The sequence below is a fragment of the Symphalangus syndactylus genome, chromosome 5 (genome assembly GCF_028878055.3).
Source record: "Symphalangus syndactylus isolate Jambi chromosome 5, NHGRI_mSymSyn1-v2.1_pri, whole genome shotgun sequence".
Taxonomy (NCBI): Eukaryota; Metazoa; Chordata; class Mammalia; order Primates; family Hylobatidae; genus Symphalangus; species Symphalangus syndactylus.
Genome location: NC_072427.2, coordinates 121044443 through 121620131, shown reverse-complemented (window position 1 = coordinate 121620131; position 575689 = coordinate 121044443). Strand labels below are relative to the sequence as shown.

At 41.4% G+C, this 575689-nt stretch overlaps 3 protein-coding genes and 2 long non-coding RNA genes across 18 annotated transcripts; 3 read left to right on the top strand and 2 right to left on the bottom strand.

Moving 5' to 3' along the window:
* Window positions 1–106276: 106276 nt before the first annotated feature.
* Window positions 106277–141496, bottom strand: CYP19A1 (cytochrome P450 family 19 subfamily A member 1). Its single transcript, XM_055279139.1, has 9 exons — window positions 141236–141496; window positions 135305–135455; window positions 126173–126327; window positions 120777–120953; window positions 117028–117142; window positions 114191–114305; window positions 113562–113724; window positions 110535–110776; window positions 106277–109282 (listed from the first exon to the last, which is right to left on the bottom strand). Exons 1-9 carry the CDS (start codon window positions 141378–141380, stop codon window positions 109034–109036), a joined length of 1512 nt encoding a protein of 503 aa, XP_055135114.1. The 5' UTR covers window positions 141381–141496; the 3' UTR covers window positions 106277–109033.
* A 63714-nt stretch (window positions 141497–205210) lies between these two features.
* LOC129482773 (uncharacterized) lies at window positions 205211–214059 on the top strand. Its single transcript, XR_008657809.2, has 3 exons — window positions 205211–205279; window positions 210312–210611; window positions 212706–214059. It is a non-coding gene; the product is annotated as an uncharacterized lncRNA (long non-coding RNA).
* A 22462-nt stretch (window positions 214060–236521) lies between these two features.
* Window positions 236522–303054, top strand: GLDN (gliomedin). Its single transcript, XM_055279138.2, has 10 exons — window positions 236522–236884; window positions 272415–272466; window positions 278415–278432; window positions 278776–278883; window positions 289987–290133; window positions 292616–292744; window positions 295286–295369; window positions 295468–295593; window positions 296689–296839; window positions 299378–303054. The coding sequence occupies exons 1-10, from the start codon at window positions 236522–236524 to the stop codon at window positions 299853–299855; spliced, it is 1656 nt and encodes a 551-aa protein (XP_055135113.2). The 3' UTR covers window positions 299856–303054.
* Window positions 303055–305890: 2836 nt separating this feature from the next.
* Window positions 305891–353983, top strand: LOC134736665 (uncharacterized). 2 transcript variants are annotated; one of them, XR_010120822.1, is made up of 4 exons: window positions 305891–306424; window positions 307146–307284; window positions 351325–351468; window positions 353712–353983. It is a non-coding gene; the product is annotated as an uncharacterized lncRNA (long non-coding RNA). The 2 variants fall into 2 exon arrangements; XR_010120821.1 differs by lacking the exon at window positions 351325–351468 and adding an exon at window positions 307453–307661.
* DMXL2 (Dmx like 2) lies at window positions 341136–520094 on the bottom strand. 13 transcript variants are annotated; one of them, XM_055279123.2, is made up of 45 exons: window positions 519557–520094; window positions 466622–466747; window positions 459092–459163; window positions 455734–455812; window positions 454761–454896; window positions 454010–454076; window positions 437697–437875; window positions 436035–436218; window positions 432787–432961; window positions 428671–428910; window positions 427922–428193; window positions 426595–427291; window positions 426089–426210; window positions 411334–411423; window positions 408698–408815; window positions 401426–401545; window positions 397108–397335; window positions 392873–394552; window positions 392290–392382; window positions 389066–389176; window positions 385636–385805; window positions 382314–382411; window positions 381717–381882; window positions 379838–380102; window positions 373932–375013; window positions 373337–373528; window positions 371662–371738; window positions 369984–370114; window positions 367752–368000; window positions 364626–364804; window positions 359555–359682; window positions 358940–359025; window positions 358049–358250; window positions 356800–356917; window positions 353009–353071; window positions 352130–352216; window positions 351927–352048; window positions 350743–350881; window positions 349696–349756; window positions 349453–349580; window positions 348540–348617; window positions 346856–346947; window positions 344947–344999; window positions 343454–343671; window positions 341136–342556 (listed from the first exon to the last, which is right to left on the bottom strand). In XM_055279123.2, exons 1-45 carry the CDS (start codon window positions 519641–519643, stop codon window positions 342347–342349), a joined length of 9270 nt encoding a protein of 3089 aa, XP_055135098.1. In that variant the 5' UTR covers window positions 519644–520094; the 3' UTR covers window positions 341136–342346. The 13 variants fall into 13 exon arrangements, with proteins under 13 accessions (XP_055135098.1, XP_055135100.1, XP_055135101.1 ...); XM_055279125.2 differs by having other exon boundaries at window positions 369984–370111; window positions 519557–519891; XM_055279126.2 differs by lacking the exon at window positions 353009–353071 and having other exon boundaries at window positions 519557–519890.
* Window positions 520095–575689: the final 55595 nt, after the last annotated feature.

The following is a 575689-nucleotide window of genomic DNA, read 5'->3' as shown; positions in this document are numbered from 1 at the left end:
ATAGTCTAGGTTTCTTTCTTTACCCCAAAATTCTATCAGGTATGGGAACAGGAGGGCAGGGTAGAGAGGTGCTCCTGTCCACACCCACTTTACCTCTTACTCACCTGATGGCTTCCTACTGCAAACGCCTGAAGGCTTTTGATAGTTCCTGGGAGTTAAGGGGAGTGGTTCTTAGAGAACGATGGGCAAGATTTGGAGATGAAATCTAGGTTCCTGCCCCTTGTGTGGGACAGTTCTGCATAGTCTTATAGAAGTTCCGGCAGGACTGAAGCCCAGCTGTCCACAGGGGTTAAATAAATAACCTCTCAGGAATGCACCTGGATGGGCTTCCTGGTACTTCCTGAGATCGCCTCCCAAACAACTAGCTCTCAAGTCCTTAATTCAGGGTCAGCTTCTGGAGAAACTTATCCCAAGACATCCTGCAAGAACGAAAAGCCAAGAAATGATGGAAAGAGAAAATAGCAGAACTCTGAAAAAATACACACAACAACTAAAGTATTTTGGGGTCCTGGAGACCTTTAACAAGGACCATTGGGACACCAAGATATGTGGCATAGTTTCTCTACACACTGAGGGCTGAAGTGTTGTGATCTGGGTGGAGTGTATTCTTTTTAAGAGGCCCCAGGAATAAGTACGATATTTGAGAAAAGGTTCTACATGAAAAGCAAACATAGGTTGTGATACTTAAAGGAATGATTTGTTGGCTATCTAGAATCTTGAGTTTCTGAATGCCCCTTTCCCTGACGACCAGGATTTATCGGATTTTTAGTTGAATAAAATTCGTTGCTGTTAAGCCTCAAAGCTCCCAGTTCTAGCAGTTTGGTGCTTTAAGATTCATTTTCTTTATGTTTTTCTGTCTTTGATGTTGTCCCTTCTCATCTCCTTTTGCATAATGGAATTAGTTTTTTTGTTTTTTTTTTTTTAATCTGCCTTCCCACAGAAGCCCCCTTTCCTTCTTGGTCATTTCAGTGTCCTTTCTTGAGCACCATTATCTCATTCCTGGGGTAAGAGGATCAGCTCTGCATTCAGTATTCCAAAGGCTAGTGCAGTGCACTGAAATTTATACTTCTGCTTTGTTTCCAATCCAAATTGATTATTTTTTTTCAGTTTTCATCCAGATGTTTGATATTATGTAAACACAGCTTGAAAGTGTTCCTGAACTGCTTACAGATGTATGCCAGTGACACCCTTTCCAAATTATATATAATGATTCTCTGGGTCTATTTATATCCATGTCATAGTTTCTGGCTTGAATTTTAGCTATAAGACTAAGTTGAAAGAAAGTGAAAAATTCATGTGTATGGGTAAATTGTCCACTTGATTAAAGATTCCAGATATTTGGAAATATTCAGGGATTGATGCCATTTTCCACCACCATGATGTTATGCCTGGATGTTTGTGTCCATTCCAAACTCACATGTAGAGGCCTAGCTTCTATGTGATAGTATTTGAAGAGCAGGCCTTTGGGAGGTAATTAGGGTTAGATGAAGTCGCTAGGGTGGGACCCTTGTAATGGAATTAATGCTCTTATAAGAAGAGACACAAGAACTCTCTCTCTCTGCTCACAAGAAAGGTCAGCTGAGTACACAGCCAGAAGGTGCTCACCTGCTACCCAAGGGTAAAGCCTCACCAGAAACCAATCATACTGGCACCCTAATCTTAGACTTTCAGGCTCCAGAATGGTGAGAAAATTAGTTTTTGTTGTTTAAGCTACCTAGCCTATGGTATTTTGTGATGGCAGCCTGAGCATGCTAATATATTTGAGGACCCAGATTCTGTTGAGCCATTTAGTTTACAGTCACAGTGACTCTCAAATGTGCTGTATACCTATTTAGACTATTCATCTAGTGTTTGACACCAAAATGATACCCTTTAAGGACCGAAGGTCTGCTCAATTCTTATCAAAGTCTTTTTTGCAAGATGTAGTATGTACAGGTGATTGCATAGAGGATGTTGTAGAAAATCCTGTTTTCCAAAGATGGTGGCAACCATATCTCCCATCCACATGCTTTTTTATAATGTGATGACATGCCTTCTACCAAGAAGTGGGGTCTACGTCCCCTTTCTTTGAATCTGGATGGGCTTGTGACTTGCTTTGCAACCAACCAAATTCAGTGAAAGGGACTTTGGATAACTTCTGAGGCTAGGCCAGAAAAGACTATCCAGCTTTTGTCTGGCTCTCTGGGACATTTACATTTGGAGTGCTTAGCTGCTACAGAAGAATTCTGATTACTGTCAACCTCCATGCAGTGAGGCAGCCTGGGCCATGTGGACAAGCCATTTGTGAGTGCCCCTGTCCCAGCCAACACCCAGCACCAGCCATCAGCTGTGTAAGTAAAGATGCTTCCAGATTCCAGCTTTCACATTGCCCCTGTGTGAACACCAAACATCACGGAACAGAGCAAGCTATCCTTGTTGTTCCCTGTCCACATTACTCTTGTTCAAAATTGTAAGCAAACTAAAATAATAATTTTAAGCTACTAGGTTTTGGGGTAATTTGTTATGCACCTATAGTAACTGGAACAAATGTACATGTCACTGATTCCTCTTGCCAGGAAGATCCCACCCCTGAATCACACTAGTCCAGCAGAAACCTACCTTGCTTAGATCTTGTCTTCAGCTGCTCTTGGGTGTGGTGCACTGGTTTGTACCAAAAGGCAGGATCAGAGGCAGCTATTCTGTAGAGATACTGTTGAGGATGGAACAGAGTTCACTTATGCCTTACTGCAAGAAAAACTGCTTTCTTGAAGCAACTGGCATCTTGCAAATACTGTGAATCTTATCATTGTTCAGTTTTCCCTCTTTGCTTTGGCTTCTCTGATGCTTGGGACCAATTTTGGGACCAACTTGTAATAATTAATCTTATCTCATTGTATCCTGCTATATTTATTTTTGTAGTCCCCTCAAAATACTTCTGGAACAACATGGGGTAAATGGATTAATGAAGGGAAAAAATGTCCCTCAAATCACTGTAATATTTGAGATTATTATTAGACTGAGCTAGTTCCAACATATAACTTTATTACAACTAAAAACCAAACATAATCTATACTCTCTAAAACAAAAATGCAAGAAGCCAAAAGGGTAGTCTAAGCCAGATGTTAAAAGAAATAATCGTCACCACAAGGCAACACAATATCATGTAGTAGGCAAAATAATGAGATCTTTAGACAGGAAAAATAATATTTCTTGAGCACACACTGACTCCCAGGCACAGATTTTCTAGGTCCTTTAGGTACACAATTTTTTTTAATCCTGATAAAACAGCTCCATGGGCTTGCAGCTCTCTTATTTTGCTGAAGGCATAGATCAGATCCTGTTCATGTGAATACCATGCAGATGTGATTTTCATGGAGAGGGGGTTTCGTTGTAATTAGTCATGGCCCAGAAGAAATTCAGTGCCCTGGCAGGGAAGGTGGAGTCACAAGAAGGAATAGTGACATTCCTGCAAGGGACAGCCTCTTACACAACCATTACTTTCTGAGCTCATGCTTTCAGAACAGGATGTTTCATTTTGTTTCTCCTCTTTCACATTATCACCACTGTGCCCCGACCTCCTCTGGAAAATAACACGGCTTCTTCAACGAGGCTCCCTGGAAACATCTCAGATGTCGGCTAGACTGTGGGTGAGGCTTCTGTCATTCCCAACTCTGAGAGCCTGCTTGTTTCTGGGCACTGACACACAGAGGCATGCCATTTCTCCCCACATATGAATGGGAACTGGGAAATGTGTTCTTGGTACCAAAATAATTCCTCTCAATGGATTCAGTCATGAGCAGATCAGGCAAGCATCATGACCATGGGCTTCTGGGTGGGGCTTGGACATTCTTGCATTTTGTGTCATGAATTGTTCACTGTAAAGACACCCTGCTTGCTGCCTTCTTGGTGAGGCAGTGATTTTAAGCACCAGAAAGGAGAAACCCTGACCTGTGGGCAAGAACTCCATCCAAGACCTAACCACAAGCTGCTGTTTATCTGGGTAATATTGCTGAAACTATGACTTAAATTCTCAAATTTCTCTAATGGCTTGTCTGTGTAAATGATCTTTTGGTTACTACTGGAGTTATAAGTAGGTATGAAGTAACTCAAGGGGTGATTTGGGTGAGCCAAACAGCTGGACACCTTCTCCCTGCTGGCCATGGTGCCTGAAGTTCTGTCATCAGTGGTTCACACCACTGAATCAAAAGGAATTTTTCAGTATCCAAGAGTTCCCTAATAAAAATTTCCCTGGATTGATACTTGAAGCAGGTAGATGAGAGTCAAAGTAGGCTACTGCCCTCTCTAAACTCAGCCCTTTCCTCCCCAATTCCCAACCCACTAGCAACTAGTACCTGTGACCTTCATAAGGTCCTGGTTTGGTCCTGGCCGGTTCTGTACCAGTTCAGGATGTTAGTGTCTTTCACATGCCAGCAGATGGGGTTTGGCAGTTCACTCACTCATTATTAAGTCAGCAAATAGTGATTGGGCAGGTCCATCTCAGGGATCAGGCATTTTGGCCAGACTCTGGGCATACTAGAGTGAACAAAGTCCCTGCCTTCATGGAGCACACATTATAGTGTAGGAAGTAGAGAACAACAAGTTCACCGGTAATATACATTGGTGATATGGTGGCAAGTACTGTGAAGACAATGAGGTGGGGCTGGAGAGTGAAAGGGATGGGGAAAGTTGTGAATGATATTGTATATGGCAGACAGAGAGGTTCTCTTGGCTGAGGTGACAATTGGGCAGAGAACTATAAGCAGTGAGTGAGCTATTGGGACCAGGATGCCAGGACAGGGAGTGGCTGGGGCAGACCACCTGAGTGGGAGCCTGCTTGGTGGGGCTGAGGAACAGCAGGAGGCCCGGGTGGTTGGGTGGAGGCATGGAAAGGGTGGTAGTGAGGAAGTCAGAGAGGTGGGGTGACAGGAGCAGTTACTCCTGATTCCCCAGTTTGAGTGCCTAGAAGGCGTCAAGTAAGCCCTGGTAGGGCACTCACCCAGGAGCTCCATCCTGAGCCCTGGTGACCTGGATGAGGCCGTGGAAACTGCCTGTTGACTCTCTTGGGGCTATAACCCCATCCTTCTCTTCTGTATCAGCAAATATCATCCTGTCTACAGGGTGCTTTCCAGGGCCCTCCCTGGGTTGACCTCTATAGCCTTTGATTGGCCACTTCCCACCTCCCCTGCACAAGCAGTGGGGGCAGGCATCTCACAGGTGGCTCCCCTTCACCCCAGCCCTATTCTGTCCCAGCTTCTGTGCTAACCCCTAACCGTCCCCCACAGCCATCCTCCCATCCCTTTACTGAGCTTGGACCTGTTTGCGTGAAATTATCAAGAGCTGTGAAAGCAGTTGTGGGCAAACACCTTCCACCTAGCAAGCGTGGCCAGGGCCCGCCCTGGGTAAGCCTCTCCCGCCCTGGGGAAATGTACCGAGTGCTTGCTATGTGCCAGGAGCTGTGCCTTTCATATGTCAAGATTTCATTTAATCTACCCCACTTCTCAATGAGGTAATACTACTAAGTTTTAGCCCAATTTTACAGATGAGGAAATGGCTAAGTAATTTGGCCAAGGTCACACAGCTGGTAAGTGGTGAAGTTTTGGTTGAAACCTAAACCTGTCTTCCCCAGAGTCCTTCTTATTGAATGTGTGTAGGAAGAGGTTCTGAATGGAGAATGATAACAGGGACAGTTCTATTGCTCTAGGCATCAAGGAGCTGATCTATGCATCCTGCTCACATTGTTCGCCCACCAGGAATGAAGATCCTGGAAACTCTCCCGTCATCCTCCACCAGTGACAGCTCTACTATTCCAGCAACAAAAACGGCTCTGCTTATCTGGCCTGGAGTTCCCTGATTCCAAAAAAAAAAATCCTGCATTTGTAGTATTTCCCCTGATGTATAAATATTCTTTTTCCTGGCCCTAATGCCTAGCCTCTTACATCCAACTTTCATTGAATGCCTGGTGGGTAGCAAGGGCTGGGAACACAAAGCCAGTTACAGCCTGGCCCCCGCCATCATGGGGCACCCAGAACAGAGGACCAAGTGACCTCTCGAGGCAGCTGCTCCATGACCCTGTTTTCCTGATGGAAAAACCACACTACTGTCTTCCCCCACAATTCTTCTCAGATCTGCAGGTTCTCAATGAGCAACTATTACCTGTCAGTTATGGTCTTGGGCCTGCTGAGGACACAGTGAAAAATGAGACCCTTCCAGTCTTAAGGAGTTAATAGCTGGATTTTGGGGGACAGGAGGCAATGCAGAGCAGAAGCAAGACAAGTACCCCAAACCCTCTGCTGGCAGGCAGAATATAAGGCCTCTTGTTGCTGAGCTATGTGTTTAAAAACAAAACAGAAAGTAAATAAAGACAATGCCATTTCAACAAGATGAACCTGAAATGAAAATGGAAAAATACTTTAAAATTTTCATGACATTCAAACTGAAAATTATTTTGAATTAAACTGGTGTTTTGAAAAAGTTCCACATTTATCTCATGTGGCTTTTTGAGAGCTTTCTAGTAGATTAGGAAGCTCCTGTGCAACTGGTTAGTTCAGTTTTCACTCAGCCTCCAGGTGTAGAATTCATAGGGAAAATCAACCCTGTTTCCAGAAGGAATTACAAAAACACAGATTTGAAGGCAACTTTCTTTGGCTCAGAAAGTATCATTTGTTTTCTGTTGCGGTTTCATCTGGGTCTCCTCCTTCCTCAGGGAGAGCCAGGAGAAGGCCCAATGTCCCCAGAGCTGTGAGTTACTGGGCACTGTTGGGAGATCATTTGGCACTTCAGAGTGCCAAATGTTCTCTCTGCCACCAGGCGTGTTCCTCATAATCTGCTACAGTGCCTAAAATTCTACCATGAGAGGTTTGTTGACTTATTTGACAATGTTTTCATTACACTACCTCTGGAGGCATCATCTCCCAGCAGCAAAACTTTTTTTGCTGGGGGATGATGGTAATGCAATAGAGCTCTTTCTGCAAATGAACTCTTGTACCAAAGGCCCTGGCATACGTAATTCAGATGCGAATTAGGGATCTCCTTCTCCTTGCATTCTAGGTGAGATTCTCTAGACATCTCTCTCTCCCCAACTCTACCTACTTCCACAGGCTGATGAAGCCCTGGGGTGTGACAATCTTGTGGTCCCCTCAGCTTCTGGCTCCTGCATCCCATTTTCTTTCTTTCTTTTTCTTTCTTTCTTTTCTTTTCTTTTCTTTCTTTTTCTTTCTTTCTTTCTTTCTTTCTTTCTTTCTTTCTTTCTTTCTTTCTTTCCTTCTTTCTTTCTTTTCTTTCCTTTCTTTCTTTCTTTCTTTTCTTTCTTTCTTTCTTTCTTTCTTTCTTTCTTTCTTTCTTTCTTTCTTTCTTTCTCTTTCTTTCTTTCTTCTTTCTTTCTCTCTTTCTTTCCTTTTCTTTCTTTCTGATGGAGACTCACCCTGTCGCCCTGGCTGGAGTGCAATGGTGTGATCTCAGCTCACTGCAAACTTCGCCTCCTGGGTTCAAGAGATTCTTCCATGTTCAAGAGATTCTCCCACCTCAGTCTCCTGGGATTACAGGCATGCACCACCACACCTGGCTAATTTTTTGTATCTTTAGTAGAGATGGGATTTCACCATGTTGGCCAGGCTGGTCTCGAAATCCTGACCTCGTGATCTGCCCACCTCGGCCTCCCAAAGTGCTGGGATTACAGGCATGAGCCGCCGCGCCCGGCCCCTATTTTCTTATACATCTCCCTGATGCAGAGCTCAGGCACGCTACAGTTTCCATGGGCACACATTGTGGTGAGTGTTTTGTGAGTTTTGTGGAGATCCCTGAAGATTTCAGTGATATCTCAGGGGAGTTCAGTCTGTTGCCAGGCTCATCCTTTTGTCCTTTGACTTCTCACACCCAGATTCTCTTGGGGCTCCAAGTTTCTCTCTCTGCACTTGGACTACCTAACTCCATCTGGCCCCAGTGAACCCCTCTTCCCCCCAAGAAACACACTCCCTCTCCAACATCCACTCATTGCTCAAGCCTGGGACCGGTCATCCTTCCTTCCTTCCCTCTCTGTCTCTGTGTCTCACGTCCAAATACCAAGTCATATCTACCCTAAATACCTCTATTTCTTCAAGCTGGATACCGAATTTCAGCATGGGAGTGCTCAAAGAATATCTGCTGCTGGGAGGGGTACAGGGCTGGGGGCTCATTTCCTAGCTGTAAGAGCATAGGTAAACACTGCTTTGAATTTAACTTTCTGTTTATTGAGGTGACTTTCGGAGGTGCTTTGATCAAGATTATGGGAAGTGGTTAAAGACCCCTAACCTCTCTGCCAGCACTGTTCCTTCTCTCAGTCCCTGCCACCACCGTACCCCCTGAGGGAGGCAGGGCAACTGCACAGCCTCCCACCCAGAGTCCCTGCCTTCCTGCTCCTTCTGACCCATCCTCCACACAGCCGCCAGGACTGGCTTTCTGCAAGTTGAATCCAATCCTGCTGTTTCTCAGCTTCAGTGGTCCTTGTGGCCCTTCAGCTAAAAACCCAAATCCATTACACAACCTGCAGGGTCCACCAGTCTGGGCCCACCTCTCCAGCATCAGTCCAGCCTCCCTCAGATCAGCCACGCCAACCTGTTTTCAGTGCCATTGGTGCCCCTGTGGTGTTTGCACAAACTGTTACCTCTGCCTGTAACACTCTACACGCCCCATTACCTGGTGAAATCCTTTGGATCTCCGCTTACCCGCCCAGCTAGACATCGTTCCCTCTGGGATATGTTTCTGATGCCCTAGGCTACCCCATAGGGTGCTGGCGTGGAAAATTTTTGCTGAAGATAATAATAATGATAATAATAATAATAGTCCCTAAGTTGAGGGTTTCCCTTGCTGACTGTATTGCTAGCCCTGCTTTCCAGACTAGCCATTTTGCCCAAAGTTCTATCCCAAGCCTCTGACACAAGCCTGGCAGATCATAGGTGCCCAGTAACTATGTGCTGAATAAATGAGTGAATGAATGAATGAACAGGGTGCCAAAGGGATGTTTCCATGTGAAAACAGATCTCACGATGTTTCATCTGGAAAAGAGACAACACGCAGGGGCAGGGAGGCTGTGCATGATCATTACCTGAGGTTGCTATGAGAGATGCTGGAGAATTAGAAATGAGGTGCACAAAGCCTGGGACCCAGTAAGCTTTCATGGAAGAACACTTCCCCACCCCTGTACCCATCTCCTCATTCCTTCTCCCACTACCCTCCCTGAGTGCATTGAATGAGGGGCAGGAAACACAGAGGTCAGAGAAGCAGGTTTCTGGCCCTGAAAGAAGTTTCGAACAGACCGTTCTGGAAATGAAACAGGATCCTTGTGATGGTGACATCCCTGCCCTGCATCATATGATGTTGAAACAGGGGTGCCACATGCCAGAAGAGGTGGGCATGGGAAAAGACCAGATGGCCCTTAGGTTTCCTTCTCTCTCCAAGAAGATGATTCAATTATGTCATCTTTTCATAAAAATCTTCTTTTGTTGCCTTGATTTAAAATAGGTGTAGGGATGCTGCAAATTTAAATATGACAGAAATCTCGGGAAAATTACGTTACTAGGAAACCAAAAACGTTTGGCATTCTTTCAAGAGGAATTTCTATTCTGTCACCATATATTGTTCCTGAGGTCCTGCCAAACCGAATTCTTTATATGCAGCAAAGTCTTCTTTGGGCTGGATTCCCTCCAAAAATGGCCAAGGCTCACATCTCTGAGCCCCAAAACCTACTTGTTGGTTATGGCCTTTCTTGCCGTTTTAGGAATTAAAGCCTAAAGCAGGGTTTTAAGCTTCTTATTCCAAGCAAGAGTGTGGATTTATTCTGGACATTTGGGCTCTGTCAATAAAACATATAAAATTTCTCCACCTTGGCACTATGGCATTTTGGGGCAGGTGGTTCTTTGTTGTTGGGAGCTGCCCTTTGCATTGTATGATGCTGTGGCAGCATGTTTGGCCTCTATCAACTAGATACCAGGAGTACCTCCCCACTTGTGACAACCCAAAATGTCTCCATATATTGCCAAATGTCTCCTGGGGAAGCAAAATCAACCCTGATTGGGAGCCACTGGTCTAAATAAAAAGAATGTAAGTAAGTCGTGTAGATGTTCAGTTAGTCTAGGTAACTAACCAAATCACACCTGGAACCCAGCTTTTCTGACCTCATAACTTGGCCTAGGAGGTAGGACCTTGATGTGATTAAGATCAAGGACCCAAAGTCAAATGACCAGCATGCATATCCTGGGCTTACTATCTCAAATTCTCAATCTTTGTGAGCTTTAGCTTTTTCATCTGTGAGATGGGCTGATAATTGTACTTATCCTACTGGGTGGTCAAGAGAATTAAATGATACTGTTTGCAAAGACTTATCACACCACCTTAGTAAGGCTACAAGTCTTATGACCTATTATTGTTTGTGACAAAAACTCTGTAGGCCAAAAAAGATAATCTATTCTTTGACAAATAACTTAAATACCTGCATGCATTCCATATTGGACAGCATAGGCTAGCTGCTATGACAAACAACCCTGATGTTTAAGCAGCTGAACACAATAAAAGTTTATTTTTCACACACCCACTAGTCCATCACAGGTGTTTCTCATAGGGCTGCTCTCTGGGAGGCTCAGTCCCAAAAAGTGAGTCAGGAGCCCAGGCTCCTTCCATCTTGTGGCCCTGTCTCCTTTAGGATCTTTCCTAAAGCATGAATATTCTGTGCAAATTGAAAGAATTCTGAAGTCAAATAAATTTGAGAAATAATACACTAATGAATTCTTTCTTGGAAATTCAAAGTGCCATTAGCATGTGAAGGACTCTGATAAGTTCTGCAGTAAAGAAACCTGTTAGGCTTTGTTTAACCGCGTGTTTATTAAAAAGTTAAACTTCTGGGCCAGATGTGGTGGCTCACGCCTGTAATCTCAGCACTTTGGGAGGTCGAGGGGGGTGGATCATTTGAGGTCAGGAGTTCGAGACTAACTTGCCCAACATGGTGAGACCCTGTCTCTACTAAAAATACAAAAATTAGCTGGGCCTGGTGGCATGCACCTGTAATCCCAGCTACTTGGGAGGTTGAGATAGGACAATCACTTGAACCTGGGAGGTGGAGGTTGTGGTGAACTGAGATCGTGCCACCTCTCCCTCCAGCCTGTGCAACAGAGTGAGACTCCATCTCAAAAAGAAAAAAAAAAAGTTCAACTTCTGTGGGTATTGACTTTCCCTGCTATTTAAAAATGCTGTCCTATTGGCTATTAACATCTCCATGGGACAAGCACCCTGTGGGAAATCTGCATGTTGGTTTTGAGCAGAGGAATGACATGGTCAGACCTGCATTTCAGGAAGGGAATTTCAGAGACAACTTTAAAGTAGCTTGTAAAGACAAGTAATTGGACCCAGAAGGTGGCTTCTGTCACAATCTAAGCAAGTGATGGCCTGAACCAGGGTACTGGCAGTGGGCTGGGGGAAGAGGGACTAGACTGTAAATACATAAAATTTTTATTTATCAATTATACCTTAATAAAATTGGAGAAAGAAGAGTCATTTCAGTGGTAGAATCACTTGGACTTAGCAGTTCGGTGGCTGAAGAAATGGAAATGCCAGTGTTGTCTATCCTGTATGACAGAAAAGGCTGGATGATAAAAGCTGAAAACAGAACCTTGGAGGCTTGCAGGGAAGTCTCTGACATAGGGGAGACCATCCAGGGAGAGGGTGTAGAAGAGAAGAGCAGAAGGCCCAGGGTGGAGTCCGGAAGAACAACCCACTGGGGGGCTTGGAGATAAGCAGTCAGAGAGGAGAAAGAGGCTGAGGCTGCAATCTGTCCCAGAGACCAGGACAGGAGGTGTGTCAAGAAGGCTGTTGAAGACAGCAGATACTGCAAAGGAGTCTTCTAGAAAATGAAAGGATTTGACCTGGATTTAAGAGCACATTGGATTTAAGAGCTTAGTGTTCTGGGGTGGGGAGTAGAATCCAACCTCAAAGCTTACTGAGGCGATGGAGGCAACAAGGGTAGACACCTCTCCGAGAAGTTTGGCTGTATGGGAGGGAATAAGGAGGGATTCTTGATCCTCCCTGCAGGGGAAAACATCAGGGGTAAGAGGGAGATAGAGACACCTGAACAGAGGGGCCTGGGAAAGGGGAAGGAAGCCCCTTCCTTTGAAAGGAAGGCAGCAGGCAATGTTGAGAGTAGTGCAGAGAGTAGTGCAGAGAAATTGTGAGGTGCAAGGCAGGAAAATGGACGGAGTTCCCATTCTTTTCAAGATGTAGACAGTGAGGGCATCTGGTAGGAGAGAGAAGAAGGGGTGTGTGAGAAGGGGTGCCTCTGAGGAGATGCTGCTCAGCTGCCAAGACTAATTTTACAAGCAGATTTCTTTTTTCAAAATGGAAGCTTTTTGATTGCTTAAGTTGATCATGGGCAATCATACTTATCAAAATTCTAATTATTCAGAAATACAGACAAATGATAGTGAAATTTGCCTGTAAACTCACATCCCAGAAATAACCACTGTTAGGTATGTATATTTCCAGATCTTTCTCTCTCTCAATCTACCTCTACCTCCTTAGCTCTATTTCTATTTCTCTCTATTGTGGATTTTTTACAAAAATGGGATTATGCTTATTCCTTTGCACTCTGCTTTTTAAATCTTATTCTGTGCACTTTTTCGTGTCTATTCATATGATTAGACATCATCATTTTAATGACTTCATGGCATTCCATTTTATGGGTATATTATAAAGAGACTAATACAGAATTATGTTCCTTACAATACATAATTTTTAAAGTTTTAAAAGCTAACTGGGGTTACATGCCCTCAGGACAAGACACATAAACACATTTTGTAGACAGAAAAAAAAAAAGAAAAGAAAGCAGCTCCATGTTCTGGTGTCATCTTGGAAAATAACTCCATTGTTCAGTTGTTTCTACTATGGTTCCTTTAGGAGCTGTTTGTTCTCCTTTTTATATCTAAACATAATTTCTGCAGAATCATTCTCCGTAAAAACACCCTGTATACTTTATTTTCAAATAAAAATACGCTTCCTCCTGATATAAGACATTGAGAAGAACCCAATGGCATCACTATGTGATGCTAAAAGGGCATAATCGGAATCTAATAATGATAAAACATCAGAGAAAGCCAAATCTGGGATATTCTACAAAATAACTAGTTATTCTTGCAACTTTTCTATAAGTCTGAAGTTATGCCTAAGATAAAATAAATTTTAATGAGAATACAAACATAAACTCTTTCATTTTTATTCCTCTCAGAAGGCCTAGACATGCAGCTTGAAGTGTTTGGATATGGTTGACTGGTGACTCATTAACCTTGAGAAAAATCACAGAAATTTAGCTTTCCTTGTCAGTATTGCCAATAATTCACCATCTTTGGTGTCAGCCCTGATGACACACAATCTTTCAGCTCACCATTTTCTCATGCTTGCCCTCCTCTCACTGAACCCGTCCATCCAGCCATTGGCTCCCAGTCATAAAAACACTGCGTCATGCCCATATCTACCTGACTATGGGTTTGCATGTACCTGTCTAGGATTCTGTCTGTGTTGATCAAAACAGTCAGGATTTTGGAGAATACTCAACATCTCTGGGTCAGATCAATAATTGTAGACATTTTCTTAAGACCCTATTTTTTCCTCATACCCCATCTTACAGTGATGGGATAAAATATATTTAGACTTGAATATTCCCTTCTCTCCTTTTGATTAGGAGAATGTTGTCTTTATACCTCAACCCTTGCTCCCTATATCCCATCCCTTCCCCGACTCCCCAACCCCAATTACGAGTGCTTTCATTTGTCTGAAGGGTTCCAGGACTTTTGCGACACAGAACGGCTGGAACAGAGAGGTTAGAGTGGAAGGGGAACAGCTTAGCCCAAAAATTGAAGTTGACTTTTATAATAAAGTGCAGGAAGAGAGGAGGAAAAGAAAGAAGTGAAGGAGGCGATTAGGCATATAGCAAATAAAAGATTATGGAGTAGTGTGTTTGGAGGAGGGGGGGAAAACAGGGATTGAAGAAGAATTGCTGGGAGCTATGCATTGGAGAGATGGAAGTAAAAGACTGGCATTTTTCTTCTTTTTGGTTAATTTTCACTGTTTGGACTGTGCTTTTTTTTATTGTAACTCCATATAAAGCCTGGACACATGGATCTGGGATTTATAATGGTTATGTTATTCCCAATCTTTCAGTAGCTTCCTATTGCCTATAAAATAACTTGCAAGCTCTTTAATCTTGTCATTCAAGCCCGGTACTCCATGTCCAATCTGGCTCTTCACAACCCTACATTCCTTGTAGGAACTCTTTCCTCCAGTGAAACTGGCTGACTTCCCATGCTCCCACTATTCCATGTGGTGTGCTCACTCTGTCCCTCTGCTCACCTTCCCCCCATTTGGAGTCTGGCTTAGAAGTCTTTCTTCTCCTTAAAAACTCCCTTCCCTGGAAGCCTAGGCCTTTCTGGTGTCTCATTCCTTTGTACTTCTTCTTCTTTTTTTTGAGACAGAGTCTCACTGTTGCCCAGGCTGGAGTGCAGTGGCGCGATCTCAGCTCACTGCAAGTTTCGCTTCCTGGGTTCACGCCATTCTCCTGCCTCAGCCTCCTGAGTAGCTGGGACTACAGGCGCCCGCCACCGCACCTGGCTAATTTTTTGTATTTTTAGTAGAGACGGGGTTTCACCGTGGTCTCGATCTCCTGACCTCGCGATCTGCCCGCCTCGGCCTCCCAAAGTGCTGGGATTACAGACGTGAGCCACCGCGCCCGGCTATTCCTTTGTACTTCTGTAGCACTTCTTGTACATCTTGCTCTGTAGTTCTCATTCCACCATCTCTTCTCATTAGTCACCTTTTCTTTGTGTGTGACTGGCCTCCTACCGGCTTGATAAGCTCCCTGAGGGCAGAAATGCCTCCCCTGTAGTGTCTAGCTCAGTGGCTGTGGCTGGTAGGCTGCAAACCCTTCTGTGATCTTAGTGGCTATGCTGTCTGACTAAACCACTTCCCACACCCTGACTTTGGCAGCCAGAGGCTTTCTTAGCTCTATTCTCCCTGTTGAGTGAGCCAAGCACTACTACATGGCAGCCCCTTCCAGTCTTTGATTTAGTTTAGTAAATTCTAGCAGATATTTGTAAGCAAATTCTGCTCCTCTCCCACATAGTTGTGCCATTGGCTGAGAATTTCACTCATTTTATTTGCAGATTCCACCTTTAAGAAGGTTAACATCGTCTCTTCCCATGTATTACATATGCTGGACCCAGACCACAGGGCTTCAAACACATGATCTGTACTCTAAGGCATTGTGTGCTTGAAATATGCTTCTAGTCATGACATCTTCAGTCCTTATCTATAAATATTCTTCTTTATTAAGGCATTTGAGGTCTATTAAGTACTCCCTATACTTAAAGATAATATTTTGTAGCAACTTTTTAAAAAATCAATGTGTCAATATGTTGCTGTGTTATAAATTCCTCCTTCACCTCCTAGGGTCACAGCTATTCCTCGATATCTTATTCTCCATCTTTGGGCTACTTAGCTTTAAGATTTTTCTGGACTACTTATTTCCCTGCACCAGAAGCTTCAAGTGGTTTCCAAGTCAACAAAGGAAAGGTCTTAACTTTGCTTATCTCTCTCCATATCATCCCTCCCTGTTACTCCTGCCTGCCCTTCTCTTTATAATAGGAAAGAAGACAAAGGAGGTTTTTTTTTTTTTTTTTTTCAGAATATATCTGTGCTGAGAGCAGAACAGACTCATCCAACTAGGATCTTTCCAATCCTGGGATATTTTCTCAGTGAATTTAGTTCCCTCCCTCCCTTCCTAACTTTTCGAGAAGCAGCCCTTCAGTTAACATGGATCCATCACCTCCATCGGCTTTGTGACCAAAACCCTCTGAGCTTCCCTCTCCTCATTGGTAAGACAGGGACACCACCTTCTTCCCTAGGTAGCTCTAAAGATTAAAAGAGATATAATATAATCTAATAGTCTAAACTATATAATCACATGCCTAGTATGGTGCTTGACATAAAGGAAGAGTTGAAGAGATGTGAGGTCTTTTCTCTGTAGGGAAGAAGAAATTTCTTTCTTCATCCATCAATAGGTTCATGGCTGACACCTTCATAACAAAATGCAGATTAACAAACGAAAAGCATACACATTTATTTAATATGAGTTTCATGTGACACTGGAGCCTTCAGAAATAAAGACTCAAAGAAACAGAGGAAACTATATTTTTATGGACAGTCATGCAGAAGTATGATTGGAGGACAGAAGGGTGTGATTTACTGGTAATAAACTGGGGGGAACTTACCACAGCCTGTTTGTTCAGATGCTTCTCTGTGTCTCTGTGTGACATTTCTTTCCTCCGAGTGTAAGGAGGATGTCTCTGGAATGAGGCTTTTATGACCTACTTTTAGAAGATTAGAGAATTCTTTCATGGCCTGCATCAGGAGAGGAGGGTGGGAGAAGGCCAGGGAGACCTTCCTGCCGCTGCTGTTTTCTCAGATGCCAAGGTGCCATATCTTGGGGTAGTATGTCCTGAACTCCATCATCCCCCTCCTTCTACCTAAACAATACCTTAGGACAGTGGCCCTTAAACTAGGGTTACAAGAAACAAATGGGGTCCTTGAACAAAATCAGATTCCAGGGTCCCATACCTAGAGAGTCTGACTTAGTGGATCTGAATGAGGCCAAGGAATCTGGCTTGTTTGTCAGGCCATGATTCTAACACAGGTGGTTATTAGATCACACTGTGAGAGACTCTGCTTTAGAATCATAACAGTATACAAAGACAGAGCTGGAAGAGACTCTAGAGTATTTCATCCTACACCTACTCCCCATTCTGCTGAAGACAGACTGAGGTTAGGTGACTCACCCAAGGTCATAGAGGGAGGCAGTGCAGGGATAAAACAGGAACTCAGGTTCCGTGACTCACAGGGTGACTTGGACTACACCAGGCGATCACCTCCTCTTTATCAGGAAACAACGCCTCTCCTGGCTCAAGCTGAGGTTGCCCTGAGCCACTCCTTGGCAGTGGCTTAAGCTCTCAGCCTTCTTAGTCAAAAGTCCTTCTAGAAACTGTTTTCTGTAAGGATTACTGTTGTATAGCAGCCTACACATCTTTTCCGTAGCCTTGTTGAATGTGTCTTCAGATTAGGAAAAAATTTCTTCAATTATTTCTTTGATTATAGTGGACACTTTTCTGCTCTTTAATATTTTCTTCCAGCATCCTTATTAATTGAAGATTGAAATAATTTTTAATGGCAAAACATTTCTTTGTTCAATTTCAATTGTTTTATTATAAAACACAAATATAGAAAATGTAACACAAAAGAAATGATAGCTTAGAGGATTGTTATAAGGCAAACATCATTCTAACCTCCACCCAAGTGAAAAAACAGAATTCTGCCAGCTACCCTAGAAGCCCTTTCATGGGCCCTGTTCCAATGATGACCTCCTCCATCCCTCCAAAAGTAACCACGATCTTGACTTTTATGGTAACCACTTCCTTGCATATCTTTACGGTTTTATCACTCCAATTGTGCATCCCTAGACACTCAAGTTTAATTTTGCTCCTTAAAGAAATCTGATATGTCTTTTCAATCTCTTTTAAACTGCAGATTCCCCTCCATCTCTTTCTTCTTCTGACAGTTTATCTTTTGAAAAACCTGTTCCATTTGACATATGGAGATTTTCGTAGTCATGGTTTTGCAGATTGCATTCTTGTGGTGAAATTCAATGTTTCTCCATACGGTGTATTTCCTACAAATTGGCAGCTGTATCCAGAGGTTTGATCAAACCTATATTTGATCCCTTTAACTGGATTGTTAGTGGTGTGTGTTTTTTCATTAGGAGGCTCATAATATCTGTTTTTCACTTTTTTCTCTTATATTAGCAGCCATTGGTGTTCAATGTCTAGATCCAGTAATTCACTGGAGGGTTGTAAGATGGTGATGTACTTTTATGTCATTTTCACTTATTTACTGGAATAATTTTATACAAAAAGACCCTCTCCTCCATCTACTATTAAGATACCTAGCAGTATAGTTTATATAAGAAAGGCAAGACAAATTCTTTAGTCTTTTATGTACCCAGTTTTCAAAATAACCAGTAGGCTGTCTGTCATCCTCTGAAGATGAGTATTATTTTTTCTTAATATAATTAATTATGAACCATATTTGATTGGTTTCAGTCCATTGTAATGTTTATCCTTATTGAAACCCAAAATGCCCATATTTGGCCAAAGATGTTTCCTCAGTCCTTTGACATGAACCTCATAGACTTTGATAGCTTCCTTGCTGTCTGGCATGACAAGGTGTCTGGCATGACAAAGTCTTGTAAGGCTTATTGTGTATATTTTCTGCCCTAGAACAAAAACAGACCATTTCTCCAAGAAGTCCTCATTTTTTAAAATTGGAGGTGGTACTTCAAGTCCACAATTTTGGGGGCTAGATTGGCCATTGGGTCATTATTTATGTCTTTACAGTAGGCAGAGGTAGAAAAACGCGCGCACACGCACACACACACACACACACAGACACACTTATTTAAAGAGAAAACAGCTTGTGATTTCATTTGATGTTCCAAATTGAAAACAAATTAAAGAAAAATTTAAACACATTTTTATTTTAGGATAATTTTAGATTTATAAAAAAGTTGCAAATGTACTCTGTATGCTTATGGAATAAAATGTTGAAATGTTTGATAATAATCAGGTTTTCTTTTCCTTATAAGTCATTTGCTCTTTTGCCTAGATGCCAAAACATTGTTTTCCTTTTATAAAAATTAGAGTCCAGTCATTTTACTATGGTATCCTGTTCCTTTGCTTTAGTTTTTATCTTTTTTTTTCTTTTTTATTTTTATTTATTTATTTTATTTTATTTTATTTATTTATTTTTTTTATTATACTTTAGGGTTTTAGGGTACATGTGCACAATGTGCAGGTTTGTTACATATGTATCCATGTGCCATGTTGATTTCCTGCACCCATTAACTCGTCATTTAGCATTAGGTGTATCTCCTAATGCTGTCCCTCCCCCCTCCCCCCACCCCACAACAGTCCCCGGAGTGTGATGTTCCCCTTCCTGTGTCCATGAGTTCTCATTGTTCAATTCCCACCTATGAATGAGAACATGCGGTGTTTGGTTTTTTGTCCTTGCGATAGTTTACTGAGAATGATGTTTTCCAATTTCATCCATGTCCCTACAAAGGACATGAACTCATCATTTTTTATGGCTGCATAGTATTCCATGGTGTATATGTGCCACATTTTCTTAATCCAGTCTATCGTTGTTGGACATTTGGGTTGGTTCCAACCCTTTGCTATTGTGAATAGTGCCGCAATAAACATACGTGTGCATGTGTCTTTATAGCAGAATGATTTATAGTCCTTTGGGTATATACCCAGTAATGGGATGGCTGGGTCAAATGGTATTTCTAGTTCTAGATCCCTGAGGAATCGCCACACTGACTTCCACAATGGTTGAACTAGTTTACAGTCCCACCAACAGTGTAAAAGTGTTCCTATTTCTCCACATCCTCTCCAGCACCTGTTGTTTCCTGATTTTTTAATGATGGCCATTCTAACTGGTGTGAGATGGTATCTCACTGTGGTTTTGATTTGCATTTCTCTGATGGCCAGTGATGAGGAGCATTTCTTCATGTGTTTTTTGGCTGCATAAATGTCTTCTTTTGAGAAGTGTCTGTTCATGTCCTCTGCCCACTTTTTGATGGGGTTGTTTGTTTTTTTCTTGTAAATTTATTTGAGTTCATTGTAGATTCTGGATATTAGCCCTTTGTCAGATGAGTAGGTTGCAAAAATTTTCTCCCATTGTGTAGGTTGCCTGTTCACTCTGATGATAGTTTCTTTTGCTGTGCAGAAGCTCTTTAGTTTAATGAGATCCCATTTGTCGATTTTGGCTTTTGTTGCCATTGCTTTTGGTGTTTTAGACATGAAGTCCTTGCCCACGCCTATGTCCTGAATGGTATTGCCTAGGTTTTCTTGTAGGATTTTAATGGTTTTAGGTCTAACATATAAGTCTTTAATCCATCTTGAATTAATTTTTGTATAAGGTGTAAGGAAGGGATCCAGTTGCAGCTTTCTACATATGGCTAGCCAGTTTTCCCAGCACCATTTATTAAATAGGGAATCCTTTCCCCATTTCTTGTTTTTGTCAGGTTTGTCAAAGATCAGATAGTTGTAGCTATGCGGCATCATTTCTGAGGGCTCTGTTCTGTTCCATTGATCTATGTCTCTGTTGTGGTACCAGTACCATGCTGTTTTGGTTACTGTAGCCTTGTAGTATAGTTTAAAGTCAGGTAGCGTGATGCCTCCAGCTTTGTTCTTTTGGCTTAGGATTGACTTGGCGATGCGGGCTCTTTTTTGGTTCCATATGAACTTTAAAGTAGTTTTTTCCAATTCTGTGAAGAAAGTCATTGGTAGCTTGATGGGGATGGCATTGAATCTATAAATTACCTTGGGCAGTATGGCCATTTTCATGATATTGATTCTTCCAACCCATGAGCATGGAATGTTCTTCCATTTGTTTGTATCCTCTTTTATTTCATTGAGCAGTGGTTTGTAGTTCTCCTTGAAGAGGTCCTTCACATCCCTTGTAAGTTGGATTCCTAGGTATTTTATTCTCTTTGAAGCAATTGTGAATGGGAGTTCACTCATGATTTGGCTCTCTGTTTGTCTGTTATTGGTGTACAAGAATGCTTGTGATTTTTGTACATTAATTTTGTATCCTGAGACTTTGCTGAAGTTGCTAATCCGCTTAAGGAGATTTTGGGCTGAGACAATGGGGTTTTCTAGATATACAATCATGTCATCTGCAAACAGGGACAATTTGACTTCCTCTTTTCCTAATTGAATACCCTTTATTTCCTTCTCCTGCCTGATTGCTCTGGCCAGAACTTCCAACACTATGTTGAATAGGAGCGGTGAGAGAGGGCATCCCTGTCTTGTGCCAGTTTTCAGAGGGAATGCTTCCAGTTTTTGCCCATTCAGTATGATATTGGCTGTGGGTTTGTTGTAGATAGCTCTTATTATTTTGAGATACGTCCCATCAATACCTAATTTATTGAGAGTTTTTAGCATGAAGGGTTGTTGAATTTTGTCAAAGGCCTTTTCTGCATCTATTGAGATAATCATGTGGTTTTTGTCTTTGGTTCTGTTTATATGCTGGATTACATTTATTGATTTGCGTATGTTGAACCAGCCTTGCATCCCAGGGATGAAGCCCACTTGATCATGGTGGATAAGCTTTTTGATGTGCTGCTGGATTCGGTTTGCCAGTATTTTATTGAGGATTTTTGCATCAATGTTCATCAAGGATATTGGTCTGAAATTCTCTTTTTTGGTTATGTCTCTGCCAGGTTTTGGTATCAGGACGATGCTGGCTTCATAAAATGTGTTAGGGAGGATTCCCTCTTTTTCTATCGATTGGAATAGTTTCAGAAGGAATGGTACCAGTTCCTCCTTGTACCTCTGGTAGAATTCAGCTGTGAATCCATCAGGTCCTGGACTCTTTTTGGTTGGTAAGCTATTGATTATTGCCACAATTTCAGAACCTGTTATTGGTCTATTCAGAGATTCAACTTCTTCCTGGTTTAGTCTTGGGAGGGTGTATTTGTCAAGGAATTTATCCATTTCTTCTAGATTTTCTAGTTTATTTGCATAGAGGTGTTTGTAGTATTCTCTGATGGTAGATTGTATTTCTGTGGGATCGGTGGTGATATCCCCTTTTTCGTTTTTTATTGCATCTATTTGATTCTTCTCTCTTTTCTTCTTTATTAGTCTTGCTAGCGGTCCATCAATTTTGTTGATCTTTTCAAAAAACCAGCTCCTGGATTCATTAATTTTTTGAAGGGTTTTTTGTGTCTCTATTTCCTTCAGTTCTGCTCTGATTTTAGTTATTTCTAGCCTTCTGCTAGCTTTTGAATGTGTTTGCTCTTGCTTTTCTAGTTCTTTTAATTGTGATGTTAGGGTGTCAATTTTGGATCTTTCCTGCTTTCTCTTGTGGGCATTTAGTGCTATAAATTTCCCTCTACACACTGCTTTGAACGTGTCCCAGAGATTCTGGTATGTTGTGTCTTTGTTCTCGTTGGTTTCAAAGAACATCTTTATTTCTGCCTTCATTTCATTATGTACCCAATAGTCATTCAGGAGCAGGTTGTTCAGTTTCCATGTAGTTGAGCGGTTTTGAGTGAGTTTCTTAATCCTGAGTTCTAGTTTGATTGCACTGTGGTCTGAGAGACAGTTTGTTATAATTTCTGTTCTTTTACATTTGCTGAGGAGAGCTTTACTTCCAACTATGTGGTCAATTTTGGAATAGGTGTGGTGTGGTGCTGAAAAAAATGTATATTCTGTTGACTTGGGGTGGAGAGTTCTGTAGATGTCTATTAGGTCCACTTTATGTAGAGCTGAGTTCAATTCCTGGATATCCTTGTTAACTTTCTGTCTCATTGATCTGTCTAATGCTGACAGTGGGGTGTTAAAATCTCCCATTATTATTGTGTGGGAGTTTAAGTCCCTTTGTAGTTCACTGAGGACTTGCTTTATGAATCTGGGTGCTCCTGTGTTGGGTGCATATATATTTAGGATAGTTAGCTCTTCTTGTTGAATTGATCCCTTTACCATTATGTAATGGCCTTCTTTGTCTCTTTTGATCTTTGTTGGTTTAAAGTCTATTTTATCAGAGACTAGGATTGCAACCCCTGCCTTTTTTTGTTTTCCAGTTGCTTGATAGATCTTCCTCCATCCCTTTATTTTGAGTCTATGTGTGTCTCTGCACGTGAGATGGGTTTCCTGAATACGGCACACTGATGGGTCCTGACTCCTTATCCAGTTTGCCAGTCTGTGTCTTTTGATTGGAGCATTTAGCCCATTTACATTTAACGTGAATATTGTTATGTGTGAATCTGATCCTGTCATTATGATGTTAGTTGGTTATTTTGCTCGTTAGTTGCTATAGTTTCTTCCTAGCCTCGATGGTCTTTACAATTTGGCATGTTTTTGCAGGGGCTGGTAACGGTTGTTCCTTTCCATGTTTAGTGCTTCCTTCAGGAGCTCTTTTAGGGCAGGCCTGGTGGTGACAAAATCACTCAGCGTTTGCTTGTCTGTAAAGTATTTTATTTCTCCTTGACTTATGAAGCTTAGTTTGGCGGGATAGGAAATTCTGGGTTGAAAATTCTTTTCTTTAAGAATGTTGAATATCGGCCCCCACTCTCTTCTGGCTTGTAGAGTTTCTGCTGAGAGATCAGCTGTTAGTCTGATGGGCTTCCCTTTGTGGGTAACCCGACCTTTCTCTCTGGCTGCCCTTAACATTTTTTCCTTCATTTCAACTTTGGTGAATCTGACAATTATGTGTCTTGGAGTTTCCCTTCTCGAGGAGTATCTTTGTGGCGTTCTCTGTATTTCCTGAATCTGAATGCTGGCCTGCCTTGCTAGATTGGGGAAGTTCTCCTGGATAATATCTTGCAGAGTGTTTTCCAACTTGGTTCCATTCTCCCCATCATTTTCAGGTACACCAATCAGACGTAGGTTTGGTCTTTTCACATAGTCCCAAATTTCTTGGAGGCTTTGTTCATTTCTTTTTATTCTTTTTTCTCTAAACTTCCCTTCTCTCTTCATTTCATTCATTTCATCTTCTATCAGTGATACCCTTTCTTCCAGTTGATCGCATCTGCTACTGAGGCTTCTGCATTCTTCGCGTAGTTCTCAAAACTTGGCTTTCAGCTCCATCATCTCCTTTAAGCCCTTCTCTCCATTGGTTATTCTAGTTATCCATTCTTCTAATTTTTTTTCAAAGTTTTTAACTTCTTTGCTATTGTTTTGAATTTCCTCTCGTAGCTCAGAGTAGTTTGATCGTCTGAAGCCTTCTTCTCTCAACTCATCAAAGTCATCCTCCATCCAGCTTTGTTCCGTTACTGGTGAGGAACTGCGTTCCTTTGGAGGAGGAGAGGTGCTCTGTTTTTTAGAGTTTCCAGTTTTTTTGGTCTGTTTTTTCCCCATCTTTGTGGTTTTGTCTACTTTTTGTCTTCGATGATGGTGATGTACAGATGGGTTTTTGGTGTGGATGTCCTTTCTGTTTGTTAATTTTCCTTCTACCAGACAAGACCCTCAGCTGCAGGTCTGTTGGAGTTTACTAGAGGTCCACTCCAGATCCTGTTTGGCTGGGTGTCAGCACCGGTGGCTCAAGCAGAAATGCAGAAATCACCCGTCTTCTGTGTTGCTGGGGCGGGGAGCTGGAGACCGGAGCTGTTCCTATTCGGCCATCTTGGCTCCACCCCCCCTAGTTTTTATCTTTAGGCACTTCTATTATCAATTTGTTGGATCTTCTTTGATATCTTCAATATTTGTTTTTTTCCTGTCAAATTCTTTTTGTCTGTTTTATTAAATTTAATAATTATTTTTTTCTTTTCTCCATCTATTTTTCTTGAGGAATTATTTATTGTGTCTGTTTGCTCTGGTGGTACTTGAATATATAAAAATATATTTATATAGATATGAAGTTTTTTACATTTATTTATTTATTTTAAATTTTATTTCATTTTAAGTTCTGGGATACATGTGCAGGACATGCAGGTTGTTACATAGGTAAATGTGTGCCACGATGGTTTGCTGCACTTATCAACCTGTCACCTAGGTATTAAGCCTAGCATGCATTAGCTATTTATCCTGATGTTCTTCCTCCTCCTGCCCCACTGACAGGCCCCAGTGTGTGTTGTTCCCCTCCCTGTGTCCATGTGTTCTCATTGTTCAGCTTCCACTTATAAGTGAGAACATGTGGTACTTGATTTTCTGTTCCTGTGTTAGTTTGCTGAAGATAATGGCTTCCAGCCCCATCCATGTCCCTCCAAAGCACATGAACTCGTTTCTTTTTATGACTGCATAGTATTCCATGGTGCACATATACCACATTTTCTTTATCCAGGCTATCATTGATGGGCATTTTACATATAAAATATATTTTATGTTACATATCTTATGTAATATAAATATATAATTATATAAATAAATACAATTACATATTTTACATATAAAATATATTTTATGTATACAAATATTTATCTATAAATATATACTATATAAATATGAAACCTTTTCCTTATTTTAAAAATTCTTTTACATCTGTCACTTCTTTCTTTTTATAGAGCTAGGGTCTCACTCTCTCCCCAAGCTGGAGTTCAGTGGCACAATCATAGCTCACTACAGCTCAAACTCCTAGGCTCAAGCGATCATCCTGCCTTGGCCTCCTAAAGTGCTGGGATTACAGGTGTGAGCCTGCACTTTGCCTTAAAATTCTTATTCATGTTATTCTTTTATATCTTGTATCATTTTCTTAATGTTCCTAGTCTTGTTTTGAAATTGTATATAACAGCTCAGATATTTAAAGTACATTTTTCTGGTATGTTTTTATTTTCTAGAAAGAAGTCATTTTGCTCATCTTTTTAATATAGTAACCGTGGATGGGATTTGACATTGATACTTATCTTTTGCCCATTTTTATGTGAATTTAGTTTGTCTGAACTTTGAGAAGTAGACTTGGTTCAGATAGCTTGCCTAATTCACTTTTCTAACTTCTTTGTTTTCAGGTGGTTTTAAAACATATGGTAGCCTGCTTTCTGAGATTTACTAGCTATGTTCCCTTCCTTGCATCTATCTGAGCTGTTCTTCAACTCTTTTGACCCTGTCCTGCTTTATTTTTACTCTACTACAAGTAGTTTATTTTCAGTGTGGAACTGAATTATTTTGTCCTGGAAGGGAACCTTAGCTGTCAGTTTAGAGCACTCCCAGGGCTTCTGGCTGCTCCAGCCTCTTTAGTCCTTACCCCAGTCTATGATTGAGCACAGCTTCTCCCAGTTTTTGCCTGAGTTGACCCACCAGACTTCCTAGTGAATATCTGTTGGCTCTCTGGGGATTCTCTCAAGTCCATCAGAAGCCCTGATGCTGCCCTCTGCTTCCTCTCTGCACATATCCATAACTCACAGATCTGTGGTTGTTGGTGGCTTGTTTCATCTGCTTGTGTTTTGGGCTTCCTGGGTACCCCTTGCCACTTAGTTTTGTTGGAAATGTTGTTTATGGGTTTCAATTTTGTTATCTATTTGCTCTATTTTTATGCAAGGGTTCAGGAAGATCCCCAGCCTGCCAGCCTGCCACTGCTGTTGCCAACTTTCCAGAATCTGTTCACTGGTTTTGAAGTTTGTTTTCTTGGTTCCGAAATTTCTCATATTTAAATATGTGGTGGAACCAGAATTAGCACTAATATCACTTATTAATAGACTTAGTTTCAGTTTTCTCACTTGTAAAATATATATGATTATAATCCTTCCCAATTTACTTCATCCATTAATTCACTTGTTCATTCAGTGACCCTTAGTGAGCATCTAGATGCCAGTGAATCAGATAGAATGTGCCTCAAAGGAGTTTACTCAGTGGGATTAATAATAATATTTAATATTTATAGAGTGTTTGCCAGATTCTGGGTTTTATGTGAAGCATCTTGCATATATTATTTATTTATTTATTTTGGAAACAGGGTCTTACTCTGTTGCCCAGGCTGGAGTGCAGTGGCATGGTCTCAGCTCACTGCAAACTCCGCCTCCTGGGTTCAAGCAATTCTATCTCAGCCTCCTGAGTAGCTGGGATTACAGGTGTGCACCACCATGCCTGGTTAACTTTCGTATTTTTTGGTAGAGACGAGGTTTCACTGTGTTGGCCAGGCTGGTCTTGAACTCCTGGCCTCAAGTGATCCTCCTGCCTCAGCCTCCCAAAGTGCTGGGATTACAGGCATGAGCCATTGCACCTGGTCTGCATATATTATTTAATTTAATTCTCACAACAACTCTTAAGATAGGTACTATTATTATGTCCATTTATCAGATGGGGAAACAGAGGAGTAATTTGACTGCTCTGTCAAATATACTCAACACATGTTCATTAAGGCATATGCATATAGTTCTGAGCAAAAATATACAAAGGTTTTGCCCATATATTTCTTATCATTTAGTTGGGGAAATAGACATCAGTCCTCAAATCACTCAAATAATATGTAATCGCAATAATGATAATCGCCTCATCTATTCACTTTCATTTTCTTGGTAGCACAATCCTACTTTTTAGTTGTCATTTGAGTGAAAGACACATTCTCAGCATCTCTTGCAGCTAGTTATGGGCATGTGACTAAGTTCTGGCCCATGAGCCAGAGGAATGGAACAATTGGAGTGTGTCTTTAAAGGAGAGGAGTTTTGTCTGATCTTCCTTCCTGGGGCTTAGAATGCTAATATGTTGGTTGGGATTTCCACAGGCATTGAGCCATAAGTGATTCTGGAAGCCTCCTGTTAGGATGATGGAGTGGGGAGTAAGAAGGAGCCTGGCCTGGGTTTCCTACTTCTGGACTTCTGGTTATGTGAGGGGAATATACTCTTCTTTCTGTTTAAACCACTGTAGGTGGGTTTCTATTAAATGCAGCCAAACCTAATCTTGACTGAGTACCCTTCACTGATACCATTGAAGAGGTGCCAGGGGAGCAGCAGTTAGGGAGAATTACCTGACCAGGTCAGAGAAAGTTTTTCTGAAGAAGTGATGGCCAAGCTGCATCTTAAGGAAGATCAGGAGGTAACTATTTGAGTGGGAGCCTGGGATGGTGTAAAAAGCCTTTTGACAAAGGAATGATTTGTACAGGGTTTTATGGTGGGAGGGAGGGAGTGTGGCAAATTGAAAGAACTCCAAAAAGGTCAAAGAGTAGCTGGATCTCAGAGTGAGAGAGAGGGTGGTACTCACGGTGGCCGGAGAAATGAGTTTTATCTTTTTCCTAAGAGCAATGGAAAGCCATGAAGTATGTTGAGGAGGAATGAGAACCTATCATCCCTTGTTAAAAAAAGACTTCATTTTTAACAATGTCATTGTGGCTGCCATGTGGAGAAAAATTCGTGGGGCAAGAATGTGTGTGGGGAGGCCAGTAGTCCAGGTGAGAGATGATAAACTAGGTTGGCAGGATGGAGCTGGAGAGAAGTGGGCAGGTTGCGGAAATATTTAGAAGACACAGTAACGTCTTCTAAAATAATGAACTGGGAATGGGGATAGGAGGGAGAGGAAGTTGCCTGCACTGCTTGTGGGTTTTTGTCTGGTGTAACAGGATGAAGGTTGTGCTAAAATCAGGGGAGAGGCTGGTTTGGATGATGAGATCATGAAATCAGATTTGGTCTTAATGGGCATAAGGTATTAGTATTCGTTTGCTCAGCCTGCTGTGACAAAGTACTATAAACAGAGTGACTTCAAACAACAGAAGTTTATTCTTTCACAGTTCTGGAGGCTAGAAGTTTGAAATCAAATGTCTGCAGGGCCGTGCTCCCTCTGAAGGCTCTAGAGGAGGACTCTTCTTTGCCTCTTCCTGGGTGTTGGCGGCTGGTGGGAATTCTTGGCGTTCCTTGGCTTGCAGCTGTGTCGCTCCACTCTCAGCCTCTTTCACCACACGATGTTCTCCCTGTGTGTTGGTGTCTTCTCCTCTTTTTATAAGGACATTGGTCCTGTTAGATTTAGGTCCCACCCTAATGAGTATGATTTCATCTTCACTAATTAGAACTACAAAGACCCTATGTCCAATTAAGGTCACATTCACAGGGACCTGAGGTTAGTACTTCAACATATCTTTTTGGGAGGCATAATTCAAGCCACAACAGTGCCTTTGCCCTGTCTAAGTGGAGTGGCAAGTGGTCAGTAGTCTGTATAGACCAGTAGAGACAGGGCTGTGGAGAGACAGGAAGACAGCAAGAAACAAATGGTGACAATGCAGTGTGGAAGATGCTGAGATAGGTATATAAAGAAAATGTAAGTGGAGGACTAGGACGTGGGGCTGTGGGGGAGAGGATAGAGGGGAGCCACACATAAGATGTTCACATCAAATCCCCTGCTGAGTAGGATCCTCCCAGGAAGACAAGGAGCAATGCAGACCTGACCATGAAGACTTGAGCGTCATGGGTAGGCAGGGGACAGTACAGTCTCCAGTGTGGCCAGAGCGTAGCATGTGGTGTGGCAGCGGAGGGGCCCTGGGTCTTGAGGGATTTGGGGTTTGTGCTAAAGGCTCCACATGTAACCCTAAAGGCAAAGGTGAGCTGCTGATTGGTTCCAGTGGGATCCATGAGAACAGATCTGGATTTTAAACAAAGGCTAGCCAGCTCGTGTTGCAAATGGCTGATGAGGTTTTGGCAGAGGTTTGGTGTGTATGGAAGTGCACCTTATCCCACACTTTCCTGACACTGATTCCTGACACTGATGCCCACTCAGGCTTGCTGACCATTTGGTCTGGAGGCCATACAAGAGTTTTGGCTTTGTTTATCCACCTCACCCCTCCCCTTAGGAGGCAGAGGGTTTTCCACAGTCATGGGGTGGTGATGGGAGTGGAAGAGGGGCTGGACATGAACAAGGTGATTCGCATGAAAGCACTCTTTAAACCAGAAGCCTTTCATTCAACTCTGGTTGTAGAGTCAGCTAGACCTGGGCGCACTTTTGTTTTTTAAAGCAGCTTTATTGATATCATTTCCATACCATAAAGTTCACCTGTTTAAAGTGTGTAATTCAGTGATTTTTTTTGTATGCCCACATTGCACAAGCATAACCGTAAACTAATTTTAGAACGTTTTCATCATCTCCAATGAAACCCCATACCTGGAGGCACATTCTCCCTCCACCCTTCCACAACTTTGTAACTATGGGCAGCTTAGCCTCTCTGAGCCTCAGTTTCCTCATCTTGTAGGTACAAGATGTTACTGGGAACAGTATCATAGAATTTTATGGGCTTATTTAAAGATTGAATGAGAGAGCAAATAATACTCTTAACACAGTGCTTGGCACGGGGTAGGCCCTGAATAAATTTCATTTGCCTAAATTAATGTTGGCAGTTGCTTTTCTGTGGATTAGTCAGGAATCCCCCTGAGCAGTTATTCATGAGTCACTGTCACTGCATCCAAACCTTATCTGGAGAGCTCATAGTCCTTATGCATTTACACACACGTGCACACACACACGCTAACACACCACACCTCACACATGCATGCACAAAAATGTTAATACAAGACAGATAACTAAGCAAGCTTTGAGAGAAGTTCTGGAATTATCCTATGCTTGTAAAGCTAACTGCTCTTTAAATATATCTATCTGTATCTATATATCTCATGTAATGAATGTCTATAATTTGCATTTTGAAGTGAAAGGGCTTAGTGTCTGATGGCGTCCAGCGGAGCTATCACAGGGAAAATTGTAAATTAGGCAAGGTTGTATTTTAGGTTAATATATATTTAGGTAATATTTAGTTAAATAGTTTAAGGTTATGTTATTAACCTTGAGTTAATAATTTCTTGGGCCAGTCCCATGCACCAGGTTTAGGATGAAATATTTTACATGTAACTTTATCTTTGCCTTGACCCTGAAAGCTAAGTAGGTATTCCTATCACAATGCAGGAATTATTATCACTTCCATTTTGTAGGAGAGGGGAAAGGAGGCCTAGAGAAATTAAATTACTTACCCCAGGGCACACCTGAGGAAGTGGAGAAGCCTGGGTATGGACTCAGAACCTCCCACATGATACTGGGCTAACCCAGCTTCAGTTTAGGCTCTTTCCAGGTGTCGCTAGGAATCTACTTTTAGGAGGCAGGTTAGGTTACTCCCAGAGTTGCTTCCATTGTGGCAGGGGCTGCCACTTTAATATCCTAAGCAATACTCTCCAATCCTGGGATGCAGCAGAATAACCCCAGGGAGCTGTAAGAAGATCGAGATTTCCTGGCTCCACTCCAGACTGCTTGCAGCAGAATTTTCTAGGGTGGATCTTAGAATCTGTACTTGTAAAAAGCTCCCCAGAAACCATTTTAGATGGAAAATATAGAGGCTATAAAATGCAGGCGTACAAGAAAATATAAACATTTTACAATTTAAATTTTACTGCAAGCACAGTCATTACACAAATGATAGTTTGGCGGAAACAGTTGTAACACATATGGCAGGTGGTGGGTGTGTTAGTTAGATTGGCTCTGTTGTACATATAAACCCATTACACTCTATGGTTTAGCACAATAGAATTGAATTTCTCACTCATATCAAGTCCATGATGGGTGATCCTGTTTGGCAGGCAGCCCTCCTCCAGGCAGAGATTCAGGAACCTGGGCTCTTTCTATTGTGTGCACCGCCATCTTTAATATGTGGCTTCCAAGATCCTTGTGGAAGGGAAATTAGTAGGTAGGCTCACAAGTGGGTAGTTTTGTGGGCCAGGCCTGGAAGGGTAATACTCCACTTCCACCCATTCTTCACTGACTAGAACTGAGACTATGGATATGCACAAGCACAAGAGAGGCTGGGACATGTGGTCTGGCTGCTCCTATGAGGACAAAGAAACAGTTTAGGTCAACCACTAGCCAGTCTCTACCCCTCAAAAGTTAACATCTTACAAACTGATAACAAAAAGGCAAACAATTCAATTGAAAATGGGCAAAGGATAAGGGCAGGCCTCTCACAGAAGCACAAATTCAAATGACGAATGAACATTAAAAGATGCTCAAGTTCATTGGTAGGGAAATGCAAGAAAAGTAACAATGGGCTATCAATTTCCACCTGTCGGGTTGACAGAAGTTAAAGGATGATAACACCTACTACTGGTGGGAGGCAGGAGAGAGTTTACTTATGCACTATTGGTAGAAATGGAGATTGCTACCACATTGTGGAAAGCCATCTGGCATTAGCAATTAAAATTAAAAATGCACGTTCTTTCAACCTGGCAATTCCATTCCAGGGAATCTCTCTGATGGAATAAAAATAGTATGTATGGATAAAGAGGTCCTCAGATAGTTATTGCAACATTATGCATAGTGACAAAAATAGAACCTAAAGTTCCCTTCAAAAGGGGAATAATGTAGTGAATTGTAATTATCACCATTATGGAATATTTTGGTTTTTAAAAAGGTGACTAAGAAGTATTCCCATGAGATATTATTAAATGAGAAAATCAGGAGCCAGAGAAATGTATATTATTTCTTTTTTGAAAATGATAAATCAAGGGGTAATCTCTATTGTCTTTTTTTTTTTTTTTCCCGGGTGCGGTGGCTCACGCCTGCAATCCCAGCACTTCGGGAGGCCAGAGTGGGTGGATCACGAGGTCAGGAGTTCCAGACCAACCTGGCCAACACGGTGAAACCCCATCTCTACCAAAAATACAAAAATCAGCCTGGCGTGGTGGCAGGTGCCCGCAGTCCCAGCTACTTGGGAGGCTGAGGTGGGAGAATCGCTTGAACCCAGGAGGTGGAGGTTGCAGCAAGCCAGGAACGTGCCACTGTACTCCAGCCTGGGTGAGAGAGTGAGACTCTGTTCCCCACCAAAAAAAAAAGGTGAGGGGCTTGAGAGAATGGGTTCACTTTCTTCCTCCATGTGAGGACCCATAGGTAGTGCCAGCAGTGAGGCACAGGCCCTCCCCAGATACGCAACCTACAGGCGCCTATATCGTGGACCTCCCAGCCTCCAGAACCATGAGAAAGTAAATTTCTGTTCTTTATAAATTACCCAGTTTACTTAAAAAAAATTTTTTTTTGAGACAGGGTTTCCCTTTCTTGCCCAGGCTGGAGTTAAGGAGCACCATCTCTGCTCACTGCAATCTCTGCCCCCCAGGCCCAAGCAATCATTCTACCCTAGCCTCCCGAATAACTGGGACCACAGCACATGCCGCCACGCCCGGCCAACCCTTCTCTTTTTTGTAGAGATGGGATCCTGCCATATTGCCCAGGCTAGTCTCCAGCTCCTGGGCCCCAGCAATCCTCCTGCCCCGGCCTCCTAAAGTTCTGGGACTGCAGGCTTGAGCTACCACACCTGACCTTGCTTATTCCTTTTTACAATTTCTCTGCCTACATTTTAACAAGATCTCTGAAGGGAAGTGAGTCAAAAGTGTGATACAGTTTTGTTGTATTGAATAGAAGGTCTTTAAATTTTTATTGTGTTTAAAACTAGGTAGCAGCCGGGCAAGGTGGCTCACGCTTGTAATCTCAGCACTTTGAGAAGCTCAGGCAGGGAGGATTGTTTGAGGCATGAGTTCGAGATCAGCTTGGGGTAACACAGTGAGATCCTGCTCTTTTTAAAATTTCTTTTCTTTTCTTTTTTTTTGAGACGGAGTCTCGCTGTCGCCCAGGCTGGAGTGCAGTGGCGCGATTTCAGCTCACTGCAGGCTCCGCCCCCCAGGGTTCACGCCATTCTCCTGCCTTTCAGCCTCCCGAGTAGCTGGGACTACAGGTGCCCGCTACCTCGCCCGGCTAATTTTTTGTATTTTTAGTAGAGATGGGGTTTCACTGTGTTAGCCAGGATGGTCTGGATCTCCCGACCTCGTCATCTGCCCGCCTCGGCCTCCCAAAGTGCTGGGATTACAGGCGTGAGCCACCGCGCCCGGCCTCTATTGTCTTTTTAAACTTTTATCATCATCATCTTCATCATCATCATTAGTCTATATCTGTCTATATATCTATGTATGATTGATAAGCGTAGAGAAGGTTGTTAACACTGGTGACCTGGACCAAGTTGTGTGGATAAAAGGAAACAGAGGAGGAACAAGACAGTAACCAAGGTAGCCTTCCCACCAATACTGTTTTTAAAGAGGTAACAATGAAAAAAACAGCTTGTGTGATAAGACATCATAAAAGCTATATATACACACACATATATATACCCATGTGACCTTGGACCCGTTACTTCACCTGCCTGGGCCTGTTGCAGGGAAGGGAGATGATGCCTGTGGATGCTATATATATATATATAAAACAAATACATACATATATAAATATATATTATATATGAATATATAAAAAATATATTTATATATGATATATAAAATATATATTCATAATGAAATGCATGGATTTAGGTCATTAATGTATCAATAATGGTAATCTCAGGGTAGGATTTCAGGTGAATTTTTTCTTCTTTTTCTCTTTATATATTGTTTAAAATTTTAGAATAAATATAAACAGATGGAAAAACAGTGAGTTTTTCATAGTACAAAAAAAATTAAAAGCTTCCTGAATGATTCTGATAGCAACCAGGCCTCATCACCAGGGTTTGACTTAGGAAGTTCAAAAAATGGAATTTCAAGCATTGGATAGCAGAGTGGTAGAAAACGATTTCTGAGTGAGGGTTCTTGCTGGGAGCCCAGAAGCCACTCTTCATGAGTTACTTCCTGCAGGGGACTGGGAAATGTGAGGAATGATTCCTAGGAGGTATCAGTTAGTTTGGGCTTCAGGTGCTGACTCTTAGCATCTGAAAGTTCTAGGTTGGGGACGGCATCTGGTGGAGAAGTTGGTGGGAGGAAAGCAGTGATGCTTGAGGGGTGGGGCAGGAGTTGAATCTGGGCTTTGCCACTCACTACCTATATGACCTTGGACCCATTACTTCACCTGCCTGGGCCTGTTGCAAGGAAGGGAGATGATGCCTGTGGATGCTAGAGGTGGCCTGGTCAGCTTTGTGTGTTTGTCAGCTTGTTGGAAATATCAGGGTCATAGTCCTGGTTGAAAGCCGTTGCTCAGCTCAGTGGGCAATTGGAGGAGCAAGAAGCATCATCAAGGTGAGAAGTGGGGGCTGTCTCTTGAGGAGAGGGGCTGGGGCAAGCCTGGGCTTGAGAGGCCCTAGTCTCCCATCTCTCTTGACCTCTAGACCCAGCTTCTTGTCCTTTTCCTCCCCCATGCTTTTGGTAAATTCTTGTGAGTTGGCATTAGGTGAGTGTTATAAACTGAATGTTTGTGTCTTCCTCAAATTCATATATTCAAGCCCTGGGTCTCAGTGTAGTTGCATTTGGAGATGGAGTCTCTGAGGAGGTAATTAAAGTTAAATGGGGTCATAAGGGTTGGACCCTGATCCAATAGGATTAGCGTCCTTGTAAGAAGAGACAACAGAGAGCTCTCTCTCTGTGTGTGCACACACCAAGGAAAGGCCATGTGAAGATGCAGTGAGAAGGAAGCCCTCTGTAAACCAGGAAGAGAGCCCTCACCAGAAACTAAGCCCTGTTGGACCTTGATCTGGGACTTTCCACCCTCCAGAACTGTGAGAAGTAAATTTCTGTTGTTTAACCCATGCCATTTTTTTATGGCAGCCTGAGCAGACTAATACAGTGATGCGTTCATTGTAAATAGTAAAATTCCTTTATTTCATTGACTACCAACAATCTGCTACTCAAGACAGGCATAGAACCCATGACCCTTAAAATGCTCTGTGTCCAGCAGGGAGACAGATGAATAAACAGAAATAAATGCTTTGCCAGACAGAGGAAGTACAGGATGGTCCCGGAGAAAAGAGAATGGGGTAGACACCCAGTGCATGTGACTCAAGATTTGCTAACTAGGGCTCCTGAGTATGTTTTCTTTGGCCCCAGCAGTGTTTAAATAATTGGGAAACAGAACATAAAAATCTAGGTTTCTATTTTTGCTTGAAAAATCAGTTTCTGGTTGCACTGGGCCTGCGTTGCCACATGTAAGCCACTGGATGGCGCAAAGGAGCAGCTGCCATCTTCAGAGACACTGTGAGCTCTCAGTTCAGCAGTGTCCCCACTGCTCCCTAATGTTTCCTTGCTCAGCCTGATGCCCTCACTTATGCCACCTGCCATTTGGGATTCCTGATGTAAACTGTTGCTTTTTTCTTTAAGAGCTCTCATATGTGCCCAATTAATTGTAGATTTCCTTCCCTATGTTAGTCAGTGAACCAGGTTAACTCAAAGTACGTCCAAAGCTAAGATGCCAACACTATAAAGGTCATTTGGCACCATGTTGTACCAGAGACTCTGGAAATTTCAGAGCTGAGAGGGACTTTGGGAATCACACAGTCTAAGCATCTCATTTCCCAATGTGGAAACAGAAACCCAGAGAGGTGAATTCCCCTGCCCCAGGCCACACATCTTGATAGTGGGTAGCAGAGCCAGGAGAAGAACCCTAGTTCTCTGAACCCCGTCTGCAGCTTTCTGCTCTGATAAATTGCTTTTTTCCTCCTATTATCTTCATAGAAAAAGAAAAGTAGCAGTTTGCCACGTAGACTTGGGAAAATGTTGTCATGTGATATTTAATCCATGTTCAGGCCCTTTTCTTCACACTGTCAGAGGAATTATCAAAAGAAAATTATTGGAAAGTATTAGTCGAGTATTATGGTTTCCAAGCTCACAAGCACAGATGTCCACTGGCAAAATTGAAATGAAATTGGAATAAATTAAAACCCATTTTGTTTTCCAGCCCCTGGTAATAAAAAATTCTTGCTGCAGATGAGTGCTCGAGCCCAGTCTCCTGCCCCTTATTATTAAACAAAAGCAGAATACAATAAAAATAGAAACGAATGCAGAAATCTGCTCTGGTTTCCTCTTTTGTGTACCAATGTTTTTGTTGGTCAAATCACATTATGAAGCGTCCATTACAATGGCTTATCTTTAGAGGCCCCAAAGTAACTAGTGAGGATGTGAAGGATGGTCTGTTGTAAAGCAGGATTATATGATAGCCCCATCTCTTTGGGTCTCTTCATTCCCAAATTTGTGGTGGGAAGATTAATTAAGCATGAAATCCACTAAAGAATCAACAGGATGAGAAGCTGTGTCATGTGGTGGGCAAAACTATGGGTTTGATGCCAGACTTTCTGGGTTCAAATCCCAGCTCTCTTATTGGCTGGCAGTCTGACTTTGGGCAAGGTACTTAACTTGTTAGTTCTTCATTGGTGAAGTAAAGATGATGATCCCGGTCCTTGCCTTCCAGAGTATTTTGAGGACTCAGAGCACCAAGTCCCAGTGTCTGGCTCCATAACTGTTATCTGCACCTTTGTGGCAAGTGACAAAGACTCTCTCTTTGACCAGACTTTAGTGAGGCTCCTAAGAGCCTCTTCTCAACTAGGCCTTGACCTTGGACTCCTGTGTCTGTGTCTGTCCTTGCCCAGTCCAGTTTTAATAAGAATCCTGCCAAGTCAGTTTAGGGAGAATCCCCCATGCTTGATATCTGATCACATTAGTCTGTGTTTAGCAAGAATGCTGTTAAGTTGATTTCACAAGAATCTCCTATCCTTGATGTCTTCTGTTAGCAACTTTCCATATCCACTAACCCTCTCACTCTGCTCTTGGCTGACAAACCCCCTTGTCCTTGAATTTGAAGTTGAACCTGATCTCTCACCCCTATTGCAATACCCCATTGCAATAGTCCTGAATAAAGTCTTCCTTATTGTTTTAGCAAGTGTTAGAATACGATTTTCTTTAACACAGAGAAGAGGGTCTTGTTGAGACTGAGGACCCAGGCGAGTTTGGGGGAGTTACTGAGGACCTGATGGGAATTTTGTTTTTAGTAGGATGAGGATGAGCAGAAAACAGGTGTGAGCAATTGGGGCTGCCTGATGGCTGTCCCTCACAGGATATCTGCAACCTGGTTGGGGTCACTGTGGGCCCAGAGTCTCACCCCATCTTTACACGTTCAGAGGTTTGATTCATCAGAGTACTCAGGAGTCAAGGAGGTGTTAGAGTGCTGTGTATGCATCTCACAAAGATCCCTGTTTCACATACACTTGAATTCTGAGTAGTATTCTTAGTAGCTATGGGAGCTTGGCCAGTTCATTTAATTTCTAACTCTCAATTTTTCTATCTCTAAATTAGAAATAACAAAATCTTCCTTTCAGGCGTTCTGATGATTTACCACAATATGGATTGAAAGCCTCAAATAGCTAAGCAGCCAATAAATAGTCATTATTCACTGGGCTCTGGATAACCTCATCTAATCATTCAACTCACAAGCTAAACTATCATGTGAATTAGTTAATTCACAGGAAGTGAAACACTGTCCAGGCATCAGAGACCTTGTGACTGCATTCCATCCAGGCTTTTGCTTTTCTCATCACATATACTGGGATGCTGGATCACCAATCCAAGGCTGCACACTGAGCTGGGAGCACATGCAGCAAGGTGACCACAGTGTGGGCGTCTTGCCCACACCCCACGCTCACTGTACATGCCTGAGGGCTGCCTACTGCAAATACCTGCGAATCTGCCCCAGAGCTTCTTTCTGGCCATGGGAACACCCTCTGCCCACACAAGGAACAATCTGGAAGCACCTTAGAGTTATTGCCCTTAGAGGCGGCTCCCAACCAACTAACCAATTAACCCCTAGGTTAACCAATTAACCCCCTAGGTTAGCATAACTCTGAGCTTCAGTTGTTCACTGTAACTTGCTTGATAACAAGCCCCTTATTGACTTCTTTCCCCTCCCTGTCCCTTTCTCCTCCCTATTTCCCCATGCCCCTGTCTATGTTGTCTGAGGTCATCTCCCAAATAAAGTACTTGCACCTGAATCCTTGCCTCAAGGACTGCTTCAGCCTAACACAAAGGGTGATGATCCTATAGGTGTTCCAAGCCGTGATGCAACGTCTGCGGTGGGCCTGAGAGGCACACACCTACACTCCCTTTGGTATGACATCATACCAGCTTCATGTAAGAGGGTAATGATGGTCTCCTTGAGGGAGACTCAGCAGATATCCGTGTGCTGTCTCCAAGGCATGGGCTGTGCAGCCGTCAATGATGTGTTCCATCTTCTACCCGCTGCGTCAAGCTTTCCTGTCAGCACTTTCTCCCATTGTCCTGAGGTTCTGAGGTTCTCTTTCAAGGGGTTCATGGCTCTTGCATTAATGAGCACAGATTTCCTGAAATTGGAAGGGGCTAAGCTGGGGGATTTGGGACCTGAGGGTGTTTGAGTCAAGGAAAAGTTACTGAGGACTTTACTTGACTGGACACGCAAGGGAATCTTTGAGAATTATATTAAGAAATCCAGCATGAGAGTGGAAAGGTGATCTTTGCTTCCTAAAAAGAGTGTTGAGCTGTGGAGAGCTGAGGCAAGAAAGGGAATTTATATTGTTGAACCCAGGCAGTGTTCGGGTCTCCACCTTCACTTTCATTTAATTTTCACACAGAGCCTGTGGGCAGGCGTTAGTTCCCAATTTCACGGATGAAGGACTGGAGTCAGATGGTTAAATAACTGTCCATGGCCAACTGGCTCGTCTGTGCTGAAGCTGCGGTTGGGGCCTGGAGCCTGTTCCCTTCCCCTCTGAACTCCTGGATTCAAATGATCCTCCTGCCTCGGCCTCCCAAAGTGCTGGGATTACTGTCATGAGCCACTGTGCCCAGCCTGAGTGACCTCTCCTGCTTGTATTCTGTGATGCCTTGGGGCTTGCTCTCAGCTGGCTGCCAGCCAACTCACCTAGGCAGCGGGGCTGCATGTCAGCTTGGTGTGGTCAGAAGGGCAGCCTGGCTGCAGAGCTGAGGAGATCAGCCTTACTCTCATCTGTGCAGGCCCCGTTCTCAGAGGTCAGAGCACAGGTGCACTGAGGCTTAGAGGAGTAGATGCTCAGGTGGAGAACCATGAAAGGGTGCTGCATGGAGTCGGTAGCCCGAGTGCCATCAGACGTTGAAGCTGCTTTAGGGAAGCCTGGGGCTCATCCAGCAGGCCCTCCAGAGGCTAGAAGTCCCTCCTGCTTATCCCAACCTGGCCACCTGGACTCACCTGTACCCTCTTCTCACATTGTCCCTATAACCATTCCTCTAAGGACCAGCCTTCTTCATTCTCCCACAGGACCCACATCTCCTGCTTACTTTGCTCATTTATGAAAATGAAAGTACAGTGCCACCTGAGAGTGACATGTGAGCCCTCTCCAGGCTTCAGCACAGCCCTAGGCCCAGGGGGCTCTGTCACATGCCAATAACATGAGTGTGTGGGTAATAGTGTCTTTGCCTGTTGTTGCCAAATGCATATTCCTTCATACCCACATATCTGCTTTGATGAGGTCTCCAAAAATGTTTGCATCCTATATTTTAGGATGCAGGGAACCTGTGTGGGGGGGCAGTGTTGGGGGAAGGCCATTCCTTGGTTTTCACTGTGGAACTATAAGATATGAACCCCTCTAGACTCCAGGATTGGCCATAGCCCAGGCTCTAATTTCAAGAAGATACTGAGCTTCAGACCCATCTGTAGGATAGCCCCAGTGGATACCCCTGAAAACATGTTCCTTAACACCTTAAAGCTGTTTCTCTTAGCTTTGAATCCTTATGATCCCTCTTGGTAACCAGTGTCGAGCAGAGTATTTGGCATGTAGTAGGAGCTTAAGAAGTGTATGTGGAACAAATGAGGTTTGGATGACTGTTAAATGTTTCAGTCATGTTTACCATAATGTAAAGGAGTATTCAATTTATTCCAGAAAATATGCAAGTGGCAAGACTGGACGGGGTGACCAAAGAGAGCCCCTGTCAGTTTGGGAGTTGGTCTGTGTCAGACTCTACTTACCCCTCCAATCAGGGATGCCAGCTGCACATGACTTAGCTTTTAGCTAGTGTCAGGAGCCCATACAAGACAGCCATAAGTGGCGCAGCTCAGGAGTTCAGGGGAGAAGGAGGTCCCCACCCTGCCGGTCTCTCGGTCACTCTGGGATCTTCTGAGGAGTCTGTACATAGTCTAGGCATCACTTTCCAGGTCGCTGCTGCTTCCCCCCTGTAAGCAGCCTCAGAAGTGGAATGGCTGCTGTCACTGGGCTCACAGGGCCTCCCAGGAAGCTGGAAGGTCTGTGGATGTTTCCCTGGTGATGTGACACAACCTCCAAGATGGGAAAATGGTTATTGGGGAACATGAATGTCCCCTGCAGAATCTTGGGTGGCAAAGAGAGGAAGGAGAGCAAGTAGGAGCTTGTTTCGCTCTGCCCAAGGAATTTCTTTCTTTCTGTCTTAGAAAGAATGAGGCAAAGGCCGACAATCCCATTAGCTTCCGAAGCTGCAGGGAAAAGATTGCCGTAAAGACCACACTGCTCAGCGGAAGTGGGAATTTGGCAGATGAGGCTGTCAGACACGGAGACCACACTGCTCAGCGGAAGTGGGAATTTGGCAGATGAGGCTGTCAGACACGGAGACCATCAGACCTTGAAGGGACCCTAGAGAGCATCTGTACTGGCCTCCTCATTTCAGATGTGTGTTGCTCAAATTCCAAACAGATGGGGATTTTCTTATCTTTTTTTTAAAAAAACCATTTATTAAGATATAATTCACATAGCATATCATTTACCCATCTAAAATGTACAATTCAATGGTTTTGATGCATTACATTAGTTTTTTAAAACTGTGGTAGAATATGTATAGCAAAATTTTCCATTTTAACTATTTTAAGTGTACAATTCAGTAGCATTCGTTATATTCACATTGTTGTACAACAATTACCACTATTTCCAAAACCTTTTCATCATCGCAAGCAGAAACTCTTTAACCATTAAACAATAATACCCCACATCCCCTTCTCTCCAACTCCTGGTAACATCTATTCTACTTCCTGTCTCTACGAAATTTTTTATTTTAAGAATCTCATATAAGTGGAATCATACAATCATTTGTCCTTTTGTGTCTACCTTCTTTCACTTAGCGTATTGTTTCAAAGTTCATCCATTTTGTAACATGAATCAGAACTTCATTCCTTTTTATGGCTGAATAATATCCCATTCTATATATATGCCAGATTTTGTTTATCCACTCACCTGCTGATGAACACCTGAGTTGTTCCATCTTTTGCCTATTGTGAATAATGCTGCAATGAACATTCTCATACAAGTATCTATTTGAGTCCCTGCTTTCAATTCCTTTGAGTACATATATATCTAGGAGTAAAATTGCAGATCAAGTGCTAATTCTGTTTAGTTTTTTGAGGAACTATCAAACCGTTTTCCACAGCAGCTGCACCATTTTACATTCCCACAGTAATGCACAAGAATTTCAATTTTCCACACCCTCGACAACACTTGTTGGAAACTATGGAAAATGACCATGTTTTTGGCTATGGCCATCTTAGTAGGTGGAAAGTGGTATTTCATTGTGGTTTTGGTCTTCGTTTTCCAATGATGAATGATGTTGAACATCTTTTCTTTTTTTTTTTCACTGAATTTAATGTTTTTATTTATTTTATTTTTTAAATTTTATTTTAAGTTCCAGGATACATGTGCAGGACATGCATGTTTGTTACATAGGTAAACATGTACTATGGTGGTTTGTTGCACCTATTAACCCATCACCTAGGTATTTAAGTCCTGCATGTATTAGCTATTTATCCTGATGCTGTCCTTCCTTCCAACCCCCTGATGGGCCCTAGTGTGTGTTGTTCCCCTCCCTGCGTCCATGTGTTCTCATTGTTCAGCTGTCACTTATAAGTGAGAACATACAGTGTTTGGTTTTCCATTCCTGTGTTAGTTTGCTGAGGATAATGGCTTCCAGCTCCATCCATGTGCTTGCAAAGGACGTGATCTCGTTCTTTTCTATGGCTGCACAGTATTCTGTGGTGTATATGTATCACGTTTTCTTTATCCAGTCTATCATTATTGGGCATTTGGGTTGATTCCATGTCTTTGCTATGGTGAATAGGGCTGCAATGAACATACATGTGCATGTATCTTTATAATAGAATGAGTTATATTCCTCTGGGTATATACCCAGTAATGAGATTGCTGTGTCAAATGGTATTTCTGGTTCTAGCTCCTTGAGGAATTGCCACACTGTCTTCCACAATGGTTGAACTAATTTACATTTCCACCAACAGTGTAAAAGCATTCCTATTTCTCCACAGCCTCACCAGCATCTGTTGTTTCTTGACTTTTTAATAAGTGCCATTCTGACTGGCATGAGATGCTATCTCATTGTGGTTTTGATTTGCAGTTCTCTAATGATCAGTGATGTTGAACTTTTTTTCGTGTGTTTGTTGGCTGCAAACAATGGACACAAACAAATGGAAAAAAGTTCCATGCTTGTGGATAGGAAGAGTCAATATTGTGAAAATGGCCATACTGCTCAAAGTAATTTATAGATTCAATGATATTCCCATTAAACTACCATTGACATTCTTCACAGAGTTAGAAAAAACTACTTTAAACTTCATATGGAACCAAAAAAGAGCCTGTATAGCCAGGACAAAGTCAAAGCAATCCTAAGCAAAAAGAACAAAGCTGGAAGCATCACCCTACCAGACTTCAAACTATGTTACAAAGCTACAGTAAACAAAACAGCATTGTACCAACAGATAGACCAATGGAACAGAATAGAGATCTCAGAAATGAGACCACACATCTATGTCCATCTGCTCTTCAACAAACCTGACAAAGACAAGCAATGAGGAAAGAATTCCCTGTTTAATAAATGGTGCTGGGAAAATTGGCTAGCCATATGCAGAAAATTGAAACTGGACCCCTTCCTTACACCTTATACAAAAATTAACTCAAGACGGATTAAAGACTTATATGTAAAACCCAAAACTATAAAAACCCTAGAAGAAAATCTAGGCAATACCATTCAGGACATAGGCATGGGCAAAGATTTCATGAGAAAAACACCAAAAGCAATTGCAACAAAAGCAAAAATTGACAAATGGGACCTAATTAAACTAAAGAGCTTCTGCACAGCAAAAGAAACTATCATTAGAGTGATGATAGTGTTTGGAATAGTTTCAGAAGGAATGGTACCAGCTCCTTCAGAAGGAATGCCAGCTGGTTATTTGTACCTCTGGTAGAATTCAGCTGTAAATCCATCCGGTCCTGGGCTTTTTTTGGTTAATAGGCTATTTATTACTACAGGCTATTTATTACTGCAGTCTATTTATTACTGCCTCAATTTCAGAACTTGTTATCGGGCAATTCAGGGATTCAACTTCTTCCTGGCCTAGTCTTGGGAGGTATGTGTTCAGGAATTTATCCATTTCTTCTAGATTTTCTGGTTTATTTGTGTAGAGGTGTTGATAGTATTCTCTGGTGGTTGTTTGTATTTCTATGGGGTTAATGGTGATATCCCCTTTATCATTTTTTATTGTGTCTATTTGATTCTCTGATTCTTCTCTCTTTTCTTCATTAGTCTAGCTAGTGGTATATCTATTTTATTAATTTTTTCAAAAAACAAGCTCCTGGATTCATTGATTTTTTGAAGGATTTTTTGTGTCTCCTTCGGTTCCACTTTGATCTTAGTTATTTCTTGTCTTCTGCTAGCTTTTGGATTTGTTTATTCTTGCTTCTCTAGTTCTTTTAGGTGTGATGTTAGGGTGTTGATTTGAGATCTTTCTAGCTTTATGATGTGGGCATTTAGTGCTATAAATTTTCCTTGTAACCCTGCTTAAGCTTCGTCCCACAGATTTTGGTACATTGTCTCTTTGTTCTCATTGGTTTCAAAGAACTTCTTGATTTCTGCCTTAATTTTATTATTTACTCAGGAGTCATTTAGGAGCAGGTTGTTCAATTTCTGTGTAGTGTAGTTGTTTGGCTTTGAGTGAGTTTCTTAATCTTAGTTCTAATTTGATTGCACTGTGGTGTGAGAGACTGTTACGATTTCAGTTCTTTTACATTTGCTGAGGAGTGTTTTACTTCCAATTGTGTGATAGATTTTAGAGTAAGTGCCATGTGGCACTGAAAAGATTGTATATTCTGTTGTTTTGGGGTGGAGAGTTCTGCAGATATCTATCAGGCCCACTTGATTCAGAGCTGAGTTCAAGTCCTGAATATCTTTGTTAATTTTCTGTCTCGATGATCTGTCTAATATTGAAAATGAAGTGTTGCATGGGAGTCTAAGTCTTTTTGTAGGTCTCTAAGAACTTATGTTATTAGTCTGGGTGCTCCTGTATTGGGTGCATATATATTTAGGATTATTAACTCTTCTTGTCGAATTAATCCCTTTACCATTATGTAATGTTCTTCTTTGTCCTTTTTTATCTTTGTTGGTTTAAAGTCTGTTTTGTCAGAAACTACTATTGCAACTGCTGCTTTTTTCTGCTTTCCATTTGCTTGGTAAATTTTCCTCCATCCCTTTATTTTGAGCCTATGTGTATGTCTTTGCACGTGAGATGGGTCTCCTGAATATAGCACACCTATAGGTCTTGATTCTTTATCCAGTTTGCCAGTCCGTGTCTTTTAATTGGGGCATTTAGCCCATTTACATTTAAGGCTAATATTGTTACTAGTGAGTTTGATCCTGTCATCATGATGCCAGCTGGTTATTTTGCAGACTAGTTGATGCAGTTTCTTCATAGTGTCATTGGTCTGTGTACTTCAGTGTGTTTTTGCAGTGGCTGGTATTCAGCATCTTTTCATGTGCTTATTGGCCTTTTGTACACCTTCTTTGAAGAGACATCTGCTCAAGATCTTTTGCCCGTTTTCAAAATTTAATTTTTAAATTGGCAAATACAAATTGTATATATTTATCACATGCAATGTAATGTTTTGAAATATGTATACATTGTGGAACGGCTAAATTGAGCTAATTAACATATACATTACTTCATATACTTTTTTGTGATGAGAATACTTACAATCTTACTCTCAGCAATTTTCAAGAATACAGGTGAGGCTGAGGCAAGAGGATTGCTTGAGCCTGGAAGATCGAGGCTGCAGTGAGCCATGTTCACACCACTGCACACCAGCCTGGGCAACCGAGTGAAACTTTTGTCTCAAAAAAAAATTACAATATATTGTTATTAACTATAGTCACTCTGTTGTACAATGGATCTCTTAAACTTATCTTGTTATCTTTTTGTTTCTGATTCTAGCTTAATCCTACTGTGGTCAGAGCATGTATGCTATATGATTTCAGTCCTTTGAATTGTGTTGAGACTTGCTTTATGGCCCCCATGTACAATCAATTTTAGTAAATATAAAAGTTTGGAAAAACAGGAAAAAGTGTATACCGTATAGTTGTTGAATGCAAATTCTTTATAAGTTAATTGGGTCAAGTTTATATATTGTAGTGTTTAAATCTTAGATATTTTTGTGATTTTTTTCTTTTTTTCTATCAATTATTGAGAGAAGCTTGTTAAATCTTCCAATATGACTATAGATTGTTTATTTCTCTCTAATTTTGTCAAGTTTTTCTTCATATGTTTGAAATTGTTATTAGTTGTGATCAAATTTAAAATTATCATGGCTTCCTGGTGGATTGGATTTTATCATTATGAATTGTTCCTCTTTATCTCTAGTAATTCTTCTTCCTCTAAGTCTACTTTGTCTGATATTAGTTCAGTTCTAGAGTTTTCCTTAGATTTGTGTTTATATAATACATCTTTTTCCTTTCTTTACTTGACCTTCCTGCATTGTGACATTTAAATGTGTCTTTTATAAGCAGCATATAATTGGGTTTTATGAAAATTTCTGTCTTTTGTTTGATATATTAGGACCATTTACATTTAATGTAAATTATTGATACACTGGATTTAATTCTACCATCTTGCTTTTACTATTTTTTTTTTTTTTTGGTCCCATCTGTTGTGTATTTCTTTTCCTCTTTTTTTGTTGCCTTCTTTTGGAGAAATCAAGTATTTTTAATATTATTATATTTTCTATTTTTGTTGAAGTGAAATTCATCTAACATAAAATTAACCATTTTAAAGTGAACAACCCATGGCACTTCACAATGTTGTACAACCAACGCATCTATCTAGTTTCAAGACATTTTCGTTATTCCAAAAGGAAATCCCATATCCATTAAGCAGTTGCTCCACAATTTTCCCTTTCCCCTGCCCCCAGTAACCACAAATCTGCATTTTGTCTTTTTGGATTATGGACAAATCAAGTATTTTAATAATTCCATTTCCTCCTCTAACCACTTGTTAGTCATACATTATTTTACTATTCTTTTAGTGATTACCTCAGAAATTACAACACACATTCACAATTTCACTATAAGTTAGTACTTTTATTGTTTCTAGGGCAAAGAAAGTATTTAGCACACACTCCAATTTTTGTCTCCTCAATTCTGTGCAGCTGCTGACAGCTAAGGTGAGCTTCCTAAACTCTAAAATACCATCCATCCACTTACAGCGAACTGCTTAGTCAGGAAGTACTTTGTTAGGGAAAGTGCTGGCAGATTGTTGAACTCACGTCAGTCTGGTTCCCTTCCCCCAAGGTCCTATCTCCTCAAGTCCTGGCTGACAAGGCATCTCTCCAATACTTTTGTGTGTGTATGCGTGGCCTTTTGTATCGTCTAGTTTTTTAAGACATTCTCAGTGGGAGGGTTGGTCTTCAACAAGCTGCTCTGCTGTTATTTTTTTATTTTGTATGTTTTGTTTTTTGAGACAGAGTCTCACTCTGTCTCCCAGGCTGGAGTGCAGTGTCACGATTTCGGCTCACTGCAACCTCTGCCTCCTGGATTCAAGCGATTCTTCTACCTCAGCCTCCCGAGTAGCTGGGATTACAGGTGCATGCCACCAGGCCTGGATAATTTTTGTATTTTTAGTAGAGACAGGGTCTCATCATGTTGGCCAAGCTAGTCTTGAACGCCTGACCTCAAATGATCTGCCCAACTCGGCCTCCCAAAGTGCTGGGATTACAGGAGTGAGCCACGGTGCCCAACTGCTCTGCCATTATCAAGGGCAGAAATCTGGCTTCCTCATTTTATAGCAAGGAAACAAAGGTCTGGAGGGGAGAAGGGGCCCGTCTAATTTTAGCCTGCTAATTAAGGCATAGCTGGAATTAGCACTTAGGTCTCCTGATGCCCATTCCAGTGCTGTCTACCATAGCATGCTTCACAACAATGCAATCTTAGTCTATCAAATACTCATCCAAACCATCATTTATTTACTCAAAAAATATTTCTCAAGGACCTGTTCTATGCCAAGCACTGGCCATATAAATTTGTCTTTTTTTATTTTTTTCTGACCGCTTTCAAGATTTTTCTCTTTGTCTTGGTTTTCAGCAGTTTTATTATGATGTGTGTATTATGGTTTTCTTTGTATTTATCCTGCTTTAGTTCCTACAGCTTCTTGAATCTATGGCTTGAGAATTTTTTTGGTCAGTTTTGAAAAATTCTCAGTGATTGTGTTTTTAATTATTCCTTCTGCCTCACACTCTTCATTCTGTTATTTGGAGATTTCAATTACATGCATCTAATACCTTCAAGAATTATACAACCTCCAGGTGGGGATCAGAGGTAGGCAAGTATATTATTTAAGAAATAGGTTTAGCTGCATGTTACAGAGTTGCAGAATAGCAGTGGCTTAAATAAAGTGGTTTCTTTTTTTTTTTTTTTTTTGGGACGGAGTCTCGCTCTGTCGCCCAGGCTGGAGTGCAGTCGCGCAATCTCGGCTCACTGCAAGCTCCGCCTCCCGGGTTCACGCCATTCTCCTGCCTCAGCCTCTCCCAGTACCTGGGACTACAGGCGCCCGCCACCAGGCCCGGCTAATTTTTTGTAGTTTTAGTAGAGACGGGGTTTCACCGTGGTCTCGATCTCCTGACCTTGTGATCCGCCCGCCTCGGCCTCCCAAAGTGCTAGGATTACAAGCATGAGCCACCGCGCCCGACCATAAAGTGGTTTCTTTCTCTTTTACTTAACGACTGCAGGTAGGCTTCCAGGGAATAGTATGGAAGCTCTTCTCCATTGGATGTTGCCCTCAGCTGCTTGAACCAACATGGCTCACCACCACCTCTCTGGTCTCCTCACAAAGATGGAGAGAGTGGAAAGATAATAAGCTTCCCCTTCAAAGTTTCTCCCTAGAAGTTGTATACCTCACCTTCTTTCTATTCACATCCCATTGAGTGAAAGTTGATCACATGGCCACAATGAACTAGAAGGGAGACTGGAAAACTGAATCTTTCTTTTTTTTTAGAGATGGCCTCACTCTGTTGCCCAGGCTGGAGTACAGTGGTGTAATCACAGCTCATCACAACCTTGAACTTTTGGGCTCAAGTGATTTTCTCACCTCAGCCTCCAGAGGAGCTGGATCTACAGGCACAGGCCACCATACCTAGCTCATTTAAAAAAAATTTTGTAGAGATGGGGGCTCACTATTTTGCCCAGGCTGGGGAAATGTAGGTTTTTTTTTTTTTTTTTAGACGGAGTCTCTGTCTCCCAGGCTGGAGTGCAGTGGCATGATCTCTGCTCACTGCAAGCTCCGCCTCCCGGGTTCACGCCATTCTCCTGCCTCAGCCTCCCAAGTAGCTGGGACTACAGGCGCCCACCACCACGCCCAGCTAATTTTTTGTATTTTTAGTAGAGACGGGGTTTCACTATGTTAGCCAGGATGGTCTCGATCTTCTGACCTCGTGATCCACCCACCTCAGCCTCCCAAGGTGCTGGGATTACAGGCGTGAGCCACTGCGCCTGGCAGAAATGTAGTCTTTATTGGCCGGGCGCGGTGGCTCACGCTTGTAATCCCAGCACTTTGGGAGGCCGAGGGGGGCGGATCACGAGGTCAGGAGATCGAGACCACAGTGAAACCCCGTCTCCACTAAAAAAATACAAAAAATTAGCCGGGCGTGGTGGCGGGCGCCTGTAGTCCCAGCTACTCGGAGAGGCTGAGGCAGGAGAATGGCGTGAACCCGGGAGGCGGAGCTTGCAGTGAGCCGAGATTGCGCCACTGCACTCCAGCCTGGGCGACAGAGCGAGACTCCGCCTCAAAAAAAAAAAAAAAAAGAAATGTAGTCTTTATTCTGGGAGATCCCTTGTAGGGCTAAAATTTAGGGAGTCTACTGTTACGGGAGAAAAAATATAATAAATATTGGGGGACAATTAGGAGCCTCTTCCACAGCAAATAAACACAATACAAGGCAACAGTTGTTAAGCTGAGGCCTCAGAGGAAGAAGCTGGAAAAAGTGTCACAAAATAAGTCACATTTGACTGGGCATTGAAGGGTGAACAGCAGTTTATTGAGGGAAAAATCATCAAAGGGCATTCCAAACAAGAAGACTGGCATGAACAGTTGACTCCTGAGTGCAAAGCTACCATATTGTCATCTATTTAACCCCAGTTCTTGGCACATACTATGCTACTATATAGATGTTGTCAAATAGAATCATTTTTGAGGGCAGAAGGAAAGGGAGGGTTTTACTCTGGGGGTTGGATGTCTGGTGGATTCAGAAAGGCAGTTAATAAGCGTCACTTGTGGGGCTGGGGAGAGGATTCATGCCATTGTAGATGCAATGAAATTTAAGGTGAAAATGGGCAGGCTAAGTTGAAATTGCTGTACAGGCAGTGGGGAGACAGCCTGAGCAGAAGTGGGGATTGGAAATGTGGGCTTGGGAGCTGTCCATGAAGCATGACCATTGAGGCTGTTAGAGAGGGTACTTTCTTCTAAGAGAACATATACTGAGAGCAAAGAGGATTGAACCTTCTCAAAGGAAGAAAAGTAAGCAGAAAGGACTGCCACGTGGGGCAAGCTGTCCGCAGAGGGCTTTCTGAGGCCTCTTTCCTCTCTGAAGGGTTCCCCAACACTTCCCAACTTTATCCTCTCCCCTACGCCTGGCCACACCTCCCTTCTTGTGTCTTGATCTTCCCTGGATCCTTGCTAGCCTTCTGTTAATAAATAATTTAATATCATGCTCATTAAACTTTGATTGGTTAAGTAATTTAACTTCATTCATAAAAGGATTTGAAGCAATATTGTGTTTTGATTTTTATTTTATTTTAATTTTTTTTTGAAACAAGGTCTCACTCAGTCTCCCAGGCTGGAGTGCAGTGGTGCTATCAAAGCTCCCTGCAGCCTTGGCCTCCGGGGCTCAAGCGATCCTCCTGCCTTAGCCTCCTGAGTAGCTGGGACCACAGGTATGCACTACCATGCCCAGCCAATTTTAAAACTTTTTATAGATATGGGTCCCCCCATGTTGCCCTGGCTAGTCTCAAACTCCTGGGCTCAAGCAATTCTCTCACCTTGGCCTCCCAAAGTGTTGGGATTACAGACGTGAGCCACTGCACCTGGCTTCTTACTTAATTTTTAATATAAACATAATACATATTCATTTTTTAAAATATCAGAAAATATGGTCAAACAAAATAAATAACATTAAAATCACTTATAATCTCTCTCCCAAGATTGTTAGCATTTTAATACTGATGTGTCCATACTTTATGCTCTTTCTCTCTCTGAAAAAATTAATATGAACAATTGCTATTTATGAGCTCTTGCTATGTGCCAGACACTCTTCCAAGTTTTATATCTGTATTTCATTATTGAAACCTCATAGCAATCTACAAGGTAGTTGTTACTATTATCCCAGTTTTACAGACAAGGAAACTGAAGCTCAGAGAAGGTTGGAAACTTACCCAGAGTCACTCACATGGTGTTATTCTAACCTTTACACATAGTGATTGGTTTTTTAACTTTTGATTATGAAAATTTTTCAAATTTATACAAAAATAGAAAGAAAAGAAAAAATGGTGAAGTTTTGTGCAGCTAATAACTCAGCTTCAACAAGCATCAACTCATGGTTGATCTTGTTTTATCCATTCTGCTAACCAGCCCTCATCCCAATTATTCTAAAGCAAATCCCAGACATTATACCACTTCATCTACAACACATGTGCCTACATAGATGAGGCCTGTTTTTAAATGTAACCACAATGCTGTTATCACCAATGTCTAAATGAAAAATTCCCTAAAGTCATCTTTCTACCAGTGTTCAAATCTCCCCAATTGTCTCATCAATGTTTCCCCACAGTTTGTTTGAATCAGGACCACACATGCTCTTTTATGGAGTTGGGGCTGTAATTCATACCCAGATTGGTCTTGCCCCAAACCCATGCTCTTTCCAAACACCCAGCTCACATTATGGATGGAAGAATCTGTATGCTTTATATAACAATTAACTTGATAACATGTATGTGTATGCAACCATTTATAAGTTTTAGGTATTGACTTAGGAAGTAAAACCAAAGTATTAATTTGTAATTTTTCTTCACTAAGGAACTAGTAAAAACCATTAGTATAGTCTCTCTAATCTCTGGTGCAAATCTCTTCTTATGACCTGCAGGACTCTTTTTATTTTTTATCTCTAATGAGTTTCTATTCTATTTTTTCTATTCTATTTCTATTCTATTTTTTCCCACAGTAGATTGTTCTGAGGTTGTTATTTCCTTATATCAGGGTCTTTATTATTATTTTCACTAATCCACACAGTCATCCAACAAATCAGTTGAGCATCTGTTATTTGCCAGAGAGTGTAATTGACAGATAGGGTCCCTATTCCTGTGGACTTACATTTTATGGGTGCGACAAAAAATTAGTGGACAATAATTAGAATAACTTCAAATTGTGATAAATACCATATGAAAGCAAACCAGGAGTGAATGTAGAAAAATAATGGTGGAAACTACTTTCAAAAGCATTTCAAAATGATCTGCTTTTACTTGCTGGAAGTTCTTTTTAAAAGCAGCCTCCATCATTGGTATTTAAAAGATATTGCATCTTTCAATATGTTTTTTGCTAACTGCTTGCTGCTAACTACTTATTACTCCCCAATGGCTTCTCTTTCTTTATTTGTGACACTGCAGTTTTGCTTCTATAGCTCTTTAATTTGAACACTCAATATTATAACTCTAACGTGGCAGTGGTGGGGCCTTCGTCCTTGATTTCTTTGGTTAAAAGAGTAACTTCCATACTGAGTCCAAGCAGAATGCAGATCTCCCATGAGGCAAAACATGGTTACCACAATGTTTGTTGAGTCATTCCTTTTGGTGATGGTTGTTCAATTTGTGAAAATATTTTTAATTGAGTTGGTACATAGTCATCGAAAAATGCAAACAATATAAAGGTTTATACATGAAATAAAGTCCCTATCAAGCCCCCCTTCTTCCACTCCTAATCCCCAAGTGAAACCCTTGATGGCATTTCAGTGTGCCTTTTCCATCTTCTCCTATGTGTATGAGGTCAGCTAGAATAGATTGTCCAACAGGGCCACCACCAACAGATATGTCTGGATGGAGGGTATCTGGAGGCCAGACTTGTTTTGAGAAACTTCTGTGCTGAGCATCCAGAGTCTTCATGGTTATCACACTCCAGGGCACTGTGAGCTTCATTGGCGTTGGCCTACACTGTTAATGTTCTTTGGGAAGTTTGCCTTTTGAGCTGAATACAACTTAGTACAAGCTTACTCCTTGGCAATTTGGGGAGATAAAAATATAATGAAGTGTGTTTATGACCATTTTGTTACTATGGGACTTCTGGCTATTATCCAGATTGAAATAAACCATGAAAGGAGAGGATCTGACATCAAGTCTGACAAAACAGGCCATTATTGAAAGGCAATTTTAAAAGAGATGTTCAAATAATGTTTCAGCAGGCACTAAAAGTGCTAGAATAATATGAACATGCAAAGGTAAATACATTGAAGAATATTAACAATGTAATTACCAATTATTAAATAAAATGTATTTAACTCACCACTCCCTAAATGCTTTGATCTCATTTTGGCATATATGAATTTATACATAACGTTCTGCAATGTGCTGTTTTCACTCAAGAATATCCATATTCGAAACAGTCCTATCTCATTTATTGATAGAAAGCATAGTATCTCATAATATGAATATTCTGTACTGTATATAACCATTCCTCTATTGGTAGACATTAAAGATGCCTCTAACTGTGCACTATTATCAATAATGCTGCAAGAAATATCTATGTACAAATATCCTTGAATGTGTGTGTATTCCCAAAGGGTAGATTCCTAAAAGTGAGTTTCTGGGTCAAAGTGTAGATGAAATGTTAATAGACTTGATCCGATTGTATTCTGAAGACATTCAGACAAAGCACAACATATGATAATGTTCTTTTCAGCTAGAAAAGTCAAAGCGATTTTAAGCAAAAAGAACCAAGCTGGAGGCATCACATTGCCTGATTTCAAATTATACTAGAAGGCTACAGTAACCAAAACAGCATGGTACTGGTACAAAAACAAACACATAGACCAATGGAACAGAATAGAGAGCCCAGAAATAAAGCCGTACACCTACAGCCATCTAATCTTCAACAAAGCTGACAAAAATAAGTAACGGGGAAAGGACTCCCTATTCAATAAATGGTGCTGGGATAGCTGGCTAGCCATATGCAGAAGAATGAAACTGGGCCCGTTCCTTTCACCATATATAAAAATTAACTCAAGGTGGATTAAAGATTTAAATGTAAGACCTCAAAGTACAAGAATCCTAGAAGAAAACCTAGGAAACACCACTCTGGACATGGACCTTGGGAAAGAATTTATGACTAAGTCCTCAAAAGCAATTGCAACAAAAACAAAAATTGACAAGTGGGACTGAATTAAGCTATAGAGCTTCTGCACAACAAAATAAACTATCAAGAGTACACAGACAACCTACAGAATGCAAGAAAATATTTGCAAACTATGTATCTGACAAAGATCTAATGTCCAGAATCTATAAGGAACTTAAAAAATTGAACAAACAAAAAAATAAATAACTCCATTAAAAATGGGTGAAAGACATGAACAGATACTTCTCAAAAGAAGACATACAAGTGGCCAACAAACATATTAAAAACGCATTTATCATCACTAATCATCAGAGAAGTGCAAATTAAACCCACAGTGAGAAACCATCTCACACAAGTTAGAATGGCTATTATTAAAAAGTCAAAAAGCAACAGATCTTGGTAAGGCTGCAGAGAAAAAGGAAATGCTTATACACTTTTGGTGATAATGTAAATTAGTTCAGCCACTGTGGAAAGCAGGTGAAAATCTCTCACAGAACTTAAGATAGAGCTACCATTCGACCCAAAAGAAAATGAATCACTTGACCAAAAGGACACTTGAACAGATATGTTCATTGCAGCAGTATTCACAATAACAAAGTCATGGAATCAACCTAGGTGCCCATTAATGGTGGATTAGATAAAGAAAATGTGGTACATATACACCATGGAGTGCTACGCAGCCATAAAAAAGAGTGAAATCATATCCTTTGCAACAACATGGATACAGCTGGAGACCATTATCCTAAGTGAACTGACACAAGAACGGAAAACCAGATACCATGTGTTCTCACTTATAAGTGAGAGCTAAACATCAGGTACTCATGGACATAAAGATGGCAACAATAGACACTAAGAACTACTAGAGTGAGGAAGGAGGGGGATAGGGTTGAAAAACTAACTATTGGGTACTATGCTTGGTACCTGGATGATGGGCTCATTCATACCCCAAACTTCAGCATCATGCAATATACCCATGTAACAAATCTGCACATGTACCTCCTGCATCTAAACTAAAAGTTGAAAAAGTATAAAAAAGTGCCCTTTTCTTTCAATGCTTCCACCATTGGATATTATCAGGCCTTTCATATTCCCAGTATGAGGAGTCTAACATAGTGTCGTGTTTTAATTTAAATTTCTCTGATAACTAGACTCTGATATCATCTTTTGACACGTGTATTAGCTATTTGCACTTCTTCCTCTGAAAGTTTCTTGTCCATATCTTTTGTGCATTTTTCTGTTGAGCTGTTTGTTTATTTTCATATAGATTTGTAGAAGCTCTTTTCGTATGGTAGGGACACTAACTTCTATATTGTAAACATTTTCCAACTGCTTTTGTTTTCAAGTGTTGTTTAATTGTGCATTTTGCTATAAAGAAAAAAACCTTATCATTTTAAGGAGTCAAAAGTTAAGTTTGTTTCTGGCTTCTGGCTTCTGTTTTTCCCAAGGTTAACCATCTTCCTTGGCTATAGCTGCACCAGTACCTCCTATTTTTCTACTTCGTGCACATTAAGAGATGGGCTACAGCCAGAGATGGGAGAAATGAAATGGGGTGGGGGAGGGGAGAGAGGAAGAAGGAAGAAGAAGGAAGAGGGAACCCAAGCCGAAGACTCTCAGCAGAACTTGCTAGAGCTCTCTTTTCTGGAGCTAACCTTTGAATGGCTTTTGCTTTCCTGGCAGATCTCAGGAAAGCTAATGGGAAGGATGGGAGAAGTTGCACTTGATTAGACTCCATTCCCTGCTGCCCTGGGGGGCTCTCTTTGTTGTAACCTCCCTAGAAATGCTCCAGATTTGCTTCTCAGCCACAATCCCCATTTCTCAGGGCTCCTCTGGGGTGGAGGTTTGGGCTCTTTTTACAAAAACAAGACAAGCCCTGATTCTCTACCAGAGAATTTCTTTACTGAAGGACATGTTACACTGGTGGTGTGGAGGTCATTTTAAGTGGTTCATCAACCCAATATATAATAACTTTGAATTGCAGGGTGAGAAAGTCATACCCTTTCTGATTTGTTTCCTAATCTTTCTGATTGTATCAAGGAGTATTTATCATGGTGGTAATGTTCTCCACACCTCCCTAACTCAAGCTAGAATCTCTCTTTAACAGACAGAAAATAGGCCTCAGGCTCACATTTTTTGGCAGACAACTGTTTAGTTAGAATTTAACAACATGCTATTGTTCTCATTGTATTTATTTTCCACAGTTATATTCTATTTTTGGCAAATGATTCTGGTAGGGATTTAGAATGGATATATAAAGTTTCCTTTTAAAATATATTTAGTTTTAGAAAAACAGTCAGTAGTGGTGCAGATGGCACTTGAATGTAACAAAAGTCATGCTGGCGATCCTCCTGGAGTTGGGGCTTGGGAAACCTAAATACAAGTCTACTCGGCCTCCCCACAGCTCTAGTCCCCCTTACTGCCCCCCTTACCTAGAGACCTCCACTGCCTTCTCTTTGCTCCCTGGAGGCCTCATTCTCTCCTGGCTCCCACACCCACGCTACCAGTCATATCTATACTGACCTACTCTTGGAACTCCCCACCTTTCTTTTTCTTTCTTTCCTTTCTTTCTTTCTTTCTTTCTTTCTTTCTTTCTTTCTTTCTTTCTTTCTTTCTTTCTTTTCTTTCTTTCTTTCTTTCTTTCTTCTTCTTTCCTTTCCTCCTCCCCCTCCTCCTCCTCCTCCTCCTCCTCCTCTTCTTCCTCTTCTTCTTCTTCTTTTTTTTTGGTTTTGAGATGGAGTCTCACTCTGTTGACCAGGCTGGAGTGCAATGGTGTAGACATGGCTCACTGCAGCCTGGACCTCCTGGAGTTCCCTTTCTAAAAAATTTTATGCTTGGGTGTTAATGGGTGCTACCTGTTCCTAGTCATCATAGGCTCGTTTTAATAATGACCTTGGGGAGAGGGTTTCTTAACACAAGAGAGATAGTGGTAAGAGCATATGAGTTCAGTGCTCAGATAGATCACAGTCTACCTCCTGCTTTAACCAAATATTAGCTGTGACCTTGGGCAAGACGATGAACTCAAAAGAGGAAGGTTAGCATTCCAGGAAATTGGGGCTCTCTATTAGAAGAGAGATGGATTGTGGCAGGATGATCTAATGCCACCCCACAAATGATACCAAATGGGTCAGCTCTTCCCAGAATCTTTCAGAAGACTCCATGGTCCCAACTTTCATTGTCCTTCTAACCTGCAGGGAGGAAGACAGCTTTGTGAGGACATGGACAGAGCCCTTAGAAAGTCTTCCCTGCATAACGGCATTAGTTTTAACAGCCCAAACTGAAACAACTCACATGTCCATCAGTGGGAGGGTGGATAAATAAGAGGTACCTGTATGAGGCTGTTCTTGCATCGTGGTAAAGAACTACTCAAGGCTGAGTAATTTATAAAGAAAAAAGATTTCACTGGCTCATGGTTCTGCAGGCTATACAGGAAACATGGTGTGGGCATTTGCCCTACTTCTGGGGAGACCTCAGGGAGCTTTTATTCATGGTAGAAGGTGAAACAGGAGCAGGGAGGTCATGTGGCAAAAACAGGAGCAAGAGAGAGTGGAGAAGGAGGTACCACACTTTACGACAACCAGATCTTGTGAGAACTCACTCACTAAGGGGAGGACAGCACCAAGCCATGAGGGATCCACCTATGTGACCCAAACACCTCCCACCCGGCCCCGCCTCCAACACTGGGGATTACAATTCATGAGATTTGGCATGGGCATAGAGTCGAGCCATATCAGTACCCTAGTTTAGCAATGGAATACTATATAGCAGTGAGGGTGAAGAACTACAACTGCAAGAAACAGGATGGGTGAAATTCACAAGCGTAATGTTGAGTGCAAGCCAAACACAAACGAATTCTCACTGTATGAGTCCTCTTAAGTACAGCATAAAACAGGCTAACGAATTGGTGCTGTTAGAAGTCAGGATAGCACTCCCCGTGGGTGGGAAGATAGTGCTGGGAAGAGGCCATGGTGGACTTCTGGAAGCTACTCACACTCTATTTCTTGACCTGGGAGCTTGTTTCACAAGGGTGTTCACTTTGTGAAAGTTCATTGAGCTGAACACATGTGATATATATACTTTTCTCGATGTCAGTTATTCTTCATTAAAAAGTTTTAAAGAATGTTATTATTATAAAAAATAAGCCCTTCTCACTATATGTGGCCACAGCTCCTTTTGGTGACAGCAAAATGGGAAAGGATTATCCTCTCAAGTCATAAAAGGGAGAAGAAAATGGACTGGGAGAAAGTGGGGGATGGTGAAGAGCAGGGCACAGAGGAGACAGCTGAGGGGCCCACCTGGTTTGGGACTTGCTCTTAGGAGGGGCTTCCCTCATGACTCTGGCAGACAGCAAGGTCTGGAGGTCCCCATGAAACGGAAGTGTGACTGTTTTTCGTGGAACTGGTGCCCACCATGTTTCCTCCTCGCCTTCCTCCTCATTCCTCCAGTCCCCCTTTCTCAAGGAGAGTTGAGATCCAGGTGCACCAGCCAGGGATTTAAAGGTCAGTGAGTCAGAAGCTCAAGTGAAATTGCTGTGGCAGAGTGGAGTTGGCCCACGTTGGATTTCCAGGGAGCCTCAGGGGTAATTCTTCCTATGAGATTTGAAAGAATATTCGTGGCTGCTCTAGGCATCTGCTTTGTTAGTTATTTTTGCTGTTGTCTCTGTGGTCTGGCAGCGCTGAGAAGCCTGAGGGCTCCCACGAAGAAGGCAAGGGTGTGCGGATTGGGGAAGGAAGTGGGGGCCGGTTGGGCCAGGCTGGTTTTGGAGGGAGAGAGGTTTGGGCCCCAAAAAGCAAGGAGTGAAAGAGCTGAGGCTGGGAGTGGAGCAGGAGTGTGGGGCCTAGGGTAGGGCCGGAAGGAGCAGGGTGGAGGGCCCCCTGCCGGGTTGGCTGGCCTGAAGGATGTTGTATTTCTGTCCTCAGGTGCTTTTGTTTAAAAACAATTTAAAAAAATTATGAAGTATACACTGCCCCCAGTACACATGCCTTACAGCCAAGCCTGTACCTCTCTCATTTGTCACTTGGCTTTAGAACCACTTGCCTGCCTTCCACTTTAAAGAAATCAAACAGATGGACAAGTCAAGGCCCTGCCACTCCCTTCCTCTCTCTCAGAGGTGGCTGCTCTCCAGAACTCTGTGCTCAGCCTTGCAGGACATGTTTTTAAATGTTTGCTGCATCCTCCACTGGCATCTCTGGTGGGTGCTTCCATAACCAGACAGTCCTTTGTGCTGCAGGAGTGATGGTTTGGGCACACAGGCAGAAGCAGGAGCTTCTGGGAAGGAGGGGTTGCTCAGGACCAGGCAGCTGTTGGAGACATCAAGTGCCTGGGGAAACAAGGAGGAAGCAGACAGGTCATGAGGGATGCAGAACAGCTGCGGGTGATGGCTCTGCAAGGACGGACATTCCCAAGGAAATTCATGAGCCCTGTGGTGTGGTCCCTCCTGGTGACCCCATGAACCATCAGAAAAACTGCAAAGAAAGTGAAGTGCCTGGTGTGATGGATGGATTTCTCAGGGAAACCAGTGAAGACTCTGTAGTGTGCCTGTGCTGGTGGCTGTGGGGGGCACAGGGGGTGCAGGGGCATGGCTGGCTGCTTGTTACCCTTAAAATGCTGCTCTTAGCACAGGAATGTGTGCACCCGGGGCTCTCTGCCTCCTTTTCTGCTTGTCTACAATGCTGGGTCTGAAATGTAGAGGGTGGAGACTCGTACTTGTCTGGAATAATTTGATAATTATCTAATGATTCCATTCATTGATCCAACAACACTCATCCAATGCTGTATCAGGCACTGGGGAGTGCACAGAAATGACCAGGATGATGTTCTTCCCTCCTCTCCTTTGGGGAGACAGGCCTGTGTCACAAACCCCAGCAAGAGGCCTTCTGTGGGAGAGAGGTCCAGGCTAGCATGGAGGGACCACAAAAGTGTGATAGGCTCCCATGGGTGGAATGGGAAGAACTTCCTAAAGGAGAGGGACCGTGAGAGGGGAGGATGTCTCTGGGTACAAAGGAGCTTTGAAGCTGAGAGTCAGTAGGAGCGAGGGCAGGAGGGGATGAAACACACTTGGAGGAGAGGGCAGGGAGGGATGAACTGGAAGGGGTGTGAGGCCTCATTGCATATTTGGGGCTTGGCTATCGTGCCAAGAAGTGTGGATGTTACCCGTGGGTATTTCTGAAGTGATGTGATTCAATCAATTGTTCCCCCCAAATTCATATGTTGAAGCCCTAACTCCCCATGTGATGGTATTTGGAGATGGAGCCTTTGGGAGGTAGTTAGGTTTAGATAAGTTCTCAAGGATGGAGCCTGCATGATGGGGTCAGTGGCTTAATAAGAAAAAACAGCAGAGCTTGGTCTCTCTCCCCACCACATGAGGCCACAGTGAGAAGGCAGCTGTCTGCAAGCCAGGAAGAGAGTCCTCACCAGGACTTGACCATGCTGACACCCTGATCTTGGATTTCCAAGAACTGTGAGAAAATAAATTTCTGTTGCTTAAGCCACCCAGTTGTGTTTGGGGGGAGTCAAGTGAAGAAGCTGTTGTAATCTTGCCAATGGGTTGCATGAGGGACTAGATAGGGAGAATTTTGGAGATTATCCAGAGCAGCCACTGCTTTGCATGTTTACCAAGGGCTCCTTGCGTGCCAGGCACAGTGCAGAGTTCTTTACTCGAGCCTTCTTATTCACTCCTCCATAGAAGGGATTGCTGTTCTGGCCATTTTACAGATGAGGAAATGGAGGCTTAGAAAGATGTAGTAAACTGTGTGAGGGACCAGATGGGTAAGTGGCCAAACCAGGATTGGAAGGCAGGTCTGGCTCCACATCCTGCTCTAACTACTCTGCCATTCTAATCTGTGCTGAATTCAGACCTCCCAAGATTCTAGCTCTCCTTGAGGAAGGAACATTCCCCAGTCTCCTAAAGGGTCAACAAAATCACAAATGTCTACCACTAGGGATCTGCACGAAGTATGTTCCCTCAAATCACAGCACCCTTTGTCATCATTGCAGGAAAATGTGACCTGTGTATCCAGGACAAAGTGGGAGGCTGAGGCAGGGCTAGGACTGGCTGGGGGAGGGGTGGCAGGGTGGGCCCTCTGGGGAAATCAACTCTGTGAGGGCTCCTAGCTGACTCGGAAGGGAGGTGCCTGGGCATAGGGAACCATAGACAGATGCACCTCATTTTGAAAGGCACTATGATCAGGTGAGAGGGGGCAGGAAAGGAGGTGTCAGTCCACACTCAGGAGAGCCTCCAAGGCCAGAAGCCAGCAGAGAAAGGGCTTCATAACGGTGATGGCTGGCTGCCTGTCGTTTGACCAGAATGTCTTTGAGCCCCCACTCTTACGGACCTCTTTGGGCTTCCTCATGGCAGAGTGTATGGGAGTGACTGCAGCCTCAGTGGCCTGAGGGATCCATGAAACCCATTAATGGGAACTCCTGGATCTTACTACCTTGTTAGCCTCCTCCTGCTTGAGCATAGTCTTAGCAATCCTTTTAGAGTTCCTGCTTCCCCCATGGATTTCTGGACGTTTTAGTAGTGTCTGATGTGGTCCTAGGCCTCTGTTGCTTCAAAATAAGTATCTCTCCCCACCTCCCACCAACTCCAAGTTTGCCCCTAGGAGTTGGAATCCTAATTAAATGTATGATTAAAATGTTTTCTCCTAAAGTTCTTAAGCTCCGTGTATAACAGGCAATACAACAATGTTTGGATGTGTCACCTAACACCATGCATGAGAAGTGTATAGATCTGAGTGTTGTCCCCACTGGGACCACCGACATGGAGTAAGAAAGGGAGAAAGAAGGGTGTGGCACCTGCCATAATGGCAAGTCTCTTCTGGGCATCTTAGGCATCTTGCCTGATGTAGTCCAACTCTTGAGGTAGACGTTAGTAGCCTCATTTTGTAGATAAGGAAACTAAGGCAAAGTTTGCACAACTGGAAGGCAGCAGACCTGGCCAGGGGCACTGGCTTCCTGGTTTGGAAGTCCCTTCTATCATGCCCTCTTGTCCCTCTTTTCCCCCCACCTTCCCATGCTGTAAAGAAGGAAGTGCTGCCAGGAATATGGTCACATGATTTATAGGCTGAGATTGGCATCAGGGGAGCTGGATTGTTTACCAGGAGACCTTAGTTCTTGTTGCAACCCTACACATCCCTCTGGGCCTCAGGTCTGTCATCTGTCAAATGGGAGGGTTGCTCTGCTCATCTCCAAGGTCCTTCCAGCAGTGACAACACGACATCCAAGGCCTATGGAAGGTGCAAGGACAAAGCAGCTTGCTTGACCCATTCCTCCTTGGGACTATGAGGCCTGATTTGTGGCTCTGCAGCCCCCATCCTTGCCAAGAATGGTGCCATCTCCAGATGGGTGAGCCTATACCGTAGGCAGGTGCCCTTCACACCCTGGAGTGCCACGTGCTGTGCCTGAGCCTGGGAGGGAGGGCGATACTGGAGGGTCTTCTTGGATGGGCCTAGGCTGCTTCCCTAGAAAGAGGAATCAGCAGGGGTAGCTGGAGAGTCTGGGGCTGGTAAAGGGGTCTGCCTTCAGGTGTTTTCACCTTGTTCTTTGATAAAGGGGACATATTGTCTTCTTTTTATCCTGTATATAGCCGGCTTCCTAGTAGAAAGTAAACAAGCACATAACAATTAGACAAATAGATATGGTATGGTTCTGATTAGCCAAAGCAGGACGAAGCTAAATTCTAAGGACACTAGGCAGCCACTGACCAGCTGAGGGACCATAGACATGTCATTTTACCTCTGTAGGTCTCAGCTTCCTCCTTTGTTCAGGATGTGTCTGGATTGGGTGATGGGAGGCCTGGCATTCCTTGGCTTCGTGAATGAAATGGTGAAGTTGAGTAGCAGCAGGGCTGACTTTCTGGGCATGTGACCAGGGCAGTCACACAGGGACTCATACTTAGAAGGGTCCTGTGCTTGGTCTAATGCTTTGCTGCCACCACCTTGAAATGCATAATAATTTTTGAGCAAAGGGCCTCACATTTTAATTTTGCACCAGACCCTGCAAATTGTGTAGCAGGTCCTGGGAAGCAGTGCCCACTCTCTGCTCTTAGACACTGGAGGCTGAGTGAATGCCAGGGCTGCCCCTGGCCAAGTTGTAAGGTACAGACACTTGTCTTTGGCCCTTCATCTGGCCTTTCTGAGTCTTCGCCCATCATTTCTTGGCGCTAAGGCCTCCCGCAGACACTGGGTGCTTCTCCAGAGTGTGCCACCATATCCTCCTAGGTGTGCCTGCCTCTGGCGCCACACCATGCACGACCAAGACTTTCCCAATTCTTTGTAGTGAACCTACCTCTGTGCTTGTCCATGCTAGGGGCTTAGCGAACATTTATTCACTAAGGTGATTGACTAAATATGTGATCAAATAATAATACGTGATGAAAGCAGCTCGACAGAGTGTCCGGTGCCAAGGGCACTAGCCTAGGAATCCAATCTGGGCTCTGATCACCTCACTTCCCTGGATCTCCTTTTCCCGCGGAGTAAAAGAGGTGCTTGGTGAGATGGTTGGAGCTCTCCCCCAGTGCTCGCTCTCAGACACACCTTGCTGGTGCCTCTGAAGTGACATCGCCAGGTTCATCTCAGCTGACACGTAAGCCCTGGGTAAGATGTCTCAGCTGATCAAGTGGACCACAGGGCACATGTGTTTTCCCTGATAGACCTCTGAGGACCTGAGGACCCACCCTTCAGAGGGGGAGCAGGGATATGGTGTGGGCGCTGAGAAGATGGATTAGGGAGGAGATAAAAGTGGTGTAGGGATGGGAGCAAGTTTCTAAATTCCATTTGAAGTCGATTTGCAAAAGCAGAGACTTGAGGAGTACTCCCCACCCAGAGAAACACCTAGACTGTGAGAGACACTAAAAGTCTATCTAGAACTCCACATTTACAGTGGAGCCCAAAGGAACCAGCTGGGTTCCTGGCCTCTGCCCTCGGGGACTGGCAGCTGAGCGGATGCCCTCCCATGGCACTGAGCTGGCTGGGCGGACACTAGTTTGACTGGCTCTTTTGTCTATAACATGTATCACTTTGCTGTTGAGGCTTTCAAGTGAAGTCATAGAGCAGTTACTGGCAATACCATCTCCTTTATTCCGAGGGGCTATTTATAGAAATTCTTGCTCTTAAGTATATTGGCAATATCTCCTCACAGGAGGGACTTCATCTTGGCTCACCCCCGGGGGAGCTCTCAATTCCCTTAGTTGTCTTGCTTGTGAAAAAGCAATTTTAATCTCCCAAACAGCCATCTTCCCTGAACTTCAGGGGAAAATAAATCTATTTCCTAGTAGATTTTAACTGAGCGAGAGCTAAACTGGGGGAAGCAGAATTGTTTTTCAATTTCCCCTGAGTGAGGCCTCTGTGTGTTTGAACGTCGAAGTTGAGGTATCATAAGGAGGAATGCACTATCTGTCCACCAGGACACCCCCAGAAGGTGCTGCCGTGGTGGACTCACCATCACCTAAGGAGGGGACTCTGCCTTGTGGGCTTGGTCATACATCCTCTCACCGTCTCCCACACAGTCCACTCAGGCTGACAGTCTATGAGAGACCAACTCCAGGCCCCAATGTCAATATGCTGACTGAACATAAGGAATTGTAACCATAGGATGGACTGTGTATGCACAGTATTCTCTTTCTGCAGATGGGGTATGCAGGAAGGCAAATGAGAATAAAAATATCTGTTGATGAACATGAGGAAGAATAGGGGGAGTTAGTTACAGAATGTGGGTTGCATTTAATGGCACCAGATCCAACAGCCCTACACAGCCATCTCCTCCAGAGAGAAGAGTCCTGCCAGGTGGAATGAAGCTTGTGAGGTCCTGACCATGCTTCTTCCCCCAGGACAGCGCCTGGGTGAGCACTACTAGACAGCATCTCTGGGACTTCCGTGGCTGGCCAACTTCCTTCTGATAGGCACAGTTCTTTTCAAGCTATGTCCATCCTGTAGGATCTTGTTTGAAGGGGAACCAGGCTTCTTAAGCTATCTGTTGCGAATCATTCCCTGAAAAGCAGACCCTGAGACAGATTTGTGTGTGGAAGTTTGACTGGGGCATGCCCTTGGGATCAACATTGGGAAGAGAGAGAAGTTGAGCCATGATGCAAATGTGACAAAGGTCTCAGCCAATCCCACTGGGGGTCTGGAGCTAGGATGTTCCCTCAAATTTTTGCTGTATGAAAACCAGGGGTCTGGGCCTTGCCCCCTATATCTACCCATCTATTAGATGTGGATTGTCTATGGGAAGGGGTTATCTTTTGGAAGGGGACATATCTTTCAGTGAGGCAGCTCTCTGTAACTGAGAGCAAGTTGAAAGAGAGCAAGATGAAAACTCATCTGAGCCATCAGCTGCCAGTGCCACAGCTGGGAAATCAATGCCTCAGTCCCACAACTCACACTGTTCGGTCCACACAGTGACTTGTAGATATGAGCCTTGCTTCCAGAGTCTGAGATGATGCCAATGGCTGGGACCAGACAACCCCAGCCAGATCAGTGCAGCAGCAGGGGAAATGAGACTCAAAGTGACTGCATGGGATTGTATTCATTTGAAACCTCATTATTAGTTCTTGTTGCCTCAGGGAACCTCAGGAATGTTAAACCCATGTGGTGGGGATGAACATATGGCCATCACATCCAGTGCTGTGGTTGGAATCTGGGTCATTGTTGCCCTAACCGTGCACCTCCTTTCCTGGGTGTGCAGAAGGACCAATGTCCCTGACCCGTAACTCTTCCATTCCTCTGTGCTTTTTCACTTGCCATTCCCTCTGCCCAGAATTCTCTCTGCTTCACCTTTCCTTCCCCCTCGTCTTGCTGATAAACTTCTATCCATCTTTCAGCATCCAGTATGAATGTCACCTTCTCTTGGGAACCTCCCCTGGCCAGCCTCTCCCTGCTGCCCAGTAGAATTGGTCTCACCCTCTCTGGCTCCCCAGGCACTCATTAGCCCAGCCTCAGGCAGCTCTTTCCAAACCGTGGGTCTGCTGGTCTGTCTTCCTCATGCTGAGCAATTTAAGGTCAGGAACTGAATCCCACCCCTGTTTGTATCTCTGAGCACAGGATAATGCAGACTCCGTGGATGAGCTGCATGGATGCAGGAGGGAAATTTGAAGGCTTTTGAGTCAAGGAATAAAGGAGAGAAGTCACGCTGAAGAAGCATGGTGGATTGAACTGTAAAGAGATCATGCTGCTCAAGCCCAGCAAAGAAACTATTTCTTCTTCTCCACCTGGGCTGCCTATTTAAAGGCATCTGTAAAGATGTCCTCTCCTGATTCCGCTGGCCATACTGGCCTCTTCTCTCTACGATGCTGCAGCTGCAAATAACAGCAGTCGGTGTCCAGTCAAAATGTGTCGAGTAAATGAACGAATCCAGAATTCAGGCCATAAAGGTCAGGGTGTGGCCTCAGGAGGAAAAGTGGTGAAAAATTTTTTTTGGCTTTCTAGACAGGCCTAGATAACAGGCCTTAGTAGCTGGAGAAGTAGCATGGTGGCGTGTCGTAGGTGAAGGCAGGGTTGGAAAGCCAGAAGAAACAACCAGTTTCAGGTTGGGACCTAGAATATGGTCAGCTCGAATGGCCCATATACTGGATTGAATGTTGAAGTCAACAAAGCAGGACTGTGGTTAAGGGGAATATATGAAAATAATGTTGGAGAACAGACAGGGATCAGGACACATGGACCAGGTGAGACCACACGCTTAATTTGGGATGTTTCACTCCAGGTACAAATGCTAAAAGCAATGTTTGAAGATCTTTTAAATGAGATGTGCTTCTAATCAGAAATGACACGCAATTGTGGGTTGGCCTGTTAAGACTGCTGTGGCCCCTCAGTGGCTGTCACATGTCTGTCCTTGGTGCAATGTGACTGGGGGCTCCAAGTGCTTATGGGGAGCCTTCTCTGCTGGCTCCCATTTAGCAATGTCCACTAGGTGGCGACAGAGACTCACTTGCCTCCCCTGTAGAGAGCCTGCTTTTTTGAAATACAAAATTAGCCTCACAACATTCCAGCTCTATAAAAATAGATTCCTCTTTGAAAAAAAAAATCCATAAAACTTCATTATATAAAACAGTGGAAATCTTAGCAAAGATATCGCCAAAGAGTGGAGAAGCCATTTAGGATAAATATACAAACAAAAGATCTAATTATCTCTTTTGTCTAAGCAGGCACTATGCAGCCTGATTTTCCCTTTAAGAACTCATGACTCATTGGGTTCTGGTAGTTTCTCTTTCGGAGTTCTGTCAATCTGTCTCAGCTTCTCTCCTGTGGTTTCGTGGAGTTTATTTCTGCCTTTTCCTGAGGTTTGAAGGACACTGCACCATTTGTCTCTTTCTTCCTACCTAGATTTCCACACAAAACAGAAGCAAAGCCTTGCTCTGCAGGTTGCTTTATCAACCATTGGAAGATGGACAGAGGTTTTTTAAGCTGCGTGAACAGAAGCAGACAATTTTACTTTGTTTTTTCCCCTGTGCTACCCAGATAGCAGCAGCCACCCGGTAGGTGGCCACCCCCAGGAGCCACAGCCAATTCTAACTTGAGTGGCCCCCTGGGGCCATAGACATTTCTGCCTCCCAGCTGTGGAACCTCAGGAAAGCCTTTGAACCTCCCTGATCTCAGCTTTCTCACCTGTAAACTAAGGATTAGCATAACACCTCCCTCTTGAAGTTATTTTAAGACTGGATAAGGAGAGGGCAAGGGAGACCGAAAATTGCAAATCACTTTACAAATGTTGTACATCAATAGATCTCTTTTAAAAAGGTGCCGCTCTGGAAGAAAAAGTTGATTAATTTTTAAAAGCATGCTAGCTTTGGAGGGTTCTTGTGGCAAATGCGACATTTGAGGAGGATCCATCTTTGCTTACTGAGTGTGGAGGCGCATGCTCTAGCCCCTCCTGTGGAGTCAGGAAGCACCCCCAGCGGCCATTCTGTGAAGAAGCCAACGCGGTGCCCTGAGTGCCTTGTGCCCAGGATTATGTGCCCAACAGCTGCTTCACTGGGAGGAGGCCATTATGAAATCAGTGGTTTCCTGAAGCTGGTCATGTCCATAATTAAAGAATGTTAAAACTCTGTAGTTGATTTTCCACTTCTGTCTCTGGTGGAAAGCAGGCTATTAATTGTCCCGTTAAACTGGGGTGGTGATGGTCAGCCTAGAGTCCAGAGCTGGCTGAGGCTGGAGTCTACATGGCTTGTGCTGGGCACTACCTTAGCATGGAGAGCACTTTTCACTGCTGTGGGCTGCTAGGGTCTGCCACACAGCATGGCAGTCCAAAGTGCTGAGATTACAGGTGTGAGGCACTGTGCCTGGTCAAAAAGAGTTTTTTTAAGGCAGTGTAATGATTACAAAGGCCACACCCCAAGTGGATGTATAGTTATAACTTTTGAGAAGTACTGCAAAATCTTCTTCCATATCTCACCCCTCTGTCTCATCACTAGTATTAACTGGGGCTGATACAGTTAATATAAGTAGAAGCTGTTTTTTTTTAAGATTTACTTATTGAATAGTTATATGTACAGTCTAAAAGCCAATTTGCTGAATGTTCTATTAATATTTCATTCTATCAAGAAAAGAAAAAAGAGAACTGCCTGAAGTTCTTTTTGGTATGTAGCTTGAGATTCATTTTCTACCATTATGAGTTGGTGATTGATATAAGAAAGAAACTAAATTCTCTTCCTCCCATTAAGTAATATGCTTAGAGAACCTATAAACCCATTTAACTATATATAAATAGCAATCAGGCAGAAGACAAGATTGGAGAAAAGAATCCATTTGTAATAGTGATGAAACAGATAAAATACCCCCCAAATAAATTTGTCTGCTGATGGCCACGGCTCTCTGAGGAATGGTATTGAGTTTCTCAGCATCACCAGAAGTATTGTTTTCTACTTGAAATTTGAAAGTGTAGGTGCAATAGCACATTGCTACTTTTTTTTTTTTTTTTTTTGAGACGAAGTTTTGCTCTTGTTGCTCGGGTTAGAGTGCAATGGCGCAATCTTGGCTCACTGCAACCTCCGCCTCCTGAGTTAAAGCGATTCTCCTGCCTCAGCCTCCCAAGTAGCTGGAGTTACAGGCGCCTGACACCACACCTGGCTGATTTCTTGTATTTTTAGTATAGATGGAGTTTCACCATGTTGGCCAGGCTGGTCGCGAACTTCTGACCTCAGGTGATCCACCTGCCTCAGCTTCCCAAAGTGCTGGGATTACAGGCATGAGCCACTGTGCCCAGCCCACATTACTATATTTTAGTATGCTCATCCTAAAACTCCACATCCATGTTGCTTTATTGTAAAAAAAAAATGTCTAGAAATGGCAACAAATGGGGGCTGGCTCTTACAGGACAGAGCAAGACGACACAGTGGTCAGCTCTTGTGAAAAACATATTAAAATGCTCTTTTAAGCTACGCAAAGAAGGGAGACACAAAAGGAGCCTTAAGCAATGGAAAGGTCTACTGTCTGAACATTCATACTTGGGAAGATTCAATATCATGAAGATGTCAAGTCTCCTTAAATTGGTCCAGAAGTTTTTAGGCATGTCAACTGAATCTAAAGTTCACAGGGACAAACAAACAAGCATATTCTTGGACAGAAAAATTGTGGGGAAAAAAAAGAGTAATGAGGAAGGAAACATCCTACCAGATATTGAAACGTATTATAAATCTATAGTAATTAGAACAATGTGGTACAAATGCATGATTAAATCAATAATACAGACTAGAAAGTCAAATCAAATACATATGGGAATTTAGTATACGATATAAACTATACCCTTAGGGAAAATGCGGACTATTCATTTAATGATATTGAGACAAGTGGATCATCTTATTAAAAAAAAGCTGGATCTCACGTCTTACACCAAAACAAATTTTAGGTAGATTAAATATATAAACATGAAAATGAAATCATACAAGTAGTATATAAAAATGGGAAATTTAACTAATAATATCAGAATGGGAAAGGCTCTTCTAAGAAAGCACACCCACACACAAATTGGTAAGTTCGACAAAACAGAAACAAAAAATTTTGTGTTAAAAGTAACACTAAATCAAAATGAAAAGATAAAAGGCAAACACAAAATTGACAAGGATGTTTGCAACTTGTATAACTGATAAAGGGCTATTTCCCTGAATATATTTCTCTATTCTATAATTACTTTCTTTAATATATTTTAAAAACTTCTGTAAGTATGAAATAGGCAAATGATAAGAACTGTTATCAGAAAATGAAATACAAATGATTCAAACATGAAAAGATGCTCAAGCTCAGTCTATAATAATAGACCCTTAAAAGTATAGTGAAATATCTTTTTTTAAAAAACCTATCTGATTAGCAAAGACCAGCAAGCTGGAAAAACAGAGGGCTTTTTCAAAGATCAAGCTTGTGAGCCAAACTAAACAATTCTGTGCTTTCAAGAATTACACTGTTTAGAGTTTGGACTTTTTGAAACAATGTACATGTCTATGAAATAAATTGGCCTTTTAAAAAAGAGTTTGCATCAATGCTGAAAGTAGTGGCCAAAAGCATGATCAAGAGATAGGATATTCGTCTAATCTCAAACCATCTCCCTACAAGCTATTTATCAATTACAAAGTGAAAAATACTAACTGCACAGTGGTGAATCCAGGTAGCCACCATCCTGTCAGGAAGCCCAAACCAGCCACCTGGGGAAGGACTGGGGTTCTCAGCCACACACAACACTCAGTGCTGTCATGTGAGTAAAGGATCCTTCAGATGATTCCAGTGTTTAGCCTTTGAGTTTTTCAACTAAGGCCCCTGACATCATGGAGCAGAGACAAGCCATCCTGGATGTTCTCTATACAAATTCCTGATCTCTAGAATCCACAAGCATAATAAATGGCTGTTTAATGGTACTGAGTTTGGGGGTAATTTGTTATGCAGACAAAGTAAATGGAACAGGGAGTGTCTGCCAAATTTCTCCACCATGTTACCATTTTCTCTTTTGTAAGTAATAAGTAATTTGAGGGGAGATGCATTGAGACTGTAAATATTCTGTTTCTCATCAACCTTTCACCCTTATCAAACTAGTCTTGGCAACCACTGATGATTTTCTAATTCTATCATCCCTTCTATATTTATTAGTTGGCTTTTTTTGTTTGTGTGTGTGTGTGGTTTTTTTTTTTTTTTTTTTTTTTTTTTTTTTTTTTTTAGACAGAGTCTCATTCTCACTGTCGCCCAGGCTGGAGTGCAGTGGTGCAATCTCAGCTCACTGCAACCTCTGCGTCCCAGATTCAAGCGACTCTCCTGCCTCAGCTACCCAGTTAGCTGGGATTACAGACATGCACCACCATGCATGCCTAATTTTTTTGTATTTTTAATGGAGACAGGTTTTCACTATGTTGGCCAGGGTGGTCTTGAACTCTTGACCTCAAGGGATCCGTGTGCCTCAGCCTCCCAAACTGCTGGGATTACAGGTGTGAGCCATGGCACCCCGCCTAGTTGGCATTTTTCTATCAGTGTGCTCTCAGGGATTCTTATTTTATTCAGTGAAATAGAATACATTATTATAATTGATGCTCAAATTGTCCCAGATATAGAAGAGTCCCTTCAGTGGCCCATGGAAGTTCCTTCAAGCTAATCCTGGGTCCTATTGAATGTTCCCCATTTCTCACTGAGCATCTTCTTAGTTTCTTGTGAAATAAGATATCCTAAACTCATCTTGTGTTTCTACACCCCAGTCCTGGAATCCAAGACTTTTCTTCAAGGACTCTTTGTTCGTTTTAGTGGAGAATGGTATTTAGAAACCAAGATCTAAGTGCTAGATGTGCTCACTGCTGCAGGTGTGTCATTGCTCCCAGACACTTTTGGTTGACAGAGCTAGGAAATATATTTATCAATTCATCTATGTATCAAAAAATATAAGTTCATACTGGTACCTCTAATTCCAATCCATAACCTCAGAGAACACTCTAATTTTCCCCTTTTTCCATATTTGTAACTCTTTTTTCTGACAGTAAGAAACATGGCTTCTATTTTCCTCAATATATTTATTCATTTGCTTAAGCATAAGGTACACAGAAATTAATTTCAGAATTGCTAACCCACACTGCTGAGAAAAGCAAGCCTACTAGTAGAGTACAAAATTTATATATAGTAAAATACACAAATCTTAAATGTATAATCTGATATGTTAAGAAATTTTTAAGTCAAATAATAATTGTATTTATTTCTAGGGTACATAGGAAAGTTTTGATACATATAATGTATAGTGACTAAATCAGGGTATCAGTGTATCCATCATCTCAAACATTTACATTTCTTTGTATTGGGACCATTCAACATCCTCCTTCTAGCTCTTTGAAACTAATAATATGTTATTGTTAGAGTCATCCTACAGTGGCATAGAACACTAGAACTTATAAGGAACACATGCTCACTCCTGTTAAGGCATAAAACATTTCTACCATCCAGAAAGTTTCTTTCTCAGTCTATCCCCCCAGAGCCAACCACTTTTCTGGTTTTGTTTCACTATAGACAGTTTTGTCTTGTGTAGAATTTCATATAAATAGATTCATACAATATGCACTTTTTCATAATTGGCTTCTTTTGCTCAGCATAATGTCTATGAGACTCATCTATTACATAGAAGTAGATTTTTCCTGTTTGTTGCTAAGTAGTATTCTGTGTTATAAATGTACCACAGTTTATCCTTTTCCCTGGATTTGAGTTGTTTCCAGTTTGACTGTTATAAATAAAGCTGCTATAAATATGCCTGTACAAGTCTTTTTGTGGATATACATTCTCATTTCTCTTGGGTAAAAACTTAGAACTATAAGTGCTCAGTCATTGGGTAGGTCCTTGTTTAACTGTAGAAGAAACAAATCTTTCCAAAATTGTTTTACCATTTTGCACTCCCACCAGCAATGGTTGAACATTCTGGTTGTTTCACATCCTCACCAACATTTGGTGTTTTCAGTCCTTTTATTTTTAGCCATTCTAGTAGATTTAATTTTTATTTCTTTGATGACCGGTGACTTTGAGCATTGGTCCAAGTGAAGTTTTTTAAGCATGGGCATCTCCAAGACGTGGGTTTGGTTCTACTCTGTTCTCTCTCTTCAGTTGGATTTAGTTCAGGGAGTGGGAGTAGTGGTATGGTTCTTAAGATTTTTAGAATGAAGCTTGAAGAAATGGATCAAAAAGTTCAAGAATGTTCTTTACATTCTTAATTCAGATTTACATAAGTTTTTGTTAATAAGACAAAAATTTTGTAATTAATCACATGCCTATAATTTACTTGGGTTTGTTCTGTTTTGTAAAGCTGATTTCAATTATAGATATTTATAAAGAAAATGAATATCTGGCATTGTTTACATGCTAACACTTCCAGAGTTTCTATGAAAATTATACAAGTAGAAAGATGAATTTTCATAAAATTTTCTTAGCAGCCTTTTTTATTTTTAGAAAGTAATACAAACTGTTCAAGGCTACCATCAACATATTGCCAGACTAATTGTACTTGGTGTTTTCATACTTTTCTTTTGTGCATTCATTTATTATGCCCACCACATCCCTATTTGGTATTATCTGCATTTTACAGATGGAGAAATGGGAGTCTCAGAGAGGTGAAGCAATTTTTGCCTAGGGTCTCACAGTTGGTAGCAGATCAGGAATTAAAATGAACAGTCCTGGGTCCATGCTGATTTTATTAGGAGTTGTCTGGGTCTCCTCATGAGCCCAGTGTGTTCTTTGACCTTATGAAAGCAGCTTGTTTGTTGGCTTCCTTTAAGTAGCACCATGAAACAGCCCAGGGGGCCAGACCCAGCCAGGGATAGGGAAGGTCTACCTTTGGTTACACAGAGGAGTGGAGGACCCAGAACTTTCAGGAAGGGGCAGATGTCTCTGTTGGCTTTTCATGGAGAGGGACTCTTCTACAGAGCATCAGGGGAGATCAGCAATGAGAACTGGGCCTCCTTGACTCTCCTTGGAGAAACAATTGCAGGACTGGGGGCTGGAGGAGGTCCTCTTTTATTCCCAGGTCTCAGGAATCTCTGTCAGCATGGCTAAGGTCTGGGTTGCAATGTCCCAATGGGCTGAATTGATCCTCTGCTTCTGGATGCAGCATTAACAACGTATTGACCATCTCCTACCTGGTTCTCTGGTCACATAATTTCAGTTCATTTCAAGGCAATTTCAGTCCATAGTTCTAGGCCCTTCACCTGGGTCCACATCCTGGTAGTAACACTCTTAATTCAGTTTTTTCACTCCTTGTTTCCAATTAAAAGGGACAGCTCAGGGAACACCCTCCAGCTACAATTTGCAAATTATTTGCCCAAAGGAAATTGATATTGGTATGTCTAATAATATACTTGTCCAGTATAGATGTTTCTCAGACCATGGAACAACTTTGACTGGAATTATAGCACAGAGATATAAAATAATTTGTGAGGAAAAACTCTAGAAAGTATTGCAAAGAGATGTGACTATATCATTTGTCAGTATAGACTTTTGTAAAATATAAATCTAAGGATAGCTGCATGGATATCATTAAAATACAGTATCATTTGATGATGTAAATTAGTCTGTACTTATAGGCATGAAGTATAAGAGCAGTTATGCTAAGGTACATAAGAGACTGTTGTTAAAGAGAATTTGGCTACAAACTGAGAATAAAAATGAAAACACTTATAAATTATTATGTTAGAAATGAAATCTTACTTTGTACAGTAAAATCTCAGTTATGTGACAAATATAACTCTGAAAAACATAATATTTGAAAGCATTTTCCTAGACACATAAAGTCTATGGGAAGTTGGGAAATGGAAGTGTGATTTGATGTTTGTCTTTCATGTGTTGGAAGTCTGAGTAGTGTAGTGAAGCCAACAGTGATACTAACACCTTCGTTAGTAGATGCAAAAGGGCGTCTCAGGCAGTGGGAGTTACTGGTCTTACAGACCAGATAGAAATAATGGCCAGGATGAGATTTGGACCTAAGAAGTCTGGAGGGACAGGGTAGGGCAGTCTCAGGCCTGGGGCTTCAATAGGGAGAGAGAGGGAGCAGAGCTATTGTGGAAGTCAGCATTCTGGGCAGACAGGCCTGGGTACAAATAGCAGTGTGGGGACCCTAGCACAGCATGGGAGCTCTGGAGATTGGGGGCTAGAGAAGGAAGCCAGGAAGCCGGAGCTGGGACAGGGAGGCCTGTCTCACCTCTCTCCCGCTCCTCCTTTCCTTCCTCCTCTGGAGCCAGTTGTTTAAACATCACAGGGAAATTTGTACAGCCTGGTGGGTTCTCCCTACAAGATTTCCAGCTTACAGACTTAGTACAGACAGAAACAGGTCCATGATGTTGAGCCTGTTGCTTGTCACAGAATGGGACTTAGTACACTGGTGACTATGATTAAAAGGGAAAGCGCTTTAAAAGGAACCCTGTAAGAGGGTTTGTTCTCTCCTGGGCGGTGTCGTCTCTGTGACCCCAGCGTGGGTGTTGGGAAACATGCCATTCAAAATGAATAGCGGTGACCTACCTAGTGGGATTACAATCAATACACACAGGGCTGTTTGCTCTCCTTTCCTGTCTGAGACAAGCCTCAGAGCATCAGGAGGAGGCATTTGCCAGGGGTTGAGGACCCAGGTGGGCAGAGCCAGTGGCTGTCATGGTGGACCACTGTCATCCTGGCCTATTCAGAGCACCCTCACCCCACCCATGGCTTCCACTGGGGATTTGCTCACCCTTGCCCCAACCGTGCAGTACTCATGGGGTACCACATAGAGCCTATCTCCCTGCTGTTCCCCAGCCCCAAGAGATCTGGTCTAGAACTGAGATAGAGAATCTTTCCTGGGGCCAGGACTTTAAAGGGAAAGACTTTCTTAGAGCCAGAGGAGACTATGTGCAGCAGGATCTTCTCAAATATGCCCCTGTGCTATTGGTTTGGGTAAGATCTAGCAGGTCACATCAGTAGTCAGAGAGATAATGGTGTTTGCACATTTTGATCTTACCTCAGCCAGGGCTAAGGGACTACTAATACCTACAGGATGTCAAATCCTGCTAGAATAAGAACGTGGAGAGTAGAATGGGAAATTTTAGCTGCCATTAGAATAGTAAAATTTAATCAAGTCCAGAAATTAAACAGCTGAGAGAAGGCCAAGTTTGGGGAAGTGGAATACAGTGAGTTACTCTCCTCACCTGGCCTCTGAAGACACAAGATCAGAGAGTGTTAGTGGAGGCACTGGCAAAGGCTAAGAGAGAGTTAAGGAAAATATGTGGAATGTGGTTGAGTTCCTCTCTCCCTCCCTCCCTTTGGGGAAAGGAATTGAAAGTTGGCAGCAGGGTGTATATATTTTTGTACTACTTGAATGCTTTATCATGCCAGAGTGCTGGTTTTCTATAAATAAAAAGTAACGCTGTAACAGTAACATTCAGTATGACTGAGTTGGGCTGAGATAGCCTTTCTTAAATATTGGCAAACAATGCTAGAAAGTAATTTGGCAACATGTTTCAAAAGCCTTAAAACATACATATCCCTTTACTCTGGTTTTACTTTTAGGAATTTATCATAAGGAAATCATCCTTGCAGAATTTTTCTAAATAGAAAAAATTGAAAACCACTTTGGAAATATCCAACAATAGGGAAATGAAAAATCAGATCAGATACCAAAATGTGAATGTTGGTCATCTTTGCATGTGGTACAGGACCACAACCTCTAACTTAAGACTTTTTGGGCATCCTGGCTAACATGGTGAAACCCTGTCTCTACCAAAAATACAAAAAAATTAGCCGGGCATGGTGGCGGGTGCCTGCAGTCCCAGCTATTCGGGAGGCTGAGGCAGGAGAATGGCCTGAACCCAGGAGGCGGAGCTTGCAGTGAGCCGAGATTGCGCCACTGCACTCCAGCCTGGAGCCTGGGCGACAGAACGAGACTCCATCAAAAAAAATAAATAAATAAAAATAAAAGACTTTTTGGTTAGATGGTGTTAGAATCCAGAATCTTTTGGAGTTCAGAAAGGTTAACATAGACCACTGGGGCTAGAAGTGCCCTGTTATCAAACTCAATAGTTCTGCCTTAAAATATAGGATATTCACACTAAGTGGAATAAATGAAAGGTATGAACATTTTCCATCAGTTCAGCTCAAGTTTTGTCACCAAATTTTCCATCTTCAGAGCTCTCACATTTCCCACTTCTGTGTAGAGAGTGCCCCAAGGCAAGGCTATCTTCAAGGGGCTGGTGGCCACTGAGCACCCCAGAGGCTCCTCTGCTAGCAAGCAGATGAGCCAGGGACTGTGGCTCTGTTGTGCAGACCTGCCTTTCAGGTTTAGGGGAGCCATGTGATGGGGAAGTAGAAAACCATTTTATTTCACATTTAGCATTTTCTCTGTGCAAACAGCTCTCTTAGCGGCAAACTCCAGAGGGGAGAATCTGGGCATCCATCCTAAACTCTCAACAGACCTTTGAGTTAATAGTTTATCAAGGCACATGTTAGAAATTTGCCCAATATAAGTTGTTGGTCTTTTCATCAGATCACTGCCTGAAAACACCAGCTCTCTTGCGCCTTCTCTTGTTTATGTACACGTTGGCTCTAGCGTCACTGTTATAATCTCTCTTTATTGTCCTTTCTTCACCAGGTCACACTGCCCTGCATGTGCTCCCCTGCTGCATATACACATTGTGACTAAATCTCATTTAGTCTCGTTTTCACATCTGTCTTAAATGCCGAAATCCCCAACTTAACTCTTTCTCATTTAACCTCTTTATTGGTAGAATTGTTTCCAGTATAGAGTTCACTTGTCTTCTCTAGGGGAAGGTAACTTTTTTGAGCTTCCTATGTATAGTCATTAAGGTTCAAAATTTATAGCATTAGATGCTAGCTTGCAGAAAAATGGAAGGGAGGTGAATGATTTTTGCCTGGTTGAAGTGAAAATGTTTCTGTATGGTAGAGGAGGGAACCCCAAGAGTGATGGTTTTATTGCTATGTAGGGCATTAACTAGTTTCGTATCTAATTTAGCAATCTCAGTCTCCTGTTCTCTTTTTATCACTGACTCTCTATATATATCATTTCCTTGTGTCATCCTTTGAGCCAGTTTTTTTCATCCTGCCTTCTCTCATTAATGAATTATGTAAATCTTTTGACACATGCTCCTTATATATTTATATGAAAGTTACATTTTTAGCATTTTGAAATTATACTTTGACACCCCCAAATGTGACTGAGATTGAATTTCTCACCACTCCGGAGAGTCGTCAAAGCTGGATTATTTTGAGTTAGAAAAATGAAGTAGTCTGGAATTCTTGCTCCTGGGTGTGGTGGTTTAAGGACCAGTTTTAAGAGTGGGAAATTACAGGGCCAGGAAGCAGCCCCTAAATATCTCTCAAGGGCAATGTTTAAAGCTTAAGAAAATAAAATGGAGTGGATGGGATGGTGTTCCACTGTGCAGTGCGTATTACATATTTATTCATTTATCCAATCAATTTACTCACCCATCACACATTTATTGAGCATCTACTATTTGCTAGGCACTGTTTTAGAATCTAAAAGATGGTTTTGGGAAGACAGAAGTGAAACTCCTGTTCTCCAGAAATCCCCAGAGTAATGTGGTGGGTAGAGGCCTAAGAGGTCAGTGATGTAAGCATGGTGGTCAGTGCATAGAGGGTTATGAGAACAACGTGGTGTGGGTGAGAGCATGGGGATCATGGGAGCCTGCAGCACTGGCTCCTGACACATCCTGAGAGTTGGCTCCAACTGAGTCTTAATGTAGGAGTAGGACTTAGCCACATATGAAACTGAGAAAAGGCCATTCTGGGCAGAAAAGCATTGAAGAAAGGATGGAAGAGAAAACATCTTTGGATGTGTGGATGTGTACAGAGGTCCTTGTCCCCAGAGCATCAGATGTGATCAAGGAGTGGCATATGCTCCATAAATAAGCTTTTATTTATGGTTAATTTTAGGTGTCAACTTGACAGGGCCTGGAATGCCCAGATAGCCAGTTAAACATTATTTGTGGGTGTGTTGTGAGAGTGTTTTCAGATGAGAGTAACATCTGAATTGGTGGGCTGAATAAAGCAGATCATACTTCCCAAGGTGGGTGGGCCTCATCCAACCCCTTGAGGGCCTAAGTAGAACAGAATGGCAGAGGAAGGTCGCATTCTTTCTCATTGCCTAACTGCTGAGCTGACACATTGGTCTTCTCCTACACTTAGGCTGGGACTTACACCATCAGAATGGCTGGTTCTCAGGTCTTTGACTAAAGTTTACACCCTTGGCTTTCCTGGGTAAGGAGGAAAGCTTGCAGATGGCAGACCATGGAACCTCTTAGTCTTTATCATCATGTGAACCAATTCCTTATAAAAAAATCTCATTTGAGAATCTATCTATCTATCCTCCCTCCTATTGGTTCTGTTTCTTTGGAGAACTGCAACTAATACAACTTGTATTCTTAATTGATGTTCTTCTCTACCTCTACTAGGTGCTCTTTTTTTTTTCCTTCTATCTTGTGAACATTCCTCTCTGCCAATGGAAGGGAGGGAATGAGAACAATTCTTCTCTTTTCTAATGGCAATTAGGGAAGAGTTAGCATCTTCTTTGAGGGGAAAGAATCAGAAAACAAGTAGCAGCACATTTCTGGTTTCACCTTCAAAGTTCTCTTACACAGGAGAAGAGTTTTCAAGGATTACATGAGCACATTTCCCAGCCCCTCAGATTGGAAATAATTTTCATGACTTTGGGGAAAATAACTTGAGTTTCCAGCTCAATTCTCTAGTTCCAGAAATCACAAGGGAACCAGTTTCAATGATCATGTCTAGTTGTCTGCTGAGGAGGCCAATGAAGACTGCCGCCAAGAGGCAGTTGGCTGCAGGGACTCCGTTCCCCCAAACTCGGCTCAGCACCCAGCTGACACCCATGGACAACCCATTTTCCATGGCCCAGAACTCTGGAGGCCCACTATATAACAGATGGTGGGGCTGGGGTGGTGAGGAGTGAGGTGGTGTGGGGCTGAGAACTCCTGCACCTGGGCAAGGTGGGAGGAGAAAGAGCCAGCTGAGATCGCTCCTCAAGTGGAATGGGATGGACTGACTTCTTTGATTACAGCTAGCACCAGTGTCTGCAGTCTACAGAAAGGGTGCTGCGTGTCTCCCACTTGTCCAGAGGGAGGCAGTGAGACGAGGAGGGAAGCTGTGCCTCTCTGGATGGGATTTCAGCAGGTTGCAGAGTGCAGGTCTTCTGGGTGTCATGTGTGGTCATTCCAAGTTGCCTCTTTAGGTTCCTTATCAGTTGGGAATTGAGTATGTCTATGTATTAGTTATTTATGGCTGTATAATAAATTTAGTGCCTTAAAACAACAATAAACATTTATTATCTTGCACAGGTATTATGAATCAAAAGTTTGGGAGCAGCTTACTTGGTGGTTCTGACTCGAGGTCTCCAGTGGGATTGCGGTCAAGATGTTACTGGGGTTTCAGTTGTCTGAGAGCTTCATGAGCCAGGGGATCTGCTTCCAAGTGTTCATTCACAGGGCTGGCAAGTTGATGCTGGCTACTGGCAGAAGGCCTTGATTCTTGGCCATGTGGACTTTTCTGTAGGGCTGCTTGATGTCCTCATGACCTGGCAGTTGGCTTCCCCTAGAGTGAGTGATCCAGGAGAAAGCAAGGCAGAACCCACCATGTCTTTTATGACCTAGAAATCACAAATTGTAATTTTCTTAATATCCTATTGGTTACACAGGTCAGTTCTATTCAACGTGTGGAAGGGCCATACAAGAGCACAAATCCTCCCAGTGGTCCCAGTGATGACCACTGGGAGCCACCCTGGAGGCTGGCTACCAAACTCCCCTAATAACAGGCCTGAAACAAGTGATAGGGCTTTATTTTTCTCCTACGTAAAATAAGTCTGGAGGTGGAGATCGCCACCACAGGCACCTTTTATCTCTCTGTGCCCTTATCCTTAGGGTTGCCTCATGCTTCCAAGATGGCCTCGGCAGCTCCTGTCCTCACGTCTGAGTTCCAATTAGCAAAGGAAGGAGGAAATGCAAAGGGGCTTCCCAGATGAATCTGCTGTTTCTTTAAGGAGCTTTCCCAAATGCCTCATTCAATAGCTTACGCCTATATATTATTGGCCAGAATTTAGTTCTGTGGCCATCCTTACCTACAGGGTAGGCTGCAGAATATAGTTTTTCTTCTGGGCACATTGAAACCCTGAGTATCAGGCTTTTGTTGATGAGGAAGAAAGGGAAAATGGATTTGGGGAAGGCTCCCATTCTGCTCCTATCCCTTATCTAGGTCTTAAGACACCATGAGTCCCCTCCTGCTGACATCCCTCCCACCCTTAGGGTCCCTGCTACAGACTTGGAGCCCAAAAATGCTCACTCAGCTCCTTACATTCATTCAGCTGGCTATGGTTTGGTTGTGACCTGGCAAAGAGGTTGTCTTCTAGAATCATCTATGGTTTGGCTTCTAAGCTGTAAAACCTGGGGGTTAGAAGTTACATCATTTAATCCTCATGACATCTCCATAATGTAGGTAGTATTATCCTCATTCTCCAAATTAGGAAAGAGATCCACGACTAGTAAGTGTGAACCAGGGCTTGAACCCCGTCCTGTCTGGCTCCAGAATAAGTGCTGTTTCCACGACAGTACTTCCCATGGACTGGGAGGGCTATTTCAGGTGGGGTAATGGCAGTAATAAAAGGACCATAACAAGCTGTTGATAAAGGGTGTGGTTTGCTTATTCAGAGTGGACTACATCAGTTAAGTAGACTTTTACGATAGTCTATTTTTCCAGGATGTAATATATTTATACTAGGCTGTTGCACAGATTTCCCTTGCTCCTTCTTTAAGGGAAATCCATTGGTTTGCTCTGATTGTGTCGCAGGCCCATAGAACAAGGTAGATTCACGTGATAGACCGAGATCAAACCCTGATGGCACAGTCATGATCAGTGTGGCGAGTGGATTCCAGAGGTAGCCTTGTTGTTGTCGGGGCTTCAAGGCAGAAGGCAGTACTATATTATTTATCAGTCAGTCATTCATCAAGATGTGGGGTTTGCTCTGTGTGTTGTGTGCATGGAGGACGGAGCAAAAGAACAGAAGTTGTATTTCTGGAATAAATACATGAAAATTAATGGGTTTTTTTATTTAACCAATATAAATTAGTTGATATGTGGATTGGAAATGGTTCCTGGCCTCAAGGAGCTCATGGTGGCATCTCTTCCACCCCCTGGGTGCTCACTGGTGGTCCAGGCTCCTCTCTGGGTGCTTCTCAGCTCCAGGGAGGTGTACATCAGCATATCCTTGGAGGGGAGCTCTTCCATACTCTTCCCCCGCAACATCTTTGTCTATTTTCACTCTTTCCTCAAAGAAGCCACCCACTCTGGAGTTTGCTTACAAAGTGTTGCTTCCCAGCTGTGCATGGTCATCCTGTTGTCTGAAAAGTGTGGAGGGGAAAGGCCATGGTATTATTGAATAACATTCAGATTGATGCTTTAGAAACATGAATTCCAACAGAGGACGCTCTAGGACCCGTCCCCAGGGGCACTTACATTGCTCTTTCAGAAGCTTCCTTAGCCTATGAGTTTCGGCCCCGACATTGGCACATCCAGGTGTGTGCACACCTCACTGCCCAGCTCCTGCACCTCCTCCTAGCTAAGTTGGGAAGGCCCAGACTGGTGAGGACACTCGGTATGAAACAGAGATGGCTTTGCTGTGGTCTTAACCTCCTTTCTCCTCAGATAGCCTCGACCTATGTAAAATCTCTTTCTCATGACTTTGCGGTCAATAAACCTGCATGTGCCAGCTCTGCTCCAAGGCTCACAGAGTTTTTCCTCTGGCTCCTGCATCCGTGTCATGCTGAGTGGGCTACTCCCCTGGGAAGTCCTCCTGATGGCAGCCGGGCCTTCTGGTAACTTTCCCCATGTTCTCTGGCTGTGCTCACCATTCACTCCATGGCCTGCACACGACTCTTTCCCTGAATATCATTAGTTTTCTAATGTGAAATCTCAGTTGAGTTCTCTAACAGTCATCCTGGGTTCTCAGACCCACAGTTGGAATCATGTTAACAGCTCCTAAAACTTTCAACTGTGGGAACAGCTGTTATTAGTCCATACTTGCTTACAGTGTTATAAACCACAGCCGAATGCCCACAGTGGTAATAAGAGCTGCCGTTTATAGAGAGCTGATGATGTGTCCGGCACCAGCATTTTATATGCTTTTAAACTTCAAGATAACCCTGTGAAGTAGGAGCTACTATTTACAGTTGGAGAGACTGAAGGTCAGGGAGGTTAAGTATACTCCTGAGTGTCACAGAGTTAAGTGTCTGTCTGAGTGTGGGGCTCAATACTCCCTGACCGCTGCCAGGGCAGCCATGCTGCATAATGTCCCCCTGCTGCAGCTGTGACCTGTTGCCGTCTTCTGAGCACGCCACACCCAGAATGGCTGTGGGTGGAGGGTGGGGGTCCAGCTAAGATCAGTCCAGGGAAAATTGATATTAAGATTCCTCCTCACAGGACCCAGAACACCAGTCCTGACTTGAGCATCTTTTCACACTGCCATCTTTTTTTCTCCCATGTTGGCTATTAGGAGAAGGAATGGCAGGGAGGAAGTCGTGGCCAGGAGTTACTTGTGACTGAAAGTTGGCATATTGCTGAAGGTTTTCAACCCCTGGTATAGGCAAAATCATGGTGTGTTTGATGGTGGGGTCGGGGAGAGGGGAAAGCAGTTTGGTTTTCTTGATTTCCTCAAGGGCAGGAGGTGACGTTTGTCTCAGCCTCAGAAACAGCCGCTATCTTTCTTGTTTTCATATCAGCCTGGCTCTGCAGCCAGCCAGTGGCTAAGGGTGTTGCTAAGGCTCTTAAGAACCTAAGAAAGAACGTTATCTGTCCAAATAAGATATGGGCCAACTGTAAGGCGTTATTGCAAGAGAAACTTGCCTGTGCTTTATAATTCAATATATGTGGTAATTCTAGTAGCTGTTGTTCTGTCCTAGGAGGAAGAAGTGAATTGCAGCACAGAATTCTGTTGACCTGTGTTCAGTTCCCTCTTGAAAATTCTAGGCTGTCAAAAGCAGACAGCTTTTCCAACACAGCTACATTATCCACAACAGCAAGACAACAATAACTCCTGCTGCCCTGGCTATATTGCTTGGGGAGTTTGTGTGTGTGTGTGTGTTTCTTATTCTATTTTTCCATCTGGTGACTTTTGTTTTCTTATAAACGGTGCTGTTTAAATGCTTTCCACAAATGCAATCTTGAAAATAAACACATTGAATGGACAAGAACAAAAGAAGATCCATTCTCGATGCTGATCACTGCTGAGAGGTTTCTCAGCTGCAGGGAGATAGGAGATGAGCGGATGAGCAGATCATCAGTGTGAAATGCTGCTCACGGGTGCTGTTGCTGTTGGATCCAATCAGAATGGCATTAATGGTGCCCTGGCCCCTGTGCATACAGAAGGCTCAACAACTGGGTACCTGTGAGCTACCAGTGGGCCTTGAAAAATTAGGAGGCTCATCTCCCAGTTAGGAAGTCAAAAAAGCCCTGGTTTCATGACTTCTGGAGCTTCCTAGTAAAAGAACCCTGTGGCTCGATTGTCACTTCATCCTGCAGAGATTTTCCTGTCAATTTCTTTTCCCATGTTCTTCAACCAACCACCTCCTTTTGATCACTGCCTTAGCTTGGGCCCCCCTAGAAGTAGATGCTGAGACAGATTTGAGCATAGGCAATTTATCTGGGAGGGGCAGAGAATGTCAGTAGGGGAGGGGGAAATGGGGAAGTGATTCAGGAAGGAAGGCAGCCAACAAAGGATGCGGTTCCACCAGCTCTCATAGCAGGCAGATGGAGCTTAGTCCTGTGGGGAAGCTCTGGAAACCAGTATCAAACACACACCTCAGAATATTACCACCCAAGGGAGAGGACGGGGGTATTTATACAGCAGCTTCCAGGTGCATTGGTAGAAGTCTGCTCCCTAGGGGTGTTAATTCTCCCCCACTTCTGGCTTTCCTTGCATGTGAGTTGAGGGGTTTTCCACAGTTTTGGAAAAAGTCACAGGCACAGGCTTAGAGACACACAGTTTGCAGTTGGCTGAAGTCCACTGAAGGGTCTGAGGGATGCGTCTGGAACACTAACAGCCTCTTTTTTCACCATCCACACGGCTTCAGGTGAGCAGCTCCCTGGGAGTTAGAGTGATGGGGCCATGTCTGAAGGGTTTTCTCCTCCTAGTATTTTCCATTTTTTTTGTTTCACCACCATCAAGTTACCACACATCAGAACTACTCCCCACACATCCCCACCTCCATCCCCTGGGTGTGAATTCTTGAGAACTGCAAAGAATCGATTCCTTGCCTTTATGGGGGAAGATGCCGAGAATCACGCCTTGACAGCTCATGCATGAACCACCATAGGGACCCCTGATCCCAGCTGCCCCAGGAGGCAGCAGCTGTCTGCTGGCAGGAGGACATCAGTTGTCGTGGGTGGTGATGCTCCAACCCTACTTCCTTCCCCGGAGTATGCAGCCCACCAGAGACGTGGCAGATCAAGAGCGCTGTATCAGTTATGCTGCCTTTAGCGGCAATAACAGAAAACCCCAACTTGAACTGGTTTAAGCAATATAGAAAATGTATTTGATTTCACCAAACAGGAAATTTGAGGTAGAGTGCCCCAGGTTAATTCAGGGCCCCCAGTACTTTCCACCTCCTCATCTTGCTATCTGCAGCATGGCAACTTTGTTTTCTGGTATCTCCATTGCTTGCCAGGTGGCTGCTGCAAGGTCAGGTCTCATGCACATAACACAGGCCTTCCAGACCCAGCCACTGTGGTGTGGAGGAAGCCCATGCCACCCTACACAAGGAGACCATAGGGAGAGGCCAAGTGTAGATGTTCTGCCCAGTAGCCAGCTGAGATCCCAGCCGACAGCCAGAACGTGAGCGAGGACACCTCCAGGTGATGCCAGCCCCTGTCACCCATCACCCCCAGCCATTGAGCTTTCCCACTGGAGGGTCCAGACATAATGGGACAGAGACAAGCCACGCCCATGGTACCCTCTCAGAGTTACTGACCCACAGAATCTGAGAGCTTAAGAACATAGTGCTTTATGTCTTAAAGTTTTAGGGTGTTTTTAACACAACAATAGAAACTGGAACATTGCTCCCGGTGGCATTTGCTTTGTTTCTGAGGAAAATCTGAGGGGAAGTTAAGGGGCTTTCGATGTTCATTACCTGCCACTGTTCATGTCTTAGAGAGGGGCCCAGAATCAGTGGGGGATAGAGAAAAAGCTGGCCCGGTGCCCAGACACTTGGCAGGGGCCAGAAAGCCTGCTTTTTCATGGGTGATGTGTTCCATTATCCTGGAGACATCAGGAGAGGGCTTTCCAAGAAAAGTTATTGGGATCAGGCCACATGTTGGAATACCCCTCAAAGGATAGTCTCAAAGGTTTCTGAAGACTCCCAAATCCCAGAATCTCATTACTTCTCCCCGAAGCCACTTGCCATGCTGTTCCAGCTACCACCGTCTCCTGTCTGAGCTACTGTAAGTGGCTGCTGAGTGATTTTCTGCGTCACCCTGGCCCCACTAGACTTCATTGTCCATGAAGTGGCCAGAATAGTTCTTTTACCTAAGCCAGCCCGTGTATTTGGTCTGCTCAGGACCACCCTCGAGTCACTCAGCATAGAAGGCCCCTCTGGGTCTGCACCTCCTGCATCTCTCCGGCACGTCTCTGACATGAGTGCCCTCATCCACTTTGGTCCGGCCACAATGGCTTCCTGTTGCTCCTCAAACATGCCAAGTGTCCTCTTACCTTAGGGCCTTTGCACTGCTGTTCCTGCCGTCCAGAATGTTCTTCTCCCAAAGAGCTGCATGGCTTATTCCCTCACCTCCTTCAGGTTTTACACAAATGCCCCTAAATGAGGCCTTCCCTGACCACTGTAAGTACACTTGCACGCTCCACCCCCACCCCTGGCTCTCTGTATCCTTTCTCTCTTTAATTTTCTCTACGGATCTTGCCCCGAGCTAACATACTATATGTTTTACTTATTTATTATATTTAGTATCTAAATGCTCCACTGAAATTATAGCCCTATGGAAGCAGGGATTTTTGCCTGTTTTATTCAGCCTAGAACAGTGCCTGACACGTAATAGGCCCTCCATTAATATATGCTAAATAAATAATGTATCTGACCTCTCCTTAGCATCAGTCCTACATTTCAACTTCTGGCTGGACAGTGCTGCCTGGAGGTCCTGCCAGCACGTCAGATCCACCCTCACACCCTAACATCTATGATCAGGCCTCTCAGCCTCCTCCACACACAGTGGGGCTGATTGGCTTAGCCTGGGTTTAAATCCCAGCTCCTTGTCACTTCCCAACTAGAAAGAGGCAGTAACATGCACCCCCTCATGAGGTTGCCTTTAGCATGTGATAAATGAGGAATGAAACGACAGGACATGCTGCTCCCTGGGCATCCTGCCTGGCAGAGAACAAATGCTTAATAAATGCCAGCCATTACGACTGCCATCACTAGCTACTTCTTCTCTTAAAAGAAATTCCTGTGCAGGCGTGGTGGCTCACACCTGTAATCTCAGCACTTTGGGAGGCCAAGGTGGGCGGATTACTTTAGCCCAGGAGTTCACGACCAGCCTGGTCAACATAGAGAAACCCTGCCTCTACAAAAAATACAAAAATTAGCTGGGCCTGTTGGTTCCAGCTACTGAGAAGGCTGAAGTGGGAGAATTGCTTGAGCCCAGGAGGTGGAGGTTGCAGTGAGCCAAGATCATGCCACTGTATTCCAGCCTGGGTGACAGAGAGAGACCCTGTCTCAAAAAAAAAAAAAAAAAAAGAAAGAAATTCCTTATGCATCTTTGTTCCTGTGGTTAAGAATTGTACTTACTTTTTGGTTTGATAAATTAATGATAACTTGACTTCTTTTTAGATTCGTTCTATACTTCACCTTGGGAGGGTTACAATGTTTTTTTTAGGTCATGGGAAAATAATAATGATGAATAGTGCTCTGTAGATCAAAAAACCCAAGAGCCACAAGCACTTGCTCAATGCATCCTCCACCAGAAGCTGCAGTCTCTCGTGGACAATAACAATGAAAATAGCTGTCATTTATTGTACCAAGAGCCTCACGTATATCACCTTACTTAATTTTCACACTGCCCTTCCCCAACCCAGGAAATAGGTACTGTGGTATCATTGACATTTTAAAGAGGAAGAAATGAAACTTGGGGAGTTTGTTAATTTGCCCAGACCACAGAACTAGGAAAGGGACCTAGTTCCCTTTCCTAGGAGAACTTCCATTAATATATGCTAAATGAGTAACATATCTGACCTCTCCTTAGCATCAGTCCTACATTTCAACTTCTGGCTGGACAGTGCTGCCTGGAGGTCCTGCCAGCACGTCAGATCCACGCTCACACCCTAGCATCTAGGATCAGGACTCTCAACCTCCTCCACATACAGTGGGGCTGATTGGCTTAGCCTGGGTTTAAATCCCAGCTCCTTGTCACTTCCCAACTAGAAAGAGGCAGTAACATGCATCCCCTCATGAGGTTGCCTTTAGCATGTGATAAATGAGGAATGAAACGACGGGACATGCTGCTCCCTGGGCATCCTGCCTGGCAGAGAACAAATGCTTAATAAATGCCAGCCATTACGACTGCCATCACTAGCTACTTCTTCTCTTAAAAGAAATTCCTGTGTAGGCGTGGTGGGACAGGGAAAGAAGAACCTAAACCTCAGTCCTTCAGGATCCTGTGTTTATGCCTCCCTAGTTAGCCACATTATTTTCTTTTTTTGCACCACCAAATTCCAGTGATCCAGTTTGGTCCCTCAGCCCCTAGGCAGCCCATGATGGGGCCCGCAGCTCTGGCCTTGCCACAATCCTTCCCTGCTCACTGTTTATTGCCTTTGGGCCAGGCAGAGTTCCTTCCAAAATCCACTCTGCCTTCCGCTGTCCGTGCCAACCCTGGTCAGGAAGTGGAGGACAAGGCCAACCTGGGCCCTGGGTTCACGCCTGCCCTATGAGGTCCACTGGGCCTCCTGCCAGCAGATCATGGTACAGCAAAGAGGGGGCCTTCCTCAGGAAACCCAGGGGCCACGCATCTGAACCTGACGTCTTCCCGTGTGATAGAGGATAGTCTTTTTAAATAAGTAAAATCATGGTTCTCATGGAAATGTGCAATGAACGCATATCAAAGATTTTATTTAACTCCCTAGTTGAACGAGGGAACTGGTAAGATGTTACAACTGGTTCAAAGAAGTCAAAACAACTGCAGGTTTATATGGCGTAAAGAAATGTTGAAACAACTTTATGTATATACTTGAAACTTGCTTTATTATTGGGAGGGGGCACAGAAACCAAAACGTTCTGCTGTGAGATTCAGCCACATTTTCCTATGTAGTTGAAGTTTGTTCATTCTCATTGCTGTCTCAAAATACAATGTATTCACCCATTCTGCAATTGGCAGACACTGGGGGCACTTTCCAATGTATGGTTCCAGCACATACCTTTTGGCCCACAGAGGTGCACATTTTTGTGGGATCTGCTTAGTCTTTAAAAGAAAAGTGGCGAGTTGTTTGGCCAAGACATTTTCTTGACCCAGGCTTAACAGATGAATGAGCCTGTTTTCTCCTTTGCCATAATCAGCAATTTTTCTTTTGTACTTTCTCTTCCTTGAAGTGCACCATTCCATCTGCAGGACTCTTCAACATTGCTGAGCAAGGCCAGTGGCTGTCCTGTTATATTTTTAACATATGCAGGTGACTTATTTACATCCTGGCTCCAGACTGGCTCATGGGTGAGGGGATGAAAGCATCAGCTGCCCGAGCTGGCTGGTGAACCTGGACGCTCAGCTGTCCAGCCACCTGATGCTGTGACTTTCTCCCTTCAGACACTCAGTTGTGTTTTTCCACTCCGGAAACAGTGATTTTTGCCCCCTGCCCTTCTCTGTCTCTTGATGGGAAACCTATCGCTAGTTGGCCTTGCTGTCCCTTGCTCTGCTCCTGAAATGGATACTAAAAGCAACTTATTTCTGAATCTGTGCTTTTCAGCTCACACTTCCACATCGTCCCTTTCTTTTGTCCCTTTCTTTTCTTCTCTGCCCACTTGATGGACTGGCCCTTGGCAAGGTCTTTACTTTCACTGTGTTTTCTTTCTTTCCCCAGAGTCTCTGATCCTGTCTTTCTCAGAGGTGTTTTCATTATTGCTGTTTCTCCTCCATCTCTCATCCCCTCAGGTCTCATTAGTCACTTCCTTACCTGTAAATTTTTTTTTTTTTTTTTTTTTGGCGGGTGGTGAGGGGGAGGTGGGGGAGGGGGGTTAGTGGCCTTCCTTTCCCCAAAGTGCTCCGCTCTGACTTCCCATCAGTAAGGCAGCAAGCCCAGACCCTGGCATGGAGCAGGTCAGGCAAGAGACGTATGCAGTGACTTAATAAATAAAATAGAATGGAATACGAGAACCAACAGAAAAGAAGCATGCAGAGCCGCTGGTCCTGAGGATCAAAACAGCAGTAAAGATAGGCCTTCAGCTTTGATGCTGAGCTTCTTCATAACAAGGGCAATCAAAGAAATAAGAGATTACAGTGTTGATAATAGATAAATGATAGAAAATAATTGTAACGTTTTTGAAGGAGCATCTTATTAATTTTTCTGTCTCCTAAACACTTGTTTGGGTCAGGGCCTTAAGCATAGTAGATGCTCAATAAATACTTAAAGGATGAGTTAATAAAGTAAAATCACGTATTATTGCTGGCTAATATGTATTGAGTACTTACTACATAGCAGGAAATTTCTAATTTGTTTCACCCAACAACCCCAGTAGTTGGGCACTATGGTTCTCCCCTTTTTCAAATGTGGAAACCACAGAGTAACTTCCCCAAGGTCACAGCTCTTCAGCGACCAGGTTATGATGTATACTCAAGTGCCCTGATTGGAGCCAGCCACTAGGGAATCTGAAATGATGGAGCAAATGAGCATTTGGGGGTATTTTCATTTTACCAGACAGTAATACCAACCTGACCGGCTTTTTACTTCTGGCCCCTGGCAGGCAGCCCAGTTCAGTGAGCAGCCCTGCTAGAAACCAAGGCAGGCACGCTTCCCTCTACCAGGAGCTGCCCGGCTTCAAAGCCGGTAAACCTTTTCCCTGTCTGCCCCCTGCTGGCGGATATGAGCATAGCAGGGCTCTCTCCCGACTCCATGCAAGAGCACCCTGGAGAAGAGAGTGAGGCTGAGTGAAGCCCCGGCTGCTGCTTGGGCTTCCGTAATTGTAGGGGAGTGGCGAATTGCCATAACCCCAAACTGGGACCTGGGCTCTGACATATAGGAATGTCTTAGGATGAGCTGGTTAAAATTGGTTGCTACCCTGGCAAAGCTAGTTTGTGTAGTCACTGGATGTGGGGTGGAAACAGTGGGGCTTGGGGGAGGACGGTGGGGAAATAAAGATCATCTTTAAAAGCATTGGAACACCATTCAGGGGGCTCTGGGTTCTTGTCCAAGGGTCACCTACTCCAGCGGCAGGTATCCTGTCTGAACCTGTCTTAATTTGTAAAAGGAGGCATTAGACTACGTGACGTCTAATGGTCCTTCGATCTGAAATCTCTACCTGTAAGCTCTTTAAAGATTCCTCTAAGCAGGTCTCCTCGCTGGATCTCACATTCTCTCCCCAAAGATCTTCCCCAGTCCCCATACCACATCTCCAGCCCTGCTCACCTGCATCCCCCTGTGGCCAGACAACTTGCTAACTCCAGCTGCCCACCCTGACCCCCAACCTGAGCCACCTTTGAATGAGGTCCCCAGGCCCTGTTCACTGAGAATGGGAATCTTATGGTTCAGAAAGAAAGGCTGTGCTTCTTGGTCTTGAGGCCAGCTTGCCTCTCACTTCCTGACAAGTCCAAACCCAGGACAGCGGAAACAGCGAGAGCTATCAAGAAATGAGGGGAAGGGAGCTGCCAGCACTTTCCATTGAGCAAATGGCTGAAGTTCCCAGAAAAGCTGTAGCGGAGAAACTCTGGGGAGGCACATAAAGTTGTTGTGGTCCAGGAGTGGATGCCTGAGGAGCCCAGAAATTCCCAAGGGAAATGTTGTGGGGGTCGGAGTTCCTGTGCCAGCAGGGGTGGGAGGTAGAGCCAGCCGTACGTGGCTATTGCTATTAATGTGACCTCATGTTCAACCCTGGTGTTTTCTAAACAAACAAGAATTTCCAGAGAATTTTTGTATTTATTTTGGAGCACCCATATATACACATATATTCAGCCTCAGCAGAGCCTAAGGCAGGGTTCCTGGGGTGAAGGAAAATTATTTTTCTTAGTTTTCAACCCATAGGGACTGACACTTTAAAAAATGCAATAAAAATAAATTATTAGAAAATGAAATGAAGACCACTGAAACTAGTCTGTACTCTTCCTTCCCTTCCCTTCCCTTCCCTTCTCTCCCTTCCTTCCTTCCTTCTTTTCTTTCTTTCCTTCCTTCCTTTCTTTCTTTCTTTCTTCTCTTTCTCTCTCTCTCTCTTTCTTTCTGTCTCTCTCTCTCTCTTTCTTTCTGTCTCTCTCTCTCTCTCTCTTTCTTTCTCTCTCTCTCTTTTCTTTTCTTTTTTCTTTCTTTTCAACAGAGTCTTGTTCTGTCACCCCGGCTAGAGTGCAGTGGTGTGATCTCAGCTCACTACGCCCTTCACCTCCCAGGTGCAAGCGATTCTCCTGCCTCAGCCTCCCAAGTAGCTGGCATTACAGGCATACGCCACAAGCCCAGCTAATTTTTGTACTTTTTGTAGGGATGGAGCTTCACCATGTTGGCTAGGATGGTCTCAAACTCCTGACCTCAAGTGATCCACCCCTGGCTTGGCCTCCCAAAGTGCTGGGATTAGAGGTGTGAGCCACCATGCCCAGCCTCTACTCTTTTTCATGAGACAAGTCCTCTGGTGATGTGCTTAATGATGTGGCTGTTGTCAAATTGCTGTAAATTTTCTAGACACTGACTCCGTATCTATGTTTATCTCACCAGGAACCCTCAGTTTGCAGACTAGCCCCAGCCTATGGGTACACTTTGAGAAGACCTGGTCTAAGCCACTCTTACTTCTGTATTCTCTGGAGATGAAGGACATCAGTGGGGATAATAATTTTTAACAAATAGTTTCCACAAAGAGGAGAGGAGTATTCATAGCACTTTGTTTGTCAACTTTACAAATTACACAGTCACATTAAAGATACATTTTGTGTGCAGACGACCATGGCACTCAGAGGAATAACTGAGTTTCTCGGCATCACTAGGACTACTGTTTTCCTACTTTAAACTTGAACATGCTTAGGATACCAGACAGTAAAAAGTACAGGAACAATAGCACATTACAAAATTTTTATAAAACTCTACTTTACTCACCCTAAAAGCCCACATCCATGTTACTTTATTGAGAAAAACATGTCCAGAAATGGCCACAAACAGGGGCTGGCTCTTATGGGACAGTAGTCAACTCATCACATATCTTTCCTATTTTCCACTTATTTTCAGCTTTGAATTTTAGTAACTGCATTTCATCCGTTTCTGTTTTGATTTCAGATACAAAGTGAGTTACATTTTTTAAATTAGAAAATAAGGATTTAACATTATATTTAATGTTTTAGGTACATAAGCAATCTGGCTTCAAAATGATCCTCTTGTTTGGAAACACCCTGAAAATATGAAGGAAAAGACAGTCCTAACCCCCTGAATGAAGTGTGATTTTAATGGAATAATATTGGTTTTCAGTAGACATACCAGAACTTCTACATTAAATTTAGGGATCATACTGTTCTTCTAATGATGCTGCCACTGCTTGGAACAATTTTGGAATGGCTTTTTTTTTTTTTTTTTTTTTTTTGGAATTGCTTTCAGTGGACAATTTTGAAGAGAGATGAATAAGAAATAGTGTTGGGCTGTGCATGGCAGAGGTCACTGGCCTGAAAGTCTCCATGTGAGCCAATGATTTCCTAACTTCCTGTGTTCACAGAGCACTTCATGCTACTAATGCCTTTATTAAAGTAATCAAGGACCCCAAACACGGCTCAAGACAGTGAAAGCTATGATGAAATTAAAGTGTAGTCACAGTGTAGTTACAACTGCATGATGAGGTTGTCTCAGAGGGTTTCTAAAGGCACACATAGTTGTGGCTCTATTCATTTAGTCACCTGTGTCACAATTTGAAAAGAGTCCTTGCTGTCCTGATCAGGCTCGCTTTTTTTTTTTTTTTTTTTTTTAAATCAAAGACGAAGTTCCTGCATGTCCCCTGGGTGTCCTTGGCATAGCTGCCTTGTGTTCCTGCCCCTTCCTCTTAGGAGTCACAACCCCTAAACGCTACACCACATCACACCTCGCACTTAGCTCAACTCTGAACTCATATGTAATAAAATTCCTTTCACACATGGGTCACGTGGATCAAGTGTGATTGCACCATGGCGAGGGATTTGCAGTACCAGTAGCTGCAGCATAGGAACTGAGCAGCACTAGTCCCAGGTAGCTGGAGGCACAGCCTTAGATAGGAGCCTTCCTCAGCATAGTGAATAGGGACAGATGTTTCTTTATTGTAAAGCACCAAAATTATAGATACCAGCCAAGCGTTAGAGGATTAACTACAACAGAGATATAATCCGGGTACCATGCCCAGCACCCTGGGAAGACAATAATCAACCCTCCTGAAAGAATGTGAGGCCTGGTAGCTGGTGGGAACCTTTGATATACCTTAATAAACTTTATCATTACAGTGATATGTAATGATTATATTACATTAAATGATTACATTTAATCATTTGAGACTTATGGAAAGAATTGTAATGGAATCTTTTAGATATGTGTAAACTAACAACATAATTTTAGGGTTATCTTATGTGAATTCAGGTGTAGGTAAGACAGCCAGTGAAAAATTATGTGAAGCAAATAATTGGAAAACTTTATATATATGTTTCAAAATCCAGCTGAGACCTCCAAGGATAACTGGGCTCCTAAATAATGCCATTTTACCTCTTGATGTTGGGACAGCTCTGTGGTGTAGGATCTGGCTTCCATGGGTTTGTCTGTGTCGTGCAGACGATCCAGTGGTCTAGAAGTTCCAGCCAACATGCCAAGTCTCTGGCACACATGCTTCAGAGGGTCCTGGTGTGAATCTACTTTAGTTTCTTGTCCCTCCTCTGTCCCATTATGTAACCCACTTTCTTCCTCCCACCTGCTTTCCCTATGTGACATGCCCTCCAGGTTCTTCAGCCCACATCCTCCCGCTTCATCCAGCCATTTTCCCCACCATGGTCATTCCACATCTGCTGCCCTGTCTAAATCATGGGAAGAGACAAATCTGGGGGAGAGGTAAGGGATGATGGAGGCACAGATCACAGATCTAGGAACTGGGGGTAGAGAGGGGAGAGCCAGTGGCAGAGGGGCCAGAGACAGGAATGGGCAAGAGTGTGAGCTGGGCACTTGGAACAGGGCTTCCTCTCACTTTATAATCTTCCCTGTGCTTCCCAGGGTCTATGCATTTGCACCTGCACCTGCATTTGTGGCCAGGTTCAGGGCATCTTTCCTAATCCATCCCTCAATCACAGCAAAACACCCTCAACTGTTGGCTCCACTTTGTCTCTATAAATGGTACCTCACAAATATGAACTGAAACGGGTTATTTAAGACCATGGGTTAACAAATAAAGATTTTTAGCCACATGATAACAAAATTACTTTGCAGACATATTTCATTTTCCAAGAAACCACACAATATATGTATATCACTCATAAAGAATTTCTTACTCAAAATAAATGTAAATGAACTTGGCTTCTGGGACATAAATACAAACTATTTAGAGCTGTGGTTAATCCCCAGCATTTAAAGGATGTGGGGTAAAAGATGGAGTCCTGACAGTGGCTGTGGGAAGTAGCTTTTCAAGCCCAAGTTGAGGCTACAGGATCAGTTGTTTGGACAAGAGAGACAGAAGCCAGGCTGTGTAGCCAGGTCTGAGGAGTCCAGCTAAGGAAGGCAAGGGTTTGGCTATAACAGGGACATCTCACAAGCTTCCTGCCTAGTCTGGCTGCTGGGCATAGCTACCTCTATCTAGATCAGCCTGGGCAACAGGAGACACTGTCTATACAATTTTTTTTTTAAATTAGCTGGACATGGTGACTCATACCTGTATTTCTAGCTACTTGGGAGGCTGAGGTGGGAGAATAGCTTGAGCCCAGGAGTTTGTGGCTGCAGTGAACTACGACTGCACCACTGCAGTCCAGACTGGGTGTCAGAGTGAGACCTCGTCTCTTCAAAAAAGAAGAAAGTCAATTTTCAACCACCTCACACCCATCAGGCTGGCTACTATTTAAGAAAACAAAAACAAACAGAAAATTGCACTGTTGGTGGGAATATAAATTGGTATAGCCATTATGGAAAACAGTATGGTAGTTCCTCAAAAAAACGAAAAAGAGAATTAGCGTATGATCTAGCAATTCCACTTCTGGCTATATATCTAAAATAATTGAAAGCAGGGACTTGAAGAGATGTTTGTACATGAATGTTTTTAGCAGCATTATTCACAATAGCCCAAGTGCCTATAGACAGATCAATGGATAATAAAATGTAGTATATGTATACAATGAAACATTATTCAGCCTTAAAAAGAAAGGCTATTTGGACACATGTCACAACATGGATGAAACTTGAGGACATTGTGCTAAGTGAAATAAGCCAATAAGGACAAATCCTGTGTGATTATACTTACGTGAGGTATCTAGAGTCATGAAATTCATAGAGACAGAAAATAGAATGGTGGTTGTCAGGGGTTTGGGAGGAAGGAAAAATGGAAATGTTTGGTGGGTACAGAATTTTAGTTTTGCAAGATGAAATAGTTCTGCTGTGAGTGGTATACAACAAGGTGAATGTACAAGTACCACTGAGCTGTATTAAAAATGGTTAAGATGGTACATTTTATGTTATGTATATTTTATCACAATTAAAAAGTTTTTAGAAAGGGAAAAAAAGGGTTACATCTTCCCATCTGTGCATGTCACGACTGTGTTATTACTGAGAGCTTGATGCCAGTCCCTTAGAAACACAAGGATGACTTGAAAACTTATGTACCAATTCATTTCCTCCAATTTCCCCCGTAATGAATAGAACAATAGTTCATCAGGAAAAGAAAAGTAACTTGAATATAGGCCAACTAGACCAAGGCTGGCCCACGTCCAGACCTCGGAGGAGGGAAGTGCTGAAAAAATCAGCTTCATTCATCAATGGGCAAGGCATCTTTTGCCATTTCTGCCTTGCCTTGCACAGGCAGGCTGAGATGCGGTCTTGCTTTATGGTTCAGGAGAGAGGGCCAGAACCAGGCTGGCAGGGCCCTCTGCTGGGAGGCGGCCTCCGGGGCTGAACTGAGATTTAAACCCCATCCCTGGGGTGGTGGCACCACTGCAGAGGCAGCAAACAGCCCTACAGCTGGCAGCCAGTAGCCTGAGCTTCCTGGCAGGAAAAGCTAGACTTTATTGAGCACAGCCTGGACTGAGAATAGGGAGGCCGAGCTTCCAATACTCATATTGCCCCAAATAGCTGTGTGGCCATATGCAAAACGTTCTTCACTTCTAATACCTCAGGGTTTGTAGATGGTGGATTGTGCCCACTCTAGCCAGAAAGTTCCACTAAGCTATGAATGTAGTAAAATCATATAAAGAATTTCCCTGAAACCCTGAGATATGATTAATTTCTAACAAGAAAAGGTGCCATTGTTTCATCCTAATGAACCTTAGTCATTTTTATTTCCAGAATCTGTATGAAGGTCTTTGAGGCTCTGACTCATTTGAGACATTCAGATGTGAAGTCTGGTCTGATGGTAATTTTAAGTGAGGAAGAAAGCTGGTTATAGAGCAAAAGTTTAAAGAGGAAAAGAATACTAAGTGCAGGCATCAGTTATGTCTGTCTTGTGTGATAGTAAAATGAACACAGGACTTCAAGTCAGAAAAGCTGGGTTCAAGTCTCTCTTACTGCCCCTCCCACACCCACCCCAGCTGTCCTCTCATCCCCCAGGAGCCATTCTCCACACAGCAGCCAGAGGGATTATTTTAAAACATATTAGGTCATAACATCTTCCGGCTTAAACCCTCTAGTGAGTTCCGACTGCACTTAAATGGCACATACACCAGTGGTGTTCTGGTAAGTGTTTAACAACTGGCTCTCTTGGAGGAGAGATCTGGGAGAAGAACCTGAGTTTGTTGTATTTGCCAATTATCATGGTGTAAATACTCCCACTATGGCCAATTTCAAGCTATCAGTTTGACATTAATCAGCTCTTAAAACCCTGAAAACTTAACAAGTGGCTCTCACCAGCTAGAATGAGCCGGATCCAGCAACTCTTTCTATTTAAAATCCAGCTTCTTTCCGGGGCCTCTCACGACCTAGTGTGGTTTGTCCATCTTGCCAGCTTCACCTCGTTTCGTGTTCCCTCTGATCATGACACTGCAGCCACTCTGCCTGTGTCAAATATTCCATCTCAAATGTACACCCTCAAATATTCCAAGCTTGATCTCACATGAGAGCCTTCTCACTTGCTGTTCCCTCCACCTGGAACTTTCTTCTCTAGATCTTGACTGGTTACTCTTTGTCAATTTGATCTTAACTTCAATATGTCAGGGAGGCCTTACCTGAGCATCTAATTCCAAAATAGAGCCCCTCCCCCATTACTATCTCATTACCCAGTTTATTTGCTTCATAGCCCTTGTCGCTATCTGAAATGATCTGTTTCATTATTTGTTACTTTATCTGTTAGTTCTGTTTTGACATATAGGGTGCAAAGCTATAGGCACTAAGAACAAGGTCCAGCACATAGTATGTGGCAATAAATGTTTGTTGAAGAAATAAATGATTAATAGATCAAAAATAAATTATTTCTGTTACAAGATGGAGTTATTTAAGCAGTAGAAAATTCCCAAATTCATTCTGACAATTTATAAAACTGGTTTCAAAGTTTTTTTTTTCAGTTGACATAGTTTTCTTTTGAGGTGGAGAAAAGTATACATGCACTTTTAAAGACAAGATCAGGGACGGTCTTCTCTTCAAAATGAATGATTTGAAAGACCTCTAGGCCAGGGGGAAGGAGGAGGAGGAAGAAAACAAAAATATGCAATTGGCGTATTCATTTTCCTAAGAGCCATGTGAAGAGAAAGGACCAAAGGAAGAGTAAAGAAAGGAAACAGACATTCTCTGAACATCGTTGCTGCCCCTTATATGCTGGGTTCTAACACTCAAGATCTACCTAATGGAAGAATCCTGTGGGGCATGTGTTTCACAGATGAGTAAAACTAGGCTGTAGGAGGTTAAGCAACTTGCCCCAGGACACACAGCTGGTAAATAGTAGAATTTAATTCTAAGCTGACCAAGTTCAAACTTTTCCTGATTATGTATCTCCTACATAATAGGAGATAGGGTGGCAGGAGGGTCTCCTCCAGAAGAAATTCTATGAACAAAGAAACCACATAAGTAATGATGGCGGATACCTAACAGAAGATTTGAATTATGGGAACATCTATTCTTAATTCACTGGGATGAAAGAAGAGACACATTTTCATAGTTTGAATCCTCATGAGTAAAGAGTTTGATGGGAACTTCAGAAGAGTGGAAAAAGCACTTTTTTTTTTTTTTTTGAGATGGATTCTCACCCAGGCTTGAGTGCAGTGGTGCAATCGCAGCTCACTGCAACCTCTGCCTCCCAGGTTCAAGCAATTCTCCTGCCTCAGCCTCCCAAGTAGCTGGGATTATAGGCACCTGCCACCACAACCGGCTGATTTTTGTATTTTTAGTAGAGATGGGGTTTCACCGTGTTGGCCAGGCTGGTCTTGAACTCCTGACCTCAGGTGATCTGCCCGCTTCGGCCTGCCAAAGTGCTGGGATTATAGGCATGAGCCACCATGCCTGGCTGGAAAAAGCACTTTTAGTTGATCACTGTAACAACAACAACAACAACAACAACAACAAAAACAAAAAAAACAGGATTACAGGGATAATTTTCTAGTGATTTATTTGAGCAGTATAAAATCCTGTTTGGTAGCTTCCATATGTGTCACAGCTATTGTGGCTTCATGGACTTAACAGTCTTGGGACACATGGCTACCTGGGTTGGGGTGTAGGTTGGGGACATTTATGCAATAGAAGAGTGTGCAAGGGAAGATGTTAATTGCCTTCCAAGGGCTTCCACTTAGGGGCACAGAGGAGTTGCAACCTGTGCAGAGCTGCAGAAGACCCGCCCCAGTGAGGCTGAAGACTCCATGAAGATAGGGTGCAGAGTGTGATCAAGAGGGATCTTGGGTATAAAGCATGAGGATAAAAAAGACCTTCTAGACTAGATCAGTGCTTCTCAGCCTTTAACATGCGACCAGAGCATGTGAGGATCTTGTTGCAGTGCAGATTTGGACTCAGCAGGTCCAGGTGGGGCCTGGGCATTCCTATTAAAACAAACTCCCAGGTGGTGCTGCTGCAACTGCTCTGGGGATCACACAGCTACACATTTTGGCTCACCTTGCTACTCAAAATGTGGGCCACCTACCTCAGCATCAGTGTGACCTGGGAGCTTGTTAGAAATGCAGAACCTCAGGCCCTAGTCACACCCACTGAGTCAGAACTTGAATTATATCAAAATCACTAGGTGATTCACACATTAAAGCTTAGGCATTACTGCTCTAAAAATTGAGAAGTGCCAGTCTATTCTGGGGGCGCAGTGGGTCGAATGGGGGCCCCCAAAAGATAAGTTCACATCCAAGTCCTTGAACCCGTGAATCTGACCTGATTTGGACAAAAGGATCTTTGCAGATGTAGATTAAAAGCCTTGAGATAAAATCATCTTGGAATACTTGGGTGGGCCCTATATCAAATACTGTGTCCTTAGGGGAGAAGGTGGAGGGAAATTTGAGACAAAAGAGGGAAAGATACAGACAGAAGAGGAAGAGGCAATGTGACCACAGAGGCAGAGATTAGAGTGATGCAGCCACAAGCCAAGGAAGCCAGGGATGGCCTACAGCCACCAGAAGCTCAAAGAGGCAAGGAAGGATTATCCCGCAGAATTCCTCCCCAAGGGAGTGCGGCCCTGCCAACACCTTGATTTCAGGCTTCTGGCTTTCAGAATTATAAGAGAATACATTTCTGCTCTTTGAAGCCACCCAGTTTGTGGTAATTTGTTGCAGCAGTTTTAGGAAACAAATATAAGGAGGAAGGGCTATATCTCATCTACACAAGAGTTTGTCGTGATAAAAGGGGAGTGGCTGCCTCCGCTTCACCAGCTCAGAATAAAAGGGTGACCTCAGCCAGAGCAATTCAGGATGGTGAGTGCAGATGGTAAGAGAAAGGGGAAGTAGATAACGGGAGGCTCAGGAGGGAATGAGGGAACTATGGAAGATGGATCTGCAGAGGTAGAAGAAAGAGAAGGATGAAAAGCAAACATCCCAGGTTTGCTGGGGTGGCATTCAACAATAGGGGCAAGATGGCAAGCCTGGGGTTGGGAGACAGGCTGGGGTTTCTCCAGAGCACAGTCCTCAGAGCTGGTCCTGAGACAGGCCGAGGGAAACTGCAGAAGGAAAGAACTACCGAGAGGATTTATTATGCAAGGAGCCACAAAAGACCTGTGAGAAGTAGAAATACAGGCTGTTGAGAGAGGTTAGAATGAGACCCAAGAAGGAGAACCAGGATCAATTGCATTACAATAGGATGAAATGTGCTTTTTTGATTCACTTGGAAATGAGTTAGTCTTGTAAATAGGCATAGTGTTACCTATCCTGGCAACCAATGGGCATCAAATGTGATTATTAAACACAAAATACCATATATTTGTGATCCTTATGAGTATCGGCTGATTATTAAGCTAAGAGAGATTCTTCTGAAAGATGGCCCCTTTGAGGCTGTGTGTTCCCCAAAGCCAGCTTTTTGGCTTAACTTAGAAAATGTGTAAATCCTCACCAGTTGGTTGTAGAGAGGGGCACAAACCCATGGACTTGTGGAATCTTCAGTTGCAGGAGTCCTAAAGTTCATCTCCTCCAATTTCCCAATGAGCAGGAATATCTACCCCCAACTGCTAGTATCCCTGACCAAGACGTATCTGGCTTCCCCCACCTGGCCATGTTTTTCTTGCTTAAGTGTGTAGATTGATCATTCACTGTCTTTCAGTGGCACTTAGTAGACTGCAAAGGCCGCATTTTAGAATGTGTACATGTGGCGCCTATTCTTAGGAATTTAATAGTACTAACTTCTTTTACTGGTTTAAAGATTCACTCTCTCATTCATTTAACAGAAATGTACTGAGAGCATGCTGTGTGCCAGACTTGGAGATGAGTAAAACGTGGATGACTAGAGAACACATATGGATCACTTTACTTTGGTTGCTTAATATAGCTGAATCAATAGAATTGGTTTGACTCACCCCTAGCTGTTGGTTGGAGAGACAGGGCAAAGTCTCAAGTCACTGTTCTTGGACTTATTCCCATGGTGGAGTGGCTGGTGTGAGTTATGATAGGAGCCAGAATTCCCTAGTTTCCTCAATACCTCTATTCCTCCAATATTAATACCTAAATTGTTGACCAATTAAACCCTACATACATTTATTGTTATACTATATTTGATTTCCAAAAGGACCAAAGCACACTTTTAGTGAGGCATACAGGAAAAATCATCACAGACTTTGGAATAAGCCAAGAAGTTAAAATTCCTAGCTGAGTGAATGTAGGCAAGTTACTCTGGGAATCAGTTTTATCAGCTGCAAAATGGGAAATAATCTATACTTTGCATAACTGTTGCAAGGTTTAAATAAGATAACCTGGTCTATGGTCTGACTGATTTGTAATAATTCTTTCCCCTTCACACTTGCCCCAGGATCACACGCAAAGATGTGTCAACCATTCCTGCATCATCATGGGCAGGTATTTCTCTGAAGCGAGAGTTCATTTCTCCTTGCCTGTTTTTTGGTTGTTTTTAGAGCCACATGAGTAGTAAAAGCAGCTGCTGCATTATGAGAAGGTGTAAGCATGCCAGAGGCATTGGTGCCCAGAGAAAGTGGTCATTTCAGCAGGGAAGGGAGGTATTATTGAGCTCTGAGTGCTTCAGTTGATTTGAGTATAAAACCAATGCCACTTAGAAAAAAATTATTTGCTTCAGCAAACCCGTTGGCTTGCTCAAAAGTTACAACAGGAATAAAGTAATTATTTGTGAATGAAATGTGTTCTATCAACATCTCCACCCCCCTGCAGCAGCAAGTTAGGGATACATGCAGACATACTAGTGTTTGGGGGCTTGCAAGTCAGCCAGTTGGTGCACACTGGATGCCCAAATCATCCTTTCAATGACCAAATTGTATGCTTGACCTGAGAGTGCCGTATACACTCAATTTGCTATTAGGGCTTAGATACAAAGGGGAAAAGATGCTATTATGTTTATGAAGCAAAATAGTAACTTAATATAATGAAGGCATCAGAAACTTATGAAGCAAAATAGTAACTTAACGTAATGAAGGCATTGGAAACGACTGTAGAGCTCCTCTGGTGTAATCCATATTTACAGAGGTGGCTACTGATATTCAGATTGGTGAAAGGGCATTGAAATCATCATGAGAATATGCACAGCTATGAAGGGAAGTCAGCCAGATGAAATCAAACAGCCCTGGACTTGGAGCTGGGACCCCCAGAGGAGTCCTGGATCTGGGGCTTAGTGGGTGGCTTTGGACAAACCACTCAGGCTCTCTGGGCTTTAGTTTTCACATCAGTGAAATGGGACTTCTCTGCCTTTCTCACTAGGTGAAGACAGGGTGCAAACGAAATGTTGGATATGAACAGGAATGATGTTAAAGACCTTAAACCATGGGCCCAATCCAGCTCACAGATGAGTTTGGTTTGGCTGGCACTGTGTTTGGTTTGGCTGGGACTGGCATTCAGGAACACGGAACCTGAATGCCTTTAAGTGAGGCATTTTCCTTGTTTCCCACAGGCTCTACTTATAGCTGGTCTGATTGTCCAGTTTATGTTGCCTGCCTGGCTCCTATAGGCATTCTGATTTGGGAACCCTTGCAACCTAAACACCACATTATAGTGGACAAGCTTCATGTTTGGGTGAAGTAGGTGGTATCATTTTAGGGCTATCTGGAAAGTACCATCTCCTTTCCCTCCTCCTCTCCTCCAACAAGCCCAGCTTGCAGATGCCTATCAAGCTTTTGTGCAATTCCCTAGAAAACCAAAAACTTCTACTGTAAGGGAGGATGACATTTTGAAACTTAGCTATGCTTTATAACTTAGGTAGACACATTTATTTATTTATTTATTTATTTATTTATTTATTTATTTATTTATTTATTTATTTTTTGGGATAAGGTCTTGCTTTGTCACCCAGGCTGGAGTGCAGTGGTATTATCATAGCTCACTTTGATCTCGAACTTCTGAGCTCAACCAATCCTCCCATCTCAGCCTCTCAAGGAGTTTTCAAAAATTTTTTGGGAGTAGTTTTTGGTCATAGAACCTGAGACACTGGCCATATGTGTTAGGGTGTGTGTGGGTAGGGGAGGGAAACTCTACGAAGCAGGTAAAATAAAAAAGGAATAAAAATGGATGGATTGGGGGGAGTAATAACCACCTCACAGTATTGTTGAGAGAAGTAAATGACATGATTGTTAAAAGGGCTTAATGTAGTAAGAAAGTGCCTACAGTTACTGTTTTCCTGGCCTGAAAGAATGAATGCACTTTCACAACCCTTAGTTCTTCATCTATCCAGGCTTAACTATGCTAGAAGAGGAAGACTTTGTGCCCATGTGTCTGGCTTTGCCTCCTCCACACCAAACCCCTAGCTTATCCCCATTGGAAATAACTATGTGAGGGACTGAATATTTCATTAATTTATGGAAACCTTGCCAGAAGAAGAAATTGCATAATAGCTGTCAATCATAATAGACTTATTAGCATTTGCCAATTTGGCCAAAATGTAGGCAATTTTATGGCCATGATGCAGTCTGCCTTGCACACTGTGTGTTTATAGAAAATGACTATTTTTTAAATCCACTCCTTATTTTTTAATGCAGTGACAAATCTGAAATGAACTGAAATTGTGCGAAGCTAGAAATGTTCCTGATGGTCAGGTAACGGCCAAATGGAATCTGATAATTTCCTATTGAGACAGCTGTTGGAATACACTCATTAGTACTACTACCACTTCATACTAACTAAACGTTTACAGCACTTTCCCCTATCTCTTTTGAGAAAGCACCTTGAAACACATTTGGGAAGTAGGGAAGGCAGGTAAAATCATCCATATTTCATAGATGAAGAAACTGAGATATTCCTCGCTTCAAATTCCTTGGGCAATGAGATGGGGAATGAGCAGCCCTTAAAAGGAGTTTACCCAGCGTCACATGGCAAGAGAGCTGGGGAAGTGGAATGAGACTCCCCAGTCTCTCAGAAGGTTAGTCCTGCTGCAAAAAGATGGCACGAGAGAGGGGACAAGGGCTTTGGAATGAGAGGTGGACTCAAATCCAGGTTGCTCCTTTACTAGCTGAGTGGGTGCAAGTCCCCAAACTTCCTGGGACTCTGTCTTATCAATAGGCTGCAGGGATTACTGAGGCATTCATACTGATGGGAAAGTTGTCGTGAAACCTAATATGAGATAATAGAAGCATCTGGCACATCATCTCCTGCCGCCCTCTACTGCACAAGGAGAGGTTTGAGGAGATCATGATTCAGCCTAATTACTGAACTCAGCATTATCATGCCCTATGCTCAGTGAGAGGCTGCTGTGTACCAGCACTGTGCTAAAGGGCTTCACAGAAATTATTTCTTGCAATCTTCACAGCAATGCTTATGAGATAATTATTATCCCCATTGGATTGATGAGAAAACTGTGATATGGAGAGCTGAAACAGCTTGTCCAGAGCATATTCTTACGAAAAGCCAGAGCCCAGATTCAGGGCTCCACTGCCTCCCTATTCATGGAGTTGCAGAGCTGAAACAAATTTTAAAAATTACCTGGACCACAGGCACTCAGCTGCCATGCCTTGTAACTAAGACCTTCTTTGCAAGAAATGTTTTGCTAACAAATTAAAATACTGAGGTTTGTGAAACATTTGCTTTTGGTTATAAATCACAGTGGATTCGAGGTAATTCTTATGATAATTATCGTTTTCTTATGACTCCCATTTGTTTTGCACTTTGAAATGTTTTCTTGGTGGGAGAGAGCAGGGTATACTTAATGGGCTGGACTTGATGAATGGGGGTTGCCCTGTCTAAATACATTCCATTGTCTTGTTGACCTGGTAGAAACAGGGTTATGGCCATTGACTTCCTAGAATAGGCCAATACCTGCTAAAAGCTGCAGAAAGGAAATGAGGAAGTTGAAACAGGTAAGCCCTGACAGGATCGAGCCCTGAAGGGTTAATCCCTTGACTTTGTTCTTTGAGCTAAGAGCAAGTGAAAGCATCATACGCTCCATTTGACTTATTACTTTGACAAGGTTTAATTAGTATGTCTTTCTGCAAGAATAGGTGAGAGATTCAGTCCCAGAGCCCAGCTGATACAGATTGAAAAGGGTCCCTCTATCCTTCAGTGGGCCAATGACACATGCTTTTGTGGAATATTAGCACCATGAACAGTGAAAGGTGCTGCTTAGGAAAAAAAATGGCAATTTCCAAGTGGTATTTCTCAATAATGAGAGAGCTTGCTGGATGTGATTATTTTCCACTTGAGAGGGGGAAAATGGGATCTCAATGAAGGCATGGGGGTGTCTAGTATGCCCAAGGATATAGAAGGTTACAATTGTCCTTACAATTTGATAATGATAGAGCCCTTATATGCATGCATTTCACTGATAATTTACACATTCCAGTTCTTTCAGAACTGATGAAAACGGAATCCACAGTACATTGCACATTCAAGAGTGACAGTTAAGCACTTAACAATGAGGTAAAATTCTGAAGAGATAATAGAATTTTCAAATATGTGTTCATCAGCCTACTGAAAAGCCAATGGTACTCCAGAATTCCAAGGCCAAGCCTCTACAAACATATGGGGTTTGTCTATACAGGCTAAGCAGAGTGAAAAGTTCAACAACTATCCAGGTAATTTGATTCTGGGAGAGTTTGCTTGGATCATTCAAACCAACACTTCCCCTCTTCCTGTCCCTCCCCCATGTCCCTCACTCCCACCCCCCACCCCTCCACTCCCAGTTTTCCCCCAGGATATTTTTGTACCTGCAAAATAGTTATCCATGTACAGCTATATCAAACATTCATTTCACTTTGACTGTGTAGACATAGACCTTGGCTTCATATATACAGATAAAATACACATAAATGTCCCAAGAGTATTGGATGGGTGAAGTACATGGATCCAAAATTGGGCTTCTTCCACCATGCAGCTCCAGCCAGAGGCAACGTAAACAGAGTGTTACTAATTTTCAAGTGAATTAATTGGGACACATTAAATCGCAAATCCTGGCCTTGCTTTCAGGGGTCTAAATTATTTGGATGATTGTCTTGACCTGACTACATACGTATTCAGGTACACAGGCCTAGTCAGTATATTTTTAGGCCATATAGATGATCCAAATAATTCCAAGCTCAAATAAATGTTTTATTCTTTACTAATGTCCATTCTCGAATTCTTGGAATACCTACCTCTTTATTTGGTTTCTGCATCAGTTGGGAGTGTCTCTGAGCAGGAATGTCTATTCAGAACTGAGCTTGGGAGTGAATACAGGGAAACAGGACGGGGAAATGGGGATGGAGATAGATCACAAAAGAAAGAAAGTAGCTCCTGCTTTCAGGGAGATTACACTGTCATCTTATACTCAGCTTATTACTAGACAGTAGGATGAAAAGAATAGTCAAATGGGATGGCAATGGATTCAATGACAAATATTTACCTATTTGTAAATAAGTTTAATTTTTTAGTTTTTCAATGACATTCAGTAGAGATAGTTATATTGGCTGTATAACACAAGTAAAGTGGTGTTTGGAAAGTTCCTCCATTCATTTGATTTCCTTTAGAAAGCGAATTCCAAGGTGTGCATTTTATCCATGACCACATACAATGATTTAATGAACTAGATAATGTTAAATCTCTCAGGTAACTGTTAAATTTTGAGGTAGGATTAAAAAATACTTCAGGGGTTCTACTCTGACCATGTTCTTTACTGATCTGTTGCCCTTGGCTTTGGGGTCATGGGAAGAAAGAGGGAGAAAATGTCGAGGGAGAAGGATATGGGGATGAGAGGAGTACCCCTTAGAAGTTTAAGCCCATTGGGTTGGGACTTTTCCTCCCCCAATCACTGAAGCTGTAGTAAGAGCAAATCAATGTCACATTTACAGTTATCTCTTGGTTAGCCACACTAATTGAGCTAAGCAAAAATGGGAACATGCCAAAAGGATTTTTATTTGAATTTGAAGTGCATCACGTGAATTTTTTTTTTTTCTACAGCAGACACAGGGCCCTAATAATACTTAACCCAGGCTATTACTAAATTAGTTTGTATTACCTGATGATTATATATAGTTTGTATTACCTGAATCTACAGGTAATACAATGAATTGTAGCACAGGCAAGTGGCTGAGGCAAAAATCGACAGACTGGGAAAGAATTTCCTCTGATTTAACTTTTGCCACAGACAGATCATATGTGGACAAACAGGAATTAATTGGGCTTAATTCACAGGAAGGGTCAAATGCTGAATTTCTAAGCATTTCTCCAAAGACTATGAATGTTGCTGTTTCACCTCCACAGAAAACACAATTAAAGTACCTTAATTCACACTAGCAGGTGGGTTTGGCCCCAGGTACCCTGACACTGGCCTGGTCTTTCTAATCAACTTGAGTGTTTCTGCCCCAGACATAAAAATCCCCATGGGTTGAGGCAGTAGAGCTCTACTGGGGAACCAGACATACATTTTGTTAAGGAAGGCGTATCCTTCTCAAAGCACATTTGGTGGAATCGGGCCTTCATGGATACAGTTTCTTCACCGACTATTTCTCCCTCAAACTCTTGGCCTCTGCTTTTTCTCTTGTAGCCTGGTTCTCTGGTGTGAACAGGAGCAGATGACCAATAGCACCTAGCTTGGTGACAACCCACAGGAGGTATGCCTATAAAATGCCATGGGCCACTGAGTGTTCACTGTGAGGATGACACTATTGGCAAGGATGGATGATTTGTATGTGAACTAGTGATGAGAAATGCTCCAGAGTGGGTACTGACCAGCCTTCTCTAGTGTTCCAGACACCTGTCTGAGTTTCTTGGGGTAAAGATCATTTCCAGCATGTTTTTAGTCTCATCTGGGTGCAAGGACAAGTTGTGTGTCTTCTGTATGCTCTCAACACACTGTCCTTGCAATGTCTTCACGTGGAATCGTCTCAGAAGTGTAACGAGGATGGCTTTCATCATCACCATGGCGATGTACTTTCCTGCACAGCCACGGGGCCCAAAGCCAAATGGCTGAAAGTACCTATAAGGAACCTATGAAAATGATCAGACAGTTAGCCAGAATATTAAAGGCTAGAGTCACTCAGTATCTGTTTGATTCATTCTGGAAACATGGGTCAGTCAGAACACTGTTTTGGGGTTATCAGCCACAATGCCCTCCACCCCCTCAGATGAACAACTGGAACTCAAGCCCTTTCTCTGTCCTGTTTCATTCACCCCTTGTGATCTGACCCAACCTCAGAGAGTCCCCACTTTTGCCTTTCATGTGCTGGGGTAAAGCAATGCAAACCAAATCTTATTATAGCAAGTGTTAGTATAATCAGGTAGCTCTGTGGAATAGTCACAGATTTACTATTGTTTTATAAGTCACTAAGGCAAAGATTATTTTTGTGTGACACCATATAAGAGACAAAGGCAAGCAAAGATGTAGATTCCTGGCCTATTCAGTGCCAAGCATCTAACTATTTTTAGTTATGCAGAAAATTAATGAGGACCACATCTGTCTTGTCCACATCTGGACTTAGTGCCTGGCATATAGTAGATGTTCAATAAATTTTTGTTGATCAATTGACTGATTTACATAGCATTATCTGGATTGCCCGCATAGAAACAAAATGAATTAGAGTACTGAACTATTTAGCATCATGTTTCTACACCATAAGCAAATTGAAAAAAGGGCAGTTAGGGAACTATGTACATAATTCAGATTGAAAAACATATTGCCTAAAATTTGACATAATGAAGTGTACACGTCAATTATAAAAAAAGAAAAACTGTCTCTCTTCTAACTATTAAGTCCTATTTAGAATGGGACCTACTGCTCATTGGGCCATTTGATGAGCCAAAGGCACTTTGCAAAAACCAAATCTTTTGGTCTCATTTGATTTTCATCTGAAGCGGTAGTGGACTTTCCTTTGCTCAGATGGTGCTATAGCTGAATGTGATGACATGATGACAAAGTTTAAATGGAAAAATAGGTTGGTTGAGTTAAACAAAAATCACTTCATTTTAGCCAAATGAAGGGCCCAGCTTTTTCACATTTTGACCTATTTTGTGGCCACCATGTAGATATTTCTTAGAGCTGGAGACCCAGCATCCTTGAAGGCTTGAGGATAAATACGGTAGCCCTGCTCCAAGCTAGGAGACATGTGTGCTCCTGGTGAGGTGGCAGAGGGAATGAGTAAGAAAAATGAAACATTTATGGTGCAAACACGAAGAACCAGAGAGGATTTAACAGTTGACATTTTCAAGAGTGGCACACTCAGTTTTAAGGAAGGGCTCTTACATTCTTTGCAAAATTTTCAAGAGTAAATTCATTGGGTTTGGGGAAAAACTCGAGTCTGTGCATCCTTCCAATATTCAGGATAATGTTCGTCCCCTTTTTCACTGGGTAGCCATCGATTACATCATCTTCTAAGGCTTTGCGCATGACCAAGTCCACGACAGGCTGGTACCGCATGCTCTCATAAATGAAGTTTTCCATCACTTTTAATTTTTGTATATCATCAATCTTTATGTCTCTCTCACCTGTGGAAACAGATAAAAGGGACAAAGAAGGTAATGTTAGTTTCCATCTGTGATTGGTATTAAAGCTTCTATTTTTTCCACAGAAGAGTTTGCTCCTGGTTGAAAAAAATTGTGGCTCTAATTCTAATGCACACCAGCAACCAGGGTCAAATATGTTATGCTTGGTACACAGAGTGTTTTATAAAAATTCAGATATGAAGCCAATTACCTTAAAAACTGGAGGAGTTTATAGAAAAGCCTGAATATCCAGAAAACTTAGTGACACTGAACTTACATTCCCACATAGCAATAATGGGCTGACGCTGAGTGGCCAATTACCTGTTTAGAGGGGGCATACGTCGTACAGTTCCATCTAGACCACACCCAATCTGCTTCAAACATTCATCTCATCTGCCTGCTTTCTGAAATCTTTGAGTTTTTGTTCCCTACTCTAAATTGTAGGGGACATTCATTTCCTCTCTTCACTTATGAGCAAACAGGCACCACAACCATCCCAGAGACGATGCACAGGCTGCTGCAGAGTCAAAGTGAGATGGCAGATTTGATCTATTTCAATGAAATTTTCTCTTCTGGTTGCCTGTGCAGTCATCTGCCCATACATGTCACTGATAGTGTCTCTGCATCTCATCAAGAAAGACCTGCAGTAAGAGTGACAAGGACGTTCTCTCCACCACGACAAAATAGGTGCCTCAGATCATCCCTGGGTGAGCTGGGGATAGATGGGCACCCTCACTGTCTCAGATTAACCTGACACTGGTCAAAGAGGCTTAGATTATTCCCAGATGTGGTAAAGCTTCAGAGATGCCACTTTTGCGGGATAAAAAATGGCCCAGGTTTCTGATGCAGCCCTGTCTCATATACAACGAAGCCACTGAGGAAAGGTCTAGTTTGGTCAGTCTTCTCATGGCCCTTCCTCTTACATACTGCCCTTGGCACACTCAAGGGTCTAATGGGGCCTGTATAGCTGGGGTTGGGAGGTAGAAAAGAAGATGATGGAGAAGGTGACCAAAGGTGCTCACTAGTTACCGAGTCTGTGTGTGGCACACAGGAGGGAGCATGGATGCTTGCAAATGGCTCTGCTGCTTTTCCATCTTTGCAGAGGCCTTTTGAAGTGTCAGGGGAACATTAACATGTACATGTACATTTCACTTCTCAAATAAATTGTATTCAATATGTATTAAAGGCTTATGGTTTCCCTGAACACCCTCCTTCGGTCTCTCTTTACTGTATTGAGCTTGTTTTCTTTTTCCCACCAGACCATGAGCCCCGTGAGTGCAGGGGTGGTGTTGGCTTGTTCAAGGCTGTAGCCCTGCACCTGGCACAGAACCTGATAGGAGGCATTCAAGAAAACATTCTGGAATTTGGAGTCCAGATGTTATTCTTTATCCTTGCTATCTACCTTGCCGGGAAACTTCCCACCTGTGTGAGGCATCTGCATATCCCTTCTCTCCCATATTTAACCCTTCGATGAAATTTTCCCTTATGTTTAACTATTTCAAGCAGCACTCCAATGGTTTGAAAAAGATGATGCCCTTCTACAACCAAATAACTTGTCTTGCAGGGTCTGTAAGAGAGAGAAGTCCACATTCTGTGATATCTCTTCACATCTGTAAGAAATGTGTCCCTAAAAGATTACTCATGTGAAGGAAGTGTCAAATGAGGAATTCTGCTTTCTCCCAGAAAGCAAGTTTGAGTTCTTTCAAAGGTGGCCTTGTTTCTGTAGAAGAGTGGAGCAGGATGAAACTGAAGCAGAGACAGAGCAGCAAGGCGGTAGAGTTGGAGAAGACCTGAGTGTGGACCTGGAAGCTCCCCTGCAGAGGGCAGGGGAGAGGAAGGGGCTAGCATCACTGGATTGGAGTGGAGAGGGAAATGTATCACTCCCCTGTCTTTGCTGTCATCCTCTCCTCTTCCTTCTGCCACAAACTGGAAGTTCATTTGTGAAGAGGCTGCTTGAAGCCCAGAAACAGTGCTATAAATGATAGACGATCATTTCCCTGGGACGATAATCTCCCTGGGAGATTCCACAAAAGTCTTTTGTAACTGACAAGGTAGGCAGAACATCGTATATGATCCCATGTTTTTGTAAAATGGACAAATCCAACCATAAATATGTGTTTGTGGGCAAATAGAAAAAGATTTTTTTTTTTTTTTTTTTTGAGACGGAGTCTCACTCTGTCGCCCAGGCTGGAGTGCAGCGGCGCGATCTCGGCTCACTGCAAGCTCCGCCTCCCGGGTTCACGCCATTCTCCTGCCTCAGCCTCTCCGAGTAGCCGGGACTACAAGCGCCCGCCACCACGCCCGGCTAATTTTTTTTTGTATTTTTAGTAGAGACGGGGTTTCACCCTGGTCTCGATCTTCTGACCTCGTGATCCGCCCGCCTCGGCCTCCAAAAGTGCTGGGATTACAAGCGTGAGCCACCGCGCCCGGCTAGAAAAAGATTTTAGCAAATACACAGCAAACTATTAACAATGGTTGCCACGGGAAAGTGGGGATGAGGCTGGAGAGGAGAGCAGAAAGGATTGGGGGATGTCACTTACTGCTTTACACATCATTCTGTGATTTAAATTCCTCCCAATGAGCACGCATCATTTTTATGATTAAGAACACAGAAAAAGCTATCTTTTCAGTCTATCTGGTATAATCAAATGTGACAGAATGTCTTGCTTTATTGTTTGGAGGGAATTATAAAAAATTTTATGTTTGATATCAGATTCTTAGGACATAAGAAATGGACATTCAGAAGAAATTGTTTTTAAGATGTATTATTTATTTGATAAATTCTTACCAATAACAGTCTGGATTTCCTTCATTATTGCCTCTTCAACATTAGGGTGCTTTGCAATGAGTAACAGCATGAAGAACAAAGAGACAGACATGGTGTCAGGAGCTGCGATCAGCATTTCCAATATGCACTGGTTCACATTCTCTCTTGTCAGGTCACCACGTTTCTGAACAATTGGAAGATGGGAAAAATTTGGAAAAGTGAATCAAAGTTTCAAAAAATGAGGGGAGGTGACACTCAAGGATCAACAACCTCAACAAAATGAAATCATAGAAACCACATGTATCTGTGATTGACTGGACATTTTACATGACAATCTTTAGCTGAAAGATGAATGATTAGGCCGACTGTCTATGTATGTAGTGTCTTTGGCCTCCCCCAACTTGTTTTCATATTTTATATTGTTACACCGAAGAGTCACAATCTTAGCAGTCAGTCTTACTAGAATGTTCCAACCTTAAAGGCCTTACTGAAATATCTAATGTGTGGGCTATTTGGATTGGGATTACAGAACTGCTAGAGAAAGTATTTAAAAGCAGAAATATGCAACAGTTGCAAAAGGGGATCTTTACACACCTCTACACAGTCATAACATATGTGGCATGGGAATTACGGTTAGTTCAGGTCAGTACCTCCGCTAAAATCAACTCAGTGGCAAAGTCCATACATTCTTCCAGTTTCTCTTCTGTGGAAATCCTGCGTCTTTTTTCTGCTGTCAGAACTTCTATGGCATCTTTCAAATCCTTGCTGGAAAAAAAGTCAAAATATTGTCTGTTTGTACTCAGTTTAGACACCTAGCGAAACAGATTTATTTGCCATGTATTTAGGTCAAATGATCTGCTTTAATTGAAACCACTGGTGCTTATGAGTAAGTGAATTACTATTTTATTTCTTCATAAATACCCTTAAATTACATAGACCCTATACTTCATGTTAAGGTGCCAGAGTTAGCTAAGATTTCTGGATACTGGTAGCAAAATCAAGCCTGTGACTTCTAGTTAAGGGTTAAAAATTGATATCAAAAGGCTAAACCTAGCAATGTTTTCCAATTTCTGATTTGGCAGGCACAATGTTTAAATTAAAAAAACAAAAACAAAAAAACCTGTGAGTGCTGTCAGGTGCTCTTCAGTTTGCCACAGGCACCTCCATTCCCTTGTCTTACATTCCCATAGCCTGCTTTTTTTTTTTTCTTTTAATTGAGACAAAGTCTCAATCTGTCACCCAGGCTGGAGTGCAGTGGCATGATCTCAGCCCACTGCAGCCTCCGCCTCCTGGGTTCAAGCCATTCTCCTGCCTCAGCCTCCCCAGTAGTTGGGATTACGGGCACCCGCCACCACGCCCAGCTAATTTTTTGTATTTTTAGTAAAGACAGGGTTTCACCATGTTGGTCAGGTTGGTCTCAAACTCCTGACCTCAGGTGATCCGCCCGCCTCGGCCTCCCAAAGTGCTGGGATTGCAGGCATGAGCCACTGCACCCGGCCCCCATAGCCTGCTTTTATTTGCCTAGTCCTGAAGACTGTTGAGTTTGAGATTCCTGTTCTAAACAGTAAACTCCAGTGACCAGGTATCATTCTTGATATTTATTCTCATGCCTTGTTAGTTTCTGCCACATTGTAAACACTAATATGTGTTGAATGAATAACCAGCTGCATAAATACGTATAGGCATTTTGGCAGAGTGGTTGAAAGAACACTTGGACGGGGTGGGGTCAGGTCCTAGTTCAGGTTGTTCTCTTTCTATGTAAGATACTTTAAGTTTCTGGGCCCTACATCCTTTTAAAGTGAAGGGATCAGACTGGATGAAAAATAAAGTCACCTTGAATCTAAATTCAATTTTTCTTATCTGTGTCCTTAAGTGTATGTGTTCTTTGTAAGTGTATTGTTCCCTTATCCCAGGGAACAATGTTCTGTATTACGTTAAATGTACAATAAATCCATCTTCCAAATTCTAATTGACATGTTCACCTATACACTTAAATACCCTACTGATCCATGCATTCATCAAATGTTTGCTGAGCATCTCCTATATACAAAGAACAGATATTCACTCAGCTGGGCTGTGGTGCCCTCTTCCTAGTAGGCTGAGAATGCTCATAGCATTCCCATCTGAGTACTGGCCCCGAATGGTCTGGGAGGTGTTGGAATGCCCCTAGCCTCTAAATTCATAGAGAGCTCCTTGAGGGAACTGCAGAAACCTAAGAGAAACCCTTATACAGACTCGTACAATAAATTTCTATGGGTCCAATGGCCAAGACCAAGACTAAACTAATGACTGGGAACTATGTAATGAACTCTTCAGACCACTACCACTGCCACCAACTCTGATCACAGGGAAAAGATGAATCTTTTATCTATTTGTTTTCAAGTCACAATAAGCTCTGGTGGAAATGAAATGTATAAAGAACCAAGTGTCTAAAACATTCACCTAGTACTTTTCAACCATGAGAGAATAAACAAAACAACATCAAGTTGGCTTCTTCTCTAGAAACTAATATTATTGAATTTCAAAATCCACAAGTAGAATAAAGTCAGGTCTTCAGACAAGCTTGGAGACATTTAGAGATGGAGAACTTGAGATGGTTACGAACATCTGAGGAAGATATGAACACAGGAAAGGGAGAAACTAACATATTTAGTACCCTCTATGTGCCATGCTGTATGCTAATGGCCTTACTTACATGATCTCATTAACCCATGCCCCTACTCTAGAAGATAGGTTATATCTTATTTTAAATAACTTCCCAAGGCCATTAGAAACAGGACACAAAACAGGAGTTCCTGCTTCCAGATTCCACAGGCTTTCCACTGGTGGTTAGAGGTAGCAGTGTTTAGTGACTGGCTACCTGTACTCTACAAATCCATTGATTAGCCTGTAGGCCACTGGGTATTTGTCCAGTTTTCTGCTGGATGATTCTAAGACCAAAACAAAGCCATTTAACGACAATTTCAGGACCCCCAAAACACAAGATACATAATTTCAAAAACCCACAAACATTTTATTGAAGTTAATTATACTCATTAAGAAAAAATTCTATTGAGACTATTGTCAGTTCTTACAAGTTGAATTATGTTAAATTCATTCAAAAACAACACAACTATAAATTGATTCTATGGTTCCAGTTTTGTAGTTGTGCAAAGATAATTTTGACAGATATTACTGACAGGATCAGTCAACCCTTCTCTTCAACTCAAAATACACTAGTGTCCTAGTTCCCAAATTGAAGCTCCCAGACCACACACTCAGCCCCATCGCCGAGAAGCTGCCCAGCCAGAGGCTTCATTTACTCTCTGGTCTGGCCAAATGCAGCCAAATTGCTGTAAAAAGTGTTTATCAGCAACTTAATCAACAGCTCCCTTGTGGGCTCTAGAGAGCAGAAAAGTTACCTGAGAGGCCAACAAAAACAGCAAAGACACAAGGGAAAAACCCAATCCAATTGTACTCATAAATCTTCCAAAGTTGTATTACTTACACAGACTTCTCATACTTTTTGTATAGCCAAGAAATCTTAAAGAAGATGTCTGGTTTGATGAGGAGAGCTTGCCATGCATCAAAATAACCTTGGATTTTAACCACGATAGCACTTTCTGTGGGAAAAAACACACACACACACACACACAAGAAAGAGCAGTTGAGCAAAATGTGAGCCTAAGAAGGTTGCTCTGTGCAGAAAACATTCCCTACAGATTCTCCTAACAGTCTGGGGTTCTAAGCTAAGCAAGATTCCATCTTCAGTAGGAGTTTTAGCCACGTGAATACCACTAGACAAATCAAGCACTGATTTGTTCTCCTTGCCGTCCACATTGGCCTACTTAACCAGTGAGTTGCCAGTTTTCAAGTTTGCGTTTTCAAGTTTTCAGCCTAGAATTTCACATATCTTTGGGCTGAGCTTCCAACTCACTCCTGTTTCTCTGGACAAATGGAGCTAGTAATTATGGCTGTTATGGCCTTCACTCTGGTACCTGGGAGTGTGAAAAGCAGAGCCTGTTAGGTGGCTAACAACCACATTTTAACTTCATTTGGTGTTGGGTAAGCAGAGCCATGAAGTAGACAGTTTATCTGGATTATACACTTAATAGCTTCTAATCATGTTCTCATGGTGCTTTATTCATTTTCCCCCCATAACACTCATCAAGTAGCTTTCATAGTTATTTATATTCAGTCCAGAGTGTAGAATTCATCTTGTGTTCTTTAATGCCTTGCCCTAAGCCTCACATACAATCGGCTCTTAATAAATGCTCTTTAATTAAATTGAATACTAGAGGAAATAAACCCTTACTTTTTCAAATTATACCAGATAATATACAAAAGGGAAGAGAACAGACATTTATTTCCAACTGCTAAATACCAGTCACCGTGCTAGGTGCTTTGTGAGATTTTTAATTTCATCTTCATATTCTTGCCATGGGCATTGCGGTGTCATCCTTTTGCAGTTGAAGAAATTGCAATTCATAGAAATTCAGAAGCTTGCCCAAAACCATACAGCCAGTGTGGCTGACAGGCAGGCCCTGAGGCTGGAGCTGCTTCTGTCTGACCTCAGGACCATGTCCTTTTCTCTTTCTTGCACTGGGTCCCTTAGGCAAATTGAGAGTTTAACAAGGACTCCTGTGAAAAGGGATCATGTAACTCTGTGGGTTGCACAAATTTGCCAGCATCACAGTCTGCATCCAAAAATGAATGGAGAGATTTACAATTCCTTTTATATGATCCTTCCTGATGAGGCAAGGCTAGAGGGGGACCTGGAAGCCTAGGCTTTTAAAATACATGCCTGTTTCACTTTAGAAGTGATGTCTGTAGAACAGCACCCTGGGAGTGGCATCCCTGCCTGAAAAGAGACCAGGTAAGAAAGTGTGACTGAAACTTCTTCAAGTTATTGCAGGCTCCCATCCAAATGGCCATCAGATGAAGTGTCTCCAGCTCTTGTACGGAGCAGTTGGAGTAGGGGAGATGCAGCAATATGGAGGGCTTATAGCTTGTCTATGTGCCCAAGTGTGGTATACCAGGTAGCATGTGTTCCAGTTCAGCTGGCTGGGGCAAGTGTTAAAAGTACGCATTGTTCCTCCACCTGGAGTGTTCTTCCCTCATATCTGCCCGTGGCTTGTGGCCTCACTAAATTCGAGCTATGGTCAAATGTCTTCTCTGCAGAGGCCTTTTCTAACCACCCTCTCCAGGACATCTGTGCCCACACCCGCTGTTGCCCTCCTTCACTTCCTGTCCTCTTGCCCTGCTTCATTTTTCCTTCAAGGCACTTATTATTGCCTAATATTTTATTAGATATTTATTTCTTTTCCTGTCTATATCACTGACTGGAATATAAGCCCCTTGAAGGCAAGAATTTTATCTGTCTTGCTCACTGTTATGTCCCCAGAACCTAGAACAGTGCCTGGCATAAAATAGGCAATCAATAAATGTTTGATGAATGAATGTATGAATCAATGAACACTGGTGTAAGTTAATTCAGGAAAAGTCACATCGAGTTGTACATACTTAATGCCAACAGTAGAATGGAATTAATCCAAATGATTAATTTTCTATTGATACATAATAGATATACATATTTAGGGGTACCTGTAATATTTTGATAGACTTGTATAATGTGTAATAACCAAATCAGGGTAATGAGGATATTCATCACCTTAAACTTTTATCTTTTCTTTATGCTGAGTACATTCAAATTTTCTCTACTAGCTACTTGGTTGTACATAGATTATTATTTATTTTCTTCACTACACTGATTTATCGAACACTAGGTCTTGTTTCTTCTATCTACCTGTATTTTTCTACCCATCCTCTGGTAACCACCAAACTACTCAAATGATTAATGTTTGTTTTTTGGTGGTGGTAGAGTTGCATGCACATGTTTTTTTTTTTTTTATCAGTAGAGTGATTTGGGGGGATTTATAGGTTTTTAGGGTATATTCACTACTAGGGTTACAAAATGTATGAAGTCACAATACAAGTTATGGATTTAAAGAATCTTGTTTAATAATAAATTCTGTTCCTCTTGAGGCAATATAAGGCCAACGCTTATGGATGAGAAGTAAAAACAAAACAAATTCTATTATTCAAGGGCATAATAAGCATTATGTCAACTGTATAAATATTTAGTGGTAAATAATGTTCTAAAAGACATCTGAATGGGCTTGTGAATTTTTCTTTGTGTACATGTATTAGTACCTTATGCACAGACTGCTAAAATGGAGACTAAAACATTCTTTAAGAGTAATGCATAATATAAATGACTTTAAGAAGAAAACAAAAAAGTTGTATCAGAAAGAATGCCAATTCTTTAATTCCTATACTTTCTAGGTTAGTGTGTGGATAAAGGTCACAGTGGCAATAAAAAATGTAACCCATAGAAAACAGTGTAAAACAGTTAGGTACAAGTCCAGTGAATTCCATTCCTGTCAGGTGTTTGATCATTAGGTTAAAAAGTTATCAAAGAATTCAAGGACTTTTGCACAATGGCACAACTTTTCAAGAACTAGCTGAAATATTGGCAGTTGTACTCAAGTTGCAAATTGGTTTAATCCTGCCAAAATAAAATCAAGTTCTATGAGTTTGACCTGAGCATGCACATGTTTTAATATTCATTTCTGTATCATAGTGAGGAAAGTAGCCTTATGAGTGAGACATCTTGTTAAGGTTATAAATAATAAATGGCAAACATATATATACAGCAATTTTTAATACTGTTTGGCACACATTAGATACTACATTAATGGCAGCTAATATCGTCATTTCCATCAGCATCAGTATCACCGGCAATATTGACATTTTTATCATATAGGCACAATGTTTTCATATTTAGTAGCTTTGAGGGAGGAGTGTGTGTATATATGTATATATGTATGTATATATCATGCCCAAAAGAACAATTGGAAATGGTTAAATATATGAAGTTGATTGGTGGTAGGATATGTTAATAACCAAATGAACTAATCACATTTGTTAAGTTTCAACTGTGGGTAGAATTCTATTTCCTAGAGTAATGAGGAAAGATACAAAAGGCTAGTAGATGCTGGCCCCTACTTTATGGAAATTTATATTTTATAAGTGAACAAAGCAGAAACACTAGAGAAAAAAACGAGGAGTACTTAGAAATGTTTAAACAAGAGCAATGTAGAAAACGGCATGTGATTCCTTTGGTCTGCTATCCCTCCTAGCTCCTTGTTCAATAAAGGACAGATGGTCAAGATGAGAGAGTGAAAATTTCAGTACCGTCCAAAGGGATCCTCAAGAAGAGCCTGTTAGCTGTGTCCAGCATGACACGACGCAGAAGGGTCAACACGTCCACGTAGCCTGATTCATTGGTCACCTCCTCCAACCTGTCCAGATGTGTTTTGAGGGATTCAGCACAGACTGTGACCATGCGAACAAGGCCGGGGCCCGACAGAGCTGCAGGGTACACATCAGAGAATCAGCCGTCACGAACTCCAGGGCACACACACAATCAGGCCATTTTGGCTTTTTATGTTGGAGCTTAATTGTCCACAATTTTTAATTTAATAATTGGGTGGAAGTTTTCATAATCTTCTCTTATGCTTTTCTGTGGTCTCCTAATTTTCCAGAAGCATGTACTATCCTATGGTTAAGAATGAATGAATGGAAGGAGATAGGGACAAATATTATTTTAAACAAACAATTAAAAATAAACCTTTTTTTCATGCTCTAGCCAGCCATTTATGAGATTGCAAATGAAACATTTAGTATTTGCGGTCATAAATCACAAATCAGTGATTTTTTCATATTTATTGTATACATTTCCCTCCAAAGGTGATTTGGATTTGCCTGGGTCATATTTATTTTGCATTTCAACAGGTGGCAGGATATTACTGGAAAATGGTCAAATTGGATCCTAACTATTTGATCTAAGGTGCTTCCTATTTAAGTGTAAAAAGCTAGTTGTAAAAATCCCCCAAAGTGCCCTTCTCTTAATTTTGATTTCTCTTCAGACTACTTCCAGGTTTATTTTACTCAACCAATGGCATGACAGCTAAGCAATTCCTTGCTTGCTCACCAGTCTTCCCTCACTGAACTGAGAGCTCTTTAAGGACAGTGACAGCTGCTCATTAGCATTGCACTTCAAGCTGATGGTCCATGGGGGCCTTCATACATATTTTTTCAATAGAGGAATGAATGAATCAATGAAAATAGAGTAAACTGGCTCTGATCTCACTCTTGCCCTGTTCCTGACTATCTGAGCAGTGGCTGGTGGGTCCTGATGGTAGGTGGCCTGCACAGGAGGGTTTAACCCTTAAAGTGCCCCTTTCTCTCTTTGTGTTACGTTTCTTTAAGCTTCTTTTAGGAGTAATCTCTTTTTAAGTCTTTTATTATTCAGGTTTGCTGTTAACATCAGAGTCTTTGAAATGAGATGAAAAATATTGGGAAACTTTGTAGACGTAACTCCAGAAGAAGACTATCCTCTCTCTCTCTCTCTTGCTCTCTCTCTTACACACACACACACACACACACACACACACACACACACACAGGGTTAAGCTGCGGAATCCCCCTGCCTAAAGGTATACTTTGCAAATAAGAAAGGAGGCCTGAGGACTGGACCTAGACTTTTGAGATTTCCATACATCTTGGAAGGAAGGTTGAGGAAGGAGCAGGCTTTCTGACCATAGGAAGGACTTGGCAGATGTGAAAGGCCAGGATGTTGTTCTCTGGGTGACTGCCACTTCAGCAAGCAGGACAAATGACTCAACCCTTTTTGTGGAAGGGTTGGCTTAGAATGTCACTTGTGGTTTTCTCCCAGGCCGATGCATGATTTGCCTCTGTGTTTAAAGAGCTTGAAGCCACATGCCAAACTTACGGGCAAAAATGTGATAACATTGCTTATAGGCAGTGGTATGATGTAGATATGATTTAATTTTTAAAATGTGCTAAAAAGTATTGAATCTATCTAGTCAAAAGAAAATTGGGCAAGCAATCAGCAAATACCACCAATATGGACACAATTCTTGGCAATTTTGGGAAACACATGCTATTTCTTCACCCCTCGCCCCCACCCTTCCCTACCTCCCAAGATGGGTCATTGCCTAAGTTGCACTTAACTATTTCTCTACAGACTCACCCAGTAGGTCAATACTTTCATTAATGTTACTGATTTAGATACTAAAACTTGTGCCAAACTTTCTACTATATCAGGAAAACCAACGGGGCGTCTAACTCTAAAAGGAGATTCATTGAAAAATGCTTAGGAACCGCATTGATTATAGAAATGTCAGACACCACAGTGAACTTTCCAATAAGCAATTATCCCCCTATTTCTTGAGATTATGAATTTGGGTCCAGTTATGTAGCACTTTTTATAGAAACCCTGATCTTCCTTATAGAAGGCTATCTAAAAAAAAATCACAAAGATGTTTTGCTTAATTTCCAAGTACTATAGGGTCTACTACTGTAGGGTCTACCCTTTTGATATCTCTTGAGAACAGCCTCCCCTCCACCCTTCCTGCATCACTGCAGTAGCTCCTAAATGTTCTCACTGCTCACAGTCCTGCTTCCTTCCAATTAGTCATTCTCTCTGCTACCAGAGGGATTTTTATAAAATACAAATATGTTCATGTTATTCTGCTTAAAATCTTTAGTGATTCTCCATAGTTTTTGAGATAAGCTCAATTCCTTTCCTTAACTGAGAGGTCTTTGGTGATCTGGCCCTGCCCTCCCCTTGGTCACGTCCCTGAATGTATCTGCACCAGTCACAAGGACTTACTGACAGGGCCCTGGATGCCTCATGTCTATCTATTCATCTGTGCCTTTGGTTATCCTGTTTTTTACTCCTAGAATGTTTGTCTTTTGTTTTCTTTATTAGCTTCTACCTTCATTTAAAACTCATTATAAGCATCCATTCCTCTGAAAAGTCTCCCCTGCCCCTCAGTGTGCTTTAGGTGGCCTGTTCATCTGTACTTGGCATCACTCTGTGCACACTGCCAGCATTACCATCACCTAGGGTAGTATTTGGTGATGTGCTGGGCTGCCCCTTCCTAATTCAAACCTCCCTCCCCCATTATAAGTTCCTGGAGGGCAGGAACCACATCTTGTTTGTCATTGTATCTTGGTACCTAGTTCAATGATGAGAACGGCGGGGTGTTAAACCAATGGATGAACTTAGAGATTCTTTTAATTAGCTCTTGCATGTCAGGGTAGAGGATATTGGTATGTGAAAGTTAACTACTACTAAATACTAGTTCACATATTCCTAATACACCTGAGCCAAATGAAAAAGTCGAATGTACATTTCTATGGGATCTTATAGCATTATTTCATTTGTTCTTCACAATAGCCCTAGAGTGTAAGTTTTATAACATATTTCACCTTTTGTGGATACGGGAACTGAAGCTCAGAAAGGTGAAGTGACTTGCCTAAGGTCAGATAGGTAGCAAGTGGCAGTGCTGGGACTCGAACCCACAACCTATAATACTAAGTCCTATACTTTTTCCATTAATTCATTCCATAGTTTTATAAGATATAAGGAGATTTATCTCCCCCAACGTGAGTGATAGGCAGAATAATAGCACCCTAAATTCGTCTGGGTCATAATCCCCAGAACCTACTAACATGTTACTTTACATGAAAAGGGGGACTTAGCAGATATGACTAAGGTTAAGGACCTTGAGATGGGGTGGGCCAAACCTAATCATGAGTTCTTAAAGGCAAAGATTATAGGCTCACGCCTGTGATCCCAGCACTTTGGGAGGCTGAGGTGGGCAAATCATGAAGTCAGGAGATCGAGACCATCCTGGCTAACACAGGGAAACCCCGTCTCTACTAAAAATACAAAAAATTAGCCGGGCATGGTGGTGGGCGCCTATAGTCCCAGCTACTCAGGAGGCTGAGACAGAAGAATGGTGTGAACCCGGGAGGTGGAGCTTGCAGTGAGCCAAGATGGGTCCACTGCACTCCAGCCTGGGTGACAGAGCAAGACTCTGTCTCAGAAAAAAAAAAAAAAAAGCAAAGAAACTTTCCAAGCCGAGGTCAAAGCTAGAGAGAGATGGGATGACAGAAGGTGGGTCAGAGAGATGTAATATGCAAAGGACTCAACCCACTGTTGATGGCTTTGAAGCTGGAAGAAAGGGCCACAAGCCAAGGACTGTGGCTGGCCTCTAGAGCTGGAAAAGACAAAGAAAGAGAGTCTCTCCTAGAGCCCCCAGAAAGGCACATAGCCTTGCCTATGCCTTGATTTTCAGCTCATTGAGATCCATGTCAGACTTCTGACCTACAGAACTGTGAGATAAATGTGTTCTTTTAAGCCACTTAGTTTGTGGCAATTTGTTACAGCAGCAATAGGAAAGTGATACACTGGGGTCTACAGCAAGAGTTGTGCTGAGTCCTGGTGAGGGAGGGCAGCTCTGAAGGCTGGGCTCAACACCCAGTGGGCACAGGTACTGGCATAGCTCCCCCCATCTTAGCAGGCACACGGAAGGCAGCTACCTAGGTTCACAGCACGGGCTGCTGGAGGGAAGGCTGTGAATAGACAGGACCAGACCTAAAATCATCTAGCCCCAGATTCCACCACTGACAAGGTTTCCAGGGTATGATTATCTTTCTTGATGCTTGATAGTAATGTCAAGGGTTAGTCGTGTGTATTCCCCAACAGTTTCATTTCCAGCATTATGAGGTTAAGGGGGAAAAATCACTGGATAAGGAGGCTTGCAACTGGGTCTCAGCTCATTCATTACTCCCTATTTTGCCTGGGTGAAAATCATAACTGCGTTGGAACTTTATTTCCTCAACTGTTAAAATCAGAGGCTAGATGACAGATATGGTCCCTCTCAGTTCTAAAATTACCTAATTTCATTCACAAATTGCTTCCTGCTAAATCATCTAGGCTGTCAGTCAAGCACTCAGCAAACACATTGTTTGGCCATGTTTAAATCAAACATATGGGTGACACACTAAATTCTTAACTGAAATGACTCTAAATATATAGCTTCATCTCTTCTTTTGCCTATAAAATTGCTTTGCACATCAATAAGAAGAAAAGAATTTGTGGTGATTAAGAAATATAGGCTTCAGGGCTGTATTCCGGGCTCTCATTTGCTAATGTTTGGACCTTGGGCAAGTTACTTAACCTCATTTTCTGTGAATTGTAGGTGATAACATTTACCACATGGGGCTGCCATTCAAGTGTTTAGAACAATGGCTACTACAGAGTAAAGGTATAATGAATGTTAGCTCTTCCTCCTTTATTGCAGTAGAATTCAAAATATGGTTTCAGACTGGGCATGATAGCTCATGCCTGTAATCTCAGCACTTTGGGAGGCCGAGGCAGATCAATCATTTGACTCCATGAGTTCGAGCCCAGCCTGGTCTCAAATGTGGTGAAACCCCCATCACTACAAAAAATACAAAAATTAGCCAGGCATGGTGGTGCACACCTGTAGTCCCAGCTACTCGCGAGGCTGAGGTGGGAGAATCACCTCAGTCTGGGAGGCGGAGGTTACATTGAGCCAAATTCGTGCTGCTTCACTCCCGCCTGGGTGATAGAGTCAGACCCTGTCTCAATAAATAAATAAATAAATAAGTAAAAAAAATTTAAAAAATATGATTTCAAAAAAGGCACACTCATAGACAAAAAAGAAGATTGTAGCTAAGTACTTGCTTACCTTTCATAAAGAAGGGTCGAGTTGTTTTCCAGAGATCTGGATTGTTGTTAAATATGATGCCTTTCTCATGCATACCGATGCACTGCAGCCCAAGTTTGCTGCCGAATCGAGAGCTGTAATGATTGTGCTTCATTATGTGGAACATACTTGAGGACCTGAAAAGAAAGGAAACCTTGGTGTCAATTTTTAAGGGTCAGGAGAACTCCTGGTGGTGCATTTTGACTAGGAGGTAGCTCTGTTAGCAAATGCATGTTGCTCCAAATGCAATGTGCATGATTTCTAGTATTTAGGTTGAATAAGCACTTCTGTTAGCATGAGGACATCCTTCTCCAGTTGAATCATTTCTACCTACGGACTCCCTGTTTCAACATCACCAAAGATAGAAAACACACACACATACCCATATACCATTCCTTATTTCTCTTTCTTCTCTAACCTCACCAAAATAGTACCCACTACTGGAGTCAGAGCTGCAAGGCTGTTAAGAAGCTGAACGCTCCATACCACCAGAGCCAGAAGAACCTCCAGCCTCGCAGGTATCATCCAGCCTCACTCCATAAAGTGCCATCAACTACAAGAGTGAGCCACAGAATCAGAAGTTTGTGGAATTACTAAAGTCTTGTTTTCCTATTTTGGAACCAGCAGTTTTGCCTAGTACCACCCAACTCCAGTCTGTAATCAGGCCTGCTCCCTCCAGTGGAGTATCAGTCAGGGCTTGAAAAACATCTCCTTGGGCACTTCTTCTAGCCCTGAGCTTGGCCAGCCCCTGGCTGGGCTGGCATGCAAAGTTCACTGTGGTAGTAAAGGAAGCTATTTTGGGGCTCTGCATTCCATCATGACTCATCAAAGTCTCCAGGGTCACAGAGTTCTCCCACGACACAGGATGTGATGAGTCATGAGATAGGGCAATTTGCATGATGCTCAATTATGCAAATTCAAGATGCATTAGATGTCATTGGTATTATCTTGATTTTAGATGTTGTTACTTTCTTGGTGAACTTAATATTTGTACAAAATTTCATGTATTAATTGCAACTTTGGTCCTCTCTCTCCTCTGGTCTCCCAAAATTTTGTTTCACAACTGCAAATTCTCCTACTATGGAAGTTTTCAGAACACACAACCCTCAAAGATTGGAAGTGGTTACTATAATATCTGCAACTGGTTCTCAGATGGGTTGGAGAGACTCTTGCTCCTCCATCTCCTAGTTGACACTTGGCTCCTAAAAGGATACCTGTGCCTTAGTGAGGTTGTTCAGTTAATGCCTGTTGAAATACATTCCCAGAGGACTCTAGACCAAAAAAGTGCTGCTCTGGTTCAATGTATTAGGTTGTGGGCTAAGTATTAATCCAGCTCTCATGTCTGCGATGTGTTCCATAGTCCTATTTAAGCTTTAAAAGTAAGCCCCTGAAATAATGGTAGTGTCAAGAAATTAGAACAGGATTATTATTATATAATCATATATAATATATAAGGCGTGGTAGTGTGTGCCTGTAGTCCCAACTACTTGGGGGGGCTGAGGCAGTAGGATGGCTCCAGCCCTGGAGGTTGAGGCTGCAGTGAGCCATGATCATGCCACTGCACTCCAACCTGGGTGACAGGGCAAGATCCTATCTCAAAAAAAAAAAAAAAAAAAGCAGAGTTATTATATAAATAACTTATTTACTTGATATTTATTTCAGGAAAAACCACCTATTTTCAAATAAAAACACTATTAAATATTCATCAAATAATCCTAAGTTTTGGACATGTTTGCCTCTCCCTAGCAAAAATAAATAAATACATAAATAAAAATCCAGATGCTTCTGTTTGTATTCTGGGGAATTACTTTGTCTGACGTTTCAAATTTTGTCATATATAGAAAAATTATGCTATAGGAAGGAATGAAAGTCTTACTAATTAAAATATTTGAAAAGTCTAGCTTTACTTACCTTCCCCTCCATCATCCTATAATTAAAGCAGAAATTAAGTAATTTATCTATTCTTTATTCACAAACTCATATTTAAAAATTTTAAGCACTTAAAAGGACAAACACTGCTTTTCTGCTCTGACCCTGGGGCTTTTGCATACTGCATTAATCATATTGGCCTGTCCATTTCATTTAAGAGCTTGCTAATCAGTTTTAAAAAGAGAGTAAGAAACTCCAAACATAAAACAAACCCAACGAAATATTTGCTAGTTATTTGTAATAAAGAGCTAACCTTTAAAATTCTTGTGTCCTTTAGGGGGCACCAACATCTCAGCTATTTTGAATCCAAAGCTCAGGCTTGTCAGGGACAAAGCTAATCAGGCAGATGTGATAAAGCAAGGGATGTGTGACTGGCCACAGATGAGCAATTTAAAACAAGGTCACTTACTAAAAGTAGGCTGGATTTATCTAACCAGAGTAAATCAGAAAAGTGAAGAGAAAGTCAGTGACGAACTAAGGACCCCAGCCCAGAGCTCCTCCTGGCAGTCAAGACAGGCCTGGCTCTGGCTTGTGGGCCAGCCTGCAATACTGCCAGAGGCAAGTGTTATACTGATTATTTGGGAGAGTGAGGATTTCTTAGCACTGAGGAGAGTCCAGCTGAGTCCCCAACCTCAGCAGGGACAGTGCACAGTGTTGGGTTTCTGGTCACTAGGGTTATTATCCCTCATTAAGCATGACTGAAGATAACAGACATCTCCAAAGATGGCAAACCTATTGTCTGTTCAAAATGAAAAGCAGTCAGGGAGTAAGCTCTTAGGTGATGAGAAGAAAGCCACCTGAGTTCTGGGATTAAACAATTCACACACTTGTGGGCAGATTCAACAGTGATGAGGAGGCAATTAATGGAATAATTGGTGCCCTTTTTTTTTTTTTTTTTTTTTGAGACAGAGTCTCACTCTATCGCCCAGGCTGGAGTGCAGCGGTGCAATCTCAGCTAATTGCAAACTCCACCTCCCAGGTTCAAGCAATTCTCATGCCACAGCCCCCTGAGTAGCTGGGATTACAGGCACCTGCCACCACACCCGGCTAATTTTTTGTGCATTTTTAGTAAAGACAGGGTTTCACCATGTTGGCCAGGCTGGTCTCAAACTCCTGACTTCAAGTAATACACCCACCTTCACCTCCCAAAGTGCTGGCATTACAGGTGTGAGCCACTGCACCCGGCTGGTGACAAACATTTAAAAACACTTGCCTCATGTAGATCTGTTCCATCAATCCTATAACCTTTTCACTGTCCTTCACTTCTCTAATATCCTCACTTACCCAGCTTAAATTCTAGGTGACTACAAGAGATAAACAACCTTTATAACAGAGGAATCTTACTGTAACCACCTAACCAAGTGATCAAATTTAACATCAGTGCTAGTGGGACAACCTGTTACTCATCTTCTGATGCGATGTGATATGAAGTTCCTAGTACTACTGAAGTGTTATTGCAAAAATGTGCAACCTTAATCTAATTGACCCTTTAGACCCAATTTTCAGTTTATAAGAAATACAGAGAATAGATTAATATAGTAAATGGCACCCTGATGAAATAGTGAGAGAAATTCAGAATGTGGGATATCTTATAGCTGACCTGGTCTCTTCAAAAGGTCAATGTCATGGGGGAAAATTGTGGTGGGGGGACGGCTCTTTCAATTTTCCTACTCACTTGATAATTTTCTTAATAGAAAGTTGGGAAAAAATTACTGTCAATCATTAAAATTAAAATACCCTTCCCTGAATCCTCAACTCCCTTGATCCTCTTCTTACTTTGTCATGGTTGTCTGGTAAGACCACATTCTAGCTAAATCCAACTCTTAGCTTATTCTGTGCTTGCACCTGGCAGTTGAAGTGGGCTGGGAAAAAAAGAAAAACCACATATGTGCACACGTGTGTGCATGTGTGTGTGTTAGCACACACGTGCCTGCTGTCAGGTCTCGGTTAAATTCAAGTGGGCCCTTAGTGTCGCTGGCAATGCTATTGCATGTCCCCAGCCCATTCACTCTCTCACTCTTCTAGATGACTATTATATTCTCCCTACTCATCCCCAGCTGAAGACTTTATTTCCACTTTTCCCAAGAAAGTGGAAGAAACTACAAGAGAATCTCCACAAGCCCCAACGACCCGGACCTGTGCCCATATATTCCACGTTCCCTCCTATTACTATGGAAATTCCATGTCCCTATTCAAGGCCAACCCATCCACTTGTCCCCAGGGACCTCTTCACATCTCACCTAGCACACTCTTTCTTTCTCTTCCATCAACAATCATTTGATTTTCCTCCATAACTGACCAGTCCCCCTACAACTCACATGCTGTAATTTCTCCTATTTTAAAAACCAAAATTCCTTTGCCTGCACATCTCACTCATCTACTGTCCCATTTCCTGCCTTCTTTATGGCAAACTCCTTGGAAGACTTGTCTACACTTGCTGCCTCTGATTCTTCTCCCCTGATTCTCTTCTCTGATCAGACTTTTGCCCCCACTAGTCCATTGAAACTGCTCTTGTCAAGGTCACCTGTGACCTCCCTGTTGCTAAATGCAGTACTGAAATCTCCATGCATTCCCTTGCCCCATCAGTGGTATTTGACATGGTTCACAATTTCCTACTCCCTGATATGGATTCTTCACCTGGTTTTCAGACATTACACTTTCCTGGTTTTCTCTTCTCAGTCTAGCTGCTCCTTCTCTGTTGCTAGTTTCTGACCTATTTACACTAGAGGGTCTCAAGGTTCAGTCCTCTCTACTCAATCATCCCACTCAGATGTCAACTGGGCATGTCAAATCTAACATGTCTGGAATGGAACCCTAATCTCTCCCCTTCCCAGACTTGCTCCACCTATCTCAGGACACGATGTCCCCATTCAATGCAAAACTGGACAGCACTTTGACTCTTTTTTTTTCTCTCACACCCTACATCCAATCTGTCAGCAAGTCTGTTGGCTTTGCCTTCAAAATATGTCCAGAATTTTCCCTCATCTCTTATCACCTCTACTGCTACCACCTGGACCAGCCACCGTCACCTCTTGCCTAACTGGTCTCTCTGTCCCTATCCCTTGTCCTCTTGCACCTATTCTCAACAGAGCAGCCAGAATGATTCTGCTGAAACATAAATGAGTCATATGTGTCAGTCCTCTGCTCAAATTCTTCAGTGGCTTCCTTTCCTGCAGGGGGTAAAAGCCGGAATTGTTACAATGGCCTGCAAGGCCTGACGTGGTTTGGTACCCTATTGCCTCTCTCATCTCCTGTATTCTTCCACTCAGGCGCTCGCCTTAGAATATTGGCACTTGCTGTTCCTTCTGTCTAGAATGCTTTTCCACCAGGTCTCTGCATGGGCTACTTGCTCATTTCCTTTAGGTCTTTATTTAAATGCTGTCTTCTCAGTGAGGGCTGCCTGAACCACCTGTTTACAATCACACCTGTGTCTCTACAACTGGTCCTCCCCTATCCTCCTTCCCTATTCTTTTTCTATGTAACACCTATCTGCCTGATAATAGTGTGACCAACTATCCTGGTTTGCTCAGGACTATGCCAGTTTCAGCACTGAAAGTCCCACATCCTGGGAAAGGCCCTGGTCCCAGGCAAACTGAAACAATTAGTCACTCTACTGATACACTATATATTTTACTTGTTTATTGTTGACCTAGTGACGACATATTGCTCCATGAGGTAAAGGAATTTTGGCTGGTTTGTCCACTGCTGTATTCCCAGAGTTTAGAACAATACCTGCTGCTATACATAGTAAGTTTTCAATAAATACTTAATGGATGAAGAGCCAATAATGACTATTACAACTTAGAATCATACAGTGTTTAATATATAATAAATTCTCAGTAAATGTATATTCACAGAACAAATGAAGGAAGCCCCTGTAAATGATGTGTAAATTTGCACATCAAGACAGATGTAAAAATATAACCCTAATTAGTATGTTAATTGCTAACAGATATGCAAATATAACCCAAATTAGCATGCCAATTGCTAATTTCCCTTTATGAGTGCTACATAAATTTTTTTTTGTATTCATGACAAAAACTAATCTAGGGACATATCGTGGACATATAGTGTCATACGCAGCACCTACAGACCCTCATTAATTTAGAGTACAGCTGCCTGGGTAGCTGCCTGGGGGAACGGTGCACACATCATCTACAGCTCACCATATGGACCGCGCCTCCACGCCCCCAGTGGCACAGGAGGCATCTCAGCAGCGCATATGCCTGACTTCTCCCCTGAAGTTCTGCAGCCCCCACTACTTTGGGACGAAGTTGGTTAGAAAAGTTGGACCATAATTTCTACACAGTTGTAATGGCTACAGACCTCAAACTTTTCAAAAGAAAAAAAAATCTGGCAAACTATTCAAATAAAAATAAAAATCTTTCTGAGGTCCAGTGGGGTCTTTTCAAGAGGTACGGGGAGTGCTGGAAGGGACTTGAAGAGCAGGCAAGGAAAGGAGATGGGGACAAACATGTCCTATTCCCGCGGGGAGCTCAGCCTTTAACAACAAAATTGAACTGCTCTGAGGCAATTAAAGAGAACACAAAGACCCCAACAAGTGAAAAGCCTGAGAGGAGAGGAAAAGGAAAGAACTGGGAGAGCTGGGGGTAGTGTGGGTGGGTTGTGGCTTCGTCTCAGCGTGCACTAGCGCCTGAGTCGGTCGGGGTTGTTGGAGTCAGTTTCCTAATTATGACTAGCAGAGTGGTCAGATGCCACCCCCACTGTAACGAGCAAGCACTTCAGGAATTGTCTTTGGGAATTCACGGAGTTTTTCTGGAGATTTAAGAATCTAGCATCGAAATATCTAGTATCTCAGAATGATTTCTGTCCTGGTACTGTGGTCCTTTCTCAAGTCTATCATTCTTTACTCCAGTTCTAGTCTTATACCTCCACCACCTTAGCATAAGACAAAACCAATCCTGCATCTCTGTTTCCGGTAACCCCGGGGAGAGGCCCTCCTGCCCCAGGAGCTTCCTCCTCCACCCCCTCTCTAGATGGAATGTTCTCAAACTCACAGGGGAGTATTAAACACCACTGATGCCTGGGTCCTACCCCCAGAGGTTCTGATCTAAAAGTAGGGGCGTGGCCTGGGCAGTGAGGGGCTTTGAAAATCTCCCTGGGTGACTCTAAGGTACAGCTAGGGTGAGAGGCACGGTACTGTGCTAGATCCTGGGCAGCAGGTAGATATCCTTCTAGATAAATATCCTGGGGGTCACTTCACCCGTCTGCTGAGGGCAAGAGGTGATGGGGAAGGCAGACCCTGGGCTGGGGAGAGCTGGAAGGCAGGTGGCTGTGCGGGGAAATGAAAGAGCAGCAGCAAATGTCCCTACCCCCAAACCCAAACACCAGTGCTTCCAAGATATTTGTGAGACCATAGCCAGTTGTAAAAGTGACCCAAGTACTGATTTTTAAAATGAAAACACATCAAGAATGTATCATAGTCACTTAAATTTGGCTGACTAGAGCCTAATAGACCAGTAGAATAAAAATAAAAAGGTAATTATGATCTAGTTCTTAGAGCAGTGGTTCTCAAACTCAAGTGTGCAGCAGAATCACCTGCAGACTTTGTTAAAACACGGATTGCAGGTCCTACCCCAGACTGTCTCATTTAGTAGATCAGGGTGGGGCCCAAGATCGTGCATTGCTAACAAGTTCTCAGGCTTGTTGATGCTGCTGGTTGAAGGACCACACTTTGAAAACTACTGCATTAGAGTACTTCACAATGAACCCAATGAAATGATGTTTCCACCTGAAGCCATTTCTGTTTAGTTGTGTGAGGTCTGCCTCAGCTACTCTTAAAAGTGCTACAACACAAAACTGAATGAAACAAACAAACAAAAATCCCAGGCCAGAAAAATTCTTTTTGGATAGTTTGAAATATTTGGAAGTATTAAAATAACACCGATTTCTCCCCTGCTGCCTTCTTTCAATATCTGCTTCAAATATTTGGGCTTTGAGGATACCGTGGTATTTTATGAGATGATGTATGTAATCTTGACCTGAAAAAATTATGTAGTTTCTAGAAAAGCTTCACTTACTTTTGAGCTATAGTCTTTGTATCTGAGTGAATAATTCTAACAAATTGGTAAAACACCCTGGTCAGCTTTAGTTTGTGGGTAAAGCTCTATCAGGGATTACGAATATAAAAATGCGTTAATGAGACAATGTTTGCAGATAGCTTTGCTAAAAGTCTACTAAAGCTGGCTGAAAGTCTAGGGAAATACACTGTCTTTGAAATTCTCCATTTTCTAAGATCACTAAACAAGAAAACAAGTATTTCACCAAACTAGTTCTTTATAGTCAATTCCTATTTAATTAACCATACAGCTAATTCAATCTGCTAGTTATCCACAAAATATAATAATGCAGAGAAGGAGGATACTATTTTTTTAAATGGGTAATATTGTTCCTGATTTATGTAAGATCACTCCACCGGGATACTGGCATAAAGTCATAAATTGGAGAGCAGCATGTGAATTACTTCTTTTTCTACTGTCTTGTTCTTTTATTTTCTTTTTTCTTTACTTTAATCGGATTCAGCCAAGGTCGGCTTACCATCTGCTCTTTTAGAGGTGCTCAGTTGCTTGGCAGGAGAATAAATTAGCAAATTGCTAATCAGATACCTCTGCCTCAGGTTTGTTTTATTTTTTATTTTTTAAAAAATAAAACAAACCTGAGGCAGATACCTCTGCCTCAGGTTTGTTTTATTTTTTAAAAGACAGGGTCTTGCTCTGTCACCCAGACTATAGTGCAGCGGTGTCTCGGGTTTTATTTTTGTTTTTCATGGGTTTTTTCTTTGTTTGTTTGGGTTGGTTCTTTTTAATGTTTATTTGTGGTTAAGACCAAAAAACTTGGGAAAGCAGAAAAGAACACCTCTCCCTAAAAGTATGTTTTGTCAAAATCAAATTATCTGGCTTCTAAGTTTCCACATTCACTGCTCACAGAGATTGTAAATAATTTCCCAACTTTCCAGAGTTATTTATTTATGTACTGCTGGATTAATTCAAGCAAAACCCAATTATTCTGTTTGCAATGTTAGATTTCTGGGGATTGCTCACTTCATTTCAGTGAAAAATATAGCGTTAGAAACAAAGACATCAAGATTCAAAATAAAGTTGTCTTAAGTGGAAAAAACTCCAGCCTCGATTTAAAAAGTATGTCTTTGATTATGAACAGACTCACTTGCTGATAATGAGTGTTTCCTCTCCAGAGATCCAGACTCGCATGAATTCTCCATACGCCCGGTTGTAGTAGTTGCAGGCACTGCCGATCCCCATCCACAGGAATCTGCCGTGGGAGATGAGGGGTCCAATTCCCATGCAGTAGCCAGGACCTAGGACAGGCGTCAGAGCATAAGCAACATCTTAGCCACACCAAAAATTGCAACTGCTTTGTGTTACTCTTGTTTGTGTTCTTTTATAGCTAAGTGTTCTTTACATGTGATGTATATCTGTGAATCACAAATAAAGTGATTTGAAACAAAACAAAACAAAAGCCTCACGCTTAACATGAGGCTCTTCACCCCTCCATGAGTAAAAAGGAGTTCAGTATCCACGCCACACTAGTTTTATTTGGTCTCAATCATTTCAGTCTGAATGAACTGGGGTGTGTGTGCTAATTTCTTCCCAGGTTAACTGGTATCAGTGAGTTTCTAATACAAGTCAATTGGTGCGTTTGGTAGCAAACATGGGAATGCTGATGAGTGACAAGCCGGCAAATCTGTTTGGCGCCTAGTTTTTTCTGGAAACTTTTGGTTTGAGTGCCCCAGTTGACAGAATGGGTGGGTTAAAACTGGTCTGTAGTTTTGTAGGAAATCTTTCTTTCAGATCAACTGAAAGAAACAAGATCTACAAGGAGAATGTCCAGTCCAAGAACATTTATTTCTTTTATTCCCCTCAAAAAAGACTCCGTTTAAGAAAAGGCTCTTAAGCTAAATCTCATTAGGCAAAATAAAGCTGAGAGTTGAGGAGTCCGGCAATGGGTCTTTGAGCCTCTAGACTGGAGTTTGAGTCCCATGATCTGGTTTTAGCTGAGAGTAGTGGCTGCTTACAACCTTGCTTATGCAGAGGATGGCAGAATTGTAAAGAGCATGCATCCAGGGAACAACTGGGGAATTTGATGCTGCTTATTATCAGAGAACAACCTTGGTAGCTTGATTTTACTGGTGGTAGTAAAAAGTTAGATTAAAAAGTTTTAGAATGTTTTCAGGAGTTGACAAGTAGCAGTTTTTCTAAATCTTTCTCCTTTAATTCCATTCTGTCAGTGAAATCATTCTGAAGCCAAAACATGCCTAACTACGTGAGACAGCATTCTCACCTTATGGGCAAAAGTTGTGTAATAATATACATAGTGTAAGCTTTTGCTTGAATCATCTGAATTGGATGTTTAGTCCCAAACACAGCAAACAGTGTTTAGTCTTTTACTTTGCAATAGCTGAGTTAATATGAGCAATACTGTCAGCTCTTTTTTCCCTTTAAATAAAAGAACTTTGCTAATACCTATAGAACCAAAATATGGTCTAAGGTTATTAATCTTGTGATTATTTTAGTAACACTATATTATACAGTAGATGACTGACTTTGTATTAAAATAATTTCATTAAGCTCTTTAAAAGATTTCCACAGCAGATTTGATTGAATATGTATTTCCTTAAACTGTCATTAGATATATTAACCTTTGATCAATTAATATATGCATAATATAATACCTCACTGGATATTTATAGCTTGGCACATTGTAGATGCTCAACAAATGTTTCCTGAATAAATTTTAAAAATTAATTAGGCATGTGTATCTAATATAAAGGATGAAGTTTTAAATGCCATCCTTTTTTTTGAGACAGAGTCTCGCTCTGTTGCCCAGGCTGGAGGGCAGGGGCATGATCTCGGCTCACTGCAGCCTCCGCCTCCCAGGTTCAAGCGATTCTTCTGCCTCAGCCTACCGAGAAGCTGGGATTACAGATTTGTGCCACCACACCCAGCCCGCCGTGTAAAAATCTTAATATTTGGGACCTGCCATTCAAATGTAGGAGAGACGTATCTACTGAAAAAGGGAGATTGAACCTTGTGCTTAGATTAAGAACCTGAGTGTTCTAACCAGAAGAGAACCAGAGTTTTGAGTCCTTAGCGATCAATTGTATATCAGCTTAATTCATCCAACAAACAATTACTGGTATAGATACTACTGGTATAGACACTAGCTCCAAATTAGGGACTGGAGATGTTATAAGTATAATGGTCCCCATCAGAGTCTAGGGGCAAGAGAGGAGAGTATGTGAAAAATAATTACAAAATAAAAGAATGTTAACACAGTGTGACCTTTTCATTTACGTGTATATCTTAGGCCTTCCACCCACCCTCCAGCTGGAGAGAAGAATGCTGGAGGAAGGTAGAAACTTTGGCAAAATATTAGGGAAATATTCTGGTTGTATCCACATTAAGCTGATCGTTGCTTCTCAGATTTGGGAATGCTTATCTAGGCATGCAGTGATTGTGGGAGCCTCTTTCACACCCTAAAAGGAGCAGTGAATACTTTGCTGTATTTTTGTACAGGGACAGCCTCCTTGGAGCCCACAGCTGGGACCTCTCCCCAGCTGTCCTAATCAACAAGCTGTTGCTTTCCACGCCTTACAGATGTACACCATAGAGAAACCTGTGTGCACATATACATTCAGAACAGCCCTGTTCACAATAGCCCCAAACTAAAGACACCTCAAGTGTCCCTAAACAGTAGAACTGGCAATTAAACTATGAGGTATTTATATAACTCAATACCCTATGGCAATGAAAATGAACTACACCTGCATGCCACGATGTGGCTGGATCTTAGAAACATGCTATTGAGTAAAAGAAGCAAGATAGAAGAATACATAATGTATGAATTGACTGCTAAAATGTTCAAAACAAGGCAAAATTAACCTGTATCCTCTGGGATGTGAAATTATGTGGTAAAATGATAAAAAAAAAAAAAAAAAAAAAAGCAAGGGAGTGACTGTCACAAAATCAAAGACAGTGTTTTGCTCCGGAGTGAGGGAGAGAGAGTGATTGCAAAGGCACACGAGGAGCTTCTGGAACAAGGGTAACATCCGCTTTGTCAGGCTGCATTGTGATGGCAAATTTATCACTGCACTGTGCAGTTTTCTGTGAAGTATTATCTTAACAAGAAAAAGAGGAACGTCAGTTGCCATGCTTTTTTTTCCCCCTAGTTCTCTGCTCTGGGATGTGGTACCCAGGGCAGAGCATGGCATCTGGAGGGAGAAGACCCTTGTTTAGAGCTGGGGATGGCTATATGTCCTGGGGGAAGGGAGAGCAGCCAGTGCCAGGTGACTGTGAGTCCTGACCCAGATCAGTGGTCTGGGAGCAATTTTTCAGAACTGAAGCTTCCAACCCCATCCCTGCCTCCCCCCGGCCACTCCCCCTCCTCCGCAGGAATGACCCTTTCCTCAGGACTTTCATAGCCCCTACCTGGCACTAAGTCAACCACCTATGTGTGTGCCCCTGACTGTCTTTACTACTTTTATATAATCCCCTCGGGGCAGAAACCACATCTCTTTAATCTTTTCACACATCCTCCTGCCCCTAAGCAGGAAAACAGGGCAGCTTGTTTATTTAGCAGTAAATACGGCTAGAAGCTTAGATATGAGCCCCAGTTTCATCACTTACTAGTTGTGTGACTCTTTGAGTCTCAGTTTTGCCATCTACAAAACAGACACAAACACACCAACTTCACCAGAGAAAATGGGCATGAAACTGCTTTGTAAATTATAACTCACTTAAGGGCTTTAAATCATTATAAGTCCCTCCAGCTTTCACTGGTCCTGAGCTTTCCTGACTCTGTGCTTCCCCTAAACCTCTAAAACCAAGAACCTAGAGAGCCACTGATTAAAGGGAGCTGGCAGGAGCTCAGGAGTATTGATCAGCAAAAACCACCCCAAACAAGGCCAATTGTCTTATCTTCCCTCCCCCAGCCAGAAACCACAGGATCTCACAGTCTGTGCTACTAGTGGATTCTAACTAGACCTTCTGCTTTCAAAGGGAAAGTGTGAAACTAGAAACTACCTGTCTAGCAAAATGACCATCAACCTGGGCTTTAGGACTTCCTGGTGGTCCCCCTACATTCCCACTTTCTGTCCAGCTAGGGAGCTGACAAGCCATTTCCCTTCTCTGGGCTTTAACCCTTCACTTGTAAAACGACGAGTTTGAACTGCTTGGCTTCTCATGCTTGTCATAGCGTTTTGCCTGGGCAAGGCAGATCACCTCCCTGGGTCTCAGTTTCCCCTTCCGTCAAATGAAGGAGTTAGGCTCACATTTGTGGCTCTCAACCTTGGCTGAACATAAAAAATCAGGAAGGGAGATTTTTAAAAAAATAGCAACCCCAAAGTAGCTGAGCTCCTACCTCAGACAGTGCTGAGAATCACTGTGCTACTCGATCTGACTGTCAGTGGATGCAGCATGATGGCCCTGGCCCAGGCCCAGAAATGGTGGACAGAGTGAGGTGCTGCCTACTCTCCCACTGATCCAGAGCTTCAGGGCTGCTGGTTCTCAGGCTTGTCCTAACAGGCTGACCTCCTTGGTCAAGGGTCCAAGGAAATTCCACCAGTGCTGATTAACATAAGCATCTGGGGGGACTTTTTAAAAATGCATGTTTCTAGGCCTGAAGAGTCTGAGTCAAAAAGTCAGGAGCAGGGTCCAGGAACAGAAATGTTAACAAGCTCCTACTTGCTGGGTGTTCTTACATAGACTGAAAAGCTTGAGAACCTGTGGCTTACTGGATGGGCAATGCTGCGTGGGCAGTGCTGGACTCTCCTGGCCTGATTGTCTGCTAATACAGACAAATTGGAATTTAGCACCTGGGCTTATGAAGGGAAGAAGAGGAAAAAAAGGCTTTCCACCCCCAACACTTACTCACCCCACCCCAACCATTCACTGACCCTGACCTAGAAGCCCCCTTGGGAGAGGAGAAATCCAGTGAGGAAGGGCCACACTGGGGAAGAGAGTTCAAGTTAAAGACCATGAAACAGTTGTCCCTTAGCTCTGAGCCTCCCTTCTCTAGAGTTGACCCTGTCAGGGAGCAGAGAACAAAATTAACTAAATGTTCCTTTAAACTGGGCATTAAAGTAATCTAAAATATCAGGCTGAATCAGGCAGAGAGATAGGCAATTATCTGGAATGTTAAAAAGAATCCAGACACAGAGCATTTTGTGCCAGCCCCATGCTCCCACTTCTTATCCCACAGAGACGAGGCCCACCACACTTACCAGTGTGTAACTATGCTCTTAAAGTCTCATTGGATATCTTATGGAATTGGGAACAGATGTGTCTGCAATGAAGCATTTTCACTGAAAACTAAAGAAGTAGTCTGAAATTTCAGGTCATTCTGAATTAATCTGATATCTGATCATTGCAGCTTTAAGGGTGGAAGGGTGGGGTTTTCTATTGGGATTATCTGGATAATTATATTATTCTCCACTTTTGATTGACCCACAGATCTTGTTGAAGATTCTCTTGGGGTGTGATGTTCCAAGAGCACTGGAGTGGTCCCCATTTTTCTCCCACTACCAGGCCCCCATAAGGGTCGAATAGGATCCAGACAGTGGGAGAAAAATGGGGACCACTATCACCACATTCCCAAGAATAAGAGAAAATAATGAGTGGAATAAAGAGAAGGAATAAACACAAGGCAAAGAGGGGGCATGGAGGAAGCAAAGTGAAAGGGAGAAGAAAAGCAGTGAAGAAGGTGTTCCACAGACATTTTCACCTTCAGAGCAAAATTGCAATCTATTTTTTAAAAGTTAACCAGAAAACCCTGGAATTTTACTTTGCTCCACCCCATCTTGAGCTTGTTTTAAAGGGTACTTGTGCCAAGTCTACTTTACGAAAGCACAGCGCAGAGTGCAAGGGTTTATCTAAGATATTTTTAAAGTGCTTTCATTTAAAATGTGCAGATAATTGGTCTGAAAATTTTCTCCCAAGTCCTCATTTGCTAACACAGCCATAGTCTTCAGAGATCTTTCCAGGTTTGCTTTTTGTCCTTTTGCAAAATTTTCTTTACCATCATGGACCAAAATCCCAAGTAAATAATCTCCTTAGATACAGAAATAAATGACTGACTTACCTGGTATTGAGGATGTGCCCTCATAATTCCACACCAAGAGAAAAAGGCCAGTGAGGAGCAGGATTGGCATGGTGGCAGCAGGCATGGCTTCAGGCACGATGCTGGTGATGTTATAATGTATCGGGTTTAGCATTTCCAAAACCATCTTGTGTTCCTTGACCTCAGAGGGGGCAATTTAGAGTCCTGTGGAAATCAAAGGACAGAAAAATTACAGAATCCCCTAAAAGGTTCATCTATAGCTCCTGTTGCTTCAGAGGGTGCTGTACAGTACAGATTCACTTACTGTTTTATAAGGTGATCAGACATTTAGGCAAGACTAATTTATGGTTACAAGTCAAAACAAGGAAGCCCAAGAAAGATCTTTTGGCTTGAATTGCAGCATTTCTGACCTTGGTAGAGTCTCAGTTTCCTTTAGACACTTGGTCTGATAGAACCTTATCATCTTGCCCTTGAGTGGGTAGAGTGACGTGCATTCCCAATTGAAAGCCAAATTTCTTGCCAAATTATAAGAAAATAAAGCTCATTCCAGAGGTGGAGTCATTTTGTGACTTCATCAGCAGGTTTTGTTTAGGCAATCTTCTTCCCTTGAAGCCAAATCAATTTAAAAACAAAAAAAGCAATCCCCTAACTCTCCTTCTTGACCAAAATGACTTTTTTGATCAAAATAGTAAGTTTCTACAGTAAGAACACATTTCTTGGGCATCATTGAGGTCTTCTCAGAGCCTTCCATCAGTTTGTCTACTGAATTCAAAGTGACTCACTCAGGCCATCTCTAGTGACTTCAATGAAGATTTAAAATCTCTTGTACCATGGGCCAGATTAAACAGTGTCCCTAGGGACTGGCCAATGGTAGTGTGGAAAAAAAGAATTGCAGAGGAAGAATAAGGGAGAAGAGAAAGAAAGGAATGAGGAAGGAGGAAGAAAGAGAGAACAGGCAGAATAGGATGCCACCAGCAATAGGCTCAGGTGCCACTCAGGAACCTCTCTCGAAGAGCAGCTAACATCCTGTGCAACACAATCAATTTACAGTCTGATGTGCTGGTTCTGCTGTGTTTTTCAACATGCCATTGAATCTGTCTTTTCAGCCAGGTTTTGTAATCCCTTTACTCTCAGAACAGAGTTTCAGGGATGGTAGGTAGTCTGTAGCTTCCATGTACCTACCATGGAATTAAGAGGTGTAGGTTGAAGAAAGTTGTATAGTGAGGAAAGAGTGAGTCATCATTAAATGCATTTTCAGTGGCAGATGACATACTCCAAGATTTGCCTTTACTTAGATAGGGCCTATAGTTTCTGAGACTTGCAACGGCTCTCAATCAGACTTGGGCTGGGTTTCACCTGTAATAAAATTCTAGATTCATAGCCAGGGCTTCTAATTGGATATCGAGGGCTCTGTGTATTCATTGAAACACTGCATAAAATATTGTATCGGCTCATGTGCACATTCTAGTGGAGAAAGGCCATAACTTTCATCAGATTCTTAAGGAGTATGTCATTATATTTCTCCTCTGATCTATATGAGATCTTAAAGTCCGAAGACTGATTTCCGTCAACCACAAAATTTTTACAACATAGTTGAATTTATCTAGTTGCTTCATCATTTTATGTTATTCTACCATTTAAAGAATCATTAATGCTTGGGTGCAGGGCACTGAAAATGCATTGGAAAGGTCCTTTGAGATTCTCTCCTGAAAGCACAGTCTGCTTACGTTGAGCAGTTTTGTGGTTGTTTTTTTAATATACATAAGTTGAAACTAAAAAGTCAGCCTTGTGTCTGTTATCAGCTGGTTCCTTTGTTGATGACAAGCTATTTTTAACAGGCTGAGGTTTTAAATTTCTAGAGTGGAATTTGACATCATTCTGAGTAAGCTCTATGTGACTTTCTGACAGTCGCAACCCTTGAAGTTTTGATTTATATTGATGAAACCTGAAACCATTGTTCAAAGCATAAATGAGGAAAGTGGTTGCAACAAAAAGGATGAAGATGTCCCACAGGAAGTGATCCCAGCAAAAAACTTCACATTATAGGAACTTTCAGAGGTATTTCACAACACTGAAAGCAAAGAGATAAGAGGTTGCAAGCTGCTGCAAATTTATAAAGGACTATGGCAATTCACTGGCATAGAAAAGATGTTCCATCAGTATCGTAAGTTATGCAAAGAGAAGAAAGCAAGCACTTTTAAAAAACCTCTTAGTAAGTTTATTTTCACAAAGAAAGAAAACTCTTAAAATGTTGCGTTGTTTCTAATGTTTCAAATTACTGTGTCCTAAAATATTTGTTTTACTATTTTTGCTTGTTTGTCTCCCTACACACTTATAAGCTATGGTAAGAGTTTCTAATGCTTTGACAACAAATTTTAAAGGACACGGAACAGTTGTAATTTTTCTCTTGATTTTTAGGATTGCTTTGCCCACTTTTAGCTTGCATGGTCATTTTTACAGTCCCATACTGCCATGCAAAGTGAGGACTGTTTGTGTGTCTAAAATGTTTAACAGAGTTAAGAAGCCTGGTTTCTCATCTTCCTCAAAAGTATGTCATAAAGATCCCCGACAAGAGCATCACTTAAAAACCCAGCAGGGTAAGAATATTTTTTAACACCTAGAAAACATGTGCTATGTGTCAGATATTGTTCTAAGCACTTTACAAATATTAAGCCATTCACCTTCACGACAAGCCTGAGAGCTAAGTCTAATTATCCCCATTTTACAGATGGAGAAACTGAGGCCTGGGGCGGTTAAGCAGCCTGCCCTAGGGCACCCAGCTCATATGTGAGAGAGCTGGAATCGGGGCCTAGGTGGTCTGTCTCCAGAGCCCATGTTCTTTATCATGCCATTTTGCTACCTATTACGGGATTTCGTCCCCACATTCATGGACTTTTCATTTATTTATGTTCACTCCTGGGCTATTTAGAATGATTCCTTTTAAAGGATTAAGCTTTATGGACCTCTGAATTCCACAGTTGGAAAGGTCCTTTGAGATTCTCTCCTGAATGCACATTGGTTTTCCTGTTCAGTGGAACATTCTAATGGGCCGCGTGGGTAGGTTGAACAGAAGCCTTCAAATAGTGGTACAGGAATATAGGAAGGTCCTAGAACTTGCACAGAGGTTGTTTACATGTCCCCTCGGCTAGTAATACCCTCCCCTCACCCCCAAACATACACATACATGCACATGGCCCTCAGGTGCTATGCATTTGTCAGGCCGTCTCAAATGCCTGGGTCTCCACTGCCCTCTGAGGGTCATTTTCTTGGGTCGCACCATTGTTATTTGCAGAGCGATCTCTGCCTGCTCAGCATCCCACGCTGGCCTGGCACCAAGCAGGGGCTCTGGCCATTTGTTGCACTAGGCCTATGTGCCTGTGCTACATGGAGCCTACTAACAACTTCATTCAACGCCCCACCAACCTCTGCATAAGAAAACGCGAGTCCTACACCCAAAGTCCTCAGCCTGAGTCAGGGCAAAAACCTCTGGGGACACAGCAGAGCCCAGGTGTCCTGGCAACCTGGGGGTCTGAACACATTCAGGGTTCCACAGTGTCACGAAGGACTCCCAGATCCCCTAGTACAGCTATAGCCCTAACCCTAGGCTGCCACAGGGAGGAGAGGCAGGCCCTGGCCTTGCAGAAGTTCTCACTAGCATGTCCAGATCCTGCTAAACCCTACCTTTTAGCATGCGGGCTACTGGCCCAGCAGGGAAACAGACCCAGCCACCCTGGATCTGAGGGCTGGGTGCCAAGCTTGCACTCCTTCTTATTCTCTCCAGCAAACCTGGCCCATCCCTCTTTCACACCCCAGCTCCTGGAGAAATGCATTTTTTCCCCCTTATCTCCCGACTTCTGCCTGATCGCACCAAAACCTGTCTCCGAGAGCTGACACATGACCTTACTACTGCCTGATCTGTACCTCTTCCCTGTCTATGTTTGTTCTTGATCTCATTCTGTGGCGTTGGACCCATTTGGCCATTCCTCCTTCTTGTATCTGTTCTCCAATGATGGTTGTGGCAGGCTTCTCTCATTGTTTGTATTCCTCTACAGCTGTTCTTATTCCTCCGTCAGCCCCCAAATCATGAGCATCTCTCCAGCCTAAAGCATCTGCCTTCTCTGCTTTATTCCCCTTTTGAGAACTCATTATTTTCCTCTCTTAAGCTCTTACCTCTGTGAAGGCACCTCCACCTATTCCCTTCTTGCCTCTGTCCTCTCCGTGTCTGAAGCACTGACTGCCTAGTGAACTCCACTATGCAGATATTTCACCATTACTCCATAGTTAAGTCTAAAACCCAATCTGTCAACCTCCTCCTGACCTTCTCCCCCTGTCCTTTTTTATATTTATTTATTTAAGACAGAGTCTTGCTCTGTTGCCCAGGCTGGAGTGCAGTGGTGACACAATCTCAGCTCACTGCAACTTCTTCGTCCCAGGTTCCAGCGATTCTCTTGCCTCGGTTCCCAAGTAACTAGGATTATAGGTACGCACCACCATGCCCAGTTAATTTTTGTAGTTTTTGTAGGGAAGATGGGGTTTCACCATGTTGGTCAGGCTAGTCTGGAACCCCTGACCACAAGTGATCCGAGCCCTAACCTTCTTATACATCATTACCCCATCATCCAGCTTCAAAATCTTGGTGTTTTGTACTTCCCTTTTCCCTTTACTTTCCTACCATATCCCTTCCCATCCCGGCCTAACCATATCCAGTCACAAAGTTCTAGGCATAGTCCCTAATAATGTCGTGTCCCTGTATCTCAAGATACGTCCCTGTATTTTTTTAATCTTCTGGCTTATATGTTAATTTTTATAATGGGCCTTAACCCTACCCTCTGCTCTATTCATGATCAAAGCATATCTCAGTGGTCAGCTGAAGGCAAATTCCTGGCTTCCTTGTTTGCCAAAAATTACCCCACCTCAAACTCTCTAAGATTAATTGCTCTCAAAAGCCTCTGTTGTGAAAAATCTACTGAGAATTCCTGGTGGACCTTCAATCCTCTCTTGGCAGACCCAAGCTCTAGTGTCTTCAAGGGCAACATAGGTGACATGAATGTGGAGGGTGGGGGATGGACTGCAGCACATTCTAGAACACAGCCCTCCTCTCAAAGGACCAGGCATGATGCCAAACAAACCATCTCTCCATGAGCCCAGTGGAGACTCCAGCCCATTTGCCGCCATTACTCAGTATCTGAATCAACTGTCACAACCTTCACGGAGCTACACACTGGGAACTAGTCACTTGTGTTCTTTTCGCAACTACCTTTGTCTAGCCATGCTTTGGTGCCAGGCCATAAGCTACCTCTGAGTGACTTTGTAAGGTCAGCCATAGGGAACTCACCATTTTATCTAATGAAAGGATGTTGTCAAAGGCAATAGGTAAAATCGTTTATTTTTATTATTCTGAGTGGATGTATGTTTGTAAATTTCCTCACACCTCTTACAGAGTAAAATGAGGCATTAATTCACGAAAAGTCAAATTCTTCCATCTGTTTCCTCTCCTTCTAGAAGGTGAATTCCCAAAGGACAGGGATCTGTGTCTCTCTCTTTCAGAACTGTATTCCACTTCTAGAACAGTGTCCAGGCCTTCATACGTGCTTGTTACAAACCTGTTGCCTGAGTTTGCACTGTCTCCAGCTTTGTCCGGCTTTTATTCCCCATTGTAAACTCTCCAAGACCCTCCTTCTCAGACCTTCTCTTTCACTCTGTTCTGCACATTGCTGCCAGATTCGCTTTTTGACTCAGCTTACATCACGTCAATCCTCTGCTACAAACCCTTCTTTGCTTCCAGTTGTCTGCAAGGCTTTCAAATTAATCTTTTTTTTTTTTTTTTTTTTAGACAGAGACTTGCTCTGTCACCCAGGCTGGAGTGCAGTGATGTGATCTTGACTCACTGCAACCTCCACCTCCCGGGTTCAAGTGATTCTCCTGCCTCAGCCTCCCGAGTAGCTGGGATTACAGGCACCCACTACCACGCCCGGCTAATTTTTGTATTTTTAGTAGAGACAAGGTTATCATCATGTTGGCCAAGCTGGTCTCGAACTCCCGACCTCAGGTGATTCACCTGCCTTGGCCTCCCAAAGAGCTGGGATTACAGGTGTGAGCCACCATGTCCGACCCCAAATTCATCTTGACCCAGCCTTATTTCTTGGTTCTCTCCACCCAAAGTCTGACTCCTGCTTTACCACACCACCTTACCTGCTGAGTTCTTCCTCCTCCATGTTTCCCTGCTCATCCAGTTCTGCCCCACTGGTTTCCCAAGACAAGTCTTCTTCTTTTTCTCCTTGCCTGAGCCATCTCTTACCTAGTATAAATACTCCTCCTCTTTTTCTCTCTGACATGGGTCTTGGACTACTACTGCTTTTGACTGCCAAGGCACTATATAAATCAGAGCCTTGGAGGGTTTCATTAAATAAACATTTATTAGGAACCTTGTCTGAGCAGGGTACTACATTCAGACATTCAGTTTTCTTTCTAGACATGGGAGGCAGTAAGACAAGCAAACTGAAGGTGCCGCTAGCCAGGACATCTTATGAGAATCACAGTTCTCTAGAAAGACATGTAGAGCTGCCCATGAACTTCTACATCAAGGAGACACAGGGTATCAGGACTGGAAAGAAATGCTGTGATCTGCTAATAGTACAGTTCTCTCCCTTTAAAAATGAACCACTTACATGAGATCCAGGGAAGGTCACTTGTCAACAGTTACTTAAAAGCAGGGAAGTTTCACCCATATGCACATTCAGTGATATGATTTCCATCCCCTGGCACTGGGGTCATGACACTTGAGGTTCCAGTTGTTCTTCCTAGCAAGCTTCCAGTGATTCCCTGGGAAATTCTTGTTCTGGAGCAGGAGCAAGACAATAGGAACCAACAGGAAAAATGCAGATAGATACACATGGTGTGGACTACCTTCAGGGCAAATGCCTTGTCCACCCTATAGTTCCCATCCCTGCTGTGGTCTCTGACTGACCATTCGTGTGGAATGAGCAAAAAGCCCTGAAGGCACCAATGGGAGACCTCAGCCCCTAGGGTTTTACCCACATAGGGAAGACTATTGATGGTGTATGAAAGGTACCTGCTAAAACCCACATTTCACATGTGTGTGCAGACCCAAGGCTCTTGGGCATCCATCAGGCAGGACCGTGGCTTTCTCACTCACCTCTGAGGTTCCGTGACTTCTAGCACAACACCTCCCCAGGAGGTGGTCCATGTGGGTTCGTGGAATCACTGTTTTCTTCACAACGACTTATTGACTGACTACCAGCAAGCCTGGGACTTGGGAACATTGGCAGTCAAAAACAAGAGTAGTCCAAGAGTGCCCTTATCTCAGCTAGCCTATTTGCCTGTCTGATGGTGCTTCTGGTTCCTCAGATACCTAATCTATTGTCTTCCCAGTGGGCTGCATCTGATAGAGTCTCCCAGAGAAGTTTTTTTGAAACACAGGGAGAAATGACTGTCTTAAAATTTAAGACTTCTTGATTATCTAAGGCATTTCAGGCCACGAGACAAAGTGCAGGCAGTATTTGGGGAACCTATTGAATTGGGGTTGATCCCCCAGATCCTATTGCATTGGGGTTGCCTGACACCCAAACCATAGTTTTTCTCACGAGGAGTCTGACCTCGCCTTATGGAGGAGGCAGAAAGGGCCAGTTGGGGATTGTTCCAGCAACAGCAGTCATTTTTCTAAGAGGTTTCCCATGACTTCACTTTTCAATTCAATTTTGTAAGACCTAACAGGTTACCTGGCCCCAGAGTAGATAAGGTAGTGGAATTTTCCAGCCAAAACTGGGCTTTTAACCTGAGGAGGGAAAAGGCAGAAGTGACAACAGCACAAGGGCAGGCTTTAGGGTCAGATGAGCTGAGTACAAGACCCAGAGACCACATCACAAGAACAGGCTTTGGGGCCACATGAGCTGAGTACGAGTCTCAGAGAACTGCTCACTTCCCAGGCCTGCCACGCCCGGGCTGAGGGGGTGCACTGAAACTGCCTCAGGACACTGAGGTGAGGGCGAAAGGGAAGCCTCCAGAGCCAAGTGCCAATGGTGGTGTTTGTCATTCCTCCGGCTTTAAGGTCTCTGTGGCACGTGGAGTTGTGGGATTCCTTGTCTCTGGTAGCAAAGACGGAAGGTCCCCAAGTGGATACACAATCCTTAGGGCAGCCCAGGTGCCGCCAGCCAGAGAGGCCCCCTGAACCTCTTTCTGTGGTGAGATCCAGAGCCATGCCTGAGTCTTGGCATCCAAGATTTATCGCACTGCGGTCCCAAGTGGCCTTGCTTCCTTCCACGCATCTACCTGGATCTGCTAAGTTCTTGTAACAGCAGAAACAGGGAATGTCTATCAATATTCCCACAACATAAGTTCCTCCAGAGCAAGGACTCACACCTCGCTTTTCTATCTAGCTCCCGGGGGCTACCACAAGTGCCTCACACCCAGTAAGTGCTCAGTAAATGTTTGTGAAATGAAGTGAACCAATGGTTAGCATCTTAAGCCTTTTAGGCCTGGGGCCGTCAAAGAATGATATATTCACATATCCTCAGAGGGATATTTGCCTTCTGCACATCTTAGCAGTGATTCCAAATGCCAACTCCCAGCAACTCAGTGGCCCATAGCTACCACCCAAACAGTCAGATAGCAGCAGCATGGCTGGCCTTTCCTTGAGAGCTTATCTGTTGTTTAATGAACAGACTGTGAGGCCATAGAGATGTCCTAGAGCAGGGACACTCTCTGGCAAGGAAGCCCCTAGCTGACCCCAGAGTGCTGGGGCCACCTAGCCTCTCTGGACGTCTGTTTCCTTATCTATAAAATGAGAGGGTTGAGCCACAGGGCCCCTCTTATCTCTGTATCTCTGTATCTGCTGCCCAGCACTCTTACCCTTTGTCTTAGCTGCCCCTCCCCAGCCCTTCCCTGTGCCTTTGCCCTGCCGCCTTCTTTGGTTCTTTTCTTCCAAGTTGTCTTAGGCCAGCCAGTGGTGCCTGTAGGCCCAGGTACACAGAGATACACTGAGACGTCAGGGAGGCTGGGGTGCACGTGGCCCACTTTGGCCAACTTCTCTAGCTCTTCTCATTTCTTTTAGAGTCCCAGACCCATTCTGAGGATCCAGTGAACGTGGTGGAAACTTGCTCTGGAGAAACACGCTCAGGAATCAACATGCAAAGCTTTCAGTACAATTCTGGGATCCCGGACCCCCTAAAGCCCAATCCAAAGACCTCAAATGAACAACTCCTGGGCCCAGTTCCTTTCTCAACCTTCTGCCTCAGGTGTCCAATGTCCCAGAGTCTCTTTCCTGATTAAAACCACCTTCACTGACTGATAGAAAGTTGTTTCCAGGTTATAAGTGAATACAATTTCTCTTGAAGATTTTTCATTTTAACTAGACCCCAAATTACAGTTGATAATGGGGTGTTACATTCTTCAGTCCACAGAATCAGTGAGAAAGGTTTAAGGGGAAAGTGAGGGGCACAATTTGTACCCTGATATCCCATCTGTGGGCCCTCAGACTGACACTGTCCATGGCCACACTGTGGCCCTGAAGAGGGCATCAAGGCTCATGGGAACTCCAGGGTTCTGCCAGGGAGGGTTCCAGTGCATGGAGGGCACACGGAGTGTGCGCCTGTGGAGGCCATTGTCTTCACCTCCAACGCTGAGTAAATCTACAATATCCTAGCCACTGTTTTAGGCTCTAGGCTGTAGGAATATGGAGAAATTAGGTTGTTGCTCTTTCGGAGTTAATCTGGGGAAGACAGAGCCATCCATATCGTCATAATATAAGTCAGATTGCACAAGTGTTCAACCAGAGGCATAAACAGCTATGAAAAGAGAGGAGAAAGTGACTACCCTAGGAAGGTCACGTATGGCTTTATGAGCAGGTCTTGAAGGAAAAGCATTACTCTGCAAGATACCAAGCTGAGGAAGAGCATTGCAGGTAGAGAGAATGAGAAACGAATTGGCTAGGGGAAACTCAAAGCTGCTTCTGCATTCCTCCCCACACCATTCACTTTCCTGTGTCCAGGGGGACCCTCTATCACTATGTCCACTGCTAGATCTCTACCTTAGTTTCTTCATTAGAAAAAAATGGGGGAAATAGTGGTATTTCTTGATGTGGTTACTGGGAGGAAGAAATGAGATAAAGCCTGTTAGGGCCTTATCAGGTGTCTAGCATATGGCAAAACCTCGATAAACTTATTATGATTCAGTCTCCAGCAAGAGCAGAAGTAATAATGGACAGTCCCTGGCATAGCTGGAAGGAACAGTTTGGACTGGAGTTGTGCCCTCAGGGGTCCCTAAAGAGCTGTATGCCTTTGAAAAGCTTACTATATCTGTCTTGAGAACATGGAGCAGGTTGGGGAGTGGGGTAGTTGTGTAGCTCCCAATACATCCCTCTTGTCACAGCTATATTAGGGGATCATGTGAGAGCCATGAGGTCACTGAACACACTTGTGGGATTCTCAACATTTGCCTCCAGTGCCCCTTCCCACCCACACTTCCTTTTCTGTGTCATTTCCCCACATTTTCTATCCACCTACTATCCTCTGCCCAGTTAGAGGATATTACCTCATCAAAATAGTTCATATCCAGGGGCTAATCCTTCAACTTGTTCTCCCTCCTGTGATATTTTCATGTTAACATGTACCTGGAGCAGTTCCTAATTATCATTAAGAAAATGTTCGGCACACTCTCAGCTCTAGGGAAGCCTGCAGTCTACTGGGAGAGAAAAACTAAGAAGCTTGGTACTGTTGACAAGTACAAAGAGATTATTAGCATACAGACCAAAGGAGGCTTCACGTGAATGACGGGACTTGTTCTGGGCCTTGAAATGTGGTTGAGATTTTGATGGCAAGTAGAGGAGAGGTATTTGCAATGCTGGAGGTAGGAGTGCATGAAACAGTTGGGGGATAACAAAAATGAAGAGGCTAGATTTGTGTTAGGAAGCAATAATCTCTATTGTGGAACTATAAGTAGAAAGGCAGTTGATGAGGGAGAATACAGGAGAGGCAGTGCTGTCTTAGTTGACCCCTGGTTTCTAATTTGTTCATTACCCCCCATTCAGTGATACAAGGAAACTAGAGGAGGTTTTGAGAAAAACAGAGCAAACTCAACTAGCTAAACTCCCTGTGGGTGCTGATAGCAGAGGCAGGCATCTTCAGAAGTCTATTATGAGCCTTGCAAATAATTTTAAAATTTTTCATCTAATTTAACTTACATCTCATAGTCGACAATAACTAGGTTTGATTATCCATCTTTTCTACCACACTTGGTTGCAAATGACCTTTGACTGCTTTCCAAATTGTCTATCTTCAGTGATTGATTGAAGGATTGGCCCCAGTGAGATAGCTGTATGTGACTTTTTACTTCTGAGACTTCAAGCAGTCTTCAGTTCTTCCTTAATATTTGACTGTGGCCCCACCCCCCTCCATTTTTGCCATTTTTGCTTCTCAGAATACCAATTAGACAAACATTCAGTCTCATGGATCCATCCTTCATGTTTCTTGCCTGGTTTCTCATATTTTTCATCTCTTTTCTCTTTGTGCTACATTCTGGGGTAATTCCTTGATTGACTCTCTCAATCCAGTTTGTCATCTGTTTCTCCCTTCAGGTCGTCCATTCACATTTTTATTTCAAAAACCAAAATATTAATGTCCACTATCTGTTTATGTTTTTATGGATGCAATATCTGTTTGTGTCTCTGATGCTAACAATTCAATATATACTTGAATATATTGAATGTTTTGAATAGTCAGTAAGTCTCCTCAGGTATAAACTCTGTTTACAACTTGCGGCTTCCTTTCAAGGTGTTGGCATTCCTCAAATGCACAGTGATTACTTAATATGTGCTCATTTGTGGCTGAAATTTCCTGTTAGTCAGTTGGCTAATGGGAAAAATGAGATGAGATGGATCGAAGGGAGCTGTGGGGTTCTTTGGGAGGATGTAACAGAAAACCCTCCAGAACCCCAAACAGGGTCATGGTCTCCTTTAAGCTGAGTCTTAAGGGTGAGTGAGTGTTTGCCAGGAGAAGAAATGGCCAAGGGGTGACTTATTCCAGGGAGAGAGAACAGTGTGTTCAAAGGCCCTGATGGTGAGGGAGGCAATGTTCTTACCCAAAGTAGGAAATCTCCCTCTTTCCAAATTATGTAGGCATTATTCAGTAATTGGGGGCAAACGCTATTTGTTCTAAGGGTCTCTGGAACAGCTGAGCAGTAAATTCCCACATGATCTCTACCCAGCAGGGTATGGGGAGTTGAAGGGAGGGTAGCCCCAGTGCAGGGGGGCTTGCCCTAATTGATGTTTTCACCATTTCTCATTAAAGTCATTTATGACATGGGAAACAGAGAACGTCCCTTGTCTCTACAAAAACCCAGTTAAAGTAATTCAAAGGAATCTTTACTCAACAGAATATTTGAAAGCAGATTACATTTTCAGTTTGTTATGCTTACAAGTGGCTGAGGAGGGGAGGCTCTCTGATGCTCCATTCTTCAGAACTGGGATCAGCACCACTGTTGAAAGTCAGGAAGCCCTTAACCCCTGGAATGGAAACTGTCCATGATGCCCAAGTTCAGTGGAGACAAAATCCACGGCTTGCTTGATATTAATCCCAAGTTCCACATGAAAGCTGTTGTCAGTGGTCCTGAGAAATCAGTAGGTGGGGCAGGTGGGGAACTCAGGGAGCTTTTCCACATGCTAGGATATGATTTAAGTAATGAGATTACTTCTGAACAAGCACCCTGGAGGTGACAAGCTTTTTAAGGATGGATAAATAATGTGTTTGCTAAAGAGCTCTCTTTTCACACTCGTGACAGTACTATAGGAAGTAGTCATTTTCTCACACTGTGGGAACTATCCTGAAAATGATGGCCCCAGAAGTGACAAAGTTGCCCAGACAGTTCAGCTGAATTCAGAGTATCATTGCCCAGTTTTGTGGGAGCCCTAGCTTTGCTCACATAGAACCAGACATTTATTTAGAGGTAATGTTTTCCACCAACAAATGCTTAATGGGCAAGGCAGTGTATCTTTATCACCACAGCAGAATCAGAAGTGCACATTCCTGGAAGAAGCATATCTGTACAGCTTATTAATAAACAGCATTGGCTCTAGAGATCCTGCTGTTTAACACAACCCCCTCTACCTAACCTTGGGAATATCTGAAATGGAAAAAATAAGGATAAATTCTTCAGCAGGCTTAGCTATACAATCTTTAGGTCTTATGGAAACTATACAAGATTCCTTTTACAAAGAAACTCAAACCAGGTTTAACAGCCTATATTTAAGAAGCTTCCATTTCTTCAGAAATCCGAGGGCAGCCAATGGTTATTCAGCCCACTGCTATGACCTGAGAATTGGGGAATTGGTGGAGGTATGACAGGAAGATATACACCCTGACATCTACCCCATGAGTGCAGCAGGGGAGAGGTGGGAGTGGGGGTCCTGCATAAGTCATTCTGGGGTCACCGCTAAACATTCTGATCCACAAAGGCCAATAAAATGCTGTTAAAATGGCAAGTGGTAAATACCAAATATACCATTTAATAGACCTGTAACCTTGGCTGGGCAAGTGACTTAACCTCCCTGAGCCTCACATTCTATAACCGGGTAATGGAGGTAGCACCTGCCTCCCAAGGTTGCTGCAAGGATTTTAGAGCTCATTTCCATAAAACACCTAACACAATGGCAAACACATGTTTGCTCTTCAGTAAGTGATAGCTAACGTTAATGGCAGAATGATACCCTTCAAAAAACAAAGTGATCAGGAAGAAGAAAAATATCCTACTGAGATCTATGCTTTGAAGAAAGAGGTGTAATCAGATGATGGGTGGGCAGTGGGTAAGGAATCATGGGCAAGTCTGCCTAAGACTGTCCCAATTTATGCCTGTTGTCCTGGCACCGTTATTAATTGCATCCCCTCCAATCTTAAGTGTCTCCTTTTGTATAATAAATTGTATGGTCACCTAATTACATGTGAGTGGCAAGGGTGCTTTAGGCAGCAGCCACCCCCTTTCTCTCTGCCTGCAGCATCAATACTGCCCTCGTTGCTGCCAGTAAGAATGAGCACAGCTACCTTTTATTGAGTGCCAAACTTTACCTTATTACATCTAAACCTCACAATCAGACCCATAAACTAGATTCTGTTCTCATATCCACTTTACAGATGTGGCTTGGCAATATTAAGTAACTTGCCCAAGAGTTTATATTTCACCAAGTAACCAAGTGTAAACCTTGTGGTCATGGCCCCAATTCGCTACGCTTCTGGGCTGGAAGTAATAGCAGGCCTAGGTAGGCCCTCCAGACTGGGGCAGGACACAGGAAGGTGAAGGGTAGTGATTCAGCAGGGACAAGAAGAACCATTCTGGGATTTTCCCTTAGCAATCAAACTGGTCTCGCACAACCTCGAGGGCCCAGACCACAAACAGCCCTAGGAAGGGTGAAGCTCACAGGACTGTGGGCTCTTGGGTTGGCAGCCAAGGGGAGCTTTGCCTCCATGTCATGGCGTAAGGAATCCAGACAGGCCTTGGCTTCCTGGACATTGTGCTCCAGCGCCTGAGCCCAGGTCTCCAGGATCAATCCCACACAGCACTACTTCTATTGCAATGCTTTCCTCCAAATGTTATTTCAAAGTGCTGAGCCACTTAAAAACAGCAACAACACATGAAGGTCAAGTTTTTTTTCCCCTGACTTTTCAAGGTGGCCTGTGGAATATAATAACTTTCAATTTTTGGATCCTAGTACTACTTGCAGATCACACCTGGCATTGTGTGTGTGCAAATGTGTACATACTGGTAAAGTACACGCATGCATATATTTCTATGCATGTATTCTCACAATAATAGCTAACACTTATTAAGCGCTTACTCTGTGCTAGGTACTATTCTAACCACCTTTTAGCCAATAGTCTTATTTAATCCTCATATTGACTCTGTGAGGTAGCTGTTACCAATGAAGTCCAGAATAGAAGCAACCTGCTCAAGGTCATCCAGGGATTGAGTGGTAATACAGGACTCAGAACTAGGCTCTGTCCCTTTGACTGCCTCTTGCTTTCTTTTCTCCCCTCTCCTTTGTGCTGGGTAGATAACATTACATTTATATCCTACCTACTTGCAAAGGACCGGAGGCAGTAGGTAGGACTCTGGGATGCTGCCAGAGGCTGGAACCATTTTCTCTCCTTTTAGTTTGGGTTGCACACTTCGAAATCACAGTTCCTAGCCCACAGCGCTTGTCGTTCTCTCCAGCCTGCCGACACTTCTCCTACCATTGCTCTCCTTCATTGTATATGACTACATTCGGCATTTGGTATATACTCTTGGTGACATTTCTAGCATATCTTTATTCCAACAAAGCCCAAGTGCTTGTTTAATTTTAATGCATGTGACTTGACTCTCTTATAAACTATCCTGTATGTGCCTCAGCCTCGTTCCAGCAGGACTCCTACTAGCCAATGCTTCACATTTATGTGTTCTAGAAGAGCCTCTGCCTTCAGGGGGATCCACTTTGGAAAAGGCCCTCCTTCAGCAGAGCTTGGACTGGAGTCCAGGCCCCCTGCTCCACATTCCTTCCCCTATCTATTCCCTCCCATCTCCAACCCCTGCGCCAGTCTCTGGAAGAACTAACAGAGGTGTACAATATGTACCTATTGCCTGAAATTCTAAGGTAAGGTCTGTCGAAATTATTACAAAGATTTACAAAAATGAAGAAGTCTTTTAGAGAAGACTTTTCTTTTTAAAATGTAAATCTGATTTATTTAATTAGAAGAGCTTAAATCCAAAAAAATGGGGAGCCAGCATAAGTGGATGACTAAATATCCAAGGAACCAAAGTTGACCAAAGTGAATGCCACTCATGACACATTCGACAAAAGCTTGAGAAAGTGGGAGAAGTCTTAGGAAGCTGGAGGTTCAGTGTTGCCCCCATCCCTCCACCATCATTGACACACTGTGGCAGTTTAGGCAAATCAGGAAATCTCTCTCCCAATCCCAGATTGTGCATCTGTAAAATGAGACTAATGATCCTTGCCCTCCCGCCATTCAGGATATGATACGTCATTACAGGAGACAACAAGTAGTGAAAGCACTGAGAGAATTGTGAAGTACTGGGTAGAGTTGGGACTTACTGTGATTATTATCACCAAGGACATCTGTCTAGTAATCATCAAAGCCCAAAATATTTTTTTCCTTGAAAAATAATGGTGTATCTGTTACACACAGTGATCAGTTCCTGGCATACACTACATTTATAAATAATTGTAACAACCACATTATTCTGTCTATGTGCAAGAAAACATGGTATAATGAAAGAACCCAGAGAAAGACCACATTGTTTTCAATTCTCCAGTTTCAAGGGGGATTTGGGGAAGTGAATCGGACACTGCACCTAGCTTCCTTTGGCTCCAAGTCAACCAGCTCTTTTGCCAAGGAAGACTTTGTAAGCTTTTCTTGTTGAGTTGCCATAGGTTGGATGAGGTGGCTAAGGAAGGGCCAGGGGAAGGAATGGTGAAGATGGCATAGTCTTAACAGGGCTGAAGAAACCAGGCATGGTAAGACAGTTCTCCAAATGCAAACGGTAAACCTTGGAACTAGCCTTCCTCAACATCTTTTTTTTTTTTTTTTGAGACGGAGTCTTGCTCTGTGGCCCAGGCTGGAGTGCAGTGGCGCAATCTCAGCTCACTGCAAGCTCCGCCTCCTGGGTTCACGCCATTCTCCTGCCTCAGCCTCTCCAAGTAGCTGGGACTACAGGCGCCCACCACCACGCCCGGCTAATTTTTTTGTATTTTTAGTAGAGACGGGGTTTCACCATGGTCTCGATCTCCTGACCTCATGATCTGCCCGCCTCGGCCTCCCAAAGTGCTGGGATTACAAGCGTGAGCCACCGCACCCGGCCTTCCTCAACATCTTTAACAATGAGTCCAAAGAAGGTGCTAGGGCTGCACCAGACTGATATTCTTCAGAGGTACAGAGAAATGCTAGACAGATGGGGAGAAGCCACAGAAAGCCAGTACAAGTTGGCAGAGAAAAGATAAAGATGGGTGACACATTTTGTGAAAAAATTGCCCCAAATTACATTTATGATTCATCCATTTACCAGCTTTCCTAGAACCCTGAACACCAAAAAAGTGCAATGCATGGTGTTAGGATTCCAGTATTGGGGAGAGAAGGACAGGTAAGAAGAACGCTAAATGAATATTGTTTTTGCCTTTAATGATACATCTAGAGAGAAAGACACGAACACAGATAAAAACAGCAAAGCTTTATGTGATAAAACGCCGCAGGAAAGGCATATGCAAATTATCAAAGTAGAACAGTGAAGGGCAACAGGAATCAGCAACTGTCTCCCAGTGAGGCAATCTTTCTTGTCTGGTGGAATCACTAGGATTTTGCTGAAACTAGACGGTGGCATGCTCTAGGTGATGATACACAACACAGATTCAGATGTATTTTGAGCGTTTTCCCAGAAATACTGGTCCTAAAGGGCTGCTAAAGCCTTAGTGATGTTGGGAAATTTTTGGAAAAGCATTAAATATAAAGTCAGGGATAGCATTAAATATAAGGAAGCCTATAGAAGCTAACCCACAGCATATCTGAGGTAAACCATGCTCTCATATGCATCCATTGTGAGTAAAAACGTCTGGTTCCTTTTAAAAGGCTAAAGCAGGCCCACACAGATAGCTTGGAAAGAGGTTAATTGGAACCAGCTGAGATGGAGTGAGATTACCACGGGTTTTCGGGATATTGAGTCATTTAGAAGTCAGAGGTGGTGTCTCAGGCTATCCCAAAGTTAAGAGATTGTTTACTTCAAAATCAAAGGAAGTGAGAGACAGGACTAGATGGATTTCCTAGACTGACTAAGAATTCCTAAGCCTAGCTGGGGAAGGTGACTGCACCTACCTTTAAACACAGGGCTTGTAACTCAGCTCACACCCGGCCATTCAGGCAGTAAAGAGGGCTCACTAAAATACAAATTGGGCTAAAAGTAGAAGGTAAAGAAATAGTCAAATCATATATTGCCTGAGAGCACAGAGGGAGGGTCAATGATCAGGCCATAAACCCCAGGCATTCGAGCCAGGTGTGGGCAACCCCGTTTGGGTCCTCTCTCCTTGTATGGGAGCCCTGTTTTCACTCTATTAAATCTTGCAACTGCACACTTTTCTGGTCCGTGTTTGTTCCAGCTCGAGCTGAGCTTTCATTCGCAGTCCACCACTGCTGAATGCCACCATCACAGACCCGCCATTGACTCCCACCCCTCCGGATCCAGCAGGGTGTCCACTGTCCTTCTGATCCAGCAAGGTGCCCATCGCCACTCCTGATTGGGCTAGAGGCTCGCCATTGTTCCTGCATGGCTAAGTGCTCAGGTTCATCCTAATCGAGCTGAACACTAGTTGCTGGGTTCCACGGTTCTCTTCTATGACCCACGGCTTCTAATAGAGCTATAACACTCACCACATGGCCCAAGGTTCCATTCCTTGGAATCCATGAGGCCAAGAACCCCAGGTCAGAGAACAAAAGGCTTGCTGCCATCTTGGGAGCGGCCCACCACCATCTTGGGAGCTCTAAGAACAAAGACCCACCCATAACAGAAGGAGCAGGCCAATGTCATCCAAGACCTTGGAGTTCTATAATCTTATCAGAGAAATGAGTAATGGGTATTATTAACACGACCTACCAAAACTTCATAAAAAAGCAAAAAGAGGAAGATAATGCCTTTGGTCAGTTAATACTAATTGCAAGTCAAGGAAATAAAGAAAGCAAGTGTGTTTCTTCAAATGTATGGGTTTTTTAGCCATTTCATTACAGATGGCACAATGCCTTGATATAGCTAACTGCACGAGCACTCGTGTTGCATACAACTGCAAATAAAATTGACCATTTGACAAGTGTTGTGGGGGTAAAGAGGAGAGAAAGAGTTACTTTCCCAGGGTAGCCAAGGAGAGTTTCATAGAGGTCATGGTGGAGGAATAGAATTCCAAGGAGAGAAGTGTGGAGCAGGTCCTCCCAGGGAGTAAGAACAGCATGCAAGTGAGGGCCCATTGGAGAGGACGATGGGTGAAGCAGTAGAGTCTTCAGGTTCTGGGCCACCTCTCACTGCCCACCATCTCTCCCCCAATCAATTGTTATTTCATCTCTGAAAGTCTCTCATTTCCCCTTTCCTCTCTGTTGGGAACAGGCCCCCAAATCTGGCCATAAACTGGCCCCAAAACTGGCCATAAACAAAATCGCTGCAGCATTGTGACATGTTGGTCATGGCCATAATGCCCATGCTGAAGGTTGTGGGTTTACTGGAATGAGGGCAAGGAACACCTGGCCCACCCAGGGCAGAAAACCACTTAAAGGCGTTCCTAAGCCACAAACAATAGCATGAGCGATCTGTGCCTTAAGGACATGTTCCTGCTGCAGATAACTAGCCAGAGCCCATCCCTTTGTTTCTGTAAGGAATACTTTTAGTAAATCTGTATTCTATAGAAACAATACTTATCACTGGCTTGCTGTCAATAAATATGTGGGTAAATCTCTGTTCAGCGCTCTCAGCTTTCAAGGCTGTGAGACCGCTGATTTCCCACTCCACATGCTATATTTCTGTGTATGTGTCTTTAGTTCCTCTAGCGCACTGGGTTAGGGTCTCCCTAACTGAGGCGATCTCAGCACCTATCTATTCTCAAGGCCATCCATGAGCAAAGGCTTTCATCAGCCCTCTCCTGAAACAGAATCACAACAAATAACCCTGCCCCTATTCTCTCCTCCTACCAATTTTTCTTCCTTACTGCTGACAGTCTTCCAAATTCTATAGAGTTTGCCATGTCATGCCTGGACTCACAGACTTGAAGACTCCTCACTCCCCCAGTGCTAGGGTTATTAATATAAGATTTCCCCATTTCTGGCAAAAGAAACTACTTGACTTCCTGTTCTGCAATAAAGAAAATATAGTTGCACACTTAAATTTGGAGAAAAGGCTGCAGTGACATGTCCTAGCTCTTAGAAAATTTCATGATACTTGCTTTGGCCTTTGGCAGACAGAGCATGAACCCATTGGGTAGAAGTTGACATTGAAGATGACTCAATGGATTATGGAAGTGGTGAATAAAAAAAAGACATTGCTTGCACTCCTGGAGCTTATAGTCTAGGAGGGGAGACAAGCAAAATACAGATAATCACCCAAATAAGTACTTAATTTCAGTTCTGTGATGGAAAAGTTAAGATTTCAAGAAAGATTAAACCAGAGACCTAACTTTGGCCACTGTAGAGATGGTATTTAATGTCTTGAGAGAAGCTGAAATTGCAAGGGAGAATATGTTGTGATGTGAACTCCCAAAGAACTCAAGAATTTAGAATTTGGTAGGAAAAGGAACAGACAAAAAAAAAAAAATCCCCAGAAAGAACTGTCATAAGGTGTAAATAAAACAAACAAAAAAACCCCTGTTTTATCACTGAAGCTGAAGAGAGAGTGTTTCAAGAAGGAAGATATGGTTAACTGTATAAAGTGCTGCTGAGTGGTCAAGTCAGATGCAGGCAGAACATTGACATTGGATAAACTGGTGACCACAACAAGAGCAGTTTCTGCAATGTGGTGAAACAGGAAGCCAGAATGGAAAGGAGAGGAGGAGACAAAGTAGAGGCAGTGCCTATGCATAATGGTCAAAAAGCGTGGCTGTAAAAGGAGAATAGACAGAATGGGTGATAGCTTGATGGAGGTGTGGAGTTAGGGAAGTTTTCACTTGCTTGGCTTTGTTTGTGAGGGTGGATTCTCGCATATCCAGTAGTGAGGAAGAGGTCAAAGATTTGGAAAAGAGGGTATAGCTGATGGAACAAGAACCCTGACCAGGGAGGAAGGCATGGGATCCAGGCACCTGTGGAGGGACTGTACTTTGCTGGAGGTAGTGATGAAAGGAGAGGACAGGAGCAAATCCAATGGACCCATCCAATCCTCCCAGGCTGCTTCTCTGGGAATAAAGGGGTTGCAAGCATTCCAGCTCTTAGAGGAAGAAATGAAGTTGTGATTGTGAACATGGAGGGAGCTTCTAAAAAGCACAGTAAACCTGCTAGGCAGTGTGGAGGTCCCAGCTGAGTTTGGAGAGCATGAAGTTGGAGCTATGCCAAAATGCCCAGTTGTGTCACATTCTCCAGTAATTCTGATCTGTTCAGGCAACAGGCATGAGTAAATTTGGGAACAACTGAGAGGTCAACAAAGGATTTAGTGGTATTTTTAGGACACTGTAGGAAGAACCATGGCCTCTGAGCTAGATACAAAAGAAAATGAAGACAGGAGAAGATTTATGGACATAGGCAAAGTGGAGGGACCATTGGCTTGGAAATCTCATTGAGGCTGGAGAACTGCTGTAGAGAAGGGACTTGAGCAAGGGAGCTGGAGGGTGGTGGCAAGAGAATGAGATTTCACAGGAGGCACAGTTTCTGATGATGACAGGGTTGCCACTGTGGCCATGTGAGTGTGCTGAGGTGAAAGGGCAAATAATATCACTGAAGGTGCAGTCATCACAGAACTGGGCAGTCAGGGCATTGGTTGGATCAGCCACAAGGACATTCAGTTACTTAGAATGATGGCAGGAGTTGGGGGGCAGGGTAAGACCCCGAGAAAGATACCAAAGCCTTGGGTTAGTAGGGGAGACAGGGTGAATTGGTGGATAGTGTGAACCTTACAGGAGATTTCAGTCTTTTAGAAAGAAAGAGTAACAGTCAAGGGACAGCAGTGAGTTGCCTGGAAGACACTAACACCAGCTCCCAGCACTGAAATTATAGAATTTATTATTGAAAACGCAGGGCAGCAGGAAAAAATGCAGTCTTCAGGGGCCAGCCCCAATATAGTGAAGAGACAGAGTTGGAAGGATCTCCGGGGAACAAGAAGAGTTGGATGGAGCTGGGGAAACGGGGAACAGGAACTGGGGTGGGGTGCAGGCAGAAAGTAGTAGCAGTCCCTTGGTTATAGCTGTGGCACACCTCTCAGTGAAGTCTGATGTTACTTGATATCCTCAAATGAGTCCAATCAGTATCAGTTTGGATACTTCATAGAGATCAAGACCACCCCCAAATTAGGATAGATGTGGTTTCCAGGTCATGGTTTCTGAGACTCTGAAGGTTCTTCAACGTATGTCACTTCAAAGTGCACAGATGTTAAATTATACAAAACCAATGTAGGGTTCGGTCACCAGCTTTACAAAAATAACACATAAGTAATCAGACATTTGAGCCAATTACACTTTCTTATGTTACGTAAATCCTATTGCATCTACCTTTCCAGTCTCATCCCCTGCCACTTGCCCTGTGCTCCGCCCAGCTCTATCAAACTGGGCCTAACTTCCCAAGCACACTGCCCCGTTTGGGCCTCCAAGGCTATGTGTGTGGCATTCCTCCACCCAGTATAGCCTCCCATCCTGGATCCCACCTCCCCTGGGCTGCGGGCAGGTCAGACAGTGTTCCATATCCTCCCTTCCCTCTGAGATGTTGACCTGTTTGCCCTTTATTCCCTCCCCACATTAAGTCAGCTGAGCATTTTTCATTGCCTAAGGGAAGCAGAAAGCAGATGGAAAAAAATAAATATTTTGAGTTTCAAAATCCAGATCCTATAAAAGTTAGGCAAGGATTGGCCATAATATTGGCTTGAACAAAAGGGATGGGGACAGATAGAAAGTCTCCTCAGCCCGGAGGGAGGAAGAGAGGCTGAGGGAGGCAGGGTGCTCCTGTCAGGGCTCTCTGTGGGAACCCAGGCAAAAGTGCATTCCTCTCAGATTTCCCAGTCGTGACTGCACTTCCTATCATTCACCCACTCGACCTGCTCACCTGTCTTCTTTTGGCTTACACTGAGTTTTACATTTGCTTTCGTTGTCTTTATTTAAAATTTTGGATATCTTAAATTTTAAAGTCCAGATTACAGGTCTCTTTTAAGAAAAAAATCAGATCTGGCTCCAGAGGAATCACATTACCTTGTAGCAACAACCAGCTGTCCCCAAGCAAGGACTGCCCTCTTTCCACAGGGCAGGGACTCTCTGCTCTCCTCAGTGCCAACCATTCCCCCACAGTTTATTATACTCTGGTCGTTATCTGCCTGCCCTTTTTAGCTCTTTGAGCTTCATTCGGATCCCTGGATGCCCGCTGAGCCAGTCAGGCTACAGGCTAGAGCATATGCCTGGTCTGGATAAATGTAGTGATAGCTCCAGAAACATAGCAAATCTAGCTTCCGCCAACCTTGAGGGAAATGGCTGGCTTCCTTTGCGCAAAGGTGAAAGAAGCTTCTGTTCTCTGCCAAAGTCTCCCCAGCTGTGCAGCCCAGAGCCAGCTGAGGAAAGATTTTGCTCTCACCTCACAAAAAGCTTCCAGATCCAATCAACCCTTCTCTGCCAGGCTGGGAGAAGAGCAAAGAGAAACGAACACATGAGGATGTGTGCCTACAAATCACATTATGTACATGACACATTCCTCTCCCTGCAAGGCACTTGCATCTCCACGGACAGAGCAGGGCAAGCACTGGAGCATCCTAAGAGGTTAAACTATGTACCCAAGGTCTCAGAGCTAATTAGTGACAGAGTTTGGAGCCCAGGCCACCTGTCTCTCATTCCAACCAGTGCCCCCTAAAGATGCGATTGCTTCGTCCTGCCTATGGAAGGAGGACTGAGTGGGAAGCCTCTCCTGTGGCCGGAAGAGAAGCACCTCCCTCCTCATCTAGAGGAAGGTGGACAAGCTTCTGCCAGTCCTTCTTCAAACCTCGGAGTCAAGGATTCCTGCACAATTTCTATCAGGCCCTAAGCCTTTTAGTAGAACTTTCTAAGTTTATTTTAATTTTGGAATTCCATGTGTTTACTTCATTTGTAGCACATGTTTCCTAAAAACAGCTCATCTCTGCTCTTGCCCTTTTAGTATAAGGTCTCGAAAGCAGCCCCGGACCGTGTGAGAAAGCTGGAGGCAAAGAGCTGACAAATCACGGAGGTCCCCTAATCTGCGGAAAGCCCCAGGGCAGGGCACGGGAAGCTTTCCCTGGTCTGGTGTTCCCTTCCGCTCTTTTGGTGCCGTTGAGTCGTTGTCTGACTAGGAGCTTGCAATCTGGAAGGGAAGGCATTGCCAGTGAGCTTTACACATTTTACTATGCTCTCCACGATGTGACTGTTGTCATGGTTACTTTTTTCACCAAATTGAGACCCTCCGCCTTATTCCACACTGGAGAGGAAGTCAAAGAACAGGGCAGTCTGCATCCAGAAGAAAATCTGAGGAGGGCAGGAACTTTCCCTGCTTCTACCCAGACACATTCCCTGTTCTGGAGAGCAAAGCTGCCCTCCCGTTTCCGGCTTTTCATGACAAAGCTTGGGTCTTTGTCACTCCCAAGCAGGGCGAATCGAGCCAGATTTTTGTTGGACGCTTTCAGGAGCAAAACCAGCTCCTCGGATTGTGTCCCATTCACAGCTGGAGCAGCTCGGGCACTAGGCGAGGCAGGGGGTGAGGCAGGGGGTGCGGCGAGCGGTCTCCAGCCGGCTGCCTGCAGTCGGTGCCGCCCACAGAATCTGCGCGGCCCAATGCAAAATAAAAACGCGGGGCCCCGTGTTCAAAAAGCAGGAAAAAGCCTTTCCCTTTCTCCCGTGGTCTTTCTGTCCACCTGTCTCGGCAGGGTTTATTTGCTAGTTAATGTTGCGCTGGCTTGAGCACAGGGACGCTGGCGGGCCAAAGGCCGAACCTCGTAGGCGACCCAGCGTGGCGGCGAGGTCCCTTGGCTGTGCGCCCAGGCCTGCGCCGCCCCCACGTCCGTGGCCGGCCACTGCCCAGGGCGGAGGGCAGCGGTGTTCGCCGGGTGGGGGCCCAGAACCTGTCCCAGGAAGACGCAGGAGACGCGACCGGGGTGAGACAAGAGTCCAAGCTCTCAAGCATCCACTGTGTTATTGCACTTCACTTAAAATACACGAATTCGAAGAAAAAGTGATTAAGAATTTCATATGGTGACTGCAGAGCATTAAACTCCAAGCGGGACCCCTTCTGAACGCGGGACCCTATGGCGGATTGCCAATGAAACCAGCCCTGCCTGCTCCCCATGCCACGGGGAAGGGTATTCCCTGTGCCCACCCCAGCTTAGCAGGCGAGAGCACTGGAAGGAGCCTGAACGCCACAACTGGTTGGCACTAGGCATTGCTCCGCCTTCGCCCCTCCCCACCTTGGGGAAGAAGCAGATACTAAGTAGATAAATATGAAAGCAAAGTACCATATCGCTTTCCCCTAGGTGTCCTCCAGAGCACGTGTCAAATCTTTTTACTGTAGAGGTAGAGTTGCTTTCCTTCCATCAGACCCACCCTCCCCCATCCCATTTAAAGGTCTTCGCCAAAGCATAAGTAACATGCAATAAACCTCAAATATTTAAAGTGTACTATTTTATGAGCTCTAACATATACACACGCACTTGTGAAACCATTACCAAAATCAAGGTGGCATTTAATTTCCATCACCCACTTGTCACCCATCCTTCCTCCACACCCATCCCCTGATAACCACTGATTTGCTCTCTGTCATTATTGATCAGTTCGTGGTTTCTGGAATTCTATTGTCATTATAATCAAACAGTCTGTACTCTTTTTCGTCTGGCTTCTTTTACTTAGCATATTGATTTTGAGTTTCATTCTTATTGTTCATATCAATAGTTTGTTCCTTAATATTGCTGAGCAGTACTCAATTGCATAGCTATGCCACAGTTTACCCATTCACTTCTTAAGGAACATTTCCATTGTTTCCTTCCCCCCCCTTTTTTTGGCTGTTTCAAGCAAGGCTATGATGGATGTCAGTGTGCAAGTCTTTGTGTGGACATGTATTTCACTTCTCTTGAGTAAAAATCTAACAGTGGCTGTATAGCAGGTGTATGTTTAACTTTTTAAGAAACTGCCAAATTATCTTCTGAGGTTCCAATGCATTCCCACCAGCGGTATACGAGAGTTCCAGTTGCTTCACATTCTCAGTCTTTGAATTTTAGCCATTCTAGAGGTATCTGATTGTGATCTTAATTTTCATTTTCCTGATTATTAATAATTTTGAGCTTTTTCCAATGAACTTACTGGCCATTCATACATATTCTATGAAGCATCTGGCCAAATCTTTTTTCCCATTAAAAAAATGGGGCTTATTGACTTTTTTTTATGTGTGTATTCTGGATTCGAGTTGTCTGATACATGTATTTTGAATACTTTATCCTAGTCTGTGCTCTGCTTTATTTTCTTTGTGTCTATTGAGGATCAGGTTTTAAATTTTTGATCAAGTTTGTCAAGTGTCTTTATGGCTCCTACTTTTTTTGTGTTCTGAGAGACCTTTGTCTACTCCAAGGTCACCTCCTGTTTTCTTCTATAAGTGTAATAGTTTTAGGTTTTATATGTAAGTCTATGATCCATTTTGAGTTAAATTTTGTATATGGTATGAGGTAAGGGTTAATAGGGTTATTATTTTTTCTTTCTTACGGATATATCCAGCACCATTTGCTGAAAAGGCCCTTTTTCCCCCTCAAATTGAATTGTCTTAGTACTTTTATTAAAAATTGGTAATATATGCATGGGTCTATTTCTGGATCTTCTGTTCTGTTCCATTAATCTGTATGTTTATTTTTTGCCAACACAAACCTGTTTTGATTACTATAGCTATAGTAAGTCTTGAACTATAAAAGCAAGATTAGTAAATTGGAGGATGAGCTCTCCAACTTGGTTCTTTTTTTTTTTAATTACTTTATGGGGTTGCCATGGAGGTGCACTGCTCAAATCTCCTTAAAACAACAACAACTGCCACTACTACTACTATTTGGAGCATAGTTGACAGTTCCACCCTATGGATTCACCACCATGTTCACAGAAAGGCCATATTTCTCTGGGTAGCTCCTAAACAATGACAAGCATGGTAAGGGTACTAGTGGTAGCCCATTCCAGCCAAGGCAGGACACTTCCAACAGGCAATCTTTGCTTGGGGGTTCCCTACTGCTGGCTGAAACTGCCTCAGAGCTATACTGTGGTCTGAAGCCCTTTCCACACAACTCACCCTTCCCTCTCTTCTTTCACAGATTTCAGACTACACTGGGGACTGAAAGCTTTTTGGCTTACTCCTGCTCCCTCCCTTTTTATCTTTCCCAATCATTTGCCCCTGTAAACCTCTTGTATGTTTAATGCAGTCTTGCCACCTGCTTCTTAAAGGTTCCTAACAAACACACACATTGGTTATTCTAGGTCTCTTTTTTTTTTCTTTTCTTCTTTTTTTTTTTTTTTTTGAGACAGAGTCTCGCTCTGTCGCCCAGGTGGAGTGCAGGGGCGCAATCTCGGCTCACTGCAAGCTCCGCCTCCAGGGTTCACACCATTCTCCTGTCTCAGCCTCTCCGAGTAGCTGGGACTACAGGCGCCCGCCACCACGCCCGGCTAATTTTTTTGTATTTTTAATGGAGACGGGGTTTCACCGTGGTCTCGATCTCCTGACCTCGTGATCCGCCCGCCTTGGCCTCCCAAAGTGCTGGGATTACAAGCGTGAGCCACCGTGCCCGGCCGGTTATTCTAGGTCTTTTGCATTTCCCTATACATTTTAGAAATCAGCTTCTGAAATTCTACCCCAAAAAGCCTGCTGAAATTTTAAGTGGCAGTTTACTGGCTCTATAGATCAATACAGCCAATTATCCACGAACGTGCTATATCTCACCATATATTTAGGTCCTTTTCAATTTCTTTCAGTAATGTTTTGTAATTTCTGGTGTAGAGGTCTTAGACATCTTTTGTGAGGTTTATTCCTAAGTATTCTTTGGCTTTTTTTTTTTTGGTACTACTGTATTGAAATTGTTTTAAATTTTTTATGTTCCAATTGATTGCTGATAGTATATAAGAATACAATTGGATTTTGTATGCTAACCTTGTATCCTGAACTGAAACCTTGCTGAATTCATTACTAGTCCCAGTAGTTTGGTCTCTGCTTCCTCCCCCACCACCTTAAGCAAAAGCTTTTGGGGGATCCCAGTTCTCTGGTAAGACTGGGGTGTGGGTAGCTGGAGCTCCTCCAATCAGTATCCCTATCCCTACCTGGATCCCCTTCACCTTAAAAACAGCTTCTAGAAGTTGCTGAAGAAATCTCATACTCCAAGTAACACAGTATAACCAGCCACTGTTCTAGGGAAATTGGTATTTACTGAACACCTCCCCCATATTGTATAGGCATCTTATCTCATTTGAGTCTTTAAAATTAAAAAAGGAAACCACTGTGTGAGATAAGTAGAAGTAGCTCCATTTTAAAGATGAAGAAGTAGAGATTAAATCTCCCTGACAGGGTCTCAACAGTTGGTTTCTTTCTGAGGAAAGACCAAAATCCATCTGTGTGACTCTAGAGTTCATGCTCTTTCCTCCCACCGCAAGCTGACTATCCCCAGGCTACACAGGCAGACAGATTCCAAAATGGGTCTCTGCTGAGGCCCAAGTCTTTAGACTGACTGTCTTGTGTTCATTCACCACGTGGCCCTGTGGGTCTGGAGGCCTGACTAGGCTCTGGGATTCCACCCCCACAACACCGGCCACCCAGTCTGGTTTCCTAGGTTCCTGTTCCTCCCAAGTTGCTTTCTGAGGGTATCAGTGGCTTCCCTCGCACCCTGTCTGATGAACTATGTGCAAGTCTAAGCATTTTTTTTTCACTTCTCTGCTGCCTTCGCAGAGAACGTCTCCTTGGAACCATGTGGCTCAGTTTGTTTCTGGTTCTCTTCTCAAGTCTCTGGTCACTTCTTATTCATAGTCTGTGCTGATTCTTTTTTATCGCCCTCTTCTTAATCACCCAGGTCATGCAGTCTGTGGTCTCCACATCTTCTGTTCTGTCCCTCGGTCATTCTTAGAGATGCTCTTTCAAGCACCTGTAGGAGCAAGACCCCTCTAACCAGGCCTGCGAATCCCCTAAAGTTCTGACTACCCAGTTAACCCTAATATATCCATAAAAAATTATAATACCTCAAAATTTCTAATAGTTTATCATCTAAATGATGTTTTCCAGATCATTCCCCTGTCTGCCTGTACTCTCAGAAGAGTACATCTTTTCTGAGACCCAATGTGTCTTGATTTATAGTTTGGGTGACATATTTAACATCTCCAAGGAATGTTCTAACTTGGGTGGACAATTTACAAGATCTAAACCTTGTTGACAAACTAGCTCCACCACAGTTCTACCCAACCAGGTAGCTAAGCCTTAGACTTCTCTTTAGTTCTAGGGATCCCACCATCCTTTTGGTTTTCTTTCCTTCTTCTCTTCTCCCATATCTACTCACTGAGCCAAGCCCATTGTTTTCTCTGAATTAGTCTTGGGTTAAGCTGTATCCTCTGTGGCTACTGCCACTCTTTGATTGATTAGTCCAAGTATTTCCAAAGGCTGATCTTCTAGTTTATATTATCCTCCCATCAGGGTCAATGTTACTTTGACAAAAATCTTTTCCTCTGGTACTTTTTACATAATAGGTGTTCACAATCTGGTGATATTAAAAAGCCAGCAGTGTTTGCATCAGCAGAAGATTTTGTACCAGCTCTTCATTATTTGTTCACTACATCCAAACTCCTTTGCTTGGTCTTTAGGATTTTCTACCATTGTTCTATATCACCAAGTTCATTGTTTATATTGTGCTTCAATGTGGAACTCCTTCAGCCAAGAGAGAAACACCAGGCTGGCTGACCTTTTCGCACAACCCGGCACTCTCTCATCCATGCTTGTGCCCATTGTATTCTACACACTGTGAGTGCCAACCTTCTGTCCATCTTCAATTTTTCCCCTCAGTTTTAACCTCAGCCGTATCTTTTCCTATCCTAGTATTTCTTCTCCAACCCTTCCCAACCTTCAAGATATGTGTTCCTGAGTAAATCTCTTATGTGCTATTAGACTAGCCCCAAAGAGCAGAAGTTCCCAAATGTAACTGGAAATGAGCTTCATTAGGCTATGAGCTTCTTCAAGACAAGGATCATGTCTTATTTAACTTCATAGCACCAGCATCTAGACCAGTGCCAGGTACATCATTTGAGTGCAATAAAATATACATTTTATAAACAAACACCACTCTATGGTGTTGGCCTCATTGGCAGAAGAGTTTGAGCTTCCTCATCTGGAAAATGGTGCTCAGAATATCGACATCATAGGTAGTGAACACTAAATAAGAAAAGTTACATGAAGGTCTTAGCACAGAACCTGGCACAGAGAACTGTATATTTATGAGTTCATACATTCACATTATGATTTTAGAACTGTCATCAGAATTGCAGAGTTCCTGTAATTACTCCTCTACAGCAGGGTAGTTTTGCTAGAGCCTCCTCTACAGTAGTACCAAACTCATGTATGAAGTTTTTAATTATTATAGGGGAAAAAACTGGTCCAACAGGAGAAAAATCCACAAGGCCAACTGCTTACAATGCCCCGGTTATGATTTTTGGTGTGGAGTTTGGCTGTGACAGTTGAGATAGACAGATATGCAGATATACACTGATTTGTCTTTTTCAGGGATTCCATAAATGCACACTCGGCTAGGACCTCAGGCTTCATAATGGGAGGGACCATTTTTCCATTCCCTTCCTCACTTTTTTTTTTGAGATGGAGTTTCAAAAAACTTTCGCCCAGGCTAGAGTGCAGTGGCGTGACCTCGGCTCGCTGCAACCTCCACCCTTCTGGTTTCAAGCAGTTCTCCTGCCTCAGCCTCCTGAGTAGCTGGGACTACAGGTGAACGTCACCACACCAGCTAATTTTTGTAGAGACAGGGTTTCACCATGTTGGCCAGGCTGGTCTCGAACTCCGGACCTCATGATCCACCCACTTTGGCCTCCCAAAATGCTGGGATTACAAGCATGAGCCACCACACCCGACCCCCTTCCTCACTTTTTATACAGGAGAGAAACTATATGATCAACAGGCAGAACAGTGTTTGGACACTCTGATGTGTTCATTTTAACACTGAACCTTACATATTTATATTCGGCAGGCAGAATTAAAATTTTTAATCCAGGGAAGCAATTAGTTAAATCACTCTCATAGATTTAATAACTTTCATAGTTTTGGAGTGGCAGTTATCCCTAATCTAACTATGCCCTTAGTTTTTCTATCTGTAAAATAAGGGTAATAGTCTACTGTCACCCTCTTCTTAGGAATAGCAACTATTATGGTACAGAGGAAAGAGCACTGGAATGGGAGTCAAGAGAACTGAGCTCTATCCCACCTTTGCCTAGTTGCACAGCCCTTGGGAAAATCACTTCAACTCAGGCCCCTCACCTCCGAGAAGTCCAAACTAAGCAACCTCTAAGTCAGTTCCCAGAGTAAGAATGCTATGCTTTTTAAAAAATGACAGCCGGCCGCAATGGCTCATGCCTGTAATCCCAGCACTTTGGGAGGCCAAGGTGGGTGGATCACCTGAGGTCAGGAATTTGAGAGTAGCCTGGCCAACATAGCGAAACCCCATCTCTATTAAAAATACAAAAAATTAGCTGGGTGTGGTGGCAGGCGCCTGTAATCCCTGCTACTTGGGAGGCTGAGGCAGGAGAATTGCTTGAACCCGAGAGACGGAGGTTGCAGTAAGCCAAGATCGTACCATTGCACTCCAGCCTGGGCCACAGAGTGAAACTTTGTCACACACGCACACACACAAAAGACATAAGTGGCCCTCTTCTTCTACCCAGAGTTGCCAGATAAAAGGAGACTTCCTTTGCACCAGGTAGAGAGTGGGACTGGGCACGTGACGTGCTGCCCACGGCAGGTGTGTGGTGTCAATGTACCAGCCATGTGCATCAATAGCACCACACACCAGGCAGGAACTCAAGCAGGGTGAACATGTCTGTTTGGAGACAAGGACCCTAGGGAAGTAGAGGCATGAAGATTACTTGCACAAAGATTATTACTGATTTTTGTACAAAAATTGAACCTATTACTGGGCATTCTTTTCAGACTTCCTGAGCTGCCCATCAGCCCTCTGACTCATGACTAGAGGAATTACCCATGGATATCCCTGAGTGGAGAGGGAATGGAAAAAGAAATGGGAGGTTGCCTCTAATGCCTCTTGGGAGCGTTATTCCCTCCTCTGGGGATGGACTGAAGTGTAACAGGTGAAGAGCTCTCTCCTTATTCACTTGATGGTCATGCCAAGTTCAAGGCAGACCACCTCAGAATCTGTATCTGCCTACAAATACCATCATATTTCCCAGTTGTAGGAAAGAGCCACAGCGTTTCTAGCCAAAAGACTTGAGTTCAAATCCCACCTACATGAAATGTCTGGCTTTAGGCACGATGCTCCAGGTGTCTGAGTGATGGAAGGATCACAAGAAATAGAGATGCACAGAGTGTTTATTCCAGGACTGGCTACAGCCTCCCTGGCCCTCGCTCCTGTATACATCATCTCCTGCCCAAATACTATTTCAGAGAAGATTTTTTTTTTTTTAATAAACTCTCTAAGATTGCTCCCTTTGTCAGGGGTATTTGAAGAAGAAAGAAGGGGCAACACCATAAGCCAGAGGGGACATACCAAAATCCTGCAACGCTGGGGAGAAAGCTCTGCTTTCTCTATTGTCATCTCACCCCCACTCTCAGGCCTGCCCCAGCCACACCTGGGCTCTCCCTCCTTCACCTTAACTTGGTGACATGTCACTTGGCCCATTCTGGATTTGGCTTCCACTCCGCTTGTGGTTTGGTTTCTGCTCTGCTTGTGCAGTCCCTAACTGTTGTGGCCTGGGTCAGGGTGGGAGGGGACATCCAGGAAGCCCTGTTCTCAGAACTGTTCACACAGAAAGGGAACCTCAAAGAGTCCTACCCCACTTCACTTGGGATGTGCATCATGGCAAGAAATGGTGCCATGGCCTGTGGCCACCACAGCCACAGCCTAACTGAGCACTCACCTCTGGCGCATAGCCAATGGCAGCCTTGAAAACATAGGACCTGAGTCACTCCAACCAATAGAACCAGTGGTTAAGGAGTCTCTTCTGTGAAAAGATGCCTGAATCTTCACCTCCAGCCCTACTCAGAGCTTTTGCTTTACTAAGACCAGAGGGACTATTTAGTGTCGGTTTTAAATTGCTACTTGTGCCATTCTGACACAAGGAAAATGCACAGGCTTGGACGTCAGACTGTCCTGGGTTGAAATCCCAACTTTGCCATTTACTGTTTAGGTAACATCTGGTAAACTGCTGGGTCTGGCTTAGGCATGTGTGAAATGGGGACACTGAGACTTCTGCACAGTTGCTGTAAAGGTTGAGCAAAACTGCACATTGTAAATTGCCCAGTCCCCGTCAAGCACCTAACTCAGGAGTGGCTGCTCACATTTTTTTTTCTTGTTTCCCTCTCACCAGAGAAAGACTAAATTATCCCAAGTATAGTTTATTTATAAGAGTTTAAAAATTCTGTTGAAAGGCCAACCATGTAGTTATTGAACAAGTTCCTGTCTGATTGTTCCCATTCAGGTAGTAAAGTGTCCAAAGTAAATGGATTCATTCGTAACATAGATCATCCCTACAGCAGGACTACTTGACAGTGTGCCTGCCAGCTGCTGTGACCCCCGGCCCGCCCCACACCAGATTCCAGCCTGAGGTTTGAAGGAAAAGAGCCATCAAGTTTGTCTAGGACTTTTAGACACTAAATAAAGACTATGATGGAAACTATCCTTCACAAAATTAAAACTATCCTTTTTCCTGGGAAGCTCTCACTGACAGAGAGGCTTGTTTTGATTTCCAGATTTATATTGAGATCATTCATATGCACACATGTGTGTGAATGTATGTGTGTGTCTCAGAAATAACTAATCCTAACACAGCAGAATGATTTGGCTTAGTCTACAGCAGCCAGTCTAATCAGAGTATTTCATAGTCTATCTCACGTCTTGCAGGAGTTTGTCCATCTTCGTCAGACGGCTCATTATGCCAGCCAAAATGACAAGCTCTACAGTCCCATTGACCCCCTTGTTTCCTCATGTATAGATAAAACTCAGAACACATGAACTCAAAGACACAGTGACTAGATTTGCAAAGTCCCAAAGAACCACTGCAAAAACTTAGCGGCCACTTGCAATATAAATGTTACCATACCTTTGTTTTCATGTTAACTACCCTTCGTATTTTAGGAAACTACAGTAAAGTTAAAACTGAAAACATATCCAGACATAGCCAACACAAGTTACATCTTATAATTACTTATGCAAGTTCCTTAACTTTAAAGCCACAAACCATTTCTACAATAATTACCACACTGCAAGTACATACAATTTTAGTTCTGAAGGACAAACCTATATGCTTCTCTGTGATTTCATAGCGCATTGCTTTAAAAAATTTCTACAATTCAATCGAAAACACCCAACTTTCTAACTTCCAAGCAAAGCCACCACAAAAATGAATTCTTCCTGCCTGAAGTCGGTAGCAGTAACAGAAATACAAGTCATATGCAGCTTTTAAAATAAAATGTAATCATAATGTGCTATTGAGGTGCCTTTGCTTAGAGGAGTAACTGTAAGTCCCAAAATTTGTGGGATTGTGTTGGTTTTGAATGCCCTGACCCATTACCAAGCTTTGTATTCAGACAAAGCATCCCATTTTCTGGTTCCAAGAGAATGTCAGCATACAGTTCAATTTAAAGAGGTATTTGCACCTCAGAAAGGGAACAAAAAAAAAGAGAGAGAGAGAGAGAAAGAGAAAGAAAAAAGAAAGAAAGAAAAAGAGAGAAAGTGGTACAAGCAGTTCTTATAAAAAATAAAACGATGTGTCACTATCTCAACTTGTCTTTATTGAAACTGCATTTTTCTAGTCTGTTTTCTTAGATCTGCAGTATCTCTGTGTAACACTATTTCCAAGCTCAATTAGGAGGATTTTTATTTCATCCCCATAAAATATCTCCTTTTTTATGCCCTTTGAGTACCCCAAGTGGGTTTATAATCACACAATCTTTATTGAAGGAGTACAGATGAAGTAACAATTGTTTCTCATTTCTAATTCCAATTTTCTGGAAAGACATTTAAGTCTTCAATCCCTGGGTACCTGAAAAAAGCAAACAAGGTACAGATGCCTGTAATTTTTCCTATTTTTAGTTTTGGAATGAATCTTTTCTTACAGCAATGAAAGCAAATGAAAAAACCAGTCCCTGAACACTTGCAACAAAAGACTATCACTTTCTGCTGGAATCGACACTGGATTAAAAAGCTAAAGTTTGAAAGTTAATTATTTTGCTACTCTTTACATATTTAAGCAGTTTGACAATAAATTAGAAAATAAATACACGTATTTCCCTAATAGTGCACACCACTTGGGTGACATTCTGTATACTCCTATTTTTGCCATGATGTGGATTTTTTCCCATCAAATGAAAACCTACAGAAATAAACTCTGAAACGGATAGATTGTTCCCCTCCTTCCATTCTCATGCCAATGAAATATTTCAAGTGAACTGTTTTCTGATCACAAATATCACGTTTGTTTTTTAAAAAAATCAAAAAGCAGTTATTTAAAAGAATACATACTATTATTAAAAGTTAGTCAAGACCAACTAATAAGACCTCAAAAATGAACATATTTCAAAGAATTTTGTTCTCTTCAATAGTTGCATGAGTTTTTTTTTTCCAGGAAAATGTGCAAATATCAAGGTTACCTGGGTCTGCTGGTCACTTCTAGTTTTTGGACTCTTGAAGATGGTGAGTTTTGCTAATGATGCGCGGCTGTTTAAGAACAGGGTGGCTTTTGTGGCAATCACTCTTCGTGTGCCATCTTTTATAAAGGTGCTTCTTGTTGCTAAGAGATCAGTTGCTTAGAGACCAAACCATTAAAAAAATATATATGTCAGGGGCCAACATAAATTATAGCCAAATTTTGTCATTTCAGCTCGCCCCCTGAATGTTTGGCTTTTGTAATAGATCGTAGCGTACCAAGAGAAGCTAATTGCTAATCACAAATAGAAAACTGACCATGAGGAGGAGAAAAGATCTGTGCGTACGCTCCCGTGAACAGAGAGTAATATCATGCCTCCCTTCCATGGAGTTACATAGTCGCTGGGCTCTCTGAAACTTTGGCTCCTCGTGGGGGGTCCTAGACATATGCTATAAAAATAGATTTATGCACACACAGAGATACCTGTCCCAGGAAAACTTGAGTGCAGGGTGGAGTATGAAGATGTGGGAATTGTGGAGCTACTTTACAGTCTTTTTCTAAGGAACATTAAAGAAAAATGCTCTGCTTAGGAAAATGTATGTCGGAAATCTGAAGTGATCTTAGCCTTTAGCCAGATGTTTTACGTGTGAACATGATTGTCATTGCATCAGGTTCATTTGTGTACACCTGGGGGTCAGGGGATGCTTGGATAAAAGTCTCTCTACCTTTTATTTTCTCTCCTGTACTGAGATATGGCGTCATCTGAGGGAGGAAATACAATTGGTTAAGTAAGGTAAGGTCTGACTTGGGAAGAGGAGCCTTTCTCTCTTTTCCTGGTGACACTGCCCCTTGAGACCCTCCTCTCAAATTTACTGTTGGCTAAATACTGTTCCACATAGGGACATTTACATTTTAGGGACACATTTTTAAATGAAAGACTCAAGTTCCTGTAAGATTTATGGAATAGTGGCATTCCAAACTTCTTAACAGGTAGGATGCAAGATATTTGGAGGCAAAATAAAGCTGGATGCGAGCCTCCACTGGATAACTCCATAACACACCTCCTTCCTGCATTTCTCCTTTTTCTACCTCCCCCATTCTTCAAGGTCTCTGTGACTCTGTCCAGGGTGAGAAGAAAGCAATCAAGTAAGAGACCAAAGACTTGGATTAAAAGCAAGATGAGAAGTAAAAAGAGTACCTAGTGATTTAAAGATTTGTTCCCTTCCTAGCCTCCAAAGTGCCTGCCATTCTAGAAGCCTTCATGCCCTCAGCTTTATTGGGAGGGCATCCTGGAATGAATGAACCCCACTGCGCAGGAGAGGGTAAGGTGAGGCCTGGGGGCTGGGATGGAAGCCCAGCGGGAGGATGAGAAGGTTCCCATTCCACTCTGTAGTGCTGATCACTGTCAGACTGGCATCAACCCCCACACCTCCATCTACAAAGTAGGTGGAAGACCCACAACCAACCTGAATTTGAAGTAGAGATATATGCCAGAAAAAAAGAAAAGAATGAAGACCTGGGCAAGTGGCATGTGGCTAAGGCTCAGAAGAAATTCCCTCAGCAAGAGGAAAAAAACACTGACTTCCCCCAAACCAAGCTATGAGTGAAAACTGACACATGCACCGATGACATATACATTTTCCCTTAAAGTCTCTTCCTTCTAATTCCCCAAATTTCTCTTTGTGGCTTATATTTTGGGATAGAAATGGAAGCAGAAAGGGCTAAGAAGGAATTAAAGGTGGAAAAGGCAAGAGAAATAATAATGTCTGGGTATACAGTTGCTGCTTAGCACCTGCTAGGCGAAGGAATGAGAGAGAGAAGAGGAGGCTGAAAGAGAAAGAGACTGTGAACTCGACTTTATGTTCCTTGAGGGCAGAAACTGTTGTATTCTCTCCTCTTTTCCTAATTCCAAGTGTTTTCACGGGGCTTTTGCATTTAGAATGCAATTAAATGCTTTTGTTAACTTCGAAGTCAAAGGAGAAACAGAGAGAGAAGGGATGGGTCTAAGGGGGTTGAACTGTTACTCTGTCCTAGACCCCATGTGACTGGCTCCCTCCATAAGAGCCCGCTCTGCTCACATTTGTACTTTGGACTTAGATCTAAAACTAAAAGCCTGCCCTTCTTTTTTTTTTTTTTTTTTGAGACGGAGTCTCGCTCTGTCGCCCAGGCTGAAGTGCAGTGGCACGATCTCAGCTCACTGCAACCTCTGCCTCCCGGGTTCATACCATTCTCCTGCCTCAGCCTCCAGAGTAGCTGGGACTACAGGCGCCCGCCACCACGCCCGGCTAATTTTTTTTGTATTTTTTAGTAGAGACGGGGTTTCACAGTCTTAGCCAGGATGGTCTCAATCTCCTGATCTCGTGATCCACCCACCTCGGCCTCCCAAAGTGCTGGGATTACAGGCGTGAGCCACTGTGCCCAGCCAAAGCCTGCCCTTCTTCTTATCTATCTATCCTGGTCTCCCCATTTTAGGGGGGCTCTGGTTTGGCTCTTTCTGCCTTGTGGCCATTTGCCTTGGACTCTTAGCTTTGACCTCTAGGACACGAGGTCCTACAACTTGTTTTGGCCACTTCCTACCTATCAGGAGGTGACTCGGGCACCATTCTGGACACTAGTCCTTGGCAGGCCCCAGGTTCTCATCTACATGGGTGGAGGTGGGGAGATGCTGTGGTCTGTAATGAGCCACTGCCCTCACTCAGTGTGGTGTGGTGAAGAAAATAGGCTTGGACCCACGAGGGCTTGGCTTACAAATGTTCCAACTTGAACCTTGGAAAAAAAATTTTGGTACAGCTGTAACTGTGTCAAGGAATGTAGTCCAGTGTCATTTTGGGTCTTGCAGTGTGGCAGGTCACCTGTCCACAGGTACCTGAACCACAGCACTCTCACATCCTGACCCACCACTGCTGGGAAGCTGCCCAGCCCACATGAGCTCCATCTTCCAGTCTCAGGAATGGGAAGACAGAACAGTGGGCGCCTGCCTCCAGACCCAGAAGACAGCACAGTGAGAGATGCCAAGCTCCGGGGCATCCTCTGTGGAATTGACTGCCGCTGCAGGCCCAGACACCTCTTACTGGGGAAACCAGTGTTCCCTGATGCCACCCCCACTGAGCATCCAGAGACCCTGGTGCTATCTATTGCCTATTGCCCAGCTGCTGCTAACTCCGCCAGGACTTGCTCTTTCCCAGTGGAAAATTCAGCAGACAACATTTCTAGAAATGCTCACACAGCCCCCTTGCTACACAGCCCCTTCTACTTTAGAAAGGTCCCACTCCTATCCCAGGAAGACTCTAGTGTAGTGACCACAACTCTATTCTATTTCTCGAGGAAACTGTCCTTAGAAGAGGCCTGAAGAGAAACATGACTGACTAGGTAAGAATAGAGGCTATACCAGATGTTTGGGGCACTCTCTGGAGGTTCCTAGGGCAGCAAGTAGAAGCTCAGCCAGTATTACGCAAGGGGGCTTTTTCCAAGCCCTTTCAGGGGCCATGTGCTGGACAGAAACCTATGCTGAGGAGCCAGAGCACTGCGTGCAGGAGAGGAGGACCCACCTGGAGAAGTCACATCCAGACATACAGCCTAGCAGCTCCTATGGAAAAGCAGGACTTGAGCAACAGGGGGCAGCAAAGCACAACCGCCTCCTTCAGCTGAGCCCTAGGGCAGCCTTGGGAGGCAGGCAGTGAGGGGCAGGAGAATTGGCCTCCCTCCCAGGGGACAGCTGCTTGGCTGGCCAGAGGTACTGGCCAAGTTTGAATTTGAAGTAGAGATATATGCCAGAAAAAAAAAGAAAAGAATGATGCCCTGTGCAAGTGGGATGTGGCTAAGGCTCAGAAGAAATTTCCTCAGCAAGAGGAAAGGATACACTGACTTCCCCCAACCCAAGTTATGACTGAAAACTGACACATACACCAATGACATATACATTTTCCCTTAAGTCTCTTCCTTCTAATTCCCCAAATTTCTCTTTGTGGCTTATATTTTGGGATAGAAATGGAAGCAGAAAAGGAAGGGCTAAGAAGGAATTAGAGATGGAAAAGGCAAGAGAAATAATAATGAGAATAAACCAAATAAAGAGAAATAAACCAAGCTTGCCCCTGTGTTGGTTGCCTCTCTGAATTCTGAAAAATCTTTGTCACAGTCCACAGGGACCTCTGGAATGAGAAGAACTGAGACAGAGAGGCTGGAGTAAAGGAGCAGCAGACCTCAAGACACATGACGATAGCTACCCTTGCTGATTTCACCCCTTTCTCCGGTCTCACTTCATCCTTGTAGATGGAGCCCCTAAGACACAACACTTCATCTTCTTGTTGGGAAAAAGCTGAGTGTTGGGAAAAAAGCTGAGGCAGGCCTTGCATGTCCGACATAATGTCCAGGGCTCAGCGCATAAAACCCCTCGTGGCCTCTGGAATGAGTCTAGACTTGCTGGCTCCTTGCTTCTAGCTTAAACTGGAAGAACATGCTCCCCATTATCTCAAGTAGCAGAATATGTTCCATATGCTTCAAAGGAAATGCTAAACCATCACAGCTGTAGATCATGTGCTTGCCCTTTCAACTCACACATTCTTGCCACCTGTTTCTTTGTTTGATCACCAATAAATAGTCTGGGCTTCCAGAGCTCAGGGCTTTCACAGCCTCCATACTTGCGTTGGCCCCCTGGACCCACTTTCTCTCTCTAACTGTCTTTTCTCTTTCCTTTGACTCTGCCAGACTTTGTCATCCCCAAGGCCTGGTGTTGGATCTGATCACCCCAACATTCCTGGCTGCCCAACATGGGGCAACAAAGGCCTTGGTGAAGGAATCCTAGAGCATGTGAAAGCAGAGGATGCATCATCAAAGGACACCCAAGGATGACTAAAGGAAGCTTGGTGGGAAAGCTGAGAGCTTGGAAGAACAAGGGTAACAACAGGACAAAGTGAAAGCAAACATTCTGCTTATTTAAATTTCCTAAGGCATTTATTATGAAGAGGGGGAGTGAAATTAGTACTCAGAATTTGTTATCACTGTTTAGTACAGTAAAGGAGTTTTGCCCATGGTTCCCGGAACAAGGGACTATGGAGCTGGATGAATGGGAGAGAATTGGCAGATTTTAAAAAGGCGTATAAAGATGGAGCAAAAATTCCAGTTTTTGTTTGGTCAATGTGGGTGGTAATAAAGGCAGCTCTTGAGCCATTTCAAACAGATGATGAGGCAGATTCAGATGAGGAAGAGGAGGACGAGTGTAAAGAACTAATTTCAGATTCTGAATGTGAGGAACAGAAACCGGAGGAAATTAAAGAAAAGAAAGGGAAACTAAAAAAAGTATGTTTTACTAGCCCGTCGGCTCCACCTGTTGAATTAAGTGAATGGCCACCTCTTCTCTCTCCCATTAATGGGCGAGAAAATGAATTAGCTGAAAAACACTGCTCCTGTAGTTGCAACGTTAAAACCTGGAGCAATTGGTGTTGCTATACAAAATTCTATTCAAAAAGCTAGAGCCAAGAGAGACCTTGAAGCATGGCAATTTCCCGTTACTATAATCCAGCAAGGAGGAAAGGAATTCAAGAAGCCATTACTCTGAATATGTTAAGGCTTGCAGTGGCATTGGAGGTAACTTACATAAGGCTACTCTTTCAGCTCAGGCTATGAATATGTTAAGGCTTGCAGTGGCATTGGAGGTAACTTACATAAGGCTACTCTTTCAGCTCAGGCTATGGCTGGATTAAGAGTGGGAAAGAGTATGTCCCATTTCTCAGGCTCTTGTTTCAATTGTGGGCAATTTGGACACAAAAAAGGAATGTAGAAAAGGAAATCAAAAGGCAAGAACTACTACCGTCAATCAACAGAAAAGCCCTTGTGTATGCCCCCATTGTAAAAAAGGCAATCACTGGGCAAATCAGTGTCATTCTAAAGATGGACAACCTCTTTCAGGAAATGGGAAGAGTGGCCCACCTCAGGCCCCTCAACAAACCGAGGCATACCCAGCACAGCCAGTGACCTTACAAGCGTACAACAATTGTCCCCTGCCACAGCAGGCAGTGTTGCCATAGACCTTTGCAGCACAATTCCCATCTCCCTATTTCCTGGAGAGCTGCCAAAAAAGGTCCCTATGGGAGTTAGAGGACGCTTACCCTCAGGAACAGTTGGTCTATTACTTGGAAGGTCTAGTCTAAATTTGAAAGGTGTTGCTGTGCATACAGGAATAATTGACTCTGATTATACCAGAGAAATTCAATTAGTTATTAGTTCCTCAACTCTGTGGTCTGCCTCCCCAGGAGAAAGAATTGCTCAGTTGCTGCTGCTACCCTAAACAAAACTAGGAAGCAGCACAGTGAAAGAACAGGAGGCTTTGGTAGTACTAATCCTGCAGGAAAGGCTGTATATTGGGTTAATCAAGTGTCTGACAAAAGACCTATTTGCACAGTGACTATTCAGGGAAAGGATTTTGAAGGACTAGTAGATACTGGAGCTGATGTCTCTATTATTGCTCTAAATCATTGACCCCAACATTGGCCCAAACTAAAGGCTTCCATGGGTATCGTTGGCATAGGAACCGCCTCAGAGGTTTTTCAAAGTTCCTTGATTTTACCATGTCAAGGGCTAGATGGCCAGGAAGGGACAATTCAGTCTATTATTACACCTATTCCTGTCAATTTATGGGGTAGAGACTTATTGCAACAATGGGATGCTGAAATATCTATTCCTATGGATCAATATAGTAATAATAGTAGACAAATGATGAGAAATATGGGATATCGCCTGGGAGAAGGACCAGGAATATAAGACACTGCATATGCAATTGCATTTAGCTTTATTAACATTAAAATTTTTAAATTTACAAAAAGATCAACCCATAACTGCAGTGGAACGACACCTGACAGGACAAAAGGAAAATAAAAAGGCTGGACAAGATATATGGTGGAGGAATGCACATACAAAGAGCTGGGAAAAAGGAAAGATAATTATATGGGGAGGAAGATTTGCTTGTGTCTCTCCAGGTGACAATCAGGTGCCTGTGTGCGTGCCCACCAAACATCTGAAGATCTATCATGAGCCACAGCACCTAGTGGACCCACCTGTACAGTGCAAATTGAAGGTTTGAGAAGCCTCCATTTGCTTTCTCTGTGCCTTCTATTAGAAGGGGCCTGTTTCTCATTATCAGTGGAAAGTTTTACCTCATGGAGATGAATGAACCGTGTGGGTGCAATCCCCATAACATGGGGACAGATCAAGAAAACCGCACAGGAAGCTGAGAAACTGCTGGAGCGCCAGGGTTTTACCTATAGATGCTTAACGGACCAATGCTTTCTGACTGACTGCCTCTCTACCCTGAATACAAGAGACCCTAATAGTTAGGCAGGAGTATCATTGCCCCCATTCAGCATGAAGAAGTTACAGAAGATGGACCTTCATCCTGAAACCCCTAGGATTAAGGGTCCTCTTGTAAAAGGGAAAGGGGAGATACATGGGAAGCATTCAAACAGAGTGACTCCATTTGGAATAAGGGCTAAGAAAAGTGAAGTTGGATCACCAACTGGCAATTAAGGGCTGCACAGCCTGCAATTGCCTTGCTCAATTAATTTAAAAACAAAAAGAAGCCACCTCTTATGCTAGTAATAATGATAGCTGTGGCAGTTTTACAAAAAAGAGAAGGGGGACATGTTGGGAAAAAGCTGAGTGTCGGGAAAAAAGCTGAGGCAGGCCTTGCACGTCTGACATAATGTCCAGGGCTCAGTGCATAAAACCCCTTGTGGCCTCTGGAATGAGTCTAGACTTGCTGGCTCCTTGCTTCTAGCTTAAACTGGAAGAACATGCTCCCCATTATCTCAAGTAGGAGAATATGTTCCATATACTTCAAAGGAAATGCTAAACTGTCACAGCTGTAGATCATGTGCTTGCCCTTTTGACCCCCACATTCTCACCACCTGTTTCTTTGATCACCAATAAATAGTCTGGGCTTCCAGAGCTCAGGGCCTTCACAGCCTCCATACTTGCGTTAGCCCACTGAACCCATTTTCTCTCTCAAACTGTCTTTTCTCATTCCTTTGACTCTGCCAGACTTCGTTGCCCCCAAGGCCTGGTGTTGGGTCTGATCACCCCAACATTCTTTTTTTGGGACCAGTCACCACAGTCTCACTCTTAACCACCTTACTTGCCCTCCATCCCGGTGGCACCAGCTTTGTCAGGCATCCACATCTCCACATGCATACCCACCAGTTCTCCAATAACCACCTAAAGGGAAGGCCACACCCATTCTATCACTTGGGTTCTTTGGAAAGATTTACCCTCTCACCCGCAATGGGCCTGATCCAACTCTCCAGGAGAAGTCATCTATAACAACTCTACTCCTCTCTCCTGCTGGATCGCCCCTTCTCTCCCTTGCTCTCCCTTTTTACCCCTGCCACAGAAAACCTGGCTTCCTTCCTCACCCAAATCCCCAGAGTTCTGGTCAACACCTCTTATTTGCATATAAATATTCTCTCTTCTACCTCTCCACACATCATAGCTCAAATCTGGGACAGATGCACATCTTTAGATGAGGAGGGCTAAAATAAAGGCCAGGAAGCACTCAATTAAATTGTTGTCTTCAGGCACCTGTTTGTCTGTTTTGTTTGTTTGTCCTTTTCCCCTGGAAGGTTGATTCCTATCTGACCCACAGTATGGTACCATCAGCCAGTATGGTACAAAGTGCTTATTCCACTTAGCATGTTGCATTTCAAAGCCAAGGGTGCCCTGACTACCAAGCATGTCCAAAGCCCATGGCGTGAGGAAGTCTCCTTGGACAGCAAAAAGGGAATCCTCCCCAAGAAAAATGAAGACCCTCCCACCATGAGTACCCCCTTAAGAAGATACCACCACCTCTTCCATTCTACTCTCACCCCACTCAGGGTTCCCCAGCTGTTTTCATTCTGCAGACCTGTTGCTTTGTACCAGTGCAGCAAGGCAATCAGATGAAAATCACCCAGAAGGAAATAAAAGGCAGGGACCCAAGCATAGGAGGATACATTGGCTGAAGTACAGGTGAGAAGTTGACCCCTGACCCAGGAGATCTTGAGAGAAGTGAGCCACAGCAGATTCAGAATATACCTCTAGATGGCCTCTAGAGGGGACAGGAGGTCACTCTAGTCTTGCTGAGGCTGATTCTAAAAGAAAGAGCTTTTGACTGAACCTACCCAGCACATTCATCTGTGAGGTGGGTGGCATCAATAGAGGGCAGGGTTGGCAAGAGTGGAGCCGCCACCAGGTGTCCTACCTGGACATGACTTATCCAATGACAACTAGTGCACATAGCGATGAGCTCAAGATCTAAAAATCTAATCTAAAAATAGGACTTTAGGAAAGAGCAAGAAAATGTATTGGTCCTTCCCTTCTTGCCTATTTTGTTCTTCCCAGCACCCCTGGTCAAACCCAGTCAAAATAGTGGAAAATATATCCTTTAAGAAAAAACAACTAAGGCTCCTCAGTCAAGGGAGAAGAAAGCTAAACATCGCTGCGGGGTTCACCCTATTGTCTCCCATAGGCGTTGCTAACGCAATGTGAACCTTGATACCTGTGTTCTCTGGCATATCAGGCAGGTCTGTTTGGAATTGGCCTGGAAACAGAGCCCACTTGAATTTGGGGCTTCTTCACACCAGGCTGTCTCACATGCTACAAGTGCCACTTCCGAAGCTGTGTGGGCCTCGTCGGCACTCCTGGGCAGCCACAGCTCAGACACTGGTATCGCTGCTGTGCAGAAGGCAGCCTCCCCCATGCAGGCTTTGTCTCCTGGGCCCAAACACCTTTCCCCCTCACTCTGCCCTGGCCAGGTCTCCATCCTACCCTCAAATGCCCTCACCTTCCCTCATGCCCTCCAACCAGGTGTTCAGTTAAGACCCCCAAAGTAATTATTCAACTTAGTCCTGGTTTTCTTCAATGGTCTGGGGCTAACACTATAAAATGAAACAGAAGTACCACCTCTTTTGTGTCTGACCTGAAGCAGTCCCAGGTTGCCAGCCAATTTTATTGGCAACTAAAGTCTATGTGCATCTTACAGCTGAGTTGAAGGTGGAATGTTCAAAAGCTCAATGCTTCAGTGGAAAAATCAATGGGTAAATAAATTTGATATGCATAAGCTAAAGAGTATTACTGGAGTAAAATATGAGAATAGAGAGCTGCTTTTGTCTAACACTTTCAAAGCACCATGAGTTTGACTAAGTTTCTTAAGGCACTGGAGTCTCTATTTTCCCCAATCTAGATCTCCTACAGCAATCACAAACCTCTCAAGAGTAAGGACCATGTCTTACTCATCTTCCTATCCCTGGCCTGCTGGTGTTGGTAGCACTCAGCAGTTGTGCAGTGATTTTTGAATGAACGAAACCACTTACCCTTTGCCTCCTGTCCCCAGCCCCTACCATCCCTGACCCTCCTCAGGTCCTGACAGCTGAGTTATCTGTGTGCTCAATCCTGCCATACTCCCAGCCCAATCTGGAGACAGGAATTCTTGTTCAAGCTGCCACCGCTCTGCCCACTGTCCAAAGCAACTCACCGACCAACCCCCATAGTCTACCCCTGGGTTGGCCACTAGTGTTCCACAGCTGCTATTTGAGTCACAGCTTCTCCACCATCCCACACCCTTTGGGGGTTGCTGAAACCTGGAGTCTTGCACCTCAGGGTTCACCACCGCGTTCCTCCTTTATCTAAGGGAGCTTCCTCGTTTCAGATAAGCAGTCTGGTAAGTGCTCCATCCTCTCACCCTTTGGCACGCTCCTGTGGCCCAGTACAGAGAAACTGTCCTCTTAAACTTCTCCTTTGTTCTTGTCCCCACTCACTCTCCCATCCTTGCTTTTTCCTGAAAATCAGAGCCCAGATCTGATCTTCTGGCCCCACAAGCCTGCTCCTTGTTAAACGCAGACTGTTCTCAGGCATGACAGCTGTGATCTGGGCTCTGCCTTGCCCCTCTGGTGAGACACCCTTCCCCCATATCCTACTGTCCATTACAGAATTGCATGGGGGATGGCTGTGTCCTTTGCCCTCCCAGCCAGCCCCACCCATAGCGGCTAAACCAACACCAATGAGAGAGCCCTGCTGTCTCCCAGCCTAACTTGCCAAGCTTCATTATAAGCAAAAGATCTGCAATGTGGCAGTGACCTCCCCACAACATAACTGCATTCTGACCTCCTTCTTGCAGTGCCAAGAGAAATGATGGTGAACTAAGTGCAGGGTGTGGGGTCATTCTCAAATGCGGTCATTGCTACAGAACTAGGGTTTTTGGTTAGTTACATTCTTTGTGGAAGGACAGGGTGGTGGGTACAGGTCCCTGACAAGCAGACATGCTGAATTGTTTGAGACAATCCTACTCCCTGTGGTACTCTCTCTATGTATATATTTCAATGAAGGTAATTTACCTCATGCTTTCCTAAATACACAAATCTTTGCATTTCAAATGCCTTGTTAGACTGTACTCAAGATTCCAGAGACATTTTAAAATAATTCATTTTCAAATCATAAATTTGGGAAAAGGGGGCCTGGGATAAGCAAGTTGACCGGGCCACTGCTTATGCCATTCCCAGCACAATTCTGGGCATGGAGCAGCTCTCCTAGAGCCCCTGCCCCTGACCCCTGCTCCAGGCTTCACATTCCCAGAGCCACACTCTCATCCACAGGGAGGTGAACTTGGCTCTGCTTGTCATCATTCTGGGTTTCTTTCCGTGGGAGGCTTTTAAACCAACCTGTCTCACATTGGCTGGGTCCTTTGGGGCCTTCTGCAATGCTACAATGGCAGGTGTTTGCCTACAGCTTCCCACTGTGCCCCCTTTTCTCCCCACTCTCCAGCCAGCCAGGTTCTTGGGCATCCTCTCCCCACCCCTTGCCAAATAATTTGAGGCAACCTTGTTAACCTTCTCTAGAGCTATTTGCATTTAAAGCCTGTTTGGAGTGAATCAAGGACTGAAAGCTCACCCCATGAAGGGAATTTTTAATATTTAACCTTGAAGGGTGGGGAGATGAGAGGGGAATGGGATAGAGAGGGAGGGGCTATGGAAGAGTCTTATTCCAGCTCCCCAACATCCTACACAACATTCATGCTACCAGTCCCAGCAGAGGCTGGTGAGGGCCAAGCCTGAACAGCATCCCCAACTTTCCACCATGCCTCTGTCCCCCACTAAATGCCAAGCCTACTACTGAGTGAGTGGAAGTGATATAGCAGGCCTGAAACAGAGGTTGAGTTGCAAAACCATCTTTTGAGTGTGGTCTCCCCTGGGGTCGCAGCCCCATTGAGCCCTCACTTCCCTAACTCCTCAGAGTTTCTATTTAAGGTTCTGGTCAGTTTCCCAGGAACTACCTGGGACTGAGGCATTGTGTTTCCCTTTGCACAGTGCCTGGCATATAGTAAGCACTCAGTAAATGTTAGCTATTAATAATAAAAAGAGGAAACCCTGGATAGCATCCATGGGGTGCTTGCATAGATGCTGCTAGGAGCAGCCATGGTGGTGAACAGCAAAGTTCGCAGCACATGGTGGACCATTCATTTACTGTTTCTGAACTGGAGGAAGTTTTGGTTCTTTAAAGTGGAAAAAGAATGCCTTCTGACCACATGATAACAGTAAGAGCCCTTTTTTATTCCTAAGTCTTCAGAAGCATGAAAAATGTCTTCCATGAATTGGTTACACATCCTGTTCAATGCCTAAGATGGAGATTGACAACCCAAACCTCACCTGTTTTCTGCCTTGGCTGTGAAAATTCCAATTGGCCAGGTGATATAGGGAGCTTTCAGAGGACCTGGCACTTTGTATGGAAAGGGGGAAGTGTAGGGAGGTGTGTCAAACCAATTAAGCAAGCACTATTTGCAACATACATGCCTAAAGCCAGGGAAGAGAAAGATGAACAGTTGTGGGCCACCCTCAGAATTAACCTAGAAGCCCAGGACCACTGCATTGCCTTTTTCCTTCCCTCCGAGCGTCATGTTGCTCTCTACATGGGGGTTGAGATTTTGCCTCCTTTTCCCAAGACTCTGGACTTCCAACTGGTCCTCTAGTGCTGCTCTGGCTTTTAAGCAGTTTGGCTGGGTTCCAGTCATTGATCCTCTTGCCTAGGATCTTTGCCATGAAGACCAGAGCCCAACGCCCAAGTACAGGTGAAGCCCCATTTCACGTTGAGCATCATTACAGCCCTAAAGCATTGCCCCAACCTCCAGATTGGAGGCTTTGGGATAGACACTGGCTACCCTGGTTACCCCACCCCCTTGGATTCTGTCACTGAGGTCCCAGCATGCCACGTGATTGAGCCATCCTAAGTGTGGCAGAAAACTAGGTTTGAGGCAGATCATTAAAAACCTTGAAAGTAAAGGTATGGAACTGAGAGTGGGGGCACTGACAGTTTTTGGGTGGGAATATGATCTGAAACATGCTTCAGGCAGTAGCGGTGGGCAGAGAGGATTGGGTGGGCAGAGCCTAAAAGCAGAGACACTGGTTGCATGGGCCCAGATGACGCCCCTTAATATTGAAAGGAGAAGACCAACGTGAGAGGTGTTTCCAGAGAAATGGGCCTGCGGAGGTGTAGAGGAGGAGACAGTACATTATTACAATGAAAAACTAGATGATTCCAAGCCCACTAGAGAGGGGAAATGTTCATGCTAATAAAAAATGAGGAAGGAGACCAGCGTTTGACAAGTGCTTATTATATAATCAGCATTGGTAGCATTCACAGAACATGAGAAAAAAGGACTTCATTTCAAAGGCCACACAGAAAAGTGTACAACTAGGATTCCAACCTAGGTGTATGACTCCAAAGTCTTGATTATTTCTGTAAAGAAGCCGCAGTGGGACCAACATAGAGAGGGAAGATGACAGCCTTGAACATGTTGACATGTGGGCATTGAGGACTGGACATAGATGAGACTGGCTGAGATGACTCTGGGAGTCTGTTGCAGAGTCGTTATCATGGAAACTCCACGAGTGGGTCAAATCTCCAACACAGAAGATAATCAGGGAAAAATCTCGGGCTAGAACCATGAGCAATACACTCGGCTTAGGCACTAATGAAGAAGCAGAAAAGCAGCCACGAGGGTAGAGGTAACTTGGAAAGGGTCATTTAACTGGAGTCCAAGGAAGAAAGCACAAAAAAAGGAAAGAGAAGCCATCAGCTTAGAACACTTTACACTGACAAATAGGGTGGAAAAACAAGAAAAGGCTGGCTACTTTAGCAGTCCAACACACTGTGACCTCTCGTCAGTCAGTCACTCAGTCCGTCAGATGCAAGGCAGAGAAGCTATTGAGACAGCAAGTGTGGACTCTTCTTTCAAGAAATTTGGCAGTAAAAGAAAGAGGAGAGACCCAATAAAGGTGGATGAAGGTGAAGGAACTCTCCTTTGGACCAGCCTAGCAATCAAATTGGACAGGCAGAGTCACTCGGCTCTCAACCCTGGTGATAGTCAAAGAGAGAAATCATCTCCAACTAGGGTTAATTATTGGCCCTGAACAGACTACACTTTAGTGGCAACCATTTTATAATGTTTCTTCTTTCAGCCCCAACTCCTTGCTGGTAGTGAGTTTATAACCCCCACCAGCCTGCAGAATAATTTATTTCAACACAGTGCTAGGCTCCTGGGCGTCATCCAGTCCAGCCCTCCACTCCCCACTGCATGTGACGACAAGGTGCCTTGTGGATCCCAAATTTATGGAAAGCTTTCAGCATTTTCGCAAACTGGCAATCATCTCTGTCACAGTTTTAGTCTGTCCCTTAGCATATGCTTTTCAACGGTCTTGAGCCTTTGAATTGGGAAGGCAGCTGTCTGGGGAGAAAAATGTCAAATAAACCTCAGGGGAAAGCTTCCTTCACTTTCACGCGGGCCAAGGGAGCTGAAATCCTGCCCCTGCTTTCCTGCCAAGCTTTGTGTCCATCCAGATGGGCCACCTTTTCCTCAACTGCACAAAGGAGCACAGGGTAGTGGGGGTCCTGCCTATACATTTACACTGGGGGAAGGTCAGGGTCCCTCTTCATGGGCAGAAAGTAGCTTTTTTTTTTTTTTTTTTTCAAGAGATGCCATTTCCTTTGACTGGGCCCTTTAGTGGACACAGGCCTGGTCCCCAAACACCAGGTGCTCTGATTCTCTGCTTGGCATTGAGGGGCATGTCTGGGAGAATATGGATTGAGTGCTCCACTGCCCATGGTGTCTTGGGTAGAAAAGGCCACCCTCCAGAGGAAGTGACTAAATAAAGCAGGGGAAAGGACCAACACAATTGGCCGAGCTGTGGGAACAAGGAACAAGGCTTAAGAGTTCAGTGCCTTATAATGGACTTTGGGGATTTGGGGAAAGGGTGGGAGGGGGTGAGGGACAAAATAAAACACATTGGGTACGGTGCACACTGCTTGGGTGATAGGTGCGCCAAAATAGAAATCACCACTAAAGAACTTGTTCATGTAACCAAACACCACCTGTTCCCCAAAAACCTATTAAAATATTAATAAGTAAAAGAGTTCAATGCCTGGTGAACAATATTGCCAACTGTAGAATTCGCACAATTATAAACAAATTTAAACTGAATTTAGCACTATGAAAAATAGCTCACTCCCTGGAATGAGCCAGCTGAGACCAGACTACAAGAGGTTAAATCATGTGAAAACTCTTATTTTTAAGTGGAACTACATTTAGTCAAGAACCACTTGTGCAGGGTATGCCTTCAAATCAAATATTGTTGCCATTTGCCAGAGAAAATGTGCTTTAATTCCTTGACGCCAAAGAATGCCTGATACATTGTATAATGAAACCAGAATAATTGAGCTACTTGTTCATTACAAAGATCTCTAGCTGAATACTCAAAATTCTTCAGCAGCTGAGTGGGCTTGGAGCAAATTAACAACGTGGTTTTTTTTTTTTTTTAATTAATTTGAGGTAGGACACAAAATTTACAATAGAATTTTTTGTGAAGCACTGCTGAAGGCTTTTTACTCCAAGAAGGATCATATATTATTCTTTGTTGACAATGCCAGGGTGATTCAGAAGGACAAGTAAAATGTTAGCCAAGGCAATGCACAGGAGCACAGATAAGTTCCACTCCAGCCCCTCTTCTCTCAGTTTCCTTAGGATCCTCTATTACCTGCTCCCCTCCATTCCTAGGCCCAGCCTATCATTCCTCTCTATGCAGTTACTGCCAGATTGCCTTGCCTCACTGTAACTGGAACATCTATTTTCCCCATGAATCTGTGAGTCCTGTAAAGTCAGAGACTGTGCCTTGCTAACACCCTAGTCCTCAAAAGCACACAACAGAGTACTTGACACCCAGGAGGCTCTCAGGAGGCATGCTGTTGAGTCTAGAAAGCTAGAGTTAGGTAAGACACTGTGGAATATAATGGAAAATTCTATTGAATGGAATATAATGGAAAAACCAAGTCTAAACTCAGAAAGACAGATGCAGGACAGCACTGAAGCATGGTCTAGGCATCTTCCCATCTCCTGGGCAGATAAAAGGACATTCAAGTTGAGCTGGGTCCCTCGGGTCCAGTTCTGGATGGCTTCGGGGAGCTAGCCAAACCCTTCTGTTAGGAAGTCCTGGCAGCACAGAGGTCTGTGGAGGGCAGAGAAGAGTGAGAAAAGGGAGAAGTGACACAGTCAAATGTGGCCAGACCAGGAAAGGCAGGCAAAAGAGTGTTTCTGGGAGCACATGAACATTCTTAAGAACACAGACAGGTTGAGGACGACCATGACCAAGGACAGACTCCTGGACAGACTCCTGGATTTCCAGAAGCTGCTTGATGATTCTTCCATAGATTCCAGAGAGGGGAGGCTAGAAGCTGGATGGCAGGGAGACCAGAGAGGCTGGGGCCTGGGAAAAAGATCGCATCTTTCTAGAGCCAGCATGAAGGGGACTAGGCAGGGACAGCAGCAAGGAGAGGCAGGCAAGTCAGTTGGGGGCCAGGGAAGGGAACAGACACGGGAGCTTTATTTTAGCAGTAACCCTCTGGGCAGGGGTTTTTGTAGAAGAGGCCTTGAGAGAAAAAATCCGAGGGGCAGAGGAAAAGTGTGTTCTTCCCCTGAGACCTGACGGAAAGAGAAAGAAATGGATGTCGATTTGACATGCTTTTGTGAGTGTCCCTCTCCCAAGTCAAGGTGGCACGTGGGGGCATGACAGGGTTGGAGACCTTCACAATCACTTCTCTGCAGTGTGGGCCGGTCTTTAAAAAGAACAGACAGGCAGTCATGTGGATCCATGGGCCTTTGTCAGAAGGCACTGGCACCTCTAAACTGGTGATCCCCAGCGCCAATCCATGGGGCCAGTGTACGTCCACGCAAAACTTGCTCAAATTACAGACAATGAGGTACATTTTTCATAGTGCTAAATTCAGTTTAAAAGGTTGTTCCTTTATGCTGAGATTATATTCTCCTCACTTTTTTTGGTGTTAAAATGCTTCATGTTTGCTGAACATTAAACAATGATGGTAGATCAGAGTTTGAGTTTTTTCCCTCAATGTCCTAACTTAGCAAAATTTAAAAATGATGTTCTTAGTGGGTCCTTCCTCCCACCACAATTTATTTTTCATATTCCTGTTTGTAAAATAAATTGTTGGGGAGCAATTGTTCTAAAACTAATGTTTACACACCTTTACAGTTTTAAAAAGACAATTTTTAAAAAAATGAAGTATTTTTGAACACCCAAGGGGAGAAGTTTCTGGTTTGTTCTCCCGGGTAGGATTTACAACCTCTTGCCGGTGTACCAGTTGGATTGCGAATTGTTTTTGTGAGGCCCTGGTTAAAAATGAGCAGGAGGCCAAGACTTTTTGACTCAACTGTTTCCAAAAGGGCCAAGTGATGAATTTTGTGTCCATCTCTCTCCAGAGACACCAATGGACAGGTTTGAGGTGGGAACAGGTTCGCACAGCCCTAGGATCCCAGACCTTTAGACCTCGAAGAACTTGAGAATTTATCTTGCCCACATTATTCTGATGGAGCAGATTTACTCAAAGCCATGCAACCAACTAGTGGCAGAGCTGAGACAGGCCCAGACTCCAAACAGCCCGGCCAGCCGTCTCCCTCATCTCCACATGCCCCCCTGCTTAGGTTTACACCAGCCTCCTCTTTAACAGATGAGCCTCAAGCCAAACGACAGCTGTCTTTGCCCAGCATGCTAGGTCCACTGGGGGAGACAGAGTCCTATGGAGTAAAGCGCGTTTTCTCCTTTGTCATAATGGCTATTTGCCTCAAGCATTCAGTGCCTTCCTGATTGTGTGACTCAGAGCTGCTTGCTGCAGCCTCTCATTCCCCTCCAAGAGGGGCTTCTCGTTCAATGACCCAGGGGTCAGTTCTAAGACCCAGGCTCCCATAAGCTACCTCAGCTTCCATGATTTCAATAAGGCTTTCCTGCAGACACCCCCACTGCTCTGCTTCCTCCCGTCTCCCCTCCCTGTTCAATGCCTACCGCAGTAGGGGTATCTTGTTTTTAGTAAACTCTACCTGGTGTGGATCCCAAATCTCCTATATTGGCAATAAAATTCTCATTGTATTCTCCTTGTAGTCAAACCTGTTCATTGGTGTTTCTGGAGAGATTCACTGTAGGAATGACAAAAAAAAAAACAAAAACAAAAACAAAAAAAAACCCTAGGCCTGGTGGGGGCCTAACACAGTAACCTTACAATGTGACTGCAGGGGTATTATAAAGAGAGGCATTAGGAGAGGATTTAGGCTACTCTGAGGAATGGGGGAAGATGCAGGAAGGCTTCACAGAGAAGACACTGGAGCTGGGTGTTGAAGCAGGAGTTAGATGTGGGGAGAGGACCTTCCAAGTCTGGCTCCCTGCCCCGGATATTGAATTAACCCCAGAGAGCAAAGCAGCAGCTGAAGGGGAGTACTGCATCAAGAGGCCAGGAAGACTCACCAGCTGGAATGCCGCCACTGTTCAGGTGGTATAAAAACCAAATGGTCCTTCCTTACTGATTTGGATATGCCACCAGCTGATATTTCAGAGTTATCTGTCCACTGACTATAAACTGAGATTTAGTACCCTGATGTCATTTAAGTTACTCTGTGTCTGGTGCTTGTTTAATTAACGTATTTAGATTTTGTACAATAATTTAGTTTTATGGAGCCCATGCTACAAAAAATAAAGCGTGATAATCGAAGCTCATTGAAACAAAGAAGTCCAGAAACATTCTACTGGTCTCTGTGGAAAGAGCATTCACATAGGAATCAGGAAGAGTTGGCTTCCAGCTCAACATCAGCTAAGTGCCTCAGCCCTAAACCATCATCCACTTTACTTTCTCATCTGTAGAAATTTTCTAGGGAGGGAAACAGCAGACTAGATGGTTTCTAAGGACTCTTCTAGCTTGGCCATTTTTAGGATTAAATTCAAGGGATTCCTTTTGTGAACAGCAGTCCAAAACATTCCCTTTCATGCTCATCAATCATGTTTAGCATTTGCTTCTGAGGCTCCGAATTCCCTGGCTTTCTGAGGGAACTCTTAGCATTGGTAGTTTGTTGACTTAAAAATAGCTCAACTGCTGCTGATCATCATCCCACATTAGCTACTGCTGAGGAGAAGCCAGCAAGGCTGAAGGAAGTTAGAAAAAAGGAGCTGCGTCTGGGGCAAAGAATCATCCCTGGGATAATAGGATCACTGCTTTTCCTTAAATGAGCAAAGCAGGCCTGAGCTCATTGCTAATGTGAGCTTGCCCACATGGCTAGTGGGAAGTTGGGAGAGGAGTGGCTGGGACCAGGCACCCCATCTGCCACCCCCATGCTCCATGAAGTTTTGCTGGAACCGGCAAGGCCTTTTTCTGCCCCCAGAGGGCTTCATAAAGAGGTGAGGGGCCTTCCGCCAAGACAGAGGACCCTTGCTTCTGAGGTCCTGTGTACTCCTTTCCATTGTTGATGGGCATCTTCTATCTAAAGGGCTACTGGGCTTCTTCCCACCACCAGAGCTTCCATCTGATCCCTGGTTTACGTGGCTTTCTGTTGAGCAAATAAACTGACACTCATCCCCACCTCCAACAAGACAAAGGCAATTCATTCACAGGAGCTGCTGCTCAGCTGACAGATGTTTTGGCCTTCTGGCCCTGAAGCCAGACATGGTGCTGACCCCAAAGGTGAAAGGCTCTGTCCCCCATTCTCATCCCCCATTGGCCAGTTGCTACCCAGGATCATCGAAGAATTTTGTCATTTGTCTTTCCTCCTCTACTGCTGCCTCCACAGCTCTTAGTGGCTCTTAGAGCTGTTCCCAACGTGGCCTTTGGTCAGGACAGCTGGAGAATGGAAAAGATGGGCCATGTGATCAGGGCTGCTTTGCCACAGCTGCTCAAATTCTGTGTTTGCAGACTTAACTGTGCATTTGCAAAGAAAAGGCCATCAGGAGTGTTTTCATGCAGTTCCCCACACACAGAATGAGCACCCTCATGAGAAGTTCCTTTACAGGAATTTAATGGCAGCTGAAAAAATAAGTGCCACCTTTCTGGCTTATCCTAGTTTCGATGCTCAGCAATCTTCTATTCACTTGTTCACAGCCCAACAGGGGAGATAAGACCTTTGCTAAACACCCTCATTTTTAGAGTGTAGGGGATCACCCAACCAAATGATTGTTGAGTCCAGAGGAGGGAACATTGACCTCCCACTGGACACTCATTGAAGATTCTACAGAGGAGGCGACATTTGAGCTGAGCCAAGAGGAGAGGTAGGATTTCACTGGGCAGAAATGGGGATGGGAGCACTTTCATTCATGCAGTTACATTTGTTTGAAAGCAAGAGAATGCACAGCCAATCTGAGCCACAGGAAGAGTGAAACGGCAACCGGTAGGCAGGACCAAACCATTGTCAGTGTGCTTCCACAGTGTGTCTGTCAGCTCCCCTCGGAGTCCTGAGCCACCAGGAAGTACTGACCCCAGTTTGAGGAAAACTCTTATTTAGATGATTTTCTTCATAGAAATCCATTAAAAGGGTTTTGAGGAGGAAGTGACTCCTAAGGAGCCTTTAAAAGAGAAGGCAAAGCCATGATCTCAACTTCTTGTCTAGGCTCTGTGGAGTCTTTCAACATTTTTCTACACAATTTACTGGGTTCTATGCTCATGACCTAAGCTACAACTAACAAGAGGGCCGCACGCAGCCTATTAGCTTCTCATTGTGGGATAAGACTCTCAAGAAATCACTTTGGTGCATTTCAACTGCTTTCATGGGAGAGATCATCTCTGGGGCAGATGGTTGGGTGTGATAGAGGTTTGAGTCACCTATAGGAGAATTGAGCGAAACTGACCCCTTGTTCCCCAATCAGTTGTCAAGGCAGAGAGTTTCAAAAAGAAGACCACAAAGGGCCTGCTCCGCCCACCATGCCTGCCAGGCCTGGAGCTCCAGAACCCCCTGTGCCAGCAGCCTGAATGCAGCATGTGAGCAGTACCAGCAGCAGCTCCTCCTCCAACCCTATATTGGGAAAGAGCAGCTCCTGCTGCCTTTCCCTCCTACAGCGAATACGCTTGCCCCCAAATTACACCCCCATTCTATGCCTTTCTTATTGTATCAAATGCTTGGGGATCCCTATTCATGCAAGCTATTTAGTTTAAAAATATATGGTAATGAGGACATTCCTCAAAGAAAACTGTAACCCACAGAGACATAAAACAGTGGTAGGCCCCAAACTGAATTTGGACACCAATATTATTGAAGGCCAGCAAAGTGTTTTTGGAGAAACAGCAGGAAGGAAAAAGAGGTGAACAGAAGTGAATAGGAGGCTAAGAAAGGGAACTACCTTTCCAGGGAAGACCATGGAACCAGTTCACAGGGTGGTGAACTATCAGAAGGGAAGTCAGATCCAAAGGTGACTGCCACATTGAGCATTAAAGAGGTATTTTGCTGGGGCTTGGAATGATCATAGGAAAACTGGGCTTTTGAGGCAACCTACTGGGGGCCGACAGAAGCTGGAGAGACCAGCTGACAGAACAGCTATATGAAGAAATCCCCAGAAGGCAGGTTTCTCATACTGGACTTGGCTATATTGCCTCCTCTCTCTGATACCCTGAGATTCTTTGTTCTGCTCTATGGCTGTTCTTGCCCCTCAAAGGCAGACATTGAGCATAAAACTGAGATAGCACAAAGCTTCCTTTCCAAGTTAGATCAACTTAGCCTTTCTGGTCCTAACTTGACCAGAGGCAGGCTTCATCTCATTTTGGATGCAGGGGCTACACCTCCAAGACCAAGGCTCCTTCTGCCAAGGCAGGTACATAAAAAGTGAAGTAGAAAATGAATGCTCTTCCCCTCCCAAGGGGTCTTAGGATTGGAAGCCAGAGCCCTGCATACCAACCCCTATTTGTGCTGACCTCCCGCATGCCTTCCTTCCCTACTTTTTCTGGCCATCCAAGACGTGCTAGTGCTCTCTCTGGCCTGAGTCTTCTGCTCTTCATCCTTTGATTGACTAGACCTGATTTGTCTGTCAGCTTCTATTTTATCAAATATCACTGGTTGCTTTGTCTTTGCAAGGCTAGGGTTACTGCTGGCTAATTTCAGCCCATAGGGAATGATTAGAATCCTGGGAAAATACTGGTTATGCTGGGATTTAAAAACAAAAGTCCAAAGCATGTCATGCCACCAAAGATAAAACAAAACTTATTCTTGAAATTTGCACAAATATTATAAAAGTTAAGATTTTGGTAATTATTTCCCTGTCAGAGAAAAAATATTCACAAGATTCCTTCTGTAACCTCCACAAAATGTAGAGCTGCAATTCTAAAATAGCAACAGTGGGGAAAAAAAGAACTGGGTACAATAAAGTGTAGGCTTCTTAATCTCCCCCTTTATCACCCAGTTACCCCTTCTTGATCATTTCTGGGGGGTTCTCATCAAGTACCTCACTGTCATGTTCTTGCCATCTAATGTTACCTTCAGTCTTTTTTTTCACCTCTACCTGCCCTCATACTCTTCAAATTATGTGTCCATTCTGGCTCTGCTGACAGGCATGAGCTAGTCAATAATCTGGAACTATTGTAAATTCAATTGAGCAGTCCTGGGCATATTCACTTTTTGGGGTGTTTCCATCTGCCATTCTCCTGTGAAGGAGCATTATTCCCCTGAGGGAATTCGCTGACCAAGAGGCCTTGCCTAGTCCCAAAGGTGTGTCATTGGCTCCACTTGTGAATCACAGACTCATAGAATCATGGGGCTGAGAGTTGGTTTAACTGCCCTCAGAGGGCCCTTGTCAAATCCAAGTCTGAGTTCCCAACTTTTAGCTAATTCAAAACAGCGGCCTATTTTCATCAGGGCAATGGTAGGCAAGATGTTAAAGCAGGCAAAGCGTGATCCTTGGTGTCCTCTTACTAGAGAAGGTGGCCAGGGTTTCCTCGGCCTTTTACCCTTCTCTGGCTTTCCCCCCTCCCCACTGCCCTCACAGATCACAGCCTCAGACTGAAGGTGTCTGGCTCCATAACTAGCACCATCTCCAATCTCTGCCTGTGGAAAGTCCCCTGCCATCTTTTGAGGTCCAGCTCAAATGCGACCTCCTCTGGCAGGCCTTCTTTGATGTCCAGCCCACATCTTTCTCTCTTCTGAAGTCCCACAACCCATGAAATTTCCCTGGGTTGAAATTGTACTCAGCACTTTTTGCCAGTAGACAGTAAGCTCCTCAAGGGCAGGATCCATGGCTGATTCATCTCTGGGTCCCTTGTAGGGCTATGCCCCGTAAACCCTCAAGGAGGCTTGCAGGCATGGCTTGGGGAGGAGTAGGCTGTGAGGAGCGCAGGCTGGGAGTCTGCTTCTTCCCGAGGCTGGTAATTTCCCTTCCCTCTCGGTCTCCCAACCCTGAAGGACCTCTCTCTCTCTTTCACAGTCTTCAGCTGTCACTGGGGGATAGAATCCTTTGGAAGGCTTCAGCTGTTAACAGTTTAGAATGTCGCTGTTCCCAGGAGCCTTTGCACTGAATAGTGGAGATGGGGTGGGCAGGTGTGGAGGGGTTAAAGAGGTGAGGGTGAGAGTCTTCACTCCCCAGTGACCTGCACTCTGATTAGAGAATTTAGGCAGGACAGGCTGGGCCAGGGAGGCCTTTTGAGGGTGAGAGAGCTAGTTGTTGACACCCTGCCAATCATAGCCCCTTAGTACTCTGAACTGCTTTTCCTATCCCTCTGCCTATGCTCTTTAAAAAAATATATCTATGTCCTGGCACATGCTAGTCCTTAAATAAGTAGTAATTAGTATTGTCATCACTATAAAGTCAAGAATGAAAACAACATAAACATGTGAAAATACGCATAGCCCAGGCTAAACACACAAGTGCTTGGAGATGCCAAGTAGGAGATGTAGGTGGGCTTTTTTTTAGGCAGAGCTTCTGAAATGCAGTGTCCATCTGGGTTTTGAGGCATCTGCCTTCTTGGTGGAAAAAACTGTCTGAGCAAATACAAGGAAGTGAAAACCAGCAGGTTGTGTGTACACAAGAATGGCTAATAACTGAAGAGATGGTCCCTCTAAGGGGCAGATAAGTAGAGCTGATTAGATGGCAGGAGGCAGTCAGAGGGCAGAGAGGAGCCAACTTGAAGGGACACCTGACGACCAACTCACCTTTGGCTGCAATTGCATGTGTCCATGCATCAGTAAGAGGAAATGTCTTCTAGGAGCCTGAAAATCCCAGGCTGAGGATGATACATGGGACCTCATCCAAAGCAGCAAGTATAAAGGAAGAGGCAAGGTGCAGGATGCAGCGGGGTGTTCAAATGCAGAGAGGAGGGCGGTAATAGTGGTGATAATAGTGGTTTCAGCCTTTCCACGCTCACCAATTGCAGCAAAAAAGTTCAGAAAGATAAGACCAGGGAGAAAAATAGAGGATCAGTGAGGAAGTCATTAGAAACAACTGTGCTCTCAGGGCAATTTGGCTTAAATATTGACATTGTATTTAGTATTTTGCTAGTGATTTCAAAAATTAACATTTTTATTGTTTTTCTGGGTTGGAGGGTATACTGAGGGCTTGACAAATGCTGAGTTGAAGTTCTGGGCTGGCCCCACTCCCTGGTGCTAAATTTGCACAAGTGATGCCCCTTATCTTGGGGGTGTTGTGGAAACCATTGCTTCCACCCCACTCATCTCTTTTTAGCCCCTAGCTAGTCAGTAAATCCTGACAAATTAAGTCCTCTTTACATGGCTTATGCTTCTCCCTACAGTGTCGCTAAGCTAATACGGCTGTAAAGTGTGGAAGGGAGCCAGCAATGCTTTCCAGAGATAAAACTCTCTCCCTATTTTTTTCCAACCCAAGCCCACTCCCATGTCAAGTTAACCATGGTTTTAAGTGGATGGTAAGATTATGGGAAATGTTTATTTCCTTTAAGCTTTCTTCATTTTCCAAATATTAATTCCATAGCTAACTTTGTCTGTTTTAATGAAAGAAACATAGGTTGCAGATTATTGGAGATTATTGAAGTTATTCTTAGAAAGTCTTCTGAGAGAATCCTCCTAAGCCATGAAATTCCCAGTAACTTGACCATGTCTCTGTGTCTATTTCAAGAGAAAATCCTCAGCCTAATATTCAAGGTTTTTAATTTTTTTTTAAAAAAATGCGTGACAAGAAACCCTACAAGGTGAGCTTTAAAAATGCGTTTCCAAATAGAACATTTGCCATCCATCCCCCAAGTAATTGGGTCTCTTCCCTTTTTTTTTTTTTTTTTTTTTTTTTGAGACAGGGTTTCACTCTTGTCACCCAGGCTGGAGTGCAGTGGCACAATCAGCTCACTGGAACCTCCGCCTCTCAGGTTCAAGCGATTCTCCTGCCTCAGCCTCCCGAGCAGCTGGGATTACAGGCGCCTGCCACCACGCCCAGCTAATTTTTGTATTTTTAGTAGAGACAAGGTTTCACCATATTGGCCAGGCTAGTCTCAAACTCCTGACCTCAAGTGATCCGCCCACCTCGGCCTCCCAAAGTGCTGGGATCACAGGCGTGATCCATTGCGCCCGGCCATGTCTCTTTCTTTCAATGTAGGATGTCACTCATGAGCATCAATTCTTCACTGCATTAAGGAATGTTTGATTTCAGAAAGTGCCTGCGTATAGAATTGTGAGGGTGTGGCCTATGTCTTAAGCCTTGGAGAAACTCAGCTAGCAGAGAAGAATGGAGAAAGTGGTCATAACGTTACGATTATCTCAAAACCAAATGCAGATAATATGACCTTGAGCACAAGGTGCCACAGAGACAGGGATGTGGGATGATGGCGGTGATAGACAGGGACACAGGATGAAAAGGGCTTTGGGCCTAGTGAGACCCTGAGCAGAGGAGCCAGCTGGTACCATGAGATAATAAATTTGTGTGTGTGTTTTTGTTTATTTGTTTTGAGACGGAGTCTCGTTCTGTCGTCCAGCATGGAGTGCAATGGTGCAATCTCGGCTTACTGCAACCTCTGCCTCCTGGGTTCAAGCAATTCTCCTGCCTCAGCCTCCTGAGTAGCTGGAACTACAGGCATGCATCACCACGCTGGGCTAATTTTTGTATTTTTAGTAGAGACGGGGTTTCACTATGTTGGCCAGGCTGGTCTCGAACTCCTGACCTCAGGTGATCCGCCCACCTTGGTCTCCCAAAGTGCTGGGGTTACAAGCATGAGCCACTGCGTGCCACCTTATATTGCTTTAAATTAATAAGCTTTGGTAATTACATAGCAACAGAAAACTAATACAGTGAGTAAAGAGGGAAGTAAATGTTGAGGACTGAAAGGATGCCACATCTAGGGCACTATGAGAAGCTGGGAAGCAAAAAAGCACCCTGGCCGGCTGGAGTCATTCTGCCAGAGGTGTTGAAATACAGTCAAGCAAAGAAAACCTGCTCTCCTCCTTAGGAGAGCAGTACTTGAATCCCCCTGGCAGGGATTTAACCCAAAGTCTCCTTTACGAGAGGAGTGCTCAGGTCAGTGGTGCCGGCTATGGCTCCGTGACTTCTACCCAAGAAAAGCTTGGTAGGGAGAGTGGAATCAAGACAGAGGTGAGGTGTACACACTTGGGTACACACAAGCACTGCCATTTTGTGGTGCATTCCCAGTTCTTTCAGAATATTGGAGAAATAAAAGCACAGCCCGTTTATTTTTCCTCCAAAAGAACCAATATTTGGGTTTTCTTTCTTCTTTTTAACATTTTTGGAAGGGTCACAGCAGTTTTTTTTTTTTTTTTTTTTTTTCGAAAAACTGGTGAATCATTTTAATGTTTAAATCATAAAGGATTCAGAGGGACTATTTCTTTAACGTTGGAAATAATTGGAAGTTATATAATTTGCACAGGAAGAACAAATAGCTTTAAAAAAACCCTTTATCTCCTTTTCTTGCACCATCTCAAGGGCCCTAAATCCCCACCGGAAACATTCTTAATGACAAAGTTACCTTTATGAAATTGCAAATTTCTAGTAAATTGAATAATAGAATATTAAGTACCTATTCTGTGAAAAAGCATGGCACTGTGCCACAATGATGTGTATAACACAGAAGCAAGTTACAGACATAGAAAGAAAATTAACAATACAGGATAATTGTGCGTGGCACAAGGAGTCCAGACAATCAAAGGTGGAATTGCTAAGGAGGAGAGAAATTATCTAGAGTCCAGGCAACCAGCCTTAAGCCCTTCTTGGAAGGAAGGATGACTGTCATCAGTGGTGAGGAATGAGAAGAAGAGACCTGAAAAGGCATGGGTAAAGTTGGGAAGATCAGAAGGGTCTAGACATATTGATGTACCAATAATAAGTAAACCAGATAATAGTAAACCAGAGATAATAAGTAAGCCAGGTGGTATTCACAACAGGAAGTAGGAGAGATGTTTGGAAAAGCAATCAATGGTGGAAGTTTTGATCACTGAGTCTAGACCCTTCCAATGTGCAATGGAAAGCCACTGGAGGCTTTTGGAGCCAACAAAAGCAAATGTGCCATGAAGATCCATGTTTAGTAGTGTTTGGTTTTGTTTGGATTGGTGGCAGGGAGCCTGGTGAGAGTTTATGGCACTGATGAGGACCTAGCCAGGGCAGTGGCAGTGGAAAGGAGAGGAGAAGGTGGCATTCAAACTACAATATACAGAAAAATCAAAAGGACATGACGCCACCCTAGAAAATCTATTGAAGTCATAAGGCTTCAAAGGTTTTGGCTGAGACCTTGCTTCTTTGAGGGGGAACAAGTGGTCTCAGGCAATCTTCTTTCTCTTTGCAGAAGAATATAATTTTAGTGTGCTTACTCTAACATTCTTGCAGAATTAGCTCCTGACTAATTGAGAATGTCAGAGATTTAAAAAATTAGTCATGTCTGGCACAGAGCATGGTAGTGCTGTGAAAGAGCTGCCCGGAGCAAGTATGAGACAACTTTTAAAGATGCTCTTTGGGTGCAGGTTGGTGCCAAAAGTGCTGCTCGAGCTATGAGATTCCATGGGCTGCCATATACCATCACATTTGGTTCCCGGCTAAGTTGTCAACTTCTGGGTTTGCCTCAATTTCCTTCTCATGGAAATAGGGCCTCAAAAGAGGAGCACCCTGAGAAATGTATGTGATTAGCCCTAATGCCAGTCTCATTTTCCCCCACCCAACCATTTGACATTGTTCTTGCCTCCTCCCTGCAGCAGTTGTGAAACTGAGACATCAACTGTGCCTGGAGATCAGTGAAATGAAGGACTGGAGACACTAAAGGTAAGAGTTAACATTTATTGAGCATCTACAGTATACCAAGCCCTCTTCTAGAAACAAATGAACACAAAGTTCTTGGCACAGTGCCTGGCACAGTCAGGCTCCATCAAGTTTCATTTCCTTTCTCCCTGCTATTAAATGAGAAAGAGGGCATGAGGAGGTGGGAGTAAAGGAGCCAGAAAGGGAAGGTAGGAGACTGGCAAGAAGAAGCCCTGGCTGCTCTGGGATGCAACATGCAGGTTCCCCCAACCCTCCTGGAGAAGGAGGAGAAGCTGCCCCTTACTGACCACTCAGGAAGGAGAGAAGCCTCCCATGTCAACGCCCCCAGCTCTCTCTGGGTCAGAGCCAGCAATGAGGACAGGTGGGAGAGTACAAGGAATGATTCTTCTCCCTTAGGCTACCTCTGATCCCCACCAAGTCAGTCCTCTGTCCCCAACTTACCCTCCTGGTCAGAGGAAAATGTCCTGGGAAATAATCCTTGACTTCCCTTGTTTTTTCTTCCTTTGTTTCATAATTAGTTTCTGCATCATTTTAGTTTTTTTTAAGAGGGGAATAAGCACTTGATTGAATTATACCCCAGGAAGGTATAGGTTTGAAGAACCTGGGATCTGGCTTCCCAGTGGGCATCTTCCTGTCTTGTGAGCCCCCAGACTCTGCTGTCAGTGGTAAGGTCTCCTTTCCCTAAACTCCTCCCCAGTATGGCTCACATGTCACTTAGAAGACTTCTGGGGCTCTAGTGGTATGAAGAGGTACATATTCAGACCCCAAAGTCTTAGAGGCTGGCGCAGTAATCATCTTGCATGACATAAAGGTGAATGCTCTTACAATGAATGGAAAAATAGAAATTCTCAGTCAAGCAATAGAAACTATATAAAAGAAGAACCAAATGGCAATATTAGAACTGAGAAACACAATATCTGAAATAAATTCACTGGATGGGCCCAATAGCAGAATGCAAATTACAGAGGTAATGTCAGTAGACTAGAAGGTAGATCAACAGAAATTATCCAATCTGAAAGATAGAAAAGTGTTTGAAAAATAATGAATAAAGCCTCGGGGATCTGTGGGACAATACCAAATGGTCTACTGTTCATGTTGTTGGAATCCTTAAAGGCAAGGAGAAAGAGATTGTTATAGAAAAAAATATTTGAAAAAACAATGGCTGAAAACTTCCCAGATTTGGTGACTGACATAAATTTAAGATTCAAGTAGCTTGTTAAACCTCTAACAGGATAAATGTAAACAGAACTGAATGTCCCACAACTCCCTACCTTCCTACCCGCCAATGCCCTCCTCCTCACTTATCTGGACTCTGAAAGCATCTGAGCTTTTGACCCTGGGGTAAGGGAAGGAGCACATGAATAGGAGTCAGACCTCTGGGGATTTTAACCCTGGCTCACTGACATGTGTGAGAGCTGAACAAAACCAGTCTTTCTGCCTGGGCCTCAGTTCCTCACCTGAAAAAAATCTCAGGGTTGAACTAGACAGTCTTCTAAGTCTCTTCAGCTCTAAAATACCACCCTTTATGAACTCTTATGTGAACTTTTTCTGTTCAAAAATAATACTATATATCAAACCCTAATGCTATGAAACAAAAAACTGCTTTTCTGCCAAGAGTCTTTTCAATCCTTATAATGGTACAAGTGACTGAAATGAAGATGGTCACAGAACAGAACCAAAAATGAGAGAAGTGGAGGTTTTCCTCCAGACCATCCAGCCCTAGCTTCTTTGGCTTCCAAATTTGTCCTCTTTCCCATCACCAAGAACCAGAGTCCTGGGTAATGCCAGAGCCACATTGTGAGTGCCAGCCTTTGGGCCAGGGGCCGATTATCCCACATTTGTAGAACAGGCTGGAGAAGATTCAGATCTTCTCAGCTCATTTCTCCAGATAGAAACATGTTGCTGAGAGCTGGCTCCAAGACCATTCTCTCCCGCTTCCATTCCCTCCTTTGCCCTGAGGCAGATGGCTGGGCTTGGAGAGGCTCTCTGGCGTTAGACACAGCAAGTTTTTCTTTCCCACACCCTATATACGATGGCTCTTTTGAAAATACCTTTCCTCCCCTCCCTCCATCTGCTTGTGAGGGTGCAGGGCTTTAACTCAAGCAGACTTGGGGATGGATGGGACTCCTTCAGGTTTCACCATTGACTGGCCTTGAAGAGCTTTGTGGCTTGGCCCCCACTTGCTCTCCTCTCTGCCAAGGCGTTGTAGTTCCCTCCCACTCTTGCACCTTCATGTGGCCCCCACTCTGCCCTGGTGTGCTGGAGCTCATTCTTGCTTCCCTTCATGAGCCATTTTCAGCTCATTTTTTTGGCATATTGCCTCTTCATTTTCAAGAAAAAATACAAAGTAGTCTCTGTGAGTGTGACGATTCTGAGTCATTGCATGCTGTCATCATTCTAGAACAAAAAGATGTCAAAAAGTGGGTGGATTGATTTAATCTGCAAGGGAATAGGCCTTCTCTTCTTTGTTTTACCCTTGATGACTCATTCAACCTGAATCAAAGCTGAGTAGTCTTGGCCTTCAGATAGGAGGCTGGGGTGGTGGGGAGCAGAGTGGAGGCACCACCTAAACTGGGACTATAGGCCTGAACCTTAGGAGCCATGTTCTTATGGCATGGAGCCTGCAGAAGGGTCTGAGAAAATAGAGACGTAGCATGCGGAGCCCTTGCTCATGTTTGGACCTCGGTTTTCTCATCTATAAAAAACTCAAGGCCAGGCTCATGCCTGTAACCCCAGCATTTTGAGAGGCTAAGGCAGGGGGATCACTTGAGGTCAGGAGTTCAAGACCAGCCTGGCCAACATGGTGAAATCCCATCTCTGCTAAAAATACAAAAATTAGCTGGGCATGGTGGCGGGCACCTATAATCCTAGCTACTCAGGAGGCCGAGGCAGGAGAATCACTTGAACCCTGGAGGCAGAGGTTGCAGTGAGCTGAGATCATACCACTGCAGTCCAGCCTGGGCGACAGAGTGAGACTCTATCTCAAAATGAATAAACAAAAAACCTCAAAAAGATCACACAAGAGCAGGTTGGGAAAGGGCTGGGGTGCGTGGTCTCAGTGTAAATATTTCCCTGACTCACTGTGCTTTCCTACCTAGGAATTGGAACCTTGATTCAAGAAAGGAGGTTCAACCCTCACCTGGCTTAGGAACCTGGAGAGATGGAGAGAACAGGCTTTGCTGTCAGACAGACTTAGGTTTGGATACTCCCTCTGCTCCTTCCTCACTGTGTGACCCTAGAATAATTACCCAACGTCTCTGAGTGTCGGTTTTGAGAGGGTGAGTAATTATTCTGGGGTCACACAGCCAGGAAGGAGCAGAGGGACTATCCAAACCTAAGTCTTCCACGGCCTTGGATTCATGTAGTCTCCCTGATGGGTTTGCTGGCCTCACTCACCAGTGCGGCCTATGAGGCAGGACTCTGCAGGAGCCTAGAAGTAGTGAAGCAGCACCCTGGGACAGCAGCTCTCAACATGGGGACTGGACCACAGCAGGAGGCCTATGAGAATAAAAGTATTGATTTTGGGAAAGAGGGACTTTTTGCCTTTGTCATGGTGGAAGCCAGTATCTGTGGGGTCTCAGGCATGTTGGGCTGTTTAGTGGTCCACAGACCCCCTGAGGTTCCTACACAGGTGGCCCGGGGGTCCGTGAAGAGCTCTGTGCCATTCTGGGAGAGTGATGAGATTCATCTCTGTAGTCCCTCCTTTCAATAAGAGTTTTAGTAACACCCCCTGGAGAGTCAGTTCTTTGGGACTCTCCCAAGAAAACCATGACCAAATCATGCTAAACAAATCACACGCTGCTCTGCCTTAAAACTCTAACCTGCGTCATTGTTTAGCCTGGAACGTCCTCTCTACCCACCAAACCCTACCCATACCGGAGACCCAGCTCCAATTCTAACTCTTCTAGAAAGTCCTTCAAAATCTCTCTAGCCCACTGCAATTTTTCCTTGCTCAAAACACATGGTCATGCCACCATTTTCTTCCTGGAGAATGGCTATTGCTTTTGTTTGTCAGCCTCTGTCTTTGTTTCTTCATAAATGTTGGTTTCCTCCATCTTCCTCATTTCCTACTTCTGACCCAGTCACCAAACCTGTTGGTTGTACCTCTTAAAGATGTCTCAAATTCCTCAACCTCTCTGCACCTCTCTGGGCTGTTTCCTGGTTCAAGCCACCATCCCTGGCAACAGCTCCTAATTGACCTCTCTGAATCTTATCCTGCTTGCTTTCATCCACTCTCTACCCTGAGGCCAGAGGACTCTAACATACAAATCTGCTGCTTCAAGCCCTTTATCTCACTGGCCTTGAGATAACACAGAAACTCTCCAACAGGCCTTTCAAAGTCCTTCACTTACGGGCCCCTGCCTACCTTGCTGGTTGTGTTTCTCAACACTCCCCACCTTCACCACCACCGTCATCCAGGCCTGCCGCAGTCTGGTCAGAAGGTTATGCGTGCTCCTGCACATCCTCTCCATGGGGAGTGCTCTTCCTTCCCAACTGCCACACCCCTCATGGTGCATGCTTAGCTCACACATACTCAGTCTTCGGGTTTCCACTGTGATGATATCTCACCCACTCAGCCTTGCCCACCCCACCCCAGTCTACACCCAGATTACCCCCTCCCCTCCCCATCACTGCAATCGTCATTCCATTTTATAGTTGCTTGTTCACTTGCCTCTGTCCTTCACTAGACTACAAGCAATTTTAGAGCAAGAACCATATCTGCACAGTTTACTGTTGTATACCCAGTTATATGGTTCTTGCTCTAAACCCAGTGCCAGGCTCAGTGTCTGCTGCTAGTAGAGGCTCAAGAAATAATTCTTGAATAAATGAATGAAAAGTAGAATGAACCTATACATCCAGGCCCTCAAGGGCAGTGACCATTCCTCATGCTTCGCTGGATCTCCCTTCAGTGCCTAATTCAGGGCCCTGCAGATTCTGGGTGCCAAGGAAAGGAAGTGATTGTTTGCTCTTAGCAAAAAGGCCTCGTTATTTTAATAGCATGCTCCTCTATTTCTTCATGTTTCCCTCTCTTCAGATGGAAAGTTTTTGAACTATGTGCTGGCAGGAATGTGGCTGACAACACAGTGACCTGGATCTGCCTCCAGGGGTGCCGGCAGAGCAGGGCTCTCACGCAGGGTTAGGAGATGCACGGAATTCAAGGCCTCCCAGTGACAGTTAGCAGAACTGGAACAGGCTGCTCATCGAGGAAAAAGCCCTGATGGAGTACAGGAACTCAAGTCCCAGTTCTGGTTCCTTCACCATTCAGCTGTGCCATCATGGGCACATCACTCAGCCTCACTGGAATTCAGTTTCCTCAGTAGTAAAATGTGGTACGGTAAGGGGAAGGACCAATACTTTATCTTCACTTACAATTCTGAGTTATTATTCTATGAAAAAAATATGTTGGCTGGGCATGGTGGCTCATGTCTGTAATCCTAGCACTTTGGGAGTCTGAGACAGGAGGATTGCTTGAGCCAGGAGTTCAAGACCAGCCTGGGCAACATAGCAAGACCCTGTCTCTACAAAAAATAAAAAATAAAAAACATGTCACCATATTTCCACTAGAGGTGAAGAAAAATTGGGCTGTTTTCAACCTAAAAGTCAGGACAATTAACTTATCTAAAATGAGTTAAGTGTTTTGTAGTAATAATCTCATATATTAGATAGGGCTTTAAACTTCTTAGTGAGTTTTTATACTTTTGGTTATTTCAGTAGCTGTGGCAGAGGCACTGTATGGGTTGCCAATATCTGTTCTCCCAGCCTCCCCTACCAATTTTATTAGAAATGGCAATATGGCCAGGCATGGTGGCTCACCCCTGTAATCCCAACTCTTTGGAAGGCCAAAGTGGGTGCACTGCTTGAGCCCAGGAGTTGGAGAGCAGCCTGGGCAACATGGGGAGACCTCTGTCTCTTAAAAAAAAAAGAAAAGAAAAGAAAGAAAGAAGGAATGGCAATATGCACAGTTAAAAACTATATTCCCCAGCCTCTCTTGCAGCTAGATATGACCATGTGACTAAGTTCTAGCCTAAAAGCTATAAGCAGAAGTGTCACGTGCAGCATTTAGGAAGCCTCCCTCAAGGAAGAGAATGCATGCTTTGCCCTCTTTGTCCTTTGCTGGCTGAATGAGAATAAGATGTCTGAAACCCAGGCAGCCATATGGGACTATGAGGTAAGGTGCCAAGAATGCTGGTGTGGCGAGACAGAGGGAGCATGGGTCCCCAACACAAGGAGCCACCGTCCCAGTCCTGGGCTACCCTCCTTTTACGATTCTTTTGGCATAAGAGAAAAATCACTTCTGGTTTGTTTTTTTTTTTGACAGAATCTCGCTCTATCACCCAGGCAGGAGTGCGATGCGCATTCTCGGCTCACTGCAAGCTCTGCTTTCTGGGTTCACGCCATTCTCCTGTCTCAGCCTCCCGAGTAGCTGGGACTACAGGCCTCCACCACCACGCCCGGCTAATTTTTTTTTTTTTTTTTGTATTTTTAGTAGAGACAGGGTTTCACCATGTTAGCCAGGATGGTCTTGATCTCCTGACCTCGTGATCCGCCTGCCTCGGCCTCCCAAAGTGCTGGGATTACAAGCATGAGCCACCGTGCCCAGCAAGAGAAAAATCACTTCTAATTTGCTAAATAACTATTATTTTTGTTTTCCTGCCCCAAACCTAATCCTAACTGAGAAAATAATGATCCGCTTTATGCAAGCCCCTGTGCTAGATGCTGCAGGGGATGCAAAGGTATACAGGCTTGAGATACACAGAGACCTGGGCAAGAACATTCACCCCCACACAGAATGCAATAACATTCTGTCTAGGGGTGAAAGAAGTGCCCAGAAGAGTTTGATATGGCAGAACCATGTGGGCATGAAGAAGACTCATGGGAGACGTGGTGAGGGAATATGATGGAAGGTTCTTGAATGCCAGGCTAATGAGGCTGGAGTACATCCTGTGACAGAGCAGATAATCTTGTTCCAGTGTACAAATGAAGAGGCCCAGACCTCATAGGTTGAAGGACTTGTCCAAGGTCACCCAGCCAGGGAGTGGCAGAGCCCATCTCAATTCTCCTGACACTTGGTCCAGTGCTATCCTTCAATTCTGTGCTCTTTGAGAGAATCTGGGGCAGATGGAGTATAAAGATTTCACACTTTGACACAGCCAGGGAACAGGACTGTATCTCCCCACCCCCATCACACCCCAACGTGTTCAAGAGGGGGCTTTGGGTGTTGCTAGAAGTGTAGGATCTGGACCTATCCTTAACTCAGAGCACCCTCCCTGGGCCTCCCGTGTAGCTCCCCTCACAAGGCTGTCATAGCCAGGGTGCTATCCCACTGTGTAATAAGTACCAATGTGTGTAGCACAGTGCTGGGTGCTTTATGTACATGATCTAATTTACTGCCCTCAACAGTCTAAAAATTAAAAAAAAAATGTTACAGGTGAAGATGAAGAAACTGAGGATTTAAGAAATGAAGCCACTTCCTCAAAGCCACTCAGTTGATAGCAAAGTGGAGATGCAAAGCCATGTTTGTTCAGCTCCAAAGACAAGTTCCAACAACCACATTCTAACATCTTCCTGATCCCTGCCAAAGCATAGAATGGTCTCCTGTCCCTACTCAGACTCCAAGGACTTACCTGGTTTGATAGGCTGACCAGTGCCAGGGACCTCCTGTCAGGCTCCAGTTGGTCACGTTCTACCTGGAGCCAGGAGCCAGTTTCCCATCACATCACTCATGCCCCACCCGTGACCCCACATGGGTCAGGGATCTCCTGGAGAGGGGGCAGGCCCCTGCCTTCTGTGACCTCAATCTTCCTGGGACTCTTAGTCTTGGTTGGTCATGGGGCAGGGGTGTCAGAGTTTTCCCAATCTAGTTTCTAGAGTTCACAGATTCCAGAGGGCTGTTTCCTGGGATCAAAGACACTTTGTTTTTTGTGTCCTGACTGTGGCTGTCATGGTTAGAATGCATTCATTATGAATCAAGCTGACATTCTTTCAGGAAACAACTGGTCATTAGAACAGAATCTTCTCTCATTACCAGCATTTGGAAAGTTGAGTTTCATTTTGTCGGTCATTCAATGTGAATCTTTCCAATAATGTGGTATGTCCAGCATTCCAGCATGAACCACATATTTCCCCAAGCTGACCATACAGCTTTCTTCTGGAACTTTCACAGGAGACACACTGAGATGTAGCCTGCAGAGCTGAAGGCGACAGATGAACCTCAGCCCCTCTGCATTCATTTCGCAACTATGAGGGGACAAGCACTTTGCCCTCAGTTGTCATCAGCCCACACTATTCCTGTCTGGCACAGCCTCCCTTCCCATTGGCCAAACTCTCACCATTCCTTTTCAAGCTCCGCCTAAGTGTCTCACCCCTACACCCTTTCCCTTAATCAGGCTGAAGTTGGAATGTGTTCACCCAATTTTATTAGAACTAAATATATTCAGCTTAGCCTAAGCTTTAGCAGATTTTAATAGTTATTAATGGAATATTCATCTATTTCCCTATACACACTGTAATCAACACTCCCATTCTCAAATGCACTACTTAAAGTGTCTGAAGATCAGACACTTTAAGTAATTCAAACTCATGACAAAGTTTTCTGAAGATATAAGCAGATCCTGTTAGATACAGATGCACATACAATTCTTATGAACACTTTCATGTTCATTGTAGCATCATCAAAATATCTGACCAGAGCCTGTCACTGCACCATGTAGACATTCTTACAAACAGCTCTTATCTAATCCTCATAAGCCATCACCTGTCACCCATAAGGGACAATTAAACCACGGATCCACATGATTACTGTAGGCTTGCTTCTTCATTGGCTGCAGGAATCTCATGAAAATCATGTCTTCATATATAGCAAACCTTTGGGCTTATGCATCCTTCTAGGAAGAATAAGCAGTTAATGGGCATGAAAGGCCTTTGAACCCTATGTAGCCCTGTACGTGTGCAAGCTGCTCTTTTAAGTGGACAGCAAAAGACAGTGGCAGAAGTCAGGCTGGGCTCCAGACCCAGCTCTGCCTTAATAGTCAGGTGATCTCAATCAGATCATTTGTATTCTCTGAACCTCAGGTTTCTTGTCTGCCAATGGAAATTATAATAATGCCTGCCCTACTGTGAAGTTCAGATGAGCTCATGGATGTGAACACCTTTTGAGGGTCATGGAGCGACACTTGAATGCCAGCCATCATTTGTTCACGTATATTAACTCTTAGTTTCTACAACACTAGGAGATAGATATCATCCCCTCCTTTCACAGATGTGGAGACTCCAGTGAGTAGAACCTTGAGGAACTGACCTTCCGACTCAAATCTCCCCATCCAATGCTCTTCCCCTCTGTGCTCAGGCACCATCCTCGGCTCCTATCCCTGCTCACAGCTGCATCATATGCATACTGTGAACATCACATCGTATAGTCTTACCTTAAGTCTGGGGTCCAATCAGTTGTCAAGAGCCACACGCTGGGAAGACGGAGATCAAGGAAAACCAGCCAAGCTCCTCCCAATATAAGGATGTTTGCCAAGTTCCAGGGAGCACCTGCTACCCCCAGCCCTGAGTGAAGTAAGCACTGGAGAGAACAGACAGGATACAATGGCATTGCCCTGAGAAGGCTTTTCATCTGGCTGAGGCAAGGACTTAGAGACACAGGTAAGCAACAGTCAAGTACAAAACAGCACATGGTTAGGTGCCAGGTGAGTAAGGAGGCGAGATGGACATTTCAGGTGCTCTATGTAAAGACACTGGTAATTTCTGAAGCTCCTTGTGGCCCCAAGAGGCCCAAAAGCTGCCTCAATCTGCAAAGACACCAAATCTGTATCATCTCTCCTCTTTCCTTAACCCCACTTCTCAGGTCCTCCTCTCAGCCCAAAGCTCTGCCTTGTCCTCTTCCCCTCTAACCCAGTGCTGTCCAATGGAGATAGAATGTGAGCCATTAAGTAATCTTAAATTTTGTAACACACATATTAAAAAGAGAAACATGTGAAATTAATCTTAATAATATATTTAATTCAACCCAGTATATCCTAAATAAAATTATTTCGTCATGTAATCAATATTTTAAAAATGATTGAGAATTGTACATTCTTCACATCAAGCCTTCAAAATCTGGTGTGTGTTTTATCCTTAGAGCACATCTCAATTCAGACCAGCCACACTCCAGTGCTCCACAGCCACCTGTGGCTCATGGCCTGTACTGGACAGTGCAGCTGGAAACCAATGGGTGGGTTCTCTCCACCCTGTGCCTCCAACCCATTCCTGTCTCCCCACTCCAGCCCGCTTACTTCATCCAGGGCCTTGCTCTCTCTTGCCCACACCCAAGCTACAGCCTTTGAACTTCCCAACCACCCTGCACACTGCTGGCCAAACCCCCCATAGAAGTCATCTGTGACCCACCAGTACCTCTCCATTGCACACATAATTCAGGCCCTTCACAATCATCACTGATGGACCCTGTGAGCACCTCTCCCCATCCACCCACCATGCCCCTAGATCCCCCATGACTGCCTGCTGTCGGGGGAGCCCACCACATTTTCCTTCCCAGCCTGTGCTCACCCTGCTCCCTCTGCCACAATCCAATTTCCCTCATGATGCCCTGCCCAGTGGCTACCTTCTCCAGGAGCTCCTTCCCCATCTTTCAATTCGAAATCACTTGCGCCATCCTTGGAGTCCTCCAACCAGTTCATCCACCCCCTCTGGCCCTAATTTCATCTGCACATCTAGGGGTAGATTATCTCTGGGTTCTTTAAGAAAAGACCTTCTAACTTGATCATATCTCTCTCTGTCTTGTAGATGATTTTTTAAGGTCCCACTTGTGTCCCTCACTCATCTACAGGCTCCATGAAGTCAGATATCAAACATTTCCATTGCTACATTCTCCAGGCCTAATCTGGATCCTCCCAGAGTGGCTCTTCAGTGAACATCTACTGAATTGAACAGACATGCACAGAGCAGATGGACAGCACTAGGGACTGGTCCTCTGGCCCCAGAGGCCATGAAAGAGTATCCAGGCAGGCTGGACTATGCCGGGAAGGGGGAAGGCCTGGGCCCTCATCGAGAAGGAAGGACCCCAAAAGGAAGAGAAACCCATCAACATCCTGTTAACTAAATGGAGAGAAATGCTGTTTAGGAAAAAAAAAAAAAAAAAAAAACATGATAAATAAAATTCCTGAGAGCAGCTGCTAAGTCAGGAAGCACCAAACTTATCCCCTTCTGCAAGAGAGTGAGAAGATGGAGCTACAGCTCCCGTCCCACATCTGCATCTGGTGTGGCCTTCCCGCCAAGGGCCACGGGTCAGACCTGGCTCCACAGACAAAGGGGCTGCTTAGGCTGGGCTTGAAATAGGCTGAGTGGAAACCTGCGAGCCCCTGGCTGCCTCCCTGTGCATGGAAAGGAGCTGTCGGTGAGTATGGAGATCTCTGCCCTTGTCAGAGGAAGGCTTCCTCATCACAAGGCAGGGCAGGTGTCTGTACCCAAGAGCTGAGCAGAGAACAAGCAGCCAGTGGAGGCTTTCGCCTGAACTGTGCAATCCTTACCTGACTGGGAAGTGCAAGTGACAATTAATAAATTAATAGCGAGTCACTTTATGTAAATACCTCTCTCTTTTTGTATGCTATATTTAGAGAAACAAACTGCTTTGGCATTTAGAGATAAATTTTACGTAAGAGTTTGTTGCTGCTTCTGCTGTTGTTACTGTTCATCATCGAGATAGTAAAAGCAAACTAGAAATACTCAAATGCCAGTACCACCGCCAAATATATAAAATATATCCTAGGCCCCTTTCAGTCATCACATTCTTAACTTTTAGGAAGAGCCCTTGTCATAATCTGATGCTTGACAAAATGTTCTCCATCCTTGCATCACCCCCACCCCCCACTTCCGCACTAGGATTTTGCAAGTGCATTTGACTGTAACAATCTTGAGGGACACTAACTCACTGGGTGGCGTTGGGCCAGCCTCTACTGTGCTGGGTCTCACCAGCTGGATTCAGCACCTCTCAGTTTCTCTCCCACTGTGGAGACTTTTTCAGCTCCATGAGTCCATAACCTGTGATCCCATTAGGAAACAATGCAGTTGCTAAAATTTTATGTCTGTAGGGAACACATCCACTTCTGGCTGAACTGTCCCTAAAATGCTGCTAACACAGAGCTTCCAAACTTTCAAGCCTCAGTAATGGCTCCAAGGAACTCAGTGTTTTCTTCTGCACCAAATGAATGCTGGAGCTAAAGGAAGGGCCCTGGACAAGCCTTAGCTGGCTTGGTTTGAAGAAGGAACTTGACCTACTGCCTTCTTCCTGTTTTCCCTTGCAGTGGCCTCCAGGGCCACTGTCTCTGGGCCTCTCTCCAAACCCCTACCACTATGTTATCACCACCCTGAGAGTCCAGGCCCTTGGGTGGCCCACAATTGCTCGCCATGCCTGGCCTTTCTCCAGCCCTCTCTCTCTCCTTGCCTGCTGAGAAGCTCCTTCTTACAGGAAGCTGCTCTCAGGTAGGGAGTAGCCACACTCAGGCATAATACTTCCTAAAGAATTTAAGTGCAGATGTCCTATGGAAGGAAAAAATCAATTAAGCGTCCGAAGAAAGTAAAGTAAATAGTAGAACTTGTGGGATCAATGATAAACGGAGATGGAAATGTTTTATGGCATAAAAACCTTCCAGCACAAAATTTTTGGATTTGGGTGTGTCTCTACTTTTTTTTTTTTTCAACCATGTGGTCTTGGGAAATTTATTTAACCACTGTGAAATTCAGTGTCTATGCCTATAAAATGGCTATGGAGTCACTGATCTACCCCCACAAGATAACATGAAAGTGCTTGCAAACTGTAAAGCTCAGCACAGATCTCAATGTCCATGCCCCGCCCCCAGCACCCTGCCTCCTCCTCTGCCAGGGTGTCATCTTCATCTCAGCCCTGACACTCAGAGCCCTGGAGAGAAGAGGGAAGGATGTACACCGGCGCTTTCCCTTCCAACCTTCCCACACTGCAGCCCCTCCCCACCTCCCAACTCACCACAGGGATTTCCAAATGTTGCTTTGTGTGTGCGGATTTTTCCCCCCAAGAACACTCCAAATTCTGGAATCCACAGGCTGAATTTCACCACAGGGTTTCTGACACCGCCTATGAAAGGACAACGGGACTCTGTGCCAGGGCGGAAGGGAGGAGGGTCTGTGTGGAGCTTTTCTACGTCATGGTTAAAATCAGGGGACCTGGGGATCTTGCTTTTTTTCCCCCCCCATCCAAAAACGTGTCCCTTCTGACAATATTCACAGAATCTCTCAGCTTCCCCCACCCAAAGACCGGGCAGTGTGATGACAGGCTTGGTCCAATTTTACAATCAAGCAGCCCTTGGAATGGGGCTCTTCCCACACACGAAGGCCAGTAAGAAGACACCCTGCCAGCCCCAAAAAGAGTGGACACACTTACTTATATAAAGGTAGACATTTCTGGTCATTGCCAAAGATGAATATTTTATAAAGCCATAACTTCTTGGGAATTATTCTAGTTATTTCTAGTTACCATTAGCTTCATATAATAACAATTTGTTCCCAAATAAGTTTGGAATTTTTCCAAAGATGCTAACATAGAAATAGGAATGAATAAAACAAAGCCAATTTATAGGCTACTAAAACATTGTAAAGAGAGGGGCCATCACACTGACTGAGCCCCACTCTGATGAATTAAGTAATGTACCCTGTGTGACAACGTAACAGACCAATGAGGGGTAGATTAGAACCCAGTTCTTCTAATCCGGGCCAGCTCCTGGCTGGTTGAGAATGAAATGGCAATAAAATAATATAAACTAAAACATAATTATTAGCCAAAAATAAAAGGCAACTTTAAAACTGGTTAAAAACGAAATGTCTACTTAAATCCAACTAACAAACAAACACATAGAAATTAAAATTGAGAAAAAGCAATGGAAGATGCAAATTTCAGACAGGTAGAGTGAATGTTAACGGGAAATCCTTTAAGCTGTCCACTGATCTAGAATTTTTACTGTCAGTTCTAGGGACCCTAGGGGTTATAATTCTGAGGTGGAAGTGACTTTATGTTGGGAAAACAAAAGTCAGAGGCAAAACAATAACAAAATTCTGGGGGTTTGTTACAAATTAAAGTCAGAAGTAGATCTGTAACCTCATTTTTGGTGAAAATGAGAAAGCAGGATAAATAAAGAAAATACTTCCTTTCCCCTCCTCACAAAGGGAACAAAATACCAGTTACAAGAAAAACAAAATAATTAAGAGACTTCCTGAACCAGATAAAATTTCCAAGTTTAGGGCACACGGTTATGTGCCTGTAGTCCCAGCTGCTTGGGAGGCCAGAAGATTGCTTGAGCCCAGAAGGCTGAGGCCAGCTTGGGCAACAAGCAAGAGACCCTATCTCAAAAAACATTCCCTGTTTGCCTAGGGTCAGTATCCAAGCCAAGTTGCTACAGGGTGAAGCCCTTATAGTGGATCTGAATGGCAAGCTGAAGACATGTCCTGTGGGTGTTCTTTGCTGGCAGGGTGTAGGGGTGGTGAGGACTAAGAAGTCTGGGAAGAAAGATCCCATTGTAAGGACTTGCAGCCCATAGATATTCGCCTCCCCTGCCATCCGCTTTCTCTGCTCTAGCCTCTTGGGCTAGCAGAGTATGACACTAACCGTGGGGATTGAGCCTCATACTTATCCAACAAGTACAGATGCTCCTCAACTTACCGTGGTGCTACATCCCTATATGCCCATTGTACGTTGGAAATACTGAAAAGTTGAAAGTGCAGGCCGGGCGCCGTGGCTCGTGCCTGTAATTCCAGCACTTTGAGAGGCTGAGGTGGGCAGATCACTAGGTCAGAGATCAAGACCATCCTGGCCAACATGGTGAAACCCCGTCTTTACTAAAAATACAAAAATTAGCTGGGCGTGGTGGCACATGCCTGTAATCCCAGCTACTTGGGAGACTGAGGCAGGAGAATCGCTTGAACCCAGGAGTCAGAGGTTGCGGTGAGCCAAGATGGCGCCACTGCACTCCAGCCTGGTGACAGAGTGAGACTCCGTCTCAAAAAAAAGAAAAAAAGGGCATTGAGTCCACCTAACCTACCAAACATCATAGCTTAGCCCAGCCTACCTTAAATGTGCTCAGAACACTTACATTAGCGTACAATTAGGCAAAATCAAAGCCCATTTTATAATAAAGTGTTGAATAGCTCTTGTAATTTATTGAATATTGTACTGAAAGTGAGAAACAGAATGGTTGTATGGGTACTTGAAGTACAGTTTCTACTGAAAGTGAACTTCGCACCATTATAAAACTGAAAAATCGTAAGTTGAATCATTATAAGTCAGAGGTGTCTATAATTAAGATAATTCCTGAGTCCTCCCCAAATGTTCCCAGTTTGATTAGGGTAGGTGTCCAAACCAGATTGCCGCAGAGTAAAGATTTGTCTTACTGAGCACTGTCAGCTGAATGCACAGTTTACTCCTGGACCTCCCAAGGCCCAGCTTCCAAGTGGCCAGAGGCAAAGCTCTTCTAGAGAAAGAAAGGAGAAAAACAGCATGGGCTGCATCAGATGTCCAGAACTCCTGAACAATGAAAATGAGACTGAAATGAAACTCATAGTAACCCAACATAGATCTTACAGTTAAAGATTTCTTGCTGTAGAATTTTCAGCTACGATAAAGTTGAGAATGTGGCTCAACTTTAAGCATTATAGTAGTAAATCCCAGGGATCTAGACTTTCAGTTTTCTTTATCAGATTTGTCCAAAATCTTGCTAAGTACCTAAAGAAAAGAACAATGTGTATATGACATAGTGGTGTCCTTGAAACTAAAAAATTACAAGTTATGGAATAGAATGGAGTTGTATAACAGAAAATGTTCTTTTTTAAATTCATTGGCCAGTAACATAGAATTTTGAACCTGGAAGAAACCTTAATACGAGACCCAGGTTTTGGATAATGAAACCATCTAACAAAATGAGACACAGGGCTTTGGAAGGGGCCGGGGCAATGAGAGGCCTGAAAGTTCAAGTGTTTTTAACTTCATGGTGTATCTACTATAAACACATCGCTGTGTAATTCCTTTGAATCATTGTTTACTGCATTTCACTGAACCATAGGCTTTTAAACCTGGAAATATAAACTAGCTTGCCCATGGCCATACAGCTAGTTGTGGGGAAAGTCTGGGGTCAAGCTCAGTCTTTTGAATCCAAACCCAGAACTGTTTTCCCTACTCCCACTACATCTCCAGTGACTCTGCATGCACCACTAATCATTCAAAAGCAGCTCGTATTTTTGGTTTCGGGTAGTCAGGTCTTAATCATCTAGCATCTTGAAAGAATAAACATGAGTAACATTTAGAAGTAAAATTACCTAGGACTTAGTCCAGCCCTAAGGCCAATGGGTGATCCACGGTGCCATATGCCAGGCTGGTTACTGCCCAGATCTCTCCTGTTTGTGTTCATCACTGCCCCCCATTTCTTTCAGAATCAAGCGCCAGGGCTAATTAAACTCCTGAGTAAAGCCCAAGGCACCATTAGGGGCTCAGTTGGTGAGCTGGCTGGTAGAAAGCACAAAGCAGTCTCCTGTGTTTGATTCCCACAGACACTGGGATTAAATGAGTAGAGCCATCTAATGTTCCCACCCCCCAAATCATGCGTGCATGCATTCACTTATCCATCCATTCACTAATTCATTTGACATTCTTCTTTTTTTTTTTTTCTTTGAGACAGAATCTTGCTCTGTCATACAGTGGCATGATCTCAGCTCACTGCAGCCTCTGCCTCCGGAGTTCAAGCGATTCTCAAGGATCCAGTGTCTTCAGGATCCAGTATCCACAGGCCCCTTGGGGCCAGGCTCAGCCCAACAGACAGATGCGTGTTCTTCACAGGCACTAGTTCAGTTGAAATAGTGGCTCTCCGCCACATCAGACTCAGTGTCCCTTCTTATAACACAAGACTCCGTCTCAGAAAAAACAAACAAATGAAAACAAACCAACAACACATAACTTGTAACTCTCCTTTTGTTATGCTCAAATGAAACCCGTAGATAATATATCTACCTACACACAAAATTTCCTCCCAGAATTCGTAATATAAAAAAAATGTAATGCACTCACTGGGTTATAATCAAGAAAGAAAGAAAAGCAATTTTATAGAAAAATAAGTATTTCAGTATCTAAAAAATCTTGTACATGACTATACTGGGAAACCTACTAAGTAGTTAGATGTCTGCACCTATGTGTAGAGTCACCAAGAATGCAATAGATGTAAATGCACACAGATTCACACGTGTTTTTAGTATGGCTCAAACACTGGGATTACCATTGCCATTTGTAACATGACTTTCAAAATGGTAGACAATCTTCATAAAGTCCTGAACAAATATGTACCATCTTCACTCTATGCTGCATTCCCGAAAAATTCAGTGTATTTTAAAACTGCAAAAAAAAAAAATCCTGTGTGTTTATATATAAAATGGGGTTGGATGCTAGATCCACCTAAGTATAAACAGGTTTTCATGGACATAAACATGGAGTGGGACATTTGAAAGTCATGAGGGACAGTCACTTGTGATGCGGATGGTCCTGACCACTGCAAAGCATCTGACATCCCCCCCCCACCCACCCACTAAATGTCAATGGCATCCCACATTCATTGTCGTAACAAACTGTGATAGTAACAAACGCCTCTACAAATTTCCAAAGATACCTCTTAATGGGTGGAACCACCCTCACTGGGAATCCTGAGTTACAGGGCAGGGGTGTGTGTGTGTGTGTGTGTGTGTGTACGTTAAGTGTGCCTTCCAACAGCTGGAGTTGAGAGTCACCTGATCACCCTATTGCTCCCTGTGATGGTTAATTTTATGTGTCAACTTGACTGGGTCATAGGGTGCCCAGATATTTGGTCAAACATTTTTCTGGGTGTGTTGGGGAGGGTGTTTCTGGATGTGATTCACATCTAAATGGAATGAGTCGGAATAAAGCAGATTGCCCTCACCAATGCAATTGGGCCTCAAAAAATCAGTGGAAGGCCTGAATAGAGCAAAAAGTTACCGTCCCACAAGTAAGAGAATTGCTGCTGCCTGACTGGCTTCAAGCTAGGACACTGGCTTCTTCCTGCCTTCAGATACAAACTGAAACATTGGCTCTTCCTGGGTTGTGAGCCTGCTGGTCCTCAGACCGGGCCTACACTCTTGTAGGTCTCCGGCTTGCCAACTTACCCTGCAGATTTTTGGATTTGTCAGCCTACATAATTGCATGAGCCAATTCCTTATAATAAATCTCTTTCTGTATATAACCTATTGGTTCTGTTTCTCTGAAAAAACCCTGACTAATACACTCCCACACGAGTCTGAGCCATGTTCTTGCCCTGGCTTGCCTCCTCCCTTCTCATCACTGACTCTGGGATGCCCAGCTCTTGGCCATAACAGCCCTTGGTTCACGCTGAGATGATCTGGAGCACTCTAACAGGAAGCTACTGCTTCACACATATGGCCCCACTCCAGACTCAGCAGGAGCCAGGCAATGGCAAACCAGAGGGGCAGGAGACACCAACAAGGCACCCTCTGAGAGCTGACTGCCCCCAGGATTTCCACCCCTTTTCAGTGTCTATTTGGATAGTAAGGCTAGGGGCCTTTTGAGAAACAGAAGACATGGGTATTAGTAGTGCCCCCCAAGAAGTGTAATGGGAAGGCCAGCAAGGCCAGGGCTAATGACAGAGGGAAATATTACAAGGTAAACATGTATAGAGAACTCCCTTCAAATACCACCGGGGATGAAGAAAGTTTCCCAGTGGAGAACCATCTCTCAGTGGGCAGAGGGTACTGCTGGTATGAAACTGATCACTCCCCTTCAGCGAGTGAATCCTGTGGTCAGGAAGGGAGATCTCAGAAAGAAATCGTAAGGGCACTGCCCTCTATCACAGACTCACTCATTCAAAAAATGTATTGAACATCTACTACATACTACAGGTATGTATACTATACTATGCATACTACATACTACAGGTATGCATGAGGTTCTGGGAGTATTAGATGAGCAAGATACAGGCATATTCCCGAGGAGTTCACAGCCTAGCAGGGAGACAGACAGGGAGCGACAGGCCATTGTGAAATGACCAGATGTACACCAGGATTGGTAAATACAATTACAGTGGGAGCACACAGTCGGAGCAGCTAGCCCTCCCTGGGAGGTGGGGCTGGAGGGCTCCCCAGAAGGGACATCAGATGTGTGTTTTAAAGAATAAAGTTAGCCAGTCAGAGAAGGGGAGAAGAGGAAAACAGGCAGAGAAATGAGCATGACAGTGGCAAGGAGCAGGGAGGGAGCAGGCAACTCCCGGAAGCTGGAAGAAGGAACATAAGGCACAAGGGCGGAATGGTGAGAAATAGGGCAGAGATAGAGTAGGCAGGGGTGGGGTTGTGGAGGGCCCTGTGTATGAACATATCACATGGACCGAAGAATCGAGTCTGGGCTCACAAACTAGCAGACTGGGAGTAGAAGTTGCACTTGGAGAAGTGGCACAGCGACATTGTTGAGGTGTGTTGTGGACCCAAACTAAGGTGCAAGGCAAAAAAGAAGAGGAGGAGGGAAGGGGCATAAGAAATGTCAAGTGAGGAAAGGATTTATACACACACACCTATAAACATGCACAACTGATCAGTAAAATATGAAAAAATCTTGCTATCATTAATAAAGCAATAAAAAATAAAATGATATGGTACCTTCCGTCATACATGGAGTCACACCACTGGTACTTGGCCCTTTGAGTCTAGAGCTCCAAAGAGAGCTCTGGGCAGCAGGCAGGGTTTGGGTATGTGGTGGTCAGAACCCTCGGCAGTGGATAAAATCACCAAGGAAGAGTCAACAGAGTGAGGATGTAGGGCACAACCCTGGAGAACACTAGCAGTTGAGGTGCACAGAAGTTGAAGAACAGTTCAAGGAGGCTGAGAAGGAACAGTCAGAGAAGTAGGAGGAAAACCAAGAGAAAGTAATGTCATGGAAGCTCAGAGAGGAAGGAATGTCAAGGAGGAGGAAGTGATGCAGAGCTTTGAAAGTTGCAGAGACTTCAAGTAAGATTGGCCTTTAGACTGAAAAGTTTTCATTGTATTTTGCAAATAAGTCATCAGCGACCTTGGCAGGATGGGTTCAATGTTTGGTGGGAGAAGAAGCTACATGGCCGTGACTCGGGGAATGAATGAGGGGTGAGGAAGGGCAGATGAGGAGTATAGCCACATTAAAGATGGCTGGTTGACTTTGGGAAGAATAAGGTGGTTTTGGAGTTGTAAGGAGACCCCCAGAATTGAGTTCCTGTTTTCTCCACCACAACTCTAAACCAATCGGGTGGTAGGATGAGAGCAAGGCAGATGGAGATCAAAACGTCAACTTTATTAGGGATAAAGCTGACATTGGAAATGGTGACATTAAATGTTCAGCAACAATTTTTCCAAATGAGAAAGACAGACCCACTAATCACAGGCAGCACTGAACAACCGAGGCCTTCCTGCAGAGAGGCTGCCCCTGGAGAGCTGGAACCACGTGAGAGTAGACTAGAATGAGAGCTTGCTGATAAGGCCAGCTACAAAAAAGGAAAGAGGAGAGGTGAAGAAGATGAGTCAGCCAAGACATTCCTCCTCTCTGGGGAGAAGAAAAGGGGGTGAAGGGGAAAGAGGACAAGGGGCATTTTAGGGAAATCTCTCCTGATGGAAATAAGGAATGGGGGCAAACCTGTAAATACTGACCCAGAAGGAGATAAGTATAGTTAGCATCTTTTGTTTGCATCTTTGCAAGAGCATATGTATTTGTATGACCCAGAATGGTTATTTATGGGGTAGGACTGGATAGAATGAGGGCGAGTTCAGGGGGGCGTGACTTCTTGCTGTCTGTAAAGAAAAAAGGTACTGGAATCACACATGGCTTTACTATTTTTCACATTTGATTTTTAACACATACTGGTTAGTTACTTTTTGCAAATTACTATCATTACATAGCAACTCTATCTTATTCAGTGCTCTTTACATTTCATTTTGTTGGGTATTAACAGAGTAATTCTTTCCTGCTTTGTTATTTGCATTTGCCTGGTATTTTTTCTTGACTTTTTATTCTCAACCTTTATCACATTTGTTAAATGTGTTTATTTCTTGTATGTGTATATATATATATATATACACATACACACACACACATATATACACATACACACACACATACATATATATACACATACACACACACACACATACATATATATATACAAGAAAGCATACAACTGTCTGCTTTTTATTTTACCAAATCTAATAGTCTCTATTAAGAATAATTCTATTCACATTTAATAATACATTGAATTTTGTTTCTTCTATTTTACTTAATATTTATTACTCATTTAAGCCCCCTTGATGTTCTTTATATTAATTAGTTATCAAGTTGCTGTTCAATTATTTTCTTTCCCTTCTTAATTTGGGAGCTCTAGTCTAGTTTTTCATTCCACCAGCTCCTTCTCCTTTTTGTCATTGGTAGTCAAACTCATTCTTTTATTCCATTATACCAACATAAGAGTCCAACTATTTCCCCAGATTCTCTCCTCTCCTGCTGTTCCTACTCCCCCAGCATGAGGCCTTTAGGACGCTTTCACTTCCCACTCTCACACACCAATGTGAGACCTGTGGAAACTTCACTTCCCCTCTTTCTCCTTTAGAACTTTTTGTTCCAGGCTATTGTTAACATTTCCCTTGAAATATGTCTCTTCTATTTTCAGCAATTATATTACACATTCCTGAACTGTGTATTATTATCCGTCTGGATTTAACTGACGATGTGTTGTAAGGCTCCTTGCTCACCACTAATTTTTTTCTCCCTTTTCCTCCTCCTTCCACCCTGTAGCCTTTAAGCTGATTCATCTATTATTTGGTTAGATCTTAACACCTTTTTATCTGATGGAAGATATGGGTGACAGGTCTTTTCCTTGCATATTCTCAACTACGTTTCCTTGACCCTGACAGAGGAGTGGGGTCTTGCTACAGGATTCTTGGTGCGCAGTGTTTTTCTCTCAGTAATCTTGGCATGATTGGCCTCAATCATCCCTACTTCAGGTGTCATAGAAGAGAAAGTTGAATGCCCCCATGATCCTTCTTACCCTATAAGTCACTTGTACTTTCTTTCTGGAAGATTGTAAGATTTTCTTTTCATCCTTAGTCTTCTGGAATTTCTCAACCTATGAATCATTTGTCCAGCCCATAACTTGCCAAAACCTTCCAATAGGCAGACTCAGGCCCTTTCTTAACTTGGGAAATTTACTTCCTATTAACTACTACCTTTCTTTCCTTCAGCTACTGAATTTGTCTGCAGATCTTGTCATTTAGTTCTGGAAAGTCTTTTTGTACTCTACTGGAATGTTTATGTCCTAATGTTAATATTTTTAAATGTATTACTGTTCCCTAGTGGCTTGGTTTTGTGTAAGCCTCTTCTAAGAACATTGCTGTGCCCCTTAAGTATGAGGGTAATGTTTTCTTTTGTCTGCTCTCTGGGCTCAGGGCCAGCAGCTGAGGTGCCTTCTCAGAAGGGAGAGATCCAGGCCGGGCGCGGTGGCTCACGCTTGTAATCCCAGCACTTTGGGAGGCCAAGGCGGGTGGATCACGAGGTCAGGAGATCGAGACCACGGTGAAACCCTGTCTCTACTAAAAACACAAAAAAAATTAGCCGGGCATGGTGGCGGGCGCCTGTAGTCCCAGCTACTCGGAGATGCTGAGGCAGGAGAATGGTGTGAATCGGGGAGGCAGAGCTTGCAGTGAGCCGAGATTGTGCCACTGCACTCCAGCCTGGGTGACAGAGCGAGACTCTGTTTCAAAAAAAAAAAAGAAGGGAGAGATCCACAAATGGTGGTTATCAATCCCCTATCAAGTCACTGTGGGGAGACTCTCATTTTCCTGTTTTCCCACATCTCCCAGGCTCAGGAGTAGAGATAGACTCAGCATACCTGTACAACTCCCTTTTCTCATCCAGCCAGGTCCATCTGCCAGGATACTCACTGATGCCCAGATACTGGTGCCCTCTTGATTACAGAATCAGGGGTGGTTTGGAGACCATGTGTTTACTCACACAGCTTTAAGAAAGTAGCACATGTTTAGGGTCCACAATTTGACCTAAAAAGTGACATTTTCTGGAACTCAGCACTTCCTTATTTCATTTGGAAAGGTGCTTTTAAAGGCTGAAGTTGGCCCTGGTGGAGGTCAGAGATCATACGTGGTTTCCATAGTGACAGAAGCCAATGCAAGTCTTGGCAATGAAAGGTAAGCTTCCCTTAGCCGGGGCCACTTCTCTGGTCCCTGGCTTGAGTCTCCAGGCTCAGCAGATGGGGTGTCATCTTCTCCAGGCTTGATATTGGCAGGAATCCCTTTTGGTCACTCCCAACCAGTCTCTCTGGAGAAGTAAGGCATATCTATTCTAGCTTGTTACTCTGCCTTTTCAACCCAGGAAGGAAAGGTCTTAGGCTATCAGGCCCCAAATTTGCCTTTTTTTTTAAGGGCCTATATGCACCTATTCACTGCAGAGATGACAGTTCCCCTACATGGTTTTTAGGAAATGATGTTCTTACATCATTGCTCTCTTAAAACCCTCCTTAATCTGCTAGACCAGTCTTGGCTTTCTCTCTTGACTAGCTTACACATTCTAGCATTCAGTGTCTGCTCCAGGTTTGTTTTTAAACCTTGGAGCCAAGTGCCAGTCTGAGCCCTTTTCCACTCCATCACTTTGAATCATTTCCCTGCTCTATTGTTTCTCTTCCTGTCCATCATTTTGAGCATTCCTCAGTGGCCCAAGATGGGGGCCAAAAAGTTCCTACTTTTGATAAACAGTGCATGGGTGAACGCTGATGAGGTTTCAATGATGTGACCTTGGGCAGATCACTTAAACTTCCTGAGCCCTGACTTCCTCATCTGTGAAATGCTTATAAAACCTGCCCTGCCCCGTTCACAGGCTTATTATGGAACTCAAATGACATGAGGAAGTACTTTGAAAACTGAAGTGCTCTACACATGTAAGGCTTTGTTTTATCCTTTCAAAAACAGTGGCTTGAGTTCCATAAGTGGAGCTTTGCAGTATTAACTTACTTCTGTGGATTTAGCAGTTTCAAATTCATGAGCCATTCTCATGATTTCACAGAATCCACTCTTAGAGCTTCCCTTTACATTTTCATTGTTTCTGAAAACAATCACTTTTTCATTTATTGAAATGCCGTCACTCCGGGTGAAAAAGGAAAAGATTTCTTTCTACAGCCTGACACGGTTACAATTTAAAGCCTACTAATGTTGGAATGGCAGATTCAGGTGGTTGATGTGGTAGATGTGGAGATGTGCCTCAGGTCCCCCTTCAAGAAAGGACTGACTGCCTGGCTGCGGAGATTAAGATTAAAGCATGCTTCAGCTGCAGAGATCCACCTGGCCCCAGGTCATACCTTCCCAGGGCAGCCCACATCTGTCCTGTGACTGAGTGAGGTAGGTAAAAGCCCAGTCACTCTGGCCTGACACGGGACACTGTGATGAGCAATACACAATCCAGAGCTTCCCAGTGGGTTGGCTGAGCTTTTGCAGGGTTCGACTGTGCTGGATTTCTCCCTCTGCCCAATCCCGCTTCTCCTTTCCTTCATAGGTGCTGATCCCTAATAACCATCTTGTACTCCAAATTCCATCTCAGCACTTGTTTCCAGAGAATCTAACCTGTGACAGTCAGGTACACTACACTAGAAAGGTGGAGTGGGGTGGGGTGGGAGGGCATGTTTGTTGCAAAGAAGGAGAGAAAACAATGGGAAACGGGGATTTGAAATGGCATCACCTTCACAACCACGGACAGCTCCACGTCGAACAATGAGTGGGCAACTCAAAGGTCTAAGACACTGCTACCAGGATAGGTGGAAATCTGTTGTTACCAGCCCGACTTGGACCAAAATCTCACAACGGAAGCAATAGCATCTATTCTTATTCCCAACCCTAGAGATAAGCAGATTTGGTGCTCTTACCCGGAAGCACCAAAGGCTAACTTCCAAGAAAATGCTAACAACACACTGTGTATTATACAAAAACCCCTACTAGTATCAAGATTGGCTAAATGATCTAAATATTAGTCACAGTTCTGTTTTTCAACTACCTTTTTACATACAGACAAAAGAGAAAGTGACATTTTCTAGAACTCAGCACTTCCTTATTTCCAGGTGGGTTTAAAGGCTCAAGTTGGCCCTGGTGGAGGTCAGAGATCATACATGGTTTCCATAGTGACAGAAGCCGCTGCAAGTCTTGGCAATAAAAGGCAATCTTTTAAAATGAAAATCTGTTATCCATCTACCCACTCCTCCCCATCCCACACACACGTAAAACTCCTCATTTGTTTCCCATTGCTTTTACAGTAAAGGCCTCAACCCTACAAGGAAGGTCCCACCCACAGAGTCTGGCCCCTGCCTTGGTTACAGCCTCATTTCACTCCCTCCTCCTTGCTCCTGACACTCCATGCGGCACCGCATTGCCTTCTTATGGTTCCTCAAATAAGCCATGCCATCCCCCGCCATAGGGCCTTGAACATGTTCTTCCTCCTCTCTGCAATTCTCCTCACCCCCATCTTCGCCTAGTTTACAACTCAGGTTCAGGTGCCAACACAAGCATCCTTTTCTCAGGGAAGCCTTCCCTGAACCACATATCCAACTCTAGGACAGGCTCTTCAGTGATATGATCTCAAGGAACTGCGTTCCTTTCCTCCAGAGCATTTATCTTGTGGCCGCATTTAGAATTGCACCCTCATGTCTAATACTGCTTGGTAAATCTGTCTCCCCACTCTAGGCTTCAGGAACGGTGCCTGGCTTTGCTCTCCATGCTATTCCTGGCTCCCAGCACAGTTCCTGGCAGATAGTAGGCACCCAATTGCCATTTGCTGAGTAAATGAATACATGAAAGAATGAAAGAACAAAAGAAAGGAAAAAGGGAGAATTGCTGACTTTGGTTGGGTGGTGCGAGGTTTCTTGGGGTTTAACAGTAGGAATGGGGAGTTAAAACCAGAAGAGGCTGAGTGGAAAGTGCATGTGGTGACAACTTTTAGGGTGGCTCTTTCCCTAATCACCAGTGGGGTGGACGGGTGGTGGGGCAGCAAAGCCATCAAAAGTCACAGCGTAGCTGTCAATCTCATCACTGAAGACAAGAATACCCAAGTGCTAGGCCAGGAAAATTATTCACTTCACAATCAGGAAGAAATGCTGTGGAACTAAAGTTGGGATATATTCTTGAATTTGATTTTATTCTCCAGAGCCCTAAAGTTAACCAGCTGGAATCATTTTTAAGGACCATTCTATTTAACTTTTGGAAATGAAGCATCTGCCTTTTAATGGAAAAACTACTTCTCATTGTAAAGATAGCACACAATGTTCTTGGCTGCTTTGGTCTCCAAAAAAAGGGAATTGAGATATCTCCCTGTGTCCCCATTATATCTTGAGCCTCCTGTGTCAACAAAACAGGCCAGATTGATAGCTGACTTTTTTTTTTTTTTTTAATAATAAGTAAAAAGTAGCAGCCCATTCTGTGAAGTATCAGGCAGGGCAGCCTATACAGGCATATCTGCCTCTCAAGTAATCTCAGGAGGCTTAGGGATCCACACTGAAAGGCTCCATATAACCAACCTCAAAGCCACGGTATTCAGACAAGAACCCAAGTTTATCATGCATTCAAAAGTTCTGTTCCTCAAAAAGCATCTACAAAGTGTGATTAGCTAATCAATCGATTAATCAAATATTCCTACTTGGCACAAGTCCCTGCTGTGAGACGACACAGTTAAGATAGGTCCCTGCCTTAAGAGTACTGTAACCCAACTGAAGAAATAGGATGTGGAAGAACCGAAGTGTCAATTAACAGCACAAGGCACAGAAGAACTAAGATGTCAACTAACAGCACAAGGCACACACAGTGTAAGTCTCAGCCGGTTCATATGGCCCATATCTAACAATACCAACCCGTGTTGAACATTCATTATACAACAAGTGCTTTACATGTATTTTCTTATTAAAGCTTCACAACCCTATGAAATAGATACAATTACAGTCTCTTTAAAGAACTTGAGTAGCATATCTAAAATCATGCAGTTAAAAAACAGTTTCAAGGTCAGATCTGATTCCAAAGCCCAGGTGCATAACCACAGAGCCCCTGCAGCTTGTAGAGCTCACAGTGCTTGGGGTTGGCCTAGGAAGGCAAGGCTGGCTGAAGAAGGGGGCTCTAAGCTAGGCCTTAAAGTGGGCAACACTGATAGGCCAGTGATGGAGATAGGTCACTGTGTGGCAATGTGGTGGAAAGAGGGTTGGAGAGAGAAGATAGAGGAGAAGAGGAAAGAGGGCAGAGCATGGCAGCTGCTTGGGCACAGCTACTTTAGGGTGAGGGATGAGTGAAGATGTCTACCTTGTAGGCCATATCAACATATCCCCCTTCTTCTGTGAAAAATGCCATCATCCCACACAGGAAGAGTTGGAGAGGATCTGACAGTGGAATCTGGTAGGAAAGGAGTCTGGCTTTTCCTTTGCCCTTCCTTCTGCCCCTCTTGCCCCAGAGCAATATCCCAGGCTTTCCACCCACCCAACCCACGGGGTGGCCATGCTACAAGCCTTTTGAGTCCTGCATCCCAAGAGGGGCAGCTCCTTGGCTTGAAGTTGTCTAATAGAGCCTGCCTGGCTCTAAGCCAGCCTCATCTCGGCTCTGTCTACTGGATCTGGGCTCTGAACTGGGGTGGGAGGTGGTGAAATGGGGAGGCTGGTTTAGGCTACCACTTCCTCTCCTCACCATTGGATAGCCAGTCTTTCAAGGAAAGTGGGGGGCTAGTTCTGTGGCATAGAACAGTATAGTTCTTAGGCCTTCCTATTTCAGAAAAACACTCAAGCCGTGTTTTCCCTCTGCTCTCACACCACGACAACAGTCATCAACACAGAAGACTTCCGCGACCAGATGTGTGGGGATATTCCCCCACACACCAAGCAGCGGGCACCAGCTGGGTGTCCTCCAACTCAGTTCCAACACTATCTACCTGGAAAGAGTGTCTGATCCCACAGGTTGAGGGCTCAGTCAGATGAAGAGATACATCCGCAAGGTCTGGAAGATCCCGAGCGCAGGATCCTCTGTCCTGATAGGGTAAGTTCTTCTTCACCTTCCTGTTTGCCTCCAGGTGTTCAGGCCTCCAGAAACTCCCTGAACCCCGTCCTTTGGGCCTTTTATGGAGATTTCATTTGTTGTCCATGACTGAAGCATGTGATTGAACAAAATGTGATTGGACAAAAAGGGTATGATCTAATCTCAGCAAGGTCTGTCTGTCCAGATTCTTCTTCCTCTCTTTGTGTAGCATTCCTTCCTCCAGGGTATGGGGCATGACCTCCTCTGGAATGAGGGTCTTATGACCCACAATCAGATTATAGAGTCCTGCCTTGGGTGGTGAAAGGAGGGCAAAGAAGGCCAGAGAAATATTGTTTCCTGAGGCCTAAACCACCTCTATATTATAGCAAAAGACTGTAACAAGTGTCGTGGGAGTTATGGACCAGAACCATGGACAAAAATCTATATGCATGTAATCATAAGATCACACCCCCCACCACACACCACATTATTCTACATAGAAGTGCCTTCACTATACAGCTTTTCAATTATTCATTCGTTCATTCACTCACTTATTCAATGGGTAATATTGAATTCCAAACCAGAAACTGTGCTATGTGTTGGGGGTGACATGGCCCCTAGCCTCAGGAGCCTTCTATTCCATGGTTAATGGTGGGTATTGCTGAGAGATGATCAGTCAACAGTAACTGTAATGAATGTTAGGATAAAGAGAAGCCCAGAAGGCTCTACGGTGTTCCAGCTGCTCACAGGGTAATCTGCTTGTCTTGTTTACTCCTGTATCTCCAATGCCCATTATCATACCTGGCACAGGAAGTGCTCAGTTAAGTGTTTACTGAATTAAATGAAGATCTGAATGATGCTGAGTGTCAACCCTCCCTCTCAGTGGCTCCTCCCCATTGGCCCTAAACCTGATACCTGGATGAAAAGAGATAAGGACACATGACAATTCTTCAAGTAGGTCACAGAACGTTTGAGTTGGGAGGAAATGGACAAAGCTTTTTACATCACTGCCATCCCCTCCCAGTCATCATATCCCCACAGTGGGGGTACTTTATGAAACACTTGGACCTTCATGCTTTCCTAATTTCTCCTTATCTTGTATGCTCTTCTAAGAATACTGAAGTTGGTCAACGTTCCTATTAAAACTCAGGAATCTAAACTTTGACCCAGAATTTCTGATTGAGATGTCACTTCAGTTTCCTTGTGCATTCTCAGAGGCTCTACCCTGGCTCACCCTGGAGAGCAGGGGGCAAGAAGTCTGATACTACTCAGCTTTCTCTCCTGTGCCAAAAAATCCTACCTGCAAGAATTAGAATGTGTATTTGTCCATTCTTGCCTTGCTATAAAGAAAAGCCTGAGACTGGGTAACTTACAAGAAAAGAAGTTTAATTGGCTCATGGTTCCACAGGCTGAACAGGAAGCATGGCAGCACCTGCATCTGGGGAGACCTCAGGGAGCTTTTACTCATGGAGGAAGGCAAAGCAGGAGCAGGAACATCTCACATGGTGGGAGCAGGAGGAAGAGGGACCAGGAAAGATGCTACACACTTTTAAACAACCAGATCTCATGATAACTCACTATCATGAGAACAGCACTGAGGGGATGGTACTAAACCATTCATGAAGGACCACTCCCATGATCCAATCACCTCCCACTGGGCTCCACCACCAACACTGGGAATCGCAATTCAACATGAGATTTGGGTGGGGACACAGATCCAAACCACATCAGAATGTGAATCTTTGGGGAGTAGATGGTTACAGAGCTCCTACCATTAAGTCAAAAGGTGTTTGCTCTCCGATCATTTTACTGGTCTCTCTCAGGTGCTGAAACAGTGTGGTCTCTGCTAGAGGAAGTCCTTTTTCTATAACTGCTCCAACTGGCTCATTGGCGGGGAGCCACCTCTTCCTTGAGTTATTGGGCTATGGAAACAGCAATCCTGCCTTCTGGTTGGGTCTCCCAAATGGGAGACATCCATACAGTGTGATTTTTTTTTTTCTTAAACAATGTCAAACCCGAGGTTCTTAACATGAGGCTTGAAGATTGCTATCTACATTAGTTTCCCATAGGTCCTGGGGCCCCAGGGAAGCAGAGCCATTCTAGGAGAAGCTGAGAAAGATCTTGAGTGAAGAGGTTCTCTGAGGAGACTCAAAAGTGACTCTGCATTTGGTTGACAGTGGCCCTCGAGGCAGAGCAGGTATTGGGCAACATAAAAGTTGTGAGGAGTAAATGAGAGGCATTGGACAACATGTTTTCCTAGGGCTAGGTAACAAGCCAACCCTGGCCCAGCTCTCCAACCCTTAGGCCAGAAAGCACCTTCTCATGGTCTCGGCACATGCTCAAAGCCTCCCAGCTGAGTAGCAACGGAGTGGCTTTAGGACCAGGTCTCCTGATTCCTGGGGTTTTTTTCCTCATCATCCTGCCATTTTCCGGATATGGATCTCATCGCAGAGTTCCCGGCTTGTTAAATCCTGGAACTCTCCTTTCAAGGACCAGTCCTGTTGGCCAGGCAGTCCTGGGCTTTTTTGGTTCTGACGGGTGGCCTTTTTTGCCTTCCAGTGCCAAGTGTCTCCCTGCCCCTATCCATCCGCTTCCTGGGATAGGTCATCTGGGGTCTTCAGTGGCCTCGTGGAGCCTCATGGCCATGGTGGGGAGTGATGGGCAGCCTGGTGCTGGGGCCAGGACCAGACCTCGCATGGACAGTGGGCACGTGCCTTAGCATCTGGGCATGCTGATCTTTTTCTCCAAAGAGGGCAGTGTGGAGGTAGAAGGGGGTGGAATCCGGAGACTTCTCCCCATAAGAATTCCTGCTCTCCCCCTCAGTCTGACCCTTGCTTTGCCTGTCTGGGCCACAGCAATGCCCACAGGCAGAGCAGTGGGAAGAGGAGGAAAGGGTTTGCTCAGCTGTCGGGACTCTGGGAGCACGAGCCCTGCCAGCCCCTCCTCCGCAGGCTGTCTCCACTGGCTCCTCTCCTGCTTCTGCCCGCCTGTCCCTCTGGGCTGCTCGGGCGCCACCACTACTGTCCCCATCCCGCCCCGCCAGCTGGGCCAAAGGGTGACTTGACTCACGGCGCTGCCACCAGCCCACGGCTTGCCCGAGGCGTATAAAGGCTGCCAGGGCTGAAAGCTGCCAAGCCCTGCCCGGCCCGAGGCGCACAGAGCATGGCCCGAGGCGCCGAGCGAGGCCGTGGAGACGCGGGTTGGGGCCTGCGTGGCGCCCTGGCGGCCGTGGCGCTGCTCTCGGCGCTCAACGCTGCGGGCACGGTGTTCGCGCTGTGCCAGTGGCGCGGGCTGAGCGTGGCGCTGCGGGCGTTGGAGGCGCAGCGGGGCCGGGAGCAGCGCGAGGACAGTGCCCTGCGCTCCTTCCTGGCCGAGCTGAGCCGCGCGCCGCGCGGGGCGCCCGCACCACCCCAAGACCCGGCCAGCTCAGCTCGCAACAAGCGCAGCCACAGCGGCGAGCCCGCGCCGCATATCCGCGCCGAGAGCCAGGACATGCTGATGATGATGACCTACTCCATGGTGCCGGTAGGCGGGGGCTCGGTTCCCCGTGGCGCCCCGGCCAGGTGGGCGGCTGGGGGTGTGGGGCGAGGACGCCGACGCCCCCTTCTCCCCTGGCCAGGCTGCGAGGTGCTGCGGAGAGGGCTGTGGGCATGAGTAGTTGGGATGTCACCTCGGCAAGCACCTCAACCCACTGGAGTCTGTTTTCTCATCTGTGAGGTTGGGGACAGGGTGAAGGAAGGAGTCTCTTCTACCTCTGACATTCTTTGAGTCCGCATGTAAATGAAGGGCGAAGGCAGTGTTTCTAAGAGCCTATTTTTCTTCTCAGCTTAGACAAGTTTTCGTCTCCTGATGTGAACGGAGCCACAGCAGCCTTGGGGCTCCGCCTGTGCCACTGACCTGTGGGTGGGGCCCTCTGAGAGGATGGAGGCGCGTTTCTAAAAGAGCGTAGGCTTTTTCAATAAAGGGATTCTTTCCCTGGCATCAACTAGTGGTCTGGCTTTTCACCTGGCATCGCCTCATTCCTGCGAGACGGCCGGCCTAATTGTTTCCGTTTAAGTGAAAACAGCCCTAGTTTTACCGCCCACCTGGGACCTAGATGCTGGGAAAGTTGCCCCTGGATCTCAAGCAATTCCAAATGAGGGACGTCAATATGGTGCAATTTTTTTTTTTCTTAAAATGCAATGTCAAAGCTGAGGTTCTTAACATGGGGCCCGCGGATTGGTCTCCCCATTGGGCTCCAGGGAATACATGGAACTGCAGAAATGGCCAAGTGTTTGTGCCTGTGCCCTCCTGCCCGTGTGGATGAGGGTCTGCAGCTTTTCACTAGATCTTCAAGGGGTCCCCCATTGCATGCCTCCCCCAAAAGGTTTAAGAAACACTGCTCTGAAGAAAGTCTTCAAAGCCTCAAAGATTTGTTTTCCAGTGTTAAGTTTCTTTGCTTTTGCCGCTTTTAATTCAATAAGTATTTAACAAATACTATTAGATCACATTGCAGTTCCCCATCCCATTTCATTATCTATTACAATTGCAACAGTCTTGTTTCACTTTATAATCAGAAAGATTTCGGCTATTACCTCTAGTCAAGTGTGAGCCATATTTCAGAATCCTAGGTATTTGAAAATAAATTGACTTAAAGCTTCCGTTCTCACAGAAGCTTTTAAATATCTTACATGAGCTGAAATGCTTTTAAAACTACGTAAAAGTACTACATACTTCAAATACATCTTTTGAGAGAGATCAAGTTTTCCATTCCTCACTTTATTTGTTTTTTAACTTCATGTTATCATTTAAAAATCTGGACCTAAGCAGAAGTTTCAAAAAAGGACTGCTATAAGATGAAAAAAACCTCCTTAGGGGAATTCATTCTCGCCCTCTCAGCTCTCTACCCTACATTTTAAGGCTTTTTAAAAACCCTCAAAAAGGGATACATCTGAGCATCATTATTTTACATTTTTAATCCTGCTTTTAAGGTAGAAGCTTTTGTATCCAAATTGCAACCTATTCTGTCACTAACAAATTGAATGGAGACACTCATCTCTATGTCAAATTAACTCTAGGTGACCTAGCAGTGCTACCACTAACTCTGTTACAGGTCAGAGGGCAGAACTATCACATTTGTCAGACTGGACATTATTAGTAGATTATCATCAACTCATCCCCCACCTGCAATGGGTATGTTTTGACCTTTTAGAGTCATGAGGGCCCATCCCTAAGGCTAGGAGAAGGCAATCATCTTACTACTGACTTTCCTCTTGGGAGCAGTTCTCAAACAGTAGGCTTAGGAATCAGCTGGAAGCATATTATAGTGCAGCTTCCAGGGTCTCTCCCTCAGACCTATAGAATCCTCTCCAGAATCTGCTTTATTAGAAGTCCCCTCATCCCCCCACCTCCTATGCCATTGGTGAGTTTGTTGCAGATGCTCCAGGCACCACACTTTAAGAAACACTTAAAAAAACACTTAAAAAAACACTACTCAGTCTCTAACACTGAGTCTTTATCGTGCACAGGAATATCTTGGGGATCTTGTTAAGATGCAGATTCTGATTCAGATGGTCTAAGCTGGGGCCTAAGATTCTGCATTTCTACCAAGCTCCCACTGCTACCAATGCTACTGGCCTGAAGACCACATTTTGAGTAGTAAGGTTGCCTACTGGAACTATTTGGGGAGCTTTCAAACTTACTGATGCCTGAATCCCATCCCCAGAGATTCTGAATTAATTTGTTAGGCCGCAGCCTCGGGATGGAGTGCTTACTCTCCAGCAGGAAGGACCTTGGCATAACTTCCTATCGACAGTAGCTGTGTTAGGCATCACTCTCCCACCAGATCCCCATCAAGGCCTTTGCTTCAGGCCGGGGAGCCAATTTTGTTACCGAAAAGCTTTTAAATTTATGACAGCAATATTCTTTCCATTCAGCTTCACAGTTTTCCTCATCTTTACTCTCTGCTTTTCTCAGAACAATTATTCATATGAGAAAACCATTTTTAAAGAAAACATCATTTGGTTGCTCTTGGAGAGAAGTTAAGAGAATGGTCTAGTATATATTGTGGAGGCAAGTGTACACACTTCTTATAGGTGAAGGCTACACCTTCCCTGGCCCTTTTATGCACCACCAGATCTTGAATGAGAGTGAGATCCAAGGTCCTCACCCTGAGGTCTTCTGTCCTTAGAGGTCTAGGAATAAAGAAACAAACTCTATGCAGACTAATGTCAACATTTCAAAAAGCCTTCCAGAATGGTTCATTTATCCAGGATGAACCTCAATTTAACTGATACTTTGAGTTTCTGTACTGTTGGCTGAAAATACATCCACTCAGCATGAGAATTCTGTTTAGCTGAGCACATTCTTACCAGAACCTGGTTGGCAGCTGTAAATGACTTCGTTAAAAAGGCAAGATAATTATTAAATACAGTTAATTTGACACAGCCAAGAAGCACATTAAATCTTTAAAACCATGTGCATACTTTTGGGAGAAAGTAATAAAAGGGGCCCTGGATGGGGCTTGGAAACCACAGAATTAGGCCAATAATGGGAATGGGGATCTGGTGAGCTGGGAGAGAGAAAATTTGACCCATCTGCTACTAACTCCTGTGGGAGATGCTACTTCTGTTCACTCTCTTTTTCTCTGACCTCCTCTCATATTCTTTTTGTTCTCTTCCCATCAGCTACCCTCTCTCATTCCTCTCTTCCTATCTCACATTTGCTGATGTTCTGGTAGCTTTATCATCCTGTCTTTACTTGTCCAAAATCTAGGGTCAAGCACCCAGAGGGAGTTTCATAAATATTTTTATAAATTAAACAAACATAGAGAAGATGTAAGACACTGAGACTGGTGATTATGTATCCATGATAATTGTTGTCCTTGAGGGACCGTATGCGTTTCTATGCCCAGGACATTGTTCAAAATGTCCTTGGCACCTCTCTAAAAAGAAAATCAGCCTGGCTATTTTAAAGCAGGAGTTACAATTCAAATGATTTTTTTAAGGAAGGCAAATATGATTCCATAATTGTCAAATGATGAAAACGCATTTGATAAAATTTAACATCAATGCTTGATTTTTAAAATATGCAATAAAATGGGAATCATTGGATCCTTTCTTAACATGATAAAATGTAATTGTGTCTCACCCCCAAAACTGTAGCTTTCCACTGAACTGTCAAATCCTGGAGATGGTCCTACTAAAATCAGTATTAAGACAGGGCTGCCCACTATCACCAATAGTATCTCGAATTGTCCTAGGAGGATCAGCCAGAGCAACAAGACAAGGGAAAATGGTCTAAATATGTTAAGAAGTGAGAGTCTGGCTATATTCAGATCATATGATTATATACCTGGAAAATCTGTTGATAACCTACTACTAACAATAACAGAATTCAGTGGGAAACAAGGTATTAAAATATTACTAAGAAATCAATAGACTTCTTATACCCAAACAATCATCTGTTGAAAGATATAATGGAAGAAAAGATGTGCAAAACCTGTGTGTGTATCTATATACTTATCTTTTGTGTTAAGAAAGGGCTGGGGGACCGCTCTTGTAGAACAGAAAATATTTAAACCAAATGGCAACAATAGCATGTTTTTGGATAGAAAACTTAGCATCATAATAAGTTAACTGAAAGTTAACTTAGAAACCTGATGCCATCCCAACATAAAACTATCAATAGGTTTTTTTTCTGGGATTAGACAAACTGATTCAAAAGTTCACATGAAAAAATAAGCATTCCTGGCAAGGAAACCACTGAAAAAGAACAAGGAGGAACAGTAGGTTCTACAAGATATTAAAATATAATTAAAGCCTGAGTAATTAAAACAGAGTGGGATATGAATAGATAAACCAACGGGACAGAGTGGAAAGTCCAGAAATAATCTTAAATACATATGGCAATTTAGTGCATAATAAAGACAGTATCTCACGCCAGTGAGGAAGAATGAATTTAATAAATGATTTTGAGACAATGGGCAAGCGCTCTGGGAAAAGAGAGAGTGGAAAGAATAGTTTTATTCTCACGATGTGTACTTTAACAAGCTCTACATGGGTCAAAGATTTACATTTTTAAAATATGAAACTAAAAGAAAATATGAGGATATCATTTTTAATTTTGGAATTGGGAAGCCTTTTCTTTCAAGTTATAACTCAAAAGCCAGATGCAAATAATAAATAAATAAATTTGACTATATTTTAAAAGCACATGAAACAGCAACAAAACTTCAGCATAGCAAACAACAACAAAAATAAAAACACCACAGACAAAAGCAAAAGATAAATAACAAACTAGAAGGCCGGGTGTGGTGGCTCACGCCTGTAATCCCAGCACTTTGGGAGGCCGAGGCAGGTCGATAACCTGAGATCAGGAGTTCAAGACCAGCCTGGCCAACATGGTGAAACCCTGTCTCTACTAAAAATACAAAAATTAGCCAGGCATGATGGTGAGGCATGATGGTGAGGCATGATGGTGAGGCTGAGGCAGGAGAACCGCTTGAACCCAGGAGATGGAGGTTGCAGTGAGCCCAGATGGCACCACTGCACTCCAGCTGGGCAACAGAGCAGGACTCCATCTCAAAAAAAACAAAACAAGCAAAACAAACTGGAAAACTCATATCATATCATAGACACATAATCTTTCTAATACACTTAGCATTCCTAAAATTTGATTAAAAAATTTAATAGGAAAATCAGCAACAGAAATGAGAATCCAACAGGAAAATGACACAGACAGTTCTCAGGCAAAGAAATACAAATGTCTCATAAGCACATGGGAAAAGAGCTCTTCATTTAAAAATGTAGATTTCAACTACCCCAAAATATAATTTTCACCTAACACAAGCTTGTGCAATCTGTGGCCCAGGATGGCTTTGAATGTGGCCTAACTCAAATTCATAAACTTTCTTAAAACATTGTAAGATTTTTTTGCGATTTTTTTTTTTCCTTTTAGCTCATCAGTTATTGCTAGTATTAGTGTATTTTATGTGTGGCCCAAGACAATTCTTCTTCCATTGTGGCCCAGGGAAGCCAAAAGATTGGACACCCCTAACCTAACAGAAAGACAAAACTACAAAAGTTTGACAACACACTATATTAGGGAAGCTGAAGAGAAACGGACGTGCTCTTGCATTGCTGTTCGGAGTGCAGAATGACGGAACCCATACAGAAGGCACTTTGGCAAAATCTGGAAAAAGTTACAAATATTCTTTGACTCAGCAATCTCACCGTAGATTTTATCTCCTATGAATGACATATGTATATATTCATTGCAGAATATTTGTAAAAGCAAAAGACTATAAATAACCCATATCTACCAATCCAGTACTAGTTAAATGAATCTATACACCCACTGGAATACTAAGTAGCTGTAGAACAAGAATGAGGAAATTCTCGATATAATAAGAGTTAGAACAATCCCCAGATATATTCTAAGTGAACAAAGCAAGGCGGAGAAAAACATATATTGTATTACCTTGTGTAAGCAAGAAAGGGAGAACTAATCGAAGAAATTAACAAAAGTGCTTACTTTTGGAGGGTATAAGGGAGGAATGAACCCCTCATTGTATAGCTTTCTGTATCATTTTGACTTTTGAACCATGTGACTGTGTTGCTCTCTTCTTTATGGGAGTAAAAGGGGCCTTGCACCCCAGGTCATTTGGCAGCTGCTCCTGGGCCGGGGAGCAATAGAGCATAGTAGGGACTGCACCAACCTGAGGTTCATCTGCTTTGTCTAAAGGGGAGGCTCCCGCTGATGGTGACTGTACAAGAACCAGAGCCTCTTGCTTCTTGTGCCTGATTTTTTTTTCTTTTCTTTTCTGTTCTTTTCTTTTTTATTTTTTTATTTTATTTTATGTTTTATTTTAGAGACAAGGTCTCACAGTGTTGCCCAAGCTGGAGTGCAGTGGAGTGATCATAGCTCACTGCAGCCTTGACTAATTGGGTTCAAATGACCCTCCTGCCTCAGTCTCCTCAGTATCTGGGACAAGTGTGTGCCACCACACCTGGCTAATTAAAAAAAATTTTTTTTCTTTAGTAGAGATCTCACTGTGTTGCCCAGGCTGGTCTTGAACTCCTGGGCTCTAGAAATCCTCCTGCCTCAGCCTCCCAAAGTGCTGGAATTATAGGCATGAACGACTGTGTCTAGCCTGATTTTTTTTTTTAAGAGAAGTACAAAATCTGTTTTTTTTTTTTTACGTGAAATCTCCTGGCTTTTAAATATTGACAGCAATTCAAAAAAGTTCTTTTTTTTTTTTTTAGTTGGCTGACAGAATGTTGGCCAAACAACACTCACATTGTTAGGGGCCATGTTAGGACTTCCAATCATGCATTTGCAGGAGTCTCATCTCAGAATCATGAGTGGCTTTAAACCCAAAGGGCTTTATTTAGCTTGACCACAATGCCCTTATTTACCAGCCTGATTCTGAAAGTGTAGTAGTTACTGTGTCATTGTGATTGTTGCTGTTACTGATTGAGGTCGATGTGGTTTTTTGCATTGGGTTTGGTTTCAGTTTTTTGTTGTTTTTGCTGTTTCTAAAAATCAATTCCATCTTCAGTGGATGGAGATTTCTTGTCACTACGGCTTTTCAAAAGCATGTGCTCCCGATTGTTAGGGTAGTTCCCAAGCCGGAGATTCCAGCTGGATTAAGCAGTAACACATTATCATAGCAAACAGGTAGCTTTGCATTATGACTGCTGTAAGCTACACTGATATGAATCTAGAAATTCTATTGTTTATAGAGAAAAAAATCACATTACCTACAGTCACAGCTCCTGCTTGTGGTGCTATATTTCCTTAAATTGGCTGTGCCTGAGTTTATCTCCCTTTCCCACTTCCTTGGACTGAGTTATTTCCAAATGTTGTAAAAGCTGAGGATTTAGAATGGGGTCAGCAAACTATGGCCTGTAGGCCAAGTCCAGCCTGCTATTCTACTTGTTTTTGTACAGGCTATGAAGAATGGTTTTTACATTTATAAATGGGTGGGGAAAAAACAAAAGAATAATAATATTGCGTGACATGTGAACATGATATGATATTCAGATTTCAGTAACCATAAATAAAGTCTTATTGGGATACAATCATGCCCATTTGTTTACAAACTGTCTATTGCTGCTTTGGCACTACAGCAGCTGGGATGAATAGTTGCAGCAGAGACCATGTGACCCACAAAGCCTAAAATAGTTTTTGTCTTGTTCTTCTCAGAAAAACTTTGCCAGACCTCCACTTACATCATAATTCCCTGAAACAGCACTAGGGTTGATCCTTTTTTTTTTTTTTTTTTTAGACAGAGTCTTTCTGTGTCACCCGGGCTGGAGTGCAGTGGCGTGATTTTGGCTCACTGCAATCTCTGCCTCCTGAGTTCAAACGATTCTCCTGCCTCAGCCTCCCAAGTAGCTGGGATTACAGACGCTTGCCACCACGCCCAGCTAATTTTTTGTGTGTGTATTTTTAGTACAGACGGGGTTTCACCATGTTAGCCAGGATGGTCCTGATCTCCTGACCTTGTGATCCGCCCGCCTCGGCCTCCCCAAGTGCTGGGATTACAGGCGTGAGCCACCGCACCCAGCCTAGGGTTGATTCTTAGTAGCTCGGGCTACTAAATCAGGGATGCTCCAGCCTTGGTTAACTCTGGGGTCTAACACCTCTCCCAAGGAGATGGAATGCAAGACAGAGGCACCCTAAGAGTGCTGTTCCGTCTACAGTGGAGCTGTAGGGCTGAGCCAGGCTGCTTGCTGGCTTCCCAAACTGAGAGCAAACAATGTTAGAGGAGCTTTTAGCCATTCATTATTCCCAAATCTAGACCTTGTTTCAAACTCTATCTGTTCTCTTTGATTGAAGGAGAGAGATGCATACCACACTAGGTCCTGCAGGGTGAGGGGTTTGGGGAGCTGATGAGAGATTAGAGGCCTGATACAGGAGAATTAAAAAAGACAGGGTGGCCAAAGTCATAAACCCCATGCAGAGCCTGGGAAGTGGGTTTCTGTGGCCCTTCTCACTGCAGCGTGTGCACACGTGCACTTAGGACGTCAGGGCTGTGTCCTCTGAGCACACCTGACATGGTATGTTTGTTCCCATGTCAGAAGCCATCTCTAGGTATCAATTAAGGTTTGGGAGAGAGCTTGCAGCCATATCTCTGCTTAGATTGTGTCTAGTGGTGTTGGTGATGGGAACACACCTATAAGCCTAACTCATGTCTCAGGCAATGATGGTGCACAAGGAAGACAGGAGGGAGCTGGCCCCTGAGATCCATTGCACACACACAGATAAAGCATTCCTTGTAAGAAATTATTGGCATGATTCTCTAGGGACATATAGAAGAAACAGGTGGGTCAAGGCTGATCATCTGGACCCATGAGAATAGAGCAGTTGTGTTGACCAAATGAATGGCATGAAACCATCAGGACCTACTCCCATGTCCCAGAACTATTAAAAGTCTCCAGTCTCCTTCTATGCAAAGCAGCAGAGGTGAGGGCAGTAGGAATGAGCCTCCCAAGGCTTTACAGACTGAGCAGGGTAGAACCTTCTGGGGCTTGGTGAGTTGTCAGCTCTTGTCTTTTTTTTTTTTTAAGTGAACGTAAACTCAAGATTTTATTGTCTTCGTAATAAAACAAAAGATGACACTTAAAACGAGATATCTTGGCCCTTTCTCTTCTTATCTCCTCCCAGTTCAAAATGCTTGCATCTCTTGATGGCCAGCCTTCTCTTAGATCTGTTTAGAGACAGGGTCTCACTATGTTGCCCACGGCGTTCTGGAACTCCTGGGCTCAAGTGTTCCTCCTGCCTCAGCCTCCCAAAGTACTGGGATTACAGGCATGAGTCACCATGCCCAGCTGCTCTTGTCTTTATCCACACTATTTCCCTGCCTTTCCCTCCATCTTCCCTGCCACTAGGCCGGGGATAAAATTGATTTTTGTCTTGGAACTCAGAGTCACGTTAAAAGTACCTGAAAACTGTCTCTCCACTCTAGGGAGAGAGCAGTACCCTGTGATCAGCCAATTATTTAGTAGCACTGCCCACTAGACCACAGGCTGAGAGATCCTTTGGCAAAGGTCCCTCCCTGTGTGAGTTCCAGAATAATTTCTCAGATCACAAGCCCTTCAAAGCCAAGGGCTGGTTCATCCTTCCCAAGCTCTCATGCCAGGATCTCCCTATGGCAGTCGCAGGCTCACCTGCCCATGGTACTGCTGCCACCTTCAGCCCTCATGTACCTGTCCTTAGCTCAAGCAACCTGGGATCTTTCTTCATTGTTAAGTTCCCAGCCCCATTCTCTCTCCCTAATTCTTTGAAGTATGTGGTGGTGATAAGCAGTGTGGACTTGGAAGTCAGATGGATTCATATTCTGGACCCACAGCTTGGTAGCTGGGTGATCTTGGGCAAATGTTTTAACTTCACCAAGCCTCAGTTTCCTCATCTGTATGACTGAGAAATTAGTATCTACTTCATTAGGTTGTTGGGATGTTTAAGAGAGATCATATAGGTGAAGTACACTGCCTGATATAGTCAGGTTCTCAGTAAGTGTTCATTGTTGCTCTTATTAAGATTTATCATATTCTTAGTTGATTCATGCTGCTATAACTGCTATAGGCTAGGTGGCTTATAAATGACTGAAATTTATTTCTTACGGTTCTGGCAGCTGGGGGAGTCTAACATCTAGGCGCCAAAAGATTGGGTGTCTGGTGAGGGTCTGTTTTCTGGTTCATGCATGGCACCTTCTCACCTTCCCACCTTCCACCACGGTGGAAGGGTAAGGCAGCTCTCTGGGGCCTCTCACTTTTATAAGGTCATTAATCCTATTTATGTAGGCTTTCCCTTCATGACCTCATCACCTTCCAATGGCCCCACCTCCTAATACCATCGCATTGATGATTAGGTTTCAACGTAGGAATTTGGGGGTACACGAATATTCAGACCATGGCACTCAATATTGCTTTGCCATTAGCTCTTTTTGCTCTGTGCTCCTAGTGTCTTGTTTCTGGGTTTACTCTTTATTTCTATTTCCTTCAGGGTGCCAACTTGTCTGTTCATCTGTGCTTTTATCAGCTGCTGCTTTGGGATAATATTTGGCCTCTTAAAGCCTGGATTGGAATCATACCAACCTAAATCATCTTGGCATTGACAACAAAACAGAGTTCCCCTTGAGATGGCAACAGGGCTTCTTCAGAGATTCAGGATTTCCCAGCTCCTACCCCTCTGAAACTGCCTTAGCAAAGATTATAATAGTGTGAAAATTATGACAGTGAAAGAAATCTGACATAACTGGCTCCGTCTTGCTTTTAACATCCAAGCTGCCCTCATTCATTCCTCAAAGTAGGCTGAACTAACTTTGGAAGGAACTTAGTTTATAGTTTAACTTTTTAACAACAATGATATCAGCCCCTCCCCAGAATGAACTCCCTCCTGGCTTGGGAAGCAGAGCACCTTTGTAAAACAAAAAAACTAGCCACAAGATTAGAAGTTACGGCTCAAGAGTCATGCAGCCAGAGGCCACAAGATTCCTAACCTCCCCAATTGCTCCTATAGATAACATGACTATTGTAAAACCTAACATTGGTATTCAAGGTACTTTTTAGACTCTGCATTCTGATGGATCAGCTGGCGCCACCAAGACCAATAAACTGGTTCATCTGTCTTGTGGCCCCCATCTAGGAGCAGACTTGGCATAAGAGGAGAGCTTCGACTCCCTGTGATTTCATCCCTGACCCAACCAATCAGCATTTCCCATTCCCTAGCCCCCGCTGCCTGCCAAACTATCTTTTTAAAACCCTAGCCTCTGAACTTTTGGGGAGGCCGATTCAAGTAATAATAAAACTCTGGTCTCCTGTTTAGCCAGCTCTATGTGTACGAAACTCTTCGTTGCAATTCCCCTGTCTTGATAAATCGACTCTATCTGCACAGCAGGCAAGATGAACCTGTTGGGTAGTTATGCCTCTGTGTGCCCACTGATGATGAGGTTTGGCACTCACTGAAAGGCAGTCATCTTTACCACTCTCTGACTGGCTCAGCTATTGTTAACTTCTGTTGATTCCTGTTGGTGGCATTCCTGAAAAAAAATTTGTATGCTGGCATTTGGAAAATTGAGAAAATGTGAGTGGAAGGTAGAGCAAAAACAGATCAAGAAAGAACAATTTTACTTCTTAGGGGTCTTGTGTTCTCCAGGATATTGTTGCCAATGTGGGAACTGTCAGAACAGTCCTCAGATTTGATTTAAAAAAACAAAACAAAAAACACAATTAAAAAAAAAAAAAGACACTCTTTTATTCCCTCTACATTCCTCAAACTCACCACCACCACCACCACCACACACAAAAAAGAAATTCTTGGCCAAATCTACTTGACATTCAAGATTAATTTACATGCATTTTATCTACAGACTAAAGGTCATGTTGTTTAAAACAAGCTGAAGCGGCCGGGCGCGGTGGCTCACGCTTGTAATCCCAGCACTTTGGGAGGCCGAGGCGGGCGGATCACGAGGTCAGGAGATCGAGACCACGGTGAAACCCCGTCTCTACTAAAAAATACAAAAAATTAGCCGGGCGCGGTGGCGGGCGCCTGTAGTCCCAGCTACTCGGAGAGGCTGAGGCAGGAGAATGGCGTGAACCCGGGAGGCGGAGCTTGCAGTGAGCCGAGATTGCGCCACTGCACTCCAGCCCGGGCGACAGAGCGAGACTCTGTCTCAAAAAAAAACAAAACAAAACAAAACAAAAAAAAAAAAAAAAAAAAACAAGCTGAAGCTTTTAGGTTGTAATTAAGCTACAAAGGGAGCATTTTGCAGCCCATCAGTTGCTTTTCTGTAGATCTTTAACAGCTCTATACTTTAAATAGATATAATCTGCTTCTAGTTTATCTAAAGTTGAAGACATGCATTTCTTTCTGAAAGGTAGCCTTAAAACAACAAGGCCAACTAAAGATCATTCAAAATGCAATTTGTGGAGTTTGTTCCGAATCCGATAGAGCAACCCCTTCATCTGCCACTCAGAAAAAGTTTTTGCTTGCCAAAGCGCTGGGAAATTTGGAGGTCCTGCTTAGGCTCTATATAAAAACTGTGAAGTACTTTATAATGAGTTATGAATAAATGTACGCTAAAATGTTGAGCTGGTGATGGCAAAATAATTCCCCGGTTTTTTTGTTACTCAGTGGGTGAGTGTTGGAGTCTGGTATCCTTTTTACTGGAAGGTGGAAAATGCCTACCCCCACCTAAGCCACATTTGGGGACCTTGGAATGAGTCTCTAAACAGGAAGACCTTTAGAGGAAAATCCTTCACAGTGACTGTGTGGAAAGCATGGGGGCAGTGAAGAAGAGAGAAAATAAGTCCTCACTAAGGAAATTGAACTCAAAATGGGCAATGGAGAGTTGTTGAGACTGGGGCAGGCAAGGAGGGTGAATCATTCCAAGTACAGGCAATAACTTGAGCCAAGGTCTAGGGACTGAAATGAAAACGGTGCAAGTCAGGAAGAACAAGAAGCCAGACAGGCCTTCCTATACTGGAGAGTTTGGGGTAGGGAGAAGGGAACTAAGGTTGGCTGGGTTAGAGAGAGGCTTGAATTTCTACTTTTGAGAAGTTGAGAATGAACCTAATGAGGAATTGGGAGCCATTGTAGAACTTTTGCCAGGGAGGAGTCATAAAGAAAGACTGTGGTTTTATAGGAGGACAGATCTGTTGGTGCAATGCAGGAAAGACTGGAAATGGGGAAAGACTGAGGCAAGAAGAAAGTTAGAAAGTTATTACATTAATCCAGGCAAGAAACAATTCATGTCTGGCTAAGATAATGGCATTGGATATGAAGAAGGGTTATATCCTAGAAATATCAAAAGAGAAGCATGAATTAATTTTGCTAACTAATTGGATATAAGAAAAAGTGTTACTGGAAAGAGGTCCTTATCCAGACCCCAAGAGAGGGTCCTTGGATCATGCACAAGAAAGAATTCAGGGTGAGTCCACAGAATAAAGTGAAAGCAAGCTTATTAGAAAAGCAAAGAAACAAAAGAATGACTACTCCAGCCCTTGGGGCTGCTGGTTGGTTATTTTTATGGTTATTTCTTTATTATAGGTTAAATATGGGGTAGATTATTCAAGAGTTTTCTGGGAAAGGGGGCAGGGATTTCCCAGAACTGAGGGTTCCTCTTCCTTTTAGCCTATATATAATAACTTCCAGCCATTGCCATGGCATTTGTAAACTGTCATGGTGCTGCTGGGAGTGTCTTTTAGCACACTAATGCATTAGTAATTGGCCTATAATGAGCAGTGAAGATGACCAGATGTCATTTTGATTGCCATCTTGGTTTTGGCTGGCTTCTTTACTGCATGCTTTTTTCTTTTTCTTTTTCTTTTTCTTTTTTTTTTTTTTTTTTTTGAGATGGAGGCTCACTCTGTTGCCCAGGCTGGAGTCCAGTGGCATGATCTCGGCTCACTGCAACCTCCGCCTCCTGGGATCAAGTGATTCTCCTGCCTCAGCCTCCCAAGTAGCTGGGACCACAGGCGTGCACCAGCACACCTGGCTAATCTTTTGTATTTTTAGTAGAGACAGGGTTTCACCATGTTAGCCAGGATGGTCTTGATCTCCTGACCTTGTGATCTGCCCCTCGGCCTCCCAAAGTGCTGGGATTACAGGCGTGAGCCACCGCACCCAGCCCTACTGCATGCTGTTTTATCAGCAAGGTCTTTGTCACCTGTATCTTGTGCTGACCTCCCGTCTCATCCTGTGACTTAGAATACCTAACCACAGCCGGGCGCGGTGGCTCACGCCTGTAATCCCAACACTTTGGGAGGCCAAGGCAGGTGGATCACAAGGTCAGAAGATCGAGACCATCCTGGCTAACACGGTGAAACCCCATCTCTACTAAAAATACAAAAGATTAGCCGGGCGTGGTGGTGCACGGCTGTGGTCCCAGCTACTCCCGAGGCTGAGGCAGGGGAATCTCTTGAACCCGGGAGGTGGAGGTTGCAGTGAGCCGAAATTGCACCACTGCACTATAGCCGGGGAACAGAGCGAGACTCTGTCTCAAAAAAAAAAATAAATATCTAACCTCCTGGGAAGGCAGCCCAGCAGGTGTCTCGGCCTTATTTTACCCAGCCCCTATTCAAGACGGAGTCGCTCTGGTTAGAATGCCTCTGACAAAAGGAGCCACTTGGTCCAGATCCATTGAACATCAAGGATGGTGGTGCTACAGACAGAAGTGAGGAAACATGGAAGTGGGCTACTTTAGAAGTGAGGATGCTGAGTTTGTTTTGGGACTGAATATGACATTAAAAGAGAGAAGGAAAACTGAGATAAGAAAGAATATTCAGGGAAAGGAGAACATCCTGCTTCCAAGGAGAACTCTGCCTTCTCCATGTAAGAGGACTTTCCAAATTAAAAAGTAAAAGGCAGACCGCAAAATGATCTAAGCCTTTATAATGGTAAAGAGCGTGGGCATTGGAATCATACTGTGAGTTCACTTGTGGCTCCCCATCAGCTGTGTGACCTTTGGCAGGTCACTCAACCCCCTGCATCTCAGTTCCCTCAGCTTTAAAAAGGTGGTGATAGCAGTATCTAACCTACAAGTTATCGTAAGAACTCAGTTCAATAATCTATGTAAAATCCTTAATACAGTGCCTAGAACTCAATATGTGTTCACTCATCAATATTATTTTAGCATTTTCAAATGCTGCCATTCTGTGCTTCAGGGAATTTGGAAGCCTTGTAATAAAAGGAATTTGGAGATAAATCAAAAGAACTTGCCAGAGAAACAGCAGATTCTAGAATGACCCTAAAGTTTGGAATCTTGGGTGACTGGGACAACACACAGACCTCTAGAAAAAATACTGTTTTCCAGATAGGTGTTTTGATAGTTAATGGGGACTAAAAAGGAAAAATGTATTTTGGATATTGGATTTAGGGAGATTAATTATACTAAGCATAATAGGAAGATCAGGCAACCCTTCCAGGTCCCCTTCCACCACATGGAAGCTTTACTTTCGCTTTCACTTTCCTTTCACTTTCACTTTAATAAATCTTGCCACTGCACACTCTTTGGGTCCACGCATTTCTCTAATCGAGCTGTAACACTTGCCGCTGTGGTCCACGGCTTCATTCCTTGAAGCCTGTGAGACCATGAATCCTTCAATCAAGAAAAACCTTTGATCGGGAGAAGACTTCTCGTCTCATTTCTGGGGGCCTGTCTGAGATTTCTCCAAAGCGGTGAGTAAACTTGGACCCCTTTCACTTGCTATTCTGTTCTATCTTCTTGCTAGAAATTGGAGGAAAACACCAGGCACCTGTCGGCCATTTAAAAGCAACAAGTGCAGCCATCTGACTTAAGACACAGGTGTGAGGCTTTCTGGGAAAGGGCTCTCTAACAACCCCCGGCCCTCTGGGCTGGGAGCATTGGTTTGCCTGGAACCAGTTCCACCTTTTTCTACCTTTCCTGAGAAAAGCCAAGGGCTGACTAGAGGCGGAAAACTGTCATCCCGAACTCCCGGCACTGACCTGGTTGAGATCATGGCACAGCCAGAAGCCTCTACTCTGCAGCCGCCCATGCATGCATTCCATGCCTCCTGGTCCTAATGTCCTCAGAGAAGACTTTCTTGAGGCCCTATCATCTAGGATCTTTCCTACCCCTGAATCTAAGAATCTTTGGGCTAGGAGCCTAAGTTGAGGGAGGTGAAAATCCAAAGACCCTTGCCCATGGTGCCCCCAGGCTTATCCTTATTCAAATAGGTATCAATATACTTATAGGGAACCTGTCCCTCGTACCCTGTACCCTAGGCACTATCCGGGGCATCAAAAGGCATGTCAGTGGCTGATAGAAGGCCTAGGACATTTTTCCTTTTGTTGCCCTAAACTTACTCCAGATTATAGAAGCTACTTTAATTACCACCTTTCCCATCTGGGATCAGCGATTAGAACTGTAGAACTTCTCCACTCAAAGCAGTGAGACGTATGAGCCAAAAACAATATAATAGATAATAGGTCCCCCAATTCAAGTCCAAAGGTCAATGAATATTCTTAGGAGGGCAAATAGGTGACAGAAAATTCAGGTACGAAAAGCACTGTTCTAACCTTGGTCCTCCAATTTGCCACTGCCTACCCTAAAACTGTTGTGCTTTAGTGCCATTTTAAAGGAATTTATCTTGCTGGGACAGCTCCAAGCCCAGAAATATGCTAACTGGTACCTGGTCTCTGAACTCAAAATACACTCCGAACCTAAGACTCACTCGCAGATGCAGAGGTAATTGTGGGCATGCTGGCAAGGAGCCACTAAAATCCAGCAGCCCTGGTCCCCTTTTTTGGGGGGCTAAAAAAAGACAGGAAACAAGTGTGGGCAAAACTGCTACGTCGGTAAGCACGATTAAATTCATTAAGCAGGGTTCCATGGGTGATTGCATACCCTGGAAAGAAAAGGACACTAGAACCATAGGGGACGCCCTAGGGCTAGTGCTCACTAGGGGATGACTAGGGGTGTGGGCACTCCTATGTTCTCCTTTCAGATGGGAGACGTCCCTCAAAAGCAAACCACCCCTGAGGTGTATTCTGGATAACTGGGACCAATTTGACCCTCAAACGCTGAAGAAGAAGTGACTTATATTTTTCTGCAGCACCACCTGGCCACAATAGCCTCTTCCCGGAGGAGAGACATGGCCACCTGAGGGAAGTAACTATAATACCATCCTACACCTAGATGTATTTTGTAAACAAGAGGGCAAATGGAATGAAGTGCCATATATACAGGTTTTTTTTCTCACTAGGGGATAACCCACAATTATGTAAAAAATGTAATTTACATCCTACCAGGGGTCCTCAAAGCCTACCCCCATACTCAGGTCTCCCCACGGCTCCCCCTCCCACTAGTAAGGACTCTCCTTTGGCCCTAATGGCCCAAAAGGAACCAGATAAAAAGATAGTCAAGGAACCAAAAGGTGCCAATGGCCCTCGATTGTGCCCCCCCCAGCCGTGGGAGGAGGAGGAGACTTTGGCCCAGCACAAGTGCATGTCCCCTTTTCCCTCTCAGACTTAAAACAGATCAAACTGGACCTAGGAAAATTCTCAGATAATCCTGATGGATATGTAGACATCTTACAGGGATTAGGACAATCTTTTGATTTAGCATGGAGAGATATTATGTTGTCGTTAGGTCAAACATTAACTCCCAACGAAAAAGAGGCCACAGCTAAGGCTGCAGGATCCCTGGGAGTTTGGGGATCTCTGGTACCTAAGCCAGGTTAATGATAAAATGACATCAGAAGAAAGGGAACAATTCCCCACAGGCCAACAGGCAGTTCCCAGTGTGGATCCCCATTGGGACCTCGATTTGGAGGTTGGAGGCTGGAGTCACAGGCATTTACTGACTTGTATACTAGAGGGATTAAGAAAGACCAGAAAAAAGCCAATGAAGTACTCAGTGATGTCCACCATAACGCAGGGAAAGGAAGAAACCCCTATGGCATTTTGAGAGAGGCTAAGGGAGGCGTTAAGAACGCATACCTCAGCCAGGCGCAGTGGCTCATGCCTGTAATCCCAGCACTTTGGGAGGCCGAGGCGGGTGGATCATGAGGTCAGGAGATCGAGACCATCCCGGTTTAGTGAAACCCTATCTCTACTAAAAATGCAAAAAAAAATTAGCCAGGCGTGGTGGCAGGCACCTGTAGTCCCAGCTGCTTGGGAGGCTGAGGCAGGAGAATGGTGTGAACCCGGGAGGCAGAGCTTGCAGTGAGCCGAGATTGCGCCACTGCACTCCAGCCTGGGCGACATTGTGAGATTCTGTCTCAAAAAAAAAAAAAAAAAAAAGAAGAAGAAAGCATATCTCTTTGTCACCTGACTCTATTGAAGGCTAATTTTAAAGGATAAGTTTATCACTCAGTCAGCTGCAGACATTAGAAAAAACTTCAAAAGTCTGCCCTGGGCCCTGAGCAAAATTTGGAAACTCTACTGAATTTGGCAACTTCAGTGTTTTGTAATAGAGATCAGGAGGAGCAGCCTGAACGAGACAGATGAGACAAGAAAAAGGCCTCCACCTTAGTCATGGCCCTCAGACAGACGAACTTCAAACTTCGGTGGCTCTGAAAGAAAGAAAGGCTGGGCAGGCAACCCGCCTAACAGAGCTCGTGAGTGTGGCTTACAGGAGCCCTTCAGAAAGGACTGCCCAAACAATAAGTTGCCCCCTCGTCCATGTCCCTTGTGCCAGGGGTATCACTGGAAGGCACACTGCCCCTGAGGGCAAACGTTCACTGGGCCAGAGGCCACTAACCAGATGGTACCACAACAGGACTGAGGGTGCCCAGGGCAGGCACCAACCCACGCCATCACCATCACAGAGAGCCCCAGGTAAGCTTAACCATTGAGGGCCAGGAAACTAACTTCCTCCTGGACACTGGCACGGCCTTCTCAGTTTTACTCTTCTGTCCTGGATAACTATCCTCCAGGTCTGTCACCATCAAAGGGGTCCTAGGACAGCCAATACTAGGTATTTCTCCCACCCCCTAAGTTGTGACTGGGGAACCTTATTTTTCTCACATGCCTTTCTTATCATGCCTGAGAGCCCTACTCCTTTACTAGGGAGGGACATACTAGCTAAAGCAGGGGCCATTATATACTTACTGTTCATGACATAAGTAGATATCCCCTGTGTGGAGGGAGGAGGGGGCTGAGCAGGAAGTAGGTTGAGAAAACACTCTTATAGATGTTTTTGCTCTGTACAAAGGATGCCACAGGGCAGCATTTGGAGATAATGGTCTTAATTCTTTTGTCCATTCCTCCCAACATCAGATGAGTTGGTTAACTATGATTTCTGACTATCGGATGAATGTAAGAATGCTTAGATAAAAATCAGAAAGTATCTGAAGTTGTTTTTGAAGGGAACAATGTGAGTACAAAATATTGCTGTTGGTGGTTACTGAAATATGATTCCAGCAGTACTGCTGCTTAGAAACTCCATTAGAGGCCTGGGGAAGACAAGTGATTGTCAGCTCACTTCAAAACACTCATCCCTTCCTACCCTAACTTCTTCTGCACTTACTTGTGTCATACAACTCAAACTTTGGTTTTCTACAATTTTGGCCTCTAATTTGTCACCTTTAGTCACCTTATCTCTTTAGATCTGTCTCACGGTTTTTTGCTATGCCTCTACTGAAGTATTTGATGAATACCTCTTGACTATAGACTGATCCACGACTTGAATAGTGCATATATAAATTTGGGTATCTGCCAGTTTCTGAACCTGGTTTCTTGCCATACTAAGAGTTTTAGAGGTGGGTCCTAGAACATAAAAAAATCCCATCCTAGGAATTCGTGCTACTCACCAAATAGGAGATGACATCAGGTATCAGTAAGGCTGACAGAGAACTGCTCTACCGATCAAACATTCATTCACTCAGTATGTAGTCACTGAGCATCTATTATATCCAAGGCACTATTGTAGGTACTCAAGAAACAGTGTGAACAAAACATATATATCCCTGTTCTCTTGAGGTTTATGTTCTGGGGGGAAGGAGACAAAAACCAAAGCAAATAAGTAATTTATCTATAGTGGTAGAAGGTTGATAAGTGCTATGAAAAACAATACAGTGGTTGGGTGTGGTTGCACATGCCTATAATTCCAGCTACTCAGGAGGCTGAGATAGGAGAATCGCTTGAACCCCAGGAGGCAGAGGTTGCAGTGAGCCAAGATCATGCCACTGCACTCCAGCCTGGGCAACAGAGCAAGACTCCATCTAAAAAACAAAAAGAACAATAAAGCAGAGAGGAGGATTAGGGAGGGGTAATAGGAAGCTGTAATTATAAGTAGTGTGGCTGGGGAAGCCTGACTGAGGAGCAACATTTGAGCAGAGACTTGAAGGAGATCAGGGAATGAGCCAGGTGGATATGTGGGGAAAGGGCCATTTGGGCAGAGGGAATAGCAAGTGCAAAGGCCCCGAGGTGAGAGAGCTCAGGGAAGGAGACTGGAGCAAAGTGAGTGGGAAGAAGAGTAATAACAAAGGAGGTTAGGGCCAGGCATGGTGGCTCATGCCTGTAATCCCAGAACTTTGGGAGTAGAAGGCGGGCGGATCACCTGAGGTCAGGAGTTCGAGACCAGACTGACCAACTTGGAGAAAATCCATCTCTACCAAAAATACACAAATTAGCTGGGCACGGTGGTGCATGCCTGTAATCCCAGCTACTTGGGAGGCTGAGGCCGGAGAATCGCTTGAACCAGGGAGGCAGACGTTGCAGTGAGCTGAGATTGTACCACTGCACTTCAGCCTGGGTGACAGAGCGAGACTCTGTCTCAAAAAAAAAAAAAGAAAAAAAGAAAGAAAGGATGTCAGAAAGATAATTGGGTGGGGTGGGGGAAGGAGGAACAAGAGACCAGTTCATGTATAGCCTTGAAGGCTATTGTAAGGACATTGGCTTTTATGGGGAATCTTTGGAGGGTTTGGAGCAGAAGAGTGACATGATCTCACCTGAATTCTCAATGAATCACTCTGACTTCTCAGTGATGAGAATCTGGCTTCTCAATGATGAGAACAGACTTTGTGGGTGGGCAAGTTAGGTAGTGGAAGTAGGGGGGCTATTTATATAGCCATTGCAATAATCCAGGTAAAAGATGATAGTGGCTTAGACCAAGTGAAAGCAGTGCAGATGATAAGAAGTGGATGGTGTATAGATATGTCTGATAGTTGAGCTGATAAAATTTTCTGACAGTTTAAATGTGATGTGAGAGGAAAAAAAATAGAGGAATTGAAGGACTTCAAGGTTAGTGGCTGAGCAATGGGAAGGAAAGATTTGCCATTAACTGAGATGGCAAAATTGCAGATAGAACAGGTTTAGGGGGAAGATCAAGAGTTCAGTTTTGAATGTTGTTACATTGAGATGTTCATTAGATGTCCAAGGGAAGATGTCATCAAGAAGTAGCTGCCTACTTGGGTCTGGGAGGGGGTCCCAGCTGGAGGCATAGTCAGGAAATCATGGAGATGCTAAGCATGATATTATTCATTACTTGGACTTAGGGAGGCTTCATCAAGAGTCTGTCTATTCCTTATGAAACCCAGACTGTTATTTTTTCAAGTCCTTTATAAACAACAAAATTCAATCAATCAACTGTATTGTGAGCCTTTTGTGCCCACGGATTTTGCCTTATTTTTAAAAGCATAGGGCCCGGCTTATCATGTGTTTGCTGATGAAAACATCGGTACTTCTAAATCAGTCAAAAATATCTTGGAAAGAAGCTTAAAAGAAGCCTTTCACAACCAAGTAAAATGTAAATCAATATAACAAACACTCAGCGCCTGTTATGGGCATGTGGGTGCACACTGTGGGTGCTGAGGAAGAACAAGAAAGAACCCTCAAGGAATTCACAGGCGAGTGGGAGGGAAAAGAAAAATCCTCAAACACTTACGACACAAGCAATAGATAATAGGACCCTAAGAGGGATATGAATAAAGCCCAGTGGGCGATCAGGAAGGGTTTCGAGAAGGAGGCAGCATACCAGTCAAATCTTGAAGGATGGGAGAGGGGAATGCCCTTGAAGAGCAGGTGGTTCCTTTTAGCTTAAGCACGATACAGGTAGATGCAAAAATGTCCAAAGATTCTTTATTTTATCTTTGCTTTTGAAAATTATCTGGACTATAGAATTCTAGACAGAAAATGTTTTTCTTTCAGCACTTAAAAATGTTACTCTACTATCTTCTCACTTGCATTATTTCCATTGAAAAAGGCTGCTGTTATCCTTAGCTGTGCTTCTCTCTGTGGAATGTGCCATTTTTCCTTTGGCTGCCTTTAAGATTTTCTCTTCATCATGTGTTTTAAACAGTTGTATTATGATATGCCTTGGTGTCAGTTTCTTCATGTTTCTTATCTTTGGAGCTTCTTGAGCTTGTTGAATCTATGGGTTTATAGTTTTTCTTGAATTTTGGAATTTTTTTTGCCATTGGTACTTCAGAAATGTTTCTGTCCTCCTTGCCAGCACTGGACTCTAATTACACAGGTATTGGGCTACTCGAAGTTGTCCCATAGCTCACTAATACTCTGCTCACTTTTAAAAAGCATTTCTTCTCCATGTGTTTCTTTTTGGATAGTTTCTACTGCTATGTCTTCCAGTTCACTAACCTTTCATCCGCAATGTCTAATTTGCCCTTAGTCCTGTCCAAAATAAGTCCTGTACTTATTTTTTCTTTAGAGACAGGATCTCGCTCTGTCACCCAGACTGGAATGTAATGGCGCAACATAGCTCACTGCAGCCTTGAACTCCTGGGCTCAAGTGATCCTTCTGCTTTGGCCTCCCAAAGTGCTGGGTGAGTCACTGCACCTGGTCTAGTTTACTTTTCGTATCAGACATTGTAGTTTTCATTTTTAGAGTTTGAGTTGGGTGGTTTTTGTATCATTTATATTTCTGTCTAGCATGTTCAATCTTTCCTCTAGCTTCTTGAACATAGGAAAATGGTTAATTAAAATAACCATTTTATTGTCTTTGTCTACTAATTTTTTTGTATTATTTCTGAGTGGGTTTCAATTAATTGATTTTTCTCCCTCATTATTCCCCTTTAATTACCAAGGGGAAGAAATAGCCTAGAGTAAGTTCCACATGGCTGACCATCCCAGAAACTACACATTTTAGTCTCATGCCAAAAATGTCCCACTGCTTATTTAACAGTCAAATAAGAAATAAAAGCACAAAAACAACAGAAGATAAATACAAGTGTGAAGCTGGTACTTCAACAAATGGCCCTAAAATTGGAGAACCAGCAGCCTGGAATTAAGCCAGACTAGCTGGGAAAAGTATTAGAGTCTTGGTAGTTCAAAGTTTTTTTTTCAAAGAGGAGAGCCCAACTCCTGATGGATTGGATCACTGACACCAAGAAGGGGCTGCAGGTGTTTCATTATGGTGACAGTAATTTGTTAAAAATATATTCATTGGTTATTTGAATTTTTTTCATTGTATGAGATTTTTTCATTAATTTTATTTATTTTTAATTGGAGCTTTTAATCTTTTTTTACTAATTTGCAAGTGCTCTTTATATAGGAAAGTTATTAGTTTTTTGTGTATAATACACGTTTCCATATTTTTCCTGTAATAACAATTATAATGTTTATTGAGAACGTACAACATGCCAGATGTTATGGTAACAGCATTAGGTATGTGTTTCAAAAAGGTCTTTATCTTATCCTGATGATAACTCTGTGAGGCAGTCATTATTATTATTATCATCATCATCATTATTCCCATTTTACAGACAGGTCATTGAGGTTTGGAGAGGTTGAACATCCTGTGCAAGGTCACACAGCCAGTGAGTGAAGGAGCTGGAATTCAGAGTATGTCTGACTCCAAAGTCCATGATATTTACACTACACCTTTGGCCTAAGGTGTTATCTACATTTTGTTTATGGGCATTTTGGGACGGGATTGGATATTTTTCATTTTCATGTAGTCAAATCTGTAAAATCTTTTATTCGTGGGTTCTTCTTCTGCTTTTATGTATAGAATGTTCTTTCCTACCTCAAGATCTCAAGATCAGGTAAATGTTCACCTGCATTTTCTCATAAATACATACAATTTCAGTTGAAAGCTATCCTGTTACATTTGTATGTGTTTAAAACAGAGATAAAAAGAGCCTGTCCCCTTTAAGAAACAATTGTCCAGAATAAGTTGCAGGACTTACAAATAGGCAATTCACTACCAAACAACTTCTTAAAAATAAAGTAAGGGCAAGGATGTGAGATTAGTAAATGGATTTACAGATGCTTCCTTTTTTATGACTCGGGAAGAACTATCTCAGGGTCAGCTGCAGTAGTTAAGCAGATAGAACATCAAGTTGTCACTGTGTGTGTGTCTGTTTCTGACCGGGAGGAAGAACAATCCAAACACAGCCATATTGGGAGAACACGGTCGGAGGCCACCTTTTGGAGTGGCCCGGGATTTCTGGTTCTGGAACTGGGTCAGCCAATTCATGCAAGAAGGAGGCCTTGCTGCTGGCAGCTGCCATCTAACCAGGCAACCGAGGGAAAAGCACAAGGACTTGTCATTGCTGAGTGGCGGTTGCTTGAACTGAAGACTGGGCAAGGCTGAAAACCTGGGGCTTGATGGAGCCTGTAGGGCTCCAGGTGGGAGAAGGGAAAGGTTTAGGAAAGTGGTTATAATGACCAATGACAACTTACAGTTAGTGCATTAAGGCACTTATCCGTTTACGCCTGGCGGTTTCTATAAGCCTTACTCAGTAAGATTTATTCAGATTACATTTTGAATTCAGTTGTTAAACTGAGCTGGTGATTAGACTTTCATGAATATCTTTATTAAAATAGCTTGAATTCAAATAAGCGAGGTGGCTCACACCTGTAATCCCAGGACTGTGGGAGGCTGATGCAGGATTATTTGAGCCCAGGTGTTTGAGATCAGTCTGGGCATCATAAGCAGACCCTATCTCTACATTAAATTTGAAAACTAGCCAGGCATGGTGGCACGTGACTGTGGTCCCAGCCACTCAGGAGGATTGCTTGAGCCTGGGAGGTTGAGGCTGCCACTGCACTCCAGCCTGGACAACAGAGTAAGACCCTGTCTGAAAAAAAAATATGAATTGAGGATTTTTCAGAAAGCAGAATTAATTGATTGACATTTAAATCATGACCAAATGTGTTTCTATAACAGTACAAACATGCAAAGATTGTTTTTATAAGGACTTCTTAATTTAATCCTCATAGCCACTCCCTGGGTAAATACTGTCACCTTTCCTATTGCATTTCCTATTTCATCAGAGAGGCTGGGAATCTGCCCAAGATCTTGCTGATGTTAGTAAGAAGAACCTCCCAGGCCATCTGCTGCCTCTGCTGGCTTATCCAGCCTTCCCCTTGACCTGGGGTTGGATCCTGAAGAAGAACACCTGGTGGGGGAAATCCTCCTTCGGGGACTTCAGCCATGCATTTTCAGATGTTCCCAATGTTAATCATTAACACATGGAGTTTTTCTCCAAAGCCCTGATCTCAACTGAAAGTAATTTTGCCAGAGACATTGGCGTGCAGGCATTTGCTGGAACTGCCCCTTCCAAATGAGATTGCTGAGGAATCCTGAGCAGAGCCCCAGCTCCTGTGACTGCATAGCCCTTGCGTGCAAGAGGGCTGGCCAGGGCTTGTGGGTGGACTTCAAACCAACACTTGGTAATTATTTGTTTAAGATTTTATTAGACAATCAGGGCAATGATGGAGGCAGAGTGGGAAGGAGCGCTGCTAGAGGTTCCACCCAGTCTCCACCAATTCAGTGCAGCTTTGCAGACTCGACTCAGCAAAACAAATGACTCGAGAATAAGCCCTACCCCTTGAAAGGCAGGCTGGCCTCCATCCCCATCCTAATCCACTTAGCAAAGCAGGAAGATCTAGTGAATACTATGGTTTCCCCATTGCATTGCATTTTCAGTGATGTCTTAGCCTCCTTGAAACGTCAGCACCCCAGTGTCAGCCTGGCTGACCCAGCCCTGACCAGCCCTGGGTGCAGTCACGCAAGTGCCCTTACTCAAGATAGTGTGAAAGGCTTGTGTATTATTGCCCTACAGACCAGGCCACATCAATGGTCTCTGGTTTTGCTGTGATGTTGATAGAGACAGGAAGGGAATAGTCATGTCTCAGGAACCCTAACTAGATAACTCTAGCATCTCCAAGGTCCTGTTTTCTAGGGATTATTGGAGTAGCTGCAAAAAATAAAATTATCCTAAACAAACAGGCACAAAGAGAAGCAGGTATCCCATGAGAGATTTTCAGTTTCTGTAAACAAAGTGACTGCCTGTCTGAAAGGAATATTATCATTGCTTGAGGAGCACATTCCCTTCCCAGTTGAGCAAGTAATCAATACTGAAGTCTTTTTTGAGTACCTACTATGTGCTTGATGCCATTCTGGTGCTGAGAAAGGGAATGGATAAGTGAATGTGGCAAACAGAAAACGGACAAAATAGCCTCTACTATTCAGAGCCTAGTTGAGAAGTCAGCGTAACAGCGAAAAAGTGAGCGGCTGCTGGGCTCAGAAGTGGGCAGTCAGTAGGGACTGGGCTCTTTGGAAGGCTGAGACAGATTCTGCTGGACTCTGCAGATCCCTGGCAGGATGAACTGATGAACACTTGCCCCCCAGGCTGCTGATGTGGGATGGCAGAAGATGGCTGGACAGGCTCACTTGAGCTGTTTAATGGCTGTGGCCCAACACGAGCTGGGGCTTAGGAGTCACACCCCAGAATTTCACCGTTGTGTTTCCAAGCAGCGGCATACAAGATATCAAAATTAGGTCAAGTTAGGATTTTAAGAGTTTATTGTGCCTACAAAGAAATGTTCATGAACTAAGAGACCTCAAACTGGAAAGTGGCAGAAAGTCTCAAATTTACAGCAGTTACAGCTCAGTTTCAAGAGCATAAAGGAGAAAGTGTTTTGGCCTGTTTCAGGATTGGATGTCATATATTCTTTCTTAAGGCATATGACTATGTAAGCTGATTTGCCTATAGCCAATTGGTTTAATTTCATTGAATCATGCTGATAAGATGAAAAGCTTACTGAGTGTTTTGTTTATGTTGAAGGTTTATGTTTTGGGGTCAGGGAATAAGTAAGAGCTAAGTTTTGGTTATGTGGCTATGAGTAATTGGCCTTGGGTACTAAACTGTGGCCTCCAGTTTTATTTATTTACATTTAACAAAGGCAAGACCCACATTCCCGTTGGTGTTTGCAGAGTGCCCTCACCAAGTCTTGGCCCCTGTGTGAATTCCTGCCTTTCCCAGAAATGAGTCCAGGGAGTCTGACCCCAGCTTCAGATCCCATGAAGGATTCTTCCAACATCTGTGATCTAACCCTCCAGTGACAAGCAGGCGGACCACCACATTCATAGCCCCATCTCTCCAGTCCAAGTAATCTCAGCCAATGGTAAGGTGAATTATCAGCTCCTGGAGCTCTTTCTAACACGATCATTTGCATGCATATAATAACAGCAGTTTGCATAATTAAGGAGAGTCATACAAAGTATTCAGTTTTCTAAGAGATATGGAATTTAAGTTACAAAATAGATCAGACCTGGAAGATGACTTAGCATTTAAACAGTGTTCCAGCCAGCAAACTGTAACCTGTGCTTGGAGAACTTCAGAGAAACCATGACGGGCCTCATTGTTTTAGTAACACACAAACCAGAGTAGCTGATGATAATGAGCAGGTTTGCTCTCTTACTTTTGCGGGAATTCATCCTGAGAGCAAAAGGTGAGAGAAAGGGAGTTCAAGAGAGCAGCCAGCCAAACACTGAGGTTTCCAGTTCCAATCAGCAGTAGCAGCTTACCACGTTTAGCTCAATTCATTCTGATGAGAAAGACATGCTTTTTATTTAAGCCTTTCACCTACACACAGAAATTGGCACATTTTAAATTACACATCTATTAGCAAAAATTTAATATCTTGTTTATATGAAAAGTACACTAAAGCAAAAGTCTGTGTTTCAAGTTGAATTCAGACAATTCCTTTTGCAAAGGCTGAGCAGTACAAAAAAGTAGCAGTAGCTCATGTCTATAATCCCAGCATTTTGGGAGGCCGGCACAGGAGGATTACTTGAACCAAGGAGTTCAAGACCAGCCTAGATAACATAGAAAGATTCTATCACTACAAAAAGTAAATAAATTAGCCAGGTATGGTGCCACCTGTCTGTAGTCCCAGCTACTTGGGAGGCTGAAGCAGGAGGATCTCCTGATCCTGGGAGGTTAAAGCTGTAGTGAGCCACGTTCACGTCACTGCACTCCAGCCTCAGTGACAGAGCGAGCCACTGCCTCCAAAAAAGAATAAAAAAGAAAAAGTAGATGAAGGGGAAATAGTCTCAGCTCTGGAAGCCAGCTAGGTGAGCCTAAACCGGCTACTCCCTGGCTTCTCTGGGCATCAGCTTTCTCATCCCTCCTCCCCACATCCTCTGAGTGTTTCTCACCACCTCCTACCCAGCATCCTCTGACGGGATCAGAGTCTGAAAATCATCTGTCCTGTCCAACCCTCTCATTTTACAGACAAGTAACTAAGGTCAACCCCACCTGTTTACCCAGGGAAGCTCCATTTTTATTTGCTTTATATTTTGGGATTTGGTACTTATATAAGAAAAAGAAAAGTCTCATGGCTGATGAACAATTTGAAAATCACTGGACTTTACAAGAGTTCTAGTTCATTCTGTTCATTTGCCTAGAAACAACAGAGATCTATTCAAGTAATTTCAAGTGATGGGGGTAATTGTGAAAATATGATGTTTGGGTTCACACAACACTAACATGCTTTCCATTCTCTCTGGATTACTAAAAACACAGCAAAGTAAAAAAAATCACTTATTATTCCAACATACCTTTACAACCATCTAAATTAAAAAGTGGGGAAAAAAAATCTGCCAGGTACAGTGGCTCAGGCCTGTAATCCCAGCACTTTGGGAGGTTGAGGTGGGCAGATCACCTGAGGTCAGGAGTTCCAGACCAGCCTGGCCAACATTGTGAAATCCTGTCTCTACTAAAAATACAAAAATTAGCTGGGTGTGGTGGTGTGCACCTATAGTCCTAGGTACTTGGGAGGCTGAGGCAGGAGAACTGCTTGAACCTGGGAAACGGAGGTTGCAGTGAATCAAGTTGGTGCCACTGCATTCCAGCATGGGCAACAGAGTGAGACTCCATCTCAAAAAATAAAAAATTTAAAAAAAAAAAGTATCCCTTTCTTATTCCCTAGTCTCTGTCTCTAGGGGGAAGAATATTAGTTGGTTGGGTTCGTGAACCTCCCAGTTTTTTTTGTGTACTTATACAGAAACATCTAGGAATTCTTTTTCAACCAAAAAGTTGTGTTGCATTGTGTGGCTTGGGCTGCACTTTGCTTTTGTCACTTAACACCATGCCAAGGCTGTCTTTCCAATAGTACGTATAGATCTACGTCATCCTTTAAAATTTGTTCAACAAGACCCTTATTGACAAACCTTTGCATGTTCTGCCACACAACGTTGCATTGAGCATTTTTGTCCAGATATCCTTGCATACTCTTCCAAGTGGGATTCCTAATTTATAGCATTTTCTTTTTAACAGATACTGCCAAATTATGTCCCATCTCTATTTAGTTTGAATTAAAACAAGCTCAAGCCATCTGATGCCAGGTTAGCAAGAAGTCTGTTCTTTTTCTCCTGGGGCCTCTTCCCTGGCCAAGATCTCCAAGAGTTCCGCTAATCCAATGAGAATAGTTCCCTTTTCAGAGAAAAAACTGGAAAAGCCGGTCAGGCTACCAGTAGGGCCCATTTGTGCTATCTTTTCCCCTAACGCTATTGTATTAGTCCACTTTCTGTTTATTATAACAGAATACCTGAAACTGGATAATTTATAAGAAAAGGATATTTTTTTCAAGATGGAGTCTCACTCTGTTGCCCAGGCTGGAGTGCAGTGGCTTGATCTCAGCTCACTGCAACCTCTCAGCTCACTGCAACCTCTGCCTCATGGGTTCAAGCAATTCTCCTGCCTCAGCCTCCCAAGTAGCTGGGATTACAGGAGCGTGGCACCATACCCAGCTAATTTTTTTGTATTTTTAGTAGAGACAAGGTTTTGCCATATTGGCCAGGCTGGTCTCGAACTCCTGACCTCGGTGATCCACCCACCCTGGCCTCCCAAAGTGCTGGGACTACAGGCATGAGCCGCTGCGCCTGGCCAGGAATTTATCTTTTACAGTGATAGAGACTGAGAAGTCTAGGGTTGATGGGCTGCATCTGGTGACAGCCTTCTTGTTGGTGAGGATTCTCTGAAGAGTCCCAAGTGAGACAGAGCATCACATAGCAAGGGATTGAAGTGTGCTCACTCAGGACTCTCTTCCTCTTCACATGAAGCCACCAGTTCCACTACCATGATAGCCCATTAATCCACGAATGGATTAATCCATTCTTGAGGGCAGAGCCCTCATGATCCAACAACCTCTTAAAAGGCCCCATTTCTCAATACTGCCACAGTAAGGATTGTTTCAACATGAGTTTTGGAAGGGACACTCAAACCATAGCAGCTACCAAACATTCAATGCTGAAAACAAGTCCCCATGCAATGTAATGTGTCCCTGTCTGTTGCTGCATTGATCTTCCCACCTGGGAGATGAACCTGATGGGCCCCAGTGTTTCTTCTGGGAGATAATTCTCACTCCTCAGTGATGCTTACAGCCAACAGTGCATTCATCCTGAGCTCTTGGGGCTACTGTTTATTATCTTGCACTCAGGTTGACAGCCCATCGTTCCCACTAAGTCTGTCCTCCATGCTAGCGTGGCTGGGTTGGACTTTTTCCTGTGCCTCACCCACCCTCTCCCCAGCACCACCAGATCCTCATATCATGAACTGATTAGCAATTTATTGTCATCTTCTCTCAGGGAAACTCTCCCTTAGAGACGGTTGATGTGCTTTCCCACTTGAACCACTTCTCAGCAGAGAAGTTCCAGGCCTGGGACCGGGCACTATTCTAGACACAGGGTACCTTAGTCTCTTTTGTGCTGCTGTAATGGAAAACCACAGATTGGGTAATTTATAATGAACAGAAATTTATTTCTCATAATTCTGGAGGCTGGGAAGTCCAAGATTGAGGGACCAGAATCTAGTGAGGGCCTTCTTCCTGCATCATTCCACAGCAGAAGGCAAAAGGGTAAGAGAGTGAACTCAAGCCCTCTTATAATCAGCATTAATTCATTCATGAGGGTGGAGTTCTGCAGACCTAAATGTCTTCCTTTAGGCCCCACCTCCCAACACTGTTATGTTGGGGATTATGTTTCCAACACGTGCATTTGGGAGGACATGCTCAAATCATAGTACAGGAGATGCAGACAAAACAAAGAAGTTTTTCTGCTCTCAAAATGCTTCCTTTCTCTGGGGAGCAGGAGTAGGTAATAAATATGTAAGCAAGATAATACAGTCATTCCTCAGTGTCTGTGGGGGATTGGGTCCAGGACACCCGTGAATACCAAAATCCGCACACGCTCAAGTTCCTGACGCTGGTCTTGTGGAACCCACATATATGAAAAGTCAGCCACCCATTTCTGAGAGTTTCGCATCCCTCAAATACTGTATTTTTGATCCATGTTTGGTTGCGGCTGCAGAACCTGTGTATATGGAGAACTGGCTATATTTACCGATAAAAGTTCATGTACAAGTGGACCCACACAGTGCAAACCTATATCAGTCAAGGTCAACTGTACTGAATAATGATAAGTGCTACAAAGACAAAAGGCCAGATGAGGTGATGGGGAGTGGCTGTCTGGGCTCCCTTCAGTTGAGAGCCAGGAAAGCCTGACTTGAGGCATCAGTGAAGCTCACCATGTAAAGATGTGCGGCACAGCACACTAGGCACGGCCAAGACCAGCGACGGGGCCAGTGTGACTGGAGCAGAGTGACAGTGATGGGCAGGGAGGGGGAGAGCACTGGGAGATGCCCTACAAGGTGCGGGGGCAGGGCCACAACATGGATGGGTCATGCCCAGTACCCCCAGGACAATGACCTCTAAGGACTCTTCCAGCTTCAACCTTCTCAAGACCTACCTCAAGACTTAAGAGGCCCTTTATGCCAAATTTGACTCCTTAATTTGACCATCTAGATTTTGTGACTTTCAATTGGGAGTTTTCTTATTTTGATTCCAATTTTTAATCATTATGACCAGAAAAAAGTTTCTAACTTTATGGCCACACCTTTTCATATCATATGTTTCATCTCAATACAATCTTATATACACAGCCCAATTTCGTTAAAAGACTATTCTTGAGTAAAGATTAACATAATTTACTGGTAAATATCTAAATTGACATTTAGTATACAAATGAAACGAAAAGGTCAGAAAATGAAAACTGCTTCATAGTTTTTACAGAAGCTGCACCTGCCCCAGATCAGTGATTAGTACCAAACAGAAAGGCTAATTTTCCCTATTGATGCTTCTGTTGTTTCCAACCACCCCTTCTGCTGTGATCCCCCAGGCAACAGATAAAGCCATTGTGAAGTATTTTCTGGTCCTCTCAATGGGCAATTACACATTTTTTAAGACAACAAATTTTGTTCCTAGTGCAGCTGATTACATTCATTTATGAAAATGACTAAAGGCAGTGAATCAATTTTTTTTTCTGTCTGGTGACGTTAAGATAATCACCAGAGCCATAATAGAAAGTAGAGTGGACCTGGAATCAGGAAACCTGGAGTTGAGTCCCATTCTTCTACCAGCAAGCTGTGTGATTTTGAGTAAATGATGGCATCTCTCTAAGCCTCTATTTTCTTATCTGAATAAGATGGATAAGTGCACTCCAACTCAGAGAGCTATTGGGGGTGAGGGGACATCCAGAAGTCTTCCAAGGCATTGGTAAACTTTCATTTCATATATATGTGTTTGTCATATTATTATTCATCGTTAAATACTCTGTACACATTTTTTTTCTTTCTTTCTTTTCCTTTTTTTTTTTTTTTTGAGACAGGGTCTTGCTTTGTCACCCAGGCTGGAGTGCAGTGGTGGGATCATTGCTCACTGCAGCCTCAGCCTCCAGGGTTCAAACAATCCTCTCACCTCAGCCTCCTAAGTAGCTGGGATTATAGGTGCATGCCACTACATCCAGCTAATTTTTAATTTTTTTATGGAGAAAGGGTCTTACTATGTTACCCAGGCTGATTGGGCTCAAATCAATCTTCCCGCCTTGGCCTACCAAAGCACCGGGATTACAGACATGACCCACCACACCAGGCCCACATTTTCTACATGTGTGATGTGTATGAATATTTCGTAATAAGTTTCTAAAGCAGGCAATAAATAGCTGTTGATATACTCGACAAAAAGTAAATACAATATAAGTTTTCCTCTGGATCTCCTAACGAACAGAATAAATCTAGATACAATACAAAAATTATTTTCCCCACACATCAAAACATGGCATTTTGAAAAGTAGTTTAATGGAAAGAGTAATCAGTGAAATTTTTGAAAAAGACAAAGATTGTATCATGTTTAGTACAGCTCCCTTCCACCCTGGCCCTCCATTTTCCCCTCACTTGAGGTTTTCTAAATCTACACAAATATTCTGGAAAGATAAAGAGATTATCTTAAAAGCAGCAAGAGACAAACATATAGAAGAATTTCTGTGTGCGGCACTGTTTTACATGAACAAAAGTATGTTATATGTGCTGCTCTATATTTGCATTTTTTCATTTATCTTAGAGATCTTTCAGTATCAGCCTATGAATTTAGCACAGTCAGATTTGTTTTTTCTGAAGCTCGTTGGAGCAGTGTGGAGAATGGGAAGGGGTATACAGTGGGTGTGAGGCAGCCAGATGTTTTCCTTATTCCCATTGGTTTTGAAAACATCAGGCTAATGCCATGCTGCAGTGACCACCTGCCACAGGTGGTCATCCAGTGGGGAGTGTCCACATGGCATGAGAATCACTGCCACCCAGGGGCAGTTTCCACGTGCCAGGTGCCAAGCAGGTGCAATCCTCAAGGCCAGGTGCTTATATTATTCAGAGGAGGAGATCAGAGTTCCAAGAGGTTAAGTACTTCATCTGTGTTCACCCAGTTAGTAGGTGCTTCCTCCCAACCACTAGGCTCACCATCCCTTTTATTCAGACCCAAAAATTGAGCCCTTCAGATGCTGTGGGGGCAGGCTCATTATGGTGGTGAAAGTTGGATTTGGCAATTCCCTCGTCATCCTCTGTCAGAATTCTATAGAAATTCAAGGAAAGTCTGTTGATGATGTTGATAAATAAGCTGCTGATAGCAAATATTCTTAGATCTTTTAAGGGTTTCTTTCAAGTGTTGTGTTAACTACAGTTATGTCATGTAACCACAGGGATACATTCTAAGAAATATGTCATTAGGCAATTTCGTTGTGTAAACATCATGGTGTGTACTCGCACGAAACTAGATGCCACAGCCTACAACACACCTCAGCTATGTGGAAAAGCCTATTGCTCCTAGGCTACCAACCTGTACAACATGTTACAGTACTGAATGCTGTAGGCATTCAGTAACACAGTGGTGAATATTTGTGTATCTAAACATAGGAAAGGTACCATGAAACAACAGTATAAAAGATTTAAAATGGCTCACCTGTATAGGACACTTACCATGAATGGAGCTACAGAACTGGGGTAGCTTTGGGTGAGTCGGTGAGTGAGTGGTGAGTGAATGTGGAGCCCAGGACATGACTGTACACCCCTGTAGACTCTATAAACCCTGTACACTTAGGCTACACCAAATTTATTTTAAGATATTTTCTTTCTTCAACAAATTAACCTTAGCTTACTGTGACATGTTTCTTTATAAAATTTTAATTTCTTTTACTTTTTGACTCGTAATAACACTTACATCACAAACACATCGTACAGATCTACAAAAATACTTTATATCCTTATTATGTAAGCTTTTTTCTATTTTTAAAATTTTGTGGTTTTTGCTTGTTTACTTTTTAAGCTTTTTTGTTAAAAATGAAGACACAAACTCATACATTAGCCTAGGTCTACACAGGGTCAGGATCATCAATATCACTGTGTTCCATCTCCACATCTTGTCCTACTGGAGGGTTTCCAGGGGCAATAACATGCATGGAGCTGTGATAACAGTGCCTTCTTCTGGAATACCTCCTGAAGACCTGCCTAAGGCTGTTTCACAGTTAACTTTTTTCTTCTAAGTAGAAGGAGTACAGTCTATAATAACAATACAAAATATGGTGAAGTCAAGATGTCAGCTGGAAACTTTTTAACAAGATTTTAAAGAGTATAACATAGTAAATGCATAAAGAAATAATAGTCATTTATTATCAAATATTATGTACCATACATAATTGTACGTGCTATGCTTTTTACAATCTGCAGTGTGATAGGTTTGTTTATACCAGCATCACCACAAACACGAAGTCATGCACTGCACCAAGACATTACCCCGTGACTGGACAAATGAGGTTTTCAGCTCCATTGTAATCTTATGAAATCACCATTGTGTACGATTCGTTGTTGACTGCGGCATCACTAGGTGGGACATCACTACATTTTCCTTGAACTTCTGCGAGTTCTCCTAAAGTTACTTGGTGACTTTTTATAATTGCTTTCTGCTCGTCTGAATAAAGGGTGAGCCCAGGGCCTGCTGCCCACTGTCTGCTCTGATGACCCTCTCTCCCCTGCAGATCCGAGTGATGGTGGACCTCTGCAACAGCACCAAGGGCATCTGCCTCACAGGTAGGCCGGCCGCTGAGCAGAGCCGCTCACACGACAAGGACTTGTGCCACCGAAGGCCCGTGGCGGAATGAACACCTAGGGACACTTTATGTTATAAAAATACATGTTGGTTTACTTTTACCAGATGTTTTTAATGAGCTGAAAACCCATTGTAATATGATTATGAAAAATAATATTTTCAGTATTGCCATAGAAATATAGCCATGGAAAATAACTAGGGCTTGGGTAATTAGAAATGTGTAGTACCTTGAACCAGAGCCTTAGATGTTTTTCTTATTCCCATTAGTTTTTAAAAGGGGAAAAAAAGGAAGGGAAAAGACCTTGCTAATTGATACAGTTCTTTTATCAGAAGTACTTATTGGCCAGATTGGCCAGGTGTGGTGGCCCAAACTATATGTTGTGGAGTGCTAGAGCAGTCCGCTCTGACTCTAAAACACTACCATGAGACCTTGAAGCCACCCGAAGCTTTTGCTGGATCTCTCAGTTGATGGTCCCAGTGTCTGGGGAGGCCGGGCTAGAGCTTCTCAAGGTTAAGAAATCCTGCACAGTTTGCATCAGGTTGTAGGAAGTCTAGCCTTTTTCCACGGTATTGCCCCCACCTCCCTCTCATTACCTGCCTTGCATTAGGAGTGCAATGTGAGTTTGCCGAGTGAATAAACCTATGGGTATATGAGTATGTGAATGGAGGTGAGATGGTAAGAAAGAAACTCCCCTCAGGAATCCCAAATCCGAGTCTGACTCTCTTTCACTTATTTTGGCCTCAGAGAGAAAAACTATAATCCTGTGGCTTCTTGGGAAATGCTAATTGAATAACTCAAGTCATATTCCGGCCCTCACTGAAAATTAAAGATCTTCAGAACAGCTTGGTCCTTTATTCTGAAACTCTTGTAGCTTAAGCATCTTTCTTCCATCTCTTGAAGTCCTTTTTCAGAGTTACATGCGACAGTAATGAGTGCTAGAGAAATGGATGGATGGAATTACAGGCACAAAAGCCTGTTGAGAGGCACAGGAAAAGCCCCTTCCTTTTTGATTTTTTTAATAGTGATAGACCTGAGAGCCAGGCTGTACAGTGAATGCACGGGATGGAGCTATTGAGACCACTTAGCAGAGATTGGCAGAGAGTGGGGAATGACGTCCGCGCTGGAAGTGGGTTGAGTAGGTTTTTCTTTAGCACTTCGAAGTGCTTTTCAAAAGACAGCACCTTCTCCTTTCATGCCAGCTTGAAATTGGGCCTCCTTTTGCACAGAAAGTTCTTCAATTAAAATTAGATGTGAAAAGTACAAGTTGCAAAGTGAGAGGATCCTTTGGGATAGACCACGAGGCCTGGATTGGGAGCAGGGTAGTGGGTAGGAGGGTGAGCGACAGGACCCAGGAATGAACTGGGTAGCTTCAGAGGGTGGACACAGAGCACTGGTCTCGAGCCCTAAGAGGATGCCTGGCAGGAAGATGTGCCAGAGCAGAACCTGGGCTTGGGGACTGGGAGCAAGATTTAGCTTTCCACTGGATTCATCTTTGAAAAAGCAGGCACTCATAACTTGAGGCTAGTCCAGCTGTGACCAGGTAACCCGGCTCCCAGTCCTCTTCCTTGCCCAGCTGTTGCTGCTATGGCAGTCAGGACAGACCCTATGTGATTCTGTGCAACCTTTAACATCTCAGGTGGATTGTGAGGGTAATCCCCTAGCTAGAGTAATTAGTTATTTTGCTAGTACAGAGTTTGTCAAACACATGCTTTTCTGAATGCATCTTACTCTGGAGCCCAGATTTCCTTGGGAACCCAGAAGCATATCTTCTGGGAGAGCAGGTGTCTCGAAGAAGCCATGTTATTGGGTTATTCTTCACTCACTGCATCCTCTTCATGTGTATCTGTTAGAAAATATCTAAATCATCATGTTACTGAACTGCATATCGGGGCAGAAGCACTACACATTCTCCTTGCAGCCAAGTGACCCTGACCCAGTTATGATACGTGTCACTAGTCTCTCATTCTATACCTAGGCAAATATCAATCACAGATCAATGCTGCTGAGCACAGCCTCATAGCATTCTTTTCTGCTGTTCCAGAAAGCCAGCACTAATTGACTGGAACTGGCACTTCTCTCTGCAGACTGATTTGTTTTTGGTGTTCATGGCCATCACAGACCTCAAGTTTACATAACTAGGGGCATTGTGAGCCAATTTTAGATTTCAAGGGAAAAAAAATATCTAAGTGGCTCAGCTCTTTCAAGCATCCACCCAATTTTAATCGATTCTGGTTAGGAGTGTGGGATGGGTACAGTTAGCATGAGCTACATAATTTGCAGAGCCCAGTGCAAAATGAAAATGCAGGGTTTCTTGTCCAAAAGAAGCAGGAAAAAGGCTTTCTTCTTTCTTCCACAGTCTTGACCTGTTTTGGTGTGAGTTTTTATCTGCTACCTAATGTCATACTCCGTGAAGCATAGAATACTTATGGGGCAAGTACAGACCCTCACGGGCACCAGGGGTCCTGCCCTGTGACTCAGGCACGCAGGGCACCACTCAGCCCCACCTTTCCTGCACTTGTGCCCCACCCCCTACCAGAGAGGAAGGTGGCAGAAGTTACTGATGGGGCAAGGAGTACAGAGGACACATCATGGGGCAAGGGAGCAGGTGGCAGTTCCTAGGAAGGTGGTGGGAGTTGGGATCCCACCAAGCCCTCTGTGTAAACTTTATTGACCCATTGGACTTCACTTACAAAACACAAATTCAAAGACAAGATCACTGGGAATTTCTAGATGGCGACCGCAGAGCATTAAGCCCACACCTGAAGCCCCCTTGTGAGGTGAAACCCTATGCACCTGCATGGGTGGCAGGCCCAGGACACCAGCCCTGCATGCACTATTAGCATGATCGTGGATGTCTGCACATATTCCTTGAGGATGTGCTATTCAAGAAAGGAAGAAGGGTCAGGAGCTGAGAAACAGTTTTCTAAACACCCAGTTGGCACACATCATGACATTTGACATTATTTGACACATGTGGGAGCTCTTCCAGATGTCAGGCCCCTGGAGAGCCAGGCTGGCATTCTGAGAGGACAGGAGGGCATCCTGCCATCACCATAGCTCCCTATGCCTCAGCACATTTTATGTCTGCCCGGACTGCTGAGCTCTCTGGGGCTGTCTCTCTCTTCTGAAATTCTCTCCTCATCTAGCTGCGGGGCGTTAGACCTGCTGGATTTCCTCCTCCACGTGTCTTCTGCCAACTCTCCTGGTGCCTCTTCTCTCACTTGCCTCTCCCCAGGTGGGGTGTGGCCCTCCCACTCTTCCATCCCCAATTCTAGCCTAGACTTTTTACTCTTGTCTTAAGACTAGCAGCTCTGGACCTTTTTAGGGTCAAGAACCCCTCTAAGGATCTGCTGATGGTGACTGATTCTTTTCCCAGAAAATTTTCACACCACATCAGAGGGCCCATGACCACCTGCATTCCAGTCATCTATGATGCTTGGATAAAAATGCAGATTCTTGGGCCTCACTCTAAATCCAAACTGAATTAGGAACCCCAGATGGGGCTTGGGTATCTGCATTTACTAGGTATTGCAGGCGAGTCTATGGATTCATCTGAGAGGAACTTTATCCATAGGGCGTCTGTGGAACTCTTGCAGGACACCCTAATCTAATCACCACAGCGAGAGCCTTGGCCACGGTTAATGTGTCCTGAATATACAGTTTCAGCCGGGAGCTCTCACCAACAGTACTGATGCATGGACATGGTTATCAGACTGTCGTGAGAACTCTTGAAACCTACTGCGTACAGGCACGTCTTGTGTCGTACAGTCAAATTACTCCTTCCTCCCGTCTCTGTATCCGAATTTGGCTCCCTCTGTCGTCGGCAACGATGATTGATTTCCTCTGACCTCTGTTAACCGGCCACATCACCCCCTTCCCAGTACGTGTGCGCCATCTGGTGGTAAAGTCATGGAGACACAGCTGTACTGACCCTAGAGAATGTGGTACCATTTTAGCCAGCCATTTTTGCCCAGAGTAGGACTGTTATGTATCGAAAGCATATCCTCAAACACCTTTTTCTCCCAAAAGTCCCCACGCCTATCAAAATAGCCTCTATCCATCTGTATTGCAGGCCCCCTGTTATCTGAAAGTCCTCCTCCTTTGCCTCCTGCCCAGTCAGATGTGGATTCTTGCTCATTCTGCTGAAATACCTCTTGAATGTCTAGCTTTCTCTACAATTCTACAGTCAGCTCATTTATCCGCAACCTTGTCACCGAGTTGACAGCTACAAAGATCCCCTAGGGTTTGTTTTTCTGCAATGCCCATCCTCCATGTCTCTCTTCCTGTCTCTGTGTCACTGTCTCTCTCGTCTTGTTGCACCTAGTTCTATTCATCTTCCAACTACAAAGGGGCTATCAAACCCACACTGCTTTCACAGCATCATCCCCCTGCCTAAGAACCTCCCATGGCTCCCTCCTGCCTCACAGATACCATCTACACCTCCTGGCTTGACATTCAAGTGCTTCTGCCACCCACCATACTCAGGTCCTTCTTCAGCCTCATCTCTACACACTTGGCCAGTCCTCTAACTTCCTCCCACCCTGAATCTTATAAGTCCCCACCTCTGTACCTTTACTCCTGGTGGCCCCTTCATGGAATGCCAGACTCATCTGCTGCCATCTTAAGCCCCATTTCTTCAATGTCGTGGCTCCAGGATCATCTTCTTGAGATGCCTTCTCAGACCACTGCATGCCCGCACTTCCCCAGTACCACTTGTCAGGGGTATGGGAGTGGAGACGTCACTGTAGCTCTCTCATACTGCATTACGGTTTCAAAGAGTCCATCTTTCCCACGTAGACTGTGAACACAACAGATACAGGGACTAAGATTTCTTGGTGGAGTTTGATGCACATAGTAACTGCTTAGCAATGCTTGTTTTGTGAATGGTCACAGGCTTAGATTTATGGAAAGACCTCGCCATTCCAATATTGGTAATCATTATATGTGGTCTAAAGAGGCACGCAGATCATGAGGTCAGGAGATCGAGGCCATCTTGGCTAACACAGTGAAACCCTGTCTCTACTAAAAATACAAAAAAAAAAAAAAAAAAAATAGCCGGGCATCGTGGCGGGTGCCTGTAGTCCCAGCTACTCGGGAGGCTGAGGCAGAAGAATGGCGTGAACCCAGGAGGCGGAGCTTGCAGTGAGCCGAGATGGTGCCACTGCACTCCAGCCTGGGCGACAGAGCGAGACTCTGTCTCCAAAAGAAAAAAAAGAAAAGAAACAAAAGGAACTCAAGTGCTCACGTTATAATCTCATTAGCTTATCTGAGTACTCCAATAGAATAGTCGACAATAAGACACCCCTATTTGTGGGAGCAAAATTCATCTGAACCCCTTAGATCCTTGGGTAATTACATGCTAAGGAAGGTATTTGTTACCTGATCTGGGCTCTCAATTTTCCTCAGGCTGTTTCCTGTAACAAAAGAGAAATCTAGCCAGCCAGCCTTCACTCCCGACTCCCCCTAGTGGCTCAGATGAGACAAGCTAGCTAGATTAGAGCACTTGGAGAACCCCTGGGACAGCCAAATCTCAGCCCCACAATGACAGCACCATCATTTGCTAACCCCCTGTGCTAGGGCTGCACTCATGGCCACCAGCATTGTTACTGGCCCTCCATTTATTAGGTTGACTGCTTGAGAGATGACTAATTTATGAATCTACAGTGAGGACAGCTCAGAAATTAATCTTGGTTCATTGAAACAAGCAAAAGTGGTTTGATTGGCAAATGGGTCTTTGTTGAATTGCTCTAAAGGGTCTTTTGGCCAAATATAATGAGTTCTAAATACAAGGTGTCGAATCCATTGCTTAGGGTCAATAGATAATTAGGAGATTAGAAGGTGGGGGGGTGCTCTTTTTTTTCTGGGTTCAGTGCTGGTTTCTCTTTCTTCCACCCATGGTTTCTCATCTAAATTTTTTTTCTGTTGTAGGACCTCCTGGACCACCAGGTAAGAGCCCATGGATTTTCTAGTTCAAGGGGAGGCTGTGGGTGGCCAGACCCCTAGGATCTCCCTGATGGGACAGATGTGGGGAGGGCAAGAGCCTGGAGGCAGTCCTGGCTGTGTGTCTCCTTCTTTGTGCCCCTCACCTGAGGCTCTGCCATCACCATCCCCCTACTTGGCACTGCTTCAGCCAGAGAAGGAAGGGAAGAAGTGGGAAAGAATGTGGAAAAGGAATTGATGCCTGCTCAGTTTCACTGGTAAAGGAAATGACAGTAACTTCAGTGAAGAATTATTTTTTTATTTTTTTATTTTTTTTGATTAATGTCCCTGTTTCTGTGTTTTGATGCAGGGCCTCCGGGAGCTGGCGGGATGCCAGGACACAATGGATCAGATGGACAGCCTGGTCCTCAGGGCCCAAAAGGAGAAAAAGGAGCAAATGGAAAAAGAGGAAAAATGGGTACTTTTGGCAACTCTTCTAATTAATTTCCCTGTTATTTATCTCCATGATTGCATGTGTGCAGCAGGGGTAAGGTGTTTCATCTCTGCACAGTTTAAGGCCGGTTTAACTCTTACCTAGAAGCCATTGTGTTCTGGGATACCAAGGGTATACTTTTGGTCTCACCTTGACAGACGTTTATTTCAAACTGGAGAAGCCGCCTCCTGGGAACTGACTCCCACCCTTCTGCTGCAGATGGGAAGTGGAAGGAGCAGGAGCCCACAGCCCTGGGAGGGGTACTCTGTGGGCCGTGTGACAGCTGGTGCTGGCGCATGCTCTTTCGAGGCTCAGCTCCTGCCTTGCCCTCTATTGCCTCCTCCTGTCCAGCGAATCTGTGTTTGGTTGAAAATCAATGAACTGATGTTGGCCCCTGGTAAGGCGTTTCTTGGCTAGAGGAATAGCTCAAACTGCTTGAGTGGAAAGGCAGCATCCTGCCCTCCCTGCGGCCGGCACTCAGGTCAAAGGGTCTCCTCTTCAGGGGCTACAGGATAACTATGAAGATATGGCTGGCATCTCAGAGGAGCTTCCTTTGCCCTGTTATGAGCAGGCCGTTCCACCACTGGAGAAAAGGCCCAGAAGCACCGAGGCATCAGATGTGCCCAGGGAGCAGTAAGAAGCAGGGGCTGGTGCAGGGCCTGGCAGGAGGCTGGGGCACAGAGGGGAAGATTCTGAAGGGCTCTGAGCACCAGTCCTGGGGAGCCGGGGCCAGGGCAGATCCACCTGAAGAAAGCTGGCACATGCTGTGGTGGGAGCTCAAAGACAGAGGGTAAGAAACTACTCAGGAGGCTCCTACGAAGGCCTGGCTCTCAGCCACCCATCAAAGCCACTGCTGAGGGTGGAGGGAGGTTGTTTTCAGCCAGAGACTCCACTGCACTGTCTTATTTTCAACCTCTTGGCTCTGCTACCCAAACTCACTTGGACTGGCCCTGGATGAGAAGAAATGGTAGAAAATTCTTCCAGACAGCAATTACTCCTTTGGTCACCTCCACCCTTATTCTCATTAGCAATTGAAGTAAGGGCCAGTGGAGAGGGAAAAATTGTCGAGCACCTCTGACACTTGGCAGTGCCTACCTGCTTGTGTTCCAGAGGGCAGCTTCAGAGAAAACGGGCACACACCGTCCAAGCCAGCTCAATCCTCAAAAGGCCAGTAATTACCATTGGAATTACAGAGCAGCAATGGATCGTTCATATAGGATAATAATTATAATTATACGTGAGCATCGCTGTAGAATAATGATGCCTATTGGCTTATCCTGGGAAGACTTCAAAAATGTGATTCAGTCCTGAGGCCCCAGCAATGGGCATGATGAGGGCAGGCTCAGGGGCAGGAGGGGACCCTGCTAGAGCTGGGTGTGGGGCACGTAGGAAAGGGATGGTTTTCAAAAAGGCTTGAGACAGATCCCTGGCCTTGAGGACGTGCTTCGCATGCAGTCTGCAACCCAGGGAGTGCAGAAAAGAAAAAGTGCGTTCGTTTATGGAGCACATATTTGTGTGGCAGGTACCGTTCTAGATGCTGGAGGTTCAGAAATAAGCCCCCCTCCTCCACCTTCACGAGGCTTACATTCTAGTTGGGAGAGATGGATAGTAAATAAGATAAATAAATAGAATATATGGTCTGTTCCATGGTGATAAATGCTAAGGAGAAAAAATATCATAGAAAGGGGCAGGAAATTTATGTGGGGTTAGAGGTGGTACATGTAGATTGGGAGGCCACATAAGACCTCCCTGAGAAGGGACCGTTGAGCAAATACCAAGAGGAGGTAAAAGAGGGTCTCAGGGTTTCTGGGGCAGAGGGCTCTGGGCAGAGCGTGTAAGTCACCAGGGTACCTGGACAGTTTAAGGATCAGCAAGGAAGCCAGGGCAGCTGGACAGAAGGGATGAGTGGCTAACCTAGTCTAGTTGAGATCAGAGAGGTAACCAGGCCAAATCAGGTCAGCCCTGGGCATTTTAAGAACTGTGATTTGTACTCAGAGCAAAACGGGGAGGATGTGAAGCGGAACAGTGCTACGCCTGACATATGGATGAGAGGATGGCCCGACAGCTGTGCTGAGAGGCTATAGGAGGGAAGGGAAGAGGCTGGAGCAGAGGACAGCAGCAGAGAAGGGAGAAGGTGTTGGATTCTGTTTGTCACTGGAGGGTGACCCCAATCCTTCGTTTCTGGGAGATCTCATAAGAACTGCAGCAAAGACACCCTTCTCTACAGCAATCTCCCAGAGAGTAAGGCTTGCAGAGGTCGGCAGCATTAGACCGCGAAGCCTCCACTCATACTGAGAGTGGAAGTTGAGTCCCCGAGGCCCCCACAAGGAGTTCATTGTCCCAGGCCAGGGGAAGTAGGAGACTAACCACCAAAGGCTATCTGAAGAGCCCAGCTCAATGGGATCGCTCACTTCATGGGCCAGCTCAGGCTGCAGAGCAAGAGCCGCACTGTCCTGTTCACCCTGCTGAGGCCCCGGGGCTGCACTTTCCCTCCTCGCCCACTCCTGAGCCCTGGGACAGATTCCCTTCATACCCAGCACTTGCAGGAAAGGGATAGGGAGGAGGGACCAGAGGCAGCAGGGCCACCGAGGGGAACAGGGTTCCTTCTGAGGGCCAAGAGAAGCCCCAGAGGGCCATCAAGTGGGAGAGAGTGATGGGATCAGATCTGCCTCTCTAAATGCCGCTGTGGCTGCTGCATGGAGAGCGCACAGGAACCAGCAGGTGAATGAGCCAGAGTAGAGGCGGGGACATAGCCTCCGTAGGCAGGGGACAGCGGGCAGGGGCGGGAAGACCCGCAGGGATAAGTGATATTTAGCGGTGAAGCCAGCAGTTCCCAGTGGACAGTGGATGCAGGGAGTTAGGGGGTCAGGGAGGCATCAAGACTGACCCTGAGGCTGCTGTCATGCTCGACTGGATGGATGGGTGAGCTGCTCCTGCCTGAGGTGGGGAACCCCGCACTCAACTCAGATCTAAAGGGACAATCGTGGACTCCGCATGGGATGTGCTGAGTTTCAGATGCCCTGAAGTATACAGGAGGAGGTGGGGCAGTGGCCTTGGAAAACAGGTCTGTAGTCAAAAGAGGCCTGGGGTGAGAGGTATATATCAGGGAGTCATCGAGGCACCTGGGCATGTGGGCAGGGGTGCAGTCACTTAGGGAGAGAGCCTGGCAGGAGAGGAGGGGCTGGGTTTCAGCCCTGAGAAGCTCCAACCTCAAGTGACCAAGTAGAAGGGGACGAGTCAGCAAAGGAGACTGAGGAGGGGACTGAGCAGCAAGACGAGCACCAGGAGAGGGTGGGGACATTCATCAACAAATACTTATTCAGCAGACGTCGAGTGCTACTGGGGAACCACAAAAGACACAGACACTGTCCTGGAACTCTCCATCTTTGGTGGAGAGGCCAACATCCACAGTCAACAGTCATATCCACCTACCATCTCAACCTGAGACGTGTGTTTGAAGGGAAGAACGAGGTGCTCCGAGGTACAGTGATAGAGAGGGAGGGCAGGGAGGTAACAGCTTTGGCCAGATGTGAAGGGAGGGCCTGGCGCACACAGAGGGCGGGGTCACACAGCCGGGCGAGGTTGGAGGCTGGCCCCAGGCCTTTCCAGAGCTTTTGGATGAGCAGCCAGCTCTCAGGATGATACTGCAGGTCCTCACGTGGGTATGCAACCTTCCAGGCCATTGCTGTGACTGTGGAGAAGGAAGGCCTGTCATTTAAACTGAGAGTTAAAGGATCATTAGCGGTTTGCCGGGCAGGGGTGGGGTAGGAGAGGTGTGGGAGTGCATTCCACAAAAAGGGAACAAGTGTTGTTTCCAAGAAAAGGAAAAAAAGCCTGTGTTCTACAGAGTTAGGGACCCAGTTAGGGTGGGGTGTGCCCTCTAGCAACAACCTTTGGAACCATAATACACAGCCAGCATTTACTGCTGGACACTCCGCTAAGGTATCCGTACACTCAGCTCATCTAGTCCTCAGACCAACCCAAGGGCATGAATACTTTTGTTAGCCATATTTTTTCCAGATGAAGATACTTCTGTCTTTCTCAAACAGGCCAAGCTCACCCTTGCCCCAGGACCTTTGCGCGAGTACTGCTAGGGACCCAGAATAGATTGGGGTGGGACTAGGGCAGAGTGGCCTGTGCCCACTGCCCAGAATGCCCTCTCCCTGACTTCCCCTGTCTTCCTGAGCAGGTCTTAGCTCAGATGTCACCTCGTACACAAGATCATCCCTGGCCTCTGTGTCTAGCCCCTGTCTCACCTACTCTGTCACATCCCCTGCTCTTTTGAAATATTGACCCTTCCTGAAATCACCCCATGGTGATTATTTGTTGTTGTACTGATGGTCTGCCTCCCCAAGTGGAATCGATCAAAATATTGATCTTTCCCTGAAATCGACCCATGGTGATTATTTGCTATTTTGCTAATGGTGTGACCTCCCAAGTTGGATCAATCAAAATATTGATCTTTCCCTGAAATCGACCCATGGTGATTATTTGCTATTGTGCTAATGGTGTGACCTCCCAAGTGGAATCGATCAAAATATTGATCCCTCCCTGAAATCACCCCCTGGTGATTATTCGCTGGTGTGCTAATGGTCTGACTCCCCAAGCACAATCAATCGAAATATCCCTCCCTGAAATCACCCCATAGGGATTATTTGCTGTTGTGCCGATGGGCTGACTCCCCAAGCAGAATGTGAGGCCTGTGAGAGCTTGGCCATGTCTGTCTTGCTTAGTTCCTACCTCCAGTGCCTGGAACACACAGCCAAGGAGCTCAATAAATTCATTGTTGAATGACTGGATATAACTTGTCTAATGTCAAAAGCTAATAAGTGGAGGAGGCAGGACTTGAATTCAGGTTTCTCTGACTTCTGGACCCCTGCCTTTAACCACAGTGACACTCAATTTCCATGCTCAAGGGGCTTGGGCCCTGTTGTGAGAGCAGGGTTATTGGAGGTGCCGAAGAGCAAGAGCAAAGAGGAAAGAAGCCTGGGCCCTGAGCACTGGTGCAGTTAACGATTGAGAATGTAGGGCTTCAGACACCCTCCAACCTGAGCTCCAAGGCTGAGTCTTCCTGGGAGGGCTGGGAGGGTTCCAGCCTTTCAGAGGGGCCTGAAGGACATTGTTGGGAACATACAGTTCAATGAGTATAACCTGACAGTCAGAGACAGTTGATTTTGTCCCTCTCGTTCCCTGCCTTCAAGGCAGAGGGGAACAGTGGAAGAAGGAGTTCTAGTAGCTCTTGCCTTTATCCCTTACTGGCCCTGAAGCCCTGGGCAAGTCACTCCAAGATGAGGCCTTGACCTCCTCATCTGTAGCCAGAAGAGGTTGGGTTATGACAACTCTAATATGGTTTCTGGTTTTAAATACCCCACTATAGTGTTGGTCAATGAAGGCAGGGACTATGTATTATAGACTTTATTATTCATGACATCTCTTAGCTAGGGCCCAGCTAAGGCCCAATAAATACCTGATGAATGAAGAATGAATTAATGAATGCACGCATGAATGAATGAATGAGAAGACTAGAACATTGTGTCTGTATATAAGGGCTTGCAATCCAGTTGAAAGAGAAGATATATCGTGCAACAGCAGGTACTCAGTAACTATTTATTCTGGTTGGAAGACTGCTCTATACTTCATAGCAGGCAATACTGCCACAAGAAAAAGCCAAACTTCCCTGTGCAGAAGATGAGCAAATAGGACCCTGTGCAGAGGGTCCTATTTGCAGAGGATGGACCGTGCAGTAGAACTAAGCATAAAGGACGAGAGAGAAGAGTGATCAGCACTTTGGAGTTAAGTAGAGGAGCGGTGGGAAAGGCGGGGGAACGGGGCCCAGTCCCAAGACACGAATAAGAAGAAGGGCTTTCATTTCTGTTTTTTATGAGAATTTGATTTTTAGAGAAGATAACTGCAGCAGAATTAACCACAGGGAGAGAACAGAAAGGCCTAGGCTCACAGGTTATGAGGACACCCCTGGGTACTAGTGGGGACCCTGGCTAGACTGGGGTAGGACTAGAGGGTAATGGCCTTCAAAGTAAGGTCAGGGGGTTCAGCTCCACATATGCAGGAGGCAACCAGGAGTCATTATAAGACTACCCTGATGAAGCAGAGTTTAAGCTCTGTAGCCTAACGGTTGCTTCCAGGAGACTGACACATCAAAGCTTCTCAGGTTCTGACCTTAGAAAAGCTAAGAATGATGGTGCAATAGCTCAGAGCCAGAGCTGGAGCCAGATGGTTTGTGTCCCGGCTCTTCTGCTTACTACCTGTATGCTCCTGGGCAAGTTATCACTTCGTGCCACAATTTCCTTATTTGCAAAATAGGGACAATAATAGTATTAACCTCATAATGTTATTAGGAAGATTAAATGGATTAAAGTATATAAAGTGCTTAGAAGAGGGCCTGATGCATTGTAAGTGCTGTACTGGGGTTAGCTAGTATTGTTGTTGTTTTCAAAAGTGGGGAAGGAGAAACTTTATTTTAGACCAAAAGGCAATCTAGGTGGAAGTGTTCTGTATTCATCTGGAAACACTAACTTAGATCTGAAGAGAAGAGTCAGAACTGAAAGAGACCTAAATGTCAATTGTGCAACCAGCATCTTCTATGAAGTCTGATGTTCCATTGCCTCAAAAGCAAGCAGTTTCTTTCCTTCCATCTGCCTCTCATTTTCTCACTTAAGAGTTAATGCTGCAGTATCTTCTCTAAAAGTCAAATTCTTATAAAAACAGAAATGAAAGCCCTCCTCCATATTCGTGTCTCAGGACTGGGTTTTGTGTGACACTCTCTGGCCTCTTTCCCCCGCCTTAGCAACAAATGATACTGCTGAAAATAAAACATCCTCCCTCACCCCATGTTGTGAAGATGAGAGTTGACCTCAACCCGGAGATATCACACAACTCCAAACTCAAATGCTGATGAAACTGTTTGTTTTGAGTGGGTGACACCAGAGAAAAACAGTAGAGAGCCACTCCTAGAACAAGTTACACAGGCAGAGTCTGGCCTTTCTTCTCTGGCAGAATGCGCCGACTCAAAGCCAGCCAGGGGTCCAGATCACATAGTGGCATAGTGTCACTGTGCACGGCTAGCATCCCTGACCTTCCCTGGGACAGGGCAGGGTAGAAAATGCCACACACAGCTTCCTGATGATGAATCACGATTAGGTGGTACTTAATTTCTGACATATCACGGTGAAAGCACAGCCAGGGCAATTTTACCGACAAAGACGAGGGGATGCTTTGTCAGCGCTATGGTGGACAAGAGGGCAAAGGCAGACCCTATGCAGACAAAATGTCCCCCAACCCTTTCTTAATGAAAGCTATAAAATAATCATGCATTTCCCAACTAGAGTAAAAATACAGCCTCAAGCAAAGGCCTTGAATAGTGTTAAATACCTGCCCCTGTGGGGGCCGCGTTACAACAGCTGCCCGGCAGCAGGAACATTTTCCTATTTCACATATGGCCTTTCCGGGAAAGAAAATAAAAGACATAAGAGGAAGAAAGAAAAGAAAGGAAGGGGAAATAAGATGATGATGCAGAAGGCTGTTTGCGACTAGAATAAATGCCTGAAAAAGATATCCCTGCAGTAACCAGCAGATACCCTTTCCCTGAGCACCGCTAGATCTGGGTCATGTGAGACCTTTCGAAGGTGTCAGTTACCCTTGGTGCACTGTGCGGGCTGGACTCTATGGCAATGCCCTCGTCTTTTGTCTCCTTCAGATAATGTGCCAAGTTGCCTATTTAAAACACTGACAAAAGAACGTCTTCTCACAAAGAGGGCCTGGCAGAAGGGCTCTTCTCAAGTGAGTGAACCACTTTCCACCCAGATGGCCTGATGACTGAGGGCCTGGAGGAGTCAGTGCAATGGGATTTTGGTGCTATTGTGAGGGAGATATTACGAGGCATGACCCCTCAAAGAGGCATGATTTGACCCCTATATCACTGAATCCATGGCAGAGCCAGTGCTGACAGTGGAGGGGCACCCTGCTCCTCTTCACATCCTCTTCTACTGTGCTCCCCCAGTTCCACTGGACGGGCAGCCACCACCCAAGCTTACCACTGGAAGTGGTGAGGAACCTGGGGCTTCTGACTCCCAACTGTGGCTGAATTTCATAGTTTTCACCAAGGTTTTTTTTATTGGTTGGTCGAAATCTAGCAAATTTTTTTTGTCCACTACAGTTTTCTTCTAACAGTGATCAACACTTCGAGGCTTTTTCCTGCACTGCTGCCTTCCTTAGAATAGTCTGCAGACAGTTCCTTGAATATGGAATATGAATGTGAACATGGAAGAGCAGAAACTATTTTGAATATTTATTACTCCTCTGGGGTAAATGAAAGGTGCTAAGAGCTCCAGGTTTATGTTTTAGGGTAGGGGTCCCCAGCCCCCAGACCCATATTGGTCCATGACCTGTTAGGAACTGGGCCGTACAGCAGGAGGTGAGCAGCAAATGATTGAGCAAATCTTCATCTGTATTTACAGCCACTCTCCAGTGTTCACATTACCGCCTGAGCTCCCTTCAGATCAGCAGCAGCATTAGATTCTCATAGGAGTGCAAACCCTATTGAGAATCTAATGCCTGATGATCTGTCACCATCTCCCATCACCCCCAGATGGGACTGTCTAGTTGCATGAAAACAAGCTCAGGGCTCCCAGTGATTCTACATTATGGTGAGTTGTATAATTATTTTGTTATATATTACAATGTAATAATAGAAATAAAATTCACAATAAATGTAATGCATTTGAATCATCCCAAAACCGTCCCTCCCCACACCCCGGCCTATGAAAAAATTGTCTTCCGTAAAACTAGTCCCTGGTGCCAAAAAGGTTGGGAACCACTGTTTTAAGGAATAATTAATCTGATGGCAATGCAGGGCATTTGGGTATGAACTGTGGGGTGTTGTGACATCCTATCTTCCCCACCACTGAAATCTCTGCCACTTGGGCAATACCTCTGTTGAGCAATATCTCCAAGGGGCTGTTGTTAAAATGAGCACATATTCTCTGAGATAGGGTATCATGTTAATTGATCCATATCTGGCAATGGCTTTGTACAATATTAGATAATAACTTCCCCTCTCAAGGACCCTGTATAACTGTATATTCAAGAGTTCTAGTAGCCTTTTTATAGATTCCTTGAGATTTTCTACATAAACAATCATGACATCTGCAAACTGTCTTCATCCTTTCCAATCTGTATGCCTTTTCGTTATTTTTCCTTGCATTATTGCACTGGCTAGGACCTCCAGTAGGATGTTAAATAAAAGTGATGGGATTAGATACCCTTATCTTGTTTCTGATATTAGGGAGAAAACATTCGGTCTTTCACCATTAAGGATGATGTTAGCTGTAGGGTTTTTTTGTAGATGTCCTTTTCCAGACTAAGTTCTCTTCTATTCCTAGTTTGTTGACAAATTAAGAATGGATACTAAATTGTATCAAATGCCTTTTCTATATCGTTGAGATGATAGTATAATTTTTCTTGCTTAAATTGCTAATATGCTGAGTTACATGAACTGAATGATTCAAATTTTGGACTCTCAGCAGGCACAGAGTCAGGCAGTTAAATCACTGGCAGATAGGTTTCATCCTTTAGAAACTTGTGTTGAAACTTTGTAATGATGGGGCCACCGCAGCCTTTAACCTGGGGCTAATTTAGCCCCACTACTAAAACTAGACTTTTTCAAGGACTCTACCCAGTATTTCAGTATTTGATGAGATTTCCCCATGGTGGCTGTGGGAATGAGAACTTTTTCCCGTGTGAGCCCTGAGAATTTTATAGTGAACAGTCTGTGAATTCCTTTCCCAGCCCTCTGGAATTCCCTCATGTGTAGAAGTCGTCCTTCAGTCACAGGTTCAAGGGAGCCCTCTGCAGATCTGCAGGGCTCTTTCACACAGCTGTCTCCTCTCTGCTCTTCTATCTTGCAAATTCTAGCCATCTCCTCCCCAAACTCTGATATTTGGCCCCTCAACTTAGTGAGATTGACAGGCTATTTGAGATCCTCCTTCCTGTGCCACTGGGAACTACCTCCCAGCAGTGAACTGGGACAATCCAAGGGTGCTTTCACAAGCTGTTACTTAGACCTTGACTGGTTTCTAGCAATGTGCAGAGGACAGAAATTTCTGTAGTCATAGCTCCCTGTGAACAGAGGCAGAAATTTCACCCACTACCTTTTGTTCACCATCCCTATTAATGGTTGTCCTAAAGCAACTTTACCTGTTTTGCTATTGTGATTGAAAGTATTTTGCATTGGAATGTCACAGAAAAGGGCATTGGAGATGGAATCAGAGGCGCTTTGCTCTCTGACTTGGCAGCATCTGTTATAACCACTGTAGGCCTTAGTTTCAATATCTGTAAAATGAGAGTAAGGATGACTGCCCAGCCTACCACTCCAATATGTTGTGAGGAATAAACTAAATAGTGTATTTAACACTCACTATTATGGCAGCACACACACCCCTCTGAGCATCATGGCTGCAGACTTCTCATTAGGCCTTCCTTGCCTTCTTTCCACTGTTGCTGTCATCGCCCCCTCTTGCGGTTCACTCCTCTCTCCAACCTGTTGGCTCAGCCAAATTTCTCTAAAAATAATCCAGCAGGCCAGGAGCAGTGGCTGACACCTGTAATCCCAGCACTTTGGAAGGCCGAGGCAGGCGGATCACCTGAGGTCAGGAGTTCAAGACCAGTCTGGTCAACATGGCGAAACCCTGTCTCTATTTAAAATACAAAAATTAGATGGGTGTGGTGGCTCACGCCCATAATAGCAGCTACTCCGGAGGCTGAGGCAGGAGAATTGCTTGAACTCGGGAGGCAGAGGTTGCAGTGAGCCAAGATCACGCTACTGCACACCAGCCTGGGTGACAGAGCCAGAGTCCGTCTCAATAAATAAATAAATAAATAAATAATCCAGCAGAGCCACCTGGAAATGCTGTTCTTTAATGAATGTATGGTCACACTGCTGCTCTAAAATGGTTATGAAAAGCTGTGTGTTTGGTATTTAAAACTGCTTCCCTGGAAAGTACAATAATATAAAGTGGTATGCCAGAACTTTTTGCACCATAGGCTAATATGTCTTTTGTTTTTTTTGGTCAGGGATACCTGGAGCTGCAGGAAATCCAGGGGAAAGGGGAGAAAAGGGAGACCATGGTGAACTGGGCCTGCAGGGAAATGAGGGCCCACCAGGGCAGAAGGGAGAAAAGGGTGACAAAGGAGATGTGTCCAACGATGTGCTCCTGGCAGGTAAGAAGGGTGCGCTGTGGCTCTCTTTGAGAGCTTGTGCGCCCAGAGAACTGCCTGGCGTCCAACACCAGGGCTGCTCCTGTATCTTCTCTCCTTTATGGCCTTATGTGGCCATCTGTTTTGCAGCATGTTTTGGAGTTCTATGCTTTCAAAGAGGAGAAACGTGAGCATGTTACTCCATGTGGCAAGACCAGATCTGGGATCTAAGTGTAAGTGGTTCAGGTAATTGGGTCTAAAGGCCATGGTTGACTTGAATGGAATGAAGGAAGTTTTCTTTTCCAAGATATATTGAAATCCAGCACAATCCAGAATAAGACAAGTAAGCGGGCAACTTACGACACCTCAGAGGACAACTGACAGGAAGCACAAGCATTTGCTTCACTGATGAGGTTGAGCCATCCTCAGACCCTGATCCTAATGGCCTTTTTACATAGAATTGGGGCAAAATATTGTTGTGCCAAGCCCCGGCCAACCTCAGTAGGGATGGCAACAGATTCAAGAAGCCAAAGAAGAGACCCAGGGCCAGCAAATGTGACATGGGGCTTTACTGGGGTCTTCGTACAGAGGAGAGAGTCCAGTGGTGGCAGGCTGTACAGGAGAACCACCTTAGGACAAAAACAGCCCAGGGGCCTTGGGCTGGATGAGCTAACTCTCTTACCTGCAGTCCAGGGGCAGTGGACTGAGCAGCCACTTGCAAACAGCATGCAATTTACCTGGCATTTTCACTTAACACCTGTACTAGTCTGTTCTCACATTACCCTGAGACTGGGTAATTTATATATTTAAAAAAAGGTTTAATTGGCTCATAGTTCTGTAGGCTGTACAAGAGGCATGATGCTGGCATCTGCTCAGCTTCTGGACAGGCCTCAGGAAACTTGTAATCATGGCAGAACGTGAAGGGGGGAGCAGGTACATCACATGGCGAGAGCAGGATTGAGAGAGACAGAGCGAGAGTGGGGTGTGAAGTGCCACACACTTTTAAATGACTAAATCTCGCAATAACTCACTTATTACCAAGGAGATCACCCAAGTCATTCATGAGGGCTCTGCCTCCATGATCCAAACACCTCCCACAGACCCCACCTCCAACACTGGGGATTACAATTCGACATGAGATTTTGGGATATCCACACCACATCAGCACCCTCCCCTTAACCACCTCCACCTGGCAACCTTCACTTAACCCAAAACTCAGGGCCCCAATTGCCTGCATGGCCCCTGTTCCTCAAAACAAGGAACAAAGCTCTGGGTTGGCAACTCCCAGATTCCCTAGCTCTGAGCACACATTCAGATGCATCTGCCATCCAGGATCATTCTAAGGATACACTTCAGTTATTGCCATCAGGGGCATTTCCCCTACAAATACAGTGGCTGCTTTTCCAGCCCAGGGGAAAAGCAGATAGTTGGTGTTTGTGGGAGAAGAGGGTAAGGGGCAGAAATCCACAAAGACAACAGCACAGAGGAAAGAGCAGGTGACAGCTGACTCTCATGGAGGAGCAGGAGGCAGAAGAATTTTAAAAGCACAGTACTTTGGAGATCACCTATATGATAAAAATATAACATGTAAATATAACTATGTAGTCAGTAAAGATTTATCAAATACCGGAGAACACCATTTCTGAATCAGAGACTTTGCTAGTACCTGGAAATGAGGAAGACATATCTGTCCTCAGGAAGCTAGGATGATGCTAAATGTTCAGAATAATGACCCTGAATCAGTTGCCCATCCAATCATCTATCCATCCATTCAGACTTGATTGAGTGCCTGTTGTTTACCAGGCACTGTTCCTAGACCAAAGCATCAAGGAAAGATCGAACTGGGTTTAGTACATTTTGTTTCACGAACAGCAGATGTTGCTATGCAAAACATGTATAATTTAAGACGTGTTTTGACAGGGTAATATATATAAATGTATTTGAAAAATATAAAATTATATTACACTTCCGTTACATAGGAAATCTACACATCCAGAGTACCATGTTCCTCCATGCTGCTGACCAAGTGAGGGGTGATGACAAACCCTTCAGAAAAGCACCATCCCTTATGAACCCCAATTGAAAAGACCAGGTCAGAGCAGAGGGTGTCCCCTGGAGGAGAGTGGAGAGGGCATAGGAGGTTGGGCCACATCTGCTCTGCCTGCAGATCTCTGCCCCTTCCTGGTGGACAGAGACCTGCCTCCAGCTTCTGTGGCCCCACTTGTCCACTTGTAGAGAGACTGAAAAGGCTTATTTGGTCTGGCTGTGAGGAGGCAGCTAAAGAGACCTTAGCTGACCCCTCTTTTCCCTTCCCCCCACCCTCCCTTCTTCTCTTCCTCCCTCCCTTTCTCTGTTCCTCCCTCCCTTCCTCCCTTCATCCCTTCCTCCCTCCCCTTTCCTTCCCTCTCTCCTTTCTCTCTTCTTCTCTCCCCTTCTCTGTCCCTCTCTCCCCTTCCCCCTCCTCCCTCTTCCCTCCTTCTCTCCCTTTCTCTCTCTCTCTCTCCAGGTGCCAAAGGTGACCAAGGCCCACCAGGTCCACCTGGGCCCCCAGGCCCTCCAGGTCCTCCAGGGCCGCCTGGAAGCAGAAGAGCCAAAGGCCCTCGGCAGCCAAACACGTTCAACGGCCAGTGCCCAGGTCACCACTTCTGCCCTACGGGGCCTGCCTCTTCTGTCAATTATTCCAAACTCTTGGTCTGCACCCCAGGCTCTGTGACCAGATTTGTTTTAATAGAGGGAGGAGGGTTTTGTCCAAAGTGAGCGTTCCCTTCTTGCGAACTTCTCACAGGAGGTCTTCGTAGTCTGCCCCAGGGCTGAGGACCAGGGACAGTTTTAGAATTAGGCCTCCCACTCCCCTTCCCTCCTCCTGCTTCCTTCATTTACCAGCAGACCAGTCCTCCTCCTTGCTCTGTCCACCATCCCTCCCCTCTGAAACAGTCTGGAAAGCTAAGCTGCTAACTTTTTGCACTCTTGAGAAGTGAGAAGCTTGAATGATGCTCAGGAGATGAAGGAGGAAGTTTGGATTGGTTAAGTCCTCACGAATAGTAACAACAGTGCTACATTAAGCCAGGCACACGGCTATGTGCTTATGTAATTCTCACAACAATCCTATGATATTGAAATCATTATTGTGTCCAACTTACAAATAATAAAACTGATACCCCAAAGAGCTAAGGAACTTGCCCAAGGTCCCTCCAGGAGTAAGTGGCAGAGCCAGGATTCAAACCCAGCTCTGCCTAACTGTAAAGTCCCAGCTCTCAGGGCATCTTCCATTTAGATAGAAATTCACACTTTGAGACCTGACCCAAGGTCAAGCCAACCAAGAGCAAGGAATACTTGACCTCTGGTGGACTTGTTCTTTAGCCAATTTGTGGCACAGTGGCCACAGGGTTGAAAGCTAACTGGAAATCAAGGATTATATGAATGGAAAATACTTCTAGGGTGATGCTAGGACTTCTCTCCCAAAGGGGTGACCTAGGATCGGTCACCTAACTGAAACTATGAGGAGGGCCACTTGCGGCCATCTCCTCAATGGCACTCATAAGGAGGGTCCTCACTGGAATTTCTCAGCCTTGCTGGGCCATTGCTGTCATTTTCCTAAACAGTCTTGAGTTCTGTTTGGTGCACTGTTCTTTCTGGAAGACGTTTGGGGGCACACAGTCAGCTGTCAAAGTGGGCGAATCTGTGCTTTCGAAGATGGCACCATCCCCCTCCCCAGCTCAGTGGAGCCTGATTATAATTCTGCAATGTGAGACCACGGCAGAGCTGCTCCTCCGCTGGGCTGCCATGCAGTGCCTCCCCAGCCATTAGCATCAGCCCTTTGCTCAGCTTCCCTTGAAGAACGAACTGAGCAAGACCTCCCCTGAGAGAAGGGGGCTCTGACCTGAGCTTTTGCAGAATTCTAATTTGTCACAGGCTCTGCCAACCAGTGACAGCCCTTGTCTGGGCTTAGCCTAATCTACCAGGGGGCTGGATCGGCAGGGGCTGGATACAGAGCAAGGAAAATGGCTTTAAATGAAAGGCATTATCTTCCACTCTGCCTCCTAGAAATGAGTCTTTGGTTGCCAGGCATTTGCATCTGAACTTGGCCCTCTCTCCTGCTCCAGCTCCACATCTTTAATACCCTGTAGTTCCCTAAGTGAAAACCCCAGTTGAAACTCCGGGGGCAGCAGGATTGCCCATGGGAAGTTGTAACAGATCCCTGAGACCATTCTCATCAGGTGACAGCAGGATTTCAGGGAAACACAGGCTTATCCAGCTAGAAGGAAGCTTAGAGATCATGGAGGCTCGGGCCCCCTTATTTTACTGATAAAGGAGCCCTTCAGATTACCCTCAAGATTTCCATCGAGCAACCACAAGGTGATTTGAACCCCTCAGGATCTGAGTGGCCTGCGCTTCAGTCCATGCCCTGTCCTCTTCACCCTGGCCACATTCATCCTCCTCCCTCCTCTCCCTCAGGTTTGCTTCTGCTGCCCTAAGGCACCTCTTCACCAAAGGTCTAAATTCAGCCCATTCATTAAGGGGCACACTGATAACCCGAGGAGGATGAATCACAGCTCAGCTGTAGCCTCAAGCCAACTTGAACCAGGCCCCTGTCAAGGACCTGTGTTTCTCTAGGCCCTTAGACAGAGACAATGGGGAAATGGTCATGAGGGGACTCCCACGTCTCTGGGCTGGATGGAATCTAGATTACTTCTTCCAGGAAGATGCTGCATAAAGTGGACCACCCCATTCTCTGGGGCTGCTACTTCACAGCTTCCGGCAGCTTCCCTGAAAGTGAAAATCCTTCCAGAACAATGCAATCATGATAGTGATGCCACCTGCCAGACAGGCCAGGAAGGCATCAGCAAGCCTCTCATTTCCCCAAATTGCTGAGCCCTTGAACAGGCTGGCTCAGGCCACTTTGTCGATTTTACTGACATCCTTTTGGGATTGTATTATCTTAGCAACTGTACTCCTGAAAAGCTTCTTGGGAACTCAACAAGCAGGATGAAGAATTTGGAAGGCTATGGCTTGGAGTTGCTTAAAAGCAGGCAACCAAGGAATCTGGTGATCTATTGCAAGGGATGCTAATGAGACTATAGTCTAGAATGAGGTGGAGAAGAGCAGCAGCTATAAAGTCCAACAAATCTCACTGTGCCAACTGTATTTGCTCTGATGATTATTGTTGTCATTTTAGGTGAGACCTGTGCCATACCAAATGATGATACCTTGGTTGGAAAAGCTGATGAGAAAGCCAGTGAACACCATTCCCCACAAGCAGGTATAAAAACAAAGCATCCTGTCTTGAAATTCAGAAATTGAATGCCTTCAAGGCATAACTGGCAGGTAAGTGACTTTCTTTTTCCCTTCTTTTGGCAGAGTCCATGATCACTTCCATTGGAAACCCAGTGCAAATACTGAAAGTGACAGAGACATTTGGGACTTGGATAAGAGAGTCTGCTAACAAGAGTGATGACCGGATTTGGGTGACGGAGCATTTTTCAGGTACTTGCATTTGGCCGATGACCCATATCTGTGTGGTAACTGTATTTTTCATCTGTTGCCTACCTCTGGGAGTATTCCACTTGTGTGTGTCTGAAATCCCCGGTAGCTGGCGTAATAAATGTCTCTTTATTTTAGAAAGACCAATGAATGGGCAGAAAACTTTCTTCCTTTGAACATGCTGGTAGAAAGCCTTGAAGTTCAGGTCACAGGGGCATGACGAGGGTAACCCAGATATCGCCTGTTTTAGGACAAGTATCCAGAAGGAAACAAATAGCATTATGACTGCAGGCCTCATAAACCTCCAAACCATAATGGGAAAAAAAATATCAGAGACAAAATCCTTGTACACCATCCATCTTTCTCTAAGGTTGTCCCCCTCCCAGAAGAGTACTTTTGGCCATCTTTCCCAGCCACCTGTTGGACGGAGAACCCGGGGAGAAGGTGAAGTTCCACCTTGCAGTTACACTGTATCTGAGCAGGACCCTAGTTGTACTGTCCCAAAGAGACATGGTCAGGAATTGCTGGTGGTAATAACAGTGGCCTCATTAAAGAAGGGGTCTGGCCATACTCACTGGTTGGAGAAATAGCTGAGAAGAAATCACTTCTTTATGTCATCAAGGCCAGTTATTCAATACGGAAGCTGGTAGTAACTGCCCAGATTACCAGGATTTGGGGACTCAAAAAGAAAGTAGTATTGTTCATTAGTAGTGGCTGCTGCACAGTGCAGGAAGAGGTGGGAGGAGGCAAGAGGTGACCACCCAAGCGCCAACTATCTGCTATTCCTGGTGAAGGCCTATGCTACTCTCATAGAGAGTTTGATAAACAGTATAGAGTGGGGTGGGAGAGGGTGATACATAGTTCTCCCAGGAGGAGCCAGGCCAGTTCGATGCCTACCACATTTGAAAGACATTTCAGAAATCCATATGGAGAATTGAACTTTGAGCTTGGGAATCTTAGACTCTTCACACTGGACAAGGGACCTTAGGGAACATTTCGCTCTCAATTTCCCTCCTTTGAAATTCCTCCCAAGGACTCCCTCCCAAGCTGTGATTGTTGGAGGTAGGTAACAGCCTCTCCCTGGCTTCCCTCCTACAGGCATCATGGTGAAGGAATTCAAGGACCAGCCCTCACTTCTGAATGGCAGTTACACGTTCATCCACCTTCCGTATTATTTCCATGGCTGTGGGCACATTGTTTACAACAACTCTCTCTACTACCACAAAGGGGGATCCAACACCATAGTGAGGTGAGTCGCACCACGGCACCTTCTCACACCTCTCAGGCAGCACCTGTGCTGTGGTGCTTTTGTGAGCAATTAGGGGTAGGGACTGTGTTTTCATCATCTTTGTGTCCCTAGGGCTGACACACTGAGGTCAATCAGGGTTTGTCGACTGAATGAATCACAGGATATGTTAGTGAGCCCCATGGCCCAGCCCCTGCCTGGGGTCTGCATTTGTTGCTGGTCTCGACAGCCCGAGGAAGGTCGGAGCCAGGGAGAAGTAGACCTGGAGTGGTGATGGCCATAGCTTCCCCAGCCTCTGAGAGAGAAGCAGCCCGAACTCATAGCGCCCCCTAGTGGAACGTGCTGCTGCTCCCTGATAAAGTTTTGTTTTGGAAAACTTTGGGTGTGGGGAATTTCATGTCACAGCTGAGATCATTGAAGTCTGGGGAATGAACCCCTAGTCAAACGTCTCTGCCTTCAGATCCGTCTGTCATCCTGATGGATAGTCCTCCCAGGCTGTCCTCTGCTCTCCCATGAGGAAGGGAGGAGGGTCACCTGGGTGGACACTGCCCAAGGCAGCCGCTGAGTCTTCCCCACAAGAGTTGCTGACGTTCTCTCTTTAGGGTTCAAGAAGAGGAAATTAAGCTCTGGCCTTTGGAGGCAGAAGCAGGTCATCTTGGGCAAATCAAGAGAGCAATGAATTGAAAGCCAGGACACCTGGTTTCTGGCTCCAACTCTTCTGCCTCCTCTATGGCCTTGGACAAGCGACAGCACTTCCTGTGTCTCCCTGTCCTCAACTAAAAACAAAAAGATGGACTACAACCTCTGAGTCCTTCTAGCTCTTCCCCCATCTGAAACAGTAAACCCAGTATTATGAATGCCACAGTCCTACTCATTCAAAACAAGAGACAGTGACTTTGAGGGAGGACTGGGTCCCTTCTCTCTCCCTCATCCTTCTCCTACCCTTAGTGAGGTCCAGCTTTAACAACCTTTGGCATTTGAATGCTCAGGTTAGAATGAGGCGAGTTTCCTAATGTAATATGCGATATGATCAGACACATCAGACACTGGCGTCAGCCGTGGCAGGAAGCATCCCCTCCTTTACCTCTCACTCCCGTCTACATGACACCCCCATCATCATCTCTACACCTCCCTGGCCGCCCCATTTGGGCAGTCTTGTGCTAGTAGAAAAAGACAAGTGACCTACCACCTGCTCAGCAGTCCCCGCTGTCAAGACACACTCCCTCCGATGCTTCTCACTGAATCTCGTGGTTCCCTGCTGCCGTGTTATATGGGGCTATTGCCACACGGAGGTGGGGTAGGGGGCAGTTCCGCGGTGGATAACCCCCACAGTGAGAATTGGCCTCTTCAAGGAGGTGTATCTTCTAAGGAAGCTAAGTTTGGATGCAGTGGTTAGGAGGCTGTACTGCTCTATGCCGGGCCACGGGCTGGGACCTGACGGAGAAGCAGAGCTGAATTCGACCCTGTAATTGCTGGGAGAGATGGGTCTCACCAAGGAATGCAGCTGTGAGGTGCCAGGACTAGACAGGGCCAAATGGCAGCACTAAACCCCAGGTATTCAGAGGAAGGAGAACTCCTGTGTACTGAGATGTGCAGGGACCTTCCCAAGCCTCACTCTTCTCTAGTTTCCTCATGGTTTCTTGATAGACTTCAAGTCTGTTATGCTCAAATGCATATCCACAGATGCACACAGTTCATGTTTCTTCTGCTGCTCAATGGCACCCTCTGGTGTTTTCTTTTAGCCTAATGTTCCTGAATTTTCATTCCTGGAGTTACGTACCTTTTGAATTATAATTCACTTTTATGATACAGCCTAGAGTTGGAATCTGTCAAATCATACAGCCTCCAGGAGCTAAGGGGCATGAGATTCCATGCCATAGTTTAATGTATCCAGCCACTTACTTGACAAGAAAATGGTTTTCACAGTCATGACTTTGGAACAGCCCTTCTCACCTGGTGACTTTCTTCTTAACTTAGCAGGCTGTGAAACTCTTTTTTTTAAATTTCAGCAGGGAGTAAAGGAATAACCCCCACACTTAGAGTTAGAAACCCTAAGTTCAACCTCTGGCTCTGCCTCTTACTTGTATTCATGGGCCAGTTTCTTCTCATTTTTTGCTTATAAAATTAGAAGATTGGACTAGATCCTCTTTTACAGCCCCCTTGCAGCTCTAAGAATCTTTGAGGGGGCATTTCAGGAGGTCAACAAACATCTGGGCATTAGTGAAGTGGGGGTCACATGGCTAGTAAGTGGTCACTCAATGCAAATTCATTCTGACTTTAGTGATTATTCTCTTTAACACCACACCACCGTCTCCCTGTTGCCTCTGCTAGCACAACCAGTCATTTTCTCTTACATCCTCACTGCTCACAGCATTGCCCAAGGACCAGCAGAGCAGGCGTTACCTGGGAGCTTGTAAGAAATGCAAAATCCCAGCCCTCACCCCAGACCCACTAACTCAGTTTAATAGAGGAGCCTAATAAACCACCTGTGTCCACAGAAATGGTGATTCATGTCTACTTTTCTTTGTTTGCATATTTCAGATTTGAATTTGGCCAGGAAACATCCCAAACTCTGAAGCTTGAAAATGCCTTGTATTTTGACCGAAAATACCTTTTTGCAAATTCCAAAACTTACTTCAATCTAGCTGTAGATGAAAAGGGCCTTTGGATTATCTATGCATCAAGTGTGGACGGCTCAAGCATTCTTGTAGCACAACTGGATGAGAGGACATTCTCAGTGGTGCAACACATCAATACCACGTACCCCAAATCCAAGGCCGGCAACGCCTTCATTGCCCGAGGAATCCTCTACGTCACAGACACCAAAGATATGAGGGTCACATTTGCCTTTGATTTGTTAGGAGGGAAACAGATCAATGCAAACTTTGATTTAAGAACTTCCCAGTCTGTTCTTGCCATGTTAGCATACAACATGAGAGATCAGCATTTATATTCGTGGGAAGATGGCCATTTAATGCTTTATCCTGTGCAGTTTTTGTCAACTACCTTAAATCACTGATGTGCTGCATTCTGCTCCCTTCAGCAAATTTCAGGGGTTTTCTGGGACCAGTTGAAACTTGTTTTTTTAACGGCAGCCAGCTATTTAGAAAATAACCTCATAAGTGTTTATATGGTCAGTGAGCTCCCCTTAGTGAAACAACAACAGATTGGAAGTTGAAATGGCTGAGATTTGGTGATCTCCCCACGGCTGGCTCTGCAAGTTACCTCTTTCTCCTTGGGCCTTAGTTTCCCCATTGGTAATCTGAATTGGCTAAGATGACCGGGGAGATTTTCTCTACCTGTAGGAAATTTGGTGATTCTTGGCGGCTGCTCTTCTCACAACTTTTATGTATCTGCTTCTGTCGTTTAGCTTTTTTAGCCACATGCTGACCAAATTTCCCTTTGAGTTGGTAAGTGCAGTGGCTTGAGTAGTGAATCCCTCAGTGCTGACTTACATCTGGTTCTTTGAAAAAATGCATTGACTCTTTAAGACATCTAAAGTATCACATTAGCCATAATTTATTGCTTTTCTTTGCATCTGCACTTGCCACCACAGAGTAACCATTACCCTCAGCTGCTGAATGGGCAGTTCTGAGATTAGCAAAAGCCAGGGACAGCTACATGTTCAGGTTTCTTTTTTTTTTTTTAATAAGCTATTTTTTTTTTCTTTTCTTATTTTAAATAGAGAGAGAGTCTTGCTGTGCTTCCCAGGCTGGTCCTGCCTTGGCCTCCCAAAATGCTGGGATTACAGGCATGTGTGCCTGGCCCAGGTTTCTTAATAAAACAGAATCACGATCTTCCAGGTTCCTCCCAATTTCTGATCATGTTGATTTGCAGCTGTGGATCATGAACACTGAATCCTCAGATCACTCTGACTTCTTATGCTTCTCCTGTGGATCCCCTATCAAAGTACTAAACGCTGTGTAAGTAGACATTAATCTGGCTGGAACCATGGGAAGCACTTCGCAGTGTTCAGAAGAGAGGCGCCATTTGTGGCTATTATGTAGAACTGGGCCAGAGCCAGTCCATTGCCTGTTTTTTTAAATAAGGTTTTACTGAGCACAGCCACACTCATTTGTTTATGCAGTACGGCCTGAGACTGCTTTTGCTCTGCAACAGCAGAGTCGAGTCATTGCAACAAAGAGCGTATGGCCCCACAGTGCCTAAAATATTGGCTAGCTACCCCTTTATGGAAAAAGGTTGCTCACTCCTGATAAAGAATATAAAGTGAGCCTGATTCTTGAAACAATCAGAACCAGAGCCTGTTTTGTTTTGTTCTAAACTTAGAAGCCGCATAGGATGTGACTTGCGTTTTGAGTAGAGGGGAAGGGTGATAACGGCGTAAGATGAAGTGGCCCTCCACAAAGGCCGGTTAGGGGACTGTTCTTTCTCTAACATAGTTTTAAAGGATGTGATCTGGTCCCCTTGGATGCCAGGAGAGAATCCAGTTGAACTTGCTCCTAAATGCTCTTAAACATGCATATTTTCTGCCAACTCACTTCCTTAAACATCTTTCACCCAAGCTCTGCGGCCCCTGGAAGGGCCACTGTGAATAGAGAGGAAGCTGGAAAAGTTCCTGGGGCTCTGCAGCCAGGAAGGGGAACCAGGGCAAATCTTATGTAAAGATTTTTCAGCAACTTGTCCCAATTTGTGTGTGTTCTGAAACTTTTTCTCTGGGACTAAATTCATCCTCAGTGGCTCTGAGTTCAATACATTATTAACAGCAGTATTTTAAAACTTAGGGGATGAACTGGGCATGGTGGCACATAACTGTAATCCCAGCTACTCTGGAGGCAGGGATGGGAGGATCACTTGAGGCCAGGATCTCAGGACCAGCCTAGAGAGACCCCATCTCTAAAAAATAAAATATAAGTAAATAAAACTTAGGGGATGTACAGATTTAAATATTCAAATCTCCCTGCTCCCCTGAAAGTCCCCAGGCAGCTGTTAGTGACTTGTTTGTTGTGTTCTCAATATGACGGCTATTTGAAACTTCATCTACTTTTTCATTAGATTGGTTGTGCCATGTCACCTTAGCTTTTAAAAGTACTCTTTTCAGATTCAGGTTCTCTAACAAAGAGTCTCATGTTCAAGATCAACACGTCTTAATAAGTGCTAGTGTCCTTTTAAAGTATTTAAATATATATGTTGCTGTTGCTGAATACAGGAGACGGGGTAGGAATATAGTTTCATAATAATAGTATATACAATACTAATTGTATGTAAGGTAGCAACCAAAAGAGGTTGTTAATTAGCACATATTCCTTTAAATGTTTTAGAAACCTCAGTCTTGATATCTGAGCTCTCTTGGCTCCCTTGCTTGTGAGTAAGGGATCATGCTCACCACTGGAGAAGCTTACACTGGGACTTTTTTTCTTTTTTCTTTTTTTTGCTATGACAGTAAGCTAATGTGAGGACAACTGAGTTTGATCAGTGTTTAATGGCAGTGGGTAATCTTATCTGATTGTCTTTAAAAGTGAAAAGCATTAAGATTTTATTCTTTCTTGTAAACATTACTTGATTTTTTAAAAAAGTTTTGGGCTCACTGCTAAAATAGAGTGTACAACCGAATGTTTTTAAGTCAAGTTACTGTTTTAGGAGTTTACCCTCTCATTTATAGCCAAAGTTGCTCTAAAGCACTTTCCAAATATCTGCACTTCTGATGTCAGAATCAAACCAGATAATTCTCTCATTCTTCTTTAATCTAAAGTAGATAGCTGCCCACTGGAAAGTAAACAAAGCCATCCCTCCCAACCTCAAAGCTAGGCCACACTCTATTTCAAAGCATTTTCTTTCAGCTGATAGGGTGTCCTCCTGAAGCCAAGCAGGTGGTTCTGGTCTCAAAGGATCGTTAGGCACAGGTGCTATGACAGAAAAAGTTCTGGGATGGAAGTTTTAAGATGAGGAGTTCTGATCTTAGGCATCTTAACGGTCACAAGGCGAAAAGTCAAATGAAACAGTACAATTCTTGATGAGTGAGGTGTCATCTTCCAATCACACAGAGGACATTTTGGCTATGATCATCTGATGGCAAGTGAAGCAGAAATGAGTGATAGGGCTTTTCGTTTTCATCCAGATGCTGTGGCCTTGTGTTTCACAGCATTAAGAGCCATAATTTCCAACCTGCACAGATCCTGAACAGCAAATGAATAATGATGAATGTCTTTTTGGTTGTAATTTAACAAGTCAAATAAAATAATCATTGCTGAGCACAATCACATGTTGAAACAAGTGTGCTGTTATTTTTACCTCTTGTTAATTTATATGTAACATTTAAAAGAAAAAATCCAAAACAATATTGTGGTAGAATTATATTAGTTGCTCCTCTGTGGAAACTCAATTTGCTAGCTCCTTCTGAATACGGTACTGAAAAATTGTTGATATGGACTGTCTTTTCTCTATAAGAAAACATGAGCAATGGAAATCTAGTACTAGAACTGGGTTATACGTAGACATAAATGCAATCAAGATTTGCCAATTCATCAGCATGGGCAAGGCAATTGAGGACATAATATTTGAGGCTAAAAATTGAAAGAACAAAAATTTAAAACTGGATTTATGTGAATTTGGGCAAGTCTCTTAATCCCTCAGAGCCTCTTTCATCTATAAAATATGTCTAAAAAAAGTAATAGTATTTACTTCCCTTGGTTTTTCTATGTGAAATGCTCTGATAATTATACAGTTCTTGGCAAATTATAATTGTTACTTTTATTGTTCCTCCCTGCAGGGAACCAGAGTGACCCTGTTGTTCTTTTTTCTTTTTTTATACTTTAAGTTCTAGGGTACATGTGCACAATGTGCAGGTTTGTTACATATGTATACATGTGCCATGTTGGTGTGCTGCACCCATCAACTCGTCATCTACATTAGGTATATCTCCTAATGCTATCCCTCCCCCTCACCCCGACTCCACAACAGGCCCTGGTGTGTGGTGTTCCCCACCCTGTGTCCAAGTGTTCTCATTGTTCAATTCCCACCTATGAGTGAGAACATGCAGTATTTGATTTTCTGTCCTTGTGATAGTTTGCTCAGAATGATGGTTTCCAGCTTCATCCATGTCCCTACAAAGGACATGAACTCATCCTTTTTTATGGCTGCATAGTATTCCATGGTGTATATGTGCCACATTTTCTTAATCCAGTCTATCACTGATGGACATTTAGGTTGGTTCCAAGTCTTTGCTATTGTGAATAGTGGCCACAATAAACATATGTGTGCTTATGCACATGGTGTCCCTAACCATTTCTACAGCCCTAGATAAGGCCATAAGTACAACAGGGGCTGCTATAAAGACCCTGTTGTTCTTATGGCCTTATCTAGGGCTGCAGAAATGGTTAGGGACACCATGTGAATAGTTTCCATGGGCTGAGACCAAGGACCTGGTAGATCAGGTAACACTGTCACAACGCCAAAATATGATCCCTTAGTTATACAACAAATTTACATAAAACTCCCCAAATAATGAAAAAAATGGTTCAAGCACCTGTTACCTTGACCTATAGAGCTTCTTTCTAACCTTCCCTAGAAGTGCCTGTTACTGGACTTTTGTAATTGAAATATTACAAAGTGAAAAAGAAAAGTCCAAGGAGAAAATAATAGTCTCACCCCTTTAAGTGGACCATTCAGACCGTGCATGTGATTTTAAGATCTCTAACCTTCTATCTATTCACTGTAAAGATTTTAAATAAGGATGAAATTGGTCTTTCAGTCCCACTGCTCTTTCCTCCAAACACTCTGCTATGATGGAGCTCAACAACTGAGTTAAGCTTTAATAAAGAAGTGGTTTAAACTACTTCTAAAATCAGATTCTTGTGTCTAGCAACATGGCATTGTCAATGTCCCAAGCTGCTTGCCCAGAGGCCACATCCGCAATTGCAGGATGATAAAAGGTCAACACCGATGGGACCCCTACAGAACACTCGACCCCACTCTCATTTGAAAGTCTAGGAAAGTGAGACCAGAGGAGATTCATGACTAATTCACGCCACGTGCAGCTTCGGTGCCAGAGTCAAGAGGAAACACTGTTCCTGACTTTATGCTTTCCACCTCATCCCACCGCTTCCAAAGATGGGATTTGGTTCTTACAAGTGGAAAGTGGAAAAATTAACTTTGAATGCTTTTTAGGGCGCTCCTTTTTAAAAAGCTATGTCTAGAGAAATATGCCAAACCCAGCCTCATCTCGCAGAGAAGTTCCATCACTCGGTAATGCCCAGCCTCACCTTCTGGAGCAGATACACACGCCCAAGTCCAGCACTACTTGTTAATCTCAAGATCACCACCACTGGACAGCCCTTCCTGGCCCAGTGCTTTAGAAACATCAAAGTAGCTGCCACGTGGTGCTCATCATCTCTATGCCATGGTGTCTTCTGGGCAATCTGCACACATGATTTCACTCAATCGTGCCCAAGTGGAAAAATCCTTAGATATCACCCCTTCCCTCTACGTGATGTTTAAATCCTCTCTACAAATGCAGTGAACACTGTAATGCACTCACAACTTGGATTCTACTTCAGAAAAGACATTCCGCTTTTGGTGCTGGAAGTGCTGTCAGCATATAGCCTTCAGCTGTCAGCCCCTACAGAAATGGTCAGAGCTGCAGAGAGCCGCTTTGCCCAAGGACGCGCCTCATCATCCAATGACTGATCAGTGTGAGAGTGTAAAGGCCTAGACATCTCAGCCCACCTTGGAATTACTCTAAAGAGCAATTCTAGTGCCAGAGTACCCCATGGTTCAGCCAAGTCTGTCACCGTGCCTGTACTGCAGATTGACTTTCTCTGTCCTTCCTGCTTCTGGCACCTACTCTCCACAGGTGTTGATCCTAAGGGCTCTTCTTAATAACATCATGCTGACTAAACTCCATCTCGGAGTTTGCATCCCAGGGAACCCAACCTGTTGTAGAATTGCCACATAAAATACAGGATGCTAAGCTACATTTTAATTTCAAATAGAAAGAAAAATTACAGTAAAAATATGTCCCAGATATTGCATGAAATATACTAAAAAATGTATTCGTTTATTTAAAGTTCAAATTTAACTGGGAGCCTTGCATTTATATTTACTGAATCTGGCAATCCTAACCAGGTGTGATCCCAGAAAGACGCCACTGATATGGGGCTTTGGTGCTGGATCACTCACCATCCTTCCTTCAGTGAGGACCCCAGGTTGGTAATAGATAAAGCACAAATAGCAACTGGGACAAGGAATTGGTCTAATAGCTCAAACTTTCATTGGTGATCAACTGGCATGGTATAGTGGTAGAAAGGAAGGCATTAGCTGATGTGATGTGTCAGATGTTTGAGATTTGGGAGAAATAGGGACTGAAAGGATAGAATCAGGTGGCTACTGCTAAGCTTGATTGGCCCACTGAAAACAGATAAAAAGCTGAGCATGACTAATCACCAACGGAAAGCTGAGTGAGAAAGCTAAGGGCCTCCTAACCCGCTCCTTACACCTCCAGCTTACAAAGAAGCTCTTGTCTACTGCAGAAGGGGAGAAAAATCTTAGGATCGGACCCTGGACTTGAAGATCAGAGCTGCCAACCTCCAAAGAAGGTTAAACTCCCAACAAAAGAAGACCTGCTATGCCAAGGTTAGAACATGAACAGGGACAGACTGGGGCTCTGACTTATGGGATAAGATGTCTGTGTTGGCGACTTCCAAGTTGCAGTTCGTGTAGACTTTGTGGGCATTTGGAAGTAAAAGGGAAATTCAAAGACGGGTTAAATCAAGTTTGTTGGCAAACTTTTTCTGTAGAAGACCTGATAACAAATATTTTAAGCTTTGGGGGCCACACGGTCACTGTTGGAACTACTCACCTCTGCCGTTGTAGTTGAAAACTGTAACATGTAAATAAATTAGCATGGTTCTATTACAACTTTATGGACACTGAAATTTGAATTTTATATAATTTTTACATCTCACAAAATGCTTTTCATTTGACTTTTTCTTTTGTTCTCAAACTTTTGACAAGCACCTTTGACTTTTAAAAAAGATTTACACAGTAAAAACTATTTTTAGTTTGCAGACCATACAAAAACAGGTAGTGGGCCAGATCTAACCTGAAGGTCATAATCTGCCAACCCCTGGGATAATCATGCTACCTCAAATTGTACTTTCCGTTAAGAAATCTACCACCTTGTTATTGCTTTATCTGTTCTTTGTTCCCTTTTTTCTTTTTCTGGTGACTTTTGAATTGACTGAATGTGTTCTAAAATTTCACTTTATTTCCTTTCTTGGCTTTTTAGTTATAATTTGTGTAATTGTTATTTCTGTGTTTTACTTTAGGGTTTATAATGTGTATGTTTTTTCAGAGCCTTTTTAAAAACTAATTTTTTGGAAGGAGGTGGAGCAAGACGGTGAAAGAAGCCTCCAGCAATCATCCCCCCCACAGGAACATCAAATCTAACTACTATCTACACAAAAAAGCACCTTAGGAAGCCTAAAAATCAGGTGAGCAATCACAGTACCTGGTTTTAAGTTACCACTGAAAGAGGCACTAGAGAAGGTCTGAAAGACAGTCTTGCATTGCCAATGCCACAGTGACCCCATGACACAGAGAGAATCTGTCCTTGGGGGAGGGAGAGGACAGTAATTGTGGGACTTTGCGTTTGAACTCAGTGCTGCCCTGTCACAGTGGAAAGCAACACCAGGCAGAAATCAACTGACCCCATAGAGAGAACATTTAGATGAGCCCTAGCCAGAGGGGAGTCATGCCTTCCGGCGGCCAGAAATTGAGCTCCGCAAGTCTCGCTGCTGCAGGCTAAGGTGACTTGGATTCCAACTAACCTTGAGAAGCAAGTCTAGGCCACAAGGACTACAACTCCTAGGTGAGTTCTAGTGCTGTGCGATGCTGCACTTGGAGCCTGTGGACTTGGGGGGCACACCATCTGGTGAGATACCAGCCGGGGCAGCCAAGGGGGTGCCTGGACCACCTCTCCCCCAGGCTCAGGCCACACAGCTCACAGCTCAGAAAGAGACTTTCCTTCCAGTCGAGGTGAGGAGAGGGACGAGTAGAGAGGTCTTTATCTTGCAAGTTGAAAACCAGTTCAGCCACAGTAGACTAGGGCACTGGGCAGTGTCCTAAGCCACCCAGTCTAGAGCCTAGTTCCCAGGCAACATTTCTGCACATACTCTGGGTCAGAAAGGAACCCACTGTCTTAAAGGGAAGGACCCAGTCTTGGCAGAATTCATCACTTGCTGAGTAAAGGGGCCTTTGGGCCCTGAATAATCAGCAGTGGTCGCCAGGTAGTACATGTTGTGGGCCTTGGGTGAAACTCTGAGACTTACTGGCTTTAGGTGAGACCCAGCACATTCCCAGCTGTGGTGGCTGTGGGGAAAGGCTTCTTGTTTAAAAAAAAAGCAGAGGGAAGAACAAAGAGGACTTCATCTTGCAGCTTAGGTAACAGGTGGGTCATAGTGGGGTAGAGCACCAAGTGGGTGCCAAGTGGGTTTGGGGTCCCTGATTCCAGGCCTTCACTAGCCGATGGTATTTCTGGACCTGTCCTGGGCCAGAGGGGAGCCCACTGCTCTGAAGGCTCAGTCTCAGGTCTGGCAGAATTTACCACAAGCTGACTGAAGAGCCCTTGGGCCTTGAGTGGACATTGGCAGTAGCCTGGCAGTACTCCCCATTGGCCTGTGGCAATGGTGGCCATGGGAAGAGACTCTTCTTGTGGAAAAGGGAGAGAAGAGTGAGAAGGCTTGTCTTTTGGCTTGAGTGCCATCTCAGCCACAGTAGAATAGAGCACCAGGTAGATTCCTAAAGTATCTGACTTCAGGCCCTGGCTGCCAGACAGTACCTCTGGACCTATCCAGGGATGGAGGGAACTCACTGCCCTAAAGCAAAGAAGACAAGCCTGGCTGGCATTGCCACCTGCTGATTGTAGAGCTTTGAGCAAACATAAGTGGTAACCACATAGTCATTACAGTGGGCCTTGGATGAAACTCAGTGCTGTGCTGGCTTCAGGGCTCACCCAGTGCAGTCCCAGTGGTGGTGGCCATAAGGGTGCTTATGTCACTCCCTCCCCCAGCACCAGGCAGCACAGCATAGAGATAGTGACTCCATTTGTTTGGAAGAAAGTAAAGGAAGAGAACAAGATTCTCTGCCTTTAATACAGATAATTCTTCTGGATCTCATCCAGGTCCACCAAGGTAGTATCTTTGATTCTGCACAAGCCACAGTATTGTTGGGCATGGAGTAGCTCCTAATGCAGACACAGCTGCAGTGACCAAAGACATAAATCACAACACCTAAGTCCCTGTGAATACCTGGAAAGCCTCCCCAAGAAGGACAGGTACGAAGAAACAACAGCCATAATAAATACCTGTATTAGTCTCTTCTCACACTGCTAATAAAGACATATCCAAGACTGGGTAATTCTTAAAGGAAAGAGGTTTAATGGACTCACAGTTCCACATGGCTGCAGAGGCCTCACAATCATGGCAGAAGACAAAGGAGACATGGCACATCTTACATGGCGGCAAGCATAAGAGGTGTGCAGGGGAACTCTCCCTTTAAAACCATCAGATCTCATGAGACTTACTCACTGTCATGAGAACAGCATGGGAAAGACCCACCCCTATGATTCAATTACCTCCTACTAGGTCCTCCCATGACATGTGGGAATCATGGGAGCTATAATTCAAGATGAGATTTGGGTAAGGACACAGCCAAACCATATCATTCCACCCCCGGCCCCTCCCAAATCTCATGTCCTTACATTTCAAAACTGTTCCAAGTCCCCCAAAGTCTTAATTCAGCATTAACTCAAAAGTCCACAGTCCAAAGTCTCATCTGAGACAAGGCAAGTCCCTTCTGCCTATGAACCTATAAAATCAAAAGCAAGTTAGTTACTTCCTAGATACAATGGGGGTACAGGGATTGGGTAAATACACCCATTCCAAAAGGGAGAAATTGGCCAAAGCAAAGTGCCTACAGGCCCTATGCAAGTCTAAAATCCAGCAGGGCAGTCAAATCCTAAAGCTCCAAAATGATCTCCTTTGAATCCGTGTCTCACATCCAGGTCACACTGATACAAGAGGTGGGCTCCCATGGCCTAAGGCAGCTCCAGCTCTGTGGCTTTTGTGAACCCCCAAAATTTGAGATAGGTCGCAGTTATTTTAGAAATTTTATTTTGCCAAAGTCAAGGACATGCACCCATGACACTTTCAGGAGCTCCAGATGATATGTGACCAAGGTGGTCAGAGCATAGCTTGATTTTACACATTTTAGGAAGACATGAGACACAACCAACATATGTAAGATAAACATTGGTTTGGTCGAGAAAGGCAGGACAACTCGAAGCAAAAGCAAGACAACTGGAAGCAAGGAGGGGGCCTCCAGGTCACAGGTAGATAAGAGACAAAAGGTTGCATTCTTTTGTTTCTGATTAGCCTCTCCAAAGGAGGCAAACAGATATGCATCTGTCTCAGTGAGCAGAGGGGTGACTGAATAGAACGGAGGGCAGGTTTGCCCTAAGCAGTTCCAGCTTGACTTTTCCCTTTAGCTTAATGATTTCGGGGCCCCAGTGCATTTTCTATTCACATTTTCTCCCTTTTTTAAAATCATTTTTTTTTTTTTTAGTTTTCTAGTTTTTTTTTTTTTAATTATTATACTTTAGGATTTAGGGTACATGTGCACAATGTGCAGGTTTGTTACATATGTATCCATGTGCCATGTTGGTTTGCTGTACCCATTAACTTGTCATTTAGCATTAGGTATATCTCCTAATGCTGTCCCTCCCCCCTCCCCACAACAGTCCCTGGAGTGTGATGTTCCCCTTCCTGTGTCCATGAGTTCTCATTGTTCTATTCCCACCTATGAGTGAGAACATGCGGTGTTTGATTTTTTGTCCTTGCAATAGTTTACTGAGAATGATGTTTTCCAGTTTCATCCATGTCCCTACAAAGGACATGAACTCATCATTTTTTATGGCTGCATAGTATTCCCTGGTGTATATGTGCCACATTTTCTTTTCTTTTTTTTTGAGTAGAATTTATTTCTTTTTTTAATTTAATTTAATTTAATTTTATTATTATACTTTAGGTTTTAGGGTACATGTGTATAATGTGCAGGTTTGTTACATATGTATCTATGTGCCATGTTGGTTTGCTGCACCCATTAACTCATCATTTAGCATTAGGTATATCTCCTGATGCTGTCCCTCCCCCCTCCCCCCAACCCACAACAGTCCCTGGAGTGTGATGTTCCCCTTCCTGTGTCCATGAGTTCTCATTGTTCAATTCCCACCTATGAGTGAGAACATGCGGTGTTTGGTTTTTTGTCCTTGTGATAGTTTACTGAGAATGATGTTTTCCAGTTTCATCCATGTCCCTACAAAGGACATGAGCTCATCATCTTTTATGGCTGCATAGTATTCCATGGTGTATATGTGCCACATTTTCTTAATCCAGTCTATCGTTCCTGGACATTTGGGTTGGTTCCAACTCTTTGCTATTGTGAATAGTGCCGCAATAAACATACGCATGCATGTGTCTTTATAGCAGCATGATTTATAGTCCTTTGGGTATATACCCAGTAATGGGATGGCTGGGTCAAATGGTATTTCTAGTTCTAGATCCCTGAGGAATCGCCACACTGACTTCCACAATGGTTGAACTAGTTTACAGTCCCATCAACAGTGTAAAAGTGTTCCTATTTCTCCACATCCTCTCCAGCACCTGTTGTTTCCTGACTTTTTAATGATGGCCATTCTAACTGGTGTGAGATGGTATCTCATTGTGGTTTTGATTTGCATTTCTCTGATGGCCAGTGATGATGAGCATTTTTTCATGTGTTTTTTGGCTGCATAAATGTCTTCTTTTGAGAAGTGTCTGTTCATGTCCGTCACCCACTTTTTGATGGGGTTGTTTGTTTTTTTCTTGTAAATTTGTTTGAGTTCAATGTAGATTCTGGATATTAGCCCTTTGTCAGATGAGTAGGCTGCAAAAGTTTTCTCCCATTCTGTAGGTTGCCTGTTCACTCTGATGGTAGTTTCTTTTGCTGTGCAGAATCTCTTTAGTTTAATTAGATCCCATTTGTCAATTTTGGCTTTTGTTGCCATTGCTTTTGGTGTTTTAGACATGAAGTCCTTGCCCACGCCTATGTCCTGAATGGTATTGCCTAGGTTTTCTTCTAGGGTTTTTATGGTTTTAGGTCTAACATATAAGTCTTTAATCCATCTTGAATTAATTTTTGTATAAGGTGTAAGGAAGGGATCCAGTTTCAGCTTTCTACATATGGCTAGCCAGTTTTCCCAGCACCATTTATTAAATAGGGAATCCTTTCCCCATTTCTTGTTTTTGTCAGGTTTGTCAAAGATCAGATAGTTGTAGATATGAGGCATTATTTCTGAGGGCTCTGTTCTGTTCCATTGATCTATGTCTCTGTTGTGGTACCAGTACCATGCTGTTTTGGTTACTGTAGCCTTGTAGTATAGTTTGAAGTCAGGTAGCATGATGCCTCCAGCTTTGTTCTTTTGGCTTAGGATTGACTTGGCGATGCGGGCTCTTTTTTGGTTCCATATGAACTTTAAAGTAGTTTTTTCCAATTCTGTGAAGAAAGTCATTGGTAGCTTGATGGGGATGGCATTGAATCTATAAATTACCTTGGTCAGTATGGCCGTTTTCACGATATTGATTCTTCCAACCCATGAGCATGGAATGTTCTTCCATTTGTTTGTATCCTCTTTTATTTCATTGAGTAGTGGTTTGTAGTTCTCCTTGAAGAGATCCTTCACATCCTTTGTAAGTTGGATTCCTGGGCATTTTATTCTCTTTGAAGCAATTGTGAATGGGAGTTCACTCATGATTTGGCTCTCTGTTTGTCTGTGATTGGTGTACAAGAATGCTTGTGATTTTTGTACATTGATTTTGTATCCTGAGACTTTGCTGAAGTTGCTAATCAGCTTAAGGAGATTTTGGGCTGAGACAATGGGGTTTTCTAGATATACAATCATGTCATCTGCAAACAGGGACAATTTCACTTCCTCTTTTCCTATTTGAATACCCTTTATTTCCATCCCCTGCCTAATTGCCCTGGCCAGAACTTCCAGTACTATGTTGAATAGGAGTGGTGAGAGAGGGAATCCCTGTCTTGTGCCAGTTTTCAAAGGCAATGCTTCCAGTTTTTGCCCATTCAGTATGATATTGGCTGTGGGCTTGTCATAGATAGCTCTTATTATTTTGAGATACGTCCCATCAATACCTAGTTTATTGAGAGCTTTTAGCATGAAGGGTTGTTGAATTTTGTCGAAGGCCTTTTTGCATCTATTGAGATAATCCTGTGGTTTTTGTCTTTGGTTCTGTTTATATGCTGGATTACATTTATTGATTTGCGTATGTTGAACCAGGCTTGCATCCCAGGAATGAAGCCCACTTGATCATGGTGTATGAGCTTTTTGATGTGCTGCTGGATTCGGTTTGCCGGTATTTTATTGAGGATTTTTGCATCAATGTTCATCAAGGATATTGGTCTGAAATTCTCTTTTTTGGTTATGTCTCTGCCAGGCTTTGGTATCAGGACTATGCTGGCCTCATAAAATGTGTTAGGGAGGATTCCCTCTTTTTCTATCAATTGGAATAGTTTCAGAAGGAATGGTACCAGTTCCTCCTTGTACCTCTGGTAGAATTCGGCTGTGAATCCATCAGGTCCTGGACTCTTTTTGGTTGGTAAGCTATTGATTATTGCCACAATTTCAGAGCCTGTTATTGGTCTATTCAGAGATTCAACTTCTTCCTGGTTTAGTCTTGGGAGGGTGTATTTGTCGAGGAATTTATCTATTTCTGCTAGATTTTCTAGTTTATTTGCGTAGAGGTGTTCTTAGTATTCTCTGATGGTAGATTGTATTTCTGTGGGATTGGTGGTGATATCCCCTGTATCATTTTTTATTGCATCTATTTGATTCTTCTCTCTTTTCTTATTTATTAGTCTTGCTAGGGGTCTATCAATTTTGTTGATCTTTTCAAAAAACCAGATCCTGGATTCATTAATTTTTTGAAGGGTTTTTTGTGTCTCTATTTCCTTCAGTTCTGCTCTGATTTTAGTTATTTCTTGCCTTCTGTTAGCTTTTGAATGTGTTTGCTCTTGCTTTTCTAGTTCTTTTAATTGTGATGTTAGTGTGTCAATTTTGGATCTTTCCTGCTTTCTCTTGTGGGCATTTAGTGCTATAAATTTCCCTCTACACACTGCTTTGAATGTGTCCCAGAGATTCTGGTATGTTGTGTCTTTGTTCTCATTGGTTTCAAAGAACATCTTTATTTCTGCCTTCATTTCATTATGTACCCAGTAGTCATTCAGGACCAGGTTGTTCAGTTTCCATGTAGTTGAGTGGTTTTGAGTGAGTTTCTTAATCCTGAGTTCTAGTTTGATTGCACTGTGGTCTGAGAGACAGTTTGTTATAACTTCTGTTCTTTTACATTTGCTGAGGAGTGCTTTACTTCCAACTATGTGGTTCAAAGTTTTTAACTTCTTTGCTATTGTTTTGAATTTCCTCCCGTAGCTCGGAGTAGTTTGATAGTCTGAAGCCTTCTTCTCTCAACTCGTCAAAGTCCTCCTCCGTCCAGCTTTGTTCCGTTGCTGGTGAGGAACTGTGTTCCTTTGGAGAAGGAGAGGTGCTCTGCTTTTTAGAGTTTCCAGTTTTTCTGCTCTGTTTTTTCCCCATCTTTGTGGTTTTATCTACTTTTGGTCTTTGATGATGGTGATGTACAGATGGGTTTTTGGTGTGGATATCCTTTCTGTTTGTTAGTTTTCCTTCTATCAGACAGGACCCTCAGCTGCAGGTCTGTTGGAGTTTACTAGAGGTCCACTCCAGACCCTGTTTGGCTGGGTGTCAGCAGCGGTGGCTGCAGAACAGTGGATTTTCGTGAGACCACAAATTCAGCTGTCTGATAGTTCCTCTGGAAGTTTTGTCTCAGAGGAGTACCCGGCTGAGTGAGGTGTCAGTCTGTCCCTACTGGGGGGTGCCTCCCAGTTAGGCTGCTTGGGGGTGAGGGACCCACTTTAGGAGGCAGTCTGTCTGTTCTCAGATCTCCAGCTGCGTGCTGGGAGAACTACTACTCTCCTCGAAGCTGTCAGTCAGACAGGGACATTTAAGTCTACAGAGGTTCCTGCTGAATTTTTGTTTGTCTGTGCCCTGCCCCCAGAGGTGGAGCCTACAGAGGCAGGCAGGCCTCCTTGAGCTGTGGTGGGCTCCACCCAGTTCGAGCTTCCTGGCTGCTTTGTTTACCTAAGCAAGCCTGGGCAATGGCGGGCGCCCCTCCCCCAGCCTGGCTGCCGCCTTGCAGTTTGATCTCAGACTGCTGTGCTAGCAATCAGTGAGACTCCGTGGGTATAGGACCCTCCGAGCCAGGTGTGGGACACAATCTCCTGGTGTGCTGTTTTCCAGGCCCATTGGAAAAGCGCAGTATTAGGGTGGGACTGACCCAATTTTCCAGTGCTGTCTGTTACCCCTTTCTTTGACTAGGAAAGGGAACTCCCAGACCCCTTGCTCTTCCTGAGTGAGGCAATGCCTCGCCCTGCTTCAGCTCGCACACAGTGCACTACACCAACTGTCCTTGCACCCACTGTTTGGCACTCCCTAGTGAGATGCACGCAGTACCTCAAATGGAAATGCAGAAATCACCCGTCTTCTGTGTCGCTCACGCTGGGAGCTGTAGACCGGAGCTGTTCCTATTTGGCCATCTTCTTTTTTCCTCTTTTTAAAATCTTTTGGAGAAAGTATTTTAGAATAAAATGAGTCTGTCTCTGGTCTAAGATTTCATCTGATCTCTCATGGCTAGGATGGTGTATTCCTAGATGAGTAAGTCTCCAGTTATTAGGAAAGCTCATTTTTAGCAGGTTGTGAAGTCTCGTGTCCTGTGAAGAGAAAATGGGGGGAGAAAGGAAGAAAAACAACAAAAGAACAATCCTGAAAAATCAATATAGGCCACATTACTCTCAAGTCCATACATCAGTAGGCAGATATGAAAGTGGCTTATGTATGTAAATAGATTGCTGTTATTTTCTTCTGAAGTTTGTCTGGCTTCAGTTCACAGGGCTTTAAGAAAGCACAACTTAATTTTTAGTGACTCTAAATTAGGAAAAATTGGGAAAAAAGAAGGAAAAATAATTGAAAACATTATTTTGAAGACTTGTAGCCCACAAAAAATAGGATTTGGTTCCAACTGTAGAAAATAATAAAAATCAAAAACAATTAGGCAAGACCAGATTCTAACAACAGGTGTACTATAGTTTTTGAAACATAATTTTTCCTCCCTTCAGTTTCGCAGTTTTACTAAAGACAAATGGTGGTAGTATTTATTTGCTTTATTATACTTGACCTGATTATTTGTATACAGTACAGCAAGAATAATTATTTTTTACATAGGCTTTTAAATTGGCTTTGATGGAAACTTGTTCCATGGTAAGAATCTCAGATAGGCCTTTTTTTAAAGCCCAGCGCAGCCATAGATTTGTACCATGAAGTACTTATGAGTTGGGTGAACTCCTCTCCTCTTGAAGTTTCATGATAAACTTGGAGCCCCTGGGCCTGTCAAATAGTGACATTTTTTACTTACAACAGGTCAGGAACCCTGTACAGGGACTGTGTAGATAAAGGTATGAGGCCAGTTTTTCCAAGGGGCCTTCATTGGCCCTGTAAGTCAAGTTTGATTCCTTAAAGGAAAGCACACCATTCCAGTCATAGCCTTGGTAAAATAACCACTTTCTCCAGCTGTGTCCTGTTACAAATGAAAACCGATTCTTATTGCACTTATGCGAATAATGGTATTGTCTTAAGAATACTCACACATAGTTTTCAAATTCTGTAGAAATCAGGTAGAGAGAAACAAATATTCTCCAAATTTTGTTTACAGGAGTATACTTTAATTATTAAAAGCTGTAAATAGCTTAGAAGAAAAGTTTTCTTGACTCAGAAAAACAAGGGATCAACAATGTTTTAAGCAAAAAGTTAAAAAGATTACTACTTTTAGACTGGTATTAGTTTAGTTCGTGCAGTTAATTCCTGTTCTGCTTGATATTCATGAACATTTCAGCTCTCCATGAGTCCTGAAAGTTTTTGTCTCTATTCTGATGTCACAATCTCCAAAGTTATCAGAAACCTGCATTTGAGAGTACCTGTTAGAATTTTATAGCTGATTATAAAACCACCTCCCAAAGAGGACTAAAACAAGAAGACAGTTGTCCATGGATGACAAAAAGTTTTAGGGCAGCCATGGTCAAACATACAATTGACAAGAAAATTTGTTACCTCTATGGCACACAATAATTTAACATAATTATTACTGATAATGTATACTATATCAGAATTATAGGAGTTTCCCATAATTTTGGAACACATACCAATAACATAACTATATAAATACAGCTCAAAGAAAACCAAACACCATTTCATTTTTGACAATGTTTCCTGTATAATTTTTATACCAAATAAGCCAAACTATGTCATATTATGACTTTATGGAACCAAATATCTTAAAGGATTAATTAGGCCAGAAAAAGACATAATTTATAATTTGATCTTGGAAAGTTTTCAGCTATCAAAGTTTTAAAACTCTTGTTATCACAAAATAGGATCATTCATTTAACCAAAGTAATAACTCAAGGATTTTTTTTTAAAGGCAAAAACTTTCATTTTTTCAGAGGAGACTTAATTTTCCAAACAATAAGCCCTAATAAAAACAGCATGCAGCCAATTAAATTTGTTTTTCAAAATTTTATAAACTGCCTATAAAATTTTAATCTTGACCATAAGAAACAACTTCCATAAGCCTTTTATAACCTTTATATCTTTTATTAAGTAGTTGGTTAATGCTTCAAGAAAAGCTTGTTAATCTGACACAGGGGCCCATATGCTGGTCTTGCATCAGTGTGCCTTTGACGTTAATGATTGCTTTATAGAGAAACTGAAGTTATCTTTCAAAATTGGCCCTTACAATCTTCTGTGCCCACTTCTTCCATGATAGCCCCTGGGCCTTGTGTCGAATAGCTTTAATTTCTGGCCCTGTGTCTTAGGAATGCTGTTTGTTTTGATTGACATCACCATAGGAATGCAGTTTGTTTTGATTGACATCTTCTATGGGGCCTGAAGGTAAGGATTTGATTGCTGTCAGTGTTTAAGATTTGGCAGGACTTGATGTCCTTTTTAGACCCAGGGGTCAAAGCCCTGTAACTCACTGTAACAAGGACTTTAAAAGCATGTACAGAAAGTTACACAGATGTAATAACCTCAATTAAACTTTTTTTTTTTACATCAAGCCCAATCTCTAGAATGACCATTATAATTTCTTTTTAATGAAAAACAACTTGATCTTATAAGAGTTTTTGTTTTTTTTTAAATAAATCCTCTTATTGTGATTTACATAGACCATTCATGACATGCTTAGACTTTCTGGTTTGTCCTGAACAATCTTCTTTCTTAACCAGTCATTTTATTCTAGGACTAAATTTACCATACAATATTTTGTTCTTACATAAAATTATCGATCTTTAAGCTTTCTTACCCACCAAAACTCTTTATTTTTGAGATGGAGTCTCGCTCTGTCACCCAGGCTGGAGTGCAGTGGCACGATCTCGGCTCACTGCAAGCTCCGCCTCCCGGGTTCACGCCATTCTCCTGCCTCAGCCTCTCCGAATAGCTGGGACTACAGGCGCCCGCCACCACGCCCGGCTGATTTTTTTTGTATTTTTAGTAGAGACGGGGTTTCGCCGTGGTCTCGATCTCCTGACCTTGTGATCCGCCCGCCTCGGCCTCCCAAAGTGCTGGGATTACAAGCGTGAGCCACCGCGCCCGGCTATTTTTGTAATTTTCTTTACATCTTTCATATTTCCTGGTTCCTTTTAACTTGTTTCATATATAACCTTTAAATCAGCTTTGAATTAGACAAAAATTATTTGCCTTTTTAAAAGGACACTTTTTTTAGTAAGAACGTTTTTCTACAATATATTTGTATAGGAAAATACTCAAATAATGAAATATCTATTATTTAATATAAACTTAGATTCTAAACCATAACAAGTTTATCTACAAGTATTTATCCCATTACATTTACCTAATTATTTCAATCATTTACTTAGATTAAATGACTATGCAGTTTTTATAAATAAAGCTCTGAGACTGTCATTGCAAAATTATAACTGAGACAGTGAAAAAGATCTGCCCTAAATGACTCTGCCTTGCTTCTAACCTCCAAGGTGTCATTGTTCATTCCTGGACATAGGCCAAACTAACTTTGAGAAGGGCTGAGTTTATAGTTTAGCTTGATACAAAAAAGATAACAGTCCTTTCCCAAGGCAAATGTCTTTACTACCTGTGTACTCAACTGCCTAAGGCCACAGGATTAGAAGTTATGATAATTTTACTAAATTCAAGATGTAGCTATTTTCATTAAACCAATATTAATGCCTTATTAAAAATTACACAAGCAAAGATCATTCTGTTTGGGGCTGTTTATAGTTTTGTAACCCTTATGCCAAATGTTGATACCTTATAATATTTGGCAAGGATAAGTATGAAATTGCTTGATTAATAAATGTAAGCAAATATGTCTGCTGGCAATTCTTAAGACATTTCCAATATTGATCAATAATTTTAAAGCTAGCTTATTAAAGATTTTACTTAAGTCATGTAAACTTGAAAAAGGATTTGAATAGTTTTTTCCTTTTTATGATAAAGTATTTGATTTAGGCACTTTTATTTTTTTAAAGCCAATGAGAGCTCTTTTATATATTTTCAGTAGTGAAACATTGTGTATACAACACATAAATACATAGACGTATTAGGAATGCCAATAAAAGTACAATTTATAGATTCATAAAAACCCTTTTCCCTCTATCTTAGACTTTCAGATTCTTCATAATTTCTTTCACAACCCTAGGCAGTTGTCAGCTAAATAGCCTTAAATTTGCATATTAAAGGAAACAAGGTGAAAATCAAATAGCAAAATTTACATCATAAGGTACAGAGAGAAAAACTGGTGTGCTAGAGGGAGATTAAAGATGTCAAATCAAACATAAAATTATAAAAATCTATCATATGATTGTAAAAGGAGACCAATTATATTTAGACAGGGATTACCTATCTTTTTTTTTTTTCTTTTGAGACGGAGTCATGCTGAGTCGCCCAGGATGGAGTGCAGTGGTGTGATCTGGGCTCACTGCAAGTGCCGCCTCCCAGGTTCATGCCATTCTCCTGCCTCAGCCTCCAGAGTAGCTGGAACTACAGGTGCCTGCCACCATGCCCAGCTAATTTTTTCTATTTTTTAGTAGAGACAGGGTTTCACCGTGTTAGCCAGGATGGTCTTGCTCTCCTGACCTCTTGTGATCCACCTGCCTCGGCCTCCCAAAGTGCTGGGATTACAGGCGTGAGCCACCGCGCCCAGCCAGGGACTACCTATCTTTTAACTGTATCTCTAAGCTTTAGGCAGAACCCACGCCGAATCGTGGGTTTCTAGAAAGTGAGAATCATTATAAGCCCAGATCACATGATGTTACAGTGCACTTAAAATTTTTTAAACAAAGGCATTTCTAAGTTTCTGTATTACACTCTATTTAAAAACCCAAGTATAGCCTCTGTTGCAATAATTACTTTAGTTAATCAGGTAACACAACACAAAAGCAGCTTAAAAGCTGAGATGAACTTGTCTGGTACGCTCTTGGGGTTCCGTAAAGAAAAACAGGTTACTCCCCCAAAGGGAGTCTGGCACCTTCTGCATTTTCTTTAAGGAACCCCAGGCTATTATAAATTATTTTAGTTCCCTCATGCAGCAGATGGTGCAAGAGAAAGAAGAGACAGCAGAAGTGTATGAAGAAAACAGAATTCAGTTAACTAGAAGAAAAAAAACTTTTGCTGAAAACAAGGATAAGGCTCTAGGAGAGAATAAAAAAACATGAAGGCCTTTTAAATACACACACACACGCACATATACACATCCTGGATGTGTTAGCTTTTAACTGAGCTGACTTTAACCATTGAGCTCCTTTTTTTAAAAAAAAAAAAGTCTTTTTAATCTTATTACCATATTTCAGCTAGGACAAATTGCTGCTATTTCAGAAGTACCAAGTATCAAACCAGAAAGGGTTTGATTTAGGAACAAAACCCAAGCAACCATGGTGGAAAAAAGACAGAACCTTAGCCATTGAACTTTAGCCAAGACAAAACCCCAATTCAGCTACTTGCCTAGGGATGGGTCTCAGGCTGAAGACTGCTCTCTACCATCCTAGAAGCAGGAAAAAAAATTCATCTTCCCTGCTGGAACTGAGCTCAAACTCCATAAAGGAGTTACCTGCCTTCCATCATCATGGAAGCAGGAAAACTTGCCTTCCTTGTTGGAAGTAAAATTCTTTTTTTTTGTTTAAAAAAAAAAAAAAGGAGTTGTACAGCAAAATAAACCTTAGATCTCGACCAGATTTGGGGAAATCAGGGATTCTCTGGAGGTGGTGCTCCCAGACCTCAGCAAATTATCCTATTGGTTTGAGCCATAAAGTTAGCTCATGCTGGTACCAGGTACCGATAGATTTGTCAAAGGTCAGAGACACCTTCACTCAGAATCCCTCTGTGGTTACCAAAATGTAAACCCCAAAAATCTGAGACAGGTCTTAGACAATTTAGAGTTTATTTTGCCGAGGTCAAGGATGCACACCTATGACACAGCCTCAGGAGGTCCTGATGACATGTGACCAAGGTGGTCAGAGCACAGCTTGGTTTTATATATTTTAGGGAGACATGAGACATCAATCAGTATATGTAAAAGGAACATTGGTTCGGTCCAGAAAGGCAGGACAACTCAAAGCAAAAGCGGGATAACTTGAAGCAAGGAGAGGGCTTCCGGGTCACAGGTAGACAAGAGACAAATGGTTGCATTCTTTTGAGTTTCTGATTAGCCTCTCCAAAGGCAGCAGTCAGATAAGCATTTATCTCAGTGAGTAGAGGGGTGACTTTGAATAGAACTTCTGCCTGTTATCCAGTTCCAAAGTCACTTCCACATTTCCATGTGTCTTTTTTTTTTTTTTTTTTTTTTTTGAGACGGAGTCTTGCTCTGTCGCCCAGACTGGAGTGCAGTGGCATGATCTCGGCTCACTGCAAGCTCCGCTTCCTGAGCTCACACCATTCTCCTGCCTCAGCCTCCTGAGTAGCTGGGATTACAGGTGCCCACCACCACCCCCGGCTAATTTTTTTGTATTTTTTTTTAGTAGAGATGGGGTTTCACCATGTTAGCCAGGATGGTCTCGATCTCCTGACCTTGTGATCCACCTGCCTCGGCCTCCCAAAGTGCTAGGATTACAGGCGTGAGCCACCTCGCCCAGCTTTCCAGGTATCTTTACAGCAGCACCTCACTCTATCATGTGAAAGAAAAATAATCTTCAGGCCCCCAAGTCACTAAGCTTAAAGAAAAAAGTCAAGTTGGAACTGCTTAGGGCAAACCTGCCTTCCATTCTATTCAGTCACCTCTCTGCTCACTGAGATAGATGCATATCTGTTTGTCCCATTTGGAGAGGCTAATCAGAAACTCAAAAGAATGCAACCCTTTGTCTCTTATCTACCTGTGACCTGGAAGCCCTCTCCTTGCTTCCAGTGGTCCCGCTTTTGCTTCAAGTTGTCCTGCCTTTCTGGACTGAACCAATGTTTATCTTACATATGTTGGTTGATGTCTCATGATGTCTCATGTCTTCCTAAAACGTATGATGCCAAACTGTGCTCTGACCACCTTGGGCATGTATCGTCCGGAGCTCCTGAAGTAGTCATGGGTGCCTGTCCTCCACTTTGGCAAAATAAACTTTCTAAATTAACTGAGACCTATCTGATTTTTGGGGTTCAAAACTGGTACCAACTTACTCTCTTAGTCCATTCTCATGCTGCTAGTAGACATATTTGAGACTGGGTAATTTATAAAGAAAAAGAGGCTGAATGGACTCAAAGTTCTGCATGGCTGGAGAGGCCTCACAATCATGGTGAAATGTGGAGGCAGACCAAATGCAAATCTTACATGGCAGCAAGCAAGAGAGCATGTGCAGGGGAACTCTGCTTTATAAAACCATAAGATCTCATCAGATATATTCACTGTCATGAGAACAGCATGGGTAAGACCAAGCTCCATGATGCAGTTACCTCCCACCAGGTCCCTCCCATGACTCATGGGAATTATGGGAGCTAGAATTCAAAGTGACATTTGGGTGGGGACACAGCCAAACTAAATTAATACCTAACTCTTCAATGCCTAGACACCAACAAACATCCACAAACATCAAGACTATCCAGGAAAACATGACCTTGCCAAATAAGCTAAGGCACCAGAGACCAATCCTGGAGAAACCGATATGTGACCTTTCAAATGAATAATACAGAATAGCTGTGTTGAGGAAACTTGGCAGAATTTAAGATAACACAGAATAAATTCAGAATTCTATCATATATAATAGATTGAAATAATTAAAAAGCAGAAATTCTGGAGTTGAAAATGTAATTGACGTACTGAAGAATGTATCAGTGTTTTTTTGTTTGTTTTTTGATATTGTGTCTCACTCCGTCACCCAGGCTGAAGTGCAGTGGCACGATCTCGGCTCACTGCAACCTCTGCCTCCCAGGTTCAAGTAATTCTTGTGCCTCAGCCTCCTGGCTGGGGTTACAGGCATAAGCCACCACACCAGGCTAGTTTTTGTGTTTTCAGTAGAGATGGGGTTTTGCCGTGTTGCCGAGGCTGGCTTCAAACTTTTGGGCTCAAGGGATCCAGCTGCCTTGGCCTCCCAAAGTGCTGGGATTACAGGTGTGAGCCACCATGCCTGGCCCAGAGTCTCTCAACAGAATTGATCCAGCAGAAGAATTAGTGAGCTTGAAGACAAGCTATTTGAAAATACACAAAGGAGACAAAGAGTGAAAAACAATGAAGCGTGCCTACAAAATCTAGAAAATAGCTGCAAGCTGGCCAGATCTGAGTTGTTGGCCTTAAAGAGGAGGTAGAGAGATTATGGTAGAAAGCTTATTCAAAGGGATAATAAGTTACTTCTCAAACCTAGAGAAATATATCAATATTCAAGCAGATTTATAGAAGATTATAGAACATTAAGTTTTAACCCAAAGAAGACTACCTCAAAGCATTTAATCAAGCTCCCAAAGGTCAAGGATAAAGAAAGGATCCCAAAAGCATCAAGAGAAAATAAACAGCATACAATGGAGCTCCACTACCTCTGACTTTTCAGTGGAAACCTTACAGGCCAGGAGAGAGTGGCATGACATATTTAAAGTGCCAAAGGAAAATCTTTTACTCTAGTATATCTGGTGAAACTGTCCTCCAAACATGGAGAAATAAAGACTTTCCCAGACAAAAGCTGAAGGATTTCCTCAAAACCAGGTATGTCCTGCAAGAAATGCTAAAGGGAGTACTTCAATTAGAAGAGGATGTTAATGAGCAATAAATCATCCGAAGGTAAAAAAAATTCAGTGTTAATAAGTACACAGAAAAACAGGCTATTATAATACTATAATTATGGTATATAAAGCATTTGTGTCCTGAATAGAAATATGAAAAGATGAACCAATCAAAAATAACTTCAACTTTTCAAGACATAGATGTATAATAAGATATAAGTAGAAACAAAAAGTTAAAAAGAGGGGGGACAAAGTTAAGGTGTAGAGTTTTCTTTTTGCTTCTTTTGATTTTGATTGAGTTTGATCATGCAATCAGGGTTAGATTGTTACCAGTTTAAAAAATGGGTTATATAAAATATTATTTGCAAGCCTCATGATAACCTCAAATCAGAAAACATACAACAGGTAGACAAAAAGCAAGAAATTAAAACATCCCATCAGAGAAAATCACCTTCACTAAAAGGATGACAGGAAAGAAGGAAAATAACCAGAAACCAAATAACAAAATGGCAGGAGTAAGTCCTTATCAATAATAACATTGCATATAAATGGACTAAACTCTCCAATCAAAAGATGTAGGCTGAATAGATTAAAAAAAAAAAAAAAAACCCAATGACCTGTTGCCTACAAGAAAAACACTTCACCTATAAGGACACACACAGGCTGAAAATTGAGGAATGGAAAAAGACATTCCATGCCAATGGAAACCACAAAAGAACAGGAGTAGCTACACTTAGACAAAATAGTTTTTGAGACAAAAACTATAAAAAGAGACAAGCTCACTCTATAATGATAAAGGGGTTGGCTGGGTGGAGTGGCTCATTCCTGTAATCCTAGCACTTTGGGAGGTGGATCACTTGAGTCCAGGAGTTTGAGATCAGCCTGGGACATATGGTGAAACCCTATCTCTACAAACACCTGTAGTCCCAGCTACTTGAGAGGCTAAATGGGAGAATCACCTGAGCCTGGGAGGTTGAGGCCGTAGTGAGCTGTGATCATACCACTGCACTCCAGCCTGGGTGACAGAGTGAGACACTATCCAAAAAAAAACCCAAAATGAAAAAGGGGTCAATTCAGCAAGAGGATATAACAATTTAAAATATATATGCAGCTGGGTGCAGTGGCTCACACCTGTAATCCCAGCACTTTGGGAGGCTGAGGTGGGCAGATCACCGGAGGTCAGGAGCTTGAGACCAGCCTGGTTGATGTGAAACCCCATCTCTGCTAAAAATACAAAAATTAGCCAGGCGTGGTGGTGGGCACCTGTAATCCCAGCTATTCTGGAGCCTGAGGCAGGAAAATTGCTTGAACTCAGGAGGCAGAGGTTGCAGTGAGCCACGATCGTGCCACTGCACTCCAGCCTGGGCAACAGAGTGAGACTCTGTCTCAAAAATAAATATATATGCACCAACACTGGAGCACCCAGATAAGTACAGCAAATGTTAGAGCTAAGGAGAGGGGTAAGCTCCAACACAATAATAGAGCCTTCAACATCCCACTTTCAGCATTGGAAAGATCTTTCAGACAGAAAATCAAAGAAATATTGTATTTGATCTGCACTATAGAACAAATGGACCTAATAGATATTTACAGAATATTTCATTTAACAGCTACAGAATACACATTTTTCTCCTCAGCGTATGAATCATTCTGTGAACTTTCCTGTTGGAACTGCTTTTCCTGCTTTGCATAAATTTTAGTATGTTGTGTTTTTATTTCTGTTTGCCTCAAGATATTTTAACATTTTCCTTTTAATATCTTCTTTGGCCCATGGATTGTTTAGGAGTATGTTGTTTAATTTTATTGTATTTGTAGCTTCTGAAATTCCTTCTATTACTGATTTTTAGTTTCATACCATTGGGGTTAGAAAAGATATTTATTATAATTTTTATTTTAATATTTTAATATTTAATTTTAATATGATTATTAATATTTATATTAATATCATATATAATATATATTAATATATTATATATAGTATTAATAAAATATATAATAATATTTTAATATTTAATTTTAATATAATTTTATGTTTGTTATTATAATTTTAGTTTTAATATTTTAATAATTGTGAAGACTTGTTTTGTGGCCTAACTCATGACCTATCCTGGAGAATGTTCTGTGTGCACTTGAATGTGTATTCTGCTATTAAATGGAATGTTCTCTTTTAGTCTGTTAAGGCCATTTGGCCTAAAGGATAATTTAAGTCTAATATTTTCTTACTGATTTTCTGTCTGGATGGTCTGTTTATTGCTGAAAGTGGAGTACTGAAATCTCCAACTATATTGTATTGCAGTGTATCTCTTCAAATCTATCAACATTTGCTTTATGTGTTCAGGTGCTCTGATGTTGGATGCATACGTATTTACATTTGTGATATCCTCTTGATGAACTGACCCCTTTATCATATAATCTTTGTCTCTTATTGCAGTTTTAACTGAAAGCCTAATTATCTAAGTATAGTTATCTTTTTGGGTCTCCAGTGGCCTGGAATATATTTTTCCATCCCTTCACTTTCAGTTGATATGTGTCTTCAAAGGTGAAGTTAGTCTCTTGTAGGCAGCACATAGTTGGGTCTTTTTTAAAAGAATCCATTCAGCCACTTGATCTTTTGATTAATCCATTTATATTCAATGTAATTATTGATAAAGACTACTGCCAATTTGCTAATTATTTTCTGGTTGCTTTGTAGGTTTGTTTTCTGTATCTCTTTCTTCTCTTGCTGTCTTCCTTGTAATTAGATGATTTTCTGTAGTGGTATACTTTGATTTCTTTTTATCTTTTATGTATCTACTATGTTTTTGCTTTATAGTTACCATGAAGCATGCATAAAGCATCATATAACAGCTACTTTAAGCTGATACTTTGATTGCATACAAAAACTCCACACTTTACTCTCCCTCCTCACATTTTATGTTTTGGGTGTCACAACTTATATCTTTTTATATTGTGTATTCCTGAACAAATAATTGTAACTGTTATTAATAGTTTTGTGTTTTAACCTCCATTCTAAAGATATAAGTGATTTACACACCACTATTACCATATTAAAGTATTCTGACATTCTTTTTTTATTATTTAAAAATTTTTTTGTGGGTACTCAGTAGATGTATATGTTTATGGGGTATATGAGATGCTTTGATACAGGCATGCAATGTGAAATAAGCCCCTCATGGAGAATGAGATTATGTAATTCATCCCCTCAGGCATTTTTCCTTTGAGTTACAAACAATCCGATTACATTATTTCATTTTAAAATATACAATTACATTATTATTGACTATAGTCAGCCTGTTGTGCTATCAAATAGTAGGTCTTATTCTTTGTTTTTTGTACCCATTAATCATCCCCACTTCCCCCCAGACCCCCAATACCCTTTCCAGCCTCTGGTACCCATCCTTCTCTCTCTGTCATGAGTTCCATTGTTTTGATTTTTAGATCCCACAAATAAGTGAGAACCAGTGATATTTGTCTTTTTGTGCCTGCCTTGTTTCACTTAACATAATCTCCAGTTTCATCCATGTTGCCGCAAATGATGAGATCTTATTCTATTTTATGGCTGAAGAGTACTCTATTGTGTATATGTACCACATTTTCTTTATTCATTCATCTTTTGATGGACATTTAGGTTGCTCCCAAATCTTAGCTACTGTAAACAGTACTGCAACAAATGTAGGAGTGCAGATACCTCTTTGATATACTGATTTCATTTCTTTTGGGTATATAGCCAGCAGTGGGATTGCTGGGTCATATGATAGCTCAATTTTTAGTTTTTTGAAGAACCTCCAAACTGTTCTCCATACTGGTTGTACTAATTTACATTCCCGCCAACAGCATACAATGGTTTCCTTTTTTCCACATCCTCACCAGCATTTGTTATTGCTCGTCTTTGAATATAAGCCATTTTAACTGGAGTGAGATGGTATCTCATTGTAGTTTTGATTTGCATTTCTCTGATGATCCATAATGTTGTGCATCTTTTCATATGCCTGTTTGCCATTTGTAGGTATTCTTTTGAGAAATGTCTATTCAAATCTTTTGCTCATTTTTTGGTTGGATTATTGGATTTTTTTCCTGTAGAGTTGTTTGAGCTTCTTATATATTCTGGTTATTAATCCCTTGTTGAGGGGATAGTTTAAAAATATTTTCTACCATTCTGTAGGTTGTCTATTCACTTTGTTATTTCCTTTGCTGTGCAGAAGCTTTTTAACTTGATGTGATCCCTTTTGTCCATGTTTGTTTTGGTTGCCTTTGCTTGTTGGGTATTGCTCAAGAAATATTTGCCCAGACCAATGTCCTGGAGAGTTTCCCCCAATGTTTTCATGCAATAGTTTCATAGTTTGAGATCCCTAAATTTAAGTCTTTAATCCATTTTGATTTGAGTTTTGTATATGGCGAGAGATAGGGGTCTAGTATCATTCTTTTGCATATAGATTTCCAGTTTTCCCAGCACAATTTATTGAATAGACTATTTTTCTCCAATGTATGTTCTTGACATCTTTGTCAAAAATGAGTTCACTGTAGGTGTGTGTATTTGTTTCTGGGTTCTCTGTTCTCTTCCATTGGTCTACGTGTCTGTTTTTATACTAGTACCATGCTGTTTTGGTTACTATAACTCTGTAATCTAATTTGAAGTCAGGTAATGTGATTCCTCCAGTTTTTGCTTAAGATAGCTGTGGTATTCTGGGTCTTTTGTGGTTCCATATAAATTTGAGGATTGTTTTATCTATTTCTATAAAGAATGTCATTGGTATTTTGATAGGCATTGTATTGAATATGTAGATTGCTTTGGGTTGTATGGACATTTTAGCAAAATTTATTCTCCCAATCCATGAACATGGAATATTTTTCCATTTTTTGGTGTCTTCTGTAATTTCATCAGTGTTTTAGAGTTTTCATTATAGAGATCTTTCACTTCTTTGGCTAATTCCTAGGTATTTGATTTTATATGTGACCAATGTAAATGGGACTACTTTTTAATTTCTTTTTCAGATTGTTTGCTATTGGCATATAGAAATGCTACTGATTTTTGTACGTTGATTTTGTATCCTGCAACTTAATTTATCAGTTCTAATAGCTTTTTGGTGGAGTCTTAGAGATGTTTTTTCGAATATAAGATTATATCATCAGCAAATAGGGATAATTTTAATTCTTTCTTTCCAATTTGGATGCCCTTTATACATTTCTCTTCTCTGATTGCTCTAACTAGGACTTTCAGTACTATGGTGAATAACAGTGGTGACAGTGTTCATCATTGTCATGCTCCAGATCTTGGAAGAAAAGCTTTCAGTTTTTCTGTATTCAGTATGATATTAGCTGTGTGTCTGTGGTATATGGATTTTATTGTTTGGGGTATGTTCTTCTGCACTCAGTTTTTTTAGGGTTTTCATCATGAAAGGATGTTGAATTTTGTCGAATGCTTTTTCAGCATCAATTGAAATGATCATATGGATTTTGTCCTTCATTCTGTTCATTTGATGTGTCACATTAATTTATTTCCATATGTTAAATTATCCTTGCATCTTCTGGGATAAATCTTGCTTGGTCATGATTAATGATCATTTTAATGTGTTGTTGAATTCAGTTTGCTAATACTTTGTTGAGGATTTTTGCATCAATGTTTATCAGAGATATTGACCTGTAGTTTTGCTTTTTGGCGGTGTTTTGTCTTTGTCTGGTTTTAGTATCAGGGTAATACTGGCCTCAGAGAATGAGTTTGAAAGTATTGTCTCCTCGTCTATTTTCCAGAAGAGTTTGAGGAGGATTGGTATTTTGGTAGAATTCAACAGTGAAGCCATTGGGTCCTAGGTTTTCTTTACTGAGAGACTTTTCATTATGGCTTTGATCTCGTTACTTGTTATTAGTCCATCCAGGTTTTAGATTTTCCTAATTTAATCTTGGTAGGTTTTATGTATCTGGAATTTGTCCATTTATTCTAGATTTTCCAGTTGATTGGCATATACTTGTTAATAATAGTCACTAATTATCTTTTGGCTTTCTGTAGAAGCAGTTGTGATATCCTTTTTTTTTATTTCTGATTTTATTAGAATCTTGTTTTTTTGTGGTTTTTTTTTTTTTTTTTTTTTGAGACAGAGTTTCACTTTTGTTGCCCAGGCTGGAGTGCAATGGTGTGATCTTGGCTCACCACAACCTCTGCCTCCCGGGTCCCAGTTCAAGTAATTCTCCTACCTCAGCCTCCCAAGTACCTGGGATTACAGGTATGCACCACCATGCCCAGCTAATTTTTGTATTTTTAGTAGAGACAGCGTTTCACCATATTGGCCAGGCTGGTCTCAAACTCCTGACCTCATGATCTGCCTGCCTTGGCCTCCCAAAGTGCTGGGATTATAGGCGTGAGCCACCACACCAAGCCCCTCTCTTTTTTTCTTAGTCTGACTAAGGTTTCGTCAATTTTGTTTAACTTTTCAAAAAATAGACTTTTTGTTTCATTGATCTTTTATGTATTTATGTATTAAATTTCATTTATTTCTGCTCTGATCTTTATTATTTCTTTTCTTCTGTTAATTTTGGATTTGGTTTGCTCTTGTTTTTCTAGCTCTTTAAGATGCATTGTAAGCCAGGCATGGTGGCTCACGCCTGCAATCCCAGCACTTTGGGAGGCCAAGAAGGGTGGATCACTTGAGGTCAGGAGTTCGAGACCAGCCTGGCCAATGTGGCAAAACCCTATTTCTACTAAAAATACAAAAGTTAGCCAGGCATGGTGGCACACACCTGTAATCCCATCTACTCAGGAGGCTGAGGCAGGAGAATCATTTGAACCTGGGAGGTGGAGATTTCAGTGAGCCAAGATGGCACCACTACACTCCAGCATGGGTGACAAAGTGAGACTCTTTCTCAAAAAAAAAAAAAAGATGTATCATTAGATTGTTTATTTGAAGTTTTTCCTCTTTTCAGATATAGGCACTTATAGCTATAAACTTACCTTTTTTAGTTGCTGTATCCCATAGGTTTTTGTATGTTGTGTTTTGATTGTCATTTGTTTCAAGAAATTTTTCATTCTCCTTCTTAATTTCTTCATTGACACACTGGTCATTCAGGAGGATATTGTTTAATTTCCATGTGTCTGCATAGTTTCCAAAATTCCTCTTTTTGTTTTCTAGTTATATTCTGTTGTGGTCAGAGAAGACACTTGATACGATTGCAGTTTTTTTGAATGCTTTAAGACTTGTTTTGTTACCTAACTTCAGAATGATCCATGTGTTGAGGAAAAGAATGTATACTCTGCAGCCGTTGGATGAAACGTTCTATAAATATCTATTAGATCCATTTGTTCTATAGTGCAGATTAAGTATGGTGTTTCTTTATTGATTTTCTGTCTGGAAGATCTGTCCAATACTGAAAGTGGGGTGTTGAAATATCCAGCTATTACTGTATTGAAGCCAATCTCTTTCTTTAGCTCTAGGAATATTTCCTTTATATATCTGGGTGCTCCAGTGTTGGGTGCATATATATTTAAAATTGTTATGTCTTCTTGCTAAATTGACCCCATTAACATTACATAGCAACCTTCTTTGTCTCTTATTACAGTTTTTTTCTTGAAATCTATTTTGTCTAATATAAGTATAGCTACTCCTGCTCTCTTTTGGTTTCCATTGGCATGGAATATCTTTTTCCATCCCTTTGTTTTCAGTCTATGTGTGTCTTTACAGATGAAGTGTGTTTCTTGTAGGCAACAGATCAATGGGTCTTTCTTTTTCATCCATTCAGCCAGTCTGTGTTTTTTGATTGGAGAGTTTAGTCCATTTACATTCAATATTGTTATTGATAAGTAAGAACGTACTCTTGCCATTTTATTGTTTTCTGGTTCTTTTGTAATCTTCTCTTCATTTTTTTTCTTCCTGTCTTCCTCTAGTAAAGGTGATTTTCTCTGGTGACATAATTTAGTTTCTTGCTTTTTATTTCTGTATATCCATTGTATGTTTTTTGATTTGAGGTTACCATGATGATTTCAAATACTATCTTATAACCCATTATTTTAACCTGATAGCAACTTATCACTATTTGCATAAACAAGCAAAAAGAACACTAATAAAAGTCTATGCCTTAACTTCATCCCCCTGCTTTTTAAATTTTTGTTGTTTCTATTTATATCTTATAAATCTTAACTGTCTTGAAAAGTTGTAGTTATTATTTTTGGTTGGTTCATCATTTAGTCTTTCTACTTAGGATAACAGAAGTTTACACAATACACTTACAGTGTTATAATATTCTGTATTTCTCAGTGTACTTATTATTACCAGTGAGTTTTATACCTTCAGATGATTATTTATTGTTCACTGATATTTCATTTTCTTTCTGGTTTGCAGTACTCCCTTTAGCATTTCTTGTAGGACAGGTCTGGCATTGATTAAATGCATCAGGTTTGTTTATCTGGGAAAGTCCTTATTTCTCCTTCTTGTTTGGAGGATGTTTTGCTGGATATACTATTCTAGGGTAAAAGTTTTTTTTTTTTTTTTTTTTTTTTTCAGCACTTTAAATATATCATGCCACTCCCTCCTGTAAGGCCTGTAAGGTTTCCACTGAAAAGTCAGCTGGCAGAGTTATTGGAGCTTCATTTTATGTTATTTATTTATTTTCTCTTGGTGCTTTTAGGATCTTTATTCTTGACCTTTGGGAGTTTGATTATTAAGTGCCTTGATGCAGTCTTCTTTGGGTTAAATCTGTTTCATGTTTAATAACTTTCTTGCACTTGGATATTGATATATTTCTCTAGGTTTGGGAAGTTTTCTGTTATCCATTTGAATAAACTTTCTACCCCTATTTCTTTCTCTACCTCTTCTTTAAGGCCAATGAGTCTTACATCTGCCCTTTTGAGGCTGTTTTCTAGATCCTATAGGTGTGCTTTATTGCTTTTTATTCTTTCTCCTTTTGTCTCCTCTGACTGTGTATTTTCAAATAGCTTGTCTTCAAGCTCATTAATTCTTTCTTCTGCTTGATCAATTCTGCTATTAAAGGACTTGGAATTCCTCAGTATGCCAATTGCATGTTTCAGCTCCAGAATTTCTGCTTAATTCTTTTTAATTATTTCAATATCTTAGTTACATTTATCTGATAGAATTCTGAATTCCTTCTGTGTTATCTTGAATTTCTTTGAATTTCCTCAACACAGTGATTTTGAATTCTCTGTCTGAAAGGTCACATATCTCTGTTTCTTTAGGATTAGTCTCTGGTGGTTTACTGAGTTTATTTGGTGAGGTCATGTTTTCCTGGATAGTACTGATGCAGTAAATGTTCTTTAGTATCGGGGCATTGAAGGGTTAGGGACTTATTGTAGCCTTCACTGTCTGGGGTTATTTGTAGCTGTCCTTCTTGGGAAGACTTTCTAGATACTTGAAAGGACTTTGGTATTGTGATCTAAGCTGTATCTGCCTTAGGGGGTAACCAAAGCCCAGTAACACTGTCATTCTTGAAGACTTGTGGAGGTACTGCCTTGATGGTCTTGGATAAGATCCAGAATTCTCTGGTTTTCTGGGCAGAGACTCTTGTTCTCTTCCCTTAACTTTCTCCCAAACATACAGAGTCTCCGTCTCTGTTCTGAGCCAGCTAAAGCTGAGGGTGGTGTGACACAAGCACCTCTGTGGCCACCACCACTATGACTGCACTGCATCAGACCTGAAGCCAGCATAGCACTGGGTATCCTCCAAGGCCACTGCAACCACTCGCTGACTACTGCCTATGTTCACTCAAGGCCCTTGGGCTCTATAATCACCAGGTGCCAAAGCCAGTCAGGTCTTTGTCCTTCCCTTCTGGGCAGGGACACTGCCCAAGCCCTAGGCGGGTCCAGAAGTGCCATCCGGGAGTCAGAGACTAGAGTTAAAAAACCTTAGAAGTCTACTTGGTGTTCTATTATATTGCAGCTGAGCTGGTACTCAAACTACATGATGCAGTCCTTCTCGCTTTTCCCTCCCCTTTCCAAAGGGAGAGGAGCCTCACACCCTCACCACTGCCACCCCAAGCCATGAGGAGTACTACCAGACTACTGCTGATGTTCCCTTAAGGCACAAGTTTTCTTAAATCAGCTTGTGTGAATGCTGTCTGGCCTGAGACTCGCCCTTCAGGACAGTGGGCTCCCCTCTGGCCCATGGCAGGTCCTGAAATGCCATCTAAGAGTCATATTTTGGAATTGAGGGACCCCAATACCCCTCTTGGTGCTCTACCCCCCTGTGGCAGTGTTGGTACCTAAGGTGCAAGACGCTTTTTCCTCTGCTTTTCTGAAGCTGAAGGAGTTTTTTCATGTTGCCACCACAACTGGGAATGTGCTGAGTCTCATCTGAAGCTAGCAGATCTCAGAGGCTTACCCAAGGCCCTCAGTGTAATAGCTGGGTATCACTCCTAGTTATTCAGGGCCCAAGGGCTCTCCAGTTAGCAGCTGATGAATCCTGCCAGGACTGTATTCTGTCAAGACAATGGGTTCCATTTTGGCCTAGTGTGTGTCTAGAAATGTCATCTGAGAGCTAGGGCCTGGGATAGGGGCCTCACGACTCTGAATGATATCCTATTGTGCTGTTGCTGGGCTGGTATTTTAGATGTAATAAGATACAGTCCTCTCCACTCTTCCCTCACCTCTCCTCAAGTGGAAGGAAGAGGTCTCTCTTGGGACCACGAGCTGTGTAGCTTGGGGTTAGGGAAGACGTGACGCCAGCACTCCCTTGACTGCTCCAGCTGATGTCTCGTGTGTCCATTCCAAGTCCTCTGTCTGTCTTGGTGTAATTCAGCACTAGGACTTGCCTAAGAGTTGCAGTCCTTATGGCCTAGACTGTCTTTCAAGTTTACCTGGAGACACAGAGCACTGTTGCCCTCAGTGGCAAGGTTTATAGGCACTCAAGTTCAGACTGCTGGGATCAGCGATTCCCCTCTGGGTAGGGTTAGTTTAAGTGTTCCTTCCATGGGTGGGCATCAGCTGAGTTTGGTCTGGTTTTCCTTTCTGCTCTAACAGGACAACACTGAGTTCATTGCCTCACAATTGCCGTGTTCTCCTCCCCCCAGCGCCCAGAGATCCCTGGTTTATCTCACTTAGCATAATGTTCTCCAGACCCATCCATGTTATCACAAATGATAGTATTTCCTTCCTTATAAAGAATGAATAATATTTCATTTGTATATATACCTCATTTTCTTTATCCATTTGTTGATGGACCCTTAGGTTGATTTCTTAAGATGGCTATAGTAAACAGTGCTACAATAAAGATAACTGTGCAAACATCTCTTCAACAAACTGACTTTTGAGTAAATATCCAAAAGTGTAGTTGCTGGATCGTAAGTCTTCATTTCTTTAGGGTCAGTTGCTGATGCTTTATTTTGTTCTTTTGGTGGTGTCATGTGTCCCTGATTGTTCTTGATTCACATGGCCAGGCATTCATGTCAGAAAGGGACTGATTCGAGTCTTTGCAGACTTGCTTTGGTTGGGCAAGGACTTCACCAGTCAACCGGTCCAGAGATTCTGGCCACTATCTGCTATGGCCAATGGGCAGTCTTGCTTCTTGTGTTCTTGGGCAGGTGGGCCTGGTGCCTAGGTCTACGAACCTAGATTCACTGGAGTGGACCTGTTGATTAGGTCCATGGGAGCTGATCTAGTGCTGGGGTTCATACAGGCTTTGACTTTGAATCTGCAGGGTCTAGCCAGGCAATGGGATGATCCTGGCATACAAGTCCACTGGGAGAGACCTTGAATCTGAGTCTGTAGGGCCAGGTCTGGGTCTTGAGTCTGCAGGGGCTAGCCTGGTACTGGGTCTACTAGGACAGGTCTGAACCTTGGGTCTGCTGGAACATGGGTTTGTAAAAAATGGACTGGCACTGGATAGGCCTAGAGCCTGTGTCCACACATGCCAGCTTGGGACTGGGGTTTGTGGGTGTTGACCTAGTGCTAGAGCCTAGACCTAGGGCCTAGGCATAGAGCCTGGGACCATGGGGGCCAGTTTGGTGCTGGGAAAACCTGGAGGCTGGGTCTATGGATGCCAGCCTGGAGTCTGGGACTGCAAAGGCCAACCTGGAGCTAACACAGACTGGTTCCTGAGGCAGCAGGTGCCAATCTGATGCCTGAGGCCAGGGTTATCTACCTGGTGCTGGGGTGGGCCTGAAACCTGGGGTTATATGGGCCAGCATGCACTGAGCTGCTCTGGAGCTCAGGACTGCCAGTGCCATCCTGGTACTGGGGTCAATGGCTGCCAATCTAGTGCTGGAGCAGGCCTACAAGATGGGTCTGCATGTGCTAGCCTGAAGTCTGGGGTTGTGAAGGCCCAGCCTGGCACTGGGGCAGACTGGGTCCCTGGTCTGCAAGGGCTGGCTGGAGGCTGGGTCCATGAATGCTGGCCTGAGGCTGAGGACCTGGAAACTAGGTCTACGAAGGCCGGTCTGGACTCTGGGTTGCAGAGCCAGCCTGGAGCCTGAGGCTGCTGGTGCCAGCCGGGTGTTGGGGGCAGTCTGGAGCCTCAGGTCACTGGGGCCATCCTGGCAGTGGGACAGGCCTGGAGCCTGAGAATGGTCTGGAGCCTGAGGCTGCAAGTGCTAAACTGGTGCTGGGGCAGGCCTGGAGCTTGGGTCCATGGGTGTCCCATTGATGACTAGGGCTGCAGGGACTGGCCCAACACTTGGAGGGAGCCTGAAGCCCAGGGCTATAGAGGTCAGCCCAGCTGTGGGAACAGTCTGGAGCATGGATCTACTGCGGACAGCCCAGCCCTGGGGTAGGCCTGAGAGAATAGGTTCACTGGCACCAAGGCAGGCCTGCAGGCAGCTCCATGGGGTCTTGTCTGGAGCCTATGTCCATTAGGGTCTTCCTGTTGCTGGATGGGTCTGAAGACTGAGTCCTCGGGGCCATCCTGGAGCCTGACTGTGGTGTCTGTCCTGGCATTGGAACCAGTCCAGAGCCTGGGGCTGCTGCGGGCGAGCCTGGAAATTGTATGGGCCCAGAAATGAAGTCCAGTAAGGGGCCTGGGGCTGCAGGATCCTGCCTGGTGCTTAGATGGGCTTAGAGGCTCAGTCTGTGGGTACTGGCCTGAAATCTGGGCAATAGGGGTCTAGCACTGGGTTTTACTGGGGAGGCCTGGTGTTGGGGTCTGAGGCACCATTCTGGTGCTCACCTCCCTCTCTGTCCCCCATGCAGAAGGTATCTCTCTCCACGTCATACTACCCAGGTTTGGAGGGAGGGTGGCATGGATGGGTCATGTAAAACTCTTTCCTGTCCTCTTCACAGCATCTTTTCTGATTTCTGTGCAACATTCAAGTGCTGTAATCTCTCATTTGGTTTCCTTAGCTCTTGTGAGTGTATTTTTATGCACGGATAGTTCTTTAAATTGGTGTTTCTGTGAGGGGGTGAGTATTGGAAAGTCCCATTCTGCTATCTTGCTGATGTCACTCCCCAAACTAATTATACTTTAGGTTTTTATCTAACTTTAAGTGATATATCACTTCACATATAGTGTCAAAAGCCTACAACAGTATACTTCTAGTTCTCCTCTCCTGGCCTCTGTGCTGCTGTTGTCATACATTTTACCTGTACATACACACACAATAAATTATTACTTATCCTTTTTTTTTTATTTTTTTGAGACAGAGTCATGCTCTGTCACTCAGGCTGGAGTGCAGTGGTGCGATCTCTGCTCACTGCAATCTCTACCTCCCAGGTTCAAGTGATTCTTCTGCCTCAGGCTCCTGAGTAGGTGGGATTACAGAGGCCCACGACCATGCCTGGCTTATTTTTGTATTTTTAGTAGAGACAGGGTTTCACCATGTTGGCCAGGCTGGTCTTGAACTCCTGACCTCAGATGATCCGCCCCACCTCGGCCTTCCAAATTGCTGGGATTACAGGCATGAACCACCACGATTGGCCTTACTTATGCTTTAAACAATTGTCTAGGAGAGATTTAAACAATGAGGAGAAGTCTTTATGTAATTTACTTACGTAGTTATAATTGCTGGTACTCTTTATTCCTTTGAATAGATCCGTATTTCCATCTGGTATCATTTTGCCTTCTGATTGAGAAACTTTCTTTATATTCCTTTGATATTTATTATAGTGCAGATTTGCTGGTGATGAATTCTTTTACCCTTTTCATGTCTTTATGTAAACTTCATTTTTGAAAGGTATTTTCACTGGTCAAAGAATTCTAGATTGACAGCTTTTTTGCTTCCAGTACTTCTAAAGATGTTGCTCCACTCTTCTGGTTTGCATTGTTCCTAAAATAAATCTGCTGTCATTCTTATCTTTGTTCTTGTGTATGCAATGTGTCTATTTTCTCTTTGTGATCCTAACATTTTTCTCTTATCACTGATTTCAAGCAATTTGATTATGATGAGTATGGCTATACTTTCCTTGTTTCCTGTGCTTGAGTTTCATTAAACCTCTTGGATCTCTGGTTGAATCAAAACTGGAAAATATTTGGCCATTATTTTAATGATATTTTTCCTTTATCCTCCTCCCTCAGGGACTCCAATTACACATATATTAGGATGCTCAAAGTTGTCCCAGAGTCCACTGGTGTTATTTGGTTCCAATGTTTTTTAAAAGTGTTTCCTTTTGGATAGTTTCTATTGTGCCTTCATATTCACTAATTTTTCTCTCTGCAATGTCTAATCTGCTGTGAATCCCATCTAGTGTATTTTTTTATCTCAAACATTATAGTTTTCATTTCTGTAAGTTTGATTTGAATCTGTGTGTCTTCCACATCTCTTAACATTGAATTGTTTCTCTAGCTTCTTGGACATATGAAATAGTTATAATGCTATTAATTTTATCACCTGTTATTTCTAGATCTGTTTTGATGTATGTTTTCCCTCTCATTATGGTTTGTATTTACCTACTTTTCATGCATTTTTTTTTAATGTCAAACATTGTGAATTTTACCTTGTTGAGTGTTGGATACTTTTGTATTCCTACAAATATTCTGGAGCTATGTTCTCAGATAAAATTTAGCTATTTGGTTTTTGGTCATTTCCTTTTTAGCTTTCTTAGGCAGGACCATAATAGTGTTTATCCTAGGACTAATTTTGTCCTGCTACTGCAGCAAAATCCTTGAGAGTACTACCTAATGCCCCATGAATTACGAGGTTTTCCAGCTGCTTGGTGAGAATATGAATTACAGTAGTCCCCCCACCTTATCTACAGTGGATGGATGCTTGAAATTGCAGATGGCACTAAGCCCTATATATGTGTTTTCTTCTCTATATATACACATATGATAAAGTTTAGACCAGGCATGGTGGCTCATACCTGTAATCCCAGCACTTTGGGAGGCTGAGGCAGGCAGATCACCTGAGGTCAGGAGTTCAAGACCAGCCTGGCCAACATGGTGAAACCCCATCTCTACTAAAAACACAAAAATTAGCCGGGCATGGTGGCACATGCCTGTGGTTCCAGCTACTTGGGAGGCTGAGGCATGAGAATCGTTTGAACCTGGGAGGCAAAGGTTGCAGTGAGCTGAGATCGCACCACTGCACTCCAGCCTGGGTGACTAAGTGAGACTCTGTCTCAAAAAGTGTAATTTATAAATTAGGCACAGTAAAAGATCAACAATAATAGAACAATTAATATACAGTAATAAAAGCTATGTGAATATGGTCTCTCCCTCTCTCAATTTCTTATTGCACTGTACTCACCTATTTTCAGACCATGGCTAACCACAGGTAACTGAAACCATGGAAAGCAAAGCCACAGGTAAGGGGGGCCTGCTGAATTCCTAGCTTTGTGTGATTAGATTGTTACCTCTAATCCCTTTTGATGGCTATTGTCCTAGGTGCCAGCAATTCGCTCATACACATACACTGATCCCTTTTTCAACAAAATATTGAGGAGGATCTTGATGTGGTTTGACTGTGTCCCCACCCAATTTCATCTTGAATTGTAGCTCCCATAATTCCCAAGTGTTGTGTGAGGGACCCAGTGGGAGGTAATGTGTGCATCATGAAGGCAGGTTTTTCCCATTCTGTTCTTGTGATAGTAAGTCTCAGGAGATCTGATGATTTTATAAAGGGCAGTTTCCCTGTACACGCTTTCTTGCCTGCTTCCATGTAAGATGTGCCTTTGGTCCTCCTTTTCCTTCTGCCATGATTGTGAGGCCTCCCCAGCCATGTGGAACTATGAGTCCATTAAATCTCTTTCCTTTGTAAATTACCTAGTCTCAGGTATATCCTTATAGCAGTGTGAGAATGGACTAATACAGACCTTCTGTGCACCTCTCCCTGTGCAGCTCTGTTGCCTTTGGCCTGCAAACTCTATCCTCATTATATTCCCCAGACTCACAATTCTATCTTGGCAACTTGGAGAAACCATTAGGCTCTGCCTGGGTTCTCTCCCTGCCTGTGGCCTGGAAACTTTCTTGAGGTGGTAAGTTGGGACAATTAAAATGCTCACCTCTCAGGAATCACTGTCCCTCCCTACTTGATGCTTAATGTCTTCAGAATCATTGTTTATATACTTTGTCTTCTTTTTTCTTTTATTTGTTTCAAGCTACAAGGTGAATCTGGAGTCTCTTACTGCTTTTACCTGACAGAGAAAGTTCTCTTCCCTTTTTTCTGAAAGCTCCTTTGAGCCAGTTTTGCTTTAAGCATTGAGATGTCTCTCACAAGCTTATTTTCCTGGCTTTTCTTACCAGTGGGCATATTCTGACTTCCCTTACTTAGGAGCAAGCAAAGAGCCAAGACTCAGATTTGAGTTTTGGGTATGAGGTTAGTACTTCATTCAATAAACTTCAAATCTGTCTGGAGAAGGTATAGCGAGGTTAGCTCTTGCCCAGCTAAATCTCAACACTGTGTGCTTTCTCTGTCTGGCTCTCCACTGTATCCCATTTCCTAGAATGGCTTTTGGTATAGAAGGTATTCGGTAAATACTTATGAATGAATAAACTGCCAAATAGCTTGCAAATTCTCTAACAGTTAAACATTTTATCAAATTCAAAAATCTCAACGGTCAAAAACAGTATCAAACTAAAATAAAACTCTAACAAGTAACATTTATTTTTCTTTTACATACATATTTCACAGCCTGAACATCACATCTGCAGAGAAAGTTACTTTTATGCCATTGTATTTACTATTTACCACACAAGCATTGAACATTCTCATGATAAGACAATTTGCTGGTAAACATTTAAACACACAGACATTAGTTTCAGTATCTCAACATATTTTTGGTCATAACCAAGGAAATACATCAAAATAATGACAACATTGGCTAATATTTTACAAGCAAATATTTAACTCTGCATAGTTTATACAATAGGCTGTGGCAATAAATAATATCACCAACCTCATCAACTATTAACTGGCCACAAGAAGCCTAACATTCATTTTAATTATGATATGAAATGCTCTATTGGTGTAGTTTCAACATATCCTTAAATGTTGTGGGTGTTTGTTTGTTTAACCTTGAATACACAAAAAGAAAAAGTACTAAACTGGACTAAGAAGGTGTGTTTGGTTAACTACAAATATGTCATGTTCACACAGTACATTCCTAACATGAAGGCAAATATTTAAATAGAAAAACTAGCAGTCCAAAAAATGTGAATGTGCAAATTGTGAGTAAAACATTGCATTTAAATTTGCACTCATTTGCAAGTTACAGTACTAGCTCAGTATAAACACTAACAGGAAAAATATTCAGCAGGAAAGAATGGAAATGACCTCTCACAGCAGAGAACTGGTCACTGCACACTGCTCCACAGCTAAGAAAGTTTTCCAGGTGGTCTAGCGCTCCTAATTAACCTTATGATTATCCTTCATTCAACAGAGGAGGAGACTGCAGGCATGCTTCAGTCAGTGGTAAGAACAGGAAGAAAAACCCAAATCAGCAACATTTTCTTCCTTAATTTGGTATAAACGTCCTTTTCATTATTTCAAGTTACTAATTTGCTAATCTCAAATGTTTTCTGAATCAGGTTTGCTAAATGCTGTTAAGAATAGCTATCCTTCATACAATACTAGGTTTTATTTTTTTTTTAGTATGTCAGCATAATAAGGTACATGCGCATTCATTCCACCAACCTGTATAGATAATACTCAGCTTGGGTCATATTCAAATTCTACACAGAGATTCTCTGTTTTCAATATGTTAACTGCTTAGAAAGCAGAATTGCCTAGTGATGACTGTAGTGTGCCTTTTAACTGAAATGTATATAAAAATAAAACCCCAATCTTAAAGTCTATAGAATGTCAAGAATTCTGTTAGGGATGTTAAAAGCATTGGGCAAAACCCTGGTTTTCAGCGTGCCATCTGCACCACAGGAGAAGATCCGATTGCCCTGGATGATGTCGATCTGCGTGACTCCAGCCCCAATGTTTCGAAATATGGACTGCTTAGCATGTTCACTTTTAAATGAATGAATTAGGCCATGGCCTGTCAATCTCCAAACCTAGTGCAAAACAAAAGGAGTTAAAAATACATTACGAAAAGACCAAAAGCAAAAACATGGCCCTTCTGCTCCCTTGGCCCAAGTGATCTCACTAAAGCCCAACCTTCCCACCCACTGCCTCTTTCCTAAGAGCTTATCTAAGTGGGAAATGATAACACCACTCCCACGATTCATTTACTGTCCTTCTTTCGTATTTTCCTTCACATTCTCTTATGGTTTCATATTAACCATATGTAGCCCATCTCTAATTCAATTAACTATTTGAGTTAATTCAGTTAAATGTGTTCATCATGCTGAGCTAGGTCCTAAGGCTATGTAAAAGTAGTGTGGTACAGACAGTCCCTTACTTACGATGGTTTGACTTAAGACTTTTTAACTTTATGACAGTGTGAAAGCAATACGCATTCAGTATGCTCCTTGGCTTATCCTGAGGTTAGTCTCAATAAACTCATAGTAAGTTGAAAGTATGTTTTTCAACTTCACAATATTTTTAACTTATAATGGGTTTGTTGGGACATAATCCCACTATAAGTCAAGGAGCATCTGCACTAGCTCACTTACTGGAAACATCACCTCCACCACACACAAGAGTACTGAGGGAGAGCAGAGAAGTTTCTAAGGCGCCAAACTAATGTCATCAAAAAATTTCATGCATTAAACTCATACACGTTACTCAAAACAGAATGCTTTAAAGCTTTCTAATGGCCTGAGTCCAATGAGTTTGATAATCTCATTGACCGTAACAGTTTAGAAAGAACCATACAGGAGCATGGGGAGGCGGCAGAGTGTTGAGATATTCAGTATCTCCATGAAGCTTTATTTCAAAGAATGTGGAGTTTTTGTTTTTTCTCTTTCCAATCAGTCTTTGGCACATTCCAACCTCTTGTACTGACTCACCTTTATGTTACCTTCTGCTGAACCTGTGGTAAAATATTCCTCATAGGGATCCAGGGCCAGAGCCTTAATAGCTGAGTCATGGGCCTGGAACGTGTGAATGAGCTGCCTTTGCCTGATGTCAAAAATGCAGACGTGTCCTTTCCTACCCCCCGAGATTAGGAGTTGCTGTTTGGGTGCATACTGAAGTACCGTGGCACCATGATCATGGCACGTGAAACCTGAAGAAGAAAAACATCAGAGACTTTCTCAAAACAATTTCTTGTCTTGGTAATTATGATGTCTAAATCCACATTTAAATACAGACATTACCGATGCATTTTTCATTCTAAGGTACATTTATTGTTTTGTAAGTCATTGAATTTCTGTAATCACATGATTAAAGAAAAATGTTAAGCAATGTCAGAACAAACCTTTTATCCATAATCTCAATATGAAATGAACACAGACAGAAAAAGAAAGTTTAAACCTTAAGCCCTAAGTGATACTGCCTCATAAAAAGTATACAGAAGAGCAGAGACCAAGCTTCTCAGAGTTGGTGAGTATTAACCCTGCCAAGTGCTGTACCGTACAAAAAGTTCTTTTCAGGTAAGTGAAACAACGACACTATGAGAAAATGTGTGAATGTTTTCAGTTACAAGTTAAGAAGTTCATTATCCTTCCCAGGAATATTTGCATTTTAATATGATTAAAGATTCAAATTAACATGTAGAAAATCTGTAAGCAATGTTAACCACTGTTCGCAGAATTCTGCAATAAAATTGAGAAGTAACTACATCTTTCAAAATGCATATCAGTGTATTAAAAGACTGAGAATCTTTCTGTAAAACAATCTACTTCATTTAACCAAACTTATTTGAGCATGGAGCACTTTTTGGGTGGTACTATGTGGAAGACAGAGTTAGGACACTAATTTGGCAAGTATTGTCTTAAAAGGAATAATATTTAAATGGCACTGTTTACATTTCTAGTCATTATCATAAGGTTAACCTTTGTTTTATTTTATGGTTAGGGCCAGGTGTGGTGGCTCATGCCTGTAATCCCAGTACCTTAGGGGGAGGTAGAGGTGGGAGGATAGCTTGACCCTAGGAGCTTGAGACCTGCCTGAGCAATACAGCAAGACCTTGATCTCCACAAAAAGGAAAAAAAGACAAAAAGTATTTTATGATTAAGTTTAATTCTTTAAAATATGCTCTTTTCTATTAAGCTCAATGAATACTTTGCAACTAATATCTTAAATAGCCTTGTTAGTAGTACCACTATCCATACCATATTTTCTGAATAGAATATAAAGACTATTTTGGATTTCTGAGACCATATATCTTTAACTCAGCAAGGAAGCCAGATATGCTAATTAACTTTCCAAACTTTTAGTCATTCATTCTAAATATTTCTCCATTTTCAACCTGTCAATAAACACTCAGTGGATTCACTAATTAAAACCAAGAAAGCATTCCTTCATGGTATATTTTTAAAAATCATAGACCTTAACTCACCATGAATGAGGCTGTTTCCGGGTGATATTAATGTGTCCCAGAGGCAAACATTTCTTTTAAAGAAACACAATAACAAAAATACATCATAAATGATTGTTCTAAGTCATCACCAGGGACAACCTGTCTTTCAGTCAAATATTCTGCTTATTCATTCTTTTTTGTTCACTCACACCTGTAGAGAGTAGTGATTCCCAACTAGGATGGGGGTGGGGTCAAACTACACAGTTCCATCTCACATGGTCCTGCCTGTCTCTGCATCCTCTACCCCATCTCCTTTCCATTACCACTCCAGGAAACTGATATGACTTCCTGAGTATAAGGAATGCTTTTATATCCCCAGGTGGTAGCCACTGCAGGGAAACGAGATGTTATTCATGGGCACGTGTTGCTAATGAAAACCATGTGAAGTCAAAGTAAATGTTGAGAATGATGGGGACAGTGCCAAATACCTGTTAGTCCCTGAATCCTCATCACTCTCACCTTATACAAATATTAAGATGGGTCAAACTTAAATCTAACACTTGAAACCATAAACATTCTAGAAGACAACATCAAAAAAACTAATCTAAACACTGACTTAAAGAATTCATGACCAAGAACCCAAAGGCAAATGCAACAAAAATAAATAAATGGGACCTAATTAAACTAAAAACTTCTGCACAGCAAGAGTAAACAGGCAACCTGCAGAGTGGGAGAAAATACAATGTATGTATCTGACAAGGGACTTATATCTAGAATCTACAAGGAACTTAACAAGAAGAAACAATCCCATCAAAAGCGAGCAAAGGACATGAACAGACAATTCTCAAAACACAGATGGCCAACAAACAGGAAAAAATGCTCAAAACCACTAACTACCAGGAAAATGCAAATTAAAACTCCAATACGATAACACCTTATTCCTGCAAGAATGGCCATAATTAAAAAACCAAAAAAACAATAGACGTTGGCATGGAGGTGGTGAAAAGGGGACACTTCACTGCTGGTGGGAACGTAAACTAGTAAAACCACTATGAAAAACAGTATACGGAGATTCCTTAAAGAACTATAAGCTAAAGAACTATAAGCAGAACTACCATTCAATCCAGCAATCCCACTACTGGGTATCTACCCAGAGGAAAAGAAGTCATTATATGAAAAAGTCACTTGCACATGCCTGTTTAGAGCAGCACAATTCACAATTGCAAAACTATGGAACCAACCTAAATGTCCATCAACCAACAAGTGGATAAAGAAAATGTGGTACATGTACACCATGGAATACTCCATAAAAAGGAATGAGATAATCACATTTTGCAGCAACCTGGATGGCGTTAGAGACCATTATTCTAAGTGAAATAACTCAGGAGTGGAAAATTGTATGTCGTATGTTCTCACTTGTAAGTGGGAGCTAAGCTATAAGGATGCAAAGGATCAGAATGATATATAATGGACTCTGGGGACTTGGGGGGGGTGGGAGGAGGGTGAAGGATAAAAGACTACACACTGGGTACAGTGTACACTGCTCTGGTGATGGGTGCACCAAAATCTCAGCAATCACCACTAAAGAACTTATCCATGTAACCAAACACCACCTATTCCCCCAAACCTACTGCAATAAAATAAAAATGTTGAGAATGATGGTGACAATATCAGATGCTTGTTAGTCCTAGAGAAACTAACAGTGTTAACAGTAGTAGTTTAAAAAAGACTGAATAGCTTTAAAATACAAATCACATATATTAGGAATAATTTTCATTTTTGCTTTTCTCTTTTTGGTAAGAAAAAACACTCTGAAATAAGAATTATGTAACAAAGTTTTTTTTTAATGCCTAGAGTGGAAAAACCCTACTAATAGAAAAGTTTTCTTGCTAAAGGTATGGATTTCTAACGTTTTTATATTTCTTACTTTGCTTTTCTGTCAACCTACCTATTGTCATTGGAGTGTCCAGATGTGGCAACTAGACTTGAAGAGGTAATAAATGCAAAGTCACTTGTGGCTTTACTGTGGCACTGCCAACTCTACGAAAAACAAAGTGCAACTGATGTTATTTTACCATCGGATAAAATTTGATACAGTACCAACATACATGTCTGCTAATAACATACTATATGCATGAGCTAAGAACAGTTTTTAAAAACTCAGTCCAGCATAAAAGAATAAGTGATAGTACAAGGGTTAACTGTCATGTGTATATTATTTGGCTACTGTCCAATAATTTTTAATAACTGGAGTTGGTAAAAACAGAATTAAAGGTCATGTTTTTTAGATTATGTAAGAATAGGACATCAAAGTACACGAACCTACCTAAGCCCCATCAGTTTTAGTGCTAATGATCTCAAATACATGTAATAAACTTGAACAGTCACAAAGGAAATGCTTACAGACCCAACTAGTCTCAGGATGTCAAGCTATTTTAAAATATAGCGCATGTCTTTCTGTCTGGAATTATAGTGCTACAGATCTGACTGAAGACAAAAGTATAAATTTAAGATTACTTCCATTTCTGCATAGACAAGGTACAGTCTATATGCCCTAACTTAAGAGAAATATCTTATACACGTAATTAAGAACATATGTATAGTTTAGAAAAATTTTTAAAAGTATTTGGGTAATCTATCTGGTCCCAGGAGGTTCAAGGCGTTCTGAACCTCCCTCCATATATGAGAAGCCTGAAGTTTCACACAGGACAGCATCACCTTCCACCCTCCCCTGTGTTCCCTTCCCCCACCATATCTCCATCAGGTAAAGATCTACTTGTCTTCATCACCAAGTATTTTGTAATCCAATTTGGATTAAGGCGGCTCATTGGGATTGGTTATTTTATAATCTGGTAAGCACAATTCTGGAACAAATTGGAATAGATGTTTGGAACCTGATTCTTTTTTTTTCTGAGACGAAGTCTCACTCTGTTGCCCAAGCTGGAGTGCAGTGGCACAATCTCAGCTCACTGCAACCTCCGCCTCCTGGGTTCAAGCAATTCTCCTGTCTCAGCCTCCCAAGTAGCTGGGACTACAGGCACGTGTCACCATGCTTGGCTAATTTTTGTATTTTTAGTACAGAGGGGGTTTCACCATGTTGGTCAGGCTGGTCGTGAACTCCTGACCTCGTGATCTGCCTGCCTCGGCCTCCCAAAGTGCTGGGATTACAGGCGTGAGTCACCGTGCCCAGAGGAACCTGATTCTTTTTTTTTTCTTTTTTTTTTTATTATACTTTAGGGTTTTAGGGTACATGTGCACAATGTGCAGGTTTGTTACATATGTATCCGGAACCTGATTCTTAATGACAGAATTTTATCGTGTGTATATTAAGAAGATAGTTTTCAAAATGGATAAAAGTATAATAAAAAAAAACCCAAGTTGTACCATACACAGGGAAAGCCCCAGAAATTTTTAAAATATAAACCACTTCAAGGTGAAAAGCAAGGCTTTTTGTTTTTCAGGTCATTTCAGTCTAAAACTAGGGTAAGGATGGGTGCTGCTGTTAGGCTGGGATTGCTGAACAAAATCATCCTTTTCCCAATAGGACCGCCAATGAGATTCACTGTCTGAAACAGACACTTCATGAACAAAGTGTTGTGTATATGAGCCCTGGGAACATTAGTGATACTTACCATATAAGGTTTAGGATTTGATGCAGTTTGGTTAACTTGCCAGATACTCAGAAAACCCTCTCCATCCGCAACACCACACTGTAAGAACAGTATAACTACTAAACACATGTTCTTAGCATCCACAGCAAAGGTAAAAAACATGGAAGGAAGATTCACTAAGGCCCTACTAAATAAACATTCTGCCTCTAACTATGTTTCTGTTGCTGTCATTCCCAAAAAGTCCAAGTGCTAAAAAAATTCCCTGTCACTTTTTTTTTTTTCTTTTTTTAGAGACAGGGTCTCATTCTGTTACCCAGGCTGGAGTGCAGTAAGTGCAATTATAGCTTAACCTCAAACTCCTGGGTTCAAGGGATCCTCCAGCCTCAACCTTCTGAGTAGCTAGGACTAGAGGAACATGCCTGGGCTTTTTAAAAAATTTTTTGTAGGGATGCGGTCTCCCTTTGTTGTTCAGGTTGTCTCAAATGCTGGAGTTCAAGCAATCCTCCTGCCTTGGCCTCCTAAAGTGTTGGAATTACAGGTGTGAACCACTGTGATGGCCCTTCCATCACTTCTTAACTGCTTACCTGTTTCACTGTTTTCCTCTAACCTCTTACTGATGAAATTTAGTAAGAAACTAGGTTTCTCTCAAGAACTTTACTGTGCTTACAGGAATCACCAACATACTCAACAGAGGCAGTTTTTTTACTCTCACAGTATATTTAGTATCTTTAAATAGATGATTAATCCATACTAAATTTTGTAGATTTTTGCTTCTATTGGAAGAAAAGAGAGTATATGAATAGACTCCAACAAACTGTCTACTCAGTTTAAATCCAGGGTCACTGAATTCATTTTTTGATGCACTTTTATCACTTACTCCTAAATATCCACAATTATTTTCAGATGAATTTAGCAGTAGCCCCCAGAAACTAACCTTGTTGCCTTGTGAATTAAAATATAATCTAGTAACTCTTGCATTGCCAGCTTGACGAAAGCAGACAAGTTGCTGAGGCCGCGTCCATTCAAACATTCGTACACTGCCGTCCTGAGCACCTGTAAGATCTGAAACACAAGAGAAAAAGCAGGAAATTAGAAATTAAAGAGTTCCAATATTTTCTATTCTATAAATCAACCTCCAAATGAGGACACTTACAATTATTAAGTCATAAACACTTACAGTATTGATGGACTGGGTGTGAAGTCATTCTCTTAACATTATGTAGATTCCTTTTCATAAGCTTTAAAAGAAAATTTTAAAAATTTTATTTTGTGTATGCAGAAGAGATGAGGAAGGATATGCTTCAGGATAAATTCTGACATTTATTCTCTTACACCTTGCTTATTACTGAGATAAAGCCTGTTATGGATGTTCTGAACCACTACATAGAACACTTGTCTGAAGAGGGTGAGGAAGCACAGTCACTTGCTGGTATAGCCCTGGCCTGTGAGGTTACCAAGGAGCTTCATCTCATAATAAAGGAACTCTTCTTCAATGGCCCCTCCCTGAGGACATTCAGGAGTGCCTCCAGATGCTTCAGAGCAGAACATGAGAATGGGACCCCTCCAGCTACAGTGACAAGAATGTTACTGACGTGCTTTCAAACACTTAGAAGTAGACATGAATTCCCCTTTAACTTTGCTTTACATTTTGTATCTGTTTGTTCATCTGTAAAATGATAATGGAGGGTAATAATAGCACCTACCACCTAGGATTGTTGTGAGAAAAAGTATGCATCTGACATTAAGAAAGTCATATGAGGCCAGTGTGGTTGGCTCGTGCCTGTAATCCTAGCACCTTGGGAGGCTGAAGCAGGTAGATCACTTGAGCCCAGGAGTTCGAGACCAGCCTGGGCAACGTGGTGAAACCCCATCCCTACAAAAAATACAAAAATTAGCCAGGCATGCTGGCATGCACCTATAGTCCCAGCTACTTGGGAGGTTGAGATGGAAGGATCAATTGAGCCCAGGAGGTCAAGGCTGCAATGAGCCAAAATTGCACTACTGCACTCCAGCCTGGGCAACAGAGCCAGACCCTGTCTCCAAATAAAAAAGCCACGATAAATGTCAGCTGTCATCATCATGGCCTATCTACTGGTATTTGTCCCTGAAATTTAGGATCGTTCCTATGTCAAAGTGATTCCACCTGATTTTACGGAGAGTCCAAATCCAGAAATGATACCTATAAGTAAAATACAGAAATGATACCTATAAGTAAATAACATACCACACTAGCTCCAGTGCTAGTCTGTCCACTGCCCAGCCATGGCAGAGATGAAGGTGGATGCACCTGACTTGTTGAATAGGATGTTGCACTGGGTTGATAAAGAGTTGTAGTGGAACCACGATAATCAACATCATCTGAACTGTGAAAAACATTCATGTGTTACTGTGAAAGTTCCCTTTTCTCTTAACACAAATTCCAACTAAAAATCTTCTTATGTACCCATAGGACAATCTTTATTTTAGAAACTAAGTAGCCATGAGAAAAACTTAGGTACAAGTCCTAATCGCCAATGTTAATACTGGTTAACTTTTTTCCCTTTTGGCAAAATATAAATTTAGTCTAATGTTGTTTGGGGACAACTTTATTGCTGCACAAGTTGAAACAAATGTTTGTTTTTATCTATGGAAAAATATTATGTTCTCTTCAAGTACAGATATCTCAGTATCAAATTAACATGTTTAAAGAGATTTGAGTTTAAAGATTTCTTGGAGTAAGATATATAAAATGTGAAAGTAATTTTTGTGATGTATTGTATCATAGTACATGGTTATATCTACTCTGAAATGTGATATTAAATCCTAGTTATGTCACATACTAACAAAAAAAAGAATTCAACAAAACAAGGAGAGAAACTATCATGGCACCATCCTCAAGCATGAACAATTTCTAAGAGTCTGGAGAAAAGCAAGAGGGAAGGCAAACCATGAAGGAGAAACCTCAAAATAGGTAAGAATGGCAAAACACTCTTGGTGCAGTGTCCACAGCTTCAATGAAAAGTAAAGCCATCTACATTTTTATGTTTAAAAAAAAGGTATGCTTATCAGGTGATAAGAAGAAACACTGAAAAATTACTCAGTAAATGTGACTCAATGTAATTAACATATTTGTGTATACTGTTTTAATTATCCAGATCAGATTAATTTACTGAATATCATGAAGCCAAGTGTTAGAGACTATCCTTATTGAAATATTATCAATAGTGTAGGGTTTAATGGAAGCAGTGTAATTCATAAGATAATGTAGACAAAGACTTTCATTGGCAGCTAAACCAATTATATTTGTCACCTACCCAAATGAAGAAGGAGATACATGTATACCTTTTGAAATAATTCAAATCATGTGCATAATCATTTAGTGGGTACTTCTTACAGAAAACTATATGTAAAAGTAACTATGAGACAAACCTTTTGGATTCTCTGTCATATTCTTCTCCGATCCATATGTATGACTGACAGGCCAGTAGAGAAGTAACATCAAGTTCTTGAACATCATGTGTTGAAGCCAAAACAATTTCATTACAATTTGCCTATAAAGCAAAGGCAGAATCAATGATTTGAGCAATTTCACTAAGGAGAAATACACTGTTTATAATGATGAGAGTTTTTACCTTATTAACAGAAAATGCCATGATCATATCAGATTCTTTATGAATGACTTTCGCCTTTCCACCTGGATAGCCCAGGTCAGCTTCAACCTAGAAAACATTCATCAGCAGTTTTAGTTGCTGCAGCACAGCTCTATTTAGAGTTATGCACATCCCATAAGATTTAAAAGTAGGATAAGAAAATGTAGCAGCAGCAGCAGCAAGAAAAAAGGGTAACTTTAATGTGTTGAAAACTAGCTTTGGAAAATTTGCTAAAATTCTCTGATGTCCTGTAATCACCCCAATTTCTATTGTGATAGTAAGATACTGATTAATTATAAAACATGGCTCATATATTTTTATTAGTAATTTATACAGTAATATGTCTCTCTTAGCTCTTCCAAAAGTGCATAAATATTCTGCAATAAGAATGTGTATACATTAAGAGCACAGAGTGGAGTAAAAAGCCATAGAAAAACCACAAAGAAACCACCCTTTGAAGTAAGGGTGGTGAGATAGAAATAAGGAAAAGTTGGAAAGAGGGTTACTTCGAAAGGAATAAAAGAGACTGATGAGAGGAAGGTGCAATGGCTTAGGGTTGGTGATGGGAAGGAAAGAAAAGGCAGAATCAAGAAGGAAAGATGAAACAGCCATGCTTAAAACAGAAAAAGCGACAGAAGTGAAGATGGGACAGGGAGCAAGAAAGAGAAGAACCATGGGCAAAGACAGAGCAAGCCGGATACAGTGAAGCATCTCCTCCCCTGTGCCACTGAAGCGGTATGGGAGTACTATGAGTTCTCTGAGGAGTTCGCCAGTTGGGCAGGTCATGGTTAGTATCAGAGATGAGGCGTTAGCTCCTTGAACTTTAAAGAATGAGCTAAATACAAGATCTTGGAATACTACCTTGATGTGGCAATCTTCTGCTACGCAGTTTTGGTTGACCTGCTCCACATGTTCTTCTATAGACTAAATACCACCACACCGTCACAAACACAAAACACATGCATGGAATGAAATTATAAAGACAGTGAAATATTTCAAGCTGAAATGGCCACTCCACCACTTAAAGATGATAAAAATGAATTTGCAAAATCAAGAAAAAATTAAACTGAATAAAACAGTCATCAAATAAACACAACACAAAGCCAAAAAAGCAAAATTAATGCGACTATTTTACATAAACACAAGAACATAAAAGCTATTTCAAAATAAAAATTAGTTATCTGTATACAGTTTTAAGAAATTTAAGTTACATAACTGGTAATCTATAAAATTAAAGCCCACTTGTATAAGCAGATGCAGAAGATGCTACATAAATTCCTGCCCTATAGGGGTTGATTTCAAATACAAATTAAAATATTTATTTCTAAACATAGATTCAAAACATTGATAATTACTTCACTCTTATAAGGAATATGATGATTTTTCTCTAAGTAAATAAATGTTTAATAAAATCAGGCATGGAAAAAGAAATCACTCAGTAATTTGCTCCCGGGTTGATGCAGGGTCCTAAGGATGGCTGCAATCAGAAGTTATATTTCTGCTCTGCTGTGGAAATTCTGAAGGTTTGATCAGAGAAACAAACACTTCCTCATTACCTTTTCAGGTGACTGCCTCCCTTTCATCATGAAGGGCCATTCAAATTTTCTGCCCATGCCTCCAGGGACTCCCCTATGGCTGCTGCAGCTGATAAAGATGCATCCAAGAAAACTTCCAAGGAATGGTCAATGTGTGGCACAGCTAACTCAGTGAAGGCCAAACTGCTGAAGAATCTATTTGTCTTAACTAGCTGAATTCACCAATCTGTTTCCCAAAAACTTGTTTTGTGAAATATTTTCCTGTAATATCTTCAGTGAATAAAAGATCTTATTCTTATAAATATATCTATAACTTCAGCATTTCTCAGGGATTTTTTTTTTTAAATGCACCCAGCATTTTTAGGATTAGCCTGCCAATTTTATTGGTCAATTTTCTGAATTTGCCAAATTTAGTGATTACCAAAATCCTATATGACAATTTTAAAGATTTAAGCACTCTTACTGGATTGGGTAGAGTTTTAATAAGTTTTGCATATTTCTGAGCCTAGCGATGAGTTTTTATTTTGTCCTAACAGCCTTAACATTTTATTCATAATTTTTTTCTTAATGAAAACACCTTTTTTTCAGATCTGAGCTATTCAAAACAGCAATCACTAACCGTATGTAACTATTTAAATTTAGATAAATGAAAATTAAAATTTAAAATTCAGTTTCTCAATCATGCTAGCCACATTTCAAGTACTCAGTAACCACATGTGGCTGGTGACTAATATGTTAGACCATGCAGATACAGATTTCCATCATCACAGAAAGTTCTATGGGACAGTACCGGACAAGACAGTAATTCCATTCAATGTTTTAAAATTAAAAGGGTACATGATAAAAATTCTTCCATCCTAACTCCCAGCCATGTACTTCCCTTCCTTGGAGCCAACTGATGCTTATATAGCACTTTAAGAAACATTCCATTTATCTCTGTCCTACTTCCCTGTTCATGGGGACCCACTGGTGGAAGAAAAATAGAACACACAGAGACTGAGGGGCATAATGGAAGGGAGACTAAGGGGCGGAGAGGGGGAGAATTAGTTAAGGAAGAAGCAAACTAGTGGAGAAGGGCAGGACGAGAATGGGAAGGTCCAAGAAACCCAGACACCTGGCTTCCCACAGTACTCTACACTCTGACTAGTCAACCAGTCAAGCTGCTATCAGCCTTACCAATACTTAAAACATACTCGTGATAAATCATTAATTTTAATAATTTGAAGAACAAAACACTCAGAAAATTGATCACTCAATGAACTGGTTTTCTGTGAATAACAGAGCCCCTAATTGACCAGAAATCTTATTAAGATAGGGTCTCACTTTGTTACCCAGGCTGGAGTGCAGTGGTGTGTGATCTCAGCTCACTACAACCTCCACCTCCTGGGCTCAAGCAATCCTCCTGCCTCAGCCCTGCAAGTAGCTGGGATTACAAGCATACACCATCACACCTGGATAATTGTTTTGTATTTTTTGTAGAGACGGGGTTTCACCATGTTGCCAGGCTGGTCTCAAACCCCTGAGCTCAGGAGATCCCCCACCTAGTGCCAGGATTACAGGTGTGAGCCACTGTGCCTGGCTAAAATCTTTTATTTTAAATCACTATCTTAGATTCCTATATCTTAGTTTATGGAATTTGGACTCAGCATCACTATAGGAAATGCTATACACAGTGGTTTGAATGAAAGAGGCAAATAATTTGCCTCTGATTTCCCTAACCAAGTCACATCAATAATTTCAATGCCATAAGGGTCTTTTGTTATGAAAAAGCTTATAACTAGGACTCAAAAGGTCTCTACAGTTCATTCTTCTACTTCCTCATTTAAGTACATAATTTTTAAATCCATAGAGAAAACAAATGACTGTTCATAAGGGCTGACCACAATTACCATTCAGGTAAGTGGGTGAGTGGGAAAAAGAACAAGTATGGTAGGTTCCACTGCCCTAGGCATGAGGGAAAACTGAGAAGCAGTTTTATACTTTATCTCGGGAAATCGAGCCATATGGACTCTCTCTGTTTTCACTTTTCTAAGTGAAATATAATTTATTTATTCTCTTCTCATTGATTGTGTTTGCCAAATCTTTATTTTTTTTGAGATGGAGTTTTGCTCTTGTTGCCCAGGCTGGAGTGCAATGGCACAATCTTGGCTCACCGCAACCTCTGCCTCTCGGGTTCAAGCAATTCTCCTACCTCAGCCTCCCGAGTAGCTGGGATTACTGACATGCGCCACCACGCCCGGCTAATCTTTTGTATTTTTGGTAGAGATGGGGTTTCTCCATGTTGGTCAGGCTGGTCACGAACTCCTGACTTCAGGTGATCTGCCCGCCTCGGCCTCCCAAAGTGTTGGGATTACAGGCGTGAGCCACCGTGCCTGGCCATGTTTGCCAAATCTTTAATTATATCAGACACTCAACTCTGAACACTCTTCAAACTGCTCATTACCTCACTAATTACCTCACTAAATAGCCAAACAGACTGAAATGCTCACATAAAAGGTCCTACTTTTATAAGGAAGAGGTCATTTGCCAATCTCCCAAACTGCTGATTCTTCTTGAACCATGTCTGCTATTACATTACTAATTGTATTAGCTTAAAAATAACCATGCAATGCAGAACCTCTGTCTTGCTTTGTAAGAGCAATCTTCCTTCATCTTGTATTTGCTATTTCTGTAGTTTATTCTCTCATAAAAGTATCCTGAATTTGTTGCTTCAAATCATCATTCTGTTCATTTCTAAGTGCTAAGTAAATAAAATGCTTTTAAAGGGCTATTTTATATTTTAAATACATATTTGGAGAATATTATAGAGTAAGCTTATATATTAAATTCCTCAAACCATCCATCACAATGTTTATTACATGTAAAAACCTAATGACAAATACTATAAAGTACCAACTTTCACTTGAATATATGTAATTTATCAAAGTACCTATGTTGTTTCATTGCTACAAAATGAAAATTATAAGGTTTTATCTTAAAAGTAGTTCACAGTAGTTTAGTGAACTTTGACTATTACCCAACCAAAAAGAAAATTTCAGAATAAATCAAGCACTGAATTCCTTAGAAATGTTAAAGAAAACTAAAAAATTACAATAGAAAATATTTTTCTCAAAATACCTCACTCTGCTTTCTTTTCTTAGTGAAAATATATCTAATAAATGTCTCTTGAAGGACTTCTTGTTTAACAAGGAAATGCCAAAGTCGTTTGACTGGAAATGCAGAAGAATCCCGGGACCTATTAAAAAAAATTAACATATCACACTACTTTAATCTATAGAAAATATGTTTATATTTGCAGATATTTATTTTTAAAATCTTCACAATCTATTGCAAAGAAGACACAGCATTAAGCTCAACAAAACTGTACAGTTTACTTTTAATTTTTAATTCTCCTAAAAATCATTTCAACTAGCAACTAATTCTCTAATTACACTGAATGAACCAGTTAAGCTGAGAGTCACATGAATCTCTTATTATTCTCTTTTTAAATTATACTTTATATTGGTTCTCTTGGTTAAAGCATATCAGCAATGAATATAAGTCATAGATATCAATTCTAACAGCCTAACAAGCTAAAAAGCTTTGTTCTTTCAAGCTTATTTTAATAGTAAATACTATTAATCAGGGTCCACTACCTCAAAAAAAAAAGCATGCTGCTTATCAAAAGGGACCTAGATCGGCAGGTAAAAGATCAAAACATCAGTTAAAAACCTGTAATGTGTTTACTGTTAAATTACTGACAAAAGTCAGAAGCACCTTATTTGCATATATAGATTGTTAGAAAAAAAATTCTGTAAGAGTTCTGACAATAAGAACATAAATATGCCGCATGCAGTGGCGCATGCCTGTAATCCCAGCACTTTGGGAGGCCAAGACCGGGGACTGCTTGAGCCCCGGAGTTTGAGACCAGTGTGGGCAACATGGTGAAACCCTGTCTCTACAAAAAATACAAAAAAATTAGCCGGTGGCGCTCGCCTGTTGTTCCAGCTACTCAGGAGGCAGAGGTGAAAAAGATGGGTTGAGCCCAGGAGGTTGAGGCTGCAGTGAGTTAAGATTGCACCACTGCACTCCATCCTGGGTGACAGAGTGAGACCTTGTCTCAAACAAACAAGCAAAAAACACCACACCAGAAATTAATACAATAAAGACTTTGTCCTTTATGTAAATGGAATGTCTATGAATTATAGATGATACTGGAAAAAAATTCTATTCAAATTTCTGATATTTTTCTTAAGAGTATTCTGCTAAAAATAGGACTGCAGGTTCAAAATTATGAATGTTTTAAAGTATATTGGCATATTTAGCCAAACTGTCTTCCAGAAAAGTTAAGCTACACTCTTTATCAGCATTATAAGAGCTTTCTTACTTGAACGGGGTATTTTCAGGTTCTAGCATTGCTTTATTTCGAAGAATAGCTGGTCCAGCTCCCACTGAAAGGTCAGTTGGATATGTGTTGATATAGTTAGGGGGTGGACCTTCAAACTGATCCATTTTCTCTTGCAAGATCTGTTCCCAGTTCTCCAAGTTTTTAATCACAGCAATACCTAATGGTGATGTTACAGGCAGCTCTACAAGGTGACAGAATATGTTATTTATTTTAATAAAAAATATCGATCATCACCCAAATATTTATAGAATCTGAATTCTCAGAGACAAAACTTCTGAAAATACAAATAAATCTGCAAATGTTAATGTAATACAGTTTAGATTCTTAATGCTTTCAACAAAACAGAAGTGGGTTTCTGCTCTTTCTCAGTCTTCTGTGTAGAGAGTAATTCTTGATACAAACTAAAGTATTAGACTGAAGCCAGGTGTGGTGGCTCACACCTGTAATCTCAGCACTTTAGGAGGCCAAGGCAGGTGGATCGTTTGAGCCCAGGAGTTCAAGACTAGCCTGGGTAACGTGGTGAAACTTTGTCTCTTACAAAAAATACAAAAATTAGCCCAGCATGGTGGCACATCTATAGTCCCAGCTACTCAGGAGACTGAGGTGGGAGGATGGCTTGAGCCTAAGAGGCGGAGTTTGCAGTGAGCTGTGATCGCACCACTGCACTACAGCCTGGGCAACAGAGCGAGACTCTATCTAAAAAAATAAAAATAAAGTCACAGATTGGAGCCTAAAATAAACAAGACTTTATAAAATATCTAATGCACTATTTTTTAAGTACCAAATGATCTTATATATAGATTTTGTAAAGAGAAACTTGATGGCAATTTATTATACTTAATAACATTAATTTTTAAATTCCAAACTCACCAGAGAATTCCAGTCCAGCAATAGGGAAGAAATTCTTGACATTGTGAAGTGCTAGTTTAACCATCGTCAAATGTAGAAGAGCCCAGCTGTTCAAGGAGGGGCAAAAAGAGTCTTTAAGTGAAAAATAAAATCATGGGAGAAACAGAGTGGTGTTCCCTGCCAACTGTTTAGCCCACTCGCCAACCCAGAAAAAAAGCTCTCACTGAAATTTACTATGCAAAAATGGCACCTCTGTGGTCACTGAATATAAAAAACTTGCAATACTATATTACACTTGCTGAAAATTACCTCATGGAAAAAGATTTACCACATAGTCACATGGAACCTAATAGTATACCAATAATTTATATATTAAATTCTAATAGTATATCCATGAGTTACATATTTTTTCCTCACTAAAGATGCTTGTGTTTGCACTCTCCATAAAAGCTAGTCTTTGGAGGTGGAGAAAACACTATGTAGACATTGACCTCAAAGGTGTAGAATTTGTAACCTGGAAACATAAGTCATTTCTTACATAAATTCAGGATAATAATGTTATTTAAAATTAATAACACTGGGATTTTCTACAAAAAGAAAAGCCAAAAGAAAAAAAGAAAGAAAAGTCTTATTTACCTATAGGAGTTTGGATCTTGGTGCTCCTGTATTTGTGTATCTGAAAAAAAGGCATCATCTTCTTCATCACTATGAATGCTTTCATCAGAATCATATATAACACCACTATCAGACAAAGGAAGAAATGGCTGCAATAAAAGGTAAAATTATTTTTTTAAAGATTATAATTTCATAAACATATAAAATATATTTATATAACACGTATTATATATTTAATATAGAAAATATTTTTAGTATATAATTATTTTTGTTCTAACATAAAAGTAAACATTTTAAATGGTGTCAGCATAAGTAAAAATTTTCTTTTGCAGATGATGCTACATCTACAAAAGTCAAGATGACGAGGTAGAACTCTCAGATTCAATAACTGAATAGCGAGATATGAAATTTTTTTAAATCAATAGTTTTCTTCTTATAGATCAGCAATAAATAGAAAAGTCTAAAGAAATACAAAAGGACAAACTATGAAAGCTGTGAGAGAGCTATTGTGAAGGAAATTATAAATCTTTATAAAATTATATGAAGGGAAGGACTGAAATGTGTAAAAACTGTAATTCTTTATAAGTTAATTTATATAGGTTTTAAATAATTTCAATAAAAATCTCCCTGGGAATTTATCTTCCTGTTTTGGAACTTTAAAATGATTCTGAAGTTCATAGAGAAGAAAAAACAGATGAGATTAGCTGGGGAATTTTTTTTAAATAAAAAAATCCCATTTTTTTTTTAGCGGATATTAAACTAAGAAAAATGTAGTCTAGTAATTGATTGATGCAAAAATATAATACAAAAATCATATACATATAAGAAGTTAATCTGACAAAGGTAACATCTTAAGTCAGTGGGAGAAAAGGAAAGATTATTTAATAAATAATAATGGAACAACTAGTTAGCTAAGTGTGGGAATGGGAGATGAAGTCTGATCCAGTCTGTTCCTCACTTTATTCTAGATAAATAAGAGAATTAAAAGTGAAGGAGGAGGAGAAAGAAAAAGAGAATGAAGGTAAAATAAATGTAAACATTTATTAGTGGAAAAGACTTCTGCTTAAAAACAATGTAATCAATAAGGAAATGTATGGATAGATCTAATTTTTAAACTTTTTAAAATTTCTGTGCATGATAAACTTTTTAAAACTTCAAATGCATAATAAACAAAATTTTAAAGCAAGTAAACTAGAAAAAGCTTAACAAGATAAATTAATAATATCCCTAGATAAAGTATCCATAAAAAGGAAAAACACCATAATCTCAATAGATAATTTAGGTAAGAATGTGAACAGTCAATACCTCAAACTGGAAAATCAAATGGCAATAAGATCATTAAAATTTTAATGTCACTAACAGAAAATAAAAATCATTTAATCTATCAAATTAACTAAAATAAAAAAGGAATACTTAATGCTAATAAGGGGGTAAAGTCAGATGCATCCTCTCACTATTCTCAAGAGAGTACAAATTAGTAATGTGGAAAATAATCTGGCAATATGTATTAAAAGCCTTATTTAAGTTTATAGCCTTGGACCTAGTACTTCTTTTTCTTTTTTTTTCTTTTTTTTTTTTTAGACGGAGTCTCGCTCTGTTGCCCAGGCTGGAGTGCAGTGGTGCAATCTCAGCTCACTGCAAGCTCCACCTCCTGGGTTCAGGCCATTCTCCTGCCTCAGCCTCCCGAGTAGCTGGGACTACAGGCGCCTGCCACCATGCCCGGCTAATTTTTTGTATTTTTAGTAGAGACGGGGTTTCACCGTGTTAGCCAGGATGGTCTCAATCTCCTGACCTCGTGATCCGCCCACCTCGGCCTCCCAAAGTGCTGGGATTACAGGCGTGAGCCACCGCACCGGGCCTGACCTAGTACTCCTTAAGGAAATAATCTGCTCATGAACAAGACATATTTTAAAAGATACTATTCTTGGCATTATAAACATCAAATCACTAATTAGGTAAACTATAGTGTATTCATCAAAGTGAAAAGTTACATGGTCACTATAATTGATGCTTATCTAGAAACAATGATCAACCAAGTAAGAGTGAGCACCCCAGCTTCTGACTGTAGTTTCTAAATATAATTTCTCACAAAAAGGAACCAGGTTATTTTAAACAAAAGATTGTTCTCAGTCACGGGCAGGAAATATACATGATTAGCCTAGAATAAAACTAGAAAGCAGGCAAACTCAAACACTAGTGGAATAATCTCAAAAAGATTCGGAGCCAACTGTGGAAGAGGCTCTCACTGGCAAAGATGGATAATCTGAGTTCCCATGAGAAAAAAATAACTGCAATGGATTAAAATATATAAAATATGTTTAAATCTATAAGCTCATAACAAAACTGAAAGCAAAACAAAACTCACTGGCCTCCTCTGAAGGATGCTTGGGAACCAACTCATCATTTTGAAAACTGGTACACAAAAGCAAAAGAATAAAGCATTTATCCTGTCTTTCCAATTCAAAATGTACTTCAGGGTAACTGAATAGGTTGATGAAGAGACATTCCAGCAAATACATGAAAAATGAATGACAGGATTATATTATCATAATTTAAAACTTTCACTGAAATAATAAATGTAGGCAAAGATCAACTAAAATCATAAAAAGCTTCCTGACAGAAATATACAAAACCACCTATGAAGTTAATCCTGCACTCCCTCTTCCTATCCAATCAGAATGAAATTGGATTTAATTTTCACTTTACAAGATTCAGAGGAACAAAATATGGTGATGCCATCGCAAAATCCATTGAAAAATTCTAAAGGTCAAAATTCTTTCAGGGCAAACGAAAAAGGTGGGAGTTAAGTTAAAAAAAAAAAAGAGAGAGAGAGAGAGATGGAGGTAGAGCCTATAGATTAAAAGAGACTGAAGATGTAGCAACCACTTGCAAGGCATGAATCGTATTTTAGATCCTGATTTGAACAAATCAACTATATAAAAACATTTAAGATGCAATTGGTGAAATGTGAATACTGTCTGAATATGTGATAATATTAGAGAATTGTGGGTGTGCTTCTGTGGGTGTAACACTAGTGTAGATCTATTTAAAACCCTTTTTGTTTTTTTCAAAAATAAATACTGAAATATTTTTGAATGAAATTTCATGATGTTTGGATTTGCTTCCAAACAATCTAAGTAGTGGGGAGAGGTATAAATGAAACAAGACTGTCCATGAGTAGATAATTTTTGAAGCTACATGATGGTAGATAAAAGATTCATATGCCATTATCTCTCCTTTTGTGTATGTTGGAAGTTTTCTACACTAAAGTTTTTAAAATGATAGCTATATGAGTTTTTAATGGTATAAAAACTGTTTACCTTGTTAATGTTAACAGAAAAAAACTACATATACTGATTCAATTATTTATTTTTTTAATCTGAGGAAAAAAGATTAATAGTAAATTGGCCACAGTGGTAACAGTTATCTTTGTTGCATAGATGAGTGCTATTTCCCTTCTTTATAACATTTTGCGTTTTCCAAATTTTCAGAACATGTATCAGGAGGAAACATTTTTGAAAAACAAAAATTAATTTAGCAGATTACCATTTACAAATCTTAATGTTGTTATCACTCACATTAATGATGCAATGAGCTTTCATTCATGGCAAATAAAAATTTTAAAAAGGTAGGAGTGGGAACTGCCTATACATTTTTAAGAGTATTTTATTACTTCCCTGGTTTATTAGCTAAATACAATTAAGTGCAACTCAATAGGCAGCCTTAAGGGATAGGCCAGAATGACTCTGGAAGTATAACTCGGACCCTGATAGAGTGTAAACCTGGAAGTCTGCACTCACAATGTGCCTAAGCCCATAGTTCTCAAACTTCAGCACACATTAGAACCATCTGGAGAGCTTGTTAAGACATAGATTGTTGGTTCTCACTCCCAGAGTTTCTGATTGAGGGGTCTGAGGGAAGACCCAAGAATCTGCATTTCAAACAAGTTCCCAAGGAATGCTGATGCTGCCGGTTCTGAGACCACACTTTGAGAACCACTGACGTAACCAAAGTCTTTTTTTTTTTGAGACACTGTCTCAGTCCAACACCCAGGCTGGCATGCAGTGGCACAATCATGGCTCACTGCAACGTTGACCTCCTGGGCTCAAGCAATCCTCTCACCTCAGCCTTTCAAGTAGCTAGGACTACAGGCAAACAGCACTGCACCTACGTTTTTACATTTTTTTGGTAGAGACATGGTCTATGTTATCCAGGCTGGTCTCAAACTCCTGGATGTAAGCAATCCTTCCACCTCAGCCTCCCAAAGTGCTGAGGTTACAGGTATGAGCCACTGCACCTGGCCTCAAAGTCTTTAGATAACAAAACAAAGCTTCCAAACTCATGTTGAAAGACTTAAGGATCAGCTTAGCATACAAAAAATGGAGTGGGATCAGCACCTCAATAACTCTGAGATCTAATAAAAATCTAAAAATGGGAAGAGGCATGACTCTGGAGATGTATTCCCTAATGTGTATGCACAGCAAGATGACAACAGAGTTAACACATGTAAAGAGTGAAACATACCAATAGAAAGAGAATCATGAGCTCAAAAAAGCAAAGTGCAGAAAAGCAAACATTAGCATGCACCCAGCATGTGTATGAAATGGGGCTATACCAGATCTAGTCACCATGAGTATTCTGATCCCCTGAGAAGTTTCCTTTGCACTGGGAAAACAGAGATGTATCATGGGGCCTCATCATGGCCTGATAAAACCCCCAGATGTCCATCCATCTCCTTCTATTCTAATTCCATGCTTACCAAGGGAGCCACTGATAATTAGAAGAGGGGTGCCTAGATGGTAGATACAAGTATTCCAATCACTTGAAAAAGATGGTGCTGATTATATAATAAGCTGACTTCTGATTTATACATAACTCCCATGTGATTTTAATTTGTCTCCTACATCATCAGGTAACTGATCATCCTTGAATTTACTATGACTATTCAGTTTCTGGACTTAATAAATTAAATGTCTTAACTATGGTGATTCGATCCAAAAGCTACCCCATCATTCCTATGTGAGACACATGCAAGAGTTAATAAAACAGATGATACACTTCTCTTAAAGCTTGCATTCCTCACACTCCTTACCTTTGCAACAAAATAATCCCACATACTAAGTTCGGGAGGAATAAATTTTTCTTTGTAAGATGGTCTTTCTACAGGCACCGGTGGGGGGGTAGCATCTTTTACAGGCCTTCCAGGGACGAGCATTCTCATGTTAAATCTCCTACGGTGTTTATCTATGTCTTCAGAAAGGACAGGAGGTGCTAAATGAAGATAGAAGGAAAAAAAGAATCTAGCATTCATTTTCCATTGTTAATTGACAGAGTTAAGCTTTCTTTTTATCCCACTCTTGCCACGTTTTGGTCTAGACTAAATTACTTATTCCTGTGCTTCTAAACTTTTCTAGTTACTGAATCAGCTTTCCAGCAGTCATGGCAGAGATGCAGATGGAGATAAAGCATTAAAGGATATCTTGCCATGTGCTCCATAAAATAAGGATTAAAGTAATTCTATATAAAATATACTAAATAAGTGGTATACTCAATAAATATTAAAGTGAGTGATTGACTGATTATCCCTGGCTATGAGGTTCAAGAAAGATTCACTGAATATGTAGAATTTAATAGTGTGCCTTAAAAGAAGGGCAGAAGTTCAATGGGAAAATGGAAAAGGACAACATAAACAAATAATCAAAGAAGGTTTGGGTAAATGAGGAGTAAATTACTTTTGGTAGACAGGAGTCACGGAGGGAAGTAATATCAACAACAAAGTCTAGAGTTAGGTTAGGACAAGTCTGTGGCTATGAACCTGGGAACTTATGTTTTGGGCAATTCTCACTAACACCTCAAGTTTTAGTCACACAATGAGGTATGGCTTGTCTGATCAATTAGAAAGGAAGATGGAAGATGACATAAGAACAGCCTGCACTAATATGGTGGGTGGTAAAAAGTAGAGGAAGGGTTGTATATGAGTGATACACAAAAGAAATAGCAAAAGGATTCAGGAATTGGGTATGGGAGGGCCAGAAAGTAGAAGTCAACCTGCTCCTCTCCTAAACCTCTCCATCACAGAAAATAATTTTATCTCAACTCTTCTTTCTTCCCTACCCCAGATACAATTCATCAACAAATCCATTGGCTCTAACCTCAAACTATACCCAGAATATGATCACTTTTCACTCTGACCGTAACTAGCACCCTAGGATGAACCACTATTATTTTTTAATTAAGGCAAAATTTACATAACATAAAATTAACAATTTTAACGTGTACAATTCAGTGACATTTAGTACATTTAACATGTCATGCAACCACCACCTCTATCTAGTTCCAGAGCATTATCCTCACCCCAAAAGGAAACCCTATACCCAATAAGCAGTCACTCCTTATTTCTCCCTCCCGCTAGCCCATGGCAACCATAGTCTACTTTCTGTCCCTATGGATTTACCTATTCAGGATATTTCATATAAATGGAGCCAGACAATATGATACTTTTTGTGTCTGGCTTCTTTGGCTTAGCCTATTTTTGAAGTTCATACAGATTATAGTATGCATTAGTACTTCATTCCTTTTATAGCTGAGTAACACTCCACTGCACGAATATACCACACTTTGTTGATCCTTTCGTCCTTGATGGTAACCCACAATTATCTTTTAAGTGGACTAGCCTCCCTACCACCAGCCTTCCTACTCTTATTTATGTTACCCAGTCTATTCTCCACAAAGCAGCTAGAGCGGTTCTTTTGAAAAGCTGAATCAGATTATGTCACTCCTCTCTTTCTTTAGAACAACTAACACTTTTACCATGATCCTAAAGGACCTTGCCCCAGCTACTTTTCTATTCTCATCTCCCACAACACTCCCCCTCTTCATGAGCGCCATGATGGTCCCTGGGTAGTTCTTGGAAAAGGCCAAACTCAATTCTACCTCAGGACCTTTGCATTCATCTGCCTGGAATGCTCTGGTCTCAGATATCCACATGGTGTGATTCCCAACTTCCTTACAGCTCTGCTCAAATGCTATCTCATCAGAAATATGTCTCCCAACCACCTTAACTAAACTGGTCCATTCTCATTCCCTCATCACTCTCTTTCCACTTACTCCATTTTTATCACAGTTCTTATCATTACCTGAAATATCATTTGTTAATTGCCTGATAGGTGTTAAGTGAATATATTAATGCAAATATAAATATGTACTGGCAGGTTTTAAGCATGGATGATTTGATGGATAAATTACCATGAACAAAAAATCAGAAAACTCAGGCAGAGAAATAAACAATTTTGGAGAAAAACTTTTAAATTTAAAGTGGACTATAACCAAGCAGCAAGAAAAAGATTCAGAGATATCCACATTTAATGGGAATGGAAGCAGTGGGAGTTGATAAGATCATCTCCCTTACAATGACTTACACAGGAACCTATTTATTTAACTCAGTCACAGACAATGAAGACAGAGGTTAGTGTCATTTAAACTTGTGTGCCACTGATTTCTCATCTGTAGTATGTCCATTTCTAAGGATGAATTAAGATGATTTCTATATATCAGCATCAAGATAGAAATCTTTCCTGCGGCATCAGTCTATACCTCACCATATCCTACCATCTTCAAAAGTGGGATGAAAAATATATTCTGGCCATGAGGGAAGAAGAAACACACAAGGAAAATGGAATAATACTATCACATTGAAGACTAAAGGAACATATTTTGGAGAATAAAAAAAACAGAATTTAAAAACTGTGTGTATGATTGGAATGGCTATCTTGCACATGACCATACATTTAATCTGAAGCCAACTGCTGATATGTGCTAAAGATTTTGAACACTTACTTAAATTTTCTTTCTGTAATTAAGAACTATCCTTTTTGTTTTTGCTTTTTTTTTTTCATTTTATTTTCTTAGGAACTATTCTTTTTGTATGACTTTGTTCCTTAACATTTTTTCTGTATTTACCTTTACCTTTCCTCTATTTTTAATCTTCTTCAAACATGTCCTGCTTTATCAACCTCAAAAATGTTATTTCTATAAAAATAAAAGTAACAAACTATATGTTTATTATATCATGGGTTTAATTATTTGCTGTCATAACAAGAGTGATTATACTTTAAGCATCACTTATTTTCAAAGTGAAATTTCTTAAAACATTAAAAAAATTTTTAACATTCAAAATGATTAACATTTACATACATTACTGGTATCAAACGTATCTTACCTGAAATATTTTCTGATTGTCTTCGAGGTTTCACAACAAGTTTTACACCGCCTCCAAAAACAGCAGCCCACATTCGATTATTTAATGGGTGGGCTGCAAGCCGAAATAATTCACTGGAGGAATTTGTGGCAAGAGCATGTATCAATAAACTTAAGTAAACAGCAACAACAGCTTCACATAGCAAAATGTTCAGTTTTGGCTGGTCTTCATCTTGGGCTGAACTCAAGAGATTAATAAGTGAGCTCACACCTATAAGGGTATATAAAATCATAAGACGTATGTCAGGATGAAGCACCAGAAGGAAAAAAATATCCAGATTTGCAACTTATCCAAAATTATGCATTTATATTTTACAAAATATTTCCATAATTTGAGCAACAAAATAAATAATGATAGGAATGGATTATAGACTACAGAATAAAATCATCCATTTGTCTACACTGATATAATAAATGAGTAGACAAACAAAAAGTGAGAAGGGGAAGCTCTTCCTTAAAGTAGAATTTCAACTAATACATAAAATGAGTGATAGCATTAGAAAATTACCATCTAGTAACCCCACAGTAATACCTGATTCAGGCAAAAATCATCACTAGATGCTAAAATTAGCAAGTGAAAATATAATATTTTACACAGTCTCAAACTAACTCTTCACAAGATACTGATTAATTACAAAGGAAAAAAAAGTAACTTTACAATGGAGAAACTTGGCAGAAACCACCTTACCAAGTGATCAAAGTGAACAGCAGCTGGGGCCAAATGACATCATATGCCTCTTGATATCGCCTACTGAGAAAGGCATATCTTTTTTGTGGTATCCCTGCCAAAAAATACATAACCTGAATCCAACATTAAGAAAAAAATCAGGGCTGGGCACGATGGCTCACACCTGTAATCCCAGCACTTTGGGAGGCCGAGGCAGGTGGATCACCTGAGGTCAGGAGTTCGAGACCAGCCTGTCCAATATGGTGAAACCCCGTCTTTACTAAAAATACAAAATAATTAGCCGGTCATGGTGTTATGTGTCTGTAATCCCAGCTACACAGGAGGCTGAGACAGGAGAATTGCTAGAACCCAGGAGGCAGAGGTTGCAGTGAGCTGAGATCACGCCACTGCACTCCAGCCTGGGCAACAGAGCAAGACTCTGTCTCAAAAAAAAATAAACAAACATAAAGAAAGAAAAAAAAATCAGAAATGCCCAAATTGAGGGACACTTAAAAAAATAACTGGCTGGTACTCTTCAAAAGTGTCCAAGTTGTGAAAGAGAAAGAAGGAAGACTTTACTCCATATAAGAGGAGACTAATGAGACATGACAACTAAATGTTACATATAGGCCCCCAAAATCACATTAGTGGGACAACTGGCAAAATTCAAAAACGGTCTGTAGATTAGAGAACATAAATGTTAAATTGGATAATTATGTGAGAATGTCTGTTTATAGGAAACACACATTGAAATGTTTAGATGGAAAGGGATATCTGGTCTGCAACTTACTCTCAAATTTTTCAGAAAAAATACACTTAGATGCACAAACATAGCAAGTGAGTGAGATAGAAGACATGAATGATAAAGCAAGCATGGTAAAATGTTAACATTTGGGGAATCTGGGTGAAATTTAGTATTATATTTGCAATTTTTTGCAAGTCTGAAATTATTTTGAAATAAGAGGTTAAAATGAAAACAATGTGTTTCTACAAGGCAATGGTTAAAGTAATCTGAAATATACACTTAGGATATTCAAGAGAGTGGAGAAGTTTTGAAATAACTGATGTAGAGAATGAGAAAGAGAGCCAACAAGAAAAAAAGGACTGTCAGACAGCATGATATATGTACCATAGAATAGTCACTCCTACCCCAATACATAAATTCACACGCCTGAGAACAACTGTATTTTCTCTGGTATGTCTGAAAATATGTCTGTGATTTTCTAAGACTCTAATTTAAAATTTCTAAGAAAGATAATGTGCTCCATCCTTATGAAGGATTGTTAAGACATTGCTTTTTTATGTTGGTTAACACAGTTGGTTTTATGAAGCCTTAACTTCCTGAGTCTTCAGACAATATTGCAGTACTTAATAGTTCCTAATCCATAGCAGAAAAACATCATCAAAAAACAAAGAAAGAAAGAAACCACTCACTAAATCCAGCAACAAGCAGGAAACTGGTCAGTAGGCTTTTAAGAAGAAACTGCCAACTAGAAGATTTTTTTTTTTAATCATTTAAATTCTCACCAGGCCACTGAGCAGGAGATGAATTTGGTGTTGCGTGTTCTTCAATGCTTTCTGTCCTTAGTCTTCTACGATCACTTAAAAGAAGTCCTTGATAAGCCATTCCTGTAAACTGATTTCCTTCTGTTTGACTGCTAAAACAAATAGGTTCAGTTATTTATCATCCCAAGAGAGGTAATAAAAAACTGCACTTTATGTACATCATCTATTTTAGACACCTATTTTAAGAAACAAAAATTCCTAAAATGCATTCACTGTTCTAATAAAAATTTATTTTAGAAAATTACTGAAATTAGTTACAAATGCTTATTGAATTTTTTTAAACAAAATAACAAATTTTACTATGTTGGGCAGATGACACTTATTCCTTTAGAGTTTTTTCCAGATGCCACTTTAATACTTTAAAATCTTTTCTATTTGCAGTAATTTTTATTTTGTGTTTTTACAAAGTCTGACGTAAGGAGACTACTGTTGGTAATAGGATACAGTAGGCAGAAAGTTTCAGGGTACTAGTGGGTTGCACTTCTTTTCTCTGCAAAGTTGTGCAAGCTTTGCCCTAAATTAAAATATGAACTAAAACCTAGAGAATCACATTTTAGAAATACCTAAACCTAAAACCAAATGTCCCTAAATATTATTTAATCATATTTACTTCCCTCTCTATAATGGCTATCTTTGTGAAGTTGTGGAAAATATAAAAGCGGAAAGCCAAGCTGAGTCTAGTAAATCATATCCGACCAACTGGAAAATATATATTTAAAAACAATGTATTTGCATTTTCATTTGGTGCCATTTTAATGGTGACTGACATCAAACAAGTTATCTTTGATCATTTAGCTGACAAGAGTCAACTAAATCAACTTTTTCCTTATTTACATTTCTAATCTTTGGAGTTATTTAGACACAGCCTAATTAGGTTACAATCAGAGTACAGGCCATTTTGATAGATAATTCTTTACTTGATACCAAATGTTCCCACAAAAGGCTGCTACCATTACAAGAAAGAAAGTTAGAAATATATTTAATATCAATTTAATGTGAATCTACTATTATAAACTTTTCATTTATTAACATAATTTATTTAAATCTAGGTTATCTTTCCAAGTGATTCAATTTCTTGCTACTTACATTGCTCTAGTCATTAAAATGCAAAGTACACACTAATGAAGGCAATTTTACATTTAGAAAAATTCAATCCATTTCTTCTAATTGATATCACTTCCAAAGACTTTTACATCATATGTAAATGGGTAGGTAAAAGTAATTTAAATAATTCCATTTTAGGAATGTACTTTTTCATTTTTCAAAAGTATTTTTTATTTCAATGGATAATTAAATAGCTGCTAATCCAATGCAAAAAGAAATTGTTTCTAAGGAAAAACAATTAGAAAATTTCATATTATAAGTTATTATGGACAGTAAACTCTTCTTTCTTAGAAACAAAAAGGATGGTAATGATGGTAATTTACATTTACTATTTGTTACTTTCTATATTTCTCTGTTGACTACTAGCTGATAACTAAACAAATTATTTTATTTCTGATTCTCTCGCATCTATTAAAATATCATGGCAGTCATATTTAGGGATTTTTCAGTCCCTAAGAAATAGAAACTTAATATAACTCTGGAACAGTTTAATGTTTTTGCTGTATTAATACTATTTTGGGTGATTTTTTTTTACCTGTAGCTATGACTGTCACATAATGCTTGGTAAATTGATGCAGAAAGTGATGCTGCTAGTGAATGAAGTGTGTGCACCTAAAACCAAAACAGTCACAATTACATTTTGTACTAACATTTCTACACAACAGTAATCTTTCAAAAATTAGAAAACACCCAGGAAACCTAGCAACATCATAAATAAGACTGAATCCTAGATGAGACTACTAGCTCTGCTTTAAATCTTCTAAAGTAACTGTCACCCACCTTTATACACATGCCACAATAAAGCTGATTGTTTCAGACACATTTTAATCAAACATTTACTTAACTGTGAGCCTGCCGTTTACCAGGCCCTGAGCAAAGTGCTAATGTTCGTATTACAGGCATTTGTCCTAGCCTAGCGATTAGCTTAAATAGTAATATTCAAAAAAAAGCAGAAGAAAATAAGAATAGAATTTTCAGAGCTTTTATTTAAGCTTGCCTCACGAAATTCACCTTGATGAAAATAAAGACTTAATCTTATCAATGAAAATGAATTAAATCTTTCTAGTAAATGTGTCAATCACTGTGTGAAACAGCTAATTTTCCAGAAAGTAATTTACTTGGTACTCATGAATTGAAGATAGTCTTAGAATTTTACATTTAGAAAGTTTTAAATTTCTCCATATAATTAAAAAAAACCACCACCCTGAAATGCTATACTGAATCAATATTTTCAGACTCACAAAATCTTTAAATTTGAAGGGACCTTAGAAACAGTTTCATACCTTATACAGATTACTCTTTGAAAGCCTTATCCAAATTTCTAGGAACTAGAAATGTTTACTTTGAATTCATAAGCTTTTTATGCCTTTTCTGCGTGTCCCTATTCACCTAACAAATGATTTAAATAATCTCTGCTAAAATACTAATACAGGTTAATTCATAATATGGATGAGAAGTCCCTAATTGGTTATGACCAGGCCTTTAGAAGAATGTGCTGCCAGAGATTAAATGTGCCTGTCAAACAAAACAAATAAAAACTAAGAAAACAGGGGACCTGAATTGTGCATCAGCCACTAGAACTGGAAAAAGCATAGCAAAAATACACTTAGGCTGGGACAGTGAAAGTCTGATCAGTTCCCCAGATCCTGCCAAGCTCCCTAGTGTTTCTTGGACTGTATCAGTTTTTAAGATCTTAGCACAGGGTATCAATATAGTTCCCAGTAGTAACTGCCAAAACTCTGATTGCCTCTAACTATTGCCTCCAATAAACACAACCACTAAGGAAACAGTAATAAGGACACTCTCTCTGGGACCATTTGTGACCAATCACGGTTCCCTCCCAGATACTCCCCAACTTGTATTTTCATAATATCTTGGCCTGTAAACAAATAGTCATAAATATTTCCAACTTAATGGTTCACTTAAGGGGAATGGAGGATCTAAAGGGATGTTAAGTGGCAAGAATACTGTCAAGAAAATTCGTTTTATTGCCAAAAGTATTTGTCTGTCTTAAAGGAAGACAACAACTTCTCCAGAAGTAAGAACACTTACTTTTAAATTATATTCATTGGACTAATAGTCTTGAACTGATCAGGAGTGAGAAAGGTAGCACTTTAAAATATTTCCTCTAAGTTCGAATAAAAAGACAGGTATAACATATTTACCTTCTCAGTGTGTATAATATCGAATGATCATAAACTTTACATTACCTTCACATCTTCAATACTGGGATGAGGTGGTGTTTTCATCTGAACAATAGTATAAAGTATATCATGGATGTGATTATTTAAGTACAATACAGGATTAGCTATGACTGTTTTTGTTGATGCAATACTTGCTGAAAGCAGAGGTAGGGTGGTAGGCAGTGGTAGTGGAGACTGGAGCTGCTTTACTGTAGTTTCCTGTGGGTGATAGTGAATTATTTTTTTCAAAGTAGTTAAAAAAATTTTATCAGTTATCTGATAGAAAGACTGGTGATAAACATTGTGTAAAGGGAATATGTTCGATCACTCATTCTACACAAATTTATTGAGCACCCAGTATGTACCAGGTACTATGCTAGATGTAGATGGTATAAAGATAAATATGACACAAGAATACTCTCAAGCTTTTAAGCCTACTCCTTATTATCAAAACTTCAGTCTAAGACGACATAGAGTATAAATATCTGCCTCCTATAAAGAAAGGAGCTGAACATATTTAGATTAACTAGTAAAAAGTAATAAAAGAGCTTTATAGCTATAACTGGAAGAGCTACTGAAATTATTGAAATAACCAACATTGAAAAAAAAGTGATATTCACACCTGTTGTGATTCTTGTAGCAAAAATTTGAGTTCCATCCTTACTGAAGCCAAACCACCACCTTGGGCCCCATGAAGGCTACAGTAGCTGAGAAATACTCTCAGGAGATCTTGGTTTTTCTGCAACCATGACTTTCGTCTTTCTGCATGCTCTCGTTTGGCCTGCAATCTTCTTCTTTCTATTTGATGGCGCTCATAGGAACCAATATCTGGTTTGTCTACCATTTCTTCCTGATCCAGTAGATCACTCTCTACTTTGGAATATGTCTTACTGGAATACTCTTTAATAACTGATTCATGATTACATATCTCATGCAAGGCAGCAATTTCCTTTTCAAGCCAGTTATAGAGTTGAAATCTGAGTTTTCCTCCATCTACTTCATAACCTGTAGCCAATGTTCTTAATTCAGTCATAAGGATCTTTAAACAAGCTCTGAATTTTAGTTGTTCAGCAATCACATCAACTTCAGTATCACCTTCAGGATCATCCTCTTCCTGAGGTGTTAATAACATGTTAGGGTCTGAGGCCTTCTGATCTGATTGTTTATCTTTTTCCCTGGCATCTGTACTTTTCATCACTAAACCAACAGCATCGCCTTCCTCTTCACCTAAGGCACTGCCGTGATCTTCACCCCAATCAAGTTTAAGAGGTTCCTCATCAACTTTTACTATTGGCTGACTCCAGTCATACTGTGATGAAGTTACATTTGACCATTCAATGCCAGAACTTCCATTGCCATCACTCAGAGCTTTTGAATGTGAAGGTACATCATCCATCTTGTGAGAAATGAAGTCAGGCTGATCTTTTTTTGCAGATAAGGCAGATGTTTTGGTTACTTTTGGAATTTTGGAGAGTACCTCCAAGGCTAAAACAGGGCATCCAACTTTAAAATGAGCATTTGCAGTGGTAAAGAATAATTTTCTTTCTATGAGGTTAATTTTATCAACAAAGTTCTTCTCAGTTTTGAGACCTAAGGTTGCCAAAGTTCCTTCAGGGGAGGCAAGATTTCTTCGAATGAGCAAAGGATGCGTTCGAAGGTAGTTATAAAAACTAAATGCCACTGGGTTACAAGACTTGATGATAACTATAGAAATCAAACAGATAAAATCACAAAGCATTCTGTTAATATGTATTTACATTACAAAACAATAAAATACGTCAGCATTTCTTCAAACAAACAACGTGTAAATACTAACCTACGATAGGTTAAACTATGGCACATACAATCATTAAAACTGTACAGCTGAAATAAAAAGAATTTCCCAATATGCTATGGAGTGATTCCCATCACTATAGAGTAATGTCCAGGATACACTAAGAAAAAGAAGATGCAGAAAGCACATGTAGTAAGCTACCTTTTATCTATCTAAGACAGTGAAGAGAAAATACAAACACACTCATGCATATTGGCTTATCGTTTTTAAATGGAAGACAAACACAAAAAATTTTAATTGATTCCTTAAAAGGGGAGAGCAAAACAGGGAAAAAAAGAACTAGATTTGCACATTGTGCACATGTACCCTAAAACCCAAAGTCTAATAAAAAAAAAAAACTATATAACAATCATAATGAAAAAAATGCATATGAAGAAAAAGTGACTTTTAAAATATCATTTTTTCTAATAAATAATTACTTGGATTTTCAATGACTTGAAAACTCTAAAAGCGTACAATGATTTTCATGTGTATATTTGCATATTTGATTTTGAGAAACAAAGATAAAATGCCATTACATCATTTTATAATAAATAATAATTCCATGTTTTAAATTTAAAAAAAAAAAACTAGATTTCTCTGAAAATACACTGGTTTTATATATTTTACTTCAACACCATGTCAACATTTTACATAATTTTAAAATAAAATCAAATCTAAACCACAATTCACCAAAGGCAAAATTAAACAAATCAGTCTATCAAGTTGGTAGCATAATCACACAGAGATGAACTCTAAAAAGTGAGTTAAAAACAAGAAATTTGACTGTACATCCTTAGCAGAATGTACCATAAAACCAAAAAATTCTGCAAAAAAGCTTAAATTATGTTCAGAATCATGTTATTATAAAAATATCTGTATTAGCCGGGCGCGGTGGCTCACGCCTGTAATCCCAGCACTTTGGGAGGCTGAGGCGGGCGGATCACGAGGTCAGGAGATCGAGACCACAGTGAAACCCTGTCTCTACTAAAAATACAAAAAAATTAGCCGGGCGTGGTGGCGGGCGCCTGTAGTCCCAGCTACTCGGAGAGGCTGAGGCAGGAGAATGGCGTGAACCCCGGAGGCGGAGCTTGCAGTGAGCCGAGACTGCACCACTGCACTCCAGCCTGGGCGACAGAGCGAGACTCTGTCTCAAAAAAAAAAAAAAAAAATCTGTATTATTATTCTGAAACGTATATGCACATAGACAGCAAATAACTATGTTCATGCCATGAGAATCCCAAGCATTTCATTATAAGACACAAACTTGACATCTAAGAAGAAAGAACCCTATAATCTATATGTGCATGAGAAATAGCAGGGTAAACTCCTAAATTCTAAGGAAAAAAAATTTCCTAATTGCATTCATTGCAATAGTCTAGAAATTATGACAAGATTAGTATCAATGAGGATCCTGGTGCCCAAACTATAGTTTCTAAATATTATTCCCCACTAAAAGGAAGCAGAATGCTCTGAAAAGAAAGGACCAAGGCAATGAATAAACAGCTAAGATTTGACTGGAGTGTCAAAGGGAGAGCACTAGAGTGCAGCAGGGGAGTGGAGATGCACCTGTGGTGACTGCAAGTCTAGGAGAGCAGTGTGGAGGTACCCGGCCTCTGCAACTCTATGTCCCCCACCCAGACTGGATCTGCCCACAGTCAGGAAGAACTTCTCATTGCAGAGGGGAAAACGTAAACAGAAGATCCCCACCAGCCCTCATGGCCACCACAAACATCTACAGTCCTTACAACAGAACAATCCCACAGTACTTGCAAGCCCTGTGTCCAGTTTGGAGAGATGTGAGAAGTTCACACAATGGCACTGCCCCAGATCAGGAGCATAAGGTGTGTGCCCTCCACCTACCGCCAGTGAGCCAAGCTGCTGCACACAAGCACTATCTTGAGACCAGTCACCTCTGGCATGCGCACTGCTCTGGGGGCCAGGAGTCACTGTACCTCTCCAACACTGGGGCCCCGTCTTCATTCCAAGCCCACATAGGTAGCTGAATGCTACAATCCCAGCTATGCAGCGCCTAGGACCACGACTGGCTATGACTTTGGTCCTGCATAGCAGGGAAATCAACCGCTACAATCACGCTTTTAGTCAGAGAAACAATCTGGCAGTCTTGCCCAGGATGAACCTGCCCTTGAGCCAGCCAAACCACTACATACATACCCTCCCCCAAATGGGAGAGGTCCCCAAGCCTATGAGCAGCTGATATGCCCCCAGGCCAGCAAAGCAGCTACATGCCCACACTCAGGACCTCAGAAACAGCCTGCAGCACCCCTGCTCCCTGCACTCAGAGTTCTGGCCTGCCAAGATCCTGCGCCTGCAATCAAAGCCTGAGAAATAGTTCTTCGGGCCGCCCCTGGCAGCACACCACCAGGCCAGCCAAGCAGCCAAGAGCCCACTTCCACGGCCCTGTGGGCTATCTCTGGTGGACACATCCCAGCCTGGTCAAACAGCCCTGCAAGCTGCCCCCAGTGTGCACACCCCTTAGCCAGTTGAACAGCCTTGCACCAGTCTCAGACCTGAGAAACAGCCCCATGAGCCCCTAACAGAAATGCCCCCATGCCAGCTGAGCAGCCTTATGCCCACACCTCAGGCCTGAGGAGCAGCCTCACTGCCACCCCAGCTAACATAGTCCCAGACCAGCTGAGCAGCCCTGCACCTGCATCACAGGTATACAAATAACCCATGGGAAACACCCTGCAGAAACACCCCCAGGCCAGCTGAGCAGCCATGCAATCGTGTCATGGGCCTGAGAAATAGCCTTGTCCCCACCCCTAGCAGACAAAACCCCAGGCCAGCTGAGTAGCCATGAGCCCACATATGAGGCCTGAGAAACAGCCCTGCAGGCTGCTTCTGGCAGGCACACCTCCAGGCTGGCCAAGTGACCATGTACTACACTCCTGGCCAGAGTAGCAAACCTGTGGCCCCAATCCCAGCCAACCAGACCCTAAGCTGGCTGACCCATTGTGTGCACATATGCACCCCAACCTGAAAAACTGCCCAGCGAGCCCACCCTGGCAAAGCTACATGACCATCACCGCAAACTCTTTCAGCCTAGGCAACTGAGAGGATTGCAAATGCCACTAATGTGGATTACAGGTGAAGAAGCTACATGGAGACTACACTACTGTATCCAGCTAACCAATGCACTCCACCAAACCAACACCTCAGGACCTATTCATAGTAACAAGTCTTTCCCTATGAAACCCACTCCATAAAATTAGAAGAGGCAACTTTTTCCACCAGATGCATAGAAATCAATGTAGAAACACACCAACCATGAGAAAGCAAGGAAATATGACACCAAAGGAAAAGAATGGAAAGGAAAATACTAATTCTCCAGTAACAGACCCCAGTCATAAGGAAACATATGATACGCCAGAAAAATAATTCTTAAGGAAATCATAGTCTTAAGGAAACTCATTCAGATACAAAAGAATACAGATATACAACTAAATGAAATCAGGAAAAGAATTCATGATGTGAATTTGAAATTCACCAAAGAGATAGATATCATACAAAAGAACCAAACAGAAATACTAGAGCTAAAAAATTCAATGAATAAAATAAAAAATATAATCAAGAGCTTCAACAACAGACTAGACCAAGCAGAAGAAAGAATTTCTGAACTTGAAAATAGGTCTTTTGAAATAACTCAAGCAAACCAAAAAAAAAAAAACGGTGGGGGGAGAAGGAAGGAGGAACATAAAAAAAGAATGAAGAAAGCCTACAAGATTTATGGGACACTATTAAGTAAACATATATTCATATTATGGGCATTCCAGAAGAAGAAAAGGGAAAAGGTGAGGAAAACATATTTAAAATAAAGTAACAGCCCAAAATTCCCAAGTCTTGAGAGATAGGCATTTAGGTCCAGGGTGTTCAAATAATCCCAAATAGATTCAACCTAAAAAGATCCTCTCCAAGGCACACGGTCAAGTTGTCAAAAGTCAAAGACAAGGATCTCCTCATTTTTATTCCCAAAAGGCAGCCAGTGACCAATGACCAGTATTTCATTTCTTATTATTTGTTTCAGGAAACAACCAAAGAAAATGGAGGAGGCAGACATAACATGTGTGCACATTCAGGTGCATGTTTGTACAACATACATACGCCAAATGCAACAAGAACCACACTGCTGTGCATCTTACTTTTTTCACTTAAAAATACAGCACATATTAACACCTGTATCTACCTCAATTTTTAATGACACACTGTTTCTATATGTGGATATATTAAAATGTATTTAACTATTCTATTGACAAAAACTTAAAATGTTCCATTCCTTTCAAATTATTGAAAACAATGCTGATAAATATCCTTTAAGTGCTTGTAATATCTAAATTATTTAGGATAACAAGGAAAAAAGAAAATTTACCACAGAGGCATAAAGTTTTTCCAGGCCCATGTGACAAACCAGTATGTGTAACAGCCAAAATTTCCATTTAAAAAAATGGCTATATGATTATGTAAAAAGAGCTACAGAATGTGGCAAACATTTTGTATGCTTGTTAAATATACATGTAATTAGAATAGGATGGTAATCCTATCTAATCCTTTAGCCACACAAGACATTTTAATGATAAATTCTCAAAGTTGAAAAGCAAATCTGGTAATGATTTTTCTTAATCTAAGTGAACATTAGTTCAGAAAGTGTCTCTTCCTTTAAAAAAGGAAAAAAAGAAATCCACAAAATGTCCTACCTTGATGTTCATCATCCTCCTTTGGTGTTTGTTCCAGTAATGTGTCCAAGGCTCGGGTGTAATCTTTCATTACCCAATAGGCAAGACTACGCAGGAAAGGATCGGGATGTAATCTTTTGCAACTGAATCCTGAGCCATCCTTTTGGCAACCCAAAATCTTCTGATTTAGGATGGATATATAAGTGGATGACGTCTCAAATTCAGATTCATATAAACGGGCAATAACCATGGCTAGCTGAATATCTTCCATTTTTTCAAGACATACCTGCAAATTTAAATATTAATACTTATCTTACTTAATGATAATTATTTAGAGAGATGAAATATCCCATCAATACCCTGAAATTATCTACCATTTATATCCTAATGGCGGGGGAAGGGACAGTGAAGCATAGTTAAATAATTGATAGATTAAAGAATAGCAAAAAGAGTAACAGGTTGGAACTTAGTAGCTTCCAAACTAGACAGATCATTCACCAAATAAGCATGAAACAAAGTATATTAACATCATTTCAGACTTAAGATCACCTTAAATAACATTCATTTTTAAATTAAATACTACATATGACACTAGAATTTATATACCACTTCCTCTTAATTTCCAAATATATTTCTGCATAATCATAATTATTACTATCTGCCTCATATTTAAATAGCAAATAACTTATGAAATACAGCCATATGTTCTATTCAGTCTCTGGGAGCCTGTATTCTAATGCAACTACCAGTTCTGAGCATTTGAGGTCATTCAGGCAATATGAGCATCTCTCAGTCAACACTTCTCCTTGCTTGAATATCTTCTAAGCTAAACTTCCAATTTTAAAATCTTAAGTATTTGTTATTTAAAAAAAGAAACTCATATGCCTGGGATAATTGTAAAAAAAAAAAAAAAAACCAACTAATTCTAAATTTAAAATACTAAAGTACTTTCACTTAATTGAATATTTCCTATTTTTCTATCATGTATTATTTCCAATTGTATTTGTCCTTTACCTGCTCATATTGTTCATGATAGTAATCTAAGAGGAAGATATCAGAAGTAAACGGAAACACTTGTAATTACTCTCATAATCAGCTGCTAGGATTACATATCAAAAAGTGGGAAGTTTTACCTCCTCACATCGTTTTCTAATATAATATTCTAATATAAACTATTATAAAACAGTACAAACCGAAGTTTCAGTTCCTTATTTATGAATTTCATTTAAAAAAAACAGCTTAATGTATCTGCCTTTCTGCACAGAATAAGGAGGTTGTGACCTACGTTCTTTAAATAGTTTGGAATCACAAGATGGTCTGCAAGAAGACATTAATAAACTATTTTTCAGCATTTTTTTCATACATTTTACACATAGTCTTGAAATGCAATGTGCCATATATGAAATTTTTCTTTTTTTCTTTTTGAGATGGAGTCTCACTCTGTTGCCCAGGCTGGAGTGTAGTGGCGCGATCTAACCTCACTGCAACCTCTGCCTCTCAGGTTCAAGTGATTCTCTTGCCTCAGCCTCCCGAGTAGCTGGGACTGTAGGCACATGCCACCACACCTGGCTAATTTTTGTATTTTTAGTAGAGACAGAGTTTTGCCATGTTGGCCAGGCTGGTCTTGAACTCCTGACCTCAGGTGATCTACCCTCCCTGGCCTCCCAAAGAGCTGGGATTACAGGCGTGAGCCACCATGCCCAGCCTGAAATTTTTCATTTGTTTCTCCCTTGAATTTATTCATATTTTCCTTTAACACAGTGCCACTATTTTAAGTACAGCAACCTCTGTAGTTATTCTGTGTCCTAACAAACATGACCAAAAGTTACAATCTCCTCTACAACCTTCTTAGGTTTTCAATCTTTTACAAGTATTACATAGTGCGTTTTCTTATTTATACCTCTATGGCATCTTTCAATGAACCAGCTAGCAAGAAAAAAGCAGCCGATTGTTCAAAGCGTTGTTTTCCAAGTAAGGAAAAAGCATTTTTCAAAGCAGCTTTTCGCCATCTATCTTCATTAAAGTTGTGGCTGAAAAATGTTGTCATTTTTTCATCATGCTGTGACCTGGGAACCGAGCATAAACATAAAGTGGTTAAACCAAATTTAAAATGTTCTACAGAATGTATAATAATACAAAATAAAAACCCCAAACAGAAATCTAAAAGAAGAACAATAACTTCAAGGACAGGCATTTGTTATCAAGCATCTCTTCACTTCTTCTAAGAAGGAAGGTCAATAATGCCTTATGTATACATAAATAGGAAACAAGAGCATTTTTTACTTTGCAAAGTGCTTTTATCAACTTTTAAAACATCCCATCCTTTAAATTAAGCTGAAAAGATATTTTACCCATTTTTTTCAGCTAAAGGAACCACGTCGCATAGAAGTGGATTTGATGAAGCTCACACACCTAATTATTTTCAAAAGCATTAGGTTTCTTACTCACAGCACAATCTTCATTCTGCTGAATCATGTTAAGTGTCAAGGCAACTTACCTAAACAGACCCCACACTACTGCTTTCTTCTTCATTGAAAGGTAGAATAGTGCAGCATCTAAGGCATCATTGTTCCTTTGAAAAGAAGCTTTGGCAACCTAAATGATAAATAAAATATTAAATTCACAATTTGACAAAAGAATTACAATCAATTAATCAACAATAATGTTCCCCTGCTACTTTCATGGCTGATAGAAACTGTGGAGACAGAAAAAGTTGGTTCTGTTTCATGATCTCCAGTAGGTTATAATATTAATACACGCTCCTAGAGACAACCATTTGCAAGCCAGTAATTATGGTAAAAATCCTAATGGGTCAGGCGCCTGTAATCCCAGCACTTTAGGAGGCCGAGGCGGGTGGATCACAAGGTCAGGAGATCGAGACCATCCTGGTTAACACGGTGAAACCCCGTCTCTACTAAAAATACAAAAAATTAGCCGGGCACAGTGGCGGGCGCCTGTAGTCCCAGCTACTTGGGGGGCTGAGGCAGAAGAATGGCGTGAACCCGGGAGGCAGAGCTTGCAGTGAGCCGAGATTGCGCCACTGCACTCTGGGCTGGGCGAAAGAGCGAGACCCCGTCTCAAAAAAAAAAAAAAAAAAAATCCTAATTACAGCCAGCACTTATTGACTATTTACCATGTACTGGGCACAAGTCTATGCACCTTTTGTTATCTACTTGCATCACTACAAACCATGAGGTACTACCTTATTCCCATTTTACAGATGAAGTGACTGAGACAGCAAGGTTAAGTGAATTGCCTACAGTCACACAGTAAGGGTTAGAAAAGGGAATAGAAACCACATAGAACTGAAACTAACATAGGAAGCAATAAAGAAGGCAGAATATTCAATAGATGTGAGCTTTTTCTTGAAAATTCAACATGTTATATTGTATGTAATCATACTGTCTTAAACATAAGTGCATATAGGCCATACCTTATTTTTCCAAGATGCTGAGATACAGCCTCTGCAAATCATTAAGTTGAAAGGCATAATGACAAAAAAACAGTGGATGTTTTATTAATTAGCTCACATTGATGGCAAAGCTGGAAGCTATAATACTAAGGTATGGGAGAAAGCGAAAAGACACCTAAAATTACATCATGAAAATGCTTTACTCTCGGGCCGGACGCAGTGGTTCATGCCTGTAATCCCAGCATTTTGGGAGGCCAAGACAGGCAGATCACTTGAGGTCAGGAGTTCGAGGGCAGTCTGGCCAACGTGGTGAAACCCTGTCTCTACTAATAATACAAAAATTAGCCAGGCATGGTGGCACACGCCTGTAGTCCCAGCTACTTGGAGGCTGGTTGGGAGAATTGCTTCAACCCAGGAGGAGGAGGTTGCAGTGAGCCGAAATCACACCATTGCACTCCAGCCTGGGCAACAGTGCAAGACTCCGTCTCAAAAAAAAAAAAGAAAGAAAGGAAAAAAAAGAAAAAAGAAAATGCTTTACTCTCAATACTCTTTTCCCTTCCCCCTTTTAATTGTGTTGTCTGCCCCCTATCATTTAACTTAGTGCTTCAATATGTTAGATCATTTTTAGAGGAATTTTATTTGTATTCAGCTGATTTATAATATATATTTCGAGGCAGAAAATGTACATATCCCTTTGGTTTAATTTTAAGAAATAAATTACTTGTGGAAATAAATCATGTGAATATTATCACAGATAATTATAATGACAAGACACATGTTGACAAGAAGTAAAATCTTTGTGGGATACATCTGAAACATTTCAGATAAAATATGTCCTCTTTTATCCAGTGCTTTGGAATATAAAAAATTTAATGTAGAAACTGTATCATTTATATCCTTTAACAATTAACTTTTCCTGTACATCAGAAATCACATTTTTTAGTTGGTGCAGGAATGAATTCCTTCTTATATCTATGCTTACTTTGAGAAAAGAAATACTGATATTTTGTTGGCAGCCTTACATGTAACAGTAAAATAATACTTTTATACTCACATTTAAAACTGTGATCTGAGAACCATGCACACCAGAATAATGGGATGCTGATTAAGATGAAGAAACCTCAGCCCTACCACTACCAAATTAAAATCTCTGGTTATGGGATGGAGACTATGCATTTTACATAAGTTTACCAGGTGAGTCTTCTTTGGGGAACTACTATTAAGGAATAAATCAGGAAAAGGTCTTTGCATCCTTCGGAGAAACAAATTCATACTTCACAAATATAGTACCACTGATTGTACTCCAGGGAATCCCAAAGGACTAAAAGGAAACTATGAATGAGAATTCCACTTTCCTAATCCTGCTAAAGTAGAAAGGGCACAAGCTAAATCTAACACTTATAAATGACCGGAGTTTGGGCTTTTTACCCATCCTCTCTGAATCTTAGTTCCATCATGTGTAAAATGGAGATGATGACATGGGGTTGATTAGAACATAACATGGAATTATTTATGAAAAGCAACTGGCACCAAACCTGGTAGAGAGCTGAACTGAATTTTTTTTCCTAAAAGGAATCTACCAGAAAACTGACTCCAAAAACCTGCCTTAAAAACTTTTATAGCCATTTCACTTGTTGCCACAGGTATGTTCTTCAAGTACATACAAATCAAAACTGTTTTTATCCAATGAGATTTCAAGTGTGCAAAGAACGTTTGCTACTTATTAAACTAGTGATGCAGAGTCCTTTATATAAAGAGTTTTTTAATGTAATGTAAATAACAAACAAGAACTCAAGTTTACTTTCTAAAGTTAGATTTTTCCATTTTCTTAAACCAGGGCCCACTTCAACTAATAACAGAAAATATTATTATTCCACGGATATATTATAAATTCAGCCTATATAGAAAGACACAATATCATACTGCATGGACGTCTTAAAAAGGTCAAGTTTTTGTAATCTCCAAAAAACTTTATTTAAAAAAGTCTCACCAGGCACCGTGGCTCATGCCTGTAATCCCAGCCATTCGGGAGGCCGAGGAGGGCAGATCGCCTGAGGTCAGGGATTCGAGACCATCCTGGCCAACATGGTGAAACCCTGTCTCTACTAAAAATACAAAAATTAGCTGGGTGTGGTGGTGCATGCCTGTAGTCCCAGTTACTCAGGAGGCTGAGGCAGGAAAATCGCTTCAACCCAGAAGGCAGAGGTTACAGTGAGCCAAGATCACACCATTGCACTCCAGACTAGGCAACAAGAGCAAAATTCCATCTCCAAAAAAAAAAAAAATTCTTAAGACCTCAAGATAGACAAACTAATTTCCCACTACAGGTTTTTTGGGAGATAATATCTTTTTTTCTTTAGGAAAAGGTTTTTTTAATATAACTCAAAATCCACTAAAGAAAAGTTACCTTTTCAATGCATCGTCGAAGCGTGTTAATGTTCCTCACCCACCACCCTATTCCCATAGCTCTTAATTCAGACCACTGGGGGTCCCCTCTCTGAATTGCTGGAATCATATTAATCAGTTCTTCTTCAGCCTCAGAATGAAAAGCCCAGGCAAAATGGCATGTAGAGACACCTAAATTGGAAATATAAAATAATAACCTTCATAACTGTATCAAATAAGAAGAAAAACAATTTTTCATGCAGTCACATACGCATTCATTTTGGAAAGAATTCTGAAGCAGAAAGAAAGAATGAAAGGCAGTCTGTCATCATTCAGGACTTTATACTATAAAAGTTTCTGAATACAAGATTAATAACATGATACATAAAATCCAAATCTCTTTTTCCCCAAACATTTGTTTTCGTTTCCCCTACAAAAATAGGGACACTAAAACTTAATCATTAGAAAGAAAAATATTTGAATATCAGGCCATTCACATGTATGGCACACCAAATTTATCAAGAGGTCATAAGAGCTGCCCAAGCTCATATAACTAAGAGTGCAGGGCCCAGGCCTGATTCCAGGTTTCTCTGTCACCAGGACCTGTGAATCCAGCCCGCCCAAGAGGACACAAGGTGTATTGTCCCCCACAAGAGCCCAGGGGAAGGAAAGCGTGGTGAAAGCTTCGTTCAAGTCAAAAGCACTTGGCTCACAGGCCTAGATGTCAATTCTAGTGCCACTACCCCACTCTTCTCTCTAGCCATGAAGCTAAATATCACTTCAAAGCAAGCTCTAAACTTCATAAGAGTTCCAGAAAATAATAATGATAAGTTACAATCATGATGTACATTCCTCTGCTTTTAGTGCCTTCAGTTAAAAGTTTAAAGCTGCCTAATACTGATGCTTTTTTGGTGAACATTGTTTTTTGTTTTGGGTTTGTTTTTTTTTCCCCTGGGAAAAGACTGACAGGGATCTAGGCTGTTTGTAGAGGCAACAAAATCTTTACTGACGCTATTAGACTTTTAAGTACTAATGGATTTATCAACAGTTCAATTACTGATAACACTCTTACTGATATTCGACTTACAGCAGGTAAAAACGAAACACAATGAATGTGAAGCACACAGAATGGTAATCAATAATGGGAATGCTGGGAAGAACCTGGGAAGCCTTGGAAAGAAGCCAAACTAGTCCAAGTAGCCATCTGTATGAACTCATTTTAGAAACAAAGAAATGTCTAAGGTCAATGAAAGTCACATTACAACACAGGCCTCTCAATGCTATTAAGTATCAATATTGTTACACATAATTTTTTTCATTATCAACTACTATATAGATTTTGTACATAGTTTAAAGCTTTTCTAATAATTACTGCTTCACTATAATTTCTTTAGAAGTATAAAATAAAAACTATTATGATTATTTTGAATAACAATCTTAACTCTTTTAAATTTCCCATTGCCAACACTCATATAACAACTGTGTTTGTAATCATACCACAAAATTAATGCAAAATGTCTTGGCTGCCACTATAAATTTAGGGGAAAACACCAGAAAAAAATTAATAAAATCAATTTAGTTTTTTATAACCTGAAAGGCAGACTAATTTTTTCACTATTTAAATCTCTGTCTGCTATGAGAGAATTACTGTATCAAATAATTGATATTCTGCTTTAGAAACTAATATACAGCAACACAAAATGCATAATTTTGCTGATATAAAATTTATAATATAAAATGACAATACATAGCATATTACATTCTATATCCTTAAATTAATTAAAATTTTGGTATAAGAAGAAACAAAAATACACACAGACATGTCAGAAGAATTAGGTTCAGAAAGCAAGATTAAGAGCAGTGAATGTATTTGAAAACCTGCAGAGGTGAAAAAAGTTATTAGGGAAGAAAAAGAACAGGGGCACCAACAGGCATTTCTTTTTATTTACCTACCAATGGCAGGCTATTCTCTGCAGTTTACCTCTGCTCTTCTCAGCTTTTCTATCTACGTACTGGCTACCTAACTTTTCCCTGAAAACTGCTCCCAGGACCATCACCTACAACACCAGTCACTTCTCATCGCCAATGTTTTAACTGTAGTTAAAGGGAAAATGGAATTTGACAAAGCTTTAGAAATTTGAAGTGTTTCAGACTGCCCTAGGAAATGTACAAAATTGTCATTAATTGATTCAATACCACTTGAGTATCACCCAAAACTAAAATTTAAGAGAACGCGGAGATACCATTTTAAAAATCTATCCAAATGTCATAGATTGCTTAAAATTTAATATCAAATGTGGGCAATGGGTTGAGATTTGGCATCATCAAACTTCTTTTTTATACTTTTTATAATTTTTTGTTTTCAATTTTTGTGGGTACATAGTAAGTGTATACAAACTTCTGGGAATGTAAATGAGCACAGTATTTCTGAAGGGCATTTTGGTGATACTTATCAAGACTGAAGAATTTTCATGCCTTTTGATTCAGTAATTCCACTGCTAGAAAACTAGCATGAGGAAATAATCAGGAATGCAAATATTTACATGCCAAGTTACAAGGTTATTCATTAGAGTGATAATTCAAATAGAAAAAAAACCTCAGCAAAATCTATTTCAAAAACAAAGGATTGGGCAGATGAAATATAGTTTAGACACAGAATCTCAGATAGCTATTTATAGTTATGTTTTCAAAGAACATTCATAGGTTAAGGGTAAGTGCCATGGGTAAGAATAAGTCTATCAAGCCTAGTATTGTAGGTTCTATAATACTAAGACATATATTATGGGACTCTTTCCAAGATGTTGGTTTCAAAAGAAATATAGTCCACTGAAATGAGCTCTGGACTGGGATTCGAACTCCAACTGTTCTAATAAATAGTCCTGTATCTTGGGCAGGTCACTTTTAATTCTATAGCTTCAATTTTTTAATCTGTAATAAGAAGGCTGATATAAATCCTTATGTCTCAAATCAGGTGTGGCAGTATGCTTGAGGTACGCAAATCCGCTGTTATCAATATGGCAGATCTTCCTGAATCATCAACTTTACTTGCTGGCAGATAACTAGAACATAATGCTTACATTAAAGTAAATATAAAAACACATCACAGAGCAAAGTTTACATAATTTTTCAAAGAAAAGACATCAAGATATTCAGGACTGCTCTGCAGACAGCCACTTCGGGTTACAACCTCAGGCATACCACATTTACCCCCTAAGCTACTACTTTAGTAAATAAATTCTAAAAAATTTAGTTAGATGAGCAAAAGTCACAGAATAGAGCTGAAGGATACATAGAAAAATGGTTAAGTGGGTACTATGTGACAGAAAGATCTTAAGGCCAGTGATAGGTGTGCACATAATGACTTACCTAATGTTTACACACAAACATGATACACCCCATCGCTCTGATATTAAGTAAAAGTTGTGCAAAACTTCAAACAGTGAGTGAATTACCTTGATGAAGTAGCTGCACTCGGTATAAAGGAGGCAGCGATGTCAAAAGGCAAGTGTGTAGGCGCATAGCTAACAAGTATCTCAAACCACACTCATCTAATGTATCTCTTCCTGTAATTTAAACAGGAAATATGTTTAAGGAAAAAAGAATGCAAGAGGCCACAAACTGATAAGCTATAAAACAAACATTAAACTTAGGCATAATTTATATAAAATACATAAGACATTTTTAGTGTATTCCTTCCTGAACACTTTAACGTCTTCACAAAAAATTATCTTTACAAAAAAACATATGTGACTACTAAAACTCTTAAAAGAAAAATGATTTGGAGAAATACAATTAACTATTAGAATAGATAACAAGAGCATTTATATTGACTCATAATAAATGAAAGACATCTTGAAATTCAATAAAAAAATATTAACTATAGTTAGGTACAACTTTTAATATTTTCTACATGAATTCCGATGAGATATAATGGAAATTACATAACTGATGTGAAATCATTTGTTACATATTTAAACAGGTAATATTTTCTACCTTGGTTAAATTAACTGAAATATGGTACTATCAAAGATTTAAAATTTGAATCCCCAGGCTAGTTAGTGTTACATGGTTAGGTTGAACCTTCACCTTGATTCTACCAATTTATTTATACAAATTAATTCCACTTAGTCGAAGTATGAAGGTGTGGCAAGTGTAACCAAAACTATAGCCACTGCTGGATAAAAGCAAAGCAAAAATACTGACAGCGCCTAGCCCAATAACTGACACTTCGGAAGTACTCAATGATTATAGAATCAAATAATATTTTCCAGAAAAATAAAACTTTTAAATTGCCAAAGATCAAGCCCCAGCTCTGCTTCCCATTACCTATATCAATCCATCTATCTATTTATTTGGCTAGATAGATAGCCATTAGGTTGGTGCAAAAGTATTTGCAGTTTTGCCATTACTTTTGCACCAACCTAATACCTATCTATTTATTTATTTATAGACATGAGATCTCACTATGTTGCCCAAGATGGTCTAAAAGTCCTGGCCTCAAGCAATCCTCCCACCTTAACCTCCCAAAGTGCTGCCATTACAGGTGTGAGCCACCATGCTCATTCGTCCGTTTATTCATTCAACAAATCAAGCATCTATTACATATGAGGAACTCTTCAGATACTGGGAATTCAGCAGTGAATAAGGCAAAGTCCCTACTCTTTTGGGGATCATATTTTAGGAGGTAGAGACAAGCAATAAACAAATAATACGTGGAAATTAATGCTATGAAGGGAAATAAAGTGGGACTGAGAGACAGGGAATGCTGGAGTAAGAGAGTTCTATTTCATACAGTGTGGCCAGGAAAGAACTCTCCAATAAGATGACATGCCAGCAGCAATTTGAGGAAGTAAAGGAATGAGCCATGCATCAATCTGGAAGAAGAGCATTCTAATAGAGCAGAAATGAACACAGATCGTGTGGGGCCTTTTAGGCCACTGTAAGGCTCTTAACTTTTATTCTAAAGTGAGACAGGAAGGCACCTGTATATGTTGAGCAAAGGAGAGATTTAATGTGATTTGGTTTTAAAAGAATCACTCATTCCTAAGAAAGAACACACGGAGGTAAAAAGAATAAAGCAGTTAGGAGATGACAGGGACTTGGACCACAGTAGTAATTGCAGAGGTAATTAGAATTGATTATTGGATTCTGGATATTAATAGAACTGATAGCACTTGCCAATGAACTGGATATGGGGTATGAGAGAAAGCAGAGTCAAGAATGACTGTAGCTGGGCGCGGTGGCTCACGCTTGTAATCCCAGCACTTTGGGAGGCCGAGGCGGGCGGATCACGAGGTCAGGAGATCGAGACCACGGTGAAACCCTGTCTCTACTAAAAAATACAAAAAATTAGCCGGGCGTGGTGGCGGGCGCCTGTAGTCCCAGCTACTCGGAGAGGCTGAGGCAGGAGAATGGCGTGAACCCGGGAGGCGGAGCTTGCAGTGAGCCGAGATTGTGCCACTGCACTCCAGCCTGGGCGACACAGAGAGACTCCGTCTCAAAAAAAAAAGAATGACTGTAAGTTGTCTCACCTGAACAAATGGAAGAACTCATTTACTTAGAATCCATTTAATTTACTGAGATGTGTAACTCATTTAATCTCAGAGCTTCAGTTTCCCACCTGTGAAATGGAAACATTCATTCCTGCCTTATTACCTCATGAATGTCCACTGTGTCCAGGATACACTATTTCTATATTGCTTAGCCAATGATACAGTTTTGTATTAGAAAGTATAAACTGTTTTTTACAAATTATGCCATGCCTACTTTTTTAATATCCCACAGTAAAAACTAATATATATTAAACACACAACACAAGCTTAAGGTTGTTCTGGGAAGAATTTCACTCAACTGCATACAACCTCATAATGGTTAAGATTTTTCTTTTCCAATTAATAGTGAGAAAATAAGTCATAGGCAAAACCCTAGAAGGTCTCTAGCTATTTTAACCTGCAGAGAAGAAAACTTTGGGGGATATACTATAAGGATGTAAATCTATATGAAGAGAGATTTTCTAGCTGCCTTTCCCCCACAAATCTGGAAATTATGAAATAGTTAAAAGGGTACAGGCTTTGAGTCAACAATTTACCCACATATGAACCCCACTTCTACTCCTTAATGCCTATGTGATCTCAGATGAGTCCCTTAATTTCTTAAGGATCAGTGTCTTCATCTACAAAGTTAAACGTAATAATAGCTATCTGCTAGAAGACTGTGATAATATAATAAAGAAAGTGCCTGAAACAGCAATTTTTCACTCCTCCAAAATATTTATTGAATTAATGAAATTTTGATCATTAATTTTCAGTTTCCTTTGCCAATGCCATCATTTACAATCAACACCATTACCTTGAACTATGTGCATAAAAGAGAATGGAATCTAGTTCCAGGAAGCAGCCAAAAATTTTCTAGTTACAGAACGAATTAGGCAAAATACGTATGACATTAACTGTATGGAAACCTCTCTGAAGAGACTTTCTGGAGAAAATTAGGTAATTGTAAAAAGTTGTTTATGGCTAGAAATGGGAAGACCAATAAGTTGAGCCCATGAGGTCCCAATAAGCCTCATGATTCCATAGTAACATTAACAAATGGGCTGTTATTATCAAAGAAAAAATCACAGGGATCAATCTGTTTTAAAAAACAAGAGACTTGGCCAGTCCATGGTGACTCATACCTATAATCCCAGCACTGTGGGAGGCCAAGGCAGGAGGACTGCTTGAGCTCAGGAGTTCGAGACTAGCCGGGGCAACGTAAGGAGACCTAGTCCCTACAAAAAAATAAAAAGAAATTAGCTGGGCCCCATGGTGGTGCACACCTGTGGTCCCAGCTATTCAGGAGGCTGAGATGGGAAGATTACTTGAACCTGAGAGGTTAAGGCTACAGTGACCCGTGACTGCACCACTCAACTCCAGCCTGGGCAACAGAGCAAGAACCTGTTTCAAAAAAAACAGACAAACAAAAAACCCACCCAAACACACACAAAAAAACAAGATTATAAATCCAAAATGACACAAAGGTTTCAGTGTAAAAACTCATGAGAGAATGCACATGGATCTCACAAATCCATGCATTCATATGCCGGCCTCAACCATCTTTTCTAACTGAGCATATTACACAATAGTAATTGCCTATTAAGGAGGTCTTTTCCCTGCAAAGTTTGAAAGTTGAGACTGCAGTTCAATAAATGAGTCAGTATACAGATAATACAAATATTTCTATTAGGTACAACTTTATAAATTTTTAGTGAGAATATTTACCTGAGCAACTCTTATCTCTGCTTTCATCAAGCTCAGTACTGGTAGTAGCCACTGTATCAGCCAAAGCTACAAGGAACATCTGCTCCAAACGGGTAAGGCCTGGTAGACTTGAGTGCATAAGATGACTTGAAAGTACCCTTGCATGTTCTTGGCCAAAGTAAGCTGGTCCATATTGAGAAAGATTTATTACTTTTGATTTGTTTTCTCTCTTTTCAGGCTCTAAATCAATATCATCTGTTGTTATATCCTGGATTTGAAACAGCTCTGAATACTGATCCTCTGGCTGACTTACTGTCTGATCTTCATAGCTCTGTGGTATCTTTGTACTTTCTTCTGAAATTCTGTAGGATGTATCTTGATCTGCAGCAAGTAATGCATATAGTGGTAGTGGAGGGATAGAATCTATCTCAGTATAATCTCGAGTACCATCTTTTCCCACGGTGACTGTTTCCTTTGCTGTACTGCCACTTACACTAATAGTTCGAGAGAGATGTCGCTTAGTTCCTTCTCCAGCATCAGCATCTCTAACTATTGCTACTTCACCTGCAATACATTTTACTAAATGAGAGAGAATGGCTTTAGCCCTTCGCACTTTCCCTAAATCCATCAATTCTAACAGCTGAGTTGGATGATATTGTGGAAGAGTAGGGGAAAGTACATGTGCAGCCTCAAATAAGCCACCATCTTGAATTACAGTTGGTGAACAAAAAACATCATCAGAAATAGCTGTTCCTTCAACAATACTTTTTCTTGCCAGCATATTAGATTTAAAGGTCGAATGATCTTGCATTGCTGCCTCTTCTGCATTAGGACTATCAGCTTCAGTGTCTCCAAATTTGACAGCATGCTTCCACTGTGCATATACATGCATTTCACAATCCATTCCTACCACCAATATCCCATCTCTTACCCAAGAGAGAGAAACAGGCAGTGAAGGAGTACCATCAACAGAAGATACCAAGTCTATAGATCTAAGAAGAACCCATCTTGACCTAACTCCTTGCTTGATACTACCACCTAGTGGTAAAGTAATGACAGCTACTCCATCCTTACTGTTGGTTTGCTCAGTCACAATTCCTGAAAGCCTTCCATACATGAAGATATTTGCACCGACCCCCACTGTAAGAATGTGGGAGCCATCTTCTTTTGATACCCAGTCCAAATGTACTAAATGTTTGATATTCGGAATAAGATATCTATCCTTGCTCAAGAGTGCATCTGACTTGCTATATACAAACAGATTACTATCGACGCTGACCCTTGAATCAAGTACACTCCCAACCTTAACCAAATCATCAAGATGAATTGTTTGTTCTAAAACCCACTCTGATCCTCCTGTAGATTCACATTCAAATATACAAACATGCATGGAAAATTCTTTAGAAACAAAACCATTATGGTGGATAGGTTGTTTATAAGCCACTGCAAGGCGACCTGTGTATGAACAGCTAACAGCAACTGGTCTTCCCACAATGCTCACTGTACTGCTATTATCTTCTCCTTCATCATTCATCAAAGGCCATCTCTTCCAATGATAAATTTCTTTCTCATCACTTTTATTACACTCTGGGTTGGCTTCCATACAACATTTCCAGAAGCGTACTTTATTGTCAGAACAAGTTGTAACCACTAAATAAGGTGCAAGGCACACTGGATAAATTGAAGAAGAACTCAGATGGCCTTAAAAAAGAAAAAGCAAATAGTTAGTTATAATAATAATAAAGCCACAAAATAATATGGTAGTAATCAAATTCTGGAATGTGATCAATTCAAAGTCACTATGAGCTTCTTCAGAATATCTCTGCAGTCTTCCTCTTAACCAGTATCCCACTAATGTCCACTGGCCAACATATCTATAAAGGTCTTGAAGAACCCATCAGTGAAATCAAGGTATGCAATAATAATCACTTAATTTGTTTTTAGGTAATTAAGTTTAAATGAGGCAACCATTTAATTAAAATAAAACTCAAAAGCACTGAAACAAGTCAGCCCTTAATGTGTTTCTATTATTTATATTTACCTTCACAACATGCCTCCTTAGACTTTCATACTATATATTTAATCATTTTCATCATGAATACTTAACTGAGCTTTACAATTTGCCTTTCAAATGCCCCTAACCTTCCCTTAAATAATCCAGACCCCAGGTGGTACATCAAATTTTGTTTCAGACAGCAAAACAGAACAATAGATCTTACCCATTTTACCAAGTTTAATTCATCGTCTCTTAGCACTGAACCAGAACCCTCTTATCTATTCCTGACTGCCAAAGACTAACAATACACATCTGTTGTCAACTGTAAGACAAGGGGATATAGAGATTAAGATCTGAGGTCAGAAGATCTGGATTTGAGTTTCAACCCATCAATAATTTCATTAACAGTGGGAAAGCTACTTAATCATCTGAGCCTGTTCCATCTAAACAGTTGGGATCAGTTACTGTTTCCCCTAGATTATTATTGTCAAATAAGACATTTTATAAGGCGTCTGTAATTTAATTATATAATTATATATATAAATTATATAATTTATTATCATGAACTCCAATAAACTTATTTGAGTATAATCCAAACCTTTCAAATATACTGAAAGATTAACAAACTGGCCTAGATCTGCACCAGCCACAAAAGCCCAGAGTACACTCTTCTCAATATGATCTTTCCAACTGTGAATGCAAACGTGTCTTAGGGATGAATAAGAAAACACCCATACTGAATATCATTCACCAGTAATTTTAGCAGCCCTGAACCTCCAATTTTGGTTTCCCAAAAACACCATTCTAGAAACTCCGCAATTAAAATTCTACAAGTAGATCACTTTAAACACAGCTGCCAGACTTGCCCTCCAAATATCTACCTTGCTAAAGTCAGTATCATTCCAGACCACCCAAACTATAGTCTTTTATCCTACATTTTTCCTCAGAGTATCTGCCAACTCTTGTTCAAACATTCTTAATAAAAGTGAGATGCGATTACCACAATGTGAATGAAAAGTCTTAAATTTAAAAAAAAGCCTCAGTGGTTTACAAATGAATGTATTTGTTCTTCAAAATTTTACTATCACTATATTCCAAAGTATAGGCAAGACATCTCACATTAAAATATTTTCACTATTGGCTGGGCATGGTGGCTCACGCCTGTAATCCCAGCACTTTGGGAGGCAGAGGTGGGCGGATCACGAGGTCAGGAGATTGAGACCATCCTGGCTAACACGGTGAAACCCTGTCTCTACTAAAAATACAAAAAATTAGCCAGGCGTGATGGTGGGCGCCTGTAGTCCCAGCTACTCAGGAGGCTGAGGCAGGAGAATGGCGTGAACCTGGGAGGCGAAGCTTGCAATGAGCCGAGATAGCACCACTGCACTCCAGCCTGGGTGACAGAGCGAAACTCCGTCTCAAAAAAAAAAAAATTTCACTATTTTGGCCGGGCGTGGTGGCTCACACCTGTAATCCCAGCACTTTGGGAGGCCAAGGTGGGTGGCTCACGAGGTCAGGAGATCGAGACCATTCTGGCTAACACGGTGAAACCCCGTCTCTACTAAAAATACAAAAAAAATTAGCTGGGCATGGTGGTGGGCGCCTGTAGTTCCAGCTATTCGGGAGGCTGAGGCAGGAGAATGGGTGTGAACCCGGGAGGTGGAGCTTGAAGTGAGCCGAGATAGCACCACTGCACTCTAGCCTGGGCGACAGAGCGAGGCTGTGTCTTAAAAAAAAAAAAAAAAAAAAAAATTACACTATTTTTTGTCAAGCTGATTACATTTATCGCAGGAAATTTTGTGTGTGTGTGTATGGAGTCTCACTGTGTCACTCGCTCAGGCTGGAATGCAGTACTGTGATGTCAGCTCACTGCCGCCTCCACCTCTCGAGCAAGCAATTCTCCTGCCTCAGCTTCCCAAGTAGCTGGGATTACAGGCACGTGCTTGTAATTTTTGTATTTTTAGTACAGACAGGGTTTCACCATGTTAGCCAGGGTGGTCTTGAACTACTGACCTCAAGTGATCCAACCACCTCAGCCTCCCAGAGTGCTGGGATTACAGAAGTGAGCCACCGCACCCAGCCAGGAAATTATTTCTAATAAAGACATGTTTCTAAACATCTAGACATATCATTAATAGAAAATAAATCTTTAATGTCAACATAGCACATATTTCAGAAGAGTTCATCTATTTTATCCACTAAAGAGTTCATACATTTTATCACTCTGAGCTACCACTGCCCAGTCTTAAAGTGACCTTACCTGCTGAAGGCGTTGCTCTTATTACTTCAACTGATTCTGGGAGATCAAGGGGTTGGCTATACACCAGTCTAGAACTCAGAATAAGTTTACTGGCAGTTTGAAGATTGGCAATTGATGAAGAATGTGGCATGGGGCTCACACTAGGAGAGGTTTCTGGAGAAGAATCTACATTCTTCTGTCCAGGGACTGAAAGTAGACTCTCAGAGGAAGCCCCTTCTGAAGATTTAGCTTTAAAAATAAATTATAAAATTACAAAATGTATGTATATCATTACTATAAATAGGAGCTAGAATATTACTTTGTTATTATTTAAGAAACATAGCTTCTTAAAAGTATTTTGGAGGTGAGGATACAGAGAAAAGAGAACTCTTTTTAAAACAGAATGATCATATGACTCAGCAATCTCACTACTAGGTGTTTACCCAAAGGAAAGGAAATCAGTATATCAAAGGTATAACTGCACCCCCACATTTACTGTAGCACTATTCACAACAGCCAAGACATAAAATCAACCTAAGTATCCATCAATGAATAAATGGATAAATAAAATGTTGTATATATACACAATGGAATACTATTCAGCTATAAACAAGAATGAAATCCTTTGCAGCAACACAGTTGGAAACTTCAGGTCACTATGTTAAGTGAAATAAGCCAGGCACAGAAATACAAATATCACCTGTTCTCTCACTCATATGTGAGAGCTAAGAAAGTGGATCTCATGGAGGTAGATAATAGCATAATAGATACCAGAGAATGGGAAGGGTTGTGGGGTGGGTGAAGAGACTGTTTAATAGGTACAAACATGAAGGTAGAAGAAATAAGTTCTATTGTTTGATAGCACAGTAGAATGACTACAGTTAACAACAATATATATTTCAAAAGAGCTAGAAATGAAGATTTGAAATGTTCCCAACCTGAAGAAACAATAAATTTCAAGGTAATGAATATCCTAAATACCCTGATATGATCAGTACATATTCTATGCATGTATAAAAATATCACATGTACCCCATAAATATGTATAATTATTATGCATCAATAAAATTTTTTTAAAAAGTTACTTTGGAGACAAGGTCAATTTTCAAACTTTTGCTTAGTTACCCTGATAAGCTTAAATTTATTTATTTTTTTTTTTTTTTACAATTTTACTCTTTCTTAGCACCAACTCCATCACGCAAGACTGACAGGGAAGAATCACAACATGTAAAGGCTAAAAGAAACCCCTTATACAGTCCAGTGCTTACAACCTTTAAAACACATTAAAAGCTTGAGGAATTTGTTAACATGGAAATTCCCAGGCCTAACCACAGAGACACTGATTTAGATGATATGGGGTAGATCCCAGTAAAGCAGCCCAGGTGTTTTTGAAATAGATGAATCATGAACCAAACTTTAAGAAATAACAATATACTGCCTCACTTTTAGATTAAGAAATTTAAACTCAGAGAGCTTAGTGATTTTCCTGAGGCCATGTAATTTGCTAGGGGCAAAGAAGACATTAGACTAGCAGCCTCCTATCAAGTACTCAAATCAGAGAATGATTTCAAGAATAAACACAAAAACTAAAAGTTCTAAGAAAATTTAAGATAGTATTAGTTGACAGCCTTTGTAAGCCATATTGACTTGATCTTCCAAAGAACTTCCAGTGAGTGTAAATCTCTAAGATTCAGTTATCTGTTCTTCCATGACATATAAGAGATACTCTATATTTTATTTATTTTATTTATTTATTTGTGTATCTGTCTCTCCCAACTGGACTACAAATTCACTAAAGGCAGGGATGATGTGTTGTTACTGCCTTGTACGTCTCAAAGAGCACCAGAATATCCAATAAATAATAATCAATCCTCTTTTGTTTCTGTTAAACATGTTAATCTATCTTATAATGGCAGACCACTAAGTAAGAAATATGAAAACTTTTTTTGTAAAATGAAATAAGACTACAAACTTGGTTCCGTAGTCAGAAGACAGCAGTCCCACTCCTGGCTCTATCACTAATGAGATGTGTTTCCTTAGGCCAGGCACTTCACCATCATCTCTGGCTACTTTCTCACCAGCTAACTAAGGTTAAACTACATCATTTCTCTTCCTGTAAATCACGCTATTTTCTAACATATATCTCATGCTAAGAAAGAAAATAAGAGCAGAAAAAAAAAGCAAAGACTTTAGAGTCAACAAGGCCTGATTTTGAAACTTAGTTCTGTGACTATACAACGGGACTTGGTCAAGTTACTCACCCTTACTCCATTAGTAAACTGGGGATAATATCTATCTCACATATATAAAGCACCAATCTCAGTGCCTGGCACCCAGAAGGTACTCAACATGTTTCCTTCTCTAACAAAATTTAAACCAATCATTTATCCTCTAACAGGATATTCACTACTGCGGTAAATTCAAGCGTTAAATGTGAATGGCAGGATACACTGTTAAATCTGCAGCAAAGATTAGAACAAAAACATAGATGCTTTCTATCACAGCTAAAAAGAGTACATTATTTGCCTCTACTGTAATCTCATTGTCTGTGACCTACTGCTGTCACAAATAGTGTAGGCAAGCAACTCAACTCTAGCCCTCGCTTTAGTGAGACACACGCTTCACAAGCAGTGGGGACAAACAAAATCACATGGTTCCTGTCCTCCCACAAGGACCTGTTACTACCTCTATAAATCTCTTCAGAGCCACTCCCATTTCTGTGCCCAATTCTAGAAATTACTACATTTCTCTGCTGGGTGAATCTCTTCCTGATGAACTGGTTTTAGATCCCTTCTCCTGCATTTCTATCAAACAACATATAATGCAAAGAATTAACTCCAAAGGCTTTGAAAGAATTTTTAAATTCCCGGTGCCTCAAGAAGATTAGGCTCAGCTAGGTGAAGGTAAAGGTTCTGTCACATAATTTGGCTTTTCTAATGCCAATTCATGGCCCAGTTAGAACTGCTACAATTGTGATAATGTATAACACATGTGAACAAAAAAGTACAAATTATTCTTTCACTGTATTAAATGTTATATAAAAAGTTGTATAAAATCAATTAATTACAAGACATAATAAAATCTTACAACTCAAATATTTTAACAGTTTAAAGCAGATTCAATGTGATATGGCTATCCATGCAGTTCTTCATTTTAAGAATTATCTCTCAAAAAATAAAAGTTTGTTTTTAAAAAATCTATGATCAATTTCTTTGCTTCATACTACAGATTTCCCAATTAGTTTAGAGATTAATCTAAATGTGTACACCAAAAGAATGGCTGAAGTAATTTTTTAATCACAATTGCATTTCTTTTTTTGAAATGGCAAAATTGAAAAAGGGTCTCACTTTTTCACCTAGGCTGGAGTGTGGCCTCTGCCTCCAAGGCTCAAGCAATCCTCCCATCTCAGCCTCCCAACTATAGGCACATGCCACCACACTTGACTAATTTTTTATTTTTGGAGAGATGAAGTCTCACTATATTGCCCAGGCTGATCTAGAATTCCTGGGCTCAAGCAATTGTCCTGCCCTAGCCTCCCAAAGTGCTGGGATTATAGGCATGAGCCACCATGCCCATGCCTAGCCTGTATTTCTTAATGCTCTACAAAAACGGTTCTGCATATAAGCCTCAGGCACTCCATCATATTTTATCAAACAGCAATTTTTTTTTTTTTTTTTTGAGATGGAGTCTCACTCTGTCACCCAGGCTGGAGTGCAGTGGTGCAATCTCAGCTCACTGCAACCTCCGCCTCCCGGGTTCACACCATTCTCCTGCCTCAGCCTCCCAAGTAGCTGGGACTACAGGCGCCCGCCACCAAGCCAGGCTAATTTTTTGTATTTTTAGTAGAGACAGGGTCTCACCGTGTTAGCCAGGATGGTCTCAATCTCCTGACCTTGTGATCCGCCCACCTCGGCCTCCCAAAGTGCTGGGATTATAGGCGTGAGCCACCACGCCTGGCCAATTCTACTTATTTTAATGATGACAAAGCTGATGATGTACAGTGTATTGGATGGGAATGTGTATTAACAAAAAAGTATAATATTAGTTCAATGGACATCTAGAACAGTCACAATGTACACTCAATAAATATTCACTGAAAAAAATAAACAAAGCTTTTATTTTTTTTCAATATGTCTAATGTGCCCATAGGCTGGTTTTTAGGATTAACCAGTTTCAATAATGATTTATGACCTTGTAATTAAAAGTTTAGAAGAGACATAATTCAGCAACTCAATTTACAGTTAATGGAACTTCATTTTACAGAATTAACCAAAGTAAAGCATACTCTATAAAATGAATTTATTATGTATCATCTCTGTATAAAACTGTAATTACTTACCTAAACATGCTTGTACAGATTTAAGATGAAGGTGCCACATATGCAGAATAGAGTTATTATTGCTGTCCTTCTCAATTACTACTAGAAAGAACTTTTCTGAAAATGGTGGTGGGCGGTATCCTATTATTCAAAGGAAAAGGATATTTAAATTAGTATGTTTTTATGGAGTTAAAAAAACACTTTTTAAAAGCTACCACCACCTCTTGATATGCATGGAAGTTGGGAAGAAAAGGCAAGAAAGACTTTAAGGAAGAGTTTTATATAATTTTTGTACCGAAAGTTAGATAGCTATCAAGGACTAATGAAGTTATGTCAAAAGTACACAAAAGGTAACATGAAAGGATACCTACTGGTCAAAGAGGGGACACTTCGAGCATCAAAGAATAAAACTGAATACAATTTGTTAAAACATATTTATCCTACTACAAACTATGAGTTCACACAAATACCAAAAGAGGGTATATAAACAAGAAAGGAAAGGAAAGGAAAGAAAAGCAGCAGCAGAAGAATGGGAGGAGGAGAGAAGGGAAGGAAGCGGGGTGCTGAGCATACAAAGCTCAAGCCAGCCTCACAGGATGCCCCTGGAGCAACCGGGGCACTTACTCCTTATTTAGAAAACTGGCAATTAAAAAGAAATAATAAACATTCATCCTACTTTTCTTGCATGAAAACAGCATTAAAAAAAAAGTTGTGGGGGAAGGAGCAGTGGTAGGGTAAAGAAGAAATTTTGTAGAAATTTCATGCATTTTTTTAAAAAAGACATTACTTGTATATATAATTTTCTCTGCTGACAATTATATTCTTCATAACTGAAAATGAAATCTATGCAGGATAATAAAAGTTTTCCTTAATCATTAAAACTCATAATGACAACATATTGGTAATGAGCGCTGCTAGAGTTAAAATTGTGGCCTCTAACCATTTCCATTAAAAGAAACAGTTTGGCACCACATGTTCTCACTCATAAGTGGGAGTTGAACAAGGAGAACACACGGACACAGGGAGGGGAACATAACACATCAGGGCCTGTTGGGGGGTGGGGGGCCAGGGAGGGGAGAGCATTAGGAGAAATACCTAACATAGATGACGGGTTGATGGGTGCAGCAAACCACCATAGCACGTGTAAACCTAAGTAACAAGCCTGCATGTTCTGCACATGTATCGCAGAACTTAAAGTATAATAATAATTTTAAAAAAAGAAACAGTTTGGAAGGATGATTCCATTCTTGCAAAGGACAGCTACAAGATAAATCCAGGAAAATCTTGCTCCTGAAAGACAGTAAACTATTACAATAATGAGATTATGTCAAAAGGACAGAACCTACTTCAAATGGTACTTAACTAGCCTAATATAGGACTATGTAAGCATTTAAAAAATGACTGCAACTGATTGAAATATCCTACATACATAAAAATCCATGGAGTTATATGAGTACTTCTCTGTATATTATAGTTTATTAAAGAGTTTTCTTAAAATGAGTTCATATTGATAATTAAAAGACAAAGAAATCCAACAACAACAACAAATTCAACAGTAGCAGCTAGAGATAACCAGCGCGCAGACTCCTCATTCTGAAACTGTCAATTAAATGGAAAGAACTAAGCACTTAACCTTCCCAAAAAGAACTGTTTTTCAAAGTAATCCAACAGCCCTAGTTGATAAAGAATGCTTTGCTTTACAGATGCTTTCCAACTAATAAATGAGAACTGAAAAAATTGGAAAATCATAATTTTTCAATCCCTAATAACTGGTTTAAGATCAATAATATTCAATGGAAGAAGCCATGAGATAAAGACTGCTGTCAAACTATAATGACACCACCAACTGAATCTTCCAAATCTTAATATGACTAAAAGTGAGATATCCAAATATTTTTTTTCTGGTATGATACATATGAAGTACATGGCATCACCTAGAATGCTGAACCCAGATCTAATCAAGTCTATAGAGCTAACTTCCACTTTACAGGAAATATAGTAGACAAGAAAAAGTTTAAACAACATCACAAGTAAGTAGTCAGAGAAACTTCTTTAAAAAAAAAAAAAACTTGCTCTAGAACTGAAGGAGATAGAGACACAAAAAACCCTTCAAAAAATCAGTGAATCCAGGAGCTGGTTTTTTGAAAAGATTAACAAAATAGACCACTAGCCAAACTAATAAAGAAAACAAGAAAAGAATCAAACAGACACAATAAAAAATGATAAAGGGGATATCATCACTGATTCCACAGAAATAAACACTACCATCAGAGAATACTATAAACACCTCTACACAAATAAACTAGAAAATCTAGAAGAAATGGATAAATTCCTGGACATATACACCCCTCAAAGACTAAACCAGGAAAAAGTCAAAACCCTGAATAGACCAATAACAAGTTCTGAAATTGAGGCAGTAATTAATATCCTATCAACCAAAAAAGCCCAGGACCAGACAGATTCACAACTGAATTCTACCAGAGGTACAAAGAGGAGCTGGTACCATTCCTTCTGAAACTATTCCAATCAACAGAAAAAGAGGGACTCCTCCCTAACTCACTTTATGAGGCCAGCATCATCCTGATACCAAAACCTGGCAGAGACACAACAAAAAAAGAACATTTCAGGCCAATATATCTGATGAACATCGATGCGAAAATCCTCAATAAAATACTGGCAAACCGAATCCAGCAGCACATCAAAAAGCTTATCCACCACAATCAAGTCGGCTTCATCCCTGGGATGCAAGGCTGGTTCAACATATGCAAATCAATAAATGTAATCCAGCATATAAACAGAACCAAAGACAAAAACCACATGATTATCTCAACAGATGCAGAAAAGGCCTTTGATAAAATTCAACAGCCCCCCATGCTAAAAACTCTCAATAAACTAACTAGGTATTGATGGGACGTATCTCAAAATAATAAAAGCTATTTATGACAAACCCACAGCCAATATCATACTGAATAGGCAAAAGGTGGAAGTATTCCCTTTGAAAACCAGCACAAGACAAGGATGCCCTCTCTCACCATTCCTATTCAACATGGTATTGAAAGTTCTGGCCAGGGCAATCAGGCAAGAGAAAGCAATAAAGGGTATTCAAATAGGAAGAGAGGAAGTCAAATTGTCTCTCTTTGCAGATGACATGATTGTATATTTAGAAAACCCAATCGTCTCAGCCCAAAATCTCCTTAAGCTAATAAGCAACTTCAGCAAAGTCTCAGGATACAAAATCAATGTGCAACAATCACAAGCATTCCTATACACCAATAACAGACAGAGAGCCAAATCATGAGTGAACTCCCATTCACAATTGCTACAATGAGAATAAAATACCTAGGAATACAACTTACAAGGACCTCTTCAAGGAGAACTGCAAAGCACTGCTCAATGAAATGAGAGGACATAAACAAATGGAAAAACATTCCATGCTCATGGACAGGAAAAAATCAATATCGTGAAAATGGCCATACTGCCCAAAGTAATTTATAGATTCAATGCTATCCCCATCAATCTACCATTGACTTTCCTCACAGAATTAGAAAAAAACACTTTAAATTTCATATGGAACCAAAAAAGAGTCCTCATAGCCAAGACAATCCTAAGCAAAAAGAACAAAGCTGGAGGCATCACAGTACCTGACTTCAAACTATACTACAAGGCTACAGTAACAAAAACAGCATGGTACTGGTACCAAAACAGATATATAGAACAATGGAACAGAACAGAGTCCTCAGAAATACCACCACACACTTGCAACCATCTGATCTTTGACAAACCTGACAAAAACAAGCAACGGGGAAAGGATTCCCTATTTAACAAATGGTGCTGGGAAAACTGGCTTGCCACATGCAGAAAACTGAAACTGGACCCCTTTCTTACACTTTATACAAAAATTAACTCAAGAGGGATTGAAGACTTAAACGTAAGACCTAAAACCATAAAAACCCTAGAAGAAAACCTAGGCAATACCATTCAGGACATAGGCATGGGCAAAGCCTTCATAACTAAAACACCAAAAACAATGGCAACAAAAGCCAAAATTGACAAGTGGGATCTAATTAAACTAAAGAGCTTCTGCACAGCAAAAGAAACTATCATCAGAGTAAACAGGCAACCTACAGAATGGGAGAAAATTTTTGCAATCTATCCATCTGACAAAGGGCTAATATCCAGAATCTATAAGCAACTTAAACAAATTTACAAGAAAAAAATAACCCCATCAAAAAGTGGGCAAAGGATATGAACAGATACTTCTCAAAAGAAGACATTTATGCAGCCAACAAACATATGAAAAAATGCTCATCATCACTGGTCATTAGAGAAATGCAAATCAAAACCACAATGAGATACCATCTCATGCCAGTTAGGATGGCAATCATTAAAAAATCAGGAAACAACAGATGCTGGAGAGGATGTGGAGAAATAGGAATGCTTTTACACTGTTGGTGAGAGTATAAATTAGTTCAACCATTGTGGAAGACAGTGTGGCAATTCCTGAAGGATCTAGAACCAGAAATACCATTTCACCCAGCAATCCCATTACTGGGTATATACCCAAAGGATTATAAATCATTCTACCATAAAGACACATGCACATGTATGTTTATTGCAGCACTGTTCACAATAGCAAAGACTTGGAGACAACCCAAATGCTCATCAACGATAGACTGGATAAAGAAAATGTGGCACATATACACCATGGAATACTATGCAGCCATAAAAAAGGATGCGTTCATGTCCTTTGCAGGGACATGGATGAAGCTGGAAACCGTCATTTTCAGCAAACTAACACAGGAACAGAAAAACCAAACACTGCATGTTCTCACTCATAAGTGGGAGTTGAACAATGAGAACACACAGACACAGGGAAGGGAACATCACACACCAGGGCCTGTCGGAGGGTGGGGGGCTAAGAGGGCAATAGCATTAGGAGAAATACCTAATGTAGATGATGGGTTGATAGGTGCAGCAAACCACCACGGCACATGTATACATATGTAACAAACCTGCATGATGTATTCCAGAACTTAAAGTATAATAAAAAGTAAAAATAAAAATAAAAACTTGCTCTAAAACAAGTCAGTGGCATAATGAGGGTGTATATAAGGTATCACTTTAGATTAAAATACTCTTTAAATAGACAATGAAAACACAATATGTAAACTTTGTTTGGATATAGATTCAAACAAAAACACATAAATGAACAAAAACCTCAACATTTTTTAGACAACTGGAAGAAATATGGAGTAGTTATTGCACGATTCTGAGGAATTTTATTATTTCATCAATTTGATAATAGCAAATATGTAAGGAAGCTATTTTTAGAAATGCATATGGAAGTGAAACAACACTGCAGATGGATTTGCTTTAAAATATTTCAGGGGGGCCAGGCGCAGTGGCTCACACCTGTAATCCCAGCACTTTGGGAGCCAAGGCGGGCTGATCACTTGAGGTCAGGAGTTCAAGACCAACCTGGCCAACGGGGTAAAACTCTGACTCTAGTAATAATACAAAAAAATTAGCCAGGTGGATTACAGCCGAGTAGCTATAATCCCAGCTACTCGGGAGGCTGAGGCAGGAGAACTGCTTGAACCTGGGAGGTAGAGGTTACAGTAAGCTGAGATGACGCCACTGCACTCCAGCCTGGGAAGCAGAGCAAGATTCTGTCTCGGAAAAAAAAAAAATCTCAGGGCGGAAAGGGAAAAGAAAAATTGTGTAGACAAAGCAAGCGAGATAAAATCTTTAACCTACATTATGGGAATACGGAGGTTCATTTAATTATGCACTATAATTTTGTGTCTATTTTTGGCAATTTTCTTAACTAAAAGAGTAATTTTTAATTAAAACTTAGAAAGTACAAAATAAAGCAGAGGAAGAAAAGACGAGAAACCTGCACAGGTCCTTTAAGAACACAGCTATAAAATCAGGAAGAAAGAGAAACTTCACACAAAAACTAAAGGAAAACCAAGAAAGCATTGAGGAAATCTTTTGGCCTGATTTAGCAGTGGCATCACAAATATCAAAAGTGAGAAATAAAGAAAATTTTTAATGCAAATCAATTAAAATATTATAAAGAAAAGTACCAACTTTAAGCATTGAATTCTGGTAAGTTGGCATATCTTTCCTGTTAGAAATAACGTGATAAATGGCAGCTACATTTGTTGGAAACCATATTAAAAAGATTAACCCAGGCAAAGGTAAGATACTGCAGAAAAGTAAATTTTAAATCCGTAAAGCAGTACTGCTGTTATAATGATAGTGAAATAAAACTTAACATAACTGAATAACAGAGATAAGAAAAGTTTTGTGTATGAAGAAAGATACGTGAAAGAAAAACAAGTTACTAGTCTGACGAGTGAAAAGATGTTTGAGCTAAGCTTCTTAGAATACAGGACCTCAATCTGATTTTCCACTAAAGCGAAGGAAATTGTCTGCACAAATTACATAGAAACAGTTTCCTTAGATGCTATACATAATTTCGTGATGAAGACTACACTAAGAAAATTAAGTATGTCCATCTGGATATTCACAATTTGTAACCAAATGAGATTAATTATCTGAAAACCCTTTGTAAACTAAATATTCACCATAGACACTTAATTCTTAATGACATGGCTTTTCAAATAGAACATGTTGGTTTTGTAATTATGAAGTTATATATATACACACAATTTTATTTGCCAATTTAAAAAGCAAAAGTTTAACGTCTGAAGGGAACATTTTAAGCTAAGTTATAAAGTTTAAACTAAACATCATATTGTTTGTTTTTGAAAGGGTTAAACTACTTACTTTCACAAAAAGGAAAAAATACCACACTTCAAAGGGGAAAACTGTGAGATGGTACCTTGCATTCACTATTTCCATGAGGTTTCTAGTGTCCCACACAACATGATACCTTACATCTTATATTCATCATTGGTCTGAAGCAATTTACTGGTAATTTTTTAAAACCTATAATAAAATTAACTGTTTTCCTTAAGATACCAAATGGAACTACCAATCAAAATAATTTAATTATAGAGTTGAAGAAACTTACTTTTTAAAACAAATTAAGGTTCATAGATACCATTTCTTAGTAAAAGTCTATGTCACCAGTGAATTGTCTTGCAAAATGTAATTTTCACTCACATGCCCTCTTCATCTACAAGCAAGCAATTTTGACAGAACTAACTGGTGTATCTGTCAAAAATTATGAGTGGTAACTTTTGAAGATCCATACTCAATGAAAGCTTAGAGATCATTTTTTAGCATGAAGGTAAACAAATGCAGGCTATTTTCTTAAAGTACCTTGTGATGGCTGAAAAAATATTTCTGTTTCCTTTTTCTCCATATCTTCCTTATGTGGTTTATAACCTATAATGAAGTCTTCTTGAAACACATGAAGCAACTGTGTATTTGAGCCACACTACAAATACAAAAAAAAAAATGAAGAGGTTTTATCTTTGAAATTCCCTGTCTCCCATCTCCCATCTGTCACCTCCCCAATGCTAATGCAGAAGAAATATATCTAATAATTTCTATTCTTTACCTACTACTAATTAGAAAGAAAAAAGCAACAGAAAAGAATCATTAAAACTATCCTGGTCAGAGAAAAATTACTCTCAAAGATGTCACAGCCAATAGCAGAATAGAAGAGCTCTAGTAGAAACAAATCAACAGGTTTGCTTCTCAGGAAAAAAAAAAAAAAAAAGATGCTACAAAAACCCAAATTTAAAGAACAGTTAAGCAACCTTCACCACTTTGAGCCTGAAAGCATCAGATTCACAACTGACTGGGGACAGCTGCACTACGTGAGACACACTAGACTACTACACAACTCGCAGTTTTTTCAATTCCACTGGAGAACCAAAAAACAAAATCAAACCCAGAAAGCTCCTCAAAGCATCCCAATAGCTCTGTCTAGTGGGAACTACGAGGGATCCTATAACAGCCAGCAGGATGATACATCTCTAGAGAACTAAACTTACACATAACTAACTAGAACCCCTCGAAGGATGGATGAAACATCACTGTCAACTGCTATGCTCCATGACCATGTTTTAAGACTATCAGGAATGACTACTTAGAACCTTAACGGGAACTGAAGTTCAAGGACAGGCTAGATCCAAACAAAAGCTTATTTTAGAAGTGTATTAAGACAATCAATCAGATGGCTCCCCCAGAGATTTCAAGAAAAGGAAGCAGCTATGATTATCTTGGCATTGGATGAGGAGTCTATAACCTTATAGAATAAAGGAAAACCTGCCTCTTTACATAATAGAAAGAAATAAAAGGATTATAATATTAGGTTGGGCCATACAATTTTATGAAAGTTATAGGGTATTTTGTGTTTCTCTAGGTAAAAACATTAAAAATATCTTCACATTCATTGTCTAGGAGGTCATTTCCCCAAGGGACAAACAACAGATGAAAGTAAAGAGAAGGCTGATGTCTTCATGGATATAGAAATCACACAACACACTGGGAACAAACCTAGAAAGAATTTTAAACTTTGTCATTCATTATTGCTTACAGTTTACCAGCCCTTGTGTTAAAAATAGGCACAAGGAGCAGGGGAAAAAATGTTGAGCAAATATGAAGTAAAAAGACTGCTTTGTGACAGCAGACTATATTAATATCCCATGGTAATGAGTGCAAAGGAGGCTAAAGTAGGGGATGAATTTAACATCCAATCCATTAAAAATTAAGTTATCTATAGGAAGGAAGCCAACCCACTCTTCTACATTCCTATGGAGTAGAAAAAAGAAATCACAGGCTGAATCTGACGAAAGGTGGGGCACTGGGGATTAAAAAGTTAAGCATTTCCCAGGAGGTACTAGCAATATGGGTCTGGCAGCCCCAGTTCTGCTATCAAGAGACGATGTATTTTATCTATATTAGCAGAAATGAGTACATTTTTCCCAACAGAAAATGCAAGACACTAAAGAAAATTTATGATGTAACTCTATACTTGCTTTTAACTATAGTTGGCTCTTTCTTCATTTCCTTGTTTAAAACTATTGGCAGCTTCCTTACCAAACAATCCTTTTCACATTTGGAATGAATGTTAGTTCCATCCCTTAGACCATAAACATAGTCCTAAAGAAACAAATATCCTGAGGGCTAAAATGGGTTTTACATCTCCCTGTAGAGAGAAGGGTTCTCCTTCTTTCCTAGGTAGTAGCTAGGGAGGAATACTGACTACACAAAGGACCTGTGATTAAAAAGTATATGTCCACTTGGATCTGACTTTCATCTGCATTTTAAAGGACCTCATAAAAGTACCCAACATGGGGCCTAACAAGGTAAACACTCTGAAGCTGAGGTTACCCTCTACTGCGTTGAAAAGAGTAATACTATAAAATGAGAAACCACAACCCGACCCTCTATGCAGCTGCACTGTTATTTTCCCTCAGCATTTCAAGATCAAGGTCATGGTTTCTCTAACTGAATCAAATTTCCTTTGCTACAAATACAATTCAACTGGAGAAGAATAATTCCTTTTTTAAAAATTTTTACTTCAATAGCTTTTGGGGTACAAGTGGTTTCTTTGTTACATGGATGAACTAGTAGTGAATTCTGAGATTTTAGTGCACCCATCACCCAAGTAGTGTACACTGTACCTAACATGTGGTTTTTTAAATCTCTAATTCCATTTCCACCCTTCCCCTTCTGAGTCTCTAAAGTCCATTATATTGCTCTGCATGCCTTTGCATACACATAGCTTAGCACCCACTTATAAGTGAGAACATACGGTTCTTGGTTTCCCAAGAAGAAAAATAATCCCTAAATCATTAGTAGATTTTCACTATGGGAATCAACAGAAGTTGTCTGCATTTAATAACAAACAAGAAAATTATTCTGAGAATGACACATATCATATATACATAAAACACCATGGGATAAAGTATACGAATATCACCAATTCACAAGCATGTTTTTACTTGGTTGGTTATTGCATCGAGTTCAATAATGCAGCCAGGTCGAGCAGTAGACTGTTGGCTCACAATATTAAACACTTCTCCAATAAGTTTCTGTAAATAAAAAACACAAAATGTTAATGGCCAACAACTTATAATCTACTGTCAATATGATACAGTATCTTGGACATTTAAGGCCCCCTCAAAATATTCACTGATTGGCAATGGAACGTAATACATTCAAAGAAATATTTCAACTTTCCATATTCATTCTCATGTTAACTCTAAAGTTAACTAAGCAGAGAGAAAACTATAATGTTTACAAAAATAGCATATAACTTCAAGGCATCATATCTTCTTCATTTTTGCAACCTTAAAGCCCAAGACAGACATGGCTGAAGATCTGGCCCAATGCCTGAGTGGTCTGCAGATGTGCAATGCCATTTAAAAGTACAACCCTGCCAGACCGAAGGTAAGGGCAATGGTTGAGAAGAAGTGGGACTCTTGTGTCTTGGGATAAGGATGTATGAACTAACAAATGAAGCCTAACTTTGGAACCCCAAAGCCCCAAAACTTTCTGCTAAAAAGAACAGTCCTCCTCACCCATGTTCCAACCAGCTTTCTCTTGCATAAAAACCTTTCAGTAACTTCATCTGAAACGGTTGCCTCAGAAAGAAATGCCCATTCTCCTCAGCACCCACTTTTACCACTTTTCACTACCTCAAAAAGGCCAATAAGAGGGGTTAGAGGCTAGCTTCGCCTAGAGATATAAGTACAAGGTAGGGGAGAAAACAGCATATACACTGGAGTTGTAGAAACTTTCTTATTTGTATCAGTAGGATTCCAGAGAGCATTTTAGAAAATTGATTCTAGGGTTATTAGATCAAAAGAAAAAAATATGTAGTTAGGTAGTGCTGCATTTATTGATATGGGTATGTTCACCCAAGATTCATGATTTAAAGTGTTAGCTCAGACATTTAGAAATGTTGTTAACAGGGCCAGGCATGGTGGCTCACACCTGTAATTCCAGCACTTTAAGAGGCCAAGGCAGGTGGATCACCTGAGGTTAGGAGTTAAGAGACCAGCCTGGCCAACATGGTGAAACCCCATCTCTACTAAAAATATAAAAATTAGTGGGGAGTGATGCAGGGCGCCTGTAATCTCAGCTATTCAGGACGCTGAGGCAGGAGAATCACCTGAACCTGAGAGGCGGAGGTTGCAGTGAGCCGAGATTGCACCACTGCACTCCAGCCTGGGTGACAGGGTGAGACTCCATCACAAAAAAAAAAAAAAAAAAAAAAAAAAGAAAGAAATGGTGTTAACAGTCTGCTGGGTTTGTTCATTGAAATCTGGACTCAACTGTGGCCTATAGTTGGTGAGGTGAAAACAGTGAAATTTTTGTAGCACACAACAAAGCTTTGCTACTCAAAGTGTAGTCAACAGACCAGCAGTGACAGGAAGCTTTTTATGAATGCATACTTACTCCCTGAAACTATGTCTGTATTTTAATGAGACTTCCATAGGATTCATGTGCATACTAAAGTTTAAGAAGTACTGCTGTAGATCACTGGTTCTCACTGGCAAAGGACATGAACAGACACTTCTCAAAAGAAGACATTTATGCAGCCAAAAAACACATGAAGAAATGCTCATCATCACTGGCCATCAGAGAAATGCAAATCAAAACCACAGTGAGATACCATCTCACACCAGTTAGAATGGCCATCATTAAAAAATCAGGAAACAACAGGTGCTGGAGAGGATGTGGAGAAATAGGAACACTTTTACACTGTTGGTGGGACTGTAAACTAGTTCAACCATTGTGGAAGGCAGTGTGGCGATTCCTCAGGAATCTAGAACCAGAAATACCATTTGACCCAGCCATCCCATTACTGGCTATATACCCAAAGGACTATAAATCATGCTGTTATAAAGACACATGCACACGTATGTTTATTGCAGCACTAAGACTTGGAACCAACCGAAATGTCCAACAACGATAGACTGGATTAAGAAAATGTGGCACATATACACCACGGAATACTATGCAGCCATAAAAAATGATGAGTTCATGTCCTTTGTAGGGACATGGATGAAACTGGAAAACATCATTCTCAGTAAACTATCGCAAGGACAAAAAACCAAACACCGCATGTTCTCACTCATAGGTGGGAATTGAACAATGAGAACTCATGGACACAGGAAGAGGAACATCACACTCCGGGGACTGTTGTGGGGTTGGGGGAGGGGAGAGGGACAGCATTAGGAGATATACCTAATGCTAAATGACGAGTTAATGGGTGCAGGAAATCAACATGGCACATGGATACATATGTAACAAACCTGCACATTGTGCACATGTACCCTAAAACCTAAAGTATAATAAAAAAATATATAAAAAAAAATAAAGTGGAAACTCAATAAAAAAAAAAAAGACTAAACCACAAAAGAAGTCCAAAACCTGAATAGATCAGTAAAACAAGTAACAAGATCAAAGCCATAATAAACAGTCTCTAAGTAAAGAAAACCCAGGACCCAATGGTTTTGCTGCTGAATGCTACCAAACATATAAAAAAGAACGAATACCAACCCCACTAAAATTATTCTGAAAAATAGAGAAGGGAGGAATACTTTCAAACTCATTTTATGAGGCCAGTATTACCTTGATACCAAAACCAAACAAAGACACATCAAAAAAGAACACTACAGGTCAGTAACTCTGATGAATATTGATGCAAAAATCCTAAATAAAACACTACCAAGTAAATTCAACAATATGATTAAAACGATTAAAAGATTATTTATCATAACAGGGACACAAGGATGGTTCAACATATACAAATCAATGTGATACATTTCATCAAAAGAATGAAGGACAAAAACCGTATGATCATATCAATTAATGCTAAAAAAGCATGATAACATTCAACACCCCTTCATGATGAAAACTCTAGAAAAACTGGGTGTAGAAGGAACATACCTCAACATAATAAAAGCCATACACCACAGACCCACATCTAGTATCATGCTGAACGGGGAAAAACTGAAAGCCTTTCCTCTAAGATCTAGAACACAACAAGGATGCTCACTTTCACCGCTGTTATTCAACATAGTACTGAAAGTGCCAGCTCGGGCAATCAGACAAAAGAAAGATATAAAAGGCATCCAAATTGGAAAGGAAGAAGTCAAATTATCCTTGTTGGCAGACAGCATGATCTTACATTTGGAAACACCTAAAGACTCCACCAAAAACCATTAGAATTGATAAATTCAGTAAAGTTCCAGGATATCAATCAACATACAAATATCAGTAGCATTTCTATAGGCCAACAGCAAAAAATCTGAAAAAGAAATTTTGAAAAAGTAATCTCAGCTGGGCACAGTAGCTCACCCCTGTAATCCCAGCACTTTGGGAGGCTGAGGCGAGCGGATCATGAGGTCAGGAGATCGAGACCATCCTGGCTAACACAATGAAACCCCATCTCTACTAAAAAAAAAAAAAATTAGCCAGTCATGGTGGCACATGCCTGTAGTCCCAGCTACTCTGGAGGCTGAGGCAGGAGAATCACTTGAACCCGGGAGGCAGCGGTTGCAGTGAGCTGAGATCACATCACTGCACTCCAGCCTGGGCAATAGAGACTCCGTCTCAAAAACAAACAAACAAACAAAAAGTAATCTCATTTACAATAGCCATACATAAAATTAAGAACCTAGGAATTCACCAAAGAAGTGAAAGATCTCTATAATGAACACTGTAAAACACTGATGAATGAAATTGAAGAGGACAAAAAAAATGGAAAGATATTCCATGCTCATGGATTAGAAGAACTGATATTGTTAAAATGTCCATACTACCCCAAGCACTCTACAGATTCAATGCAATCCCTATCAAAACACCACTGACATTCTTTATATAAATTTTTTAAAGATTTAAAATTCATATGGAACCACAAAAGACCCAGAATAGCCACAGCTATCCTAAGCAAAAAGAACAAAACTGGAAAAATCATATTGTCTGACTTCAAATAATACTGCAGAGTTACAGTAATCAAAACAGCATGGTACTGGCACAAAAACACACGCAGAGAACAACAGAACAGAAAAGAGAACCCAGACACAAATCCACACACCTACAGTGAACTCATTTTTGACAAAGGTGCCAATAATATACAATGGAGAAAAGACAGTCTCTTCAACAAATGGTGCCAGGAAAACTGGATATCTATATGCAGAAGAATAAAACCAGACCCCTATCATTAACCACATACAAAAATCAAATCAAAATGGATTAAAGATTTAAATCTAAGACCTCAAACTATGAAACTACTACAAGATAACATTGGGGAAACTTCCCAGGACATTGGTCTCGGCAAACATTTCCTGAGTAATACACGACAAGGACAGGAAACCAAAGCAAAAATGCACAAATGGGATCACATCAAGTTAAAAAGCATAGGATACAATCAACAAAGTGAAGAGACAACCCACAGAACGAGAGAAAATATTTTCAAACTACTCATCTGAAACGGGATTAATAACCAGAATATATAAGAAGCTCAAACAACTCTACAGGAAAAAAATCTAATAATCCGATCAAAAACTGGGCCAAACATTTGAACAGATATTTCTTAAAAGAAGACATACAAAATGGCAAACAGACATATGAAAAGGTGCTCAATATCGCAGATCATCAGAGAAATGCAAATCAAAACTACAATAAGATATCATCTCACCCCAGTTAAAATGGCTTATATCCAAAAGACAGGCAATAACAAATGTTGGCATAGATGTGGAGAAAAGGGAACCCTCATATGCTAACCCTCATTCCCACCATAGAAATCTATTGGTGGGAATGTAAATTAGTACAACCATGATAGAGAACAGTATGGAGGTTACTCACAAAGCTAAAATAGACCTACCATACAATCCAGCAATTCCACTGCTGGGCACATACCCAAAAGACGAAAATTAGTATACTGAAGAGGTATCTGCACTCCCATGTTTGTTGCAGCTCTGTTCAAAACAACCAAGATTTGGAAGCAACCTAAGTATCCATCAACAGATGAATGGATAAAGAAAAAAAAATGTGGTACTTATATACAACAGAGTGCTACTTGGCCATAAAAAAGAACGAGATTCCGTCATTTTGCAGCAACAAGGATGGAACTGGAGGTCGTTATTTTAAGTGAAATAAGCCAGGCACAGAAATACAAACGTTGCATGTCCTCACTTATTTGTGGAAGCTAAAAATCAAAACAATTGGACCCATGGAGATAGAGAGTAGAAGGATGATTACCAGAGGCTGGGAGGGGTAGTAAGGGATTGGCAGGGAGGTAGGGATGGTTAATGGGTACAAAAAATAGTTAGAATTAATAAGACCTAGTATTTGATAGCACAACAGGGTGACTATAGTCAATAATTTGATTGCTTATTTTAAAATAACTAGAAGAGTATAATTAGATCATTTGTAACACAAAGGATAAATGTATGAGGTGATAGATACCCCATTTTCCATTATTTGATTATTAAGAATTGCATACCTATATCAAAACATTTCATGTACCCCACAAATATATACATCTACTATGTACACACAAAAATTAAAAAAAATTTTTTTTAAACCTGCAACTAACATTATATGTAATGATCAAAGACTGAATGCTTTTCCTCCAAAAATGGGAAGAAGGCAAGAACATCCAATCTCACTTCTTATTCAACATGGAGTTGGAAGTTTTAGTCACCGCAACAAAATAAGAAAAATAAAAGCCATACAGATTAGAAAGGAAGAGATAAAATTGTTCCCATTTATAATGAGATGATTATCTACGTGGAAAAGTCCAAGAAATCTACCAAAAATACTTCTACACCTAATATATGCATTCAGCAATGTTACAGGATACAAGACACAAAATTCAATTGTATTTGTATATTCAATTGTATTTGTATATTCTGGCAATGACTACATGGACACCAACATTAAAAAGACAGCACCCTTCACAATCAGTAGAATAAATGAAATAACCTATGTATAAACCTAACAAAACATTCATAGGACATGCATGCTGAAGACCACAGGAGAGGGAGATTGGGGATACTATTGAAAGTTGTTTACTATATATATTTAGAGATGGGGGGGTCTCACTATGTTGCTCAGGCTGGGCTTGAACTCGTGGGGTCAAGCAATCTTCCCATCTCATTCCCAAAGTGCTGGGATTACAGGTGTGAGTCGCCGTGCCTGGCTACATTATATTTTGAGTACTATATTATTATTTGAAGGTAGACTATGAGAGGTTAAAGATGCATATTATAAAACCTTGAGGAACCACCAAAAACAAAGCACTGAGTATAATGGAGAACAAACAGACCCATAAGAAAATAAAAAATCCCCCAAATCATGGAGAATGCCATCAATAGCAAAAAAACTAAAAACAGGCAAAAATTCCCATTTTCAAAAAGGAAAAGAACATGCTTCTGCATGGCAGACCAAGGAGCTTAATGTCTATCTAGTACAATGTTTTGGTCACCAAGAGATGTCAAGGTGTGTACATTATACCTATCATATATTAAAACAAATCACTTCATGTAACTTTGACTTTCTTCGTTGACTGCAGAAGGTAGAAAGACTGTATTTGGGGGGTGGAGCCAAGATGGCCGAATAGGAACAGCTCCCGTCTCCAGCTCCCAGCCCCAGCGACGCAGAAGACGGGTGATTTCTGCAATTCTGCTTCAGGTACCGGTTTCATCTCACTAGGGAGTGCCTAACAGTGGGTGCAGGACAGTCGGTGAAGCGCACTGTGCGCGAGCCGAAGCAGGGCGAGGCATTGCCTCACTCGGGAAGCGCAAGGGGTCAGGGAGTTCCCTTTCCTAGTCAAAGAAAGGGGAAACAGACGGCACCTGGAATATCGGGTCAGTCCCATCCTAATACTGCGCTTTTCCAACAGGCCTGGAAAACGGCACACTAGGAGATTGTGTCCCGCACCTGGCTCGGAGGGTTCTATGCCCACGGAGTCTCGCTGATTGCTAGCACAGCAGTCTGAGATCACCCTGCAAGGTGGCAGCCAGGCTGGGGGAGGGGCGCCTGCCATTGCCCAGGCTTGCTTAGGTAAACAAAGCAGCCAGGAAGCTCGAACTGGGTGGAGCCCACCACAGCTCAAGGAGGCCTGCCTGCCTCTGTAGGCTCCACCTCTGGGGGCAGGGCACAGACAAACAAAAACTCAGCAAGAACCTCCACAGACTTAAATGTCCCTGTTTGACTGACAGCTTTGAAGAGAGTAGTGGTTCCCCCAGCATGCAGCTGGAGATCTGAGAACGGACAGACTGCCTCCTAAAGTGGGTCCCTCACCCCTGAGCAGCCTAACTGGGAGGCACCCCCCCAGTAGGGACAGACTGACACCTCATTCAACCGGGTACTCCTCTGAGACAAAACTTTCAGAGGAACTATCAGACAGCTGAATTTGTGGTCTCACGAAAATCCGCTGCTCTGCAGCCACCGGTGCTGACACCCAGCCAAACAGGGTCTGGAGTGGACCTCTAGTAAACTCCAACAGACCTGCAGCTGAGGGTCCTGTCTGGTAGAAGGAAAACTAACAAACAGAAAGGACATCCACACCAAAAACCCATCTGTACATCACCATCATCAAAGACCAAAAGGAGATAAAACCACAAAGATGGGGAAAAAACAGAGCACAAAAACTGGAAACTCTAAAAAACAGAGCACCTCTCGTCCTCCAAAAGAACGCAGTTCCTCACCAGCAACGGAACAAAGCTGGATGGAGGATGACTTTGATGAGTTGAGAGAAGAAGGCTTCAGACGATCAAACTACTCTGAGCTACGAGAGGAAATTCAAAACAATAGCAAAGAAGTTAAAAACTTTGAAAAAAAAATTAGAAGAATGGATAACTAGAATAACCAATGGAGAGAAGGGCTTCAAGGAGCTGATGGAGCTGAAAGCCAAGTTTCGAGAACTACGCGAAGATTGCAGAAGCCTCAGTAGCAGATGCGATCAACTGGAAGAAAGGGTATCGCTGATGGAAGATGAAATGAATGAAATGAAGAGAGAAGGGAAGTTTAGAGAAAAAAGAATAAAAAGAAATGAACAAAGCCTCCAAGAAATTTGGGACTATGTGAAAAGACCAAACCTACGTCTGATTGGTGTACCTGAAAATGATGGGGAGAATGGAACCAAGTTGGAAAACACTCTGCAAGATATTATCCAGGAGAACTTCCCCAATCTAGCAAGGCAGGCCAGCATTCAGATTCAGGAAATACAGAGAACGCCACAAAGATACTCCTCGAGAAGGGCAACTCCAAGACACATAATTGTCGGATTCACCAAAGTTGAAATGAAGGAAAAAATGTTAAGGGCAGCCAGAGAGAAAGGTCGGGTTACCCACAAAGGGAAGCCCATCAGACTAACAGCTGATCTCTCAGCAGAAACTCTACAAGCCAGAAGAGAGTGGGGGCCGATATTCACCATTCTTAAAGAAAAGAATTTTCAACCCAGAATCTCCTATCCCGCCAAACTAAGCTTCATAAGTGAAGGAGAAATAAAATACTTTACAGACAAGCAAACGCTGAGTGATTTTGTTACCACCAGGCCTGCCCTAAAAGAGCTCCTGAAGGAAGCACTAAACATGGAAAGGAACAACCGGTACCAGCCACTGCAAAAACATGCCAAATTGTAAAGACCATCGAGGCTAGGAAGAAACTATAGCAACTAACGAGCAAAATAACCAACTAACATCATAATGACAGGATCAGATTCACACATAACAATATTAACGTTAAATGTAAATGGGCTAAATGCTCCAATCAAAAGACACAGACTGGCAAACTGGATAAGGAGTCAGGACCCATCAGTGTGCTGTATTCAGGAAACCCATCTCACGTGCAGAGACACACATAGACTCAAAATAAAGGGATGGAGGAAGATCTATCAAGCAACTGGAAATCAAAAAAAGGCAGGGGTTGCAATCCTAGTCTCTGATAAAATAGACTTTAAACCAACAAAGATCAAAAGAGACAAAGAAGGCCATTACATAATGGTAAAGGGATCAATTCAACAAGAAGAGCTAACTATCCTAAATATATATGCACCCAACACAGGAGCACCCAGATTCATAAAGCAAGTCCTCAGTGACCTACAAAGGGACTTAAACCCCACACAATAATAATGGGAGATTTTAACACCCCACTGTCAGCATTAGACAGATCAACGAGACAGAAAGTTAACAAGGATATCCAGGAATTGAACTCAGCTCTACATAAAGTGCACCTAATAGACATCTACAGAACTCTCCACCCCAAGTCAACAGAATATACATTTTTTTCAGCACCACACCACACCTATTCCAAAATTGACCACATAGTTGGAAGTAAAGCTCTCCTCAGCAAATGTAAAAGAACAGAAATTATAACAAACTCTCTCTCAGACCACAGTGCAATCAAACTAGAACTCAGGATTAAGAAACTCACTCAAAACCGCTCATCTACATGGAAACTGAACAACCTGCTCCTGAATGACTATTGGGTACATAATGAAATGAAGGCAGAAATAAAGATGTTCTTTGAAACCAACGAGAACAAAGACACAACATACCAGAATCTCTGGGACACGTTCAAAGCAGTGTGTAGAGGGAAATTTATAGCACTAAATGCCCACAAGAGAAAGCAGGAAAGATCCAAAATTGACACCCTAACATCACAATTAAAAGAACTAGAAAAGCAAGAGCAAACACATTCAAAAGCTAGCAGAAGGCTAGAAATAACTAAAATCAGAGCAGAACTGAAGGAAATAGAGACACAAAAAACACTTCAAAAAATTAATGAATCCAGGAGCTGGTTTTTTGAAAAGATCAACAAAATTGATGGACCGCTAGCAAGACTAATAAAGAAGAAAAGAGAGAAGAATCAAATAGATGCAATAAAAAACGAAAAAGGGGATATCACCACCGATCCCACAGAAATACAATCTACCATCAGAGAATACTACAAACACCTCTATGCAAATAAACTAGAAAATCTAGAAGAAATGGATAAATTCCTCGACAAATACACCCTCCCAAGACTAAACCAGGAAGAAGTTGAATCTCTGAATAGACCAATAACAGGTTCTGAAATTGTGGCAATAATCAATAGCTTACCAACCAAAAAGAGTCCAGGACCTGATGGATTCACAGCTGAATTCTACCAGAGGTACAAGGAGGAACTGGTACCATTCCTTCTGAAACTATTCCAATCGATAGAAAAAGAGGGAATCCTCCCTAACACATTTTACGAAGCCAGCATCGTCCTGATACCAAAACCTGGCAGAGACTTAACCAAAAAAGAGAATTTCAGACCAATATCCTTGATGAACATTGATGCAAAAAGCCTCAATAAAATACTGGCAAACCGAATCCAGCAGCACATCAAAAAGCTTATCCACCATGATCAAGTGGGCTTCATCCCTGGGATGCAAGGCTGGTTCAACATACGCAAATCAATAAATGTAATCCAGCATATAAACAGAACCAAAGACAAAAACCACATGATTATCTCAATAGATGCAGAAAAGGCCTTTGACAAAATTCAACAACCCTTCATGCTAAAAACTCTCAATAAATTAGGTATTGATGGGACATATCTCAAAATAATAACAGCTATCTATGACAAACCCACAGCCAATATCATACTGAATGGGCAAAAACTGGAAGCATTCCCTCTGAAAACTGGCACAAGACAGGGATGCCCTCTCTCACCGCTCCTATTCAACATAGTGCTGGAAGTTCTGGCCAGAGCAATCAGGCAGGAGAAGGAAATAAAGGGTATTCAATTAGGAAAAGAGGAAGTGAAATTGTCCCTGTTTGCAGATGACATGATTGTATATCTAGAAAACCCCATTGTCTCAGCCCAAAATCTCCTTAAGCTGATTAGCAACTTCAGCAAAGTCTCAGGATACAAAATTAATGTACAAAAATCACAAGTATTCTTGTACACCAATAACAGACAAACAGAGAGCCAAATCATGAGTGAACTCCCATTCACAATTGCTTCAAAGAGAATAAAATACCTAGGAATCCAACTTAAAAGGGATGTGAAGGACCTCTTCAAGGAGAACTACAAACCACTGCTCAATGAAATAAAAGAGGATACAAACAAATGGAAGAACATTCCATGCTCATGGGTTGGAAGAATCAATATCGTGAAAATGGCCATACTGCCCAAGGTAATTTATAGATTCAATGCCATCCCCATCAAGCTACCAATGACTTTCTTCACAGAATTGGAAAAAACTACTTTAAAGTTCATATGGAACCAAAAAAGAGCCCGCATCGCCAAGTCAATCCTAAGCCAAAAGAACAAAGCTGGAGGCATCACTCTACCTGACTTTAAACTATACTACAAGGCTACAGTAATCAAAACAGCATGGTACTGGTACCACAACAGAGACATAGATCAATGGAACAGAACAGAGCCCTCAGAAATGATGCCGCATAGCTACAACTATCTGATCTTTGACAAACCTGACAAAAACAAGAAATGGGGAAAGGATTCCCTATTTAATAAATGGTGCTGGGAAAACTGGCTAGCCATATGTAGAAAGCTGCAACTGGATCCCTTCCTTACACCTTATACAAAAATTAATTCAAGATGGATTAAAGACTTATATGTTAGACCTAAAACCATTAAAATCCTACAAGAAAACCTAGGCAATACCATTCAGGACATAGGCGTGGGCAAGGACTTCATGTCTAAAACACCAAAAGCAATGGCAACAAAAGCCAAAATCGACAAACGGGATCTCATTAAACTAAAGAGCTTCTGCACAGCAAAAGAAACTATCATCAGCGTGAACAGGCAACCTACACAATGGGAGAAAATTTTTGCAACCTACTCATCTGACAAAGGGCTAATATCCAGAATCTACAATGAACTCAAACAAATTTACAAGAAAAAAACAAACAACCCCATCAAAAAGTGGGCAGAGGACATGAACAGACACTTCTCAAAAGAAGACATTTATGCAGCCAAAAAACACATGAAGAAATGCTCATCATCACTGGCCATCAGAGAAATGCAAATCAAAACCACAGTGAGATACCATCTCACACCAGTTAGAATGGCCATCATTAAAAAATCAGGAAACAACAGGTGCTGGAGAGGATGTGGAGAAATAGGAACACTTTTACACTGTTGGTGGGACTGTAAACTAGTTCAACCATTGTGGAAGTCAGTGTGGCGATTCCTCAGGGATCTCGAACTAGAAATACCATTTGACCCAGCCATCCCATTACTGGGTATATACCCAAAGGACTATAAATCATGCTGCTATAAAGACACATGCACACGTATGTTTATTGCGGCACTATTCACAATAGCAAAGAGTTGGAACCAACCCAAATGTCCAACAATGATAGACTGGATTAAGAAAATGTGGCACATATACACCATGGAATACTATGCAGCCATAAAAAATGATGAGCTCGTGTCCTTTGTAGGGACATGGATGAAACTGGAAAACATCATTCTCAGTAAACTATCGCAAGGACAAAAAACCAAACACCGCATGTTCTCACTCATAGGTGGGAACTGAACAATGAGAACTCATGGACACAGGAAGGGGAACATCACACTCCGGGGACTGTTGTGGGGTCGGGGGAGGGGGGAGGGACAGCATTAGGAGATACACCTAATGCTAAATGACGAGTTAATGGGTGCAGGAAATCAACATGGCACATGGATACATATGTAACAAACCTGCACATTGTGCACATGTACCCTAAAACGCTAAAGTATAATAAAAAATGAAAAAAAAATAAAAAAAAATAAAAAAAAAAAGACTGTATTTGATTTCAGCAAAGTATATGACAAGCTGTCTCACAGAAATCCTTGAAACAAGCTGGAAAACATTCCAAAAAATGAAAATGGAGAAAGATTTCAAATGTATACTGTTAGGCTCTTTCTTCAGACCTGCCTATCATAATAATAACTGACTCAGATGATGTAGGTATAACACTCTTCAAACAGGCTGGTGACATAGCCATAAAGCAATAACAAATATATTAAATAACATAATCCAGATTCAAAAAGATACTGAGAGATTGGACTGTTTAGTTGCGCTTAGCAAGATGAAATGTAACAGGAAAAATAGGTCTACACTTGGACCCCAAATCCAAAGGCACAAATACAGAATGGAGAAGACAAGGTTTAGCAGAGGGCAGGGAAGGGGAAAGACTTTGGGATACTGACAGTAAGCTCATGATGAATCAATTACATACAAAGAATGTGGAGTGACTGTCAAAACATAAATGTATCTAATGACAGAGATCACAATATTGCTATGTTTTAGTCATCCTACAAGACTCAGAGTACAGACAAACTGAAACCTGCTCAGAAGTGTAACCAGGGTCAAATGTAAAACAGTTGAAGAAACTTGATAGGCACAGGGGGAGCAGGTCTGGCCTGAGGTAGTAAGGTTCACAGGTTACAAGAAAGCTGTCTTTTAATATCTTGAGGTACTCTCATACGCAAGAAATATTAGATCTATTCCAAGTAGAACTAGCACTAACAAGTAGAATTTACACAAAACAAACAGCATTTCAATATGATTGTGTGAGCTATTCAAGGATAGAATGAGCTGCATTTAGAGTTGAGTCTCCCTTATTGGTGGCCAGATGAGAAATTGGCAGGAATGAAGCAGAGGGGAATAAAGCATCAGATGACTGGTGAGACCAGGTGACCTTTAAAATATCTTCCAATTTTAGTTCTATGATTCTATTTTTCTAGACTTTCTCTGTGCCAAACCTTAAGCTCCAATCCAAATGGTTTTCTCACTGCTTCTGGAACAAGCTTTACACATGTATTTTCCTGTATCTATACTTACTTCCAGGCAATTTTCTCACTCAGGCAAAGACAAAGAATTTATCTTTCTAAATCTTATCCACTCATCAAGAATGAACCCAAATATTGTCCTTAATAAAGAATTCTATGCCTACCTTAATCTGATCTCTCTCTCTCCTCTGAATAATGAAACGCTTCTAGGGCCATCCTTTTGGCAATTAATTACATACCACCCTTAGACTCCTCTTCTTATGTCTTAAACTGCTACTTAACTTTTTATTAATAAGCTCTCTCTTAAACTAAATTAAAAGCTCCTTAAAGGTAGGTCTGAAACTTATATTTTGTATTCCCTCTACATCTAGGAGAACATAGTAGATGCTCAAAAATAGTCATTGGTTTTCAATACTGGAAACATTTTTATTAGAATAGTTATTTTTACAGGTAAATGGCAAATCTACCGTTCAACTCTAGATACTAACATATATGACTTCTAGCTCAGATACAGAACTATCAGAATGAGATGCTGCCACCCACTGATAACAAATTCTAACCAGAGCATTTTTTAAAATGGTGAATCAAGCTTGAAAAAGTTCCAATTTTCCAACCTAAACATACAGCTTGGTAAAGATGCCTTAAAACTTCTTTTGAGCAAAGTAAGATTAACAGAACCAAACTAGAGAGTAAAATATGTTACAAACAGATCATAGTTTAGAAAAAAATTCTTTTTATTTCTTTTTATGTAAAATGTATTAATGTGTGGTATGTACACTAACATTTTGATTCATATACCTTGGAACACAACTTACAAAAAAATAAATGTGTCATATACATGTCATATGCAGCCCAGAACATATGCTTACTCCCTAAACAGCAACTAACAAATACAGGTCCTAGACAAAGTCAAAAGAGAATTCTTTATCACCTTAGATAAATTAATAAAGATTATTAAATACTTACTGAAGATTCTGGGTCTGACAATTCATCCAATAATTTCCTTGCATCCACTACAGCTTGATAGAGTCTCAGATTTTTGCCATCAGAAGCAACAAAGCAAGCACTTGCAGAATTGCAATATGTGCCTGAGAAAGGAAAACAAGGCCTCTGGGTTCTAAACATGTAGTGTATTTTTCTTATTGGCTAAAGGATAAGAAACAAGTATTCACATTTTTTTTAGGCTTAACCATGGTCTAGAATCATAATTAAACAAGCACAGTAAGTAGATACAAAATTATTAACAAAAATTTTAATTAAAAAATGGATTATGAGAGAAAAGGTTAAAAACTTCTAGAAGTTCTAAAAATCAGTCTCATGCCTGTATTCTGAATATTTATTAAAAATCATCTTAATAATGAAAACTGAATACTTATTAAAAATCATCTTAATGACAACAAATATAAACCATTTTGTATATAACAAATAATAGTTTAAAAGCTTTTAATTTCACAATCACAATGAACACTTACCTAGACAGTAACTGGGAATGAGAGTTGGAAGCCAAGCCACATTAGAGAACGCCGAGGTATGTAAAGAGTTAATTCGAGCCAATTCTGATACTCCTCCAGTGTATGACAAAGGTCCTATTGGGTCTACACGCCACAGAATAAGTTCACTGTAGATTGCATTTGGGTCATGAAATGTACGAGTTGCTGCATTTCTAAGAGGTTGTTTCGAGGAACCTTTTATATGTTTTACAGGGTCCATTAATCTACTTAATTTATTGTCTGAGTCCCACTGACAATCTGATTCAGGAGTCAATAGAGCATTATGATGAGAGGATGTCAATAACAGTGGTAAAACTGAATGACATGCCAGGTCATTGAGGTGAAATCGATGACCGCAATATCTAAATTTGTGAGATACAGTTAGAACAGTGGTAAAGGCAGACTTATCAGCAAAAGTGACTGCCCACTGATTTAAAGAACCATCTATGTGTTTAGAGATCATCATTACTGTGGGAGCTAAGATGTTCATATTTGTACTGTGTGATCTAGAGTGTGGCTGTGATCCGTGAGGACTGCCTACAGACATCCCCTCCTGGTCTAACAGCGTGTGGTGAGAATCTTTTGTCGCATTTATACAGGCATACATCATGATATTTTTACTAAGAGAGCTTGCATCACCAGACGGAAATGCAACAGGAATCCGAGAAGAAAAAGAAACCTGAAAAACATAATTATATGATTCAGTGCAAATAGTTTACCTCCTCTCAAAAAAAATACTTCTATTCTCAAAATACCAAATCTCAGCTTCTTATCAAAAAAATGTCATTTTCAACCTCTTTATGGTCCAATCCCTTTGTTCTACTTAGGTAATATCATATCTCTATTCATGGCCTAAGAGAAGGCTGACGAAAAAAAGTTCAAGTGCTTTGCTTGTACAACAAAATGACCACAGCCACAGACCTAAATAGCAATAAAGTTGAGAGAGATGATAAATAAAGGCAGCTTCGTTTAGCTCATCAAATCGGCCACAAGGAGGAGCTCATCCTGATTCACATCTTCAGGGTAGTTTCTTAATCTTATTCGAAATATTATTAATTCCCCGAAAAATCAACACATATATTTAAATATTCAGTACTGCATTTCAAGGCCAAATTCATTATCTTCTAACTAATCAAGTTTGCTAAGCTTATGGTCACTGATCCCTTCTGAAAGAAAGAAGTATTCTTTACTCAGATGCTTATCAAAACCAAAATTTTCAGTAATTCTACAAACATGCTAAATCTTCAAAGCATTTATTTCTTTTCACTATTTTAAGAAATGTAATAACTATTTCATCAATAAAATATACCTGAACTTGTCTAAATATTCCAGGATTATATTCATCCAAATACTTTACATGCCACACTAGAAAGGTACCATCTACAGGGTGTATTGTAAAAAGCATATCAGGATTCTTATTCCATTCAGTTAGCAGTGTTTCAATCTTCCGATCAAGCAGAACCGTAGGCAGTGGCATTGGTACACTAAGTCGTGAATAAGTTCTAGGACTTCCTTCTCTTTCTCCATCTTCATGTTCTGATGATCCTGTACCTGCCTCAGATTCTCTATCCAGGGATAAATCTGAACCAGAAAATATATTTATCAATACATGCATTAAATAATTCATTTACATACTAGACTATAAATAAATGGCATACTATCTTTAAAAACTAAATCTCTTTTCCAATTTACAGTCAGGAAAAAAAAACAAAGGAAACTTTTGTCTGAATTGAAAGTTACTACAGTTACTACTTTTAGATAAATTAAAACTTCATTCACCCTATCATTATTACTACCATTAGCAAAACCTGTTCCCCAGAAAAGGATATGGCTTCCAAAGACTCAAAGCAATATGTTATAACAAAACATACAGAGTTAGATGATGTTTGCAGGACCTAGCAGAGTACCTGATCCAAGGCAGATGGTCAGTAAATACTTGTGTAACAAATAGAAAAGTAAAAAGGAGGAAGAGCGGGAAGGAAGAATTCAAAACTAACAGTGGTACCACAGAAAGTTGTTAATTTCGGAGTAAGAAAAATCTGAACACAGGATACTAACCATGGTCTAATTTCATATGTAAACCCCGTTCTCTATCCTCCTGTGAATGTTCCTCGTCTTCTCTATCTGCATCATCATTTTCATGATCTACCTGCTTATCAGAAAGTTTTCGTAATTGATGCATAAATATTTCTGTAGATGATGTAAAATGAAATTCCTTGTTGTTTAACCAATGAACTACAAAGCCCCCATTTCCATCATCAACATTAAATGCAGTGCCAACCAAGACATTTGGAATATCTGTGGAAATAAAAAAGATTTCAATATAATTTTTTTATTTCTTTAAAAACATGACAAGTGCTTACAATGACTAATCTATACAAAGATAAGGTGCTAAACAAGTCAACATAATTTTAGCAGCATTTGTAAAAACTTTAACTGAATTTAATGGTAAATGTAAATCTTAAGAATTAATGATAGACATATGAAATTAAACTATTAACTTAAAAACAAAATACACGAATGCATCAACCTTCAGTGAATTCTAGTTTGGGGACAGGGGATGAAAAATTAAAGCAGAAAAGCAGCTATAAAAGAGATAACTAGAGAAGTTTAAATATGAACTGGATATTAGATATTATGGAATTACTTATCATTTTCTTAGGTATGATGATATTATGATTACGTGAGAGAATTTTAGGAGATACTTGCTAATGTAAGGGTGATACACCATGATAGGTGTAACTTACTTTGAAAAGACTAAGAAAACATTTTGACCATGTGCGGTGACTCATGCCTGTAATCTTAGCACTTTGGGAGGGAGAGGCGGGTGGATTGCCTGAGCTCAGGAGTTCGAGACCAGCCTGGGCAACACAGTGAAGCCCCATCTCTACTAAAATACAAAAAATTAGCCCAGCGTGGAGGGGTGTGCCTGTAGTCCCAGCTATTTGGGAGGCTTAAGCAGGAGAATTGCTTGAACCCAGGAGGCAGAGGTTGCAATGAGCTGAGATCACTCCACTGCACTCCAGCCTGTGTGACAGAGCAAGACTCCATTTCCCAAAAAAAAAAAAAAGAAGAAAGAGAAAGAAAGAGAGAAAAGAAAACATTTCATACACATACACACAGAGACATTTGCCACATATAAAGCAACTGTGGCAAAATGTTAACAACTGTTGAATCAAAGTGAAGAATATAAAAGTATTCACTGTACTATTCTTCCAACTTTTCTCAGTGTTTGAAACTTTACTAAAAAGCTGTCAGGAAAAACATCAAGAAAAAAACACAAGAAGGCAGGCAAAATTCTAAGTACAAGATAATTTCTCCATTTGAGGTAACTGAAATTTATGAAATTGATGAGTTCATGTAAGATAGTATAAACTGGCCAGGTGTGGTGGCTCATGTCTGTAATCCTAGCATTTTTGGAGGCCAAGGCGGGAGGATCGCTTGAACTTAGGAGTTTGGGACCAGCCTGGGAAACATAGCGAGACACTGTCTCTACAAAAAATACAAAAATTAGCCAGGTGTAGTGGCACACACCTGTGGTCCCAGCTACTCAGGAGGCTGAGGTGGTAGGATTGCCTGAGCCCGAGAGGTCAAGGCTGCACTCTAGCCTGGGTGACAGAGCAAGACCCTGTCCTCCTCCACCCAAAAAATGGTATAAATCAAAAACTTAATCTCCTTAATTTCAATCCATATTATAAATAATTCATTCAACAGAAGGAAAAATTGTCCTTTGCAAAAAGAAGTAAAAATCTAAAGATAAAATGCATGGACATTCTGGTAATGTTCTATTATAATAAATATGAATGTTAAATGTTCTAATTTGTTCTTTCTTTCCAGTTCCTGGATGACTACTCTGGTTTTGTGATAAAAAGGAAATAAATCATATAAAATAGGATTTGTGAATTAGCAATCCTATAAAACACTACAATCACCTATGTGCCTATGTAGTAATCTTGCTCAAAATGTTAAACCTAAATCTTATGAACAAATATTCAGCCTGCGAAATATTTTGAAAGAAAACTGAGAGACAACTTTTTGAGACTCACAGATTTTTTTTTGACAATTGAGAGAGGGACTGTTCTAGATTGGAGGAATTTAAAGAAAATAATCTGCATTTAAGAAAGGAATCTATATTTGCGTATGAATGGTATATTACATGATATTATTTTATCCGTTCCTCCCATGCAATAACAGTATTACAGTTCTGGAGGCGAATTCCCTTTTTACTAAAAGATACATTCTTAAATATTTAGGTAATGGAAAATATTTAGGATAATTAGGGTATGTTTAGGGTATTGTAATCAACAACTTTACTTTCAAATAGTTCCGTCAAAAATAAGAGAAGAGGCAGCAAAGACATATCTATACAGGCAGAGAAGGAGAACAAAAGAATAAATGACAAGATGTTAATATGTGGTAAATCTGGGTAAGTGGTATATGGATATTTGCTGTACTATTCTTTCAACTTTCTTGTAGTTTCAAAACATTTTTTGAAAAAAAGGTGAAGAGGACAAGTCCTAACAATATAAAATTATTTGCATTTAGTAATCTATTTGGTCAACCTAAATGTTATATTTACATGCAGTAACTAAAAATGCATGATGTTAAACATTTTTAACAAAATTGTTTTTAAAATAATATGTAGGTAAGTTAGGATGAGCATGAATAAAATTAGTGAAGGTTAGTAAAGAAGCTGGGGAAGACCAAGGCCCAATGGCTACAAGAACACATCCAGTCCTTAGGCTCAAATGATGTGACAGAATGCTCATCCTCTGTGATCCTATTCCATATAATTAGGATAGTGTACACAGTTAAAAAGCCAAGGTTTCTCATATGTATTGAATTTAGTGCAGACTATCACGAATTGCATTTTGTTTTGAAGTTAAATTTTTATCACAGTAATTCAAGAAAAGGTTCTTTTAAAAAGGTTAAAAATTCATAAAAATCTAAAACCACATTTTGAAAACAAGTTAAATTATAAAGACATTCTTAGAATACAATGAAGATATTAGATCAGAAAGAATATAAAGCAAAACAACATTTAATCAGATGGCAAAGCACTGCCCAACAGAAATATAATGCAAACCAAAAATGCAAGACATGTTAAGTAATTTTAGATATTTCAATAGCCACGTTACAAAAGGTAAAATGAAACAGGTAATAATAATTTTAATAATATACTTTATTTGACTCAACATATACAAAATAGTATTTCAACAAGTAATCAATATGAAATAAAATTATTAATGAAATATTTTTCTTTTTTTATACTAAGTCTTAGAAATTCAGTGTGTGTTTTACAGCATATCTCAATTTGGACCAGCCACATTTCAAGTGCTCAAATAGCTAATATGGGGGCTAGTGGCTACTCTATAAAACAGCACGTATCTAGAGTTACCACTGCAGATCACCCTTTTAGAATTCTATTTACTAAATACTGTATTTACATACAGAAATATTCAAAAATAAAAGCCCCTTCATTCTGAAGCAACAGACCTCCAGTTCAATAACATACAACTATAACTTTATATAAAACTTTATATAGTTCCATGAGCAATGTAATATAAAATTTATAGCCTTTCTCCTACATTTCCATGCAGAAGGAAAACATATTGCCTTTAAATAGAAGCTCTCAAATATGCATTTGCCAACACAGAACCTGCCTCAAAATACTTCTCAGTCACATAGGGGAAAAAGGGAAAAGAAAATATTCAAGTTAGAAGGAAAAGTGTTTTCCTTAGTATAAGACAAGAAAGTCTACAAGGGTAGAAAACAAGATATGCTGAGATATAAGGAAAACTTTGTAAAAATACATTTAGAGGAGGTTATAAAGAAGAGTTGGGAAGATTTAAACTGTGAAGTGAGAGAAATTACACTAATTTACCCGGCTGCCACCACTTGTGATACCAGGTTCAATCACAGCTCTAATTTACTAGGAATGCTTGTTATAGTCTAGACAAACATGCTCAGAAATAGTTACTGAAGTTAATATCCTGAGAATCACATAGTCCCAATTCAAAAAATGGTACTTTATATTATATCTCTATTCCAATTAAGTATTTTAAAGGCAACATGAAATAATAAAATAAAAAACAGGTTATGAAAGTAGTTCCACTTTTCTATTTATTTACCTGACTTCAACATATTTATGGGAAATAAAACTTTATCCTTTACCTGTGGCAGGGTTGATGCTTGCTGCAATATGAAAATGACAGAGTGCATTTGCATGGTGGGAAATGTGTCTTTGAACTTCATGCATTGCTGTCTGGTCGGGCATTAATTCAGCATGAGTTACAAGAACAGATGACCTCCTCTGTCCTTTCCTTAAATTTTTCAAATGGTGTATTGTCTAAAATAGAAAAATAGTTGCTGAGTCCAACTCTGGAAGGTCTAATAAATGCCAACCAAAGTACTCTTAATTATTAAGAGGTTTAAGATTTTTTTCTCCACAAAAACCTGATCATTTTAAAGGAAACTTTTTAAATCACAGTAGAACTATTTTGGATGTATTCTCTACAGTTCTTGTAAACTTTTAGTTCAAGGCAAAAAGTAGTGTGCAAAAATACTTATTCATGGTATCTACAAAACATGAATAAAGATTCCCGTTAATATTAGGAGGTCCAAAGATTTTTTTTTTTTCGGGATATCCTAGTACTGAGACAGAATTTTCTAGTCATAAGAGTGAAAAAAAAAAAATTCCTGAGTCCTCCTACCAGGAAGAATATTGCCTCCCCAATATTGCCTCTCACTTAGAATTCAACAGCCAGCTAAACAATCAAATTCATAATATCTATTATAAAGAACAAAACAGGGTATGAAAATACAGAATAACAAGGGGAACCTACTTAGATAGGAGTAGGCAAGGAAAGACCTCCTTAAAATGTTGACCTTTAATTTGTTTAAATTGTTTCAAACAATTTGCAATTTGGATTTGTTTAAATTGAGATAAATCTATATGATTAAAATTCTTCATTAGCATGTGTGATCATGTGGACTATTTTAGACATGGGGCCATGTCATTCTTGGCATTATCTTTTTTCTCCATATCATGGCCCCACCTCACAGTAATTCCTTATTCTGTAACTTAACCCACTCCCAAGACCATGTTTCATAATAATTTTCTATTATTTTCCTTTGTTCCCCACATTCAATTAAATAAAGTATAAAATGTTATCACTTCTTTCTTCGTTAAAGTAACATATCTGGTACATCCTCTCAATTTCTACAGCCCTTCTCATCTTGCATACGGAAAACAGTATCAGGCCAATGGTGTATCTCCCACCTCTGGTCTCCCACTACGGAGTTGCTCGTTGCTTTGATAATAGGGTTAAGACTGACATTAGAGACCCCCTGGTCCAAACTGCCTATCAAATTATTTTCACTGGATCTTCGACATTAACCATTATTTTAAATTAGACTGACAAGACTGATCTAATACTGGCTATTTTCTCCTAGAAACAAAAAATATAACTTGAGAATATATACAATTATATAGACCTAACAGTAAGGAGTTCCACAGGAAAGGACAGGATGTCAGAAAGCCAAGTGGCTCGTAAGTCAGACAATTATGCTTTTTCTTTTAAAAACTATCTTAACATATTAATTAATAATATTACTAAAAGACAGTAAAAACTTGTCAAATCACTGGTTACATATTTACTTATATTTCTGTTCTATTTTACATGGCAATAATTCAATTTAACAAACACTTGAAAAGCAATATATCAGGTACCATGGAGGATACAAAGATGTCTAAAAGCCCTTAGTTTCCAAAGGCTCGTATATAATTTGAAGATAAAACATGTTACATAAGTATAAGTGATCACAAATATCTAGTTAAAAATTAAATACTTTGTCCTACTAAATATCAATATCAAAATAAAAGATAACTTTAACTGTTTTGACATCTGCTTTTAATTTCACTTACATTTTAAATATTGAAAAAAATGTAAAAATAGCGCCCAGTCACAGACAGTGATATAGTTTGGATATTTGACCCTGCCTAAATCTCATGTTGAATTGTAATCCCCAATGCTGGAGGTAGAGCCTGGTGGGAGCTGTTTGGGGTCATGAGGCGGATCCCACATGGCTTGGTGTTGGTATTGTCTTTGCAATAGCGAGTGAGTTCTTATAAGATTTGGTCATTTAAAAGTGTGTGGCACCTCCCCCCAACTCTCTCTTGCTCCTGCTTTCACCATGTGATGTGCCGGCTCCTGCTTCACCTTCTGCCATGGGTAAAAGCTCCCTGTGGCCTCCCTAGAAGCCAACCAGATTCTGGTGCCATGCTTCCTATAGAACCATGAGCCAATTAAACCTCTTTTCATTATAAATCACCCAGTTTCAGACGTTTCTTCATAGCAGTGCAAGAATGGCCCAATACAGACAATATCTGAGGAGGCCTACTTCATATAAAACTTTTAAGGACCACATCCTTAACTTGTCAAAGTTGTATAATATTTCTGCTTGGTAAAATGGCAAAGCCACTTTGACTATGCAACCTTTAAACTGTTAATGTAAATACATAATGTAAAAGTATAGTCAATAATGTAGAGTGTAAACAAATTAAGTATAAAAAACCTATAAAGTATTACTGCATAATATGATCTCAATCTTATAAAGAAAAATACACATATTCACATGACTAGAATAGCTGAATTATACATTCCGTATTTCTTCTCCTTTTCTTAATCCAATTCTAGAATAAGCATACATTATTTGAATAAAAAACAGCCACAAGAAAAATAGTAATCTAAGTTTACTATAATAAATTTCTGACAATTTAAAACAATGCATATATCTCATTGTATTACCTAATCATATGGGACACAATCATTTGTGCTATGTGTTATAATGTAATTTCTTATAAAGTACTTTTATTTCATACTGTATTTAAAAATTATAAAAATTATTTCATTTTCAAAATATTCAATCATGGAAACTCCAAAGCAGTTCATTTGTGTCTAATATCTTAATAAACATCTTTATTCTTAAGGAACAAAACAGTCATTTTTAACTAGAACAATAAAATTTTAATCTTTATGAAACAAAAGCAAAATATTTTTAATTACAACTAATTTCAAGGACCTTTACATATTTTACTAATACTTAGTCCCACAGATTTTCACATCTGACATGCAAAACAAAAGAATTAAAATAATATTATCTAGAACTTGAGCATAAAATATCGATTTTAAAAAAACTTTTAATAATATTTACCTATACAACATGTCTGAGACTATTAATTTCTGCATTTGGCTTCTTAGTGGAATAAATGAGTAGTCTTACAAGCATAAATCAGAGTTTATTGCTATTAATTTCACTCATTACATGTACCATGTGTGCCATCTGCATGTTAGTTTATCAATTTCCACCAGGCTCACATTATCTTCAAAATTCATTTACCATTTTAAATAATATAATACCTCAAGAGCATGCTGTATTCTGTCTTTGTGTCTTCCAGCATGAGAAAGGTTGCTGGCAATGCTGGAAGTGGTAGTCTCACAAATCTGCTCACCCAAAAGACAGTCTTCTGGTAATAAAGTTTCTGCCCAGAGCCGGCACACACCATCATGACATGAAGTTAATAACACATTACAGACAGAACCCCTAACAACAAAGAGAAATAAATAAAGGTTAATGTGAATATCAATCCCATCAACTAATATTTTGGTTCTTCATGCATAAAGGTAACATTAGTGCAAAACACTATGGAAAAAGAAATCAATCAAAGAGCTTGAAATCATATATAGTATCACTGTGAACATCATAAGAACTGGGAAATTGTTTTGAAAAAAGAAATAGAAATTACTGCCAGATTATACATTCAGGCTCTAGAGGATTATTAGTATCCCCTAAACAAAACATACAAACTAAACAGCAAAAGAAAACCTAATCATTGCAAATTACAGAATGACCATAATAAAAGATCATTAAATGTAATTAAACTATCTGGCTTATGGCAGTAGTTTCATCACTTTACATCATCCTTCCTATAACCCAAACAGTTACAAACAAATAATTATCTTCATCATAAAACTGTAAGGAGAATATAATTTCAAACTATAAATCCATTTCCATTAAGTTAAAATAAGCAAAAATGGCATAGCATGGAGCAGCTAAAGTAACTTACCTGTTTGTTACAAAGGAACAAAAAAAATTCTCCCTTTAAAAAAATGCTCACACAGAATCTAAGTCAAAAGTATTCTGCAAATAGATGCAGATGACTTAAGCAGAATAGACTTTTTATTTAGATTCAAAAAGTATATAAATTTCCCACGTTATCATTTACTGAGCATCTCTACAATGTGTGCTATATTTCCTATCAGGCATAAACAATCCTCAGATATATTTAGTAGGTGAAATAACCCTCCCTCAAGAATAAACTAGATTTCTAAGCAAGCTTCTGAGTGCCCAACAGCTTTCTTAGACCTGTATATAATAAAGGAATCATTTGTATAAGCTGTTTTGCAGTTTATTTAATCTTCTAAATACTTTTAAGAGGTGCCACAATGATGAGGAAAAAATGTATAATAAAAAATCCTTTGAGAAGCTTCTGTTGACAGCTCTCAGATTTAAAAAACAAACAAACAAACAAACAAACAAAAAAACACAACCTGGCCACTTTTTTCAGAGTACATTATATGCTTTAACACCATATACACAACTGACAGTTTTATACTGATATATTTCCTTTCAGTGTGTGCTTTCCTGTTATTTGCAAACATTTTCTTGCTAGGATCTGCTAGTACCACAGCTACTACCAACAATTTCATTGCCTGGACACAAAGTATGTGCAAAGGCCTGTACTAAGCACTTCCCACCCACAAACTGCATTTTAGTTTCACAGTAACTCTCTGAGGTAGGTACTATTACTACCCTCATTCTACAGAGAAAAACTGAGGCATAGACAGCTTAAGAAATTTAGTCAAAAATTCATGAAGCTAATAGTAGGATTTGATTTCAGGCAGCTTGATGCCAGAGCCTATGTTATTAATTGCCACCATGTAAATAAAAGGACTCTATTTTCATTATTTTAACAAACATTTAAGGATGCAAACTAAAGCTGCATGATTCATTCATCTAACCTGGGCATATACTTGCTAGTTTTGCGCCATGAAAAACCTGTCACGGCTCGGGGATGTGCCAAGTAAACAAAAGAAAATTGAGTAGAGGACTGTCTCCTTTTTACTTCATGATGATCCTGAGGTATAATTGAAGACTTCCAACCAGTCATAGGATACCACACTTTCAAAAGACAATCATCCTGAAAAATACATAGGTCAATATAAAATTAATTTGTATATACACAATTCAAAATTTAAGTGGTTTGAAGAAGTTTTAAAAATTAAGCTATATCTAAAAACTAATATGTGACTTATACATAATACAAAACTTATCTTAAAATTACATTTATTACTTTAAAGAACACTATTCTTGAAAAATAAATGAAGAGTCTATTCATTATCAATCTTTTCTGTGTGATACTGTTTTTCAAATGCAGACTGATGCCAAATTCCCCCATTTAGACAAATTGGTCAGTGCAGAGAAAAGATTCTGATGCTAGCCCCTTGAATAAGTTAGTTAAGCAAGAATTAGAAAGATCCATGCTATCTTTTCAGTCATTGTTATCCTTTCCTTTTTGAAGTGGTCTATAACAGTGAAACCCTTCACCCTTCACCGTTCACCTCATGAATATGAATTGTTTCTTACTCTAAATCAAGAGTCAGCAAATTTTTCTGCAAAGGGCCAGATGGTAAATAAGTTAGGCTTTGTGGGCTACACGTATCTATGACACAGATTCTTCTTTTTTTCTTACATCCCTTTAAAAAGGTAAAAAACATTCTTAGCTCTTGGGCCACAGTTCTCCGATCCCTACTCTAAGTGATGATAAAGAATGCATGGAGGTAGCTGTCAGGAACCACCTCAATGCCCACTTAAAATATTTACAAGTATAACAATAGGCACTGACTTAATCATTTTACTTAGTTCTAACAATTTAGTTAAAGGCTAAACAATTGTATTTTAACAGAAACTATCTTTTATAGTGCTTTATAACCAATAATAAAAACTGCATTAAAGGGAAATAAGAAATGTTATCACTTCTGCAAAAATATAACCTCTGAGAAATTCTGAAATTATATATTCCTGAAAAGTATGCATTGGTCCAAATATTTTCATTTGGACTAGACAAACAATTCTGTTTTTTCCATCTTGGTACTCATTCTCAATTTATGCTGCATAATGAAACAAACATTTCCATTAATGTCTCATTTTTTTGGATATTTTAATTATACAGCAAATCTTTTAAGTGCTTGCCCTTAGACAGCCACTTAATGTACTAGTTGCTTTCCTCCAAGTATCTTCATCAGCATAGCATCATTTTCACATAATCAAATTTACAGCACATCCTATGCAGTGGTTTCAGACTACGTAACAAAGAAATTTTACAGGTACCCGAGAGCCCCTCAAAAGTCACAATGGAAATACAAAGAGCCCCATGAGCAGGTGATACTCTAGCCCTTCTCCCATTCCCACCAATCTCCCCCTCAAATGAAGCAGTCCCTCTTTCATCTGTTATTGTCTAAAACTGTAAAACCACAACAAAATTAAATAACTGATAACAGAAAGTTATCTAGAAAATTCTCAAATATTTGAAAACTAAAAACTTCTAAATTACAGGGGAAATTTTAAACTATGTTGAAAATATGAATGAAAATGAAAGTACAACATATCAAAAGGGGGAATTGCAGTTACCTGAGTGCATGAGGGAAATTCCTAGCTTTTTCTTTTTTTGTTTAGTGTTTTTGTGTTATTTATTTATTTAATTTCCATAGGTTTTGGGGGAACAGGTAGTGTTTGGTTACATGAATAAGTTCTTCAGTGGTGATTTGTGGGATTTTGGTGCACCCATCGCCCAAGCAATATACATTGTACCCAATTTGTAGTCTTTTATCCCTCACTCTCCTCCCACCCTTCCTCCCTAGTCCCCAAAGTCCATTGCATCATTCTTATGCCTCTGCAACCTCATAGATTAGCTCCCACTTATGAGTGAGAACATACGATGTTTGGTTTTCCATTCCTGAGTTACTTCACTTACAATAATGGTCGCCAATTCCATCCAGGTTGCTGCAAATGTCATTTCATTCCTTTTTATGGCTGAATAGCATTGCATGGTATATATACATACCACAATTTCTTTATCCACTCATTGACTGATGGGCATTTGGGCTGGTTCTATATTTTTGCAGCTGCAAATTGTGCTGCTATAAACATGCATGTGCAAGTATCTTTTTCATATAATGACTTGTTTTTCTCTGGATAGATACCCAGTAGTGGATAGCTGGATCAAATGGTAGTTCTACTGTTGTTCTTTAAGGAATTTCCACAGTTTTCTATAGTAGTTGTACTAGTTTACATTCCCAACATCAGTGTAAAAGTGTTCCCTTTATACCACATCCCCACCATCTATTATTTTTTTGGTTTTTAGATTATGGCCATTCTTGCAGGAGTAAGGTGGTATCACATTGTGGTTTTGGTTTGCATTTCCCTGATCATTAGTGATGTTGAGCATTTTTTCATATGCTTGTCAGCCATTTCTATATCTTCCTTGGAGAATTGTCTATTGATGTCCTCAGTCCATTTTTTGATGGGATTGTTTGTTTTTTTCTTGCTAATTTGTTTGAGTTCCTTATAGATTCTGGATATTAGTCCTTTGTCAGATGTATAGATCATGAAGATTTTCTCCCACTCTATGGATTGTCTGTTTACTCTGCTGTTTCATTTACTATGCAGAAACTCCAGGAAAGGACGTGACACAAAAAGGAAACCAAGACCAATATCCCTGATGAATATAGATGCAAAAATCCTTAACAAAATACTAGCTAACCGAATCCAACAGCATATCAAAAAGACTGTCTACCATGATCAAGTAAGTTTCGTACCAGGGTTGCAGGGATGGTTTAACATTCACAAGTCAATACATATGATACACCATATAAACAGAATTAAAAACAAAATCACATGATCATCTCAACAGATGCAGAAAAAGCACTTGACAAAATCCAGCATCCCTTTATAATTAAAACCCTCAGCAAAATCAGCATAGAAGGGACAACCCTTCCCCTCAAGAAATCTTCTCTTCCTAGCCCTTGCAAAACCCAGTTTTTCACTCAAAGGCATAATCTTCTCTCAAAGAAAATGCTGCATTTTTAATTATAAATTGACAACTTATAATTGTATACATTTACATAGTACAAAGTGATGTTATAATTCACGAATATAACATGATAATTACATCAAGCTAGGTAACATATCCATCACCTCAAATACTTAACATTTTTTATGGTGAGAAGACTTGAAATTTACTTAGCAATTTTAAAATATACAATATTCTATCACTAACTATATTCACTATGCTGCACAAGAAACTCAAAAAAAGAAAAGATATATTCCATTTTTTGAAGAAAACAGGATACTTTAAATTACTTGCAAATTTTACAAAATAACCAAGTGTTATTTTTTAAAATGTTCCAATACAAACTTTATGAACATAAACGAATAGAACTTCAGCAAACATCTCCTAGTAAGCAAACCAGAGAAAACCAATTCTTGAACTAAAGATTTAATCAGGTATGTCTTGTGGGGTAGAAAAGTCTTTTAGTAAGTAAGGCTTTAAGTTCAGATTGAAATTTAAAATACCCTTAAGCCCAAGAAAAATTTAATTTACCACATTTATAAAAAAATAGATCTTACCAGCCAAAGTGCTCGATGAACCGTAATATTAAAAATCCTGGAAGTAATTGAATTTGAGTCTCACAACACCTGAAATAAAATCCTGTCATGTGTAGCAGAGGCGGTGGAAAATGCCTTCTAGTGGGAGATCCACAGTGACCATCTGTTTTATCAATTCAAATTTGGCTTTATTAACAGAAGCAGAACAGATTGTACCAAAAAAAAAAAAAAAAAAAAACTGCCCAACATTCCAAAGTTACTTTCTGTTCTTTTTATCAGGATAATCTTAATCAGATGTCGTATATTCTCAAAAATGTGAGAAAATAGCTTTTTCAATCCAAGACACATTTGCTTAACCTCCATAGGATCCCTACCAGAAAAGCATTATCTTTCCATAAGAATTATGAAACACTTAACTCTTAGGATAACTGGATATAAGCAGCTTAGGGAGATGGGACTAACACAATGAAAAAAATACTCAATAATCTAGAAAATAAAATGTTTGCGGTCTTTTTAACAGTTCATATGTCTCTTTTAGGGAAGGGTAGGCATCCTGTAGTTTGTATCAAGCTACTATTCTTAATTCAATCTAATTACATATATTTTACTAGGTTTCATAAGAACCAATTATTATACATTTGATTATGTCCAGATACAGATTTATTAAAGAGCCACATTTCACTCTAAGCAAACTCAATGGCTTTCCAACCATTCTCAGGCTTAAAAACAAAATCTGCCCTCAACATACTAATAGATAATGATGATGTGCCATTAACTGCCTGTACAACTATGGAACATTTACAAGATTTACTCAAACAACAAGTATTTATTGAAAGAAGCCACTGTGTGAATGGCTGGGGATATAGCTGGGGCAGAGGAAGAGACAGAAATAATAAAATATATTTCCTAATCCCACAGAGCTTATTCTTTAGAAAGGAAGGCAACATTAAGTAACGATATAAATTATTGTTTTAATTGCAATTGTGATAAGCACTACAAGAAAGAAGCAGAGGGCACCAGGAAAGTATTTAGTAAGGAGACTTGACCTTGCCTGGGAGATCAGAGGATTCCTTAAGGAAGTGGTATTTAAACTGAGAGTTGAAGGATACATAAAAGACGACCAGGTAAAGAATAAGGAAGTCTGGGTATTGTAGGTATTCCCTAGACAGAGAGAACAGCACATAAAAAGACGTGGAAGCAGGAAAGAGCTTGGCATATTCAAGGCCTTGAAAGGACATCAGTGTTGTAGGCATTAAGGTGGGAATGAAGCTGGAGAAGCACAGAAGGGCCAGATCATACAGCAGAGCCTCGCAGGCCATGGTAAAAGATCATAATCTTCATTTTAGGAGCAACAAGAGTCATTAAAAGGTGGTGAAAAGGAGAACGGCATGTTCGGGTGGCTGGCTCCTGTGGGCAGACGAATTCTGCAGAGGATGTTTGCAGGACATCACTTAAGAGACTACTGTAAGGGTCTGCGGCCCTGAAGATGCTGACACAGGAAGTAGCAGCGGAGGGCAGAGACATGGACTTCAAAAACCTTAGCTTCTTCTGTGATCACTAAGATCATTAAAACTTTGTGATTCCACAAAAGTTTCTTTGCTTTAATTTATGTACAGTTAGGCCTGTACTGTCTACAGATGTTCAAACTGTTCTCCCATGTGTTCTAGGTCTTTTGACAAAATTAACTGACATTCCCCCCTTGAACCTTTTTTCTTGGCTTCTCTAATGTCACATTCTCCTGGTTTTCGTTTTATTTCAGTGGTTACTCCTTCCCAGCATTCTTTGTAGGTATTTCCCCTCTCCCCATCATTTCTTAATGTTTGAGGATCCTGGGATTTGATCCTGAGTCCCATTCTCTTCTCTAATACGTACTTTCTCCCTAGTTAATTTCATCCAGACCCATAACTTTAATCACCACCTTTGGCTAAAGAATTCAAATTGCCAGAGATAAGACTCCTGACTGTCTTATCCTATCTGATATCTTAACTCAGATGCATCTCAAACTTTGGTCTAACCACTACACTCCAGCTTTCTGTTGTTCTTTAACAAGCCCTGCTAATTCCTATTTCAGAGCATTTGCACTTGGTGTTTGTCCCCTTGGCCAAAAACACTCTTTCCCCTGAACTTCACAGTTGTCTCCTTTGTAGTATTCAATTCTCGGTTTAAAGGTATCTCCTCAGCAAAGCTTTCTCTAAAGATCACTCACTCTAATAGACACCCAATCACACTACTATATCATCCTGTCTTAATTTTCTGGATAGCACTTGTTAATACTTGATGTTTTTTTTCTGTCTTTCCTCACCAGAAATTAAGTCCTATAAGAACAAAAGCCTTGTCTGTCATCTTCATCATAAGACTGCCAGCACACACAACAATTCAGGGTATATGGTGGTGTTCAAAAGAATATCTGCTAAACCTGTGAATGAAGGTTGTTAATTTCAGATATAATTTCAAATCAATTTTTTGTCCAAAATGCACTATCAATTTTACATATATAAGTCCATTATGATACAAATACAACTATAAAAGATTTTCATGTGCCTTACAAGTGCAGATTGCTAGAATTCTAAAATGCATTTTCTTTGCCCAGTTATATGATAAAAAAAATCAGACAATAATTATGTTAAAGTACAGTTGGCCCTTGAACAACATGAGTTTGAACTGCACAGGTCCACTTACATATGAATTTTCTTCTGCCTCTGCCACCCAAGACAGCAAGACCAACCCCTCCTCTTCTTCCTCCTCTCTCACCTACTAAATGTGAAAATGATGAGGATGAAGACCTTATGATCATCTACATCCACTTAATGAATGGTTAATTTATTTTCTCTTCCTTATGGTTTTCTTAGTAACATTTTTCTTCTTTTCCTTAAAACAGTAGAGTATATATCGGATGCCACATGCAGGGTTTAAAAACAAAGAGTAGAGTATATAATACATGTAACACACAAAATGTGTTATTATTTATTTTACTGGAAAAGCTTCCAGTCAATAGTAGACTATTAGTAGTTAGGTTTCTGGAGACTCAAAAGTTAGACAGGGATTTTTGACTGTGCAGGGGGTTGGATCACCTAACTGCCATGTTGTTCAAGGGTTAACTGTACATAAGTCAAGGAAAACTTAAGTGTATACAATACCTGTCCATGATCATAGTGCCATTAATGATATTTAAAAGGAGGCAATAGGAAAACATGCTCCAAATGATGCACAGTGTGTACAATATCTAAGCTGACATCAGCAATGACTAATTGGGAATATCACAAAGCTGGATTCCAGTATGACTCTCCAGCAGCTCTCTGATACGCCGAACTGGTCCTATATTAAATCATCCATAGGTTGACCTATTATGGACTTGTTAAGTCAAAGGAATGATTGGCTTTATTAATCACTTATTAACATGTGGTAATCATAAGAAATATGAGTAACAAAAAAAAGACAAATCTGTGAGTTATTTCAGTCAAATTTTAGGAGTAATGGGGTATTTGTTTTTAAAGATCCAAAGTTTTAAAGGTGACTGCCTAGCTTTAGAGATTAAGACATGAATTACGTAAAATAAAAAAGGAAAAAAAGACATGAATTATATTATTTCTCAAACTGTTTTTCCTGTGATTCTGATAAGTGTACCCTTCATGAGATACCCACGCTTCTCAAGACATTACAGAAAATTCTTCACGTGTCTCTACATTTCTATCCAGAAATACTAAGTATGTTTTATTATTTGTAGATTATCGAACTGGCTTATCAAAATTTCAGTGTTTTATTTTTAAAATCTAGTTTAACAACAATGAGTCAGCAAACTAGCTGGAGTGGAGTGTGCAGGGGTGAGAGTTAGCAGGAGATAAGGTTGAAGCAGTGACGAGAGTCCTGGTAAGCATGGAGCATGCTAAACCATCACGAAGACTTGGGCTTTTGGTAAATGAAATGGAAAAGCTTTTGACAGTTTTGTACAAAAGAAGAGTGACAAGATCTGACAACATTTTTTTTTTTTTTTTTTTTTGAGACGGAGTCTTGCTCTGTCGCCCAGGCTGGAGTGCAGTGGCGCAATCTCGGCTCACTGCAAGCTCCGCCTCCCGGGTTCACCCCATTCTCCTGCCTCAGCCTCTCCGAGTAGCTGGGACTACAGGCGCCTGCCACCATGCCCGGCTAATTTTTTGTATTTTTAGTAGCGACGGGGTTTCACCGTGGTCTCGATCTTCTGACCTCGTGATCCACCCGCCTCGGCCTCCCAAAGTGCTGGGATTACAAGTGTGAGCCACCGCGCCCGGCCCTGACAACATTTTAAAAAGATCACTCCAGGCCAGGAACGGTGGCTCACACACATAATCCCAGCACTTTGGGAGACCAAGGCGGGCAGATCACTTGGAGCCAGGAGTTCGAGACCAGCCTGGCCATCGTGACGAAACTCTGTCTCTACTAAAAATACAAAAATTAGCCAGGTATGGTGGCACACGCTTGTAATCCCAGTCACTTGGGAGGCTGAGGCACAAGAATTGTTTGAACCCAGGAGGCAGAGGTTGCAGTGAGCTGAGACTACGCCACTGCACTCCAGCCTGGGTAACAAAGTGAGACTCTGTCTCAAAAAAAATTTTTTTAAATCATTCCACCTGCTGGTTTGAACATAGATTGTACAGAAGTGCAGCAAAAATTGGGAAACCAATTAAAAATTTAATACAATAATACAAGTGATAAATAATGGTGGCTTCAACCAGATTATAAGAGTGGAGGTGGTAAAGAAGTAAGCAGATTGTGGATATATTCTAAAGGTGAGCCATCAGGGAGTAGATTGAGGGGTTGGGGAAGTAGAGATCAGGGAAGAGGTACAGGCAAAAAATACAAAGTTGAATGTCATCAGCATACAAAAATGGTATTTAAATAGCATCAGAAACCTTAAGACTAGAAGAGCCCTGGGCACTCCAACCTTTAAAAGTAGAAAAGACAACACTAACAACTAAGCAGAGGTAGCCAGAGTTAAAAATAGGCAGAGCACAGAGGACTTTTAGGGTAGTAAAAAGACCTATAAAATTGATAAACTCTTGGTGAGATGAATGAAGAAAGAGGGAAGGCATAAATAATATCAAAACTGAAGAAGAAATCACTGTACATGTATTATAGATATTAAAAGATAAGGTGTTTTACACAATTTTGTGCCAATAAATTTGAAAATCTAAATAAAACTGAAAAATCATAGGTAAATACAACTTACCAAAACTGACATACAAAAGAAAAAGAAAATCTGAATAATTTAAAAAAAACTGAATCCCACAAAGAAAATTCCTGATCCAGATGGCTTCACCAGCAAATACTTAAGAATAAAACTATATCAATCTTACATAAACTCTTCACAAAAGAGAGCTTTCCAACCCATTTATAAGGCCAGCATAACATCAACATAAAAATCTGTCAAGTACATTATGAAAACGGGAAAATTATTGGCCGAATCTCACTCTAACACATAAATCTTAAAAGATCAGCAAATCAAATCCAGCAAGGATAATACATTATAATGAAGTTGGGATTGTTCCAGAAATACAAGGTTTACAAAATCAGTCCATGTATTTCATCTTATTAAAAGATTAAAAAGATGGCTGGGCACAGTAGCTCATGCCTGTAATCCCAGCACTATGGGAGGCCGAGGCGGGTGGATCATCTGAGGTCAAGAGTTCGAGACCAGCCTGGCCAAAATGGTGAAACTTCATCTCTACCAAAAATACAAAAATTAGCCGGCATGGTGATGGGTGCCTGTAGTCCCAGCTACTTGGGAGGCTGAAATGGGAGAAATACTTGAACCTGGGAAGCTGAGATTGCAGTGAGCTGAGATTGTGCCACTGGACTCCAGCCTGGGTGACAGAGAGAGATTCTGTCTCCAAAAAAAAGATAAAAATTGTCTCATTAGATGCAGAAAAAATGCTTCCTAAAATTCTATATCGTTTGTGGTTTAGAAAAACAATCTAGCAAACAACAAATAGAAGGAAAGTTTCTTTATCTGAAAAAAAAAGTATCTACCACAAACATCAACAGTAAACATTATATTTATGATGACACAGTGAAGGGTATCCCTTTGAGACTGGGAACAAGAAAAAGATAGACCTGTTGTCACCACGTTTATTCAGCACTCTACTAGAGGTCCTAGACACTGCGGTTAAAAAAAAAAAAAAAGGAAAAATATGAAACATGGGAGAGTTACAAAAGATGAACTACAGCTTTCATTATTCATAGATGATATAATTGTGTACATATAAAATCCAAAATGATCTACAGAGGAATTATTAGAATTAATGAGTTTAGTAAGGGTGCTGGGCATAAAGCCAATATACAAAAACTGCATTTCTATATACCAGTAACAATTATTTTTTAAAAATTTACATAATGATTCCATTTGTAACAGTATCAAAAACATCAAATATCTAGGAATTAATCCCAAAAGATATTTAGGATCTTCACAGAGAAAATTATAAAACATTACTGAGAAAAAAAAGGTGTACAATAAATGAAGGGATACATCATGTTCATAAATGGGAAGACTAAATATAGTAAAGATGTCAATTCTCCCCAAACTGACCTATACAGTCAATGTAATACCAATCAGAATCATAAGAGGTTTTCTGTTTGCTTTGTAAAAATTATCATTTATTTTAAAATTTATATAGAAATGCAAAGGGCCAAGAATAGATAAGACGATCTTAAAAAAGAAAAACAAGAGGGGAGGACTTGCCCTACCAGATATCAAGACTTAATTTAAAGCTATAGCAATTAAGTCAGGTGGGACTCATACAAGGAAAGACCAATGAACAAGAGAAAAGAGTCTAGAAACGGACCTACAGAAATATGGACATTTTATTTTATGACAAAAGTGGTAATGCGGAACAATGAAGAAGGGAAGATTTTTTCCAATAAATTGTTCAAGACAACCAGATATCCATAAGGAAAAAATAAAACTTGACCTTCTTCAAATCACACCTAAACATCACTTCACATAGATTTTACACCTAAATGTGAAAGATAAAACATAAAATGTCCATATTCTAGACCAGAGGCTCTTGGCCTGAGGTCCTCTGACCCAAAGGTCCTGTGGATAGACTTCAAGATATAAAAGATACTTTTGACACATCATTTGTATCCCATCATGCCTTAGCATTTTGGTGTGCCAGTTTCAACTGCAAGCATCTACATCTTTTTGTCTGAGGTTTTCTAGGAGCTGGTTATGAGTGCTGAGAACTGATGCCTGGCCCTCACCTGCCTTCAACTGATGTGTGTGAAGAACATGTGTAAGGAACATGATGTGAGTGAGGAACACGGGTTCCCAGAGGACCCAGAGATTCAAGCTTCTTAATACACTTAAGACAGGTTATTAAGTGCCTTCACTTCCCTGCCTCCAATCCAGTATATTTCGTGTGATCATTCCCCATATTAATTACTTACACTTGAATCCTTATCTCAGGGTCTGCTTCTGAAGAAAGCAAGAAAACTAAGACCCAAAGGCACCATGAACTTCAATGGGAAAAAACAATTACTTCTCTATTTTCATAAATGCTAATTGAAAAAAACAAACCAAAGTAGTACTGGCAGTACGTATCATTTTGTCTCTAATAGAATCAAAGATGTTTTCATATCACATGACAGTTATTGCATATTTCAAAGTATTTCTTACACTCATTTCTACTTTGAAATTGTTAGTTACTGGAACTGCTACTAAACTGCACATGATTGCAGTCTTCCTGTCTATATTGTTCATGCAACCATTAAGCAACCACCTCTGTGCCAACTAACTGCTGAGCAATAAAACAGTAAAGTTTAACGTTTCTGCAACTAGAGATCAACCCAAAAAGCCTTCAGTGAATTTTGTTGTTCTTGGAAAGCCTATCCTCACCTTAGAAAGTGAGATACTCAAGTTTTAATTCCACATACAATAGCTAAACACAATTAAAACTGCCCATATTTTAAGTGCAATTTTTGTTACTGAATGCATTAAAAGTACATAATGTCTCTATCACAAATGTATTTTTTTAATATCTTGAAGCTGTATTTCAATAATTTCTTTTGTAATGCTACATATTTTATTTTATGCATTTTAAAACATCATACTATGAGAAAAGTTATTATAGGACTTCACTAGATTTGCAAAGGAATTCACAGCACAAAAAAACTTAAAGCAACTCTGGTCTAGAAGATTATGTAACATAGGAAAATCCTCAGAATGTCACAGTATGAAAAACTTTTTAAATAGGACTCAGAAAAACACTGATTTGTTTGACATTAAAATCAAACTTCTCTCATCAAAAGATACCATTAAGAGAATGAATGAGCAACTAATGGAGTGGGAGAAGATCTTTGCAAAACATGTAACTGACAAAAAGCTCATACCTGTAATAAAGAACTCCTACAAATCAACAAAAGACCAAAAACTATTTTAAAAACGGGCAAGGAACTTGCCCAGTTACTTTCTTTTAAATCAGTCATCCAAATACCCAATAAATAAATGAAAAGGTATTTAGCCTCATTAATAATCAGGGAAATGCACTTTAAAACTACAAGGAGGCTAGGCGCAGTGGCTCACACCTGTAATCCCAACACTTAGGGAGTCCAAAACAGGAGGATCACTTGAGGCCAGGAGTTCAAAACCAGCTTGGGCAACATAAGGAGATCCCAACTCTACCAAAAAAAAATAGATAAAACTTAGCCAGCCATGGTGGTGCATGCCTGTAGTACCAGCTACTCAGGAGGCTGAGGCAGGAGGATCGCTTGAGCCCAGGAGTTCAAGGTTACAGTGAGCTATGATCGGCCGATGTACTCCAGCCTGGGTGACAGAGTGAGACTCTGTCTCTAAAAAAACAAAAAATCAAAAAAACTACAAGGAGGTGGCACTTGACATCTACCAAATTTACAAAAGTTTAAAAGTCAGACCATATCAGCACTGGCTAGGAGCAACAGGAACTATTGTATACTATTAGAGTGTAAATTAGTATATCAACTTTGGAAAACAGATTGGTATCATCTACTGAAATTAAAACACACATATAACCCAGCAGTTCTATTCCTATGTATATACCCAAGAGAAATCCACACAAGAGCCTAACAGACATGTACAAGACATCTGCTGCAGCATTATTTAATACATGTCAGAAATGGCATGGCAGATCAATGGAAAAAGAATGAACTATTCAGTAAATGTTATTGAGACAACTTTCATTTGGATTAGGGACTTAATTATAAGAGATTAAAATGTAAAGATTTTAGGAGAAAATAAAAAAGAATACTTTTATAGCATCACAGTAAGAAATTTTCCTAAACAAGATTCAAACTACAATTAACCCACTGTATATTGTGGATATTTCTGTAAAATCTTTATACTTCAAAAGTAGATACTGAAATATTTACAGACGAATGACATCAGTGACACAAGCCTAAATAATCCAACTGGGGGAGGAGTAGTACAGATGAAACAAGATTGGCTGAGTGATAACTGCTGAAGCTAAGTGATGGGTATATAGGAGTTCAGTACCTTCCTGTTCATGTTTGAAGAAAAATTTTTTTAATTTAAGGCATCATAAATAAAGGGAAAAGAGACCAGCCTGGGCAACATAATGAAACCTTTTGTATTTCTACAAAAAAAAAAAAAAAAAAAAACTAAGGCCGGGCGCGGTGGCTCACGCTTGTAATCCCAGCACTTTGGGAGGCCGAGGCGGGCGGATCACAAGGTCAGGAGATCGAGACCACGGTGAAACCCTGTCTCTACTAAAAATACAAAAAAATTAGCTGGGCGTGGTGGCGGGCGCCTGTAGTCCCAGCTACTTGGAGAGGCTGAGGCAGGAGAATGGCGTGAACCTGGGAGGCAGAGCTTGCAGTGAGCGGAGATTGCGCCACTGCACTCCAGCCTGGGCGACAGAGCGAGACTCTGTCTCAAAAAAAAAAAAAAAAAAAAAACTAGCCAGATGTGATGGTATACACCTGTAGTCCCAGCTGAGGTAGGAGGACTGCCTAAGCCCAGGAGGTTGATGCTGCAATGAGCCGTGATTGTGCCATTGCACGCTAGCCCAAAACTAAATATTACCTTATTTGGGAATTTAGATGAGTGAAACTTTTTTAAATAAAATAATAAACATGAAAATCAGGATTCTGGTTGACTAGGGTGGGAGGGGAGGAAGGAGATGCATGGAGAAAGATAAAGGACCCATTTGTTTTATGTTCTTTGTCTCAAGTTGAGGAGTAGGGTACATGTGTATTTGTTTAATTGTTTATTATATCTTATATAACATGTTTTATATATACTTTTTTAATTTATGAAATATTTTGTAATTTAAAAAAATCAGAATTTTAAAACCTCCTTAAAAATTAAAAATTTAATAGCAGAAAAAAATTACTTTGAAGTTACATCTGAAAAGTCCCCCAGAAATTCAAAGAAAAAGATGAATAAGTGGACAACAGTAAAGGGGGAAAAAGTAAAATAGAGAGTTAGTGTAAAGGTATCCATATCTGAATAAGAAAAGATCCAGAGAGAGAAAGAACACGAAATAATATAATCTCTCAGAATTGAAAGACATGAGTTTCAGATTTAACAGGTCCCCCAAATGTCATAGTGTTAGTTGGACAGTGTGTTTTGGCTTTGATTCTGGGTGAGTGCAGGAGAGTAGTCTTCATACAATTTCTTCAGGTGTAGTCAGTGTCAGTGGTGGCTGTGAGTTACTCATTGGCTTAGGCTGTGGTTGGTAGCAGAGGCTGTGGTGAGGCTTTGCTGCAGACAGGGACACCAGACAGGCCAGTTCTGAGGCACCTGTGGTGGCAGAGGCAGGCCAGGCATGCAGGCCCTTGGGCTCCCAGGCAGCATACATGGACGCCAGCAGCCACAGGTCCATGAGGACCAGTCCTTGGGCCTACAGGCAGCTTGCTCAGGTGCCAGTGGTTATGGAAAACAGTATGGAGTTTTCTCAAAAAAACAAAACTAGAACTACCATAGAGTTCATCAATCCCACTACTGGGTATTTATCCAAAAAAAAGGAAATCAGTGTATCAAAGGGATAGCTACACTCCCATGTTTACTGCAACACTATTCACAATAGCCTAGATATAGAATCAACCTACATGCCCATCAGTAAATGAAGGGATAAATGAAATGTGGTAAATATACACAGTGGAATACTATTTGGCTGTACAAAGGACAAAAATCCTATAACTTGTAGTAACATAAATGGAACTAGAAGTCATTATGTTACGTGAAATAAGACAAGCACAGAAAGAAAAAATACCATATTTTCTCAAACTTATGTGGGAGCTAAAGAAGGAGATGAAGAGAAGTTGGTTAATTGGTACAAATACACAGTTAGATGGAATAAGTTCTAGTGTTCAATAGTACAGTAGGGTGGCTATGGTTAACAATAATATATTGTATATTTCAATTAACTAGAAGATTTGAAGTGTTGCCAACACAAAAAGAGATAAACGTTTGAGGTGATGGATATCCTAAATACTCTAATTTGACCATCATTACACATTACGCATGTATCAAAATATCACATGTATCCCATATATATACCAATAAAAAAGTTTATTGAGATATAATATCAAAGGTCAGTGATTTTTCAACCCAATTCTATGCCCGAGAAAATCAAGCATAAGAAAAAAATCTTTCAGACACGTAAGGCCTGAAAAATGTTTTTTCCTATTCACCTTTCTTCAGGAACCTATTGGGGGACATCTCCATCAAAACAAGAAAAAAGGAAGATAAATGATGCTAAGAAACAGAAAATTTAACAAAGGAGAGAGGCAAAGAGAATTTCCCAAATTGGTAAAAGAAAATCCGAAAATGGTAGCTCTGCTATTTTAGACTGGTAGAGCAATTAAGCTGAATGAGAGCAAAGAGAACTCATGTTCCCAGAATACCTCCTATGTGGGATTATACTGAGAAAAGAGTCAAAGCAGTTCTGAGGATGAATTAGGTATACAGAAAAAAAAAGCAAACCATAAAACAAAGTATTATCCCCAAAGTAATTACTATTAAGAATATTCTGTACAATCTTAATAACATAAACAATAACTTCTGATTTACCCAAAATCATGAGATACCTACATCAGGAAGATAGGAGCAAGTGAAATGAATATGTGTATGTATTAGATGTGAAGATGATGTTGGAGATATCAACCCCTCCCCTTTATCAAGCTAAAGCCTCAGCTTCTACAGTGGGAAGGCAAAGAATAATACATATAACTCGCGGGGCTGGGCAGACAGAATCAAGAAATGGGAGCACCTGCAAGTTATTCAAGGACATGGAAGGAAATATCAAAATACTCAACTTGACAAATAATTGCCTCCTGGACACAGGAATTAGCATTGGAATAATGAGGCAAGGAGTACATCTTTTCATTGTGAATCCAGTATTATTTTACTTTTTAAGTTATGTACAGATGCTATTTTTAAACACAAAACTTAGTTTTTAAAAATGCAAATAAGCCAACGTCAAATAAGAGTAATAAGAATAGCCATTATTTCCCAAGTGCCTACAACCTGTGAGCAAAATACCAGGTCTTTTACAAACACCACTTTTATTCTTCAGGCCAGCTTTGCCAAGGAGGATTATCCCAGTTTTACAGATGAGAAAACTGAAAATAAAATAAATAAGGAACATTTTTAATTCTTTTATTTGTTTCTTTCGTATGTTTTTGTTTGATCCTTTACCTTTCCAGCAGTAGCAAAATATTCACCATCAGGAGACCATTCCATCAAATGTACAGATACTGAGGTTCTAAAAAAGAGAGAGTTAGGCAATTAGCCCTTTTAAAATCTGGTGTACTGTATATAAAAATGGTCAAGATGAGATTTTTGTAACATCAAAGTCAGAATCCTCAGAATAAGACTGTTTTTTGCTTCCCTAAAAATATAAATAAAATATTTCACCTCCATAAAAATATAAATTAATTAAAACTAATCCAACATTCACTTTGGGAAAAGAAGAATGTAAGTAACATGAATACAGTATATCTCCACCTACATGTCCCACCAACATCCTAAATATAACATGTTAAAAGCTGAGCTTATCATCATCCCTGACTAGTCTTCGTCACATAATCTAAATGACTGTTAATAGTACATCTTCCACTTGAAAGAGTGGCTGGCAACTTTCACATCTTCCCCCCCCACCCCCGCATCCTTACCTCAATCTATTAATGAGTAATTCCTTTGTATCAACCCTGTCAACTCCTGTCCTGGGGCTATAACTATGAAAATACTTTCATCCTTTTTTTTAAATGATTGACTGTAGCACAAATTAAAGAATGCTATTATATGGGTTTTGGTTAGAAAAAATCTACTTTCTAGGTATCTAAATGCAATGGTACCATCAAAAGATAAAGATCTTTGTGAAAGGAAACATACTTTAGGAAGCATTTGCTTTTAATTAATGAATATAACAATAGAAATAGACACTAACTTGCACTGCCAGACACACTTCCAATCATTTAAAACAGGAGGAATTGTATTATCAATTTCTTCCTCCTCTTCCAGAATATCATCTCCTGGAGGAGCCCACAACTGAATAGAATCAGTTGCTGTCAACAATCTATTATCTGAAAATTAAAGAATGTTATGATGAATATGCAAATATTATATAGGGAAATACACGCACATGGGCTTCTGTTTAGATCTGTAAACTATTAATATTATGTGAAAAGTAAGCAATATCGCCAATGAAAAACACTTGGTATATATCTACTTTTTTAAAGTCCCTTATAAGAAAAAAAAGAATCTTCTGGACAACAAAGAGTAGTTCTTAAGGAACATTTGAGAACAACAAAGTAAAGCTTACTGGCAAAGAGCTATTATTATCAAGCAAGTCAAAAAAACTAACAACAAATGTATTAATAGAATAACAGAGTCCCCCAAACTCTGATATATACCACATAAAATGTCCTCGAGATATAAGGCATAACTACAAATTAATAAAATGTGGTTTTATACATGAAATATAAAAATAATCCTTATTAATTGTGAATATAAAAAGGGACAACAGCTATTATCATTAGAGGTTCCTAATTTTTCAAAATTAAAGATAGTAATTTCCAGATACAAATGATAAAATGAGGTGAAGTTTTTTTGGTCTCTGTTTTATTTCCAATGGTGTTTCTCAGCAAAAACAACAAGAGTAAAGGGCAGCACACATTAACTAGGAAACAAACCATAACTGTTTCTTGAAATGAAACACTCAAAGGCAGGGGAAAAACCAGAGTAGTAAATTAAGTATTGCACAAAGCACTGTATACCAAGAAGGAAAAATTATATTCGTCAACAAAAAGAAAATATAATATATTGATCATTTTTTTATTATGGGAGACTATATCACATTATTATCATACATTTAAAACAAATATTTAATTTAAATAATTTTAAATATAATTGCTAAATACCTTGAGGATCCCATGCTAAGTTGTATGTCACAGAACTCAAAAAAAACTGCCCAGTTTTAAGCCACTGGCACTTGAGTTGCTGAAATATGTAGACAAAAAGAAATAAGAAAAAAGAAAAAGATGTTTTTTAAATAATATCCCAAAACACTAACATTTTATCATTTTCTTCAACTTAAGGCTTTAAGATCTGGAACAAAGATGAAAATATTTCACTATTATTTTCATATACTGTTTTTAATGTAACTTTCATTGGTTCCACTACTATTTATTATACCATATTGAGCTCCTTGCCATGCCCAAACAAAGCAGGTTCTCTCAGGCTTCTTCTCATGCCTATAAATACCTTCTTATATTTAGAATATCCTATTCCTCACGTCTCCATCTGCAAACCCCTATCCTTCCACTAAGATTAGCTAACTCATCATCTCTGCCATGAAGCCTTCTCTGACATCCTGGCAGCACCAATACCACTTTTACATTCTGCCATTATAACACTAATCACATGGAATTAGTATTTGTCTATACGTCTGACTCTCCTCCCATTAAATTGCAACTCTTCAAGGGCAGAAACTATGTCATAATAATTTTTGTTATCTTCAGCGTTTGTAATGGCTGGCACAAAGATGTTAAATGTTTACATATTTCTTTGTAGTACATAAATATAAAATGCCCTTTTGTGAGAGGACATTTGTGAAAAGCTTTGCAAAGCTATGTTACCTTAGGCAAGCTATATGTTAACTGCTTGGCAAATAATACTTTTTAAACGGTAATGCCCTTTTGTGTTATAATATTTTAAGAATATTTAATAATTTTAAAATGTATACAAGATGTCCTGACTACCTCGAGGCAGAATTTTAAAACATAGCTGCATCCCAACAGTTTGGGAGGCCATGATAGGAGAATTGCTTAAGGCCAGGAATTTGAAACCAGCCTGGGCAACATAGCAAGACCCCCATCTCTATAAAAACTTTAAAAATTAGCTGGGCATGGGAGCTCACACCTGTAGACCCAGCTACTTTGGAGGCTGAGGCAGAAGGATCATAGCCCACGAGTTTGAGGTTACAGTGAGCTATGATCACACCACTGTATTCCAGCCTGGGTGACAGAGCAAGACTCTATCTCTAAAAACAATGTGTGTGTGTGTCTGTGTGTGTATCTGCAAACCTTGCACTTCATTATCCAAAAATAAGTTTATATTTTATAATCAGAGAAAATGTTATTTTTAAACCCTACCACTGCTGACCAAACAACAATCACAACAGCATAACACTACTTTAAATACTGTTCAACAAATCTATTTTAGTGTAGTAATTAAATAATTCCTAAAATTATAGACATCCCTAATATTCTTTCCTTTAGTGTTCCTCAGAGTGCAATCTGTGGAATTTGGGGAATGAGACCTGGAAACCTACATTTTTAGTATGTGCTCTAGATGACTCTTAAGTAGTCCAAAATTTGATATCCATTTCACAATACTATTATAGGGAAAGATTAATATTTTAATTTATACTGTTTTGGAGGAATGTAAAAAGATATATTCAAATACATATAATTAATGAAAAAATACCAGAACCATTTGTTTTAAGGCATTTCACTTAAAAATATACTTTAAAAATTACTTGTAAATACATATTCAGCATTCAGATTTAGCATTTGCAATTTTGATTATTTCTGAGTGATGGTAAAAATGTAATGCATGCAGGACGTTTTAAAGGGCTTAATTCTAACCACATTAGATGTTTTGAACATTAAGTAAGACAAATATAATATAGCACCCAGTATGAATCTGAATGGTTCATTTCACAATGTGGTATGCTTAACCACTTAGCTGAGCTGGTAAGTGAGCTTTTTAAACTCCTAACTTCTTCATTCAACCAACATTTAGGAATACCTACTATGTTCCAGATACTTTTTTTTTTTTTTTTTGAGATGGAGTCTTGCTCTGACTCCCAAGCTGGAGTGCAATGGTGCAGTCCAGGCTCACTGCAACCTCCACCTCCTGGGTTCAAGCGATTCTCCTGCCTCAGCCTTCCAAGTAGCAGGGACTACAGGCGTGTGCCACCACACCCGGATAATTATTTTATTTTTAGTAGACACGGGGTTTCACCATGTTGGCCAGGCTGCTCTCAAACCCCTGACCTCGTGTTCCACCTGCCTCGGCCTCCCAAAGTGTTGGGATTACAGGTGTGAGCCACCACACCTGGCTGTTCCAGTTACTGTCCTAAGTACTGGGGATTCATCAGTGAAAAAAAGAAACAAAGCTTCCTACCCTTATGTACCTTTAGATAACATTCTACACAGTAAATAATAAATAAATAAATGCTGTAAAAAAAAATTTTAAATAGCAAGATAAGTGGGGGTACAATTTTTTAAAGGGTGGTCAAGGTAAACCTCATTGACAAGGTATTAGTGAGCAAAGACCTAAAGGATCTATGGGAGCTATCCTTGGAGATAGCTGGAGGAATAACATTCCTGACAAAACAACCAACACAAAGACTCAAAGAGGGAAGGTTAACTGAGAAACAGTAAAAATGCCAATGTAGCCAGAGTAGAACCAGAGAGGACAAGAATTTAGGAGGTGAGCTCTAAGACATAGTAAGTGTGGTACTGAGTAGAAGGGAAGTTGTAGTCTACAAAAGGTTTTTGGCTTTTTATCTGAAAGAAATATGGAGCAGCTGGGCATGGTGGCTCATGCCCATAATTTCAGCAATTTGGGAGGCTGAGGTGGGAGGATCACTTAGCCCCAGAGTTCAAGACCAGCCTGAGCAACACAGGGAAACTCCATCTCTACAAAAAAATTAAAAATTAGCCGGCCATGGTGGTACATGCTTGTAGTCCCAACTACTCGGGAGGTTGAGGTGGGAGGACCATTTGACAGGTTGAGGCTGCAGTGAGCAGTGATCATGCCACTGCACTCCAGCCTAGGGGATAGAGTGAGACCCTGTCTCAAAACAAAAGAAAAAAGAGAGAGAAATATGGAACCATTACAAAGTTTTAAGCACAGAAATGTCATGATCTGCTCTGTTGAGAACAGAGACTGGGGTTGAAGGCAGCAGGAAACCAGATATCAGATAGAGATTAGCAATCCAGACAAGAAATAACAGTAGTTCAAACTAGGGTAGATCTCAATTAACACAGTAAATGTCAATTTGCAATATTCTAGAGACTTGGGTTTCTAAAAGCACTAGGGATGTATCCCTAGTGAATGTAAGGATCCTAACATAAAGCACTAGACCAATTTTTCACTGATACTCTAGTCTATTTTCAGCACTAGCTCCTAAGGAGCTTTTTATTAACATCAATTGGATTCTAAAGTTAACTAGACTCTAAAAGTATTCTATTATTGGTTAATACTTACACAATTTCTTTTATGAGAATTTATGCCCAAGGGCTCAAATATACAAACAGCATTACCATATGAAGCTGCAATCTAAAAAGGAATAAATACAGCATTAATATCTAGAAAAGGGCAAATTAAAGATATCTTCCTTTTCATAACAATGCAAAAACTAATTACATATACTATCATCTCAATACAGTATTCATGGTTTATTTCCTTCCATAAATATACCTGGAAGTGTACTGGAGTTAAGAGTCTCTCCTCTGTTATCAAAAAATTCAGCAGGCTTTATTTTACATATCAAATACAGAAATCATATTTGGATGGACAGTTGCCAAGATGGCTGAATAGGAACAGCTCTGGTCTACAGCTCCCAACGAGATGGACACAGAAGGCAGGTGATTCCTGCATTTCCAGCTGAGGTACCAGGTTCATCTCACTGGGACTAGCTGGACAGTGGGTGCAGCCCACAGAGGGTGAGCTGAAGCAGGGTGGGGCATCGCCTCACACAGGAAGCACGAGGGGTCAGGGGATTTCCCTTTGCTAGCCAAGGGAAGCTGTGAGAGACTGTACCAGGAAGAACAGTACACTCCGGCCCAGATACAGCACTTTTCCCATGGTCTTCACAACCGGCAGAACAGGAAATTTTCTCCAGTGTCTGGCTCAGCGGGTCCCACCCCCACGGAGCCCAGCAAGCTAAGATCCACTGGCTTGAAATTCTCACTGCTATCACAGCATCTGAGTTTGACCTGGGACACTCGAGCTTGGTGGGAGGAGGCGCATCCACCATTGCTGAGGCTTAAGTAGATGGTTTTACTCTCACAGTGTAAACAAAGCTGCTGGGAAGTTTGAACTGGGCGGAGCCCACCACAGCTCCCTGGGACAGAGCACGTGGGGGAAGGGGCGGCTGTGGGCGCAGCTTCAGCAGACTTAAACGTCCCTGCCTGTCAGCTCTAAAGAGAGCAGCAGTTCTCCCAGCACAGCATTTGAGCTCTGATACAGGACAGACTGCCTCCTCAAGTGGGTCCCTGACCCCCCGTGTATCCAGACTGGGAGACACCTCACAGTAGGGGCCGACAGACACCTCATACAGGAGAGCTCTGCCTGGCATCCGGCAGGTGCCCTTCTGGGACAAAGCTCCCAGAGGTAGGAACAGGCAGCAATCTTTGTTGTCTGCAGCCTCTGCTGGTGATACCCAGGCAAACAGGGTCTGGAGTGGACCTCCAGCAAACTCCAGCAGACCTGCAGCAGAGGGGCCTGACTGTTAGAAGGAAAACTAACAAACAGAAAGGAATACTATCAACATCCATGAAGATGTGGAGAAACCCGTGCAAAAAGGCTGAAAATTCCCAAAACCAGAACACTTCTTCTCCTCCAAATGATCACAACTCCTTGCCAGCAAGGGAACAAAACTGGATGGAGAATGACTTTGACAAATTGACAGAAGTAGGCTTCAGAAGGTGGGTAATAACAAACTCCACCAAGCTAAAGGAGCATGTTCTAACCCAATACAAGGAAGCTAAGAACCTTGAAAAAAGGTTAGACAAATTGCTAATGAGAATAACCAGCTTAGAGAGGAACATAAATGACCTGATGGAGCGGACAAACACAGCACGAGAACTTCATGAAACATACACAAGTTATCAATAGCCGAATCGATCAAGCGGAAGAAAGGATATCAGAGATTAAAGATAAACTCAATGAAATAAAGCAAGAAGACAAGATTAGAGAAAAAAGAGTGAAAAGAAATGAACAAAGCCTTAAAGAAATATGGGACTATGTGAAAAGACAAAATCTATGTTTGATTGGTGTACCTGAAAGTGACAGGGAGAATGGAACCAAGTTGGAAAACACTCTGCAGGATATCATCCAGGAGAGCTTCCCCAACCTAGAAAGACAGGCCAAAATTCAAATTCAGGAAATACAGAGAACACCACAAAGATATTCCTCAAGAAGAGCAACCCCAAGACACATAATCATCAGATTAACCAAGGTTGAAATGAAGGAAAAAATGTTAAGGGCAGCCAGAGAGAAAGGTCGGGTTACCCAAAAAGGGAAGCCCATCAGACTAACAGCAGATCTCTTGGAAGAAACCCTACAAGCCACAAGACAGTGGGGACCAATATTCAACATTCTTAAAGAGAAGAATTTTCAACTCAGAATTTCATATCCAGCCAAACTAAGATTCTTAAGCAAAGGAGAAATAAAATCCTTTACAGACAAGCAAATGCTGAGAGATTTCGTCACCACCAGGCCTGCCTTACAAGAGCTCCTGAAGGAAGCATTAAACATGGAAAGGAACAACTGGTACCAGCCACTGCAAAAACATACCAAATTGTAAAGACCATCAATGCTATGAAGAAACTGCATCAATTAACGGGCGAAATAACCAGTTAGCATCATAATGACAGGATCAAATTCACACATCACAATATTAACCTTAAATGTAAACAGGCTAAATGCACCAATTAAAAGACACAGACTGGCAAACTGGATAAAGAGTCAAGACCCATCAGTGTGCTATATTCAGGAGACCCATCTCACATGCAGAGACACATACAGGCTCAAAATAAAGGGAGGGGGGAAGATTTACCAAGAAAATGGAAAGCAAAAAAAAGCAGGGGTTGCAATCATAGTCTCTGATAAAACAGACTTTAAACCAACAAAGATCAAAAGAGACAAAGAAGGCCATTACATAATGGTAAAGGGATCAATTCAACGAGGAGAGCTAACTATCCTAAATATATATGCACCCAATACAGGAGCACCCAGATTCATAAAGCAAGTTCTTAAAGACCTACAAAGAGACTTAGACTCCCACACGGTAATAGTGGGAGACTTTAACACTCTACTGTCAATATTAGACAGATTGACAAGACAGAAAATGAACAAGGATACCAGGGCTTGAACTCAGCTTTGCACCAAGCAGACCTAATAGACATCTACAGAACTCACCACACCAAATCAACAGAGTATAATTCTTCTCAGCACCACATCACACTTATTCTAAAATTGACCACATAATTGGAAGTAAAGCACTCCTCAGCAAATGCAAAAGAATGGAAATCATAACAAATAGTCTCTCAGACCATGGCACAATCAAATTGGAACTCAGGATTAAGAAACTCACTCAAAACCTCAGAACTACATGGAAACTGAACAATCTGCTCCAGAATGACTACTGGGTAAATAACAAAATGAAGGCAGAAATAATAGATGTTCTCTGAAACCAATGAGAACAAAGACACAACGTACCGGGATCCCGGGGACACGTTTAAAGCAGTGTGTAGAGGGAAATTTATAGCACTAAATGCCCACAAGAGAAAGCAGGAAAGATCTAAAATTGACACCCTAACATCACAATTAAAAGAACTAGAGAAGCAAGAGCAAACATATTCAAAAGCTAGCAGAAGGCAAGAAATAACTAAGATCAGAGCAGAACTGAAGGAGATGGAGACATGAAAAACTCTTCAAAAAATCAATGAATCCAGGAACTGGTTTTTTGAAAAGATTAACAAAATACATAGACCGCTAGCCAGACTAATAAAGAAAAAAAGAGAAGAATCAAATAGACACAATAAAAAACGATAAAGGGGATATCACCAATGATCCCACAGAAATACAAACTACCATCAGAGAATACTATAAACACCTCTACACACATAAGCTAGAAAATCTAGAAGAAATGGATAAATTCCTCGACACATACACCCTCCCAAGACTAAACCAAGAAGAAGCTGAATCCCTGAATAGACCAATAAGAGGTTCTGAAATTGAGGCAATAATTAATAGCCTACCAACCAAAAAAGTCCAGGACCAGATGGATTTACAGCCGAATTCTACCAGAGGTACAAAAAGGAGCTGGTACCATTCCTTCTGAAACTATTCCAAACAATAAAAAAAGAGGGAATCCTCCCTAACTCAGTCTATGAGGCCAGCATCATCCTGATACCAAAACCTGGCAGAGACACAACCAAAAAAGAAAATTTTACACCCATATGGCTGATGAACATCAATGCAAAAATCCTCAGTAAAATACTGGCAAACCAAATCCAGCAGCACATCAAAAAGCTTGTCCATCACAATCAAGTCGGCTTCATCCCTGGGATGAGAGGCTGGTTCAACATACACAAATCAATAAATGTAATCCATCACATAAAGAGAACCAATGACAAAAACCACATGATTATCTCAATGGATGCAGAAAAGGGCTTTGACAAAATTCAACAGACCTTTATGCTAAAAACTCTCAATAAACTAGGTAATGATGGAACGTATCTCAAAATAGTAAGAGCTATTTATGACAAACCCACAGCCAATATCATACTAAATGGGCAAAAACTGGAAGCATTCCCTTTGCAAACCAGTACAAGACAAGGATGCCCTCTCTCACCACTCCTATTCAACATAGTATTGGAAGCTCCGGCCAGGGCAATCAGGCAAGATAAATAAATAAAGGGTATTCAATTAGGAAAAGAGGAAGTCAAATTGTCTCTGTTTGCAGATGACATGATTGTATATTTAGAAAACCCCCATCGTCTCAGCCCAAAATCTCCTTAAGCTGATAAGCAACAAACATATGAAAAAAAATGCTCATCATCACTGGTCATTAGAGAAATGCAAATCAAAACCACAATGAGATACCATCTCACATCAATTAGAATGGTGATCATTAAAAAGCCAGGAAACAACAGATGCTGGAGAGAATGTGGAGAAATAGGAACAGTTTTACACTGTTGGTGGGAGTGTAAATTAGTTCAACCATTTGTCTAAGACAGTGTGGCGATTCCTCAAGGATCTAGAACCAGAAATACCATTTGACCCAGCAATCCCATTACTGGGTATATACCCAAAGGATTATAAATCATTCTACTATAAAGACACATGCACATGTATGTTTATTGTAGCACTGTTCACAACAGCAAAGACTTGGAACCAACCCAAATGCCCACCAATGATAGACTGGATAAAGAAAATGTGGCACATATACACCATGGAATACTACACAGCCATAAAAAAGGATGCGTTCATGTCCTTTGCAGGGACACGGAAGAAGCTGGAAACCATTATTCTCAGCAAACTAACACACAAACAGAAAACCAAACAATATGTTCTCACTCATCAGTGGGAGTTGAACAATGAGAACACATGGACACTGGCAGGGGAACATCACACACCAAGGCCTGTCAGGGGGTGGGGGGGCTAGGGGATGGATAGCATTAGGAGAAATACCTGATGTAGATGATGAGTTGATGGGTGCAGCAAACCACCATGGCACGTGTATACCTATGCAACAAACCTACACGTTCTGCACATGTGCCCCAGAACTTAAAGTATAATAAAAAAATATACATATGGAAAAAAATCATATTTTCATAAGAATTTTATTTTTTAATATAAAAATAACTATCAAAAAATACATTTCAAAAGCACGCATCTTTGTCAGAAACTTTATAATCCAGTGAAAATAATATACAATCCATGAGAAAAGCATCAATTAATAACAGGTCTTAAAAATATTTCAAATAAAATGGCCTAATTATACCATCAAACAGAAAATACCAATTGGGACACCATCTAGAGGAAGGAATAGAAAAAAACAGGCTAAGGAGAAGTCAGGTCGCCATAAACTGCACCTGGGGGAAAGAGCTGATGAAGACATCTCCAGAGGACTGAAGCAAGAAATTTAGGGACCAGGAGGATTTTGTTCCAGGTCACATACCTGGTAAGAAAAGACATAAATCCCTCTGTTCCCAGAAACTACCAGAGCCTGTTTTCCAATAGTTTCTTGAAGGCTATTTCTAAGTTCACTCTCCTCTTGGTAAGATGGAATTAACTATACAGGGAATAGACTAAAAACCATCCTTTCTGACACCTCTGCACCCCAGTTAACCTTTAAAACTCAATTAGGTATATATTCTTTTAAGACCTGCCAAAAATATCCCCTGTGATTTTAAGGCACTGTTATACCAAAAAGTGATTTTAACTCTTACCTAACATCTAACATTCTTTCCAAGAAAAATCATAATCCACAACAGAAAGCTACTTCAAATAACATTTACGCAAAAAGTGTTGTGAATGATTCCATTCTACATGTCAATCAATGAATGAATGATTATAACAGACTAATACAAAGTCACCAATGTGAAAGCTATCACCACAAGGACTGGGGGATAAAAGGACTAAATGAAGATGTCAATAAAGACAATAAAGATATTATAATTTTGCCTTATTTACATTAAACCAGCTCAAGAAAAGTAGAAACACAAGTTGCTCTGTTTCCCATGGTATGAACACCAATGTCTTATATACTTTTTAAAAAAATTTTACTCCCAGAGAAGTGTGTTCATTGCGATTATCACCAGCACTTGAGTTATTTACTAAAATTCACCTCTGACAACTATCATACAACTGTAGGCAGGCTTAAGCTACTTTGCTTGGCCTAGAGAGAAGAGCAACAAAAAATTAATGAGATAAATCTGACAGTCTCCGTGTTTTATAAAATAAGTGTAAGCAATGCTTCAGGGTGGAGAGTACCTGGGGGGAAAAATTAGAAAAGCTAGAAATAAGTATCAGGAAACACCAGGAAATCCAGTGTTTCAATACTAGATCAAATGTATCACTGAATTGTCAAGTACTGGTACATTTACACAAATATTAAGGCTTGATATGGGCAGCAGGATAGGGCAGGATAAATGGTATAATAAAGTAACCACAATTTATCATTCAGTATAAATTTGTATGATTACTATTTATCACCATGAATATTCTGATTTAACATATTCTTGATCAAATTTGTTACCCAATAAAGAACAATTTCTAGAACACTAAGATTGTTTAAACTGTTACAATGATTATAGGTAAAAACGTTATTTCTTTATTCTCATAGAGACATTCAACTCGGCTACATAATACTGGCCTTACTGAATTGCTGGAGTATACAGCAAACATGCTATATTTACTTGACATGCAAAATTTGACGTACATTATGTTTGAAAATTGGGGGAGAGGTACATATGATGAAATTTTAACTATTTCAAAATAAAACCTCTGTTTTAAAGCCTGAATGAACCATACGACTCTTCACTCAACAAAAAATCTTTCATTATGTTAACAGACTTTACAAAGCACTTCCTATATGACAAGCATGATATTAGATATTAACAACTTGCAGAGTTTCTTAATAAAATTTGATGTTATGGTATGAGCGATATAAGGGGTGCTAGGTAGAGAAGAAAAAAGTTTACTTCCCCTAACTGGCTTAATGGCTGCTAGAAGTATTAACTGGCAGAATATCAGTATGCACAGGATTGTAAGGCCTACAGATCTTTGAAGACAGTATACATACAGCTGTAGAACAATTATCAAATTATCAGTTTAATGGCACTTTACAATTTGTATAAACCTATCACTTTACAACTTCCGCTAATAACCACCCAAGCAATACATAAGAAATTATAGACAAGCTTTGCATAAAAGGATAAGAAGATTCTGAGATTATTAAACACATTTTTAAATGACATTCAGTAAAGAAATTAAATCCCTTACTCTTCCTTGTTGGTTAGAACACTCCACACAGCTGACTTGGATGTTTCCATGCTTAGCACCAGGAATGATCTGTACACATTCAAAGTCATTTGCCAAAATAACAATATCACAGCCTGATCCATATGCCTAAAAAAAAAAAAAAAGTTTTACAATACATAAGATATGTAACTTTTGAACTCTTATTACAAACTATTTTATCTTAGATTTTATTGCCATTACAAAGTATACCTTGGGACATTTTACAAAATAGTTAATATAAGAATATCAATTTCTAAATAAGAACATTAAAAGTCACATTAAAAAAATAAACTGATCACACTCCATGCATTATCATTCAACAACTGCTACTAATAGGAAAAGGGTTCTTCCAGTTCTTAAACAGAACAGCCTCTGTTCCTGCAGGTCATAAATCATTCTGTTTAGACTTTCTCTCCAAAGTTCATCTCAGTAAACCCTAAAGTATAAAAGCTCCATCTAAAAATACTAAGACATTGAAGACTGCAACTGTGTTCCCAGGGTTCAAATCAGGCTTAAGAAATATCAAGATAGAAATCAGGCATGCATTTTCCAACACAATTCCACATGCCTTAATGAGCTAGTTAAATAGACATGAACAACAAAGGCAGAATTACATGCACTAAGGCAATGGCTAAACTTAAATGCATCAATGACTCAAATGAATCCATAACGCAGCCTGCCTCCAACATCCACCATCCATCCCCAACATCGTCAGGGCTGAGGGAGGAAGGAAACCAATCCAAAGTTGTTTTACCAAAGCTAAAAAAGTCAAATAAAATAGAAAATGAACGAATTTATATGGAATATTGGGCAAATACCACCATATGATCTGGAAAATAGACTACAACACAGAATTAAATTGTTGGGAAAATTCCCATGTCCAACTCTAATGAGTAAAACCACACATTTCTTCCTATTGCAACACTTCTTGCTGTATGCTATTCCTGTTTTGCAATTTTGTTGAATTTTAAGACATAAGGGTCAAAGAGTGGGGACATATTTCTTCTTCCAAACTACTTATGATTAAATATTCAAAACAACCTAACAACCCAATTATCAAAAGAAAAGCTCCATTAAAAGCAAGATAGCTGGGTGCGGTGGCTCACGCTTGTAATCCCAGCACTTTGGGAGGCCGAGGCGGGCGGATCACGAGGTCAGGAGATCGAGACCATGGTGAAACCCCGTCTCTACTAAAAAGACAAAAAAAAAAAAAAAAATTAGCCGGGCGTGGTGGCGGGCGCCTGTAGTCCCAGCTACTCGGAGAGGCTGAGGCAGGAGAATGGCGTGAACCCAGGAGGTGGAGCTTGCAGTGAGCCGAGATCGCGCCACTGCACTCCAGCCTGGGTGACAGAGCGAGACTCCGTCTCAAAAAAAAAAAAAAAGCAAGATAAACATAAAACTTATGAAACGGTATTTTCCTCACTGTTTCCACACCCTTGAGCAGTGTGGTTATGACCTACAAAATAGAGATATCCAATAGCCAGGGCTGACATGTGATGACATCTGAATCAGTGACCCATGCCCTGAAGGGGTCCATATAAGGCTGCTAATGGAAGAGGGAAATGAAGATAAAGACCAGACAGGAAGACATTACTTCTACTAAAACTTCCAATGTTACCAAAATCCTGCCGTAACCACTATATAAAACATCTTCAATAAATGTGTTTATAAAAATCAAAAAGTTCACCAAAAGAAAAGCAAAGACAGAATTTCAAGCAAGAAAAATATGGAGAAAATCACTCACAGAAGGAAATGATCACTTACATTCTTATAGACAAGGCAGACTTGATTATACCATGAATTCAGGAAAGCCAAACTGAAGGGGAATCTTGAGTATATGCAGAAGAAATGTTTGGATCACCATGCTAATTTTTAAAGTATAGTATTAAAATAACAAAAATCATCTTACACTTGAGTAACAATTTCAAAATTTCCAACGTGCCTTATATCATTATCTCAGCAAAGTGGATTCATGGAAAAAGCACAGACTTTATCTAGTTTGAAATCACACACACAGTTTTCAGTTTTGGTTATGCCATGCTGTGCTATCTTAAGAAAGTTATTTAAGTTCCCTAAGCATTTCCTCCTGGTAAAATGAAGCAAATAATACTTGTCTCTTAGGATACTTGTGAAAATTAAAATGGAAAATTTACACAGTCATTCAAGAAACAGAACAGTGCACCAAGTCTCGAGTCTGGGCTAGGGACTGAGAACACTAAAGTACAAGACATGGTCCCAGTTACTCTAATGGGGAGATGACTAGGTAAATTACTAATTACAACTAAATGACAAACTGCCATGACAGAGACAGTCATAAAATACTAGAAGACAGAAGAAGTACTCAACAAGTGTTGGATCACTCTGTCTTCAATCTTTGCAACAAACCTGGAGGGTAGATATTATCACTGTATAAAGAAAAATTCAAGTTCATTAATTTGTCCAAGATTACAGTTACTAAATGCAAAGTGTTCAAACTCAGGTCTTTACAATTCTTACATTCTTTTCCCTATATTATATATCAAAAAGACATAAAATATTCCAGATAAATATTAGTACACTTTGTTTCTCTAAAGATGTGCCATCCCTAGCAACTAGTGCTACTTAAGATAAATTCACTCTTACGGCTCAGTCACTGAAAAGGCTTTTTACTCTTCCCTAGATAACCATAATTGCCTGATGTTTTCCAGAGAATGTGTACTATACTCCATTTTTCTGATCCGGCAATAGTTCAAATTGGATGCATCAAAATCACCTAGAAAACCTGTTAGAAACACAGACTGCTCAGTTCCACACCAGACTTTAAATTAAAATCTGCATGGATAAAATAATTTGGCAATATCTATCAAAATTTTAAGTACAATATACCTTTTGATCAAATATTCCCTATTTTACCCTATAAGTATATGTACAAAAGTTTGCCAAAATATATGTAGGACATTCAGAGCCTCAGTATTTATAGTAGCAAAAACTGAATATAATCATACCACTCATCAGTGAGGAGTAGTTAAATAAATTACTGAATTACACTGGAATACTACACAGCTACTAAAAGTTAAGAGGCTGGGTACAGTGGCTCATGCCTGTAATCCCAACACTTTGGAAGGCCAAGGCAGGAAGATCACTTGAGCCCAGGAGTTCGAGAATAGCCTGGGAAACACAGTGAGACTTCTTCTCTACAGAACATCAAAAAATTAGCTGAGCATGGTGTCACACGCCTGCAGTCCCAGCTACTTGGGAAGCTGAAGTGGGAGAATCACTTAAGTCCAGGAAGTCAAGGCTGAAGTGAGCTATGATTGCACCACTGCACTCCAGCCTGGGTGACTAAGTGAGACCCTGTCTCAAGAAAAGGAAAAAAATATAAAGTTTAAAGACCACTGGTTTAGAATGGTCTCAAACCCCCTACCAAACTAGTAATTCCCATCAAAATGGAACAACTTATGTCTGGTGCTAGTTTCCTGTTGAACCAGAGTTAGGGAATGCCTACCATTTTATATAATAACCATGATTACTGCTAGAATGGAATCTCTTCAACTATTGCACACTAACAGCTTGAAAAAGTGCACAGGGGCATTTTCTAAAGAGTCTAATGCATAAGTAATCCAAATGTGGAAGAAAAAGGGACTCATATAATCAGTCAGTACTGAATCACATGCATTCTGTAACTGAGGGCCCATGAGATTCTAATGGCTTTAAGGCATGTTTAATGTCTGTCTGGTTCCCGCTATACTGAATGGTTCATCAGAGCAAGGACCTTACCTTGTCCTTGTTTACCATTGCGGTCCCAACACCTAGCACATAAGCAGCTCTTAATAAATAGCTGTATAATAAATAAATGATTAAAGTCTTCCTAACCGAATGTCTGGCTTCAGAAGTCTATGTACCTAGAAACTTAGTCAAAGAACATGGAGTTGAAACACTGACACTGCCTTGTTGCTGATAATTTGGCCAACCTATCCTCACAAGCTTAAGAAAAGAGGGAGAGATTTTGACTGATTTTCCAGCTAACAGTATCAACAAATGTAGAAGATCTACTACAAGAGAATCTACCAAAGCCTTCCTTATAATTCATCATTTACTGAATACCTACTATGATCAAGCTGTTTTGCTAGGGTCTTTACAAAAATTATCATTATCTTCACAGGCCTGCTTTTGAAGACAGAGAAACTGAGGCCCAGAAGGGGTAAGTAATTTGCCCTAGTTCACTGAATGAGGATTCATTTGCTTCACAGTAAAGTTCCTGCTCTTTCCACTGCATTGCCCTGCCTCTATTCCATGAAGATCTTGTTGGTGCTAGAAGGAGTGTGTTCATTTTTGTAATCCCAATTAATTTACCACATCATGGAGCACAGAATAAGTATTCTGTAAAGACCAACAATTTATACAAAATCTATAATTTACTCAAAAGATTCCCATTCTCTCAATTTTAGAGAGATCAAAAATGATTTTGTTCCATTCTTTTTCAGAATCCAGTTTTACCAGAGGAAGAATTTATAGTGCAGGAGGAAAATAGGGTGTTCATTAAGACTACAAGCAAATACTAAATTGACCCCAGAGAGTATGGATGTGGGCTCCTTTGTGTTAGATAAATGAAATACTTCTGACTAAGCTAAGTTAGTAAAGTTAGTAAACTAACCTCTTCACATGTGGGAGACAGGCCACAGGATTATTATAGGGAGGCAAGGAAAAGGACAGCAAGCCTTTTCTGGAGAAATGGAATCCCTTGACCAGATTATCCCTCCTTGGATTCTTTGTACAGCTGACCTGTGCCAGAGCACAATATACCAGTGTCCTGCTCTTCTAACAGTACTGACCTATAAAACACTTTATCTTGAAATCAAGGATATGGTTCAGCCCCTACACACAGAGAAGACCCAAGAAAAGAGGAAGGGTCTTAGAAAAATTGCTTTCCTTCCATTCATGTGGGAGGATTTGTTTTATAAAAGGACTAAACTGTTTCTCTGATGATAAAGAATGATTAGTTGATATTAGTAATTCACAGCTAAGAGATAATTCTGTAGCATAAGCTGTTACATCCAAAAAAAAACTTTAAAAATATTAACCCTCACTTGTTATAATCCTATTCTTAGAGACCAAATCCATTCTATTAGGAAAGAGAAAAGTATTCTCTGCTTTGAACATTGAAACTAAAGTTTTCAACCTGAAGTCTAACAGACGTAAGTCATAGATGGCCTCAGTAGGTCTCTGAACTCCTAAAATTTGTATTTAAAGTTGTGCGAATGTGTTTCTTTTCTTTGCTGTGGTACTATTACCACAATAAAGATATTGCTGCTTTCTTTAGAGCAGGGGTCCCCAATTCCTACTACCAGTCCATGGCCTGTTAGGAACTGGGCCTCATAGCACGAGGTGAGCAGTGAGTGAGCGAGCATTACCGCCTGAGCTCCACCTCCTGCCAGATCAGCGGTGACATTAGATTCTCATAGGAACACAAGCCCTATTGTAAACTGCACATGCTAGGGATCTAGGTTGCATGCTCCTTATGAGAATCTAATGATAAACATAATGTACTTGAATCATCCCAAACCATCCCTCTCCCTCACCCCTCGCTGTAGACAAACTGTTTTCCACAAAACCGGTCTTTGGTACCAAAAAGGTTGGAGACTGCTGCTCTAGAGGGTTTAATGTCCTCATGAACAATGCAAACTTTGAGATCACTGACAACTACTGACAGATGCGTCTAAATTTAAGAGACAAAAAAAGCACTGATAAGGAGCATTAGGCATGTTGAGAGGTCTTTTAATATGCAGTGTGAAGAGGCATAACACACTCATTCAGTCTTCTCTAACTTTAGTTTTATATATAATTGTCTTAACTACATTATTTTCAGAAAAGAAAACTAATACTCTAATCCCACAAACACTGTTCTAATTTCTCCAATTTCCTTTATGTCTCAGATAAATTGAAGTGGAGAGCAACAAAAGGAAAACTTTTAAAAAGCTTAAACAAACATGACCACATTTCCTATGAAACTATAGCATGCAATAGATTACATTAGCATTTACTATAGAATAGTTGGATGTTTTAACATCCCGGAAATTACAGGGTCAAAGTTTGAGATCATTGACAACTACTGATATGTGTCTAAACTTCAAAGACAAAAAAAAAAAAAAAAAAACCCTGATAAATCAAGGTGTATTAAGCATGTTGAGAGGTTTAACAAAGCACTATAATCTTACCAAGAATACTATATCAAGAGTGTTACTATTAAACTCCCACCTCTCCCTGGGAGTGAGTTTTGATCAATGTAAATATGTCTGCTTTTCTACCGAAGAAGGCACATTTTATTAAGAGTTAGAAAAATACTTACAAGAAGGAGGTACCATTTATTAAAAACCTACTGGGTGACAGGTATTATACTATTTTCATTCTATATTCCTAATCTTTCTTTCAAGACTGCAACAATCTAGAAGTTGGTTATTAATCCCACTTTAATATTTTTGAAAATGGAATTTCACAGGATTTAATCAAATTCCTAAGTCACAAGGTAAATACATGACTATAATTCAAACTCAGCCCTCTTTACTGTTTTTTCCACTTCACTAATGACATTTTTCTATCGTTTTGTTTTCTGTTGCTCAAATTTTTTGCTCTTTATTAGTTAATTACATTTAAATTCTTCACTTCTGCTGTGATCTTTGCTCATAAACAAAAAAACTAATAGGAAGGCAGGGTTGTCTGGGCTTTGATGGTTACTTGGCTGTACCAAGAGATCTTACATAAAGAGTCTTAAGAGGCCAATGCTGACATATGAAAAATCTTACAACCAAGAGGACAAAACACAGATTAACAAAGATTTCCCAGGAAAACACCCATTCCTTCTCTCCATTTTAGTCACCTAATTAAAATCCTAGCTCTTTATGACACTCTCAGAATTATTAATTTCTAAAAAGGACAAATAGTTTTCCTTATTAAACACATTCCTGATTAAGCAAGAAACTTCACAAGTCACATATCCATTGAAATCATGTACAAGGTAAATAAGGCACATAAAATGTTTAATATTAATGTTTTCGGTAACAAGATTTTCTTTTTCATAGAGGAAATAACACATATACTAAATTTTAAAATTAAATAAGAAAATGAAGTCACCTTCTCATCCTTTTCACCATTCTTACCCCTCCCCTCCTCATTCCCATGAAGCAATTACTTAATTACTTACTTAATTACCTAAGAACCCTTCCTGAAATGTTCAATATATAAAAGTATATCTTTTATATATTTTCTTTCAACATAAATGGGATCATGCTATACACAATTCTGCCACTTATTTTCCTCTTAGTTAACAATGTATCTTGAAGAACTTTCTACATCAGCACGGAAGAAATTACTTCATTCTTCTTAATAGCTGCACAGTATTAATATTTCATGTTATGGATTTGCCATAATTAATTTTGGTTGTTTCCAGTCTTTTACTATTTCAAACAATGCTTCGATGAACATCTATGTATAGATGATATATGCGTATTTGTACAAGAATCCCTACAGGATAAATTCTAAGATATAATATGCTGGATCAGTGACTAAAATTAATTGCAACTGCAAATTGTCTTCCAAAAAGATTATAGTCCCAAGGTGTATAAAAGTACCTATTTCTCCACTTACTCATTAACCCCAATCATTATCAAATGTTTTAATCGTTCCATTCCAACCTGACATCTCCCTGTTCTAATTTGTATTTTTATTAGACGATAAGCATCTTTCCACATATTTATCAGCCATTTATCTTTCTTTCTCTGTAAACTGACTATTCATATTATTGGTCCATTTGTCTTTCTGCAGTTTTCACACCTACAAACAAACCCTTACCATTATTAACTCCCACCCACCACCAGGCACCGCCAACTCCGAGATACATAAAACTCCTACCATTGGGATATAAGTCCACACTATAGTAAGAAAAGCGGGGAAGGGGTAGCATTTGAATAAGTTCTTTTGTCCACGATTGAGAACACACTTTACTGATATGATTCAGTTATTCTAACTGCCCAAAGTCCACTCGAGAGTGCTGAATAAGCAAAATAAATACATGAAAAAGGAACTAAACAGTATGAAGAAAGCTTAGAGCAAAAAAGTTTAACCTAAGTCAATGATGGGTACAGAAATGTTGGAAATAACCTAATAACGACTGCTTGTGTGGTAATCAAAGGGACTGTTCCTCTTAGAAACAAATCGTATCAGAAAATGCAAAATTAACAAAATTGATACAAGCAGCAGTAGAAAAAAGCAAAGCTGCGGGTGGTATGTCGAGGGAAACATAAGACAAAGCTTGACTACAAACATGTAAAAACAAAAATCTATGGCCAGAAAAAAACAACAGAAGAAAACTTAAGAAAACATCCTAAGTGTTTATGAGTAAGTGGTAAAAGGCAAGATGATTTCAACTTTCTTCCTAACTACTCCAAAACAGCAATTGGCCTGAAAGAAAGAACTTTCTTTATAAAAATAAAATTTTAAATTTAGACTTTAAAAATAGCAATTTAATCTTACTAAAAAAACTAGCCAATTTTGATAATTTACTTATAGATAGAACTATAACAAACTTCTAAGTACTAAGCTAAAGAGAAACAAACTTGTGGTCCAAACTAAGTCTATTTATATACCTCTGATAAAGAAGAAAAACGTGTTTTTTTTACTGGTGGTAGTAATATCTGAAAGGAAAACGAGACCTTGAAAAGCAAAATATGCAATAATTAATTATTTGCTGTAATTAACCATTATAAAACCAACTCTATCTCCAGCTTGCCTGCATTCTCAATAAAAGGTAGATCCGGAAGTAGAAATCAAAAATCTTATCTCTCATATAAGTCAGTGCTTTTAATAGCTATTTATATGTCAGTGCTAAGAATAAACCAAAGTATTCATTGTCAAAAATCTCTAAAAAAAAACAACAGCAATACTGTAAAAATCAGCCCCATGGCCTGGCCAACATATACAAAAACCTACAGTCACCTTTTAGCCTCAAATTTATTCTCAAAAGCTTGCAGTATGTAACAATTTGCTTCACAACAAATAATGAAGTAAAATACTACTTTTTAAAATAGCTACTTCTAAAGAAATAAAAAGAACATTTCTTTTCATTATACTTTAAGTTTTAGGGTACATGTGCACAACGTGCAGGTTTGTTACAAATGTATACATGTGCCATGTTGGTGTGCTGCACCCATTAACTCATCATTTAGCATTAGGTATATCTCCTAATGCTATCCCTCCCACCCCCCTCCCCACGACAGGCCCTGGTGTGTGATGTTCCCCTTCCTGTGTCCATGTGTTCTCATTGTTCAGTTCCCACCTATGAGTGAGAACATGCAGTGTTTGGTTTTTTGTCTTTGCGAGAGTTTTCTTCATCTATGTACCTACAAAGGACATGAACTCATCATTTTTTATGGCTGCATAGTATTCCATGGTGTATATGTGCCACATTTTCTTAACCCAGTCTATCATTGTTGGACATTTGGGTTGGTTCCAAGTCTTTGCTATTGTGAATAGTGCCGCAATAAACATACGTGTGCGTGTGCTTTATAGCAGCATGATTTATAACCCTTTGGGTATATACCCAGTAATGGGATGGCTGGGTCAAATGGTATTTCTAGTTCTAGATCCTTGAGGAATTGCCACACCGACTTCCACAATGGTTGAACTAGTTTACAGTCCCACCAACAGTGTAAAAGTGTTCCTATTTCTCCACATCCTCTCCAGTACCTGTTGTTTCCTGACTTTTAAATGATTGCCATTCTAACTGGTGTGAGATGGTATCTCATTGTGGTTTTGATTTGCATTTCTCTGATGGCCAGTGACAATGTGCATTTTTTCATGTGTTTTTTGGCTGCATAAATGTCTTCTTTTGAGAAGTGTCTGTTTATATCCTTCGCCCACTTTTTGATGGGGTTGTTTTTTTCTTGTAAATTTGTTTGAGTTCATTGTAGATTCTGGATATTAGCCCTTTGTCAGATGAGTAGGTTGCAAAAATTTTCTCCCGTTCTGTAGGTTGCCTGTTCACTCTGACGGTGATGACCCAATATTGTTTAGGGTTTTTTTTTTTTTTTTTGAGATGAGGTCTCACCCTGTCCCCTAGGCTGGAGTGCAGTGGCACAATCTTGGCTGTCTTCAACCACTGCCTCCCAGACTCAAGCAATCCTCCACTTCAGCCTCCCAAATAGCTGGGACCACAGGTGCAAGCACCACACCCTGTTAATTTTTTGTATTTTTTGGTAGAGATAGTATTTCACCGTGTTGTCCAGGCTAGTCTCGATCTCCTGGGCTCAAGTGATCTGGCCAGGAGCACTGGGATTTCAGGCCTCATCCTCCTAAAATACTGGGATTACAGGCATGAGCCGCCACACCCAGCCACAATACTGTTTCTCAATTTGTTCTTAATACATTTTACATTTGAAAGTTTTAAAGTTAATTGTATATTATGTCATATATACCAACATTAACAGGTAATATTTATGACAACTTCAAATTATTTTTGTAACTATTGGAAATTTCTGGAAAACCATTTAATCTAAATGTTGATATTTTGAGGGAAATAGTCGTAACAGTGTCCCAAAAAATTTGCTCAAATAATATGATTAAACTATTAAATTGTAATTAAACTTCCAACACCTTCAGTATGATGGAAAGAGCATATTCCTGAGAATCTAGAGGAGCTAACACTATAACAATGGGTACATCACAATCTTCCTATAGATGTTTCCTTCAGCAGCCAAATGAAAGATTTCAGCTAGATCATTTGAGACCCCTTTTTTACACTGTATTTCTGTGGTTGTACACAAATTTGCTTCAAAAAGTCTCCAAAAGATTAAATAATCCAGTGTGCACTATTTTACATAGAGCCGTAGGTAAGCAGGCACAGTATGTTCTTTACTTTGTGACGTTTCCCCTCCTCACAGATGGCAGAATTAGAGGATGGTCCAGAAAAATGACTAATAACCATCTGGAAATGATGGTGGCTAATAACCAGCTGGAAAAGATGAGCTAAGCCAATCGAAGTCTACTCCAGGAAATTTAAACCAAAAGACCCAGAGTTACCAGAAAGAGTGGAGCTGAAAAGTCATGCATATTCAGGAATAAGGCAACTATTAAGAATCATGTGCAACTTGAAGAGGAACTCAGAAGTTTCAGAAGCAAAAAGATCAGATGCCCAAAGACAAGAAAGACCTATAAGAAAACAATGCATAAAATCCCTAAAACAAAGCAGTTGATACTACCAGCTTTCTATTTCCAATTACTCTGAAGTCCAATTGCTCTTCCTTGATGGTTTACTGTGTATCTTAAAATAAACCTTGCTCTTACTTCAGTAAATTTGTCTCTTGCCCTGACTAGAAGCAAAACTGGTACAAAGATTAGGGATATACAGAGCAGGGCTTCAAAGAAAATGTGGATTTGGCCATGAAATTAGGGTAAGGAGTACAATGAGAATTCTGGGAGGAAAAGAGAGCAAAACAGGATGTATATAGTGATAGCAGTTACTAAAGTTATCTGTGATCGCTTGGAACCCAGATTATGTGATTGCAAGGCTTTTGAGCATTAGATAGCTAAATGTACTTTTTTTTCAGCCTTTAATAAAGAATAGAAAAAGCAATGAGCAAGAGTATGGTACAGCATCAAACCATACAGCTTTTCTGGAAAATAATTCGATATTATGAATTAAGAGACTATAAAGAGAATTAAATAGAGTACTTTGATTCAGTAAATCTGTTTTTAGGACTCGATCCTAAGAAAACATCCAGACATGCAAACAAAGATCACAATTAGTATTAAGATGTTTATTGCACCATTATGTAAAGTAATAAAAAAGCAAACAATCTAAACAACACATGATAGAAAAATTATGCTTTATCATGTCAAATGTATTGTTCATCTTATTCACAGGCCTTTCTAGAGAAAAGTGCCCCATCTACAGTCCTTCTGAAAGAGCAGCCCTGGCAGAACACGTGATCAACAGTATAAAACTGACTGGATCCGGCGTTGACACTTGATTCCAAAGACCAAGAATTTAATACCAAATATAGGCTGGCCAGCAAGCTATGATGTGGTCTGGCTTAAAAGAGTGAATTGGGCCAGATTCTACTTCCTAGATATTCAACTAGTAAAATCAAGAAATGTAGCAGGTACTAACAGGCACTAAAGCCAAAATGGCTTTATGTACACAGAGGCCAGGGCAGTCACTGTGATTCTCATATAAGCCAGTTTTAATAGACCCAACACAAAAAGAGCCACAGACACTGTAAGAGATGACATAGCCCACTAGAAAGAGTAAGCAGTCCACAGAAATGAGTCCCTGACAACTGAGGCTCAGCTGTACTACAACTTGTGTTACAAGATTCTTGGAAGATTTGCCTACTATTCTGTTTTCTATATCCTTACAATAAATTTCCCATTACTAAGGTAATCTGCCTTGACTAGTTCCATTTTACCTCTTTTTTTTTTTTTTTAAGAGATGGGGTCTCACCATGTTAGTTGGACTCAAACTCCTAGGCTCAGGTGATCCTCCCACCTCAGCCTCCCAAGTAGGTGAAACTACAGGCATGCCACTGCACCCAACTTCCATTTTAACTCTTTATTCAACAACTATTTATAACATGATAACTGCTAAGCATTACATCAACGAGTATCTATTGAGCAGTTACTCTAGACCAGGCACACAGGGCATAACGTGGTAGAAAATACACACAGGATCCTGCCACATGTGCTTATATTTTGCCAGGATAGGAGGAGAGAGAGAGAAGTGGACAATAAGTTTTTGTTTGTATTTTTTTAATTTGTAAAGGCTTGAGATTCTCATTAAAAATAGCAGGAAAGGGGGGTGGAACCAAGATGGCCGAATAGGAACAGCTCCAGTCTATAGCTCCCAGCGTCAGCGATGCAGAAGACGGGTGATTTCTGCATTTCCAACTGAGGTACCGGGTTCATCTCACTGGGGAGTGTCAGAAAGTGGGTGCAGGACAGTGGGTGCAGTGCACCAAACGTGAACCAAAGCAGGGCAAGGCATCGCCTCACCAGGGAAGCGCAAGGGGTCGGGAATTCCCTTTCCTAGTCAAAGAAAGCGGTGACAGATGGCACCTGGAAAATTGGGTCGCTCCGACCCTAATACTGCACGTTTCCAACGGTCTTAGCAAACGGCACACCAGGAGATTATATCCTGCGCCTGCTCGGAGAGTCCTACGCACACAGAGCCTCACTCATTGCTAGCACAGCAGTCTGAGATCAAACTGCAAGGTGACAGCGAGGCTGGGGGAGGGGCGCCCACCATTGCCAAGGCTTGAGTAGGTAAACAAAGCAGCGGGAAGCTCGAACTGGGTGGAGCCCACCTCAGTTCAAGGAGGCCTGCCTGCCTCTGTAGACTCCACCTCTGGGGGCAGGGCACAGCCAAACAAAAGGCAGCAGAATCCTCTGCAGACTTAAATGTCCCTGTCTGACAGCCTTGAAGAGAGTAGTGGTTCTCCCGGGACTCAGCTGGACATCTGAGAACGGACAGACTGCCTCCTCAAGTGGGTCCCTGACCCCCGAGTAGCCTAACTGGGAGGCACCCCTCAGTAGGGGCAGACTGACACCTCACACGACCGGGTACTCCTCTGAGACAAAACTTCCAGAGGAACGATCTGCTGTTCACCAATATCTGCTGTTCTGCAGCCTTGGCTGCTGATACCCAGGAAAACAGGGTCTGGAGTGGACCTCCAGCAAACTCCAACAGACCTGCAGCTGAGGGTCCTGACTCTTAGAAGGAAAACTAACAAACAGAAAGGACATCCACACCAAAACCCCATCTGTACATCACCATCATCAAAGACCAAAGGTAGATAAAACCACAAAGATGGGGAAAAACAGAGCAGAAAAACTGGAAACTAAAAATCAGAGCGTGTCTCCTCCTCCAAAGGAATGCAGCTCTTCACCAGCAACAGAACAAAGCTGGGCAGAGAACGACTTTGACAAGTTGAGAGAAGAAGGCTTCAGACCATCAAACTACTCCAAGCTAAAGGAGGAAGTTCGAACCCATGGCAAACAAGTTAAAAACCTTGAAAAAAAATTAGACGAATGGCTAACTAGAATAACCAATGCAGAGAAGTCCTTAAAGGACCTGATGGAGCTGAAAACCAAGGCACGAGAACAACGTGATAAATGCACAAGCCTCAGTCGCTGATTCGATCAACTGGAAGAAAGGGTATCAGTGATGGAAGATGAAATGAACGAAATGAAGCAAGAAGAGAAGTTTAGAGAAAAAAGAATAAAAAGAAATGAACAAAGCCTCCAAGAAATATGGGACTATGTGAAAAGACCAAATCTACGTCTGATTGGTGTACCTGAAAGTGACGCGGACAATGGAACCAAGTTGGAAAACACTCTGCAGGATATTATCCAGGAGAACTTCCCCAATCTAGCAAGGCAGGCCAACATTCAAATTCAGGAAATAGAGAATGCCACAAAGATACTCCTCGAGAAGAGCAACTCCAAGACACATAATTATCATATTCACCAAAGTTGAAATGAAGGAAAAAATGTTAAGGGCAGCCAGAGAGAAAGGTTGGGTTACCCACAAAGGGAAGCCCATCAGAATAACAGCTGATCACTCGGCAGAAAACTCTACAAGCCAGAAGAGAGTGGGGGCCGATATTCAACATTCTTAAAGAAAAGAATTTTCAACCCAGAATTTCATATCCAGCCAAACGAAGCTTCGTAAGTGAAGGAGAAATAAAATCCTTTATAGACAAGTAAAGGAGAAATAAAATCCTTTATAGACAAGCAAATGCTGGGAGATTTTGTCACCACCAGACCTGCCCTAAAAGAGCTCCTGAAGGAAGCACTAAACATGGAAAGGAACAACCGGTACCAGCCACTGCAAAAACATGCCAAATTGGAAAGACCATCAAGGCTAGGAAGAAACTGCATCAACTAACGAGCAAAATAACAAGCTAACATCATAATGACAGGATCAAATTCACACAGAACAATATTAACCTTAAATGTAAATGGGCTGAATGCTCCAATTAAAAGACACAGACTGGCAAACTGGATAAAGAGTCAGGACCCATCAGTGTGCTGTATTCGGGAAACCCATCTCACGTGCAGAGACACACATAGGCTCAAAATAAAGGGATGGAGGAAGATCTATCAAGCAAATGGAAAACAAAAAAAGGCAGGGGTTGCAATCCTAGTCTCTTATAAAACAGACTTTAAACCAACAAAGATCGAAAGTGACAAAGAAGGCCATTACATAATGGTAAAGGGATCAATTCAACGAGAAGAGCTAACTATCCTAAATGTATATGCATCCAATACAGGAGCCCCCAGATTCATAAAGCAAGTCTTTAGAGACCTAGAAAGAGACTTAGACTCCCACACAATAATAATGGGAGATTTTAACACCACACTGTCAACATTAGACAGATCAACGAGACAGGAAGTTAACAAGGATACCCAGGAATTCAACTCAGCTCAGCACCAAGCAGACCTAATAGACATCTACAGAACTCTCCACCCCAAATCAACAGAATATACATTCTTCTCAGCACCACACTGCACCTATTCCAAAATTGACCACATAGTTGGAAGTAAAGCACTTCTCAGCAAATATAAAAGAACAGAAATTATAACACTGTGGTCTCTCAGACCACAGTGCAATCAAACTAGAACTCAGGATTAAGAAACTCACTCAAAACCGCTCAACTACATGGAAACTGAACAACCTGCTCCTGAATGACTATTGGGTACATAACGAAATGAAGGCAGAAATAAAGATGTTCTTTGAAACCAATGAGAACAAAGACACAACATACCAAAATCTCTGGGACACATTCAAAGCAGTGTGTAGAGGGAAATTTATAGCACTAAATGCCCACAAGACAAAGCAGGAAAGATCTAAAATTGACACCCTAACACCACAATTAAAAGAACTAGAGAAGCAAGAGCAAACACATTCAAAAGCTAGCAGAAGGCAAGAAATAACTAAGATCAGAGCAGAACTGAAGGAGATAGAGACACAAAAAACCCTTCAAAAAATTAATGAATCCAGGAGCTGGTTTTTTGAAAAGATCAACAAAATTGATAGACCGCTAGCAAGACTAATGAAGAAAAGAGAAGAATCGAATAGATGCAATAAAAAATGATAAAGGGGATATCATCACTGATCCCACAGAAATACAAACTACCATCACAGAATACTATAAACACCTCTACGCAAATAAACTAGAAAATCTAGAAGAAATGGATAAATTCCTCAACACATACACCCTCCCAAGACTAAACCAGGAAGAAGTCGAATCTCTGAACAGACCAATAACAGGCTCTGAAATTGAGGCAATAATTAATAGCTTACCAACCAAAAAAAGTCCAGGACCAGATGGATTCACAGTCAAATTCTACTAGAGGCACAAGGAGGAGCTGGTACCATTCCTTCTGAAACTATTCCAATCAATAGAAAAAGAGGGAATCCTCCCTAACTCATTTCGTGAGGCCAGCATCATCCTGATACCAAAGTCTGACAGAGACACAACAAAAAAAGAGAATTTTAGACCAATATCCCTGATGAACATCAATGCAAAAATCCTCAATAAAATACTGGCAAACCAAATCCAGCAGCACATCAAGAAGCTTATCCACCATGATCAAGTGGGCTTCATCCCTGGGATGCAAAGCTGGTTCAACATACGCAAATCAATAAACGTAATCCAGCATATAATCTGCCACTTATAAAAAAAAAAAACCATATGATTATCTCAATAGACGCAGAAAAGGCCTTTGACAAAATTCAACAACTCTTCATGCTAAAAACTCTCAATAAATTAGGTATTGATGGGTTGTATGTCAAAATAATAAGAGCTATCTATGACAAACCCACAGCCAGTATTATACTGAATGGGCAAAAACTGGAAGCATTCCCTTTGAAAAACTGGCACAAGACAGGGATGCCCTCTCTCACCACTCCCATTCAACATAGTGTTGGAAGTTCTGGCCAGGGTAATCAGGCAGGAGAAGGAAATAAAGGGTATTCACTCAGGAAAAGAGGAAGTCAAATTGCCCTGTTTGCAGATGACATGATTTTATATCTAGAAAACCCCATTGTCTCAGCCCAAAATCTCCTTAAGCTGATAGGCAACTTCAGCAAAGTCTCAGGATACAAAATCGACGTGCAAAAATCACAAGCATTCTTATACACCAATAACAGACAAACAAAGAGCCAAATCATGAGTGAACTCCCATTCACAGTTGCTTCAAAGAGAATAAAATATCTAGGAACTCCTCTTACAAGGGACATGAAGGACCTCTTCAAGGAGAACTACAAACCACTGCTCAATGAAATAAAAGAAGATACAAACAAATGGAAGAACATTCCATGCTCATGGGTAGGAAGAATCAATACCGTGAAAATGGCCATACTGCCCAAGGTAATTTATAGATTCAATGCCATCCCCATCAAGGTACCAATGACTTTCTTCACAGAATTGGAAATAACTACTTTAAAGTTCATATGGAACCAAAAAAGAGCCTGCATCACCAAGTCAATCCTAAGCCAAAAGAACAAAGCTGGAGGCATCACGCTACCTGACTTCCAACTATACTACAAGGCTACAGTAATCAAAACAGCATGGTACTGGTACCAAAACAGAGATATAGACCAATGGAACAGAACAGAGCCCTCAGAAATAATGCCACATATCTACAACCATCTGATCTTTGACAAACCTGACAAAAACATGAAATGGGGAAACGATTTCTTATTTAATAAATGGTGCTGGGAAAACTGGCTAGCCATATGTAGAAAGCTGAAACTGGATCCCTTCCTTACATCTTATACAAAAATTAATTCAAGATGGATTAAAGACTTAAATGTTAGACCTAAAACCATAAAAACCCTAGAAGAAAACCTAGGCAATACCATTCAGGACATAGGCATGGGCAAGGACTTCATGTCTGAAACACCAAAAGCAATGGCAACAAAAGCCAAAATTGACAAACGGGATCTAATTAAACTAAAGAGCTTCTGCACAGCAAAAGAAACTACCATCAGAGTGAACAGGCAACCTACAGAATGGGAGAAAATTTTTGCAACCTACTCATCTGACAAAGGGCTAATATCCAGAATCTACAATGAATTCAAACAAATCTACAAGAAAAAACAAACAGCCCCATCAAAAAGTGGGCGAAGGATATGAACAGACACTTCTCAAAAGAAGACATTTATGCAGCCAAAAGACACATGAAAAAATGCTCATCATCACTGGTCATCAGAGAAATGCAAATCAAAACCACAATGAGATACCATCTCACGCCAGTTAGAATGGCGATCATTAAAAAGTCAGGAAACAACAGGTACTGGAGAGGATGTGGAGAAATAGGAACACTTTTACACTGTTGGTGGGACTGTAAACTAGTTCAACCATTGTGGAAGTCAGTGTGGCGATTCCTCAGGGATCTTGAACTAGAAATACCATTTGACCCAGCAATCCCATTACTGGGTATATACCCAAAGGTTTATAAATCATGCTGCTATAAAGACACATGCACACATATGTTTACTGCGGCACTATTCACAATAGCAAAGACTTGCAACCAACCCAAATGTCCAACAATGATAGTTTGGATTAAGAAAATGTGGCACATATACACCATGGAATACTATGCAGCCATAAAAAAGGATGAGTTCATGTCCTTTGTAGGGACATGGATGAAGCTGGAAACCAACATTCTCAGCAAACTACTGCAAAGACAAAAAAACAAACACCGCATGTTCTCACTCATAGGTGGGAACTGAACAATGAGAACACATGGACACAGGGAGGGGAACATCACACACCGGGGCCTGTTGTGGGGTCGGGGGGGGGGCAGGGGGAGGGATAGCATTAGGAGATATACCTAATGTTAAATGACGAGTTGATGGGTGCAGCACACCAACATGGCACATGTATACATATGTAACCTGCACATTGTGCACATGTACCCTAAAACTGAAAGTATAATAATAATAAAAAAATAGCAGAGAAACATGCACCTACATAATCCCTCATAAAACCTCACAAAACCCACTAAGACAATGTTTTAAATTTAAAGGTGTACCTAAAACATACTCCACAAAGAATAAATTAAAGTGAGCACATGTGTAACCACCACCCAAGAAGAGAAGAGTATTTCCAGCAACTCAAAAGATCATCTGTCCCTTCCAAATTACACTTCTCCCTCTCAAGCAAAAGTAGCCACTACCCTTTTTGGGAAATCACCCCCTTACTTTTCTTTGTAGTTTTTCCACCTCTGTATGCATGCCTAAACAATATGGTTTAGTTTTGCCTCCCCTCTGAACTTTATGTAAATGGAATCATACTGTATGCTTTTGTGTCTCTTTCTCTTAACATTAGGTCAGAAGTTTATCCATGGGGCATGTAATTATGATTCACTCACTTTCATTTCTTATTAATATTCCCTGGTATGTACCACAATTTATCCACTCTAATGTTGGTGGACATTTTGCCTATTACATACAATGCTGCTCTGAACATTCTTGTAGGGAAATCTCGCATACGTGCATGCGTTTCTCTAGAACATACACACAAAAGAGGAACTGATGGATCACAGGTTAGGCGTATCTTTAATTTTGCCATTAATGCTAAGTTGTTTTCCAAAATAGTTGTACCAATTTATACTGTCACTAGCAGTGCATGAGAATTCCCATTACTGGACATCCTTGCCATTACCAGACATACGTGAGAGTAAGTAATTTTGTGCAAATCTGTTAGGTATGTAATAGAATCTCCTGATTTCAATCTGTATTTTTGTGATTATTAATGAGCTATGGCTCCTTTTCAAATGTTTACTGTCATTTAGATTTTCTCTTGTGATGCACCTGTTCAAATCTTTCATCCATTATTGTTATCGTTTTCTTATTTATTTGTAGATATTGTTATATTCTGGATACTAGTCCTTTGTCAAATATAGATGTTGCAATTCTTTTCTCCAACTCCACAACTTGCATTTCACCTTTAATGCTATCTTTGAGGAAGTTCCTAATTTTAAAGTAGTCCAATTTATCATTAATCTCCTTTTATGATACAGTACTTCCTTTACTTTTAATTTTTTATTTTGACATAATTTCAGGCTTACAAAAAGTTGTAAAGTTACACAGTTATACAAAGTTATAAGACGTTCCTGTATACCACATTCCCCAAATGTTAATATTTTACATCTGCTTTATCCTTGTCTCTATATACATACATACATTTTTTTCTGAACCATTTGAAAGTTGCAGGCATGATTCCTTTTTATTCCTTAATACTTTAATATTTCCTCTTAAAAATGTCTTATATGACCACAGTACAATTATCAAGATCAGGCAATGGATACTGATAAAATACTATTATCTACAGAGCTTATTTAGATTTCTCGAACTACTGCAATAGTGTCCTTTATAGTAAAAGAAAATTCCAGATTAAGTGTTTAGCTATGTCTTTTTAGACTCCTTAAATCTGGAGTAATTCTTCACTCTGTCTTTCATGGTATTAACAGTTTTGAAGAATACAGATCAGTTATTTTATAGAATATCTTAAAATGCAGGTTTGTCTGATGTTTCCTCTCAATTAGATTTAGGTTATGGGTTTGGGGCAGGAATACCACAGAAATGCAGCAACGTTCTTATTGCATTTTATCAGGCGGCACTTCTGTTAATTTGCCCCATCTCTGATGATGTTTACTTTGGACAGGAAATGCAGATAGTATCTTCCAGGTTTCTCCTCTATATTGTTTTTCCTTTATAATTAATTAGTATATTGTGGGAATATATTTTGAGATTATGTAAATATCCTGTTCCTTACTAAACTTTCATCCATTAGTTTTAGTATTACTATGATGGCTGCCAAATGGTAATTTTCTAATTCCATCATTGCATCATTTGTCAGCTTCCCTCTGTAAAGAAGAGCGTTCCTTATTTGTGTACTTATTTATATCAGTAAAAATTCATGGATTTTTATCTTATTCAAAGGGTTATAATCCACTATCATTTATTTTCATACCCAAATTGTCCCAGATTTGGCCAGTAGCAGATCTTTAAGCCAGCTCCTGTGTCACTATGACACGCTCTGACCATTCTTTGAGCAATTCCTTACTTTCTGGCACAAGAAATTCCAGATTCATCTCATTTTTCATGCTCCAGCCTAAAATCAGCTATTCCTCCAAGAAATGCTGGTTCCTTTTAGTGGACAAAGGTATTTAGAAACCAAGATCTAGATGCCAGTTGTGTTCACTGCTACAGGATTATCACTGCTTCTAGGCCTCTCAACTGACAGGAAACAAATGTGTGTGTATGCTTATGTATGTATCTATAGACAGACACACACACATCTATTTTCAAATGTCCACTGAAAGGGCTTAGGATCAAAGACACACAAACACAAACATCCCTATCCTATCTACATATCTCTATACCTATACATCACTGCTCTATGTCTGTTTAAATATATACAAATATATGCATGTATACATACACACATTATTCATATAAACATGTAATATATTCATATGTGTACAGATACATACACATCTATGAGGTCACACTAATGCCTCTAATCCAATTATATCAACAAGGTTCATTCTAGCCTTCCTACTTTCTCTTTTTTTGAGATGGAGTCTCGCTTTGTCACCCAGGCTGGAGTGCAGTGGTGCCATCTTGGCTCACTGCAACCTTCACCTCCCGGGTTCAAGCGATTCTCCTGCCTCAGCCTCCCAAGTAGCTGGGATTACAGGCGCGTGCCAACATGCCCAGCTAATTTTTTGTATTTTTAATAGAGACAGGGTTTCACTGTGTTAGCCAGGATGGTCTCAATCTCCTGACCTCGTGATCTGCCCACCTCGGCCTCCCAAAGTGCTGGGATTACAGGCGTGACCCATTGCACCCGGCTGCCTTCCCACTTTCTACACTTGTAACTCTCTTCTTCAATAATGAGAAACCTGGCTCACAATATCCAAAATATATCTATCTGCAATTGTGGTTTATTTGTGTAGTGAATTCCTATAATTTTAGGTTGCCTTGGCATTCATTTCAAGTATAAGTCTGACTTTCTCATTCAAGAATCAGGGCTCAGTCACCCTTGACACAGCTTTTACTTCTCCATTTCCTCCCAGGTCCTCAATGTGGTCAGTCAAGATACCTGCCTTTTACAACCACCTCCTGGTTATCACCTCCTTTTGGGAGAGCTAGGTAGAATCTACCTGACTCACCCTAATGACCCCAAACCCTGCAAAGACTGCACAGATATGACTCAGTGACCACTTCTTAGTCACAGCATGACTCATTCCTGCTTGCTCCAACCTACCAATTAGAACTCCTCATAGGAAACTTGCTTGGTTAAGAACACGCCGGACCCCAATAAAGGCTTTAGTTCCCTAGGTCCTTTCTCTTTCGTCCCATCCACTCGTTGCACTTGCGTGTCCTAGGTGGCACCGCTCTTCCTGTTGACCTTGCAAGGTGTGCTACTTTCTCTTCTCTCTAAAATCTGAAATAAAAACTGCTTGTTATTTCATGCGTTTTGTTTTACCATCTCCTCTGTATCTCACCTGACCAACACACCTGAACCTAATTCTTCTCTTGGTCAGGGTTCTCCTAGAGCATGTCTTTGGCTGTCTTTGTCAAATAAACTGGACACAGATCAGACAAGAACCACAAGGGTATCTGCCAGTATAAATAAGTTTCCTGTGAGAAGAACACCTGGCCATAGGTCTGACATTTAAGCATTAGGACATCTACCAAGATAAAAAAAACTATCTCATGAAAGATAGACTGTAAACATCCATGACCATCTCTTATGGTCATATCCCAGCTCCACAATAATCCCTGGAGCCCCATCAGGACAGAGATAGAGTTTATAGCCACTCTCCAGAGAGTTTATAGACACTCTCAAGAAAGATCAAATTAGAGGAAAATACAACAATTTGGCCGGGCACGGGGGCTCACGCCTGTAATCCCAGCACTTGGGGAGACCGAGGCGGGTGGATCACGAGGTCAGGATATTGAGACCACCCTGGCTAACGTGGTGAAACCCCATCTCTACTAAAAATACAAAAAATTAGCCAGGCATGGTGGCGGGCACCTGTAGTCCCAGCTACTCAGGAGGCTGAGGCAGGAGAATGGCGTGAACCCGGGAGGCGGAGCTTGCAGTGAGACGAGATTGCGCCACTGCATTCCAGCCTGGGTGACAGAGCGAGACTCTGTCTCAAAAAAAAAAAAAAAAATCGATGTTTTAAGAAACCTTTTGCAACCTGAAGGTTAGCAATACATTTTCCTCTACATGTATTCCTCTAAATTCTGCCTTCTAAAATACGTATTGTTCTGTCTTGCACATCTCTAATCTACCTGGAGTTTGTTTTTATGTATGGGGTGAGATAGGGACCAAGTCTTCTTTCTTTCCTATGTAGATAACAAGACGTCCCAACACCACTGATTGAAAAGATCAACCATCCTGTTACTCTACCATGCCAATTGTGATATAAATCAAACATCAACAAATGTGTGAGTCTCTTTCTGGTGCTGATTTTGGTGTATTTGTCCTTAGACTGCCATCTCACTATCTTAATGACTACAACTTTTGTAAGTCTTGAGCTGGTCGAAGTCTTCTTTATTGCTCTTCAATATTGCCTTATCTATTCTTGGCACTATCTAGCTCCATAAAATTTTAATATCATTCTATCAAATTCCAGAAAATTCTCTTAAAATTTTGATCGGGAATGCATCAAAGATACATAAATAAGCTTGGAAATGGTTGATATTTTTACAGTAGTGAATCTTCCAGTCCATGAACATAGTATTTATCTCCTTTAAGTCTCTCAATAAAGTTTATTAATTTTGCTTATAGGGGTCTTACACATGTATCATTAGATTTGTTGCTAGGTCCTTTTTGATGGTATGAAAAATGACATCATAGCTCCAGTTCCAAGTAAAATAAAGCAACCACAAAGATGTCTCTCCCACTTGATGCAGCCATAAAACATAAACAGAATGCACAGAACAGCTATTTGAGGACTCTTAATTAAGTAAATTGTAGCAGATAAATGAGGTAAGAAGAATGGAGTTTGAAGTTCACTATTCTAGCAGAGAGTTTCCCATTTTACTGAACTAAGTTAGGCCTGGACTGTCAGGCCTAAACCAAGCAGCAAAAACAGAGAGCTCCAGGAGAAGCCATTTACTTTCGGCTCACAGAATGGGAAAGGAGACTCTTAATGTTCAAAGAAAGGGAGGAAAAATTCTCCCTTTATCTTTTTTTTTCTTTTCTCTATTTTCTGATATCACAGCCCCCAAATAATTCCACAGTTCTACTCTGAGGAGCCATGACCCCAAGAGAGTAGAGTGGATCCACATTGCTCTTTTTCTTTCTCTACAGCTACTTTGGCACTGAATACAGACAGCTAGAAAACCAGAAAGTACCAGGAAAGTCACAGAAAGAGGAGTCTGGAAAGGCAACTCAATAAACTTGCTTGTAAACTTCCGGGCTCATCCCCAGGCTGCGCAAGCATAATCTTAGCTTAAACAGCAGAGCAAAGACCTTGAGACCACTGCCCAGGTCCCATACCGGCCACTAAGCGGCACATCACAGGATAGAGTATATTCAGCTAGCACTGCAAAGGCTTTGAAAATGGAACTTACATGGAAACTACAATATATAGAAGGTTGGTCAAACCTTTCCATCTCAACCCAGCCAGGTCTAATTCCTGCTAAAACAAAAATATCAACATTCTCCACAGGATTTACACAAGGCCCAGAGTCGCGTAACGTAGTATTTTTAAATGTCCAGGCATAATCCAAAATTACTCATATAAAGAACTAAGAAAATCTCAACTTGCAAGAGAAGAGACAACAAGACACAGATGTTGAAATCAACTGACAAAGATGTTAAAATGGCTAGTATAAAAATGTTTAAAGAAGTATGGGCACTCCCAAATCAATAATGTAGGTTTCCATCTTAATCAATTAGAAAAAGAAGAGTAAAACAATTCCAAATCACATAGAAGGCAGGAAACAATAAAAAAGCAGAAATCAATGATGTAACAGAAAACCAAGAGTGAATATGAATGAAATCAAAAGAGCAAAATAACATAAAAACTTCAGCAAGACAGGCAAAGAGAAAAGACACAAATTACCAATATCAAGAATAAAAGAGGGGTATCAGTACTAACCCTGCACACATTAGAAGTATAATAATGAAATGCCACAAACAAGTCTACATGCAAATCTATAAAAATGAAACATGAAAAAGACTAATTCCTCTAAAACCAAAAACAGTAAAAACACACCAAAGCTGAAATACATTACTAGGATAGTCCTTTAACTATTAAATAAATTAAATGTATAGTTAAAACCCTTCTGAAAAAGAAAACTCCAGGCCCAGATTGTTTCACTGGTAAATTCTACTAACATTTAAAGAAGAAATAACACCTATTCTATATAATCCTGCCAGAAAGTAGAAAAGAGCAAAATACGGCCGGGCGCGGTGGCTCACGCCTGTAATCCCAGCACTTTGGGAGGCCCAGGCGGGCAGATCACGAGGTTAGGAGATCAAGACCATCCTGGCTAACATGGTGAAACCCCGTCTCTACTAAAAAAAACAAAAAAAAATTAGCCAGGCGTGGTAGCGGGCGCCAGTAGTCCCAGCTACTTGGGAGGCTGAGACAGGAGAATGGTGTGAACCCAGGAGGCGGAGCTTGCAGCGAGCCGAGATTGCGCCACTGCACTCCAGCCTGGGCGACAGAGCGAGACTCCGTCTCAAAAAAAAAAAAAAAGAAAAGGACAAAATACTTCCAAACTGGGCCCTTCCCTTCCCTTCCCTTCCCTCTTTCTTCCTTTCTTTCTTTCTTTCTTTCCCTCTCTGGCCCAGGCTACAATCTACTCGGCTTGCTGCTGCCCGCGCTGCGGACTGCCTGGGTCTGCCGGCGCGCACCACCGCTGCCTGCCTTTTCTCCTTTGGATGCAGGCACGCGTTCGCCATCTTGGCCACGCTGCTCGCCAGCTCCTGACGCCGAGTGCTCTGCCCGCCTCAGCCTCCCGAGGTACTGGGACTACAGACGGAGTCTCGCTCACCCAGTGCTCGGTGTTGCCCGGGCTGGAGTACGGTGGCGTGGTCTGGCCTCGCGGCAGCCTCTACCCCCCGGCCGCCTGCCTTGGCCTGCCAGGGTGCTGGGATTGCAGCCCCTGCCCGGCCGCCGCCCCATCTGGAAGGTGGGGAGCGCCTCTGCCCGGCCGCCCCGTCTGGGAAGTGAGGAGCATCTCTGCCTGGCCGCCCCGTCTGGGAAGTGAGGAGCGCCTCTGCCCGGCCACCCACCGTCTGGGAAGTGAGGAGCGCCCCTGCCCAGCCACCCACCGTCTGGGAAGTGAGGAGCGCCTCTGCCCGGCCACCCACCGTCTGGGAAGTGAGGAGCACCTCTGCCCGGCCACCCACCGTCTGGGAAGTGAGGAGCGCCTCTGCCCGGCCACCCACCGTCTGGGAAGTGAGGAGTGCCTCTGCCCGGCCGCCCCGTCTGGGAAGTGAGGAGCGCCTCTGCCCGGCCACCCACCGTCTGGGAAGTGAGGAGTGCCTCTGCCCGGCCGCCCCGTCTGGGAAGTGAGGAGCGCCTCTGCCCGGCCACCCATCGTCTGGGAAGTGAGGAGCGCCTCTGCCCGGCCACCCACCGTCTGGGAAGTGAGGAGCGCCTCTGCCCGGCCACCCTGTCTGGGAAGTGAGGAGCGCCTCTGCCCGGCCGCCCCGTCTGGGAAGTGAGGAGCGCCTCTGCCCGGCCACCCATCGTCTGGGAAGTGAGGAGCGCCTCTGCCCGGCCACCCATCGTCTGGGAAGTGAGGAGCGCCTCTGCCCGGCCACCCACCGTCTGGGAGGTGAGGAGCGCCTCTGCCCGGCCGCCCCGTCCGGGAAGAAGTGAGGAGCGCCTCTGCCCGGCCGCCCCGACCGGGAAGAAGTGAGGAGCGCCTCTGCCCGGCCGCCCCGTCCGGGAAGAAGTGAGGAGCGCCTCTGCCCGGCCGCCCCGTCCGGGAAGAAGTGAGGAGCGCCTCTGCCCGGCCGCCCCGTCCGGGAAGAAGTGAGGAGCGCCTCTGCCCGGCCGCCCCGTCCGGGAAGAAGTGAGGAGCGCCTCTGCCCGGCCACCCACCGTCTGGGAAGTGAGGAGCGCCTCTGCCCAGCCACCCACCGTCTGGGAAGTGAGGAGCGCCTCTGCCCGGCCGCCCCGTCTGGGAAGTGAGGAGCGCCTCTGCCCGGCCGCCCCGTCTGGGAAGAAATGAGGAGCGCCTCTGCCCGGGCGCCCCATCCGGGAAGAAGTGAGGAGCGCCTCTGTCCGGCCGCCCCATCCGGGAAGAAGTGAGGAGCGCCTCTGCCCGGCCACCCATCGTCTGGGAAGTGAGGAGCGCCTCTGCCCGGCCACCCACCGTCTGGGAAGTGAGGAGCGCCTCTGCCCGGCCACCCATCGTCTGGGAAGTGAGGAGCGCCTCTGCCCGGCCACCCATCGTCTGGAAAGTGAGGAGCGCCTCTGCCCGGCCACCCTGTCTGGGAAGTGAGGAGCGCCTCTGCCCGGCCGCCCCATCTGAGAAGTGAGGAGCGCCTCTATCCGGCCACCCATCGTCTGGGAAGTGAGGAGCGCCTCTGCCCGGCCTCCCATCGTCTGGGAGGTGAGGAGCGCCTCTGCCCGGCCGCCCCATCCAGGAGGAAGTGAGGAGCGCCTCTGCCCGGCCGCCCCGTCCGGGAAGAAGTGAGGAGCGCCTCTGCCCGGCCGCCCCGTCCGGGAAGAAGTGAGGAGCGCCTCTGCCCGGCCGCCCCGTCCGGGAAGAAGTGAGGAGCGCCTCTGCCCGGCCGCCCCGTCGGGAAGAAGTGAGGAGCGCCTCTGCCCGGCCACCCCGTCCGGGAAGAAGTGAGGAGCGCCTCTGCCCGGCCGCACCGTCTGGGAGGTGAGGAGCGCCTCTGTCCGGCCACCCATCGTCTGGGAGGTGAGGAGCGCCTCTGCCCGGCCACCCATCGTCTGGGAGGTGAGGAGCGCCTCTGCCCGGCCACCCATCGTCTGGAAAGTGAGGAGCGCCTCTGCCCGGCTGCCCCATCTGGGAAGTGAGGAGTGCCTCTGCCCGGCCACCCATCGTCTGGGAGGTGAGGAGCACCTCTGCCCGGCCACCCATTGTCTGGGAAGTGGGGAGCGCCTCTGCCCGATCACCCATCGTCTGGGAGGTGAGGAGCGCCTCTGCCCGGCCACCCATTGTCTGGGAAGTGGGGAGCGCCTCTGCCCGACCACCCATCGTCTGGGAAGTGAGGAGCGCCTCTGCCCGGCCACCTATCGTCTGGGAAGAAGTGAGGAGCGTCTCTGCCTGGCCGCCCCGTCTGGGAAGTGAGGAGCCCCTCTGCCCGGCCGCCCCGTGTCTGGGTAGAAGTGAGGAGCTCCTCTGCCTGGCCGCTCCGTCTGGGAGGTCTACCACGGAGGCCAGAAGCAATGTGGGGGCTGGACGTGGTGGCTCACGCCTGTGGTCCCGGCACTCTGGGGGGCGAGGCGGGTTGATCACTTCGGGCTAGGAGTTCGAGACCAGTCTGGCCAACTTGGCGAAACATGAAGAATACAACAGACAAACCAACCAACCAACTCAATGACAACAAAACAGGTCTACCCTGGAGTCATACTCTAATTTTTTCTATTTTCCTCCCTTTCTGATCCTTTATCCCACTTTCTTTTTCTTCCTCTTCCTTCTCCCTCTTCTTTGTCAAATAGAGGATTGAGTTATTATCACTGATCCATATAAAGTCCCTCTCTCATTTATTTTAACTCCCACCCCCATTTCTATTCCCCGACTTCCCATGTGCAACCTTCCTAATATGTTTGATACGCATCTTTTTGTTTGTATGTATTTTTAGAAAATGTTTATTGTTTTTTTTGTATGCAAAAAAATTAATAAAAAAAAAAAGAAAAAGAAAAAGAAAAAGAAAAAAAAAAAAAAAATACTTCCAAACTTATGAAGCTAGTATTACAATGATAGCAAAACCAGACAAAAACGGTACAAGAGAAAAAACATAATAATAAATATTCTTAATGAACACAGATGTAAAAACACTCAATAAAATATTAGCAAATCAAATCCAGCCACAAATAAAAACAATAATATACCATAACAAAGTGAGGCTTATACTGGTACTACAAGACTGATTCAATTTTCAAAACTCAATCACAGCAATCCACACATTAATAATTTAAAGAAAAAATATATAACCATATTAATGCATACAGAAAAAGTACTTGACAATATTCAAGATTCCTTTATGATAAAAACTTTCAGGAAACAAGTAATAGAAAAGAATCTTCTCAGCCTTATAAAGGGCATCTATAAAAAAAAAAAAAACCTAGTACTGCAATAAGGCAAAAAAAAAAAAAAAAAAAAGAACACATAGATTGGAAAGGAAGAATTCAAACTGTCTAATTTGCAGCTAATGTGGATATCTACACTGAAAATCCCAAGAGATTTACAAAAAAAAAAAAAAAAAAGCCTAGTGCTAATAAGGTCACAGGATACAAAATCAACAGAATTTCTGTGCAGCCATGAACAACTGGAAACAACTGAAAAATAAAATGTTTAAAAAGATACCATTTTAACATAGGTCTGAATAAATACTTCTAACAAAACATGTATCAGATCTATGTGCATAAACACTGATGAAAAATCAAAGAAGATCTAAATAAATTTAGACATATGTTCATAATTGGAAGACTCAAAGATGTGACTTCTCCACAAATTGATCTACAGATTTAAAAGAAAGGCAATCAAGTTCATTCCCAGTAGGATTTTTTTTGTAGCTATGGACAAACTGATCCTAAAATTTAAATGGAAAGGTAAAGGAACTAGAATAACTAAAACAATTGTAAAAAAAAGAGAAGAAAGTTCAAAGAATCACACTACTCAATTATAAGACTTATCATAAAGTCAGTAATCAAGACAGTGGTATTGTGGCAAAAGGATAGAGACATAGATCAGTGCAACAGAATACAGATTCCAGAAATAGACCCACAAAAATATAGCCAATTGATTTTTTACAAAGGTACAAAGGCAATTCAATGGAGAAAGGACAGCTTTTCAACAAATGGTGTTGGAACAACTAGACGTTCATATACCAAAAAAAAAAAAAAAAAAACTAATCTGATATTTTACACAAAAATTAACTCGAATCATAGGATCTAAATTTAAAACACAAAAAGCTTCATGAAATATAGAAAAAACATCTTAGCATGATACCAAAACCAGACAAAAACAGTACAACGGGGGAAAAAAACATGTAAATATATATATTTTTTTAAACAGAGTCTCACTCTGTCACTCAGGCTAGAGTGCAGTGGCATCATCTCAGCTCACTGCAACCTCCACCTCTTGGGTTCAAGTGATTCTAGTGCCTCAACCTCCCGAGTGGCTGGGAATACAGGCGTGTGCCACCATGCGCAGCTAATTTTTGTATTTTTAGTAAAGACAGGGTTTCACCATGTTGGGCAGGCTGGTCTCGAACTCCTGACTTCAAGTGATCTGCCTGCCTTGGCCTTCCAAACTGCTGGGATTATAGGTGTGAGCTACCCGGCCCAGCCCATACAGATTAATATTCTTAATGAACATAGATGTAAAAACACTCGAAGAGCTAAAAAAATAAAAAATAAAAATACTGTGAGGAATTAGTGGGCCAAAATCTAAGAGAAAAGGAGAACATAAGGCTGTGCCCAGCACTGAATGCCAATTTGTCCTAACAGCATTTGCTAATCTAAAAGAGTGAGGGTAAAACTGAGCTGCATTTTGATGGTCTCTTGGATCTAGAGGAACAAAAATAAAAGTGCTCCATCTGACAGAAGATGCGACTCCAATAAACTACCCAACACTTTAAACTGAAATCTTGAAGATTAATCCACATAACGTTAGAGACCTAGAATTAAACCAACACACAGAGATTTTGTGTGTGTGTGTGTGTGGGTGTGGGTGTGAGATGGGAGTTTTGTTCTTGTCGCCCAGGATGGAGTGCAGTAGAGCGATCTCAGCTCACTGCAACCTCTGCCTCCCGGGTTCAAGCAATTCTTCTGCCTCAGCCTCCCGAGCAGCTGGGACGATGCTATGCCCAGCTAATTTTGTATTTTTAGTAGAGACAGGGTTTCAGCAGTTGGCCAGGCTGGTCTCGAACTCCTGACCTCAGGTAATCAATCCACCCACCACAGCCTCCCAAAGTGCTGGGATTACAGGCATGAGCCATGGCACCTGGCCACTTGTAGAGATTTGTATCTGTCTTTGCATCATTTAGATGGTTTAGAAAATTTCAAGCCTCGGGCTTGAATTAATGTCTTCCCTAACCAGTAAAATCCCCAAGACGTGTCATCTAATTAAATTAAAATTCCCTTTTGGGTAAGATACCATCATCTTGGGCCTTGGGTTATTCCTAAAAGTCTTTTTTCAAATACACATAGTCAACAATATCTATCACACAAGGAAAGAAGACCTCATGAAAGAACCAGTGTAACAACCAAAACTAAGAACTTAAGGATGGCTTTAACAGCAAATTAGACATGGCTGAATATAAGATTTGCAAATTGATTAGAAAAAAAAATCTAGAATGTTGCACAAAAGGATAAAAAGATGGAAAACATGGGGCCGGGCGCAGTGGCTCAGGCCTGTAATCCCAGCACTTTGGGAGGCCGAGGTGGGCAGATCACCTGAGGTCAGAGTTCGAGACCAGCCTGGCCAACACTGCGAAACCCTGTCCCTACTAAAAATATAAAAATTAGCTGGGCATGGTGATGGATGCCTGTAAACCCAGCTACTCGAGAGGCTGAGGCAGGAGAATCGCTTGAACCTGGGAGGTGGAAGTTGCAGTAAGCTGAGATCGCGCCACTGCACTCCAGAGCCTGGGCGACAGAGCGAGACTCTGCCTCAAAAAAAAAAAAAAAAAGGCCGGGCGCGGTGGCTCACATCTGTAATCCCAGCACTCTGGGAGGCCAAGGCGGGCTGATCACAAGGTCAGGAGATCGAGACCATCCTGGCTAACACAGTGAAACCCCATCTCTACTAAAAATACAAAAAATTAGCCAGGCACGGTGGCAGGCGCCTGTAGTCCCAGCTACTCAGGAGGCTGAGGCAGAAGAATGGCGTGAACCCAGGAGGCAGAGCTTGCAGTGAGCCAAGATCGCACCATTGCACTCCAGCCTGGGCGACAGAGCGAGACTCCGCCTCAAAAAAAGAAAAAAGAAAAAAAAAAAGATAGAAAACATGGCAAAAGGTATTAGTCATAGAAATAATGTCAGAAAGTCTAAAACATATTTATTTGTTTTATAAGGTCAATCAGGGCAGAGGCAATATTTGAAGAAATAACAGCTGAAATTTTTCAATAAATGATGAAAGATATTAATTTACAGATTTGAAAACTCCCAAGCAGATTTTTTAAATGTATACATAGACCAAACATAGCAAAACTTCAGAAACACAAAGGAAAAAAATCTCAAAGGCAACTAAGAGAAAAAAATACATAACTTTCAAAGAACCAACAGTAAATTGGCAGTTTACATCTCAACAGAAACAGTAGAGGCCAGAAGACTATAATCCTCAAGGTGCTGAAAGAAAACACTGCCACGCTCTACCTACCTGTCTACCTGCTAAAAGACAGCAAAACAGCCTTTCAAGAATGAAACAAAATAGGCTGGGCTCACACCTGTAATCCCAGCACTTTTGGAGGCTGAGGTGGGCAGACTGCTTGAAGTCAGGAGTTCAAGACCAGCCTGGCCAACATGGTGAAACCCTTCTCTCCTAAAAATACAAAAATTAGTCAGACGTGGTGGTGCGCACCTGTAATCCCAGCTACTTGGGAGGCTGAGGCAGGAGAACCAGTGAACCTGGGAAGCGGAGGTTGCAGTGAGCCAAGATCACGCCACTACACTCCAGCCTGGGCAACAGAGCAAGAATCAGTCTCAAAAAAAAGAATGAAACAAAATAAAAACAGAACTACCATTCAACCCAGCAATCCCATTATTGGGTATACGCCCAAAGGAATATAAATCGTTGTACCATGAAGACTCATGCATGCATGCGTATGTCCATTGCAGCACTATCCAAAATTGCAAAGACAGAGAATCAACCTAGATGCCCATTAATAATAGACTGGATAAAGAAAATGTGGTACACATATGCCACGGAATACTATGCAGCCAAAAAAATGAGATCATGTCCTTTGCAACAACATGGATGTAGTTGGAAGCCATTATCCTAAGTAAACTAAGGCAGAAACAGAAAACCAAATACCACATATTCTCATTTATAAGTGGAAGCTAAACACTGAGTACACATGGACACAAAGAAGGGAACAATAGACACCACGGCGTACTTAAGAGTGGAGGGAAGGAAGAGGGAGAGGATCAAAAAACTACCTATCGGGAACTATACTTATTACCTGGGTGACAAAATAATCTGTACACCAAACCAAGCAACATACAACTTACCTGTATAATAAACCTGCACATGTACCCCTGAAACTAAAAGTTTAAAAAAGAATGAAAAAAAAAAAAGGCTTTTTTAGACAAACAAAAGACAACATTACAACACTAACGGATTCCCACCAAAGGAAATTCTAACGGAGATTCTCCAGGAAGAAGGAAAATGATCTCAAATGGAATGTAAGAGAGGAAGGAAGAAACGAAGAGCAAAGTAACATATGGGTAAATCTAAATAAGCATTGACTGTGTAAAATAATAATGTCTTCCAGGGTTATAAAAATAGGCTTATCATAGAAGGATATATTATAAGCAGGAAGGGAGTTAAAAAGCAATACAAAAGGTTCTTGAATTGTCTAGAAAGAATGTAAACCCTCATAACGCTTCAATAAGTCAAATAAGTTAAGAATGCATCCTGTAATTTCTAGAGTAACTAGCAAAAGAATAGAAACAGAATACGGAGTTTTAGGACTAGAGGGAAAAAACTGAATGAAAAAGAAAATTCATTTCAAAAGACACAAGAAAGGAGAAAAAGGGGAGCAAAGAACAAAAGGAACAAATAAAAAGCACATAGTAAGATTGTGAATTTAAACACAAACATGCCAGTAATTACATTAAGTATAAATGAACTGAAAGTTCTAGTGAACACAGAAATTGTCAGGCTGTATTTTTAAAAATCCAACTATGTTTTACAGTCATGTGCCACATAACATTCCAGTCTACAACGGACCTGGTCTACAATGGACCACATATACACTATGATGGTGGTCCCATAAGATTATAATGCCATATTTTCACTGTACCTTTTCTACATTTAGATATGTTTAGATACACAAATACCACTGCGGTACAACTGACTACATTATTCAGTACAGTAACAGGCTATACAGCTTTGCAGCCTGGGAGCAACAGGCTATACCATATAGCCTAGGTATGTTCTAGGCTATACTATCTAGGTTTGTGGCCGGGTGTGGTGGCTCACAACTGTAATCCCTGCACTTTGGGAGGCCAAGGAGGACGGATCACCTGAGGTCAGGAGTCTGAGACCAGCCTGGCCAACATGGTGAAACCCCATCTCTACTAAAAATACAAAAATTAGCCAGGTGTGGTGGCACATGCCTGTAATTCCAGCTACTTGGGAGGCTGAGGCAGGAAAATCACTTGAACCTGGGAGAATGGAGGTTGCAGTGAGCAGAGATTGTGGCATTGCACTCCAGCCTGGGCGACAAGAGTGAAAGTCAGTCTTAAAAAAAAAAAAAAAAAACTATCTAGGTTTGTGTAAGTACACTTTATGATGTTTGCACAACGATGAAATTGCCTAGCAATATATTGAATGCATCTCCATTGTTAATCAATGCATCACTGTATTTGGAAGAAAGATCTGAAACGTAACTATGTAGAAAAGTTGAAAGTAAAAAGATAAGACTGTACAAATGCCAACCAAAGAAAGCTAATAAAACTATATTAATGCCAGAGAAAGTACACTGCAGAAAGCATTGTTAGAAATCAAAAAGGGTTACTTCCTAATGATCAACAGATCAATTCACCAAGAAGATATAATAATTTTAAACTTGTAAGCACAAATAAATAAAATTAACAAAACTACAAGACAGGAATAAATGCATATTTATAGTAGATTTTAACACGTCTCTCAGCAAAATGAATAAGCAGACAGAAAAGCGGTAGAGTTTTAGGAGGTTTAAACAACATGATTAACAAGCTTGACCTAAAATATATAAAATTCTGTCCAACAATTGAAGAGGACACATTTTCTTTAAGCACATATGAAACATTTATAAAGGCCAGGCACGGTGGCTCACGCCTGTAATCCCAGCGCTTTGGGAAGCCGAGGCGGGCGGATCATGAGGTCAGGAGATCGAGACCATCCTGGCTAACATGGTAAAACCCCGTCTCCACTAAAAATACAAAAAATTAGCCAGGCATGGTGGCGGGCACCTGTAGTCCCAGCTACTTGGGAGGCTGAGGCAGGAGAACGGCATGAACCCAGGAGGCAGAGCTTGCAGTAAGCCGAGATCGCGCCACTGGGCTCCAGCCTGGGCGACAGAGTGAGACTCCATCTCAAAAAAAAAAAAAAAAAAAAAAAACACTTATAAAAACTGACCACCTGAAATTTCAATAAACTTAAAAAGATTAGAAGTGGGGTGGAGCCAAGATGGCCGAATAGGAACAGCTCCGGTCTGCAGCTCCCAGCCTGAGCGACACAGAAGACGGGTGATTTCTGCATTTCTGTTTGAGGTACCAGTTTCATCTCACTAGGGAGTGCCAAACAGTGGGTGCAGGACAGTCGGTGAAGCGCACTGTGTGCGAGCCAAACCAGGGCGAGGCACTACCTCATTCGGGAAGCGCGAGGGGCCAGGGAGTTCCCTTTCCTAGTCAAAGAAAGGGTAACAGACGGCACCTGGAAAATCGGGTCAGTCCCACCCTAATACTGCGCTTTTCCAACGGGCCTGGAAAACGGCACACTAGGAGATTGTGTCCCGCACCTGGCTCGGAGGGTCCTATGCCCACGGAGTCTTGCCGATTGCTAGCATAGCAGTCTGAGATCAAACTGCAAGGCGGCAGCGAGGCTGGGGGAGGGGCGCCTGCCATTGCCCAGGCTTGCTTAGGTAAACAAAGCAACCAGGAAGCTCGAACTGGGTGGAGCCCACCACAGCTCAAGGAGGCCTGCCTGCCTCTGTAGGCTCCACCTCTGGGGGCAGGGCACAGACAAACAAAAATTCAGCAGGAACCTCTGTAGACAAATGTCCCTGTCTGACGGACAGCTTTAAGGAGAGTAGTGGTTCTCCCAGCACGCAGCTGGAGATCTGAGAACGGACAGACTGCCTCCTAAAGTGGGTCCCTCACCCCCCAGCAGCCCAACTGGGAGGCACCCCCCAGTAGGGACAGACTGACACCTCACTCGGCCGGGTACTCCTCTGAGACAAAACTCCCAGAGGAACTATCAGACAGCTGAATTTGTGGTCTCACGAAAATCCGCTGTTCTGCAGCCATCGCTGCTGACACCCAGCCAAACAGGGTCTGGAGTGGACCTCTAGTAAACTCAACAGACCTGCAGCTGAGGGTCCTGTCTGGTAGAAGGAAAACTAACAAACAGAAAGGACATCCACACCAAAAACCCATCTGTACATCACCATCATCAAAGACCAAAAGGAGATAAAACCACAAAGATGGGGAAAAAACAGAGCAGAAAAACTGGAAACTCTAAAAAGCAGGGCACCTCTCCTCCTCCAAAGGAACGCAGTTCCTCACCAGCAACGGAACAAAGCTGGACGGAGGAAGACTGACGAGTAGAGAGAAGAAGGCTTCGGACGATCAAACTACTCCGAGCTACAGGAGGAAATTCAAAACAATAGCAAAGAAGTTAAAAACTTTGAAAAAAAATTAGATGAATGGATAACTAGAATAACCAATGGACAGAAGGGCTTAAAGGAGCTGATGGAGCTGAAAGCCAAGTATCGAGAACTACGCGAAGATTGCAGAAGCCTCGGTAGCAGATGCGATCAACTGGAAGAAAGGGTATCAGTGATGGAAGATGAAATGAATGAAATGAAGTGAGAAGGGAAGTTTAGAGAAAAAAGAATAAAAAGAAATGAACAAAGCCTCCAAGAAATTTGGGACTATGTGAAAAGACCAAACCTATGTCTGATTGGTGTACCTGAAAATGATGGGGAGAATGGAACCAAATTGGAAAACACTCTGCAAGATATTATCCAGGAGAACTTCCCCAATCTAGCAAGGCAGGCCAACATTCAGATTCAGGAAATACAGAGAATGCCACAAAGATACTCCTCGAGAAGAGCAACTCCAAGAACACATAATTGTCAGATTCACCAAAGTTGAAATGAAGGAAAAAATGTTAAGGGCAGCCAGAGAGAAAGGTCGGGTTACCCACAAAGGGAAGCCCATCAGACTAACAGCTGATCTCTCAGCAGAAACTCTACAAGCCAGAAGAGAGTGGGGGCCGATATTCAACATTCTTAAAGAAAAGAATTTTCAACCCAGAATTTCATATCCAGCCAAACGAAGCTTCATAAGTGAAGGAGAAATAAAATCCTTTATAGACAAGTAAAGGAGAAATAAAATCCTTTATAGACAAGCAAATGCTGGGAGATTTTGTCACCACCAGACCTGCCCTAAAAGAGCTCCTGAAGGAAGCACTAAACATGGAAAGGAACAACCGGTACCAGCCACTGCAAAAACATGCCAAATTGGAAAGACCATCGAGGCTAGGAAGAAACTGCATCAACTAACGAGCAAAATAACAAGCTAACATCATAATGACAGGATCAAATTCACACAGAACAATATTAACCTTAAATGTAAATGGGCTGAATGCTCCAATTAAAAGACACAGACTGGCAAACTGGATAAGGAGTCAGGACCCATCAGTGTGCTGTATTCGGGAAACCCATCTCATGTGCAGAGACACACATAGACTCAGAATAAAGGGATGGAGGAAGATCTATCAAGCAAATGGAAAACAAAAAAAGGCAGGGGTTGCAATCCTAGTCTCTGATAAAACAGACTTTAAACCAACAAAGATCAAAAGAGACAAAGAAGGCCATTACATAATGGTAAAGGGATCAATTCAAAAAGAAGAGCTAACTATCCTAAATATATATGCACCCAACACAGGAGCACCCAGATTCATAAAGCAAGTCCTCAGTGACCTACAAAGGGACTTAAACTCCCACACAATAATAATGGGAGATTTTAACACCCCACTGTCAACATTAGACAAATCAACGAGACAGAAAGTTAACAAGGATATCCAGGAATTGAACTCAGCTCTGCACAAAGTGGACCTAATAGACATCTACAGAACTCTCCACCCCAAATCAACAGAATATACATTTTTTTCAGCACCACACCACACCTATTCCAAAATTGACCACATAGTTGGAAGTAAAGCTCTCCTCAGCAAATGTAAAAGAACAGAAATTATAACAAACTGTCTCTCAGACCACAGTGCAATCAAACTAGGACTCAGGATTAAGAAACTCACTCAAAACTGCTCAACTACATGGAAACTGAACAGCCTGCTCCTGAATGACTATTGGGTACATAATGAAATGAAGGCAGAAATAAAGATGTTCTTTGAAACCAACGAGAACAAAGACACAACATACCAGAATCTCTGGGACACATTCAAAGCAGTGTGTAAACGCAAATTTATAGCACTAAATGCTCACAAGAGAAAGCAGGAAAGATCCAAAATTGACACCCTAACATCACAATTAAAAGAACTAGAAAAGCAAGAGCAAACACATTCAAAAGCTAGCAGAAGGCTAGAAATAACTAAAATCAGAGCAGAACTGAAGGAAATAGAGACACAAAAAACCCTTCAAAAAAATTAATGAATCCAGGAGCTGGTTTTTTGAAAAGATCAACAAAATTGATAGACCGCTAGCAAGACTAATAAGAAAAGAGAGAAGAATCAAATAGATGCAATAAAAAATGAAAAAGGGGATATCACCACTGATCCCACAGAAATACAATCTACCATCAGAGAATACTACAAACACCGCTATGCAAATAAACTAGAAAATCTAGAAGAAATGGATAAATTCCTCGACAAATACACCCTCCCAAGACTAAACCAGGAAGAAGTTGAATCTCTGAATAGACCAATAACAGGTTCTGAAATTGTGGCAATAATCAATAGCTTACCAACCAAAAAGAGTCCAGGACCTGATGGATTCACAGCCGAATTCTACCAGAGGTACAAGGAGGAACTAGTACCATTCCTTCTGAAACTATTCCAATCGATAGAAAAAGAGGGAATCCTCCCTAACACATTTTATGAAGCCAGCATCGTCCTGATACCAAAGCCTGGCAGAGACAAAACCAAAAAAGAGAATTTCAGACCAATACCCTTGATGAACATCGATGCAAAAATCCTCAATAAAATACTGGCAAATCAAATCCAGCAGCACATCAAAAAGCTTATACACCATGATCAAGTGGGCTTCATCCCTGGGATACAAGGCTGATTCAACATACGCAAATCAATAAATGTAATCCAGCATATAAACAGAACCAAAGACAAAAACCACATGATTATCTCAATAGATGCAGAAAAGGCCTTTGACAAAATTCAACAACCCTTCATGCTAAAAACTCTTAGTAAATTAGGTATTGATGGGACATATCTCAAAATAATAAGAGCCATCTATGACAAACCCACAGCCAATATTATAGTGAATGGGCAAAAACTGGAAGCATTCCCTTTGAAAACTGGCACAAGACAGGGATGCCCTCTCTCACCACTCCTATTCAACATAGTGCTGGAAGTTCTGGCCAGAGCAATCAGGCAGGAGAAGGAAATAAAGGGTATTCAATTAGGAAAAGAGGAAGTCAAATTGTCCCTGTTTGCAGATGACATGATTGTATATCTAGAAAACCCCATTGTCTCAGCCCAAAATCTCCTTAAGCTGATTAGCAACTTCAGCAAAGTCTCAGGATACAAAATCAATGTACAAAAATCACAAGCATTCTTGTACACCAATCACCGACAAACAGAGAGCCAAATCATGAGTGAACTCCCATTGACAATTGCTTCAAAGAGAATAAAATACCTAGGAATCCAACTTACAAGGGATGTGAAGGACCTCTTCAAGGAGAATGACAAACCACTGCTCAATGAAATAAAAGAGGATACAAACAAATGGAAGAACATTCCATGCTCATGGGTTGGAAGAATCAATATCGTGAAAATGGCCATACTGACCAAGGTAATTTACAGATTCAATGCCATCCCCATCAAGGTACCAATGACTTTCTTCACAGAATTGGAAAAAACTACTTTAAAGTTCATATGGAACCAAAAAAGAGCCTGCATCACCAAGTCAATCCTAAGCCAAAAGAACAAAGCTGGAGGCATCACGCTACCTGACTTCAAACTATACTACAAAGCTACAGTAACCAAAACAGCATGGTACTGGTACCACAACAGAGACATAGATCAATGGAACAGAACAGAGTCCTCAGAAATGATGCTGCATATCTACAACTATCTGATCTTTGACAAACCTGACAAAAACAAGAAATGGGGAAAGGATTCCCTATTTAATAAATGGTGCTGGGAAAACTGGCTAGCCATATGTAGAAAGCTGAAACTGGATCCCTTCCTTACACCTTATACAAAAATTAATTCAAGATGGATTAAAGACTTACATGTTAGACCTAAAACCATTAAAATCCTACAAGAAAACCTAGGCAATACCATTCAGGACATAGGCGTGGGCAAGGACTTCATGTCTAAAACACCAAAAGCAATGGCAACAAAAGCCAAAATTGATAAACGGGATCTAATTAAACTAAAGAGCTTCTGCACAGCAAAAGAAACTACCATCAGAGTGAATAGGCAACCTACAGAATGGGAGAAAATTTTTGCAACCTACTCATCTGACAAAGGGCTAATATCCAGAATCTATAATGAACTCAAACAAATTTACAAGAAAAAAACAAACAACCCCATCAAAAAGTGGGTGAAGGACATGAACAGACACTTCTCAAAAGAAGACATTTATGCAGCCAAAAAACACATGAAGAAATGCTCCTCATCACTGGCCATCAGAGAAATGCAAATCAAAACCACAGTGAGATACCATCTCACGCCAGTTAGAATAGCCATCATTAAAAAGTCAGGAAACAACATGTGCCGGAGAGGATGTGGAGAAATAGGAACACTTTTACACTGTTGGTGGGACTGTAAACTAGTTCAACCATTGTGGAAGGCAGTGTGGCGATTCCTCAGGGATCTAGAACTAGAAATACCATTTGACCCAGCCATCCCATTACTGGGTATATACCCAAAGGACTATAAATCATGCTGCTATAAAGACACATGCACACGTATGTTTATTGCGGCACTATTCACAATAGCAAAGAGTTGGAACCAACCCAAATGTCCAACAACGATAGACTGGATTAAGAAAATGTGGCACATATACACCATGGAATACTATGCAGCCATAAAAAATGATGAGTTCATGTCCTTTGTAGGGACATGGATGAAACTGGAAAACATCATTCTCAGTAAACTATCGCAAGGACAAAAAACCAAACACCGCATGTTCTCACTCATAGGTGGGAATTGAACAATGAGATCTCATGGACACAGGAAGGGGAACATCACATTCCAGGGACTGTTGTGGGGTGGGGGGAGGGGGGAGGGACAGCATTAGGAGATATACCTAATGCTAAATGACGAGTTAATGGGTGCAGCAAAACAACATGGCACACGGATGCATATGTAACAAACCTGCACATTGTGCACATGTACCCTAAAACCTAAAGTATAATAATAAAAAAAAACCTAAAAAAAAAAAAAGATTAGAAGTACATACTGCATGCCACTTGCACACAATACAGCTATGCTAGAAATTAGTAAGCATATTTGTAACTTTAAAAGTCTCATATATTCAGAAATTTACTTCCAAATTACTTATGAGTTCATGGTTTTAAAAACAGCTTTGTAGAAGGCAGAGAATGCAGATCTTGGAGGAAAACGTACATTCTAAATTCATCTATTAGGGAGAAAGACAAAAATGAGCTAAGCACTTAGCTCAACAAGTATGGGAGAAACAGCACAATTAATATAACATAGAAGAAAGGAAATAATAAATTAAGAAAAACATTAATAAGATAGAAAATAAGTATATAACAGAGAGAAGTGGTAAAGCTAAAGTGGGTTCTTTAAAAAAGATTAGTAAAGTTGATAAACCTCTGCTGAAGAAAAAGGGAGAGGCACAAATAACCAATGGCAGTAATGAGAAAAGAAGCAACAGAGATGCTGCAGACCTAAGAAGATATTAAGAGGCTGCTGTGAACAACTTTATACTCATAAATTTGAAAATCTACACAAAATAGAATAAATTATTAGCAAAATAACTACCCAAAAGTCATTCAAAAAAGAAAATTACAGGTAAACATTCTAAAATCAGTAATAATATGAGCTTCCTCCATGAGGCCTCAGTCCTATTTACCAAAATGTTAAGTGGGGTTATCTCTGGATTGTTCCATTATAAATGATTTTCTCTTTCTTCAGCATTTTTCAAATTATCTACAAGGGCATATGTTACTTTTTACATCTTGCGGGGTCGGGGGGAGAACTGGGAGCTTTGTGTTCCAGTCTTAATTCTACCACAGTACTCACTAGGTGGCCTTCATTAAATCATTTAATTTCTCTAGAGTATTAGTATCCTCATCTATGAAATTGAGAGGTGAAGCCAGCTGGTCTTCCTGGGTCGAATGGGGACTTGGAGAACTTTTCTGTCTTACAAGAGGATTGTAAAATGTACCAATCAGCGCTCTGTAAAACACACCAATCAGCAGGATCCTAAAAGTAGCCAATTGCAGGCCCTGAAAAAAGGGCATTCTGATAGGACAGAAACGGAACATGGGAGGGGACAAGTAAGGGAATAAATGCTGGCCACCACAGCCAGTAGCAGCAACCCACTCGGGTCCCCTTCCACACTGTGGAAGCTTCACCTTTTGCTTTTCACAATAAACCTTGCTACCGCTCACTCTTTGGGTCCATGCCATCTTTAAGAGCTGTAACACTCACCGTGAAGGTCTGCGGCTCCATTCTTGAAGTCAGCAAGACCACGAACCCACTGGCAGGAACCAATTCCAGACACAAAATGAAGATACTAGACTAGATTTAATTTGTAAAGCAGATTTGATTTCATATGCTTCACAAGGTAATAAAATATCACAAGGCAAATGGAGGCAGGGCGAGATCACAGAACCAGGGCGAAATTAAAATTGCTGATGAAGTTTCGGGCACGCACTGTCATTGATAACATCTTATCAGGACACAGGGAGAGCAGACAACCGGTCTGACCAAAATTTATTAGGCGGGAATTTCCTCGTCCTAATAAGCCTGGGAGCGCTAAGGGAGACCGGGGCTTATTTCATCCCCTATCTACGACCGTAAAAGACAGCCATCCCCAAAGCAGTCATTTTAGAAGCTTCCCCTTAGGGACGCCTTCTCCTTCTCAGGGATGTTCCTTGCTGAGAAAAAGAATTCAGCGTTATTTCTCCTATTTGCTTTTGAAAGAAGAGAAATATGGCTCTGCACTACCTGGGCCACAGGCAGCCAGACTTTAAGGTTATCTCCCTTGTTTCCTGAACATTGCTGTTATCCTGTTCTTTTTTCAAGGTGCCCAGATTTCATATTGTTTAAACAATTTGTGTAGTTAATGCAATCATCACAGGGTCCTGAGGCAATATTCATTCTCAGCTTACGAAGATGATGAGATTAAGAGATTAAAGACAGTCATAGGAAATCACAAGAGTATTGATAGGGGAAGTGATAAATGTCCATGAAATCTTCACAATTTATGTTCAGAGATTGCAGTAAAGACAGGTGTAAGAAATTATGAAAGCATTAATTTGGGGAACTAATAAATGTCCATGAAATCTTCACAATTTATGTTCTTCTGCCATGGCTTCAGCTGCTCCCTCCATTTAGGGTCCCTGACTTCCTGCAACATAACAACATACACCAAGTCCTCTTGTACAACACTGCACTTTAATAGCTAGTTTATCTTGTATGCACAATGCCTAGGCACCTAAATATTTTTTGAATAAAGGATAACCAGTAAGTTATACGAATTCTTCTGGGGATTGGAAACTTTCAGTTTTACTTTCTATATTTCAACACTGTTGGAATTATAACTTTTTTACAATGCAGATATTATATTAATTTTTTAAACCAAAAAAAATCTGACTTCTTTGTGGTTTTTATTTGCTTTTTGCTTTTAATGGCCAAACTGTGCTTGTAATTATGTCTATCTAAAATTTGTCCAGCATAAAATTATCAGGGCCATGTTTGAATTTTCCATTTGTCCACATATTAGCATATTCTTAAAATTTCTTTAACAGAATCTTGCTTCTATCCAAGAGTACTCCTTTGGTTGAGTTGAGATTACCACCAAGTAGGGCAGCCACCTCAATCATGTCTTTGTTAGGCTCCTTGATTTTCAATTCCAGGACCAGCTCAGCTGATTGTTAACACATGTTGTGGGCTATATTGTGTGCCCCCAAAATTCATAGCGTGAAACTCTAACTACCAACGTGACTGTATTTGGAGGTAAGGCCTTTCAAGAGGTAACATAAGGTTAAAAGAGGTCTTAAGGGTGGGGCCCTATAAGACTAGTGTCCCTAAGAAGAAAGAAAGACACCACAAGTGCATGTGCACAGACGAAAGGCCATATGAGGACATAACAAGAAGAGGGCAATGTACAAGACAAGGAGAAAGTCCTCCAGATAAACCAAATCTGCTGACACACAGATCTTGGACTTCCAAACTCCAGAACTGTGAGGAAAAAATTCTGTTGTTTAAGCTACCCAGTCTGCATTATTTTGTTATGGCAGCCCCAGCAAATTAATACAACATATTAAACTCCTAAAATACAGAATCTCTACACTCCAGGTCTTTGTCAGGCTAACCTAATTCATTATATACTTAAGTCTTTCAAAAGCATCATTGAGGGAAATTTGAGAACCGCCTGTCAATTCCTCTTGATACATTAATATATATATATATCCTTGGAGTAAACGAGGGCAGCACAGCTTTACACCTATATTATATCAAAGCTCCCTGCCTTCATCGTATAAAATTGATTTTTCTAAATATGACTTAATGCCACTGACCTATATCAACAAGTATTATAAAAAACAGCCTTATGAAAAATCACTGTTTTTGCTATAAGAATGTGTGGATTACACTAAGTATCCTTTCCATTTGCTAATTTATTGAGTACTTTTTTGTACCACCTTCTGTTTTAGGTGCTAAAGAAATAGCAATAGAGGGCATTGCAGGCACTCAGGTTTTTATTGAGTGGAAAAAAAAAGCCACGTGAAAGTTTGGAATAAGGGACTAAAAAGATTTTATTTGTATTTTAACAGGAGCATTCTAGCTACTATGTTGAAAATAAACTGAAGGAGGATAGGCTAGAGTCAGAAAAGGCAGGAAGACCATTTAAGATTCAACTGCCATAATCCAGGGGAAAAAAATGATGCTGTCTTGCACCAAGGTGGCAGCAGTAGAGATAAGAAGTAATCAGATTCTGGAAGCATTTGAAGGTATAACCATTAGAATTTGCTAACATTAGGTATGGGACATAAATGGAAGAGAAAAGGTAGATTACAAGGGAAGTAAAGAAAAGTGGAGTTGCCATTTATTGATTTAGGGAAGACTGGAAGAGGAAAATGTTATGAGGTCTTTGTGATAGCTATTAGACCTTCAAGGAGGAGATGTCGAAGAAACAGCTGAGTATACAAACCTGGAATCAGGCTGAGAAGAAGCAATTAAGCATGGTAGGAGAAAACTAAGAAGGCTAAATGAAGACAATGTTTCAGTAGAGCAGAAAAGGCATTTTTATAAGAGAGAAGGGAGAAACTGCTAGAATCATGCACTTGAGTAGGAAAGAGAGATGCAAACCGTAAGGTACAAATCAGGGTTTCTCACAACTTCAGTACTACTGACATTTTGGGCTTGGTAACTCTTCATTGTGGAGGGCTATCCCGTGCACTGTAGGACGTTTTATCAAAATCTCTGGCCTCTCCTCACTAGATGGCAGTACCAATTCCCCACCTCCAGTTACAGCAATCAAAAATGTCTCCAGACACTGCCAAATGTCTCCTGGGGGACAAAATCACACCCAATTTAGAACATAAATGGAGGAAGTGGCCTTTGCTGAAAACACTGGTTATTCATCCACATAAAAGGAATGATGGGAGTTATTACGGGAAAGGTACATGATGATAATATGATTACCTCCTGCTGATTAGATCCTCTTAAGTGTGGACGCAGTCAAGGCCGGAGATGATATGAAGAAGTTGCTAGCACAAAACCAAACCAAAATCATTACTCCTAAGAAAATGTATGGAATTTTGTTTTTGAACTACAGCTAACATATGAACTACATATATCTGTGAAATGAGTCTAAGCTAGAATGTTTGTGTGTTTTTTGTGTCCATCTACGCTCACTTGCAAAACACACTTACGACTTTTTGAGTTTCTCCTAAAATCACAAGAAGAAAACACTACTGATTTAGTATGAACCAATGGGTTTCTCCTAAAATCACAGGAAGAAAACAACAATTATTTAGTATGAATTAAATTAAATGTTATTACTCCCAAGGCTCAGTTTTTAGAAGAAAATGGACCTAAAGGAACATCTCTCCAATGATAATCCATCTAAGAGGGTATTGTTTATTCCCCTAAAACCACTCCCACCAAATTACCATGTATAATATTTAGAGGGGCCTAACTCTATTTTCTGTATCTGAAAGAGATAAGATAACCATTACATTTTTTAGGTGTTCAGGACTAGGGGTAGACAGCATTAAAGGAAGCCTCAGGAATCATGAAATGAGAAGATTGGAGAATAAAACTTGCAGGCAAACAAAAAAAAAAAGAAATTTAAGAAAACAAAAACCCACATACAAAAAAATAAGAAATGCAGGCAACTGGTTTCATATTTACATCAAATTCCAGGATTACATGAGCTATCTTTAAGAGAGAGTGAATATAGTCATGTCACCTTTGTTAAGTTGTACGTGGTCCCTCAATACCAAGTTACATCATGGATCAGGGTTTCAGAGCACTAACATAATGCAAAAGGATTCTACAAACTCGAAAAGATTGAAAACCTTAAAACTTCTACTAAAATATTTGGCTTCCAAATTCGTTTTAAAAAATTACTGACAAATGGCCGGGTGCAGTGGCTCACGCCTATAATCCCAACACCTTGGGAGGCTGAGGCAGGAGGATCACTTGAGGTCAAGAGTTCAAGCCAGCCTGGTCAACATCGTGAAATCCTGTCTCTACTAAAAACGCAAAAATTAGCCTGGCATGGTGGCACGCACCTGTAATTCCAGCTACACCTTGGGAGGCTGAGGCAGGAGAATCGCTTGAACCTAGGAGACGGAGGTTGTGGTGAGCAAAGGTTGCACCACCGCACTCCAGCCTGGGTGACAGAGTGAGACTCCATCTCAAAAAAAAAAAAAAAAAAAACTGACAAGCTAGATAAGTCTGACTAAATCCAAATTTTAGATATTCTATATTATATCCCATTTTAAGTACTGCCTTGCTTTCATAGAAGGAAATTTAATTGGTCAGGCATGACTTGTTTTTCCACTGTGCCATTATGGTTGTTACCTAACATCCTGTGCTCTTTCAGATAATTAAATACTGAGACTCTGATTTGTTCTAAAAATTTACCAAGATCCAAGTTAAGATAATCTTATTATGATTTCTAAAGTAATATTTTAAATACCCCAAATCCTAAGAACAGAAACTAAAACAAAGGTATCGCACAGGAAAAGGAAAGCTGCGAAAGGAGAACCTAAACACCATCACACTGGTCCCATCTCCCATCCAATACTGTACTACGGCAGTCGCAGGCAACTATTATCTGCCAGGTGCCAAGAACCAAAACCTAATCAAGAGGCTCCTCCTCAGCCGTAAGCCCAAAGACTCATTCCTAGACCCACTACTTCATAAACGCTCTGAATGGCCTATCTACTGAGCCAGAAAGGAGGTTAGACTCCCTGACTGTGAGGTCTGATCAAGTCTTGTAAATACAAGTGAGAAGCAATATACGATAAAGACTCCAGACCTAAAACTTCAACACAACCACTTTATGTTTCTAGTCCATTTTCTCTTTTGGCCCCTGAAAATCTCTAGAGAAGTCCATATAATTTTCATTCGTGGTCTAAATACTTAAAGAATATCTTTAAGAACTTCTTTTACAGATCAAAGACCTAAACATGTTTAAGTGACTTAGCCAACACCATACAAGTAGTTGGTCTCTGACCTCCCATTTTTGGGGAAGACATTATTCAGAACCTTACCAGAGTTTCTGAGTAGTTGCTAGGAGTCTTCTTGCTACAAGCAAGAAGGCTAATTAACAATCTACACAAGGACATAGGACTTATAAACCCTATATTCACATACTGGCTGACACTAAGCCCAAGCCCACAAGGTTTTAAATGCATCCGTTTAAACAAACAAGAAGCTACACTCCAAGAACAAAAAGGCCAATTTCTCTTAGAAAACAAGTCCATTCTAAATTCTTGACTTCTGTCTTTCCCTTTCCTCTCAGCACAGGTTGACACATTAATAACCAGCCAGTACAAAAGCATGTTTCTAACCAACCCCTTGATTCCCCTGGCCAAAAGTTATCTCTTAGTCTTCCTGAATTCCCACTTAAATACTGGTAATATTGCACAGCTGGCCTACTGTGGTTAGGTACGTGTCTTTTACTCTCCTATTAGATTACCAGGTTCCTACACTTCTTCAATAAACTCCCTGAAATCAAGACTATGTCTTGTAATTCTTTTTTTTAACACCCACAAAGCTTAGCATATCTATGTGTTCAACATTTGCTAAATGTATAAACTGGTTGATCATTTTCAAGGTTTGGTGTTGTCATAACTCTAGGACTGAAATTTTATTCTACAATAGAGTTAAGACATATCTAAATGCCATAAAAGAGGTTATACAACATTATCTTCTAATTTTTAAATGAATGGTTTTCCATTTATTTCCAACCTTTTGTTGGTATTTTAATAAAAAAAAAATCGAATGTCAGAATACCAGGTATGTTTTCCTGAAAAGCTACAGGTAATGTTTGCAAATTATATTTTTTCAACATTCTAAGAGTGTCTGTTATTTAATGAAGAAGTCCTGTGGTTAAAAAGTAACTTTTGCAAAGACAACAGTCACTCAACAATTTATCCTTCGTATTATGCCATTCCTTTGCTTCTGTTGTTCTTATCTTTCCAAACCTTAATCTTCCATAAAACCTCTTCTTGTTTTCCCAACTACAATCTCTTCCATCTGCCTTATGTTATAATTATATAAATCATTTTAATCTCTGCCAGTATATTATAAATTCCCTAAGAGTGCAAATGACTTACTAATTTTTGTAAACTTTGATCAATGTGTTGAAATCATGTCAGACTGGAATAATAGTAACTGCCCCTATACATCTCAAAATAGTCTGCAAGCCTTAAGGCCAAATGAATTTTTAATTTAAAAAATCATCATGTATGATCATTATTTCAATTAATATTTCAATATGGGCAGTAAAGTTTAAGAAATAGCCAAGGACTATCTTTCAGAAAAGTAATAACATAAATAATGAGAAATTTACAATATCTGTTGCATAAACCCTCAAAACATTCACTCAAGGGTAGTTAGAAATGTCTTAAAGGCAAAATAAAGTATAATAAAGCTCATACACGGGAGAAGATCATCTCTTTGAACTACCAGAGATTTGACTTATTGCAGGATAACACTTCCAAAACCTAGATCTTACACTGAAAAGAACAAAATTGTTCAAAAGGTGATGTTTTAAAATGTGATATCTACAGCTACATTTACGAAATCACAATTGAATGTTTAAGAAAACAGCTGTATACTGCCTAAACACAAGTGAAAAGCATCATAGCTTACGTGATACCACTAAAACCACAGACATCAGCTGAGATTGTCCACTACAGACTGAACTACCATGTCAATATTGCACAAACTGGGACAACACGACATCAAGTAGTCATTCACAGCCAATCACGCCACCCACCATGCACAGCAAAATATACAACACACATTTCGTTCAATTATTACACTGTCATAAACTCAAAATCCTTTTAGAACAATTCTGTTCTTCAAAGATGTATCAATTTTAGACTCTGAAATAAAGTATGTATTGTATTTTGAAAAGGTTCTCAGGTTACCATGAAACACAACATCAGCTAAGAATCATGAGTTAGTTGCAAGACAGTAGTTCCTTCTACACTGTGTCTGGGAGGCCTTCCATCCATCCACTAACCCACCTACGCACCCACACACCCTCTCCAGAGCAGGCACTCATATTAAGAAGGAAATACTACCAAGAAAAGCCCACACGATGAGAAGTCACAAGACCTTCATTCCAAGTCCTGGCTGGTCCCCCTTTTAATCATCTGATCCAGAACTAAAGTTTCTTCACCTGATTGCTCTAAAATCAAGTGACAGGCTCCATGAAGAGGAGCTTGCTTTTTATTTTTACTATTATTTTACTTTATTTTACTATTATTACTATTTATTATTCCTATATTTACAAACACAGGAATTCAGGTATTTGTTAGTTGATTATAGATAGACTGCTTGAAAGCAACTTTTTTGTTTGTTTGTTTTGTTTTTTTTTTTTTCAATTTGTTTTTCACAAAGCCCAAGAGGTCATTTCTAGTGTATGGCAAAATTATAACTGGATCAGTGCGCTCAAAACTAAGGTAGTAAAATGAGATGGTGTGCAAAATGGGTTTGTATTTACATTTGTCAAAAGACCAAAATAACAGTGTCACAGGCAGGCATCCTAAACCAGGTAAATTTTGAGTCGAATATGGAAGACCAAAAGGACTGTCTTGTTGCAACATAAAAATGCAGGTTAGAGTAAGAAGATTAGTATGTAACAGAGGGGCCAAAGTGAGGAGTACATATAATTAAAGTCAAAGATGGAGAATACTTGACAAGTTTACATTTCCTAACACAGCTATTAGAAACAATTACATATTCTTAAGCCAAGAGTGATATAGTAAAATAATACTTGAAGAAAATTATCCTAGCAGCGGTGTGGAGGATGAAGAAGTTATCAGACATGACAGTTTTGAAAGCTTTTATATTAATACCAATAAGATTGTAAAATAAGGTGGTGGTTAAGGATATGAAAAGGAGTAAATCTGGTAGACAGTGCAGAGTCAACTAGACTTTGTGAAACGCTGAATTAGGGAGGTGCAAGAAGATTTGAAAATGACTCTAAGCATCTGGTCACAAGTGGCCTACAGCATAACCACACCTGCACAGCACTAACAGTTCTTAACACAGGCTTTTCCAGGCTGCATCTGAACCGTTTATTTAGTTCTACATACCAGACCTGCAGTGAGACAGCACTCCACTTTAGATGGAAGCAGAAAACTACCACCACCATTCTAGCAGGAAAATATCTATAACCAAAGATTCCAGCTTTGTTTCTTGATGAAAGATGCCCACTCTTCTAACCCTGAGGAACTTCCTATCTGCACTACTGGGAACAGGGAAATTTCTTCTCTCTATCCCCAAAAGATTCTCCACACACTTAAGACCAAGCTCAGCTCTATATGAATATTTTAAGTCACATGTACATAAAACACAGATGACAAAAGGGGTCGTTCTAAACTGGAGCTAGGCCAAGTGGATTACACTAAAAAATTAAAACGGCTAAAAAGCAATCTTCTGGGGTTAATGTATCACAAAACGTCAAAAAATAAATTCTGTTCCAGAATGCACTGCTACATAATGATTCTGCAGTTTTGCTGAAGCTTTATTTTCCGCAGTTTTAAAAACACCGTTGGAAAGCAGACATCAAAGGGTTTTCCTTGTCTAAAAAGCATACCATTACGCTATTTCCAATTTTATCAAGAAGAACAGTTTACAAAACGTATTTAATAAAGGTCTGGCTGCCTACAGTTCCTTTTAAGGAAGACCATGTATAAATTTCATTCTTTAAAAAAGAACTCATTAATCTATGGGGGTCTATCTATGAGTAAACGAAGCTCCAAGGCTTGGTTTGAACATTTCCATTCTCAAAAAGGACTGATGAGTCCAATCTCCCTGAGAAACATGTCTATTTCATCCAGCTTTTAAGGAGATTCTAAAACGTTATGTATACATACACTTTTCTCAAACAAGCACTGTCGTAAATTTTTCACATTGCCTTACTATATTAAAAAAAAAGGCTACCTTACAGATTAAAATATTATCTAGGAGGATTACCAAACTACGACCTCCTGATAAATGAGACAGCTCTCCAAGCCACTGTGACTCTAACCCTTCCATTCTAAATCTTTCGGGCGCAGAGGATGAATTTTTCTATCTTCTGGTTGGAATTAAGATCCTGCATTATCAGGAGATACACAGAGTCAGGCTTAAAGCCACAGACTCCAGCAGCTCCTTGCTGCCCTAGCACAGCGGGCAGGGGGAGCCAAGGCGCAGCATCGCCTCCACGCTCCGAGACCAACACCAAGTCTCTTCGCCTCCACACCGAGAGCAGGTGCGAAACGGACGCTCTGGGGTTTCAGCGGCACCACCACTTTCCTCCACCGCAGACCGAAGGGCCGCCCTAGGAGGAGCCTTCTTCTAGTCCAGTCACCTCAGGCCCGTTTGCTGGGGGTGGAGAGTGCGGTGGATTCCTAAGCCTTTCCCCTAACGGGTGATTTCCTACACCAGACGCAGGACCCACGGTCCCACGGGTCCCAGGGGGAACTAAACCCCAAGGCTGCAAAGGGGCCACGGGTGGGGCCCACCAACATCTCACAGCCTCCTGAGGAGGCGTGCGCCCTGGACAGGAGGTCCCTGCCCCCGCGTCTGGCCCCTGGTATCTTCCCCTAGGGCTCCCGGCCGCCGCTCACCGTGAAGGGGACATCCCCGACGCTGCCCACGGAGTAGCAGTTGTCTCCAGGGTTGACAGCCCCGGTGAGGACCTGATGCAGATGCATCTCCGGAGCCCGGGCTGGACAGAATGCGCGAGAGGGGCGACGAGCCCCGCGCCCGGCCCTCCTCCGGCTGCGAGAGCCGTTTCCCTCTGTGCCTCCCTCGGAAACCCGCCCTGCAGAGGCTCTGGCTTAACTCCTCGCCCCCCTTTCGCCTTCTCTCTGCCTCGTCCCTGCCATGGGAGCTCCTCGACCGCCGCCGCCGCCCGGGTCGCCGCTCAGCTGCGGAAATGCCCGGATGTTCCCACTGCCTGCTGCACCGGCGCACAAATGCGGGAGGGCAAGGGTGCGTGTGAGGCGGGGGAAGGCACCGGGGGGAACGCGCGAGCCGGGAGCGTGCAGCAAGGGAGCGGGCCAGCGCGCGCGCCCACCGCGGGGGAGCGACGGTCGACGGGAGGTAGAGCCCTCCTCCCGCGTCAAAGCTCTCAGCTCAGTCTTTCTTCCCCCACAATCACCCGCGTTTGCGCGTGCGCGCGCCGTGGTTTCCAGGGCAATTGCGCGCGCCGCGCCGACCCGCCGTCCCGGGATTGGGCGCGCAGACGTGCGGGAGTTCCCTTGGAGCCTCCCGGGCTGCGGAGGTGGGGGCGGAGGTGGGGGGCGGAGGTGGGGGGCGGAGGTGGGGGGCGGAGGTGGGGGGCGGAGGCGGGGGCGGAGTGGGGTGTAGGTCGCTCGGTGCCACGCAGCAGTCGGACGCCGGGGACGCGCTACGAGCCCGTTTTGCTGTGTTGAACCTATTCCAGAATACAGTGTGCAATGGTCAGTGCAGTTGACCTCAGAAGAAGGACACCCGTCACCGGGAATTTCCACCTGGAGCTATCTTAGATCTCTTCAGTCTTTTCCAAAGTGCAGTACATAAGATATTTTATTTTACATAAACAATGTAGGCATCTTGCAACTATTTAGAGAAGCCGTACTCCCCTGAAAGCTAATTATTTTGCTCCCACCTTTTGTCACGGTTATTCTAGACAGCAAAAAGCCGCCTTAGAGACGGGTGACTCCTTTAGACTTTTTTTCATGAGTAATTTCATGAATTAGCAGACTCGCCTGATTTTCCATACTATCTGCTAAACTTTGAGTGGTTGATAACAAGGATCATCAGATCCCTGCCACAGGCCAATTCATGGCAAATTTTTTAACCCATACTATGCTTGAATCACAGGGTAAGGAAGTAGGGGACACCAAGACACAACTATCTGTAAAACCAGGCAGAACGCCAAAGGTGGTGTGATTGAGATATAAAAATCTATGCACCACAGAAGAGGAAGAAGAATGTTGACTAAGGGCGTGGATAAGGCATTATGGAGACATAGCCTGACATAAACGCTGAGTTTAATTTTGACAGGCTAAGAAATGCTGCAAATACAGTACAGAAAATAGAGGGGTGTTGAAGGTACAAAGATTAATGTTTGAGGCAGATGATTTATAGGGTAGGGAAAGTAAATAATACTTAGCAAGAGATCAAGGTATCCAAATGGTCTATCTTTTGGCCTACCAAAACATATTATGGAGAGTCTTCAATGCTCCAAGAAGCCCAGATTTCACTCTGCATGCAGTGGGGGTATATCAGATGTTTCTAAGCAAAAATTTATATAATCAGAGCTGCTTTGGGAAGATGACTTTGTAGGATTTTGAAGCATAAAGGGAAGGGTGGGGAAGATTGGAGGCAAAGATCTGTCAGTCTTTGGTAATCTTTTCAGTAGAAAGTTGCAGGAAGAATGAAAAATAATTCCTAATCACCTGCGGCATTCTCTCTCTCTCTCTTTCTCTCTCTCTCTCCCCCCCACCCTCCCCCTCCCTCCCTCTCTCTCCGTCCCTTCCCCCTCCCTCCCTCTCTCTCCCTCCTCTCTCCCTCTTCCTCCCTTCCCCCGCGCCATATCCAAGGGTTCCTTTTTGTTACTACTGGATTCTAGATGAGTCTCTCAATCTTTGACCTTCACTGCATTAGAAACCAAGTCAAAACTATCATCAAACAACAAATTGTACTCAGGTTTCCAAGAGTGTTACTAATTCACATTATTTAAACCATTTCACATTTGGCTCTTGTTTTACAGCATTCCATGAAGTTTTGGCCCATTCACACAGTTGTGAAGTTGTGAGCCTCTTTCTTCCTCTTGGTATCAAACTCAAAATCTGAAGCCTGTATCCACCTGTTCTCTTCCCTCATGAATCCTTTAAATGGCTTCTTGATGGCTGCATCTCAAGGTTGCAAATGACTAAGTCTCCTGGAATTACAGCTGAGCCTTTTATTGTCCAATCTGATGAGTCAAAACTCACTCCAGACTAATATGGCAAGTTTCCTTGGTAGCCCACCAGGGCAGCTAGACCACACTTTTGACTGTCCACAATTTCATCTCTTTCTTGTTCATCCAAATTTTTTCATGGACCTAAAAACAAATTGGAAATTCTTTCTTCTAATTTTGGAAATGGCTTTCTTTTAAAAATTAGAAAAAGTAGTTTTGTATTATTAACAAAATATGCTAATCGAATTGTAAGATATAATTTATCATGTCCACAACTCTTTTTTTTTTTCTTTTTGCTTGGATTTGAGATCCCAAGACAACTCTTAATAGTACCTTTGGGATTGGGTTTAATGGCCCATTGAATGTGTGCCATTAAATGTGGGACTTAGTTTCCCAGCAGTATCACATACCTATGTGTACTAGTTATCAATTACTGTGCAATAAATTACCCCAAAATTTATCAGCCAAAAATAACAGTAGAGATTCATTATCTCACAGTTTCTGTGAATCAATAATTTAGTAGTAGCTCAGCAGGAAAGTTCTGGTTCAGACTCTTTCATGAGATGGCAATCAAAATGTCAGCTATATGCTAAATAAAAGAAGCTGGACACAAAAGACCACATAATTCGTTTGTATGAAATCATTTGTATGAAATTTTCGGAAAAGACAAATCTACAGTCACAGAAAATAGGTTAGTGGTTGCCTGGGGCTGAAGATGGAACTGAGAGTGACTGCTAATGGGTATGAGGTTTCTTTTTGGCATGATATAAATATTCTAAAATTAGATTGTGGTCATGGTTGGGCAGTTCTGTAAAATTACTAGAAATCATTGAATTGTATACTTGAAATTAGTGAATTTTATGGTAATTAAATTATACTTTCAATAAAGCTATCTAAAAAAGAAATAGCCAGGGATACAGTCATCTGAAGTCTTGACTGAAGTCAAAGGCCCTGCTTCCAAGATGGCAGGCTCTCATGGCTAGCAAGCTGAGCCTAACAGATAGATGGAGGCCTCAGCTCCTATGTGTTCCTCTCCATAGTGCTGTGTGAGTGTCCTCAAGACACGGCAGCTGGCTTCTCCAACAGCAAGTGATCCAAGAGAGAGACCAAGGTAGAAACTGCAATGTCTTTTATAACCTAGCCTTAGAAGTCACACACCATCATTTCCACCATATTTTATTGGGTGCACAGGTCAGCTATAACTTAGTGTGGGAGACTATTTCCCAAGAAAGTGAGTGCCAGGAAGGGAGAGTCGTGAGCAGCCATTTTGGAGGTTGTCCACTACACCACGGAACTCAAGGACTTTATCTTCAAGAGTCAAGGGGCAGCTGGGCACAGTGGCTCACGCCTGTAATCCCAGAGCTTTGGGAGGCCAAGGCAGGTGGATCACCTGAGGTTGGGAGTTCGAGACCAGCCTGACCAACATGGAGAAACCCGTCTCTACTAAAAATACAAAATTGGCCGGGCGTGGTGGCGCATGCCTGTAATCCCAGCTACTCAGGAGGCTGAGGCAAGAGAATCACTTGAACCCGAGAGGCGGAAGTTGCTGTAAGCCAAGATTGCGCCATTGCACTCCAGCCTGGGCAACAAAAAGTGAAACTCTGTCTCAAAAAAAAAAAAAAAAAGAGTCAAGGGGCATGACTTGTGTCATTATTACTCTTACCTACAGAGGTAACTGGAATTTTTACTCATAAATCTACAGTATCATAATGTTGATCTTTGATATATCTGTTATTAGTTCTTGTTGAGCTATCTATATAATTTAAATATTAAATTTCTCAAGTGATTCCATTTGTTTGAGGATCTAATACCTATTTTTAAAAAATATTTCTTCTAGTTGTGGGGACCTTACAGTTTTCCTAGGGATGTCTAACACTTTAAGCTTCTGGTTTCTTCAGTTGTATAGCAATGGAAGCCCTGACATTCTGCTACCAGTTCATTTTGCAGCCTATTGTGTTAAAGTCTGAAATTGATGTTGTAGCAATACCTGTATTGCTTTTCAGTCATAAACTGTAGCAATGATGCATTTTAATCTAAAATATCATAGGTGCGAACCTATATCAGTTATCACTTTAACAAACCACTCTGAAACATAGTGGCTTAAAACAACAATTATTAGTATTTCGTATGTTCTGTGAATCGGTTGGGAAGTTCTTCTGCTGGTTTCACTCATATAACTGCAGTGAACTGTGGTAGAAGGTCCAAGATGGCCTCATGTCTAGCAGTTGATACTAGTTGTTGTCTGGGGTGCCTCAGTTCCCTTTTATGTGGCATCTTGTCCTCCATAGACTAGACCAACTTTTGTACATGGCAGTCTCATGGTCACATGAGACTCAAGGTACATGGCCTTGAAGGTCAGAGTCACTTCTATCATATTCCTTGGTCGAAACAAGTCACAGAGCCAGCACAGATTCAAGAACTAGGAAAACAAATCCACCTTTCAATGGGAAGAACAGAAAAGTCACATTGAAAATGGGTATAGAAGAAGTTATCGGCCATCTTTGCAAAAAAATCTGTATCACAGCCTCAAACTCTAGCTTTGACCATCTCTGTGGCCTCCGATTTGTTATATTTGCTTTTGCTTTAGGTAAGAATGCCACTTATAGGATGAAAAAAAAACTTATGTATCTGCTCTCTTTCTCTGCTAGAGGTAGCATTAAATTATTGTCTTCTTGGTGACTGTAACTCAGACTCAGCTATTTCTCATTCATTATGCATTTGGCTTTTTATCTCTAATGTAAGTGCATTGGACATGGGGCAGTTTTTAAATACCTTTCTCTGTTGTAAAGGTGAATCTTTATGCATCTTATAAGCAGGTGAGTACGATAAGTTTTCATCTAGTTAGATTATTTTGTTGCTAGGCTCTGAGAACACTGACCATTTAGAAGGAGTATAGAGAAGATTGGTTCATATTTTTGCAGGTACCTATTTATGATTGTACTGTGAAAAGTAATATGCTCTATGTATACAATTTATTTCCTTAATGATCACTGATTAGCACTTTTATAAACTCATTTAAGCAAGAGCTTAAGTGGCAACTAATTTTTTTAATATTTTATCATATGAATAATTATACAGAGTAGACCAGACACAAAAAGTATTCACCCTTGCTTATCTTTTCAACTTCATCTTTCAACATTCCTGACCTCTAAATGTAGAGTACAACCACACTAATATACAGCAATTCTTTTCAAGCCTCTGGCCACTGGCTAATTTCCCTTTCCAGAAACTCCCTCACTATTATCATTACCACCACTTGGTCAGGCGTGGTGGCTCACGCCTGTAATCCCAGCACTTTGGGAGGCCGAGGTGGGCAGATCACCTGAGGTCAGGAGTTCGAGACCAGCCTGGCCAACATGATGAAACCCCATCTCTACTAAAAATACAAAAAAAAAAAAAAAAATAGGCATGGTGGCATGCACCTGTAGTCCCAGCTACTTGGGAGACTTTGCTTGAACTTGGGAGGTGGAGGTTGCAGTGAGCTGAGATCGCAACACTGCACTCCAGCCTGGGCAACAAGAGTGAAAACTCTGTCAAAAAAAAAAAAAAAAACCATTACTACCACCATACTCTTTGCCTATTTCACTCTTTCACTCCTACTCTTCCCTAAAAATTCAGTTCAGGCACCCCCATTTCTGGAAAACTTTGCACAGTGTGCATTAGATTCCTTTGTTACATACTCACAGTATTCTCTTACCTTTTCTGCCTAGAGGGCAGGGACTGTGTTTTGATGCTGACAATTTCTGATTGCCTTATCTATTATCTGTTTTCTCCTCATCAGGACCCTCAGTTTTTAGCTGGGAAATAGATGCCTGGAATAAAGAATACATTTCCCAGCCTACCTTGTTGCCACTTGGTTATATCTAAGTTGTGATCAATTAGATGTTGATCAAAGCAGAAGTATAGTAGTTTCTGGAAATTTTCCTTAAAAGGTAGCTATCATACCTTTTATGCCTTCATCCTTCCTTCCTCCATCCTGTTTCCCTAGAACATAGATGAGATTGCTGAAGCTCCATTTTGGAGCATGAGGATGAGGGTTCAACCCTAGGGATGGTGGAGTAGAAAACTGGAAGCTGCCGGGTTCAGTTGATCACACCTGTAATCCCAGCACTTTGGGAAGCTGAGGTGGATGGATCATTTGAGCTCAGGAGTTCCAGACCAGCCTCACGAAACCCCGTTTCTACAAAAAATATAAAAATGAGTTGGGCATGGTGGTGCATGCCTGTAGTCCCAGCTACTCTGAAGGCCAAGGTGGGAGATTTGCTGGAACCCCAGAGGTGGAGGTTGCAGTGAGCCAAAATTGCACCACTGCACTACATCCAGCCTGGGCAATAGAATGAGATGCTGTAAAAAAAAAAAAAAAAAAAAAAAAAAGGCCGGGCGCGGTGGCTCACGCTTGTAATCCCAGCACTTTGGGAGGCCGAGGCGGGCGGATCACGAGGTCAGGAGATTGAGACCACGGTGAAACCCCGTCTCTACTAAAAATACAAAAAAATTAGCCGGGCGTGGTGGCGGGCGCCTGTAGTCCCAGCTACTCGGAGAGGCTGAGGCAGGAGAATGGCGTGAACCCGGGAGGCGGAGCTTGCAGTGAGCCGAGATTGCGCCACTGCACTCCAGCCTGGGCGACAGAGCGAGACTCCGTCTCAAAAAAAAAAAAAAAAAGAAAAAGAAAGAAGAAAAGAAAAGAAAAGAAAGAGAAAAAAAAAACTGGAAGCTTGTCACTTGTCACTGAATTCCAGGCAACTGTGGAGCCTTCCCACCAGCCTTGGGCTTCTCCATCTGGATTTTTACATCAGAGAGAAATAAACTTCTATATTATTTAAGCCACTATGTTTTGTGTCTCTGTTAGAGATGTTGCTAATTCTAACTCATACTCTTAGCTGTGTGTGTGTGTGTGTGTGTGTGTGTGTGTGTGTGTGTGTAATTGCTAAAGCCTGGCAAAGTACCTGGAACACAGTAGGAACTCAAGAAATGTTAATTAAGCCAAGTAGTTATTAACTGTATCAGGGTACATTATGTAAATTTAGTGAAAATGTCGCAAATATTTTAGGACTTACATACTTTTCCAAGGCCTCAGAAAACAAAATACTACATCCTGCCGGGAGGGCAGATGGTAGTTGTGGGGATAGAAAGCCAGTAGTATTGAGATAAAGGATAAGGACTGAACAAAAGTTGAAGTTAGTTACTAAATCAGGCATGGCCTGCTGGGTAGTCAACAGACCATTTTGTGCATCTGAAGAAATGAATTAATTTTGCTGGCATGGTACTTAAGCAAAATACAATTTTAAAGAGAGAGAAACAAGTTCATTTGATGCTAGACTTAGAGAGCAAAATGAACTTGTGTTGTTCTGGTTGCTGAGAGAAAAATCAGTCAAGCTAACAGTCAGGCATTGTGGTGTTGAAATCACCAAGTACTGCACAGTACTCTTAGGGGTGGGCCAGGATGGTCACACTCCTAAAGGGAAGTGAGAGGGGAGAGGAATCAGCAGTTCCTCATGGTGAAGAGATGGCATCCCTGCCTACAGGGAAAAATTTGTATCTGGGGGCAACAGAAACAAGCATGTGCCAAAGGGTCTGGGTCCAGTGTTTGTTTTTTGTTGTTGTGTGGTGGTGGTGGTGGTGGTTTGTATTTCCCTGCATGTGGGTGTACCTACACGCATCAGGTGTTAACCAAAAAAATCTGACGTTATCAACTGACTCTCCTTTTAATCTAGTTCTATATACTGCAAGCATATTTGTATAGGCATATTCCTGTGACCATTAACCCTTCTACATATGAAGCAAGATTATGAAAAATGTTCAGGAGAGATTAAGGTTTTTATTGCATTTTTCAAAAAGAAGATGTAAAAAGAAAAAGCTGACCACCAACATATGAATGGATAAATTGTGCTATCTACATACAATAGAATATTATTCAGCCATAATGAGGAATGAAGTACTGACATATGCCATAATGTGGATGACCTTGAAAACGTTATGCTCAATAAAGGAAGCCAGACACAAAGGTCCCATTGGCTACACACTTATATGAAATTTCCAGAATAGGTAAATCCATAGAGATCTTAGAAAGCACACTGGCATTGCCAGGGCCCGAGGGAAGAAATGAATAGGGGTACAGGGTCTCCTTGTGTAGTGATAAAAATGTTTTGGAAATAGATAGAGTTGATGGTTGCACAACATTGTGAATCTATTAAGTGCTCCTGAATTGTTCACTTTCAAATGGTTAATTTTATGTTATATGAATTTTACCTCAATAAAAAGAAACAGTCATTTTTTGTTAATTAACAAACTCCATGTGAGTACAAAGAAAAAGTTCTAGAAAATACGTTAACAGCACTCATGTCTAGTTGATAGAATTATAAACAAGTTTAATTTCAATCTTTTTCCATATTTGTTTCCAATTTTTCTACAATGAATATATATGAGTTGCTTTTATATTGGGAAAACAATGATTTTAAATTTTTAAACAAAAGATGGCCTTTCTTTATGTCTATGAAGAAGTTTAAGAAACTAGGAAATCATGCTCAGATTAACATTATGTATTCCATATCAGTTGCAAAATTAAATTTTAAATGAAGATATAAAGTTGTATGGAGTATATTTCATTATTTTTAAAACACAATAATTTGTCCACATTTATATGTAAAATTTCAAATGCGAATACAAAAGACATGTTTAAATTTGTTTAAAAGACAGGCATTGCAGAGGGTTCCTGAACAAGTCTATGGGCCTCCTGGGGCTTTGATCTTGGAGTGGATGATGACTTCCATAGCTCTACAACAGTGTCAGTAGGCCTACAACCCCAAAATCTCACCACCTTTGAAAAGCAGTTGGTAAAGAGCCAGTAGTCTTTCTGGTAAACAGACTCCATTGAGACCCACCGTATTAACAGTTTCTTTTGCCTAGAGGTCTTTCTCCCTTCCCCTCTCCAAACACAGCTCCACCCCAATTCAACATTGTCTTCAAAGCCCAGCTTTAAAATCACCTAGGTAAAATCTTTCCTCCCAATGATGTTAAATAAATTTATCCCACCCTCTGTTCCCCTAAGTCTTTGTCTTCACTATAAGATTGATCATATTACTTCTATTACAATATACTTTTTCAGTGAGTTAGCAGCACAACTCCCATGCAAATATAAAATGAAATTATGCCAAAGATTTTATTCAACTCATTCCTTGATTAAGAAACCAGTAAGATGTTAAAACAGTCCAAATAAGAATTTGACTTACAGAGATTTTTATTTTCTACCTGACAGTTCATTTGCATTGCTTATGAAAATGAGTTAGTTATATTGCTGTCAGTTTTCCAAAAATTTAGCTTTTATTCTCAGTGTTTTTAAATAGCCTAGTTAATAGCAAATCAATCAAATAACATCAGACAATCCTTAAAATTCTCTTAGGCAATGCCCAGCTCTTCACTGAAGGTATATTTGGCAATTTATTTTGCCTATTTCCAAGTCTTGAATAATTTTTCTTGACAATTCATAGCTTAGATCTCTGTCTACAGAGTCTGTCTGCTAGAGTATGAGCTCAAAAGTATATCTTCAGAGATTGGTTAAATTATATACTGAGAGCATCTTCATTCCAGGCAGCAACAAATACTCTAGGGATACAAAGATGAGGCAAAGGCAGAAAAACTTCTTCCCCTGACTTCAGGGACTTATTTAGTACATATTAAAGCATATAAACAAATAATTTATGTACAATATGAAAGTGCTATACCTTAAGATAAATCTGTGGCATGTACAAAATGGAATTGTAAGAGAGCACAATTAGGATTATTTTTAGGGAATCGATACACATATTCCTAATGCAAAAACTCATTCATGACTTCCCTACAGAAAATTCAGTTCAAGCACACACAAAAATTTTGGCGTGTGAGGAAAGAGGCTATAAAGAAAAAAAGATAATATGATAGGCAATATTTATGGAGCACATTATCTTTAATGCTTATGACTACCTAATAACATAGGCAGTTTTATGAACCCCTTTTTATAGATAAGGAAACAGAAGCACACTGAGGTCATACAATGCAAGACTCTGTAGACAGAAATCTAAGCTATGAATTGTCAAGAAATTCATGGGAATAGGCAAAATAAATTGTCAGATGTACCTTCGGTGAAGAACCCTCTAACAACTGAAAGTCTAATGAAGTAGGAAAAATATAAAAATGATACAATCCCATACAATGTAATAATGGTATTAAGAGTACAGGGTAATAATTATGCCAAATAGAGTGGACACGTTTTAAGATGCCAATCCAAATCATGCCCCCTTTGAAATTTCCTCCATCTATCATCTCTGCTAAAAGGGGCATCCTAACTATGTTTGTCCCATCTGATCACAAAGTCCTGGATCAGCTGATTGAATTGGGGGTCTACATCTATTCAAGTGAAAACTAACTTACAGGCTGGGCTGAACCAACCAGATTTTCTGAGCTTGGATGTGAATGTGGGACACAGAGATCCTTACTTGAACAATAGCAGATGTAGGACTTTAAAGAACTTGCAAAGGTGGGATTGAAGGGAGCACAAGGACAGGCCAAAGTGTGGAGCTGAGGAACCCTAAATGAGCAGAAAAGGCTGTGTTGCAGAGAGAAGCAGGACACAAGGTAGAGCACAGCAGGAAGTGGAGATCAGAGGCTGCAGCAATGGAATTACAGACTCTGATCCTGGCTTTCCAACTGCACATCCTCAGTGGCCCAATTGCCTTTTCTTTTCTGAAGTCCATGAAATGCCTGCTGCATCCTTTTTATTAAACTCTTTTGTTGCCCTTCGTTTTTCTTGATCAGTCCTAACTTGCCCAGGTCCTGAAGCATTCACCAGGCAAAGAGGTATGAAAAGCATATGCGAAAATAGAGGCAACAAGTTATGCGGTACGCTCAGAGAAAGCTAATTACCTTATAGCGACCGAACAGCACCTTACGTTGTGATTTCTGTAGGCATCCAGACTGATGCTCTGATCAATTAGTATTCATTTACCTGAATTGGCTCCTTCCTCCCAAGCCTGCTCCCTGTACTGCTTCTCACATGGCAGCTTTTCTTCCTATCTCTTCATCTACTGCAGTATGAGTGTGCCTCTGCACCCCTATATTCCTTTATGTCAAGTTGAATGAGTGACTTTCTCATTTATTTGAGTTGGAGTCATGATGAGTACCAAGTCCAAAGCTAGCAGACCACACTTAATTTTTGTTTAGACTTCTTATGAATTATAATTTTTCTAACTATTTTTTCTAACAAAAGTTGTATAGTTTTTTGTTTGTTTGTTTTTGAGACAAGGTCTTGCTCTGTCACCCAGACTGTAATATAGTGGCTTCATCACAGCTCACTGCAACCGCAACCTCCAGGACTTGAGTGATCCTCTCACCTCAGCGTCCTGAGTAGCTGGGACTACAGACACCTGCCATTATACCTGGATAATTTTTATTTTATTTTGTTTTGTTTTGTTTTATTTTATTTTATCTTTTTGAGATGGAGTCTCACTCTTATTGCCCAGGCTGGAGTGCAATGATGCAATCTCAGCTCACCGCAACCTCTACCTCCTAGGTTCAAGCGATTCTCCTGCCTCAGCCTCCCGAATAGCTGGAATTAGAGGCATGTGCCACCATGCCCAGCTAGTTTTATATTTTTGTTAGAGATGGGGTTTCTCCACATTTGTCAGGCTGGTCTCGAACTCCCGACCTCAGGCGCTCCTCCTGCCTCGACCTGCCAAAGTTCTGGGATTACAGGCGTGAGCCACCATGCCCGGCCTACACCTGGATAATTTTTAAATGTTTTGTAGAGACAGGGTCTCCCTATGTTGTTGGTCTCAAACTCCTGGGCTCAAGCGATCCTTCCACCTCAACCACCCAAAATGCTAAGACTATATCTGTGAGCCACAGCGCCTGGCCAAAAGTTGGATAGTTTTTAAAAAACACTGGCTACTTACAGAAAGAAGTCTAACTTAAGAAAACCGTAATTCCCTAAAACTCTTTCAGAGTTAAAGAAAAGAAGTCATATTTTCTTTTATGGAACTAAAATAATTATTAGAGTTTTGGCTATTGATCTGTGACCAGTGATTCCTATAGGACACTCTCTGCCTATTCTCATGCTACAAAATCAAGCCGGGTTTCAGATTCTCTTCACTTTACACCCCCAGTGAGATGCTTTTTCTGCCTTATCAGCCTCTAATTTTTTTTAAGTCAAAGCAAGTTTATTAAGAAAGTAAGGGAGTAAAGAATGGCTACTCCATAGACAGAGGAGCCGCATGGGCTTCCCAGCTGCTTATACTTATTGTTACTTCTTGATTATATGCTAAACAAGGGGTGAATTATTCACGAGTTTTCCAGGAAAGGGGTGAGCAATTCCCAGAACTGAGGGTTCTTCCCCTTTTTAGACCACATGAAGTAACTTTCTGATGTTGCCATGGCATTTGTAAACTGTCATGGCACTGGTGGGAGTGTCTTTTAGCATGCTAATGCATTATAATTAGCATATAATGAGCAGTGAGGACAACCAGAGGTCACTTTCATCACCATATTGGTTTTGGTGTGTTTTGGCCGGCTTCTTAACCACAACCTGTTTTATCAGCAAGGTCTTTATGACCCGCATCTTGTGCCGACCTCCTGTCTCATCCTCTAGCTCAGAATCCCTAACTTCCTATGCATGCAGCCAATTTACCAGCCCCTATTCAAGACGGAGTTGCTCTGGATCAAACGCCTCTACGTATTTCCCCCCTTTCTTTTACAAGGGAACCCTTAATTCTAAGGGTTATAAAGGGATGAAGATCTATCTTCTGTAAGAGATGGATCAGGCTGAATAGGGGCAGTGATACTCGTGCCTAACTATTAGGGTCTTTTGCATCCAGGGCAAAGAGGAGCTCAGTCAGAAAGTGTTGGTATGGCAAGGGCCATTCAAAAATCTTGAGTTTCTGGAAGATTAGTAAGTGTTCAATTTAAGAAAACATTCAGTAAGCTTATCCTGCATTCCTACACAAAGAGTACAACAGCAATATATTCTACAACAGTAAAGCAAAATAAATAAAATTTTCCCAAATAAACTAAATTAGAAGGCTTTTCATGAACTGGCAACTGCTGGAACCAAGCTGTTATGGGGTTGCTAGCTGATTCCAATAAATGTCCAGAATTAGAATACTGAACCAGGTTTTTACACTACCCATCCCTCTTGTTTCTTCTGAACTGCAGTCAGAGATCACTGATTGGTTCACAGGAATAAGCAGGGTTAATCTAAATTGCAACTAAGCTATAGCATTGGGCAGTTTCCATTGCCCTTCCCAGAAGGAGCCTAGAGCAGCCAATTTTGAGCTTGCAAAGGCTTTTAACTGCTCAAGATAATTTTTAGGGCTAAGTATAACATGAACCCCAAAATTCCTGTTCCCTGGATGGTGAAGACCAAGAGAAAGTAATGCCACATGGTTACAAGGTCAAGCTCCCAAGGACATAAAACATGATGAGAAGGAAACTTCATCTAATTTTTTTTGTTTCAGAGACCTGCAGCAAAGTTTGTAACTGACCAGTTTCCTGGAGTGTCTTGAACAGCAGGCTTACGGGGGTCCTAAGCCAATATTCTATCCTAAGGTACTCCTCTTTATGACAGAACAATGCAGAAAGACAAATTTATAGCACAAAGTACACCAGATTCACTATATCTTAAGACTGGCCTCACACATTCTTTTTCCATTAATCAAAACTTTGCAGAGAAGATAAACATTGATTTTTACCATTCACTCAACCAGTTTGCACAGGGAGAGAGACGAGAAGTCTGACTGGTAAGAACTCCTTACCCTTTGGCAAGCATGCCAGGTTTCTGGGTTTTCTTTCCCTGAGCAGCCCTCACGACCTTGCTCACTGCATGAAAGCCCTGGGGGCCAAGCTGCAACTCAAAGGAAAATCATCGTTTTTCGTTTCATGGAATCATAGGCAAAACTCTCTCAATATTGTAAGATGCCACCCAACCAGCTGCATGGGGAACCTGAATTAACATTTTCTATTCCATTTTGCTCTAGCCAGGGTAAAAATAAGTGTGACAAAACAGACATTAGCCACTCCCCTCAGCATCCAATATTGAACTGGCAAGGGTCAAGCTTGCCCCTGGATGAGCCCTGTCATCTTTAATCCAACTTCAGACCAGAAGTTTCAAAATGTGGTCTCTGGGCAAGATGATCGCCCTGCATAACAGGAAAGGGAAAGGAGAAAAAGGAGAAAACCATTGTCTGTGGCAGTGTAGGGAAGATGAGGAGCTCAGAGAGGCCAGAGAGAGACCCGCCCATTGCAGCAACACTGAATCAAAAGTTCAAGCAGCTGCTTGTCGGTAGTGAAGGGATTTTTTTTTCCAGCAGTTCCATCAGCTCTCTAGTTTCCCCTTTGGGGGAGAAAAAAAAAGCCCCCTATGTCCCATGATCCTGTACATACCTAATCCTGTCACCCACAACCTTCAGCAAAGAGTGCAAGGCAGATTAATTCAAAGAGAATAGCAGTTAACATCCCATAGTGCCAAATCCATTTTTAACCAAGAAGGACTTTACTGAGAGGGGCCTCTAACCCCATAAATCTTAGGAAGGACTCTAACCTTCCTAAGTTGGGCTTCAAACCCAAGTTTGGTCAAGCATTCGTGCCTTTTATTAAGAGGGGCCTTTAACCCTCTCTGTCTTAGGAGGGACTCTAACTCCCCTAAGTTGGGCCTCTAACCCAATCCCATCCTTTACCTGAGTACCCCACCACTTACCCAAAGTCAGCCAATTAGTGTTGCAGTCTATTTTCTTCAGGTCGTGGCCTCCTCAGTATCATCCCTTCATGGTTCACCAGGAAGATGTTACTGGAAAGGGGTCTGGACCACATCCAAAGAGAGGGTTCTTGGATCTCACACAAGAAAGAATTTGTGGCAAACCTATAAAGTAAAGTGAAAGCAAGTTTACTTAAAAAGTAAAGGAATAGGCCAGGCACAGTGACTCAAGCCTGTAATCCCAGCACTTTGGGAGGCCGAGGCAGGTGGATCACAAGCTCAGGAGATTGAGACCATCCTGGCTAACATGGTGAAACCCCGTCTCTACCAAAAATACAAAAAATTAGCCAGGCGTGGTGGCGGGTATCTGCAGTCCCAGCTACTCAAGGGAGGCTGAGGCAGGAGAATGGCGTGAACCGAGGAAGCGGAGGTTGCGGTGAGCCAAGATCACGCCACTGCACTCCAGCCTGGGCAACAGAGCAAGATTCCATCTGAAAAAAAGAAATGTAAAGGAATAAAGAATGGCTACTTCATAGGCAGAGCAGCCATAATTTTTCACTTTTTAAAAAAATATTTTGAATCACCCTGTGTAATAATTGATTACGGGCTAGCTTTAGAACCCTTGCTTTTGTTTTGTCTTGCTTTTGTTTTGTCTTGCTTTTTAATAGCTTTCTCTTAGAGTTTGGTTAATAAATTGGCAGTGGCTTACAAATTAATTGTACATATAGGAGTAAAGTAATGTTATTTGGAGATTATCTCATTATATGATAACAATATAATAGGCTCCTGCTTGAACCCTAAGAGGAGCCAGCATGACAAGCTAAACATTCTGGGATAATTACACCATCTTCATGATAAATTATTTACACCTTTAGCGCAAAACCTTTCAGATCAGCCAGTTATTATTCTGTCCTTGACTTCCCCCACCACACGCCCACCTCAAACATCTCGACCAGGTTGAAATAATGTGAAAGAAAGGTGTGGAGATGGGAGAGCATTCTTTTTTTTCTTTTTTCTTTTTATTTGTGACAGGTTCTCACCAGGTTGGAGTGCAGTGGTGTGATCACAGCTCACTGTAGCTTCTACTTCCCAGGCTCAAGTGATCCTCCAACCTCAGCCTCCTGAGTGGCTGAAACTACAGGTGCAAACCACCATGACCAGCTAATTTTTTTTATTTTTTGTAGGGATAGGGTTTCACTTTGTTGCCCAGGTTGGAAGGAGCATTCTAGACTCTACCATCTAGTCCTTTGGGTTCACAAGATTTTTTTTCACCTTTTATTTTATTTTATTTTATTTTATTTTTTTGAGACGGAGTCTCACTCTGTCGCCCAGGCTGGAGTGCAGTGGCGCAATCTCGGCTCACTGCAAGCTCCGCCTCCCGGGTTCACGCCATTCTCCTGCCTCGGCCTCTCCGAGTAGCTGGGACTACAGGCGCCCGCCACCACGCCCGGCTAATTTTTTGTATTTTTAGTAGAGACAGGGTTTCACCGTGGTCTCGATCTCCTGACCTCGTGATCCGCCCGCCTCGGCCTCCCAAAGTGCTGGGATTACAAGCGTGAGCCACCACGCTCAGCCTTTTTTTTACCTTTTAATTCACTGTTCTGGTTTCTTTCTAAATAAGAATCCAGGTTTACTGACAAGGAATTTTGATATCACATTCATGTATCAGGAACCAAAGGGTACTTTTTTCTTTTTTAAGATATGGAGTCTTACTATGTTTACCAGGTTGGTCTTGAACTCTTGACTTCAAACAATCCTCCCACCTCAACCTCCCAAAGTGCTAGGATTACAGGTATGAACCACCACACCCAGCCCCAAAGGGTAATTCTTAAAGACTAAGATAATGTGTCTCGTATTTTTCTTTTCTTTCCTTTTTTTTTTTGAGACGGAGTCTTGCTCTGTTGCCCAGGCTGGAGTGCAGTGGCGTGATCTGGGTTCACTGCAACCTCTGCCTCCCAGGTTCGAGTGATTCTCCTGCCTCAGCCTCCCAAGTAGCTGGCATTACAGGCACCCACCACCATGACCAGCTAATTTTTTGTATTTTTAGTAGAGATAGGGTTTCACCATGTTGGCCAGGCTGGTCTCGAACTCCTGACCTCAGGTGATCCACCCACCTCGACCTCCCAAAATGCTGGGATTACAGACGTGAGCCACCGCACCTGGCCTCATCTCTTGTATTTCGTCTAATCACTGATTCTAAGACAAACCATTATGTTATAAAAAAAAAAAAAAAAAAAAAAAAAAAAACAGCCAATTAAACTGTGACACATTGCTTTCTTATTACTTGGGATATTTATTTCAAACTTATCAAAAAATCTCTTGATTTTTTTTATCATATTTAGCTCTCTTGAGCCTACACCAAAATATATATATATATAAGCAAAATGAATTGGTCAAAACTTCCCAAAACTCTCTCTCACTCAGACTTCAACTCTACTGAATTACTTTTCAACTCAAAATTGTCAATGTCAGGTTTTTCCACACATCATTCTCTGTGCCATCAAAAGCATTAGTGTTGCAGAATTTCTGCGAGTGTTTCATTATTATTTCTGAGATTTTCAATAGGCTGTTGACACCTGTTCTAAAGAGTTGATGCAGATGCACAGACAACAACCACTATGTCATGGTGATTGCTTGACTAACAGTGGCAAGACAAAGGAAGAGGAACCTAGGGTTTTGGCTCCCAAATACCACCTGGAAAGCCTGTTGAAATTCAAGATGGTGGGCCGGGCACAGTGGCTCAAGCCTGTAATCCCAGCATTTTGGGAGCCCGAGGTGGGTGGATCAGGAGGTCAAGAGATCGAGACCATCCTGTCCAACATGGTGAAACCCCATCTCTACTAAAAATACAAAAGTTAGCTGGGTGTGGTGGTGAGCACCTGTAGTCCCAGCTACTCGGGAGGCTGAGGCAGGAGTATTGCTCGAACCCTGGAGGCGGAGGTTGCAGTGAGGCGAGATCGCACCACTGTACTCCAGCCTGGAGACAGAAGGAGACTCCATCTCAAAAAAAAAAAAAAAAATTCAAGATGGTGGACTCCTGCTCCCAGAGATTCTGATTTTGTAGGCTTGTGTAGGATTCGTTTGGTATTTCAAATGAACAAAATCCTAAGTGGGAGGCAATCTAGCACAAAGACTCGAGAAACATGCTAAGTTCAAATCCTAGATCTATTACTTGCTAATTATGCGATGGTGGGCAAATTAACCATGCCATACTCCAGCTTTCTAATCTATAAAATGGGAGTGATAATACTACTTACCTCATTGACTGTTATAAAAATTAAATAAATTAACACGTATAAAGCAGTTAGGACACTACCTAGCACAGAATAAATGCTACACAAGTGTTTCAGGTCAAATTTAATAATAAAAGTTATTATTATTATTAAATTTTACCTAGCATAGTGGAGACACTATGAAACCTACGGAGAGTGCTGGTGGAAATAATCAAAAGACCAATTATTTAACATATACTGTGAACCAACTGCTCAAAAAATAGCACCTTTCTTTTGCCTTATATATTTGGAGAATTCAGTAGAAGTTTATAATAAAGCTATAATCCAGCCAAGTGCAGTGACTCATGCCTGTAATTCCAACACTTTGGGAGACCAAGGCAGATGGATCATTTGAGGCCGGGAGTTCAAGACCAGCCTAGCCAACGTGGTGAAACCCAATCTCTACTAAAAATACAAAAATTAGCTGGGTGTGGTGGCACATGCCTGTAATCCCAGCTACTGGGGAGGCTGAGGCACGAGAGAATCACTTGAACCCGGGAGGCAGAGGTTGCAGTGAGCCGACGTGGTGCCAGTGCACTCCAGCCTGGGCGACAGAGCAAGACCCTGTCTTAAAAAAAAAAAAAAAAAAAACGGGGGCTGGGCGCAGTGGCTCATGACTGTAATCCCAGCACTTTGGGAGGCTGAGGCGGGTGGATCATGAGGTCAGGAGATCGAGACCAGCCTGACCAACATGGTGAAACCCTGTCTCTACTAAAAATACAAAAACATTAGCCAGGCCTGGTGGTGAGTGCCTGTAATCCCAGCTACTCGGGAGGCTGAAGCAGGAGAATTGCTTGAACCTGGGAGGCAGAGGTTGCAGTGTGCCGAGACTGCGCCACTGCACTCCAGCCTGGGCGACAGAGCGAAACTCCGTCTCAAAAAAAAAAAAGTGAAAAGAAAACAAACTAGGCCAGGCACGGTGGCTCAAGCCTGTAATCCCAGGACTTTGGGAGGCCGAGGCAGGCGGATCACAAGGTCAGGAGATCAAGACCATCCTGGCTAACACGGTGAAACCCCATCTCTACTAAAAATACATAAAATTAGCCAGGTGAGGTGGCGGGTGCCTGTAGTCCCAGCTACTCAGGAGGCTGAGGCGGGACAATGGCATGAACACAGGAGGTGGAGCTTGCAGTGAGCCGAGATCACGTCACTGCACTCCAGCCTGGGCAACAGAGCAAGACTCTGTCTAAAAAAAAATAAATAAGAAAGAAAGAAAATAAATAAATATATATATATATAAATCCAGGTCCTATCTTCTAGTAAAATCAGTAGAAGTAGAAAAAGTACCCCCTCACTGAGCCCTCTCTGGTAAACACTATATATCTTTTTTATAATAACAACATTTCACTTAATATATTTTATGATGAGAATGCCCAATTCCAGTTTTCTCCAATATTGGATCCAAGCTGCTGCAAGGGAAAGACTTTGTTTTTGGCTTTGGTTTAGGATTATTTGGGTTTTGCCCACTTTTACTTTATTTTTACTTTATCCTGTGTTTCCTTTATTTCTCCTAAATTTACCTCATACATGTCAAGGCATATCCCTTGATTCTAGTTAGTCATGTTTAAGTAAACAAGCTTCCTTTCATCCTGTCTTTGTTGTGATTTTTAGAAGTGCTTGGCATTTATTCTCACATTCATTCAACAAACTTTATTTGTGCTCCTCACTTGGCTTGGGACCTGTTAGCAGCTGGGAGTACACAGAGCCTGCTCTTAAAGAGCTCGGGGTTTAGTGGCTCCATAAACTATATTATTAGTGACTATGCCCAAAACTAAAATAAGCACTTAGTAAACATTTTTGGTTGAAGCAATGAAACTTCCTTGTTTTCTTCTCTTACGATTTGTAAATTGAGAAGTTCCTGCTAGTTCTTGACTTACCCCTGGCTCAGGCTAATGTCGAAATACAAATACATTGGGCCTCAAGATCTCAAAGATTAGTTACCACCTTAAACAAATGATTAACAGATTAAAACTTTATGCTTTACCCTGCAAATTTTTAATAAATACCAGAAATGGAAATGTCACTCAACAACTTTTAAAAATTAAGCTTGAAGGTCTATATGCAAAGCAAGATCAATTAGCTTTCTATATTGTCTTTATCTTGTTCCATTTTCCTGATTTAGTTGTAATTTACCGAAAGATCATTTCTGGGAACTATGAAGTAAGTTCAGCCATTTATCCAATACCAGAACCACTAAAAGACAGAGTTCTCCTCTTTACTGCAAATATGACAAAAATAATGACAATGGGGAATATATATGGAGAGTAAGGTTACCAATTATTCTTTCTTTGGAGGAACAATCCTTTGTTTTCAAATTATATTTTTCCAGTTTGGGAGGAGAGGAGTACTAAAATGTTTCATCTTTATGGAAACAAAGGTCACAGTACAGAGTAGTGTACTTTATTTTGCCCTTACTGGGCAAAATAAAAAAGTTTGCAAGGTTATTTTTATTCCTTTTCCCACTTTGTTATTTATTTATATTTCTGAAATTCAAAAGTCTGGAAACTGTTATCAGAGAGTGAGATCCATAGGCATTTGGGACATCAGTGACATTGACTTACTTATTTAAGACATCTCTGGGCTTGAACCCAGTCACCATAAGTAGTGTAATGACTGTTCTCAAACTTCCCAAAGCAAGATCAGATCTTATCCTGTACTATGATCTTATCCAATAATTTGTTTATCTTATTAAATTGTTTTTCTTATGAAATCCTGTCTACCTAATGCTCTACTTTTCTGTGATTCAAAACTAAGATGTTGAAGAACCAATGATCTTAAAAACAGGACAGGACTTGTTTCCTGCATGTAATGTGGAAGAAAGAGCACAGGCTGTGGAATCAGAGGGCGGTTCAGACGGTGCTTCTGCCCGCTACTCACTGTGTAACCTTAGGCAGTTCATTTCTCTGATCTTCAGTGTTTTCATCTGAATAATGAGAATAAAACTACATTTCTAAGTGTAAGGACTAAATGTAATAATATATGGCTATTAAGATCTGGCACACAATGGTTGCTCAATAAAAGTAGCCATTATAACCGGGCGCGGTGGCTCACGCCTGTAATCCCAGCGCTTTGGGAGATCGAGGCAGGTGGATCACCTGAGGTCAGGAGTTCGAGACCAGCCTGACCAACACGGTGAAACCCCATCTCTACTAAAAATACAAAAGTTAGCCGGGCATGGTGGAATGCACCTGTAGTCCCAGCTACTCAGGAGGCTGAGGCAGGAGAATGGTGTGAACCTGGGAGGTGGAGCTTGCAGTGAGCCAAGATCGCATCACTCCAGCCTGGGTGACAGGGCGAGACTCCATGTCAAAAAGAAAAAAAAAGTAGCCATTATTACCTATTTACTTTTTTTTTTTTTTTTTTTTTTTGAGACAGAGTCTTGCTCTTGTTGCCCAGGCTGGAGAGCAATGGTATAATCTCAGCTCACTGCAACCTTTGCCTCCTGGGCTCAAGCGATTCTCCTGCCTCAGCCTCCCCAGTAGCTGGAATTACAGGTGCATTCCACCATGCCCAGCTAATTTTTGTATTTTTAGTAGAGATGGGGTTTCGCCATGTTGTTCAGGATGGTCTCGAACTCCTGATCTCAGGTGATCCACCTGCCTCGGGCTCCCAAAGTGCTGGGATTACAGGCATGAGCCACTGCGCCCGGCTCTTACCTATTTACTAACATTACCTCTATAAAGTAGTTGGAACATTTTTGATGACTTTTTAAATAATATAAACACACAAAAACATTTTGGGTTTGTTTTTGGGTTTTGGGGTTTTTTTTTTTTAGACGGAGTCTTGCTCTGTTACCATGCAGTGGCACGATCTCGGCTCACTGCAACCTCAGCATCCTGGGTTCAAGTGATCCTCCTGCCTCAGCCTCCCGAAGAGGTGGCGTTACAGGTATGCACCACCATGATCAGCTAATTTTTGTATTTTTAGTAGAGAGGGGGTTTCGCCACGTTGGCCAGGCTGGTCTCAACCTCCTTACGTCAGGTGATCCACCTGCCTTGGCCTCCCAAAGTGCTGGGATTACAGGTGTGAGCCACCACGCCCAGCCACAGAAAGATATTTTGAACAGAAAGACAGTACAGTTATATCCTTCAACACCCCCACTTCTCACCTTTCACTACCTTCTTATCCAACTATAAAGCATGGTATTTCAGAGCTAGTCTTTAAGGAAGAAATTGTTGAAGTTAGTCAAAGATGAAGTATGAACAATTAAAGACAATGATGTACCCCCGAAAGCCCACAAGATAAAGGTTCCAAAAATGAAATGATAAAAATGAACATGTAATGGGTAAGATCAATTATCTACCCACAAAGATCATTTACAGTCAGCAGTAAGGTCTAAATGGGTGCCTGTGTGTCATCTCCAGTGAGTGCAATTCTATTGGCATGTCTATAACTGTAACCTAGTTTGCTGCCTAAGAGGAAAGGGGTGTTTCCAATGGAAGGAACAATGAGCCTGTACTAATCAAACCACCTTCATAGATAATTTGGCTTCCCTATTATATGTGTAAGGAAAGAATATATCGATGCAGCTGTCTCTTGTCATTATAAATGAATAAATAAGCAGTTTCTTGTGAATTTGATGTGTGAATTGATCCTTCTGAACTCAGTCAGTCAGTCGGCAGAAAGAAATCAAGCTTTTGGCCCATGGAGCACTCTATTGAGGTTCACAAAATACTGCCCTGGAAAATCAATCCAAGAGGGGCTGGCTCCTGTTAATGAAGATGAGGAGGATGAGGCTGCTGACAATGTTGATGATGATAGCTACTATGTGTCGGGTGCTGTGTTAAGTGCTTTACAAAAATTTCCCTGTGTAATTGCCATAGCAATTCCTTTTACAGATTAGAAAAAATGGGGTTTAGAAAGGTTAAGAAACTTGCCTAAGGTGACACATCTGTGAGCTAAGATTCAAACCAGATCTAAATGGGAAGCAAAACTACTTGATCACTGTTCTTGATTGCTTACCTCAAAAGAAGAGATCTTCTTTGGATTCTTAATGAACTTGCCTAGGACGTTTCCTTTCAATTCCATGAAAAAGTAAATACATTTTATGACTCCAACTTGCCTCTTAGTGAGAAATGCCAGAAGGTTTAATTCAGGCAAATAATGTACTAATTTTCTAAAGAGAATGTTGTGGGTACCAAAAACTACAAACTAGTAAACCTGGAAAAATCTTTAATAGAGAATAAAACACAATTTGTGGCAATTTAAAAAAGGAATATATTTATCAGGAGCCAACAAGGATTCACCAAGAGCAAGTCATGTCAAATTTATTTAAAGTCTAGTTTTCAACAGCAAAAGTAATGCCCTAGACATCTTTTATTTTCTTTCCGTGAAAAATTTGACAAAATCCCTACTGATTATCACACCAAAATATTATGCTGACCAAGGTCCCCACAGGCCTCCATAAAATGGCAGATCCCTTGGTAAATTTACCATTGACGAGGCTCTGACTTCAGCCTGGCCAACTCAGAAATTTAATTTCCTCATGCTTACAAAGCCCACAAGAAACTAATGACTAAAACCAGCCACTTTTTATTGAAAAGTCATATTATATTGAAATGTATTTTACATATAGAAAGAAACACAAATCTTCAGTGAACAGCTTGGAGAATTATCACAAATAAATATATATATACTGGTATAACCATCAATCAAATTAAGATATAGATTATTTCTATCATTCCAGAAAGGTTCCTCATCCTCCTTTCCGGCCAATACCTCCACCTCAATAGCTTTCTCGTTTCTACCACCAGGGATTAGTTTTACCTGATCTTGAGCTTTACATACAGGGGATTTTACACTATGCATTCTTTTGTGTCTAGCTTCTTATACTCTACACTATATTTTTGAAATTCATTTACATTGTTACGTGTATCAGCAGTTTTTTCTTTTTTTTTTTTTTTTTTTTTTACTGCTAAGCAGTACTCCATTGTATGAATATAGTTTCTGAATTTGGGTGATAGACATTGGAACAAAGCACCATTTTCTTTATTTTCAAAGAGAAATGTAACAGGTTGGTGGCCCCAACAATGGTCCCTGTTGGTTCATTATATGGGAAGCTGAATCTTCAGAAAGTGTCTCTATATGTTTAGAATCAGATAGAACAACAGGAGTTTGCTAGATGATTCAAATATTCAACTCTCAACAGAGTCCATCAAGGGGCTTGACATAAGGTTAGACGAATAAGGCTAACATTTGCCTCAGGGATTCTCTCTTAACTTTGTTTCTCCACAGCTGATCCCACGCACTTGTGATCAACACATTCTCCATTTAGACATGATAATATTAATCTTAGGCATTTCCCTTTTGAAGGATATGCTTGCATATCAAAGCTTTTGGGATTTAGTTGAATTATCTGAAATGCCCCTGTACCTCCATTTCCAGTTCTTGCACGAACGACTTCGATGCTACCCTGGCCTAATGGGTGACCTACAGGATTTATCCCAGACGTCTGGATTAATGATGCTCTGGCCACCTGGAGGAGTCACAAGAGTCAGTCCTCCTCTCTGCCTTAGTCTGAAAGGTGTGGCTGAAGACACTAACAGTATAATTGTCAAATCTATAGATGGCCAGAATAGCTGATGTGAAAGCTAACAGAATCAAAATTTATAAGAATTTAAAGAAGACTGAAGCACAAAATCAAACCAACAATATAGATATTGAGAATTAGATATAGGTTCAGAAAACATCACTCACAAGTACAGTTTTGGAGTAATCTGGTTTGCCAAAATTTCAATTTGAATACACAGGTTTATAAAAATGACTGCATTAAAATAAGCATTTTTTAATCCTACTCTGCATTGATTCAGACTCTAACTGGGAAATAATTTTCAATTCTGGTCACCACAGTTTAAGAAAAATTATAATTCTGGTAAGTATATTCACAGAGAGATGACCAGTACTAATTCATTCATTCAACGAGTATTTGAGCATTTACTTTCTGCTGGGCACTGTCATGCTGATGGGGGGACAGCAGCAAGGAAAATGACTAAGGCCCTGCCTCATGGTACTTATATTCTAGAAGGAATACAGAAAATGAACAAATAAAAATATAATATGCTAGGGCCCAGGAAGTTCAATGAAGAAAAATTAAGCCAGGTAAAGTAATAGAAGAGAAGGGAAGCGCTTTTGGGAGGAAGTGGCCAAAGCAGACCTCTCCAAACAGATGACATTTGAACAAAGACCTGAACGATGTAAGGCAGGGTTCAGCAAACCATGAACAGTGGGCCAAATTTGACTGCACACCTGTTTTTGTATGGCTTGAGAGTTAAGAATGGTTTTTATATTTTTAAAATAGTCAACAAAAAAATTTTTTAGAGAATAATACTTTTGACATGTGAAAATTATATGCAATTCAAATTTCAGCATCCAAAAATAAAGTTTTATTGGGACACATCCGCACTCATTTATTTAGTTATTCTCCATGGCTGCCCTTGCATTATCACAGCAGATTTGAGACCATATGGCCCACAAAGCCTAAAATATTTACCATCTGGCTCTTTATGCAAAATGATTGTTGACCCCTGTTATAAGGGAGCAAGCCCTACCAACATCTTAGGGGAAAATGCCCTGGCATAGATAATGGCAAGAGTAAAGGCCCTGAGTCAGGCCTGTGGTTGGCTTGTGATCAACAAACTGGAAGGAAGCCAGTGTGGCTGGATGGCAGGCAGAGAGGGCGAGACTAGTGGGAAATGGCAGGAAGTGAAATCAGAAAGGGAACTTCAGACCAGATCTGCTTGGGGTAAGGATTTTGACTTAAGTGACACAGAAAGCCATTTAAGGGATTTGAAAAAGGAATGACATAGTGTGACAGCTGGCTGGAACATGGCTGGATGGGGAAAAAATACATCTATTTTCTCTAAGCATCAGCTGCAATTTAACATTTCAGTCATGAATATAGACAACAAAACACCATAGTATTTAGCAGTACCTGTGACTTTGTCACCAATAAATATCACTTTTTTTTTTTTGAGATGGAGTCTTGCTCTGTCGCCCAGGCTGGAGTGCAATGGCATGATCTCGGCTCACTGCAACCTCTGCCTCCTGGGTTCAAGCAATTCTCATGCCTCAGCCTCCAGAATAGCTGGGATTACAGGCACCCGCCACCACACCCGCCTAATTTTTTTGTATTTTTAGTAGACACGGGGTTTTACCATGTTGGACAGGCTGGTCTCAAACTCCTGACCTTAAGTGAACCGCCTGCTTCAGCCTCCCAAAGTGTTGGGATTACAGGTGTGAGCCTCTGCACACTTTTTTATAGATAATGATTATTGCAATTATCTTAAAATATCATTTATGAATATATCTATTCAGAAATTATTACACCTTGTACTATAGCTTGTTATTAAATGAATTAATAAAGAAGTATGTATGTGTATTCAGAGTGAACAGGCAACCTACAGAATGGGAGAAAATTTTTGCAATCTACCATCTGACAAAGAGCTAATATCCAGAATCTACAAAGAACTTAAATTTACAAGAAGAAAACAACCCCATTAAAAAGTGGGCAAAGGGTATGAACAGACACTTCTCAAAAGAAAACATTTATGCAGCCAACAGACACATGGAAAAATGCTCATCATCACTGGCCATCAGAGAAATGCAAATCAAAACCACAACGAGATACCATCTCACACCAGTTAGAATGGCGATCATTAAAAAGTCAGGAAACAACAGATGCTGGAGAGGATGTGGAGAAATCGGAACGCTTTTACACTGTTGGTGGGACTATAAATTAGTTCAACCATTGTGGAAGACAGTGTGGCAATTCCTGAAGGATCTAGAACTAGAAATACCATTTGACCCAGCCATCCCATTACTGGGTATATACCTATAGGATTATAAATCATGCTACTATAAAGACACATGCACACGTATGTTTATTGCGGCACTATTCACAATAGCAAAAACTTGGAACTAACCCAAATGTCCATCAATGATAGACTGGATTAAGAAACATGTGGCACATATTCACCATGGAATACTATGCAGCTATAAAAAAGGACATGGATGAAGCTGGAAACCATCATTCTCAGCAAACTATCACAAAGACAGGAAACCAAACACCGCGTGTTCTCACTCATAGGTGGGAACTGAACGATGAGAACATTTGGACACAGGGTGGGGAACATCACACACTGGGGCCTGTTGGGGGCTGGGGGGCTGGGGGAGGGGCAGCATTAGGAGAAATACCTAATGTAAATGATGAGTTGATGGGTGCAGCAAACCAACATGGCACATGTAAACAAACCTGCACGTTGTGCACATCTACCCTAGAACTTAAAATATAATAATAAAAAAAGATGTATGTGTATACATAAAACTATATCACAAATTTGATTTTTTGATATTTTAATAACTGTATTCCAATGTAATTGGTTTCCTGTTTATGCTTTGTATTTCATATTATGTGTTTTTAAATGTCCCTCTGGGGCCCATATGCTCAACAAGATTTTCCAGAGGGTCTAGAGCCTAATAGAAACTGATGTAAAAGCAGTGAGAAGCACTAGAAGGACTAAATTAGAGAAGGGAGGACAAGGCAGGTCCAAGATAGGTATTTTAATTTCTCTGGCACATAGTAAGCACTGAATATATGTTAATTACTATTGTTATTGCTAATATTTTTATGTATACCCTTGTAGTTTTTTAGCTGTGTGTGGCATATACTACTTTGTTATCTCCATTTTTCACTCAAAAGTATATCATAAACATCATTCATTGTCATTGCATACTTTTAAACCTCATTTTAATGGTCAAAGAGTGGTTAATTGCAGAGATGTATCGTTATTTATTCAATTAATCCTCAATCACAAGATATTTAGATTCTTGTTTTACTTAGTAAAAATAAACACTGCAATAAACACCAATGTTAAGTCTTTGCAGCATCAGTGGTAATCTTAGAGTATCCATAATTATTTCTGTAGGATAGACCCTAAAATTAGAATCAGGATGCATTACTTAGTGTGCTGGATGTGAAATCCAGTCTGTCCAAGATTTCCAATTCAACTGTCCTCTTAGTGGGGATTTCATCTTTCCTTCTTGGTTCACACATACATAAGCAACTGTCTGAGCTTACCCTCCTGGTTCAACCAAAGCCCCCAGTGTTTAAACACACACACACACACACACACACACACACACACACGAGTCAATTTTGTCTGTTCTGACTTTCTTTACAGAATTAAGGCAACAGGAAGGATACATGAAATCAAAGTACAAAAGTTAAATTCCTACCATCCACCTGGTGGCAGTATTTCCTAAATGTTGGCAGAATATCCAGGCAGTAATAGGTAACTTATGTTATTTCAATAGTATTTTCTATGCAAATCCAGTCCTGTAAAGTGGTGTACCATGTCACAATGAATGAAAAAAAGAATTATTCTGGCAAATGCTAGGTCAATACAGTTGTATGGTAATTCTAGAAGTTTCCTTTGAGGATTGCCAAAACAAATATCTTTGTTTAAAAACAAAAAACAAAGCTATTTTTAAAAAGCTTGTAAAATTTTTTCTCATTAAGAATATTATAAGATTGCAGACATTTTTAGAAATAAAGAAAAGAAGTCACATATATTTTTACTAGCATAACCCGTTAGCATATTGTTATGCTCCTTTCTGATCCTTTTTTCTCTAAGCACATTTTTATAATTGTAATCAAGCGATACATAAAATTGGCTTATACTCTCCTCTTGGCATTAATCACATTGAGAAATTAATATAATTAAATAAAATATATTAAAGTATACTTATAAAATATACTTATTTCTGGGAGAGGTAGTTACAGGTGATGTTTACTTCTTTAAACGTTTTTGTATTTCCTACTTTTAAAATCAGAAAAAATTTAATCCTAAAAAATCTATTTGATTCCATTTACATCCTATACAACCCAACATTTCTATCCCTAGGTGAATCTCCAACAAATAGGTATAAAAATGTGCCTCAAAACACAAAGGTACAAAGAAAAACAAAACAAAAAAGGCAAAGGTACTAAATTGTTTACAGGAACATCACTTCAATTCTCAGTTGATGGCTTTGCTTCCCATTCACTGAGAACATGACCTAGGGCATCTTGTCTTTATTAGCTCTCTGACTTCACTCCATCCCTCTCTACTCCTTTCCTCCTTGCTCACTTTACTCCATTCTCACTGGCCCCTTTGCCATGCCTAGAACAGGCCAGGCACAATCTCACTCCAGGGACTTTTACCATACTCTTTCCTTTGGAGGCTTTCCCCCAGATATCCACAATGCTAGCCCCCTCATTTCCTTCTCAAGTCTACACAAAAGTCGCCTCCTTATTGAGACCTTTCAACCCCACCTCTAAATGTCATGTCCTTCTTCTCTGCTTTATTTTTTCTCCTATACACCCGTAACTTTCTAGCAATATATATTTTGCTTATCTGTTTTATTTCCCTTTCCACCTGAATGCAAACTCTGTGAAGGCAGGTTTTGTGTCAGTCTTCTTCAGTGATGTTCACTGAGTGTTTTGTTCGCTGCTTATTCTATTTGAAGCATAGAATATGAATGGCACATGGTATGTGCTCAAGAAATACTTACTGAACGAATAAATGATGGCAGCCTGAACTAGAGCAGAGGGGAGATTGAGAGGAGGGAGATGGATTGGACAAGCAGAATAACAGTGAATAGCAGGTTGTGGGATATGATGGTGCAGTCACATAGGACCCTCAGTGTCTCATGGATAATTGGCTTACATCTTCTTGAGATGCAGCATGATTGAGGGAGGGTGGAGCTTGAGTAGTTGCATTTGAGACTTGAGATGCTTGCCCGTCATCCAGTGCACTAGGTAACTGGATATGTATGTGGTCAAGGGAGTGGTCAGGGGTGGAGATACAGAGGATGGCCTTAAGTCTGGAAATACAAATAATATTATCTCATGCATTTTAGTATCAATAAAAAATACATTACATATTTACTCCTGTTTCCATTGTAGAATCTTCATTATTATTGGGGAGAGAGTAAATGAAATGAGTTCAGTCTTCCAAGGATGGCTAATCTTCTGTATGTATCTGCCTATATAAACTTTCCAATAATTCACCAAGTGTTGGCCTATTTCCATTACCTTTACTTCCTTAATCTTGATATAAATGGTCATAATAAATTTTTGAAGAATTCCAGGCAGCCTCCATAAAAACATACAGCATATAGAGTTCTATATACCAACAAAAGGCTACAAAACTCCTGTAATTAGCCTTTTGCCTGTGGAATTAGTTTAAAGATAATGTCTATGAGTACTGTAGATGATTAGATCTTAATTTTATAGTCAGAGTTATACTACTGAGAGAGAAATAATATAAGGTGGCCGTAGGAGATTAGAAAATTCCAGGCAACAATTTCACATGACTAGCAAAAGGAAACTGTTGAAATAGCTGCAGAGGCTATGGGCTGATAAGACCCTGAGAAACAGGGTGTGAACCAAGATGGCTAAGACTGACCGAACCCAACATGTCACTGGATTTGACGTAGGTTTCTCCTAGAACCTCATTATATGCTCATTAACATAATCACATGCCCACCAGCACCATGACAGTTCTGGGAACACCCATTATTTAGTGCAAAAGTGGGTGGCACCACAGTTTTGAGAAATCTTCACCTTTTTCCAGGAATCTTCATGAATATTTCACCCCTTGGTTACAGAAACCCATAAAGATAGTACCCGAAAACCTTGTGTGCAACTCTCTCTTGAGTACACCTGCACTCCCCCTTCTTGAGTGTGTACTTTTCACTTTGCAATAAATCTTCATCCTTTCACTATGACTCATCCCTGAATTTCTTCTTGCGATGGTGTCAAGAGCCTGGATACCGGTTGAGGTCAAGGTCCCACTAGTGTTTGTGGACCTACCCCAGCCCATCAGTATCATTACCACCTCAGGACTATCATACACACACACACACACACACACACACACACACACATATATATATGTACGCTGGGGAAAGGTGGTTTGGTTCCTGATTTTGAAGGCCCTAAAGCCTCATTAATACCTAAATAATCCCTTTTTCACTGCCTTGGACATACTTACCCCTAATTCCCTCACTTCTTGAATTTTTCCTGCCTCCTTACATTAGCAACACCTCTCTCCACCAGGGCACCTAATGAGAGCACCATGACTCCTGAGGTCAAGGACCGTATTTTGTTCACCATCATATTCTCAGCACTAACACACAATGGGTGCTCAATAAATGTTCAGATAGCAAGTGGCCAGGGGAGGGCAGGTGAAAGGAGAAGTTCTATCTGAAACATAATCCACGTTATTACCCAGCGTGGCAAACACTGCTGGTTATCTTATGGCACTCATTTCTCCCTCGAATCTTTCCAGTTTTGACCATTGGGAGCTCTTTCAGTTGGCTTTCATGCCTCCATCAATGTAGATTTGTTTTGAACACTTTCTTACTTTCAGGCACTACAAGGTGCTGCAGGGTCGTCTTGTAGATCTTCTGCCCATCTTACAATTACCTGCTTCTCCAAGGAGCCTTGATTCCTTTTATTGAAGGATAGTTTTAGAAACCAAGATTTCTGCATTAGACATGCTCATTGCTGTTGGAGTGTCATTGCCTATAGATTCAACATACATAATTTAAAATGTCCTAGTAGCCCCATTATTTAAAAAAAGCAAAAAAAAAAAAAAGACTGAAATTGACTTTAATTAAACCAAGTGTTTCCAACATATTATCATTTCAATATGTAATCAATACAAAAAATGATTAATCAGATTTTTGCATAATTTTTCTTTCACACCAAGTCTTTAAAATTCAGCCCATCTCAATTTGGATTAACCACATTTCAAGTGCTCCATAGCCCACATGTGGCTAGCAGCTACTATAGGAATAGTGAAATTCTAAAAGCTTTATGGTTTCAGCTTTTGCTGTGTGGCCTATTACCCATCTTGAACTATTTTTTTGTATATGGAATGAGTGACTATCAAAATTTGTTTATATTCAGTATCAAAAAATTAAATCTTCAGTGTCATTTGTTAAAATGACTTTCCTGAACAGGTGTAGTGGCTCACACCTGTAATTCCAGCACTTTGGGAGGCTGAGGGGGGTGGATTGCCTGAGGTCAGGAGTTTGCCAACAGCCTAGGCAATACAGTGAAACCCTGTCTCTACTAAAATACAAAAAATTAGCCGGATGTAGGGGCGAAAGCCTGTAGTCCCAGCTACTTGGGAGTCTGAGGCAGGAGAATCACTTGAACCCAGGAGGTGGAGGATGCAGTGAGCTGAGATTGCACCATTGCCCTCCAGCCTGGGTGACGGAGTGAGACTCCGTCTCGAACAAACAAACAAACAAACAAAAATGACTTTCCTTCTCTATTGAATGGACTTGGCACCTTGGGCCTATTGCTAGATTCTTTATTCTGCTCCATTGATATTCATCTAGTTGATTACATAACTTTACATAACTTCACAGTAACTTTCAGACTCAAGTGGTATAAGAAATCTAACTCTATTCTTTTTCAAAATGGTTTTGGCTCTTCAATTCCTTTGCATTTTCGTATGCAAATTTAAGAATCAGCTTGTCAATTTCTTCAAAAGACCTTCGGGGATTTTGATTAGGGCTGTGTGGAATCCATAGGTCAATGTGGGGAGAATGGAAATCTTAACAATGTTGAGTCTTCCAATATATGAACATTCCCTTTCTCTCCATTTATTAAAGTCTCTTAAAATTTCAGCAATACACTAATGTATCTTCTAGGTCTAAAGCCTAAAATTCCATCGTAAGTTTTGGTTCAGCAATGAAATCTCCTCTTAAACATATCATATTTCCGATGTGTTATTGGAACAATTTTGTAACCAAGAGCTTAGCCGTAAAAGTGAAGAAATATATATTTCAAAAAGCATTTTATATACATATAATGTAACTGCTTTTCATTCCATCTCATTTTAGGACAGTGTTCTATGACTTTATGAAATCAATAGAAAAACAAAAAAATTACAGTGTCAGTAAAAGAAAAAAATCACCTGCATTTTCATCAACTTTGTCTATCCTTCAGTCTTTCATCCAGTTTTGTTTTGTTTAGTTTTTTAATGTTGTTTCTCTGTCTTTTCCTCTTGCCAATAGATAGGGACATGAGATTTTGATTTGGAGGCAATGGTTACAAAGCTTTCATTTTCAAAATTTAATAATATCGAACACTGTAAATGTATTTAATACCACTGAATTGTACACTTAAAATGGTAAAAATAAATAATTGTGTTTTGTATATTTCACAATTTTTAAAAGGAAAAAAATTAATGATACCCATCACAAAAATGTACTACCTTTAAACTTGACCCTGAACATTAATACTTTCATACTATTCATATTAAAAAAAAAAAATTTCAGCAATACGTTACAGTTTCAGCATAAGGATCTTGCACATTTTGTTAGATATATCCCTGGACATTTGAATTTTTTTTGTTTGGTTGGTTGGTTTTTGGGTTTTTGTTTTGTTTTGAGACAGAGCGTCACTCTATCGCCCAGGCTGGAATGCCCTGGCACTCTCTCAGCTCACTGCAACCTCAACCTCCTGGGTTCAAGTGATTCCTCTGCCTCAGCCTCCCAAGTAGCTGGGATTACAGGCATGCACCATCACACCTGGCTAATTTTTCTATTTTTAGTAGAGATGGGTTTTCACCATGTTGGCCAGGCTGGTGTCAAACTCCTGACCTCAAGTGATCCACCCGCCTTAGCCTCCCAAAGTGCTGGGATTACAGGTACAAACCACTGTGCCCGGCCCATTTGATGTTTTTTAAAGCTCTTATAAATTGTATTTTTAAAATTCTGTATTTTTAAAATTATTTATTTTCTAATTGTTACAAGTATAGTCATACTTCAGTATCCATTTGAGATTGGTTCCAGACCACCCCCATCCCCTACAGTAACCGAAATTCATGGATGTTAAAGTCCTTTATATAAAACTGTTACCGGGGGGTCCTTGCTCTCAGAGCTCCCAAGATGGTGGTGGGCCGCTTCCAAAACGGCGGTGGGCCACTTCCAAGATGTTGGCAAGCCTCATGTTCTCTGACCTGGGGTTCTTGGCCTCACAGATTCCAAGGAATGGAATCTTGAGCCATGTGGTGAGTGTTATAGCTCTATTAGAAGCCGTGGGTCATGGAAGAGAACCATGGAACCCAGTGACAAGTGTTCAGCTCGATTAGGACGAACCTGGGCACTTAGCTGTGCAGGAACAATGGCAAGCCTTTAGCCCAATCGGGAGCTGCAACGGGCGCCTCACTGGATCAGGAGCACAGCAGACACCCTGGCCAGATCCGGAGGGGTGGAAGTCAGCGGCAGGTGTGTGACGGCGGCAAACAGCAATGGTGGACGGCGAGCGAAAGCTCAGCTCGAGCCGTAACAAACACAGACCAGAAGAGTGCAGTTGCAAGATTTAATAGAGTGAAAACACAGCTCCCATACACAGGGAGGGGACCCAAAGAGGGTAGCTGTTGCTGGCTGGAATGCCTGGGTTTATATCCCGATCATTGTCCTTCCCACTGTGTTCTCAGGTGATAGATGATTGGCTATTTCTTTACCTGCTGTTTTAGCCTAATTAGCATTTTAGTGAGCTCTCTTTCCTACCTGATTGGTCGGGTGTGAGCTAAGTTGCAAGCCCCGTGTTTAAAGGTGGAAGCCATCACCTTCCCAGCTAGGCTTAGGGATTCTTAGTCGGCCTAGGAAATCCAGCTAGTCCTGTCTCTCAAAATGACATAGTATTTGAATATAACCTACTCACATCCTCCTGTGTACTTTAAATCATCTCTAGGTTACTTATAATACAGAATACAATGCCTATAATTCACTTCATTTGCGTGATTCAGCATAGTACTCAGCACATGGCAAATTCCAGTTTTGCTTTTGGAACATTGTAGAATTTTGTTTCTGAAGATTTTCAGTCTTTGAGTGGTTTAACCTGTGCATGCAGATCCCATGGATACGAATGGCTGTCTATAGAAATATAGGAAAGTTTTAGGTATTTATTTTGTATTCTGCAATTTTGCTAAATTCACTTATTCCATTAAAAAACTTCACTCTAGGCCAGGCACGGTGGCTCACACCTGTAATGCCAGCACTTTGGGAGATCGAGGCGGGTGGATCACGAGGCCAGGAGCTCAAGACCATCCTGACCAACATGTTGAAACCCTGTCTCTACTAAAAATACAAAAAATTGTCCAGGCATGGTGACGGGCACCTGTAGTCCCAGCTACTTGGGAGGCTGAGGCAGGAGAATTGCTTGAACCTGGGAGGCAGAGCTTGCAGTGAGCTGAGATCACGCCACTGCATTCCAGCCTTGAGCCTGGGAGACAGAGTGAGACTCCGTCTCAAAAAAAAAAAAAAAAGAAAAACTAGACTCTGTTGGCTTTTCTACATACACAATCATGTGTAGGAGAAGAAAAATAATTTTTTACTCAACTCTCATAAATTGTTAGTTGGAATGGACTCCTGTAACAAAAGACAGATTACCAACGGCCAGACGTAGTGGATCACGCCTGTAATCCTAGTACTTCGGGAGGCTGAGGCGGGTGGATCACCTGAGATCAGGAGTTCGAGACCAGCCTGGCCAATATGGTGAAACCCCATCTCTACCAAAAATACAAAAATTAGCCAGATGTGGTGGCGTGTGCCTGTAATCCCAGCCACTTGGGAAGCTGAGGCAGGAGAACTGCTTGAACCCAGGAGGCGGAGGTTGCAGTGAGCCCAGATCACGCCACTGCACTCCATCCAGCCTGCCTGGGCGAAAGAGCAAGACTTCGTGTTAAAGTAAGTAAATAAATAAATAAAAGATTAACAAGAGAAAAGCAAACAGATGTTTATTAACATGTACATTTCATATATGCATGGGAGAGACCCAAGGAATGAGTGGTTCTCAAAGAACTAGCTTTGAATTCCAGCCTATATACTATTTTCAACAAAGAATGGCAAATTTTTGGAGAAATGACAAGACATAGGAAAAGGACTTTGAGTCTCTAGGGGAGGCAACTTGTGGGAAGGCAAATAAAAAGGCCAATTAGCAATGCTTTTTTTCTTTTTCTTTTTTTTTTTTTTTTTGACAGAGTGTGGCTCTATCACCCAGGCTGGAGTGCAGTGGCGCGACCTCGGCTCACTGCAAGCTCCGCCTCCCGGGTTCACGCCATTCTCCTGCCTCAGCCTCTCCGAGTAGCTGGGACTACAGGCGCCCGCCACCACGCCCGGCTAATTTTTTTGTATTTTTAGTAGAGACTGGGTTTCACCGTGGTCTCGATTTCCTGACCTCGTTATCCGCCCGCCTCGGCCTCCCAAAGTGCTGGGATTACAAGCGTGAGCCACCGCGCCCGGCCTATATATAGTATATATTCATGAAGTATATGTGCAATTTTGCTACATTGATATATTGCATTGTAGTGAAGTCAAGGCCTTCAGTGCATCCATCACTGGAGCAACACACATTGTACCTACCAAGCAACCTCCCACCCATCTTCCCATCTTCCCAGCCCTCAAATCCCCATTGTCCATCATTCCACATTCTGCTGTTATATGTACACATTACTTAGCTCCGACTTATAGGTGAGAACACGTGATATTTGTCTTTCTGTGTCTGAGTTGTTTCACTTAAGATAATGCCCTCCAGTTCCATCCACATTGCTGCAAATGACAGAATTTCATTCTTTTTTATGACGGAATAGTATTCCATTGTGTATGTATACCACATTTTCTTTATCCAGTCCTCTATTGATGGGCACCTAGGTTGATTCCATGTCTTTGCTATTGTGAATAGTGCTGTGATAAATATACGAGTGCAGGTATCTTTTTGATATAATGATATTTTCCTTTGGATAGATACCCAACAGTGAGATTGCTGGGTCAAATGGTGGCTCTGTTTTTAGTTCTTTGAGAAATCTCCATACCGTTTTCCATGGAGGTTGTACTAATTTACCCAGAATTGGTTTTAAATCCATTTAATCAATCAATGACAATTTGCCATGGTCCAATTTGCAATTTAATCCATTTGTGAATCTCCTGCTTCTGAAAGTCAGTCCATTGAGACTTATTCCAATGAACATGTTTCTGAATGCCAAGCCATCAAAGTAACCTTGCGTCTACAGCTGATGAAAACCTAATCCCACTTCTAAAAATGCACCAATCTCTGAACTATACTCTTTTTAAAAACCCAGTACAAGGTCGTCAGTCAGTTCTATACAGACAGATTGTCCCTGACCAGCATCCCACTCATTTACTTAAGTAAGTGATAAATACAGCTTTGTGCTTTGTGTTTCAGATGTTGAATAGTGGTCTTGTTCTTTGACAGGACATAAGAAAATGTCTTTATACCTTAGAGATGCTTACTGAAGTGCTTAGATATAAAATATAGCTATAGATCATGATAAGTGAAGAAAATAGGGTGATGTTGGCCGGGCGCGGTGGCTCACGCTTGTAATCCCAGCACTTTGGGAGGCCGAGGCGGGCGGATCACGAGGTCAGGAGATCGAGACCACGGTGAAACCCCGTCTCTACTAAAAATACAAAAAATTAGCCGGGCGTGGTGGCGGGCGCCTGTAGTCCCAGCTACTTGGAGAGGCTGAGGCAGGAGAATGGCGTGAACCCGGGAGGCGGAGCTTGCAGTGAGCCGAGATTGCGCCACTGCACTCCAGCCTGGGCGACAGAGCGAGACTCCATCTCAAAAAAAAAAAAAAAAAAAAAAAAAAGAAAATAGGGTGATGTGATAGAGACTAGAGAAAAATGACTTTAAGATGGGATTAGGGAAGGTCTTTTTTAGAGATGTCATTTTAGCTGAGACCTGAAGGTAGAGATGCCAGTTGGGCAAGGAGCCTACGAAAGAGATTTCCAGTCAGAGGGAAGAGCTTGTGCAAAGGCTCCCAAGGTGGGAAACACAACATCCTCTAGGTTCATCTGTGTTGTCATAAATGACAGAACTTTTTGCTTTTTTAAGAGTGAATAGTATTCCATTGTGTATATATGCCACATTTCTTTTATCTATCCATTCATCCGTTGATGGACACTTAGGTTGTTTCCATATATTGGCAATTATGAATAGTACTGCAATGAATGTTGGAGGGCAGATATCTCTTTGATATCATGGTTTGTTTTTTTTGAGACAGAGTCACACTCTGTCGCCCAGGCTGGAGTACAGTGGCACAATCTCGGCTCTCCGCAATCTCAGCCTCCCAGGTTCAAGCAATTCCTCTGCCTCAGCCTCCCAAGTAGCTGAGATTACAGGCATGCACCACCATGCCTAGCTAATATTTTTTTCTTTTTTGAGACGGAATCTCACACTGTCACCCAGGCTGGAGTGCAGTGGCGCGATCTCATCTCACTGCAACCTCTGCTCCTTGGGTTCAAGCGATTCCCCTGCTTCAGCCTCCGAAGTAGCTGGGATTACAGGTACCCACCACCATGCCCAGATAATTTTTTGTATTTTTAGTAGAGATGGGGTTTCACTATGTTGGTCAGACTGGTCTCGAATTCCTGACCTCATGATCCACCCACCTCGGCCTCCCAAAGTGCTGGGATTGCAGGTTGTGAGCCACCACACCCAGTCCTGTATTTTTAGTAGAGACAGGGTTTCACCATGTTGGCCAGGCTGATCTCAAACTCCTGGCCTCAGGTGATCCGCCTGCCTTGGCCTCCCAAATTGCTGGAATTACAAGTGTGACAAGTGTGAGCCACCATGCCCAGCCTGATACAGTAGTTTTATTTTCTTTGGGCATATCCCTAGAATGGGATTCCTGGATTGTACAGCAGTTCTATTTTTAATTTTTTTAGGAAGCTTCATACTGTTTTCCATAGCGGTTGTGGCAATTTACATCCCTATCAACAATGTATCAGGGTTCCCTTTTCTCCATATCTACAACAACACTTGTTATCTTTTGATTTTTTAATAATAGCCATCCTAAAAGGTATGAAGTGATATCTCATTGTGGTTTTGATTTGGCTTCCTTGATAATTAGTGATGTTGAGCACCTTTTCATATACCTGTTGGCCATTTGTATGTCTTCTTTGTGTGTATGTGTCTGTGTGTGTGTGTGTGTGTGAAGAGTCTTGCTTCTTCACCCAGACTGGAGCACAATGGCATAATCACGGCTCACTGCAACCTCCGCCTCCTGGGTTCAAGCAATTTTCCTGCCTCAGCCTCCCCAGTAGCTGGGATTACACGTATGCGCCATCACGCCTGGCTAATTTTTGTATTTTTAGTAGAGACAGGCTTTCACCATGTTGGCCAGGCTGGTCTTGAACTCCTGACCTCAAGTGATCTGCCGTTTCGGCCTCCGAAAGGGCTGGGGTTACAAGCGTGAGCCACCATACCCGGCCACGTATGTCTTCTTTGGAAAAGTTGAGTATTTAGTTTGATAAGAAAAGAAATGATAACAAAATACAGATTTTGAAAAGCTGACAAACAGCAAAACATCACAAAATCCTTAAAAAGCATAAAATTTTCATTAACTGCCTAATACATCTTTATACCACCCTTCTTCCCCATTTTTGGCTGCAAATTTTTTCATATGACATTGATTTTATAGCATCAATTTACATGGAGAGAATAGAAAAAAGTTCAATCTTTCCTATAGCATGTGGATCAAAATTTGGTTTTTAAATTTTTGTTTGTTGAGATGCTTAAAACATACAATGTTACACAAGAACATACTCTCTGTTTGTAATACTGCTACTATTTATGGTCCACAAACACAGGAATTATGATCAAGTCTATAATGTGAGATCTCTATCAGAAAAAACCATGTATTTAAAGCTGTTTACCCAGCATTATCAAGTATATACTTGAAAAATAAAGGAACTAAATCTGCTATTTATAATTTTACACTTCTGATGATTAGAAGAATTTTCCACATGGTAGCTTGGGCTAAATATGGTTCTCTTTTTACTTTCAACCTTTCCATGTCTTTATTTTTAAAGTATGTATCTGATGAACAGCATACTGTTGGGTTATTGTTTTACTGGTCTGACTCTTTGTTTTCAGGTTGGAGTATTTAGTCCACTTGCATGCTTCTCATATTGTTCTCTGCAGCACTGTTGATCATCCCAGTTACGCCATCGCACTTTGGGTGTTGTTTCTCCTCCATTGTTGACATACTACTTTGGTGCCACAAGCTATAGGACACATTCACATTGTGACGGGACCTCTAGCCATGCACTTTTGTGCCTGGATACCAGATGAGTTGGCACAGTTGGCAGTAGGCGTGTTCCAGGAATCCATTCTTATATCAGCCAGACTAGCAATAATCTAACTCTACGTGGAAGTGACTATGAGACACTTAAATTATCCTACTAAACTCAATATATCCCAACTTAACTTTCCTTTATCTAATTTCCAGAAATGCTTATGGCTATTCACCCAACATCCAACGTGGGGAGAAATTTGTTGGGAAGTTAGAGTACAGAGTTCTGAACTAATTGAGTTTTAAAGCTTTACTTTTTAAAATTTTGTGAAAGTATATGGCTATGTGAAATAGCTAGGGCTTTTCCCTGGGCCTTGGAAGGGGCTTGTACAACCTTAAGTAAGCTTCACTAGCTTCACAGTAAACCTCTTTTGAGTGTAGCTAATAATGACTTGAGCAGAAGTAGGGTAAAATAGCCATTCAATTATGATTTGTTGCTGACCCTGTTGAGAGAATCTGACTATGGACCTCTGCTTCCCCAGATTATCTGAATGATAATCAATATTATAAATAAGACAGAGATCTTTGAGTGGACAGGGCAAGAGAGGCAACTGGACTGTGGAACCCTAGATTAGTATATCAGAAAATTTAGAACAAGTTCCTTTTTCCCTACTGTTGTCTGTTGACCTCTGTTGGGATTTTATGAATATAATACTTCTAAATTTTATATATGGCTAAAATTGCCTTATTTTCTAATCTCAGTGTAGAAATAACAATGTAATAACAGGTTTTTCCTGATTTGTTAATTTATGTGCATGAAAAGTTTTACATACATTGGTATAAAAATTATTTAGTTATATATATTTTAAATTCCCTTCATTTTAGAAAGAATAATGTTTGATGAAATGAAATGCAATATAAAATTCTATAATATTTGAGTTGTCTTTTCTTTTTTTTTTTTAGAGTTTTGCTCTGTCACCCAGGCTGGAGTACAGTGGCACAATCTCTGCTCACCACAACCTTCACCTCCCAGATTCAAGTGATTCTTGTGCCTCAGCCTCCTGAGTAGCTGGGATTACAGGCATGTGCCACCGCACCCAGCAAATTTTTGTGTTTTTAGAAGGGACAGGGTTTCCCCATGTTGGCCATGCTGGTCTTAGACTCCTGGCCTCAAGTGATCTGCCTTCCTTGGCCTCCAAAAGTGCTGGGATTACAGGCACGAGCCACCACGCCTGGTCGACTTGTACTTTTATGTAGACCTCATTTTTGTTAAAAAGTGCTTATACTCCTGTATTTAATCAAACATCTCTTAGAGAAATCTTTGGATAATTCTTTTGGATCATTATTACAGATTTTACAATTTCCTGGCCTTGCAGTTTTTCTTTTAATGAGAATTTTCCTATGGAAAGGAGAGGAAATAGTAAAATTAACCCCCATATACTCACCTAAACTTGACAATGATTAACATTTTGCCATAATTGCTTCCTCTATATTTTTTCTGATGTTTCTTAAGGTAAATCATAAACATCATGTTTTTCACCCTCTAAAGATTTTAGTAGGCATCTCTAAAAATTAAGAACATATAACAACAATCCCTAATGAAATTAACAATAATTCCTTTTATATCATAAAATACCCATTCTATATCTGAATTTTCCAATTGTACAAAAATATTCTTTCTAGAAGTTTGTTCAAAATGGCATCCAGTCAAAGCCCACAATTTGCATTTGTTACATCTCTTAAGTCTTGTGCAATCCGGAACAGTTTCAGTCCACACTTATCCTCCCATGACAGTGACTTGTTGAGGAGGCTAGAAAAGTAGTCTCTTCTATTAACAATCTGGTAGAATTTTCCACCTTCTGGAGTTGTCTCATTGCTTCCTCACGGAGGCAGGATTTATTCCTCTAGGCCCTGGAATTTAGATCTAAAGGATTTATTAGATTCAAGTAAACTTTTTTTGGCAAGACTATTTTAGTGGTACTTTAAATTGCATTATAGCAGGATGCCCACATGTCTGGTTGTTCTGCTATTTGTGATGTTAAGATTGATCCCTAGATTCAGGGAGTGACAGGCTGATTTTTTTAAAAAATGACAGCCTTATTCAAATATAATTCATATACCATGCAATTCACCTATTTAAAGTGTATAGCTCGGTGATTTCTAGTCTATTCACAGAGCTGCGTAACCAACACTGTAAATGTTTTCAGAACATCTTCAACACCCCAGAAAGAAACCCCATACTCATTAGCAGGCATCACCCCCACTTCCCAACTACCACCACCACCACCCCCAGCCTTGAGCAACCACTAATCTACTCTTGGTCACTATAAGATTTATCCATTCTGGACATTTTATATAAATAGAATTATACAATATGTGGTAACAGCCTGACTTTTGCATTGTAAAATTGCACCCTGCCATTCATTGCTTCATGACTAGCAGTAATCTGTCAAGGCAAATATTATTTAAATAGTGAAAACCTTCTTTTCTGATAGTGTTCATATTGGGCAGTGAGAGGAAAAATACATATTTTTTTCCAATTTTAAAAATTGTGGTAAAGTACATATAACATAAAATTTATCATCTTAACCAATTTTTAAGTGCACCGGTCGGTGGCATTAAATACATTCATAATGTTGTGCAGCCATAACCACCAACCATCTCCATAACTCTTTTCATCTTGTAAAACTCAAACTCCATACCCATTAAACAATAACTCCCCATTTTCTCCTCCCATCAGCCTCTGGCAAACACCATTCTACTTTCAAAATACACAGTTTTAAAATTAAAATATTATATCAAATGTCTTTTTTTTTTCTTTTGAGATAGAGTTGTACTCTGTTGCCCAAGCTGTAGTGCAGTGGCGTGATCTCTGCTCACTGCAACCTCTGGCTCCTGCGTTTAAGTGATTCTCCTGCCTCAGCCTACCGAGCAGCTGGGATTACAGGGGCCCGCCACCACGCCCAGCTAATTTTTTTGTATTTTTAGTAGAGAGGGGGTTTCGCCATGTTAGCCAGGCTGGTCTTGAACTCCTGGCCTCAAGTGATCCGCCCACCTTGGGCTCCCAAAATGCTGGGATTACAGGCGCGAGCCACTGTGCTCAGCCAAAATATCCTTAAGTAGCACTTAACTATCTTTGACCTGTAGAAACCTCTTGCCCATTGACTTGTAATTTCTTACTATGCCATATTTTAAAGACACATATTCTTTAAAAATTTATGATAGTGCAAAAAGAAGGCAAGGTCTTTGATAAAGATTACTTGGCTGCTTACCAAAATCAGGAAGGTAGTTTTCCATTGCACTTGTGTTTTTTCCCTCAGCTCATTTCAATAGGACTCTAGTATGCAATTAGAAAATAACTTATAGAGGTACTCGATATGTACCTCGCAAATATTTAAATTAATGGTTCTGTCTCTAATGTAACTGCATACTAAGATCTTCTGGGGAGCTTGTGAAGACTTCCAACGTCAGTGTCCAGGTTCTATTCCATACCAGAGAAATTAGCATCTTTGGCAGCATATAACAGCTGATAGTGATGCTTGTGTACTTAACCTCACAACACATCAAGAGGCACATAATGTTGAGTTGACGCCAGTGACTGATGCTGAATTTGGTCACCAAATTAAAATGATGCCTACTAAGTCCATTGTAAAGGCGTATTTTCTGTTTGCAATTAGCAAGTAATCTGTGGGGTGATATTTTGAAATCTTGTGACTACTCTGTTCCCCAACCATTTTTCACCTAATGGTTTAAGCGTTCATTGATATTTCTTGTAATATGAGGTTGCAAAGTGATGATTTTCTAGTTCTAGAATTCTTTTCTGATTTGTTAGCTTGCATTCTTCTGTAAAGAAGAAGGATTACTCGCCAGCCCCTACCTTTTTTGTTTTTTTTTTGAGTATCCATTATGGATTCATGGATTTTTATTTGTCCAAAGTATTACTCTCAAGTATCCTCAGTCACTACAGTCATGATTTTAATGCTAAAATTGTCTTGACTTTGCTAATCGAGGGTCACTTTAAACATGGCCTTTTGTCTCTCTCTATATATATATACGTTAGTTTTTTTTAATTCAGGTATAATATACACACAATAAAGGACCTAATTACAGCTTGAGGAATTTTTAAATACATATACAGCCATGTAACCACACTCAGATCAAGATATTTAGTATTTCCAGTACCCTAGAAGGCTCCTTCGTGTCCCTTCGCTACCAATACTTACCCCCAGACCCAGAATAATCACCATTCTGACTTCTACCACCATAGATAAATTAGCCCATTCTTGAACTTCATATAAACAAAAACATGTGTTCTTTTGTGTCTGGCTTCTTTCACTCGCCATTATGTGGGCGAGATGTATTCCTGTTGCATGTAGCAGTAGCTCATTCTTTTCTACCACTGATCACTTCAGAAATGAAATTGCTAAACCAAGGGGTACGTATCTTTTCATCTGAGGCATCTGGCATATGTATTTTTAGGCTTTTGATTTATATAACCCACCTGCTTTCCAAAAGGCTTATGCCAATTGCTCTCTCACCAGAACGATATACTTAAGGACATGTTCTTCCATATCCTTGCCAACTCTAGCATTTATCTTTACAAAAATCTTTCCTAAATTTGAAAGAAAACTAATGGTTTCTTCCTTTGAAACATTGTACTTCTCTTATTACTCATTGGGTGTTATTTTTCATAAGTTTTTGACCACTCACATATTTATTATTTGCAATATTTCTTTCTGAGCGTTCCTTTTAAAGACTGAGCTAGTTGTGGAGACAAAATAGGAACACAACCCTTTGTTATAATTATGTATGTATAGTATGTATTGTATTTATACATATGAATATAAAGTTCAATTATATTATAACTTTTAGTAATTGAATGTTAACCAATGTTATGCAAGAAAGTAGATTCCTGGCTAAAGAAGTTTAGGAAATGTTAAAAACTATTTTTGTTTTTGTTTTTTAAATTGTGGACCTCATAAACTTTATGATGCTAATGTGTAATGTGAATCTTCTAATATTCCTGTCTTCCTAAGAGGAAAATTTATATGAAGTTCTAAAGAACACAATTTGGGTTATTCTGCCATAGAGCACATTATTAAAGTAAGATTTATCAGAAAAACTAAATGAAATGTCCTTTTTTGTCCTCACCTTGGCTGTGGTAAGCCGAATTATACATCTTCTTCCGCCTCATCCCACCCCCAAAGATGTTCTTATCTTAATATATGGAACCTGTATGTTACCTTCTATGGCAAAACAGACTCTACAGATGTGATTAAGTCAAGGACCTCATGATGGGGAGATTATCCTGGATTATCTGGGTAGGCCCAGCCTAATCACATGGGTCCTTAAAGGAGAGAACCTTTTCAGGCTGTTGTCAGAGGGAGATGTGACCACTGAAGAAAGGTCAGAGGGAGAAGCAAACTCACTGGCCTTGAAGATGGAGGAAGGGGCCGTGAGCCAACGAATGCGGCAGCGGCCGGGAGCTGGGAAAAGCAAGGAAATGGAGTTTCTTTAGAGAGTCTCCCCTACTGTCTCCAGAAGGAAGGCAAACTTTCCGACACCTTGATCTCAGCCCAGTGAAACAAGTATTGGAATTCTGACCTACAAAACCATAAGGTAATACATTTGTGTCATCTTAAGCCACTAAATTTGGGGTAGTTTGTTTCAGAAGCAGTAAGAAACTAATATACTGGCCAACATTTAGTGTTGTCAATATTTTCAATTGTTGCTAATTTGAAAATTCAAAAATGATATTTTATATTCATTGTAAAATGAACATTTTATATACTTAATGAATTTTCTTCCTATTTTTGAATTTGTGTTTGTGTCCTTTTCCTATTTTTCTTTTAGAGTGTTTCCATTTTATCATTGATTTGTACGAGCTTTTTATATATTATGGAAATTAAGTTTTGCAAGTATTTTCCTAGTTTTTCAAACTTCTTATAGCACTTTTGTAATTTTTTAAAACATGAATTTTAGATATCTTATCATTCTTTTTCTTTATGTTTACTTTTCTTTCTTTTTTTTTTTTTTTAAGACAAGTTCTTACTGTATCACCCAGACAGGAGTGCAGTGGCATAATCACAGTTCACTGCAGTTTCAAATTTCTGAGCTCAAAGGATCCTCCCTCCTTACCCTCTGTGGAGTAGCTAGGACTACAGGCATGCACTACCATGCCCTGTTAATATATTTATTTTTTGTAGAGACAGGGTCTGGCTATATTGTCCAGGCTATATTGTCCTGGCCTCGAGTGATCCTCCCACCTTGGCTTCCAAAGTTCTGGGATAACAGGTATGAGTCACAGCACCCAGCCCTTTATGTTTTCTATCTGTAATGTTTAGGATAGTGTTTTTCTTCTCAAGATTATGAAAGTAGGCTGAGCATAGTGGCTTATGCCTGTAATCCCAGCACTTTGGGAGACCAAGGCAGGAAGATCTCTTGAGCCCAGGAGTTTGAGACAAGCCTGGTTAATGTAGGGATGCCCTGTCTCTGCAAAAAATTAAAAAATTAGCTGGGCATGTTGGCTCATATCTGTAGTCCCAGCTACTCAAGAGGCTAAGGTGGGAGGATTGCTTGAGCCTGAGACATCAAGGCTACAGTGAGCCATAATTGTGTCACTCAACTCCAGCCTGGGCAACAGGGTGAGACCCTGTCTCAAAAAACACACAAACAAAAAGACTGTAAAAGTATTCACACGTTTTTTTTCATGTTTTCACTTTACATGTTTGATCTGTATACAATTTATTTCAATGAAGGTGTGAGGAAAACATTCATTTTTCTTTTCCTTTTTTGTTTTCTTTTAGACAGGGTCTCTCTCTGCCGCCCAGGCTGGAATGCAGTGACACAATCATGGCTCACTGCAACCTTGATCTCCCTAGGCTCAGGTGATCCTGTCACCTCAGCCTCCCAAGTAGCTGAGATTACAGATGCATGCCACCACATCTGGCTAATGTTTGTATTTTTTGTAGAGATGGGGTTTCACGGTGTTGTCCAGGCTGGTGTCAAAATCCTGGGCTCACGCAATCCACCCACCTTGGCCTCCCAAACATTTTAATAAAAAATTGTTAGCTAATCATACAAACATCATTTAAATGTGCCCTCCAATGTTCATGTGTTGAAAACTTAATCACCAGTGCAACAGTGTTGTGAAGTAGGACCTTTAAGAAGTGATTATGTCATGAGGACAGAGCCTAACCCTGGGATTAATGGGATTAATGGACTAATGTCCTTATCGTGGGAGTGGGTTTGTTGTAAAAATGAGTTCAGCTCTCTTGCACACTCTCTTGCATGTGACGCCTTCCACCATGTTATGACGCAACAAGAAGGCCCTCACCAGATGTGACCCCTTGATCTTGGACTTCCCAGCTCCAGAACCATGAGGCAAATAAACTCCTATTGTTTCTAACTTATCCAGTCTCAGGTATTCTGTTATAGCAGCACAAAACAGATTGATTTTAAATGCCACTTGTATCGTGTACTAAACCACCATATTGCAGGGAAACTAGTTAGAAAGCTATGACAGTGGTTCTATTTCTGGACTATTTTTTTCTATCCCTGTGCTGGGGCCAAATTGTTTTAGTTACTGTAGCTTTATAATTTAATATCTGGCCAGCCAGCTCACCTTCATTTTCTTTTAAAACTTTCTTGCTTATTCATTTATGTGTTCATTCACTCAAAAAGTGTTTATTGAGCACCTACTCCATGCCAGACTCTGTTCCATGTGTTGGAATATGAGATAGACAAGGTTCCTGGCCTCAAAGAGCTTGCATAGTCTAGAGGAGGAGATGGACCATGAAGCAAATTTATTAAATGTTGTCATAAATACCAAGAAAGAAAGAAATAGGATGATGTAACAGAAGATAATTGAGAAAGGACAAGATGAGAAGGAGCTAACTTTGTAAAGGCAAGCTACAAGCAGAAAGAAGAGCAGGTGCGAAAGTCCTGAGTTGGGACAAAGCTTGTCATATTTTGGTAGTGATATGAAGGGCGGCCTTGGGACTGGAGCAACATGATAGAAGAGAAAAAGTGGGTATCTTCCATGTTCTACCTCTTCTAACTTCCAATGTCCACCTTGCCCTGTGCCCAAGAAGGCTGACTTCTAAGGATTGCCTCAATGGCACCCATGTCCTCTAGTTTCTGGTTGAGTTCAGTCACTGGGGGGCACTTGTAGGAGATGAGAGGAAGGCAGGAGAGTGGAGTCAGGAGATTTATTTCCTTGGCTGCCTTTCTGATGGGTTGTCTCCTGCTGGCTGCATCCTCTACTGAAGGCTGCAGGTCCTGTCAGTTCTCACACCAGGCTCAGGCTTTGGGTGGTAATGGCTCCCTGCTGTGACTGGGCATAGGGGGATAAAACTTCCCACGTTGCTTTGCCTAAACTCCACACTTATCTTTGATCAGACTCATTTTTTAAATATCGCCCTGGTTGCTTTAAAGTATGAACTGCAGGGATGGAGGTATAGGGCAAGAGGAAGGGAAGCAGAGGGAGTCTGATAGTAATGTAATTAAAACCAGGACTGACTTGAAAGAAATCTTGAATGTGCAGATACTGAGAAACACAGGACTCAACTCCATTTATTCTTTCAACTTTTTCCATGACTATTTACATGCGAGGCACTGCTATAGGCAGTCAGAATAGATGGGTCAATACATTATATGATTAAATCAATTATACACTAATAAACAGATGGATAAATAAATTATATAGCATGCTTGAAAGAGACAAGTGGCAAGGAATAATGAAAAAGTAGAACAAGGTCATGGGGTTGGGAGTACAGGAGTGGAGAAAGAGGGTGCAATTTTAAATAGCCCATCACCGAGAAAGTGACATTTGAGCTAAGGCTTGGGGAAGGTGAGGAAATAAACCATGTAGACAAGGGGGTCACAGTCAAGGCTCCAACGTAAGGGTGTGTCTGGCCATGTGAGCAGCAGCAGAGGCCAGTGTGCCTGGAGCTCAGGGAGCTAGGGAGAGTGGGAAGAAAGAAGGTCAGACAGGCCACAGGAGCAGCAGAGAAAAAGGAACTGCTGGTTTCTCTTCCCTGCCCCCACACCACCCCCCATGAGTCAACAACCCACCCTCTCTTTTGGGAAGAGCTGAGGACTTTCACACAGGCTCCTCCTGGCCACTGTTTCATGCCTTATTGAAAGTGGGGCGGGAGGTGGGGCGGGGAGGAATCACTAGTCACTCTTAGTTTCTCAGAATACATTCATTCGAAGTATACCTATGTAGTGTCTGACAAGAAATGCTGGCCTAATTCTTCAAGGATTGTTAATTGCACTACTAATCTTGCAGAGGAGTTGGCAGCTAAGTCACTTTGGGTCACCAGAGGACGACTGGCTGGAGGATGGGCTTTAGAGCACCAGAGCAACGCTATTGATTTTCTGCTCCACTGAGGAAGATGTTAAATTGTATTTTCAGAATACCACTGGGAGAAGGAACAGGAAAGAAAAATAGTCTGTCTTACTACTCCCTCCCTCAGTGAGGAGTGAATTTAAAATAAACCTTTTGTACAAAGCTTTTTATTGTGAAAAATTTTGAGAGGATAGTATATTGAACCCCTGTGTATTCATTGCCAAGAAACAATAATTATCAACTAATAGCCACTCTTATTTTTTCTCTTTATCTATTTATCTACTGTATATTTTTTCCTGGGTATTTTAAAGCAAATTCAAGGCATCAATATCTATTGAGCACTTACTATAAGTCAGATGCTAGGAATACAACAATGAAAAATAGTATACAGACAAAAATCCCAGTCCACATAAATCTCACATTCTAGATGTGGGGGAGAGATAACAAATAAAATCAATAAGTGAAGGTGCAATACACTGGATGGTGATAAGTGCAATGGAGAAATAGCAAGCAACAGATAGGAAGGGGGATTGCAGGGGAAGGGGTTACAATTTTAAATAGGGGGCCAGAGTATGTGTGGTGAGCATTGAGATATACTCCTCAGATCCGCCTTCAGGACACAAAGACTTATTCCTCCAGCTGCTGAAAAGAACCTCTTCATCCAAGGTCATGCTGGAAAGGCTCACACCCAGTGACTGATCTACACAGAAATATAAAAGCTGAGCCCTCCCACCCCAGCTCAGGACAGCTCTGAAGAGTCCTCTCATCTTTAGAATTCCTTGTAGGTTTGGCAAGTTCTTCTATCGAGACTGCATTGCAGCTCAATTTGTCCCTCTGCCAAATCCTACTTCCTTCCCATTCCTTCTCTTCCATAGGAGTTGGTTCAAGAGCACTCCCTAACAAACTTCCTGCATACTAATTTCCACTTCAGAGCTGGCTTTCCAGGAAACCCAACTTGAGACAGTAGGACTTCCTAAGAACCTGACTTTTGAGCAGAAAGATGTTGTATGTAGGGGACTGAGTCATGGAAATATCTAGGAGAAGAGCATTCCAGGAAGAGAAAACAGCAACTGCAAAGGTTCTGAGGTAGAAGAAGCAGGCCTGCTGTGTGTGAGCAAAAGCCAGGAACCTAACATGGCTGGATTAAAGAAAGCAGGGAGACAGCAATAAAAGATGAAATCAGGGTTAAAGCAGGGAACCAAAAAGTGTAGAGACATACACACCATTTAAGGACTTGGTTTTTTCTCAGAGCTGCTTCAACTTTCTTGGCAAGATTTCCAGATATTTTTAATCTTCCAGAACCATGAGTCAGGTAAGTGGATTAAACCCACATGGCGCACGGAAGCCCTCATGCCACACATAAGAGGGGGTCCTAAGCCACCATTATCACTCACTTGAGAGCCCAGCTTTGGACAATGCTCTAGTGCTACCGGGCCAGAGTTTCATCAGTCTCTAGGTCATTGTTTTTCTTCGGGAAGACTTTAGAAGCTCCCTCCAGGGAATCTAACATGGAGCCAAGGCAAGGAACAAGAACTGTCACCTTGGTCCACTGGAGACTGCCTGCATCTGGACACTGATTCCTCAGTCCCTTGGTATCATTTTTTATCAAACAGGATCTGGTACAACTAGATAGAAGCTGCTTCCCACTGTCTATGATTGGGTTGACCTCTAGGGAGAAATTCTCTTTGAGTTATCACATCTAGGCCCCAGACACTGATGTAGAGGAAATACTACTTCATGGAATCTGAAATTTAGAAACTTAGACTCTCTTAGAATCTATAGATAAGAACTTAAAAAGGGGCCAGGTATGGTGGCTCACACCTGTAGTCCCAGCACTTTGGGAGGCTGAGGCAAGTGGATTGCTTGAGCCCAGGAGTTTGAGACGAGCCCGAACAACATGGCAAAACTCCATCTCTACAAAAAAAAATTAGCCAAGTTTGGTGGTGCACGCCTGTAGTCCCAGCTACTTAGGAGGCTGAGGCAGGAGGATCGCTTGAGCCCAGGAAGTTGAGACTCAAGTGAGCCAAGATCATGCCACTGTACTCCAGCCTGGGTGATGGAGTGAGACTCAGTCTCAAAAAAGCAAACAAACAAACAAATAAGCAAACAAACAAACAAACAAATAAGCAAACAAACAAACAAATAAACAAACAAATACTTTTTATAACATTAAAAAAAACCCCAGAACTTAAAATGGGAATCCTTCTGCCCTGTGGAGCCCTCTCACTGCATTCATAAAGAAGAGAAATGGAGAGCTAAGGTCTGCCGTGAGTGCTGGGGTGACGCTTAGACTGTACCCATTTCTACATATCCCCAGCCGGTCCATTTCAGTTCCTTTAATGGATCTGGCACAACCAGGCAAAGCAGAAAACGACCTGCATAAAAGCCACTGTAGGTGCCTAAACACCAAATCAAAAATTCTTCCAGACCAGCCTTCTTTCTAGTACTCTGGTTCATCAATTCACTGAGTTTTCCTGCCCCTTTAAGCAGTAAGCTCTGGTTCTTGCTTTTGGATCTCTTGCCTTGGTGACCCAGTTTATGCTATCGGTCACAACTCCAATCATGTCTTCCTTTAAGACATGATTCTTGGCACTTGTTCATCATCTTCACTCATTACAACCATGGAGCAGAAACAACTCATGCTCCAAGCCCACCACACCTAATGACAGAGGAATCCCAATCCCTGCCACCCTGTAATAGTCACAGTAGTCCCAGAGGGCAGTGATTTCATGGAGCCCCTTACTGTGAGCAAAGCCTCTAACTCCTTTAGCCGTGCCACATTCCTGTGCTACTAATTAGCATCTGCATGACCTCCAGGACAGGGGTGAGTCAGGGTGGGTGCCCATCTCCACCTTGTCCTCTACCTGACCTCAGAGGCCCAGGAAGGATGACTCTGGTGCACCTACTGCTCTGTCACCTCTGCACAACCCAGAGAAAGGTGGCTTCCAGCAGCCAGAGGCCAGGCTTCTGATGCTTACTCTCTTCTCCTCAGAAATCCAGATGATCTTGACCAACACTTCTAAGAGTTTGAAGCAGCTCACTCAGGGCCAGCGTGACCACCACACTCATGAAGGCGGTCAAGAATGGTCTTAACTTCATGCAAGCTGAACACACGTTGGATGGCTAGTACCTTGTGAAGATTCAAAAGGGAGCACATCCCCTCTGTATTTTAGCAGATTCCCCAAGGCTGAACCCTATAGAAAGAAACGCCACTTTGTACCTTTTATCTCCCTCCCTGCTAACCCCCATACCTGCATCACTGAACAGGGGGAAGAACTAGAATAGTTTCCTATTCCAAATTCCTAGTGCCACAAATCCCAGATCCAGAGCCTCACAGGGCAGAGGGTGGGTGCTAACCTGAGGAGCATTTGGGAAGTCTTAGCCCACCTCAAGCATGCCCATGTCTACCTGGCGGCATTGTCCCTGAAAAATGAGGGAATGGGCAGGGCTAATGAGGAATTTGTGCAGTTTGGCCATTTGAAATACACTCATGGAATACACTTGGAAAAAAGGTCCCAAGTCTCATGGAAGAGAACTGCTGTAGATAGATTCATAAGATGATAAGATTCCATTCAACAAACATTTATGACCTCTTTACTACATATGCTAGGCACTGAGGGAAATAGATGAGTACTGACAAGTCCCTCCCCTCTAGGAGGTTACGATGAAAAGGACATATAAGTAATGACAGTACACTGTGAAAAACTGTTAGAATGGCACTTAAGTAGTAGCAGAGTGTCAGAGAAGACAAAAAAACCCTCCCACCAAATTTTAATTTCCCTTCCACTGACCTTATCACAATGTGTTCTCACATCCCAAATGAAAACAGTTTATTACAATTGTCTGAAACATAATGGAATATGAAACATTGCAGTATATAAAATTATGTACATAGACTATGTTGTTTTATTGTTCTTTTCTGATTATAAAACAGCATAATACATACTCATGTTGAAAACATAAGGAGCTCAGAATTGCATAATGAACAAAGAAAAATCCTAACCAAGTAACCATTGTAAATATTATGGGAAATAGACTTCCAGATAAATTTCTAGGTATGAGCATGTGCACACACACACACACACACACACACACAAACTTTTTTGTTGTTTTTTTGTTTTTGAGGCAGGGACTCACTCCATCACCAGGCTGGAGTGCAGTGTTGCAATAATGGCTCACTACAGCCTCGGGGGTCAAGCGACCCTCTCACCTCAGCCTCCCAAGTAGCTGGGACTACTGGCATGCACCACATGCCCAGCTTATTTATTTATCTATTTATTTATTTATTTTGTGGGGGTGGGAGAGATGGGGTCTCCCTATGTTGCCCAGGCCAGTCTCAAACTCCTGAACTCAAGAGATTCTCCTGCCTCAGCCTCCTTAACTGTTGGGATTGCAGGCCTGAGCCACTGTGCCCAGCCACACACACTTTTTATAATAGGAATCACATTGCTGATAGGCAACCTGATATTTTCACTCAATAATGCTAATTCATTTTAAATACTGTATTTAATGCTGCCGTGAGCATCTGTTGTCTTTTGTTTACTTTATAGCCTCACCCTGATTCCTTCTGGGAAGCCATTCTACCCTTGTGGTTTTGGAGTGAACCCTCAATCATAGTTCTTGCATCTTCCTCCTATGGCCCCCAGCGTAGGTGACTGACCCAATCTGGTTCAACTATGGTACAAGCAAGATAAGTGAACAAGAAAAGTTTACTACTTTCTCCTCCTAGCCACTCTCAGATTCATTTCTGGCACTTTTCACTCTGTAGATGGCCTATATGATCTTGTCATTTGGGCCCACTTTCCTTATTCATGTGCCCTTTTCTTTTCATTTCCATGCCTTCACTTTCCTTAAGTCTTGTTATTTGCTCATTTCCATTACTCTTTGTTATTTCAACTTTCCTCTGATGGTGAATTTTTCACATTTATTTCTCCTTTCGTCTATATCAGCAGCCACCTCTAGTGCTGGCATCCTGTGTCGGTCTCTTTCACAGCAACAGATCCATTCCTATAACTCTGTAACTGCGAGGGCCTTGCCAGCTCAGGCTCTCTATTCTTAGCCCTTTCATGAACATCTCTTCTGTGAGACTACGCCTTTGTAATGAAAGTGCTGAGTGAAGAATTGTCCTGACAGTGTCAAGATCCTCCAATGTGGCATAGCCATCGTAGCCTCAGCATTTGAAGACCAAAGATAAACAGGAAACCTCCCATCCCTTCATTTATTTAAGCAGATGGATTTCTAGACACTGTAAGAAGGGCTGAGAAATCAAAGATGAGTGAAACAAGATCCTTTCCTTGAAAAATTCACAGTCTAGTGTGGTAGAAAGCCAGATATGTAAGCATGTAATTACAGTGAAAGATAATTTTATAAATATATGTGTAAAGTGTTTTCTTAGAAAAAATGTGCAACAACAGGACATACCCCTAAAGTTTGCATTGGTTATCACTATCAGATATTTCCCTTTTTTCCTTATCTGTATTTTCAGAAGTTTTTCCTTCCATATGTATTTATTATTTTGGAAATAAGGAGAAAGAAAACATCTACGCAAAGCAGCATAATGGAATATATGCCCAACTGGGAGTGTGCATGGTATCCTGAGGAAGCAATGATCTCCTAGGAAGTCAAAGAAAACCTTGCAACATCTGCCTTTCCATTCTTACTCATATGTGTCTCTCACGTGTCAACCAAACGCAATGCACGACATTTGGATCCTGGTCCAAGTAAACCAACTGTAAAAATATTTACAGTATGAGACAAGTGGGGGAAATTTGAATCTGACTGGATATTTGATGGCACTATGGTATTATTATAATGAGGAGGAGGTATGTAAAAGCATTGCAGTAACATTGGAAAAAATAATCCTTATCTTTTACATAAATATACTGACATACTTTGACATACTTATGGATGAAATGATATGAAGTCTGGGGGTTTTTTTTGTTGTTTGTGTGTTTGTTTTCTTGACAGAGTCTCTCTCTGTTGCTAGGCTGGAGTGCAGTGGTATGATCTTGGCTCATTGCAACCTCCACCTCCTGGGTTCAAGTGATTCTCCTGCCTCAGCTTCCCAAGTAGCTGGGACTACAGGCGCGTGCCACCACGCCCAGCTAATTTTTGCATTTGTAGTAGAGATGGGGTTTCACCATGTTGGCCAGGACGGTCTCGATCTCTTAACCTCATGATGAAGTCTGGGGTTTTTAATGGGTAAATAACTCGTTAGGGGTATGAAGTGGATGGGAATATAGAATAAAAAGAATGGTCATGAGTTAATGATAATTGAGGTTGGGTAGTGGATACATGCATGCTTATTTCAATATTTCCTCTACTTTTGTGCTTGAAATTTTCTATAAAAATACAATAATAATATATTTTT

Excerpts from the sequence above, each read along its gene's own strand:
- CYP19A1 (XM_055279139.1), bottom strand. The coding sequence starts at position 141,380 with ATGGTTTTGGAAATGCTAAACCCGATACATTATAACATCACCAGCATC. Across the intron at positions 114,306-117,027 it reads AAAAAGTATGAGAAGTCTGT|CAAGGATTTGAAAGATGCCA; the intron begins GTAAGTAATACA and ends CTTTTTTTCCAG. Across the intron at positions 109,283-110,534 it reads TTGAAAATTTTGCAAAGAAT|GTTCCTTATAGGTACTTTCA; the intron begins GTAAGAGCCCTT and ends TCATTTTCATAG.
- GLDN (XM_055279138.2), top strand. The coding sequence starts at position 236,522 with ATGGCCCGAGGCGCCGAGCGAGGCCGTGGAGACGCGGGTTGGGGCCTG. Across the intron at positions 290,134-292,615 it reads CAACGATGTGCTCCTGGCAG|GTGCCAAAGGTGACCAAGGC; the intron begins GTAAGAAGGGTG and ends CTCTCTCTCCAG. Across the intron at positions 295,594-296,688 it reads GGTGACGGAGCATTTTTCAG|GCATCATGGTGAAGGAATTC; the intron begins GTACTTGCATTT and ends TCCCTCCTACAG.
- DMXL2 (XM_055279123.2), bottom strand. The coding sequence starts at position 519,643 with ATGCATCTGCATCAGGTCCTCACCGGGGCTGTCAACCCTGGAGACAAC. Across the intron at positions 364,805-367,751 it reads ACAATCAGAAAATATTTCAG|CACCTCCTGTCCTTTCTGAA; the intron begins GTAAGATACGTT and ends ATCTTCATTTAG. Across the intron at positions 342,557-343,453 it reads CAGCAGAAGGTAACATAAAG|GTTTGGAGATTGACAGGCCA; the intron begins GTGAGTCAGTAC and ends GTTTTGCACTAG.